The sequence below is a fragment of the Hypanus sabinus genome, chromosome 17 (genome assembly GCF_030144855.1).
Source record: "Hypanus sabinus isolate sHypSab1 chromosome 17, sHypSab1.hap1, whole genome shotgun sequence".
Taxonomy (NCBI): domain Eukaryota; kingdom Metazoa; phylum Chordata; class Chondrichthyes; order Myliobatiformes; family Dasyatidae; genus Hypanus; species Hypanus sabinus.
Genome location: NC_082722.1, coordinates 13,783,544 through 14,354,338, shown reverse-complemented (window position 1 = coordinate 14,354,338; position 570,795 = coordinate 13,783,544). Strand labels below are relative to the sequence as shown.

Here is a 570,795-nt window from a genome sequence, read left to right as displayed (position 1 = left end):
GGTTGAGCCCACAAGAGGATCAGCTATTCTGGACTGGGTGTTGTGCAAAGAACCGTAATTGATTAGTGAGCTTATGGTAAAAGAACCCCTAGGGTAAAGTAATCATAATATGACTGAATTCACCTTGAAATTTGAGAAGGAGAAGCTAAAGTCAGATGTACCAGTATTTATAGTGGACTAAAGGAAATGTGAAAGGAATGAGAGGAGTTGGCCGGAATTTTTTGGAAGAGAACACTGCAGAGCAGCAATTTGGAAGGTACAGGATATATACATCCCAAAGTGTATTCTAAAGGCAAGATAACACAACCATGATTAACAAGAGAAGACAATGCCAACATAAAAGTCAAAGAGAGGGCATATAATAGAGTAAAAATTAGTGGTAAGTTAGAGGATTGGGAAGCTTTTAAATACAAACAGAAGGCAACTAAAAACATAATTAAGATGTTAAAGATGGAATATGAATATAAGCTAGCCAGTAACATTAAACAGGATACCAGAAGTTTCTTCAGATACATAAAAGGGTGAGAGTGGATATCAGACTGCTTGAAAATGACACTGGTGAGGTAGTAATGGGGAACAATGAAATGGCAGACAAGCTGAATAAGTATTCTTCACTGTGGAAGACACTAGTAGTGTAAGTTCCAGGTGTCAGGGGTCATGAAGTGTGTGAAGTTACCATTACTAGTGAGAGGGTTCTTGGGAAACTGTAAGGTCTGAAGATAGATAAGTGACCTGGACTAGATGGTGTACAACCCAGGGTTCTGAAAGATGTGGCTGAAGAGATTGCGGAGGCATTAGTAATGATGTTTCAAGAATCACTAAATTCTGGAATACTTCTGAAAGACTGGATAATTGCAAATGCCACTCCACTCTTCAAGAAGGGAGAGAAGCAAAAAAAAAAGGAAATTATAGGCCATTAGTCTGACCTCAGTGGTTGGGAACATTTTGGAGTCGATTGTTGAGGATGTAGTTTCAGCATACTTGGAGACACATGATAAAATAGACTGTAGAGTCAACATGGTTTCATCAAGAAAAAATCTTGCCTCACAAATCTGTTGGTGTTGGAATTCTTTGAAGAAATAACAAGCAGGATAGACAAAGGAGAGTCAGTTGATGTTGGGTACTTGGATTTTCAGAAGTCCTTTGACAAGGTGCCACACATAAAGCTGCTTAACAAGCTATGAGTCCATGGTATAACAAGAAAGATTCTAGCATGGATAAAGCAGTAGCTGATGGGCAGGAGGCAAAGAGTGGGAATAAATAGGGCCTTTTGTGGCTGGCTGCTTTGACCAATTCTTTTTACGTTATATGTCAATGATATGGATGATGGTATTGATTACTTTGTTGCAAAGTTTGTAGATTATATGAAAATAGGTGGAGGGGCAGCCAGCTTTGAGGAAATAGAGAGGCTATAGAAGGACTTAGTCAGATTAGGAGAATGGCAAAGAAGTGGCAGATGGAATTCAGTGTCAGGAAATGTATGGTCATGCACTTTGGTAGAAGAACTGAAGTGGTTGACTATTTTCTATATGGAGAGAAAATACAAAAAACTGAAGTGGAGGAAATCTTTGTGCAGGATTCCCTAAAGGTTAATTTGCAGGTTGAGTCTGTGGTGAGGAAGGCAAATGAAATGTTAGCATTCATTTCAAGAGGTCTAGAATCTAAAAGTAAGGATGTAATATTAAGACTTTATAAAGCACAGGTGAGGCCTCATTTGGAGTACTGTGAACCGTTTTGGGCCCCTTATCTTAGAAAGGATGTGCTGAAACTGAAGAGGGTTCAAAGGAGGTTTACAAAAATGATTCCAGGATTATCATATGAAGATGTCTCTGGGCCTGTATTCGCTGGAATTCACAAGAATGAAGGGATGATCTCATTGAAACCTATTGAATGGTGGAAGGCCTTGACAGAGCAGATGTGGAGAAGATGTTTCCTATAGTGGGAATGTATAAGACCAGAGGACACAGCCTCAGAATGGAGGAGCATCCTTTTAGAACAGTGATGTGGAGGAATTTCTTTCGCCATAGAGTGGTGAATCTGTGGAATTAAATGCCACAGGTAGCTGTGGAAGCCAAGTCTTTCTGTATATTTAAGGCAGAGGTTGTTAGATTCTTTATTGTTCAGGACATGAAGAGAAGGGTGGGGGGAGGCAGGAGATTGGGGTCAAGAGGAAAAAATGGATCAGCCATGATGAAAGCCAAAGGGCTAAATGGCCTAAACTGCTCCTGTATCTTATGGTTTTAGATGCAAATTTCTCCTGCACAAACTTCTGTCACCTGCCCTTTCTCATTCCCTAACAGATCAAGCACACTCTCGTTGGGACTTCTATAAACTGATTAGGAAACCTTCCTGAACACATTTGCCAAACTCTATCCCTCTAGTCCTTTCACAGTATGGGAGTCCCAGTCAACATGTGGAAAGTTAAATCCCCCTCTGTAACAACCTTATGTGTCTTGCAGCATCAGCGATCTTTCTACAAATTTGTTCCTTTAAATCCCGCGGACTGCTGGTCCGTAACACATGCCCCATGTATATGGTCATACCTTTCTCAACCCTCAGTTTCACCCAAAACGCCTCACTAGACGAGTTCTCCAGTCGGTCTTGACTGAATAGTGTCGAGGCATCTTCACTAACTAGTAAAACAATCCCTCATCCTTTAATCCCCCCACCTCCCCGCGGAACTAAAAGAACGGAACCCTGGAACACACATTTGACAAAAGTTGTTAGGCAATGTTTTTCCGCCGATTTTTGTAATTTAATTGAGATATTTACATATCTAATAATTTAAAACCAGAAGCTAAATCTATGGTTGACATAAATTCTGCAAATGCTGACGATCTTGCGCAACACACCAAATGCAGGAGGCACTCTACGGGTCAGGCAGTATCTGTGGAAGGAAATGAACACCACACACACACACACACACAGAATGCTGGAAGAACTGATGAAGGGTCTCGGCCCGAAACGTCAGCTGTTCATTTCCCTCCATAGAAACCCCCTGTCCCGCTGTGTTCCGCCAGCAGCTTCGGAGTTACTAAATCGATCGTTCTGCGTCTGGCTCCGTCGCTCGCAGTATCGGCTCTCTCTTGCTTTCCCCTAGCGACAAGCGCGCGGTGTTTGAGTGGCGGCGGCGGGTCCTTTACCGGTGGCCCGAGCTGCGCCTGCGGATATCGGATGCCAATGCCGCGGTCCGAATCGTATATTGTGGTGCCTCCCGGAGGGCTGGAGGAAAACTTTCTCAGTCTAGACGACATCCTGATGACCCAGGAGAAGGTCCCATGCCGGACAGAGACGGTGTTGCCGCGTCTTGGCTTCCTAGATAAGGGCGGTGAGGCCGATCTCATCCCCGAGGTAAGAGGTCTGATGAAGGCTCTCGGCCCGAAACTTCGACTATACTCTTTTCCATAGATACTACTTGGCCTGCCGAGTTCCTCCAGCATTTTGTGTGTGTGTGTATTTGGATTTCCAGCATCTGCAGATTCTCTCGGAGAAGAGAGAGGGCCTGCCTACTGCTAGATGCTCGTACATCGGCCGGGTGTAATGTTTGGTGTACATACAAATATTGGTCTGGACTCCGTTTTATTGGATGGATCTTTTAATTAAATATAATGGCATTTCACTCTGACACTTGACACTCTGAAAGGAGGGTGCAATCTTATTTGTTTGGGTTAGATTTTATTTTCTGATTATTGTTATATTCGCTCGCCAGGGGCATCTTCTAATTTGTTTTACCCTTAGATGCTTATTCATAAACTAAAAACATAGGTTGTTGTAAAGTGTTATGCTAGCCACTACGCTACCACGCCTCCCTATGTGTCTTGGATTACAAGTCTATAAGCATGCAGAGGAAGGCAACACAAGTGGAAAAGGTTGTGAAGCAGGCATATGGCATGTTTTCCTTCATTTGGAGCATCAGTTTAAAAGTCAGGAAGACCTTTAAGTTGTTGGGTTCTATTTGGAATATCGTGTGCCGTTTTGATGCACTCTAAAGCATGGGTCTGTTAAAATGTCCTTCAAATATATCTGCTTCTACCAACTACCCTGCAGGGCATTCCAGGTACCTACTGTTCTATTTATATATTTAAAAAAACTTGTTCATTTCCTTTAAAGATCCCCCTTCCACTATGCCCTCTAGTATTTAACATTTCCATATCAAGAGAAGATGCTCTCTCTGCCCTATCTATGCCTCTCATAATTTTATACAGTTCAGCCTCTGACATTCCAGCAAAAAACTTCCCAAGTTTGTCCAAGCTGTTTTTGCACTCTAATCCAGCCAGCATCCTGGTAAACATCTATGGCACCTTCTCTGAAGTCTCTCTATCCTTGCTTTAGTGTGTGTCAGAACTGCACACAGTATTCCTAATGTAGCCTAACTAAAGTTCAGATGATGAAAGTGAGCATGCCATATGCTGGATTTACCATCCTTTTTAATTGTGCTGCCTTTCTCTGTATGGAATGGACTTGTACCCTACAATACCTCTCTATATCAATTCACCTAAAGGTCTTGCCATTTTTCTGTATACATTTTGACCTCCCAAAGTTCAACAATTTATTTAGATTAAACTGCATATTAAATTAATTTGCCCAAATTTCCAACTGATCTATATCATATTTTGTCATTTAACAATCCTCCTCAGCAGCCTACCTTGTGGAACAGCCACTCTACTTTCTAGAACAGCCTACTATGTGATATCTTTTGTGAATCATGCACTTGGACATCCATGTCCCTAAGCAAATCCATGTTCTTTTTTCTTTGATTAGATTTTGTTAAAAATTAACTGTCCAAATGGACACTTTAACATATTTAATTCCAGTTTCCAGATCTTTGCCCACTTGCATAATCTGTAGTCTCACAATTTACTATGCTACTTAACATGTTAAATCAACAGGTATAGACTTTGGTGCCTTCATCAAAGTCAATGTCCTCATCCAGCCAGTATCAACATCAATGCTCAGTTACGTTTCATAGGCATTCCACTTTGTCTGCATGCCTGACACTGAGTTCCCAAAGCAAGCCCTCAAGCAATTTTCAGAATGATATCGTCAAAACATCTTTTAGAAAAAATTTCATTCTTGTGAGAATTCCAAGCCAAAGATTGGTCAAACATCCAGAGGCATTGAAGAAGGCACCATGCTCTTGGATCCCATTGGAAGCACATAAAGGCCATGCACAGACAACATGGAATAAATAATCCAGTCAACTTCCCTGGTCATTCTATCAAGCTCCTCCTGCCCCATCTCCAGCAGAGTCTGCAGACACAGTTGAGAACTCTCATTCACTTCAGAACCTATGGTTCTGCAGTGGAAGCAAGCCACCTTGAATTCAGGGAGCTCCTGCAGAGGTGGTTGGAGTTGTCAGTGGAAATCACGTACTGACACTAAATGGAGCTTCAGGGTGGAGACAACTTTGTGTCAGAGGTAATTCTGGCTACTTGAGTCTATCAGAACAAGTAACAAAATGTGAAGAACTGTTATCCTAAATCTTCTTTAGTAAATGTCTTGGGCATAAAATTACCAGATCCATTTCTAGAATTTATGGCAACAGTATCTATAGGAACAGTTATAGTTATATTAAACCACATGTTTTGGAGGTGCTTTCCCTATTAATAAAAAAAGTGACTAAAGATCTCAGGCAGGAAAACTAAATTGTGGGTTATTTATTTATTTACTTATTATTTCTTCATTTCATGATACAGTGCAGAGTGGGTCCTTCCAGCCAGTCAGGCCTCATCACCTGAACCCTAACCTGATTACGGGACCATTTACAATGACCAGTTAACTTACCTGGTATGGACTGCGTGAGGAAACCAGAACACCCACACATTCCATAGGGAGGATGCACAGAGGCTCCTTACAGAATGGTCCTGGAATTGAACTCTGAACTTGGGAAACACCCTGACGCTGTCAGAGCATTGTGCTGACTGCTGCACTACCATGGCACCCAAAGTATTAAGCAATTTAATTTGCATATTTCTTTGAAAAGCTTTATTAATTTTTTTTAGCAGGATTTCTTCTTGGGATTAAACAAATTATATTTTATTCCTTAAAGGAAATTTTATTTAAATTCATGGAAAGCTTTCATTTGGTGATGACATTCTCATCTCTGGTGTTGGAAGGTTGAAGGTTCTATGCTTGCATTTCAGTGATGCGCTATCAAAGGAATCATTTTGCATGAAATTCTAAACTGAGGCTACGTCCACACTAGACCGGATAAATCCGTAACCGAAACTTTTTCTCTTCGTTTTGACCCTCTGTCCACACTGAAACGGCGTTTTCCTCCCCTGAAAACGGAAATGTTCAGAAACACTCTCCAGAGTGAATAAATCTGAAAACGCCTAATATCCGTCGTAGTGTGTATGGGGTAACCGGCTATTTTTAAAACTGCTGTCATGACGTGCCGGAACAAATGGTGGTGGCAGTGGGGCATTTCATTGTCTCCAACGCCACAACAATATCTGACGATAGATGTGTAACAGCCTAATGTAACATTGTATGGAAATACAAGATAACACTGATGAAGACATGTTTTATACATTTAACAAGGTGCTTTATTAATATAAACACAAAGTACACTGCAGATACTGTGGTCAAATCAACATGTACAAACAAACTGGATGAACTCAGCAGATGCTGCCCGACCTGCTGAGTTCATCCAGCTTTATTAATGTATTGCTTGTGCAAACTTTCAATAGATGCAGTTGTCGTTTTTGCCCAGTACAGGTAGTTCCCGAGTTACGAACGTCCGACTTACGGACAACTCATACTTACGAACCAAGGAAAGAGAACACCGTCTGCCATTTTAAGTTGGATCGTGACGCTGTCCGCCATTTTAAGTCATTGCCATTGACACTGTGTTGAGTGTTGAATTTCGTATTTGGCTTAAATTTTTCTTGATTTTTCCTGACCCCCCCCCCCCCCCCCACCACCATTCTGGTTGGCTGGTGGCGCAGTGAGATCAGCGCCGGGCTTGAAAACGGATTTTCCCGGAGTTCAATCCAGTGACAGACCACTTCTGTGCCGGGTTGATGTCGATCCAGTGACTCCTGTACCATCTGTGCTGGGTTGATGTCGAGCTTGCAACTCAACCTCATTAAGAAAAACACTGACACCTCCAATTTAAATTCCCACGCGGAATATTGTGGAGGATCAAATACCCAAACCCGGCACAGCCCCCACTTGTCCCATTTAACCTGTCTCAGTGCGGTGGTCCTTAGGACCCGGTGGAGCTCGGGACCCGCTGCCCGTAGTGTTTCTGTTTCATTGACTTGAAGCGATCGTGATTGAAAATAAAGTGGAAATAATAAAACGTTTGGAATGTGGTGAAACACCATCGGTCATTGGAAAAGCGTTAGGCTACAGTCGGTCAACAATCAGAACAATTTTAAAGGATAACGGATAAAATGATAATAATGGAGCATGTGAAAGGCCCTGCCCCGATGAAAGCTACAATTATCACTAAACAACGCAGTGGTTTAATTATTGGAATACATACGTTTCTTAAGTGTTTTATATGCATAGAAAGGTGAAATATATACTAAGACAAACATTTGACTAACTGACGCTAAATAATACCGGATGTATTAGTTCCGACTTGCAAACAAATCCAACTTAAAGACGGACCCAGGAACAGAACTCATACGTAACCTGGGGACTGCCTGTAACTCATTTTATTGCACATGTTAAATACAGCAAAATAATACACAAAGACATGGCAAAAGTAAAGGCAAACAAATGAGGTAACAGCAAATTTCACTTTTGCCCAGTAACAAGCCTTATTGTATTTAGTTGTAGCTGTCGTCCCTTTCATCAGTGAAGAGACTAAGGCTGTAGGAAATGCTTCTGGACAAACGCGCACCAAGTCTTTAGTTTGGCAATTTCCTTTTAAGTTTTTCTACTCTGTAACTGGACAAATACGCACCAAGTATACCGTTTCCTTTTCGCTTGTTTTCTGTGTGTCCTGTACAGGAGGAGGAGATTTGCCCAAGTATCCATTTTAATGTGGGCAGAGATATTTTTAAAAACACCTAGTGTGGACGCCTGTCGTTTTTATGTAAAACCGGTGTTTTCAAAATTACCCGTTCTAGTGTGGACATAGCCTAAATCTAGCTCATGCATTTAAATATTTATAGCCATAGATAAGTAAGAGCACATGAGTTCTGATATCCTATCTAACACTTGTCAACAATTCCAATATTACTGCTGTGGATTATCAGATCAATTATCTCCTCCCTACTTGTGAGACAACATTGGTGCCATGTTTACCTATGTTAGAACAGTGATTGTGTTTCTATTTATAAAGTTTCTCATTGTCAATGCAGTGTTTTGGAATACACTAAGGATGTAAAAAGTGATGCTTTTTTTGCTTATCGTGTCTAGTTTTCGCGAGTGATGAACATCCCAAATTTCCATTTTTTCCAAGAATTACCAACTGAACTTAGTTTTGGATTGAGTTGCTGCTACTAATTTTTAAATGAATTTATTTTTATTTTAAAAGGGTACGAAGATAGAACTGCCTCTTTGGCTGGCGAAAGGATTGTGTGATCCCAAACGCCGCATTGTGTCTGCCAGCATTCCAAAGGTGTATAGAGATGGTTGGCGGACTATTTTCAGTGCTGATGCAAAGGTAGTGGATTTGCACAAAATGGGGCCATATTATTATGGGTTTGGAACACAGCTGCTGCATTTTAACAATCCAGAGAATACAGAAATTGCTCAGACTATCCTACAGGTGAGTATTCCATTTTGCTGCATGTTAATATGTCAGTTATTGAATAATAAGAAAATTCTGTGATTAATGAAAATAAAATTGGAATATTCAGCATATTTAAGAGAGACAGTGTCAAATATTCAAGCTGATTTTCACCAATGGCAAGAAGTTCAATGTGTAACATATTTCAAGCAAAAATTGAAGGAGGGAAAGAAAGTGGAGTATCTGATAGTTTGGAGTATACTGATTAAATGAAAAAAAAATCTTCCGCAGTATCATAGGTACTCCCTCTTATTACTCTTTCTCTCTCTCGCTCTCTCATTTTTTTTTTGACTTGTTTCGCAAACATTTTAATGAGGCACGGTTGTTTTTCTAACTTTGTTGAGCTACAGATCAGGTCACTATTCATCTTTTCTTTGCTAGTTTATTATCATGTCCTGTGTTTCTGAGCCAAATGTGCTGTTCCCCAGCAATTTATGAGTGAGAAGGGGAAGATTTAGCATGAAAAGCAACAAAATAACCCATGATGCTATGGCATTAGCTGTGTGAAAGGAAGAATTTCTTTAACATAGAATTTATCATATCTCATACTGTCCCAACTGATTTAACAACAACCTATTATATTTACTCCTAGAACATCTTAGACATTTCTCAATGGCAAGTCCTGGCTTTTAGTGGCTCGGGACAACTTGCTAACCAGAGTATTGAGGAAAATATTCTTTGAATAGAGCCATGAGAACTTCTAAAATACATCTGAGTCATTAGAGCAGGCAGATCCCTTGAAACAACAACACACACAAAATGCTAGTGGAACACAGCAGGCCAGGCAACATCTATAGGGAGAAGCGCTGTTGACGTTTCGGCCCAAAACGTTGACAGCGCTTCTCCCTATAGATGCTGCCTGGCCTGTTGTGTTCCACCAGCATTTTGTGTGTGTTGTTGTTTGAATTTCCAGCATCTGCAGATTTCCTCGTGTTAGATCCCTTGAAAGGTATTTTATTGAAAAGAGAGCATCTTTGACTATGCAGCATTTCATCGGAGAATCGCTTTCAGCCAATGATTAGAGCTTAAGACCAGTGGTGGACATTAAACAACAATCTTCCAGCTTAATAATGAGAATAATATCAATTAAATGCATCTTAATTTTCCCTGATAATAGAACAAACTTGCTGTCTCTCCTGATTATCCCCTCTTATCAAAACCATAATTAATAATGACAAATGTAAAGAATAAAATGATAATGCATGTTTAATAGAGCTGACAGTATATTCTTGACAGGTTGACCATGGTAACCTGAAATTACTTATCAAGAATTGTATTTTGGGAGCACAGTGCTTGCCATGATAATAAAGCAATTAGCATTAGGAAGGGCTTTCTTTCCCTTCTCTTCACCCCCCCACAATAAAAGTTTGTTATATTATGTAGCCTGAGTGCAGTAAAACTTCGTTCTTGTCAATTGTTTTGAAAGAATTATAGTCTCCAGTTCTAGTATAGTAGTGAATGAGAAGTGATTTATTTGTATGAGTAGTTACTTTACTCATACAAATAATTGAAAATAATCATTAGTTTTCAATTGTCTATTGCAATACTCATATTAGTGAAACCACAGCAAAATTAAGAAGCATCACTGCTGTAAAGGGCCTTGTGCTTTTTTGTAAGTTAGTTGCAAGAAAAAGTTTGTGAACCCTTTGTAATTACCAGGTTTTCTGCATTAATTACTTATAAAATGTAGTCCGATTTTCATCTAAGTCACAATAGACAAACACTATTTGCCTAAACTAATAACACTTAAACAATTGTACAACTTCTCATCAATACTGAGTACACCATTTAAACAATCACAGTCTAGGTTCAAAAAAGAATGTGAACCTCTGGGGTAGTACCTTCTAAGAAAGCTATTTGGAGTCAGGACTTTCAGTCAATGAGATGAGATTGGGTTGTAGAGGTGTCCTGCCCTATTTTAAAAAAGGCATACAAAGTCAGGTTACTGACAGAGCCTGCTCTTCTTAAGAAAGATCTTTTTATGTCGGTGTCAGTGCTGTGCAATTGCTCAGCAAAAGGAGGTGTAAGGCGCTCCTTCCATCCGATAGCCTACAGGTCACCCTTGGGCAAGGTGTAATACTTGTTTAGCCTCCCATGTGAAGCCATGGTTTGCAGGTGGTGGATGGTTTTTACAAGCAGATTCTACAAATTGGAATTTATGTTTGTAAAACTAAAAACACTGGGCAGATGAATCTGCTGATCAATGGCCAGGGTTACCCGTCCAGTAAGGACACTGCAACTGAAGAAGGCAATGGGAAACCACTTCAGTATTCCTCCCTTGTATAATCATGAACTCAAGTCAACTACGGTCTCAGCTCAAAGATGTGAATGGAGTCTTCACCGAAGGAGCCTCATCCCGTAGAGGATCTCATGTGCCACAGGTGAACCTCGACCATTATCCAGCGACTGTCGGCAGATTAAAAGCAAAGAAGATCAGACTAGCAACCTGGAATGTAAGAACCCTTAAAAATTAAAATGGTTGTCTCTCGGGGTCTGAGGAAGACTACATTGTGCAAGGTGGCAGTGTTTTTTACGAGGCCAAATTGCGAGCTCAACATCAACCTGGCACGGAAGGGGAGCGTGCTCGGGGGCGGTCTGTCACTGGATTGAACTCGGGAACCTCCATTCTCGAGCCTGACGCTGATCTCACTGCGCCACCAGCCGACCTTTGTGCAATGTAGCCAGTGCATGAAAGATATTAAAGTGGAAAAGCCTTGCACAGAGACGATCCCACACGCTCGGCCTCAGGATCCAGTGGCATGAAGAATCGTTACGTCTGGCAACTTCCTTGGCTGCATTGGATGGCCCCACCCCGGGTTTCCTCCACCTGATCCACTGAAGCCATCTTCGCATGCTGGGATGAGCAAATTCCTATCTCACCAAGGGTTTCAGACCTGCTGGCTACCCTCACCTGGTTTAGATGGCCTGTCAAAGCCGTTGCCCGGGGTGTGGCCGCTGTCGCATGCAAAGAACTACGAGGAGCCACAGGTGAGAGCTGGGCATTGGTGGGGACCAATAGATGACAAGCAGCGACAAGCATGACAAGGAGTGCGACAAGCAGCCCCCCCCCCACCCCCCCATCTAGAGCTGCTACCCCTCCCATGCACCCTTTAACCAACCTGGTAAACTAGACAACATCAAACAGGAAATGGAAAAATTAAAAATCAACATCTTCGGAATGTGTGAGATGAGATGGAAAGGAGCTGGTAAAACAAGCTCAGAGGGATATACCATCATTTACTCAGGAGGAGAAATACATGAAAAAGGTATTGGAATTATGTTAGATGAAGAACATGCAAAATCAATAAAAGGCTATTGGACAATATCAGATTGAATGTTACTTGTGAAACTACATGCAAAACTTTTTGACATTAACGTCATTCAAGTTTATGCCATGACAGCAGTGAAGAAAACATCAAACAATTTTATGACGAACAAGAAACAGCATTAAGACAATGTAAAAGCTCAGAAAATACCATTATTCAAGGTGACTTCAACACGAAAGTAGGCAAGACTAAGGACGAGGACAATATTGTGCATAGGTGAGAGAAATGAAAGAGGTAAACGACTAGCTGCATGGGTCACCAAAGAAGATTATATAATTGGTAATACCGTCTTGATTACGTGCTTATAAGGAAAAGGTATAGAAATGCTCTGAAATCATGGAAAACATATCCAGGTGCAGACTGCAACAGTGATCATGTACCAATAATCAGCGTGATGTACCTGAGACTCAGAAAGCTTAAAAGACCAAGAATAGAGCCAAAGCTGAATTTGGGACTTATGAGAAAAAACAGTGACATCAAAAATGAATTCCAAATAACAGTGAAGAACAAATTCGATGCTCTACAAAACATCACTATAATGGAACAGCAATGGGAAAACCTCAGACAGCATAACACAAACAGGTCAAGAGGTGATTCCCAAACAACAGAGAAAAGCTAAAAAGAAATGGATGACAGAAGAAATTCTGAATCTTGTGGAACAAAGAAGAAAATGTAAGGAAACGAAGAAGCCTAAGTATCCGTGCATGCACATATAACAACCAAGTGCAAGGAAGCAAAAGAAAAATGGCTTAAAGACAAATGTGAGTTAATAGAACAATTGCAAAAGACCAACAACAGCAAACGTATGCACAATGAGATCAAAGGGGTCACAAATCGGAAGAAAAGCAGGGCAACAGCAGGATGTATAAAAGCTTAAGATGGATCTACAATTATGGAAAAAGGAAAAATAATGCAAAGATGGTCAGTATATATCAAAGACCTATATGACAACAAAGACCGAGAGGACAACTTTGATATTGGCAACCACAACGAGGGCCCAGCAATACTGAAAGAAGAAGTGGAACATGCAATGAAGAAAATGCGAAAGGGGAAATCATCAGGACCGGATAACATTCCGGTTGAACTGTATGAAGCACTTGAAGATTTTGGTGTAGAGAAATTAACAATCTTACTGAATAGAATATACAACAGTGGCAAAGCACCAGAAGATCTTTTAAAGGCAGTATTCATTGCTTTGCCAAAGAAACCAGGTGCAACAGAGTGTGGACAACACAGAACAATTAGTTTAATAAGCCACTCACAAAAATTCTACTTAGAATCATCATACTCAGAATAAGAAACAAAATTAAAGCAGAGGTCAGTGAAAAACAGTGCGGCTTTGTCGAAGGCAAGGGAACATCAAATGCAACTTATATTCTCAGGAATATTATTGAAAGGTCAATAGAAGTACAACAAGACCTATACTTCTGTTTCATTGACTACACAAAAGCTTTGACACAGTGAAACACCAAGTCATCATGAAAATGCTTAAAGATATTAATATCGACAGAAAAGATCTAAGAATACCCAGGTATCTCTATTGGCAACAAAGTGCAGCCATACGGATAGACAATGAGATTGGTGACTATCAGCCAATAAAGCGAGGAGTCAGACAGGGTTGTATTCTATCACCAGACCTGTTCTCCTTGTATAGTGAAAACATCATGAGAACAAAACAAGACCTACCTGGATTAAGTATAGGAGGATACAATATCAATAACCTCCGCTATGCGGATGATACAGTACTGATAGCAAACAGTGAAGTAAATTTACAGAAACTAGAATCTACCATCAACACAGAGAGCAAAAGACTTGGCCTAACCTTAAACAAAAAGAAAATTGAAGTAATAGTAATATCAAAGAAATCTGATATCCCAAACTGTAGGATTGTATTGGGAAATAAAATCCTGAAACAAGTTCACAACTTCAGATACCTTGGATCATGGGTAACATCTGATGGCAAATGCAAAACAGACATAAAAGCAAGAATAACAATGGCAAGAACAGCATTTACAGAAATGAGAAACATCCTAACGAACATGAAACTAACAATTGACATCTGGCTTAGAACTCTCAGCTGCTACATTCTTCCTATATTGATGTATGGCTGTGAGTCATGGACCATCACAAATAAAATGGAAAAAAGAATCAATGCAGCAGAGATGCGGTTCCTCAGAAGAATGCTATGCATATCATATGCGGACACGATAACCAACAAAGAAGTTCTGCAGAGAATGAAAACAAAAAGTACATTACTTGAAAAAAATCAGAAAACAGCAATCAAAATTCTTTGGACACATCATGCGAAGAGAGACATTAGAACATTTAGTTACAACTGGAAGGAAAAAGAAGCAGAGGCAGAGAGAGAATGAAAATGATAGATGGATTAACATCATGGTTAGAGACAGGGGAGGCACCAACTCCAATTTGGAGGGTCAGGGACTGTGATGGATGGAGAGACATGATCGCCTACGCCGAACGGCAAGGCACCTGAACTGCTATGTGCACTGTGGTTCAATCAAAACAACTTTCAGAGGACCTTAGAAGAAGAATGCACAAAGCTGGAAAAGACTACAAAAGCATTTCTAAAGACATGAATGTTCAACAGCCCACAGTAGGAGAAATTCTTGACAAATGAAGGAAACTCAGTACTGTTGCTATTCTCCCTAGAAGTGGACATCCTGCAAAGATCGCACCAAGAGAACAATGTGCAATGATGAAGGAGGTGAAAAAGAACCCAGGGTTAACAGCAAAAGACATGCAGAAATCTCTGTAACTTGCTAGAGTCTCTGTTCATGTGTCCACTACAAGAAAAACACTGAACAAGAATGGTTTTCATGGAAGGACATCACAGAGGAAACCACTGCTCTCCAAAAAATACATTGCTGCACATCTCAAATTCACAAAAGACCACCTGAATGTTCTACAACACTTCTGAGACAATGATCTGTGGATAGATGAGACAGAAGTTGAACGTGCTAGCAGAATTGCACAGCAGTATGTTTGGAGGGAAAAGGGCACTGCATATCAACACCAAAACCTCATCCCAACTGTGAAGCATGGTAGAAGGAGCATCATGGTTTAGGGCTGCTTTACTGCCTCAGGGCCTGGACAGCTTGCTATCATTGAAGCAATAATGAATTCAAAATCGTATCAAATCATTTTACAGGAGAATGTCAGGGTAGCAGTCCATCATCTGAAGCTTAACAGAAGTTGCATGATGCAGCAAGACGATGATTTCAAACAGAAGAGTAAATCAACAACAGAATGGTTTAAAAAGGGGTCATGAGAAGGCCTTGGCGAGCAGGATTAAGGAAAACCCCAAGGCATTCTATAAGTATGTGAAGAACAAGAGGATAAGACTTGAGAGAATAGGACCAATGAAGTGTGACAGTGGAAAAGTGTGTATGGAACTGGAGGAGATAGCAGAAGTACTTAATGAATGCTTTGCTTCAGTATTCACTTGGAAAATGACCATGGCGATTGCAGGAATAACTTATAGTGGATTGAAAAACTTGAGCATATACACATTAAGAAAGAGGATGTGCTGGTTCTTTTGGAAAGCATCAAGTTGGATCAGTCTCTGGGACAAGATGAGATGTATCCCACGCTACTGTGGGAGGTGAGGGAGGAGATTGCTGAGCCTCTGGCAATGATATTTGCATCATCAAAGGGGACAGGAGAGGTTCCGGAGGATTGGAGGGTTACAGATGTGGTTCCCTTATTCTAGAAAAGGAGTAGAGATGGTCCAGGAAATTAAAGGCCTGTGAGTTTTACTTCAGTGGTGGTAAGTTGATGGAGAAGATCCCGAGAGGCAGGATTTATGAACATTTGGAGAGGCATGATATGATTAGGAATAGTCAGCTTGGCTTTGTCAAAGGCAGGTCGTGCCTTATGAGCCTGATTGAATTTTTTGAGGATGTGACTAAACAGATTGATGAAGGTTGAGCAGTAGATGTAGTGTATATGGATTTCAGCAAGGCATTTGATAAGGCTCATTGAGAAAGTAAGGAGGCATGGGATCCAAGGGGACCTTGCTTTGTGGATCTAGAATTGGCTTGTCCACAGAAGGCAAAGAGTGGTTGTAGAGGGGTCATATTCTGCATGGAGGTCGGTGACCAGTGGTGTGCCTCAGGGATCTGTTCTGGGACCCTTTCTCCTTGATTTTGATAAATGACCTGGATGAGGAAGTGGAGAGATGGGTTAGTAAATTTGCTGATGACACAAAGGTTGGGGGTGTTGTGGATAGTCTGGAGGGCTGTCAGAGGTTACAGTGGGACATTGATAGGATGCAAAACTGGGCTGAGGTACAGCAGATGGAGTTCAACCCAGATAAGTGTGAGGTGGCTCATTTAGTAGGTCAAATATGATGGCAGAATATAGTATTAATAGTAAGACTCTTGGCAGTGTGGAGGAGCAGAGGGTTCTTGGGGTCAGTCCAAAGGACACTCAAAGTTGCTGTGCAGGTTGAATGTGTGGTTAAGAAGGCATTTATCAACTGTGGGATTGAGTTCAGGAGCCAAGAGGTAATGTTACAGTTGTATAGAACCCTGGTCAGACCCCACTTGGAATACTGCGCTCAGTTCTTGTCACCCCACTACAGGAAGGATGTAGAAACCATTGAAAGGGTGCAGAGGAGATTTACAAGGATGTTGCCTGGATTGGCGAGCGTACCTTACGAGAATAGATTGAGTGAACTTGGCCATTTCTCCTTGGAGCAATGATGAAAGGTGACCAGATAGAGGTGTATAAGATGATGAGAGGCATTGATCGTGTGGATAGTCAGAGACTTTTTCCCAGGGCTGAAATGGCTAACACGAGAGGGCACAGTTTTAAGGTACTTGGAAGCAGATACAGAGGAGATGTCAGGGGTGAGATTTTTATGCAGAGAGTGGTGAGTGCATGGAATGGGCTGCCGGTGACAGTGTGGTGGCTGATATGATAGGGTCTTTTAAGAGACTCCTGGATAGGTACATGGAGCTCAGAAATTTGGGGGGCTTTTGAAGTACATATTTGACACAGCATTGCGGGCTGAAGGGTCTGTATTGTGCTGTAGGTTTTCTATGTTTCTATGTAAAAGAAGAAAATACATATTTGAAATAGTTAAGTCAGAGTCTAGACCTTAACCCAATTGAGATGATGTTGCATGACCTGAAGAGGGCTATTCATGCAAGGTATCCCAGAAATATTGATGAACTGAAACCGTTTTGGATGGAGGAATGGTCTAAAATTCCTCCTTACCATTGTGCAAGTCTGATTAGCCAGTACAGGAAATGTTTGGTGGAGGTTATTGCTGCTAATGGAGGTTCTACCAGCTATTAAATACAAGGGTTCACATTCTTTTTCAAGCCTGGGTTGTGAATGATTGAACAATGCGTTCAATAAAGATACGAAAAGCATAACTGTTTGTGTGTTACTAGTTTAGACAGACTGTGTTTGTCTATAATTGTAACAGATGAAATTGCAAAAGATTCACAAACTTTTGGTATGAGTAGAGGTGCAACTGCCTAAATGTCATACGTGGTAGTTAACAGCCAGTAAAAAGTTCAAGTTAATGAGGGTTTTAAAGAATTTTAGCCAATAAAATTTGTAATCTAAGCTACTATTAAAAGATATTAGTATAGCAGGTTCATTTATTTTCTAACTACTGCATTCAGCACCATTTTATACTGCAAACTGTGCAAAATCAATGCATTCATTTACTATCTTCTGGAGTGATTAATTAGGGAATAACCTCAGTATTTTCATTCTGGATGGAATTTGTAGTGTCATCATATGCTGGTGTTTAAATGTACTGTTCTATAAACTCTGACTATAATTACTCTTGGCACAGACATTTGTCAATCGTTTCCGTCGGATCATGGATTCCTCACAGAATGCATACAATGAGGACATTTCAATGCTTGTGGCTCATCTGGATGAACTGGAGCGAGAACTGTTTCGAGCTGGTCAAAAGGGATTGAACGACTTCCAAAAGTGGGAGAAGGGGCAAGCTGTCCAAATCACCACTTCCAACCTAGTTCAGAGCTATGGTAAACGGAAATTTTCAGATTTGGAAGCCTAAGTTCCTTACACAGTTGGTCATTGACATGATAAGAAACAGTATGAGGATTCTTCTCAAATAAACGTGGATTTCCTTAATCTAAAAATAAATCCTCATAAGCTGTGACTGCGTTATTCACAGTGATCAAAACTAAATTAAATGGATATACTGTAATGAAATGGGACAAAATCCCGTTGATTGAGTGATTCCACTGTTCACCACACACCTACACCTACATGCACCTACCTTATGAAGCTAAATATTGATGCAGACTAATTGATTTCTGCGGCGTTTTGAATGTTAAAGGTCTGTCTCCCTTAATTTTGAACCGTGAACCATTATGGAAACCCTGAATCATTGCTGTGAAATCAAATGGAATTTAGTTTTGTACCATAGCAACAGGGAAGGATACAAGGTGAAAACTAAATTTCTAATACATCCAGTGCCACATTTTCCTCCTCCACTTTATTATAGGTTTGACTTGCCCCTTAAAGCCAGAGAAGGAAGATTTCAGTACACTTTGTGAGAAGCAAGTACAATGCACATGGCTTCTTGTTTAGATATTTAATGAAGGCTGTATAATGTTGAATCATTGGTTCTTTGCTCTCTGAAACAACCTTATAGGCAATTATTCTCCTATCAGCAGGCCAAAGAATCAAGTGTTGGGCTTTAACTATCAAAACTTCTAGTTCCAGTCTCTTTGAATTTGACCAGTGTTCATCTCTTGAGCATTGTATAGTATTGTTTTTTCATTTGAAGGATAGACAGGAATAGCATGTTTTGCCTTTGTTTTGATTGTTGATGTAATTTGATGTACTATTTGTTTCTTAACTCTCTGCTGTACCACAATTTGCTCCTGAATTTCAGAATAATTGTAAATAGAACCATATGCTTTTTATAAGACTTTGTAATACTTCTGCTACTAGAGAGGGAATGAAAGATGCAATTTGTAGTGCTGTTAAATGCATGAGAGTGAAATTTACATTCTAGATCACTAGTTTATTCCTCCGGACATTTTTATTTTCAAGTCTAATTCTATATGGTCTTTGGGTTTAAATTGCTAGGAATTGGAGTGTAGACTGCATTCTCTAATGCCCTTTATTAATATAACATGTCTCACAGTGGGTATGTATTGCACTGATATCATAGGCTTGTGATGACACTAAAACGAGGGTAAATGTTGGCTGCTGCCAAGGGATTGTGTTAAAACTGATAATGCATCCCTCTGTCATCTAAATATACCAAGCATATAATATATTTACTGACTGTTGTGTCTTAGAGCTGTGAATATACCATCTGCTAATCTTCTTGAAATTGTATTCTTTTCAATTCCTCTTTGGTTTTGTACTTTTAAGCTATTTTTGTGTTTTAACATTAGATGTGAGAAGTTCTATATAAATAGTCATACTGATTTCAATGCTGTCATTATTTTATGAACAGAATATGCGACAGAAAACAAGAAACTATTTAGCCAATCCTATCTGTGTAGCTCTTTGAAAGAGGGATGAAATAATCCCACTTACCTGCTTTCATCCATCTCCTGGCTCCACAGCATTGTGAGTTTTGTTCCTATTTAAATGTATACGAATTTCCCTTTTTGAAGTACAGTATGTAATTGAATCATTCCAATCACTTTCAGGAGGTAAATTCCAAAATACAGTAATTTAATGACTAAAAAGAAATCAACTAATCTTCACTCAATATTTTTCCATATTTACATACACACAATTTTGGCAGCCTCAGTCCATTGGGTTCTACCTGTTTCTAATTGAAATACAGTACTGTGCAAATGTCTCAGATAGATATATATCTATCTGTCTCCAAGGTGTCTGAGACTGTTGCACAGTAATGTAGTAATTTTATGTATTGCACTGTACTGCTGTCACAAAAAACAAATTTCATGACATACTGTATGTGAGTGGTGATCAACCCAAGTCTGACATGGGTCTCTTTTATGGACTGAGAGTGGGAAGTATGGTTGGGAAAAGAGGAAGGGAGAAGGGAGGGAGTGGGCAACACCAGAGAGACATTCTGTAATGATTAGTAAACCAATTGTGTCAATCAAATGAACTTGCTTGGTGTCATTGTGTCTTTGAGATAGACAGGCAGTCCCCAGGTCACGTAAGAGTTCTGTTCCTCAGTCCGTCTTTAAGTTGGATTTGTACGTAAGTCGGAACAAGTACATCCGGTATTATTTAGCGTCAGTTAGTCAAACATTTGTCTTAGTATATAGTATATATTTTACCTTTCTATGCATATAAAACACTTAAGAAATGTATGTATTCCAATAATTAAACCACCACGTTGCTTAGTAATAATTGTAGCTTTCATCGGGGCAGGGCCTTTCAGATGCTCTATTATTCTCACTTTATCCATTATCCTTTAAAATTGTCCCGATCATTGACCGACTGTAGCCCAACACTTTTCCAGTGACTGATGGCGTTTCACCTCTTTCCAAATGCTTTATTATTTTCACTTTATTTTCAATCGCAATCGCTTCCCATCAGTGGAACAGAAAAACTGCAGGCGGCGGGTCCCAACCTGCGCCGGCTCCCGAGGTCCTCTGGGTCCTAAGGACCACTGCACTAATTTCACTGGGTCCTAAACTGCACTGCACTGAGACAGGTTAAATGGGACAAGTGGGGCTGTGCTGGGTTTGGGTATTTGATCCTCCACAATATTCCGCATGGGAATTTAAACTGGAGGAGGCAGTGTTTTTTTTACGAGGTCGAGTTGCGAGCTCGACATCAACTCGGCTCGGATGGTATGAGAGTCATTGGATCAACATCAACCCGGCACAGGAGTGGTCTGTCACTAAATCGAACTCTGGAACCTCCGTTCTCCAGCTCCAGCTGACTGCGCCAACCGACCAGAATTGAGGGCGGGGGCGGGTGGCAACATCAGGGTGAATCTTACTAAGAAAAATTTAAGCCAAATACAAAGTTAAACACTCAAAACAGTGTCAACGCCAACAACTTAAAATAGCGGATGACTTCGCGATCTGACTTAAAATGGCGGATGGTGTTCTCCTTCCTCGGTTCATAAGTACGAGTTGTCCGTAACTCGGGTAGTGTGTGTGTACGTACACATTTATGAAGAGGTTTACTTGCCATTTTGTCAATGGCCAGATTTCAAGTCCAAGTCAAAGTAAATTTATCAAAATACATATCTGTCACCGTAAACTACCTTGTTTTCTTAAAGGTATTTACAGGAAAATAAAGAAATACATCAGAATGTATAAAAAACTGTACATAAACCAAGACTGACAAACAACCAATGTGTAAAAGCACACTGATTTCCAGCCTATACAGTATGTGAATAATGCTGGTGTAACTGGAGCTGAAATTCTATACCACAGTATTTAAGGGAAAATGCTTCATTCAATAACTTTTTAAAAACATTTTGACAAGTTAAAGTTTCCTTAAAATGTTGCTTCCCGATCACATTGAATCGTAAGATGAGCTAATTGTCTCACTGTCTCTTCATCAACTACCTTGGTCTGTGTTCTGCGAAAGAAAAGGCAGTACCTGAATTCAACCAAGCTAAGTGATCAGTACTAAATGGAGTAATCACATCTGTTGTACTGCGAGGTTTGCGTCATCACAAGCTGATTAAAAGGATTTATTTCTTTACTAACAATGTGATTATGCTTCAGCATAATATATGTTACATTTTATAAAATGAACTGCAAAGTACTTGATATTGCTGTGGTAGCAATCACATATTGCAACTTCTGGTTTGTTTCTACCTCTGGAGTACCCTTTCACCTTTGATAGCTGTACTTGTGGTTCCCCTTCTCCTTGTATCTACTCCCCTGCATGTTCCCAATTCTTCCCATTTATGAGTTGTCCTCTGTCTTATTGCAGCTGACCAAGCTATTAAATTTGCAGAGCAGATTCTGAACCATTTTTACTGAAAAAGTATCTGGATAAAAGTCAATTTCCATATCCATGAAGCAAATGAAGAGGCTCTAATCAATCCTGCTAGGATGCTTTTGCCATACTTTATCTGAATTTTTTATTCTCTTATCCTTTCTCAAAGTACAAAGTAAATTTATTATCAAAGTACTGTATACATATGTCACCATTTACTACCCTGAGATTCATAATGCAGACATTCATAGTAGAACAAAAGAATACAATAGAATCAGTGAAAAACTAGCAATCAATGTGCAGAAGACTAACCATGTAGATACAAATAAATAAATATATGTACACAATACTGACAACATGGGTTGTAGAGTCATTGAAAGTGAGTCTGCAGGTTCTGGAATCAGTTAAGTGTTGACTGAAGTTATCTACGCTGCCTGTTCTTCCAATTTTTGAACTTGGTGTTATTCCCTTTTCTGCATTCTCTATTTTACTTTGCCATCTATTTCTATTTCCTTCACCCTACCATGCTGCTTTCACCTTACCCCCACCTGAGTTATGTTCTTCTGTATCTTTCCAATCTGTGACATTGGTATTTTGAACAAATTTCTCTGTAGCTTGGGATCTGCACATTCTAGAAGGTGTCTGAAGTGCCCCAGTTAATTCATTTTGTTTGGATAGAATTTTGTTCTCTGTGAAATGTGGGAACATTTGCTTCCACCTCAAATTAATTAGCATTGACATCTTCCTTTGGTTTAATGTAAAAAATTGACTTTGATCACAATTGCTTTCCAAATATGGGTCACTTTGTTTCAAGGACAATGCAGATACTCAACATTCTTGATTTTCTGACTAACTTTCATTTTCTCAGTGATATTCCATCAATAAAACCATTTTTCAATTTGGGACATTTGTCGTTTGATAGTGTGTGCTCTCTGGTACTAACAAAAATATCTCCTGTTATACAAGAGATTATAGGCATTTGTTCTGTGATAGATGTTTAGGTGTGTCTTAATGAAGGTTAAAGAGGACAGGTAGGTATAGTAGAGTTTTTGCTGTGACATTACCTAGTATTACTGAGGAAGATTTGAAGAAATTTTGGGAGGATACTCAAATTGCAAAATGATAGAAATGAATCAAGACAGTGAGATAGCAAAACCAGTAAAATTGGAATAGCAGGAGGTAAAGTGAGGAAGATTGCAACAATGATAAAGTAGATACTAAATTATTCATCCATTCTTGTAACTAAATCTCAATTGAGTGTTGCCAATGTTGGCATAAGCTGCTATATTGAAATCTAGTGTAATTACATTTTTCATTTAATATTCCCTGTTAACAAGTAGTCGGGGATGGGAGAGAAGCAAAATGCAGGTGAGTCCGGCAGTATTTATAATGGATGCTATACTTTACAGAGTGGAAATAACATTACAAATTGCAGACAACAAAAATATGGATTGTGGAGTAAATTTTTAATGTGGTTATTCTGATGAAAACTGATGTGGAGTTGTTGTCATTATTCCATTATGTACTATGATATAGTCTTTTTTTCTGCAATCTCTTGAGTTGGGGATGGGGACTATGAGGGAGAGGGGAGAGAATAAGGGAATATAAGAGGTAATTGGAATTGCAAAAGAGTAAGTAGGTGGGAGTGAACAATGAGGGAAGTTTTAAAAATACGCCTATTTTAATAAGCATTTGCTAGCAGCTTCAGGTTGAGATGTTTGAGTGAACATTCAGCACTGATGGTGGACATCAACAGAAATGGATTGTGTTCCACCAGAATCTGTAATCTGGCCTGACCTGTCCCAGAATAACATTCCCAGTTCAATATGTCAGGGACGTCTTCAACTGCAGTTAAAAATGTTAATCCATTTGAAGCAACAATAGATGAAGTCAAATGATTCATAACCAATTAGCTGGATCAAAATTTTGCAATTCCGCTTCACTAAATTGTAACTAGTGGTGCATAGTTAATTAGCTACAAAAATCAGACTTTGTGAACTTCCCATCTATGTTGATGGTGGAACCACACACAAGTGGCAAAGATAAGACTGAAGCATTTGCAATCACCTTCAATATCTGTCATGGATATTTGCTCTGAAACCCACCGATTATGAACCCAGATTTCAGCTAATTTGATTCACTCCTTATGATTGAGGAAGGTATGACTATAATTCTGCCTAAAGACCTGTGCTTTGAAAATAACAATACATCCAGTCAAACTGTTACAATGCTGGTATGTGACCAATGAAATTAAAAATTTGTCCAGGTGTGCCTAGTCCAAAAAAAAGCAAGAGAAATCCAATTAAACAAATTTGTAGCTCACTGCTTCAGTCCACCTTTGGTAATCAGCAAAATGATGGAAGTATTGCCAAGATACCCCTTCCCAGTTGGAGTTCTATCATGATCAGAATCACTTTGGCCAAAAACATTTCCAGAGTAGGGGAGACTATTTTTGTGTGTGAGAATCAAGAAGCAAACACGAAGAAATCTGCAGATGCTGGAAATTCAAGCAACACACAAAATGCTGGTGGAACGCTGCAGGTCAGGCAGCATCTACAGGAAGAAGCACTATCAACGTTTCAGGCTGAGACTCTTCGTCAGGAATAACTGAAAGAAGATAGTAAGAGATTTGAAAGTAGGAGGAGGAGGGGGGAATGCAATTGTAGGCCATATCTTGGATAATGATGAGTCTGAGTACAAAGAGGAAATTAAGAACCTAGTGGCATGGAGCAAAGACAATAACCTATTCCTCAACATCAGAAAGATGAAGGAATTGGTTGTTGACTTCAGAAGGAGTAGCAGACTGTACGACCCCATCTACATCGGTGGTGCGCAGGTGGAACAGGTCAAAAGCTTTTAAGTTCCTCGGGGTGAATATCACAAATGACCTGACTTGGTCTAGCCAAGCAGAGTCCACTGCCAAGAAGGCCCATCAGCACCTTTACTTCCTGAGAAAGCAGAAGAAATTTGGCCTGTCCCCTAAAACACTCAGTAATTTTTATAGGTGCACCGTAGAAAGCATTCTTCTAGGGTGCATCACAACCTGGTATGGAAGTTGTCCTGTCCAAGACCGGAAGAAGCTGCAGAAAATCGTGAACATAGCCCAGCACATCACACAAACCAATCTTCCATCCTTGGACTCACTTTACACCGCATGCTGTCGGAGCAGTGCTGCCAGGATAATCAAGAACATGACCCAGCTAGCCAACACACTTTTTGTCCCTCTTCCCTTCAGGAGAAGGTTCAGGAGCCTGAAGATTCGTACAGCCAGATTTGAGAACAGCTTCTTTCCAACTGTGATAAAACTGCTGAACAGATCCTGATCTGAATCTGGGCCGTACCTTCCAAATATCCGGACCTGACTTGCACTACCTTACTTACCCTTTTCTATTTTCTAATTATGATTTATAATTTAAATTTTTATTATATTTACTTTGATTTGTACTTCAGGGAGCATGAAGCGCAGAATCAAATATTGCTGTGATGATTGTATGCACTAGTATCAATTGTTTGGTGACAATAAAGTAAAGTAAATGCGAAATGATAGGAGAAGACCAGAGGGAGTGGGGTGAAGCTTAGAGCTGGAAAGGTGATTGGCAAAATGGATACAGAGCTGGATCATGGGACAGGAGGCCCAGGGAGAAAGAAAGGGGGAGGAGAGTACCAGAGGGAGATGAAGAACAGGCAGAGAGAGAAAAAAAAGGAGGGGGGGAAATAAATAAATCAGGGAAGGGGTAAGAAGGCATTAACAGAAGTTAGAGAAGTCAATATTCACGCCATCAGTTTGGAGGCTACCCAGACGGTATATAAGGTGGTGTTCCTCCAACCTGAGTGCAGCTTCATCTTGACAGTAGAGCAGGCCATGGATGGACATGTTCCATTCCCATTCTGATATGTCCCCTCCCTCCATTCTCCCACCTCATTCCCCCCTCCCTCCCACTCATTCCCACTCTCCCACTCCCCCATTCCCCCTCCCCATTCATTCCCCCTCTCCCCCACACCCCTCCCCTCATGCCACCCCTCCCCAACATCATTCCCCTCATTCCATCTCCCCCTCACCCCTCCACTTGTTCCCCCCTCCCTCACTCCTCCTCTCCTGCACACCCCACACTCATTACCCCCCTCTCCCCCACACATTCCTCACTCCTTCTCTCCCCCTCCCCTCTCTGCCCTTCCCTCCATTTCCCCACTCCCACACTCCCATCACTCCCCTCTCCACCTCAGCCCTCCCCTCTTTCCCCATGTCCCCACTTCCTCCCTCCCCATTCCCTCTCCCCCATTCCCCTCCCCCTCTTTCCCCATGTCCCCCTCACCTCTCCCCATTCCCTCTCTCCCCATTGGCTTTCCCCTTCCCCATTCCCCTCCCCCCCTCATTCCCACTCTCCCCATCATTCCCCCCTCCCCTCCTCTCCCATTCCCCCTACCCTCTCTCCCCCTCACCCTCCTCCCCATTCCCCCTCCCCTGTCCCATTCCCCTCCCCCACCCCCACTACCCCATCTCCCTCTCACTCACCTTCCCATTAATTTCCCCCTCCACCCCTCCTCCAGTCACTTCCCCCCTCTCCCTCTACACCCTCCCCTCTCCCCTCCTCCTTCCTCCTGCTCCCCCTCCTCCCCTGCCCTTCCCCTTCCTATCGACACCCTCTTTCCTCCTCCCCTACCCCATTCCCTTTCCCCCTACCCTCTCTCCCCTATTCTCCTTCTCCCTCATCCCTCTCTACATCTTCCCCCATTCCCCTTCTCCCCTCCCCACTCATTTCCCCCTCCCCTCATTCCCCCTCTCATTACCCCTCCCCACATTTCCCTCTCTGCTCCCCCTCCCCTTTCCCACCTCTCCCTTCCCCCCACTCCTCATTCCCACTCTCCCCCTCCCACTCCCATCATTCCCCCATCCACCTCACCCCTCCCCTCTCCTTTCTTTCCGCCTATCCCCTCACCCCTTTCCTCATTCCCCTTCCTCACTCATTTCCCCTCCCCCTCTCTCCCTCACCTCCCATTATTCCCCCTATACCCCTCACTACTCCCCTTGTCCCCCTCCCCTCATTTACCCTCTCCCTTCCCTTATTCCCCACTCCCCACATTCCCCCACCCCTCCCTCTCCCATTCCCTCTCTCTCCCCCTCATTCCTCCTCGCCCCTCCTCTGATTACCCTTCCCCTCATTCCTCCTCTTCCCCACTCATTCCCATTCCCCCTCCCCTCCCCTTTCCCCCTCACCTTCCCCTCCCCTCCCCTCCTCTCCTCTCCCATCCTTCCTGCTCCCCTCCCCCTCCATATCCTTCCTCTTTTCCCCATCCCTCTCCTTCTCCCCTCACCCCCTCCCCTACCTCCCTAGCCCTCCCACCCCTTCTCCCCTCCTTTCCTCCCCACTTCCCTTTTCCCCTCCCCTCCACCTCCCCTGCACCTTCTCCCCTTCCCCATCCCCTACTCACTACCCCTCCCCGTAGCCCTCTCCCCCACCACTTCCTCCTCCCCCAGCCCTCCCACACCTTCTCCCCTCCTCCTCCCCCACCCCTTACCCTTACCTCCTCCTCTGCATCCTCCCCTTCTCCCCTCCTCTCCTCCCTTCCCCCTCCCCTCCCCTCCACTCGCCCTTCCCCCTCTTACCTGCTCCCCTGAGGGCTAACAAGCCTGACTATTATGGAAAGAGCAATGAAGAATCCTTCTACATCTGTGTGCAACAGTATGCACTGCACAGTAGAAGCAGAAATGAGGTCCCTGAACCACACCTGGAGCACATAGGGAAGACGGCCAAGGAGAGAGAGGGAGGGAGATGGATAGAGGATCTTCATTGCTGCCCTAATGCTAGCAGCATAGTGGGCAATAAGTTAGTTCAATGGTTGCGTTTAGTATCAAATACTCAAGTTATGACCTGAAGCTGGAAATAACAGGACTGATGTCCTCCATACAGTTAGGAGGTAACTTACAAGTACATTAGAGGTTTTCAGATAATGTTCAACAGTATTGAAAAGCTGATCTATTGCACAGATCAATAAAAACTTGGCTCCAGTCAGCTCTTCAATAATTAATTGATTATGCCTCTTTGGATTGGTTTGAATCAACATTGCACAATACTTAGCAATTATCTGATTCTGTCAGGTCCAGAAGAAGTTCAAGTTCAAATTCATTGTCATCTGCCTGTACACATATACAACCAAACGCAACAACATTCCTCCAGATCACAATGCATATATCACACACAGCACATGGAACAAAATATTGCCACAAAAAGTTAATAAAATATAATGCAAGTTGAATGTATTGCGCAGCCCACTATCCTAGAGACAAGATCTCGGTGGTGGCAAGATGTTCATTAGTCTCACAGCCTGAGGGAAGAAGCTGTTACCCAGTCTGGCAGTCCCACTAAGTAAAAGGGCCTGCACTTCATTAAAAACTCTATCTGCGACAAGCAGTGGGCCTTTACCACTGAGGTGTCCGCACACCAGTTTTTATTGGTGTATATACACAGATCTTCTCCATAGGGCTTGCTGGAGCTTGTAGCATTTCTGTCCGACAAAAAGGAGATTAGGCTTTCTAGCTGGATGGGTCCTGGACCCATGTTTTCGTCAGGAGTGAGTGTCAACAGTCTCTTTCTCCTGTTGCTTCAGACGCAATTGAAGGTAATTCAGCTTTTTTCCAGAGATCAGACATGACTGAGCAGAATCGTCAGGAGCACTGGCCTACAAAGATCCACTCAGGGATCCAGTCTCACTCGAATACCAGTGCACTTACCGTGCTTCTGTGTCTGACGTTTGCTTCCTGGGTAGCTGTAGTAGGCCAATGGATGAGTTGAAAGAATTGGGTCACTTAATCCTGTGGTTTTGGAGGCTATAAAACATCGTCAACTGTGAGCATATGGCAGACTTCATTTCTTTCATTTTCTACATTTTTAGCTCAAAACTAGTTCAGTAGTGATTTTTTAAAAAACATCTTGACTGAAAATGAGGATGATGAAATTGGTCTCATCTAACTTAAACCAAGAGTTCAGGAAATAACTTAAAGTTTCCTTTAATTATGTTAAATCTTTTATCAAGGTTTCTCTTGGATCCAGAAGATTAAGGCACATGGATGAATCAAGACTTGATAGATTGCGTTCAGAATTTGCTTGGCCATTGAAGCCAAAGTAGTGATGGGGGGAGGTTATTCCAACTGGAGGTCTGTGACCAGTAATGTTCCACAAGGGGCCTCTGTTTGCCAAATATATTTTTCAAAAAGCTAGATAAAAATGTGTCGTTGCTGATCATTAAGATACAAAGATTGGTGGAATTGTAGATAGTGAGAGGGAGGATAGCAGTGGATTGTGACCAATTGGAAATGTGGCCAGAAAAATGTCAGGTAGAGTTTAATCTGAACAAGTGTGAGGTGTTACACTTTGGGAGATCAAACAACAGATGAAAGAACACAGTAAGTGGCAGGGCCCTTGGGAGGTGCAAGCTATTAGCTGCCTCAAAAAGCTGACATGTGTATAAAAGGTGAAGGAAGTCTGAGAATCAGAACAGGAGTGCAGCAGGAGCCATTTTGATTTTTTTCTTCTTATCAGAGTTAAGAGAGGCGGGACTGCGCAGGCGTGTGGCGTCGGGCAGTGAAGCACAGAAGATTTAAAAGGAACACAGCCTTATACAGCGGGCAGTGGAGTGAGCTGGGAGCAAAGTGGGGGTTTAAGGGCTTTGGCTCAACGGGCTTAGGCGGAACTGGGCGTGGCAAGGTAGGATGGTAGTTTGCCTGGTGCCAGGGTCCGGGATGTTTCTGATCGTGTCCAAGATATCCTGAAGTGGGAGGGTGAGGAGCCAGAAGTTGTGGTACATATAGGTACCAACAACATATGTAGGAAAAGGGAAGAGGTCCTGAAAGGAGAATATAGGGAGTTAGGAAGGGAGTTGAGAAGGACCGCAAAGGTAGTAACCTCAGGATTACTGCCTGTGCTACGCAACAGTGAAAGTAGGAATGGAATGAGGTGGAGGATAAATGCATGGCTGAGGGATTGGAGCGGGGGCAGGGTTTCAAGTTTCTGGATCATTGCAACCTCTTTTGGGGCAGGTGTGACCTGTACAAAAAGTATAGGTTGCACTTGAATCCTAGGGGGACCAATATACTGGTGGGGAGATTTGCTAAGGCTACTGGGGAGACTTTAAACTAGAATGGTTGGGGGGTGGAAATCAAATTGAAGAGACTAGGAGAGAGGAGGTTAGTTCACAAATAGAGAAAGCTAGTAGACAGTGTGTGAGTGAGGATAGGCAGGTGATAGAGAAGGGGAGTGTTCAGATCAAAGATGTAGGGGAAGAGGAAGAATAAGATAATAAAGTTGTTTGCACTGTTAGGGATAAACAGGGAGCAAGAGGTGGAGAATTTCTTAACTGCATCTATTTTAATGCTAGGAGCATTGTAAGAAAGGTGGATAAGCTGGAAGCATGGATTGATACCTGGAAGTATGATGTTGTAGCTATTAGTGAAACATGGTTGCAGGAGGGGTGTGATTGGCAACTAAATATTCCTGGATTTCGTTGCTTCGGGTGTGATAGAATCGGAGGGGCAAGAGGGGGAGATGTTGCATTGCTTGTCAGAGAAAACATTACAGCGGTGCTTTGGCAGGATATATTAGAGGGCTCATCTAGGGAGACTATTTGGGTGGAATTGAGGAATGGGAAAGGTGTAGTAACACTTATAGGGGTGTATTATAGACCACACAATGGGGAACGAGAATTGGAGTAGCACATTTGTAAGGAGCTAGCAGATATTTGTAGTAAGCACAAGGTTGTGATTGTGGGAGATTTTAGTTTTCCGTTCATAGACTGGGAAGCCCAATCTGTAAAAGGGCTGGATGGTTTGAAGTTTGTAAAATGTGTGCAAGATGGTTTTTTTGCAGCAATACATAGGGGAACCAACTAGAGAAGGGGCAGTGTTGGATCTCCTGTTAGGGAATGAGATAGGTCAGGTGACGGAGGTATGTGTTGGGGAGCACTTCGGGTCCAGTGATCACAATACCGTTAGTTTCAATATAATTATGGAGAAGGATAGGACTGGACCCAGGGTTGAGATTTTTGATCCGAGAAAGGCTAACTTTGAGGAGATGTGAAAGGATTTAGAAGGAGTGGATTGGGACAAGTTGTTTAATAAGAAGGATGTAATGATGGTCATTTAAAGGTGAAATTTTGAGGGTACGGAATCTTTATTTTCCTGTTAGGTTGAAAGGAAAGGTTAAAAGTTTGAGAGAGCCATGGTTTTCAAAGGATATTGGAAACTTGGTTTTGATAAAGAGAGAGATCTACAATAAATATAAGCAGCATGGAGTAAATGAGGTGCTCGAGGAATATAAAGAATGTAAAAAGGATCTTAAGAAAGAAATTAGAAAAGCTAAAAGAAGATATGCGGTGGCTTTGGTGAGTAAGGTGAAAATAAATCCAAAGGGTTTCTACAGTTATATTAATAGTAAAAGGATAGTGAGGGATAAAATTGGTCCCGTAGAGAATCAGAGTGGATAGCTATGTGTGGTTCCACTGTTTAAAAAGGGTTCTAAGAGTAAACCTAGCAATTACCGGCCTGTAAGTTTGACGTCAGTGGTGGGTAAATTAATGGAAAGTATTCTAAGAGATGGTATATATAATTATCTGGATAGACAGGGTCTGATTAGGGACAGTCAACATGGATTTGTGCGTGGAAGATCATGTTTGACAAATCTTATTGAATTTTTTGAAGAGGTTACAAGGAAAGTTGACGAGGGTAAAGCAATGGATGTTGTCTATATGGACTTCAGTAAGGCCTTTGACAAGGTTCCGCACAGAAGGGTAGTTAGAAAGGTTCAATCGTTGGGTATTAATATTGAAGTAATAAAATGGATTCAACAGTGGCTGGATGGGAGATGCCAGAGAGTAGTGGTGGATAACTGTTTGTCAGACTGGAGGCCGGTGACTAGTGGTGTGCCTCAGGGATCTGTACTGGGTCCAATGTTGTTTGTTATATACATTAATGATCTGGATGATGGGGTGGTAAATTGGATTAGTAAGTACGTAGATGATACTAAGATAGGTGGCGTTGTGGATAATGAAGTAGGTTTTCAAAGCTTGCAGAGAGATTTAGGCCAGTTAGAAGAGTGGGCTGAAAGATGGCTGATGGAGTTTAATGCTGATAAGTGTGAGGTGCTACATGTTGGTAATCAAAATAGGACATACATGGTAAATGGAATGGCATTGAGGAATGCAGTAGAACAGAGTGATCTAGGAATAATGGCGCATAGTTCCCTGAAGGTGGAATCTCGTGAATAGGGTGGTGAAGGAAGCTTTTGGTATGCTGTCCTCTATAAGTCAGAGCATTGAGTATAGGAGTTGGGATGTAATGTTAAAATTGTATAAGACATTGGTGAGGCCAAATTTGGAGTATTGTGCACAGTTCTGGTCACCAAATTGTAGGAAAGAGGTCAACAAAATAGAGAGAGTACAAAGGAGATTTATTAGAACGTTACCTGGGTTTCAGCACCTAAGTTACAAAGAAAGGTTGAACAAGTTAGGTTTGTATTCTTTGGAGCGTAGAAGGTTGAAGGGGGATTTGATAGAGGTATTTAAAATTATGAGGGAGATATATAGAGTTGACGTGGATAGGCTTTTTTCCATTGAGAGTAGGGGAGATTCAAACAAGAGGACATAAGTTGAGAGTTAAGGGGCAAAAGATTAGGGGTAACATGAGGGGGAACTTCTTTACTCAGAGAGTGGTAGCTGTATGGAATGAGCTTCCAGTAGAAGTGGTAGAGGCAGGTTCAATACTGTCATTTAAAAAAAATGGATAGGTAGATGGACAGGAAAGGAATGGAGGGTTATGGGCTGAGTGCAGGTAAGGTGGGACTAGGTGAAAGTAAGCGTTCGGCATGTACTAGAAGGACCAAGATGGCCTGTTTCCGTGCTGTAATTGTTATATGGTTATATATGGTGAAAAGGTGGCAAAGAAGATGCATAGTATTCATGCCTTCATAGTCCTGGGAAAATCATTTAGCAGCTGTATAAACTCTAGTTAGCCATATTTTGCATACCTTGTTGGTTCTGGTCAACACATTACAGGAAGAATATTGAGGCTTCAGATGGAGTTAGAAGCTCACCAGGATGTGGCCTGGATAGGAGTGTATTAGGTATAAAGAGGGGTTGATCAAACATGGATTGTTTTCTCTGGAGTTCAGAGGCTGAGGGGCAACTTAATAAAAGCATATAAAATTATGATAAGCATAGAGGTTTTTCTCAGGGTAGAAATGTCAAATACAAGAATGCTTAGTTTTGTGGTGAGAAAAGGAAAGTTTAGTGGAGATTTACCTGACCCAACATACACAAAATGCTGGAGGAACTCAACAGGCCAGACAGCAACTATAGAAAAAAGTACAGTTGACGATTCGGGCCAAAACCCTTCAGCAGGACTGGAGAAAAGAAAGCTGAGGAATAGATTAAAAAGATAGGGGCAGGGAAGAGAGAAACACAAGGTGATAGGGGAAACCTGAAAGGGGAGGGGATGAAGTAAAGAGCTGGGAAATAGATCAGTGAGAGAGACAGAAGGCCATGGAAAAAACAAAAGCAGGGAGAAGCACCACAGGGAGGTGATGAGCGGGCAAGGAGATAAAGTGAGAGAGGAAAAAGGGGATGGGAAATGGTGAAGTGGAGGCATTACTAGAAGTTTGAGAAATCAATGTTCATTCCATCAGGTTGGAGGGTATCCAAACGGAATATAAGGTGTTGATCCACCAACCTAAGTGTGGCCTTATCCCAACAGTGGAGGAGCCATGGACTGACATATCAGAATGGGAATGGGAAGTGGAATTAAAATGGGTGGCCACTGGGAGATCCCATTTTTTCTGGCATAGGTGTTCAGCAAAGTGGTCTCTCAATCTATGTTGGATCTCATTGATATACAGGAGGCCACACCGGCAGCACAGGATACACTAGATGACCCCAACAGACTCACAGGTGAAATGTTGCCTCATCTGGAAGGACTGTTTAGGGTGCTGAATGGTAGTGAGGGAGGAGGTGTAGGGGCAGGTGAAGCATTTGTTCTGCTTGCAAGGTTAAGTGCCAGGAAGGAAATCAGTGGGAAGAGATGAACGGACAAGGGAATTGCATAGGGAATTGATCACTGTGGTAAGCAGAAAGTGGGGGTGGGGGGGAGGAAGTAAAGATGAGCTTGGTGGGGCAAAATATGCGTTTTTGGGATCCCATCGAAAATGGCATAAGTTTTGTAGAATTATGTGCTGGGGGTTCCGGTGACGTCATCATCGAGAATGGCAGCTTTAGTCATTAGCTCCTCCGGAAAAACACATATTTTGCCCCGTTATCAGATCAAATATAGTATTTTTCTAAAGTATTTGAACTGATAAGAGGGGCAAGAATGGGGAAAAAGAATGGAAATAAAAAAGTGACACTGCAGAGGCTGTGGACGAGAGGAGTGCAGCGAGCAGCTCTCCGACCCGACTGCATGCTAGCGAGGTGGATGCTGGGCCTCATTCAGGCGAAGTGGCGATTATGATCAAAATTTTGAAAGCGATAAGGAAGTTCCAGAAAGATATAAAACAGCAGCTACATGATATTAAGTCAGAGCTTACCAATGTCAATCAAAAAATAGCGGTGGCATAGACTTGAATTGAGAAGGTGGAAGATCGCATGCAAAACGTGGAACGAATACTACATAAGACGATAAAAATATTAAATCAACAAGTAGGTAAACTGCTTGACCTGGAGAGAAGATCACGGTGGAAAAATATCAGAATATACAACGTTCCCGAAGGAGTGCAAGGTTTGTCTATGACGGAATTTGTTGGAAAGTTGCTGCGGGAGGTGCTGGAGCTTCTCTCAACTATGGAGCTGGAAATTGAGGAATCGCGTAATCGTCCCGAGGCCTATCCGAGATAAACCACACTCAATAATAATTAAATTCCTTCGATACAGTACCAAGGCGGAGATTCTACAAAGGGCTTGGGGTAAGAAGAGGGTGTTTTTAGACAATAAATTAATATATTTTGACCAAGATTACACCTCCCCGCAGTCCTGCAGAAACGTAAAGAATACTCTGAAGTAAAGTGAATACCAAAGCAGGAAAGGATTAGATTCAGATGGGATCCAACTGTATCACAGTGGAAGAGGCAACTACAGACATGAAGGCCAGAGGGTTGCCCGTCAGCATGATTAAACCAAGGGAAAGCCTGGCTGAGGAATTATCCCGCTATGCTTGGGAAATTGTGTGAGAATCGAGAAGGCAGGAGATAGGAGGAGGCCAAGAGAAATATATCAGGAGGAGACTGGGAGTTTTCCAAAGACAGCCCTCACCCCCTCCAGAAGAGCCATAAGGTTTGGCTAACTTTAAAAATGTTGAGAAGCCGAACGGAAGCAAAAGTAGACTGTGGTATACCTATTTCCAGAAATACTTATTATAATGTGGATTTTATATTACTCAGTTATTCTTCTTTATTCGCTCACTTACTCCTTTTAATATATATATGTATGTGTATGTATATAATATATGTGTGTGTGTGTGTGTGTGTGTGTGTGTGTATGTACATGTATATATATGTGAGGAGTACACAGGGAAATCTTTTCTGTGTAATGGATTTGTTCACTGACTTTTATGAATACTGCAATGGGGGCCCTCAGCTCAAAAGTAGGAGGGGTTATCCCCCACAGCTAGACATTCCTCTAACTCAACCCATAGTCATCTACCAGAGACCTCAGCCTTGAATCACACCTTTGTTGCCCTTTTTGTTATTATTTGCATTTCATGGTCCTTATTTGTTCAGGGAGTAGATCGATTAAGTTTTATTGTGCTAATTTCAATGATACATTGACAGATAAATACAGATGGCTAAGGACAAAGTAAAATTCATTTCTTTTAATGGCAGTGGGCTATTAAATTCAATCAAACATAATAGAATCTTATCCAAAATGAAAAAGGAACAAGCCCATGTAGTATATTTATAGGAAAGTGATAATGAGCATAGAAAACTAAAGAGAATGGGCTTCACTAATTTGTTCCTCTCCTCATATAAATCAGGAAGCAGGAGAGGAGTTGCTATTCTTATCTCAAGTAAGCTAAATTTTGAAAAAGTATTCAAAATGGGAGATAAAGAGGGCAGATATATTTTGGTAAGTGGGAATATAGATGGAAATTCAGTTACTCTATTGAATATATACGCACCTCCGGGGAGTGATATTGGTTTCTTTCAGACTGATATTATGGTGGCGGAAACAGAAGGTCTCCTGATAGGTGGGGGAGACTTAAATTTACAATTACAACCAAACTTTGACTCTTCCAATAGAAAAACCTATGAAACAAAATCTTTACATAAGAAAGTTAATACACTTCTTGAGGATGTTGGTTTAACTGATATATGGAGGGACCTTTTCCCCCGACAGAAGGGATTACATTCATTATTCTGCTCCTCATTATGTATATACAAGAATACACTATTTCATAACATTTGGAAAAGACGAAGACAAAAATAAACACCTGTGGAATTGGGACAATAGAAGTAAGTGACCATGCACCTATATATTTATCTGCTGATTTTGACCTACAACCAAAGAATACTATTTGGAAACTAAATTCAAGTCCACTCAATGATCCGTACTTTAAGGAACAAATTAAAAAATAAATTGGTCTCTACTTAGAATTCAATGATAATGGAGAGGTTTCACCTCCCATTTTATGGGATACTCTGAAGACTATCTTAAGGTGGAAAATTATAGCGATATCATATAAGAAAAAAAGGAATAAAACATTAGAGGAATTACAAAATAGGCTGAAGGAACTAGAGAAAAAACACAAACTGAATTTGGTGCAAGATACATTAGGGGAAATTAAAAAAAATCAGGAATGAAATTAATAGTTTGGCTATGCAAGAAATCAAGAAAAATTTAATGTTTCTGAAACAGAGACATTATGAAAGTGGATGAAAGTCTATAAAAATACTGAAATACTGGCGTGGAATCTGAAAAAAAGGTAGCAGAAAATACAATTCATAGAATTAGGGATCCAAGAACAAAAATGATAAAAAAGAAGCTAAGTGAAATTCAAGAAGCTTCTGAAGTGTTTTACAAAACTCTATATTCCAAAGTTCCAAGGGGAAGCATAACCCAAATTGACACCTTCCTGAATTCTCTGGAGTTACCCACTTTAAGCGAAGAACAAAATAGAACGATGACTGCTGGCATAACTTAAGTTGAATTAAAAGCTGCAATTAGTAGGCCTAAATTAAGCAAGTCACCAGGATCAGATGGGTATACGGCAGAGTGGTACAAAGAATTTAAAAATGAGTTAATTCCTGTTTTACTCCCCACACTGAACTGGGCTCTAAAAAAGGCATAAATGCCACCCAGTTAGAAGGAAGCGATAATCTCAGCTGTACTGAAAGAAGGCAAGGATAAAATGGAATGCGGGCTATTTAGACCAATATCCATTCTTAATGTAGATTATAGATTATTTACCTCCATTATGGCCAAACGATTAGAGGAGTTTCTACCCATACGTAACGATCAGACAGGTTTTATACGACAATGCCAAACACAAGACGATATACGAAGGACACTTCACATTATGGATCATATACAAAAAAATTAAATCAAAGCAATAGTGATAAGCGTGGACGCTGAAAAGGCATTTGATTTGGTTAATTGGAATTTTCTTTACAGAGTTTTACATAGATTTGGTTTCCAAGACACAATTATTAAAACTATACAGACACTATATGACAACCCTACTGCTAGGATTAAAATCAATGGATATTTATCAAATAGTCTTACCCTAGAAAGGAGCACGAGACAGGGTTGTGCATGGTCACCGCTACTCTTCGCATTATATCTGGAACCATTAGCTCAATACATCAGAGAAAATGAAGATTTCAAGGGAATTACTATTAAGATTCAAGATTCAAAAACTTTATTGTCATTCTAGCTGTACATCAGCTCTGCAGGGCAGAATGAGACAGCATTTCCCAGGAGCAGTGCAATCATAACATAACAAATGCAACACTAAATAATAAACATAACAATAAATAGTAAAACATAACAGGCACATGTCAGTTAAAAGCAAGTTATAAGTGTCCAGTGCAAGTTAAAAGTGTCCAAAGCAGAGTCAGGTAGAGCAGCTATTTAGCAGTCTGACTGCCTGTGGGAGGAAGCTGTTTAGTAGCCTTGTGGTTTTAGTTTTGATGCTCCTGTAACGTTTACCTGATGGCAGAATAACAAACAGTTCATGGAGAGGGTGTGAGGGGTCTTTAATGATGTACCGTGTCTTCTGGAGGCATGGACTCTGAAAGAGGTCTTGGACAGAAGGTAGGGAGACCCCAATAACCTTCTTTGCTCCCCTAACCACCCTCTGCAAGGCATTTTTGTCAGCAGCACTGCAGCTGGAGTACCAGGTTGATGCAAAAGGTCAGCACACTCTCAACCACTCCTCTGTAAAATGTAATTAAGATGTTGGTGGGAGTGATGCTTGTTTAAGCTTCCTCAAAAAGTGCAATCTCTGCTGGGCTCGTTTCACAATTCCAGTGGTGTTCCTGGACCAGGTGAGATTGTCTGAGATCTGCACCCCAAAGAACTTGATGTTTTCCACTCTCTCCACTGTGGAGCTGCTGATGCTGAGGGGTGTGTGCTCAGGTTGAGACCGTCTGAAATCGACGACCATCTCCTTGGTTTTGGTGACATTAAGCATCAAGTTGTTGTCACTGCACCAGCTCTCTAGGTGTTTAACCTCCTGATGCACCATCAATAACTCTCGAGACAGGGGGCGAACAATAGGCTTTTATTAGCTGCAAGAAACCACAATTAGTAGCGAGAGACCACCACACAACATCCTGGAGACTGAGGGTGGAGCAGTGCCTCCAACTGCCTTTATACCGGGGTCTGTGGGAGGAGCCACAGGAGCAGTCAGTGGGGGGGGGGGGGGGCGTGTCCAGACAGTTATATGTAGTTCACCACATTCACCCCCCCTTTGTTTTAAAAGAGAGTCCCCATGGGGTGAACTTTCTGACAAGTATATTTACAGGTTAAGTCTAACAGGTGGTCGAATCTGTCGCTGCGATCTACGTAGCACTGGCTGTGATTGCACCAGTGCCGGTGGTGATTGCACTGGTGACAGTGGTTGTGCTGGCTCTGGCCTGACTTGGCCCATTAGGCGTCAGTAATCCCTCATGCGTGTGCGAGGCGCCCGGTATGGGAGTGTCGTGAGGAATCTGTGTAGGGCTTGGTGTGCACTGTGTCTCGTGGGTATATACGTCGGTGGTTATGGGGTTCATAGTCACCGTGGAGTGTTCCGGGTAGGGGTCTGGTGCTCCTGCGGGTGCCAGGTCGCAGACGGAGACTGTGTCCTCCCGCTCATCAGGTAAGACCACGTAGGCATACTGGGGGTTTGCATGAAGGAGGTGAACCCTCTCGACCATCAGGGAGTATTTATTGCTCCTCACATGTTTCCGGAGCAGCACTGGCCCTGGGGACATCAGCCAAACCGGTAGGGTGGTCCCAGTGGCACACTTCCTGGTGTTACGCCTGCAGCCCCCTCCTTTGTGAGAATCGCAAGATCACTATTGATTTGGGTCAGGAGACCCAGGAAATGAGAGAGAGACGTGCGGAATGTCTCGTTCCCCCGGCGATATAAAGCTACGGGACACAGCCATTGTCTCCTGAAGCCGAACTTGTGTATTGCCATACTGTGCTACGTGGAAGCCCTCAGGCAAAGTGGGCTGGTTGAGGGAGGGATTGCATCACCCCAACCTGATTGACATCTGTGACCCTGTGAGTCAGGATAAAAGAGGGTCTGTGGGAACAGCCTCTCAGACACACCAGAAGAAACGCTAGCGATCCCGTAATAGCAGAAGCCGGTGGGAGGCCACGTGTGTTCGGTTCCATTTTTGCCCTGGAAACCGGTGCCCTTACCTCAGAAAAATGGCTTTTAGCTAACAACGGGGAAACCAACTCCCAAAAGACTCGAAGGATTGGCTTCATCAAAGAACTGGGCAAGTTTAAGCCGTCTCTCTCTCAAACCCAAAAAGCTGCAGCTTGAACGAACTAACAGTGACTTTTATATTTCCATCGGACAATACATTATCCCCTAGACAACGATAGAGCTATTTCTTATTGATTATTATTATACCCGCGCTTTTGACAACGCATATTATCTGTATGTTTGCATTGATCTTATTTCTGTGCCCCTTTATCAATAAATACTGTTAAAAATAGTACCATCAGACTTCAACTCTATCTTTGCTGGTAAGTGACCCAGTTACGGGGTTTCGTAACACTGGGAAAAGAAAAGAGTCGCTCATGAGGGGTGGCATTGGTGGATGTGCATAACAGGGAGCAGATGGAGTGGAGCGCCTCGGGGAGGACCTCCTGCCAGCAAGAGACTGGCAATCCCTTTGACTTAAGTGCTAAGAGTGTGGCCTTCTACACCGTGGCATTCTCCCTCTCCACCTGTCCATTTCCGCGGGGATTATAGCTCGTGGTCCTACTAGTAGCAATACCCCTAGCCAGCAAGTACTGGCGCAGCTCGTCACTCATAAAGGAGGACCCTCTATCAGTGTGGATATCGCAGGGATATCCGAACAGAGTGAAGAGCTGGCGCAGGGCTTTTATGACGGACGTAGCAGTGGTATCGGGGCAGGGGATGGCAAAGGGGAACCGCGAGTACTCGTCAATTATGTTGAGAATGTAGACATTGCGGTCGGTGGAGGGAAGAGGGGCCTTAAAGTCGACACTCAGTCGCTCAAAGGGGCGGGTGGCCTTGATAAGTTGCGCCTTTTCAGGACGGTAGAAGTGCGGTTTGCACTCAGCGCAGACTTGGCAGTCCCTGGTCATCGTCCTGATGTCCTCAAGGGAGTAAGGCAGGTTCCGGGCTTTCAGGAAATGGTAAAATCGGGTGACCCCCAGGTGGCAAAGATCTGCATGGAGGGCGTATAGCCGGTCGAGTTGCGCGCTGGCACACGCTCCCCAGGATAGGGCATCAGGGTCTTCCAGAGCCTTCCTGGCCGGTACAGGATGTCATAGCTGTAGGTGGAGAGTTCCATTCTCCACCGCAAAATTTTATCAATCTTGATTTTGCCCCGCTGTTGGTTGCTGAACATGAACGCAACTGAGCACTGGTCGGTCAGCAAGGTGAACTTTTTGCCAGCGAGATAGTGCCTCCAGTGCCTAATAGCTTCCACTATGGCTTGGGCTTCTTTCTCCACCACACAGAGTGTCGAATTTCAGGGCCTTGAAGGGTATGAGAGAAGAATGCTACGGGCCTTCCTGCCTGATTGAGGGTAGCAGCCAGCGCGAAGTCAGAGGTGTCACTCTCTACTTGGAAGGGAATGGTCTCGTCCACCGCATGCATCGTTGCTTTGGCAATGTCCCCTTTAATGCGGCTGAAGGCCACACGGGCCTCAGCTGAGAGGGGAAATGCGGTGGACTTGACCAGGGGGTGGGCCTTGTCTGTGTAGCGAAGGACCCATTGGGCGTAATAGGAAAAGAAGCCCAGGCACCTTTTGAGGGCTCTGAGGGTGGTGGGAAGAGGGAGTTCCAACAGGGGGCACATACGGTCGGGGTCAGGGCCAATGACCTTGTTCTCCACGACATACCCAAGGATAGCAAGTCGGGTGGTTCCAAACACACACTTGTCCCTGTTATAGGTAAGGTTGAGTTTTGGCCGCTTGGAAAAATCGTTGGAGGTTAGTGTCGTGATCCTGCCAGTCGTGACCACAGATGGTGATGTTATCCAGATATGGGAACGTGGCCTTCAGTTGGCACTGGTCCACCATCTGGTCCATTTCCCTCTGGAAGACAGAGACACCATTCATGACACCGAAGGGGACGCGCAGGAAGTGATAGAGCCTGCTGCCCGCCTCGAAGGCGGTGTAGGGGTGGTCCTCCGGGCGGATGGGGAGCTGATGGTAAGCGGATTTCAGGTCTATGGTCAAGTACACCTTGTACTGAGCTATCTGACTGACCATATCCACGATGCAGGGTAAGAGGTACATGTCAAGCTGTGTGAACCTATTGATGGTCTGGCTATAGTCCACGACCATCCTATTTTTCTGCCCTATCTGAACAACGACCTCCTGGGCCCTCCAAGGACTTGTGCTTGGCTCAATGATCCCCTCCCTGAGCAGCCGCTGCACCTCTGACTTAATGAAGGCCCTGTCCCCCGCGCTGTACCTCGTGCTTTTAGTCACCACAGGTTTACAGTCGGGGGTCCGGTTGGCGAACAGCGGTGGGGGAGGGATCTTGAGGGTGGAGAGGCTGCAAGTGGTGTCAGTAGCGTAGCTGTTGGCATGGTGCTGGGTTGGATGTGCGGGTCGGTGTGTGTGTGTGTGTGTGGTCAGTAGCGGGGTATATGACGAAACCACACAAAACTGAGGATTTCTGACAGCGATTGGTGGGAGGGGCCCGTCATACTCCATTGTCACACTTTTCAGGTGGCTCTGGGAGTCAAGCCCCAATAGCACAGGGGCACACAGTTGAGGCATGACCAGTAACGCAAAGTCCCAATATTCTGTGCCCTGCATCACCAATGTCGTTACACAATCCCCCCCCGGATGTCTGTGGAATGCGATCCAGAAGCCATGGTGACCTCTGGCTTACCGGCTGTGTCACGAGTCCACAGCGTTGCACCGTGTCCGGGTGAATAAAACTCTCAGTGTTGCCCGTGTCAAACAGGTGCTAGTCCTGTGCCCCTCCACCAGGATGTCCATCATTGACCTTGCGAGCTGGTGTGAGGCGCTTTGGTCGAGGGTCACAGAGTTGAATCACCGTCTTGGTGCCCGGTAAGCAACCGTGGGTCAGAGGCGGGGTGAGGTGGCGCCGACAAAGATGCCTCGCACGAGGCGGGCAGGCAAGATGGCGGTGACCAAGCTGACCGCTCCCATGCCTTGCACGAGGCGGGCAGGCAAGATGGCGGCGACCGAGGTGGCGACCCCGCTCGTGGTTTAGACTTACACTTGGTGAAGTGGCCCTTCTTTCCGCAGCTGGAGCAGGTAGCTTCTCAGGCCGGGCAGCGTTTTCGGGGGTGCTTTTCGAGTCCGCAGAAGTAACACTGCACGGACTTGCGACTGGCAGCAGCTGTGGTCAATTGCGGGGACTTCACGGACTTGCGAGTGACAGCAGCTGTGGTCGATTCACCGGCAGGTTGCGGGGTTTGTAGCGTTCATGGGACCAGCGGGAGATCGCGCGGCTGGATAGTGTCAGCGTTGTGCAGAGCAGCCTCCAGCGTGTCGGCCAGTTCGATCGCCGAATGTAAGGTAAGATCGGCATTTTCCAGCAGCCCCTGGCGCAAGTACACTGACCTGATCCCTGTAATGAAGGCGTCTCGTACCAGGAGCTCCACATGCTGTTCCGCCGTCAGTCCCCTCCAGTCGCAGGCCTGCATGAGTGTCTGTAGGGCCCGGACAAACTCAGCGCTCGACTCTCCAGCCCGCTGCCACCACGTCGCTAAGCGATGTCTTGCGTAGATGGTGTTCACCGGCCGCAGGTACTGTTTTTTGAGGGCGTCCAGTGCCCCTTGGTAGGTCGTCAGGTCCCTGATAAGGGAGTATACCCGTGGACTGACTCTGGAGAGGAGAACTTTGTGCATGATAGCAGGCTCAGTCACGGGAATCTCTTCTAGGTAGGATTGGAAGCATGCAAGCCAGAGTTCAAAGGCAATGGCTGCTTTGGGAGCTTGAGGATCAATGTCCAATTTATCTGGTCGTAAAATGCTTTCCATGTTTTAAAATTGCAGCTAATAAAATTGATGCACCATCAATAACTCTTGGAGACAGGAGGCAAACTATAGGCTTTTATTAGCTGCACGAAACCACGATTAGTAGCAAGAGCCCACCACACAACATTCGGGAGACTGAGGGAGGAGCAGTGCCTCCAACTATACAGGGGTCTGTAGGAGAAGCCACAGGAGCAGTCAGCAGAGGGGCATGTCAAGATTGGTATATGTAGTTCACCACACCTCCTCGCTGTACATTGTTTCATCACTTTTGCTGATGAGCCCCACCACTGTGGTATCATCAGCAAATTTAATGATCAGGTTCTCCTTGAAGCTGGCTGCACAGTCATGTGTTAGCAATGTAAAGAGCAATGGGCTAATGGGCCTTGGCACAATGGGCAATGGGCCTTGTGGGGATCCAGTGCTCAGTGTGATGGAGTCAGAGATGTTCCTGCCAACACAGACTGACTGTGGTCTCTTTGTCAAGAAATCCAGTATCCAGCGACACATGGCAGTGTTAAGGCCAAGCAGTGACAGTTTCTCCACTGGTCTCTGCGGGATGATGGTATTGAACACTGAACTGAAATCAACGTACAGGATTCTGGTATAAGTGTCTTTGTTGTCCAAGTGAGAGAGAACTGTGTGCAGTGTGGTGGATATTGCGTCCTTCATAGAGCGATTTGGACGATAAGCAAACTGTAGAGGATCCAGCGATGAGGGGAGGCTGGCTGTGATATGAGGCTTGACAAGCCATTCAAAACATTTCCATCACTATGGGGGTCAGGGCAACGGGACAGTAATCATTCAGACAGGCTACAACTGATTTCTTTGCTACAGGGATGATTGTGGAGGTTTTTAAGCATCTGGGGACAATGGCTTGACTAAGGGAGATGTTGAAAATATCTGTCAGGACATCTGCTAATACATCAGCACATTCCTTGAGCACACATCCAGGGATGTTGTCGGGACCTCCCGCTTTTTGTGGGTTAACCCTGGCAAGGGTCCTCCGTGTTTGCTCTGAATCAATGATTGGAGCTGGCTGGTCAGATGGTAAGAAGGGACTGGCTCTCCCCCTTGCTGTAGTGTTTAATGCTTCGAAGCGTGCAAAGAATTTGTTAAGCCTGTTAGGAAGAGAGGTGTCGCTGTCATCAGTTTTCTGCCTGATCTTGTAGTCTGTCAGAGCTTTAATTACCTGCCACATCCATCTGGTGTCACCTGTGTTACAGAAGTGTCCATGTATTTTGCCCGCGTAGGCCCTTTTTGCTTCCCTGATCCCGAGTGAAAACACAGACCTGGCTGAGTGAAGCACATTCCTGTCCCCCGATCTGTAGGCTGTGTCACGGGCCTTCAGTAGTGAACGCACCTCTGTTGTCATCCATGGCTTTTTATAACCACGTGCAGTGAAGGTTTTCATCACAGTGACATCCTCCGTGCATTTGGCTATGTAGCTGATTACTGCCTCCGCATACTCCTCAATGTCTATATGGTCATCACAGGAGGCTGCTGTTTTGAATATGTGTGCAAAAAACTTTAAAGGGACAGAGCATAAATTGCCTTGTTATGTGGATGACATTTTGATCTATCTAGGGCAACCAACAAACTCTTTACCTAAATTGATGCAATCCTTTGAACAATATGGTCAATTTTCAGGATACAAGATCAACATAGATAAAACCCATTTACCTTCATATAACTATAGCCCACCAAGAGAAATTGAAAGTAGATATCTCTGGGCATTGCAAACAGCGTCTTTCAAATATTTGGGTATCATTATGCCAAAAAGATTTGGCAAAATTATCAGAATGTAATTATCAGTCTTTATATAAAAAAAAGGAAGATATGGTAAGCTGGAACCTGATTTCTTTTTTCAGTGTCAGTTCAAGGATTGAGTTTATTAAAATGAATATACTGCCCAGACTGTTACATCTCTTTCAGACCCTACCAATAGAGATGAATCAAAATCAATTCAATGAATGGAACAAGATGTTATCAAGGTATATTTGGCAGGGTAAAAGGCCTAGAGTTCATCTCAAAACTTTGCAATTAGCAAAGGAAAAAGGGGGATGGGGCCTACCTTCTCTTATGGATTATTATTTTGCAGCACAGTTGAAAGCTGTGATATGTTGGTGCAACCCATCATATGACGCTCAATGGAAAAACATTGAGGAGCACGTACTTCCCATTCCCATACAAGCAATTTTGGCTGATAACAACCTGCAAAGGTACATAAATACTATTGATAATTCATGGGTGAAATTGACTCTTAAAATATGGAAAATTACTATAAAAGAATATAATCTAGAAGGAGATACTGCAATTCTTAAACGGTGTGCATATGACTCGGATTTTACACCGAATAAACTGGATGCTAGATTTAAGGACTGGACAGCGAAAGGAATAACAATTCTTTGCAACAGAATGAAAGAAGGAACACTGTTCAGTTTTGAAATGCTTAAAGAGAAATAATTATGAAAACAAGATTTTTATCGGTATTTACAGATGCAACAATATGTTAATAAGATGCTTAAAAATGTAACCAAGGCAAGTACGTGCTTGATAGAGCTATTTAGAAAAGCATATAATTCAGATAATGGTAGTAGAATCATTTCAAGCATGTATAAGGGTTTGTCAAATCTTAAAACACATTCGACTTCATACATTAAAACAAAATGGGAGAAGGAAGGATGGATAATTATATCTGAGGAAGAATGGACAACAATAGACAATAGACAATAGGTGCAGAAGTAGACCATTCGGCCCTTCGAGCCTGCACTGCCATTCTGAGATCATGATTCCCCTATCCATAAGATAACTATCTAGCTCCTTCTTGAAAGCATCCAGAGAATTGGCCTCCACTACCTTCCAAGGCAGTGCATTCCAGACCCCCACAACTCTCTGGGAGAAGAAGTTTTTCCTTAACTCTGTACTAAATGACCTACCCCTTATTCTCAAACCATGCCCTCCGGTACTGGACTCTGCCAGCATCTGAAACATATTTCCTGCCTCTATCTTGTCCAATCCCTTAATAATCTTATAAATTGCAATCAGATCCCCTTTCAATCTCCTTAATTCCAGCATGTACAAGCCCAGTCTCTCTAACCTCTCTGCATAAGACAGTCCGGACATCCCAGGAATTAACCTCGTGAATCTATGCTGCACTTCCTCTATAGCCAGGATGTCCTTCCTTAACCCTGGAGACCAAAACTGTACACAATACTCCAGGTGTGGTCTCACCAGGGCCCTGTACAAATGCAAGAGGATTTCCCTGCTCTTGTACTCAATTCCCTTTGTAATAAAGGCCAACATTCCATTAGCCTTCTTCACTGCCTGCTGCACTTGCTCATTCACCTTCAGTGACTGATGAACAAGGACTCCTAGATCTCTTTGTATTTCTCCCTTACCTAACTCTATACCGTTCAGATAATAATCTGCCTTCCTGTTCTTACTCCCAAAGTGGATAACCTCACAGTTATTCACATTAAATGTCATCTGCCAAGTTTCTGCCCACTCACTCAGCCTATCCAAGTCACCCTGAATTCTCCTAACATCCTCATCACATGTCACACTGCCACCCAGCTTAGTATCATCAGCAAACTTGCTGATGTTATTCTCAATGCCTTCATTTAAGTTGTTGATGTAAATCATAAACAGCTATGGTCCCAATACCGAGCCCTGTGGCACCCCACTAGTCACCACCTGCCATTCCGAGAAACACCCATTCACCGCTACCCTTTTCTTTCTATCTGCCAGCCAGTTTTCTATCCATGCCAAAATGTTCCCCCAATGCCATGAGCACTGATTTTACCCACCAATCTCCCATGTGGGACCTTATCAAATGCCTTCTGAAAATCGAGGTACACCACATCCACTGGATCTCCCTCGTCTAACTTCCTGGTTACATCCTCGAAAAACTCCAATAGATTAGTCAAGCATGATTTGCCCTTGGTAAATCCATGCTGGCTCAGCCCCATCCTATCACTGTTATCTAGATATGCCACTATTTCATTTTTAATAATGGACTCCAGCATCTTCCCCACTATTGATGTTAGGCTGACAGGACAATAGTTCTCTGTTTTCTCCCTCCCTCCTTTCTTAAAAAGTGGGATAACATGAGCCATTCTCCAATCCTCAGGAACTGATCCTGAATCTAAGGAACATGGAAAATGATTACCAATGCATCCGCAATTTCCGGGGCCACCTCCTTTAGTACCCTAGGATGCAGACTATCTGGACCTGGGGATTTGTCAGCCTCCAGTCCCATCAGTCTACTCATCACCATTTCCTTCCTAATGTCAATCTGTTTCATTTCCTCTGTTACCCTATGTCCTTGGCCCATCCATACATCTGGGAGATTGCTTGTGTCTTCCCTAGTGAAGACAGATCTAAAGTATTTATTAAATTCTTCTGCCATTTCTCTGTTTCCCATAACAATTTCACCCAATTCATTCTTCAAGGGCCCAACATTGTTCTTAACTATCTTCTTTCTCTTCACATACCTATATGGAGATATGGAGATAACAATATGGAGATATCAATGGAAATATACCAGTTCACAGCAATGGAGGGAGTTCGGATGGAAAAGCTTGATAAGATATTTTATTACACCCTCTCAGAAATCCCATTATGATAGTAACCTCCCTGTTTGCTGGAGAAATTATGGAAATCAAAATGCAAATCATTATCATATTTTTTGGGACTGCCCTGTTATCAAAGGCTATTGGAGGGGAATATACAATGCCCTACAAGACACCTTTAAATGTGAAATGCCCTTAGAGAGTAAGACCATATATTTTGGGTATATACTTCAAGAATGGTTGAAAAGAGATAAATATTTAATGAATATACTTTTGGTGGCTGGTAAAAAGACTCTTACCAGGAAATGGTTATCACAGGAGAGCCCAACTTTAAGTTCTTGGATGGAAATTACAATAGACATTTACAAAATGGAGAAGATAACAGCATTTGTTAATCATAAGCTGGAACAATTTAATTCACACTGGGGAAAAATGGTTTAACTACATAATGCCTCATAGGCCAGATTTTATTCTCACAAATCAATGAATATGTTGTTAAAAAGAAAGATCACTCTCTACTTGTACATAGTTTTTTCCTTTTGCTTGTTTTTTCTTTCCTCTCTTTTCTATAAGTGTATACCTCCGATAAATACTTTGTGGAGATTTGTGACGTATATGATTATATGATATACGTGTACAATGTCTGAAATACATCTTATGGAAATGTTTGTTTGATGATGAACTTCAATATAAAAAATAAATTACAAAAACAAAAGAGAATTTTGTGCTGGGTGTGGAGGCTGGTGGGGTGGTAGGTAAGGACAAGAGGAACCCCAACCCTGATAGAGTGGCGGGAGGATGGGGTAAGAGCAGAAGTATGTGAAATGGAAGAGATGCGGTTAAGGGCAGTGTTGATGGCGAAGGAAGGGAAGCCCCTTTCTTTGAAAAAAGAGGACATCTCCATTGTTCTAAAATGAAAATAGAATGAAAAGCCTCATCCTAAGTGTAGATGTGGTGGAGACAGAGGAATTGAGAGAATGGGATTGCGTTTTCACAAGTAACAGGGTGGGAAGAGGTATAGTCCAGGTAGCTGTGAGGGTCCATGAGTTTATAATAGACATCAGTGGATAAGCTGTCTCCGGAGACAGAGACAGTGAGATCGAGAAAGGGGAGGGAGGTGTCGGAAATGGACCAGGTGAATTTGAGGGCCAGGTGGAAGTTGAGGGAAAATGGATGAAGTCAACTGTTCATCTTAGGTGCAGGAAGCAGCACCAGTGCAGCCATTGATGTAGCGTAGGGAAAGTGCGGGATGGTCACCATTGACTGTTCCACGTAGCCGACAAACAGGCTGGCATAGCTGGGACCCATATGAGTGCCCATGACTACTCCTTTTGTTTGAAGGACGTGGAGGAGCCAAAGGAAAAATCGTTTAGTGTGAGGACAAGTTCCACCAGGTAGAGCAAAGTGGTGGTGGTGGAGGGGAACTATTAGGCCTGTTTTTTTTAACATGGTGATAGGTAGGTACATGAAAAACCCTGCGAGGGGAGGTATTGGAAGGATATACCATAACAATTTTAAAGAGGCATTTTGACAGGCAAATGAATGGAGGGATATAGACCATGTGCAAATAGATGGGAATAGATAAAATCAAGCTACCCTTGTTGTCACCTACCACCCAATCAGCCACCACATCTTACACATTATTCTCTGCACAATCTGCCAATGGGGTCCCACCACAGGGCATATTTTCTCCTTCCCTCCATTTATCTCCCTTCTACTCCACTTTCCACAAGTATCCCTCTTTTCATGATACCCTTATCCCCTCATCTCCTCATCTTTTCCCACCTATCCCCCTCCAGGCAGTTAATCCTGCAAATGTGCTAAGTGTTACTCTGCCCCTACACCACCTCTTTCATCACCATTCCGGATATTAAACAGTCCTTACTGGTGAAGCAGGTTCCACATGTGAACCCATTGGTGTCATTTACTGCTCCCATTGCAGCCTCCTCTACATCAGTTGAGAACTAAAGCAGTTTGGGGGAGCCCTTCGTTCAGCACCCGCCTTAAAATCCTTATTACCAACCATTTTAATTTTATGTTCCATTCTCAAACTGATGTATCTGTCCACAGCCTCCTTTACAGCCAAGCAGAGGCTGGACACAGATTAGAGGAACAGCGCCTCCTATTCGACTTTCATAGCCTCCAGTCTAACACAATGATCTCTCTAACTTCCAGTAACCACTCCCCTCTGTCCTCTCTCTTCCCTCATCCCACTGCCCATTTCTTTCCCATCCCTTGCTGCCTCGATCTGCCCATCACCCACATCTTCTTCACTCTGATTCCTCCCCTCACCACTTTCCCTTTATTGTGTGGTCCACTATCTTCTCCTACCAGATTCCATCTTCTTCAGCCCTTCGTCACTTCCATTTCTTGTGTCCATTCTGGGGCTTTGGCTTCCACCAGACACTGAACTCTCACCTGTGGTTCTAAGTAGCTGTTTGCATGTGACACCAGCCACACCTGGCGCATCCCTTCAACATGTGGGATGAACCAGGGGAGGGTAGCCGGTGGACCTCATTCCCTTGTAAGATGGGGACATGCATGTGAAGTCAGCTCCAGTGGACTGGACAGATGAGATCGACAGTAAGATCCAGGAAGGCAGTTCTGCAACACATCTTAAAGAGCAAAGAGCATGACAAGGCACAGAAGAAGTCTTGGCCATCCTCTGCACCCAAGGAAGACACCAGTTGTTATGATTCTGGATGGTGAGTCCATGTCAGTAAAATCCAGATTTTGCGATGGAGTCACTGATATAATGTGGAAGTGCCCTGGTGAGGGAGGTGGGAGGAAAAAGCAGCTGTCATTACCAGCCAACATGAGGAAATCTGCAGATGCTGGAAATTCAAGCAACACACACAAAATGCTGGCGGAACGCAGCAGGTCAGGCAGCATCTATAGGAAGAAGCACTGTCGATGTTTCAGGCCAAGACCCTTCATCAGGACTAACTGAAAGGAAAGATAGTAAGAGATTTGAAAGTAGGAGGAGAAGGGGGAAATGCGAAATGATAGGAGAAGACAGGAGGAGGTGGGGTGAAGCAGAGAGCTGGAAAGGTGATTGGCAAAAGGGATACAGAGCTAGAGAAGGGCAAGGATCATGGGACGGGAGGCCCAGGGAGAAAGAAAGGGGGAGGGGAGATGAAGAACAGGCAGAGTGATGGGCAGAGAGAGAGAAAGAAAAAGATCCTGCTTTCTCTGGCGGACAAAGTGTAGGTGTTCAGCGAAACAGTCTCCCAGTCTGCATTGGGTCTCACCAATATGTAAAAGGCCAAACCAGGAGCACTGGTATACCAGCCAACTCACAGGTGAAGTGTCGCCTCACCTGGAAGGACTGTCTGGGGCCCTGAATGGTGGTGAGGGAGGAAGTGTAAGGGCAGGTGTAGCACTTGTTCCGCTTACAAGGATAAGTGCCAGGAGGGAGATCGGTGGGAAGGGATGGGGGGACGAGTGAACAAGGGAGTTGGGTAGGGAGCAGATGTGCTTGGTGGTGGGACCCGACGCAGACTGGGAGGCCGTTTTGCTGAACACCTACGCTCTGTCTGCTAGAGAAAGCAGGATCTCCCAGTGGCCACACATTTTAATTCCATGTCCTATTCCCATTCTGATACGTCTATCCGTGGCCTCCTCTATATTTAGCTTTTCCCCCCTCCTCTCTTTTTCTTTCTCTCTCTCTGCCCATCACTCTGCCAGTTCTTCATCTCCCTCTAGTGCTCCCCTCCCCCTTTTTTCTCCCTCAGCCTCCTGTCCCATGATCCTTTCCCTTCTCTAGCTCTGTATCCCTTTTGCCGATCACGTTTCCAGCTTTCAGCTTCACCCCACCCCCCCGTTTCTCCTATCATTTCGCATTTCCCCCTTCTCCTCCTACCTTCAAATCTCTTACTATCTTTCCTTTCAGTTAGGCCTGACGAAGGGTCTCAGCCCAAAACTTCGACAGTGCTTCTCCCTATAGATGCTGCCTGGCCTGCTGCGTTCCACCAGCATTTTGTGTGTGTTGCTATCATTACCAGCCGATAGTTGGGTTCAATCCTGAACTTGGGTGCTCTCTTCATGGAGTTTGCATATTCTCCTTGTAACTACATAGTTTTCCTCTGGTTTCCTTCCAGGCCGCTAAGAAATGCTGGTTGCTATAATTTGCCACTTGTGTTCATAAGCTGCAGGAGAACCAGTCGGGAGTTAGTACACATCTGAGGGAGAGTAAGTTGCAGGGGAACTCATTAGGCAGTGGGAATGTTCTGAGAGTTGTTAGAACTAATGGACTAAATGCTGGTGGAACTCAGAAGGTCGGGGAGCATCTATGGAAATGAATAAACAGTCAAAGTTCTGGTCTGAGACTCCTCATCAGGACTGATGGAGGATCTCAGCCCAAAACATCAACTGAATAGTCTAAATATTCGGCAGTCATTATTAAACAGTAAATTGGTCAACAATTTAAGGCATCCATACATGTGCAGTTAAATGCTAAACATAGAAACTCAAGTTACACTAATTCTCTGAAAACTGCGCTATGCCGGATCGCACATTGTGCACAAGTTCAAACAAAGGAAGGGCATAAAGTTGTGGCTGTTACCTGTGGGCTATCCACAAACACCAGAAATTGAGTCTGCTAGTTTAAGTGTTTATAACCCGTAATAAATCTTAATTACTGCCAGACAATTAAAAAGTTTAAAATCATTTTGCTTTGGTTAATTATTGGAAAGGAAAACAAAACAAAAATACCTTGTTTTTAAAAAAAAAATTATTTCACTTTATCGTATTTTCTTTTCCCTTTTGTTCCTAATAGTGCTGTGGTTTTGAATTAAATGTTCTAATTTACAGTTCCTGGTGTGTGCAGCTCAAAGGGGATTCTTTAATCTTCATGTTTAAAAAGACAGTTTTCAGATTCCCTGTCCTATTTTGGCTTTTAAATTACTGCATATCATGTGTATATGTGAAGAATGGTTAGCATCAATCTGTTATCATTGACTATAAAATCTGGAGTGTTGAGTCATGCTACTAATATTTCCAATCTAAACCTCAGCCTTTATCAGAATCAGAACCAGCCACGTTTATTATCACTGTCATGAAATTTGTTCCTTTACGGCAACAGTACAATGCAATACATAAAATTACTATAAATAAGAAACATATTTCAAAATTAAATTAGTGGAAAAAGACAGCAAAATGAGTAAGGTAGTGTTCCTGGGTTGTCCCTTCAGAAATCTGATGGTAAAGGGGAAAAAGCTATACCTAAAACATTGAGTGTGTGTCTTCAGGCTCCTGTTCCTCCTCTCCAATGGTAGTAATGAGAAGAGGGCATATCCTGGGTGATGTTGGTTCTTAAGGACAAATGCCACCTTTTAGAGGCATCGCCTTTTGAAGGTGTTCTCGGTGGTAGGAGGCTCATGCCCTTGATGGAGCATAGGAGGTCCATGCGTGGAATCTAGTGTTAGCATAAGTGTGCAAAATTGTTAAATATGTTGCTCTATTAAATTATTATTTTATGCATAATTGCATAATTTTATCGGCAGTTAATGTGGGTAATGTGGTTAAAGTAACATAAAACTGCAGGTGGTAGAAATCTGAAACAAAAGCAGGCAAAACAGTAAACATGCGTCAGGTAGTGTGAAAAGAGAAGCAAAGCTAAAGTTATCCGACCTGCTGAGTGTATCTAGCATTTTCTGTTTGCGTACTGCATGGTAGATAGGTGACCAGCTTCTATGCCGCATGCTTGATGCTTGCCAATTGTTGAGTAAACAATGGTAAAGTGATGCATTTTGCAGCAGGATGATATCAGTGAAGGAGGAAACAACTGATTTATGCACTGGAACAGAAATCCCCTTTCACTTCTAAATCCAATTTGCATCAAAGTTTGATGCAAGGCTCTTTCATTGAATAGCATTAATACCAAAAGGCATTGTTAACAATACAATCAGGTTCTGCTCTTTTAGTAATTATAAGTGGATAACATAAATGTGCCCACACTTTTTGCGTTACACCCTGAAGGTGGCTCAAGTGGAAATGGAACACTGGCAAGGTCAAGAAATGTTGCTGCAGTGTGCATTAATATTGCAGCAATAACAATAATTGTGTTATCATAAATAAGTAGTGAGGAAGACTTTCTTGATCCTGCACTTTATTAGGTCTCTTGTATGCAACATTTCTGGAAATTCACAAAATTCTACATTAGGAGAAATCATCTGATTTTTCCATTCCTTTAATGACTGTGCTTCTGTGTGAGTCTGTGCTTCCCTCAACTGAATTGTCTGTAGATTCTGTGGTCAAATGTTCCCATGCCACCAGAGACAGAAAAGTGTGCCCATGCATAATAAAACCCATGGCATTTCAGGATGATGTCCTATTATGCATTATGTTTCAATGGCCTTGTGTGTTGTGGGTACACTGGGAGTGTGCCGTGATACTCTGGGACTGTGGTGGTGATACCCTGGAGCTGTGATGTGATACTCTGGGACTGTGCTGTGATACACTGGGACTGTGATGTGATACACTGGGAATGTGTTGTGATACTCTGGGACTGTGATGTGATACTCTGGGACTGTGTTGTGATACTCTGGGACTGTGTTGTGATACTCTGGGACTGTGTTGTGGTACTCGGAGACTGTGCCGTGATACACTGGGACTGTGATGTGATACTCTCGGACTGTGATGTTATACTCTGGGACTGTGGTAGTGATATTCTGGGACTGTGCTGTGATACTCTGGGACAGAGCTGTGATACTCTGGGACTGTGATGTGATTCTCTGAGACTGTGATGTGATACTCTGGGACTGCTGTGATACTCTGAGAGGGTGGTGGTGATACTCTGAGACTGTGATGTGATACTCTGGGACTGCTGTGATACTCTGGGACTGTGTTGTGATACTCTGGGACTGTGATGTAATACTCTGGGACTGTGATGTGATACACTGGGACTGTGTTCTGATAACTCTGGGAGTGTGATGTGATACTCTGGGAGTGTGGTAGTGATACTCTGGGAGTGTGATGTGATACTCTGGGACTGTGATGTGATACTCTGGGAGTGTGGTAGTGATACTCTGGGAGTGTGATGTGATACTCTGGGACTGTGGTAGTGATACTCTGGGAGTGTGATGTGATACTCTGGGAGTGTGATGTGATACTCTGGGAGTGTGGTGGTGATACTCTGGGACTGTGATGTGATACTCTGGGACTGTGGTAGTGATACTCTGGGAGTGTGATGTGATACTCTGGGAGTGTGATGTGATACTCTGGGAGTGTGGTGGTGATACTCTGGGACTGTGATGTGATACTCTGGGACTGTGATGTGATACTCTGGGAGTGTGGTAGTGATACTCTGGGAGTGTGGTGGTGATACTCTGGGACTGTGGTAGTGATACTCTGGGACTGTGCTATAATACTCTGGGACTGTGCTGACATAATAGACAATAGACAAAAGGTGCAGAAATAGACCATTCGGCCCTTTGAGCCTACACCACCATTTTGAGATCATGGCTGATCATTTACTATCAATACCCGGTTCCTGCCTTGTCCCCATATCCCTTGATTCCCCTATCCACAAGATACCTATCTAGCTCCTTCTTGAAAGCATCCAGAGAATTGGCCTCCACTGCCTTCCGAGGCAGTGCATTCCACACCCCCACAACTCTCTGGGAGAATAAGTTTTTCCTTAACTCTGTCCTAAATGACCTACCCTTAATCTCAAACCATGCCCTCTGGTACTGGACTCTCCCAGCATCTGGAACATATTTCCTGCCTCTATCTTGTCCAATCCCTTAATAATCTTATATGTTGCAATCAGATCCCCTCTCAATCTCCTTAATTCCAGCATGTACAAGGCTAGTCTCTCTAACCTCTGTGCGTAAGACAGTCCGGACATCCCAGGAATTAACCTCGTGAATCTACGCTGCACTTCCTCTACAGCCAGGATGTCCTTCCTTAACACTGGAGACCAAAACTGTACACAATACTCCAGGTGTGGTCTCACCAGGGCCCTGTACAAATGCAAGAGGATTTCCCTGCTCTTGTACTCAATTCCCTTTGTAATAAAGGCCAACATTCCATTAGCCTTCTTCACTGCCTGCTGCACTTGCTCATTCACCTTCAGTGACTGATGAACAAGGACTCCTCGATCTCTTTGTATTTCTCCCTTACCTAACTCTACACCGTTCAGATAATAATCTGCCTTCCTGTTCTTACTCCCAAAGTGGATAACCTCACACTTATTCACATTAAACATCATCTGCCAAGTATCTGCCCACTCACCCAGCCTATCCAAGTCACCCTGAATTCTCCTAACATCCTCATCACATGTCACACTGCCACCCAGCTTAGTATCATCAGCAAACTTGCTGATGTTATTCTCAATGCCATCATCTAAATCATTGATGTAAATCGTAAACAGCTGTGCTCCCTATACCGAGCCCTGTGGCACCCCACTAGTCACCACCTGCCATTCCGAGAAACACCCATTCACCACTACCCTTTGCTTTCTATCTGCCAACCAGTTTTCTATCCATGTCAATGTCTTCCCCCCAATGCCATGAGCTTTGATTTTACCCACCAATCTCCTATGTGGGACCTTATCAAATACCTTCTGAAAATCGAGGTACACTACATCCACTGGATCTCCCTTGTCTAACTTCCTGGTTACATCCTCGAAAAACTCCAATAGATTAGTCAAGCATGATTTACCCTTGGTAAATCCATGCTGGCTCGGCCCAATCCTATCACTGCTATCTAGATATGCCAGTATTTCATCTTTAATAATGGACTCTAGCATCTTGCCCACCACTGATGTTAGGCTGACAGGTCGATAGTTCTCTGTTTTCTCCCTCCCTCCTTTCTTAAAAAGTGGGATAACATTAGCCATTCTCCAATCCTCAGGAACTGATCCTGAATCTAAGGAACATTGGAAAATGATTACCAATGTATCCGCAATTTCCAAGGCCACCTCCTTTAGTACCCTAGGATGCAGACTATCTGGACCTGGGGATTTGTCAGCCTTCAGTCCCATCAGTCTACTCATCACTGTTTCCTTCCTAATGTCAATCTGTTTAATTTCCTCTGTTACCCTATGTCCTTGGCCCATCCATACATCTGGGAGATTGCTTGTGTCTTCCTTAGTGAAGACAGATCTAAAGTACTTATTAAATTCTTCTGCCATTTCTCTGTTTCCCATAACAATTTCACCCAATTCATTCTTCAAGGGCCCAACATTGTTCTTTACTATCTTCTTTCTCTTCACATACCTAAAAAAGCTTTTGCTATCCTCCTTTATATTCCTGGCTAGCTTGCGTTCGTACCTCATTTTTTCTCCCTGTATTGCCTTTTTAGTTAAGTTCTGCTGTTCCTTAAAAATTTCCCAATCATCTGTCCTCCCACTCACCTTAGCTCTGACATACTTCCTTTTTTTTAATGCTATGCAATCTCTGACTTCCTTTGTCAACCACTGTGGCTCCTTTCCCCCCTTTGAAACCTTTCTTCTCTGGGGGATGAACTGATTTTGCACCTTGTGCATTATTCCCAAGAATTACCTGCCATTGCTGTTCCACTGTCTTTTCTGCTCGGATATCCGTCCAGTTAACTTTGGCCAGATCTTCCCTCATGGCTCCATAGTCTCCTTTGTAACACCGAGCTGCCCTTATCCTTCTCAAATTGCAGATAAAAACTTATCATATTATGATCACTACCTCCTAATGGCTCCTTTACTTCAAGATTGCTTATCAAATTCTGTTCATTACATAACACTAAATCCAGAATAGCCTGGTCCCTGGTCAGCTCTCATACAAGCTGTTCCAAGAATGCATCCCGTAGGCACTCTACAAACTCCCCATCCTGGGGTCCAGCACCAACCTGATTCTCCCGGTTCACCTGCATGTTGAAATCCCCCATAACTACTGCGACATTACCTTTGCCACATGCCAATGTTAACTCCCTATTCAACTTGAACCCAATATCCATGCTACTGTTTGGTGGCCTGTAGACAACACCCATTAGGGTCCTTTTGCCCTTACTGTTCCTCAGTTCTATTCACACAGACTCTACTTCTCCTTACCCTATGTCCCCCCTTGCAAAGGACTGAATCTCATTCCTCACCAACAGGGCCACCCCATCCCCTCTGCCTACATTTCTGTCCCTACGATAGCACATATACCCTTGTACATTAATTTCCCAGGTCTGACCTCCCTGCAGCCATGTCTCCGTTATCCCAACAACATCATAGTTACCCGTTCGCACCTGAGCTTCAAGCTCATCCGCCTTATTTCTGACACTTCGTGCATTCAGATATAGAATTTTTAGCCCATTTCTCCTCTCTCTGTTTGAATCGCTGCCTATTGTGCTTAACCCAGCTCCCTGAACTCCCAACGGGCTATAAGCCCCTAGAATTTTGTTGTCCTTCCTAAATTTACTTATTCTTTCTGCACATTTAACTCCATGTTCCGTCAGACCATCCCTCAGTACATGTGTCCTCCTTATCACTTGTTCCGCCTCACCTTTCTCTACTACACACTTAATATTCTGGAACCGTGTAGTCCCCACCTGTCCTTTATTCTTCATCTCGCTATCCTCTCTCACATTCTGGATCCCCGTCCCCTGCAAATTTAGTTTAAACCCCCCCCCCCCGCCCCAAGAAGCACTAGCAAATTTCCCTGCAATAATGTTAGTACCGCTCCAGTTCAGGTGTAAACCGTCCTTTCGGAACAGATCCCACCTTCCCTGGAACAAAGCCCAATTATCTAAAAACCTGAAGCCCTCCCTCCTGCACCATCCTCTCAGCCACGTATTAATCTGTATAATCTTTCTGTTCCTTGCCTCACTCACACGTGGCACAGGTAGCAATCCTGAGATTGTTACCCTGGAGGTCCTGCTCTTCAGCTTCGCACCTAACTCCTTGAACTCCCTACACAGGACCCCCTCACTCATCCTACCCATGTCGTTGGACCACAACATTTGGATTCTTGAGAATAACCTGCACCCGATCTGAGATGTCTCGGACCCCGGCACCAGGGAAGCAACATACCATCCGAGACTCCCGATCTTCCCCACAAAATCTCCTATCCGCCCCCCCGACTATAGAATCCCCTATCACTACCGCTCTCTTCTCTTCCCTCCTCCCCTTCCTAGTTGAGGGTCCAACCTCAGTGCCAGAGACAGGACCACTGCAGCTTGTTCCTGGTAGGTCATCCCCACCAACAGTATCCAGAACGGTATACGTATTGTTGATGGGAACGGCCACAGGGGTGCTCTGCTCTCTCTGTCTGCTCCACCTGCCTCTCTTGACTGTCACCCATTTGCCTAACTCCTGATTTTTCGGTGTGACTACCTCCTGATAACTCCTATCTATCTCCGCCTCTGCCTCCCGAATGATCAGTAGTTCATCCAGCTCCTGCTCCAATTCCCTAACTCGGTCTGATAGGAGCTGCAGCTGGACGCACCTTTTGCAGGTGTGGTCATCAGGGACAACTGTGTTGACCCTGACCTCCCACATACTGCATACGGAGCACTCTGCGACTGCTGTGATACTCTGAGAGTGTGGTGGTGATACTCTGGGACTGTGGTGGTGATACTCTGGGACTGTGATGTGATACTCTGAGAGGGTGGTGGTGATACTCTGGGACTGCTGTGATACTCTGAGAGGGTGGTGGTGATACTCTGGGACAGTTCTGTGATACTCTGGGACTGCTGAGATACTCTGAGAGGGTGGTGGTGATACTCTGGGACTGTGGTGGTGATACTCTGGGACTACATCTCAATTGTAAAGTCCTAATAACAACACGACCGTTTGTGTTAAGAGATGTATTTTCTTATCAAATATTTGCTTAAGTGTGGTTGAGTGTAAATTCCTACAACAGTCATAACTATACATATTGTTGCCCTTGAGAAGTTTGCCTTTTTCAATAAATTGTGAGGCCAGTTCTGACATGATTAGATAAACAAAAGGGGGCTGTTTACTGAGTGCAGCTAAATCAATTAGCAAAAGCACAGCTTTTACACTAATGAACAGTTTGATATTCATGGAATCAGTGCAGAAAATGGGACAGCCTGCCAAAACTGGACATTCCTTGCATGTTTCTGGTTCATTTTGGATCTTTCCAAACAGAACTGTATTCAATATGAGCATTTCTGAAGTGACTACATTTCAGTTAGATTGAATGACACTGCATAGAATGGAAACATGTCAGATTTGAAATAATTATAGAGACCCAATCTGCTGCTGGAATGCTGAGTAACAGAAGATACTATGGAGGAGTGACCTTTCAGGATGAGACTCTTCATCTGGTCTGATGTAAACCTAAAGTCCAGACAAAGGGTCTTAATCCCAGTCTTCAACTGTTCATTTTCCTGCGCTGATACTGCCTGACCCACTGAGCTGCCCCCTTGTGTTATTTATAGGCACATGCAGATTTAAGACTGCAGGGTGTTGTCTCTGTGAATAAATAAAAGTTTGTGCCTCATAACTAGTGATGCACCATCAATGACTCACTCTGAGACGTAAAGGCGAGATATCGGCTTTTATTGACTGGAAGAAAGAACAAGCAGTGGTTGACCACCATACTACATTCACCCCCCCCCCCTTTGTTTTTAAAAAAAAGAGTCCCCATGTGGCGAAGTTTCTTTCAAGTATATTTACAGGTTAAGTCTATCAGGTGGTCGAATCTGTTGCTGCGATCTACATAGCACCGGCTGTGATTGCGCAGGTGCCGGTGGTGCTTGCATCGGAGACGGAGGTTGTGTTGGTTCCGGCCTAACTGGAGGTGTCAGCCCACTAGGCATCAGTGCGAGACGCCTGGTATATGAGTCTCGTGAGGAGTCTGTGTTGGGCTTGGTGTGTGCGGTGTCACCTCGGGTACAGGGTTCATAGTAACCGGGGAGTGTTGAGGGTAGTGGTCTGCTGCTCCTGTGGGCGCCAGGTCGTGGACAGAGACCGTGTCCTCCCGCCCATCAGGTAAGACCACATAGGCATACTGGGGGTTCGCATGGAGAAGGTGAACCCTCTCGAACAGCCGGGAGTATTTAATACTCCTCACATGTTTCCAGAGCAGCACCGGCCCTGGGGATGTCAGCCAAGCCGGTAGGGTGGTCCCAGTGACAGACTTCCTGGGAAAAGAGAATAGGCGCTCGTGAGGGGTGGCATTGGTGGACGTACATAACAGGGAGCAGATAGAGTGGAGTGCCTCAGGGAGGACCTCCTGCCATCAAGAGACCGGCAACCCTTTTGACTTAAGGGCTAAAAGTGTGGCCTTCTACACTGTAGCATCCTCCCTCTCCACCTGTCCATTTCCCCGGAGATTATAACTCGTGGTCCGACTAGTAGCAATGCCCCCAGCTAGCAGGTACCGGCGCAGCTCGTCACTCATAAAGGAGGACCCTCTATCACGGTGGATATAGCAGGGCTATCCGAACAGAGTGAAGAGCTGGCGCAGGGCTTTTATGACGGACATGGTAGTGGTGTCTGGGCAGGGGATGGCAAAGGGGAACCGCGAGTACTCGTCGATAATATTGAGAAAATATACATTGCGGTCGGTGGAGGGAAGGGGGCCCTTAAAGTCAACACTCAGTCGCTCAAAAGGGTGGGTGGGCGCCGTTTCAGGATGGTAGAAGTGCGGTTTGCACTCAGCGCAGATTTGGCAGTCCCTGGTCATCGTCCTTATGTCCTCCAGGGAGTATGGCAGGTTTCGGGCTTTCACGAAATGGTAAAATCGGGTGACCCCCGGATGGCAAAGATGTGCATGAAGGGCGTATAGCTGGTTGAGATGTGCGCTAGTACACACTCCCCGGGATAGGGCATCAGGGGGCTCATTGAGTCTGCCAGGCCGGTACAGGATGTCAAAGTTGTAAGTGGAGAGTTCTATTCTCCACAGCAAAATTTTATCATTTTTGATTTTGCCCCACTGTTGGTTGCTGAACATGAATGCAACCGAGCGCTGGTCGGTCAGCAAGGTGAACCTTTTGCCGGCGAGATAGTGCCTCCAGTGCCTAATAGCTTCCACAATGGCCTGGGCTTCTTTCTCCACCACGGAGTGCCGAATTTCAGAGCCTTGAAGGGTACGAGAAAAGAATGCTACTGGCCTGCCTTCCTGATTGAGGGTAGCAGCGAGCGCGAAATCGGAGGCGTCACTCTCTACTTGGAAGGGAATGGTCTCGTCCACCGCATGCATCGTTGCTTTAGCAATGTCCCCTTTAATGCAGCTGAAGGCCGCGCAGGCCTCAGCAGAGAGGGGAAAAGTGGTAGACTTGACCGGGGGCGGGCCTTGTCTGCGTAATAGGTGACCCATTGGGCGTAATAGGAAAAAAAACCCAGGCACCGTCTGAGGGCTTTGAGAGTGGTGGGAAGAGGGAGTTCTAACAGGGGGCGCATATGGTCAGGATCAGGGCCAATGACCCCATTTTCCACGACATACCCAAGGATAGCAAGTTGGGTGGTTCCGAATACACACTTGTCCCTGTTATAAGTAAGGTTCAGGGCTTCGGCCACTTGGAAAAATCATTGGAGGTTGGTGTTGTGATCCAGCCAGTCGTGACCACAGATGGTGATGTTATCCAGATAGGGAAATGTGGCCTTCAGTTGGCACTGGTCCACCATCCGGTCCATTTCCCTCTGGAAGACTGAGACACCATTTGTGACACCAAATGGGATGCGCAGGAAGTGATAGAGCCTGCCACCCGCCTCGAAGGCGGTGTAGGGGCGGTCCTCTGGGCGGATGGGGAGCTGGTGATAAGCGGATTTCAGATCTATTGTCGAGTACACCTTGTACTGAGCTATCTGGTTGACCATATCCACGATGCGGGGTAGAGGGTAAGCGTCAAGCTGCGTGAACCTATTGATGGTTTGACTTTAGTCCACGACCAACCTATTTTTCTGCCCAGTCCGAACAACAGCCACCTGGGACCGCCAAGGGCTTGTGCTTGGCTCAATGATCCCCTCCCTGATCAGCCGCTGCACCTCTGACTGAATGAAGGCTCTGTCCCCCTCGCTGTACCTCCTGCTTTTAGTTGCCACAGGTTTACAGTCGGGGGTCAGGTTGGCGAACAGCGATGGGGGAGGGATCTTGAGGGTGGAGAGGCTGCAAGTGGTGTTGGTAGCACAGCTGTCGGCATGGTGCTGGGCGGGACGTGTGGTTCGGTGTGTGTGTGAGGTCAGTAGCGGGGTATATGGCGAAGTCCCACCAAACTGAGGATTCCTGACAGTGAGTGGTGGGAGGGGCCCGTCATATGCTATAGTCACACTTTCAAGATGGCTTTGGAAGTCCAGCCCCAATAGCACAGTTGAGGCATGACCAGTAGCGTAAAGTTCCGATATTCTATGCCCTGCACCACCAATGTCGCTACACAACCCACCTGGATGTCTGTGGAATGCAACCCGGAAGCCATGGTGACCCTCTGGCTTACCGGCTGTGTCACGAGTCCACAGCGTTGCACCGTGTCCGGGTCAATAAAACTCTCATTGCTGCCCATGTCAAACAGGCAGCTAGTCCTGTGCCCCTCCACCAGGATGTCCATCATCGACCTTGCAAGCTGGTGTGGGGCGCTTTGGTCGAGGATTATGGTGGCCAGAGTTGAACTGCTGTCTTGGTGCCCGGTAAACACTGGTGGGTTGGGGGCAGGGCATGTTGACACCGACAAAGATGGCCGCCCACATCCGGGCATGCAAGATGACAGCCCCCATGTCTCACACACAGCGCTGCTTGACCCCGCTCATGGTTTAGACTTACAGACCTTGGTGAAATGGCCCTTCTTCCCGCAGCTGGAGCAGGTCGCATCTCGGGCCAGGCAGCGTTTTTCGCGGTGCTTTTCGAGTCCACAGAAGTAACACAGCTCGGGCTTTTGCCTGGCCGCAGCCATGGTCGGATTCGGGGAGTTCGTGGAATCACAACTGGCAGCGGTGTTGGCGAATTCGCTCGCGGGAACTGGCGGCGGTGGGGTCTGAGGTGTCCACGGAACCGGCGTGGAATCACACGGCTGGACAGCGTCAGCGTTGTGCAGGGCAGCCTCCAGCGTGTCGGCTGTCTCGATCACTGAGCGTAAGGTAAGATTAGCATTTTCCAGCAGCTGCTGGTGCACATACACTGACCTAATTCCTGTAATAAAGGCGTCTCGTACTAGCAGCTCCACATGCTGTTCCGCCACAAGCGTTTTGCAGTCACAAGTCCTGACGAGTGTCTGTAGGGCTTGGAGAAACTGGGCACTCGACTCTGCAGGCTGCTGCCGTCGGGTAGCTAAGTGATGTCTTGCGTAGACGGTGTTCACCAGCCGCAGGTACTGTCTTTTGAGGGTGTCCAGTGCCCCTTCGTAGGTCGGAAGGTCCCTGATAAATGAATAAACTTTTGGGGTGACCCTCGAGAGAAGAATTCTGTGCATAACAGTGGGGTCAGTTGCATGAACCTCCTCCAAGTATGAGTGGAAGCATGCAAGCCAGAGTTCAAAGGCAAGAGCTGCTTCAGGGTCTTGGGGGTCCAAATCCAATCTTTCCAGATGTAAAACGGTTTCCATGTTTTAAAACTTCCAGTCAATAAAATTGATACACCATCAATGACTCACTCTGAGATGTAAAGGCGAGATATCGACTTTTATTGACTGGAAGAAGAAACAAGCAGTGGTTGACCACCATACTACATCCTGGAGACAGAGAGGCCGGGCTCAGACCTCAATCGCCTTTATACCGGGGTCTGTGGGAGGAGCCACAGGAGCAGTCAGCAGGGGGCGTGTCCAGACAGGTATATGTAGTTCACCACAACTAGTGAATTCCCCTTTTCTGGTAGCATTCCTGTTTCATGATCTTTCAGGCGCTCTGCTCTTCAATTCTCTTTAAGGAAAATTACTTCTCAGGTTTTCCCACTGTAATCTGCAGTACATAATAATCGACTTAATGATCTACAGATTTCACTATCTTATGAAGGGCTCAGTGGACTTCACTTTCAACTAAGCAGGAATGGCATCTTTAAGTGGATGGAGGTTTATCACATTGGCTGGAAGCGAGGCAGGAGAGAAGTGGGGACTCCAAGCCAGGCTGAAACACAGAGGAATGAGACCCTCTCTACCCAACAACTTGTTAGCAAGTGTGCAGCCGCTGGAGAACAAAACTGAGGACCTGACAGCAGGATTGCTGTATCAAAGAGAAATGAAATTTGCAAAAGGGTCTAGTGCTTTCTCAAATAAACCCCTCTTGGGCTTCCAGCCAGATACAGGTATTGATTTTAGCTAACAACAAGGAGGAACCCGTCTCTACCGCTTGTCTTCTCTCTATTTCCTTGGTTTCTGGAGGGATTGCCAGGATTCTGAAGAAATACTGGATAAATAGCATCTACAAACCCGGAAGGAAGCTCAAATGACAGTTTATGCGGGTCAAAGATGATCTGAGACTCAGTTCTCCATGATCCTGAACACATATTACATACCATCAGCATCAGACTATAAACAAGCACTTGAGATACTGCATGATGCCGTCTCCAAAGAAGAATCATTTCCTCCCGATGCATTTCAAATTATATTCGGGGACTTCAATCAGGCTTGATTGAAGAAATCCCTGTCCAATTACCATCAGTATATAGCCTGTACAACCAGGGGTCCCAACACACTAAACCATTTCATGTACAGATCGCTCTTTGGAAAATCAGATCTCTTGAATGTTCTAACTGCACACAGACAGAGGCTAAAGAGCAAGGCTCCAGAGATTAGGACAACAAATAGGTGGTCACAAGAGGCAGAGGAGTGGCTAGGGGATTGCTTTGAGTGCATGGACAGGACTGTGTTCAAGGAATCACCTGTGGATCTGAATGAATACCCCACAGTTGTCATGGATTTTATTAAAACATTTGTAGGCAAGTGTGTCCCCACAAAATCCTTTAGAGTCTTCCCCAACCAGATGAACCATCAGATCCACAGTTTGCTGAGGACCGGGTCAAATGCATCCAAGTATGGTGGTCAAGAAAGTTACAAGAGGTCCAGGTAAGATCTCTGCAAAGCCATCTCACAGTCAAAGTGGCAATTCTGGACCAAACTTGAATCAACGAAGGATGCTTAACAATTGAGGCAAGGCTTGAATACTATCACCTCTTACAGAGTGAAATCAAGCAACATAGGTGACAATAGGGCTTCACTTGCAGGCGAGCTCAATGCCTTCTATGCTCACTTTGACTGTCAAAACATGGAGGAACCATCACAAATTCCCACAGCCCTCAATAATCCTGTGATTTCAGTCTCTGATGCTGACATACGAGCAACCTGCAGGAAGGTGAACCACAAAGAGCATACGACCCAGAAGGATTATCTGGCCAAGTACTAAATACTTGTGCTGATCAACTGGCTAGAGGGTTCATTGAGATCTTTATCCTCTTGCTTCAGCAGCCTGAGGTATTCAGCTGCTTTAATAATGCTTTACTTACTCTGGTGCTTAAGAAGAAAGTAATAACCTGCCACAGTGACTATTGTCCACTAGCACAGTGGTGAAGTGTGTAATGCCCTGTAGGTACTTCATTTTAGCAGTTTTGTAAGAGCAGTTTGTTCTGCTTTCGGCCTGTTTGAGTTTGATCTGAGATATGGGGCTTTGTTCTTCAAATTAGGAATGTGGTGTCAGCCAATCAGGATAGAAGAATTGGGAGAAGGTTCCAGAGAAGGCTGTGGGGCCGAGGTCTTTGTTGGCGGGAGCTGGAAGAAGATAGGAAAGCAGATGGTGGAGGATGCCATCCCTGTTGCACAAGGTGCTTTGTGCAGATGATTGGCTTCGAGGAGGAAGGACTAATACTCGTGTGGGAGAGCCCGTTTGTTCGAGATGGATTTCGAGCAACGTTCGGAAGATGGTGTATACTTTCACACAGACCGAGGATCCAGCACATGTGTTACAGACAAGTTCAAGATTTGAGCTCCACCGTGCACTTTTTGCTTTTTTTCTTTCTTTCCTTTAATAACTGTTTGCTTAAGCTAACATTCTTAAAGATACTTCTTATTAATTGTATGCAGTGTACAATCTGTTATTTCGTGCCGATGAGTGATTGCTGGGGGCAGTAAATCACAGAGCGTTCACACAAACCGATGTTTGGGCGGGCGAGACATCCCAGCCTCATGGATTTGGCAGGACCAAAGTCATAAACACCCTGGACGTATGGAGCCTGAGGAAGGTGGGTTTCTCACTGCAAAATCCCATAGCTGTTAACGAAGGACTAATGTGTCACATTGCCAGTTGCACTCAGTAAAAGGGGGTTCCAAGTGTTTTCGGAGGCTGGTGATGAAACATATCAGCTCCTGCAAGAGAAGTGACTTGGATCTGCTCCAATTTGCCTACCAAAGCAATAGGCACAGCAGATGCCATCTCATTGGCTCTTTACTAAACACTGGTAGATGCATACATCAGATTGCTCTTCATCATCTACAGCTCCATCATCAATAGCATCATCCCCTCAAAACTAATCAATAAACTTCAAGACCTTGGCCTAATACCTCCTTGTGCATCTTTCACTTCTAATTGGCAACAACCTCTCCACAATCTCCATTAGCACAGGTGCACCATTTGGCTTAGTCCTCTGCTCTACTTGGTTTACACCTATGACTGTGTGGCTAAGCACAGCTCCAGTGCCATATTCAAGCTTTCTAACATCACCATTGTTGTAGGCTGAATCAGCATATAGGAGAGAGATTGAAAATCCGACTGGGTGGTGGCATAACAACAAACTCTCACTCAATGTCAACAAGACCAATGAGTTGATTATTGATTTCAGGTGAAGGAAACTGGAGGTCCACAAGACAGTCCTCATTGGAGGATCAGAGGTGGAGCGGGTCAGCGACTTTAATTCCTCAGTGTTATAATTTTGGAGGACCTGTCCTTGGCCCAGCGTGTAAGGGCAATTATGAAGAAAGCATGTCAGCACCTCTCTACTTCCTCAGGAGTTTGCGAGGATTCAGCATGACATCTAAAAGTTTGACCAACTGCTATAGATGAATGGTGGAGAGTATATGGACTGGCTGCATCACAGCTTGGTATGGAAACACCAATGCCCTTGAATGGAAAATCCTACAATAAGTAGTGGATACGGCCCAGTACATCACAGGTAAAACCTTCCCATCATTGAGCACATCTGCACGGTATTGTTGCAGGAAAGTAACATCCATCATCAAGGACACCACCATCCAGGTCATGCTCTCTTCTCGCTGCTGCCATCAGGAAGAAGGTACAAGAGCATTAGGACTCACACCACCAGGTTTAGAAACAGTTATTATCCCACAGCGATTTGAAACACAAGGAATAACTTCACTTGTCCATCGTTGAAATATTCCCACAACCTATGGACTCACTTTCAAGGACTCTTCATCTCGTGTCTCAATATTCAATATTTATTTATTATTATTATTTCTTTCATTTTGTATTTGCACAAATTGTGTCTTTTGCACACAGGTTGAATGCCCAAATCTTTCATTGATTCTATTATGGTTATTTTTCTATTATGGATTTATTGAGTATGTCTACAGGAAAATGAATCTCAAGGTTGTGTATTGTGACAAATATGTACCTTGATAATAAATTTACTTTAAACTTTGGTATTAGTTTTAGGTTTACAAGGTTGTTCTTAAGTTAAAGGACTATATATTATCACTTGCTTAGGACAGTATGCAGAGTGCCAGAATAATAATTTTCCCAGGAAGAATTCCCGCTTCAAGAAAATTCTGAATCCTTCTGCATATGTGCAAATATTTAAGGAAACAACATAATCCTGTTTCACAGTACCAAAGGTAGGCTGTCATGGCTGTATATGTGCTTAGCCATGGCTATTTTTCCTGATAAACATTTGCTCCCTATTGCCAGGTGGTAGCCTACCACAAAGTTAGATCAGGATGAGTCAAGAGGATTGGAAATGTAGTGTGGCTCAGAGGGGAGAGAAGCTGTGTAGGAGGGAGAAGAATAAGGGCTCAGAGTAGAAAATAATCAGAAATGGATGTGAGAAAGCAGGAGAGTAGAGTGGGGGTGGGGGAATAGGTGATTGGAACAAGGGGGAGGGAAAGAGATCCCGTGGGAGAATCACCAGGTTAATGGGGAAAGGGGACTGGAGAGTGGAGAGGACAGGCATTCAGGTGAACATATCGGAGCAGTGAGGAGACATAGGATCTTAATTAGATATGTAAAATTAGAGCGGAAAAGGGCAGTTCAGAATGTAGAAGAATGGGAAATGATCACAGCAGAGGAGGAAGAGCAGGGTAATGGAGTGAGAAAGAGGAAAGAGAGCTTTCAGGGAGGACTGAAGACAGAAGCAAAGTAACAGTCCATTCAATATCCATGTGCATAACAGTAGATGAGTTCTTTTGTGGCAGACAGAGTGAAGCAGGAATTTCCAGTGGCTATCCATTCAATGTGTCTTCCAACTCCCATTCTGACATGTCTATCCGTGGCCTCCTGTACTGCCTTGATGAGGCCAAACTCAGGTTTGAGGAGAAATACCTCATATTCCACCTGGGTAGCCTCCAACCAGGTGTCATGCACATTGGATTTCTAACTTCTGATAATTTCTACCCCCTCACTCTGTTTTACCATTCCTTATTCTAGTTACCCTCTCATGCCTTCTCTCCTCACCTGGCCATCACCAGGTCTGGTTCCCTTCTTCCATTTTTTCCATGGTCGTACCCCTCCCAGCCTCTTACTTTATCTGCTTTATCTGCCCCCCCCCCCACCCACACACCTTCCCCCTAACCTGGTCTCACCTATCACCTGCCAATTTGTACTCTTTCCCCTTTCTTTCACCTTCTTATTTTGGCTTCCACTCCCTTCTTTGCAATCCCATTGAATGGTCTCAACTTGAAACATTAATTTTTTATTCCCCTCCATAGATGCTGCCTGGCCTGCTGAGTTCCTCCAGCATCTTGTGTGCGTCGCTCAAGATTTCTAGCATCTGCAGAATCATCTCTTGTGTTTATGGTTCCTATTTTTGATGGCAGCTAATCATTTCTTGTAAGATTCCTTTGCCTCTTTCATGTTAGTTCTCACTTCCTTGTATGTTTTTTTTATATAACCAGCCAGGTGTTTACAACCTGACACATGCCACATGCAATGCTTCTTTCTTGCTTTATCTTCCTCTCTCTTTCTTAAGTCATCCAGCAAGTTCTGAGGTTGTTTGCTCTGCGTTCCACCCCACGTGGGGAGATTATCTCAAGTATCACTGGACCATTTCTTCCTTTAGGGCAGCCTGTTGTTTTGTAATGCTTTTCTCTGTCAACCTTTGGTTCCAATTTATCTGGGCCAGACACACTACACTGACCTTCCTTTAATCAACTACCTTGGATGGCTTTGCTTTCTCTATAGCCATTCATAAGCATAACGATTATTATGCCCTACGTTGTCCCTACTGAAATGTTACGCACTTGACTCATTTCCTTCCTAGAACCCGATCCAACTGGACTAGAAACATGTTCCATTAGCAAATTATCTTGAACTCATACAGTGTTAGAAATTATTCATCATTCTTAACATTAAACCTGCCAGTGCAGAAAAAGAAAGTCACCCATTAAACTACCGTTCACTTCCTAACACAGGAAGTTAAGAGTTAATCTTTCTTAACTCTGAAGCAAACAGATTCTGTCTTTGACCTCTCTGCAGCATCTTCTCTCTAGGGCTGTTATCTTCAGCTTCATCAATACTGTGTCCCTTCCTTTCTTCCCCTCCCTAATCCTTCCTGGTCACTTGGTATACAGGAATATTTAATTTTCAGCCATGTTCCTTTCTGAACTAAGTTTCTGATGCTGCCTCCACATCATATTATCATATTTCCATTGAGAGTAGGGGAGATTCAAACAAGAGGACATGAGTTGAGAGTTAGAGGGCAAAAGTTTAGGGGTAACAAGAGGGGGAATTTCTTTACTCAGAGAGTGGTAGCTGTGTGGAACAAGCTTCCAGTAAAAGTGGTAGATGCAGGTTCAATATTGTCATTTAAAGTAAAATTGGGATAGGTATATGGACAGGAAAGGAATGGAGGGTTATGGGCTGAGTGCAGGCTGGTGGGACTAGGTGAGAGTAAGCATTCAGCACAGACTAGAAGGGCCGAGATGGCCTGTTTCCATGCTGTAATTCTTATATGGTTATATTCTGACACAATTATCACCATTCTGATTTGCCGCACATCTCGTGTATTCACATGCATGTACAGTAAACGAAATGTCATTATTTCACTTCCATTTTCACTGACCTAATCTAGCAAGAACTGTCATAGAGTCTTAGAAAAATACAGCACAGTAACAGTCCTTCGGCCCATCTAGTCCATGCTGAATAATTTAAACTGCCCACTCCCATTGAACTGCTCTGGGACCATAGCCCTCCATACCCCTGCAATCCATATACCTATCTAAACCCCTCTTAAACATTGAAATCCAGCTTGCACACACCACTTCAGCTGGCAGCTCATTCCACACTCTCATGACCTTCTGAGTGAAGAAGTTTCCCCTCATATTCCCCTTACACTTTTCACCCTTCGCCCTTAACAGATGACCTCAGTGAAGAAGCCTGCTATATCTACATTTTTTTTTTACGAAGTATCTTTATTACAAATTCATTGCCACAATATATACAAACAAGTGACTAACACAATTACTACACTACTAATAGACAAACAACATTATACTAAAATGTCTCCACCTCCGTCAAGGATGGCACTCACCCTCTGCGGAGCCCAACAGTCCCGGAGTGCCTCTGTGGTTGCCATGGAAAGCGCGTGTTCCTTTGCAATACTGTATTTACCTGGGCATAAACATATACCCTAAACATTGCCAGGCAGTCTGCCCGGGCAGATTCTTCCACCACCTGTTTCCAGGACCCAAGGATAGCTGTTTTCACCAGTCCCAGGAGCAAGTTGACAAGGACATCTCCATCCCTCTATGCCCCCTCTCCTTACTGGATGACCGTATATAAATAGGGTGCGGCTAAAATGTAACCAGAAGGTGAGAAGCAGCCCACGTGGATACGCAAAAAGGGGCTGCAGCCTCACACACTCCATGTACATACAGTACATGGTCTCCTCCAGCCTGCAGAAATGACATACAGCTGGGAGATCCGTGTACAAACTAAAAAATTTATTATAAGGCACGGCTCTATGCAGCAGCCTCCACTCCAGATCCTCAAGGTACATGGGAAGAACTCCCTTGTAAAGGGACTTCCACTGGGAACTCCCCTCACCTCCAGGTGGAAAGACAGCCCGCCATGGCATTTCTGGATGGTGGACAAGGGCTAGGAAAGTGAAGGATGTGGAGCAGCAGTCCATACAGGTACCTCCTACTTGCATCCCTGAATGGGATTGTGGGTGTCAAGGAGAGATGGTTCAAGTTGTGTGGGTTCAGCTCTCGGATAAGTTTCTAGGGCTGGGCCGGACAAGCAGCTCCGGCGGTGCAGAGGTGAACCCAGCTTGAGGTTTCCACACCTGAGCCACACCGACATCCATTGAGGTAGGGCAAGGGTCGGCCAGGACTCTGCCCTCTGCCAGAGGAGAAGATTCCCAGCCTGAGGCAACCATGTTCCAGACTCTCAGTGGGTCCTGATAAAAGCCAGGCAGACTCCACAAGGCAGAACAACTGACGCTTGCTGGTGGTAGCCATATCTCTTCGTGAAGACAGCAGCTCTGGAGAAAGAATATCGCCAACACATGCCACCTGGGAGGGTGCTTGACATACAGAAATCTCTGAAGGGTCCTAAGGCGGAGAGCCAAAGGAGACTCAAGATCTTCACCAATGTCTGATACAACTTCAGTATAGCATCCCATATCCTGTACTCAGTTCTTTGATTTAAGAAGGCCAATGTGGCAAAAGTTTCTTTAGGTCCCTATGCACTGGTGCATAGGGAATTCACTTTCAATGAATTATAGACCTGTATTCCTTTCTTTTTTTAAAATCTTTTTATTAATTTTCAAATTCATAAACATAATAATAATAATAGTACAAAGGGATTGGGATTATATTACTGGTAATTTGCATATGCGACTATAAGCTACAGGTAACACAAGTATACTAAGCCTCCCAAACTCTTAATGTAATTAAACATGATAAAAAAATGAAAAAGTATAAAAAAACAAATATAAAGAAACAAAAAACTAAACTAAACAAAGCTGGGCTATTATATTACATTGGATACAATCATTAATGTCATTAACTCTGCTCCTCTATCCATATATTTAAGGTTAATAAAAAGGATTCATAAAAGGTCACGTTACATCATATGAAAGTGTTGAATAAATGGCCTCCAAATTTCTTCAAATTTAACTGAAGGGTCAAAAGTGACACGTCTGATTTTTTCTAAATTTAAACAAGATATAGTTTGGGAAAACCATTGGAATGTAGTAGATGGATTAATCTCTTTCCAATTCAATAAAATGGATCTTCTAGCCATTAATGTAACAAATGCAATCATTCGACAAGCTGAAGAGGATAAATACCTATGTTCCATGAACCAAAAATTGCTGTAATAGGATGTGGTTGTAAATCAATATGCAAAACTGTTGAAATAGTATCAAAAATTTCTTTCCAATATTTTTCTGAAAGAGGACAAGACCAGAACATATGAGTCAAAGAAGCTACCTCAGAATGACATCTATCACAGACAGGACTTCTATGGGAGTAAAAACGAGCTAGCTTGTCTTTACACATGTGGGCCCTATGCACTACCTTAAATTGTATCAACGCATGTTCAGCACATATAGAGGAAGAGTTAACTAATTGGAGAATTTTCTCCGATTTCTCTGTAGGTAAAGAAAGTTGAAGTTCCCTTTCCCATTCATTCTTAATTTTATCAGATATACCTGGCTGTATTTTCATAACCATATCATAAATAGTTGCTATTAAACCCTTCTGATAAGGGTTTAAACCTAAAAAATTTTCCGTGATATCAGTTGGATATGAAGTCGGAAAAGTAGGTAGCGTAGTATTCAAAAAATTTCCAAATTGTAAGTATCTGAAAAAAATGGGATCTGGGCAAATTATACTTATCAGAAAACTGTTCAAAAAACATGAAACAGTTATCCAAGAATAAGTCACAAAAACATATTACTGTATACCCTTCATTTTCCCATACCAAAAAGGCTTGATACATAACAGAGGGTTGGAAAAAAAATTAGATATAATAGGACTTGTTAGAATAAATTTCTTCAAAACAAAAAAATTTATGAAATTGAAATCGTATTCGTAATGTATATTTAATTATTGGATTAAACATTTGTTTATTCAATTTGGCTGTAATGAAACCCAGTTTACCTCGGCATCAATAAAGTATGTCTGTCTGTCTGTCTGTCTGTCTGTCTGTTTTAGAAAGAGCAAAGCAAAGTGAAGTCCCTAAAATAGAAACCAATAAAACCCTTGTACAGATTTACATTCAAGGACTTGGAATTATATCCATATCCTGTGTCCAAGATATTAAGTAACGGATATTAATTGCCCAGTAATAAAATCTTAAATTCGACAATGCCAAACCACCATCCTTTTTAGACTTCTGTAAGTATTTTTTACTTAACCTAAGATTTTTATTCTGTCATATATATGAAGAAATTTTAGAGTCAACAGGATCAAAAAAGGATTTAGAAATAAAAATTGGTACCGCTTGAAATGGATATAAAAATTAAGGTACATTAATCACCTTAATAGCATTGATTTGACCAATCAGTGATAAAGACAATGGGGACCATTCAGTAAGCAATTGTTTAACCTGATCAATTAAAGGTAAAAAATTGACCTTAAATAAATCCTTATGCTTCTTAGTAATTTTTACATCCAGATAAGTAAAATAGTCAGTAACCAGTCTGAATGGTGAATGTCTATAAATTGGAACCTGCATATTTAATGGGAAGAGTTCACTCTTATTAAGATTCAGTTTGTAGCCAGAAAAGCTACGAAACTGAGCAAGCCAGGGATATTACTGCAGGAAGGGATTTCTCAGGGTTAGAGATATATAGTAGCAGATCATCTACATATAGTGATAACTTGTATGTCCCATTTCCACAGGTAATGCCAAGTATATTGGGTGAGTCACAAATAGCAATAACGAAGGGTTCAAAGGCGATATCAAATAATAAAGGGCTAAGAGGACAGCCCTGCCTAGTGCCACAAAACAACTGGAAAAAAGGGAGATCTTTGATTATTTGTAAGTGCCAAAGCCGAAAGGGTATGGTATATCAACTTAATCCAAGATATAAACTTCGGACTAAAATTACATTTCTCAAGCGTACTAAATAAATATGCCCATTTGACTCTGTCAAATGCTTTCTCAGTGTCCAGTGAAATGACACATTCTGGAATTCTAGATGAAGAAGTATAAACAATACTCATTAATCTCCTAATAGTAAAAGAGAAATAACGATTTTTAATAACTCCAGTTTGGTCGACAGAAATAATTTGAGGCAAAATATTCTCCAATCTAGTTGCCAGTGTTTTAGAAAAAAATCTTGGAATCCACATTCAGCAAGGATATAGGCCTGTATAATGCACATTCAATAGGATCTTTACCATATTTAAGAATTAGGGAAACAGAGGTTCTGTAAAAAGATTGTGTTAGTTTACCTATAAATAATGCATTCTTAAAGATTCTACATAACCAAGGAGAAAGTATAGTAGAAAAGGATTATAAAAATTTTACTGTGTAGCCATCCGGACCAGGTGTTTTACCTGAATTCATCAAAGAAATAGCATTGCAAAAATTGAATATTCTGAAATTACCACCCAATGAACGTTTAACATTAGATGCACCTATTACAGAAGAAGAAATAATGGACCTGTATTCCCAGACCCCTTTGTTTCACCACATCCTCAGTGCTCTACTGTTCACTGTGTAAGACCTACCCTGGCTGGTCTAACGGAAGTGCAAAATCTCTCACTTGTCTGCATTAAATTCCATCTGCCATTTTTCAGTCAATCTTTCCAGCTGGTCCAGATCCCGCTGCAGCTCTGACAGTCTTTCTTGCTGCCCACTACAACCCCAATCTTGGTATCATTCACAAATCTGGTCCAGTCAACCATATTATCATCCAAATCATTGATACAGATGACAAACAACAACGGACCCAGCACCAATATATGCGGCATTCCACTAGTCACAGACCTCCAGTCAGAGAGGTAGCCATCTACTACCACTCTCTGGCTTCTCTCACAAAGCCAATGTCTAATCCAATTTACCACCCCATCTTGAATACCAAGTGACTGAACTTTCTTGACTGACCTCCCACATGGGACCTTGTCAAATACCTTACTAAAGTCTATGTTGACAACATTCACTGCTTTGCCTTCATCAATTTTCCTAGTAACATCATTGAAAAACTCTGTAAGATTGTTTAGACATGACCTACCACGCATGAAGCCATGTTGACTATCCTTAATCAGTCCTTGGCTATCTAAATACTCATTTATCTGGTTCTTCAAAATACCTTCAGCAGAACAGCACTGGCTATCCTCCAGTCCTCTGGTACCTCTCCTGTCACTAATAATGATTTAAATATCTCCACTCTGGCCCCGATTTTTTTCCCAATTTCTTTGTGTTTTTATTTTGTCTTTGAATTTTTCCTTACTCTGATTCTATTTGCTGGCACATTCTGCCCCTTCCCAATCCACTCTCATTTTTTCATAACCGAAGGGTGAGGACTCAACTGAAGGAAATGGAACAGGATCAGAAGAGAATTGTGTAGCAGAGAGGATGAGTGGGTGAGGGGTGAGAGGATGAGGGGAGTGGGTGGGCTAGAACAGGAAACTAGAGTGGTCAGAGGAAATAAGTCTTTGCAAGAAGACATAATCACCATTTCCAACTCAAGCTTAAACCATTAACCTATCATCCACTGTGGTTGTCCCACCCAGTTCAAAGCATTACTGGACCATGTTATTTTCTCTCTCCTTTGCAGTCACAGATTATCTTGAATATCACAAACACTTGAATATCTCTGATAATGTGATGTTGGATCTGTTGTCTTAATATATACTTGGAAACATTAAAATATAGGCTGTGACAAATTGTTGCCTTAGCAACTGTATAACTTATTTTTGCTATCCTGGTGACTTTGCCATTCTTTTACTCGGTAAATCACTGATTTCAGATTGAAAAACATGGTCAACCTTGCATAATTCTTCCTATTACACTGTGATGTAAAAGAAGGCTATTTGGCCTAAATAGTCTACACCTGCACTCAGAACAATACCACTTATTCCATTCTTTCACTTCCCTTAATGTAATTCACTCTTACACCACCCTGAGTCTCTTACCACCCATCTATACTGGGGTTAGTTAATTTAGGATGCACAGCAGAAGGAAATTTGAGTAGCCATGGAAAAGCCACTGCAGTTACTGGGAGGATACAAAATCTCAGCAAGGAGGTCAGGTTTGCTGGAAATCTGAAAGCAGCAGATACGCTACACTAGTTGATGCTAATAAATGCTATTAAGAGTCAGTCTGGACATGGTAGTAGAATTTCTACCCATTATATAATGTGAGCACACAATTGAGGATAACATTTCAATGGACAGCAGAACAAACTGTATGAGGCTTCAAACCTTACAGGAATTTAGAAATAATTCCCATGACACTGCTGAAAAGAGAAAATTCAAAAGGATGTTGTAAGATTTTTAAAAACTTCTTTGACTACTTTCATTTGATATTTCAAATATTGGAAATGGAAAAAAATATCTATTCAACACAATCAGGATTAGTTCAATTGTATTCTAAAAAGTCTAGACCTTCTCCAGCTGAAAGTACAGTTACCCCATGAGGATAGACCACTACCAGGTGTGTGAGAGAGGGCTGGTTCAGTGAAGCCCCCATCCAACCTAAGCTGATAATCCTGCACCTTTTAAAGATCCAGACACTTACGAGAACGTTACCTGGGTTTCAGCACCTAAGTTACAGAGAAAGGTTGAACAAGTTAGGTCTTTATTCTTTGGAGCATATAAGGTTGAGAGGGGACTTGATAGAGGTATTTAATATTATGAGGGGGATAGACAGAGTTGACGTGGATAGGCTTTTCCAATTGAGAATAGGGGAGATTCAAACAAGAGGACATGAGTTGAGAGTTAAGGGGCAAAAGTTTAGGGGTAACACAAAGGGGAACCTCTTTACTCAGAGAGTGATAGCTGCGTGGAACAAACCTCCAGTAGAAGTGGTAGAGGCAGGTTCGATTTTGTCATTAAAAAAAAAATTGGATAGGTATATGGGCAGGAAAGGAATGGAGGGTTATGGGCTAAGTGCAGGTAGGTGGGACTAGGTGAGAGTAAGCATCCGGCATGGACTAGAAGGGCTGAGATGGCCTGTTTCTGTGCTGTAATTGGTATATAGTTATAAAAGAAAAGTGCCATGTCCTTCTGACTACCATTTATCTTTCAATGAACAATGCCTAATCTGATAAAATGTTCAGATGTGTAATTCATTGTTTATTGAACTTGCAGTGTTCAATTTGGCAGTGATATTCACCAACTCACATCACACGCACTTCAAATGATAATTTGGCTGGAAAGCATAGTGAGACCTTGGGAAATGATCACACCAGTACTAAAGTGAAGCCTAGTGTTGCATGATAAGCTGTTTTATCAGTGATATTAAAACTTTCCCTTCAAAGTCGCTCCAACATCCCCTCTTTGGTGTTAGAGTAGAATATTTAAAACAAAGTTTAGATTTGTACTTTAGAGATGTTCGCTGATTAGAATTCATTACTTTGCACAAGGAACAAGCTTTGAAACAAATACAAATAATTACTAAAATAAATTACAGAATTTATAGAATAAGGGCATCTTAACATAAAGCAAAATGAAATAAAGGATAGTTTACAAACCATGAAGCTGAATATTTAGAGCAAATCATGGTTGCAAAGCAAGGTTTCCTATTACTGTATATAGAGTATTAAGTTGAGCACATTTATTACATTGTACACAATAGGGACACAGAAACTGGTGTGAGCTATTCTGATCTCAAGCCCATACAGGTCAATACCTTTGGATCAGGGTTGACTTCAGTTGCCCTAGATCACCAGCTCTTTTCCAGAAGATCTATTACCAGCTGTACTCTAAGGTTATTGTACAGACATACTACTAACTTCTTTGACTCCAAACCCTTTCTCTGAGAACTCATTTCACAAAAACTCAACCCGACTTCATCACTTAATTTGATCATGCTTTGATGCTCCTGGAATCATCGGGTGTTTTGGGTCTTTCAACATCATACACTCTTCTCCAGGTGACCTAGCCGGGGCTGATCAGACCCCAGCTTGTGTCCAGATGGCTAGCTACACATGACTCCATGGCTCCCCTCTCTTGAGCCACAGCCACCTTGAGGCCTCTCTTCCGCATTGGTGGTATTGCAGATGGCTCTCCTCTTCCTCTCTCCATCGATTCCCAAATTGCTGTAGGCTTTGGCTAAGGAACAGGCTGCGAATCCCCCAATTTCCACTGGGCAGCTGCATATATAAATGATTCGGAGAGATAACTATCCCATTTGTACTTTGTACTCTTCGATAATCTTTTCCTAACAAACATCTATAAGCATAATGCCTTTAAGGTTTAAATTGGACTACCATCTTGAAGGATTTTGATAAGGTCAGGATAAGTCTAAAAAGTTATTTAATACATGATTTTATGAATGCAGACTTGAAAAGTTTTTTTCCCAAACAAAATACAAGGTAGAGGAGAGAGTATTGTCCATATCTTTGCAATAATCAAAGGTATTGATAATGTGGATATACACTGGTTATTAAGTTGAGATAGAGTACAAAACAATTGAACTGTGGTTTAGGAGTTAAGTAGTCTGCTCTGATGATGAGCCTTGCTGCTCTGAAATGCTCAGTACCACATTATGTTGGGCATGCACCCACACAGTAATTCAGAATAAGAATCAGAATTCAGTTTAGTATCACAGGCATATGCCATGAAATCTGTTGAAGGTGGGCAATTACTAGAAGTTCGAGAAATCGATGTTCATGCCATCAGGTTGGAGGCTACCTAGATGAAATATAAGATGTTGCTCCTCTAATCTGAGTGTGGCCTCATTGCAGCAGTAGAGAAGGCCATGGATTGACATGTCGGAATGGGAAAGGGAAGTAGAATTGAAATGGGTGGCAACTGGGATTCCCTGCTTTTTCTGGCAGATGGAGGGTAGCTGCTCAGCAAAGAGGTCTCCCAATCAATGTTGGGTCTCATCAACATATAAGAAACCACACCAGGAGCACTGGATACAGTAGATGACCCAGACAGACTCACAGGTGAAATATCGCCTCACCTGGAAGGACTGTTTGAGGCCCTGAAAGGTAGTGAGGGAGGAGGTGTAGGGGCAGGTATAGCACTTGTTCTGCTTGCAAGGATAAGTACCAGAAGGGAGATCAGTGGAGAGGGATGAATGGACAAGGGAGTGGGATCCCATTGCAGATGGTGTAAGTTACAAAGATTTATGTGCTGGACACGGAGGCTGGTGGGGTGGTAAGTGAGGACAAGGGGAACCCTATCCCTGGTGGGGTGATGGGAGGATGGGATGAGGACAGACATGCACGAAACGGTAGAGATGTGAGTGCGGGCAGCATTGATGGTGGAGGCGGGGATGTCCCTTTCTTTGAAGAAGAAGGACATCTCATTAGCTCTGTAATGAAAAGCCTCAGCTTGAGAGCAGATGTGGCAAAAACAGAGGAACTGAGAGAAGGAGATGGCATTTTTACAAGCGACAGGATGGGAAGAGGTATAATCCAGGTAGCTGTGATAATCAATGGGTTTGTAAAAGATATCAGTAGATAAACTGTTTCCAGAGATAGAGACAGAGAGATCATTCAATCATTCATTACAGAACCGACTTGTGTTAGGATAGTATGGTGCTTAGTTACTGTAGCAATGTATATTAAAATGTATCACCACAATTAAGAGGTGGAGGAGGAGGAGGAGGAAGTGACAAGTACAGAGAGAAAAATGTAACATAGACAAATAGGAAAACATTTAGGAAACAATCTCTCTCAGAGGAGAAAGGAATTGTGAAAAAATTCTCAGTTGAACAGCCAGTGCTGATCTTTATCTTTTAACTAGGTCAGAGTGTTAAGTACTCATACATGAGTACTACCAACACTAACCAAAGTTGTTGTAGGTGAATATGCCTCATGGATACCATTATAATGTGATTGCTGTCAGAATACAAACAGACTCATAAAACATATTTCCAGTACAGTTGTGCTTAGTATGGACTGCGGTGTACCAGTTTGGCAAAATAAATTTCCTATTGATTGCAAGCTAAATATCAGATATATTCAATTGAATAGATTTGCATGGTTAACATTATTTATAAAAGCATGGTCCTCTACTCTTTCTGTCTTCATAATGGCATCGTACTCCACTCTTCCTGTCTTCATAATCCAGTCAAGAATGAGATTCACATTCAAACTCAAGCCACAGGCAGGCTCAGTCAGAGTTATCACCTATAGTATAGCTGTTGGGTCTGGATAGTCTTAGACTGGCTTATGAAAGGTTAGATTTCTTGTGGTATTATTTTTTCTGAGCACAGACAACTTTTTGACTTAATTTGCATTCTTCAACTCAATGCTGAATAACATCAAATATATTCCAAGGTCATGTATATGAGCACCTTTTCAAATTATTAGTGAAGTTTACAGTCAAAGTAAGCTTGTTGTTGTTTTTATTTGGCATTTGCACCCAGACTTGAGTTGTGAGCTGAATTTACTTACCAGCCAGTGCAAAGACTAAATGGATGGAAAACATTTCATAAAATATTAAAATGAATTTGATATTCCAATTCCTTAGATAACAGATTCATCAAAGGTGTCTTCTAACAATATTTGGAAATTGATCTCATGGCCTTATGATATGAAAAAACACTGTGTTGTTCCTCTTGTAATTCCCCCCCCCACGCACCGTGTTCCTCTTGTAATCCCCCCACACTGTGTTCCTCCTGTAATTTCCCCCAACTGTGTTCCTCTGGTAATGCTCCCCATTGTGTTCCTCTTGTAATCCCCCCACTGTGTTCCTCTTGTAATTCCCCTCACTGTGTTCCCCTTGCAATTCCCCTCAGTGTTCCTCTTGTAATTCCCCTCACTGTGTTTCTCTTGTAATCCCGTAATCCCCCCACTGTGTTCCTCTTGTAATCTCCCCATACTGTGTTCCTCTTGTAATCCCATAATCCCCCCACTGTGTTCCTCTTGTAATTCGCCTCACTGTGTTCCTCTTGTAATGTCCCCATACTGTGTTCCTCTTGTAATCCCCTCACTGTGTTCCTCTTGTAATTCCCCTCACTGTGTTCCTCTTGTAATTCCCCTCAGTGTTCCTCTTGTAATTCCCCTCACTGTGTTCCTCTTGTAATCCCCCCGTGTTCCTCTTGTAATCTCCCCATACTGTGTTCCTCTTGTAATCTCCCCATACTGTGTTCCTCTTGTAATCCCCCCAGTGTTCCTCTTGTAATTCGCCAACTGTGTTCCTCTTGTAATCTCCCCATACTGTGTTCCTCTTGTAATCCCGAAATCCACCCGTGTTCCTCTTGTAATCTCCCCATACTCTGTTCCTCTTGTAATCCCGTAATCCCCCCAATGTGTTCCTCTTGTAATTCCCTTCAATGTTTTCCTCTTGTAATCTCCCCATACTGTGTTCCTCTTGTAATCCCGTAATCCCCCCACTGTGTTCCTCTTCTAATTCCCCCAATGTGTTCCTCTTGTAATTCCCCTCACTGTGTTCCTCTTGTAATCCCGAAATCCACCCGTGTTCCTCTTGTAATCTCCCCATACTCTGTTCCTCTTGTAATCCCGTAATCCCCCCAATGTGTTCCTCTTGTAATTCCCTTCAATGTTTTCCTCTTGTAATCTCCCCATACTGTGTTCCTCTTGTAATCCCGTAATCCCCCCACTGTGTTCCTCTTCTAATTCCCCCCACTGTGTTCCTCTTCTAATTCCCCCCACTGTGTTCCTTTTGTAATTCCCCCCAGTGTTCCTCTTGTAATTCCCCCAACTGTGTTCTTCTTGTAATCCCCACACTGTGTTCCTCTTGTAATCCACCCACTGTGTTCCTCCTGTAATCCCGCCACTGTGTTCCTCCTGTAATTCCCAGAACTGTGTTCCTCTTGTAATTCCCCCACTGTGTTCCTCTTATAATTCCTCTCACTGTGTTCCTCTTGTAATTCCCCCAACTGTGTTCTTCTTATAATCCCCTCACTGTGTTCCTCTTGTAATCCCCTCACTGTGTTCCTCTTGTAATCCCCCACTGTGTTCCTCCTGTAATTCCCCCAACTGTGTTCTTCTTGTAATCCCCCACTATGTTCCTCCTGTAATTCCCCCAACTGTGTTCTTCTTGTAATCCCCCCACTGTGTTCCTCTTGTAATTCCCCCAACTGTATTCCTCTTGTAATCCCCCACTGTGTTCCTCTTGAAATCCCCCCACTGTGTTCCTCCTGTAATTCCCCGAACTGTGTTCTTTTTGTAATCGCCCCTCACTGTGTTCCTCTTGTAATCACCCCTCACTGTGTTCCTCTCGTAATACCCTCACTGTGTTCCTCTTGTAATCCCCCACTGTGTTCCTCCTGTAATTCCCCCCACTGTGTTCTTCTTGTAATCACCCACTGTGTTCCTCCTGTAATTCCCCCAACTGTGTTCTTCTTGTAATCCCCCACTGTGTTCCTCCTGTAATTCCCCCGTGTTCTTCTTGTAATCCCTCCACTGTGTACCTCTTGTAATTCCCCCCACTATGTTCCTCTTGTAATTCCCCTCACTGTGTACCTCTTCTAATCTCCCACTGTGTTCCTCTTGTAATCCCCCCACTGTGTTCTTCTTGTAATACCCTCATTGTGTTCCTCTTATAATTCCCCCAACTGTGTTCCTCCGGTAATTTCCCCAACTGTGTTCTTCTTGTAATCACCCCTCACTGCGTTCCTCCTGTAATCACCCCTCACTGTGTTCCTCTTGTAATCCCCTCACTGTGTTCCTCCTGTAATTCTCCCAACTGTGTTCTTTTTGTAATCCCCCCCACTGTGTCCCTCCTGTAATTCCCCTGTGTTCCTCTTGTAATCCCGATACTGTGTTCCTCTTGTAATCCCCCCAATGTGTTCCTCTTGTAATTCCCCCAACTGTGTTCCTCTTGTAATCCCCCCACTGTGTTCCTCCTGTAATTCCCCCAACTGTGTTCTTCTTGTAATCCCCCCACTGTGTTCCTCCTCTAATTCCCCCAACTGTATTCTTCTTGTAATACCCCCACTGTGCTCCTCTTGTAACTCCCCCAACTGTTTTCCTCTTGTAATCCCCCTACAGTGTTCCTCTTGTAATCCCCCTACTGTGTTCCTCTTGTAATCCCCCCACCGTGTTCCTCCTGTAATTCCAACTGTGTTCTTCTTGTAATCGCCCCTCACTGTGTTCCTCTTGTAATTCCACTCACTCTGTTCCTCCTATAATTCCCCTAACTGTGTTCTTCTTGTAATCCCCCCACTGTGTTCCTCCTCTAATTCTCCCAACTGTCTTCTTCTTGTAATCCCCCCACTGTGTTCCTCCTGTAATTCCCCCAACTGTGTTCTTCTTGTAATCCCCCCACTGTGTTCCTATTGTAGTTCCCCTCTGTGTTCCTCTTGTAATACCCCGTGTTCCTGTTGTAATCCCCTCACTGTGTTCCTCTTGTAATTCCCCTCACTGTGTTTCTCTTGTAATCACCGCTCACTGTGTTGCTCCTGTAATTCCCCCGTGTTCTTCTTATAATAGCCCACTGTGTCCCTCCTGTAATTCTCCCGTGTTCCTCTTGTAATTCCCCTCACTGTGTTCCTCTTGTAATCCCCCGTGTTCCTCTTGTAATTCCCCTCACTGTGTTCCTCCTGTAATTCTCCGAACTGTTCTTTTTGTCATCCCCCCCACTGTGTCCCTCCTGTAATTCCCCTGTGTTCTTCTTGTAATCCCCCCACTGTGTTGCTCCTGTAATTCCCCCGTGTTCTTCTTATAATAGCCCACTGTGTCCCTCCTGTAATTCCCAGAACTGTGTTGTTCTTGTAATCACCCCTCACTGTGTTACACCTGTAATTACCCCCACTGTGTTCCTCCTGTAATCACCCCTCACTGTGTTCTTCTTGTAATCCCCTCACTGTGTGCTTCCTGTAAACCCCTCACTGTGTTCCTCTTGTAATCACTCCTCACTGTGTTACACCTGTAATTACCCCCACTGTGTTCCTCCTGTAATCACCCCTCACTGTGTTCTTCTTGTAATCCCCTCACTGTGCGCTTCCTGTAAACCCCTCACTGTGTTCCTCTTGTAATCACCCCTCATTGTGTACTTCTTCTAACCCCACACTGTGTTCCTCTTGTAATCCCGATACTGTGTTCCTCTTGTAATCCCCCCACTGTGTTCCTCTTGTAATTCCCCCAACTGTGTTCCTCTTGTAATCCCCCACTGTGTTCCTCCTGTAATTCCCCCAACTGTGTTCTTCTTGTAATCCCCCCACTGTGTTCCTCCTCTAATTCACCCAACTGTATTCTTCTTGTAATACCCCCACTGTGCTCCTCTTGTAACGCCCCCAACTGTATTCCTCTTGTAATACCCCTACTGCGTTCCTCTTGTAATCCCCCTACTGTGTTCCTCTTGTAATTCCACTCACTCTGTTCCTCCTATAATTCCCCTAACTGTGTTCTTCTTGTAATCCCCCCACTGTGTTCCTCCTCTAATTCCCCCAACTGTGTTCTTCTTGTAATCCCCCCACTGTGTTCCTCCTGTAATTCCCCCAACTGTGTTCTTCTTGTAATCCCCCCACTGTGTTCCTCTTGTAATTCCCCCAACTGTGTTCTTCTTGTAATCCCCCCACTGTGTTCCTCTTGTAATTCCCCCAACTGTCTTCTTCTTGTAATCCCCCCACTGTGTTCCTCCTGTAATTCCCCGAACTGTGTTCTTCTTGTAATCGCCCCTCACTGTGTTCCTCTTGTAATCACCCCTCACTGTGTTCTTCTTGTAATACCCTCATTGTGTTCCTCTTATAATTCCCCCAACTGTGTTCCTCTTGTAATTCCGCTCACTCTGTTCCTCCTGTAATTTCCCCAACAGTGTTCTTCTTGTAATCCCCCCCACTGTGTTCCTCTTGTAATTCCCCCAACTGTGTTCCTCTTGTAATTCCCCCAACTGTGTTCTTCTTGTAATCCCGTAATCCCCACACTGTGTTCCTCTTGTAATTCCCCTCACTGTGTTCCTCTTGTAATTCCCCTCACTGTGTTCCTCTTGTCATTCCCCTCATTGTGTTCCTCTTGCAATTTCCCCACACTGTGTTCCTCTTGTAATTCCCCTCACTGTGTTCCTCTTGTAATTCCCCTCACTGTGTTCCTCCTGTAATTCCCCTCAGTGTGTTCCTCCTGTAATTCCCCTCACTGTGTTCCTCTTGTAATTTCCCTCACTGTGTTCCTCTTGTAATCCCCGCAACTGTGTTGCTCTTGTAATCCCCGCAACTGTGTTGCTCTTGTAATCCTCCCAATTGTGTTCCTCTTGTAATTCCCCTCAGTGTTCCTCTTCTAATTCCCCTCAGTGTTCCTCTTCTAATTCCCCTCACTGTTCCTCTTGTAATCCCGTAATCGCCCCACTCTGTTCATCTTGTAATCCACCCACTGTGTTCCTCTTGTAATTCCCCCAACTGTGTTCCTCTTGTAATCCCGTAATCCCCACACTGTGTTCCTCTTGTAATTCCCCTCACTGTGTTCCTCTTGTAATTCCCCTCAATGTGTTCCTCTTGTAATTCCCCTCACTGTGTTTCTCTTGTAATTCCCCTCACTGTGTTCCTCTTGTAATTTCCCCACACTGTGTTCCTCTTGTAATTCCCCTCACTGCGTTCCTCTTGTAATCCCCCCACTGTGTTCCTCTTGTAATCCCCCCACTGTGTTCCTCCTGTAATTCCCCCAACTGTGTTCTTCTTGTAATCCCACCACTGTGTTCCTCCTGTAATTCCCCCAACTGTGATCTTCTTGTAATCCCCCCACTGTGTTCCTCCTGTAATTCCCCCAACTGTGTTCTTCTTGTTATCCCCCCACTGCGTTCCTCTTGTAATTCCCCCAACTGTGTTCTTCTTGTAATCCCCCACTGTGTTCCTCCTGTAATTCCCCCAGCTGTGTTCTTCTTGTGATTCCCACAACTGTGTTCCTCCTGTAATTCCCCCAACTGTGTTCTTCTTGTAATCCCGTAATCCCCACACTGTGTTCCTCTTGTAATTCCCCTCACTGTGTTTCTCTTGTAATTCCCCTCACTGTGTTCCTCTTGTCTTTCCCCTCACTGTGTTCCTCTTGCAATTTCCCCACACTGTGTTCCTCTTGTAATTCCCCTCACTGTGTTCCTCTTGTAATTCCCCTCACTGTGTTCCTCCTGTAATTCCCCTCAGTGTGTTCCTCCTGGAATTCCCCTCACTGTGTTCCTCTTGTAATTTCCCTCACTGTGTTCCTCTTGTAATTCCCCTCAGTGTTCCTCTTGTAATCCCTGCAACTGTGTTGCTCTTGTAATCCCCCCAACTGTGTTCCTCTTGTAATCTCCCCACACAGTGTTCCTCTTGTAATTCCCCTCAGTGTTCCTCTTCTAATTCCCCTCAGTGTTCCTCTTCTAATTCCCCTCACTGTTCCTCTTGTAATCCCGTAATCGCCCCACTCTGTTCTTCTTGTAATCCACCCACTGTGTTCCTCTTGTAATCCCGTAATCCCCACACTGTGTTCCTCTTGTAATTCCCCTCACTGTGTTACTCTTGTAATTCCCCTCACTGCGTTCCTCTTGTAATCCCCCCACTGTGTTCCTCTTGTAATTCCCCTCACTGTGTTCCTCTTGTAATTCCCCTCAGTGTTCCTCTTGTTATCCCCACAACTGTGTTCCTCTTGTAATCCCCGAACTGTGTTCCTCTTGTCATGCCCTCACTGTGTTCCTCTTGTAATTCCCCTCAGTGTTCCTCTTGTTATCCCCCCAACTGTGTTCCTCTTGTAATCCCCGAACTGTGTTCCTCTTGTAATGCCCTCACTGTGTTCCTCTTGTAATCTCCCCATACAGTGTTCCTCTTCTAATTCCCCTGTGTTCCTCTTCTAATTCCCCTCAGTGTTCCTCTTGTAATCCCGTAATCGCCCCACTGTCTTCTTCTTGTAATCCACCCACTGTGTTCCTCTTGTAATTCCCCCAACTGTGTTCCTCTTGTAATTCCCCCAACTGTGTTCCTCTTGTAATCCACCCACTGTGTTCCTCTTGTAATCCCCCCACTGTGTTCCTCCTGTAATTCCCCGAACTGTGTACTTTTTGTAATCGCCCCTCACTGTGTTCCTCTTGTAATCACCCCTCACTGTGTTCCTCTTGTAATACCCTCACTGTGTTCCTCTTGTAATTCCCCTCACTGTGTTCCTCTTGTAATTCCCCTCACTGTGTTCCTCTTGTCATTCCCCTCACTGTGTTCCTCTTGCAATTTCCCCACACTGTGTTCCTCTTGTAATTCCCCTCACTGTGTTCCGCTTGTAATTCCCCTCACTGTGTTCCTCCTGTAATTCCCCTCAGTGTGTTCCTCCTGTAATTCCCCACACTGTGTTCCTCTTGTAATTCCCCTCACTGTGTTCCTCTTGTAATTCCCCTCACTGTGTTCCTCCTGTAATTCCCCTCAGTGTGTTCCTCCTGGAATTCCCCTCACTGTGTTCCTCTTGTAATTTCCCTCACTGTGTTCCTCTTGTAATTCCCCTCAGTGTCCCTCTTGTAATCCCTGCAACTGTGTTGCTCTTGTAATCCCCCCAACTGTGTTCCTCTTGTAATCTCCCCACACAGTGTTCCTCTTGTAATTCCCCTCAGTGTTCCTCTTCTAATTCCCCTCAGTGTTCCTCTTCTAATTCCCCTCACTGTTCCTCTTGTAATCCCGTAATCGCCCCACTCTGTTCATCTTGTAATCCACCCACTGTGTTCCTCTTGTAATTCCCCCAACTGTGTTCCTCTTGTAATCCCGTAATCCCCACACTGTGTTCCTCTTGTAATTCCCCTCACTGTGTTCCTCTTGTAATTCCCCTCAATGTGTTCCTCTTGTAATTCCCCTCACTGTGTTTCTCTTGTAATTCCCCTCACTGTGTTCCTCTTGTAATTTCCCCACACTGTGTTCCTCTTGTAATTCCCCTCACTGCGTTCCTCTTGTAATCCCCCCACTGTGTTCCTCTTGTAATCCCCCACTGTGTTCCTCCTGTAATTCCCCCAACTGTGTTCTTCTTGTAATCCCCCCACTGTGTTCCTCCTGTAATTCCCCCAACTGTGATCTTCTTGTAATCCCCCCACTGTGTTCCTCCTGTAATTCCCCCAACTGTGTTCTTCTTGTAATCCCCCCACTGCGTTCCTCTTGTAATTCCCCCAACTGTGTTCTTCTTGTAATCCCCCACTGTGTTCCTCCTGTAATTCCCCCAGCTGTGTTCTTCTTGTGATTCCCACAACTGTGTTCCTCCTGTAATTCCCCCAACTGTGTTCTTCTTGTAATCCCGTAATCCCCACACTGTGTTCCTCTTGTAATTCCCCTCACTGTGTTTCTCTTGTAATTCCCCTCACTGTGTTCCTCTTGTCTTTCCCCTCACTGTGTTCCTCTTGCAATTTCCCCACACTGTGTTCCTCTTGTAATTCCCCTCACTGTGTTCCTCTTGTAATTCCCCTCACTGTGTTCCTCCTGTAATTCCCCTCAGTGTGTTCCTCCTGGAATTCCCCTCACTGTGTTCCTCTTGTAATTTCCCTCACTGTGTTCCTCTTGTAATTCCCCTCAGTGTTCCTCTTGTAATCCCTGCAACTGTGTTGCTCTTGTAATCCCCCCAACTGTGTTCCTCTTGTAATCTCCCCACACAGTGTTCCTCTTGTAATTCCCCTCAGTGTTCCTCTTCTAATTCCCCTCAGTGTTCCTCTTCTAATTCCCCTCACTGTTCCTCTTGTAATCCCGTAATCGCCCCACTCTGTTCTTCTTGTAATCCACCCACTGTGTTCCTCTTGTAATCCCGTAATCCCCACACTGTGTTCCTCTTGTAATTCCCCTCACTGTGTTCCTCTTGTAATTCCCCTCACTGCGTTCCTCTTGTAATCCCCCCACTGTGTTCCTCTTGTAATTCCCCTCACTGTGTTCCTCTTGTAATTCCCCTCAGTGTTCCTCTTGTTATCCCCCCAACTGTGTTCCTCTTGTAATCCCCGAACTGTGTTCCTCTTGTCATGCCCTCACTGTGTTCCTCTTGTAATTCCCCTCAGTGTTCCTCTTGTTATCCCCCCAACTGTGTTCCTCTTGTAATCCCCGAACTGTGTTCCTCTTGTAATGCCCTCACTGTGTTCCTCTTGTAATCTCCCCATACAGTGTTCCTCTTCTAATTCCCCTGTGTTCCTCTTCTAATTCCCCTCAGTGTTCCTCTTGTAATCCCGTAATCGCCCCACTGTCTTCTTCTTGTCATCCACCCACTGTGTTCCTCTTGTAATTCCCCCAACTGTGTTCCTCTTGTAATCCACCCACTGTGTTCCTCTTGTAATCCCCCCACTGTGTTCCTCCTGTAATTCCCCGAACTGTGTTCTTTTTGTAATCGCCCCTCACTGTGTTCCTCTTGTAATCACCCCTCACTGTGTTCCTCTTGTAATACCCCGTGTTCCTCTTGTAATTACCCATCACTGTGTTCCTCTTGTAATTCCACTCACTGTGTTCCGCTAGTAATCCCCCACTGTGTTCCTCTTGTAATTCCCCTCACTGTGTACCTCTTCTAATCCCCCAATGTGTTCCTCTTGTAATCCCCCCACTGTGTTCTTCTTGTAATACCCTCATTGTGTTCCTCTTATAATTACCCCAACTGTGTTCCTCTTGTAATTCTGCTCACTCTGTTCCTCCTGTAATTTCCCCAACTGTGTTCTTCTTGTAATCCCCCCCACTGTGTTCCTCTTGTAATTCCCCTCACTGTGTACCTCTTCTAATCCCCCAATGTGTTCCTCTTGTAATCCCCCCACTGTGTTCTTCTTGTAATACCCTCATTGTGTTCCTCTTATAATTCCCCCAACTGTGTTCCTCTTGTAATTCTGCTCACTCTGTTCCTCCTGTAATTTCCCCAACTGTGTTCTTCTTGTAATCACCTCTCACTGTGTTCCTCCTGTAATCACCCCTCACTGTGTTCCTCTTGTAATCCCCTCACTGTGTTCCTCCTGTAATTCTCCCAACTGTGTTCTTTTTGTAATCCCCCCCACTGTGTCCCTCCTGTAATTCCCCTGTGTTCTTCTTGTAATCCCCCCACTGTGTTCCTCCTGTAATTCCCCCAACTGTGTTCTTCTTGTAATCCCCCCACTATGTTCCTCTTGTATTTCCCCCGTGTTCCTCTTGTAATTCCCCTCACTGTGTTCCTCCTGTAATTCTCCGAACTGTGTTCTTTTTGTCATCCCCCCCACTGTGTCCCTCCTGTAATTCCCGTGTTCTTTTTGTAATCCCCCCACTGTGTTCCTCCTGTAATTCCCCCCACTGTGTTCCTCCTGTAATCACCCCTCACTGTGTTCTTCTTGTAATCCCCTCACTGTGCGCTTCTTGTAAACCCCTCACTGTGTTCCTCTTGTAATCACCCCTCACTGTGTACTTCTTCTAACCCCACACTGTGTTCCTCTTGTAATCCCGATACTGTGTTCCTCTTGTAATCCCCCCACTGTGTTCCTCTTGTAATTCCCCAAACTGTGTTCCTCTTGTAATCCCCCCACTGTGTTCCTCCTGTAATCCCCCCACTGTGTTCCTCCTGTAATTCCCCCAACTGTGTTCTTCTTGTAATCCCCCCACTGTGTTCCTCTTGTAATCACCCCCACTGTGTTCCTCCTGTAATTCCCCCAACTGTGTTCTTCTTGTAATCACCCCTCACTGTGTACTTCTTCTAACCCCACACTGTGTTCCTCTTGTAATCCCGATACTGTGTTCCTCTTGTAATCCCCCCACTGTGTTCCTCTTGTAATTCCCCCAACTGTGTTCCTCTTGTAATCCCCCCACTGTGTTCCTCCTGTAATTCCCCCAACTGTGTTCTTCTTGTAATCCCCCCACTGTGTTCCTCCTCTAATTCCCCCAACTGTATTCTTCTTGTAATACCCCCACTGTGCTCCTCTTGTAACTCCCCCAACTGTTTTCCTCTTGTAATCCCCCTACAGTGTTCCTCTTGTAATCCCCCTACTGTGTTCCTCTTGTAATCCCCCCACCGTGTTCCTCCTGTAATTCCAACTGTGTTCTTCTTGTAATCGCCCCTCACTGTGTTCCTCTTGTAATTCCACTCACTCTGTTCCTCCTATAATTCCCCTAACTGTGTTCTTCTTGTAATCCCCCCACTGTGTTCCTCCTCTAATTCTCCCAACTGTCTTCTTCTTGTAATCCCCCCACTGTGTTCCTCCTGTAATTCCCCCAACTGTGTTCTTCTTGTAATCCCCCCACTGTGTTCCTATTGTAGTTCCCCTCTGTGTTCCTCTTGTAATACCCCATGTTCCTGTTGTAATCCCCTCACTGTGTTCCTCTTGTAATTCCCCTCACTGTGTTTCTCTTGTAATCACCGCTCACTGTGTTGCTCCTGTAATTCCCCCGTGTTCTTCTTATAATAGCCCACTGTGTCCCTCTTGTAATTCCCCTCACTGTGTTCCTCTTGTAATCCCCCGTGTTCCTCTTGTAATTCCCCTCACTGTGTTCCTCCTGTAATTCTCCGAACTGTTCTTTTTGTCATCCCCCCCACTGTGTCCCTCCTGTAATTCCCCTGTGTTCTTCTTGTAATCCCCCCACTGTGTTGCTCCTGTAATTCCCCCGTGTTCTTCTTATAATAGCCCACTGTGTCCCTCCTGTAATTCCCAGAACTGTGTTGTTCTTGTAATCACCCCTCACTGTGTTACACCTGTAATTACCCCCACTGTGTTCCTCCTGTAATCACCCCTCACTGTGTTCTTCTTGTAATCCCCTCACTGTGTGCTTCCTGTAAACCCCTCACTGTGTTCCTCTTGTAATCACTCCTCACTGTGTTACACCTGTAATTACCCCCACTGTGTTCCTCCTGTAATCACCCCTCACTGTGTTCTTCTTGTAATCCCCTCACTGTGCGCTTCCTGTAAACCCCTCACTGTGTTCCTCTTGTAATCACCCCTCATTGTGTACTTCTTCTAACCCCACACTGTGTTCCTCTTGTAATCCCGATACTGTGTTCCTCTTGTAATCCCCCCACTGTGTTCCTCTTGTAATTCCCCCAACTGTGTTCCTCTTGTAATCCCCCACTGTGTTCCTCCTGTAATTCCCCCAACTGTGTTCTTCTTGTAATCCCCCCACTGTGTTCCTCCTCTAATTCACCCAACTGTATTCTTCTTGTAATACCCCCACTGTGCTCCTCTTGTAACTCCCCCAACTGTATTCCTCTTGTAATACCCCTACTGCGTTCCTCTTGTAATCCCCCTACTGTGTTCCTCTTGTAATTCCACTCACTCTGTTCCTCCTATAATTCCCCTAACTGTGTTCTTCTTGTAATCCCCCCACTGTGTTCCTCCTCTAATTCCCCCAACTGTGTTCTTCTTGTAATCCCCCCACTGTGTTCCTCCTGTAATTCCCCCAACTGTGTTCTTCTTGTAATCCCCCCACTGTGTTCCTCTTGTAATTCCCCCAACTGTGTTCTTCTTGTAATCCCCCCACTGTGTTCCTCTTGTAATTCCCCCAACTGTCTTCTTCTTGTAATCCCCCCACTGTGTTCCTCCTGTAATTCCCCGAACTGTGTTCTTCTTGTAATCGCCCCTCACTGTGTTCCTCTTGTAATCACCCCTCACTGTGTTCTTCTTGTAATACCCTCATTGTGTTCCTCTTATAATTCCCCCAACTGTGTTCCTCTTGTAATTCCGCTCACTCTGTTCCTCCTGTAATTTCCCCAACAGTGTTCTTCTTGTAATCCCCCCCACTGTGTTCCTCTTGTAATTCCCCCAACTGTGTTCCTCTTGTAATTCCCCCAACTGTGTTCTTCTTGTAATCCCGTAATCCCCACACTGTGTTCCTCTTGTAATTCCCCTCACTGTGTTCCTCTTGTAATTCCCTTCACTGTGTTCCTCTTGTCATTCCCCTCATTGTGTTCCTCTTGCAATTTCCCCACACTGTGTTCCTCTTGTAATTCCCCTCACTGTGTTCCTCTTGTAATTCCCCTCACTGTGTTCCTCCTGTAATTCCCCTCAGTGTGTTCCTCCTGTAATTCCCCTCACTGTGTTCCTCTTGTAATTTCCCTCACTGTGTTCCTCTTGTAATCCCCGCAACTGTGTTGCTCTTGTAATCCCCGCAACTGTGTTGCTCTTGTAATCCTCCCAACTGTGTTCCTCTTGTAATTCCCCTCAGTGTTCCTCTTCTAATTCCCCTCAGTGTTCCTCTTCTAATTCCCCTCACTGTTCCTCTTGTAATCCCGTAATCGCCCCACTCTGTTCATCTTGTAATCCACCCACTGTGTTCCTCTTGTAATTCCCCCAACTGTGTTCCTCTTGTAATCCCGTAATCCCCACACTGTGTTCCTCTTGTAATTCCCCTCACTGTGTTCCTCTTGTAATTCCCCTCAATGTGTTCCTCTTGTAATTCCCCTCACTGTGTTTCTCTTGTAATTCCCCTCACTGTGTTCCTCTTGTAATTTCCCCACACTGTGTTCCTCTTGTAATTCCCCTCACTGCATTCCTCTTGTAATCCCCCCACTGTGTTCCTCTTGTAATCCCCCCACTGTGTTCCTCCTGTAATTCCCCCAACTGTGTTCTTCTTGTAATCCCACCACTGTGTTCCTCCTGTAATTCCCCCAACTGTGATCTTCTTGTAATCCCCCCACTGTGTTCCTCCTGTAATTCCCCCAACTGTGTTCTTCTTGTTATCCCCCCACTGCGTTCCTCTTGTAATTCCCCCAACTGTGTTCTTCTTGTAATCCCCCACTGTGTTCCTCCTGTAATTCCCCCAGCTGTGTTCTTCTTGTGATTCCCACAACTGTGTTCCTCCTGTAATTCCCCCAACTGTGTTCTTCTTGTAATCCCGTAATCCCCACACTGTGTTCCTCTTGTAATTCCCCTCACTGTGTTTCTCTTGTAATTCCCCTCACTGTGTTCCTCTTGTCTTTCCCCTCACTGTGTTCCTCTTGCAATTTCCCCACACTGTGTTCCTCTTGTAATTCCCCTCACTGTGTTCCTCTTGTAATTCCCCTCACTGTGTTCCTCCTGTAATTCCCCTCAGTGTGTTCCTCCTGGAATTCCCCTCACTGTGTTCCTCTTGTAATTTCCCTCACTGTGTTCCTCTTGTAATTCCCCTCAGTGTTCCTCTTGTAATCCCTGCAACTGTGTTGCTCTTGTAATCCCCCCAACTGTGTTCCTCTTGTAATCTCCCCACACAGTGTTCCTCTTGTAATTCCCCTCAGTGTTCCTCTTCTAATTCCCCTCACTGTTCCTCTTCTAATTCCCCTCACTGTTCCTCTTGTAATCCCGTAATCGCCCCACTCTGTTCTTCTTGTAATCCACCCACTGTGTTCCTCTTGTAATCCCGTAATCCCCACACTGTGTTCCTCTTGTAATTCCCCTCACTGTGTTCCTCTTGTAATTCCCCTCACTGCGTTCCTCTTGTAATCCCCCCACTGTGTTCCTCTTGTAATTCCCCTCACTGTGTTCCTCTTGTAATTCCCCTCAGTGTTCCTCTTGTTATCCCCCCAACTGTGTTCCTCTTGTAATTCCCCTCACTGTGTTCCTCTTGTAATTCCCCTCACTGTGTTCCTCCTGTAATTCCCCTCAGTGTGTTCCTCCTGGAATTCCCCCAACTGTGTTCCTCTTGTAATCCCCGAACTGTGTTCCTCTTGTAATGCCCTCACTGTGTTCCTCTTGTAATCTCCCCATACAGTGTTCCTCTTGTAATCCCGTAATCCCCACACTGTGTTCCTCTTGTAATTCCCCTCACTGTGTTCCTCTTGTAATTCCCCTCACTGTGTTCCTCTTGTAATTCCCCTCAGTGTTCCTCTTGTTATCCCCCCAACTGTGTTCCTCTTGTAATCCCCGAACTGTGTTCCTCTTGTCATGCCCTCACTGTGTTCCTCTTGTAATTCCCCTCAGTGTTCCTCTTGTTATCCCCCCAACTGTGTTCCTCTTGTAATCCCCGAACTGTGTTCCTCTTGTAATGCCCTCACTGTGTTCCTCTTGTAATCTCCCCATACAGTGTTCCTCTTCTAATTCCCCTGTGTTCCTCTTCTAATTCCCCTCAGTGTTCCTCTTGTAATCCCGTAATCGCCCCACTGTCTTCTTCTTGTAATCCACCCACTGTGTTCCTCTTGTAATTCCCCCAACTGTGTTCCTCTTGTAATTCCCCCAACTGTGTTCCTCTTGTAATCCACCCACTGTGTTCCTCTTGTAATCCCCCCACTGTGTTCCTCCTGTAATTCCCCGAACTGTGTTCTTTTTGTAATCGTCCCTCACTGTGTTCCTCTTGTAATCACCCCTCACTGTGTTTCTCTTGTAATACCCTCACTGTGTTCCTCTTGTAATTCCCCTCACTGTGTTCCTCTTGTAATTCCCCTCACTGTGTTCCTCTTGTCATTCCCCTCACTGTGTTCCTCTTGCAATTTCCCCACACTGTGTTCCTCTTGTAATTCCCCTCACTGTGTTCCGCTTGTAATTCCCCTCACTGTGTTCCTCCTGTAATTCCCCTCAGTGTGTTCCTCCTGTAATTCCCCTCACTGTGTTCCTCTTATAATTTCCCTCACTGTGTTCCTCTTGTAATTCCCCTCAGTGTCCCTCTTGTAATCCCTGCAACTGTGTTGCTCTTGTAATCCCCCCAACTGTGTTCCTCTTGTAATCTCCCCACACAGTGTTCCTCTTGTAATTCCCCTCAGTGTTCCTCTTCTAATTCCCCTCAGTGTTCCTCTTCTAATTCCCCTCACTGTTCCTCTTGTAATCCCGTAATCGCCCCACTCTGTTCATCTTGTAATCCACCCACTGTGTTCCTCTTGTAATTCCCCCAACTGTGTTCCTCTTGTAATCCCGTAATCCCCACACTGTGTTCCTCTTGTAATTCCCCTCACTGTGTTCCTCTTGTAATTCCCCTCAATGTGTTCCTCTTGTAATTCCCCTCACTGTGTTTCTCTTGTAATTCCCCTCACTGTGTTCCTCTTGTAATTTCCCCACACTGTGTTCCTCTTGTAATTCCCCTCACTGCGTTCCTCTTGTAATCCCCCCACTGTGTTCCTCTTGTAATCCCCCCACTGTGTTCCTCCTGTAATTCCCCGAACTGTGTTCTTTTTGTAATCGTCCCTCACTGTGTTCCTCTTGTAATCACCCCTCACTGTGTTTCTCTTGTAATACCCTCACTGTGTTCCTCTTGTAATTCCCCTCACTGTGTTCCTCTTGTAATTCCCCTCACTGTGTTCCTCTTGTCATTCCCCTCACTGTGTTCCTCTTGCAATTTCCCCACACTGTGTTCCTCTTGTAATTCCCCTCACTGTGTTCCGCTTGTAATTCCCCTCACTGTGTTCCTCCTGTAATTCCCCTCAGTGTGTTCCTCCTGTAATTCCCCTCACTGTGTTCCTCTTATAATTTCCCTCACTGTGTTCCTCTTGTAATTCCCCTCAGTGTCCCTCTTGTAATCCCTGCAACTGTGTTGCTCTTGTAATCCCCCCAACTGTGTTCCTCTTGTAATCTCCCCACACAGTGTTCCTCTTGTAATTCCCCTCAGTGTTCCTCTTCTAATTCCCCTCAGTGTTCCTCTTCTAATTCCCCTCACTGTTCCTCTTGTAATCCCGTAATCGCCCCACTCTGTTCATCTTGTAATCCACCCACTGTGTTCCTCTTGTAATTCCCCCAACTGTGTTCCTCTTGTAATCCCGTAATCCCCACACTGTGTTCCTCTTGTAATTCCCCTCACTGTGTTCCTCTTGTAATTCCCCTCAATGTGTTCCTCTTGTAATTCCCCTCACTGTGTTTCTCTTGTAATTCCCCTCACTGTGTTCCTCTTGTAATTTCCCCACACTGTGTTCCTCTTGTAATTCCCCTCACTGCGTTCCTCTTGTAATCCCCCCACTGTGTTCCTCTTGTAATCCCCCCACTGTGTTCCTCCTGTAATTCCCCCAACTGTGTTCTTCTTGTAATCCCCCCACTGTGTTCCTCCTGTAATTCCCCCAACTGTGATCTTCTTGTAATCCCCCCACTGTGTTCCTCCTGTAATTCCCCCAACTGTGTTCTTCTTGTAATCCCCCCACTGCGTTCCTCTTGTAATTCCCCCAACTGTGTTCTTCTTGTAATCCCCCACTGTGTTCCTCCTGTAATTCCCCCAGCTGTGTTCTTCTTGTGATTCCCACAACTGTGTTCTTTTTGTAATCGCCCCTCACTGTGTTCCTCTTGTAATCACCCCTCACTGTGTTCCTCTTGTAATACCCTCACTGTGTTCCTCTTGTAATTCCCCTCACTGTGTTCCTCTTGTAATTCCCCTCACTGTGTTCCTCTTGTCATTCCCCTCACTGTGTTCCTCTTGCAATTTCCCCACACTGTGTTCCTCTTGTAATTCCCCTCAGTGTGTTCCTCCTGTAATTCCCCTCACTGTGTTCCTCTTGTAATTTCCCTCACTGTGTTCCTCTTGTAATTCCCCTCAGTGTTCCTCTTGTAATTCCCCTCACTGCGTTCCTCTTGTAATCCCCCCACTGTGTTCCTCTTGTAATTCCCCTCACTGTGTTCCTCTTGTAATTCCCCTCAGTGTTCCTCTTGTTATCCCCCCAACTGTGTTCCTCTTGTAATCACCGAACTGTGTTCCTCTTGTCATGCCCTCACTGTGTTCCTCTTGTAATTCCCCTCAGTGTTCCTCTTGTTATCCCCCCAACTGTGTTCCTCTTGTAATCCCCGAACTGTGTTCCTCTTGTAATGCCCTCACTGTGTTCCTCTTGTAATCTCCCCATACAGTGTTCCTCTTCTAATTCCCGTGTTCCTCTTCTAATTCCCCTCAGTGTTCCTCTTGTAATCCCGTAATCGCCCCACTGTCTTCTTCTTGTAATCCACCCACTGTGTTCCTCTTGTAATTCCCCCAACTGTGTTCCTCTTGTAATTCCCCCAACTGTGTTCCTCTTGTAATCCACCCACTGTGTTCCTCTTGTAATCTCCCCACACTGTGTCCCTCTTGTAATCCTCCCCACACTGTGTCCCTCTTGTAATCCTGTAATCCACCCACTGTGTTCCACTTGTAATTCCCCTCACAGTGTTCCTCTTGTAATCCACCCACTGTGTTCCTCTTGTAATCTCCCCACACTGTGTCCCTCTTGTCATCGTCCCCACACTGTGTCCCTCTTGTAATTCCCCCAACTGTGTTCCTCTTGTAATCCACCCACTGTGTTCCTCTTGTAATCTCCCCACACTGTGTCCCTCTTGTAATCCTCCCCACACTGTGTTCCTCTTGTAATCCTGTAATCCACCCACTGTGTTCCACTTGTAATTCCCCTCACAGTGTTCCTCTTGTAATCCACCCACTGTGTTCCTCTTGTAATCTCCCCACACTGTGTCCCTCTTGTCATCGTCCCCACACTGTGTCCCTCTTGTAATTCCCCTGACGGTGTTCCGCTTGTAATCTCCCCATTGCGTCCCTCTTGTAATCCTCCCCATTCTGTTCCTCTTGTAATCGCATAATCCACCCACTGTGTTCCTCTTGTAATTCCCCCAACTGTGTTCCTCTTGTAATCTCCCCACACTGTGTCCCTCTTGTAATCTCCCCACACTGTGTCCCTCTTGTAATTCCTCTCACGGTGTTCCTGTTGTAATCGCCCCATTGCGTCCCTCTTGTAATCCTCCCCATTCTGTTCCTCTTGTAATCGCATAATCCACCCACTGTGTTCCTCTTGTAATCTCCCCACACTGTGCTTAATGTAAGCTTTGATAATGAAAATTATTTCGCTGGAATAAGCTGAATGTGAGACCATAAGATAATAATATAAGTGCATCGTTAGGGCATTTGGCCCATCAAATCTGCTCTGTCATTTCATCTTGGCTGATCCATTTCCCTCTCAGCCCAATCTCTTGTTTTCTCCCTGTAATCTTTCATGCTCTGTCTAATCAAGAGTCTGTCAACCTTTACCTGAAATATATGCAATGACTTGGCCTCTGCAGCCATCTGTGGCAACAAATTCCACAGATTCACCACTCTGGCTAAATAAATTTTTCTTCATCTCTGTTCTAAACGGACATCCCTCTATTCTGAGGGTGATATATCTGGTCTTAAGACTCCCCACCATAGGAAACATCCTCTGCACATCTACTCTATTGAGGCCTGTCAACATTCAATAGGTTTCAGTAGGATTCTGTCAGGAGCAAACATGGAATGGACCCAAATGCAGGACGCAGGCACTGAAGTACTAGGGGTAGGACAGGATGGGGATGCCATGGCATGCAAGGGGTAATGCAGGCGTGGCTGGATCCTGGAGGTCAGGCAGGCAAGGCAGAGCAGGATCCCAGAGTCCGTGGCTGGGCAAGAGGATCCCAGAGTCCGTGGCCGGGCAGGAGGATCCCAGAGTCCAGGCAGGCAGGAGAGCCTCCTGGGGTGGGCGCATAACTCCTGGGCAGGGCCGCCTCCCAGGCAGGAACACGGAGGCCCGGGCAAGATGTGGAACCCTGGGCAGGGGCAGGCACAACCCATAGGGAGCAATGGTTGGAAAGGGTCAGAGTCCGCGGGGGGGGGGGGGGGCCGCGTGGATCCCAGGCAGGGCCGCCTCCCAGGCAGAAGCATGGAGGCCTGGGCAAGGCGCGGACACCTGGGCAACTGCGGGGCACAACCCATGGGAACGAGGGGAGGAAAGGGTAGGAGTCCTCAGGGCGGGCTGCATCCTGGACAGGACCATCTACCAGGCGGAGAGGCCTGGGCAAGGCGTGGACACCTGGGCAGGTGCAGGGCACAACCCATCCGAGGTGAGGGTTAGGAAGGGGACAGAGTCCCCCCTGCCAGGCAATGGCAGACTTCCATGTCGGCTTCCCCGATGGAGGAAAGGGACAGAACCACCCGAGGGGTAATGGCGACGGCCTGGCTTACCCGACAGAGGCAAGGAACAGGAAGGGACAGAATCACCTGAGGCAAGGGAACTGAAGGGAGCTGGGTCCAGGGTGAGCAGCAGGATAACCGGGATATACCAGTAAATAGGGAGAAGCAAGCAGACAGCATGACAGCACAGGCAAGGCAAATAAGGCAGAACAGCAGGACCAGCACACACGAGAGAAGCGGGAACAAGACCAACCTGACAGAACAGATATGGAGCAGGCCGGCAACCAGGGCAGAGCAGGATTCAGAGCCGGCTGACCAGGTACAGAGCAGCTTCAGAGCACCCGCACCCCCAACCCCAACCCAGCTCACTCCCCGAGCCCCTTATAAACACCTGCCCCCTAATAGGCGACGGGTGTACCTCCTTAAGCCAAGATGATGCAATGGCTCCGGGTGACAGGAGGGCTGGCTGCAAGGCCCGGAGTCCGGAGTCTGCAGACCGGAGCAAGACCCGGAAGGCGGGCTCTGGACCGGACCCTAACAGATTCCCCCCTCCCCATTCTTCTGAATTCCAGTGAGTACATGCCCAGAGTCATCAAACGTTCCTCATATGATAAGTCTTTCAATCCTGGAATATTTTGTGAACTTCCTTTGAAACCTCTCTAATGTCAGCATGTATTTACTTAGGTAAGGGCCTCAAAGTTGCTCACAATACTCCATGTGAGACCTCACCAGTGCCTTATAAAGCCTCAACATTACACCATTGTTTTTATATTCTAGCCCTCTCAAAATGAACACAATATATCACTTTGCCTTCCTCATTACTGACTCAACCTGCAAATTAACTTTTAAGGAATCCTGCACAAGGACTCCTAAGTTCCTACACACTTTAGACTATTTTTGAATTTTCTTTGCACTTGGAAAATAGCATACACTTTTATTTCTTCTACCGAAGTGCAATACTATACACTTCCCAAATCTGTATTATATCAGCCACTTCTTTGCCCATTCTCCTTATTTGCTTAAATCCTTCTGTAGTCTCTCTGCTTCCTCAATACATTCATCTGCAAACTTAGCAACAAAGCTATCAACATCATCATTCAATCATTGACATATAATGTAAAATGAAGTGATCCCAACACAGACCCCTGTAGAACACCACTAGTTATTGACAGTCAACAAATAAAAGCTCCTTTTATTCCTAATCTTCATCTTCTGCCAAATAACCAATGCTCTGTCCATGCTAGTATCTTTCCTGTAATACCATGGGCTTTTAACTTGTTAAGTAGCCTCTAATTCTAACTCTAATTCTAATTCTAATACACAACATCCATCAATTCTCCTCTGTCTATCCTGCTTGTTATTTCTTCAAAGAATTCCAACAGATTTGTCAGGCAAGATTTTCTCTTAAGGAAAGCATACTGACTTTGGCTTATTTTACAATGTGCCTCCAAGTACCCTGAAACCCCATCCTTAACAATTGACTCAAACAGTTTCCCATCCTTAGAGATCAGACCAACTGGCCTATAATTTCCTTTCTTCTGCCTCTCTCTATCTTGAAGAGTGGAGTGACATTTGCAATTTTCTAGTCTTCTGGAATCATGCCAGAATCTATTGATTCTTGAAAGATCATTACTAATGCCTCCAAAATCTTTTCAGCCACCTCTTTCAGAACTCTGGGGTATCATAAGACAAAGGAGCAGAAGTCGGCCATTTGGCCCATTGAGTCTGCTCCGCCATTTCATCACGAGCTGATCCAATCTCCTCTTTAGTTCCATTCCCCCACCTTCTCACCATAACCTTTGATGCCCTGACTACTCAGATACCTATCAATCTCTGCCTTAAATACACCCAATGACTTGGCCTCCACTGCCGCCCGTGGCAACAAATTCCATAGATTCACCACCTTCTGGCTAAAAAAAATTCTTTCGCATCTCTGTTCTGAATGGGCGCTCTGCAATCCTCAAGTCATGTCCTCTCATACTAGACTTCCCCACCATGGGAAACAACTTTGCCACATCCACTCTGTCCATGCCTTTCAACATTCGAAATGCTTCTATGAGGTCCCCCCTCATTCTTCTAAACTCCAAGGAGTACAGTCCAAGATCGGTCAAATGTTCCTCATATGTTAACCCTCTCATTCCCAGAATCATTCTAGTGAATCTTATCTGAACCCTCTCCAATGTCAGCACATCCTTTCTCAAATAAGGAGCCCAAAACTGTACACAGTATTCCAAGTGAGATCTTACCAGTGCTTTATACAGCCTCAACATCACATCCTTGCTCCTATACTCTATTCCTCTAGAAATGAATGCCAACATTGCATTCGCCTCCTTCAGCACCAACTCAACCTGGAGGTTAACCTTAAGCATATCCTGCATGAGGACTCCCAAGTCCCGTTGCATCTCAGAACTTTGAATTCTCTTTCCATTTAAAGAATAGTCTGCCCGTTTATTTCTTCTACCAAAGTGCATGACTGTACACTTTCCGTCATTGTAATTCATTTGCCACTTCCCACAATCTATCCAAATCTTTCTGCAGACTCTCTGTTTCCTCAGCACCACTGGTCCCTCCAGCTATCTTTGTATCATCAGCAAACTTAGCCATAAAGCCATCTACTCCATAATCCAAATCGTTGATATACAACGTAAAAAGAAGTGGCCCCAACATGGACCCCTGTGGAACACCACTGATAATCAGCAGCCAACCAGAATGGGATCCCTTTATTCCTACTCTCTGTTTCTTGCCAATGTTCTATCTATGTATGCAACTTTCCCATAATTCCATGGGCTCTTATCTTGTTAAGCAGCCTCATGTGTGGCACCTTGTCAAAGGCTTTCTGAAAATACAAATACACATCATCTGCTCCAGGTGATTTATTAACCTTCAGACCTTTCAGTTTCCCAAGCTCCATCTCCCTATTAAAGGCAACCACTCACTTCTGTTCCGACACTCTTGAAAATCCAGCTTGCTGCTAGTGTCTTCCACAGTGAAGACTGATGCAAAATACTTATTCAGACCATTTTCTAGTGGTCTGATATCTATTATTACATCACTTTTTACTCCTTATATATCTGTAGAAACTTTTGGTATCCTCTTTAATATTATTGGCCAGCTTACCTTTCTATTCCATCTTTTTCTTCTTTATGATTTTTTAGTTGCCTTCTGTTATTTTTTAAAAGCTTCCCAATCCTCTAACTTCCCACTAATTTTTGCTCTGTTATATGCCCTCTCTTTAGCTTTGATTTCCCTTGTCAGCCACAGTTGCATTATCCTGCTTTTAGAATACTCCTTTTTCTTTGGGATGTATCTATCCTGTGCCTTCTGAATTGCTCCCAGAAGCTCCAGACATTGCTCCTCCACCATCATCCCTACTAGTGTCCCCTTCCAATCTATTTTTTGACTGCTCCTCTCTCATGTCTCTGTAATGCCCTTTACTCCACTGTAATACTGATATACCTGACTTTTCACTTCCCTTTCTCTAATTGCAGGGTGAATTCTATCATATTATGATCACTGTCTCCTAATGGTTCCTTAAGCTCTGTAATCAATTCCGGTTCATTGCACAACATCCAGTTCAGAATAGCTGACCCCTAGTTAGCACAACCATGAGCTGCTCCAAAAAGCCATCTTGTCGGCATTCTATAAATTACCCTTCTTAGGATCCAGTACCAAACTGAACTTGATTTTCCTAATCTACCTGCATATTGAAATCCCCCATGACTCTCGTAACATTGCCCTTTTGGCACATTAAAGAAAAAACAAAATGACTCCATAGACACGTCCACTATGTTGTAAAGAACTTCTGTTCTGAAGTGTCGATATTGTAGTAATGTGAAAGCAGCCAATTCATAAACTGCAATTCCCACACATCAATATAGTCCTGTCCTTTCAACCTTCTCAAAGATCAATCAACCTTTCCCTCCTACAATGTAGCAGAACAGGCATGAATTTACAGAGTGGCTAAAATTTCAGAAATATGGTGTATTGTTTGGTACCTAAAATACAATTAAAACTGGACCACAAAATCATTTTGGGAGAATAAAGATAATAATATAATTGTTCTGTTTTGAAAGTGGTGAAAGAATGTGAATGTGAGTGGGAAAAGGGATCAGGAGAAAGCCTTTTGCTGCTCTGCTATTCATCAAGGTCACGGCTGGCATTCTGTTTCAGTTCCATTCCCTAGAAATCCATTGATTTCTGTTTTGAATGAACTGAGCTTACACAGCCTTTCATGGTTAAGAATTCCAAAGATTTGCCATTCTCTGAGTGAAGAAGTTTACCCTTATCTCAGTCCTAAACTTCCCACTTCTTAGACTCAAGTTTTGTCTCTTGTCTTTGACTCTTCAGACAGAAGTAATGTCATCCCTGCATTCAGCTTGGTGAATCCCGTAAAAATTCTGAACGATCCAGTATGATCTCCTGCCATTCTTCTGAACAGCCATTTTCCACTCAATCTTTCATCATGTGATCAGCACACCATTCCCAGAACCAACTTTGTGAATCTTTACTCCACTCTCTAGGGCAAGGAGAACAAAACTGTATACCATATTCTAAGGTTAGTTACAACAAATCACTCTACAACTTCAATAGGACATTATTTACTCCTGTATTCAAAACTTCCCATACTAGAGTCTTGCAAACCACCTGTAGTATCTACATGATGACTTTCAGTAACACAACTGAGGAAATATTTTTGTAACTAGGAACACTGGGTGGAAAATAATGAATTCATGCAACTTCTTTAGATATCATTGGTTAGGTCTCACATGGAGAATTGCATACAGTTTTGGGCATATCAGCTTGGGAATGTTGTCATGACCTGGAGAGGGTTATAGAAAGTGCTTACTAAGATGATACAAGCAATTGGGGACTTAACTAACCGGATAGAATGTGGAAAGATTAAGACAAGATGCAATTTCAAATTATGAAGAATTTTTATAGAACAAATAGGATTGAACAGTTTCTTCTGACAAATAACCAAAGGTCAGAGATATAAAATTCCCACCATTTACCTCACTATTTTGCTCTCTTTTTGCACAACTTACTTTTTAATATACACTCAATGACCATTTTATTAAGTACATCTGGTGCAAATACCTCATCAGCTAATCATGTGGCAATAACTCAATGTATACAAGTTAATAGAATCAGTTGTTCAGACTAAACATCAGAAATGTGATCTAAGTGACTTTGACTATGAAATGATTGTTGGTGCCAGATAAGGTGGTTTGAGTATCTCAAAAACTCCTGGGATTTTCATACACACCCATCTCTAGAATGACAGAAATTGCTGTGAAAATTAAAAAAGCATCCAGCGAGCAGCTGTTCTGTGGGTGAAAATGTCTTGTTAATGAGGGAGGTTGGAGGAGAATGGCCACACAGGTTCAAGCTGACAGGGAGGCACCTAATAAAGTGGCTACTGAGTTTCTAATTGCAATTTATGGTATATTTTATGTATTGCACTGTACTGGTGTTACAAGACAACAAATTTCACGATGTATTGTAATATCACTGATAATAAACCTGATTCTGATTCTGAAATAATTGTGACTGAAAGAGGTTCAGTAGAATCAGGTTGTATAGGAACCTTTAAAGGGCAGTTGGACATGGACAGCAAAGCTGGGGTAGGAGACTAAATTGGGTTGCCATTCAATGGACCATTTTAGATGTGAGTGTGAGATGTTTGAACACCCGGCTTCGACCTATTTAGCACCAGTAGTATTATAGTGTTGTACAATATATTTAACTATATGTGTACATGCAGTTTATGGCAACGTACATCTACAGAATACTTTATAATCTGTTAATATTATCTTACGTGCTGTATTCAATAGATGTATTGTGTTTTGCACCTTTGTCCCAGAGGAATGTTGTTTTTTTGTAGCTGTATACGTGTGTACAGTTGAATGATGATAAATTTAAGTTTGAACTTGAATAACCACACTGTTCTACCAAACACCATAATTATTAATTTTCATATTCTCATGCAATGTAGAAGGGGGCCATTCTACCCCAAGATTTTTCACTGATGCTTGGAGTAATCCCACAAATCACGTTACCTGACTTAAGTTTCCTGTAATTTATTCTCTCTCATTTCCTGCTACCCAACTCATCTAGGTCATTGATAGCCATCAATGAATTAACCTTCCAAAGAGCAAGTGTTTGAAACCAGTTGCAGTTTCACCCTCTCCTCTCATATACTGTATACATAAACTCTTGGTCCTGATGCAGGGTCGAGACCCAAAACATTGATCATCTCTTTGCCTTCACAGATGCTACTCAAGCTGTTGACTCCTTCCAACAGTTAATTATTTTTTTGCTGTCTTAGTGATGTTGGTTGGGGATGGATATTAGAACATAGCACGTAGACATCCACAGCACATTACAGGCCCTTTGGCCCACAATGTTATGCTGACCGTGTAACCTCCTCTAGAAGCTGCCTAGAATTATTCTACCACATAGCCCTCTACTTTTCTAAGTTCTGTGTCGCTACCTAAGATGCTTTTAAAAGATCCTATTTTATCCCCCTCCACCACCATCACCGGCAGCCCATTCCACGCACCCATCACTAATCTGTGCCTATTTCCAAGCACCTTAAAACTACACCCCCTTGTGTTAGCCATTTCAGCCCTGGGAAAAAGCCTCTGGCTGTCCACTATGCCTCTCATTATATTAGGGAATAATCCTGTGCTCTCCTTAAAACAGTGTCATCAGATCTTTTACATTTACACCACAGAAAGAGTAGATGGCATCTTGATTCAGAAACTTATCTGGAATGCATAAGTTCCAACAATGCAGAACTCCTGAACTTCTGCAGTGAAGTATCAGCCTAGAATTATTTTTAACTTAATTCTCAATGGAAGCAGAGTAGCGGAAATTATTGGGGTGCCATGATAATGCAGAAACAGGTATTGTATGTACCAATGAGACAGAAATAGAATCAAAGTGGAAGAAATGCAAAATAATTAAAGAACAGGCATATTGATGGGGTTATTTTTGAAGATCATGCAATACTAGTAGACAAGTTGAGAAAGATATGCAACAAGTTAAAGAAATGAGTAGAAAACTTGCAAAAATCTCAACATGGTGAGGCATTTAAGCTATCCTTCAATTAATTAACCAGGAAAAGTGAGTAAAGGGAAATAAAGGCGTGAGATTCTGACAGTTCGTATAAACATTTCTTGTTAATCCTGCATGTAATAAATCTATCAAATAAAATATTTGATACAAGATTTGGTAATAAGGATAGGACTGAGCAAATAAAGTAAGTAAAAGTAGGGGAACATCTGGGCAATACTGGTCAAATCAGTTAATAATTGAGAAGGACATAAACACTGCAGTTTTCAGGGGCTGAAGATAACTGGGAAGCTAAATTATTGAAGAAATATGTTAGCCAGCTTTGGGAAAAGTTATACTTTACTTGAGAAAACAAAAACAGCATATCTCTAAAAGGCGAGAACAAACCAAACTCTAACGAGATATCACAGAGGAATAATTGGGGAAGGGCAAATTATGAGGCTATAAGGCTAACACTTGCGGGTGTGAATTGGGATGATGTTTTTGCAGGGAAATGTAGTATGGACTTGTGGTCGATGTTTAAGGATCTCTTGCAGGATGTTAGGGATAAATTTGTCCTGGTAAGGAAGATAAAGAATGGTAGGGTGAAGTAACCATGGGTGACAAGTGAAGTGGAAAATCTAGTCATGTGGAAGAAGACAGCATACATGAGGTTTAGGAAACAAGGATCAGATGGGTCTATTGAGGAATAGAGGGTAGCAAGAAAGGAGCTTAAGAAGGGGCTGAGAAGAGCAAGAAGGGAGCATGAGAAGGCCTTGGCGAGTAGGGTAAAGGGAAACCCCAAGGCATTCTTCAATTATGTGAAGAACAGAAGGATGACAGGAGTAAAGGTAGGACCGATAAGTCCCTGGGGCCTGACGGAATATTCCCCAGGCTGCTCCACAAGGCAAGGGAAGAGATTGTTGAACCTCTGGCTAGGAACTTTATGTCCTTGTTATCCATGGGAATGGTACCAGAGGATTGGAGGGAGGCGAGTATAGTCCCCTTGTTCAAAAAAGGTAGTAGGGATAGTCCAGGTAATTATAGACCAGTGAGCCTTACGTCTGTGGTGGGAAAGCTGTTGGAAAAGATTCTTGTAGATAGGATCTATGGGCATCTAGAGAATCATGGTCTGATCAGGGACAGTCAGCATGGCTTTGTGAAGGGCAGATTGTATCTAACAAACCTGATAGAGTTCTTTGAGGAGGTGACCAGGTACATAGATGAGGGTAGTGCAGTGGATGTGATCTACATGGATTTTAGTAAGGCATTTGATAAGGTTCCACACAGTAGGCTTATTCAGAAAGTCAGAAGGCATGGAATCCTGGGAAGTTTGGCCAGGTGGATTCAGAATTGGTTTGCCTACAGAAAGCAGAGGGTCGTGGCAGAGGGAGTATATTTGGATTGGAGGGTTTCAAGGATCAGTTCTGGGACCTCTACTTTCGTGATTTTTATTAGCGACCTGGATGTCGGGGTAGAAGGGTGGGTTGGCAAGTTTGCAGATGACATAAAGGTTGGTGGTGTTGTGGATTGTGTAGAGGATTGTCAAAGATTGCAGAGAGACATTGATAGAATGCAGAAGTGGGCTAAGAAGTGGCAGATGGAGTTCAACCCGGAGAAGTGTGAGGTGGTACACCTTGGAAGGACAAATTCCAAGGCAGAGTACAAAGTAAATGGCAGGATACTTGGTAGTGTGGAGGAGTAAAGGGATCTGGGGGTACATGTCCACAGATCCCTGAAAGTTGCTTCACAGGTAGATAAGGTAGTTAAGAAAGCTTATGGGGTGTTAGCTTTCATAAGTCAAGGGATAGAGTTTAAGAGTCACGAGGTAATGATGCAGCTCTATAAATCTCTGTTAGGCCACACTTGGAGTACTGTATCCAGTTCTGGTCACCTCAGTATAGGAAGGATGTGGAAGCATTGGAAAGGGTACAGAGGAGATTTACCAGGATGCTGCCAGGTTGAGAGAGTATGCATTATGATCAGAGATTAAGGGAGCTAGGGCTTTACTCTTTGGAGAGAAGGAGGATGAGAGGAGACATGATAGAGGTGTACAAGATATTAAGAGGTATAGACAGAGTGGACAGCCAGTGCCTCTTCCCCAGGGCACCACTGCTCAGTACAAGAGGACATGGCTTTAAGGTAAGGGGAGGGAAGTTCAAGGGGGATATTAGAGGAAGGTTTTTCATTCAGAGAGTGGTTGATGTGTGGAATGCACTGCCTGAGTCATTGGTGGAGGCAGATACACTAGTGAAGTTTAAGAGACTACTAGACAGGTATATGGAGGAATTTAAGGTGGGGGGTTATATGGGAGGTAGGGATCGAGGGTCGGCACAACATTGTGGGCTGAAGGGCCTGTACTGTGCTGTACTATTCTATGTCCTATGTTCTAAAGACACAAGGATCAGGAAAGAGACCATTTCTGACTCGTCAGTAATCGAGAGCCTAACAGAGAGAATACCATGACTAGAAGAGAAGCCAACAAAATAACCAGGACTTCCTAATTAATAAGGAAAACTAAATTATTCCACAGGCATATGAATAAAAAGAGGAGACTGGATGGGAAAATTCTTTAAGAAATGCATTGGATACAGTTGCTAACAGTTAATGTAAAAAGGCAGCTGTAAAAATTACAAAAATATTTTACATCATGCAGATTCTTTCATTATTGATAGTGGAGATGGCAGATTTGTACAAGCAGCTTTGGGATTTTAATATACAGTGCCTATAAAAAAGTATTCACCCCCTTGTAAGTTTTCTTGTTTTATTGTTTTACAACATTGAATCATAGTGGAGTTAATTTGTCTTTTTTGACACTGATCAACTGAAAAAGACTCTTTCACGTCAAAGAGAAAACAGATTTCTACAAAGTGATCTAAATTAATTACAAATATAAAACACAAAGTAAGAATTCACCACCTTTAATATAACACACCAAATCATCTCTGATTCAGCCAAATGGTTTGGAAAGTCACATAATTAGTTAAATAGAGATCACCTGTGCACCATTAAGGTGTTTCAGAAAGTACACTTGTATCTGGAAGGTCCAACTGCTGATGAGTCAGTATCCTGGCAAAAACTACACCATAAAGACAAAAAAATAGTCCAAACAACTCTGAGAAAAAGTTATTGAAAAACACAAGCCAGGAGATGGATGCAAGAAAAATTCCAAGTCACTGAATACCCTTTGGAGTACAGTTAAGTCAATCATCAAGAAATGGAAAGAATATGGCACAGCTGTAAATTTGCCTAGAGCAGGCCATCCTCAAAAGCTGAGTTACTGCAAGAAGGCGACTAGTGAGGGAGGCCACCAAGAGATCTATAACAGCTCTGGAGGAGTTACAAGCTTCAGTGGCTGAAAATATCTCACATGAAATCTCAGATGGAGTTTGCCAGAAGGCATGTGCAGACTCTGAAGTCAGCTGGAAGAAGGTTCTACGGTCTGATGAAACCAATAGTGACCTTTTTGGCCATCAGACTAAATGTTATGTTTGGCATAAGCCAAATACCACACATCATCAAAAACACACCGTCCCCACCGTGAAGCATGGTGGTGACTGCATCATGCTGTGGGGATACTTCACTGCAGCAGGCTCTGAAAGGCTTGTGAAGGTAGAGAGTAAAATGAATACAGCAAAATACTGGGAAATCCTGGAGGAATATCTGATGCAGTCTGTAAGAGAATTGCAACTTGGGAGAAGATTAGTTTTCCAGCAAGATAATGACCCCAAGCATAAAGGCAAAGCTACACAGAAACGGCTTAAGAACAACAAAGTTAATGTCCCGGAGTGGCCAAGTCAAAGTCCAGACCTCAATCCAATTGAGAATTTGTGGCTGGACGAAAAAAGATACTCATACAATCTGACAGAGCTTGCAGTTTTGTAAAGAAGAATGGGGATACATTGCAGTCTCCAGATGTGCAAAGCTGATAGAGACCTATCCACACAGACACAATTACAGCCGTAATTGCTGCCAAAGGTGCATCTATTAAATACTGACTTGAAGAAAGTGAATACTAAGTCAATCAATTATTTTGTGTTTAATAATTGTAATAAATTTAGACCAATTTGTAGACATTTTTCACTTTGACACTTAAGTCTTTTCTGTTGATCAGAGTCAAAAAAGCTAAATTAAATCCACTGTGTTTGATGTTGTAAGGCAATAAAGTATGAACATTTCCAAGGGTAGTGAATGCTTTTTATAGGCACTGTATAGGTGCTTCTTACTGGAGAGAAAAAAAAACCTTCCTTAGAAAGAACTTGCATTTCCAGGTCCTCTTTCATGGCATCAAGATATCCTGAAGTTTATAGACTAGCACTCAGTTACTCCATTGTACTGTTAGCACTGCAAACTCTGGAGTGAGACTTTAACCCACAACCTTTTGAATTGGGGTGCAATGGCTATTAACAGGGCTAACGTTTTTACATGTAACATGTTTCGTTTCAGTCACTTCTTGTTTGAAGGCATTGACTTATTAAAGAAAATTGTGCACATGTCATTACTGTAACTGGCAAATTTATTGATCATCTTTTTTGACATGAATCAGTTTTCCTCAGGCTCTTCAGTGATTTGGACACCGATTTTATTTTAGTGAAGGCTTCTTGATATTTGCTGAATTCCTTCTAAATAAGCAACAAGTTCTTTGAAAGTCATCATGATCCTTGCTTTGTTTTGCTTTACCAGATATCTACTATTAATATATCAAAAGTATGGTAGCAAAGTGGTTTAGGTGCAGGGGAATTAATAAATCAGAGAGATGTGTTTTTATCTCACTGGGAAAACATAGAAACATAGAAAACCTACAGGCCCTTCGACCCAAAAAGCTGTGCCGAACATGTCCCTACCTTAGAACTACCTAGTCTTTACCCATAGCCCTCTATTTTTCTAAGCTCCATGTAGCCATCCAAAAGACCTTATTGTTTCCACCTCCACCACTGCCACCAATAGCCCATTCCACCTCGGCTCTTAAACTCAATCCCACAATTGATGAAGGCCAAAGCACCGTATGCCTTCTTAACCACAGAGTCAACCTGCGTAGCTGCTTTGAGTGTCCTATGGACTCGGACCCCAAGGTACCTCTGATCCTCCACACTGCCAACAGTCTTACCATTAATACTATATTCTGCATCATATTTGACCTACCAAAATAAACCTGCTCACACATATCTGGGTTGAACTCCATCTGTCACTTCTCAGCCCAGTTTTGCATCCTATCAGTTTCCCATTGTAACCTCTGACAGACCTCCACACTATTCACAGCACCCCCAACCTTTGTGTCATCAGCAAATTTACTAACCCATCCCTCCACTTGCTCATCCAGATCATTTATAAAAATCACGAAGAGAAGGGGTCCCAGAACAGATCCCTGAGGCACAGCACTGGTCACTGGCCTCCATGCAGAATATGACCCGTCTACAACCACTCTTTGCCTTCTGTGGGCAAGCCAGTTCTAGATCCACATAGCAATGTCCCCTTAGATCCCATGCCTCCTTACTTTCTCAATAAGCCTTGCATGGGGTACCTTATCAAATGCCTTGCTAAAATCCATATACACTACATCTTCTGCTCTACCTTCATCAACGTGCTTAGTCACATCCTCAAAAAATTCAATCAGGCTCGTAAGGCATGACCTGCCTTTGACAAAGCCATGCTGACTATTCCTAATCATATTATGCCTCTCCAAATGTACATAAATCCTGCCTCTCAGGATCTTCTCCATCAATTTACCAACCACTGAAGTAAGACTCACTGGCCTATAATTTCCTGGGCTATCCTACTCCCTTTCTTGAATAAAGGAACAACATCTGCAACCCTCCAATCCTCCAGAACCCCTCCAGTCCTCAGTGATGATGCAAAGATCATTGCCAGAGGCTCAGCAATCTCCTCCCTCGCTTCCCACAGTAGCCTGGGGTACATCCCATCTGGTCCCAGTGACGTATCCAACTTGATGCTTTCCAAAAGCTCCAGCACATCCTCTTCCGTAATATCTACATGCTCAAGCTTTTCAGTCCACTGCAAGTCATCCCTACAATCACCAAGATCCTTTTCCATAGTGAATACTGAAGCAAAGTATTCATTAAGTACCTCTGCTATTTCCTCCGGTTCCATACACACTTTCCCACTGTCACACTTGATTGGTCCTATTCTTTCATGTCTTATCCTCTTGCTCTTCACATGCTTGTGGAATGCCTCGGGGTTTTCCTTAATCTTGTCCGCCAAGGCCTTCTCATGGCCCCTTCTGGCTCTCCTATTTCATTCCTAAGCTCCTTCCTGCTGGCCTTATCATCTTCTAGATCTCTATTACTACCTAGTTTTTTTGAACCTTTTGTAAGCTCTCCTTTTCTTCTTGACTAGATTTACAACAGCCTTTGTGCACTACGGATCTTGTACCCTGCCATCCTTTCCATGTCTGATTGGAATGTACCTATGCAAAACCCCATGCAAATATCCCCTGAACATTTGGCACATTCCTTCCATACGTTTCCCTAAGAACATCTGTTTCCAATTTATGCTTCCAAGTTCCTGCCTGATAGCCTCATACTCCAATTAAACATTTCCCTAACTTATCTGTCCCTATCTCTCTCCAATGCTATGGTAAAGGAGATAGAATTGTGATCACTATCTCCAAAAGGCTCTCCCACTGAGAGACCTGACACCTGACCAGGTTCATTTCCCAATACCAGATCAAGTACAGCCTATCCTTTTGTAGGTTTATCTACATATTCTGTCAAGAAACCTTCCTGAATACATCTACCAAACTCTACCCCATCTAAACCCTCACTCTAGGGAGATGCCAATCAATATTTGGGAAATTAAGATCTCCCACTACAACAACCCAGTTATTATAAAAAACCCAAAATGCTGGCAGAACTCAGCAGGCCAGACAGCATCTATGGGAGGAGGTAATAACGATGTTTCGGGTGGAAACCCTTCATCAGGAGTGAAGTAACATGGGATGGTCGAGGTGGGGGGATAAGAAGTGGGGGTAGGGATAGAGAGCTGGGAAGTGATAGGCTGGAGGGAAACGGGCTGGGGGAAGGTGGAGAATTATGGGAAATAAAAGAGAAAGAAAGGTAGGGCTGGGGGGAGAGATTATAGTGAGGGGGGAAAGAGAGAGAAAGAGAATCAGACTAAAATAATAGATAGGGATGGGGGCAGGGGTATCAATGGAGGTCAGTGAGTTGGATGCTCATGCCGGCAGGAAGGAGGTTACCTAGGCGGGAGATAAGGTATTGCTCCATCGACCTGCGTGTGGCCTCATCTTGACGGTAGAGGAGGCCATGGACAGACATGTCAGAGAAGGAGTGGTCTGTGGAATTGAAGTGTGTGGCCACAAGGAGATCCCGCCACTGCTGGAGGACCGACCGCTGGTGTTCGGCGAAACGGTCTCCCAGTCTGCGGCGTCCTCTGTTGATGTTGCATTTGGACTTTCAGAAGGTATTTGACAAGGTGCCACGCATGAGGCTGCTTACCAAGTTAAGAGCCCATGGTATTACAGGAAAGTTACTAACATGGTTAGAGCAAACATGAGGAAATCTGCAGATGCTGGAAATTCAAGCACACACACAAAATGCTGGTGGAACACAGCAGGCCAGGCAGCATCTATAGGGAGAAGCACTGTCGACGTTTCAGGCCGAGACCCTTTGTCAGGACTAACTGAAAGGAAAGATAGTAAGAGATTTGAAAGTAGGAGGGGAGGGGAAAATGCAAAATGATAGGAGAAGACTGGAGGGGGTGGGGTGGAGCTGAGAGCTGGAAAGGTGATTGGCAAAAAGGATACAGAGCTGGAGAAGGGAAAGGATCATGGGATGGGAGGCCTGGGGAGAAAGAAAGGGAGCACCAGAGGAAGATGGAGAACAGGCAGAGTGATGGGCAGAAAGAGAGAAAAAAAAGGGGAAAAACACTAAATATATCAGGGATGGGGTAAGGAGGGGAGGAGGGGCATTAATGGAAGTTAAAGAAGTCAATCTTCATGCCATCAGGTTGGAGGTTGGAGGTTGGTGTGGTATACTGCGTCCAGTGCTCCCGGTGTGGCCTTTTATATATTGGTGAGACCCGACGCAGACTGGGAGACTGTTTCGTTGAACATCTGCACTCTGTCCGCCAGAGAAAGCAGGATCTCCCAGTGGCCATACATTTTAATTCCACGTTCCATTCCCATTCTGATATATCTATCCATGGCCTCCTCTACTGTCAAGATGAAGCCACACTCAGGTTGGAGGAACAACACCTTATATTCTGTCTGGGTAGCTTCCAACCTGATGGCATGAACACTGACTTCTCTAACTTCTGTTAATGCCCCTCCTCCCTGATATATTTAGTTTTCTTCCTCCTTTTTTTTCTCTCTTTCTGTCCATCACTCTGCCTGTTCTCCATCTCCCGCTGGTGCTTCCCCCCTTTCTTTCTCCCTAGGCCTCCCGTCCCATGATCCTTTCCCTTCTCCAGCTCTATAGCCCTTTTGCCAATCACATTTCCAGCTCTCAGCTCCACCCCACCCCCTCTGGTCGTCTCCTATCATTTTGCATTTCCCCCTCCCCCTCCTACTTTAAAATCTCTTACTATCTTTCCTTTCAGTTAGTCCTGACCAAGGGTCTCGGCCCAAAACGTTGATAGTACTTCTCCCTAAAGATGCTGCCTGGCCTGCTGCGTTCCAACAGCATTTTGTGTGTGTAACATGGTTAGAGCATTGGTTGATTGGTAGGAGGCAACGAGCAGGAATAAAAGGGTCCTTTTCTAATTGGCTGCCAATGACTAGTGCTGATCTGTGGGGGTCAGTGTTGGTACCACTTCCTTTATGCTGTATATAAATGATTTAGATGGCTTTGTTGCCAAGTTTGCAGATAATATGAAGATTCATAGTGAGACAGGTAGTTTTGAGAAAACAGGTAGGATGCAGAAGGACTTGGTTGAGGAGAATGCGCAAGAAAGTGGCAAATGAAATATAATGTTGGAAAATGCATATTCATGCACTTTGGTAGTAGAAATAAATGTGTGGACTATTTTCTAAGCAGGAAGAAAATTGAAAAATCTGAGAAAATTGAAAAATCTGAAGGTTAACTTGCAGGTTGAGTCAGTGGTGAGGAAGGCAAATGCCATGTTAGCATTCATTTCAAGAGGTCTAGAATACAAGAGTAAGGATGTGATGCTGACGCTTTATAAGGCACTGGTGAGGCCTCACCTTGAGTTTTGTGAACGGTTTTGGACTCCTCAACTTATAAGAGTTGTGCTGGCATTGGAGAGAGTCCTGAGAAGGTTCACAAGGATGTTTCCAGGAATGAAAGGATTATCATACGAGGAACGTTTGATGGCTCCAGGTCTGTACTCGCTGGAATTAGAGGGATGAGGGGGGAGCTCACTGAAACTTTTCGAATGTTGAAAGGCCCACTCAGAGCAGATGTTTCCCATTGTGGGAGAGTCTTGGACAAGAGGGCACAGCCTCAGGATTGAGGGGGACCCTTTAAAAACAGAGATGCAGAGAAATTTCTTTAGCCAAAGTGTGGTGAATTTGTAGAATTTATTGCCACATGCAGCTGTGAAGGCCAGGTTTTTAGGTGTACTTAAGGCAGAAGTTGATAGGTTCTTGATTGTACATGACATCAAAGGTTACAGGGAGAAGGCCGGGAACTGGGGTTGAGGAGGAGAAAAAAAAGGATCAGCCATGATTGAATGGTGAAGCAGACTCAATGGGCCAAATAGCCTAATTCTGCTCCTATGTCTTTTAGTCTAACTATTTACGTGGCAAGTCTGTGGGCACTTCAGATCAGCACCATTAAAACATACTTGAATGCCTTCTTTGGGATGTCCACAAGAATCCTTTCTGAGACAAAGCAGAAATAGAAAGGAACAGCAGAATTTCAATGCTACCATCGACATCTGATTTACTTTTATATTGAAGTGGATGTTTACATTTATACTGGCATTAAAGATATCATGGTAGATTACATTGGATGCCAGAGAATAGGTGTAGAAAATTAGAATATTATAAATGTTATATAATATCCTAATTATTAAAGAATACTTACAACATCTGCAGAATCTCTTGTGTTAATAGAACACTTTGTTTTGTGTGGTCCTGTACTTGCTGCTTATTATAGATCAGGGTATAAATAATCTTTATATCAAAATAGTTCTAGAAAAGGCAGACCATTTTAATTTACTCATCTAAAACTATCCCTCCATTTCTTCTGGCATCCTTTTTCTCTAAATAATTCACTTGTTTTTGCCTCTATTGTTGCATCTGGAAGTTTTTGACCTGTTATATCAGTTTGATATTTCATTTAAATAGTTTAAAATCATAACCTCTAGTTCCACTTCTGAAGTACACCCTTCAACAACCTTGTGCCCTTTTATGATGCCACCTTACTGAAAAGCACAAGCTCTTTGTCCTTGTTTATGGCATTAAACACACTTCATGATAGATATCAATAACTTTCCCACAAATAATGTTAATATAAGCTATAATAATGTTTTCATATACTGATGAAGGATCTCAGCCTAAATGTTAATTGTTTATTCCCTCTATAGATGCTGCCTGACCTGCTGAGTTCCTTCAGTACTTTGGGATTTCCAGCATCTGCAGAATCTCTCATGTTTATTATTTTTCCCCTCATGTACTTATCAAAAAAAAATTATGAATTCAGGGAAATTTGAATATTTAAAAAATAGCTTATTAACCTCTTTCTTTTAATGTCCTGACCATTTCATTTGTCCATCTAAATTCCACTATTACCTGAGTATAATTTTAAATAACATTAAATCTGTGTATAATTACCATTAATATACCTCTGAACTTATCGTTTGTCAACACGGATACAATTTCGTATTCTTTCACCTGCGTCATTAATGTTTGCGGTGAAATGTTCGGGCTTTTCTACAGACCCCTGTGGAATACTCTGGGCTAAAGTGGAGAAGCAGTGGTTAAATTGCTAGTTAATCCAGAGGTCTGGCCTGAATTCAAATCTGAGCATGATGGCCGTGGCACGACAATTCAGTTATTAACCTGGATTATTTTAAACAAATTAGATAAAAATCATGATGGCGCTGAATTGTTACAAAACCATATCTAGTCCACTGGAGAAAATCTGCCACCTTTACCTGTCTATGACTGCGACTGCGAATCTCCCAAAGTGTTTGATTCTTAAATGTCGACTGTTCGAAGAGGGTGGACAGTAATTGCTGGCTTTGCCTGGATAATGAATATTTTTTAAAAAAGTTTACGCAGAACAGGATGAGCCCTTTACCTCAGTTATTGTTATATAAGACGTCCCTCGTGCTAACTCGAGATTATCAATGACAGTGCTTTTCATGGACTGTATGCGAGGCTGATGATGGGTCTGTTTTTGCCACACTTGTTCCTGAGCATAGCAGGCATACCATTAGCAAACTCATAAATACCTCTTTGTTGTCCCTTAACTCTGGTGGATACTGACGTCTCTGATAGTTCCTGAATCGTGTGTGTGTAGGGAGTTGAAGACTGGCAAGGCAGCATCAGCGGCTGCTTGCATCTCGGGTCACTGACGCAGGGCGATCACTCAGGCGGGTGGCCAACCACTACCTGGAAGCCTTCCGCTCGGCCCTAATTTCTCCGGTGTTCCTGGCAGGCGCTCCCAGCAGAGCAGAGTCGAGCCGCCACGAACGAGCTTCGCGTTTAAGGACAGTCTCCGCCTGTCGGCGCGCGCTCTCGAGCCGCGACCCCGAACGAGAACAAGTCGGACCGAAGTGAGCGGAAGTTCCCGCGGGGCTGAGGGAGTTGCAATCGAGAGAGTTGGGGTTGGTGATTATTGCTGCAGATTTATTACATTTGACCGGTGAGCTCATTGGCAGGTAAATCTCAACATTTCGATAGATGTGAATTAAAACCTTCAGTTTTTGTATGTAGGGTCTGAAAGCCCATTACTTTTGAATCAGTTTTTTTTAGAATTGATTGAATTCATCAAGTTGAAGGCGATGGATATATAATTGAGTGTGTGCGCGCGCTCATGTATGTGTCTGTGTGTTAACGGGACTTGCAAAGGTCTTGTCTTGCGTGTAAGGAGCGGTGTGACTACGGTCCAAGTACTACGTCCATTCGGAGCCTCGGTTGCCCTCAGGCCTGCCCCATCGAACAGGGCTATTGGCCAATGACCCAGGTAGATGAGCTGTTGGAGGAAAACAGGACTAGAGTCAACCGTGTGCTTTCTCCCTCATAAAGGATAACCTTTACTGAACACTTCTCACGTTGATAAAGAAAACGAGAGCTCGTGTAGTCAGAAAGAAAAGCAGAAAATGCTAGGAACACTCTGAATATCGGCAAGATATGGCTGTACTTGAGCTATAGGGTAAAGGGGGAAATGGAAGGGAAATCAATGGCATATTTGTGTGTTTTGATTTGGTGGGGTCATTCTGAATCAACATCGCGAGATCATTTTGTTGTGCAGATACTGCGGTTTTTACTGCCTTTATTGCATCGACCCTTTTGTTAACAAGCAATACCTTGTGGTGGATGTTGAGGAGCTGAAGGGAAAGCAACTGACGCTAATTTGTGGAAGGAAAGTTATATATGGGAGGGTTGATCTGATGTCGTCTAGATGGTCGGGAGAAAGTTGTCAGAGTGCCCACGTGATGGAATGATAAGTTCAATGGTTCCATTTAATCAGTGAATGTATACGATATACAACCCGAAATTCTTACTCTTCACAGGCATCCACAAAACAGAAGAAAAACTGCAACGAATGAATGACAGAAAAAGTTAGAACCCCAAAGCCTGTCTCCTGCTCCCACACACAAACAGCATCAAAGCATCACTCCTCCCCTCCCCCACTGTTCCAGCTGAAAGCATCAGCTTCCCCCCCCCCCCCACACACACACACACACACACACACACACACACTTCCCACCATGCAGGCAAAAGCAAAGCCCCCAAAGAGACCATGATCTAAAGTCCATCAAAAAACACTGTTCATCCCAACAGTTTGACATCTCACAGGCTCTTTCTCTCACTAATGAGGAAGAGAGAGGGATCACTCCTGTCACAGAGAGAGAGAGAGAGAGAGCCAACAGCTCACTAGCTCGAGTTCCCAGCTTGAGAACCGTGGAGAATAGCAAGCTTAGAAGCAAATTTTAATCGTTGATTGACACTTTGAAGTTAGAAACTGTGATATGTTGCCTGCTTTTTGTGGTATATCACAATGATTTTGGCCAGTATCAGGGTCGAAACAACAGCCTTGCATTCCACATCAGTAAGGTCAAGGGATTGTCTTCAGGGAAGGGGAGTCGAGGGAACACACACTAGTCCTTATCAATGGATCAACAGTGGGTGAGCAATTTCAAGTTCCTAGGTGTCAACATCTCTGAAGATCTATCCTGGGACCATCATATTGATGCAGTTACAAAGGAGGCATGACAGTGGCTATATTTCACCAGGTGTTTGAGGAGACTTGGTATGTCACCAAAGACTCTTGCAGGTTTCTACACACATATCAGGGAGTGCATTCTAACTGGTTGCATAACCACTGCAGAGGATCAGAAAAAAGCTGCACAAGCTTGCAAACTCAGCCAGCTCCATCATAGATTTTAGCTTCCCCAGTATTGAGTCCACCTTTCAAAAGGTGATGCCTCAAAAGGGCAGCATCCATCATTGAGGACCCTCACCCGACTGAGGACCTGCCTTCTCATTGCTACCATCAAGGAGGAGGGACAGGAGCCTGAAGACAAACACTCAATGCTACAGGAACTGCTTCTTCCCCACTGTTACCAGATTTCTGAATGGACAATGAAGACATGTACTATATCATGATTTTTTTTCCTTTTTTTGCCTTGCTTATTATATATATATATGCGTGTGTGTGTATATTATATATCTATAGTGATTTATAATTTTTTATTATGTACTGCTGCAAAACAACATATTTTCATGATATATGCCAGTGATATTAAACATGATTCTGATTCTTCCGCTTCTGAAAATTAAGATTGCTTTTTTTAAAAAAATGTGTTTTTCACACTCTTGTGATCTGGTGAGCAATCTGAAAATGTATGGTAATTTATCTGGAGATATCAGATAAGGCAAGAGCTTAAAAATATGGCTAGTTGGATACTGAAAGAGATTTGTCAATGCAGCAGGGTTGATGGAAACCACGCTTAAGAAAGCAGATGACATGTGAAGTGTTTTCCTTTATTGGACAAAGCACAGACTATAAGAGCATTATTGTACTGAAACTGTGTAAAGCATTTAGACCACAGGTGGAGTACTCAAGTTTAGTTTACCACCAGGTAGGAACAATGTGATAGCTCCTTCAAGGTTCAGCCAAGAGATATAAAAATGTTGTAAGTGCCAGTTTTGAGAAAGGATTGACTAGGTAGATCTTGTTTTCTGTTGAACAGAAATAAAATTTAATTACAGCATATAAAATAGTGACTAGGAAGTACCTATTTTACCTTAGCAAAAAACATAGATTAATGGTTAAGGGGATAACCATGTGGGGTTTTAGCCCATCATACATGTTCTAGTGATGGAGCCTCTACAAAACTTTCAGGGAGAGAATAACCTATGGGTGAAGAGATTTCTATTTGTTTGTGAATGTTGAATTCCTCTTTTCTTTGATGATTCCATTCCATTTCTTTTCCTGATTCCATGCACCCCAGGAAAAAAACTCTGCATCTGCCATGTCAGGCCCCATAAAGACTTTGTATATTTTAACACATTTAACAAGAGGTGTGTTAAGAAACTTCAGGAATTCTGGAGGTGGCTGCATGAATTGAGTGGATTGAGATTGGAAATCCCATTAATTTTTTAAAAAACTTACTTGTTTGTGGTGTGTTTTAGCTCAAGAGGCCACAGTTAAGACGTTGGAATGGGTTTAGTCGCAATGGTTCCATTTGGACAAAATGTGTTAAAGGCTTCCTCTATGCTGTAAATTTCTGTAATTTTGTATGGAGCATTGAAGCATAAATTGGAAGTGATGTTAACTATGGAAATTGATAGAAGTACAAGCACACTCTGCAGAAGTGTGATTGTTATTTTTAATCTCATGTACCCATAATGCGGTTAACAGGATGCACATAGGCTTGAAAAGTGGTTTCATATTAGGTCTGAAGCTGGAAGGACAGTAATGAATTAGGTGGTTAAATATGAGTCTTAAAATTCTTTATTCTAATTCTTTGAAGATGGAAAGAAAAGTTGTTCAGAAATGACTAGTCTTGGAGCTGAAATGCCAACTTTGGTAGGTGGGCATGCAGATGTGGACATGGGGAACAATAATCTGACTTTAGTTTTATTTTCCTCTGGCTTTGCTTAAAAAGTACAGTTCTTGTTGAAAACACAAGAGATGCTGGAAATCCAGAGCAGCATACACAAAATGCTGGAGGAACTCAGCAGGTCAGGCAGCATGTATGGAAAGGAATAAAAAGTTGACATTTTAGGCATTTTCATCATCAATCGTTGAAGTTTCTCTTCTAAATTGTGCTCTGAGGTGGGCGAATGTGTAAATTAGTCTCTTTCTGTTGATGTCAATAGGACGATTCATCTGTCTCTATTTTGGTTCAAATGTCACAAAAGTGAGGAGGGGAGAGTGTATAACTATCAGAATATTTGAGTAATGCTCATGCTTCAGAGAATGCATAGTGTCAAGTAGAGCCTGAACGGGCTGTGGTAGGAAGAATGACAGCTTGGAGAGAGGAAAGCAATGTTGACAGATCCAACACAGAGTGCATAAAATAAAATTCCTTTGGAGATGGACAGTGAATGCTGAAGGGCGAAACAATTCTGGTAGGGGCAGTGGTAGGTGGGGAGCTGGAAGGGTTGGCCATCAAAAGAAAATCATGCGTTAAGTATGTCGGTGAAACTGATAAAGTGGGGGGGGGGGTAGAAAAGCTTGAACATTGGACACAGGCAGGGAAAAGGAAATAGAAAGGGATTTGGTGACTTAAGTTTGCAGACTATTGAAATAAAGTTTTAAAATCTGTATTCTGTATTCTAATTTGGAGCATCTCAGCAGTTTATACAGAGTGATTATTGTTGTCATTATTATAGTGATTATTATTGTCACTATCAACAATGTGATGATGGCCAGATTGTTTTTTTAGAATGTAGTTTGAAGGTCTAAATATGGGCTAGCAAATCATATCTGTTCTTCAGAACTTCTGTGCCAAGCACAAAGAACTACACAGGAACTGTGAAGCACTGACATAAACTCAGTGGCCATTTTATTAGGTACACCAGCTAATTAATTCAAATATCTAACTAGCCAATCATGTAGCAACAACTCTGCATAAAAGCATGCAGACATGGTCAAAGAGGTCCAATTGTTCAGACCAAACATCAGAATAGGGAAGAAATGTGATCTAAGTGACTTTGACCATGGAATGATTGTTGGTGCTAGGTGGGGTGGTTTGAGTATCTCGGAAACTGCTGATATCCTGGGATTTTCACACATAACAGTTTCTAGAGTTAATGGAGAATTGTGCGAAAATCAAAATATCCAGTGAGCGACAATTCTTTGGGTGAAAATGTCTTGGTAATGAGAGAGAAGCGGAGGATGGCCAGACTGGTTTAAGCTGACAGGAAGTTGACAGTAACTGAGATAGCAACACATTACAACAATGGTGTCACTAAAAGCATCTTTGAATGCACAACACATTGAACCTTGAAGTGGATGGGCTGTAGCAGCAGAAGACTATGTACAGGAGATGCCTAATAAAGTGGCCACTAAGTGTAGTTGATAGACAAAAAGAAGAATTGAAAGACATGCATTAAAGAAATTGTACATTGAAATCGCAAAGTTCACTTGTAACATTAGAACCTGACCCAGAAACCAGAGCAACATTCCAAATGTGATTCGATAGGCGAGTAAAGAGAGGGAGGAAATATAAGTAGAATACGCTGAGTACATGTGTTTGGAGCTATTGGTAAGTCAGGAAGGTAAATGCCAGCAAAGAATAATTTGTGAAAGGAATTTTTCCATTTGTAATTTGCAAACGCATAGTTAAGGGATAGTATTTAATATATATATTTTTAAAACTCGTGAACCTCCTCCCCCCAGTTTTATTATACAAGCAAGGTTTGGAAGAAGAGGAATGATGGTTAGATTAATTAAAGAATTGCAGCTTGGCAACCTTGTTTTCCATGATCCTATATAAATCCAGCAGTTAAAGCTGCAATCCAATCAATAAATTGAAATTGTGAAGACATAACAGTGGATGTTGAGAGATTTGCAATGGGCTGGAAACTCACCAAGGGGCTTTAGTGATATGATGAACCATAATGCAAAGCTGCAGTAATTTTAATTTCCATTTAAATTCTGATATTAGATGATTACCTTAAAATCTTCTTAGTATCTGTTGTTTAAATGTGTATCTGGGCTTAGACGTGTTTGCAGTCTCTAAATAAGCTTGTGTACATGCCACTTTTTTGCTGGTGGTCTCAAAATGGTATAAATTATTAATTTGTTCTAATGGTAGGCAAACGTTACTATGCAGGATAAGGAGAAAGTTAGAACATCATCATCTGTTCAATATAGAATTTGAAACTAAATGTTTTAAAATAAATTTATCCCCATTCTGTGTCTTGTCCTGTTGCCATGTATAGATGAGAGGGTTTATCACCCATTCTCTGTCCTCCAATTTGAGCAGCTTGACTAAATTGACAGATGAATGTTATGTGAAGGGAAAACTTGTGCATAATTTTTCCTTCCTATTAGGGACAGCCATGCTGGGAACAGTGTGGCTAGAACTGAGAGATAAAGGGATCAACAAAGTTGCTGCTCCCTGCTGCCAATCCACTACTATTTATTGACTTGCATCTGTGAATAGGTTGCAAGTAGCAAAGAAAATTTGCTGAAAATGATAGTTAATGGGATTAAGCTGGTAACTGTGGGCACAGATCATGCAGGGGCATTGTGGTCTAATGTATTCTATCACTGCAGTAGAGGAATATAGAGCTGCATATCTGCGCTTTCCTGGCATGAAGCGCAACAATATCAGAGTGGTTTTTATCCTGTATCTAATCTTCCTACCTGTCCCTGAACATGATTACGAGACAATGATGGTAATTTAGACTGTTCTATGAATGTTTTTTTGGCTCTGATTTAGAAGTTCTGGATTCCAGTCTCATTTAAAAATTGAGAACAAAAATCAGGGCAATATTAGGGGTATGCTGTGGTGTTATCATCTTTTAGGCAAAAATTTACTAATGGGCCCCATTTTCTCTCTCAAATGGATTTAAATGATCTCATATCACGGGAAGGAAAACATGAACAATCCATAGCCAGTATTTATTCCTCAACCAATATCTAATCTATTCTAATCTACCTAAATCTATTCAATCTAAGATTGAGTGAGCTAGGGCTAGAAGTATGAGAGGCAACTGAGTGGACAGCCATCACCTTTTTCCCAGGGTGGCAGTAGACAACACCATGGGATGTTGTTTAGGGGAGATGTCAGGAGTAGGTTTTTACAGAGTGGTGGGTGGTATGGATGGTTATAGAGAACATTTTAGAGATGTGTAGATGGGGATAAAAGGGTTATGGACTATTTAAGGTGGACGGGTTAGATTGATGGTGGTTTATAAGGTCAGCACAGCATTGTGGGTTGGAGGACCTGTACTCTGCTTTGCAGTTCTATTTTCTATTCCTTTATCTTGATTTTTATCATTGTTGTATGTGGAATCCAGCTATGTGCAAATTGGCTGTTGCTTTTCCCAACATAGTGTGACCTAAGTTTCATAAAAATTCTACTTTGTAAAGAGCTTTGAACTTGTTTCATGGAACTTCCTATATTTAGCTCTTTGGGTCAAAGTCTGAACACACGATTCACAAAACATCAATGGCATAACCTTCACAAGCAAACACGAGGAAATCTTCAGATGCTGGAAATTCAGGCAACACACACAAATGCTGGTGGAACACAGCAGGCCAGGCAGCATCTATAAGGAGAAGCACTGTTGATGTTTCGGGCCGAGACCCTTCGTCAGGACTAACTGAAAGGAAAGACAGTAAGAGATTTGAAAGTAGGAGGTGGAGGGGAAAATGCGAAATGTTAGAAGACCGGAGGGGGTGGGGTGAAGCTGAGAGCCGGAAAGGGGATTGGCAAAAGGGATACAGAGCTGGAGAAGGGAAAGGATCATGGGATGGGAGGTGTAGGGAGAAAGAAAGGGGGTGGGGAGCACCAGAGGGAGATGGAGAACAGGTAGAGTGATGGGCAGAAAGAGAGGGGGAAAAGAAACTAAATATATCAGGGATGGGGTAAGAAGAGGAGGAGGGGCATTAATGGAAGTTAGAGAAGTCAATGTTCATGCCATCAGGTTGGAGGCTACCCAGCTGGTATATAAGGTGTTGTTCCTCCAACCTGAGTGTGGCTTCATCTTGACAGTAGAGGAGGCCATGGATAGACATATCAGAATGAGAATGGGATGCGGAATTAAAATGTGTGGCCACTGGGAGATCCTGCTTTCTCTGGCGGCCAGAGTGTAGGTGTTCAGCGAAACGGTCTCCCAGTCTGTGTCGGGTCTCACTGGCCACACCGGGAGCACGGGACACAGTATACCACACCAGCTGACTCACAGGTGGAGTTGCCAATCACCTTTCCGGCTCTCAGCTTCACCCCACCCCCTCCGGTCTTCTCCTATCATTTTGCATTTTCCCCTCCCCCTCCTACTTTCAAATCAATTACTACCTTTCCTTTCAGTTAGTCCTGACAAAGGGTCTTGGCCCGAAACACCGACAGTGTTTCTCCTTATAGATGCTGCCTTGCCTGCTGTGTTCCACCAGCATTTTGTGTGTGTTGCATGGCATAACCTGTGCTTTTCCCCTCTCAAACACTTGAGTTTAACTTCAGCTTTACTATTCATCCCCATTTCTTTCACTAGGGTTTCACCAAATCTACTTATGGTTGATCCAAACATGAACAAGTTAGTTAACTTCATGTAGTAAAGTGGAAGTGGACAAAGAGCATAAAGAAAATGTAGGACTAGTAGATTTGAAATGTTAGAATACAAGAAATAGAAGTAACAGTTGAACACGAACCCCTGATCCACCAATTAATAAGGTCATAGCTGATATTGTGTTTCAAGTTCAATCTCTTATTCCCAATAGTATTCCTGGTATATTGTACCCCGTCTCCAATATAATGCCTGATTGATCAGCTGTGGTACACTGAGCTGAAGAATAATCATGGTTTAGAATGAAGAAGTAGAATCACTATGGGTGGGAGTGTAATAACTATGGCCAAAAATGAGTAGATTCAATTCAGAAGTAAATTACTGGAGAGTGAGGGTAGTACAATAGTCATAAAGAGCTGTAATATTTGTATAAACCAGGCAGAGTTAGGAGGGTGCATTTGGGAAAGCTCCCCGGGAAAGCCGAAAAGCAAACTGTTTGATAGATAATGCAAAATAGTTAATTATTTCATCAAAATTAAGGGATCCTCCAGGAAAAATTGTATCAGTATTTTCAATGCTTTGTATTGACTTTGAAAAGGACATAATTTAGTTGCAAACACGAGTTTTGAAATTAAGTAGAACTATTTATATAGGTCTTGAAGGGTAAATGGCTAGGATGATTGGGAAATAGTTTTGTCTGTCCATAATGGTAAAGGATCTAATTCTAACAAATCTATCCTGTAATTTGGAATCTTGGGATAAAGTAATTTGGCAGGGGGATGGGAACTAGAGTGATAGGTCTGTTCGTTTACAAGCAGAGGCAATGTGTAGTAAGATGTTCAGGAAAGTCAGGCTGATGATAGGGCAGAATTGCAGTCAGTGGAGTCAGCTGCAGTGTAAAAGGGGGGACAGAATCCAATAGGGTGTGAGGTGAGGGCCTCCATTGATCAGAGTTGACTATGGGTATTGCATCCTAGCATATATGCAAACCTGGGCAGGATGATATGGAGACCAAGCTGTTGCCCATGTCACAAACTCCCCCTCTCCACACATCTGATGAACCCAAAGGGACGGCAGAGGCCGATACAGTTTGGTACCAGCAGCATCGCAGGAGTTGCCAGTCAACATTGAACTCAATATAGGACAGCCTTTGGGACTCCAGCTCTGGATTTTTCCCTTGGGGGTTTATTCCTGAAGCTTTCCCCATGAGTGGTTGTAGCTACAAGGCAGCGGAGGTTTGAGATCAGAGTTTTTCTTCTTCTGGATAAGCTGCAAACCACAGCTGATGAGCCCCATCTGCACCAGTAATTTGCAGTTATCTAGTAACTCCTGTCAGTAGAAATGGTTCCGCTGTAAAAATAGTAGCTAAGTCACATGTGGCAACCAGTATCTGGACTTGATTGTCAGAGGCGTATGCCATTGGGAGCATTTAATAGGTAGTGGGAATTTGTCCCCACTATCATCCCCAGCTATAACAACCCTAAGGAACCAGATATAGCACTGAAGGTGTTATAAGTGAATATGCACAGTATATGGAATAGATGATCTTATAGTACAGTCAGAAGTTGGCAGGGATGACATTATGGGCATCACTGAGTGGTGGCTGAAGCAAGTGTAACCCTCAGATTCTGTTGGCTGTGTAAGTTCAGGGAAGACGATCTCTGGCTCCACCAAAACACGTGAGACTGAGATGCACAACCTCCTGTTTGGGTGGATGCTGCATGATTTGTTACCCTGTTACAAATCAGTACCACGAAATAACAGTACACCAAATGCAATTAAATGATTTAGCTTTATAATTCCTAATTTGACTGAAGGGTTAGTAAAGAAAAACAAAAAGAAAAGGGCAAACACAAGGAAATCTGCAGATGCTGGAAATTCAAACAACACACACAAAATGCTGGTGGAACACAGCAGGCCCATTTTAAAAGAAAAGGGCCCATTTTAATGAAGCAGTCTAATATGCACAAGTTGGAGCTCTCAGTTTTCCTTTCAACGATCCTCCATCGATTTTCCCGGGCTTCATTAACTCCCAGCCCCACTCCGAGTCCACTCCTTTGTGATGTCTATGACCTCTCCTTTCTGGCATCTTCTGTCTCCATCTTCCGCTGAACAAAAGACCTAGATCACCTTGGGGTCAGGCACACAGTATGAAAACGCACCCGGGCACACAGCACACTCCCCTCATTAGACAGCTCACATTCCAAAGCACATGTTATATTGAACCATAACCCAAACACTGCTTCTACAGAAAGACCATTACGTTAGCAGTGAAACTTTTCCCCAGGTGTTACAGAAGATTATAGCTGAGAGTGTAACATCCAAAGATACACATATCAAAAGAGCAGGCAGATAAGTGTAGGGGGTGATGTACTCTGGTTTTAAAAAGAAAATGATATCAAATCCTTAGAAAGGGGTGACATAGGATTGGAGGCTGCAGAAACTGCTCGGGTAAAAAATAGGCTGATGGGAGGTTTATATACAGGCCTCCAAATGGTAGCCAGGATGTGTGCTACAGATTACAATAGAATATACAAAATGCATGTAAAAAGGGCAATATTACAACAGTCATGGGGTAGTTCAAAATGAAGGTAGATTTGGAAAATCAGGTTGATGCTGGATCCTAAGGGAAGGAATTTTTAGAATGCCTACAATATGGCCTTTTAGGGCAGCTTGTGGTTGAGTGCTGCTGAGGCTTTCTAAGGCATTGGTGAGGCCTCACTTGGAATATTGTAAATGGTTTTGGGCTCCTTATCCAGCAAAGGATATGCTGTTTTTGGAGAGTGTTCAGAGGAGGTTCATGAATCTGATTCCAGGAATGAAAGACTTATTGTGTGAGGAGAAATCGGTGACTCTGGGCCTTTATTTGCTGGAATTTGAAAGAATGAGGTGTTGGGGATCTCATTGAAACCTATTGAATGTTGAAAGGTCTAGACAGAGTGGATGTGGACAAGAGGTTTCCTATGGTGGGGGGTCTACGACCAGAGGGCACAGTCTCAGAACAGAGGGACCTCCATTTAGAATGGAGATGAGGAATTTCTTTAGCCAGAGGGCAGTGGATTTGTGGACACAAAATACTCTACAGATGCTGGGGTCAAAGCAACATGCACAACATGCTGGAAGAACTCAGCAGGTTGGGCAGCATCTGTGGAAATGAGCAGTCAATGTTCCTGACGAAGGGTCTCGGCCCGAAACGTTGAATGTTTGTTTCCACGGATGCTGCCCGACCTGCTGAGTTCCTCCAGCATGTTGTGCGTGGTGGATTTGTAGAATTCTTTCCCATAGGCAGATTTGGAGGCCTGGTCTGGGTATATTCAAAATAGAAGTTGATACCAGGAGAAGGAAAGAGATTGGGGTTGAGAGGGAAATGGGTCTGCCATGATGAAATGGCAGAGCAGACTCGATGGGCTGAATGGACTAATTCTCCTATGCCTTTTTTTTTAATGGTCTAACATGTGGAAAAGTGATCTACTTATGGCTCTCTATGAAGAAAAAGAAGAATTTTAGTTTAAAAAGGATATTTAAGAAGTAGAGCAGCAAGCCAGATGGTTGGGAAAACAAGACGATTCATCAACAGGTGACCAAAACGTTGATCACGGGACAAGTTAAAGTATGAAGGTGAATTAGCGTAAAATATATAAAAAAATAGTAAAAGCCTTTACAACCATGTAAAAGGCAACAGAGAAGCAAAATAAATATGAATTCCTTGTCCCTAGGAGAAATTAAAACAAGGATTTAAAAAAAAAGGTGAGTCATAGTAACTTCACTGAAGAAGTTACTATGAACAAGTTGGAAATGATAGGAAACCAAGAGGTGAATGATGCAGAGAGATGATGCAATCAGTATTAGTAAAGGGATAGTACTGAGGAATTTCATTATCATCGTTATGTGCTGTGTCATATGACGAAGGTGATCATGGTCTATGACCAAGATATGTTCTTGGCAAATATTTCCACCAAAGTGGTTTGCCATTGCCACCTTCTGGGCAGTGCCTTTACAAGATGGGTGACCCCAACCATTGTCAGTACTCTTCAGAGATTGTCTCCATGGTGTCAGTGGTTACATAACCAGGACGTGATATGCAGTAGCTGCTCATACAACCATCCACCACCTGCTCCCCTGGCTTCATATGACCCTCTTCGGAGAATTAAGCAGCTACTACAATTTGCCCATGGGTGACCTGCAGGCTAGTGGAGGGAACTCGTGCTTTGCACCTCCTTTGGTAGAGACATATCTCCACCCTACCACCCACACTAAAGAATTTAAGGACTCTTTAAAAAGCAGCCTGATTGTAAGCTACAGTGCCATAAATAGATTTGTGAGATTAGGAGTAACATGTCAGAATGGTTAGAGAATTGTTTGTAGAATAGAAAAGTGTAGGAATAAATGTGGTGTTCAAGTTAACATACAATCACTAGTAAGATCCTGTGTGGATCAGTACTAGGTACTCTGTTTTCATAATCTGGGCCAATGACTTGGATGAAAAGAGTAAAATATTGAAGTTTGCTGACTACTGAGCTGCATCTGAGGACACCATCTGTAAAGAGATAGAGGTAACAAATGTTAAATGAGTGGGCAAGAAAATAGTAAAGAGACCTTGATGTGAGATTACATACTCTAATTAAGTTCCAAATTTTAAATGGTAGAAAATGATCAAGCATTGTCATCCAAAGGGGTTCTTGGTGTTCTGACTCGTGGAACAGGAAGTATACATGCAGCAAGCAATGAGGATGGCAAATGGTTTGCTGAACTCAATTGTAAGCAACTGAATTTGATGTTGAAGTTGCTCAGATGCAAAATTAAAGTCTAATCCAACCCATGTTATTTTTTTTCCCGTAACTGATTTTCATGCATTTGCAGTGAAGCAAAAAAGACTTCCAATCCTGCATGTATGCCGGTATTGAGGAAAATGAGTGGATGCATGTGGTAATAATAGCTCAATAGACTTTGATAAGGCTTGACTTGTGTTAGATGCTTTATTTGAATGCATGCTCAAATTGAGTAAATATAGTTGGGACTTTAGACTCTGATCAAACTCCAGTTTTCAGTACAAAAGGATATTTTACCAATGTTTTGTAGGGCCTTAGTGAGACTATATTTGGAACATTGTGTGCACATATCCTTTATGACAGATATCTTTGCTAGTGTGGCATAGATTCAATGGAATGAGTTTGAGATGAGGGGTTTGTACTCCTATGAAAGAGTAAGTAATGATGGAGCATAGAAGAATGAGAAATACAATACTCTTGGGAGATGGATGTTGTGAGCCAATTCTCGCAGGCTGAAGAAACCAAGGCTAGAGGGGTAGAGACAAAGACTTACTTCTTACAAGGTGGTAAATGTTTGGAATCCTTCAATTGATCTCTCACAGTTCTTTGAATTTATTGATTACATTCAAGACTGAAATTAGTAGATGCTTAGAATGCAAGAGGATCTAGGGATATTGGAATTGGGTATGAAGTAGACTTGATATGAAGATCAGTCATAATTTGTTGATGGGCTCACATTGACCTGCACAGCTTCTAATTTGTTCTTTTGTGAGGGTAGAGGGCATCTCTTAAAAATACTAAAAGAATCCCAGATCTATCTTAAAGTAACTTTGTTGGTTGTCAGTTTTAGCATTCATTCCTTCCACCGGTATATACTATGTATACCTATCCACAGGTGAACAGCGGTAATGGTCTAGCTATTTACAGCAGACCTACCAGACCAGTAACCTCTGTGATCTAGACTTGTGTGGCATTTGTTATTGGAGAACTTGGTTATTTGCAACTCTATTTCAAAATCACATGCCTCTCTGACTTATCAATGATTCTTCACTGATCAAGGTCTCGCAGGTCCAACTCATTCTAGGTCTTCAATTCATGGACTGCAGTTGTTCAAGAAATTCTGTTATCACCCTCTTTAAGGGTAGTTTAATTTGGGTAATAAATAGTGGTGTTGCTGATCATTCATGAATGAGAAGACTATTGTAGTATGTTCCTTGTTCCCAATTTGGGTAAATATTTATTTTATTATTAGATATGATGGTGATTCTTTAATATTTTTGATCCCTGGTATTGGATTTCCCACCATGGATGATACCTTACTTTGAATCTACCAAACTCCCGAGTAATAATTAAACATATTTTTAAAAAATAGGTCACAATTAATTATCCGTTTTTAGTGTTGAGACAGCCCAAAGGCTTTTTCAAACTGGAAGAAATGTTATCTTATCCTCTGTCCCTATTGATAGAACCTCAAAGGGAGCTTTCTGTTGAAAGAGTTTGATATTATTGGATTATGAAATTATGCTACCTACTAGGCTGAAGAAATATCTAATTCTTTGCAGTTAGGGGATGGCTCCTGGACACTACCATATTCAAAAGAAATTAAATGGAATAATGTAGTAATGCAATTCTAGGAACTGCAGTATTGGAGAACAGGACACAACCACTCTAACTTACTGTTCCCATGTTAGTTCTAACAGGGCTATCCATTTGGTCTGTCTCTTCTTGGTTGATACTCTTGGTGGTGTTCAAATGGTTGGAGGTATTAATAAAGGGTGGTGATTGTCTAACTATATAGACTTTATTTGCAATGACTAGCATCGGTGGACTGCACTTGTATATTATCCACATTGTAGGAAAAATGTCTGCGCCAGAGGGAGTGCCGAGGAGATTCACAAGAACGTTGCCTGGAGGATTTGAGTTATTGGGAGTGTTATGAAGGTACCACAGCTCTGAGGGGCCGAAGGAGCGGGAGCAGCCCCCTCCTTCCGGAGAATCGTAAGAGCACCCGTTGAAAGGGGGGGGGGGGTTAGTAAACCCAGTCGGAGAGAGAGAGAGATACGTGTCAAGTTGCAGGTACCACCAGCGATACAGAGTAAAGACAACAGCGACTGTTGTCTCATTGAGACCACGTGTAAAGTCCTCGGGCAAGGTGGGCTGGTTGAGAGAGAGATTGCATCATCCCAACCTGATTGACACCTGCGACCCCGTGAGGAAGTATAAAGGAGAGTCTCAGGGGGACAGCCCCTCAGACGCACCAAGAAGACACGAGAGTGTCCCGCAGCAGCGGGAAGCCATTCGGAAGGAAGCCACGTGCGTTAGATTCCGGGATGGGAATTTGTGGCTGGGATCACAGGAAACCGCGTTTAACTGATATCGGGGAGAGGAAGCCAACGCTCCCCCGATTTTTCACGGAAGATTCATCGAGACTCGGCAAGTCCTTTCTCTTCTCCCCCCCCACAATCTCTCTCTCTCGGGCGCCCCATGAAAAACCCAGCGTTTTCCAACGGACTGAGGCCGGCAGGCTTTCAGAGTGACTTTTATATTTCCAACGGACAATCTATTAACCCCTAGACATCAACAGAGCTCATTTAAGAATGATGATTATTAATATACCCGCGCTTTAGATTGAGTATTGACAATGTGACTTATCTGAATGTATGTATTAACCCTACCTTTGTGTCCCTTTACAAATAAAACATTTGAAAAAAGTGACACCAGACTTCAACAGACCTCTCTATCTTTGCTGGTAAGTTATCCAGTTATGGGATACATAACAACTTGGGGTTCTCGTCTCGGGATTTGACACCAAATTGGGAGGCCAGTGAATCGGGCTTGTAGTCCAAAACTTGAATCTGGTTACGCGGGTAGCCAGACGGGAAACCAGCAAAGATGGACGTGGGTGAATTTATGGAAAACCCGACGGTGGAGGCTCTAGAGGCAGCCACCAAATCAGACTTGTTAAATTTAGCGAAGGGGTTGAACCTCACAGAAGTGAGGTCGACCATGAAAAAGCAGGAGGTACGAAGGGCCATAACCCAGTATTACATTGGGAAGAAGGTGTTTGGAGCTGAGGCATTGGGAGTTATCCCTGAAGGGATACCATCAAGTGGGACGGTTCAGTTAGAGGTGGAGAAAATGAAGTGGGAACGTGAAATTGAGCTACAAATTAAGCTAAAAGAGATGGAAGCGGCTGAGAGAGAGAGAGAAAGGCAAAGGCAGCATGAAATTAACCTAAAGAAGCTAGAAGCAGAAGAGAGAGAGAAAGAGAGAAGCAGAGGCAACATGACCGGGAAATTGAGAAGATGAAGAACGAACGAAGAGATCAAGGGTTAGACCAAGCAGAGCGGTTTAATGTTAGTAGGGAGTTGAGATTGGTGCCCCTGTTCGAGGAGACAGATGTCGATAACTATTTCTTGCTTTTTGAAAAGGTGGCAGTAAATCAGAAGTGGCCAAAAGAGCAGTGGGTGGCGTTGTTACAAAGTGTGTTAAAGGGGAAAGCCCAACGAGCATATATGGCCTTGTCCCTGGGGGAGGGAGAAGCGGAGAATTATGATGAGGTAAAAAAGGTCATTCTCCGGACTTACGAATTGGTACCTGAGGCCTATAGACAAAGGTTTAGAAATTTAAGGAAAGGGTGGAATCAAACGTTGCTCTTGGACCGTTGGTGCACCGCGGAAGGAGTGGGCGAAAATTATGGGCGTCTCAGCGAGTTGTTTTTGATTGAGGAATTTAAAAGTTGTGTTCCGGAGGAGATCTGGGTGTATTTGAATGAGAAGCCGGATAAGTCCATTTCAGAATTCGCCAGGTTGGCGGACGAATATGTCCTAACCCACAAGACAAAGACTCCCTCGAATAAAGGTCCTCAGAGAGACCGTGGGAACGATCGAGAAAGTCCGACGAGTGAGGCAGAGGTTCCACTGGGAGCTAGCATTAAGGTTGAGGGGAAAGGCAAGACGGCCAGAGGGCTCCGGGTTTGACCTCTTTTAATTGTGGAAAGGAGGGGCACATTGCATCTCGATGCTTTGCTCCGAGGAAGGAGATAGGAAGATGGAAAACCACCGTCCCTGTCAGGTGTGCCGTGGTAATCAGCAAATCGACCAGAGAGCCGAGAGTAGACAGAGTATGAGAGGGATCTGGGAGTTGTCTGTCATACGGAACCGTGTCTGTGACGGAGGGAGACACACCAGTTCCCGTACGAATCTGGAGGGATACGGGCTCTGAATTATCCCTGGTTAGCCGTAAGGTACTAGCATTTGGTCGGGAGACGGGCTTGGTAAAGGTGGAAGGAATAAATAAACGGATAGAAATGGTGCCCTTATATAAGGTCATTTTGGATTGTGAGCTGGTGTATGGATCAGTTGAAATGGGGGTGCCCTCAGAATTCCCGAGAGATGACGTGGACATTCTGCTGGGAAACGACTTAGCAGGGGGTAAGGTCTGGTCAGCCATGCTGCCGACCTGCCGACTGGAGAGTGTGGTAGCCCCGTCCCTAGCGCCCAAGGACCATCTCGCCGGAGCGGTCACTCGCAGCATGTCGAGAGAGAGAGCTGGGAACGAGAGCAGTTTAAATCTGGCCAGTTTTGATTTGGCCGAGACGTCTTTGCTGACCCTGTGCCATGAGGGTTCCGAGGGTGGTAAGACGAAGGGTAGTAAAGTGAAAGGGCGTAAGGGAAAGGAGATAGCTCTGCCCTTAGCGAAGAGAAAGGTCCTAAAGGTAGGAAATAAAGATGAGAAACAGATGAAGCTGTTAAAAGGTCCAGAGTTGGACATGGATGATCTGTCTGGTTTGGCAGAATTGTTTGAAGAACTTGAGAGTTCTAAAGGTGTTACCGATAACGGGAGGGGGGCAGTCCTAGATGGAAAGGATACCCTTGCCTCAACGGAGTCTGCTGAAAAGGCCGAGGAGGTTGTTTCAGCTCGCAGGGTTGCGCCTTCCCCGGGTGGGAGCCTCCCAGAGAGTAACTGGGAGGATCGGGGGAGGTTAGAATTTGAAAAAAATACGGGGGTTGAAAGCCTGGAAGAGGCAAATGTCCCGTTTGAGTGTGTCCGAGAGGAGGATGCACGAGGTGCTGAACCTAGTAACGGAGCTCAGAAGAAGTCTGGGGTATCTGATTCAGTGGAACGGGGCGGCCGTCCTTGTGGGTCAGATGAACTCGGTTCAGTGGGAAAAGGGTTAACCTTGGTAACCGGGGAAAGTGTGAGCTCCCCGGCGTCTGTACTCGAAGGAGTGTTCAAAGTTAATGCAGAATTTAAGAATAGGGGGGTGAGGAGTGTTGGCGAAGGAAACGAAAAGCCTGTAGTTTCCAGATCGAAGGAAGAAAATTTAAACCTGGCAGATCGCTCACAGAGCGAGTCGGGGAATAGCGGGGCCCCCCACTCTATTGTTATGCCAAGATGGGGTGATAAAAGGCTGCCTTCGACAGGCTACTTGAGCGAAGAGTTCGAATCAAACACCAATAGCCTGAAGGGGACTGATAAAAGGGCCAGCCACCTGGGTAAAATCGAAGAATTGGGTGAAAAGGGTCTAAGTCTGGGGCATGGTGTTACTACAATAACCCCGATGAGCGGGGCGGACGGGAGTTCACCACGAAAAACTACTCAAGTTCCCCACGGGGGGACTCGCCGAAAAAGAGGCGACGGTTAATGGGGATGCCATTGTTAGGCAGCCAGGCAGGTTGCACAGGTTTGCGCCAAAGCCTGTGAATAATAAAGACAGCCCTTTGGAGACCTGCCGGTTAAGTTAAACGACTGAAATGATTAGTATTCGCGTAAACTTTTGTAAATGCACCTAAGCTAAGGTCACACCTCCTTAGTTTTGTTGCGTAAAAAAAAATTAAATAGGTGGTTATTGAATTGAAGTCTGATGTACGGTTCGCAATGTTAAGGTCTGAAAGAAAGGGACACTGTAATCGTTAACTATTTAGATACTGACTTGAATGTATATTTTGTGAAAAGAAAAGCTTGTGTATTGTGATAGATCCAAAAACTCCTGTAAGACTGTGGACCGCTCCGTTTAACCGCTGGTAAACGGCTTTTAAGGGGGGAGGTGTTATGAAGGTACCACAGCTCTGAGGGGCCGAAGGAGCGGGAGCAGCCCCCTCCTTCCGGAGAATCGTAAGAGCACCCGTTGAAGGGGGGGGGGTCAGTAGACCCAGTCGGAGAGAGAGAGAGAGAGATACGTGTCAAATTGCAGGTACCACCAGCGATACAGAGTAAAGACAACAGCGACTGTTGTCTCATTGAGACCACATGTAAAGTCCTCGGGCAAGGTGGGCTGGTTGAGAGAGAGATTGCATCATCCCAACCTGATTGACACCTGCGACCCCGTGAGGAAGTATAAAGGAGAGTCTCAGGGGGACAGCCCCTCAGACGCACCAAGAAGACACGAGCGTGTCCCGCAGCAGCGGGAAGCCATTCGGAAGGAAGCCACGTGCGTTAGATTCCGGGATGGGAATTTGTGGCTGGGATCACAGGAAACCGCGTTTAACTGATATCGGGGAGAGGAAGCCAACGCTCCCCCGATTTTTCACGGAAGATTCATCGAGACTCGGCAAGTCCTTTCTCTTCTCCCCCCCCCACAATCTCTCTCTCTCGGGCGCCCCATGAAAAACCCAGCGTTTTCCAACGGACTGAGGCCGGCAGGCTTTCAGAGTGACTTTTATATTTCCAACGGACAATCTATTAACCCCTAGACATCAACAGAGCTCATTTAAGAATGATGATTATTAATATACCCGCGCTTTAGATTGAGTATTGACAATGTGACTTATCTGAATGTATGTATTAACCCTACCTTTGTGTCCCTTTACAAATAAAACATTTGAAAATAGTGACACCAGACTTCAACAGACCTCTCTATCTTTGCTGGTAAGTTATCCAGTTATGGGATACATAACAGGAGATTGTGATTGGATAACATCAACACAATGTGCATGAGGAACTCAACAGGCCAGGCAGCATTTATGGAAAAGAGTGAACGGTTGACATCTTCAGCTGAGACCCCTTCATCAGGACTGGAGAAAAAAAGATGAGAAATCAGAGTAAGAAAGTGAGGAGAGGGGAGGAAAAAGTACAAGGGAGTAGGTGATAGGTGAAACTGGGAGAGGGGGAGGGGTGAAATAAAGAGCTGGGAAGTCAATTGGTGAATGTGGTACAGGGCTGAAGAAGGGGAAATCTGATAGGAGAGGACAGAAGGCCATGGAAGAAAGGGAAGGGGAGGAGCACCAGAGAGAGGTGATGGGCAAATAAGGAGATAAGGTGATAGAGGGAAATCAGAATGGTGAAGGTGGTGGGGTGATTACCAGAAGTTTGAGAAATTAATATTTGTGCCATCAGGTTGGAGGCTAGCCAGACAAAATATAAGGTGTTGCTCCTCTCACCTGAGTGTGGCCTCATCGTGACAGTAGAGGAGGCTATGGACTTACGTCGGAATGGGAAGTAGAATTTCAATTGCCTGTTCTTTGCCTTTCTCATGTCCAACAGGGATCAGAATATCTCCAGTCTACAGAACTCAGAACCTGCAGTCTCCAATGCCGTCAGCCACAGATGTCCCCAGTTATTCCTGTTGCCGACCTCTGGTTCAAACAATCCCAAGCAGATTCAGAAACCAGATTCTATTGCCATCAATGCAGGTTCCAGTGACCTCGGACATCTCCAAAGTGCTGATTGCGCAACCTCCAACTCCAACTCCAGCCTTGACCTCCGGGTCTTCACACGCAGCTGCTGGAACTCCTGTCTCCCCTTCTCCCACCACCACTCCGCAATCCCATCTCCTTCTGGTCCCACTGCCAGCTCTTGGGCCCTCGGAGACTCCATCTTCCTTTCACCCCACCATCCTTGAACACTCCAAACCTCCTTTCGCCTCAGACACTACCAACCCCTTTCTTCCCTCTGATCCCAGCTCTCATCCATGCCGGGTCTTCACCATTCCCTCTGCTTTCTCTCTCAGAGGAAGAACATTCAGTCCTCAGTAAGGGCCTCACCTTTGTGCCCACTCCTCAGTGAGTTCCATGCCCACCACAACACCAAGCTCTTCTGCTGCCTCCGTCTCCTAGCCTGTTTCTTTGTCAAGGACTCTCCAGCCCACACTGATAACCCCTTCTCCGTCCTCAATCCCTCCTTTTCCTGGATATCCTGACCTGGTCTTCTGCCTGCCCTGGACCTTTTCATTGTCAACTGCTGACGGGGCATTAACTGTCTTGACTTTAACACTCCTCTCTCCTATTCCAATCTCACCCTTCCAAATGCTTTGCTCTCCATTCCCTCCAGATTAATCTTAACCTCATCCACAGATAAGGTTGGTGCTGTAGTAGTCCGGTGTACTGACCTCTACCTTTCTGAGGCCCAGCACCAACTCTCAGGCACCTCCTCTTACTTACCCCTAGAATAGGACCCCACTAAGGAACACCAGGCCATCGTCTTCCACACCACCACCAACGTTATTGACTCTGGGGATACCCCAGTCACCGCCACCGACCTCATTGTACGTCCCCTTTCTACCTCCTATCCAAGGTCCGCAAACCTGCCTCTCTAAGTAGACCAATATTTTCAGTTTGTTCCTGCCCTACTGAACTTGTATCTGCATACCTGTTTTATCCTCCTGGTTCAGTTGCTGCCTACCTACATCTGTGACACTTCAAACATGCTTTTTTCAATGATTTCAAGCTCCCTTATTTTCTTAATTTTGCTGTAGATATCCAAGCCCTATACCCAAGCCTCCATCCCCCATCAGGACAGCCTAAAGCCCTCTGCTTTTTTCTGAGATGATAACATTGATGAATTTAAAGTTGCTGACCTCTCCATCTCTGATCCCCAATGAGGTCTGTGTCATGAATGAAGGAGACTTCATTCTCCTGAAGTCAATAACACTGGGCAACAAGTTTTTTTCAGAAAAGTTGCTTCCTTAGAATTGTTAATTGTTTATGATAGACCACTTGAAGCTGAACACAAATATAATTTCAGACTACTTGTATTATGTAGGATTTGGAGAAATAAAGAAATAAACTTCTGTTGAATATAATGTGTTTAATTGAATAATGTTGCTGATGCTTTGCAATAATTGAATGATGTTGCTGATGCTTTGCAATAGTTCAACTAAGCTAAAAATGTTTTATTGATGATTTTCATTTGTGCTCAGTGACTGGGGCTTCTCCTTAAGTGTCCAACAATAGTCAGCTAGCATTGATGGATTCCAGTTGTCCTGATACCTTTTCTCTATGACTGTAATGTTCTGGTGAAAGCTTTCACTGTGCTCATCACTGACACCGCCAGAATTTGCAGGGAAGAAGTCTAAATGGGAATGCAGAAAATGAACCTTCAGTGACATGTTGCCCTTCATGGTTTTGTACGCTTGAAGCATGTTGTCCACCAGCTGCACGTAGTTTGGTGCTCTGTAGTTGCCAAGAAAAGTTTTACTGGAAATTCTTCAAATTGTCTGTCACTGATGACCTGTTTGATTTGTGGGCCAACAAAAATGTCGTCCTTAGTTTTGGCATCAGTTATTCTGACTTAAATTATGAATTGAAATAACAAATATAGGTGATTTTGAAGCAATAATACATGATAGGGGCATTTCATGGTGATTTTCACGGTCTTCTTCATGTGCCTTGCGTGTTACATGCTTCGATGATCATGGCTTTCCACATTGAACGATCCCACGCAGCATCAATGATATCTCGCACACCTAGATCTGTTAGTTCTTTCACATTGTCCATATATTATCTTCTTTGCCTTCCTCTGCTGTGTTTCCCAGGCATATAGCCTTGCAAGGAATTCTATTTCTCTCTTTCTGACGACATGGCCCAGGAATTTATGTTTCCTCTCATTTAATGTTCTTATTAAAGATCTTTCTGTATGGGCATGTTGGAGTACTGTCTCATTAGTTACCCTATCTTTTCACGGTCAGCAGCCCAAAATCCACAAGATATAACCAAAAGTATTCAGGAAGCAAAATCTTTGTTGTGCTATGCAATCAGCTTCTTGGTCTTGCTGACATTGAGTGAGAGGTTGTTGTTGTGGCACCACTCAGCAAAATTTTCAATCTCCCTCCTTTGTGCTGATTCGTCATAACCTTTGATTCAGCCAACAACAGTGGTGTTGTCTCAGCAAACTTAAGTATGGCATTGGAGCTGTACTTAGCTTAAATGTAGAGCAGAGGGCTAAGCACACAGCTTTGTGATGTACCTGTGCTGATAGAAATTGTGGAGGAGATGTTGCCAATCTGAATTGATCGGGCTCTGCAAGTGAGGAAATCAATGATCCAACTGCGCAAGAGGGTATTAAGGCTAGGGTCTTGGAGCTTATTGATTAGTTTTGAGAGGATAATGGTATTGAATGCTGAGTTGTAGTCGATAAAGAGCATTCTGATGTTTGCATCCAGGATTGAATGAAATGTCATTTGCTGTGGACCTATTGTGATGGTAGGTAAATTGGAGTGGATCCAATTCACTTCTTGGACAGGAGTTGATGTGTTTCATCACCAACCTTTCAAAACACTTCATCATAGTGGATGTAAGTGCTACTGGATGATAGCTGTTAAGACAGATTAGCATGTTCTTCTTAGACATAGGTGCAATTGAAGCCGACTTGAAGCAGGTGTGTACCTCAGACTGCTGAAGCAGTAGGTATGGTGAAAGTGGATAAAATCCTTTAAGACACATACAATCAGACACTTAACTAGACAAGGTATAGCAGGATATGAACCTAATGCAGGTGAGGAAGGATTATTGTCGGACATGGTAGTTTAGTGGTTAACGCAGCACTTTACAGTACTAACAACCCGGGTTTAATATCTGCTGTTGCCTGTAAGGAGTTTGTATGTTCTACCTGAGACCGCAGGAGTGGTGAGTGCTGCTGTTTCCTCCCACAGTCCAGTTGGTAGGTTAATTGGCTGTCCTGTGGGATTAAATCGGGTGATAGCTGGACAGTGCAGCTTGAAGGGCTAAGAGAACCTATTCCGTCCTGTAACTCATAAAAATGCCAGCATGGACATGGACAGCCAAAGGGCCCATTTTCGTGCTGTATGCCGCTATGGCACTTGTTGTGAAAGCTGTAAGATTTGAATTAGTATACAGAGGGATGATTAAGTGTCATAAAATTTGTGGGACTTGATAAATAACCAGGCCGATAAAAATTGTTCACCAACTTATCAATCAGAAATAGAATGTTAGACCATAAGACATTGTTCACTGACTTCTTGCCACTATTTTCCCAGCATCTTGACATTGAAATATAAACTGCATGATAAATTCATGTATTCACAAAGACTTTAACTCTTTGTGTTTTTACTGTTTTTTCAGTGAGGTGGGGCTTGCTTGCCGTTTTTCTCCAAATTTTTGTTATTTGAGCAAAGATTTGTGCGTAGCCATTAAAGGTTGTGCACTCTGGGATAAACTTTGAGTTTGACATTTCCACTGAGAAGTGTTTTATTTCCCTATTCAAACAAATGCATTGAGTTACTACTGAATCAAGAGATACAGAATATCACTGATATTTTGCGTTGGTATATATTGTTGAGCTTCAACTTCTTGACTTAACTGTTAGACTTAAGGATTGATGTGATGATGGTGTATTTGGGGATGAATGTGTTGGAAAGGCAAAAAATTCAAATAGAAATACCTTTAAAGATGGTGTGATTTGTTCAGCTTTAAAGGAGGCGTTCCTTAGTGTGTTGAACCTGATCTGGTTTGTTTATGCACAGAATACCATGAGGGAGGTTAAACTGCTCAGTTAGTCATTGCACCTTACTGATTACATTTTTTGCAAAGCAGAACCGTAATAATACTGGTCTCGAAGTCCAGAATGCTTTTTCCTGAACATTTACCTAAATAAGCAATGAAAGAACCTCTGGAGTAACTGGTGAGTGAGAGATCACTGTGGAGAACAACATAGTTCACTCATTCTCAAGCTGTACTGCAGCTAGTGTCCTGAAACTAGTCACTGGGAGATGAGAAAGAGTTCTCCAATGACACCCTTCTCTTTGACTTGAAACAAGTGGCTTAATTTTTGCGGCGCCTTCTGTTGGCTCCTGTCAGATCTCCGTTTCTAAGCTTCGTGCTTGCAATGTGTGGCTCTACGTTATTCCAACTGATATCTACCCCTCTTGTTGATATTGCATAATTCCCTGGGTGGATTGTTATGTCTGGAATGGTTATACCAACATCTAGCCTCTTGCAGTGGAAACTCTAAAGTGTTTATCTGGGTTGCTCTGGGGCTTGGATCTGAGCAATCAGTTTTGCTTCGGAATGTAGTTGCTGTTGTTCACATCAAATGTTTGCATGATTTTGAATTTTTTTTCTCTTTCTCTTGCACATCAAGTGTTGGTCTTTTATTTTTAGCCTTTTTTTCCTTTAATTGTGTTTTTCCGGGTTTCTTGCCTTGTGGCTACCTGTGAGCAAGCAAATCTCAAGGTTGTATAATTCATACATTCTTTGATCATAACTGAATCTTGAGTCAAGTAAGCAGGTCAGGCATGTAGCTACGGTTAAATCTTGACTTTCTTTTCAATCCTCCAAACTGAGGAAGCAAATTGACGAGAGCTCTTAAGAGGAGCATTCACAAAATGAGTGGGGAGAAAAACACAAACTCAATTTACAAGACCACTTTCAGGCCAGTGAAAGTTAGCTGTTGCTATGGTGATGGTTCACACATCATTCAGTTCGTCAGCAGCACATTGATGCATTTACTAAGGTGTAAAAATGCTCTTTAATTTGTTCCCATATAATTTTGGTGACACATAAAACTCCTCCACTGCTTTGCCACTTTGATGTGAATTACTTGTACACTTTCTATCCCATACTCACTAAATCTTCCAAGTCACTGGAAGTAAAACATTCTACTAATGGTAGATTTCATTGTACTTCAGGTATGATTAATTCCACAATGCACCAGTGTGTTAAACTGAAAATAGAACAGCTTGGTATTTGTTTACATCAAATTCATTTTCTGACAGTATTACTTCCTCCATATGAACTGTAAGATAAAAGTTCCTCCTTCAACTGTGTGTATAAAATTGATTTTACACTAATTTTCCATAACTTTTGCTATCTCCAATGGGATTCCATCACCAAACGCCTGCCCCCACTTCCCACTTTCCACTGGGATCACTCCACATGTGACTCTGATGAACATTCATCCTGCCCCACTGATCTCCTTCCTGGTACTTAACCTTGCAAGCAGAACAAATACCATACCCACCCCTACACTTCCTCCTTCGCGACCATTCAGGGCCCCAAGCTGTCCTTCCAGGTGAGGCAGCATTTCACCTGTGAGTCTGCTGGGGTCATCTACTGTATCCAGTGCTCCCGGTGTGGTCTCCTGTATATTGGTGAGACCTGACGTGATTGGGAGATCGTTTTGCTGAGCGCCAGAAAATATTGGATCTCCCAGTGGCCCACCCACTTCAACTCTACTTCCCATTCCCTTTCCAACACATCAGTCCAAGGCCTCCTCTACTGGGTTGGTTACTCACATTCAGGTTGGTGGAGCAACACCTTGTATTCCATCTGGGTAGCCTCCAACCTGTTGGCATGAACATTGATTTCTAAAACTTTTGGTAATTGCCCCTCAGCCCTTTCACCATTCCTATTCCCATTTCTCTCCTTCACCTTACCTGTCCATTACCTGGTGCTCCTCCTCCTTCCCTTTCTTCCATGGTCATCTTCCCACTCCTGTCAGATTCCGCCTCCAACCTCTCATTTCTTTCAACTATCAGTTTCTTTACTTCATCCCTCCCCCTTCTCCCAGTTTTACCAGTCACCTACAAGAGAAAATCTGCAGATGCTGGAAAACTCAGCAATACACACAAAATGCTGGAGGAACTCAGGCCAGGCAGCATCTATGGAAACAAAAGTACAGTTGACGTTTTGGGCTGAAACCCTTCAGCAGGACTGAGTCTTGGCCCAAAATGTTGACTGTGCTTTCTCTATAGGTGCTGCTAAGCCTGCTGAGTTCCTCCAGCATTTTGTGTGTGTGTTGCTTGGATTTTCTTTTATACTAAAGTCTTGTTTTCACTACCAGAAGGATGTAAATGCTTGTAAGTGTGGATGCCCTCTTAGTTGACTTGAAAACTCTAAAGATGGTGTCTATAGGCCCACAAATAGTTCAAGTTCAAATTAATTGTTACTCAATGGTATATATGTATTCTGCCAAATGAAACAACATTCTTCCCAGACCAGAGTGCACAACGCAGCACATATAACTCTGACAACAACATACAAGCTAATATTACCACAAATGCTTTAAAAGATAATAAACATATATTCCAGATGATCGACCATTAACATAAAGTGCATTTACTTCACAAGTATAAAAAGTAAGTGGTGCTTCATACGTGATGAGAACTGGGTCATGGCAGGGGGTTCAGTAGTCTTGTGACTTGGGGGAAGAAGCTGTTTCCCATTCAAACAGACCTTGTTCTAATGCTTGCTCACTCTCAGAATGCAGTTTTGGAATTGAGTTTTCTTTTGCAATAGTAGAATGGTGTATCATATTTTTCCTTTAAAATCAAATGGGCAGTATGAATTAACTTGCCATGTAAATCATTCTGACATGAAGTGTTGACCTCCCCTTTAAATGTTATTTGCCTTAATCTTGGGATGATTTTCCCCTTTAAGGCATGGACAGTGTATCAGTCTAGCTGCCCTGTCGCTGTAACACACTGCAGGTTCCACCTATTGGTTAACTGGGCAGGCACTCCAGAGTTGGAGTCGTGGAGAAACTGTTCCCTAGCTTCCTCTTTCTCCTTAAGAATTCTGCAATTCATTCACAAGTGAGAAGTATGGGAAAGCACCACATTTTAAAGGGTTAGTCTTGTAGGGATCCTGATTCTCTGTTGATTTTCAAAAAGGAAGGGGCCTTGCTAAATAATCAGCAAGTATCCTAGTTTGTGTCTGGTAATGTTGCTCTGTTGTTGCAGGATTTGACTGGCACCGATTGGAAATGGCTGGCCTGCAAGAGATCCGAATGACAGAGGAAAAGCCTCTGCTCCGGGAACAGATGTCAATGGTGAGTCATTGTAGGATATGATTTTAAAAACAAATATTTCAATAGCCGTAAGGTGGGCCGCTTTGCTGAGAGTCGTCGGTGCTTGCAAGTGTTGTCAATAACTGATTTATGATATTGAATCCTTTCCCTAGAGCTTTTTAGAGCTTGTCTGTTCCTTAATTATAATCCTTATCCATCCTAATTAATGCAAGTCCACATCTGTCTGACCGATTGTTTTAAGAATGCTTGCTTTATTCTTGCCCTAGTTTCCATCAATGCAGCTCCAGACTGCTGTACTGGTGAACTTGAGAATTTAAATTCGGGTTGTTAAAGGAAAGGCAAGGCATTTTCATCTGTTGTCAGTTTTTAAAAATGATGTTGTGAAAATCCAGTTGGCTTACTTGAGTCTTTCTGACCCACCCTGTCTATTTTGGTACACAGGTAACTTCATTTTTTTAATATTGTGCCTGAACCTTAATTGTTCTCTGGGGCAGCCTATCACTTTTGCTATTTTACAGGGCAATATTAGATTAATCCTGACCTTGCTCCTTCTGTTAACTGCCACTCGTCACTACATCTGCGTGACCTTTCGATCATGTTCTGTGTTGACACTGTCTGCTTTATTGTCAGACCTAGTTTTGAGTGCTGCTGATTTCTTTGGAATCCCACTGAATAGCAGGAAAAGACCATTTAGTAAAGCAGCTGAATAAATCGCTGGGACCGGATGAGATGTACCTCAGGCTACTGTGGGAGGCGAGGGAGGAGATTTCTGAGCCTCTGGCAATGATCTTTATATCATCAATGGGGACGGGAGAGGTTCCGGAGGTTGGAGGGTTGCGAATGTTGTTCCTTTATTGAAGAAAGGGAGCAGAGATAGCCCAGGAAATTATAGACCAGTGAGCCTCACCTCAGTGGTTGGTAAGTTGATGGAGAAGATCCTGAGCAGCAGGATTTATGAATATTTGGAGAGGTATAATATGTTTAGGAGTAGTCAGCATGGCTTTGTCAAGGGCAGGTCGTGCCTTATGAGCCTGATTGAATTTTTTGAGGATGTGACTAAACACATTGATGAAGGAAGAGCAGTAGATGTAGTGTATATGGATTTCAGCAAGGCATTTGATAAGGTACCCCATGCAAGGCTTATTGAGAAAATAAAGAGGCATGGGATCCAAGGGGACATTGCTTTGTGGATCTAGAACTGGCTTGCCCACAGAAGGCGAAGAGTGGTTGTGGAGGGGTCATATTCTGCATGGAGGTCAGTCACCAGTGGTGTGCCTCAGGGATCTGTTCTGGGACGCTTACTCTTCGTGATTTTTATAAATGTCCTGGTTGAGGAAGTGGAGGGATGGGTTAGTAAGTTTGCTGTTGACACAAAGTTTGGAAGTGTTGTGGATAGTGTGGAAGGCTGACAGAAGTTACAGTGGGACATAGATAGGATGCAAAACTGGGCTGAGAAGTGGCAGATGGAGTTCAACCCAGGTAAATGTGAAGTAGTTCATTTTGGTAGGTCAAATATGATGGCAGAATATAGTATTAATGGTAAGACTCTTGGCAGTGGGGAGGATCAGAGGAATCTTGGGGTCCGAGTCCATAGGACGCTCAAAGCAGCTGTGCAGGCTGACTCTGTGGTTAAGAAGGCATATGGTGTATTGGCCTTCATCAATCGTGGAATTGAATTTAGGAGCTGAGAGGTAATGCTGCAGCTATATAGGACCCTAGTCAGACTCCACTTAGAGTATTGTGCTCAGTTCTGGTCGCCTCACTACAGGAAGGATGTGGAAGCCATAGAAAGGATGCAGAGGAGATTTCCAAGGATGTTGCCTGGATTGGGGAGCATATCTTATGAGAATAGGTTGAATGAACTCGGACTTTTCTCCTTGGAGCGACGGAGGATGAGAGTTGACCTGATAGAGGTTTATGAGATGATGAGAGGCATTGATTGAGTGGTTAGTCAGAGGCTTTTTTCCCAGGGCTGAAATGGTTGCCACAAGAGGACACAGGTTTAAGGTGCTGGGGAGTAGGTACAGAGGAGATGTTAAGGGTAAGTTTTTTTTACTCAGAGAGTGATGAGTGCATGGAATGGGCTTCTGGCAATGGTGGTAGAGGTGGATACGATAGGGTCTTTTAAGAGGCTTTTAGATAGGTACATGGAGCTTAGTAAAATAGAGGGCCATAGGTTTGGCAAGTAATTTCTAAAGTAGGGACATGTTTGGCACAACTTTGTGGGCTGAAGGGCCTGTACTGTGCTGTAGATTTTCTATGTTTCTATGAATATTGTTGGATTGAAGACCCATAGAGAATTGCTGTCATAATGCTTAGAACTTTTACTTCTTTCCCACACTTTTCCTGCATCTTACCTGACTTTGGTTAGTGCATTGGTTTCCCAGTTCAACTTTGGTTTTCTGTTTTCGTCTCCATTCATTGTAATGCTGCCTTTGTGTCAAGGGCAACAATTCCTCCCTATCCTCCCTATGGCTGAATCAAGGCCCTGAGAAGAGAAATTAGTATGAATGTTTGCAATTGGGGAGAAGAGTTAGTGCCCCCACATAGGCACATAGGCAAGTAGGCTCTTTATGATTGCTGTAATTAGTTTTGGGTTAGAGCTTCTTCAGACCAACTGTGGTGTAGTGAGGGATTTCTTGGAGTCAGTGACCTCACTGGTGGAGAAAAGTAGATGATGGAACATGTGTCGGTGAGATGTGATGGAAATAGAAAATTTCAGGAAGCAGTGAATCATTTTAATGAGATTTTCCAAGTATTTAATTTTAGTTTTCTTTATCAGTAGAGTACATGAAATTACTCTTTAACTGCTATTAGTCTTTAACTGCAACATTAGTAATATTACTAAGGATATGTCATTGAATCCAAGAAAATAGAGGTGCAGATGATGCAGTGAGTATTTAACAGCCAAGCTCGTGCTGTTCTTTGTCCTTTGGTCCTGAGATCTTCATTATCCTCTCCCACACATTCCTTTCTAAAATATAAATACCATGTTCTTTTTAATCACAAAGATTTAAGCAATTCCTTTTCTGTTGTAAGTATTTTCTTAAGCAGCTGTAAATGCTGAAGTCAAATCCCAGGATGTTGCGTTTGGTCAGTATGTGTCTCACCAAGAGATAAAATTTGCAATATAATAATTGTAAAAATATTGGATCAGAGTTTCTTGTCTTCCTGTGCCAAAAATGCAGTACGAACTGATGTATTGAGTGCACAAATGGGTGAGAAAGCTGTTGTGCTTGCTTCTGGTTTCTTTCAGGATTGCTGTTTCTGAAGGGTGGGGGTGGTTGCAGGAAATGTCTGTATTTTCAACTCTTACTTCCCCTTCCCTCCCTGCACCATTATTTTATATGTATCTCTATATGGATCCTAACTGTTCAACAGTTGCAAGTTAATGCAAGATAATACTGCTATTTGCAATTAACAAATGGATTATTTTCTAACAGTGTCAGTTCATAAATTTGAAGGTCGAATCTGAAGTATTTGCTTTGAATTTGATTTTCTTCCTGTTCAAGAGCAGACGATTCTTGCAAAAGCAAATTGTTCTTGCACCTCTCATATCTGAAGGTTATTTTGGATGGATGGGGGAAGCAACAATTTGCAAATTTGCTTAAATCCATTGGAAAAAGCAAGAAGTTTGCCTTGTTGATCAAAATCCAATTAATTGGATGATAAAATATGGCGGTGCTGAGTATGAGACATCCCTGTATTATTGAGGTAAGATGAGACTTTCTTGTAATCCTCAACAAAAATGTGTAGACATTTTTGCCAATTCAGGCTTAGACACTTAATTAGGATGCAAAAGGAAGGGTAACAAAGCCAGAATAAGAAGGTTGGGTGAAAGGGAAAGAACTACAAGATAGAAGGTGATAGATGAGGGGGAAGGTAGGTGAGCGTGAGGTGAAGGGAATGAAGTGAGAAGCTACGAGGTAATAGGTGGAAAAGATGAAGGATTCTGAAAAGAGAGAAGAGTAGATCTTGGCAGAAGGGGAAGGAGGAGGGACACAGGGAGGTGACATGAGGATGAGGCAAGTGAGAAAAAGAGAAGAGCCGGAATGGGAAATAAAGAGAGGAGGGGAGGGGAGGGGGAAGAAATTATTTGAAGTTAGAGAAAATGTTTTGTGTGTTACTTTGGAGTTCAAACATCTGCAAAACCTCCTGTGTTAATAGTCACTTCCTTTTGAATTTAACATGCTCTGCATGGGTGCAATGTGATGATTGCAGTCCACTGACGATAAAGGAACCCTGGAGATACCAATACCTAGTAATTCATTCTTGGATTTTGTTTTATTAGACAAAGGAGAAATGAAGCATAAAATTATATCTGAAGTAACCTTGTAAAACAATGTAATCAGTTAAAGCCAAGGACTTTTGAAAATACAGTGAAGGTATATCGTATAAGATGAAACATGTCAGATCCACTATCTTCCATCAAAACTTTGGCCCCAAAAATCACTTCAGTTCTGAATCTTGACCATAAGACGAAGGAACAGAATTGGGGCATTCTGTCAATCAAATTTGCTCCGCCATTCCATCACGACTGATTTATATTTCCATTGATGTCCTGACTGATCAAAAACTCATCAACAACTTACAGTGACAATGAATTCCAGCAAATTCGTCCTCATCTCTGTTCTAAAGGGATATGCTTCTATTTTTAGGCTGTGCCCTCTGGTCCTAGACCTTGAAACATTCTCTTCACCTGCACTCTATTTAGGACCTACAATATTAAATAGGTTTCAATGAAATCCCCCCCCCCCCCCATTCTTCAAAACTCCAGTGAGAAGAGACGCAGAGCTATATAACTACTCATATATAAACTCTTTCATTCCCAGGATGATTCTCCTAAGCCTCCTCTTGACCCCCTCCAATGCCAGCACATCCTTTCTTGGATACAGGTACTAATCTGCTCAAGTACTCCAAATGTGGTCTGACCAATGCTTTATAAAGTCTCAGCATCACGTCCTTGCTCTTATATTCTTGTTCTCTTGAAATCAATGCTAAATGAATTTGCCTTCCTTACTGCTGTCTCAACCTGCAAATTACTAATTATGGAATCCTGCACTAGGACTCCCAGGTCACTTTGCATGACTGATTTTTTGATTTTTCTTCCTGTTTAGAAAATAGTCCGTGACTTTATTCATTCTACCAAATTACATGATGATACATTTCCATACACTGTATGTCATTAGCCAGTTCTTGTCCCATTTTCCCAATCTGTACATGGCCTTCAGATTACAGACATCCTCAAAACTACCTGCCCTTCCACCTAACTTTACCATCAGCCAACTTGCCTTGATGCCATTAATTCTGTCATCCAGATCTTTAACGCTTAGTATGAAAAGTAGCAGACCGAACACCAATCCACTCGGAACATGACTGGTCACCAGCAGCCAACCAAAAACACCCCCTTTTTTCCTTCTGTTTCCTTTCTGTCAGTCTGTCAATCTTCCGTCCATTCTAGCATTTTCCTGTAATACATGGGCTCCTCTTCAGCATCTTCATGTGTGACAACTTGTCAAGGGCTTTCTGAAAATCCAAGAAATCAACATCCACTGACTGTCTTGTGTCTATCCTACCTGTTATTTCTTTAAAGAATTCCAACAGATTTGTCAGGCAAGAGCTCTCCTTAAGGAAACTGTGCTGACTTCCACCTACTTTTTCCTGTGCCTCCAAATATCCTGAAACCTCATTCTAAATAATGAATTAAAATCTTGCTAATGACTGATGTCAGGCTAACTGGCCTATAATTTCCCTTCTTTTGAGAGTGGAATGACATTTGCAATTTTTACAGTCCTCTGGAACCGTACAGAATCTCATGAGTATTGAAAGATCACTACTAATGCCTCCATAATCTCTTCAACTGCCACTTTCAGACCCCTGGATTGTAGTCAATCTGGTTCAGGTGATTTAACTGCTTCCCAAGCACTTCTCCTTAGTAATAGCAACTACACTATCTTCTGCCCCTTGACATTCTCAAATTTCTGGCATGCTGCTGGTGACTTCCGCAGCGAAGGCTGACACAAAATACCCTAGACAGAATAGATGTGGAAAAGATATTTCCCATGGTGGGAGAGTCTGGGACTCGAGGATACAACCTCAGGATAGAGGGGTGTCCATTTAAAGAACAAGGAACAATACAGCACAGTACAGGCCATTTGGCCCACAGTGTTGTGCCAACCCTTAAACCCTGCCTCCTTTTTATCCCCCCACCTTAAATTCCTCCATATACTTGTCAAGTAGTCTCTTAAATTTCACTAGTGTATCTGCCTCCACCAGTGACTCAGGCAGTGCGTTCTGTGCACCAACCACTCTCTGAGTAAAAAACCTTCCTCTAATATGCCCTTTGAACTTTCCTCCCCTTACCTTAAAGCCATGTCCTCTTGTATTGAGCAGTGGTGCCCTGGGGAAGAGGTGCTGGCTGTCCACTCTATCTGTTCCTCTTAATATCTTGTATACCTCTATCATGTCTCCTCTCATCATTCTCCTCTCCAGAGAGTAAAGCCCTAGCTCCCTTAATCTCTGATCATAATGCACACTCTCTAAACCAGGCAGCATCCTGGTAAATCTCCTCTGTACCCTTTCCAGTGCTTCTACATCCTTTCTATAGTGAGGCGACCAGAACTGGACACAGTACTCCAAATGTGCCCTAACCAGAGTTTTATAGAGCTGCATCATTACATCACGTCTCTTAAACTCTATCCCTCAACTTATGAAAGCTAACACCCACCCCATAAGCTTTCTTAACTACCCTATCTACCAGTGAGGCAACTTTCAGGGATCAGTGGACATGTACCCCCAGATCCCTCTGCTCCTCCACACTCCCAAGTATCCTGCCATTTACTTTGTACTCTACCTTGGAGTTTGTCCTTCCAAAGTGTACCACCTCACATTACAACCTCACACTTCTTTGGGTTGAACTCCATTTGCCACTTCTTAGCCCATTTCTGCATCCTATCAATGTCTCTCTGCAATCTTCAACAACCCTCTTCACTATCCACAACACCACCAACCTTTGTGTCATCTGCAAACTTGCTAACCCACCCTTCTAACCCCATATCCAGGTCATTAATAGAAATCATGTAGAGGTCCCATAACCGATCCTTGTGGGACACCACTAGTCACAACGCTCCAATCCAAATGTGCTCCCTCCACTACGACCCTCTGCTTTCTGCAGGCAAGCCAATTCTGAATCCACCTGGCCGAACTTCACTGGATCCCATGCCTTCTGACTTTATGAATAAACCTACTGTGTGGTACTTTGTCAAATCACATCCACTGCACTGCCCTCATCTATATGCCTGGTCATCTCCTCAAAGAACTCTATCAGGCTTGTTAGACATGATCTGCCCTTCACAAAGCCAAGCTGACTGTCCCTGTTCAGACCATGATTCTCTAAATGCCCATAGATTCTATCTCTAAGGATCTTTTCCAACAGCTTTCCCACCACAGACTCAAGGCTCACTGGTCTATAATTATCTGGACTATCCCTACTACCTTTTTTGAACAAGGGGACAACATTCGCCTCAACATTAAAACAGAAATGTAAAAAATGTGGTTTATTACCACAGGCAGATGTGGAGGCTAGGTCGTTGGGTATATTCAAGGCAGAGCCTGATAGGTTCTTGTTTGGACACAGCATCAAAGATTGCAGGGAGAAGGACAGGGAGGGATCAAAAAGGATCAGCCATGATAGAATGGAGGAACAGACTCAATGGGCCAGATAGCGTAATTCTACTCTGATCTGGTGTGAGGTGACATCTGCGTGGAGGATATTCTGATTGCTAATTTGATGTGATATTGCCAATGTTGACCTCAATATCAGAGCTATTGCTTTTTCAACTGTGATGGTAAAACTTGGCATTTAACATCAGGAAGCCTGCTTCATAATTGAGTAATTAATTGATTGGAGGTTTGTTGGAAATACATTTTAAGCAGTGCTAGTTATGCAGAAGAAGGGCTTGTTTATAGACCCTATCATAGTTTACTAATTATAATGTACATTTTGTAAGGGACACTGCACAGGGTTGAGAAAACTGTCAGAAGTCACAACGTCAGCCAGCTCCATAATGGGCACTCACCTCCCCAGCATTGAGGACTTGTTCAAAAAGTGATTCCTCAGAAAGGTGGCATCCATTACCCAGGACATGCCCTCTTCTCGTTGCAATCAAGGAGGAGGTACAGGAGTGTGAAGACACACACTCAGTATATAAAGAACAGCTTCTACTCCTCCGCCATCAGATTTCTGAATGGACAATGAACCCATCATGTGCACTACCTCACTGTTTTGCACTGGCTGCCACAAAGCAACAAATCTCATGATGTCTGCCAGTGATATTAAATCTGATTCTTATTCTGAAATGAGGTGTGGCAAATGTAAGAATTGTAGCCAATATTTTTGTTTTCATGCAAATACTGTTGTTCCCAGACATGGAGACCTTTGACTGTTGGTCTTCAGTGTGATAGGGAGAAAGGAAGTGTAGGGCAGTCTATTGAAAGACTGAATAGAAGGAGGCAAAGATTTTCTAGCATTCTTCTCAATAAGGAGCAACGCTTAAAGTAGCTATGCTTTTCCAGAAGTGCTGACAGAAATACAGGTACTGCCTTTTTAACTGCAGTTACTGATCAAAACCTGTCTACTGTGTCCTCATTTCCATGTGAGAGGAAGATTTAGTTATATGATGTGAATTCTTTTTTAATACCTGTCTTCTGACTTCAGACTGAAGTCCACACACGAAAAAAGAATGCAGGCAATGTGGGAATTGTTCCATCATTATGTGGGCAGCCATCTTCAGCTGCCCTCTTAATGCCCTCCACTGCTTTGATGGTTTGCAGTTTCCTGGACCCAGCTCAGTTCAGTACGAATAGACAGTCTCTCTCCTCCTCCACCCTACATCAGGATGGCCCGAAATCTGCTTCAATGAACAGAGGACCAGTGGACCCCCCTACCATTGTCTTCTTCAGCTAGCTGAACTTGCTTTCACATCAGACAAGTGCTTTAATTTCACTCGCTTTCTGAAAATTAAAAATGTAGCTATGAAAACTTGCATTGGTCCAAATTGTCCCTATGGAACAATCCCTTCCTGTCCTTTTTTTGGGTACATACAGTGGTGCTACAAACTTAGTGAACCCTGCAGAATTTTCTCTTATTTCTGCATAAATATGACCTAAGCTGTGGTCAGATCTTCATGCAAGTCTTAAAACTAGATAAAGAGAACTGAATTAAATAAATAACACAAAAACATTATGCACGTTTATTTATTGAGGAAAAATGATCCAATATTACATGTATTTGTTAGAAAATGTATGTGAACCTTTGGTTTAAGTAACTGGTAATACCCCCTTGTACAGCAACAACGTCAACCAAACATTTCAGTAACCGTTAATCAATCCTGCATATTGGCTTGGAAGAATTTTAGGCCATTCCTCCTTACAAAACTGTTTCAACTCTGAGTGTTGGTGGGCTTCCTTACATGAACTGCTTGCTTCAGGTCCTTCCACAAAATTTCTATAGGATTAAGGTCAGGACTTTGACTTGGCCATTCCAGAACACAGATTTTCTTCTTGTTAAACCATTCTGTTGTTGATTTGCTCTTGTATCCTTTCAATGTCCTGCTGTAACCTCTGACAATCCTCCTCACTAACCAACCTTTGTGCCATCCCTCCACTTCCTCATCCAGGTCATTTATAAAAATTATGACGAGAAGGGGTCCCAGAACAGATCCCTGAGGCACACTACTGGTGACCGACCTCCAGGCAGAATATGACCCGTTTACAACCACTCTTTGCCTTCTGTGGGCAAGCCAGTTCTGGATCCACAAAGCAATGTCCCCTTGGATCCCATGCCTTCTTACTTTCCCAATAAGCCTTGCATGGGGTATCTTATCAAATGCCTTGCTGAAATCCATGTGCACTATATCCACAGCTCTATCTTCATCAATGTGTTCAGTCACGTCGTCAAAAAAATTCAATCAGGCTCTTAAGGCACGACCTGCATTTGACAAAGCCATGATGATCATATTATGCCTCTCCAAATGTTCATAAATCCTGCCTCTCTGGATCTTCTCTATCAATTTACCAACCACTGAAGTAAGACTCACTGGTCTATAATTTCCTGGGCTATATCTACTCCCTTTCCTGAATAAGGGAACAATAGGGAACAATATTTGGCCATGATGCAGTCAGTCAATATACTCTCTACTACACATCTATAGAAGTTCGTTAAAGTTTTAGATATCATGCCAAATTTCCACAGATGCCTAAGCAGAGGTGTTGGCATGCTTTCTATGCAATTACATTTACATGATGGGTCCAGGACAGGTCCTCTGAAATAGTAACACCCAGAAATTTAAAGTTACTGACCCTCTCCACCTCTGATCTTCTGATGAGAACTGGCTCGTGGACCTCTGGTTTCCTTCTCTTGAAGTCTACAATGAATTCCTTGTCTTGCTGATGCTGAGTGAGAGGTTGTTGTTACTGCACCACTCTGCCACATTTTCAATCTTCCTCCTGTATGCTGATATGGCCCATAAGGTTTCCTTTTTGGACTGTTTTCCTCTCTTACTGTACCATTTAAATGGCTGTGGTGTGCTCTTTGTGCCAGATATTGGAGAACTGAGAGACCCAGAGTCCACCAGGGAACTACATCTACGTGAACTGCATCCAGCTGCAGCTCCTTGAAGACTGCGTTAGGGATCTGGAGCAGCAACTGGATGACTTTCGGCTTGTACAGGAGAGTGAGGATATAATTGATGAACGTTACAGGGAAGTAGTCACCCCCCGAAGTTGCAGGAAGCGAGTAGCTGGGTGACCATCAGGAGAAAATGGAAGTAGGCAGTTAGAGCAGAGCACCCCTGTGGCCATTTCCTTCAAAAACAAGTATACCGCTTTTGATACTTTTGTGGAGATGACCTGCCAGGAGAATGCCATGGCAACCAGGTTACAGGCACTGAGTGTGAGTCCATGGTGCAAAAGAGAAAGAGAGTAAAGAAGGGAGTGGTAGTGATAGGGGACTTGATAGTGAGGGGAACAGACAGTCTGTGGACGAGAACGAAACACCCTGGATGCCTTCCAGGTGCCAGGATCAGGGATGTCTCAGATTGCGTCCACAACATTTTAGAGAGGGAGGGGGAGCAGCCAATTGTCTTTGTGCATACTGGTACCAATGACATAGGAAGGAAAGGCAATGAGGTTCTGAAAAGAGAATTTTCAGAAGTGGAAAGCTGAGAAGCAGGACCTCTCAGGTAGTAATTTCTGAATTGCTACCTGTGCCATGCGCCAGTGAGGGTAGAAACAGGATGATTTGGCAGATAAATGTGTGGCTTAGAAGCTGATGCAGGGGGTAGGACTTCTGGTATTTGGATCATTGGGATCTCTTCTGGGGGAGGTATGACCAGTTCAAAAGTGACGGGTTGCACCTGAACCTGAGGAGGACCAATATTCTCATGGGCAGGTTTGTTAGAGCTGTTGGGGAGGGTTTAAACTAACTTGGCAGGGGGGTGGGAACTGGAGTGAAGGGACTCAGGAAAGGACAGATGGTGAAAAAGTAAAGATAGTGTGCAGTCAGACTATCCGGAAGGGCAGGCAGGTGATGGGACTTAGTTGCGGCCAACAGGCTGAGTATCAAATCATTAGAGATGCAGAGTTAGAAAGGACAGCAAATATGGTACTCAAGGTGTTGTATCTAAATGCATGTAGTATGAGAAATAAGGTGGATGATCTTGTTGCAATATTACAGATTGCCAGGTGTGATGTTGTGGCCATCACTGAATTGTGGCTGAAGGATGGTTGTAGTTGGGAACTGAATGTCCAAGGTTACTTGCTTTATTGGAGGGATAGGAAGGCAGGCAGAGGGGGAGGTGCGGCTTTACTGGTAAAGAATGGCATCAAATCAGTAGGAAGATGTGACATAGGATCGGAAGAAGTTGAATCCTTGTGGGTTGAGTTAAGAAACTGCAAGTCTAAAAGGACATTGATGACAGTTATATGCAGGCCTCCCAACAGTTGCTGGGAGGTGGACCACACCTTACAACAGAAAATAGAAAAGGTGTGTCAAAAGAGCAATGTTATGGTAGTCATGGGAGATTTTAACATGGAGGTTGATTCGGAAAATCAGGTTGGTAATGGATCTCGAGAGAGTAAATTTGTTGAATGCCTACGAGATGACTTTTTAGAGCAGTTTGTTGTTGAACCTACTACGGGTTACAGCTATACTGGATTGGGTATTATGTAATGAACCGGAGGTGATTAGGGAGCTTAAGGTAAAAGAACCCTTAAGAACAAGTGATCACAGTAGGATTCTGTTCAATTTGAAATTTGATAGGGAGAAAGTAAAGTCTGATGTAGCAGTATTTCAGTGGAGTAAGGGAAGTTACAGTGGTATGAGAGAAGAGTTGGCCAAAGTAAATTGGAAGGAGCTGCTGGCAGGGTTGTCAGCAGAGCAACAATACATGTGTTTCTGGGAAAAATGAGGAAGGTCCAGGACATGTGTATTTCAAAAATGAAAAAAGGTAGAATAGTGCAATTGTGGCTGACAAGGGAAGTTAAAGCTATTGTAAAAGCAAAAGAGAGGGCATACAACAAAGCAAAAATTAGAGGGAAGATAGAGGATTGGGAAGTTTTTAAAAACCTACAGAGGGCAACTGAAAAATCATTAGAAGGAAAAAGGTGAAATATGAAAGGAAGCTAGCAAATAATATTAAAGTGGATAGTAAAAGCTTTTTCAAGTATGTAAAAATAAAAGCGAGACGAGAGTGAATATAGGAATGTTAGAAAATGAGGCATGTGAAATAATAACGGGGGACAAGGAGATGGCTGATGAACTAAATGAGTATTTTGCGTCAGTCTTCACTGTGGAAGACACACTGAAGATGCCTGATGTTGTAGTGTGTGACAGAAGGGAAGTGGGTGCAGTTACTGTTACAAGAGAGAAGGTGCTCAAAAAGCTGAAAGACTTTTAAGTAAGTCACCCAGACCAGAGGAAACGCATCCTAGGGTTCTGAAAGTGGTAGTGTCAGAGATTGTGGTGGCATTAGAAATGATCTTTCAAAAATCTTTGGATTCTGGCATGGTGCCAGAGGACTAGAAAATTGCAAATGTCACTCCACTCTTTAAGAAAGGAGGAATGCAGCAGAAAAGAAATTATAGACCAGTTAGCTGACTTCAGTAGCTGGGAAGATGTTAAGAGTCTATTGTTAAGGATGAGGTGATGGAGTACTTGGTGACACAGGACAAGATAATACAAATTCAGCATGGTTTCCTTCAGGGAAAATCCTGCCTGACAAACTAGTTGGAATTCTTTGAGGAGATTACAAGTAGGATAGATAAAGGGGATCTAGTGGATGTTTGGGATAGAGTTGACATGGATAGGCTTTTTCCATTGAGAGTAGGGGAGATTCAAATAAGAGGACATGAGTTGAGAGTTGGGGGCAAAAGTTTAGGGGTAACACAAAGAGGAACTTCTTTACTCAGAGAATGGTAGCTGTGTGGAATGAACTTCCAGTGGAAGTGGTAGAGGCAGGTTCAATTTTGTCATTTAAAAAAAATTGGATAGGCATATAGACAGAAAAGGAATGGAAGGTTATGGGCTGAGTGCAGGTAGGTGGGACTAGGTGAGAGTAAGTGTTCAGTACAGACTAGAAGGGCTGAGATGGCCTGTTTCCGTGCTGTAGTTGTTATATGCTGTATATTTGGACTTTCAGAAGACCTTCAGAAGACTTTCAGTAGATCTCATGTGCCACACATGAGGCTGCTTACCAAGTTAAGAACCCATGCTATTATAAGGAAGTTACTAACATGGTTAGAGCATTGGTTGATTGGTAAGAGGCAGCAAGAAGGAATAAAAGGATCCCTTTCTGGTTGGTTTCCAGTGACTAGGAGTGTTCAGCAGGGTCGGTGTTGGGACCAGTTCTTTTTATGCTGAATGTAAATTATTTAGATAATGGAATAGATCGCTTTGTTGACAAGTTTGCAGATGATACAAAGATAGGTAGAGGGGCAGGTAGTGTTGAGGAAACAGGTAGGATGCAGAAGGACTTAGACAAATTAGGAGAATGGGCAAGAAAGTGCCAAGTGAAATACAGTGTTGGAAAATGCATGGTCATGCACATTGGTAGAAGAAATAAATATGTGGACTGTTTTCTAAACGGTGAGAAAATCGAAAAATCTGAGATGCAAGAGACTTGGGAGTCCTTGTGCAGATCACCATGAAGGTTAATTTGCAGGGTGAGTCGGTGGTGAGGAAGGCAAATGCCATATTAGTTTTAATTTCAAGAGGTCTAGAATACAAGAGTAAGGATGTGATACTGAGGCTTTATAAGGCACTGGTGAGGTCTCACCTTGAGTATTGTGAACAGTTTTGGGCTCCTCATCTTAGAAAAGATGTGATGGCATTGGAGAGGGTCCAGAGAAGGTTCACAAGGATGATTCCAGGAATTAAAGAGTTATCAGATGAGGAATGTTTTATTACTCTGGGTCTGTACTCGCTGGAACTCAGAAGGATGAGGAGGGATCTCATTGAAACCTTTTGAATGATGAAAAGCTTAGACTGAGTAGATGTGGAAAGGATGTTTCCCAAGGTGGGAGAGTCTAGGACAAGTGGGCACAGCCTCAGGATAGAGGAGAGCTGTTTCAAAACAGATGCGGAGAAATTTCTTTAGCCAAAGGGTGAAGAATTTGTGGAATTTGTTGCCACTGGCAGCTCTGGAGACCAGGTCACTGGGTGTATTTAAGGCAGAGATTGATTGGACATGGCATCAAAGATTATGGGGAGAAGACGTACAAAGAAGCTGGATGAACTCAGCAGGTCGGGCAGCAGTTTCGGGTCAAGAAGTAGTCAACGTTTCGGGTCGAGACCCTTCATCAGGACTAAAGAAGGAAGGGGCAGGAGCCCTATAAAGAAGGTGGGGGGAAGTGTGGAAAACCAATCAAAGGAAAGATCAAGGGGTGGGGGAGGGGATAGGCAGGAGAGGTGAAGAAGGAATTTAAGGGGAAAGCACTATGGGTAGTAGAAGAAGGTAGAGTCATGAGAGGTGATCGGCAACAAGAAGAGGAGACAGAGTGAAGGTGGGATGGGGGAAGGGAGAGGGAGGGAATTACTAGAAGTTGGAGAATTCGATGTTCATACCAAGGGACTGGAGACTACCCAGACGGTATATGAGATGTTGTTCCTCCAACCGAAGTTTGACCTCATCATGGCAGTAGAGGAGGCCATGTATGGACATATCCAAATGGGAATGTGAAGGAGAGTTGAAGTGAGTGGCAACTGGGAGATCCTGTCTGTTGTGGCGGACGTTGTGTAGGTGCTCGATGAAGCAGTCCCCCAATCTGCGTCAGGTCTCACCAATGTAGAGGAGGCCGCACTGGGAGCACTGGATGCAATAGATGACCCCAACAGACTCTCAAGTGGAGTGTTGCCTAACCTGGAAGGACTGATTGGGGCCCTGAATGGTGGTAAGAGATGAGGTGTAGGGACAGGTGTAGCACTTACGCTTGCAAGGATAAGTGCCAGGTGGAAGATCTGTGGGGAGGGACATGTGGACCAGGCAGTCGTGGAGGGAAGGATCCCTGCGAAAAGCAGAGAGGGAAAGATGTCCTTAGTGGTGCAGTTCTGTTGAAGGTGGCGGAAGTTACAGAGGATAATATGTTGGATCCAGAGGCTGGTGGGGTGATAGGTGAGGACATGGGGGACATGGTCTGTATTGTGGTGATGGGAGGATGGGGTGAGGGCTGAAGTGCGAGAAATGGAGGAGATGCGGTTGAGTGCATCATTGATGATGGCAGAAGGGAAACCACGATTCTTAAAGAAAGAAGACATTTGGGATGTCCTGGAACGGAAAGCCTCATCCTTGGAGCAGATGCGGCGGAGATGGAGGAACTGGGAATAGGGAATAGAATTCTTGCATTTGGCAGGGTGGGAAGGGGTAGTTATGGGAGTCAGTGGGTTTATAGAAGATGTCAGTGGACAGCCTATCTCCAGATGGACCAAGTGAATTTAAGGGCTGGGTGAAAGTTAGAGGCAAAGTCAATGAAATTGACGAGCTCTGCATGGGTGCAGGAAGCAGCACCAATGTAGTTGTCAATGTATCGAAGGAAAAGTTGGGGAGCAGTACCTGTATAGATTTGGAGCATAGACTGTTCCACATAATCCACGAAGAGGCAGGCATAGTTAGGGCCCATGCGAGTGCCCATAGCTACACCCTTGGTCTGAAGAAAGTGGGAAGAGCCGAAAGAGAAGTTATTAAGTGTGAGTACCAGTTCCACCAAACTGAGGAGTGTGGTGGTGTTGGGGAACTGGCGAGGTCTATTGTCCAGAAAGTAGCAGAGGGCTTTGAGGCCTTCTTGATTGAAACATATAAGGATTGGACATCCATTGTGAAAATGAAGCGGTTGGGACCGGGGAACTGGAAGTTATTGAAGAGGTGGAAGGCATGGGATGTATCCCGGATGTAGGTAGGGAGGGACTGAACTATGGGTGACAAAATGGAGTTGAGGTAGGCATATGCAAGTTCGGTGGGACAGGAGCAGGCCGAAACTATGGGCCTACCAGGACAGTCAGGCTTATGGATCTTGGGGAGGAGGTAAAAGTGAGCAGTGCAGTGTGTGGGAATTATGAGATTTTTGGCTGAGGATGGAAGGTCTCCGGAGTTGATAAGGGCAGTGATGGTACTGGAGACAATGGTTTGATGTTTTTTAGTGGGGTCCTGTTCCAGGGGTAAGTAAGAGGAGGTGTCAGAGAGCTGCTGTTTGGCCTCACTGAGGTAGAGGTCTCCGAGAAGGCTGGGAACTGAGGTTGAGGAGGAGATTATAAAAAAAAGGATCATCCATGATTGAATGGCAGAGCTGTCTTGATGGCCCAGATGGCCTAATTCTGCAGTAGTGTCTTATATCTTAAGGTCTTGTAACAGTATTGTCATCAGCAAACTCGTATATGGTGTTAGAGCTGTAGTTATTAATACAGTCATAGGTGTAAAGCGGGTGGAGCAGGGGGCTAAGCACACAGTCCTGTGGTGCACCTTTGCTGATGGAAATGTTCTTGCCAATTTGAACTGACTGAGATCTGCAAGTGAAGAAATCCAGGATTCAATTTCACAAGGAGGTATTTAGGCACAGGTCTTGGAGTTTGCTGATTAGTTTTGTGGAAATTATGGTATTAAATGCTGAGCTGTAATCAATAAGGAGCATCCTTATGACATCTTTGCTGTTCAGATATTCCAGGATTGTGTGAAGGGCCAATGAAATGTCATCTACTGAGGACCTGTTGTGACGGTAGGTAAATTGACATAAATCCAGGTCGTCACTCGGACAGGAGCTGGTATGTTTCATAATCTCAAAGTGGATGTAAGTGTTGACTCTGGTTCTGTCTCAGATTCTGCAACCCTGCTGAATATTTCTGTTATTTTCCAGTTTTGTTTTTTTTGTTGCCTATTTGTTTTCTGTTCCATAGCCAGTGATCTATCCACTATCCTTTTTATTGTATAGCCCTGACTCACAACAGCAGCCTATAACTTCACTCATCTAGTCTGCTGTCCCCACATGCTTCAAATCAGACACAATCATCCCTGTGGCAAAAAACTGTACACCTTCAGAAGTAAATGACTACTGCCTGGTGGCACTAGTGCCAATCATTATGAACAGCTGGTAATAGCACCACTACTAACCACCTACTAACCCACCAAGTGTCTCCTGCCCCTATTTGGTGTTTCTTTCCACACCACTAACCTACTTCTCTCAGCAACTGGGTTGTATTCCATCTGTGCCAGATATAATATGAGCACAATTTCTAATCATGTTTTATCAATGTGGATTTCAACCACACCATCCATTGCTGAGATTCAGGCAACATCATCATTCGCTTGCTGCATGAGCAGATTTTCATTTTGGTCTGGAGCTCTGCTTGCAACCTTGAACCCATGCCTATAGAAGAAGTTTGGATTCTCATGTTTGCTGTTGGTCTTTTTTCATGCTCTCATTGCCCCCCCCCCCCCATTAGCCTTCTGAATTGTTATTATCATCCTGGTTGTGTTACTTGTATGTTCTCCTTCTGCTTTTAATTTTTCCTTTGTTTTTACATCCAATTGAGCAATAACATTAAATATCCATGGAAAATGTAGCTGGGTTATAGCTGAAAATAATTGAAGACTAAAGCCATTTCTTGCTGTTGTTTCTATCCTTTTCACTGATAGTGGTTGGGGAATGAAATGCACTGTTTACACCTTGGTATCACTTACAGCCAGAGTCAGAGTACCTGGGCCCAAAACATCCCTTTTATAAACACTTGCCTTTACCATACTTCTGCTCATTATTTGCCAAAGCCGCCTTTTCTGCTCTTGTTACCTTTTACACTTCACTATTCCAATGTTGTTCTTCCCCCTCCGCTGTCCCCTCTGGTATATTTCTGAATTCTCACTGAATCTCGCTTTCATCAAACTTCAGTGGTTCAATTTTTAAAATTTCCATCCTCCTCTCCAAACTCCTTCCTGGCTTTCCACTCTTCTGCCTCTCAACCAAGCAATCTTTCAAAGTGTCCTACCCTTCCCCAATTCTGGCTTGAGTATTCCACATTTGATCACTGTGCCATTGTTGGCCACACTTTCCGATACCACAGTCCTAAATCCTTGAATTTTCTTCTTTAAATCCCTCTGTTTCTAGACTTTAAAGTGCTGCTTATCATACTAAAGTAGCATGTTAAAACCTCTTTATTCAACTAATCTTTTGATTATGTCTTCGAAAGACATGTGGTTTGATCATTTAGAGTCAGCATATTGAGATCTTGTACGACATTATATGCACTGTATTAATAATGTTGTGATTGTTAACTGTAGTTTTTCAGGGAGAAGCATAATGTCCATCAGGAATGTCCTTAAGCTTGAGAATGGGAAATTTAGAGTGGCTTGTGTGAGTATTATTGCTGTGCTAGAGAGGAAGCTGGATAAATAAAAGTTGTATTACTAGGTTAAATAGGAACTTGCTGGTATGTTACATGAGCTCTAGAAGAGATGAGGTTCATTTCTATAGTATAAATTTCATGTAACATCTTGTTGTGGTCTTTGGCCGGTGGCTTTGGACCCTACACTCTGATCATATATTCTGTCACATGCCATGCATTGAGAATGATGTGGTTATGCTCTGGAATTCTGAACTAATTAGTTCCTTTAATTTTAAACTCAGTAACTTGCTGTCACTCTGCTAATTCTCAGGGTAAAACAAAACATGTATAGCTTTGCATTCATTAAAAATTAAAATCCTATTTATTGGTAGTTTATTTAGCTCAGACAAGTAATTACAGCACCAATTGTAGATAATACACATTGCAACCCAGTACACCAGTGATGGTGGAGTGGGGAAAGGATTTTCTTGGGTGATGGGTGGGGTGCCAATAACACGGTCTGTTTAGTCATGCAAGGTGTAGAGCTTCTGGTGTGATAGAGGTGTGGGCTCTTCAGCCTAACTCGGGGGTCGGCAACCTGCGGCTCCCAAGCCATTTGTGGCTCTTTCACCTCTGTGCTGCGGCTCCCTGTGGCTTTGGGAAATAATTGGTCAGTATTTAATTAAAATGTATTTTATGTTAGTTTGTTAGCTTTTGAAATGTAATTATGGTGATCTTGTACATTTCCTGCCACATCCGAAACGGCTCACAATTAGCCGGCATTCCGGCTAAGGGAGATAGCCTACGGGGGTTTGTGAGTACGCGTCTTTTGCAGCATCTGCGTCCATGGGGGCTGGGTTGAGGGAGGCTTAAAAGCAAGGCTGTTTAGTTCGAATAAAGCTATCTTTGACTGCAGTTTACTGACACCGCTACAACGTGTTTTTATCGCTGGCTGTCCAGACGGAAGGTGCTGAAACGCTTTGTCGCGTGTCTGGAAGAAGTGAAAACTTTCCTGGGCAGCAAAGGGCTCACCTTTCCTGAGCTGGAACAGCCAGAGTGGCTGGAAAAGCTACACTTCATGGTAGACATGACAGCGCACCTGAACACGCTGAACACAGCTCTTCAGGGGAAAGGACGTACAGCCCTGCACATGTTGGAGGATGTTTTGGCATTCGAGCGCAAGTTGACAGTGCTTGCCAGAGATTTACAGAAAGGCACTTTGTCTCACTTCCCCAATTTGAGAGAGTTCAAACAAGGTCACGACATGATAATTTCGGAGTATTTACATTCTGCAATCATCGCAATGCAAACATCGTTTGGGAAACGCTTCTGTGAGTTCAGAGAGGAAAAAAACACATTATCCTTCCCGGTCACTCCCTTAAGCATCGATCCTTCCCTACTGAATACGACTGCATTGGCAGGTGTGAGTCAACCTGATCTTGAGATGGAACTGGCCGACATAGCCGACAAAGACATATGGGTGTCCAAGTTTAGACGCTTGACAGCAGACCTTGAAGATGTTGCCCGTCAGAAGGCCGTTCTTGCTCAGAAACACAAATGGAGTGATATTGAAAACCTCACAGATGACAGCTTGCGATCCTGTGTAAAGATGAAGGTGACATCATACAGCCCTGATGTGCAGACGCTGTGCGCTGAGGTCCAGGAGCAGAAATCCCATTAACCAAGTATGATAAATATTTTAATTGCCTATTATTTTACTTATATTCATATTTTTTCATAGTTCAGTGAAATAGTCCTTTCATTTTTCAGGATGACAGCTGGCTGACGTTATTTTTGGTTTGCTGCTGGCGGAAAATTTAAGTTCGGCGTTTTTCATAAATACAAGAAGGACTCAAATAGACATTGAATATTTTACTTAAAAGTAACTTTCAACCCAACGTCTTTTTTTCGGAGTTCAAAATGTTTTTGTTGCATGCAGAAATGTAATTTCGTTTTCTCTGCAGGAGTTCATCAATTTCATAAATGCAACACATTATAGTTTGTTTATACATAGCATAAAGGCAAAAAAAAACGTTGTATGCAGTGTTATTTCATTTTAAATGTCAAACGGGTTTTGCGGCTCCCAGTGTTTTCTTTTCTGTGGGAAACGGGTCCAAGTGGCTCTTTCAGTGGTAAAGGTTGCTGACCCCTGGCCTAACTCATCCAACCAACCATGATCTCAGTCAAGTTTTCACCCTTTTGGCCCATAGTTTTCTACTACTCCTTTCCTAACCAGATACTCATCTCAGGGTGTTGGTGGAGCTGCAGTTTTCCAGATAAGTGAGAGTATGACCCATAGTTTATATAACGTTTATGTGTCGAGAGATACACTGATTACCACGGGACCCTCCGATTTCTTGTTGTAGCTACGGTATTTATCTAACTGATCACAAGATCACAAGACAAAGGAGCAGAAGTAGGCCATTTGGCCCATCAAGTCTGCTCTGCCACTCCACCATGAGCTAAACTATTCTCCCATCTAGTTCCAATTTCCGGCTTTTTCCCATATCCCTTGGTACCCTGACTAATTAGATACTTATCAATCTCCTCCTTGAACACCTTCAATGATCAGGTCTGCACAGCTGCATGTGGCAACGAATTCCATAAATCCATGACCCTCTGGTTAAAAATGTGGTTGATGTGGTTGAGTTTTTGATCAAAGGTATCCTGCCCCTTTATCTAGAATATTGATGGTGAGGGACAATAGTGGTGCCATTGAATATGAAGGATAAGTGGTTAGATTTTCCCTTGTTGGAGATGGTCGCTGACTTCCACATGTGGTGCAAATGTTACTTGTCACTAATCAGTCCATGTCTGACCATTATCTATAACTTCTTGTGTGCCGCATAGCTCTTTACTTATTTCCTCCATCCATCTGACCAACTGCTAATATGCATCCCAGCCTAGACCACTCCACAACCTCTTGGAGTCCTGATACTCTGTGGGCAAGTTGGTGAGTCTTAATATGAGATCTTGCAACCTGTGGAGATGATTCATCCTTTAGGATACTCCTTGACCATCTCTTCCTGGTCACAGTGTAGGTTCCATCCATCTAGTGGCACAGTCGGTATGGTTTTCAGTGTGTAACAACACCAGTAGAAATGCAGGGAATGTTATCAGCAATTGTACTTGGCTTTTTTTTTAATCTCACTACATGATTAAAGAGTGTGGCTGCCTGTAAAAACGTTTTCATCTTGCATCTGACCTGTGAGGCATGAAAGCCCAAGATCTTCCTCACTGAAAGACAAAGGACCCTATCTCCATGTGCACGAGCATCAAGAAAGCCTGTGTCATTGCCCCACCATTTTTCCCTCTGCAGTAGGATTGGGAAATACAGTGGTGCTTTGCCACTCCAGGAGTGGGGGAGGGTGGGGTGGTTGTCGCCTGCTGGTTTTGAGCTTATCTACTGAACAAATGTGAAACTGTTTAGCCAAGTCCACCTTGTTCAAACCCTCACTGCTGTGTGCAGTTGTTGGTGTTTGCATCTGCTTACGTTCTGAGTTGGAGATCCAAGTTTCTGTAGGTCTGGGCGGCTTTGAGCATGAATACTGAGAAACAATGCTTTCAACAGAATTGGCTTCAAACATGGACGTAACAACAGAAGAGTCAATGTGTGGAATAAAGTTGTAACAAACACAATTGATACTGTTCCATTTAACTTTAACAGAAAGGAGCTTGAAAAATGTGTAGCCAGGAATAAAATTGAGGTGCTGACATCAGTATAATCAATTTTCCCTTTGTAAAGATAAATAATCTCCTGAACATGGGACTAAATAGTTAACCATGCAATCATAATTTTATTTCATACCATTTTAGCCAATTATGTACATCAACAAATGTAAAAGTGTTGCCTGTATCCATCCCACCTTCCAAATCCCGAGTCATAGATGTTTATTTTACAGTACTTGAAATACTTATCCAAGAGAGAGTTTTTTAAATGCAACAAAGCTTTCTGCTGTAACACATACAAAAAATGCTGGAGGAACTCACCAGGTCAGGCAGCGTCTATAGAGAGTAATGAGCAGTTTGGACCGAGACCCTTCATCAGGACTTTTCTGCTGCCTTCTGATTTGGGCAGAGAATTCTGACCTCAAATTGCTCTCATCTCACACCCATCCACCAGTTATTTAAAATCTTTGCTGTGTCTTTGTTCATCTCACAGGTAAAGGATTCTAGTGCTTCCCAGTGTGATTCCTTGTAATCTTACACACCAGGTTTCCTTTCTGTCTCCTTTATGTCAGAGAGAACACCTCAGGCTAACCAGTTCTTTTCTCAAAGCTTATTGTTTTCTGGGGATAATTGAATGCAAGAGATTTGGAAACCATTTTTGAAAGTTAAAATAAATGGACAAGAATACATGATACATAGCTGGATCTTGGAGGTACTTTATGTAGCAGAGTTCCATGTCAAAGCATTGCCATTTGTTTGACACTATGAAAGACAAACTTATATGACAGCTTTCAGACACCAAATCCATTAACACGCTCTGCTGCTGGACTGCAAGCACTTGCAAGCTCATTCAATTTGGTGGAACAAGCTGGAGGAACTCAGCATCTGTCAAAATGAGCAGTCAACGTTTCGGGCCGAGACCCTTTGTCAGGACTGAAGATGGAGGGGGCAGGTGCCCTATAAAGAGGGTGGGAAAGAGAAGGCTGGTAGGTGCCAGGTGAAAAACCAGTAAGGGGAAAGATCAAGGGGTAGGGGAAGGGATAGGTAGGAAACGTTAAGAAGGAATGTAAGGGGAAAGCACTGTGTAGTAGAAGAAGGCAGGATATCATGAGAGAGGTGATAGACAGCTGGAGGAGGAGCCCAGCCCCTTGGCATGAACCCCATATACCGTCTGGGTAGTCTCCAGCCCCTTGGCATGAATATTGAATTCTCCAACTTCCTGTAATTCCCTCCCTCTCCCCCCTTCCCAGTTTCACTCTGCCTCCTCCTCCAGCTTGTTGTATGTGTTGCTTTGACCACAGCATGTGCAGTGCACTATGTTTTTTCAATTTGGTGGAATTTGGCCCCTGGATAAATACAAGAACGGGGAATGTTGTAGGTTTTACTGTATTATGCTTAAAAATTACAATTTTTTTCTTGAATTGTTTAAAAGTTGTTATATTCAAAAAAGAACATTTCCAAAGTTTGAAAACTCCAACAGATTGTAAAGCCCCGCACTTTGTTTTACTGAGACAGCTCTGTGTGGGCAGAGTTTTTTCTGGCCTGACCACTGTTGTGGTTAAACAGCATTAAGCCTCCTTCCATCCAGGCCCTTGCTGATTTCACGATGCATTCTTCCCGTATTTTTGAGCTTGTAGATGTGTACGAGATAATTATGAAACCATTGGCGATACGGGCAGTGATCATCACTTGGCAATGTCCAGGCCTACCTGGCCCAGTGAGTGCAGAGGCATGCAAACAATGTCCAATTAACAATGCCTAAATTTAGTATTCATGCATACTAGTTGCCTATTGTGAAACAATTTCTTATGCACATCAGCACTGAATATCAAAACATTTAAGTGGAAAAAAATTGATTAAGCAATTTCCAGATAAATAATAATTACCATCCTTGGAACGTGACCAGGAATCAGAGGTGAATGCTCATCTGAACATAGTTACCATATTGACCATGAATATGACCAGGAATCAGAGGCCGGATGCTCATATTGCAGCTCAACACAGATGGGACTTTTGACCCATCTAGTCATTGCTGAACTGTCATTCTACCTAGTCCCATCTACCCACTCCCATCCATATACTTATCCAAATTTCTCTTTAATTGAATCCACATTCACCATTTCAGCTGGTAGCCTGTTCTACACTCATACCACTCTGAATGAAGAAGTTCTCCTTAAATATTTCACCCTTTTCCCTTAACCTATGATCTCACCCAACCTCTGGAAAAAACCTGCTCCTATCTATACCCTAGTGATTTTGAATACCTCTATCAAATTTCCCCTCATTTGCCTACACTCCAAGGAGTAAATTCCTAATCTATTTAACCTACCCCTATACATGTAACTCAGGTCCTCAAGTCCCAACAACATCCTTGTAAATTTTCTCTACTCTTTCAATCCTATTGATGTCATTCTTGTACATAGGTGACTAATATTGCACACAATACTCCAAATTTGACCTCACCAACCTTTTATACAAATTCAACATAACATCTCACCTCCTGTACTCATTTTCCAATGAGAACCCACCACCAAGCACAGATTGGGACCTACATTCTATCTGCCAGAAAAAGCTGATTTCCCAGTGGCCACCCATTTTAATTCCACTTCCTATTCCCATTCCAGCATGTCAGTCCATGGCCACCTCTACTGCCGCAATGAGGCCACTCTCATTGGAGGAGCAAGACCTTGTATTCTGGCTGAGTAGCCTCCATCCTGATGGCATGAACATAGATTTCTTGAACTTGTAGTAATGGCTCCCTCTTCCCCCCCCCCCCCCCAACCATTTCCCATTCCCCATTCTTGCCTTATCTCCTGAACTGCAGATAATCTCCCTCTTGGTGCTTCTCCCCCTTCCTTTTTTTTCTTCCATGGCCTTCTGTCCTCTCCTATCAGATACCCCTTCTCCAGCCTTTTATCTTGTTCACCAATTGACTTCCCAGCTCTTTACTTCACCCCCTCCCCCCACCTCTGATTTCACCTATCATCTACTACCTTGTACTTCTTCCTCCCCTCCATCCACCTTCATACTCTAACTTCTCATCTTTTCTCTCCAGTCCTGGTGAAGGGTCTTGGCCCGTAATGTCATTTATTTACTCTTTTCCATAGATGCTACCTGGTCTGCTGAATGCCTCCAGCATTTTGTGTGTGTTTCCTGTAATCAGTACTTTGATTTATACAGGCCAATGTGCCAAAAGAGACCCTATCTTGAGACCCTATCTACCTGGGAAGTCACTTTCAAGAAATTGTGAATCTGTATTCGCAGATCCCTCAGTTCCACAGTACTCCTCAATGCTCCACTGTTCACTGTGCAAGCCCTACCCTGCTTGTCCTCCCACAGTGCAACACCTCACACTTGCCTGCATTAAATTCCATCTGCTATTTTCAGCCCACCTTTCTAACTGGTTCAGGTCTCATTACAAGCTTTGATAGTCTTCTTTGCTGTCCACTATGCCCCCAATGTTGTTGCTATCTGCAAATTTGTTGATCCAATTTACTGCATTATCATCCAAATCATAAATGTACTATAGATGACAAGCGACAGCACCGATACCTGCTGGCCACCACTAGTCAGAGAGACACAACCATCTACCACTCTCAGCTTTCTCCCTCTAAGGCGAAGCCAATGTTGAATTCAGTTGACTACTTCATCCTGAAAGCCAGGTGACTGGCCTTCTGGACCAGCCTCCCATGCGGGAGTTTGTTGAAGGCCTTGCTAAAGTCCACCTGGACCATGGCTACTGCCTTTCCTTCACCTGTTTGCAAATGCAATTCTGCCTGTCAGTTTAAAGAATAGTTTTGGCCTTGGAAAGGTACTGATTGTGGTGCAATTTGTGTGGTGTTCAGTTGGCCAGGTGAGGGGACACTTACCTTTTGATTGTGGGGGTAGGGGATTTGTTGTCTTTGCAGCAGCATTAAAATGCAATACATGATAATAGAAAAAAACATGAATTATAGTACAAACCCCATTTCCAGAAAAGTTGGGATATTTTCCAAAATGCAATAAAAACAAAAATCTGTGATATGTTAATTCACATGAACCTTTATTTAACTGACAAAAGTACAAAGAAAAGATTTTCTATAGTTTTACGGACCAACTTAATTGTATTTTGTAAGTATACACAAATTTAGAGTTTGATGGCTGCAACACGCTCAACAAAAGTTGGGACAGAGGCATGTTACATCACCTTTCCTTTTAATAACACTTTTTAATCGTTTTGGAACTGAGGATACTAATTGTAGTAGACTTGCAATTGAAAACTTTGTCCATTCTTGCTTGATATAAGACTTCAGCTGCTCAACAGTCCGTGGTCTCCGTTGTCTGATTCTCCTCTTCATGATGCGCAATACACTTTCAATAGGAGATAGATCTGGACTGGCAGCAGGCTGTTGTAGCCCGTACAGAATGTGGTCTGGCATTGTCCTACTGAAATAAGCATGGACGTCCCAGGAAGAGACGTCACCCTGATGGCAACATATGTCTCTCTATTTTCCTAATATACGCCTCAGAGTCAATGGTGCCTTCACATACATGCAACTCACCCATGCCATGGGCACTGATGCACCCCCATACCATCACAGATGCTGGCTTTTGCACCTTTCGCTGATAACAATCAGGATGGTCATTTTCATCTTTGGCACGGAGAACCTGATGCCCATTTTTTTCCGAAAACTAGCTGAAATGTGGACTCATCTGACCACAGCACACGGTTCCACAGTCTTTCGGTCCATCTGAGAAGAGCTTCGTCCCAGAGAACCTGCTGGCGTTTCTGCATAGAGTTGATATATGGCTTCCTCCTTGCATAATACAGTTTCAAGTTGCATTTCTGGATGTAGTGATGGACTGTGTTAAGTGACGATGGTTTTCCGAAGTACTCCCAAGTACAGGTGGCTATAATTGTCACAGTAGCATGACGGTTTCTTAGGCAGTGCCGCCTGAGGGCTCAAAGATCACGCGCATTCAACAGCGGTTTCCGAACTTGCCCTTTACACACTGAGATGTCTCTGAATTCTCTGAATCTTTTCACAATGTTATGTACTGTAGATGTTGAAAGACCTAGATTCTCTGCAATCTTGCGTTGGGAAATGTTCCTTTTGAACTGACTAACAATTCGCTCACAAATTTTGGCACAAAGGGGTGAGCCACGACCCATCCTTGCTTGCAAAGACAGCCTTTGATGGATGCTACTTTTATACCCAGTCATGATACCTCACTTGCTACCAATTAGCCTGCTTAATGTGGAGTCTTCCAAACCGGTGTTACTTGAATATGCTGCGCACTTTTCAATCTTATTTTAACTCTGTCTCAACTTTTGTTGAGTGTGTTGCAGCCATCAAATTCTAAATTTGTGTATATTTACAAAATACAATTAAGTTGGTCAGTAAAACTATTGAAAATCTTTTCTTTGTACTTTTGTCAGTTAAATAAGGGTTCACGTGAATTAACATATCACAGATTTTTGTTTTTTTTGCATTCTGGAAAATATCCCAACTTTTCTGGAAGTGGGGCTTGTAAGTATATGTGTATATAATATATATATCAAAAATAGAAATTAAAAAAGTAGTGAGATAGTGTTCATGGGTTCAATGTCCATTCAGAAATCAGTTGGCAGAGCGGAAGCTGTCGCTGAATTGTTGAGTGTGTGCCTTCAGGCTTCTGTACCTCCTCCCTGATGGTAGCATTGAGAACAGGACATGAACATAGATTCTCAGAACAGAGCATCTGTACTTGGAGGAAATTGCTATGAGGGAAGGAATTAAAGATGCATTCAAATGTTCCTTTGAAATGCAACGTGGAATCCATGGCCTTTGACTGTCATGGTAGTGGAAGAGAATGCAAAAGGTATTCAGAATCTTGAATCCATGTATCACAAGCATAGAAGACTGGCATAAATGATGAAATGAGCAAACTGCTTCCTGATCTACCTGTCCATATCGGCCTATCAATTACCTCATAACCCATAAAACTAGAGTGGAAGCAAAGTTCTTGATCAAAAGAAGATTTCTAAAAAAATTGGTGTTATCCAGTCACTTGGTGCCAGTGTAAGGGGTAGTTATCATTAAGACTAGTACAAACAGATTTTAATTGAAGGGGGAGAATGAGGAACAGTATTGTAAATTGTAAGATCCAGGAACAGAAGGTAATTTTAATGCCTCTTTCTGAGTATGTTCTGTACATGGCCTAGCACTTTGCTGTTGAAAATTCATTCAGGAGAATGAGCAAGTTAAAACCTGAGCAACAAAAAAAAACTGCCTATCTTGTTGATTACCATGTAAATCAGAACCATAAATTAAACATTAGTTTCAGAAGTATAACGAGATTTCAAAAGCGTAAAGGTGGATACAGTTGAGATGAAATAATTGATAAGATCAACCCAGGTTGAAAATGAAGAGCTTAGTTTATGAAGTGGCTGTTTAAAGATTGCATCAACATAAATTAATCATCAAAGATCCAAGTTTGATATTTATGAAAGAGCAACTAAAATGGGATAGATCAATGAGCCCCTCATCCCTTCTCTGCCATTCAATTAGATCGTAACAGTAATCAACTCCATTTATTGGTGTTACTGCATTCCCTTATCCAATGTAAATCTTTCTGATTCTCAATATACAAGCTTTTGGAATTTGACATTTCACATTTCTATCCTTTTTCTGTGTAAAACAGGGACTATGTCTCTGGAAATAGGTCTTCTGATAGGTAGATTAAGGATTAGGGGAACTAGCTTTAAGGTAGGTCATTTAGGAGCAAAATGGGGAAGTTCTTCATACTAGAATAGAAGACGTATCTATTTCTATCTCATGTTAACATTTGGCAGCTTTTTTTTTGTTATACACATCTTCCAATTTTACTTAATGCAAGCACCATTATTTTCACCAGGATCACAGAACAAAAAAATAAGTCAGAAAGGGAGCTATCTTCCCAATACATTGTTTGTTAGAGCTTGTTCTGAATACTGATGAGCATTGGAAGGATATTTTTTCTTGAATATTTGTGATGCCAAGATGCCACTGGATATCAGGAATCTTAAGTGTGGGGGATAGCAAACACTCATGGAAATGCCCTTGCTAGAAGGACACTTGTGATCTAAAATGATATTTCGAACTTACTACGACAGTAACTCTATTTAAAAATTGATAAACTTTGAAATAAAGAAGTGTGGTTTAGTTAGAACTATTTGATACACAGCAAAATTACTACCTGGAATCTGTAATGAGGAAGCTTTGAAGCAGATAGAATTGGGTGAAATTGAGATATCCGATATTCTAAAATGTGTCATTGGGTCAAAATTAAGGGTCCAACCCTTAAGCAGTTTTAATGATCTCTGAGAGGATTGGGCTTATTGCAGTGACATTGTTCAGGAGTGCTGCACGTTATCTGAAGGCACAGACATAGTTCATCATGGTAAAATGGCAACATTATTTACTGAGAAAAGGAAATCATTGTATGTAGAAATTATGCTGCTGGATGAACTCAGTAGATCAAGTCGCATCTGTGGAGGTAAAAGGGATATAATGATGTTTTGGTTGAGGCACTGCATCAAGATTTGAGATTGAGATAGGGAGGCAAGATCATCGATATGTGTGGGGGAGGATCCAACAACAAATGGGTAAAACCTGATGAGGACAAGAATGATGAACTCATTTGATGGTAGGTCAAATATGATGGTAGAATATAGCATTAATGGTAAGACTCTTGGCAGTGGGGAGGATCAGAGGGATCTCAGGGTCCGAGTCCATAGGGCACTCAAAGCTGCTATGCATGTTGGCTCTGTGGTTAAGGCAGCATATGGTATATTGGCCTTCATCAATGATGGGATTGAGTTTAGGAGCGGAGAGGTAATGTTGCAGCTATATAGGACCCTGGTGAGTACTGTGCTCAGTTCTGGTTACCTCACTACAGGAAGGATGTGGAAACCTTAGAAAGGGTGCAGAGGAGATTTACAAGGATGTTGCCTGCATTGGGAAGCATGCCTTATGAAAATAGGTTGGGTGAACTTGGCCTTTTCTCCTTGGAGCGACAAGATGAGAGGTGACTTGATAGAGGTGTATAAGATGATGAGAGGCATTAATCATGTGGATAATTGGAGGATTTTTCTCAGGGCTGAAATGGCTAGCATGAGAGGGCACATTTTTTAAGATGCTTGGAAGTAGGTACAGAAGAGATGTCAGGGGTAGCTTTTTTATGCAGAGAGTGGTGAGTGTGTGGAATAGGTTGCTGGAGATGATGGTGGAGGCAGATACCATAGGGTCTTTTAAGAGACTCCTGGATGGGTACATGGAGCTTAGAAAAATAGAGGGCTATGGGTAACCCTAGGTAATTTCTAATGTAAGGACATGTTTGGCACAGCTTTATGTGTCGAATGGCCTGTAATGTGCTGTAGGTTTTCTATATTTCTATGTTTCTAACAGGTGAGGGACGGAGGGTGGGAAAGATAGAAGAAAAATGAACAAGAAGAGGGAGAACGTGAATAGATTGGGTATGGGTTACTTGAAAATCGAAAATTCAATGTTCATTCCACTGTGCTGTATGCTAACCAAGTGGAATACGAAGCATTGTTATACTAATTTACCTTTAAGTTGAGCATTGCAATGGAGAAAGCCCAGAACAGAGAGGTTGGGCATTGAAAGGGGAATTGAAATGACATGCAAGCAGAAGCCCAAGATGACCATTGGTCTTGCCAATATAGAAGAGGCCATGTCCCAAGTATGTGCAATAGACCAGGTTCTCAGAGATGCACATGTATCTCTGCCTCACATAGAAGAGCTGGTTTGGTCTCTGGTCAGTGGTGAGGGAGGAAGTGAAAAGACCACCTGTCTTTGCAGGGGAAAATGCCAGGGGATGGGGAGGAATGGATGGGAAGGAATCAGGAAGTCACTGAGAGAATGGTCCATGTGGAAAGTAGAGAATATGCAAGGAGAAAAGTCATTGTGAATGGTGCTGGGATCCTAATGGAGCCAGAAGTCAAAACGATGACATGCTAGATGTAGAGGTTAGTGGTGTGAAAGATGAGGATCTAGAGAACTCTTTATTGTGACTGTGTGTGGTTGGGGCCAGTGGGGAGGAGGTGCGAGGAAGTATGTGGGAAATGGAAGAAATGCATATAAAGGTTTTATCAAATATGGTAGAGAGAAACTTTCTCCAGAAGTCCTGGAACAGAGAGCCTCATCTTGAGAACTGTTGCAGTGGAGAAAGGACTCTTTCTTTTAGGAGGAAGGGTGGGAATGTATGGGTTTGTGATTGATATTGGTGGCTAGTTTGTCTCCTGAAATGGAGACAGATCTAGAAAAGGAAGAGAAGGTGAATTTGAGGACTGTACTGCTGCTGCAAAACAGTAAATTTCATGATTCAGGTCAGTGATAATCAATCTACTTCTGATTCTGAACTGTAGAGTTGATATTCTATTACCTCTATAATGTGTGAAATAATACGGTGGTGAAATAATCAGAACTTGTAAAGCAGCTTTTTGTTATTTATTTCATGAATTTTAATTGCCTGTGGTGTCTCACTGATCGATGTCATAGGACATTTACTTTATTTACAGTGTAGTAATTCCTCTTTACTACCCCATTGCACTCTCCCTCTCTACTCTTCTCACCTCCCATGTCCATGTCTCCCCTCTCTGAGCTGGAAGTGCTGTAAGGTGAAGTAATCATGAGGCATAATCCAGCATTTGTCATTTGAATGTTGAAACCCACAGCTCTACTTCATACAGAGGGTTATCCACCAGATGCCATAGCCCTCTCCTTCACATTTAGTGTTCCCTCCATGACTGCCTGGTTCTGCCTCTCCCAAATCCTCCTCTTTTCATGTCAATTCCTTGTGCAGCCACAGCAGATGCAACATCTGACCTTTTTACATCTTTACCTTCTCACCATCTAGGGACCCAAACAGCTCTTCCAGGGGAAGCAGTGATTCACATGCACTTCCTCCAATTTAGTGCATTGTATTTGCAGTTCAACCGTGCTTTCCTCTACATTGGCGGGGAGCTTAGATTGGGTGGCCACTCCACAGAGATCTCTAATCACTTTGCAAAAGGTTCTACTCCTCTGTTATTTGAATTTCCATTTCACACGCACTCCAATCTCTCTGTCTTCAGGTTGTTAGGTTGCTTCAATAATGCCCTACATAGGTTCAAGAACCAACACCTTATCTCCTATCTGTGTGCATTGCAGTCATTGGCATTTAGTACTGAATTAACAATTTCTGGTAACGTTCCATTTTGTTTTTCTTTTCTGTTTCCGACAACCATGTTTTTTAAAGTACGGTAATTGTTATGTTGATCTGCAGCCTTTTACAGATGTTCTGTCTGTTCTCCACCGTCCTTTCATTACAACCAGCTTTCTTACTTTTTCAGTTCTGATGAAGTGTCCTTATGCTGAAGTGGCAACTGTGTCCCTTTCTTCGCTGAGTCTGTTTGACCTGCTGAATGCTTCCAGTCCCTTCTGTTTTTGCTGTAGATTTCCAGCATCTTCCTCTTTTAATTTTGCTCCAATGCATTCATGAGGCCTGGGGAGGTTACAGAGTTGTAATGTATGCAGTTGGAGTTAAGAAGCAGACTCGGAAAGTCAGGGAAAGGAAGAGGATAGCAGCACTGATAGGGGACTCTATAGTTAGAGGGTCAGACAGGCAATTCTGTGCACACAGGAAAGAAACGTGGATGGTAGTTTGCCTCCCAGGTATCAGGGTCTGGAATGTTTCTGACTGCGTCCACGATATCATGAAATCAGAACAGCCAGAGATCATGGTACGTGTTGGTACCAACGACATAGGTAGGAAAAGAGAAGAGATCCTGAAAACAGATTACAGGGAGTTCAGAAGGAAGTTGAGAAGCGGGACCACAAAGGTAGTAATCTTGGGATTACTGCCTGTACCATGTGACAGTGAGCATAGGAATAGAATCAGGTGGAGGATAGATGCGTGGCTGAGGGATTGGAGCAGGGTGCAGGGATTCAGATTTCTGGATCACTGGGACCTCTTTGGAGGTAGGTGTGACCTGTACAAAAAGGACGGGTTGAACTTGAATCCAAGGGGGACCAAATTCTGGCAGGGAGGTTAGCTAAGGATATTGGGGAGAGTTTAAACTAGAATTGCTGGAAGGTGGGAACCTAACCGAAGAGATGGAGGAAGAGGTGGTTAGCTTGGAGAGTGCGAGAGGGAGGATAAGCAGGTGATAGAGAAGGGACGCGCTACCGATGGTTTGAGATGTGTCTATTTTAATGCAAGGAGTATTATGAACAAAGTGGATGAGCTTAGAGCATGAATCAGTACTTGGATCAGTGGTGGCCATTACAAAGACTTGGATGGCTCAGGGGCAGGAATGGTTACTTCGTATGCCAGGCTTTAGATGTTTCAGAAAGGATAGGGAGGGAGGCAAAAGAGATAGGGGCCTGGCACTGTTGATCAAAGATAGTGTCACAGCTGCAGAAAAGGAGGAAGACATGGAGGGATTGTCTACAGAGTCTCTGTGGGTGGAAGTTAGGAACAGGAAGGGGTCAATAACTACTGTTTTTTTACAGACCACCCAATAGTAACATGGATGTTCAGGGGCAGATAGGGAGACACATTCTGGAAAGGTGTAATAGTAACAGGCTTGTTGTGGGAGATTTTAATTTCCCAAATATCAATTGGCATGTTCCTCGAGCGAGGGTTTAGATGGGGTGGAGTTTGTTAGGTGTGTTCAGGAAGGTTTCTTGACACAATATGTAGGTAAGCCTACAAGAGGAGAGGCTGTATTTGATTTGGTATTGGGAAGTGAACCTGGTCAGGTGTCAAATGACATGAAACTAGTCCCGACAAGGCACAGAGGAGCCAGTAAGGTAATCTGGAACTTGTACGTTCAGATCAGCCAGTCATTGTTCACTTGAGCTTTTATGACCAGTTCACTTCATTGGTGTTCGTGGTAGAGGGAAAAAGATTAATTTGCAGAAAATATCTGCTAAATAGAGACATTCACAATGCAGTAAAATCTAATTTGAAGAAGGAACAAAGAATTTGATGAATAATTAGATCTCTCATTGGGAGAGCATTTTGGAGATAGTGATCACAATTCTATCTGCTTTACCATAGCTTTGGAGAGGGATAGAAATAGACAAGTTAGGAAAGTGTTTAATTGGGGTAAAGAGAAATTTGAGGCTATCAGGCAGGATCTTGGAAGCATAAGTTGGAAACAGACGTTCTCAGGGAAACGTACAAAAGAAATGTGGCAAATGTTCAGGGGATATTTGCATGGAATTCTGCGTAGGTATGTTCCAATGAGACAGGGAAAGGATGGTAGGGTACAGGAACTGTGGTGTACAAAGGCTGTGGCAAATCTAGTCAAGAGAAAAGAAAAGCTTACAAATAGTTTTAAAAAAAGGTAATGATAGAGATTTAGAAGATTATAAAGCTAGCAGGAAAGAGCTTAAGAATGAAATTAGAGCCAGAAGGGGCCATGAGAAGGCCTTGGTGGACAGGATTAAGGAAAACCCCAAGGCATTCTACAAGTATGTGAAGAGCAAGAGGATAAGACATGGGAGAATAGGACCAATCAAGTGTGACAGTGGAAAAAGTGTGTATGGAACCAGAGGAGATAGCGAAGGTACTTAATGAATACTTTGCTTCTATATTCACTACAGAAAAGGATCTTAGCAATTGTAGGGATGACTTGCAGCGGATTGAAAAGCTTGAGCATACAGACTCTAAGAAAGAGGATGTGCTGGAGGCTTTGGAAAGCAACAAGATGAATAAGTCACTGGAACCGGTTGAGATGTACCCCAAGCTACTGTGGGAGGTGAGGGAGGAGATTGCTGATCCTCTGGCAATGATCTGTGCAATGGGGACAGGAGAGGTTCCAGAGGATTAGAGGGTTGTGGATGTTGTTTCATTATTCAAGAAAGGGAGTAGAGATAGCCCTGGAAATTATAGACCAGAGAGTCTTACTTCAGTGGTTGGTAAATTGATGGAAAAGATCCTGAGGTAGGATTTATGAACATTTGGAGGGGCGTAATATGTCAAAGAAAGGTAGGTCGTGCCTTATGAGCCTGATTGAATTTTTTGAGGATGTGGCTAAAAACATTGATGAAGGTAGAGCAGTAGATGTTGTGTATATGGATTTCAGCAAGGTATTTGATAAAGGTACCTCATGCAAGGCTTACTGAGAAAGTAAGGAGGCATGGGATCCAAGGGGACATTGCTTTGTGGATCCAGAACTGGCTTGCCCACAGAAGGCAAAGAGTAGTTGTAGACGGGTCATATTCTGCATAGAGATCGGTGACCAGGGGTGTGCCTCAGGGATCTGTGCTGGGATCTCTACTCTTCGTGGTTTTGATAAGTGACCTGGATAAGGAAGTGGAGGGATGGGCTTGTAAATTTGTTGATGACACAAAGGTTGGAAGTGTTGTGGATAGTGTGGAGAGCTGTCAGAGGTTACAGCGGGACATTGACAAAACTGGGCTGAGAAGTGACAGATGGAGTTCAACCCAGATAAGTGTGAGGTGATTCATTTTGGTAGGTCAAATATGATGGCAGAATATAGTATTAATGGTAAGACTCTTGGCAGTGTGGAGGATCAGAGGGATCTTGGGGGTTGAGTTCAAAGGACACTCAAAGCTACTGTGCAGGTTGACTCTGTGGTTGGGAAGGCATACTGTGATTTGGCCTTCATTAATTGTGGAATTGAATTTAGGAGCTGAGAGGTAATGTTGCAGCTATATAGGACCCAGGTCAGACCCCACTTGGAGTGCTGTGCTCAGTTCTGGTTGCCTCACTACAGGAAGGATGTGGAAACCATAGAAAGGATGCAAAGGAGATTTACAAGGTTGTTGCCTGGATTGGGAAGCATGCCTTATGACAATAAGTTGAATGAACTTGGCCTTTTCTCCTTGGAGCGATGGAAGATGAGAGGTGACCTGATAGAGGTGTATAAGGTGATGAGAGGCATTGATCGTGTGGATAGTCAGAGGCTTTTTCCCATGGCTGAAATTGCTAGCACCAGAGGGCACAGTTTTAAGATGCTTGGAAGTAGGTACAGAGGAGATGTCAGGGGTAAGTTTTTTACGCATAGAGTGTTGAATGTGCAGAATGGGCTGCTGGCAATGGTGGTGGAAGCAGATACGATAGGGTCTTTCAAGAGACTCCTGGAGCTTAGAAAAATAGAGGGCTACGGGTAACCCTCAGTAATTTCTAAGATAAGGACATGTTCAACATAGCTTTGTGGGCCGAATGGCCTGTATTGTGCTGTAGGTTTTCTATGTTTCTAATGTGGATCAAAAAATGAAATTATATTTTTAAAAAAACTTTATAAATGTCAAATAAGATCTTTAATGTTTTGACTGGCTACCTCGTCAATCAGGATGTGTGTATTTTTGGTAATTGAATAACTTGAATAAAGGGAAAGTGCTTTTGGTTGCATGACAGGCCAATCCCTGACTATGTGATAGTCTGTAGTGTGACATTTTTCTTTAAAATCATAATATCACATGAAATTATTTTTTTCTTCTATTTACAGGATAATTGTGACATATTCCTGCCTCCTGTGGACTCAAATTGGCAGGTACAGTAAACCAGGGATCACCAATGTTTTTTGCTCCGCAGACCGGTTTAATATTGACAATGTTCTTGCGGACCAGCCGATTGGGGTGGGGGGGGGTGGTGTTAATCACGACCGGAATATAGGTGATAAGTCAACTATAAGTAATTTATAAGTGGCTAATACACTCAATTTCGTTTCTAGAAGAGTTTATCTAACAAATTTAATATTGAACAGACAGCACATATTTTCCTCGCATGAATATAGTGATAAGTCAATTATAATTCACTTATAAGTCAATAGCATCATAATGTTTTAAGTAATGTTTGGATATTAAACACACACCACATATTTTCCTCGTATGAACATATAAAATCATTGCAACACACCACTATCCCAGTGAGAGCCCTTGGTTTGTTTCCCTGTAACAAGACGGTCCCATCGACAGGTGATGGGAGACAGTGATACTCGAAGGGGGTTCCTTGTGTACAGTCTATTCCACAATTTAGTTTGCATTGCATTCATTGCAGAAAACCCCGCTTCGCAGAGATATGACGGTGGAAATGGAAGCAACGTTTTCAGTGCTTTCGTGGCTATCTCAGGATATTCAGCCTTGACTTTGATCCACAATGCCAGCAGAGATGTAATGTCAAACATACTTTTCAGCCCACCGTCATTTGCAAGCTCGAGGAGTTGATCTTCTTCCCGTGCTGACGTGGATGATTCACCGGGGACATTCACAAATGGGTCACGGACCCATTCCTTTGCACGGCTTGGGTCATTTGCGGTTGGAAAGTAACACTCGAATTCTGTCGACAGCGAAAATAGGTGATCGAGCACCAGCTGTGAGAAGGACAGTGCAGCCTCGGTCTCTCCCAAAATCCCTGCTAATGTTGGGGACATGTCAACTATGCCTCTGTCCACTCACCGTCCCCATAGTTCCAGTTTGGCTTTGAAAGCAGACACTTTATCTGCCAACTTGAAGACAGTTGTCATTCTCCCTTGAAGTGACAAATTGAGTTCTTTGAGCAGGTTGAAGATGTCACACAGATAAGCGAGTCCCGCTATCCACTCTTCGTCACTGAAGTGTGCTCCCAGTAGTGACATTTCCTGAAAGAAATCTCTGTAGTGGCTCTCTTAACTCAAAGACACTGGCCAGGGCTCTCCCCCTCAATAGCCACCTGACTTCAGTGTGTAAGAGAAAGCGTTTGTGCTCTGCATCCATTTCCTCGTAAAGCTGCTCAAACAGACGTGAGTTAAGGGCTTTTGCTTTGATGTGATTGATAACTTCATCAACGCCACTCAATACACTGTTAAGATCAGGTGACATTTTTTGGCGAGCCAGCATTTCCCTGTGTATGACACAGTGTGTAGACTGGCATTCAGGAGCAACCTCTTTGACTCGGGTAGTGAAACCAGGCAGCCGTCCAGTCATAGCTGAAGTCCTGTCTGTGCATATTCCAACACAGAATGAATGACCAGTCCATTTTTTCTGACATGTAGTCATTCAAAGACTTGAATAGTTCTGCCCCAGTTGTGTTAGTTGGCAGCAGCAGTGCACACAAAATATTCTTGTGCACATCGTCTTGAAATATGTATCGCACATAAACCAGCAGTATTGCCTTGTTGTCGACATTGGTAGACTTGTCGACCTGGATGGCATACCATGGTGTCTCCTTAAGCGGTTCCAACAGCTGTGCTTCGATGTCCTCCACTATGTCATTGACTCTTCTTGACACTGTGGTAGCTGAAAGAGAAACCTGTGCCATCTTGTTAGCTGCAGCTTCTCCCACAGTTCATGGTAAATGTCCTTGGCAGCAGGCAGAATCAATTCTTCACCAACAGTGAAAGGCTTCTTCACCTTAGCAATATGGCTAGCCACTAGGTATGACGCTCTCAGAGTGGCAGCATTTGTGGAGGTGGTGGCTCTCAGCACTTGCTTCTGTCCCACTTGCTCAAGTTTTTTCTGTTCAAAAAAACTCAGTGGGTTTGTCTTTAAATGCAGGGTGCTTGGACTCAAGGTACCGAAGCAGTTTTGAGGGTTACTCAAGCAGTTTTGAGAATATATTAGACACCAGAATGTCATTGGATAAATTTTCATCTAGAAGAAGTTTGGACATATGACACATTCCTTTAAGCTGTAGAGATATACAGCACGAAAGCAGTCCCTTCAACCGAAATGTCCCATGCAAAGTGCCCAAATCGTGACTTTAATCAGCTTGCTACCATTTTTGAAGCTTACCTTGCACTTAACCACTCATGCAGTTAATTACTAGAAACGATTCCTTACGAATACTGTTTAAAGAGATCAGCAATATATGTTTATGTGGTTAGTTGATTTTTTGACAATAATTTTGAGTCTGATTAGGGCTGCTGCATTTTTGAGTTGTGTTAAGAAGTCTTCAGGGACAGTTGTCTGAATTCTCACGCCTTGTGCCCCACAGTAAACAGTAACTCTCAGATGGTACTGGTGGGCAAACAAGAGACTACAGATGCTGGAACCTAGAGCAAATAATTAATTGCTTCAGATAAAGCTGTAGTTAAAGTGAAATTATTGATTGTGCATGTAAATTGGATGAGCAGGAACTCAAATTAATGGGATGTGACTAGTGGTAGCTTATGTCGATGTGTGAATTTAATTCAAGTTTACTTTGTAGATGAGGACGTGATTAGTGAAGCCAATGCTTATTGGCCACATCATTATTGCCCATGAGAAGGTGGTGCTGAGTCATTTTGGCAAAGGTAATTCCAGAATGTTGTTGAGCGGGGAATGGATTTTGATCTGTTGGTGATGCAATAGATTTAAGTTAGAGTGGTATGTGACATGGAGGTGCCATATGCCAGTTGCCCTTTACTGTCTGGGCAGTAGAAGGTTAGAGTAACCTTCAGTAAATTGCTGCAGTATGTTTTGGGACTGTGATGGCACTGCATATTTTTCAATGTACATTACAACTATTTTGATGATACAGTGGAAAGCCATGCAATAAATGGTAGCATGGCAGTTAGGGCACACTTCATAGCAGCAGCTGCAAGATCAGGTTCGGCTACCACCACTATCTGTGAGGAGTTTGCACGTTCTCCCTATGGCCATGTGGGTTTCCTCCAAATGCTCTGGTTACCTACCACATTCTAATGATGTACGATTAGAGGTGGTGAGTTGTTAGCACGCTATATTGCTGCTCAAAATACAGTGACACTTGCCCAGCACAATCCTTGCTGAGTTGATTTGACACAAAATGACAAATAAAGTTAATCTCTAAAAAAATAGCATTATAAGCAGTGTAGAACGGAGCATTAAAGTACAAAGAGAAAATAATTTAAGTGCAGAGGTAAAATTGTTGCAAACAGAATTAAATGTAGCAATGCTGAGCTCATGATTGAAACAGGATAGTACATTTTAAATTAGAAAAAATCAGAAGCAGTGGAGATCCAGAGGTGCTTATAAGTCCATATACATAGATCAATAAAAAGTTATTAATGTATAGACAATGAAACAGCAAATGGAATTCTCAACTTGATATGTTCAAAACTGGAATATTGAAGGATTAACTTTTATGTGAAAAAAATTGATTAGGCAACACTTCTAATAGAGTAGTTTAGAACACCACAGCTTAAGGATATATTGTATTAGTCTTGGAGGATGAATAGATTTTTCAGTGACACTTGACTCTGGGGATAAGCTTGTGAGGGGAGACTGTATAGACCAAAAATTTGGAAATACTTGATGGTCATTACCCATGGGACCTGAACTTTTAAATGTTTCTCTTCCACAGATTTTGAATGACCTAAAAAGTAATGCCTGCTGTTATTTTAAATCTCCAGCATCAACCACATTTTGTTCTTGTATCCCATGGATTTTAAAAGAGCATGTCTTTAAATTGTACTCTTAAAGAGAAACTATTTCTGTTAATTGGGTCTGTGAAGTTTTTGAGAAATAAAGTTAGGACTCTTAGGACATTTGAAATTTGTAACTGGCAACCACTTACTTCTGTAATATTTTTTAACTTTAAATTTGATATTTGGTAATTTTTTGTTAGAAAGGGATCTAGTGCTTTCCTGGCATAAATGATGAATAAACTCTTCTCTGGCCAGTACCTGGCTGGAAGTCCAAGAACAGTTTGTCAAAACTGTCCCTTCCTTGGACAGTTACTCATGTTTATTACGTTTACAGTTTGTCAAATTTTTGTGAGTCAAAGATATTAAGAGAAATGTAAGTTAACCATGATTTCATTGAATGTCAGGATAGGGTCACTACTGTGAGCGGTTATTGTTCCTTTGCTTCCATGTTTCTAAATGTATGGAATGCCTCAGGAACTCTGTCAGATTCAGATTCATTTATCACTTATCATTGAAACATTCAGTGAAATGTGTCATTTGTGTTAACAACCAACACACCTGACGATATGCTGGGAGCAGCCCACAAGTGTCGCACATTATGTGGTTTTTCATAAGCCTAAATATACTTTATTATGTATGTTTCCATATTTTTTCAAGGTTGGTTTTGCTAGCATCTCACCAAATGGCAAAAGCCAATGAAAATATCACACCTGTGATAACTACAGTAATTGTCAGTGCACCCATACTTACAGATATTCTTGGAGGAGTTGACCAGACTGATTAATTAGTTTTTAAAGTTGATTTTAGAAGCTTTTGAGTCAAAAATATGTCTATGATATTCATCCCCGTCTTAGTTATCTGATTTGTCCTATTTTTACACTCCAAAAATAGCTGCTTCACCATGCTCAAATAAAAGCTGAGTTTTTAACAAACATAACTCAATCTGTACCATTACATGGCCATTAGCCATATGCATAGATCCAAAGACTCCTTGATAAGCAGGAGAATGTTTTTATTTCCAGCTTGACATTTAGCATTTGAAAATGGTCAGAGAAGTTCCTGAACATGTTCCTGGAAGAGATGTTTTTTTCCCCTTCCTGCATCTTTGTAGTGTTACTCGTTAATATCATTAAATAATATCATTAGACTGTGGGTGTGTATGTTTGTATGTTTGCTCATTTGGAAGCCTTGCTGTGCCAGCATTTTCTTGGGACATATTGGAATCTTTACATGGAGATGCTTGGCAGATCATTATCCATCAGGAGATCTCACTGTAGTACGTAATAAATTAATACTGATACATTGTCACCTCAAATTATGAGGCAAAACAATAAGCTGAACATTCAGTGCGACAATCTAAAAATAATTCTGATGCAAATGGCCATTGGTCTTAATTGGTAAGAACAGTGGCTTTCCTTATTGAAAACAAGCATTATTTTGAATTTCAACTCTATTTAATGCAGCCTCATAAGTTAATTTCTGCCTTCAGTGTTAATATAACTTGTCCCAGTTTACAGGTGCTAATAAGATCTTTTTATTTGGATGGCGCAATGGGTACAAACAAATAATAATAATAATAATAATAATAATAATAATAATAATAAAATAATTTAAAAAGTAACATGGCTTTTCTATATAAGGAAATTGCCTGTGTTTATTTGAAATCTTGCAAGTCTTCAGGAAAACATTTTGGAGTTAATGGACTCGTTTAAAAGTGTAGGCAACATGTATTCCAGTAAAAGCAGCAGCTGATTTAGATACACATAACTCCCACAAACAGTAAAATATTAATGAGCAGACAATTGATTTTGATAAAAAATTTAGAGATGCAACACTACAGTGAGTTACGAGGATTGTTTGGGCACAAAATGCCTTGCCACACACTGCAAAGGCTTTTAATCAGGAGGCAGACTGATTTAGGACAAAGGTATTTTTGCAAGAAATATCTTTTGCAAGAGACTTACAGGACAGATTTCAACAGTCCGATGCATCCCTACCAAATTTGATTGAGCTTCCAGGTTCACAAAAGCAGAGCTTCACGTGATGGATTGTGACTTCTTGTTTTGTCTTTTGGCATCACTGAATGTTTCCTTCGCTTTCCTGTTGTTGAAGTATTATATCCAATTCTGCACAACACAGTTGAAGAAGGATATGAAGTCTTTGGTGAGGTTGTGTAAGAGATTTACTGGAATAGTTCCATGAATTGGGGTTGGACTCGAGACGTGTTCTCCTTCCAGCACGAAAGAATAGAAGGAAATTTCATATCCCCTTAAAATCATGAAGAGTAAATAAAGGAAATCTGTTACTGGTGTCAATATCAAAAGGACTAAAAATCAGAATTACCTGTAAATGAACAAGAGCTGTTAGGAAGAAAAAGTTCTCTCACACTAGACATGTTAAGTAAGATTTATTATGCTCTTCCCTGCAGGCTGGCAGTAGTACGTTTTTACAGGCAACACGTTTAACGATTGGAGGAGAGGAGGGCCAGGAAGTTAAATGAACCAGATTTGTTCTTGAAAGGGCCAGTGTAGACAATGGACTGAATAGCCTTCTCACTTCTGTGCTGATTCAATGGTGCACACAAGGACATTTTAATAATCACTGATAGTCTTCCAGTAGTTTTCAGAAAAAAATATAATTTGGGAAGGCTGTTTAAACATTGGGTACTTTTACAATGCTCTCTTCAATTTTGCCCCATTTGACCACCCTTTAACCCCAGGATAGCATTTAGTGGCTTAGGCTAATTATTTCCTGACTTATTTGTGAGATGCTGTCACTACTGTTACAACATACTCTAATCTAGGCTGACCTGAGATCAGACATCACTCCTAGATTTAATTTTATTATTTCATTTACCTGTTACAAAATTAGATTTGTAGCACAAGGTTATAATAATGCACATTTAAGATTTGGGAGGAAAAAACATTTAAGAAAACCTTGGACAGGTACATGGATGAGAGGGGTATAGAGGGATATGGTCCAGATGCAGGTCAGTGGGACTATGTGGAGAAATGGTTCAGCACAGCCAAGAAGGGCTGAAGGCTGAATGTACTCATGTAAACAGTTAGAAGTTTTATCACTCCAGCAGCAAGGATTGGAGATTAAATTATTTCTGGAAGCTGGCATTTCTAGAGTTTAACAGAATTTTGCTTTTATTTTTGTTTTTGTGATGGTCCCTTGTGTACTGATAAAGAACTTTTGTCTATCCATCTTTCAGATATTCAAAAGCAGTTCACAGTCAGTTATTTAGTTTAATGTATGTAAAGAAAGCAACCAACTTTCGCCAGTGGTAGTTACAGTGCATTGAAAAAGTATTTAGCCCCCACAGCTATTTTCACATTTGCTGTCATATTTTCTGAATTTAAAATTTATTGAAGTAAGATTATTTGGACTAATCTACATTGTGCATTGTCAAATCAAAAGAAAAATTCCAAAACCTGTCAAAATTTACTCGAAGTTATAAACCACAATTGGAAGGCTGAAGAAGTATTCATTCTCTTTACAATTACTATGCTAACTTGCAATACTGTAATAACCTTAACAAGTCATCCAGCTTGTTAATGTGGAAAATTGGGGGTCACTTGCTTTCAGTGAATTCATATGAATCGAATACGCCCTCTCTCTGTGAGCTCTGACAGTATGGTAGATTTTCAACAGACCAAACCAAAATGAAGATAAAAGTGCATTTAAGACAAGTCAGGGAAATGGTAATAGAGAAGCACAAATCTGGGGAAGGGTACAAGAGCCTCTCAAAGACACTGAACATACCTTGGAGCTCAGTGCAGTCCATCATAAAAAATATGAATCCGCAGGCAAATTGTCAGAAGATGCTGTAAAGATGTGGAAGAAGGTTATGTGGTCAGATGAAACTAAAGTGAAACTTCTTGGCTTCAACATTAAGTGATATGTTTGGCACAAATCTGATACTGTGCATTAGCCAGGTAACACCATCCCTACTATGAAGAGAAACCATGGAGAGCTTCAAATAAAGAAAATTGATGTCCTTCAGTGGCCTAGTCAGAGTCCTGACCTTAACCCAATCAAACATCTCAAAATTGCTGTTCATGCCCCTCCCCAGTAACCTGGCACAGTTTCGGCAATTTATTAAGGAGGAATAGGCAATCATTGGTCCATAACGTTGTGCAAAACTTGTAGAAACTACTGACTGTAGTAGCTGCAAGTGGTGGTTCAACTAGGTACTGAGCAAAGGAGGATGAATACTTTTGAACTGGTGACATTTCAGTTTTTTGAATATTTGGTTCTTTATGTTTTACTTTTTTCCCTTTTATTTGGCTCTGCTGTGGGAAAAAAAGGAGCAATTAACAAGGGCACGTTCTCCTAGAGAGGATGCTGACATTATTCTTATAATGAATTTGGGGGATTTTGCAGAAACAGTATATAAAGCATTTTTCCAGTGCTTTAAAGTGCCTGCTGTTAATAGTGCACGTCTCAGTAGCGCAAGGGAGGAGAGAAATCATTGGTGCCCAATGGACCATGAGTCTGGTGTTTTAATTTTCATGATGCTCATTTTCTCATTGACCAAAGGATGCACTGGTGCATTGAAGGGGGTGTTCAATCTCATTGTCAATGTCTTGTCTTTGTTCAGAAACAGCTCCCACGATCAAGTGGCCTACATTTCCCACAAATCCTTATTTTTAGAGCAGTGGGGACAGATAGGTAGAGGACCTCAATTGCACAGATGTTGAGTGCAAGGTCTCTCCTTTTGTATGCTTTCGTGAATGAGATCATGATGTCTTCGATATCAGCTTCTGAGCCTGCAGATTAGAACCAAGGAGGTGTCGTGAAAACTGGAGGTTTGGGGGCTCTGGTAGTTCGATTAGGATCTGTAGCTTTGGGGGCATTAAATCCATGCAGTTTGCCGAGGGGTGGGCACCACTCCAAAGATGGAAAGCATTTTTCTAAGGTAGGTCCTTAAAAAAAATCAAAACATTGGAGCAGATACATAATTGACACTTCAAATGCACAAGTATGTTAGACATCAGGGTAGCCATGCACTGTAATTTCTGTATTGATGAAAACTAAACTATATGACCCAATTTCTAGGCAATGATGGTTCTAAAAGGGAAACATGGAGCCCTTTCTTAACTCAGATGGTGGTTAGTAAATGGAACTTGAAAGCACTGGAAGAGGTTGAATGAAATGATTTGGAAGCCTTCAAGAAAAAATTAGAGGATGCATGAAAGAAAAGGAAACTTCAAGACATGCTAAAAGGTTGAGATAAAGTCAACAGGATGGGAGAAGGCTCAGGTTTAAATATGTGTTTAGGCTAGGTCAGCCAAGTGACCAATTCTATGCTTTACATCCCATGTACTTATGTGGACAACGATTGACAAAAGAGAAATATTCACATAGAAACATCGAAAATAGGTTCAGGAGTAGGCCATTCAGCCCTTCGAGCCTGCACCGCCATTCAGTATGATCATGGCTGATCATCCAACCCAGAACCCTGTACCTGCTTTCTCTCCATACCCCCTGATCCCTTTAGCCACAAGGGCCATATCTAACTCCCTCTTAAGTATAGCCAATGAACTGGCCTCAACTGTTTCCTGTGGCAGAGAATTCCACAGATTCACCACTCTCTGTGTGAAGAAGTTTTTCCTCATCTCGGTCCTAAAAGGCTTCCCCTTTATCCTTAAACTGTGACCCCTTGTTCTGGACTTCCCCAACATTGGGAACAATCTTCCTGTCTGTCCAATCCCTTTAGAATTTTATACGTTTCAATAAGATCCCCCCCTCAATGTTCTAAATTCCAGCGAGTATAAGCCTAGTTGATCCGGTCTTTCTTCATATGAAAGTCCTACCATCCCAGGAATCAATCTGGTGAACCTTCTTTGTTCTCCCTCTATGGCAAGAATGTCTTTCCTCAGATTAGGGGACTAAAATTGCACACAATACACCAGGGGTGGTCTCACCAAGGCCTTGTACAACTGTAGTAGAACCTCCCTGCTCCTGTACTTGAATCCTCTTGCTATGAATGCCAACATAACATTTGCCTTTTTCACCGCCTGCTGTACCTGCATGCCCACTTTCAATGACTGGTGTACAATGACACCCAGATCTCATTGCACCTCCCCTTTTTCTAATCGGCCACCATTCAGATAATAATCTGTTTTCCTGTTCTTGCCAATAAAGTGGATAACCTCACATTTATCCACATTAAATTGCAAGTGCCATGAATTTGCCCACTCACCTAACCTATCCAAGTTACCCTGCATCCTCTTAGCATCCTCCCCACAGCTAAGACTGCCACCCAGCTTTGTGTCATCTGCAAACTTGGAGATGCTGCATTTAATTCCCTCATCTAAATCATTAATATGTATTGTAAACAACTGGGGTCCCAGCACTGAGCCTTGCGGTACCCCACTAGTGTTACGAACCCCGTAACTGTGTCACTTACCAGCAAAGATAGAGAGGTCCGTTGAAGTCTGATGGTACTATTTTTAACAGTATTTATTGATAAAGAGACACAAAAATAAGATCAATGCAATCATACAGATAATATACGTCATCAATACTAAATCTAAAAGCGCAGGTATAATAATAATCAATAAAAAATAGCTCTATCGTTGTCTAGGGGATAATGTATTGTCCGATGGAAATATAAAAGTCACTGTTAGTTTGTTCAAGCTGCAGCGTTTTGGGGTTGAGAGAGAGACGGGTTAAACTTGCCCAGTTCTTTTATGATGCCAATCCTTCGAGTCGTGGGGAGTTGGTTTCCCCGTTGTTAGCTAAAAGCCGTTTTTCCGTGGTAAAAGCCACCGGTTCCGGGCAAATGGAACCAAACGCACATGGCCTCCTCCCAATGGCTTCCGCTATTACGGGATCGCTAGCGTTTCTTCTGGTGCGTCTGAGGGGCTGTTCCCACAGACCCTCTTTTATCCTGACTCACAGGGTCTCAGATGTCAATCAAGTTGGGGGTGATGCAATCCCTCCCTCAACCAGCCCACTTTGCCTGAGGGCTTCCACGTAGCACAGTATTGTAATACACAAATTCGTCTTCAAGAGACAATGGCCATGTCCTGTAGCTTTATATCGCTGAGGGATCGAGACATTCCGCGCGTCTCGCTCTCATTTCCTGGGTCTCCTGACCCAAATCAATAGTGATCTTGCGATTCTCGCAAAGGAGGGGGCTACCCCGCACCCTTCGGCCCCTCAGAGCTGTGGTACATGCATAACACTAATCACTGCCTGCCATTTTGAAAAGGTCCCGTTTATTCCCACTCTTTGCTTCCTGTCTGCCAACCAATTCTCAATCCACATCAATACCATACCCCCAATACCATGTGCTTTAAGTTTCCACTCTAATCTCCTGTGTAGGACCTTGTCAAAAGCCTTTTGAAAAGCCAAATATACCACATCCACTGTTCTCCCCTACCCACTCTACTAGTTACATCCTCAAAAAATTCTATAAGATTCGTCAGACATGATCTTTCTTTCACAAATCCATGCTGACTTTGTCCGATGATTTCACCGCTTCCCAAATGTGCTGTTATCACATCTTTGATAACTGACTCTAGCATTTTCCCCACCACAGATGTCAGGCTAACCAGTCTATAAGTCCCTGGTTTCTCTCTCCCTCCTTTTTTTAAAAGTGGGGTTAAATTAGCCACCCTCCAACCCTCAGGAACTAATCCAGAATCTAAAGAGTTTTGAAAAATCTAAAGAGTCTGCACTCTGGGATGCAGACCATATGGCCCTGGGGATTTATCTGCCTTTAATCCCTTCAATTTACCTAACACCACTTCCCTACTAACATGTATTTCCCTCAGTTCCTCCATCTCACTAGACCCTAGGTCCCCTAGTATTTCCGGAAGATTATTTATGCCCTCCTTAGTGAAGACAGAACCAAAGTAGTTATTCAATTGGTCTGCCATGTCCTTGTTCCCCATGATCAATTCACCTGTTTCTGACTGTAAGGGACCTATTTGTCTTAACCAATCTTTTTTCTTTTCACATATCTATAAAAGCTTTTACAGTCAGTTTTTATGTTCCCTGCCAGCTTTCTCTCATAATCTTTTTTCCCTTTCCTAACTAAGCCCTTTGCCCTCCTCTACTTCACACACAAGATGCACTCCCATGCTGAAATGCAGACATGAAATGTGACAAACTGGGGAAACTTACAGCTGTCTGACAAGATGCTATAGTTTGGATGTCTGTTTTAAAACTCCAATGTTATTTTTCTGCAGATTGCAGTAGAGGTGAAAATAAAGCAGTTGCTATAGTGAGCAATGCCAGCTTAACAAATTTTAAATGTTCCTAACAACTCTGACAATTTTCATAGCTATGTGTATGTGAGCTTGGTAAATACAAATATAGACAAAATAACATTCAATTTTAAACAATACCAACAGACTTTTAACATAAATTTGGTTAGAAGAAGAGGCATAGATTTAGCATTACAATGATAGCAGGGCCTATGGAACAAACACAAGATTCTGCAGATGCTGGAAATGCAGAGCAACACACACAAAATGCTGGAGGAACTCTGCAGGTCAGGCAGCATCTATGGAGAGGAATAAGTAGTTGACGTTTCAAGCCAAAACCCTTCCATCAAGTCTGGAAAGGAAGGGGAAAGAAGCCAGAATTAGAAGGTGGAAGAATGGGAATGAATACAAGTTGGCAGGTGAGTAGGGAAGTGTGTGGGTGGAATAAGCTACCAAATCCATTGGGACTGCCTGCCCTGAACACACAATTGCCTCAGTTGATAGCTACTGTAATATCAACTAAGGGTTCAAATAATTGGGTCAGTTGCCTGGAAGCACTAACGTTGCTTTGAATGAAGTCTGAGAGAGATCATCGATATGGGCACTTGTTCAATTCAATTTGCATCAAATAAAACCATAAGACACGAGCAGAATTAGGCCATCTGGCACATTGAGTCTACTCCGTCAGTCAATCATGGCTGATCCTCTTTATTATTCTTCTCCTCCACCCCAGTTCCCGGCCTTCTCCTCGTAACCTTTGATGCCATGTCTAATCAAGCACCTTTCAATCTCTGCCTTAAATACACCCAGTGACCTGGCCTCCACAGCTGAATTTGGCAACAAATTCCACAAATTCACCAGCCTCTGCCAAAAGAAATGTCTCTGCATCTCTGTTTTGAAGGTACGCCCTCTATCCTGAGGATGTGTCCTCTTGTCCTAGACTCTTCCACCATGGGAAATATCCTTTACACATCTAATGTCTAGGTCTTTTAATATTCAAAAAGTTTCAATGAGATGCCCCTCATCCTTCTGAATTCCAGTGAGCACAGACCCAGACCCATCAAATGTTTCTTGTATAATAACCCTTTCATTACTGGAATCATCCTTGTGAACCTCCTCTGGACCTTCTCCAATGCCAGCACATCTTTTCTAAAATGAGGGGCCCAAAACTGTTCACAATACTCAAGGTGAGGCCTCACCAGTGCCTTATAAAGCCTCAGCATCACATCCTTGCTCTTGTATTCTAGACCTCTTGAAATTAATGCTAACATGGCATTTGCCTTCCTCACCTCCGACTCTACCTGCAAGTTAACCTTCAGGTGGTTCTGCACAAGGACTCCCAAGTCCCTCTGCATCTCAGATTACTGGATTTTCTCCCTGTTTAGAAAATAGTCCGCACATTTATTTCTACTACCAGAGTACATGACCATGCATTTTCCAACATTGTATTTCATTTGCCACTTTTTTGCCCATTCTTCTGCATCCTACCTATTTCCTCAGCACTACCTACCCTTCCACCAATTTCGTATCATCTGCAAACTTGACAACAAAGCCATCTATTCCATCATCTAAGTCATTTATATACAGCATAAAGGAAGTGGTCCCAACACCGACCCCTGCAGATCACCTCTAGTCACTGGCAGCCAACTAGAAAAGGATCCTTTTATTCCCACTCACTGCCTCCTACCTATTAGCCAATTCTCTAACCATGTTAGTAACTTTCCTGTAATATCATGGGCTCTTAGCTTGGTAAGCAGCCTCATGTGTGGCACCTTGTCAAAGGCCTTCTGAAAGTCCAAATATATAACATCCACTGCATCCCCTTTATCTATCCTACTTGTAATCTCCTCAAAGAATTCCAACAGGTTCATCAGGCAGGATTTTCCCTGACAGAAACTATGATGACTTTATACCAGCTTGTCCTGTGTCACCAAGTATTCCATCACCTCATCCGTAACTATTGACTCTAACATCTTTCTAACCACTGTCAGGCTAGATGGTCTATAATTTCCTTTCTACTGTCTTCCTGCTTTCTTGAAGAGTGGTGTGACATTTGCAATTTTCCAGTCCTCTGGCACCATGCCAGAGTCTAAATGTGAACAAGCTCTCAGCTCCTAGTTTGTGTGAGGCTGGAGGGGGGTATGGAGGGAGTAGACTGGAGGCATGATTTGTGTTGACTTTTTCAGTTAATTATTATGGTTATTCTGTCAAGAGTATAGCTAATTAAGCTGAGAGTTTCCAATTGGTTAGTTATCTAAAAGCACAGCTGCTAATCAGAGCAATGAAACAATAACATCTTCCAGAATCAGATGGATTCTGGCAGGTTGAGTCAGCACCAGACAAGCCCACTGCTGTCGTTTCTAGGGGGAGAGAAAATGTGATGAAGACCAGATATTCCTGTCTGGTCGTAATTGCTCCTTTTACTTAAAGCAATCAATATTTTAGAAGCATAGAAAACCTACAGCATAATACAGGCCCTTTGGCCCACAAAGTTGTGCCAAACATGTCCCTAACTTAGAAATTATTATGGTTATCTACAGCCCTCTATTTTACTAAGCTCCATGTACCTATCTAAAAGTCTTTTAAAAGACCCTATCGTATCTGTCTCCACCACCATTGCCGGCAGCCCATTCCATGCACTCATCACTCTCTGAGTAAAAAAAACTTACCCTTAACATCTCCTCTGTACCTACTCCCCAGCACCTTAAACCTGTGTCCTCTTGTGGCAACCATTTCAGCCCTGGGAAAAAGCCTCTGACTAACCACTCAATCAATGCCTCTCATCATCTCATAAACCTCTATCAGGTCAACTCTCATCCTCCGTCGCTCCAAGGAGAAAAGTCCGAGTTCATTCAACCTATTCTCATAAGATATGCTCCCCAATCCAGGCAACGTCCTTGTAAGTCTCCTCTGCATCCTTTCTATGGCTTCCACATCCTTCCTGTAGTGAGGCGACCAGAACTGAGCACAGTACTCCCAAGTGGGGTCCGACCAGGGTACTATATAGCTGCAACATTACCTCTCAGCTCCTAAATTCAATTCCACAATTGATGAAGGCCAATGCACCGTATGCCATTTTAACCACAGAGTCAACCTACGCAGCTGCTTTGAGCATGCTATGGACTCGGACCCCAAGATCCCTCTGATCCTCCACACTGCCAAGAGTCTTACAATTAATACTACAGTATATTCTCCATCATATTTGACCTACCAAAATGAACCACTTCACACTTATCTGGGTTGAACTCCGTCTGCCACTTTTCAACCCAGTTTTGCATCCTATCAATGTCCTGCTGTAACCTCTGACAGCCCCCGACACTATCCACAACATCTCCAATCTTTGTGTCATCAGCAAACTTACTAACCCATCCCTCCACTTCCTCATCCAGGTCATTTATAAAAATCACAAAGAATAAGCCTTGCATGGGGTACCTTATCAAATGCCTTGCTGGAATCCATATACACTACATCTACTGCCCTTCCTTCATCAATGTGTTTAGTTTCATCCTCAAAAAATTCAATCAGGCTCGTAAGGCTCGACCTGCCCTTGACAAAGCCATGCTGACTACTCCTAATCATATTATACCTCTCAAAATGTTCATACATCCTGCCTCTCAGGATCCATCAACATCCCAACCACTGAGGTAAGACTCACTGGTTTGTAATTTCCTAGGCCATCTCTACTCCCTTTCTTGAATAAAGGAACAACATTCGCAACTCGACCATCGCCAGAGGCTCAGCAATCTCCTCCCTCGCCTGGGGTACATCTCATCCTGTCCTGGCAACTTATCCAACTAGACGCTTTCCAAAAGCTCCAGCACATCTTCTTTCTTAATATCTACATGCTCAAGCTCTTCAGTCTGCTGAAAATTATCACTACAATCACCAAGATACTTTTCCATAGTGAATACTATAGTAAAATATTCAGAAAGTACCTCTGCTATTTCCTTCAGTTCCATACACGTTTTCCCACTGTCACACTTGATAGGTTCTATTCTTTCATGTCTTGTCCTCTTGCTCTGGACTTACTTGTAGAATGCCTTGGGGTTTTCCTTAATCCTGTCCGCCAAGGCCTTCTCATGGCCCCTTCTGGCTCTCCTAATTTCCTTCTTAAGCTCCTTCCTATTGTAATCTTCTAGATCTCCAATATTGCCTAGCTCTCTGAACCTTTTGTAATCTTTTCTTCTTGATTAGATTTATTACAGACTTTGTACACCACAGTTCCTGCACCCTACTGTAACTTACCTGCCTGATTGGAACATACAAATACTCCACACAAATATCCCCTGAATATTTGCCACATTTCTTCTGTACTTTTCCCTGAGAACATCTGTTTCCAATTTAAGCCTCCAGTTTCCTGCCTGATAGCCTCATAATTCCCCTTACTCCAATTTCTAACTTGTCTCTATCTCTCTCCAATGCAATGTGTGTGTTGCCACAGTCATCAAGTTGTAATGCTTTGACAGATTTTGAGGAGGCACCCTTGTCAGATTTGTGTCAATCCCGAGCAGTGATCATCTGCCACAAATGAGTAAAACAGAAACTTACTGTGTAGTAGAATAGCTGTTGAATGTGTCGAGAGGAATGAGTTAAGGATGGACTGCAGCAAGGAGAGAGCATTAAGCATGTCAGGTGGGGGTGGATTGATTTAGGGCGGTGGAATAAAATTGTTTGGTGGGAAGCAGGATTCCAGAGTTTAGTCAGGTTGATAGGGTGCCTAGTGGTGAAGTTGTCAGGGAGCCATTGAGGGTAGGGATCTGGGCAAATAATGGGTATTAACATGGAGTCAAAAGAGGTGTGATTGAAGATTTTGGCAGGGACAAATTTATCTTTGGGTAGTAGCCCAGAAAATGTCAGGTCTCTAAGTATTGAGGTAATAGACGAGTTGTGTTTCAGTGCCTGAAAATCTTGCTATTTTGGGACCTAGCACAGATAATATACTGAGGCAAAGGAGCATCTGATAGGGTAATATGGAATAATGAGGGGCACAGAGATAGTGACAGCTTTCCTCATTGGAGTAGTCAGAAACCAGAGAGCACAGGTTTAAAGTGAGGAGTAAAAAGTTGAGGAGATTTGGGGATTTGTTTCTTTTTACCCAGAAGTTTAATCTGGACATACTGCCTGGGAGGCAATAGAGACAGGTATATTGACAACGTTTAAAATGTTTTGGGATGGGCACTTGAATCAATAAGGTTTAGCTACACCATCTATTCTGTCTGGGTAGCCTCCAGTATGATGACATAAGTATCAATATCTCCTTCTGGAAAACACCCCCCACCCTTTTCCCCACACTGACCTTTTCCCTCTTTTCATCTGCCGATCAGCTCCCTCTGCATCCCCTTCTCTTTGTCCTATGATACATTCCCATTTCCGATCAGATTCCTCCTTCTTCAGCCTTTGACCTTTCCCACTCACTTGGCTTCACCTTTCACCTTCCAGCCAGCCTCCTCCCCTTCAATCCACTTTTTTATTCTGCCATCTTCCCTTCTCAGTCCTGTAGAAGGGTCTCAGCCCGAAACGTTGACTGTTTCCTTAGATGTTGGTTGACCTGCTGAGTTTCTCCAGCATTTTGTGTGTGGATTTCTAGCATCTACAGACTTTCTTGTGTTTATAATAAGTTTTTGAAGACTACAGCTAAGTTCTGGTAGATGGGATTAGTACAAATGTGTACTTAATGATCATCCATGGACATGGTGAGCCAAAGACTTGTGTCTTAGTCAATTTATACTTATGATGGATTGGAGGGTACGTGAACACATTTCTACAAATGGCAGAGCAAGATAATTATAGCCATTAAGAAAGCACAAGTGGATATGTAGCTTTATAAACAAGGACGTTGACATAAACATTTCAAAGTCCCTTACAAATACTGTATTCTACACAGTGCAGCAACTGATGAACATAACATTCAGCCCTTACAGTGTAGTCCTCTTCACTAATCACTGTAGACAATACAATACAGCCTTAATAAATAAAGATTTGCAGGCTCGAGTCTCTGTTAAATCTTTATGTGCACCTGGGTCATTACAACACACTGCATTTATAGCCATTCATAACTGCTAGCTTCTGTCCAGGTAAACTTTCCCAGCTGCATTCAGCACCTTGTGGTAAGCCCCACACAAACACGAGAAAATCTGTAATACTGGAAATCCAGAGCAACACGCACAAAATGCTGGAGGAACTCAGCAGATCAGGCAGCATCTATAGAAATGAGTAGATAGTCAGTGTTTCTGGCCGAGACTCTTCTTCAGGACTAGGAAGGAAGGGGAGAGGTCAGAGTAAGAAGGTGGAGGGAGGGGAGGAAGAAGTACAAGGTGGCAGGTGATAGGTGAAACTGGGAGAGGGGGAAAGGGTGAAGGAAAGAGCTGGGAAGTTGCTTGGTGAAAGAGATGAAGGGATGGAGGAGAGGGAATCAGATCGGAGAGGGTAGAAGACCATGGAAGAAAGGGAAGGAGGGGAGAGCAATAGAGGAAGCTTTTGGGCAGGTAAGGAGATGTGGTGAAAAGGAAACGGGAATGGGGAATGATGAAGGGATGGGTGGTCATAATTACTGGAATTTTGAGAAATCAACATTCATGCCATCAGGTTGGAGGCTACCCAGATGGAATATAAGGTGTTGCTTCTCCAGTCTGAGTGTGGCCTCAAAGTGGCAGTGGAGGAGGCTGTGGACTGAGATGTCAGAATGGGTATAAGAAGTGGAATTGAAGTGGGTGGCTACAGGGAGATCTCACTCTTTGTAGTGGATGGAGCATAGGTGCTTGATGAAGGAGCCTCCCAATCTGTGTTACTGATATGCAGATGGCCACAGCGTGAGTACCAGATGGAGTAGGTGATCCCAACAGATGAAGAGCCAAGTGAATAAGTGAAGTATTGCCTCATCTGGAATTATTCTGCTTGCAAGGATAAGGCTGGGAAGGAAGTTAGTGGGGAGGGACGAGTGGTCCATAGGGAGTGATCCCTGCTGAAAGTGGGGGGAAGAGAAAGATTTGTTTGGTGGTGGAATCCTGTTGAATTTGGTGGAAGTTACATTAATTGTGTGCTGGACGCAGAGCCTGGTGCAGTGGTGGGTGAGTAAGTTGCATTGTGTATCACCACATAACATCTAGATTTTATATGGATGCAATAATCACTCAGTTTTGCAAGGTCAAGCTTCTGTGACTTTTCTTATGATATAGACGGAGGCTCTTTAGCCGAGCATGTCTGTACTTGCTGTTTGAACACTCCCATTTATGTACTTATTTTCATGTAATTTGTTCTGTAAATTTAGTCGGCTCCATTTTGGGGTTCTAGCCTACAAAGTACCCAGGACGTCTTCAAGGAACGGTGTCTCAGAAAGGCAGCGTTCATTATTAACTACCCACCGCACCAGGACATGCCCTTTTCTCACTGTTGCCATTGGATAGGAGGTACAAAAGCCTGAAGACACACACTCAGCGATTCAGGAACAGCTTCTTCCCCTCTGCCAACAGATTCCTAAACTGACATTGAACCCATGAATACTACCTCACTTTTTAAATAGGTATTATTTCTATTTTGCATGATTTTTAACCTATTCAATATACACGTACAGTAGCTGATTTATTTATTTTACTTTTATTTTTTTCTTCTATATTAATATTGCATTGAACTGCTGCTACTAAGTTAACAAACTTCATGACACATGCCGGTGATAATAAACCTGATTCTGAATTCAAGTACTAGGTCTTGAGAAGTGCGACACTCAATAAATGTGACTTCAATGCACAGTACAACCCTGAAAATTGCAAGTTCTGCATGATATGGCTCCTAACATATGTTACATTTTGCACGGTGCAGGTCCTGATAAATACTTTGGTTCTGTATCATATAGTTCCTGATTTACATTGGGATCTCTGTGGTGCAAACTCTGGTAATCACAAAGAGAGACGTTATATAACCTCTGATTAGCTGCACATTGCACATGGTACAGCTTATAGTCATAATTTAGTTCTGTGTTTAGTACCACCCCAGAAAGACGTTAGCATCCATTCAGTAAGCATTACATACTGCATGACGTTAGCATGAGAAATAAAAAACAGGAACAGACCATTCTGTTTCTTGTGCATGTCTGCTATTTAATAATATTATAGTAATCTTTATCTTAACACCAATTTAATGCGTTGACCCATTTCACAGAACATAGAACATTGTAGGCCATCTGGCCCATGATGTTGTGCCAACCTTTTTATCTACTCTAAGATCAGTCTAACCCTTCCTGCCTACATAGGTAGCCCTTCATTTTTATACTAAAATCAGGTTTAATCTCACTGGCATATGTTGTGAAATTTGTTGTTTTGTGGCAGCTGTACACTGCAATGCACTATAATAAAAAAATATAAAATAAGTAGTGACTTAAAAAGAGTAAAAAAAAGAAAAAATTAGTGAGGTAATATACAGAAATCTGATGGTAGAAGGGAATAAGTTGTTTCTAAAATGTTGAAGCTCCTATAGCTCCTCATGGATGGTAGCACTGAGAAGAGGGCATGTCCTGTGATGGGGGTCCTTTATGACAGATGCTGCCTTTTGAAGATGTCCTCAGTGGTGGGGAGACTAATGCCCATAACAGAGGTGGATGAGTTTTGAACATTCGACAGGTTTTTCTGATCCTGTGCAGTGGCCCCTTCATACCAAATGGTGATCCAGCCAGTTAGAACGCTCTTCACGGTACATCTGTAGAAATTTGTGAGAGTCTTTGGTAAGACAGCAAGTCTCCTCAAACTCCAAATGAAATATAGTTTCTGTTGTGCCGCCTTTGTTACTGTATCAATATGTTGGACCCAGGATGGATCTTCAGCGATGTTGACACTCAGGAACCTGAAACTGCTCACCGTTTCTACTGCTAATCCCTCTGAGTACTGGTGTGTGTTCCCTTATTTTCCCCTTCCTGAAGCCCACAATCAATTCCTTGGCTTTACTGCCATTGAGTTGAAGGTTGTTGCAATACCACTCGACCAGCTGGTCTATCTCACTTCTGTACACCTTCTAATCTTCTTCAAATAAAGAAATTCTCTTTTCTTTCTCATTTACTTGTTTGATTCATGTGAGAGAACACTGGAGTCCTGCTGAACAAGAACAATAGCTTTCAAACTTTCACCCTTTAGAAATTAATAATTTTCTAATTCTTTCGGTGCATGAACCTCATATTATTCATTTAATAATACTTTAACATGTTTTACTCATTCAACTACCTAGTCTCTATCTCCCTGAAACCTCACTGATCCTTCTCACACCACACACTACCCACCTGCTTGGTACAATCATCAAAATTAGGTATATTATACATGATCATCCTCACTGTAATGAAAGGAAACTACCTTCTCTTTCGTACAGGCTTTGATGAGCATTATGGTCTGCATGGAATAGTGCCATGAACATCACATCCAGCCAGCATTTACTGAGTGTCAGAATAGATTACATGAAAATATGTACATAAATTGAATTGAATTGATGTTCTTTCTTACATCCTTCACATACATTAGGAGTAAAAATCTTTGTTATGTCTCTGTCTAAATGTGCAGTGCGATCATAATAATTTATAATAAATAGAACAGTCAATCTAACATAGAGTACACTCAAGTCAGCGTGAGTTCATCAGTCTGATGGCCTGGTGGAAGAAGCTGTCCCGGAGCCTGTTAGTCCTGGCTTTTAGGCTGTGGTACCGTTTCCCGGATGGTAACAGCTGGAATAGATTGTGGTTGTGGTGACTCAGGTCCCCAATGATCCTTTGGGCCCCTTTTTCACACCTGTCTTTGTAAATGTCCTGAATCATGGGAAGTTTACAACTACAAATACACTGGGCTGTCTGCACCATTCTCTGCAGAGTCCTGTGATTAAGGGAGGAACAGTTCCCCTACGAGGCAGTGATGCAGCCAGTCAGGGTGCTCTCAATTGTACCTCTGTAGAAATTTCTTAGGATTTGGGGGCTCATACCAAACATCCTCAACCTTCTGAGCTGAAAGAGGTGCTATTGTGCCTTTTTCACCACACTGCTGGTGTATACAGGCCACTTGTGGTCCTCAGTGATGTAGATGCTGAGGAACTTGTTTACCCTCTCAACCCCAGATCCACTGATGTCGATAGGGGTTAGCACATCTCCATTCCTCCTGTACTCCACAACCAGCTCCTTTGTTTCTGTGACATTGAGGGAGAGGTTGTTTTCTTGACACCATTGTGTCAGAGAGGTGACTTCTTCGCTATAGGCAAACTCATTATTATTTGAGATTAGGCCAATCAATGTAGTGCTTTCAGCAAATTTAATTAGCAGATCAGAGCTGTGGGATTGTTCAAACAGCAAACATAGACATGCTGCGCTAAATAGCCTCCTATATCATAAGAAAAGTTATAGAAGCTTGGCCTTGCAAAACTGAGTGATCATTGCATCCATATAGAATCTAGAGGTTATGTGGTGATGAATGGTGCAGTTTGTGTACATTAGTATGAGTCCCTGCAGCAATATTGGGTGATGCACCACAAGTACCAGATGACTGTCAATGGCAGTCTGTAAAATGGTATGTTGCTCTTCAAGAGCTATACCAAATATAACCAGGTGCTATCTACTGATATTTTTTATAAACCCACTTTTTCACAGCTACCTGGTCTATACCTCTTCCCACCCTGTCACTTGTAAAAATGCCGTCCCCTTCTCTCAGTTCCTCCATCTTCTCTGCATCTGCTCTCAGGATGAGGCTTTTCATTCCAGGACTAGGGAGATGTCGTCCTTCTTCAAAAGAAAGGGGCATTCCTTCCTCCACTATCAACGCTGCCCTTACCCGAATTTCTTTCATTTCATGCATGTCTGCCCTCAACCTATCCTCCCGCTGTCACACCAGGGACAGGGTTCCTCTTGTCCTCACCTACCAGCCCCTGATAACCAGTCTTGTGCTGTACTGTGTAATGGTTGCATTCTACTTGCTACATTTTCTTGACCCCTTCTCCATTACACAGGTTGCAGTTTCCTGACAGACACTACAGAAGTTTGATCCCATCACTACATATAGAGAATTTAAATTCAATTAATTAATCTATATGTAGTTTGGATAATAAGCTATTCTCAGTATTGATGACTGGCGATATATTAGATTGTCACAAAAAACCCAACTGCTTCATTAATTCCTTTGGAGGTGGAATCTGCTGGTATTGTGTAATCTGATCTTTATATGTCTCGGCTGCATAGGTTGATTCTTCTGTTCTTGGAATTGGCTAGCCAGTCAATTTTTTAATCAAATCCTTTTAAGATCTGAGATTAAATCTGTCTGTTTTGCTCCTCAGATGTGAAGCTGTTTCTTTCAATTAACTTGGTAGTTTCCCATTTAGATATTTTAGTCTGCTCGTCCATGAGGCACGGTGGGTATTGTTTCATCCATGAGGGACTTATAGTTTAATGAAGTACAAAGAACTTGACAATACTTAGATCATGGCTGAGTGTAACAGTGGCCATTGTTAAATGGCATCTGGTACCTACAAAAAGTATTCACCCCCCCCCGGGAATTTTCATGTTTTTTTGTTCTAGAACATTGAATCACACTGGATTTAAATTGGCTTTTTTGATGCTGATCAACAGAAGAAGGCTTTTTTGCGTCAAAGTGAAAACAGATTTCTACAAAGAGATGTAAATTTTGTACAAATAAAACACAAAATCATTGATTGCATAAGTATTCACCCCCTTCAAGTTAATAGATGCACATTTGGCAGCAATTACAGCCTTGAGTCTGTGTGGACAGTTCTCTAACAGCTTTGCACATCTGGACACTAAAATTTTTCCCCATTCTTCTTTACAAAACTGCTCAAGCTTTGTCGGATTGCATGGGGATCATGAGTGAACAGCCCTTTTCAACTCCAGCTCCAAATTCTCAATTGGATTGAGGTCTGGACTCTGACTTGGCCTCTCCAAGTGTAACTTTCTATGTAGCTTTGGCTTTATGCTTGGAGTCATTGTCTCACTGCAAAACAAATCTTCTCAGAGGTTGCAGTTCTCATACAGACTCCATCATGTTTTCCTCCAGGATTTCTCTGTATTTTGCTGTATTCATTTTACTCTCTACCTTCACAAGCCTTCCAGGGCCTGCTGCAGTGAAGTATCCCCACAGCATGATGCGGTCAACACCATGCTTCACGGTGGGGTTGGTGTGTTTTTGATGATGTAACAATTATTAATGTAACATGCAATAACAATTATTGTATGTGCAGTCTCTTCCATCTCAGCCACTGAAGCTTGTAACTCCTCTAGTGATGTCATGGTGGCCTCCCTCACTAGTCCCCTTCTTGCACAGTCACTCAGTTCTTGAGGACCGTCTGTTCTAGGTAGATTTACGCTGTGCCATACTTTTTCCATTTCTTGATGATTGATTTAACTGTACTCCGAGGGATATTAAGTAACTTGGAAGTTTTCTTGTATCCATCTGCTGACTTGTTCTTTTCAATAACCTTTTCGTGGAGTTGTTTGGAGTGTTGTTTTGTCTTCATGGTAGTTTTTGCCAGGATACTGACTCACCAGCTGATGGACCTTCTAGATGCAGGTGCATTTTACATGAAAATTTCCAAGGAGTGTAAATACTTTCTACAGGCACTATAAAGGTATCAGTCTTTATCCCACCTGCACCTTGTCAAGTTTATTCATTATTGACCATCCATATGTTATATGTCAATGGTTTAGATTATGGATGGCTTTGTGGCTGTGTTTGTGAATGATATGAAGATAGGTTAGTGGGGGCAGGAGGAATAGTTGAGAATGCAGGGAGTCGGCAGAGGAAAGTAGACAGATGAGGGGAATGAGCAGAAAAGTGGCAGATAGAATGCAGCGTAGGGAAGGGTGTGGGTCATGCTCTTTGGGAGAAGGAGCAAAGGCCTAGACTATTTTCTAACTGGGAAGCCAATTTAAAGATCAGAGGTACAAAGAGATTTGGGAGTCTTCATGCAGGATTCCCTAAAGGTTAATTTGCAGGTTGAATCAGTGGTGAGGAAAAGAAATGTGTTTATTGGTATTCATTACAAGAGGACTAGAATATAAAAGCAATGATGTAATGCAGAGGCTTTATAAACCATTGGTCAGAATGCACTCAGAGCAGTTTTGTGCCCTTTGTCTTAGAAAGGATGTGCTGGCATTGGAGACCGTCCAGAAGACGTTCATGAGATTTATCCCAGTAATGAAAAGGTTAAGGTCTGAGGAGCATATGAAGGCTCTGTACTCATTGGAGTTTAGAAGGATGGTGGGGGGGGGAGGTTGGGGATTTCATTGAAACCTATTGACAGTGAAAGGCCTAGATAGGGTAAATTGGGAGAGGATGTTTCCTATAGTGGAGTAATCTAGGACCAGATGGCTCAGAATAGAAGGACTTCCTTTAGAACAGAAGAATATGGTAGAATTTCTTCAGCCAGAGGGTAGCGGATCTGTGAAATTCATTGTCAGCTGTGGAGGTCAAGTCTTTGGATATATATAAAGTGAAAGTTGTTAGTTTCTTGATTAGTAAGAATGTCAAAGGTTTTAGGGATGAGGCAGGAGAATGGGGTTGAGAAGGATAATAAATCAGCTATGATGGAATGGTGAAGCACTCTTGATGAGCTGAATGGCCTAATTCTATTCCTATTGTCTTATGGTATTGCATGTTCAATTTCATAGCCTGCCAGTAGTGTATTGGCATCAGCACTAGACTTCGAGGCGAATAGTCCTGGGTTTGAATCCGGCTAGCTCCTTACACTCTTTCCTTCTGAGCTAGCAACTCAGCCTTGTTCTAAAATAAAATAGAAAAATGCTAAGGGAACAGCAAAAAATGCCACCTGATGCGTCACAGTGCATGAAAAAGAACAACAACACTGTTCAATTTCATAGGCATCAGCAGTTTTCCAGTGCCTTATGCAATTCTGAACCTGGATAGGGTAGATTACACAGCTAATATGCCATAGGGGTGTTTTGTAACACCGAAACATAAAACTAACCATAAGGAAAACACGAATAATGTCTCTACTCAGATTTGTTTTTACTTTTAGTGAAGCTCGCATAAATGACGTGGTGTAATAATGTATGACATTCATGTTCTTTTACATATAACCCACAACACATTATATAAACAAAGAATGCTGAATCAAACAACATATTGACATTATTACTCAATATTACTGAAATATTAAATACACATTTCTCCCTGCTTAGCTATAAATACCAACCCAAATAGAATGCATCTCAACATTATATAATCAAACAGAATCAAAGAAAATCCCAAGGCATTTTATACATGCAGTGAAAATAACAAAGTACTGTAACTCAGGAAAGGATTGGACCACTCGGACAAAAGAAAGTGCTTCGGTCTTCAGATGAAGTGGAGGCATTAAACAAGTACTTCATGTTGGTATTTACCATGGAGGAGACTACTAAGAATAACAAGATCAGGAAGGGATTATATGAATTATGTGAAGAACAAAAGGATGACAGGAGTGAAGGTAGGACCGATTAGAGATAGAGGTGGGAAGATGTGCCTGGAGGCTGTGGAAGTGAGCGAGGTCCTCAATGAATACTTCTCTTCGGTATTCACCACTGAGAGGGAACTTGATGACGGTGAGGACAATATGAGTGAGGTTGATGTTCTGGAGCATGTTTATATTAAGGGAGAGGAGGTGTTGGAGTTGTTAAAATACATCAGGACGGATAAGTCCCCGGGGCCTGACAGAATATTCCCCAGGCTGCTCCACGAGGCGAGGGAAGAGATTGCTGAACTTCTGGCTAGGGTCTTTATGTCCTCGTTGTCCATGGGAATGGTACCGGAGGATTGGAAAGAGGCAAATGTTGTCCCCTTGTTCAAAAAAGTTAGTAGGGATAGTCCAGGTAATTATAGACCAGTGAGCCCTACGTCTGTGGTGGGAAATCTTTTGGAAAAGATTCTTAGAGATAGGATTTATGGGCATTTAGAGATCAGGGACAGTCAGCATGGCTTTGTGAAGGGCAGATCGTGCCTAACAAGCCTGATAGAGTTCTTTGAGGAGGTGACCAGCCATATAGATGAGGGTAGTGCAGTGGATGTGATCTACATGGATTTTAGTAAGGCATTTGACAAGGTTCCATACGGTAGGCTTATTCAGAAAGTCAGAAGGCATGAGATCCAAGGAAGTTTGGCCAGGTGGATTCAGAATTGGCTTGCCTGCAGAAGGCAAAGGGTCATGGTGGAGGGAGTACATTCAGATTGGAAGGTTGTGACTAGTGGTGTCCCACAAGGATCTGTTCTGGGACCTCTACTTTTTGTGATTTTTATTAACGACCTGGATGTGGGGGTAGAAGGGTGGGTTGGCAAGTTTGCAGACGACACAAAGTTTGGTGGTGTTGTAGATAGTGTTGAGGATTGTCAAAGATTGCAGAGAGACATTGATAGGATGCAGAAGTGGGCTGAGAAGTGGCAGATGGAGTTCAACCCAGAGAAGTGTGAGGTGGTATTCTTTGGAAGGACAAACTCCAAGGCAGAGTACAAAGTAAATGGCAGGATACTTGGTAGCGTGGAGGAGTAGAGGGATCATGTCCACTGATCCTTGAAAGTTGCCTCACCGGTAGATAGGGTAGTTAAGAAAGCTTATGGGGTGTTAGCTTTCATAAGTCAAGGGATAGAGTTTAAGAGACACGATGTAATGATGCAGCTCTATAAAACTCTAGTTAGGCCACATTTGGAGTACTGTGTCCAGTTCTGGTCGCCTCAGTATAGGAAGGATGTGGAAGCATTGGAAAGGGTACAGAGGAGATTTACCAGAATGCTGCCTGGTTTAGAGAGTATGGATTATGATCAGAGTTTAAGAGAGCTAGGGCTTTACTCTTTGGAGAGAAGGAGGATGAGAGGAGACATGATAGAGGTGTACAAGATATTAAGAGGAATAGACAGAGTGGACAGCTGGCGCCTCTTCCCCAGGGCACCACTGCTCAGTACAAGAGGATGTGGCTTTAAGGTAAGGAGAGGGAAGTTCAAGGGGGATATTAGAGGAAGGTTTTTTGCTCAGAGAGTAGTTGATGCGTGGAATGCACTGCCTGAGTCAGTGGTGGAGGCAGATACACTAGTGAAGTTTAAGAGACTACTAGACAGGTATATGGAGGAATTTAAGGTGGGGGGTTATGTGGGAGGCAGGGTTTGAGGGTTGGCACAATATTGTGGGCCGAAGGGCCTGTAATGTTATATGTTCTAAGGGATATGCTGATGTTCCAGGATATGTTGATATTCTGTTATTGGGCTTTCTAAAGATTAAGATGGATTAGTTTGTAAGTTCTGATGGATCTTTTACGGATTATTGAGCAAGGCAAGAAAGATCTTTGTATTCTCTTTAGTCTCCATGACATCCCAGGGGACTAGGAAATAGTCGATGTTTACTCCTGTCTAAGAAAGACAATAAAAATCTAGTCAGGAAATTATAAACTGATGAGTTTTATATGACTAATATAAATATTGCTTTAGAAAATTTTGGAAGACGGGATAGGCTTGGATCTGGAAAAGACCAGATTTATTAAGGTAGTCTGCATGGCTTTGTGCAGAGAAAATTATGTTGATGGTAAGATGTTGTATGTTGATTACAATGACTTGAGGAAATCTTTTAAGAATTCCCTCAACCAGTTGGAAATACGGGCAGAGAAATGTCAGCACATCTGTGGAAGTGAATTTTCTTCTGTTCAGGACACTTAACAGCAGTATGTGCGTAAAAAGGGCTCGGACGATCATCAGGAACTCCAGCCACCCCAACTACAAACTGTTTCAGCTGCTACTGTCTGGCAAATGGTACCGCAGCATTAAGGTCAGGACCAACATGTTCTGGGACAGCTTCTTTCACCAGGCTGTCAGATTTATCAATACAGATTGATCTGATTGTGAACCTGACTGTACATTGTATCTGATTGCGTATCTGACTGTACATGGTATTTGTGTGTCTGACTGTACATACATATATACAAAACAATAATGTATACAATTTTAGAGTTTGGGCAATATCCTTGTGGATAAGCTTCTGTCAGCTTTGCACAACTGGACTCTGCAATGTTTCCCCATTTATCTTTATAAAACTGCTCAAGCTCTTTCAGATTGCATGGATATCGTGAATAAATGGTCCTTTTCAAGTCCAGTCACAAATTCTCAATTTGATTGAGGTCTAGACTCTGACTTAGCCACTCCAGGACATTAACTTTGTTGGTTTTAAGCCAATCCTGTGTAGCTTTGGCTTTATGCTTGGGGTCATCGTCTTGCTGGAAAACAAATCTTCTCCCAAGTCGCAGTTCTGTTGCAAGCTGCATCAGGTTTTCCTCCAGGATTTCACTGTATTGTGCTGCATTCATTTTACCCTCTGCTAGGGCCTGCTGCAGTGAAGTATCCCCACAACGTGATGCAGCCACCACCATGCTTTACAGAAGGGATGGTGTGTTTTTGATGATGTGTGGTGCTTGGCTTATACCAAAAATAGTGTTTAGTCTGATGGCCAAAAAGCTCAATTTTGGTTTCATCAGACCATAGAACCTTCTTCCAACTGACTTCAGAGTCTTCCGCTTGCCTTCTGGTAAACTCTAGCTGAGATTTCATGTGAGTTTTTTTTAACAGTGGCCTTCTCTTTGCCACTCTCCCATAAAGCTGTGACTGGTGAAACAACTTGGCCATAGTTGTTGTATGTGCATTCTCTCCCATCTCAGCCACTGAAGCTTGTAATTCCTCCAGAGATGTCATAGATCTCTTGGTGGCCTCCCTCACTAGTCCCCTTCTTGCATGGTTTCTCAAGTTTTGAGTATGGCCTGCTGAAGGCAGATTTACAGCTATATTCTTTCCATTTCTTGATTATTTACTTAACTGCATTCAGTGACTTGGAAATTTCCTTTTATCCATCTCTTGACTTGTATTCTTTAACAACAACATTTCTGGGGAGTTGCTTGGAGTGTTCTTTTGTCTTCATGGTGCAATTTGCCAGGATACTGACTCACCAGCGATTGGACCTTCCATATACAGGTGTATTTTTACTACAGTCAATTGAAGCACCTTGACTGCACACAGGCCTACAAAAACAGATCTCCATTTAACTAATTATGTGACTTCTAAAACCAAATTACTGCACCAGTGATGATTTGGTGCGTCATATAAAACGGTGGTGGGAGTGTGGGTGAATATTTATACAATCAATTATTTTGTGTTATATGTTTGTAATTAATTTAGATCACTTTGTAGATATCTGTTTTTACTTTGACATGAAAGATTCTTTTTCTATTGATAAGCGTCAAAAAGCGTCAAAAATCCACTGTGATTCAGTGCTATAAAACAATAAATCGTTTGATCTTCTGGGGGGGGTGGAGGGTGGTGGTGAATACTTTATGTAGGCACTGTTGTAGGGCCCTTAGGTGCATTGATATACCAAGGAATCTAGGGGTTGCAAGACCATTAGCTCCTTGAAAGTGGTAATGTGTTGCATTTTGACGAAGGTGTATGGCATTTTTACATTCAGACATCAGTCTTTTGAGTATAAAACATCAGGAGGTCATGTTACAGCTGTACAAAACTTTGAATAGGTCACATTTAGAGTATAATGTGCATTTCTGATTTGGAGTATGGATGTGCAGGCTTTGGAGGTGGTGCGGAAGAGGTTCACCAGAATTAGAGGATATTGGCTATCAGGAGAGGTAGGACAAACTAAAAATGTTTTCTCTGGAGAGCCAGAACCTTTGGAATAACTTGGTAGAAGTATATAAATTTAAGACATTAGATTGGATGGATGATCAGAGTCTTTCTTCTCAGGATGGAATTGTCAAATACCTGAGGACTTTCAGGTGAATGGGGGGAGGGAGCTTAAAGGAGAGTTATGAGTTAAGTTTTTTTTCACACAAGTGTGGTAAGTGCCTCGGACAAGCTCCTGGGGAACTGGTAGAAGCAGATACAATATCAATCATTAAAAGGCACATGAGCAGTGGAAGGAAACAGACCATGTTCAGGCAGATGGGATTAATTGGAATTGGCTGAATGGTTAGCACAGACACTGTGGGCCAAAGAACCTGTTTCTGTGCCACGGTCTTCTGTTAACCTTCACTAAGGGATCATTTATGAACCTATCCAAAAAGAGAAGTAAAGTGGCAGAAGGAATTCAACCCAGGCAAGTGTGAAGAGATTTGCATTGGACGGTCCAATTTCAAGGCAGAGTGCAGGGTTAATGGCAGGATTCTTAGCAGTGTGGAGGAACAGAGGAACCTTAGACTTTACCTCTGTGGATCCACTTAAGTTGTCATTCAAGTTGGTAGGGTGGGTAAGAAGGTGTATGGTGTGTTGGCTTTCATTAGTTGGGGGATTGAAGTCAAGAGGTAAGTTTGCTCTACAGCAAGCTGGCTAGACCACACTTGGAGTAGTGTGTTCAGATCTGGTCACCTCATTATGGGAAGGACAAGGAAGCTTTACTGAGGCTGCAGAGGAGATTTACCAGGATAATACCTAGAGTAGAGAGTGTGTCTTGTGAGGATAATGTTGACTGACCTAGGGCTTTTCTCTTTGGAGCGAAGGAGGATGCGAAGTGACTTGGCAGATGTGTACAAGACAGTAAGAGCATAGATCGAGTGGATTAGCCAGGGCAGTAATGGCTAATGTGAGGAGGAATAAATTCAAGATGATTAGAAGAAAGTATAGAGAGATGTCAAAGCTAATTTCATTTTGCACAGAGTGTTGGGTGCATGGAACACCCTGCCAGAGGCGGTGGTAGAGGCAGATACATTAGGAGCATTTAAGAAACTTTTAGATAGGCGCATAGATGACAGAAAAATGGAAGGTTATGGAGGAAGAAGTGTTAGATTGATCTTAGAGTAGGTTAAAAGGCTGGCACAGCATCATGGGCTGAAGGGCCTATACTGTATTGTCATTTTCTCTTCTGAAGGGAACATGCAGACTCTTCACGACAGCATTTGAGGTCAGGATTGAATCTGCTTTTTTGAATCTGTGAGGTAATCGAATTAACTACTGCACCATTATGTTGTTTACCCTCTTCACCATACTCAATACAATAATGGAGTTATTTACTACTGATTACTATCAATTTATATCGGTTTAGTCTTCCCATCACTGAGCTCTTCCTTGGGTGACATCAGAGTCTATTGTGAATCAAACTGGCCAGGTACTAGCTTGTTTAGACTCAAAGCATCTGCTGAATTACTTAATTTTGCAGCCCATGTTTCTGGAAGACTTTTGCTGAGAAACTGTGGGCTTCATGCCTCAGTGTAAGTGCAAAAATATAGCCTTCAAATTAGTAGCAGCCTGTGAAATCAGAAGAGTTAAGGTTGATAATTCATCCTAGAATCTCATTTGGGCTTCAATTCCACCAAACTGCAAGCTGCAGCATCTGACCTCGCTAAACGTGATGACCTACTTCTTTTTACTGAAGTGCTGTGTTTCCAGTGTGTGACGGGAATCTGAATTAATTGTTGTGGAGCAGACATTATGCAACTGTTACTTTGTCAAGACATTTGTGTTGTTTTTCCAGATCTTCTTAGACATCCAATTTTCCTGAACTTTTTTCCAGTGGATTAATTGTTAGATAGTTCCATTTCTAACTCCTCAGAAAACAAAGTAGCCCATGTATGCTTGCAGCAAGACAGAGATATTCAGGCATGGAAACTATCAAGTGGCAGTCAGCGGCTGCATTGTACATTTGCCTGCTAAAGACCATTTTTAACAAGAGATTCTGTCCACCTACTCTTGACAACTAAAAGTATTACCTTTACTGAGGTAATGACGATCAACATCCTGACAAGCTCCGTTAACACTGTGAATACAAGGATGGAACAGAGAATGGGCATATGTATTCTGCATCAAATGCCTTGCTCAGGCCTTTTCTTTAAGACAAGCTCAGAGTGTCAGGGATCACTTCCACTTGTCAGAGTAACCGCAGCTTCACAATACTCAGCAAGCTGAACACCAGATAAACACAAAGCAGTGTCAGTTTGACATCTTGCTCACCATTGCTTTGTCCTGGCTAGTGTGTGTTCTACCTACAAAGTGCACTGCACAGCTTGTTGTGGATTCAGAATCAGAATTGGGTTTATTAGCACTGACCTATGTTATGAAATTTGTTGTTTTGCGACAGCAATACTATACATAAAATATACTGTAAACTACAATAAGAAATAAGTAATGCAGAAAGAGAGCAAAATCATTGAGTTAGAGTTCATGGGTTCAGTGTCCATTCAGAAATCTGCTGGCAAAGAGGAAGAATTGATTTGAATTGACTTTATTACTTATATCCTTCATATACATGAGGAGTAAAAACCTTTATGTTATGTCTCCATCTAAATGTGCAATGTGCAATTCATACTAATTTGTAATAAATAGTATTTACAGCAGGACAGTCAACATAACATATTTGTATCAGCATGAGTCAAGCAGTCTGATGGCCTGGTGGAAGAAGCTGTCCCGAAGCCTGCTGGTCCTGTCAATGCTGTGGTACCGTTTCCCGGATGGTAGCAGCTGGAACAGTTTGTGGTTGGGGTGACTTGGGTTCCTAATGATCCAATTTTACACACTTGTCTTTGTAAATATCCTGAGTAGTGGGAAGTTGACATCTACAGATGCGCTGGACTGTCTGCACCACTTCTCTGCAGAGTCCTGCGATTGAGGGAAGCACAGTTCCCAGAGCAGGCTGTGATGTAGCCAGTCAGGATGCTCTCAATGTCCCTGTAGAAAATTCTTAAGATTTGTGGGCCCATACCAAACTTCTCCAGCTGTCTGAGGTGAAAGAGGCGCTGTTGTGCCTTTGTCACCACAGAGCTGGTATGTACAGACTACATGAGATCCTCGGTGATGTGTATGTTGAGGAACTTAAAGCTGTTCACCCTCTCATCCCCCAGATCCATTGATGTCAATAGGGGTTAGCCTGTCTCCATTCCTCCTGTAGTTCACAACCAGTTCCTTTGTTTTTGCAACATTGAGGGAGAGGTTTTTTTGACACTGGTGTATCAGGGTGATGACTTCTTCTCTGTAGGTTGCCTGGTTATTGTTTGAGATTAAGCCAATCAGTGTAGGGTTGTTGACAAATTTAATTAGTAGATTGGGTGATGATAGAGTCATGGGTATACAGGGAGTAAAGGAGAGGGCTTAGGACACAGCCCTTAGGGGCAGAGGTGAGAGAGCCCACTCTTACCACCTGCCAGTGATCTGACAGGAAGTCCAGGATCCAGCTGCACAAGGCAGGGTGAAGGCCAAGGTCGCTGAACTTCTTGTCAAGCCTGGATGGTGCTATGGTGTTGAATGCTGAACTGTAGTCCAAGAATAGTATTCTCTCATGTAAGCATCCTTCTTCTCCAGATATGTAAGAAGCTACTCCTAAAATTTTGAATGTGTTGCTTCAGGCTCCTCTACTGTGATGAAAGTAATGAACAGAAAGCATGTCCTGGGTGCTGGCAGCCCTGTTTTTTTGAGGCACTGCCTTTTGAAGGTGTCCTTGATGCTGGGGAGACTAGTGCCCATGATGGAGATGGCTGAGTTTACAACTCTCTGCAGCCTTTTCCAATCCTGTGCAATACCAGGCGGTCATGGGAAATTTTCTAGTGCCTTTGGTGACGTACCAAATCTCCTCTAATTCCTGCTGGAGTTTGACCACTGGTATTGCATCAATATGTTGGGCCCAGGATAGATCGTCAGAGATGTTGACACCCAGGAACTAGAAACTGCTTACTCATTTTACTGCTGGGACCCCTCAATGAGAAATGGTCTGTGCTCCCTTGATTTCCTCTTCAATTCCATAGTGTCAAAGACATTGATTGTAAGGTTATTGTTGTGACACTGCTCAGCCAGCTGACCCACTCCTATATACCTCCTCATATTTGTCAGCACTTTCTTAACCAGAGAGCTTTGCTACCTGGATGGGCACAGCTGAGAACACACAATCTGCTCATTCCCCTGTAAATTTGTTTCTAAATTATGGAAACAAAAGGCTGACCAGTGACCAAGAGCAGGGCCAAAGCCTGGAATTCTCTCTTTCCTGCTTTTTCACAGAGAGACTATGGTTTTTCAAGAAGGTGACACCAAACATCCTGACCCCATAAAATATCATAAAATAAAAGGTGATATAACTGTAAATTGGGAATTTTGGCATTCTAGTGCAGGATCCTCTCTCAGAATTGACAGGTCCTGTGTTTCAACAATGTCATTTTTGATTTATGAAGGAAAAGGCAACTGTTGCCAGTGCTGTCTTGGGTTTTGGGAGAATCTTACTGATGGGGAAACAATATAATCCCTTCTGCTTCAGCTGTATGTCCATGGACTAAATAGTAAATTCATTACACTGGTAAACTTTCTTCATATGTGGAAAAAAATCATGGCCTTAAGAACAAGCAACCGTTATTCCTTCTCCAGCAGTACTGGATGGGTGATTGTGTACACAGAAAATAATTGATTCTCTGGAACGAGTGAACTAATAAACCTCCAGGACCACGCAAAGAGCTCATTGCAAAAACTTCATTGCATACCTTCTGTGTCAGATCCTTGTTCTAGGCACTCTCTGCTGTACTGTATTCATTATCCCAGCATCTCCTTCACGATTTAGCCTTGTTCAAGTGTGTCAGGGTGAGGCTTTGCCCAATTCGGTGTTGTGAAGTTGTCAGCCACTGTAAAGCCATTTCCTGATCCTAATAAGGTGTTATTTTCCAAATTCCCAAGCAATAGTTTAATGTATACTATTTGTATTCTTCAGTTATAGCCCTCTTGTAGATTATTGAAATTAGTTCTCTTCCTATAGACACAGGGTTGTGAAACATAGTTTTATAATTCAAATTCAGAAGTAAATTATCCAACAAGGGAAGTTATAACAGACTTCTGCCTATTGATGATTCTTTGATGGAATATTTCAGCTGTCCTGGTACCTTTCTTCGGCAATGATATTACATTGATAAGGGATGATTAATCTCAAACTGCAGCCAAATACCCTCTCACATTCCTTTGATTTTGGGCATTGCTTTATCTCTGTTGCCCCAGACCTACTAGTTTCTCTGATACGTGCCATTCCTTTGCTGTTGAGCTGAGTACTGATAGAGCATCTTCCCATTCAGATGGTCCTGGAAATGTTAACTAAAAGTAAAGTGCTGAAAACACTCAGGTCAGGCAACATCTGTGCAAAGAGTTTCAGTTAACTTTGTAGACTATAGATCTAATGAGTTTCTAGTGAGTTTCTCCAACATTTTTGTTTTATTTTATGAATTACATAATTTTGGGGGTAAAGTGGAACAAGTAGCAAATTCTTCAAACCTGGTGGGTTTCCTGAAAGCAGTTGGGACTAAATTTTGCTGCATGGTAGTGTGGCTGCAAGTGTAAGCCACAGACCCAGGTTCAATTCCCGCTGCTGTTCGTAAGGAGCTTGCACGTTCTCCTCATGACCATGTGGATTTTCTCCAGTTTTCTCATGTTCCAAAAACATGTGGCTTAGTAGGGTAATTGGTCACTTGGGTGTATTCAGACAGTGTGGGCTCACTGGGCTAGAGGGGCCTGTTACCATGCTGTATCTCTACATAAAATAAAATAAAATAAATTGATGGTTAGATGTTCAAAGATGTCCATCCCACCACCACCTTACTGGGAGCATGGCATTACAGAATTAACCCCCAAGTGTGCAAGGATAAAAAAAGAGGTTCATTGGTCTTGAACAGGAATGTGAGTGAACTGGCTTTGAAACATTGTAGATGAGTAGCTTTTTTTTCATTTTTTCCAGGATCTGTGTAAGGCTGGCAAGACCAGCATTTATTGCCCAACCCTAACTACCCTTGAGAAATTAGTGGTGAGATGCCTCACATACAAGTGAGTGGCGTGCTTGGTCACTTAAGAGCCGAGCACCTGGGGTGGATGTTGAGAGATGCAGAAGCCAAGCCTGGTCAGGGTTACCGGATTTCCTTCCATGAAGGGCATGAGTGAACCAGATGGATGTTTACAACAACACGTTCTTCATAGCCTTCATAAGTCAAGGTCGTTATGTAATCACATTCGACTTTTTTTAAAAACTGAGTTCCGTAGATGCCATTTGGTATTTTACTCCAGTCTCTGGATTGCCAGTCCAGGGTTCTGGAAAACAAGTCCTGTAAGATACCAGAGGTCCACATCGTATTCCAGTTATCAGATGAGCTGAGATCTGTACATTCAAATCACAAACACAAGAGATTCTGCAGATGCTGGAAATCTTAAGCAACACACCTAAAAATGCTGGGGGACCTCAGCAGGTCAGGCAGCATTTATGGAGGGAAACGAACAATCGACACTTTGGACCGGGCCCTTCGTCAGTTGGGTTGACTGTGCTGTGTCTCTAAATGAAAATAAAATACAGACATAGGAGGCGCAATCTTCCAAATGAGACATGAAAATGAAGCCTTGTCTACATTCTTGGGAGATGTAAAAGATTTCATGGCACTGTTTTACACATCTAGAGAATTTTCCTGGCCAATCTTTATCCATTAGCCAGTGTCATAGAAACAGAAAATCTGGCCTGTAACATACTGCTGTTGGTAGTTTAGTCTGCGAATATTGCTTGGGTTTTCTACAATGCAACAGTGGTTATATTAGACTTAAAAGGATAAATTTCTTTCTTTATTTTCCTCCCTCCCCACCCTCTCTCCCTTCCTCTCTCACCCCACCCTTCCCTTCCCTCCCCTCCATCTTTCTTTTCCCCCTTTCTGTATGTGTCTCTCTTTCATCCCCCTCTCCCTTTTCTCTCTCTCCTTCCTCTCTCTTTCCAGCTCCCTCCATTTCCTCTTTCCCACTCGCCCCCTCCTTCTCTCCCTCTCCCTCTCTTTCCTTCCTCCCCCTCACTTTCTTTCCCTCTCCCTCTCCCTCTCCCCTCTCTCCCTCCCCACTCTCTCCCCCCCTCCCTCCCCCTTCTCTCCCTCCCCTTCTCTCCCTCCCCCTCCCCCTCTCTCTCCCCCCCTCACACATATACACACATGTTATATGTAATTGCTTGCTATGTTGCAGGGATGATGACAATTTACGATGGGGTGCTGAGCTGAATTGTGGATTATTTTGGTGGATTGTTGTGGTTGATGCTTTCTGTGTTGGGGAATTAACAAATTTTCAAGCAACGTGGGGTTCAGTGAAAACTGCTGCACAGAGAGAGATGATGAGCATTGCAGTAACATTGTGTGCCTCTCTGCAAGTAATAGAAATTCACATCAGCTGCAGGAGCTGCACAGATGAGAAGGACTGGATTTGCAGGGCAAATGTGAGAGGGGTAGTGCCACACACACACACACACACACACACACACACACACACACACACACACACACACACACACACACACACACACACACACACACACACACACGATGAGCGGTCTTAGAACCAATCAGAGCACTCAGCCTTGCCATAGCTACCAATGGCTGAGCTTTGCACACTGCCCATTGACTGCAGAATCCTGGGCTCCTATAAAAGGCATGGCTTCTGAGTGACAGGCTGCAAAACTGTGATAGAGACTGAGCTTTTCATTTACTGCATTCAGGATATTTCTGTGGCTGCTGAACTGGAACAGCGCCCTTCATTTGATCTCAAGATGCCTGAGTGCTGGGATGGGGTAAGTGGATCTTCACAAGGAGGGGATGTGGGGAGGAGGTGTGCCCAGACATGGACATGGAGTGTGTCCATCTATCCATCCTTCCCCCATTCTCTGTTAGTGATTTCTATCCACATTAAAAGACTGGCATTAGGGAACTGGTCAAGCTGTGCAGGCAAACAGCCTTTGTTACTAGCTTTGAATGCTTTGATTGTGGGAAAGGGGATGAGGTGCAAAGAGGTTCTTTATTTGCACTGAAAGTGTGAACCTGCTGTGATGTCAATTTTTATGAATTCGTAAGCAAAAATCTGGAACAGGCTGCAGATCTTTGTGTGTGGAATAGAGAGTGTGGCAGCTGTACTCTACCCCTCTTTATTGGTTAGGTGTGAGAAAAGCTAAACTGATTTAATTTTCAGCATTTATAGCTTGCTGCAGTGTTTGTACAGAAACAGTGCTTTGACCAGTTTGTGCAAAGTCAGTTTGCCATGAGGTTTGAATGCCCACACAGTATCAGCCACAGTACAAGGACATTCTGCAAATGGCTTTGCCTTTTATCTGCCGAGTGTGTGTTGCAGGGATTGTATGGTCCAATGAGATTGAACAGTTTGTCACATGAACATTGGCATTTTGGAATTTATGTACTTTGTGTACAGATTGATGTGTGTGGATTTCTACATGTAGCTGTTTGTCAGCGAGTGTTCACTTGAATGGGATGTTAATCTTTATAGGTGAATGCATTACTGTATATGTAATTGTGCTTGTATGTGGCTGTATGATTATGCATATCTGAGAAGGCAAGCATTTGTGCTGATATACATGGATTTGAAGGAGGTCTTCAAAATTTAACTCAATGTTTGAACCTGTCCTCATTTCCTTCATTGGCTCTGTCAAGTTTTATTTGATAGCATTCTGATTAAATACCTGGAATCTTACTGTCAAATTTTGTTTGATGGCATTCTGAAATCTGTTACTTTATTAAAGGTGCCATAAAATACAAATGCCTTTTTCATGCATGCACATGGCAGCTCTGTCAAAGGAAGAGATCATCATGCTGGTAGGAAAATATTCAAGGATGTGCTCAAAGCCTCCTCATGGAAATGCAACATTTCTACTGACTCCTAGGGACCTCTAGCCCACCACTGCTCAAAGTGGGAAGAAACATTTGGGAGCTTCAAGACCATGCATTTGAAGCACACAGAGGCCCTAGGTATGTGGCAGAAGGAATGAGCCTACTAATAAATTATCCATGTGTGCATCTTCTTGGTTGCCACTTGCCCCTTTCTTGGAAATGTCCGGGGATCCCAAATTGACCTCATTGGCCACTCAAAACCCACAGCAGCCAGTGGAAGTTAGTCGTCCTTAATCTATGCAGCTGCCTAAAAAAGCATGGCAATAACAATCAGCATGTAATAATGTGCATGCACGTGGTTATTGGCATATTCATGTTTACCTATGGACAGATATATATTGTGTATCTCTTGACATGTGTATATTGGAATGTGCCTTTTCTATGACTGCATGCTACATATCAACGTATTTATCCCTTGAAGTTTGTGGCTGTATGTACATACAAGAATTTGCGTGTGTAAAATGTGAGGAATGCATTTAATTGTGACAGTCTTGGGGGAACTCCCCTCTCCTGCAGAGTCACATCTGCCAGAAGTGCTTGTGGCTGGGCGAACTGGAAGACCGTGTGAGGAATCTGGAGCAGCAGCTGAATGACCTTCGACTCATAAGGGAGAATGAGTCATAGATGAGAGCTACAGGGAGGTAGTCACACCTAGGCTGCCGGAAGCAGGTTGTTGGGTGACAGTCCGAGGGGGGAAAGTGAAGGAGAGTAGACAGGTAGTGCAGAGCACCCCTGTACCCATTCCCCTGAATAATAAGTTTACCGTCCTGGATGCTGTTGGTGAGGATGACCGACCAGATGTGAGCCATGGTGGCAGAGCCTCTGGCACTGAGTCTGACCCTATGGTGCAGAAGGATGGGATGGAGAAGAGGAGAGCTGTCGTCATTGAAGACTCTATAGTCAGGGGAGTAGACAGAAGATTTTGTGGACGTGAGAAGGAAACCCGCATGGTTTGTTGCCTCCTGGGTGCCAGGGTTCGGGATGTCTCTGACCGGATGCATGACATCCTGGTACGAGAGGGAAAGCAACCAGAAGTCGTGATACATGTTGGGACCAACGGCATAGGCAGGAAGAGGGATGAGGTCCTGAAGTGTGAGTTTCAGGAAGTAGACAGAAGGCTGAAGAACAGGACCTCAAGGGTGGCGTTCTCAGGATTGCTGTCAGTACTACATGATAGTGATGGTAAGAACTGGAGGAGATGGCAGTTGAATGCGTGGCTGAGGAGTTGGTGAAGGGGGCAGGGTTTTAGATTTTTGGACCATTGGGATCTCTTCTGGGGAAAGATGGATCTGTACAGATTGGATGGGTTGCACCTGAACTCGAGGGGGAGCGATATCCTTGCTGGTAGGTTTGCTAGCATGGTTTGGGAGGGTTTAAGCTAATTTGCAAGGGGGATGGGACCCAGATCGATAGAGCAGTGAAAGTAGTGCATGGAGTAAAGCCAGATCTAACATATAGAGAAGCTTTGAGGAAAGAGCAGCAGAATAGAGGGTATAAAGGTAGTAAGGTAGAAGGGCTAAAGTGTGTACTTCAATGCAAGAAGCATCAGGAACAAAAGTGATGAACTGAGAGTTTGGATACATACATGGAATTATGATGTAGTGGCCATTACAGAGACTTGGCTGGCACCAGGGCAAGAATGGATTCTCAATATTCCTGGATTTCAGTGCTTTAAAAGAGATGGGGGGGGGTGGGAAGGAGAGGAGGGGTGGCATTACTGGTCAGGGATACTATTACAGCTGCAGAAAGGGTGGGTAATGTAGCAGGATCCTCTTTTGAGCCAGTATGGGTGGAAGTCAGGAACAGGAAGGGAGCAGTTACTCTACTGGGGGTAATCTATAGGCCCCCTGGTAGCAGCAGAGATACCGAGGAGCAGATTGGGATGCAGATTTTGGAAAGGTGCAAAAATAACAGGGTTGTTATCATGGGTGACTTTAACTTCCCTAATATTGATTAGCACTTGATTAGTTCCAAAGGTTTAGATGGGGCAGAGTTTATTAAGTGTGTCCAGGATGGATTCCTGTCACAGTATGTTGACAGGCTGACTAGGGGGATTGCCATAGTAGATCTTGTATTAGGTAACAAACCAGGTCAGGTCACAGATCTGTCAGTGGGTGAGCATCTGGGGGACAGTGATCACCGCTCCCTGACCTTTAGCATTATCATGGAAAAGGATAGAATCAGAGAGGACAGGAAAATTTTTAATTGGGGAAGGGCAAATTATGAAGCTATAGAGCTAGAAGTTGCGGGTGTGAATTGGGATGATGTTTTTGCAGGGAAATGTACTATGGACATGTGGTCGATGTTTAGGGATATCTTGCAGGATGTTAGGGATAAATTTGTCCCGGTAAGGAAGATAAAGAATGGTAGGGTGAAGGAACCATGAACAAGTGAAGTGGAAAATCTAGTCAGGTGGAAGAAAGCAGCATACATGAGGTTTAGGAAGGAAGGATCAGATGGGTCTATTGAGAAATATAGGGTAGCAAGAAAAGAGCTTAAGAAGGGGCTGAGAAGAGCAAGAAGGGGCATGAGAAGGCCTTGGCGAGTAGGGTAAAGGAAAACCCCAAGGCATTCTTCAATTATGTGAAAAACAAAAGGATGACAGGAATGAAGGTAGGACTGATTAGAGATAAAAGTGGGAAGATGTGCCTGGAGGCTGTGGAAGTGAGCGAGGTCCTCAATGAATACTTCTCTTCGGTATTCACCACTGAGAGGGAACTTGATGATGGTGAGGACAATATGAGTGAGGTTCATGTTCTGGAGCATGTTGATATTAAGAGAAAGGAGGTGTTGGAGTTGTTAAAATACATTAGGATGGATAAGTCCCCGGGGCCTGATGGAATATTCCCCAGGCTGCTCCACGAGGCAAGGGAAGAGATTGCTGAACCTATGGCTAGAATCTTTATGTCCTCGTTGTCCATGGGAATGGTACTGGAGGATTGGAGGGAGGCAAATCATGTCCCCTTGTTCAAAAAAGGTAGTAGGGATAGTCCAGGTAATTATAGATCAGTGAGCCTTACATCTGTGGTGGGAAAGCTGTTGGAAAAGATTCTTAGAAATAGGATCTATGGGCATTTAGAGAACCATGGTCTGATCAGGGACAGTCAGCATGGCTTTGTGAAGGGCAGATCGTGCTTAACAAGCCTGATAAAGTTCTTTGAGGAGGTGACCAGCCATATAGATGAGGGTAGTGCAATGGGTGTGATCTACGTGGATTTTAGTAAGGCATTTGTCAAGGTTCCACAAGGTAGGCTTATTCAGAAAGTCAGAAGGCATGGGATCCAGGGAAGTTTGGCCAGGTGGATTCAGAATTGGCTTGCCTGCAGAAGGCAGAGGGTTGTGGTGGAGGGAGTACATTCAGATTGGAGGGTTGTGACTAGTGGTGTCCCACGAGGATCTGTTCTGGGACCTCTACTTTTTGTGATTTTTATTAACGACCTGGATGTGGGGGTAGAAGGGGGGTTGGCAAGTTTGCAGACAACACAAAGGTTGGTGGTGTTGTAGATAGTGTTGAGGATTGTGGAAGATAGCAGAGAGACATTGATAGGATGCAGAAGTGGGCTGAGAAGTGGCAGATGGAGTTCAACCCGGAGAAGTGTGAGGTGATACACTTTGGAAGGACAAACTCCAAGGCAGAGTACAAAGTAAGTGGCAGGATACTTGGTAGTGTGGAGGAGCAGAGGGATCTAGGGGTACACGTCCACAGATTCCTGAAAGTTGCCTCACAGGTAGATAGGGTAGTTAAGAAAGCTTATGGGGTGTTAGCTTTCATAAGTCGAGGGATAGAGTTTAAGAGACGCGATGTAATGATGCAGCTCTATAAAACTCTAGTTAGGCCACACTTGGAGTACTGTGTCCAGTTCTGGTGGCCTCACTATAGGAAGGATGTGGAAGCATTGGAAAGGGTACAGAGGAGATTTACGAGGATGCTGCCTGGTTTAGAGAGTATGCATTATGATCAGAGTTTAAGGCAGCTAGGGCTTTACTCTCTGGAGAGAAGGAGGATGAGAGGAGACATGATAGAGGTATACAAGATATGAAGAGGAATAGATAGAGTGGACAGTCAGCGCCTCTTCCCCAGGGCACCACTGCTCAGTACAAGAGGACATGGCTTTAAGGTAAGGGGAGGGAAGTTCAAGGGGGATATTAGAGGAAGGTTTTTCACTCAGAGAGTGGTTGATGTGTGGAATGCAGTGCCTGAGTCAGTGGTGGAGGCAGATACACTAGTGAAGTTTAAGAGACTACTAGACAGGTATATGGAGGAATTTAAGGTGGGGGGTTATATGGGAGGCAGGGATCGAGGGTCGGCACAACATTGTGGGCCGAAGGGCCTGTAATGTGCTGTACTGTTCCATTATTCTATTATTATTGTAAGTGCAATAGTTGTGACCATGGGAGAATTTGTATTGAGTTACACACACAAAATGCTGGTGGAACGCCGCAGGCCAGATAGCATCTATAGGAGGAAGTACGTCGATATTTCGGGCCGAGACCCTTCGTCAGAACTAACTGAAAGAAGAGATAGTGAGAGATTTGAAAGGGGGAGAGGGCGATCCAAAATGATAGGAGAAGACAGGATGGGGAGGGGGGTGAAGCTAAGAGCTGGAAAGTTGATTGGCAGAAGGGATACACAGCTGGAGAAGGGAGAGGATCATGGGGCGGGAGGCCTAGTGAGAAAGAAAGGGGAAGGGGAGCACCAGAGGGAGATGGAGAACAGGTAAGGAGTGATTGTGAGAGAGACAGAGAGAAGAAGGAAAAAAAGGGGGGGGGTAAATAAATCAATAAGGAATGGGGTAAGAAGGGGAGGAGGGGCATTAACAGAAGTTTGAGAAATCAATGTTCATGCCATCAGGTTGGCGGCTACCCAGACGGAATATAAGGTGTTGTTCCTCCAACCTGAGTGTGGCTTCATCTTGACAGTAGAGGAGGCCATGGATAGACATATCAGAATGGGAATGGGGTGTGGAAGTAAAATGTGTGGCCACTGGGAAATCCTACTTTCTCTGGCAGACAGAGCATAGGTGTTCAGCGAAACAGTCTCCCAGTCTGTTTTGAGTTGTTTTTTCTTCAGTGTCCTCGTAACGCATACGTTTATGTAAGTAAGTGTACCTATGACCTGATGTCTTGACGTTAATTCCCCGATGGAATGTCAGACTCTTCAGAAATGATTGTTAACATGTGTTACCTTATTTTCTTGTAATGCAAGACAAATAAGTTAGTTAAGAGTATAAGTGTGGGAAACAATGACTATTCAGTCCTTTTTGTCTGTAAGTCTACCCTTGCCTAACAAAAATGAGTTCAGAAATTTTCAATTGACTGAAGAATGTTTCAATGAACGTTTGGTTTCTAGCTGCACTCAGTTTGCCTAGCATTGATTTTATGCCTGAATTCTACAACCTGACAACCCAAATACTTCCTATTAAGCCACAGTAGCTACAGCAGCAGGTCAGAAGTTGAACATCCTTCGATGAATGGCATGTCCCGTATCACACTAAAGCCTTTATACATCCTGTAACACACAACTTGAGTTCATGTTTATTGTCATGGGCAAATACCCAGGGTATAAATGCCATGGAAGTCATCATCTTACAGTAGCACAGTACACTCCAAACATGACAAACACAAAGCAGCATATAGTTAAAAATTAACATAAGTTATACATAACTTGCAACAAAATAAACGGAAATAAATACAATGACATTAGAGCAAGTTGAGGGAGGGGAAAAGGAGAAATATTGATGGATTAGGGCCTTTCACATCAACCCATGGGCCTGATGGCACGGGCAGAAGCTGTTGTTGAACCTTAAAATGAGGGTCCTCAGCATCCTCTACCTCCTGCCTGATAGCAACAACAGGAAGGTGGCAAGGCCCCTTTCTGAGAGATTACCTCTTGTAGATGTCCTCAGTGGTGAGGAGAGCTGTACACACGATGTAACTGGCTGAGTCCACTATCCTTTGTTGCCTCTTGCACTCCTATGCATTAAACTATCCATACCAGTCGGAATGCTTTCCACTGGGCATATATTGAAGCTTGTCCGAGTCTTTGGTGACATGCCAAACCTCCTAAACGTCTAAGAAAATAGAGACATTGTGGTGTCTTCTTTATGGCTGCATCTGTATACTAGGTCCAGGATAGATCCCCTGAGAAGCTGACACACTGGATAACTTGATGTCCCTGAAATAGAAGATCTACAGACAGGCAAGTTGTAAGTAGCTGGCCTGATCTGTTTACCTCTTCTACCAGATAAAAGATGTGAAGAATGCCACCATTCAATTTCATTGAGGTACATCACTGTAGCCTCTGTAGACAGCGAATCCTATGAAATAAGTGAAAGCCAGAGGGGAAAACATTCTGAGAAGAGCCTCCTGGCTTACTGAAAGGAGAATGCCTGGTTGTTACCCCCTCAACCTATGAAGTTGAGCGATATGCAATGAGCTGCACTGTAACTCCAGGAAAGGTCAATGAATTTATATGTAGTGACAAATACTAGCAAAGGATAACAACAAAAATGTTTATCTTTGACAATGTTTAACAAAAAATTTTAAAATTAAAACTCCTCAAGGAACTTCACAAATGTATTACCAAACAAAATTTTAAACTGAGTCTGAAAGAGTTTTCAGACCTGCCTAATAAATGCTTAACTAAAGGGTATGGTTTGAGGCAGAAAGAGGAAAGAGATTTAAGGAGAGAAATTCTGAAACTTAAGATGTAGGCAGCTGGAGCTATGGCCAACACTGATGGAACAATTAAAAGTAGGGATGCACAGGAATGGAGGTACACTGATGTGTCAGGGTTGTAATGCTAAGGTCTCAGGAGCAGGAGGTGGGAAAACCTTAGATTAAAATTAAGGAAAGAAGAATGGTTGAAGAAAGGATGAATAAATGAAAGGTGGTTTGAGACCAGCTTCAAAATATGTAAGAACCAATATAATGCTGAAATGATGTGGATTTTTCCTTACATTCCATGAGTTAAACATCGTTGATATCTCAAAACTATTAAAATAAGGGGGGAATGTTGTGTCTGATCCTTGCTCTGTGCTAGGTTGAGTTAAGTGTGAAGCCTGGTTCCTGATGGTTGCTATGCAGAGACCTGCAAGTTTAAGTGTTATGACACAGCACGCTGTTCATTTGCCTCAGACTAACATCTGAGACATTTTGTTTGTCGTTGTGCGAAAATCTTCATCACATTAGCTGTGGAAGTGTTTGACAGTGCATATTACTCACACCATGAATGGGTGTATCTAACACATTGTGTATGCTTGTCACATTCTGTGAGAAAGAGTCTTGTGTGGAGTTTTTAAACTGGCCTGATCTTATTGGCTTGAATGATGTATTTCTGTAAAGTAAATAATTTTTGTGCAACTGTGAATGGGTTTGTGTTTGTCTTGGTGTGATGTTTTTTATTTCTGTGTGTCTGCAGGATTATGGTATGCATTTATGCCAATGTGACTATTGAGGTTTTAGGGTAACGTGTCTGTTTAGTGTAAACACTACTGTTCAAGATAGTAAGTAAATTTAAAGTAAGTAAATTTGGAAAATCTCATCTCAGTGATGACCAGACAGTCAGGTAGCCACATAATAAAATAAATGGTAGTATCTAATTCATGGCCATGTGATTAAGTGGATCAGCCAGCTTGATGTTTTAATATCTAAGTGGCTAATAATTCTGAAGCCTGTGTAATTTCTTTGGTTTTATATTGCTGTAAAACAATGAGGCACGATGTAATGATGCAGCTCTATAAAACCCTAGTTAGGCCACACTTGGCGTACTGTGACCAGTTCTGGTGGCCTCACTATAGGAGGGATGTGGAAGCATTGGAAAGGGTACAGAGGAGACTTACCAGGATGCTGCCTGGTTTAGAGTGTATGGATTATGATCAGAGATTAAGGGAGCTAGGGCTTTACTCTTCGGAGAGAAGGACGATGAGAGGAGACATGATAGAGGTGGACAAGATATTAAGAGGAATAGACAGAGTGGACAGTCAGCGCCTCTTCCTCAGGGCACCACTGCTCAGTACAAGAGGACATGGCTTTAAGGTAAGAGGTGGGAAGTTCAAGGGTGATATTAGAGGAAGGTTTTTCACTCAGAGAGTGGTTGATGCGTGGAATGCACTGCCTGAGTCAGTGGTGGAGGCAGATACACTAGTGAAGTTTAAGAGACTACTAGACAGGTATATGGAGGAATTTAAGGTGGGGGGTTATATGGGAGGCAGGGTTTGAGGGTTGGCACAACATTGTGGGCCGAAGAACCTGTAATGTGCTGTACTATTCTATGTTCTAAAACAAGGATGAGGTCAGGGTGATAGTAAAAGAAGATCTTATTCTGCTCCTTAGATCTTATAAGATCTAAGGAGCAGAATGTTGAGTCCACCTGGGTAGAGATTAGGAATAGTAAAGGGAAAACAAAATCACTGGTGGGTGTTGTCTATAGGTCTCTGAATAATAGCATTATAGTGACGCGAAAAAATAATTGTCTGATATATGTAAGAATGGAATGGCCACTGTCATGGGGAGCTATAACTTGCACATAGATTGGGTAAATCAAGTTGGTTAAGGCATTCTTGAGGAGAACTTCATAGAATACATTCATGATAGTTTTCTTGAACTACTGGGGAACTGGTCCTGTGCAATGAGACATGTGAATTAATTAAAATTCAAAGTAAATTTATTATCAAAGTATGTATAAATTATACAACCTTGAGATTTGTCTGCTTATAGGCAGCCACAAAACAAGAAACCCAGAATAACCCATTTCTTAAAAATGGGCAGCAAGCACCCAATGCGGAAAGAGAAGAAAAGTACATATTGTACAAACAATAAAAACAAGCAACAGCATTCAGAACAAAACTGAGTCCATAGACACAAAGCCCAGAGCAGCCCATCGCCTCAGCTTCAGTTCATCACACAGCCGGGCAAATGGTTGCGCAGCAATGAGCAGAACCAGCCCGGCCCTCGTCTCTAGTCCCAACTTTTCAATCCATCCAGATTGGGGTTTAAATTGTGTAAATGCCATGTCATTCCTCGCACTAGGTCCTGGGCCCTGTTGCTTCAATGTGCTCATAATGATCTTGTCGTTAGGGATCCTTTTGGAAAGAGTGACCACAGTATGATTGAATTTCTCATGGAAATGGAGGGTGCAATAGTTAGATCAAAAACCAGTGTATTATGTCAAAACAAGGGAGGCTACAATGGGAAGAGAGAGGGGCTGAGTAGCGTAGACTGGGTACACAGACTGGGATGGAACAGTTAAGCAGTAGTGGAAGACTTTCAAAGAGATTTTTCACAGTACTCAACAGAAGTGTATTGCCAGGGCAGTGAGAGTCAGCCTTGGAATAACTAAGGAAATAAAATAAGGCATGAAACTAAAAGCATATGTCAGCAGTAGTGGGAAATTGGATGTTTGTGAACACTTTAAAAGGCAACAAACACCCTATTAAGCAAGCACTCAGGAAAGGGAAAATAGATTAAGAAAATAAACGAGCTCAAACATAAGAACATTTTATAATTATATAAAACAGAAAAGGGTAAATAAAGTGATGGTAGGTCCCTTGCAAGATGAGGAAGGGGAATGAATATTGGGTAATGTGGAAATGGTGTAGGCTTTGAACAATTGTTTATAGTGGTCTTGAAGGTGAAAGACATGTCTAACATGTCGAAAAGAGAGATGTTATGGATGTGGTGGGAGGTGAGGACCTTGATGCAAAATGCTGTCACTAAAGAGGTAGTGAAGAGCAAACCAGTGCCCTAAGGACAGACAAGTCCCCTGGTCTCAATGGGATGCAATTCTATGTACTGTAAAAACAAAATGGCAGAAGTTACAGTGGACATAATTGTGATGATTTACCACAATTCTCTGGTCTTTGGACAAATTCCAACAGACTGGAAAACAGTGAATGTCACCCCACTGTTTAAAAAAGGTGGGTCAATTAGCTTAACATCTGTAGTAAGGAAATCATGAAGGAAGAAATAGTGAGACGCCAGGAGAGAAGTAGTTCCATCAGGCTGACACAGAATGGATTCTTGAAGGGCAGGTTTAACTGGAGTTCTTTACAGGTATGATGAATGCAACAGATAGAGGGCAATAGGTGAATGTTGTGTGCTTGCATTTCTAGAAGGCATTCAATAAGGTCTGCATAAAAGACTTATCCATAAGATAACAATGTATGGATTTGGGGATAAGATGGATGGATATCAGTTAACCAACAGAAAGCAGAGAATTGGGATAAATGGTTAATTCTTTGTTTGGCAGTCAGTGGTGAATGGAGTGCCACGCGGATCAGTTCTGGGCCTACAGATGTTTACGATATAACAATTTGGAAGAGGGGACAAGGTGTAGTGTCTAAGTTTGCTGATGACACTATTATATAAATAATGAAAGATTGTTGTCTCGGGGAGTGCTTGTGCATGAATTGCAAAAGGTTGGTTTGCAGGTGCATCAGGTTATCAAGAAGGCAAATAGAATGCTGATCCTCATGGCTAGAAGGATTTAATTTAAGAGCAGGGAGCCTGTGTTGCAACTAGGTACTAGTGAGCCCATTCCTGGCATACTGCATGCAATTCTAGTATTCTTACTTTAGGAAAGATGTACTGTCTTTGGAAGCGGTGCAGAGGAAGTTCACCAGGTTTATTCCTGGAGATGATAGGAGTTAGTCTGTGAGAAGAAATAGAGTCACCGGGGTCTTTACTGGCTGGAATTCAGAAGAATGAGTGTGTATCTTATAGAAGAATATAACATTACAAAAGGAATAGTTAAGAGAAAGGCAGGAAAGTTGTTTTTACTTTCAGGGTGGCACACTAGCTCAGAGGTTAGAGTAATGATGTAGGTTCAATATGCACCACTATCTGTAAGACCATAAGATCAAAGATATAGGAGCAGAGGTAGGCCATTAAATCTGCTTCACGGGCTGATCCAATTCTTCCAGTCATCCCCACTCTCCTGCCTTCTCCCCATACCCTTTGATGCCCTGGCTAATCAAGAACCTGTCTATCATTGCCTTAAGTATACCCAATAACTTGGCTTCCACAGCCACTCGTGGCAACAAATTCCACAGATTTACCATCCTCTGACTGAAGTAATTTCTCTACATCTCTGTTCTAAAAGCTAAAAGAGAGTTGAGGGTACATAAAGGACCAATGGAAAATGATGTTTGAGATACTGTAATGAGAGATGCAGAGATGGCAAAGGAACTGAATGCATATTTTGCATCAGTCTTCACAGTGGAAGACATCTGCAGTATATCAGTCATTCAAGAGTGTCAGGGAAGTGAAGTATGTGCATTCCACTGACCTGCCTTTCCCCCCCATAACCCTTAATTCCCCTGCTGTGTAGAAATCCATTGAACCATGTCTTAAATATATTTAATAAGGCAGACAATTCCACAGATTCACTGCTTTCTCGTGCCCCCTTGTCCTGGACTCCCCTACCATGGGAAATAACTTTGCCATATCTAATCTGTTCAGACTTTTTAGCATTTGGAATGTTTCAATAAGATCCTCCCTAATTCTCCTGATTTCCAGGGAATACAGCCCAAGAGCTGACAGACGTTCCTCATACAGTAACCCTTTCATTCCTGGAATCATTCTCATGAATCTTCTCTGAACCCTCTACAATGTCAGTATATTCTTTCTAAAATAAGGAGCCCAAAACTGCACACAATAGTGGTCTCACAAGTGCCTTATAGAGCCTCAACATCACATCTCCGCTCTTATATTCTATACCTCTAGAAATGAATGCCAACATTGCATTCACCTTCTGTACCACCGACTCAACCTGGAGGTTAACCTTTAAGGTATCCTGCACAAGGACTCCCAAGTCCCTTTGCGTCTCTGCGTTTTGAATTCTCCCCATCTAAAAAGTCTGTTTACTTCTTCCACCAAAGTGCATGACCATATACTTTCCAAAATTGTATTTCATTTGCCACTTCTTTGCCCATTCCCCTAAACTATCTAAGTCTCTCTGCAGGCTCTCTGTTTCCTTAACACTACCTGCTCCTCCACCTATCTTGTATCATCAAATTTAGCCACAAATCCATGAATCCCATAGTCCAAACCTTTGACATACATTGTAAAAAGCAGCAGTCCCAACACTGACCCCTGTGGAACTCCATTGGTAACCGGCAGCCAGCCAGAACAGGATCCCTTTATTTCCACTCTCTGTTTTCTGCTGATCAGCCAATGTTCCACCCACACTAGTAACTTCCCTGTAATTCCATGGGCTGTTATCTTGCTAAGCAGCCTTGTCAAAGGCCTTCTGAAAATCCAAACACACCACGTCTACTGCATCTCCTTTGTCTACCCTGCTTGTAATTTCCTCAAAAAATTGCAGTGCATTAGTCAGGCAGGATTTTCCTCTCAGGAAGCCATGCTAGCTTTGGCCTATCTTGTCATGTGAATCCAGGTACTCCGTACTCTCATCCCTAACAATCAATTCCAACAACATTGATGTCAGACTAACAGGCCTATAGTTTCCTTTATGCTGCCTCCCAAATTTTTTAAATAACAGAGTAAAACTTGCAATTTTCCAGTTATCCGGTACAATGCCAGAATCTATTGATTCTTGAAAGATCATTGTCAATGCTTCTGCAATCTCTTCAGCTACTTACTTCAGAACCTGAGGTTTTGTTCCATCAGGTCCAGGAAATGTATCCACCCTTGGAGCATTAAGCTTCCTGAGCATCTTCTTAGTCATAATTTTCACTGCACATACTTCACTTCCCTGACACTCTTGAATGACTGATATACTGCAGATGTCTTCCACTGTGAAGACTGATGCAAAATATGCATTCAGTTCCTTTGCCATCTCTGCATCTCTCATTACAGTATCTCAAACATCATTTTCCATTGGTCCTTTATGTACCCTCAACTCTCTTTTAGCTTTTATATACTTAAAAAAAGCTTTTAGTATCTTCTTTGATAATAGTCACCAGCTTCCTTTCAACGTTCATCTTTTCCTTCCTAATGACCTTCTTAGTTTCCTTCTGCAAGTGTCTAAAAGCTGCCCAGTCCTCTATCTTTGCACTACTTTTGGCTTTCTTGAATGCCCTCTCTTTTGCTTTTACATTGGCTCTGACTTCACTTATCAGTCCCGGTAGTGTCCTTCTTCCATTCGAAAATTTCTTCTTATTTGGAATATATCTGTCTTGCATTTCCCTCATTTTTTGCAGAAACTCCAGCCATTGCTGATCTGCTGTCCTTCCTACTTGTGTCCCTTTGCAGTCAACCTTGGCCAGTTCCCCTCTCATGCCATTGTAATTTCCTTTATTCCACTGAAATACCGACACATTGGAATTTAGTTTCTCCTTCTCAAATTTTTAAGTGAACTTGATCATATTGTGATCACTGTTCCCTAAGGGTTCCTTAACCTTAAGCTCTCTTATCACCTCCAGATAATTGCACAACCCAATCCAGCACAGCTGATCCCCTAATGAGCTTGATAACAAGCTGTTCGAAGGAGCCATCCCTTGGACTTTCTACAAATTCTCTCTCTTTAGGTCCAGTACTGGCCTGGTTTTCCCAATCCACCTTCAGGTAAAAGTCCCCAACGATAATCATGACATTGCCCTTCTGACACACTTTTTCTATCTCCTGCTGTAATTTGTAATCCACATCGCAGCTGCTGTGCTGGTACATACTCCGCATGACCATGCGGATTTCCTCTGGGCGTTCTGGTTTCCTCCCGTATTCCAAAGACATATGGTTAGCAGGTTCATCGGTCACATGGGTGTAATTGGGCATTCTGGGCTCGTTGGGTTGGAAGAGTTTGTTGCTGTACTATAATGCTAAAATTAAAAAAATAGAAGTTAGTTAGACTGGAACTAAAGGACGTAGCCTCAAGATTTGGGGGGATAGATTTAGGACAGTGAAAAGGTGAAATTGCTTTTCCCAGAAAGCAGTGAATCTGTGGAATTGTCTGCCTTATTAAATATATTTAAGACATGGTTCAATGGATTTCTACACAGCAGGGGAATTAAGGGTTATGGGGGGGAAAGGCAGGTCAGTGGAATTGAGTCCATGGCCAGATCAGCCATGATCTTATTGAATATTGGAGTAGTCTGGAGGGGAAAATGGCCGACTCCTGCTCCTATACCTTATGTTCTTGTGTTTATGTTAGGGTAGTTCCCAATTGTCTATATGAATGTTGAATGAATATTTTAACAATAATCTTTGCCTTTGCTGATGGTAAAAGAACATAGAACACTACAGCACAGTAAAGACCCTTCAGTCCACAATATTCTGCTGACGTTTTAACCTACTCCAAGATCAATCTAATGCTTCCCTCCCACATAACATTCCATTTTTCTTTCATCCGTGTGCCTGTTTGAGAGTCTGACACTACCACCACGCTCAGCAGTGTTTTCACTCTCTATGTAAACAACAAAACATACCTCTGATCCCATACTTTCCTCCAAATACCTTAGATGCCCTTCCATATTAGCCATTTACACCCTGGAAAAAGGTGCAGGATGATCACTCTATCTATGTTTCTCACCTCTCATCCTCCCTCATTCCAAAGAGAAAAGCCGTAGCTTGATTAACCATTCCTCATAAGACATGTTCTCTAATCCCGGCAGCATCCTGGAAAATCTCCTCTTCACCAGCTCTAAATATTCCACACCCTTCCTATAATGACATGACTTAAACTGTGCACAACTGTGGTCTAACCTGAGTTTTATCAAGGAGCTCTTGAACTCAATCCTCTGACTAATGAAGACCAACACACCATATGCTATTGTAGTCACTCTAAATGCTTGCACAGAAACTTTGAGATATCTATGAGCATGGGCCCCAAGATCCCTTTGTTCCTCCATGCTGCTACGAATCCTGTGATTAATCTTGCACATTACCTTCAAGTATCACTACACACATTTCCAGATTGAAATTCACCTGCCAGTGCTCAGCCCAGCTTTGCATCTTATCAGTGTCCTGTTGTAAAAACAAAATACTCTGCAGATGGGGTCAAAGCAGGAACTCAGCAGATCAGACAGCATCTGTGGAAACGAACAGCCAACGTTTTGGGCTGAGACCCTTTGTCAGGACTGAAGACGGAGGAGGCAGGGGTGCTACAAAGAAGGTGGGGGGGGGGGGGTGAGAAGGAGAAGGCTGGTAGGTGCCAGGTGAAAAACCAGTAAGGGGAAAGATGAAGGGGTGGGTGAGGGGAAGCAGGGAGGGAATAGGCAGGAAAGGTGAAGAAGGAATGCAAGGGGAAAGCACTATGGAAGGAGGCGGAACCATGAAGGAGGTGGTAGGCAGCTGGAGGAGGAGACAGAGTGAAACTGGGATAGGGGAAGGGAGGCGGAGGTAATTACCAGAAGTTGGAGAATCATTGGTAAAGACGGTAAAATTTTAGAGAATAATTGTGCCAAAAAGCTTGCAAAGAATTCCGTAGGCTGATCACCTTCCGTTAACTCTTCAAGGCCCAGAGTTCATAGGTTATTTCTTCTGCTTCTATTTTCTAAATCGATAATCTTCTGTCTTAATTTTTCATTAGACTTTGATTGTTTTTCACAAAGCTTTTGCAGGCCATCAATTTTCACATCCAAAATTGTCAGAGATGCTTCATTCTCTTCTATTTGTTTATCACATTCAGTTAAGGTTTTTTGAATAGAATCCAATTGTGCATCTATTTGTTTAATTTCAGCGGAAGGTTCTTTTCTGTGTGTAACCCCCTGGGTCGCCTCAGGCTAGCTCAGCTCGTTCTCGTCTAGGGGGAGTAGCCTTCGGCCCCGCCAAACTGGGTAATCAGCTGGTGTGGATGCTGTGTGATGTCCCCGCCTCGCCCAAAAACAGACAGTACACCATAAGCGATTAAATGAGTACAATTTATAAAGGTTACTATAACTAAGTGATTAATAACAATACAGTATATATGAAGAGAAAAAATAAAGAACAGGCGCCAAGCTTATCAAAGTCCAAACCACTTCGTGCACAACCGTTGGAGCTCAATTACTGAAGTCTTCTGGCCACCATTCGATCCCCTCCGAACTCCTCGACTCGCAGCTCAGGACCCTCCGAGTGGTCAACCAAGCACATCTAGCTTCATCCCCCCTCCTCGGAGTACCTCCTGGCCTCGGACCCCCCTTGGGGTCCGTTCCTCGCCCAGTTTACAGCATTGTGTCCTCTCTCTCGACCCCCTCGCGCCGATCTGCCCAAAAGCCCGTCAACCAAAGCTTACAGACTCAGAAGAAAGAACATTAATCCCCATTTGGTTTACAAAGGAATACCATTCTCGTTATCAGTAAATTGTAACAAACAAGCTTCCAGCACTCTCTCGCAACAAAGAAACATTCCTGCTTTTAACAAACAAAGAAACCCTTTCCCAACAGTACCAAAGAAAAAAAGAAACCCCCTTTACATGTGTTTTCGAAGCAAATCCATAATAGATTCCAAAGATGCAGGAGGATCTTCTTTTTTAGTACCTTTGGCACCCCTTGTATTCATAGTAGAACAACATCAAGTTTAAAAGTAAGGTTTTAAAACAGGTTGGAAACAGTAAAGTACGTAAAATAGGAGCAACTACAGAAATCAATGACTAGAAGTCTCCTATTGTAATCTTCTACACTATCTACACCACTTACTAACTCACCCTTTCAGTTTCTCATCCAAAAATGTTTTTGAAAAATTACAAGAGCAAGAGTGCCAGAATAGATCAATGTGGAACACCACTAGTCACCAACCTCTGGGCAGAGTATACTCCATCCAATACTGCCCTCTGCCTTCAGTGGATCAGTGCCTTCTGGATCCACACGGCCAAGTTTTCCTTAATCCAACGCCTCCTGATTTTCTGAATGACCCTGCTTTATTAAAATCCTTATAGAAACATCTACTGCTGTACCTTCATCAAATTGTTTTGTTACTACCCTGAAGAATTCAATCAGGCTCATGAGGCATAACATGCCCCTCACAAAACCATGCTCGTTATCCCTAATCAGACAACGTTTCTCCAAATCCTGTCTCTAGGTATCCTGTCCAATAGTTTGCCCTCTTCTGGGAGACAAATCCCAAGATTATTCTTATTACCTTGAGCAAAAGAATAACATTTGCCAACCTCCAATCTTCTGGTACTTCACCTGTGGCCAGTGAGGATGCAAAATTTATTGCCATAGGTGCAGCAGTTATCTAGGGTATATTCCATACAGCCCCAGTACATTTCTATCCTAATATGTTTCAAATCTTCCAGCACATTCTCATTCTTAATGTTGACATGTTCCTACTTGTTAGCCTTTTCTACACCATTCTCACATTCATGAAGGACACCCTCACTAGTAAATACTGAAGCAAATTATTCAGTAAGGACCTTAATACTGGGAAATTATAGGCTGGTGAGCCTGATACCAGAAATGGGTATGTTATTGGAAAGTATTCTAAGGGACTGCATATACAAGTTTTTGGATATATATATATATATATGGATTGATTGGGGATAGTCAGCTTGGGTTTGTGCGTGATAGGTTGTGTCTTATAGAGTTTTTTGAGGAAGTTACCAGGAAAATTAATGAAGGTAAGACAGTGGATGCTGTTTACATGGACTTGACCAAGGGCTTTGACAAGGTCTCATGTGTGATGTTGGTCAAGAATGTTCATTCACTGGGCATTCAGAATGAGCTAGTAAATTGGATTAGACATAGGCTTTGTGGGAGAAGCCAGAGAGTGGTAGTAGATGGTTGCCTGTCTAACAGGAGGCCTGTGACTAGTGGTGTGCCACAGGGATCGGTGATGGGTCCTGTGTTGTTTGTCACTTATATCAACGATCTGGAAGATAATGTGGTAAATTGGATCTGCAAGTTTGCAGACGACACCAAGATTTGGGCTGTAGTGGTCAGCGAGGAAGCTTGCAGCAGGACCAGTTGGAAAAATAGGCTAAAAAATGGCAGACAGAATTTAATGCAGACAAGTGTGAGGTGTTGCACTTTGGGAGGACAAACCAGGGTAGGACTTGCACAGTGAACGGTGGAGCACTGAGGAGTGCAGTAGAAGAGATGGATATGGGCTTACAGATCCATATTTCCTTGAAAGTAGCATCACAGGTAGATAGGGTCACAAAGAGAGCTTTTGGCATGTTGGCCATAATTCAAAGTACTGAGTACAGGAGCTGTGATGTTATGTTGGAGTTGTACATGTATTGGTGACTCCCAATTTGGACTATTGTGTGAAGTTCTGGCTACCTACCTACAGAAAAAATATCTATAAGATTGAAAGAATGCAGAGAAAATTTACAAGACTGTTGCCAGGACTTGAGGAGCTGAGTTCTAGGGAAAGTTTGAAGAGGTTAGGACTTTATTCCCTGGAGCGTAGGAGAATGAGGGAAAATTTGATAAAGGTATGCAAAATTATGAGGCGTATAGATTGCAAGCAGACTTTTTCCAGTGACTAGAGGAAAAAATCTAGAGGTCATGGGTCAAGGGTGAAATGTGAAATGTTTAAGCGTAACACTGTGAGGAACTTATTCGTTCAGAGGGTGGAATGAGCTGCCAGCAGAAATGGTGGATGCGTGTTCAATTTTCAATATTTAAGAGAAATTTGTATAGGTACAGGGTTGGGAGACATATAGTGAGTTATGGTGCAGGTGCAGGTCAATGAGTCTAGACAGAGTAATAGTTCAGTGTGTACTAGATGGGCCAAAAGGCCTGTTTCTGTGCTGTAGTGTTCTTTGACTCTATGATCTCCCCTAATTCCACAGACTCCAGGCACACACTTCCTCTTTAATCCTGGATCTGTCCTACCTTCACTCTAGTCATCCTCCTATGTGTAGAATGCCTTGGTGTTTTCCTTAATCCTACTCACCAAGGCCTTTTCGTGGTCCCGTCTAGCTCTCCTAAGTTTCTTAAGCTCTTTCCTAGTTATCTTACATGCTCAAGAGCCTCTCTGATCCTTGCTTTCTTAACTTATGTATACCTTCTTCCTCTTGACTAGATGTCCCACTTTTATCAACCATGGTTTCTTCACCTTGTCAACCTTTCCCTACCTCAAAGGGACAAACCTATCCAGAATGCCATGCATGTGCTCCGTAAACAACCTCCATATTTCCACTGTACATTTCCCTGAGTAATATGTTCCCCATTTATGTTCCCAAGTTCCTGCCAAATAGTATCATAATTTGCCCTTCTCCAATTAAATATTTTGCCATACAGTCTGCTCCCAAGCCTATCCAAGGTTATGGTAATAGTCAAGGAATTGTGGTCACTGTCTCTAAAATGCTCACCCACAGAGAGATTGTTCTCTTGACCAGGCTCACTGCTTCATACTATATCCAGCATGACCTCTCCTCTAGATGGCCTGTCCACATATTGTGTTAGGAGTCCTTCCTGGACAATCCTTCTGGAAGATGCTTACAGTGCAATTACAGAATCACTGCTTTAGATAAGTGAAGAAGAGAAATGTTATGGTCACTGGTTTCACAATGACGTATTAATTACAAACTGGTGCAGTACTTTGTTACGACTAAAAGAAGGCAGGGATGTTGAGACTATGCAATTGCTGTATTTCCTAAGATATGGGGATAAAGTTATGCATTAATTACTGATTTAACAGGCGTCCAAATGGTGGGGCTCTGTAATCACTGATTCAACATGTATACTACGTGAGCAGCTTTTACAGTTGTGATATATTATACAAGGAATGTAATGCAGGTAACACAATCACTAAATTAATGAGAGAGATTGTAGGGAGTACAATATCAAATAGATTGAACAAGGGATTATTAATGAGGAATAATGTCTAAACTTGTGTGTATAATGGATAAGAATGTGACCATATATAATGCCTGAGTTTATCATATAGTGTGTGGATGTGTACAATCAGGAATTTTGGTAAATAAAAATAAGACTTCCAGTAACTGATTGTTGATGTTGTCAATCTCTCTAGGAGCATGACATTGAAACCCCCTATGGGATGTTGCATGTTGTTATCCGTGGTGCTCCTAAAGGAAACCGCCCAGCAATCCTGACCTACCATGATGTTGGGATGAACCGTAAGTACTGCGTTGCCTATCATGGAAGAAACACATGGCTCAGATTTGGAAATAAGATTTTTATACAATGGCAATGAAAAGGAAGGAAGTTAACATTGAATTATTATGCACATCAGGAGTTAGTGGACAACTGGTTAACTCCACATAATAAGAATGAAAAGGGAAGAGTTTTTCCTATCAAAACATAACAAATACGGGCAGTTGAATAAGAAAGAGTTTAGTATATCATGGCATGCAACTGGAAGGCATTGGATCTTTTGGAATTCTTTGTAAAGAGGTTGAGTGAGAAGGGGTTGGATCCCTTGGAGCTCTATGCAGTTTGACTTGGAAATGTCCTGGTCTTTTGGCATTCTGTATAATGGAATTGGATGTGAAAGGGTTTGGTCCATTGTGATACTGTATAAAGAGTTTAGTCTGTTGGAAATCCATACAAATGATTCATGGACATAATTATGGGTGAATAATATATTTGGATTATTAAACAGTTTAATTATGCTTGAAGGTATGCAGACCAGAGGATGTTGTGTTTGCTGGTCCACCCTGACTTACAGGTATTAGTCAGGTCAGGTGCATTGGTGTTGATATTGACCTTTACAGCCCTGAATAAGAGAGGGGAATATACAGTCAGGGTTAGTTACTCAGAGGTGCATGTTGATAACTTAAGAGTCAACTTTAGTTCTAATTCTTGCCTTTTAACATAGAGTAAAAAACTCTGCTGATCTTTGTTGTCCAAACTCATGGGAGCATTTGAACTTTGCTATATGATAAAGAAGACCAAGCAGCATTTAGTTTTCCTTCTGCTTTTGTGATGCAGTGGTAATGGATTTACTGGCCAGTTGGAGTCTCTGTCAAATTGACTACAACAGTCCAGGCTGAAAGTGAAAACAATTGAGGTTAAGAGATTTGGGCAGCTGTAGACCCAGTCTTTTTTCCCCTTCTCAGCCATGATACTTTTACAGTGTCAAATTACTCATGTTCTGTACTTTCCAAATTGCATTTTAAATAAGAAATCTGTTTTTAGGCAGCATCTAAGGAGGGGAATAAACAGTTGACGTTTTGCGCGATACACTTCATATTGACCCAAAAAGAGTTTTAGTCTGAAACATCAACTGTTTATTATCCTGTCCATAGATGCTCTCTGACATGCTGAGCTCCTCCAGCATTTTGTATGTGTTATTCAAGTTTTCCAATATTTGCAGAATCTCTTGTGTTTATGAATTGCTAATCACTAAGTCCATTTGCTGAAGCAGTCTATCCTAAAGGTTGATTATAGGCCTACTCAAATATCACGATGTGTATTAGTTTTAAATTTACCTTCCATTGTAAGTACAGCTTGTAATATGATTTGAATTTTTGGGACAAGGTTAAGCTGTTTGTGCTGTATCAAATCTGTTAATATAAACTTGAAAAGAAGATTACATCATCAATGTGGAACTATTACTTTAAACAATGGATTGAGCGGCAAATTAAAAGATCCGTACTTCGGAAAATAGCTGTCCATCCAGTTCCCAGGTAGACTACTGTCCTCTACACCATGTCATTGGCATCACAGACTAGATACTAGTTATGATGTCTGCTTGAAGGAACAGACTTTATTGAAAGCCATTAAAAGTGGAAATTATGGGATTGTTGTTAAAGAGTGTGTTCGTGCACCATGCACAACAACATTATACTTTTGTAGTTGGATGTTGTCTGGATGCCACAATGAGTTTTATTGGTGGGACCCCTCTTTCCTGCTAAAATTGACCTTTTTGAAAACTGCTTGTGATCTAAGATAAAGTTTTATCTGTGGGCATTACAAATTTATGGTTCAGAGTTTTGCTTTCCTTGTTTGTGACTCATAGTTGGATGCAAGGGAAATGGAGTTGCTCAAGACAGATGAAAAATTTCCAATAGAGACCCAAGCCCATCCAGATTAAGGGTCATAGCCCAAAACAGATGACAAATTTGTCATCTAAGAGGCCTAGATTAAGCCCATTCTGATTAAGGGTCATGGCCCAAGACGTCAACTGATCATTTCCTCCCATAAGTGCTGCCTGGCTTGCTGTCTCTTCCAGCATTTTGTGTGTGTGTTCGGCATGGATTTCCAGTGGTTTGGATATTAAGCCTAACTAAAGCTTGTTTTGCATAGATGAAAACTTATTGGAAAATGCTTTATTTTTGAAGCTGACTAAACCTAGTATACATGTAATAGTTTTTAATCACACTTTGAGAAGGAATTGTACAAGCACTAAATAATCAAGGAATTCATTTGAAGATCTATGCACAGTATCATTGTTATTTTAATATAGGAAAATGGACTGAAGTATCACTGTAAAGGTATCATATTGCAACTTCTCAGTTCATTTATTTTTTTTAAACTGTGGAAAATTTGCAAGTAGCACGAAAGCCATTTGGCTCATTGTGCTTGTGCCAGTCCAGTAGGGACTCTGTAGCCTTTTTGCCCTTCCATATTTGATCTATAACCCTGCAGGGGCTCTTCAAGAACACATCGAAGTATTGCCTAAATGCACTAAAAGTTTCTGATGCAAACACTTTCACATGGCATACCTCCCTCTGAATGAAATATTTTTCCTCATCTCCCCTCTAATTGGTCCAATTATTTTTGCTTCATGCCTTTGGCTTTTCAGCATTTTGCTAAGGTGAAAGGTATCTTCTCACTTATTGAACAAAATAAAAACTACAGTTGTTGGAAATCCAAAACTAAGACAAAAATTCTGGAGGTACTTAGCAGGTCAGGCAGCATCAGTGGGGAGAGGAAGAAAGTCAACTCTTCAGGTCAAGAATATCTTCATTCCAAGCTGGAAAAGTGAAAAACCTGATGTGTTTCAAGATGCAGAAATCAGTGAGGGTGGAGAGAGTGGGGCAATCTCCACAACAAAATGTCACTAAAGTTATCAAGGTAATAATTATTTTAAGAACTGACAGAAGTGGAAAAGAAATCAGGAGGAAATTGTTAACTTGAATGGTCTCTTAAATTAACTGTTACTGTCAGTCTCTGTGTGGACGTGGCTTTACTGCTTTATCTCTGCTGGTTTTAACCTTTGTAAATCTCCTTTCCACCCTTTTCTGAACATTCATTCTGTAAAAGCATTTTTAGAATTGCACTTAATTCTCAGGCTGTGACCAGCTAGGAAAGCAAATAGAATGGCAGGTGCTGGAATCTGAAACAAGAACAAAAAGGCTGGAAGATCTCAGCTAGTTGAGCAGCATCCGAGGAAAGAGAAACCAGTTATTATTTCAGCTTCTGGATCCTTCCTTGGGGTCCTTTCTTGTTCTCTGTGTTGACAAGTACTGTGATTAATTTGCCTAATTGAAGATAAAAGTACCTTGTACATGTTCAACAAGTACACAGGTTGGAACTCCTCAAATACCTCGATGCTATGGTCACATATTTCTGTCCCTCTGGTCTGATTATGTCTGTAGTATTTAAATAAAGGGGTGGGAATGCCTTCTGGAATGAAGTACCAGGCAGCCTATCTGCTCCATAATGCATACCAGTGTCATAATCACAGACTTCAGCTTATCAGTTCAGAGCCAAGCTTTCTTATAGGTACTTATTGAATATATGATTGCCTTAGATCCCAATGGTTTCCATCAATTTCCAGATACTGCTGCTGCAGCATATCATCATCTGCTGTGCTTGTCTGAAAGTAATTCCTTTATTTGATTTAATCAGTTCATTTAATTCTGCCACCACCAGCTTAACACCAACAGAGTACATACTCTGTGGATGCTGCACTCAAGAACACTGAACTAAATGCACACTCTTCTTGGAGTTCTCACCCAGCTCTTGAGGGCTTCCAACATGACTGTGAGTGATTGTAACAGCAGAGAACATACAAATTACCATGGCCTACAAGTACAAGGAAAGCATAAAATTCAGTCTATGTTGTTTAAGATTTTAAAATAAAAAAATCAAACTAATAGTGTTATTTGGGAGGTGAGAGCCAGGATACTGATGTTGGCATTAGTACTTTGAGCTTTTGGCTATATTGTTAGTTGGTCACCTGGTTAGCCAGAGACAATGAAAGGAGCATGAATCCATTGCAAAGTAAGAAAGTAGGAGAAGAAAATAATCTTTATAATTACAGTATGTTAATAACTGTGATCTACATTGCCACCATTTCTCCCCGTTGAACACCTGTGGCCATGTGTGTTTCTGTCCTTTAAAGCCAGGTTTACCAGCCAGGGAAGATTGTTTGTATCTGCTCCTGGATGAGCAGAAATTTCTTCCAACTGAGTATTAGGAAGAGTGAAGCCTTTATGTTCATTCTCAGCAACTGTTCAAGCTTTAACCAAGTTCTTTACAGCTAACTTACGTTATTTGACTAGAGTTGAGTTTCTAACTGGGTATTTTGTCTATCATTGAGGCTACTTCCTTCCAGAAAAATAGATTTTCAAACTCTTCCCCTGCCCCAGTTCACCTGGTTTTGATATCTTTGTATCCGTGATTTCTACAGAATCCCTGACTAATCTGCTTGCTTCCAGCCTCCATAAACCTTGAGTCTTCTGAAACGCAGCATTAAATATTCTCTTACATTAAACCCCATGCACTCATCAGCCTGGATTTGCTGATCTACATTGATCAATTGCAGCAAAGTTATAAATTCACACTTTGCTTACAAAGCCTGTCTTCATTCTGTCTTGTGTATGTATTTACTTGCATCCCTGCAACTCTTGGAGATAGCTTGCTGTTCTTAAGTGTGCCTCTTGCACACCCTTGATTCATTTTAGTTACACCATTATTAGTGGCTGTACCTTCAGCTGTTGAGCCATTAAGCTGTGTAATTCCCTCCCTTTGCCTCCCCTTCTGTCATTTTGTTTCCTGATTAAAACCTACTCCTTTGACCAAATTGTTCCAGCTTCTCATTATCTTGGAAAGTGTCAAATGTTGTTTAATAACATGCTTTTGGTGATCGCTGGAATATTTTGCACTGTGTGAGGTGGTATGTCATTGTGAAAAGGAGCAAGGGAGAGAAGAATAAGTGAATAAAGCACTTGTATCTTAATCAATTACTACAAATACCCTGTGGGCAGTGGACCAGAAAAGTAAACACTCTATGTCATTCCCACCTCCCTGTCAGTAAGTGCTTCAGCAGAGTTAAGTATGACTCTGCCAAGATGGACATTAAAGAATCTGCTCTGGGTTCAAGATGATCTGTGGACAATGGTGACAGGGTTCTGTTGCCAGCAGTATAAACTTTGGTGACATATGCCATATGTTTATGGGATGGCAACATGATTCATCTGAGCCGGGAGATAATTTGAGGGGCTGAAGATGGCAGCTGGATTTGAGAATGGATAAATGCAAGCAGAATCAGAATCAGGTTTAACATCACTGGCCTATGTTGGGAAAGTTCTTCTGTGACAGCAATACATTGCAAAACATCATAAAAAAAAACTATCAGTGACAATAAGAGACATACAGTTTATGAAATTAAATTAAATAATGCAAAAAGAGAGCAATAAAAATAGTGAGGTTGTGTTCATGGGTCAGTGGACCATTCTGAAATCTGATGACAGAGGGGAAGGAGCTGTCCCTGAACATTGTGTGTCTTTCAACTCTTGTACCTCTTCCTTGATGGTAGCACCGAGAGGACAGCATGTCCTGGGTGATGGGGCCTTGGTGTTGGGGAGGCTAGTGCCCATGATAGAGCTGGCTGAGTTTACAGCTTTTTCCAATCCAGTGCAATGGCCCTTCCATTCAGATGGCGATGCAACTCCACACTACATCTGTAGATATTTATGAGAGTCTTTGAAGTGTCCTCAAACTCCTGTGAAATATAGCTGCTATCTTCTTTACTGCTTTTTTAATCGCATCAAAATGTTGGGCCCAGGTTAGATCTTCAGAGATGTTGACACCCACAAACTTGAAACTGCTCACCCTTTCCACTGCTGATCCCTTGATGAGGACTGGTATGTGTTCCCTTGACTTTTCCTTCCTGAACACATCAATCCCTTGGTGTTACTGATGTTGAGTGCAACATTGTTGCTGTGACACTGCTCAACCAGCTGATCTACCTCGCTCCTGTATGCTGCTTCATCACCATCTGAAATTCTGCCAACAATAGTTGTGTCATTGGCAAATTTGTATATGGTGTTTGAGCTGTGACCAGCCACATAGTCATGGGCATGGAGAGAGTAGAGCAGTACGCTAAGCACACATCCTTGAGGTGTGGCCATATTGATTGCTAGTGAGGAGGAGATGTTATTTCCAATCTGCGCTGACTGTGGTCTCTCAGTGAGGAAGTTAAGGATCTATTTGCAGAGGGAGGTACAGAGGCCCAGATTTTGGGGCTTGTTGATTAGAACTGAGGGTATGAATGTGAATGGCAGACTGACGTAGATATTACTATTGTCCGGGTGATCTAAGGCCAAGTGGAGAGCTAGTAATATTGTATCTGGGAAAGAGATCACAGGGTCACTGGATGCTGCAGGGATTCGTGCAGGTATAGTTAAAAAAAAACCTCTTTATTGCTTTTACAGAATGAAAAGAAAACACACACAAAATGCTGGTGGAACACAGCAGGCCAGGCAGAATCTATAAGGAGAAGCACTGTCGATGTTTCCCCCCCTTCTTTCTCCCGAGGCCTCCCATCCCATGATCCTTTCCCTTCTCCAGCTCTGTATCACTTTCGCCAATCTCCTTTCCAGCTCTTAGCTTCACCCTAACCCCTCCGGTCTTCTCCTATCATTTTGCATTTCTCCCTCCCCCCACTACTTTCAAATCTCTTACGTCTTTCCTTTCAGTTAGTCCTGACGAGGGGTCTCGGCCCGAAACTTCAACAGTGCTTCTCCTTATAGATTCTGCCTGGCCTGCTGTGTTCCACCAGCATTTTGTGTGTGTTGTTTGAATTTCCAGCATCTGCAGATTTCCTCGTGTTTGCTCAGAAAACACATTAGATCAGGGGTGTCAAACTCAAATACACTGTGGGCCAAAATTAAAAAATCGGTACAAGTCGAGGGCTGGACTGGTTCAGCGTTTATTGCAAAACTTATTGAAATGAATTTATTACACATATTAACCTGGAACTAACAAAGCTTAGGTTATTGCCTACAAAAACAACATTGAACATTAAATAAATAAAAAATCTGTTGCATTTATTTCTTATGGCTTTATCTGCAGCTTTTCCGGAGTAATTTCTAATGAAGACATTTTTCCACAGGCCAACACTCTGTGATTCACACTAGTCTAAGCCAGATACTTGGCACCTCATCTTGGATGCAAGTTCATCAATGTTTGGAGTCAGGCTCTGAGCTGAGGAAACCCTCAGAATTGAGTGAAGGTGTTCATCAGAAAGACGACTCCTGTGTGATGTTTTGTTTATCTTCATCAAAGAGAACAGTTGTTCACACAGACATGTGCTGCCAAACATAGAGAGCATTTGAGCAGCTTGGGTACGCAGCTGGGGCATTGTGTCGGGAATGAAACGTAGAAACTGTGCAGCGCCCACCGAGTCATACTTTGCCTTGAGTGTGTCACTACATTGGAGTTCAATCAGCTCCATTTGTATGTTGGTTGGTGTGCTTTCCACGTCAGCTGCAAATGGATTACTGAGCAGTTCAAACCTGCTTTTTTGGGCTTCAAAGTCGGCAAATCGCCGTGTGAAGTCGGCACCAAGTATGCTAAGTTTTTCAGCAAACTTTGCACGTGGGAACACTGCGGTAGAAACCTGTTCTTTCATAGTTTGGCAACATGGAAAATGGCTCAAGTTTTCTTGCTGCATCTGCGTCTCCCACAGGCGCAGCTTGGTTTTAAAAGCCCTCACTGCAGCGTACAAATCTGTGATCACACGACCCCGCCTCTGAAGCTGCAGGTTGAGTGCATTGAGATGGCTCGTGATGTCACACAGAAACGCCATTTCACAAAGCAACTTTTTATCCTGGAGCTCTGTTGTGTCTTTCCCTTTGCTTTCCATGAACTGACAGATCTCCTCACGCAACTCGAAACATCTTTTCAGCACTTTTCCTTGGCTTAACCATCGCACCTCTGTGTGATAGGGCAAATCATTATATTCTGAACCCAACTCCTCCAGAAACGACTTGAACTCGCGGTGATTTAAACCTTTGGCTCTTATGAAGTTAACTACTCGTGTTATAGTGCTCATTATATGTTCCATTTTCAAGGCTTTGCCACACAACGATTCCTGGTGTATGATGCAGTGATAAGCTGTCAGCTCACCTGCGCCGTTTTCCTCCCGCATCTTCTCCCGGATCCTGCCCACCAACCCGCTCTTCTGACCGCACATCGCGGGCTTCTGTTTCTTGTCCAGATGCTTGTATTTGTCGTGGTGTTTCATTTCATAGTGTTGTCTTACGTTATATTCTTTAATTACAGCCACACCGTCTCCGCACACAAGACAATCAGGTTTGCCCTTTATATCTGCAAACATATACTCTGCCTCCCACCTGCCTTGAAAACCCCTGTTTTCAAAATCCACCTTTCGTTCAGCCATTTTTGGGGTGAGGGATAGCTGAAAGTTGACCACACGTGACTAGCGCCATAAGGATGCTGATGAGAGAGTAAGGCAAGCGCGAGCAATGCACTGGCAGTGCATTGTGGGATTTGTAGTATTAGTGGTGCATGCACTATACCGGCGGGCCAGCTTTAATAGAGAAAAAAAATTATTCATTAATGATAATCGGAAATAAACCAAGGAAACCGAATAAACACTAAAAACCCTGAAAACCTGGTATCTGAATAAACTCAGCATTAGCCATATCATATGCCATAGGCCGGGGGTCAGCAACCCGCGGCTCCGGGCCGCATGTGGCTCTTTCATCTCTGTGCTGCGGCTCCCTGTGGCTTTGGAAAATAAATGATGAGTATTTAATTAAAATGTATTTTATGTTAGTTTGTTAGTTTTTGAAATGTAATTCTAAATTTGAAGATTATGGTGATCTTGTACAATCTAAATAAAACGTTGTGGCGACCCATTTCCTAGCACATTCGAACCGGCTCACAATTAGCCAGCATTCAGGCTAAGGGAGATAGCCTACGGGGGTTTGTGAGTACGTGTCTTTTGGAGCATCCAACCCATGGGGGGCGGGTTGAGGGAGGCTTAAAAGCAAGGCTGTTTAGTTCGAATAAAGTTATCTTTGACTGCAGTTTACTGACTGCGTGTAGCACACCGCTACAACGTGTTTTTATCGCTGGCTGTCCAGAGGGGAGGTGCTGAAACACTTTGTCGCGTGTCCGGAAGAAGTGAAAACTTTCCTGGGCAGCAAAGGGCTCACCTTTCCTGAGCTGGAACAGCCAGAGTAGCTGGAAAAGCTACATGTCATGGTAGACATGACAGCGCACCTGAACACGCTGAACACAGCTCTTCAAGGGAAAGGACTTACAGCTCTACACATGTTGGAGGATGTTTTGGCATTCGAGCGCAAGTTGACAGTGCTTGCCAGAGATTTACAGAAAGGCACATTGTCTCACTTCCCCAATTTGAGAGCGTTCAAACAAGATCACGACATGATAAATTTGGAGTATTTACATTCTGCAATCATCGCAATGCAAACATCATTTGGGAAATGCTTCTGTGAGTTCAGAGAGGAAAAAAACACATTATCCTTCCCAGTCACTCCCCTAAGCATCGATCCATCCCTACTGAATACGACTGCATTGGCAGGTGTGAGTCAACCTGATCTTGAGATGGAACTGGCCGACATAGCCGACAAAGACGTATGGGTGTCCAAGTTTAGACGCTTGACAGCAGACCTTGAAGATGTTGCCCGTCAGAAGGCCGTTCTTGCTCAGAATCACAAATGGAGTGATATTGAAAACCTCCCCAGACTGGACAAACTTGTGTTTGAAACATGGAATGCTATCCCCGACATTTATGTAAACATTAAAAAGTATGCGCTTGGAGTCCTGTCAATCTTTGGATCCACATATGTATGTGAGCAGGTGTTCTCCAACATGAACTTTATTAAAAACAAACCGCGCACACCTCACAGATGATAGCTTGCGATCCTGTGTAAAGATGAAGGTGACGTCATACAACCCTAATGTGCAGATGCTGTGTGCTGAGGTCCAGGAGCAGAAATCCCATTAACCAAGTATGATAAATATTTTAATTGCCTATTATTTTACGTATATTCATATTTTTTCATTGTTCAGTGAAATAGTCCTTTTATTTTTCAGGTTGACAGCTGGCTGATGTTACTTTTGGTTTGCTGCTGGCGGAAAATTTAAGTTCGGCGTTTTTCATAAATACAAGAAGGACTCAAATAGACATTGAGTATTTTACCTTCAACCCAACGTCTTTTTTTCGGAGTTCAAAATGTTTTTGTTGCATGCAGAAATGTAATTTTGTTTTCTCTGCAGGAGTTCATCGATTTCATAAATGCAACACATTATAGTTTGTTTATACATAGCATAAAGGCAAAAAAAAATTGTATGCAGTGTTATTTCATTTTAAATGTCAAACGGGTTTTGTGGCTCCCAGTGTTTTCTTTTCTGTGGGAAACGGGTCCAAATGGCTCTTTCAGTGGTAAAGGTTGCTGACCCCTGCCATAGGCACTTCGATTACTGGGGCCAGCTTTAATAGTAATTAAATATTATCTCGCGGGCCAAAGATAATTCCATCGCGGGCTGGATTTGGCCTGCGGGCCTTGAGTTTGACATATATGCATTAGATCATACATGGGTTGAAAATGCAGCAAAGTTAAAGAAAAGGGAAAAAAATACATAAGAAATCAAACGGAAAAAAAGAAAACACCCTGCCATTAAAAAAGCAGTCAATTCAGATCGTTACTTCCATCATCCTGAATATTGTTGTGCAGGTGTCGTTTTATTCTCCCTTTCACATACAACTGGAATTGGAACAGAACACATTTGGATGCACAGCTACTAATAAACTTAGATAACCATTCTGTTATAGCACCCAGTCATTGTGGGACTATTTGTGGACAAATACGTTGCAGCCAAAGGGAGGAGTGCCTCATTCAGTCCACATTGCTTTAACTGCTGGGCTGGCCACAGCTGGCCTGGCGTCTCTGAGAAATTAACTAGTCTGGCCTACAATTAGAATATGTATGTCTCTGAACACCTATGGCCATGTGTGTTTCCACCCTTTTAAACCTGGTTTACCAGCCACAAAATATTGCTGGAAGCTGCTTTGGTGCAGAAGGTTATTAAGATGCAGAACACAGACAGCTGCTGCTGTTTCTGACTGGCTGCTGCCATGAGAAATTTAACGCAGAAAAATTATGAAAATGGGGCTGGGGGTCTGCAGGGTGTTGATGCCAGTCCTTTGAAGTTTTTTTATAATTAATCATTTCTGCAGATAATGGGTTTGTGTTTAGTTTTTAATGGTGCAGCCATGTTATTTGTGGTGCAGTGTAGGTCACCTTGAGAACTCTGCAGATGAATCTGGAAGATCATGAGTGCAATGCTCAGCCACAGTTATGAATATGAAACTCAAGGGCTGATGCAACTCACTAAAGTCCATCAGCTGGTCTTGTATCTAGTGCAATTTGCAAAATGGGGAGAGGGGCAAATTTAACATGTACAATCAGACATGCTTTTGTTGCAGGCAGCCTTGCTGTTTGCAATGGCTCCAAACTAAAAAGGCTTTAGGACATTCTGCACTAGCAAAGGCTCATGTGCAGACTGCAAACAAACACAAGCATGATTTAATAGAGTGGATACAAACACAGTGTGGTACTGAAATAGGTACAGATTTTATATTGTAGCAGAACAGGGTGCAGGTAGGGTACAGACAGGAAAAACTTGTACACTGGTTCAGGCCAACAGGACCACTTAATGTGGTGGGTAACTGATAAGCAGTTATATCTCACTGCAGTGCGCAAGGGCAGGCACAGACCTGACCGAAGCATTGTGGAAAGGTGACTGATGGCTCAGCAATTTTATTCAGCTTTGTCACAAGGGTAATCTGGAAAACATTCACAGCAATTTGTTGACCATTTAGCACCACACATGAGCTTTATTCTGCTGAAGACTCTTATGTTGTCCTTTGACCTTCAGTACTTGATCAGGCAGTTGAGTGAGTGTGAAAGGACTGTTACTGAGAGGAGCAGTAAGGCTCTACCCTCCTGTCATGGCATCTTCTGACTATATTTGCTATTAATGGGGATCTTGGGAGAGTAAAATCTCAGGGGATAGTCATTTGTTCCTGGATCTCACCTCTAAATGTGCTTGAGAATATTAGCTGTTGAATGTAGCCACCAACCAGCTCCATTGAATTCAGTGGAACTAAAGCAGTGACTAAGTGGTGGTAAAACAGTGAATTACTCCATTGGATGAATGGCCTAATTCTGCTCCCGTCTCTTATAGCCATGTGATATTGTTCCATGCCTTTGACACTGGTAACTATTTATCAAATTTCTATTCCAATACAGTCGGCCCTCCTTATCCGCGAATTCAACCAACTGCAAATCACAAAAACCCGGAAGTGCTGTTCCAACACTTGTTGTTCTAGCATGTACAGACTTTTTTTCTTGTGATTATTCCCTAAACAATGCAGTATAACAACTATTTTACATATCATTTACATTGTATTAGGTATTATAAGTAATCTAGAGATTATTTAAAGTATACAGGAGGATGTGCGTAGATTATCGTGGATCGGGATCGAAAAAAATCGGAAGTTCTCTTAACTAAGTAAGTCGTAACAGGTACATCCGGTATTATTTAGCATCAGTTAGTCGAACATTTGTCTTCGTATATAGTATATATTTTACCTTTCTATGCATATAAAACACTTAAGAACGTATGTTTCAGCACCGGGCTCGGGAACGCAAAATCGCGAGTTCGACCTAGTGACAGATCGCTCCGAGTGCACTCTCCAGCGTGCCAGGTTGATGTGGAGGATCAAAAACCCCAAACCCCAAAACCCAATAATTAATCCACTGCGTTGCTTAGTAATAATTGTAGCTTTCATCAGGGCACAGCCTTTCTCACTTTATCCTTTAAAATTGTTACGATTGTTGACTGATGTAGCCTAACACTTTTCCAATGGTGTTTCACCTCTTTCCGATCGCTTTATTATTTCCACTTTATTTTCAATCATTATCGTGAGTATTGTGAACAGAAACACCGCGGATTCAGATCTCTGCAGTTCATCCTAATGTGGACTGCACTGAGACAGGTTAAGTAAGGTCTTGGGTTCAGCTGGCTCCTAAGATCCACCATATTGAGACAGGTTGAATAAGGGACTTGAGCATCCACGAATTTTGGTATCCCTGGGGGGTCCCGGAACCAATCCCTTGCGGATAAGGAGGGCCGACTGTACTGAAAATGCTGCTTCATTAATGGATTGTTTTTAAGGAAAGAAAGGAAAAAGGAGATTAGGCTTTTGTTGGATAATTAGGCTGTTACTTCCAGTCACCCACATAAATCAAACCTCATTACCCAGTTCATAAAGGTATTGTGCCATATTGAACTTGTATCACTTTCACGGAGGCACTGTGCAATATTCCACTCCCTGCCCTTTTTTTATAACGATATAACAATTACAACATGGAAACAGGCCATCTCGGCCCTTCTAGTCCGTGCCGAACGCTTACTCTCAGCTAGTCCCACTGACCCACACTCAGCCCATAACTCTCCATTCCTTTCCTGTCCATATACCTATCCAATTTTACTTTAAATGACAATACCAAACCTGCCTCTACCACTTCTACTGGAAGCTCGTTCCACACAGCTACCACTCTCTGAGTAAAGAAATTCCCCCTCGTGTTACCCTTAAACTTTTGCTCCCTAACTCTCAACACATGTCCTCTTGTTTGAATCTCCCCTACTCTCAATGGAAAAAGCCTATCCATGTCCACTCTATCTAACCCCCTCATAATGTTAAATACCTCTATCAAGTCCCCCCTCAACCTTCTACGCTCCAAAGAATAAAGACCTAACTTGTTCAACCTTTCCCTGTAATTTAGTTGCAGGGAACATTCTAGAAAATCTTCTCTGTACTGTCTCTATTTTGTTGACATCTTTCCTATTATTTGGTTACCAGAACTGTATACAATACTCCAAATTCAGCCTTACCAATGCCTTGTACAATTTTAACATTACATCCCAACTCCAATACTAAATGCTCTGATTTATAAAGGCCAACATACCAAAAGCTTTCTTCACCACCCTATCCACATGAGATTCCACCTTCAGGGAACTATGCACCATTATTCCTAGATCACTCTGTTCTACTGCAATCCTCAATGCCCTACCATTTACCACGTATGTCCTATTTAGATTAGTCCTACCAAAATGTAGCACCTCTCACTTATCAGCATTAAACTCCATCTGCCATCGTTCAGCCCACTCTTCTAATTGGCCTTAATGTCTCCGCAAGCTTTGAAAACCTACTTCATTATCCACAATGACACCTACCTTAGTATCATCTGCATACTTACTAATCCAATTTACCACCCCATCATCCAGATCATTAATGTATATGACAAACAATATTGGACTCAGTACAGATCCCTGAGGCAGACCACTAGTCACCAGCCTCCAACCTGACAAACAGTTATCCACCACTACTCTCTGGCATCTCCTATCCAGCCACTGTTGAATCCATTTTACTACTTCGATATTAATACCTAATGATTGAACCTTCCTAACTAACCTTCTTGTCAGAGGCCTTACTGAAGTCTATATTGGCAACATTCAGTGCTTTACCCTCGTCAACTTTCCTCGTAATCTCTTCAAAAAATTCAATAAGATTTGTTAAACCTGACCTTCCACGCACACATCCATGTTGACTGTTCCTAATCAGACCCTGTCTATCATATATACAATCTCTAAGAATACTTTACATTAATTTACCCACCACAGACGTCAAATTGCTAGGTTAACTCTTAACCCTTTTTAAACAATGGAACCACATGAGCAATACAGCAATTCTCCGGCACCATCCCCGCTTCTAATGACATTTGAAGTATTTCTGTATGAGCCCCTGCTATTTCTACACTAACTTCCCTCAAGGTCCTAGGGAATATCCTGTCAGGACCCAGAGACTTATCCACTTTTATATTCTTTAAAAGTGCCAGTACTTCCTTTTCTTTAATCATCATAGTTTCCATAACTACCCTACTTGTTTCCCTTACCTTACACAATTCAATATCCTTCTCCTTAGTGAATACCGACGAAAAGAAATTGTTCAAAATCTCCCCCATCTCTTTTGGCTCTGCACTTAGCTGTCCACTCTGATTGTCTAAGGGACAAATTTTATCCCTCATTATCCTTTTGCTATTAATATAACCGTAGAAACTCTTTGGATTTATTTTCACCTTACTGGCTAAAGTAACCTCATATTTTCTTTTAACTTTTTAATTTCTTTAAGATTCTTTTTACATTTTTAATATTCACCAAGTGCCTCATTTACTCCACGCTGCCTATATTTATTGTAGATCTCTCTCTTTTTCCGAATCAAGTTTCCAAAATCCCTTGAAAACCATGGCTCTCTCAAACTTTTAACCTTTGCTTTCAACCTAACAGGAAAATAAAGATTCTGTACACTCAAAATTTCACCTTTAAATGACCTTCATTTCTCTATTACATCCTTCCCATAGAACAAATTGTCCCAATCCACTCCTTCTAAATCATTTCGCATCTCCTCAAAGTTAGCCTTTCTCCAATCAAAAGTCTTAACCCTGGGTCCAGTCCTATCCTTCTCCATAATTATATTGAAACTAATGGCATTGTGATCACTGGACCTGAAGTGCTCCCCAACACATACCTCCGTCACCTGACCTATCTCATTCCCTAACAGAAGATCCAACACTGCCCCTTCTCTAGTTAGTACCTCTATGTATTGCTGCAAAAAACTATGCTGCACACATTTTTTTGGAGTCTATGCATTCTGTTCTGATCCACGTACTATCAAAGAAACACCTCTCCCTTGTGATTTGGAGGAGGAATTCACTGATCTTGTTGATAGAGTCGATATGGAGTTGTAATTCCATCTTTTCTGAGATGGTGCTTGAGGATGGACTGCTCAATCAGTGGTGAGGAACTTATGGCACTGGACAAAACTTCCAAGACGAAAAGACTTTTCAGATAATAAAGTTTTCTGCATTCTGTCACTGAAAAAGCTAATAAGTAATTAGATTTTGGCTGATACGTTAGGTAAAAATCACAGACTACAGTTGTAAGGAGCTTCAACACATGGCCTCAATATTCAGTAGAGATCCACGGTCTGTGTTGTGCAGTAACAAGGGCAGGTGAGGGTGGTTCCAGGGTCTGTGTTGTGTAGTTACAAGTGCAGGTGAGGGTGGCTCCAGGGTCTGTGTTGTGTAGTAACAAGGGCAGGTGAGGGTGGATCCAGGGCCTGTGTTGTGTAGTTACAAGTGCAGGTGAGGGTGGCTCCAGGGTCGGTGTTGTGTAGCAGAAAGGGTAGTGAGGGTGGCTCCAGGGTCTGTGTTGTGTAGTTACAAGTGCAGGTGAGGATGGCTCCAGGTTCGGTGTTGTATAGTAACATGTGCAGGTGTGGGTGGCTCCAGGGTATGTGTTGTGTGGTAGAAAGGGTAGTGAGGGTGGCTCCAGTGTCTGTGTTCTGCAGTAGAAAGTGTAGTGAGTGTGTCTCCAGGGCCTGTGTTGTATAGTTACACGTGCAGGTGAGGGTGGCTCCATGGTCGGTGTTGTGTAGTAGAAAGGGCAGTGAGGGTGGCTGCAGAGTATGTGTTGTGTAATAGAAAGGGTAGTGAGGGTGGCTCCAGTGTCGGTGTTGCGTTGTAGAAAGGGTAGTCAGGGTTGCTGCAGGTTCTGTGTTGTGTAGTTACAAGTGCAGGTGAGGGTGACTCCAGAGTCTGTTTAGTGTCGTAGAAAGGATAGTCAGGGAGGTTCCAGGATCGGTGTTGTGTAGTAGCAAGGGTAGGGAGGATGGCTCCAGGGTCTGTGTTGTGTAGTAACATGTGCAGGTGAGAGTGCCTCCAGGGTCTGTGTTGTGTAGCAGCTAGTGCAGGTGAGGGTGGCTCCAGGGTCTGTGCTGTGCAGTTGAAAGGGTAGTGAGGGTGGCTCCAGTGTCTGTGTTGCGTAGTAGAAAGGGTAGTCAGGGTGGCTTCAGGGTCTGTGTTGTGTAGTAGAAAGGGTAGTGAGTGTTTCTCCAGGGTCTGTGTTGTTTAGTAGAAAGGGTGGTAAAGGTGGCTCCAAGGTCTGTGTTGTGTAGTAGAAAGGATGGTAAAGGTGGCTCCAGGGTCGGTGTTGTGCAGTAGAAAGGGTAGTGTGGGTGGCTCCAGGGTCTGTGTTATATAGTAACACATGCAGGTGAGGGTGGCTCCAGGTTTGGTGTTGTGTAGTAGAAAGGGTAGTGAGGATGGCTGCAGGGTCTGTATTGTGTAGTTGAAAGGGTAGTGAGTGTGTCTCCAGGGTCTGTGTTGTGTAGTTGAAAGGGTAGTGAGTGTGTCTCCAGGGTCTGTGTTGTGTAGTAGAAAGGGTAGTGAGGATGGCTCCAGGGTCTGTGTTATATAGTAACACATGCAGGTGAGGGTGGCTCCAGGTTTGGTGTTGTGCAGCAGCAAGTGCATGTGAGGGTGGCTGCAATGTCTGTGTTGTGTAGTAGAAAGGGTAGTGAGTGTGTCTCCAGGGTCGGTGTTGTGCAGTAGAAAGGGTAGTGTGGGTGGCTCCAGGGTCTGTGTTGTATAGTAACACATGCAGGTGAGGGTGGCTCCAGGGTCGGTGTTGTGTAATTACAAGAGCAGGTGAGGGTGACTCCAGTGTCTGTGCTGTGTAGTAGAAAGGGTAGTGAGGGTGGCTCCAATGTCTGTATTGTGTAGTTACACGTGCAGGTGAAGGTGCCTCAGGGTCTCTGTTGTGTAGTAGCAAGTGCACGTGAGGGTGGCTACAGGGTCGGTGTTGTGTAGTAGCAAGTGCAGGTCAGGGTGGCTCCAGGGTCTGTGTTGTGACGTAGCAAGGCTACTGAGGATGGCTCCAGGGTTGGTTTGGGTTGTAGCAAGTGCAGGTGAGGGTGGCTCCAGGGTCTGTGTTGTGTCGTAGAAAGGGCAGTGAGGGTTGCTGCAGCGTCTGTGTTGTGTAGTAGCAAGTGCAGGTGAGGGTGGCTCCAGGGTCTGTGTTGTGAGGTAGAAAGGGTAGTGAGGATGGCTGCAGGGTTGGTTTGGGTTGTAGCAAGTGCAGGTAAGGGTGACTCAAGGGTTTGTGTCCTATAGAAGAAAGGGTAGTGAGGGGGCTGCAGGGTCTGTGTTGTGTAGTAGCAAGGGTAGTGAGGGTGGCTCCAGGGTCTGTGTTGTGTAGTAACAAGGGTAGTGCGGGTGGTTCCAGGGTCTGTGTTGTGCAGTAACACGTGCAGATGAGGGTGGCTCCGGGATCTGTGTTGTGTTGTAGAATGGGTGGTGAGGGTGGCTCCAGGGTCGGTGTTGTGTTGTAGAAAGGGTCGTCAGGGTGGCTCCAATATCTGTGTTGTGTAGTTACACGTGCAGGTTAGGGTGGCTGCAGGGTCTTTATTGTGTACTAGAAATGGTCTTGAGGATAGCTCCAGGGCCTATGTGGTGTAGTAGAAAGGGTAGTGAGGGTGTCTCCAGGGTCAGTGTTGTGTTGTAGAAAGGGTAGTGAGGATGGCTCCAGGGCCTGTGTTGTGTAGTAGAAAGGGTAGTGAGGGTGTCTCCAGGGTCAGTGTTGTGTTGTAGAAAGGGTAGTGAGTGTGTCTCCGGGGTCTGTGTTGTGTAATAGAAAGGGTAGTGAGGATGGCTCCAGGGCCTGTGTTGTGTAGTACAAAGGGTAGTGAGGGAGGCTGCAGTGTCTGTATTATGTAGTAGAATGGGTGGTGAGGGTGGCTCTAAAGTCTGTGCTGTGTCGTAGCAAGTTCAGGTGAGGGTGGCTCCAGGGTCGGTGTTGTGTTGTAGAAAGGGTCGTCAGGGTGGCTCCAATATCTGTGTTGTGTAGTTACACGTGCAGGTTAGGGTGGCTGCAGGGTCTTTATTGTGTACTAGAAATGGTCTTGAGGATGGCTCCAGGGCCTATGTGGTGTAGTAGAAAGGGTAGTGAGGGTGTCTCCAGGGTCAGTGTTGTGTTGTAGAAAGGGTAGTGAGGATGGCTCCAGGGCCTGTGTTGTGTAGTAGAAAGGGTAGTGAGGGTGTCTCCAGGGTCAGTGTTGTGTTGTAGAAAGGGTAGTGAGTGTGTCTCCGGGGTCTGTGTTGTGTAATAGAAAGGGTAGTGAGGATGGCTCCAGGGCCTGTGTTGTGTAGTACAAAGGGTAGTGAGGGAGGCTGCAGTGTCTGTATTATGTAGTAGAATGGGTGGTGAGGGTGGCTCTAAAGTCTGTGCTGTGTCGTAGCAAGTTCAGGTGAGGGTGGCTCCAGGGGCGTTGTTGTGCAGTAGAAACGGCAGTGAGGGTGGCTCCAGGGTTGGTGTTGTGTAGTAGAAAGGGTAGTGAGGGTGGCTCCTATATCTGTGTTGTGTAGTTACACGTGCAGGTGAAGGTGCCTCAGGGTCTCTGTTGTGTAGTAGCAAGTGTACGTGAGGGTGGCTGCAGGGTCGGTGTTGTGTAGTTACAAGAGCAGGTGAGGGTGGCTCCAGTGTCTCTGTAATTACAAGAGCAGGTGAGGGTGACTCCAGTGTCTGTGCTGTGTAGTAGAAAGGGTAGTGAGGGTGGCTCCAATGTCTGTGTTGTGTAGTTACACGTGCAGGTGAAGGTGCCTCAGGGTCTCTGTTGTGTAGTAACATGTGCACGTGAGGGTGGCTACAGGGTCGGTGTTGTGTAGTAGCAAGTGCAGGTCAGGGTGGCTCCAGGGTCGGTGTTGTGTCGTAGCAAGGCTACTGAGGATGGCTCCAGGGTTGGTTTGGGTTGTAGCAAGTGCAGGTGAGGGTGGCTCCAGGGTCTGTGTTGTGAGGTAGAAAGGGTAGTGAGGGTTGCTGCAGCGTCTGTGTTGTGTAGTAGCAAGTGCAGGTGAGGGTGGCTCCAGGGTCTGTGTTGTGAGGTAGAAAGGGTAGTGAGGATGGCTGCAAGGTTGGTTTGGGTTGTAGCAAGTGCAGGTAAGGGTGACTCAAGGGTCGGTGCCCTCTAGTAGAAAGGGTAGTGAGGGTGGCTCCAGGGTCTGTGTTGTGCTGTGACAAGGGTAGTGAGGGTGGCTCTAGGGTTGGTGTTGTGTAGTAACAAGGGTAGTGCGGGTGGCTCCAGGGTCTGTGTTGTGTAGTAGAAAGGGTAGTGAGTGTGTCTCCAGGGCCTGTGTTGTGTTGTAGAAAGTGTAGTGAGTGTGTCTCCAGGGCCTGTGTTGTGTAGTAGAAAGGGTAGTGTGGATGGCTCCAGGGTCGGTGTTGTGTAATAACAAGGGTAGTGTGGATGGCTCCAGGGTCTGTGTTGTGTAGTAACATGTGCAGGTGAGCGTCGCTCCAATTTCTGTGTTGTGTTTTAGAGAGGGTATTGAGGGTGACTCTAGTGTCTGTGTTGTGTAGTAGAAAGGTTAGTGAGGGAGGCTCCAGTGTCTGTATTGTGTTGTGACAAGGGTAGTGAGTGTTTCTCCAGGGTCTGCGTTGTTTAGTAGAAAGAGTGGTAAAGGTGGCTTCAAGGTCTGTGTTGTGTATTAACAAGTTGTGTCATAGCAAGGGTACTGAGGATGACTCCAGGTTTGGTTTGTTTAGTAGCAAGTGCAGGTGAGGGTTGCTCCAGGTTCTGTGTTGTGTACTAGAAAGGATGGTAAAGGTGGCTCCAGGGTCGGTGTTGTGCAGTAGAAAGGGTAATGAGTGTGTCTCCTGGGTCTGTGTTGTATAGTAACACGTGCAGGTGAGGGTGGCTCCAGCCTCTGTGTTGTGTAGTAGAAAGGGTAGTGAGTGTCTCTCCAGGGCCTGTGTTGTGTAGTTGAAAGGGTAGTGTGGATGGCTGCAGGGTCTGTGTTGTGCTGTGGCAAGGGTAGTGAGGGTGGCTCCAGGGTCGGTGTTGTGTAGTAACAAGGGTAGTGCGGGTGGTTCCAGGGTCTGTGTTGTGTAGTAACATGTGCAGGTGAGGGTCACTCCAATTTCAGTGTTGTGTTGTAGAGCGGGTAGTGAGGGTGGCTCTAGTGTCTGTATTATGTAGTAGAAAGGGTAGTGAGGGTGGCTCCAATGTCTGTGTTGTGTAGTTACACGTACAGGTGAAGGTGCCTCAGGGTCTCTGTTGTGTATTGCACTTGAGGGTGGCTGCAGGGTCGGTGTTGTATTGTAGAAAAGGTAGTGAGGGGGCTGCAGGGTCTGTGTTGTGTCGTAGCAAGGCTACTGAGGATGGCTCCAGGGTAGGTTTGGGTTGTAGCAAGTGCAGGTGAGGGTGGCTCCAGGGTCTGTGTTGTGAGGTAGAAAGGGTAGTGAGGGTTGCTGCAGCGTCTGTGTTGTTGTAGTAGCAAGTGCAGGTGAGGGTGGCTCCAGGGTCTGTGTTGTGAGGTAGAAAGGGTAGTGAGGATGGCTGCAAGGTTGGTTTGGGTTGTAGCAAGTGCAGGTAAGGGTGACTCAAGGGTCGGTGCCCTCTAGTAGAAAGGGTAGTGAGGGTGGCTCCAAGGTCTGTGTTGTGTAGTAGAAAGGGTAGTGAGGGTGGCTCCAGGGTCTGTGTTGTGTAGTAGAAAGGGTAGTGAGTGTGTCTCCAGGGTCTGTGTTGTGTTGTAGAAAGGGTAGTGTGGATGGCTCCAGGGTCTGTGTTGTGTAGTAGAAAGGGTAGTGAGTGTGTCTCCAGGGTCTGTGTTGTGTTGTGACAAGGGTAGTGAGGGTGGCTCCAGGGTCGGTGTTGTGTAGTAACACGGGTAGTGCGGGTGGTTCCAGGGTCTGTGTTGTTTAGTAACATGTGCAGGTGAGGGTCACTCCAATTTCTGTGTTGTGTTGTAGAGAGGGTAGTGAGGGTGGCTCCTATATCTGTGTTGTGTAGTTACACGTACAGGTGAAGGTGCCTCAGGGTCTCTGTTGTGTATTGCACTTGAGGGTGGCTGCAGGGTCGGTGTTGTGTTGTAGAAAAGGTAGTGAGGGGGCTGCAGGGTCTGTGTTGTGTCGTAGCAAGGCTACTGAGGATGGCTCCAGGGTAGGTTTGGGTTGTAGCAAGTGCAGGTGAGGGTGGTTCCACGGTCTGTGTTGTGTAGTAACATGTGCAGGTGAGGGTCACTTCAATTTCAGTGTTGTGTTGTAGAGAGGGTAGTGAGGGTGGCTCTAGTGTCTGTATTATGTAGTAGAAAGGGTAGTGAGGGTGGCTCCAATGTCTGTGTTGTGTAGTTACATGTACAGGTGAAGGTGCCTCAGGGTCTCTGTTGTGTATTGCACTTGAGGGTGGCTGCAGGGTCGGTGTTGTGTTGTAGAAAAGGTAGTGAGGGGGCTGCAGGGTCTGTGTTGTGTCGTAGCAAGGCTACTGAGGATGGCTCCAGGGTAGGTTTGGGTTGTAGCAAGTGCAGGTGAGGGTGGCTCCAGTGTCTGTGTTGTGAGGTAGAAAGGGTAGTGAGGGTTGCTGCAGCGTCTGTGTTGTGTAGTAGCAAGTGCAGGTGAGGGTGGCTCCAGGGTCTGTGTTGTGAGGTAGAAAGGGTAGTGAGGATGGCTGCAAGGTTGGTTTGGGTTGTAGCAAGTGCAGGTAAGGGTGATTCAAGGGTCGGTGCCCTCTAGTAGAAAGGGTAGTGAGGGTGGCTCCAAGGTCTGTGTTGTGTAGTAGAAAGGGTAGTGAGGGTGGCTCCAGGGTCTGTGTTGTGTAGTAGAAAGGGTAGTGAGTGTGCCTCCAGGGTCTGTGTTGTGTTGTAGAAAGGGTAGTGTGGATGGCTCCAGGGTCTGTGTTGTGTAGTAGAAAGGGTAGTGAGTGTGTCTCCAGGGTCTGTGTTGTGTTGTGACAAGGGTAGTGAGGGTGGCTCCAGGGTCGGTGTTGTGTACTAGAAAGGATGGTAAAGGTGGCTCCAGGGTCGGTGTTGTGCAGTAGAAAGGGTAATGAGTGTGTCTCCTGGGTCTGTGTTGTATAGTAACACGTGCAGGTGAGGGTGGCTCCAGCCTCTGTGTTGTGTAGTAGAAAGGGTAGTGAGTGTCTCTCCAGGGCCTGTGTTGTGTAGTTGAAAGGGTAGTGTGGATGGCTGCAGGGTCTGTGTTGTGCTGTGACAAGGGTAGTGAGGGTGGCTCCAGGGTCGGTGTTGTGTAGTAACAAGGGTAGTGCGGGTGGTTCCAGGGTCTGTGTTGTGTAGTAACATGTGCTGGTGAGGGTCACTCCAATTTCAGTGTTGTGTTGTAGAGAGGGTAGTGAGGGTGGCTCTAGTGTCTGTATTATGTAGTAGAAAGGGTAGTGAGGGTGGCTCCAATGTCTGTGTTGTGTAGTTACACGTACAGGTGAAGGTGCCTCAGGGTCTCTGTTGTGTATTGCACTTGAGGGTGGCTGCAGGGTCGGTGTTGTGTTGTAGAAAAGGTAGTGAGGGGGCTGCAGGGTCTGTGTTGTGTCGTAGCAAGGCTACAGAGGATGGCTCCAGGGTAGGTTTGGGTTGTAGCAAGTGCAGGTGAGGGTGGCTCCAGGGTCTGTGTTGTGAGGTAGAAAGGGTAGTGAGGATGGCTGCAAGGTTGGTTTGGGTTGTAGCAAGTGCAGGTAAGGGTGACTCAAGGGTCGGTGCCCTCTAGTAGAAAGGGTAGTGAGGGTGGCTCCAAGGTCTGTGTTGTGTAGTAGAAAGGGTAGTGAGGGTGGCTCCAGGGTCTGTGTTGTGTAGTAGAAAGGGTAGTGAGTGTGTCTCCAGGGTCTGTGTTGTGTTGTAGAAAGGGTAGTGTGGATGGCTCCAGGGTCTCTGTTGTGTAGTAGAAAGGGTAGTGAGTGTGTCTCCAGGGTCGGTGTTGTGTAGTAACACGGGTAGTGCGGGTGGTTCCAGGGTCTGTGTTGTTTAGTAACATGTGCAGGTGAGGGTCACTCCAATTTCTGTGTTGTGTTGTAGAGAGGGTAGTGAGGGTGTCTCTAGTGTCTGTGTTGTGTAGTACAAAGGGTAGTGAGGGAGGTTCCAGTGTCTGTATTATGTAGTAGATTGGGTAGTGAGGGTGGCTCTAAAGTCTGTGTTGTGTCGTAGCAACTTCAGGTGAGGTTGGCTCCAGCGGCGGCGTTGTGTATTAGAAAGGGTAGTGAGGGTGGCTCCAGGGGCGGCGTTGTGTAGTAGAAAGGGTAGTGAGGGTGGCTCCTATATCTGTGTTGTGTAGTTACAAGAGCAGGTGAGGGTGGCTCCAGGGTCGGTGTTGTATAGTAGAAAGGGTAGTGAGGGTGGCTCCAATGTCTGTGTTGTGTAGTTACACGTACAGGTGAAGGTGCCTCAGGGTCTCTGTTGTGTATTGCACTTGAGGGTGGCTGCAGGGTCGGTGTTGTGTTGTAGAAAAGGTAGTGAGGGGGCTGCAGGGTCTGTGTTGTGTCGTAGCAAGGCTACTGAGGATGGCTCCAGGGTAGGTTTGGGTTGTAGCAAGTGCAGGTGAGGGTGGCTCCAGGGTCTGTGTTGTGAGGTAGAAAGGGTAGTGAGGGTTGCTGCAGCGTCTGTGTTGTGTAGTAGCAAGTGCAGGTGAGGGTGGCTCCAGGGTCTGTGTTGTGAGGTAGAAAGGGTAGTGAGGATGGCTGCAAGGTTGGTTTGGGTTGTAGCAAGTGCAGGTAAGGGTGACTCAAGTGTCGGTGCCCTCTAGTAGAAAGGGTAGTGAGGGTGGCTCCAGGGTCTGTGTTGTGCTGTGACAAGGGTAGTGAGGGTGGCTCCAGGGTTGGTGTTGTGTAGTAACAAGGGTAGTGCGGGTGGCTCCAGGGTCTGTGTTGTGTAGTAGAAAGGGTAGTGAGTGTGTCTCCAGGGCCTGTGTTGTGTAGTAGAAAGTGTAGTGAGTGTGTCTCCAGGGCCTGTGTTGTGTAGTAGAAAGGGTAGTGTGGATGGCTCCAGGGTCTGTGTTGTGTAGTAACATGTGCAGGTGAGCGTCACTCCAATTTCTGTGTTGTGTTTTAGAGAGGGTATTGAGGGTGACTCTAGTGTCTGTGTTGTGTAGTAGAAAGGTTAGTGAGGGAGGCTCCAGTGTCTGTATTGTGTTGTGACAAGGGTAGTGAGTGTTTCTCCAGGGTCTGCGTTGTTTAGTAGAAAGAGTGGTAAAGGTGGCTCCAAGGTCTGTGTTGTGTATTAACAAGTTGTGTCATAGCAAGGGTACTGAGGATGACTCCAGGTTTGGTTTGTTTAGTAGCAAGTGCAGGTGAGGGTTGCTCCAGGTTCTGTGTTGTGTACTAGAAAGGATGGTAAAGGTGGCTCCAGGGTCGGTGTTGTGCAGTAGAAAGGGTATTGAGTGTGTCTGCTGGGTCTGTGTTGTATAGTAACACGTGCAGGTGAGGGTGGCTCCAGGTTCGGTGTTGTGTAGTAGAAAGGGTAGTGAGTGTCTCTCCAGGGCCTGTGTTGTGTAGTTGAAAGGGTAGTGTGGATGGCTGCAGGGTCTGTGTTGTGCTGTGACAAGGGTAGTGAGGGTGGCTCCAGGGTCGGTGTTGTGTAGTAACAAGGGTAGTGCGGGTGGTTCCAGGGTCTGTGTTGTGTAGTAACATGTGCAGGTGAGGGTCGCTCCAATTTCAGTGTTGTGTTGTAGAGAGGGTAGTGAGGGTGGCTCTAGTGTCTGTATTATGTAGTAGAAAGGGTAGTGAGGGTGGCTCCAATGTCTGTGTTGTGTAGTTACACGTACAGGTGAAGGTGCCTCAGGGTCTCTGTTGTGTATTGCACTTGAGGGTGGCTGCAGGGTCGGTGTTGTGTTGTAGAAAAGGTAGTGGGGGGCTGCAGGGTCTGTGTTGTGTCGTAGCAAGGCTACTGAGGATGGCTCCAGGGTAGGTTTGGGTTGTAGCAAGTGCAGGTGAGGGTGGCTCCAGGGTCTGTGTTGTGAGGTAGAAAGGGTAGTGAGGGTTGCTGCAGCGTCTGTGTTGTGTAGTAGCAAGTGCAGGTGAGGGTGGCTCCAGGGTCTGTGTTGTGAGGTAGAAAGGGTAGTGAGGATGGCTGCAAGGTTGGTTTGGGTTGTAGCAAGTGCAGGTAAGGGTGACTCAAGGGTCGGTGCTCTCTGGTAGAAAGGGTAGTGAGGGTGGCTCCAAGGTCTGTGTTGTGTAGTAGAAAGGGTAGTGAGGGTGGCTCCAGGGTCTGTGTTGTGTAGTAGAAAGGGTAGTGAGTGTGTCTCCAGGGTCTGTGTTGTGTTGTAGAAAGGGTAGTGTGGATGGCTCCAGGGTCTGTGTTGTGTAGTAGAAAGGGTAGTGAGTGTGTCTCCAGGGTCTGTGTTGTGTTGTGACAAGGGTAGTGAGGGTGGCTCCAGGGTCGGTGTTGTGTACTAGAAAGGATGGTAAAGGTGGCTCCAGGGTCGGTGTTGTGCAGTAGAAAGGGTAATGAGTGTGTCTCCTGGGTCTGTGTTGTATAGTAACACGTGCAGGTGAGGGTGGCTCCAGCCTCTGTGTTGTGTAGTAGAAAGGGTAGTGAGTGTCTCTCCAGGGCCTGTGTTGTGTAGTTGAAAGGGTAGTGTGGATGGCTGCAGGGTCTGTGTTGTGCTGTGACAAGGGTAGTGAGGGTGGCTCCAGGGTCGGTGTTGTGTAGTAACAAGGGTAGTGCGGGTGGTTCCAGGGTCTGTGTTGTGTAGTAACATGTGCAGGTGAGGGTCACTCCAATTTCAGTGTTGTGTTGTAGAGAGGGTAGTGAGGGTGGCTCTAGTGTCTGTATTATGTAGTAGAAAGGGTAGTGAGGGTGGCTCCAATGTCTGTGTTGTGTAGTTACACGTACAGGTGAAGGTGCCTCAGGGTCACTGTTGTGTATTGCACTTGAGGGTGGCTGCAGGGTCGGTGTTGTGTTGTAGAAAAGGTAGTGAGGGGGCTGCAGGGTCTGTGTTGTGTCGTAGCAAGGCTACTGAGGATGGCTCCAGGGTAGGTTTGGGTTGTAGCAAGTGCAGGTGAGGGTGGCTCCAGGGTCTGTGTTGTGAGGTAGAAAGGGTAGTGAGGGTTGCTGCAGCGTCTGTGTTGTGTAGTAGCAAGTGCAGGTGAGGGTGGCTCCAGGGTCTGTGTTGTGAGGTAGAAAGGGTAGTGAGGATGGCTGCAAGGTTGGTTTGGGTTGTAGCAAGTGCAGGTAAGGGTGACTCAAGGGTCGGTGCCCTCTAGTAGAAAGGGTAGTGAGGGTGGCTCCAAGGTCTGTGTTGTGTAGTAGAAAGGGTAGTGAGGGTGGCTCCAGGGTCTGTGATGTGTAGTAGAAAGGGCAGTGAGTGTGTCTCCAGGGTCTGTGTTGTGTTGTAGAAAGGGTAGTGTGGATGGCTCCAGGGTCTGTGTTGTGTAGTAGAAAGGGTAGTGAGTGTGTCTCCAGGGTCTGTGTTGTGTTGTGACAAGGGTAGTGAGGGTGGCTCCAGGGTCGGTGTTGTGTAGTAACACGGGTAGTGCGGGTGGTTCCAGGGTCTGTGTTGTTTAGTAACATGTGCAGGTGAGGGTCACTCCAATTTCTGTGTTGTGTTGTAGAGAGGGTAGTGAGGGTGGCTCTAGTGTCTGTGTTGTGTAGTACAAAGGGTAGTGAGGGAGGTTCCAGTGTCTGTATTATGTAGTAGATTGGGTAGTGAGGGTGGCTCTAAAGTCTGTGTTGTGTCGTAGCAACTTCAGGTGAGGTTGGCTCCAGGGGCGGCGTTGTGTATTAGAAAGGGTAGTGAGGGTGGCTCCAGGGGCGGCGTTGTGTAGTAGAAAGGGTAGTGAGGGTGGCTCCTATATCTGTGTTGTGTAGTTACAAGAGCAGGTGAGGGTGGCTCCAGGGTCGGTGTTGTATAGTAGAAAGGGTAGTGAGGGTGGCTCCAATGTCTGTGTTGTGTAGTTACACGTACAGGTGAAGGTGCCTCAGGGTCTATGTTGTGTATTGCACTTGAGGGTGGCTGCAGGGTCGGTGTTGTGTTGTAGAAAAGGTAGTGAGGGGGCTGCAGGGTCTGTGTTGTGTTGTAGAAAGGGTAGTGTGGATGGCTCCAGGGTCTGTGTTGTGTAGTAGAAAGGGTAGTGAGTGTGTCTCCAGGGTCTGTGTTGTGTTGTGACAAGGGTAGTGAGGGTGGCTCCAGGGTCGGTGTTGTGTAGTAACACGGGTAGTGCGGGTGGTTCCAGGGTCTGTGTTGTTTAGTAACATGTGCAGGTGAGGGTCACTCCAATTTCTGTGTTGTGTTGTAGAGAGGGTAGTGAGGGTGGCTCTAGTGTCTGTGTTGTGTAGTACAAAGGGTAGTGAGGGAGGTTCCAGTGTCTGTATTATGTAGTAGATTGGGTAGTGAGGGTGGCTCTAAAGTCTGTGTTGTGTCGTAGCAACTTCAGGTGAGGTTGGCTCCAGGGGCGGCGTTGTGTATTAGAAAGGGTAGTGAGGGTGGCTCCAGGGGCGGCGTTGTGTAGTAGAAAGGGTAGTGAGGGTGGCTCCTATATCTGTGTTGTGTAGTTACAAGAGCAGGTGAGGGTGGCTCCAGGGTCGGTGTTGTATAGTAGAAAGGGTAGTGAGGGTGGCTCCAATGTCTGTGTTGTGTAGTTACACGTACAGGTGAAGGTGCCTCAGGGTCTCTGTTGTGTATTGCACTTGAGGGTGGCTGCAGGGTCGGTGTTGTGTTGTAGAAAAGGTAGTGAGGGGGCTGCAGGGTCTGTGTTGTGTCGTAGCAAGGCTACTGAGGATGGCTCCAGGGTAGGTTTGGGTTGTAGCAAGTGCAGGTGAGGGTGGCTCCAGGGTCTGTGTTGTGAGGTAGAAAGGGTAGTGAGGGTTGCTGCAGCGTCTGTGTTGTGTAGTAGCAAGTGCAGGTGAGGGTGGCTCCAGGGTCTGTGTTGTGAGGTAGAAAGGGTAGTGAGGATGGCTGCAGGGTTGGTTTGGGTTGTAGCAAGTGCAGGTAAGGGTGACTCAAGTGTCGGTGCCCTCTAGTAGAAAGGGTAGTGAGGGTGGCTCCAGGGTCTGTGTTGTGCTGTGACAAGGGCAGTGAGGGTGGCTCCAGGGTTGGTGTTGTGTAGTAACAAGGGTAGTGCAGGTGGCTCCAGGGTCTGTGTTGTGTAGTAGAAAGGGTAGTGAGTGTGTCTCCAGGGCCTGTGTTGTGTAGTAGAAAGTGTAGTGAGTGTGTCTCCAGGGCCTGTGTTGTGTAGTAGAAAGGGTAGTGTGGATGGCTCCAGGGTCTGTGTTGTGTAGTAACATGTGCAGGTGAGCGTCACTCCAATTTCTGTGTTGTGTTTTAGAGAGGGTATTGAGGGTGACTCTAGTGTCTGTGTTGTGTAGTAGAAAGGTTAGTGAGGGAGGCTCCAGTGTCTGTATTGTGTTGTGACAAGGGTAGTGAGTGTTTCTCCAGGGTCTGCGTTGTTTAGTAGAAAGAGTGGTAAAGGTGGCTCCAAGGTCTGTGTTGTGTATTAACAAGTTGTGTCATAGCAAGGGTACTGAGGATGACTCCAGGTTTGGTTTGTTTAGTAGCAAGTGCAGGTGAGGGTTGCTCCAGGTTCTGTGTTGTGTACTAGAAAGGATGGTAAAGGTGGCTCCAGGGTCGGTGTTGTGCAGTAGAAAGGGTAATGAGTGTGTCTCCTGGGTCTGTGTTGTATAGTAACACGTGCAGGTGAGGGTGGCTCCAGCCTCTGTGTTGTGTAGTAGAAAGGGTAGTGAGTGTCTCTCCAGGGCCTGTGTTGTGTAGTTGAAAGGGTAGTGAGGGTGGCTCCAGGGTCGGTGTTGTGTAGTAACAAGGGTAGTGCGGGTGGTTCCAGGGTCTGTGTTGTGTAGTAACATGTGCAGGTGAGGGTCGCTCCAATTTCAGTGTTGTGTTGTAGAGAGGGTAGTGAGGGTGGCTCTAGTGTCTGTATTATGTAGTAGAAAGGGTAGTGAGGGTGGCTCCAATGTCTGTGTTGTGTAGTTACACGTACAGGTGAAGGTGCCTCAGGGTCTCTGTTGTGTATTGCACTTGAGGGTGGCTGCAGGGTCGGTGTTGTGTTGTAGAAAAGGTAGTGAGGGGGCTGCAGGGTCTGTGTTGTGTCGTAGCAAGGCTACTGAGGATGGCTCCAGGGTAGGTTTGGGTTGTAGCAAGTGCAGGTGAGGGTGGCTCCAGGGTCTGTGTTGTGTTGTAGAAAGGGTAGTGAGGGTTGCTGCAGCGTCTGTGTTGTGTAGTAGCAAGTGCAGGTGAGGGTGGCTCCAGGGTCTGTGTTGTGAGGTAGAAAGGGTAGTGAGGATGGCTGCAAGGTTGGTTTGGGTTGTAGCAAGTGCAGGTAAGGGTGACTCAAGTGTCGGTGCCCTCTAGTAGAAAGGGTAGTGAGGGTGGCTCCAGGGTCTGTGTTGTGCTGTGACAAGGGTAGTGAGGGTGGCTCCAGGGTTGGTGTTGTGTAGTAACAAGGGTAGTGCGGGTGGCTCCAGGGTCTGTGTTGTGTAGTAGAAAGGGTAGTGAGTGTGTCTCCAGGGCCTGTGTTGTGTAGTAGAAAGTGTAGTGAGTGTGTCTCCAGGGCCTGTGTTGTGTAGTAGAAAGGGTAGTGTGGATGGCTCCAGGGTCTGTGTTGTGTAGTAACATGTGCAGGTGAGCGTCACTCCAATTTCTGTGTTGTGTTTTAGAGAGGGTATTGAGGGTGACTCTAGTGTCTGTGTTGTGTAGTAGAAAGGTTAGTGAGGGAGGCTCCAGTGTCTGTATTGTGTTGTGACAAGGGTAGTGAGTGTTTCTCCAGGGTCTGCGTTGTTTAGTAGAAAGAGTGGTAAAGGTGGCTCCAAGGTCTGTGTTGTGTATTAACAAGTTGTGTCATAGCAAGGGTACTGAGGATGACTCCAGGTTTGGTTTGTTTAGTAGCAAGTGCAGGTGAGGGTTGCTCCAGGTTCTGTGTTGTGTACTAGAAAGGATGGTAAAGGTGGCTCCAGGGTCGGTGTTGTGCAGTAGAAAGGGTATTGAGTGTGTCTGCTGGGTCTGTGTTGTATAGTAACACGTGCAGGTGAGGGTGGCTCCAGGTTCGGTGTTGTGTAGTAGAAAGGGTAGTGAGTGTCTCTCCAGGGCCTGTGTTGTGTAGTTGAAAGGGTAGTGTGGATGGCTGCAGGGTCTGTGTTGTGCTGTGACAAGGGTAGTGAGGGTGGCTCCAGGGTCGGTGTTGTGTAGTAACAAGGGTAGTGCGGGTGGTTCCAGGGTCTGTGTTGTGTAGTAACATGTGCAGGTGAGGGTCGCTCCAATTTCAGTGTTGTGTTGTAGAGAGGGTAGTGAGGGTGGCTCTAGTGTCTGTATTATGTAGTAGAAAGGGTAGTGAGGGTGGCTCCAATGTCTGTGTTGTGTAGTTACACGTACAGGTGAAGGTGCCTCAGGGTCTCTGTTGTGTATTGCACTTGAGGGTGGCTGCAGGGTCGGTGTTGTGTTGTAGAAAAGGTAGTGGGGGGCTGCAGGGTCTGTGTTGTGTCGTAGCAAGGCTACTGAGGATGGCTCCAGGGTAGGTTTGGGTTGTAGCAAGTGCAGGTGAGGGTGGCTCCAGGGTCTGTGTTGTGAGGTAGAAAGGGTAGTGAGGGTTGCTGCAGCGTCTGTGTTGTGTAGTAGCAAGTGCAGGTGAGGGTGGCTCCAGGGTCTGTGTTGTGAGGTAGAAAGGGTAGTGAGGATGGCTGCAAGGTTGGTTTGGGTTGTAGCAAGTGCAGGTAAGGGTGACTCAAGGGTCGGTGCTCTCTGGTAGAAAGGGTAGTGAGGGTGGCTCCAAGGTCTGTGTTGTGTAGTAGAAAGGGTAGTGAGGGTGGCTCCAGGGTCTGTGTTGTGTAGTAGAAAGGGTAGTGAGTGTGTCTCCAGGGTCTGTGTTGTGTTGTAGAAAGGGTAGTGTGGATGGCTCCAGGGTCTGTGTTGTGTAGTAGAAAGGGTAGTGAGTGTGTCTCCAGGGTCTGTGTTGTGTTGTGACAAGGGTAGTGAGGGTGGCTCCAGGGTCTGTGTTGTTTAGTAACATGTGCAGGTGAGGGTCACTCCAATTTCTGTGTTGTGTTGTAGAGAGGGTAGTGAGGGTGGCTCTAGTGTCTGTGTTGTGTAGTACAAAGGGTAGTGAGGGAGGTTCCAGTGTCTGTATTATGTAGTAGATTGGGTAGTGAGGGTGGCTCTAAAGTCTGTGTTGTGTCGTAGCAAGTTCAGGTGAGGTTTGCTCCAGGGTCGGTGTTGTGTAGTAGAAAGGGTAGTGAGGGTGGCTCCTATATCTGTGTTGTGTAGTTACAAGAGCAGGTGAGGGTGGCTCCAGGGTCGGTGTTGTATAGTAGAAAGGGTAGTGAGGGTGGCTCCAATGTCTGTGTTGTGTAGTTACACGTACAGGTGAAGGTGCCTCAGGGTCTCTGTTGTGTATTGCACTTGAGGGTGGCTGCAGGGTCGGTGTTGTGTTGTAGAAAAGGTAGTGAGGGGGCTGCAGGGTCTGTGTTGAGTCGTAGCAAGGCTACTGAGGATGGCTCCAGGGTAGGTTTGGGTTGTAGCAAGTGCAGGTGAGGGTGGCTCCAGGGTCTGTGTTGTGAGGTAGAAAGGGTAGTGAGGGTTGCTGCAGCATCTGTGTTGTGTAGTAGCAAGTGCAGGTGAGGGTGTCTCCAGGGTCTGTGTTGTGAGGTAGAAAGGGTAGTGAGGATGGCTGCAAGGTTGGTTTGGGTTGTAGCAAGTGCAGGTAAGGGTGACTCAAGTGTCGGTGCCCTCTAGTAGAAAGGGTAGTGAGGGTGGCTGCAGGGTCGGTGTTGTGTAGTAGAAAGGGTAGTGAGTGGGCTGCAGGGTCTGTGTTGCGTAGTAGCAAGTCCAGGTGAGGGTGGCTCCAGGGTCCGTGTTCTATAGTTGAAAGGGTAGTGAGTGTGGCTCCAGGGTCTGTGTTGTGTAGTAGAAAGGGTAGTGAGTGTGTCTCCAGGGCCTGTGTTGTGTAGTAGAACGTGTAGTGAGTGTGTCTCCAGGGCCTGTGTTGTGTAATAGAAAGGGTAGTGTGGATGGCTCCAGGGTCTGTGTTGTGTAGTAACATGTGCAGGTGAGCGTCGCTCCAATTTCTGTGTTGTGTTTTAGAGAGGGTATTGAGGGTGACTCTAGTGTCTGTGTTGTGTAGTAGAAAGGTTAGTGAGGGAGGCTCCAGTGTCTGTATTGTGTTGTGACAAGGGTAGTGAGTGTTTCTCCAGGGTCTGCGTTGTTTAGTAGAAAGAGTGGTAAAGGTGGCTCCAAGGTCTGTGTTGTGTATTAACAAGTTGTGTCATAGCAAGGGTACTGAGGATGACTCCAGGTTTGGTTTGTTTAGTAGCAAGTGCAGGTGAGGGTTGCTCCAGGTTCTGTGTTGTGTACTAGAAAGGATGGTAAAGGTGGCTCCAGGGTCGGTGTTGTGCAGTAGAAAGGGTATTGAGTGTGTCTCCTGGGTCTGTGTTGTATAGTAACACGTGCAGGTGAGGGTGGCTCCAGCCTCTGTGTTGTGTAGTAGAAAGGGTAGTGAGTGTCTCTCCAGGGCCTGTGTTGTGTAGTTGAAAGGGTAGTGTGGATGGCTGCAGGGTCTGTGTTGTGCTGTGACAAGGGTAGTGAGGGTGGCTCCAGGGTCGGTGTTGTGTAGTAACAAGGGTAGTGCGGGTGGTTCCAGGGTCTGTGTTGTGTAGTAACATGTGCAGGTGAGGGTCGCTCCAATTTCAGTGTTGTGTTGTAGAGAGGGTAGTGAGGGTGGCTCTAGTGTCTGTATTATGTAGTAGATTGGGTAGTGAGGGTGGCTCTAAAGTCTGTGTTGTGTCGTAGCAAGTTCAGGTGAGGTTGGCTCCAGGGGCGTTGTTGTGTAGTAGAAAGGGTAGTGAGGGTGGCTCCTATATCTGTGTTGTGTAGTTATACGTTCAGGTGAGGGAGGCTGCAGGGTCGGTGTTGTGTAGTAGAAAGGGTAGTGAGGGTGGCTCCTATATCTGTGTTGTGTAGTTATACGTTCAGGTGAGGGTGGCTCCAGGGTCCGTGTTCTATAGTTGAAAGGGTAGTGAGTGTGGCTCCAGGGTCTGTGTTGTGTAGTAGAAAGGGTAGTGAGTGCGTCTCCAGGGTCTGTGTTGTGTTGTGACAAGGGTAGTGAGGGTGGCTCCAGGGTCGGTGTTGTGTAGTAACACGGGTAGTGCGGGTGGTTCCAGGGTCTGTGTTGTTTAGTAACATGTGCAGGTGAGGGTCACTCCAATTTCTGTGTTGTGTTGTAGAGAGGGTAGTGAGGGTGGCTCTAGTGTCTGTGTTGTGTAGTACAAAGGGTAGTGAGGGAGGTTCCAGTGTCTGTATTATGTAGTAGATTGGGTAGTGAGGGAAGCTCTAACGTCTGTGTTGTGTCGTAGCAAGTTCAGGTGAGGTTGGCTCCAGGGGCGGCGTTGTGTAGTACAAAGGGTAGTGAGGGTGGCTCCAATGTCTGTGTTGTGTAGTTACACGTACAGGTGAAGGTGCCTCAGGGTCTCTGTTGTGTATTGCACTTGAGGGTGGCTGCAGGGTCGGTGTTGTGTTGTAGAAAAGGTAGTGAGGGGGCTGCAGGGTCTGTGTTGTGTCGTAGCAAGGCTACTGAGGATGGCTCCAGGGTAGGTTTGGGTTGTAGCAAGTGCAGGTAAGGGTGACTCCAGTGTCTGTGTTGTGAGGTAGAAAGGGTAGTGAGGGTGGCTCCTATATCTGTGTTGTATAGTTATACGTTCAGGTGAGGGAGGCTGCAGGGTCGGTGTTGTGTAGTTATAAGAGCAGGTGAGGGTGACTCCAGTGTCTGTACTGTGTAGTAGAAAGAGTAGTGAAGGTGGCTCCAATGTCTGTGTTATGTAGATGAAGGTGCTTCAGGGTCTCTGTTGTGTAGTAGCAAGTGCACGTGAGGGTGCCTGCAGGGTCGGTGTTGTGTAGTAGCAAAGGCAGGTGAGGGTGACGCCAGGGTCGGTGTTGTGTAGTAGAAAGGGTAGTGAGTGGGCTGCAGGGTCTGTGTTGTGTAGTAGCAAGTCCAGGTGAGGGTGGCTCCAGGGTCCGTGTTCTATAGTAGAAAGGGTAGTGAGTGTGGCTCCAGGGTCTGTGTTGTGTCGTAGAAGGGGTAGTGAGGATAGCTCCAGGGTCTGTGTTGTGTAGTAGAAAGGGTAATGAGTGTGTCTCCAGGGTCTGTGTTGTGTAGTAGAAAGGGTAGTGTGTGTGTCTCCAGGGCCTTTGTTGTGTAGTAGAAAGGGTAGTGTGTGTGTCTCCAGGGCCTTTGTTGTGTAGTAGAAAGGGTAGTGAGGATGTTTCCAGGGTCTATGTTGTGTTGTGAGAAGGGTAGTGACTGTGTCTCCATGGTCTGTGTTGTTTAGTAGAAAGGGTGGTAAAGGTGGCTCCAAGGTCTGTGTTGTGTAGTAACAAGTTGTGTCATAGCAAGGGTACTGAGGATGGCTCCAGGGTTGGTTTGTTTAGTAGCAAGTGCAGGTGAGGGTGGCTCCAATATCTGTGTTGTGTAGTAGCAAGTGCAGGTGAGGTTGGCTCCAGTGGCGTTGTTGTGTAGTAGTAAGTGTAGTGAGTGTGTCTCCAGAGTCTGTGTTGTGTTGTAGAAAGGGTAGTGTGGATGGCTCCAGGGTCGGTGTTGTGTAGTAACAAGGGTAGTGCGGGTGGTTCCAGGGTCTGTGTTGTGTAGTAACATGTGCAGGTGAGGGTCGCTCCAATTTCAGTGTTGTGTTGTAGAGAGGGTAGTGAGGGTGGCTCTAGTGTCTGTGTTGTGTAGTACAAAGGGTAGTGAGGGAGGTTCCAGTGTCTGTATTATGTAGTAGATTGGGTAGTGAGGGTGGCTCTAAAGTCTGTGTTGTGTCGTAGCAACTTCAGGTGAGGTTGGCTCCAGGGGCGGCGTTGTGTAGTAGAAAGGCAGTGAGGGTGGCTCCAGGGGCGGCGTTGTGTATTAGAAAGGGTAGTGAGGGTGGCTCCTATATCTGTGTTGTGTAGTTACAAGAGCAGGTGAGGGTGGCTCCAGGGTCGGTGTTGTATAGTAGAAAGGGTAGTGAGGGTGGCTCCAATGTCTGTGTTGTGTAGTTACACGTACAGGTGAAGGTGCCTCAGGGTCTCTGTTGTGTATTGCACTTGAGGGTGGCTGCAGGGTCGGTGTTGTGTTGTAGAAAAGGTAGTGAGGGGGCTGCAGGGTCTGTGTTGAGTCGTAGCAAGGCTACTGAGGATGGCTCCAGGGTAGGTTTGGGTTGTAGCAAGTGCAGGTGAGGGTGGCTCCAGGGTCTGTGTTGTGAGGTAGAAAGGGTAGTGAGGTTTGCTGCAGCGTCTGTGTTGTGTAGTAGCAAGTGCAGGTGAGGGTGGCTCCAGGGTCTGTGTTGTGAGGTAGAAAGGGTAGTGAGGATGGCTGCAAGGTTGGTTTGGGTTGTAGCAAGTGCAGGTAAGGGTGACTCAAGTGTCGGTGCCCTCTAGTAGAAAGGGTAGTGAGGGTGGCTCCAGGGTCTGTGTTGTGCTGTGACAAGGGTAGTGAGGGTGGCTCCAGGGTTGGTGTTGTGTAGTAACAAGGGTAGTGCGGGTGGCTCCAGGGTCTGTGTTGTGTAGTAGAAAGGGTAGTGAGTGTGTCTCCAGGGCCTGTGTTGTGTAGTAGAAAGTGTAGTGAGTGTGTTTCCAGGGCCTGTGTTGTGTAGTAGAAAGGGTAGTGTGGATAGCTCCAGGGTCTGTGTTGTGTAGTAACATGTGCAGGTGAGCGTCGCTCCAATTTCTGTGTTGTGTTTTAGAGAGGGTATTGAGGGTGACTCTAGTGTCTGTGTTGTGTAGTAGAAAGGGTAGTGAGGTTGGCTCCAGGGTCTGTGTTCTGTTGCGACAAGGGTAGTGAGTGTTTCTCCAGGGTCTGCGTTGTTTAGTAGAAAGAGTGGTAAAGGTGGCTCCAAGGTCTGTGTTGTGTATTAACAAGTTGTGTCATAGCAAGGGTACTGAGGATGACTCCAGGTTTGGTTTGTTTAGTAGGAAGTGCAGGTGAGGGTTGCTCCAGGTTCTGTGTTGTGTACTAGAAAGGATGGTAAAGGTGGCTCCAGGGTCGGTGTTGTGCAGTAGAAAGGGTAATGAGTGTGTCTCCTGGGTCTGTGTTGTATAGTAACACGTGCAGGTGAGGGTGGCTCCAGCCTCTGTGTTGTGTAGTAGAAAGGGTAGTGAGTGTCTCTCCAGGGCCTGTGTTGTGTAGTTGAAAGGGTAGTGTGGATGGCTGCAGGGTCTGTGTTGTGCTGTGACAAGGGTAGTGAGGGTGGCTCCAGGGTCGGTGTTGTGTAGTAACAAGGGTAGTGCGGGTGGTTCCAGGGTCTGTGTTGTGTAGTAACATGTGCAGGTGAGGGTCGCTCCAATTTCAGTGTTGTGTTGTAGAGAGGGTAGTGAGGGTGGCTCTAGTGTCTGTATTATGTAGTAGAATGGGTAGTGAGGGAAGCTCTAAAGTCTGTGTTGTGTCGTAGCAAGTTCAGGTGAGGTTGGCTCCAGGGGCGTTGTTGTGTAGTAGAAAGGGCAGTGAGGGTGGCTCCAGGGTCGGTGTTGTGTAGTAGAAAGGGTAGTGAGGGTGGCTCCTATATCTGTGTTGTGTAGTTATACGTTCAGGTGAGGGAGGCTGCAGGGTCGGTGTTGTGTAGTTATAAGAGCAGGTGAGGGTGACTCCAGTGTCTGTACTGTGTAGTAGAAAGGGTAGTGAGGGTGGCTCCAATGTCTGTGTTATGTAGATGAAGGTGCTTCAGAGTCTCTGTTGTGTAGTAGCAAGTGCACGTGAGGGTGACGCCAGGGTCCGTGTTCTATAGTAGAAAGGGTAGTGAGTGTGGCTCCAGGGTCTGTGTTGTGTCGTAGAAAGGGTAGTGAGGGTGGCTGCAGGGTCGGTGTTGTGTAGTAGAAAGGGTAGTGAGTGGGCTGCAGGGTCTGTGTTGCGTAGTAGCAAGTCCAGGTGAGGGTGGCTCCAGGTCCGTGTTCTATAGTTGAAAGGGTAGTGAGTGTGGCTCCAGGGTCTGTGTTGTGTAGTAGAAAGGGTAGTGAGTGCGTCTCCAGGGTCTGTGTTGTGTAGTAACACGGGTAGTGCGGGTGGTTCCAGGGTCTGTGTTGTTTAGTAACATGTGCAGGTGAGGGTCACTCCAATTTCTGTGTTGTGTTGTAGAGAGGGTAGTGAGGGTGGCTCTAGTGTCTGTGTTGTGTAGTACAAAGGGTAGTGAGGGAGGTTCCAGTGTCTGTATTATGTAGTAGAATGGGTAGTGAGGGTGGCTCTAAAGTCTGTGTTGTGTCGTAGCAAGTTCAGGTGAGGTTGGCTCCAGGGGCGGCGTTGTGTATTAGAAAGGGCAGTGAGGGTGACTCCAGTGTCTGTGCTGTGTAGTAGAAAGGGTAGTGAGGGTGGCTCCAATGTCTGTGTTGTGTAGTTACACGTACAGGTGAAGGTGCCTCAGGGTCTCTGTTGTGTATTGCACTTGAGGGTGGCTGCAGGGTCGGTGTTGTGTTGTAGAAAAGGTAGTGAGGGGGCTGCAGGGTCTGTGTTGTGTCGTAGCAAGGCTACTGAGGATGGCTCCAGGGTAGGTTTGGGTTGTAGCAAGTGCAGGTAAGGGTGACTCCAGTGTCTGTGTTGTGAGGTAGAAAGGGTAGTGAGGGTGGCTCCTATATCTGTGTTGTATAGTTATACGTTCAGGTGAGGGAGGCTGCAGGGTCGGTGTTGTGTAGTTATAAGAGCAGGTGAGGGTGACTCCAGTGTCTGTACTGTGTAGTAGAAAGAGTAGTGAAGGTGGCTCCAATGTCTGTGTTATGTAGATGAAGGTGCTTCAGGGTCTCTGTTGTGTAGTAGCAAGTGCACGTGAGGGTGCCTGCAGGGTCGGTGTTGTGTAGTAGCAAAGGCAGGTGAGGGTGACGCCAGGGTCGGTGTTGTGTAGTAGAAAGGGTAGTGAGTGGGCTGCAGGGTCTGTGTTGTGTAGTAGCAAGTCCAGGTGAGGGTGGCTCCAGGGTCCGTGTTCTATAGTAGAAAGGGTAGTGAGTGTGGCTCCAGGGTCTGTGTTGTGTCGTAGAAGGGGTAGTGAGGATAGCTCCAGGGTCTGTGTTGTGTAGTAGAAAGGGTAATGAGTGTGTCTCCAGGGTCTGTGTTGTGTAGTAGAAAGGGTAGTGTGTGTGTCTCCAGGGCCTTTGTTGTGTAGTAGAAAGGGTAGTGTGTGTGTCTCCAGGGCCTTTGTTGTGTAGTAGAAAGGGTAGTGTGTGTGTCTCCAGGGCCTTTGTTGTGTAGTAGAAAGGGTAGTGAGGATGGTTCCAGGGTCTATGTTGTGTTGTGAGAAGGGTAGTGACTGTGTCTCCATGGTCTGTGTTGTTTAGTAGAAAGGGTGGTAAAGGTGGCTCCAAGGTCTGTGTTGTGTAGTAACAAGTTGTGTCATAGCAAGGGTACTGAGGATGGCTCCAGGGTTGGTTTGTTTAGTAGCAAGTGCAGGTGAGGGTGTCTCCAGGTTCTGTGTTGTGTAGTAGAAAGGATGGTAAAGGTGGCTCCAGGGTCGGTGTTGTGCAGTAGAAAGGGTAGTGAGTGTGGCTCCAGGGTCTGTGTTGTATAGTAACATGTGCAGGATAGGGTGACTCCGGGATCTGTGTTGTGTTATAGAAAGGGTCATGAGGGTGGCTCCAATATCTGTGTTGTGTAGTAGCAAGTGCAGGTGAGGTTGGCTCCAGTGGCGTTGTTGTGTAGTAGTAAGTGTAGTGAGTGTGTCTCCAGAGTCTGTGTTGTGTAATAGAACGGGTAGTGAGGATGGCTCCAGGGTCTGTGTTGTGTAGTAGAAAGGGTAGTGAGTGTGTCTCCAGGGTCTGTGTTGTGTTGTAGAAAGGGTAGTGTGGATGGCTCCAGGGTCTGTGTTGTGTAGTAGAAAGGGTAGTGAGTGTGTCTCCAGGGTCTGTGTTGTGTAGTAGAAAGGGTAGTGAGGGTGGCTCCAATGTCTGTGTTGTGTAGTTACAAGAGCAGGTGAGGGTGGCTCCAGGGTCGGTGTTGTATAGTAGAAAGGGTAGTGAGGGTGGCTCCAATGTCTGTGTTGTGTAGTTACACGTACAGGTGAAGGTGCCTCAGGGTCTCTGTTGTGTAGTGCACTTGAGGGTGGCTGCAGGGTCGGTGTTGTGTAGTAGAAAGGGTAGTGAGGGGGCTGCAGGGTCTGTGTTGTGTAGTAGCAAGTGCCGGTGAGGGTGCCTCCATTGTCTGTGTAGTGTCGTAGCAAGGCTACTGAGGATGGCTCCAGGTTGGGTTTGGGTTGTAGCGAGTGCAGGTAAGGGTGACTCCAGGGCCTGTGTTGTGTAGTAGAAAGGTTAGTGTGGATGGCTGCTGCGTTTATGTTGTGTTGTGACAAGGGTAGTGCGGGTGGTTCCAGGGTCTGTGTTGTTTAGTAACATGTGCAGGTGAGGGTCGCTCCAATTTCAGTGTTGTGTAGTACAAAGGGTAGTGAGGGAGGCTGCAGTGTCTGTATTATGTAGTAGAATGGGTAGTGAGGGTGGCTCCAAAGTCTGTGTTGTGTCGTAGCAAGTTCAGGTGAGGTTGGCTCCAGGGGCGGCGTTGTGTAGTTTCAAGAGCAGGTGAGGGTGGCTCCAGGGTCGGTGTTGTATAGTAAAAAGGGCAGTGAGGGTGGCTCCAGGGTCGGTGTTGTGTAGTTTCAAGAGCAGGTGAGGGTGGCTCCAATTTCAGTGTTGTGTTGTAGAGAGGGTAGTGAGGGTGGCTCTAGTGTCTGTGTTGTGTAGTACAAAGGGTAGTGAGGGAGGCTGCAGTGTCTGTATTATGTAGTAGAATGGGTGGTGAGGGTGGCTCTAAAGTCTGTGTTGTGTCGTAGCAAGTTCAGGTGAGGGTGGCTCCAGGGTCGGTGTTGTGTAGTTTCAAGAGCAGGTGAGGGTGGCTCCAGGGTCTGTGTTGTGTAGTAGCAAGTGCAGGTGAGGGTGGCTCCAGGGGCGGCGTTGTGTATTAGAAAGGGCAGTGAGGGTGGCTCCAGGGTCGGTGTTGTGTAGTTTCAAGTGCAGGTGAGGGTGGCTCCAGGGTCTGTGTTGTGTAGTAGCAAGTGTAGTGAGTGTGGCTCCAGGGTCGGTGTTGTGTAGTTACACGTAGAGGTGAAGGTGCGTCAGGGTCTCTGTTGTGTAGTGCACTTGAGGGTGGCTGCAGGGTCGGTGTTGTGTAGTAGAAAGTGTAGTGAGGGTGGCTCCAATGTCTGTGTTGTGTAGTTACACGTAGAGGTGAAGGTGCGTCAGGGTCTCTGTTGTGTAGTGCACGTGAGGGTGACTGCAGGGTCGGTGTTGTGTAGTAGAAAGTGTAGTGAGGGGGCTGCAGGGTCTGTGTTGTGTCGTAGCAAGGCTGCTGAGGATGGCTCAAGGGTAGGTTTGGGTTGTAGCAAGTACAGGTAAGGTTGACTCCAGGGTCTGTGTTGTGAGGTAGAAAGGGTAGTGAGTGTGTCTCCAGGGTCTGTGTTGTGTAGTTACACGTGCAGGTAAGGGTGGCTCCAGGGTCTGTGTTGTGTAATTACAAGAGCAGGTGAGGGTGGCTCCAGGGTCTGTGTTGTGTAGTTACCCGTGCAGGTAAGGGTGGCTCCGGGGTCTGTGTTGTGCAGTAGAAAGGGTAGTGAGAGTGGCTCCAGGGTCTGTGTTGTGTAGTTACCCGTGCAGGTAAGGGTGGCTCCGGGGTCTGTGTTGTGCAGTAGAAAGGGTAGTGAGAGTGGCTCCAGGGTCTGTGTTGTATAGTAACACATGCAGGTGAGGGTGGCTCCAGGGTCGGTGTTGTGTAGTAGAAAGGGTAATGAGGGTGGCTGCAGCGTCTGTTTTTTGTAGTTACAAGAGCAGGTGAGGGAGGCTCCAATGTCTGTGTTGTGTAGTTACACGTGCAGGTGAAGGTGCCTCAGGGTCTGTGTTGTGTAGTTGCAAGTGCAGGTGAGGGTGGCTCCATGGTCTGTGTTGTGTCGTAGCAAATGCGGGTGTGGGTGGCTACAGGGTCGGTGTTGTGTAGCAGAAAGGGTAGTGAGGGTGGCTCCAGGGTCTGTGTTGTGTAGTAGCAAGTGCAGGTGAGGGTTGCTCCATGGTCTGTGTTGTGTCGTAGCAAGGCTACTGAGGATGGCTCCAGGGTAGGTTTGGGTTATAGCAAGTGCAGGTAAGGGTGACTCCAGGGTCTGTGTTGTGTAGTAGCAAGTGCATGTGAGGGTGGCTCCAGGGTCTGTGTTGTGAGGTAGAAAGGGTAGTGAGTGTGTCTCCAGGGCCTGTGTTGTGTAGTAGAAAGGGTAGTGAGGTTGGCTCCAGGGTCTGTGTTCTGTTGCGACAAGGGTAGTGAGTGTTTCTCCAGGGACTGTGTTGTTTAGTAGAAAGAGTGGTTAAGGTGGCTCCAAGGTCTGTGTTGTGTTTTAACAAGTTCTGTCATAGCAAGGGTACTGAGGATGGCTCCAGGGTTGGTTTGTTTAGTAGCAAGTGCAGGTGAGGGTTGCTCCAGGTTCTGTGTTGTGTAGTAGAAAGGATGGTAAAGGTGGCTCCAGGGTCGGTGTTGTGCAGTAGAAAGGGTATTGAGTGTGTCTGCTGGGTCTGTGTTGTATAGTAACACGTGCAGGTGAGGGTGGCTCCAGGTTCGGTGTTGTGTAGTAGAAAGGGTAGTGAGGATGGCTGCAGGGTCTGTATTGTGTAGTAGAAAGGGTAGTGAGTGTGTCTCCAGGGTCTGTGTTGTGTAGTAGAAAGGGTAGTGTGGATGGCTCCAGGGTCTGTGTTGTGTTGTGACAAGGGTAGTGAGGGTGGCTCCAGGGTCTGTGTTGTGTAGTAACATGTGCAGGTGAGGGTCGCTCCAATTTCTGTGTTGTGTTGTAGAGAGGGTAGTGAGGGTGACTCTAGTGTCTGTGTTGTGTAATAGAAAGGGTAGTGAGGATGGCTGCAGGGTCTGTATTGTGTACTAGAAATGGTCTTGAGGATGGCTCCAGGGTCTGTGTTGTGTAGTTGAAAGGGTAGTGAGTGTGTCTCCAGGGTCTGTGTTTTGTAATAGAAAGGGTAGTGAGGATGGCTCCAGGGTCTGTGTTGTGTGGTAGAAAGGATAGTGAGTGTGTCTCCAGGGTCTGTGTTTTGTAATAGAAAGGGTAGTGAGGATGGCTCCAGGGTCTGTGTTGTGTAGTAACATGTGCAGGTGAGGGTCGCTCCAATTTCTGTGTTGTGTAGTAGAAAGTGTAGTGACGATGGCTGCAGGGTCTGTATTGTGTACTAGAAATGGTCTTGAGGATGGCTCCAGGGTCTGTGTTGTGTAGTAGAAAGGGTAGTGAGTGTGTCTCCAGGGTCTGTGTTGTGTAGTAGAAAGGGTAGTGTGGATGGCTCCAGGGTCTGTGTTGTGTTGTGACAAGGGTAGTGAGGGTGGCTCCAGGGTCGGTGTTGTGTAGTAACAAGGGTAGTGCGGGTGGCTCCAGGGTCGGTGTTGTGTAGTAACAAGGGTAGTGCGGGTGGTTCCAGGGTCTGTGTTGTGTAGTAACATGTGCAGGTGGGTCGCTCCAATTTCTGTGTTGTGTTGTAGAGAGGGTAGTGAGGGTGACTCTAGTGTCTGTGTTGTGTAGTAGAAAGGGTAGTCAGAGTGGCTGCAGGGTCTGTGTTGTGTTGTTACACGTGCAGCTGAGGGTGGCTCCAGGGTCTGTGTTGTGTAGTAGGAAGTGAAGGTGAGTGTGGCTGCAGGGTCGGTGTTGTGTAGTAGAAAGGGTAGTGAGGGTTGCTCCAGGGTCTGTGTTGTGTATTAACAAGGGTAGTGAGGGTGGCTCCAAGGTCTGTGTTGTGTAGTAGAAAGGGTAGTGAGGGTGACTCCAGGGTTTGTGTTGTGTGGTACAAAGGGTACTGAGCGTGGCTCCAAGGTCTGTGTTGTGTAGTAGAAAGGGTAGTGCGGGTGGCTCCAGGGTCTGTGTTGTGTAGTGGAAAGTGTAGTGAGGGTGGCTCCATGGTCTGTGTTGTGTAGTAGAAAGCGTAGTGAGGGTGGCTCCTGGTTCTGTGTTGTGTAGTGGAAAGGGTAGTGAGGGTGGCTCCTGGGTCTGTGTTGTGTAGTAGAAAGCGTAGTGAGGGTGGCTCCTGGGTCTGTGTTGTGTAGTAGAAAGGGTAGTGAGGTTGGCTCCAAGGTCTGTGTTGTGTAGTAGAAAGGGTAGTGAGTGTGGCTCCAGGATCTGTGTTGTGTAGTAGAAAGTGTAGTGAGTGTGTCTCCAGGGTGTGTGTTGTGTAGTAGAAAGGGTAGTGAGGGTGGCTCCAGGGTCGGTGTTGTGTAGTAGAAAGGGTAGTGAGTGTGTCTCCAGGGTGTGTGTTGTGTAGTAGAAAGGGTAGTGAGGGTGGCTCCAGGGTCTGTGTTGTGTAGTAGAAAGGGTAGTGAGTGTGGCTCCAGGATCTGTGTTGTGTAGTAGAAAGTGTAGTGAGTGTGTCTCCAGGGTGTGTGTTGTGTAGTAGAAAGGGTAGTGAGGGTGGCTCCAGGGTCGGTGTTGTGTAGTAGAAAGGGTAGTGAGTGTGTCTCCAGGGTGTGTGTTGTGTAGTAGAAAGTGTCGTGAGTGTGGCTCCAGGGCACTGACTCTGGCTCTGTGGATTCTGATGGCTTAGCACATATTGGTACCAGTGACAAACGTAGGAAAAGGGAGGAGGTCCTGAGGAGCGAATTTAGGGAGCTATAAGAAAGCCGAAAAGCAGGACTTCCTAGGTCGTAATCCCTGGATTGCTGCCTGTGCCTTGTGCCAGTGAGGGTATGAATAGGCTATTTTGACAGATGAATGTGTGGCTGAGAAGTTAGTGGAGGGTGCAGGGTTTCAGATTTCTGTTTCACTGGAGAAGGTATAACCTGTACAATAGGGACAGATTACACCTGAACCCGAGGGGTGCAATATCCTTGTGTGCTGGCTTGCTAGAACTTGGGGAGGGTTTGAACTGAATTGGGAAAGGATGGGAAGCTGAGTGATAGGGCTGAGGATGGGACAGTTGGTATACAAGCAGTGTGTAGTGAGACTGCGTGGAAGGACAGGCAGTTGGTAGGACAAAGTTGCGGTCAGTGTAATCAGTTGCATTGCAACAGGGGGTTCAAATTGGAAAGGAGGGCAAATTACAGACTAAAGGTGTATTACTTGAATGCCTGCCATATATGAAATAGGGTAGGTGATCTTGTGGCTCAGCAGAAGATGGCAACAGTGTCGCTGTGACCATCTTTGAGTCTTGCCTGAAAGAAGATTATAGTTGGGAGCTTAACATCCAAGGATACACATTGTATTGAAAGGACAGGCAAGAAGGCAGAGGGGGTGGAGTGTCCCTGCTGATTTAAAAAAAACAAAATCAAATCTTTATATAGATGTGTCATGGGAAAATGTAGAATTGTTATTGGTGGAGTTATCGAACTGCAAGGGTAAAAGGACCCTAATGGGGCCCCTGAATAGTAGCCAGGATGTGGGCTACAAATTACAATGGGAGATAGAAAATGCATCTCTACAGGGCAATGTTATGATAGTTAGGGAAGATTTCAATGTGCAGATAGATTTGGAAGATCAGGTTGGTGCTTATTTTGGATCCCGAGAGACAGAATTTGTAGAATGCCTACAAGATGGCTTTTTAGAGCAGCTTCTGGTTGAGCCTATTAGGGGATCAAGTATCCTGGATGGGTGTTGTGTAATGAACTGTATTTAATTAGGAAGTTTAAGGAAAAATAACCCTTAGGAGGCAGTGACCATAATATGATAGAATTCACCCTGAAATTTGTGAGAGACAAGTTATAGTTAGATGTATCAGTATTACAGTGGAGTAAAGGGAATTACAGAGACGTGAGTGAGGAGCTGGTCAAAGATGATTGGAAAGGGACACTAGCAGGGATGTTGACAGAGCAGCAATGGCTGGAGTTTCTGGGAGCATTTCAGAAGGCACAGGATAGATACCTTCCAAAGACAAAGAAATATTTTGAAGCCAGAATGACACAGCCATGGCTGACAATGGAGGTTAAAGCCAACATAAAAGCAAAAGTGTGGGAAGTTAGAGGATTGGGAAGCCATTGGGATTTGCTGTATTATATAATAGAGCAAAAATTAGTGGAAGTTAGAGGATTGGGAAGCCATTAAAAACCAACAGAAGGCAACTAAAAAATCGGTAAGGAATGAAGAGATGAAATGTGAAGGTAAGCTCGCCAATAATATCAAGGAGGAGACTAAAAGTTTTTCAGATATATAAAGAGTAAAAGAGAGGTGAGAGTAGATATCAGACCACTGAAATTAATGCTGGAGAGGTAGTAATGGAGGACAAGGAAACAGTGTATGAACTGAATAAGTACTTTGCATCAGTTTTCACTGTGGAACACATGAGAGGCATGCCAGACATGTGAGATTGTTGAACCAGAAGTGAGGGCAGTTGCTATTATTGGGGAGAATGTGATTGTGAAGCTGAAAGGTCTGAAGGTAGATAAGTCACCTGGACCAGCTGCACAACCCCCGAGGGGTAGCTGAAGAGGTTGTGGAGGCATTGGGGTTCTGGAAGACACAAAAATTACAAATGCAACTCCACTCTTCATGAAGGGAGGAGACAGAAGAAAAGAAATTATAAGCCAATTAACCTGACGGTGGTTGGGATAATGTCTGAGTCAATTGTTAAGAATGAGGTTTTGCGGTACTTGGAGACACGTTTTAAAATAGGCCTTAATGGAAATCTTGCCTGACAAATCTGTTGGAATTCTATGAGGAAATAACGAACAGGATAGACAAACAAGTATCGGTGATATTGTGCACTTGGATTTTCAAGAGTCCTTTTGAAAGCCACAAACAAGACTGTATAGCAAGATAGGAGCCAAAAAAGATACCAGTGTGAACAGAGATTTGGCTGCTTGTCAGGAGGCAAAAAGTGAGAATAAATATAGTCTTTTCTGATTGGCTGCGGGTGACTAGTGGTGTTCCATAGGGGTCAATATTGGAACCTCTTCTTTTTACATTGTATGTCAATGATTTGGATGACAGAATTGATGGCTTTGTGCCCAAGTTTGTAAATGATATGAAAATAAGTGGAAGAGCAGAGAGTTTTGAGGAACTAGAGAAGCTACCGAAGGACTTTGACAAATTGGGAGAATGGGCAAAGAAGTGGCAGATAGATCAGTGTCAGGGAGTGTATGGCGGTGCACTTTGGTAGAAGGAAGAAAAGCGTAGACTGCTTTCTAAACGAGGAGAAAGTTTAAAAATCTGAGGTGCAAGGAGACCTGGATCAGTGGTGAGGAAGGCAAATGCAATGTTAGTATTCAGTTTGAAAGGACTAGAATACAAAAACAAGGACGTAATACTGAGGCTTTATAAGGCACTGGTAAGGAGTCACCTGGAGTATTGAGATCAGTTTTGACCCCCTTATCTAAGAAAGGATGTGCTGACATTGGAGAGAGTTCAAAGGAGATTCACAAAAATTTTTCAGGGATTGTAAGGCTTATCGTATGAAGCGCCTTTCATGGCTCTGGGGCTGTCTTGCTGGAATTTAGAAGAATGAGGAGATATTTCACTGAAGCCTTTTGAATGTTGAAAGTCCTTGATAGAGTGGTTGTGGAGAAGATGTTTCCATAGTAGGGAAGTCCAGGACCAGAGGGCACCACCTCAAAATACAGGGACATCAATTTTGAATGGAGTTGAGGAATTTCTTTAGCAAGGTGCTAGTGAATCTGTGTAATTCCTTCCTACAGGTGTCTGTGGAAGCCAGGTCATTAAGTGTATTTAAGTCCAAGGTTGATAGATTCTTGATGAGTCACGGCATGAAGGGTTAATAGAAGGCTGGAGAATGGGGTTGAGAGGAAAATGGATCAGTTATGATCAAACGGTGGAGCAGATTTGATTCCCGAATGGCCTAATTCTGCTCCAATGTCTTACGGTCTTATGGGTTGCTAGCCCCATGCCCATCCCTCCACCATCACCTGGGTTTGGGACCGCCCATGACAGAGTTGCATCCCGTGAAAGACAGAATTAAAAGAGAGTAACATGGGGTATTTAAGGGATTGCAAAAGATATTTAAGTAGTACTGAGTATTGCCATATGTCATTAAGTCAGGTGATGTTTCAAAAGGGTGATATGGAAAAGTAGAGACTGATGATAGATGATTGAAAGAAGACAGCAGATGTGCTCATGGGCAGGTAGATCTTCCAGTCACCCTCACATTAGAGCCAAAAGAAAGAGGATGTTGTAACCTGTTTTGTTGAAGGCTTCATGGAATCTTAAAAGGGTAAATGCCCCAATACTTCACCTGGTGCACTTTGACTTTGAATTTGATGTTGGTTGCTTCTGATTCATCAAGCCACAGAACCGATGTATGTGCTGAAGGGTTTATTTGGCCAATAATAAATGCTACCAGACCAGTTCTGTTAGTCCCTTTAACCTACTCTTTCCCCAAAGCCCTGCAAGTTCATTTGCCTAAGTCTCCTTTCGAGGGAATGATTGATACTGCCCCCACTAACCATACAGGCAGCAAATTCCAATTCAAAAGGGCCAAATAACAAAAATTTCCCTCACATTACCTTTGTAACTTTTGTTCAAAATGTTAAATCCTTGCTTCTGTCCTGATGTCCGTCTACAAATGCAGACAACTTCTCTCCTTCAACCCAGTCTAATCAATCCTTCATACTTTCTCCGGCTTTATCTAATTTGACCTTTATTCCAAGGGTCTTTTATTTTCAGTTTAACTGTAATTTCTCACCCATGGAATCATTTTGGGGAAACTGCTTTTGTGCAATGTCATGAACAATACCAGTTCTGAAGTCAAGCTAAACATGTGATAGGGAGGCAAAAATAAGTTTGTGAGATTTGGAGAGGAAATGAAGATAATTGGTACTTAGTATGTACAGAGAGTGATTTTAAAAGGGAGTAATGATGAGTATAGTAATTTCAAAGGAAGAATCTCAAGTGAGAGCTGTATAAAGGTAAGGTTGAATCTTAACAGATTAATGTCATGGGTGCAGGAGACCAGTCTCATGTCTGCACCTTTGGATCACTTTTCCAGTGGAGGCGTTGAAATACATTTATCATAGTACCCCTTTGTTTGAAAGCATCGGCAATCACTTCACAACTGTGCCTGCTGCTGCACCTCTATCTGCTGAATGGCTAGTACAAAGAGGGGGACATGAAGGAAGGACAGTGACAGTGGGGCTAGGAAGGGGTAGGTCTGAGCCCACAGGGGTGAACCTCTTGGGAAGCACGATTTACAGGGCAAGGACCTGGAGTGCTGGAGTAAGACACACACCTGCCAACTGATCAAAAGGGATTAAGTGTAAAAGGGAAGGATGAATTTATGTTCCTCCACCCTGATAGTGTGATACTATGAGCGCTGCTGTTGTACAGCAAGGAGAACAAGTTTCTGGTTGCACTGTTTTCTGGAAACTCGTGGTTCAGTGTTATCTTGGTACGCTGAACCACCAACAGGCCTGTTGCTGCTCCCACACTTCAGAGTGGAGCTGCCAATGGTAAAGCTCCTGCTGGGTCTAATGGAGCACCCATCTTCCTTTCTTTTCCTAGATAAGCTGTGCTTCAACACGTTCTTCAACTTTGAGGACATGCAGGAAATCACCAAACACTTTGTTGTGTGCCACGTGGATGCCCCTGGCCAGCAGACAAGTGCCTCACAATTCCCTGCAGGGTGAGTCCCACGGACATTTGCCATCAACTGAAAGGTCCTAGTATTTTCTCCATATCATTCAAACTTTTGGATTAATTCTAACCAGTGGCTTCCATTATAAATGAATGTGTATGGAAATCGTTTGTGCCCATTGATTGATATCGGTCATTTGATTGATATCAGTAACCCACTCCCCAGCATCCTGCTTTATGCGTTAATTAATTGGTGTGTTTCCCATGCTTTATTGTCCCTGAACAAGAGGTTGTTGCTGCTTCTCTGGTTGTTTGCAGCTTATAGATTCCCACAGTGATGTCAGATGTAGTTCAAGATTTTTTACTCCATTGCAAAGAAGGATGACAATATTTGTTCACGCCAGTTAAGGCATTATTTATTTACTACTTTGTTTTTAAAGATACAGCACAGTAACTGGCCCTTCCAGCCCAAGGAGCCTACACTGCACAATTACACTTATGTGAACAATTAATCTACTAACCCGTACGTCTTTGGAATTTGGGAAGAAACCGGAGCACCTGGAGAAAACCCACATGATCACAGGGAGAGTGTATAAACTCCTTACAGACAGCAGTGGAATTGAACCTGCACTGGCACTGTAATATCATTATGCTAACTGCTACTGTGTCACTGCATTGTTTTATGCTGGTTTCCCTTTCCTATCTGAAAATGTTTGGAATTCTGTTCCTTATACAAACATATTTTGACACACAAAAGGTCAATTTACTGGAGTTTTTATCATTCTTTATTCATTAGGAAAAATATTGCTGCCAAATGCATGGGGAAAGAGGTTGTACTCATGGCAGTTCATAACTTTGGCCTGCAGCCTGGTGATTGTTTAAACTATTTTTCCAATCTTCAAGATTCAAGATTAAAATTAACATAGTCAGCTGGACTAGGTGAGAGTAAGCATTTGGCACGGACTAAAAGGGCCGAGATGGCCTGTTTCCGTGCTGTAATTGTTATATGGTTATATTTAAGTTCAAGATTTAAATTCATGTACAGTGAATTCACATTACAGTACAATGTATTGTTTACGTTAACAACCAACACATATGAGGGTATGCGGGAGCAGCCTGCAAGTGTCTTTGCATATTCCAGCACTAAAAACCATGCCCACGATGCTTGGCAGAACAATACAGAACAGAGCAAAGCAAAGCAGAAAACAACAACAGCCAAAGCAAGCCCCCCTCCTCCCTCCCACCCGCACACATGCACTCTGCCTCCAAGACAAGCTGTCTCCTTCAGCCTTCAGCTTCCGAAAGACTCTGATTCGAACTCGGCATGCAGATATTGGGCCTTTAATTACCCCAAAAGATTTGCACAGATTTGGAGACCCAATGCTCTGGTCAATGGAGCTCAACTTCCAGACTTCTGACTCAGCCTTGGGCCGTGAATCTTATTCTTATCAAAGTGCCATCAAAAACTGGAATTACCAAAGGATGTACCACCATTGATGAACGTCTTCCCTGCCCCATTCAAGAACTCTCAAACACGTCCTTGCACATTAAGTCACAACCATCGTAGACGCAACAATGGTTAATTCATCTGTTTGAGTGGTGTTGAAGGATGAATATTGACCAGAATAATAGACATAGTTCACCTTCTGCTCTTCAAAATAGGATGATGAGTCGTTTCATATACTTTGGAAGTCAGATAAGTTATCAGTTTGGCATTTCATCCATAAGCTGCTCCTCTACTAGTCTCACAGTACTACACTGAAGGTCAGCCAGGAATTTTGTGCTCACTGGCGTTGAATTTCAGCTAAATTTCTACTCCTTCAAACTCAATTTCATCATGTTTTTGTGACCCAGTATTTGTAATTTTTGTGATATGTCAGTGTTTGTATTATTGTTTCCAGAGATAGCTTCTTTGCTGTCTGACATAAAGAGGGGCTGAGCTCACCAACTGTTTTCAGTGCTCTGTTGTTCCTTCAGGTACCAATTTCCAACCATGGACCAGCTTGCTGCCATGTTGCCAAGTGTAGTTCAGCATTTTGGGTGAGTCGCCATGCATGTTGTTAAGCACCTAATATTTCTATAAACATCCCATAACTCTAATATATGAGTTATAAGGAGAGACTGGATGGGCTGGGACTGGAGCAAGGGAGGCCAAGAGTTCGTCTTCAAGAACAGGGGTTCCCAACTTTTTAATGGACCCCTATCATTAACCAGGGGGTCATGGACCCCAGGTTGGGAACCCCTGTTCTAGAGAGTTATAAAATTATGGATGGTATACATAAGGCAGATGTTCAGATTTTTTTTTCCCCCAGGGTAAAGTTGAAAGCTGGAATTCATAAACTTAAGGTGAGAGGAGAATGGTTTAAAGGAAGCCTGAGGGGCCAGTCTTTCACGCAGAGGGTGGAGGGGGTATATAAAACAACATGCCAGGTTAGGTGATGCAATTTCAGTATTTAAAAGACATTTGGACAGTTAGCTGGGTTGGAAAGCATTCGAGGGATATGGACCAAATGCAGGCAATTGGGATGAGCTCAGATGGTTATCGTGGTCAGCATAGACAAATTGGGCTGAAGGGAGTACGTATTTCTATGCTCTACACTCAGTGGCCACTTTATTAGCTACCTCTTTCATTAACAAGGCATTTGAGCCCACAGAACTGCCACTCACTGATTTTTATGTTTCACATCACTCTCTGTAAACCCTAGAGACTGAGTTGTGCATGAACATCCCAGGAGATCAGCAGTTTCTGAGATTCAAGCCACCCATCTTGCACCAACAATCAATACGGTCAAAGTCACTGAGATCACATTTCTTCCCCATTCTGATGTTTGGTCTGAACAATAACTGAACCTCTTGTCTGAATGCTTTTAAGCATTGAGTTGCTGCCATATGATTGGTTGATTAGATACTTGCATTGTGGAGCAGGTATACATGTGCACCTAATAAAGTGTTCACTGAATATGTAGCTCTATGACTGACTGTAAGTGAGTGATGTAGAATAGGCATATCTGGTTTGAGCACTAATGGCACAATAATTTGGTATATCTGCTTCGAACATTATTTCTGAACTTCAGTTTCATTAGTATTAATCAGAGCGAATTATTGGAAGTGCATTTAGTGCCTACATGCATGAGTTGTTAAACTCCAAGGATCTCTGAAGAATATTGTAATATGAAAGTTCCAACATGTAGCAGGACATCTTTTTGTCCAATGTGGGTGAAGCCCCTTGCTCTTGTGCACAAATTGCACCAGATAAGTAAACCACACTTTGCACAGCATACAAACATTTAGGTCACCATGTTGTCTGTTATGCACAAAGTACCTGCTTAAATGACATCAATATTGATGCAGCACTTGTCTTGGACCCATCCCATTCGGCTTTTGTACATGTGATTGATAAATGATGTGGGGCATTTGCAGAGAACTGGTGATGCCCCATTCAGAACGGCTGCAATTTTTAAATGGCTGCACTGTCACTGTTCAGTTAGCCACGGTCTTTGTGACACCAAGTACCACAGGAATAGAGTCCAAGCTGAATTGGCTGCTTTTGGTACCTTTGCCATGTGTGCTTCAGTGATGGTTCGGCAGAGTATACTACAGGAATTGGGGTTACAGGAGAGGGAATATAGGATGGACGAGATCTGTTGGAAAATCCTAGGGGTGAACTGAAATAGGAACTTGTAGGAACTCCATCTCCCATGATTAACCATGTTCCTACCTATAGTTGTCTGAGCAGCTATATTTCTGGATGCTGAGGAAGGGTTTTTATAAACCACATTCTGAACTTCCCTCAAAGTCCAACTCAAGCAAACTGGCTCTCTCCCAGGAGAAATGGCCCTACCTCCTTGGAGCCATTCATCTGCACAAAGCACTTTGTGCAACAGGGATTCTCCTTCCAATGGCGTTCTGCAGCATCTTCCCTTCTGTCCTGCTCTGCAGCTCCCACCAAAAGCCCCTGAATCAGACTACTGTCCTTCAGAGAACTCTTCCCCACAATGTTGATTGGCTAACTCACATTCCTAAGTTGAACAGCAAGACTTCTTAGCTGAAACCAAAACATTCTACCGGCAGAATGCACTGCTTTTCATGACAACTGCTGAAATTAAATACCTACAGAATAGCAGTAGAAATCTTAACTAGTGGATTACAAGCAATAACAAAAAAATGAGATGAGGAGTCCATAGGTTGTGGGAACAGTTCAGTGATGGGGCAAGTGAAGTCGAGTGACGTTAATCTCTCTGGTTCAGGAGCCTGATGGTTGAGGGTTAATAATTGTTCCTGAATTTGGTGGTATGAGTCCTGGGGCTCTTGTATCTTCTTCCAGATGGCAGCGGTGAGAAGAAAGCATGACCTGAGTGGTGCCAGTGGGGGTGGGTCCTTGACGATGGATACTACTTTCCTGTGACACTGCTCAAAGTAGATGCGCTCAGTGGTGGGGAGGCCTTTATATGTGGTGGATCGAGCTTTCTGTAGGATTTTCCTTTCAAGGGCATTAATGTTTCCATACCAGGCTGTGATGCAGCCAGTCAATATAGTCTCCACCACACATCTACAGAAGTTAGTCAAAGTTACGGGTGTCATGCTAAATCTTTGCAAGCTCCTAAGGAAGTAGAGGCGCTGCCGTGCTTTCTTTGTAATTGCACTTATGTGCTAAACCCAGGCCAGATTCTCTGAAATGATAACACCAAGGAATTTAAAGTTGTTGACCCTCTCCTCCTCTGATCTCCCAATAAGGACTGGCTCATAGACTTCCAGTTTCCTCCTTTGATTTGGGCTACGATAGTGAAATCATCAGCAAACTTAAAAATAGTGTTGGAGCAGTACTTAGTCACGCAGTCATAAGTGTAAAGCAAGTAGAGCAGGGGCTAAGCACACAGTCTTGTGATGCTCCTATGCTGATGTAGAATGTAGAGTTGATATTGTTGCCTATCCAACTGGAGTCTGTGAGTAAGGAAATTGAGGATGCAATTGCACAAGGAAGTATTGAGACCTATGTCAAGTAAAGTTTATTGTCATTTAACTACTTAGTGACATATGTCTTGAAGCTTATGAATTAGTTTTGAGAGTATGATTGTATTAAATGCCAGGCTGCAGTTCATTAAGAGCATCCTAATGTGTGCATCATTGCTGCCCAGATGTTCCAGGCTTGAGTGAAGAACTAATGAAATGACTTCGGCTCTAGACCTATTCTGATAGTAGGCAAATCTGAGCAAATCCAAGTTGTTTCTTAGACAGGAGTTGATACGTTTCAACACCAACCTCTCAAAGCGTTTCATTACTGTGGATATAAGTGCTACTGGATGATAGTCACTGAGGCAGATTACAAAACTCTTCTTAGGCTTCAGTGTAATTGAAGCACTGTCGCTGCTCCCCATCTCTTTTATTTATTTTCTTTCCATTAGTCCTGATGAAGGGACTCGGCCCGAAACGTTGACACTGCTTCTTCCTATTGATGCTGCCTGGCCTGCTGCGTTCCACCAGCATTTTGTGTATGGTTATATTTGGCGTCTTTGCCACATCACTTGAAAGAGGTACCACGGCTTATCAGCAGATTTCCTCGTGTTCCTGTTGTCACCTGTTGCTTGATTACACTTTGTATGAGGTGATAGTATTCAAGCCCTGCCGCAGCTGCTGCATCCTTCATTGATTCAAGTTTGGTCTGGAATTGTCACTTCATCCAGGAGGTGGCTTTCTGGAGATCATACCTGGACTTCTTGTAACTTTCCAGGTTGCCAGACTTGAATGCCCTCAGCAGACTGCGGATCTCATAGTTCATCCATAGCTTCTGGTTGGGGAGGACTCTGAATGATTTTGTGGGGACACACTTATCTATGACTGTTTTTATAAAGTCAGTGACAACTGTGGTGTATTCATTGAGGTCCACAGATGAGTCCTTGAACACAGCCCACTTCACCGACTTGAATCAATCCTGTAGCCGCTCCTCTCCTCCTGTAACCACCTCCTTGTTGTCCTAATCTCTGGATCCTCACTCTTTAGCCTCTGCCTGAATGCAGGTAGGAGAAGGAAAGCCGTGATCAGATTTCCCAAATGCTTGAAATGGTAGGCATTCCTTGTCTTAATAGAACAGTGGTCAGGTGTGTTGGGACCTCTGGTGCTACAGGTTATATGCAGGTGTGAATTGGACAGGGATTTCTTCAAACAAGCCTGAATGAAATCCTTGACTATGATTTGAAATGTGTTGGGATGGATTGTTCCTTGCTTGGTGACAGCATTATGCAGAATCTCAAGCGCTAGATTAGAGTCGACTGATGATGGTAGGTAAACTGCAGCCAGGATCATGGAGGAGAACTCTCTTGGCAAGTAGAACAGTAACTATTTGATCATTAGGTGTTCAAGTCTGGGGAAACAAGAGGACAACAGAACCACCACATCGGAGCATCACAGAGGGTTTAATGAAACACACACTTCCACGTTTACCTTTCTCAAAAGAGCAATTTGGTCCATCCTGTGTATCAAGAAGTCTTCAGGTCTGATTGCCATATTTGGTGTACTCTGAGTAAGCCACATCTCAGTAAAACAGAACACAAGAATTTCTCAGTTCCCTTTGATACAGCAATCTTGCCCTCAGGTCCTCAATTTTGTCATCCAGTACATGTACTAACAAGATGCTGGGTAGAGAGAGCCTCATTCCCTCATTGTTTCAGCCTGGCTTGGAGACCCCCCACCCCACCCTCGTGCCTCGCCTTCCAGACATGGCAATGAACCTTTGTCTGCTTGAAGGTGCTGTATCTGCTTGCTCGAGATTAAGTCTGTCGAATCCTTCAGAAGAATGTGGTTCATTAAGCTGATTTAAAAGCATGCTGCTTAACGGGAAATTACATGCCACAGACTGCTGTGAGAGTAATACAAATGAGATACAAGTGAGAAGTATTGTACATAGCCTGCAATATGTCACTGTGAATCACTAGTAGCATCTTGTTCCGTACATACTGAACAAGTCCAATAACATCAGGGTGGAGGCCACGTAGCATCTAGAACAGGACCTCCAGACTCAAAAACTGGTACTTCCCCCAAGCAGTAAGGCTGATCAACATCTCTAGCCACCAACCCTCTCTTCCACATCCCCAACCACCATTACTTTATTATTTCCTGTCAGTGACTTTATGTCCAGACATTCCTGTGCTTAGTATCACTTTATGGACATACAGTCAATGCATAAAAGCTATCTTATGTATTTATATTTATTAGTGTTTATTATTAATTGTTCTTTTCCTTATTGTGAGTTTTGTGCTGCTCAAATCTGGAGTAACAATTATTTCATTCTCCTTTACACTTGCACACTGGAAATGACGTTAAGCTATCTTGAATCTGGTAAGGAGAGATGGAGGAATCAGAAAGGCCAGATGAGAGACTTGTCTATCCATCATATCCTCTGTTCATACCGGGGCAACAGGCTCTTCCACATTCAAGTCTTCAGGTCAGGGCATCTGTTCCTCCATCCAGAGGATGGCCTTTGATACCAGTCATTCTTATCCTGAAAGACAAAGGAGACCATCGATGTAGCATAAACACTGAGTAAGAAAAAACATTCTGCAATGCTGACTAAGCAGGGTGGGTAGCGTCCATGAAGAGGAAAGGTGATGATTGGGCTGAGACCCTTTATCAGGACATGTAAGGATGGGGGAGGAGTACAATCTGGCAGGTGAAGCCAGGTGACGAGGATGGTGGATGGGTAGGGGAGAAGTTATGAAGTGATAGATGAAAAAGGTAGAGGGCTGAAGAAGGAATCTGATAGGAGAGGAGAGTGAGCCATGGGAGAAAAGGGGCACCGGAGGGAGGTTATGGGCAGGTGAGGAGAAGAGAAGGGGTAAGAGTGGAGCCAGAATGGAGAATTGAAAGAGAAGGGGAAGAGAGCAGAAATTAATGGAAGTTAGAGAAATCGATGTTTATGCCATTAGTTTGGAGGCTACCCAGATGGAAGTGAGGTGTTGCTTCTGCAACCTGAGAGTGGCCTTACTGTGGCAGTAAAGAAGACCATGGAGCAACTTGTCAGAATAAAAATGGGAAATAGAATTAAAATTAGTGGACAGGGAGAAAATCCACCTCCGCTTGTGTGTATGTGTGTGCATGTGTGCGTATCTATTAGAAGACCCCACTATACAGAGGGTTTGTCAGCCAGGCAAAGTACTGATAAGGTTATGCTATAGAAGGAGATAATTCTGTAAATATTCAGCAGGTCAGGTGGAATCGTGTTCAGTGTTAACCCACCTGTAAAACTGTTCCAACAATTCAAAATATGATCTTGTTCACAAAGATGCGTTAATTTACCAACGTTCACAGTCTTGCATAGACCATGCCTTTCCAGAGAATTCTTCCTGCTGTACAGTGCCTATAAAAAGTATTCACCCCCCCCCCCCCCCGGAAGTTTTCATGAATCACAGTGGATTTAATTTGGCTTTTTTGGCTTTTCAACAGAAAAAGACTGAATACAGGCCCAGAGCCATCAAACGCACTTCATATGACAAACCATTCAATCTTGGAGTAATTTTCATGAACCTCCTTTGAACCCTCTCCAGTTTCAGCACATCCTTTCTAAGATAAGGGGCCCAAACTGCTCACAATACTCCTTGTGCGGCCTCACCAGTGCTTTATAAAGTTTTAACATTACAGCCTTGCTTTTATATTCTATATTTTCATTTTCCTTCAGCTTCAGACTCAAGCTGAAAATGAACCTTTAGGGAATCCTGAACATAAAATCAGAAAACCTACAGCACAATACAGGCCCTTCGGCCCACAAAGCTGTGCCAAACATGTCCTTATCTTTAGAAATTACCTAGGGATACCCTTAGTCCTCTATTTTTCTAAGCTCCATGTACCTATCCAGGAATCTCTTAAAAGGCCCTATTGTATCTGCCTCCACCACCGTCGCCGGCAGCCCATTCCACACACTCACTACTCACTGCATAAAAAACTTACCCCGGACATCTCTCTGTACCTACTTCTAAGCACTTTAAAACTGTGTCCCCTCGTGTTAGCCTTTTCAGCCCTGGGAAAAAGCCTCTGACTATCCACACGATGAACACCTCTCATCATCTGGTACACCTCTATCAGGTCACCTCTCATCCTCCATCACTCCAAGGAGAAAAAGCCGAGTTCACTCAACCTATTCTAATAAGGCATGTCCCCCAATCTAGGCAACATCCTTGTAAATCTCCTCTGCACCCTTTCTATGATTTGCACATCCTTCCTGTCGTGAGGCAGCCAGAACTGAGCACAGTACTCCAAGTGGGGTTGGACCAGGGCCCTGTATAGCTGCAACATTAGCTTTCGACTCCTAAACTCAGTTAATGAAGACCAATGCACTGTATGTCTTCTTAACCAAAGAGTCAACCTGCATAGCAGCTTTGATATCCTATGGACTCAGATCCCAAGATCCCTCTGACCCTCCACACTGCCAAGAGTCTTAATATTAATGCTGTATTCTGCCATCATATTTGACCTACCAAAATGAACTACCACACACTTATCTGGATTGACAAAGAGAAGGGGTCCCAGAACAGATCCCTGAGGCACACCGCTGGTGACCAACCTCCATGCAGAATATGACCCACCTACAACCACTCTTTGCCTTCTGTGGGCAAGCCAATTCTGGATCCACGAAGCAATGTCCCCTTGGATCCCATGCCTCCTTACTTTCTCAATAAGCCTTGCATGGGGTACCTTGTCAAAGGACTTCTCTTTGCACCTCTGTGTTTTGTATTTCTCTCCATTTAGAAAATAGTCAATTGTTTCAGTTCTTTTACCAAAGTGCATGACCATATACTTCCTGACACTGTATTCCATCTGCTACTTTTTTGCCCATTCTCCTAATCTGTCCTTCTGTAGCCGATCTATTTCCTCATATCTACATGCCCCTCCACCTATCTTCATATCATCTGCAAACTTTCCAACAAAACCATCATTTTTATCTTCCAAGTCATTACCATATAACATAAAAAGAATCGGTCCCAACACAGATCCCTGTGGAACACCACTCATCACTGGCAGCTAACCAGAAAAAGTTCCCATTATTCCCTTTTCCTCCTGCTAATCAGCCACTGCTTTATCCATGCTAGAATCTTTCCTGTAATACCATGTAGCTTGTTAAGCAACCTTATGTGTGACACCTTGTCAAAAGTCCTTCTGAAAATCCAAATACACAATATCAACAAATTCTCCTTTGTCTATCCTTCTTGTTATTTCTTCAAAGAATACCAACAGATTTGTCAGGCAAGATTTTCCCTTGAGGAAACCATATTGACTACTGTCTATTTTATCATGTGCCTTCAAGTACCCTGAGTCCTCATCCTTAATAATTGACCAACATCTTCCCAACCACCACTAGGGTCTGACTGACTGGCCTACAGCTTCCTTTCTTTTGTTTTCTTTCTCTCCCGCTTGTGATGAAGGATCTTTGATTTGAAACATTCATTGATTTCTTTTCCACAGATGCTACCTAGCTGCTGAGATTTTCTGATGTTTTCTGTTTTTATTACAGATTTTCAGTATCTGTCAATTATCTTTGTTGTTTCCACCTATAGGAATAAGATGAATTGTTCTTGGTCATTGAAATTGATAGCTTTTCTGAAATTGACAAACTTTGCAATTTTTCTAGCTTGTCAAATGTGATGATAATTAACTACCAATGAGGAGAATCCAAAGTCATTGGTGAAAATAAATCTACTATCAAAGTACATATATGTTACTGTAAACAACCCTGAGATTCATTTTCTTGTGGGCATACTCAATAAATCTAATAACCATACTTGAATCAATGTAATTACCAACAAGTCACACATTATTAATGGGAATTAAGTAGATGTTACAGAACTCTGCAGCTTGAGGTCATAGAGTTTTGTCAACCCCAGTTGGAAAGGCAGTGAATTATTTATGCTTCAATGGAGAAAGAACTTGTGGATATTTATACAGTTTAGAAAGGAACAATACAATTTGTTTCTCCTTGTCTTTGCAGACTATTGTGCTAATATATATATATGTAGCCCACTCCTCTGGAGTTCTTAGACTGGAACTCTGCAGAGGGTATGTAGTGGACAGATTGAGTTGGATAATCCAGCAAGATAGATTTGTTAGTAAGATGCAAACCTTTGTGATCTACACCTTACATTAATATTTGTGTATTCTACGGCAGTCAGGCCATTCCTTTTGTGGACAGGGTAGACCATGCTGACCAACTATTTTATCTGGTTGACTCAAATCTTAACACGAAGTCTTATTTTCTTCCAGATTTAAAAGTATTGTTGGAATCGGAGTGGGGGCTGGGGCCTACATCCTGGCCAAGTTTGCTGTGAGTGTTTAAGCAATGCTTTATATTTGCAAAGTGTACTTAATTTTAAATTATTTATGTAATATCTGGTGATCACAATTCTATCTTCTTTACCATAGCATTGGAGAGGGATAGGAACAAACAAGTTAGGAAAACGTTTAATTGGAGTAAGAAGAAATATGAAGCAATCAGACAGGAACTTGGAAGCATAAATTGGGAACAGATGTTCTCAGGGAAATGTAGGGCAGAAATGTGGCAAATGTTCAGGGGATATTTATGTGGGGTTCTTCAAAGGTACGTTCCAATGAGACAGGGAAAGGATGGTAGGGTACAAGAACCGTGGTGTACAAAGGCTGTTGAAAATCTAGTCAAGAAGTAGAGCAAAGCTTAAAGGTAAAAAAAAACTAGCTAATGATAAAGATCTAGTAAATTATAAGGCTAGAAGGAGCTTAAAAATGAAATTCGGAGAGCCAGAAGGGGCCATGAGAAGGCCTTCATGAGCAGGATTAAGGGAAACCCCAAGGCATTCTTAAAGTATGTGAAGAGCACGAGGATAAGACGTGAGAGAATAGGACCAATCAAGTGTGACAGTGGAAAAGTGTGTATGGAACTGGAAGAGATAGCAGAGATGCATAATTAATACTCTGCTTCAGTATTCATAACGGAAAAGGATCTTGGCAATTGTAGGGATGACTTATAGTGGACTGAAGAGCTTGAACATACAGACATTAAGACTTTTGGAAAACATCAGGTTGGATAAGTCTCCGGGACCAAATGAGATGTATCCCAAGTTACTGTGGGAGGTGAGGGAGGAGATTGCTGAACTTCTGGCGATGATCTTTGCATCATCAATGGGGATGGGAGAGGTTCCGGAGGACTGGAGGGTTGCAGATATTGTGCAAGTAATTATAGACCTTACTTCAGTGGTTGGTAAGTTAATGGAAAAGATGCTGAGAGGCGGCATTTATAAACATTTGGAGAAGCATAATATGATTAGGAATAGTCAGCATGGCTTTATCAAAGGCAGGTCATGCCTTATGAGCCCGATTGAATTTTTTGAGGATGTGACTAAACGCATTCATGAAGATAGAGCAGTAGATGTAGTGTATATGGATTTCAGCAAGACATTTGATAAAGGTACCCCATGCAAGGCTTACTGAGAAAGTAAGGAGGCATGAGATCCAAAGGGATCTTGCTTTGTGGATCCAGAATTGGCTTGCTCACAGAAGATAAAGAGTGGCTGTAGACAGGACATATTCAACATATTCTGCATGGAAGCTGGTGACCAGTGGTGTGCCTGAGGAATCTGTTTTTGGACCCCTTCCCTTTGTTATTTTTATGAATGACCTGGATGAGGAAGTGGAGGGATGGGTTAGTAAATTTGCTGATGACACAAAGGTTGGGGGTGTTGTGGATAGTGTGGAGGGCTGTCAGAGGTTACGGTGGGACATTGATAGGATGCAATACTGGACTGAGAAGTGGCAGATGGAGTTTAACCCAGATATGTTAATTAATGATCTGGAGTGAATTGGATTAGTAAGTGTGCAGATGATACTAAGGTAGGTGGCGTTGTGGATAATGAAGTAGGTTTTCAAAGCTTGCAGAGAGAATTAGGCAAGTTAGAAGAGTGGGCTGAACGATGGCAGATGGAGTTTAATGGTGCTACATTTTGGTAGGAATAATCCAAATAGGACATAAGTGGTAAATGGTAGGACATTGAAGAATGCAGAAGAACAGAGTGATCTAGGAATAATGGTGCATAGTTCCCTGAAGGTGGAATCTCATGTGGATAGGGTGGTGAAGAAAGCTTTTGGTATGTTGGCCTTTATAAATCAGAGCATTCAGTATAGGAGTTGGGATGTAATGTTAAAATTGTACAAGGCATTGGTAAGGCTGAATTTGGAGTATTGTGTATAGTTCTGGTCACCAAATTATAGGAAAGATGTTAACAAAATAGAGAGAGTACAGAGAAGATTTACTGGAATGTTACCTGGGTTTCAGCACCTAAATTACAGGGAAAGGTTGAACAAAGGTCTTTATTCTTTGGAGCATAGAGGCTTGAGGGGGGACTTGATAGAGATATTTAAAATTATGAGGGGAATAGATAGAGTGGACTTGGATAGGCTTTTTCCATTGAGAGTGGGGAGAATCAATCAAGAGGACATGAGTTGAGAGTTAGGGGGCAAAAGTTTATGGGTAACAAGAGGGGGAATTTCTTTACTCGGAGAGTGGTAGCTGTGTGGAACGAACTTCCAGTAGAAGTGGTAGAGGCAGATTCGGTATTGTCATTTAAAGTAAAATTGGATAGGTGTATGGACAGGAAAGGAATGGAGGTTTATGGGCTGAGTGCAGGTCAGTGGGACTCGCTGAGAGTAAGCATTCGGCACAGACTAGAAGGGCCGAGATGGCCTGTTTCCATGCTGTAATTGTTATATGGTTATATGTGTGAGGTGGTTCTTTTTGGATTTGATAATATGATAGTAGACTATAGTATTAATGGTAAGACTCTTGGCAGTGTGGAGAATCAGAGGGATCTTAGGCTCTGAGTCCATAGGACCCTCAAAGCTGCTAAGCAGGTTGACTCTGTGGTTAAGAAGGCATACAATACAATGCATCAACCATGGGACTGAGTTTAAGAGCGGAGAGGTAATGTTATAGCTGTATCGGACCCTGTTCAGACCCCACTTGAAGTACTGTGCTCAGTTCTGGTCACCTCACTGCAGGAGGGATGTGGAAACTATAGAAAGGTTGCAGAGGAGATGTACAAAGATGCTGTCTGGATTGGGGAGCATGCCTTATGAGAATAGGTTGAGTGAACTTTGCCTTTTCTACTTGGAATGGCAGAAGGTGACCTGATAGAGGTGTATAAGATGATGAGAGAGAGGCATTGATTGTGTGGATAGTCAGAGGCTTTTTCCCAGGGCTGAAATGGCTAACACGAGAGGGCACAGTGTTAACATGAGGAAATCTGCAGATGCTGGAAATTCAAACAACACACACAAAATGCTGGTGGAACACAGCAGGCCAGGCAGCATCTATAGGGAGAAGCACTGTCAACGTTTCGGGCCAAGACCCTCCATCAGGACTCACTGAAAGGAAAGATACTAAGAGATTTGAAAGTAGTTGGGGCAGGGGGAAATGTGAAATGATAGAAGACTGAAGGGGGTGGGATGAAGCTAAGCGCGGGAAAGGTGATTGGCAAAAGTGATACAGAGCTGGAGAAGGGAAAGGATCATGGGACGGGAAGCCTCGGGAGAAAGAAAGGTTGGCGGGGGGGAAGCACCAGAGGGAGATGGAGAACAAGCAAACAACTAAATATGTCAGGGATGGGGTAAGAAGGGGAGGAGAGGCATTAACGGAAGTTAGAGAAGTCAATGTTCATGCTGTCAGGTTGGAGGCTACCCAGCTGGTATATAAGGTGTTGTTCCTCCAACCTGAGTTTGGATTCATTTTGACAGTAGAGTAGGCACATATCAGAATGGGAATGAGACGTGGAATTAAAATGTGTGGCCACTGTGAGATCCTGCCTTCTTTGGCGGACCGAGCGTAGGTGTTCAGCAAAACAGTCTCCCAGTCTGCGTCGGGTCTCACTGGCCACACCGGGAGCACCGGACACAGTACGCCACACCAGCCGACTCACAGGTGAAGTGTCGCCTCACCTGGAAGGACTGTCTGGGGCCCTGAATGGTGGTGATGGAGGAAGTGTAAGGGCAGGTGTAGCACTTGTTCCATTTACAAGGATAAGTGCCAGGAGGGAGATCAGTGGGAAGGGATGGGGGGACGAATGGACAAGGGAGTTGAGTAGGGAGCAATCCCTGCGGAAAGCAGAAAGGTGTGCTTGGTAGTGGGATCCCGTTGGAGGTGGCGGAAGTTACGGAGAATTATACTTTGCTCCCCATCTATAATTCTTTTGGCCCTTCAACTTTTCGATCATATTTTGACCCAGACCTGCTATTACAGCTGTATATTCTTACTTGGAACGTGTCTCCGCTGCCAACTGACTCCGGTTGGTTTCAGGATCTGTTTTCGAGCTTCTCAATTTGGACCTTCTGAGGATCCCAGGTACTCACATTTAATTGACTCTGCCTCCCGTTGTTTCTCCCGTCGAGTTCTGAGGGTGACACTCTCCGCCATGAGAAGGTACCTGGCGTCCCCATCACAATCCCTTCCACGCCTCCGGGGCATCTTTTTCTCAGTTTGCAATGGACCTGTCCGTTATTTCATCCTCCGTCGGATCCATGCGTGCAATCGGCGATTTTTTGACTTTATCACGTCCTGCAAGGATTTGCAGACCCCAAAGCCTGTTGGCTTCACCAGCAGCAGGCATGGACTTTGTCTCGTGGCCCCGGGCCCAGCCATTGATCTCAGCTGCCCCAGCAACCCAGGGCATATTCAAAACCCGGACTCCAGCACCATCAACGCGGGTTCCAACAACCATGGACAGCTTCAGAGCGATTGCGCAACTACCGACTGTGACTCCAGCCTTGAACTCCAGGCAGGGTCTTCACGTGCTGCGATTGTGTCTCCCGTCTCCCCTTCCCCCACCACCACTCTGCAATCCCCTCTCCCTCAGATCCCATCGTCAGCTCCTGGGCCCTCAGAGGCTCCATCTTCCCTCCCTGTCCACTGACGCTACCAGCCTCCCTTCCCCCCTCTGATCCCATCTCTCATCGTGCCGGGTCTTTACCATTCCCTCCGACCTTCAACTCTCTGAGGCAGAGTGCTCTGTCCTCAGTAAGGGCCTCAGCTTTGTCCCCCTTCGCCCACACCTCAGCGAGTTCCGCGTACGCCGTGACGCTGAACTCTTCTTCCACCACCTCCATCTCCGAGCTTACTACTTTGACAAGGACTCTCCTACCCCCACCGATGACCCCTTCTCGCATCTTCAACCCTCCTCCTCTTCATAGACACCCCGCTCTGGTCTTCAGCCTGCTCTGGATCTCTTTATTGCTAATTGCCGACGGGACATCAACCATCTCAACTTCACCACACCCTGTTCCAATTCCAACCTACAAAGGGGCTTCCCTTCTTCCACCATCAACTCTGCTCTGCTCTCAGGATGAGGCTTTTCATTCCAGGACAAAGGAGATGTCTTCCTTTTTTAAACAAAGGGGCTTCCCTTCTTCCACCATCAACTCTGCTCTCAAATGCATCTCTCCCATTTCCCGCACACCTGCCCTCACCCCATCCGCCCGCCACCCCACTCAGGATAGGTTTCCCCTTGTCCTCACCTACCACCCCACCAGCCTCCAGGTCCAACGTATAATTCTCCGTAACTTCCGCCACCTCCAACAGGATCCCACTACCAAACACATCTTTCCCTCCTCCCCCCTCTTTCTGCTTTCAGCTGGGATCGCTCCCTACGCAGCTTCCTTGTCCACTCGTCCCCCCCCCCCATCCCTTCCCAACGATCTCCCTCCTGACTCTTATCCTTGTAAGCGGAACAAGTGCTACACCTGCCCTTACACTTCCTCCCTCACCACCATTCAGGGCCCCAGACAGTCCTTCCAGGTGAGGTGACACTTCACCTGTGAGTCGGCTGGTGTGGTATACTGCGTCTGGTGCTCCCGGCGTGGCCTTTTATATATTGGTGAGACCCGACGCAGACTGGGAGACCATTTCGCTGAACACCTACACTTGGTCCGCCAGAGAAAGCAGGATTTCCCAGTGGCCACACATTTTAATTCCACGTCCCATTCCCATTTTGATATGTCTATTCATGGCCTCCTCTACTGTCAAAATGAATCCAAACTCAGGTTGGAGGAACAACACCTTATATACCGGCTGGGTGGCCTCCAACCTGATGGCATGAACACTGACTTCTCTAACTTCTGTTAATGCCTCTCCTCCCCTTCTTACCCCATCCCTGACATATTTAGTTGTTTAACTGTTCTCCATCTCCCTCTGGTGCTTCCCCCCCGCCAACCTTTCTTTCTCCCGAGGCTTCCCGTCCCATGATCCTTTCCCTTCTCCAGCTCTGTACCACTTTTGCCAATCACCTTTCCCGCGCTTAGCTTCATCCCACCCCCTTCAGTCTTCTATCATTTCACATTTCACCCTGCCCCAACTACTTTCAAATCTCTTAGTATCTTTCCTTTCAGTGAGTCCTGATGGAGGGTCTTGGCCCGAAACATCGACATTGCTTCTCCTTATAGATGCTGCCTGGCCTGCTGTGTTCCACCAGCATTTTGTGTGTGTTGTTTGGGAACAGTTTTAAGGTGCTTGGAAGTAGGTATAGAGGAGATGTCAGGGGTATGTTTATTACATAGAGAGTGGTGAGTGTGTGGAATGAGCTGCCCGCAACGGTGATGGTGGCGGATACGATAGGGTCTTTTAAGAGACTCCTGGAGAGATACATGGAGCTTAGAAAAATAGAGGACTGTGTAACCCTAGGTAATTTCTAAAGTAAGTACACGTTTGGCACAGCATTGTGGGCCGAAGAGCCTATGCTGTGCTGTAGGTTTTCTGTGTATCTATGCTTCGATGTTTCTATTTAGTATACACTCTGAATCTCCAAACTTACCCTCTCTTCCCCAACTGCCCTCAATGCTTTCCATAAACTTGTGGCTCTTTATTAAAGGTAGCATTATTGGGCTTGCTGTGAGACTTGATTGTTCAGTCAACTGGGGAGTGGGTGCAGAGGATTACAGAGTTAGTATATAGGCATTGAGTAGGCCCTATACTTTATTTCACTCACAGTAAAATGTGCAAAAAGTTACTAAAATTTGTAGTGTCTGTCTTGTGCAGGACTCTTTCAATCTGTTATTCCTGTCACTAGTTATGCCGGACTGACAGCTGTGTGTTCTTTCAGTTAATTTTCCCAGATCTGGTGGAGGGATTGGTCCTTGTCAACATTGATCCCTGTGGAAAGGGTTGGATTGATTGGGCAGCAACTAAGGTCAGTGCACACAGCTATCCAATTGCAATATATAGCAGGATGCCGCACCACCTTGTTCTTTGACTATTTTAAGCTGGATGACAGAAATGACCCATTGCTAATGTTTTCAAAGCAAATTAAATGCTTGTAATAAAATCAAGAGTCAAAATCAGGAATTTAAAAGAGTAACTGAATTGGGTTATATTTAGATAGGATACTTAAATCTGACCTATTTCAACTTTCAACTTGGGCCATGGAAGGGGAGTGCAACTAAAGAGGAAGCCTTAGTAATCAATGTCCTAGATTGAAAGAGCTCTACTCTGCTTCTGTTTCTGTTCTGTCCTAAACATGGCCCTTTCAAATCCCAAGTATTTTGGACCCCTAAAGTGTAGAATAATTACTAGCAGGGAATGGCTTGTGAGCTAGAACCTATTCATGAATTTAAATTATGACCTATATCATTTGACTTGTCAGTTTTAATGAATAAAGCTCCAATGATTAGGCATGCAGTATCTACATTTTTATTCACTTGATTTAGAAATGTTATTGTTCTGGTAGGTTAACTGGCTACTGACAGTTCCCCTTAGAGTAGAGAGGTAGAATCAGAAGGGAAATGATGGATGGATTATAGAAGTAAACACAGGACAATGGAGCAGCGATAGACTCAATGAGCTGATTGCCACATCCCACCCTACGTCGCAAGGAAATTCTTATGTCATCTCCTGTTCAGTTCCTGCTGTTGGATAAGCAGGTCAGTAGTGTGTCTGTTCTGGAAAAGGCCAGTACATAAAAACTGAGTTGAAAAATACAGAGTTCACAATTGGAAGAATGTAAAGATTTAGTCAAAGAAATTATGAATGAGTTGGTAATTATTCTGTTTAGTTGCACTTGATAAATACTCTTGAGTGTTCTTTGAAGTACTGAAATAGAATTCTGCTAATTAGAATTGAAAATGAAAAACTAATATTCAAAAGTGGACTAACATAAAACTGAAAAATTAAAGTCCTAATTAGTCAGTAGTACCATAACAACTTAACTACATTGTCTTTTATTTCAGAGTTGAAAGTGGAATTGTATGAATCCATATTCATGGTTCCTCTGAGGTTTAGTTTAGATAGTGGATTGGTGTAGAGAAATATTGTCCTCTGGAGACTGGAGAATGCGGAGAGTGAATCTCATTGCTCTTCTGTTTGTTGACAGCTCTCAGGTCTGACCAGCTCACTCCCTGACACTGTCCTGTCACACCTCTGCAGCCAGGTAAGCTGATACTACATGGGCAGCAAAGGCTTGGCTTCCTGCTTTAGATTAGATTAGCCTTATTTGACATATGTGCATTAGTAAAATGCATCATGTCAAATCAAGTTAGCGAGGATTGTGCTGGGCAGCCAGCAAGTGCTTCCAGCTTCAATGTTGCATGCCCACAACTTACTAACTCTAACCATGTGTCTTTGGAATGTGAGAGGAATCCAGAGCACTCAGAGAAAGCGTGCGGTCACAGAGAGAATATACAAACTTATTACTGACCGCAGTGGGAATTGAACCCCCATCTTCCAGCTGACTGCTGTAAAGCATTGTACTGATTGTGAAGCTAGCGTGCCATCTATTAGGAACACTTTGCCAGCTAGTCCCAGAGTGGTCAACCCTTGCTCACTCAAGTGAGATTTGCTGATCTTAGTTTTAAAAAATAATAACTCTTGAGTGTTTTACTTTGATTTTAAATTGGGAAGGTCAGTGGAAAATGCACTCTCAGTCCCAGCTGACATTTAATTCCAGACCTCTTCTACCATTTTGAGACCAGCTACCTGTCCTGAACTGTGGCCAGCGGAGCAGAGGTTGGGGGGGGGGGGGGGGGTGGGGTAGGTGTGGTTGGTTAGGCTGCTGCCAAATAAAAGTTCCCACCAATGTTATGCTGAAAAGGGGCTTTAGAAAGGCTCTCGCTGGAGGGGGACCTGTGACTGAAACCCAAATACAAATAACCCTGGTCATGTACAGTGAAGTTTAATGGCTTGTGCAAAATGCCAGCAATTTTCTCTTGTGCATATTTATCATTCATGCATGTAGAAGCAGGTTTACAAGTTCACAGTTGACCACCCCCTCTCTCAATGATTTCCAGTGTAATAGGTGATCTCCTGTGGTGGAACGTGGTAGATCTGCAGCTTGATGAAAGAGACTTTACTTTTTTGATTGCATTGGCCTCTTTGTCCTTCCCAAAGGTCAAAGTCCTAGTTGTCACCCTCTAAAATGCATTAGAATGTGGATGAGTCCAGTAATTCCCATAACTGCGTGGGGTAGCGCAGAATTTGCTGGTTAAGAAGCCAGTTGGGCACTTGGCTTTTAGATACAATACCATATTCAGGTTAGTGTGAATATTAGACACGGCATAATGACTTCAGTTAAACAATTTTGATACATTTGATAGTTAGCACACAGTATGCTATCACCATTTCATAGTGTCAGGTTGTAATCTGTTAGGATACGGTGTGGTGGGTAGAATACTGTGTGGCAGTTAAAATGTACATGTTAATAAACAGTGCAATTAATTATCTTACACTGCAGAAGTTAGGTTTGGAAGTGACTGAAGCAGTAATTATTTTTTTCTAAGCTAGTTGAAATGAAAACTGAATTTTCCTTCAACGTGATGTCTGATGGGTGGAAAGCTAGCCTATTTGTACAGTGCACACCCTGGAGAATCAACTGTGCTCAGTTCGAAATATCAGTCCTCAACATAGCAGAGTGCAAGATGTAAACATACTCAGAGGATTTTAACAAAGCAAAATCAGCATGCTTCCCCTCAGTGAATAAAGATCAGGATGCAATAGACCATTTCAATAAAAATTGCTATTTGCTATTACCTTCATTTCTGCCATGTATGTCATCCTATTCCAAACTTTTGAGTGTCCAATTCATTGGAAATTGAGAGTGGACTTGTACAAAGATAGGATTGATAACAGTAGACCATATTCACTTAGCTAATTCATAGGATGAAAGAACTTTCTTTTCATAAGCAGCTAAAAATGTTAAGTCTTCAATCTTTAGTGTTTAGAAGAATAAGTAATCTTATTGAGAGATTATAGATCCTATGTGACAAGCTAGGGAGATACTGAGATGCTGTTTTTGTAGAAGAGTCTCAAACAAGGGGATATAGTTACAAGATAAGGAGATGGACTGAGGTGCATAGAAATTTTGTCTCTTATAGGTTGGCGAATCTCTGGAGTTCACTATAGAGGATTGTGAAGGCTAGGTCGCTGAAGGTATTTAAAGAGGAGGTAGATAAATTTTTGGAAGACTGCGGAATTGAGAGCTTTGAGGAACTGGCACAGAAGAGGAGTTGAGCCCTGGGGTAAATCATTCGTGGTCATATTGAATGGTGGGCTAGGCTTGTGGGGTTGTGGTGGGGACTACTGCTACTCCTATTGTGTCTGTGGGTGGGTGCCAATTGCCAAACTGATACAGTACATGTCATTATCACATATTGCTGCCAAATGTCTGTGGTAACAGGCAGATATGAAGCATTCTGAGATGTGCACGATAGTGTGGATGGGCTTTCTTTGTTGAATTGGCTGATGACAGTTAGAAAAATTGATTTAAGGACAACAGCTGGCTGTCAAAATTCTGCCCCCTCCCCTCATGCCGTTCCAAGAACAATCGGTTTGTAATAAAAAGCTAACAATGAAGCTCCTAAGTGCATTTCCATGGGTGAGCTACCACGGTAGAACGAACCCAGCTAGTAATGCCCAGCACTGACTCGCTGCCTTCTGAGAAATGTTTTTCTGGTCAAAGCCTAATGCAGTCAGTGCAGTGTGTGTAATTGCTTTTCCATCCCTCATCACAGGAGGAATTAATGAACAATACGGAGCTGGTGCAGAGCCTGCGACAACAGATAGGAGCTAACATTAACCAAACCAATCTGCAGCTGTTCTGGAACATGTACAACAGGTAACCATCACTAGCAGTACTCAGTACAACCATTAATTTAGAAACACTTCTCATAATCAGGTTTATTATCACTGATGTGTATCGTGAAATATACTATAAATTAAATATGAAACATATTTGAAAAAGATAAGTAATTCAAAAAGAGAGCAAAATTAGTGAGGTAGTGTTCATGGGTGTATCATGCATTTGGAAATCTGATGACAGAAGGGAAGACGCTGTTCCTAAAACATTGAGTGTGTGTCTTCACCTCCTGTCTCATGGTAGTAATGAGAAGAGGCCATGTCCTGGGTGGTCCTTAATAATGGATGTTGCTTTTTTGAGGCATTGCCTATTCGAAGATATCCTTGATGCTGGGGAGGCTAGTGCCCTTGATGGAGCTGGCTGAGTTTGACACCCTCTGCAACCATTTCTGATCCTGTGCAGTGGCCCTCCCATACCAAGCAGTGATGCAGCCATTTAGAATGCTCTCCACAGTGGGGTGTAATGTGTAATGTGCTGTCATACAAGTTCATCTGGGCAGTGTCTCAGGTACCCCCAACAATAATTAACTTCTTCACTTAAATTCCACCTCCAGTGATAAGATCGTAAGTGTAAATGTTCATTGATGCTATTGAATACAGTTCACACCCACTCAGATAGCAGGTGAGATGCTGTTTGGTGTGCATGCAGGAAATCAAGTAATGTGAAGTCAGGGACTGATAAGTGGTAGGAGGATGTTCAGCTAACCATTCAATTGTATTTGTGTTGGTAATACACCCCCCCACCACTTCCACAGCATAGAAGTCACTGTAGACCATAAATTAAACAAAGCCAGCAATGTAAGTACACTGGTGAAACGAGCAGATCAAAGGCCAGCTGTTCCATAATTAGTAACTCATTCCCAGCCTTCCCAAGGTATTCATGTTCTATAGTGTAGAACTCAAGTCTGTAAAGTAATACTCCCCCAGTTGGATGAGTGGCTTCCTAACAGTGTTGGGGAAATTTGACACAATCTGGACAAAGGACTGTCATCCACCCACATGCAGTGCACCCTGGCTGCCAATGTATAGTGCTTATAAAATCCTCTGCAGCAATTTGCCAAGGTTTCTTTGCCAATTTCAAATTGCAGCCACTTGGGTGAAGTGTGCAGAGGGGGTCATGGAGAGGAATCATTACCAGCATTTTTCCTTCCAAAAGACATGATAATCTGAAAATATCTCAGATTTCTGAAAGGACTATGAAGCCCTGTTCACTACCATACACACATTCATTCATTCATTCATTCTCTCTCTCTCTCTCTCTCTCTCTCTCTCTCTCTCTCTCTCTCCTCCCCCTCCTCTCTCTCTCTCCTCCCCCTCCCCCTCTCTCTCTTCCCCTCCCCTCTCTCTCCTCCCCCTCCTCTCTCTCTCCTCCCCCTCCCTCTCTTCTCCCCCTCCCCTCTCTCTCTTCTCCCCCTCCCCTCTCTCTCTTCTCCCCCCTCCCCCTCTCTCTCTTCTCCCCCTCCCCTCTCTCTCTTCTCCCCCTCCCCTCTCTCTCTTCTCCCCCTCCCCCTCTCTTCTCCCCCTCCCTCTCTCTCTCTTCTCTCTCTCTCTTCTCCCCCCTCCCCTCTCTCCCTCTTCTTCCCTCTTCCCCCTCTCCCTCTCTCTTATATCACACCCCCCCCCCATAGTCCATTTGGTCCAGGTGATTTATCTACCTTCACCTTTCAGTTTCCCAAGCACCATCTGCCTTGTAATAGCAACTGCACTCATTTCTGTCCCTTGACGTGCTCAAACTTCCAACATAATGCTGGTATCTTCCACAGTGAAGACTGATGCAAACTACTTATTCAGTTTTTCCACCATTTCTTTGTCTCCATTTTCCAGCAGTCCAATATCTACTCTCACTTCTCTTTTACTCTTTCTATATATGAAAAAAAAACTTCTGGTAACACTCTTGATATTATTGGCTATCTTGCCTTCATATTTCATCTTACCCCTTCCTCCAAGATTTTTTCATTTGCCTTCTGTTAATTTTCCCAAAAAATCCCAATCCTCTAAATTCCCACTAATCTTTGCTCTATTATATGCCCTCTCATTTGCTTTAAAGTTTGCTTTGACTTCCCTTGTCAGCTTGCCTTTAGAATACTACTTCTTCGGGATGTATCTATCCTGCACCTTCCAAATTGCTTCCAAAAACTCTAGCTGTTGCTACTCAGTCGTCATCCCTGCTAGTGTCCCCTTCCAATCAACTTTAGGCAGTTCCTCGCTCATGTCGCTGTAATTCCCTTTATTCCGTTTCGAATTACAGGGTGAATTCTATCATACTATGATTACTTACCTAAGGTTTCCAGTTCCTTAAGCTTCCTAATCATATCTGGTTCATTATACAACACCCAGTCCAGAATTGTTGATCCAGCAGTGGGCTCAACCACGAGCTGCTCCAAAATGCCATCTTGGAGGTATTCCACAAATTCTCTCTCTTCGCATCCAGCATCAACCTGACTTTCCCAATCTATCTGTATATTGAAATCCCCCAACACTAGCATCACATTGCCTTTTTGACATGCTCTTTCTATCTCCTGCTGTAATTTGTAGACCACATCCTGGCTACTGTTCCAAGGCCTGTAAATAACCCCCATCAAGATCTTTGGATCAAACTGAGAAACCTCTATGTGGTCATCACTGTTGCAAGTGCCCTCTGTGCAGGGTATAACATTGCAACTTTACCTCTGTCTTAGATATACCCACACAGATAAAACTACCACCAATATATACCAATAAAGACAACATTATGCCAGACATATCTCTAAGCAAGCAAAGCAATACAATAATACATGGAAATTAAAGTGTGGAATTTTCCATACTGAATAAAACTTGATCAACAAACTGTAGTTGTTCAAGAGAGCAGCTAGCCATTACCTAAGATAATTTAGGAGGAAGGTAAATATTGGCCTTCCCAGTGAAGCTTGTGAACTTTTAAATTAAACTTTAAAAATACTGCTATCAATACACCTCAATAGAGATAGCACTGCATGGATGGATATGGGCAGGGAATATGCTCCTACTATTGCAGATTGATTCCGGTAGCTGTAAAGATGGGGCTGTAGTGGATCCTATGTTTAATTGGACCAAAATAAGGTTATTTAAAAATAATTTTCTGTGCAAATTTTTCTCTACAGTCGCAGAGATTTGGAAATGAACAGACCTGGAAGTGTAGCCAATGCCAAGACTCTGCAGTAAGTCTTCATTCTTCCATACATTATTGGATTAGCAACGTCCTCAACCCCACAGCCTGACCACAGTCACTTATTCCCGCATTTCACTATTTTGTCATGAAATCCTAAAAAGCTTAATTGTTCATTGTTATATTCTTCTTCACAGTTTGAATATGCCCCTCACTGCACATAATCTAAGGGAGAATATATACTGCCCGGCAGTAGTGGCTGATCCTCTTCAAAGCTGACAGTGCAAGGAATATGTCAGATTTACATGCCCATCATTGGTCCCATTGCAAGGGGGTTATATCCCTACTACTGTGAACAGTTTGAGGTATCGATAGGTTTTCAAACACCCCAGCTACTCTGTTCCTTCTGCTACATTTCTCCCAGTTGACAAAGCTCCTTGCTTAGATACAGCCTGTACACATGAATGAGCATTTGGGAGACCAGCAGGATGGATTTCCCAGGTGCTTTTCCATGTGGGAACTCAGTTTATGGCCATGTTTCTGACTTTTAAACTGACCAAGTTGCAAACTGTTCATAGAAGTGAAGCCCTGCTGTAACCTCGGGAGCGGGTGTAATTTATTTCTTATTGACTGCCATTTCGATGGCCTCCTGTAGTTCGTTACCCCACCCTTTGTTTGATTCTCATCCATATGGTTGGGTAACTGGCAGAATTTTAAGGCCTGTCTCAAACTACATCTCTGCCTAATGCAGAGTTGTGTACTCCTGCCTCACATCTGTCCAAGGATGAATCATTGCCAAACAAATAGGATTGACTACCTCCTTAGTTCAAATGTTCAAATAGCTCTGAGCTGAAGTTCCTCAAATTGCAGACACTGCAGACGGGGGTAATCTGGGTTAAAGTTTAATTTCAATGACTCCCGTGCAGTACACACCACCAGTACTGCCATTATTACCTATCCCAGATTTACAAATTGAAGCAAGTAAATCAGTTAATTTGTAATCTTCGTGTGGGATGCACACCTGTGCTTTCAATCCCACATCCTTTGCAACACCTCTGAGTGTCATCAGTGGCCGAGACACTCACAAACTAATATCAAGGGTCAGAAATCCAGCATCTCCCTTGCTGCAATATGTTTATAGACAACTTGTTCTGGATCAGTGAGGGTACCAATTGAAATGTAGGAAACACAGAAATGCGATCAGTTAAGGTAATGCCTTCTTAGTACTGTGCAGTCAGTCACAGTGGGGCACATAAGCAAGTACTTTGTGATTGAATTATTGGTGGAGTTCCTATAAGATGACAACTTAGAGAGAGCAACTCTCCATTTTAATGCTATTAACCTCAAGCCACTGTACTATCATTGACTGCAGGAATGATTTGATTCCTAATCCTTTGATATCCTACATGAGGGTATCCTAACATTACCTGAATAAGTCCCTCTGGTTTATCCCTCGTTGTTGTGAGAACTTGATCCCCGTGGCCCCCAAGGGTTAAGTTTGAGTAGGAGCCCTCATACATTACTTGAAGCTCTTGGCTTGTGTTTAACAATATGAGAAATTGCAGGGGATGGTCGATGCCCTGCTCTTTCAAAGGTGCTTGCGAATGTGAGAAAGTGAACTGATAGTCTGGTGTATTTCAGGTGTCCAGTGATGCTGGTGGTGGGGGACAATTCTCCAGCAGAGGAAGGAGTGGTGAGTATGAACTACAGTGCTGTATCCCACTCAGTCTTTGGGAGTCAACACGAGCCCATTTCTCTGCATTGGAGTCCCATAAGAAGGAAAGTAATTGCTAATTGTGCTAGCTAATCATGAAGAACTAGCAGAGCTGGGAGCACTGAATTCATAAATTAACTCTGAAGAGTTGATATAAACATGGCACAATACAGGAACTCAATGTTATGCCAATCTTTAAACCTACTCTAAGGTCAATCTAATCTTTTCCTCATACATATATCTCCATTTTTCTTTCATCCATCTTTCATCTTTCATCATTTAAGAGCTCCTTAAATGTCCTTAATGTATGTGCCTGTTCCACCACTCCTGGCAGTTCATTCAATGTACCCACAACTCTGAGGGGAAAAAATACCTCTTCCATCCCTCCTATACTTTCCCCAAAGTTGCATCCCCTTATATTAGCCATTTCCGTAGTCTGAAAAATTTTCCCACTCTATTTATACATCTTGTACACCCTTAACAAATCACCTCTTATCCTCTTCTCCAAAGCAAAAAGCCTTAGCTAACTAAACCTATACTCATAAGATCTGCTCTCCAGTCCATAAGACATAGGAGCAGAATTAGGCCATCTGGCCCATTGAGTCTGCTCCACCATTCAATCACGGCTGATTCTTTTTGTCTATCTATTTCTCAACCCCAGTTCCCAGCCTTCTCCCCATAACCTTTGATGCCATGTCCAATCAAGAACCTATCAATTTCTGCCTTAAATGCATCCAACTGCATTTATAGCTGCATATGGCAACAAATTCCACAAATTCACCACCCTTTGAAAGAAATTTCTCTGCATCTCTGTTTTGATAGGATGCCCCTCTAACCTGAGACTGTGCTGTCTTGTCCTAGACTCTCCCACCATGGGAAACATCCTTTACTCATCTACTCTGTCTAGGCCTTTCAATATTCAAAAGGTTTCAATGAGATCCCCACCTCATCCATCTGAATTCCAGTAACTACAAACCCAAAACCATCAAATTTTCTTCGTAAGATAACCCTTTCGTTCCTGGAATCATCCTTATGAACCTCCTCTGGACCCTCCATAATGCCAACTCATCTTTTCTAAGATGAGGGACCCAAAACTATTCACAGTACTGAAGGTGAGGCCTCACTAGTACCTTATAAAGCCTCAGCATCACATCTTTGCTCTGGTATTCTAGACCTCTTGAAATGAATGCTAACATGGCATTTGCCTTCCTCACCACTGACTCAACCTGCAAATTAACCTTCGGGGTGTTCTGCACAAGAACTCCCAAGTCCCTCGGCATCTCAGACTCTTAGATTTTCTCCCCATTTAGAAAATGGTCTGCACATTTATTTCTACTACCAAAGTGCATGACCATGCATTTTCCAACATTGTATTTTAACATTTTTGAAATGTTAAAGTTTTAACATTTAAGAAAAACTTGGACAGGTACATGGGTGAGAGGTGTATGGAGAGATATGGGCCGGGTGCAGGTCAGTGGGACTGGGCAGAGGAATGGTTTGGCACAGCCAAGAAGGGCCAAAAGGCCTGTTTCTGTGCTGTAATGTTCTATGGTTCTATTTCATTTGCCACTTTCTTGCCTATTCTGCTAATCTGTCCAAGTCATTCTGCATCCTACATGTTTCCTCAATACTACCTGCCCCTCCACCAGTCTTCATATCATCTGCAAACTTGGCAACAAAGTCACCTATTCCATTATCTAAATCATTTATATACAGTATAAAAAGAAGTGGTCCCAACACTAAACCCTGTGGAACACCAGGCAGCATCCTGGTAAATCTTTTCTGCACCCTCTCTAAAGCTTCCACATGCATCCCTGATCAGTCCTGCGCTCATTCCAGTTATTATACATGGGGGATGGTCACTCTCATATTTTCCTTTTGCCTAAACTAAAGGCTAATTTATACTTCTGCGTCAAATCTACGCTGTAGGGTAACGTGCACCTCCCCAAAAAAGTAAAACATGTCGCGGCGACACAGACCGCAGCAAATGTGATTGGTCCGCTTGGTAGCATCGCATTTCCAGTTGCTTGTTCTCCACCATGTCTGTACAGCGATGTGAAACAGATGAACCAAATTGTCAAATCTACCTGCTGACATGCAAAAATATTTGAAATATATTTCATGTTCCATGTCTCTCATGAAGAAACTCAACACAGTGGCATAGGAATCTCACTGCCAACCAGCATTTTGGCGCACATCAACGCATGCTCATTATGGCGTAGAGCCTAAGCAGAAGTATAAATCAGGCCTACAGCATAGCCCATACACAGAAGTATAAGCCTTAATTTGGCAGGGGTATGGGAACCAGAGTGAAAGAGCTGAGGATAAGGAGTTTGGTTTACAAGCAGAGTTAGTGTGTAGTTAGACTGTCAGGAAAGACAGACAGATGAGAGGGTAAAATTGCAGCAAGTGGGATGAGTTGCTGAGTAAAAGGGGAAAACATCGAAAACAGTGACAGATACAGGACAGAAAGTGTTAAATTTCATTGCACGCAGTATACAGAATAAGGTAAGTATTCTTGTAGCAGTTGGCAGGTATGATGTGGGCATCACTGAGTCATGGCTGAAAGATTATAATTGGGAGCATAATGTCTAAGGGTACACATTGTATTGAAAGGACAGGCAGGTCAGAGAGGGAATGTGTACAAAGAGCTAGCTTTCAGTCAGGTCTGCAAACAAGATTTAGGATGATTTGGCAGGTGGTTGCATGGCTGAGGAACTGATGCAGGGCACAAGGATTTATGGATCATTGGGAGCTCTCTGGGGAAGGCACAACCTGTACAAAAGGGACGGGTTGCCCAAGTTTTCTGTATTTTGGATATGGACTTGGACTAGAGACTTTTTATCAGTGTCACATACCCCGTGATGGTCAAAGAACCAGCAGAAATAGAAAACACCGTGGAGTCTGGTATTGCTATAAACTAATGCTATTTATTAGTAACTACGCAATACAGTAATATAAATGCAGATATATAAAACAGGTTAACAATGATTATATATATGAAGTGTGGAAATAGGAAAACCAAGCTTCTTCAAGCCTAGGGGTAAATGGATACAGTCTTACGATAATGAATGAAGTTCAGTTCAGTTCGTGGTATTGAGTCGAGTAGCGATGGAGAGAGAGGGAGAGTTTTTGAATCTTCAGGTAGGCTGACGCCATCGATCGTACCATTGTCCTCCGAAATCCTTTGGAAGTCACCGACTGTGACCACACGCAAAGGGGACCATTCTTCTGTGGTGGAATTATTAACCCAGGCGAGGGTTGGACACATGAATAACTCCCCACCGGACACACCCTTTTCACACTGCGAGAGCCACTGATCGATTCTCCTGATCGAACCTCCAAAACCCACCTTTTCTGTGGGCACAACAAAGCTCGTTCAGTGTCCTAAACCATGTGTCTGTGGGTCTATCAGCTGACCCACTATTTATCTCAGCATGCTGAACACCAGCTGCCCGTCAAATAACACCGCCCTCGGTCACCATGGCGACCCATGAGCTGTTCATTGTTTTTTCTCTGCAAAACCTCACAAGCAGGCAGTGTCCTTGTATATTCAAAACAAGCTTGCAGAGAAACCATAACACCATCTCCAGGCAGTCTTTGCCTCTCTCTCTCTCCCTTAATAACAAGATGTCCAGTGTTGAACAACAACTCCCTCTCTCTTTCAAAAGAACAGTTCATAGGGATAATTCAGGACCCCATCACAATCAGTCTTACAGTTTTTCTATATTACTGTGTTTCTTGCCCGATCTTTCTTGATTTTTTTATGTACAGGTGTGGGGGGTTTGGGAGGGGGGTGGATGATTGTGCTGCCGTTTTTTTCCTGGTTTCGTGGCTATCTGGAGAAGAAGAATTTCAGAGTTGTATACTTTGATACAAAGGAACCTCTGAACCTGAGGGGGGTCCAATATCCTTGTGGGCTGGTGCGCGGTTCGGGAAGGTTTAAACTAAATTGATAGGGGGCTGGGAACTACAGTGATAATGCTAAGGATGATGTATTTGGTTTATAAACAGAGGCAATGTGCAGTGAGACTCCTTGCAAGGAGAGGCTGATGATAGGGCAAAATTGCAGTCAACAGGTCAACAATGTAAAAGGTGGACAAAATCGAAAAGGTGAATATGGGACAAAGTATTATATTTGAATACATGCAGAGTACGGAATAAGGTAGAGGAACTTGTAGCACAGTTACAGATTGGCATGTGTGATGCTGGAGGCATCATGGCTGAAAGAAGATTGCAGCTGGGAGCTTAACATCCAAGGATACACATAGTATTGAAAGGACAGGCGGGTAGGCATAGGGTGTGTCGTGGCTGTGTTGGTAAAAAATGAAATCAAGTTATAGAAAGAGGTGACAAGGGGTCAGAAAGTGTTGAATCGTTATGGGTGGAATTAAGCAACTGCAAGGGTAAAAAGACCTTGATGGGAGTTGTATGCAGACCCTCCCAAAACAGTAGTAAGGATGTGGTCTACAAATTACAATGGACGATAAAAAAAAACAAAAGGGCAATGTTACAATAGTCATGGGGAATTTCAATATGCAGGTAGATTGGGAAAATCAGGTTGCTGCTAGATTCCAGGAGGGGATTTCTAGAGTTCCTACAAGATGACTTTTTAGGGCAGCTTGTGGTTGAGCCCACTAGGGGATCGGCTGTTCTGGAGTGGGAGTTCTGTAATGAACCAGAATTAATTAGAGAGCTTAAGCTAAAAGAACCCTTGGGGAAAGTGATCATAATATGATTGAAATTTGAGAAGGAGGAGCTGAAGTCAGATATATCAGTATTACAGTGGAGTAAAGGGAATTACAGAGGCATGAGAGGGGAGTTGGCCAATATTGATTGGAAAAGAACACTGGCATGGTTAACAGCAAAGCAACACTGGTTGGAATTTCTGGGACCAATTTGGAAGCTGTAGGTTAAGTACATCCTAAAGAGGAAGTAGTATTCTAAAGGCAGGATGAGGCAACTGTGGCTGACAAGGGAAGTCAAAGCCAACTTAAAAATGAAAGAGAGATCATATAAAAGAACAAAAATTAGGATGAAGTTAGAAGATTTGGGAATCTTTGAAAAACCAACAGAAGGCAATCAAAAAAGCCATAAAGCAGAAAAGGTAAGATATGAAGATAAGTTAGCAAATAATATCACGAGGATACCTAAAGGGTTTTTTTTTCAGATACGTAAAGAGTAAAAGAGAGGCTAGTGCAAATATGGGACCACTGGAAAATGATGCGGAGAGGTAGTAATGGATAAGGAAATGACAGACAAAATTAATAAGTATTTTGCATCAGTCTTCACTGTGAAAGACACTAGCAGTATGCCAGAGGTTCAAGGGTGTCAAGGGGCAGAAGTAACTGCAGTTGCTATAAGTAGGGAAAAGGTGCTTGGGGAACCTGAAAGGTCTGAAGGTAGATAGGTCAACTGGACCAGATGGACTACACACCAAAGTTCTGAAAGTGGGAGCTGGAGAGATTGTGAAGGCAATAGTAATGATTTTTCAAGAATCATTAGGTTCTGACATAGTTCTGGAGGACTGGAAAATTGCAAATGTCGCTCCACTTCTCAAAGAGGGAGGGAAGCACAAGAAAATAAATTATAGGCCAGTTAGCCTGGCATCAGTGGTTGGGAAGATGTTGGAGTTGATGATTAAGCATGTGGTTTCAGGGTAGTTTGAGGCACATGATAAAAGATGGTTTTCTCAAGGGGAAATCTTGACTGACAAATCTTCTGGAATTCTTTGAGCAACCAGGATAGACAAAGGAGAGTTGGTGGATGTGGTGTACTTGGATTTCCAGAAGGCCTTTGACAAGGTGCTGCACAGGTAGCTGATAACAAGATAAGAGTCCAGAATATTACAGGAAATGATTTAGCAGTGGATGATTGGCAGAGGCAAAGAGTGGGAATAAAGGCAATCTTTTCTGATTAGCTACCAGTGTCTAGTGGTGTTCCATAGGGTTGGTGTTGGAATTGTTCCTTTTTAAGTTGTATGTCAGTGATTTGGATGATCAAATTGATATCATTGTGGTCAAGTTTGCTGATGATACAAAGGTAGGCGGAGAGGCAGGTAGTGATGAGGTAGCAGGAGATACAGGTTAGGAGAATGGGCAATGAAGAGGCAGATGGAATAGGGGAAGTGGATGGTAATGCACTTTGACAGAAGGAATAAAGGTATAGAATATATTCTAAACAGAAAATTCAATCATCAGAGGTGCAAAGAGACTTGGGAGTCCTCGTGCAGGATTCCTTAAGGGTTAATTTGCAGGTTGAATTGGTGATGAGGAAGTTAAATCCAATGTTAGCATTAATTTTGTGAGGACTAGAGTATAAAAGTAAGGATTTATAAGGCACTGGAATATTGTGAGCAGTTTTGGGCCCCTCATCTAAGGAAGGATGTGTTGACATTAGAGAGGATTCAAAGGAGGTTCACAAAAATAATTACAGGATTGAAAGGGTTGTCATATTGAGGAGAGCTTGATGGCTCTGAGCCTGTACTTACTGGAATTGAGAAGAATGAGGGGGAATCTCATTGAAATGTATCGAATGTTAAAAGGCCTTGATAAAGTGGATGTGGAGAGGATGTTCCTATGGTGAAGGAAGTCTAGGACCAGAGGGAACAGCTTCACATTAGAGGAACATGCATTTAGAATGGAGATAAGGAGGAATTTCTTTAGCCAGAGGGTGGTGAATCTGTGGAATTCATTGCATTTAAGGCGGAGGTTGGTTGGTTCTTGATTAGTCAGGGTGTGAAAGATTACAGGGAGAAGGCAGAATGGGTTTGAGGGGAAATGGATCAGCCATGATCCATGTATCCATGTACAAAGGTCGGAGCAGACTTGATAGACAAAATGGCATTATTCTGCTCCTATGTCTTGTGGTCCTACGAATTAAACATCTCAGTATTGCTATGGAAGTCGCTTTCACTCATCTTGTTTGAGCTCTACATTGCATATAACTGAGCTACTTGTTATGAATTGAAATAAATCTCCCATTAAAATACTTCTGGGAGACCACCTGCCAGCAATGCCATGTTGCTTAGAAGTTCCAAAATAACATTCAAGTTAATCTCAGTCCACTTAGATAAATATGTGGAATGTTTCAATCAGGAAACTCAGTTAACTGCTATCCTGGTTATATAAATGTACATGTATCAACATCTATATATATCCTCCATGGCATTACTTGGAGATGGAGGCAGTTTTCTGTAACAATAGACATGTTATCAACAAAGCAAGATGAGAAAGTGCCATAAGATGTAAGTTTGACATTTGACAGAAACACATGATTTTATGCATGGCTGCTAATTGATAATAAGCAGAGACCAGTGAAAGCCAACTGAAGCAAGGACCATGCTGCTTGATACATAGTGATGCACAGTACCTGTATGTGAAGATCTCATCCAGCTGACATTTGTAGGAATTTTGGAAATGTTGTTGGGAGGGAATGTTTATGATTATATGGATGATGTGCTACATTTACTGATGAGTAAGTTTTCTCTAATTTTAGGAAATGTAATTAATATTCTCTATGTAAATATCAACTCATTTCATTGTTCACTGTTCTTTCTTTTAACTAACACAGGCTTCTCATTCTAGGTGGAATGCAATTCCAAACTGGACCCAACTCAGACAACTTTCCTAAAGGTAGTAAGTGACCTTGACTGGTTGAAGTATTACAAGGATCATTTACAGTTGAAGCAATCCCTTCACAGTTGATTTAAATTAAGATAATTGCAGCAAAATTAGGGAGTGAATGGGACTACTTTCCAGAGTAAAGAACCAAGATAATGGGGTGCAGCAGCTAAAGACACTGGAATTCTCGTGTTCACTGATGACTTTCTTGTTTCAGGCGTCTGGCAAGTAATTTATTGTTGGTTCTTCAAGATGCCATGGGGGTTAAGAGTCAAATCATGTATGTATGTTCAGCCTAGTGAAGAGATTCCCTCCTGAAATGAATGTTAGATTCAGGTTTTGTCCATTGACAACTTACTTGCCTACATTTACACAGGAAAAGGAGGAGGAGCCGTGAGACAAACGGTCCTCATGCCCTGGATAGGAACGTCCTGAGCTGTTCTTGATCTTGGCACTACATTACTACCTTTTCCACAGCATTACCCCAGAGACCAAAAATTTATCTGATTTGGACTCTGATATATTCAGTGATTCAACCACCATTGCTCTCAGCTCTTTGGATTCCAAAGATTTACAGACTTTTGAGAATTACCTCCTCATCTGTTCTAGCTGAGCAACACCTTATTCTGAAACTATGTGGCCCAATTCCAGATTCCCTCTCAGCTTCTACCCTGTCAAGTACCCGCAGAGCCTTTTGTTTTTAAGTAAGTTAACTTCTAAGCTCAATCTGCTTAACATTGTGAGGTACCTTGAGATTGTTATAGCTGGGGGTGGTAGTGGGGATAAGCTCCCAATGCTGTGCATTTCAGATAGCCTCTGATAACCAAGTCCAACTCCTGACCTTTATGTGTGACTTAGCATTAAGCTTGGTGGAACTGTTTCAACTGACAGCAGAAGGGGCAAAGGCGGGTTACGGCACTTTAAAAACCAGTCGCTTTGGGCAGATGGGGCTCATCAGACGTAGTTAGCAGCTCACCTAGGAGAAGGAAAACTGATCTCAAACCTCCGCTGCCTTGCAACTATACCCACTCAAGGCTTCAGAAGTAAACCCTGAGAAGAAAGGCAGTCCAGTGTTGAGTTCAACGCTGACTGGCAACTCCTGCAACACTGCTGGTGCCAGACTGTATCGGTCTGTGCCATTCCTTTGGGTTCATCAGCTGCATGGAGAGGGGGAGCCTGCTACATGGGCAACAGCTTGTTCTCCATATCGTACTGCCCAGGCTTGTGTACTGGTTCACGTGTCATGTAGACAGCTAGGATACAACTACATGGATACATGATCAACTCTGATCAGCGAAGGGCCTCAATAACGATGAATCTTCACTGAACTGTTTCCAGTGTAAATATATCTGTCCTCAATAAGGAGGCCAAAACTGTAAAAAGTACACCAGTTGTGACCTCACAAGAAATCTACATTTGCCTTCCCTACTCCATCTCCTGTACAACCAAATCCAAACTGGCTGTCATCTGCTTACACTCTAGCCCTGATGCCGGTTGTTGACCCTCCGCAGATATTACCTGACCAGCTACTTGTTATCATGCTCCTTCCGTTTCTACCATAATTATTTTTTCTACCTTCTTACTAAGTTTCAGTATTTCTTGCACGTGGACTCCCAGATCCCTCTGCCCAGCTGTGTTTTGTGTCACGCTCCTCTTCAAACAATTTTGAAAACAGGGACATTTTTTCAAATATCTGATGAGAAGTATATAATAGAAAGTTCTTCGTGCAAGAGGGGGGAATCTCTAGAGAGTTGTGGAGATAGATAAATTTCTGAAGGATCTGGGGTATTGAAGGCTATGGGGATTTGGCATAAAGGAGGGGGTGAGGCCTGGGGTAGATCAGCCATGATTCATTGGCGGGTAAGACTTGAGCGGCCAGGAGGCTTCCTCCTCCTATTTTCTTTTGTTGTACATTTGATGGATTTTAATGAGGATATTGATGATGGATTGGGTATGAGAATAAAAAGCTGAGGGTGCAAGAGAACGTGGCAAATTGGATCCAAAGTTTGGTTTAGTGATGGCAAAGGGCAATAGTTGATGGGTGTTTTGTGGTTATTCCCACTGGTATTCTATCACGTTCAATGTTCAACCCCTTGCATAAAGATGGGGCATGGCTCAGCTGTTTTCAGATGATACAAACATCGACTGAGTGAATGACATTTAATTTGCAGTGGGATATGATCCTGAGTTGAGAGGTGGCAAATGGAATTTCGTCCAGAGAACTGCAGCTAAGGAAGAGAAAATGTTGAAGGATATTGAGTGGTGTGGAGAAACAAAGATAGCAGGACTGGTCAATGATGTCACTAAAATGTACATGGGCTGCTTTTCCATATTAGTGAAGGCAAATATAAGAGCAGGGAGGATCTCCTACAAAGAGATACAGACCTAGTGTTGGAAATCATTAAGTAGTTTTCTCAGCTGACATGAGTGTGATGGGCTACACTGAATTTACTAGGTTTTCTGTAATTATCTGATTCTTTGTTAATAATTAGTTTTACTGTCTTGGTTTAGGAATAGCAGAAGAATATACTCATAAAAGAGCCTACTTTGAGAAGCTTGTACCTGCACTGAATAATTTCTCAATATTAATATTCACTGCATTTTCATTTTCATATTTTGTTGATTGTTGAAGTATTTATTTCAGCATATTCATCACATTGGCCCTGCCGTGGTTAAACCAATTGGCTCCTTTTGCTCTATGATGAGAAACCTCTTCCCTTCTAACAAAGTAAATGGACCACCCATCCTGCTTCTTCAGCACCTTACATTGAACTGAGAATACCTGTTCTTTATCAGGCTGTGTTTAATGTGGCTGACTTAAACTAAGGGAGAAATTCATGCTTCTGAGAGAAAGCAAATAATTTCAGCCCAGTCCACTGAACTGTTGAATCATAATCCTCATCGTACATAGGAGGACAATCAACAGCCTCATTAATTTGACAAAATTAAACATTTATGAATGTTATTCATCCAGTAGATCCAGGAAATGATCTGCCTTGTTCATTCATTCGCCAGGAGCAGACAATCGCAATTCAGTCCGGACAGCACAGCGATGGGCATAATTTGTCCAGCAGAGCTACGGACCTTATTCATCAAACAGCTTAACAATCATCAACACATTCACACAGGACCGCCAACTGACAATGTGGGGCCTTTGTGGGCACTAAGAAAACAAATTTCTATTGGACAAATATCCAGTAGATCTGAATTGCAATCTGAGAGTGAGCGTATTATTTCTTGTGCATTCAGCCAAGCCAAGGCTGCTATGGGGCACTGAGTCAACTCTGTAATGAATGGGACGTTGACCCGCTGGAGCTAGGCTACAATGGGACGCATCTTAACTATGGAATTTCTGTCCAATTTAGACTTGCCCTGCAGAATGTAGATTGGAGAAATAAATGGACATTCACTTTATTTGACTGAATCTGCTAAATCCTGGCTCCAGCTCTAACAAACTAAACAAATTAGTTTAATCAAATATGGATAGGAATTACTAGAATATGAAATGTTAGAGTTTCTCCAATCCCAGTAAATAAGAATTAGATATGATTATCCTTGTTACTTGCAGGTGATATAACATAGCTGCTAAATAAGTACGGGAAATGTCTGTTACTTTCTCATCCACAGAGGTAATGGCAACCTGTGCTTTATGTTTTTAGATGGCTGACTGTGGTGGCTTGCCCCAGATCACTCAGGTGGGTAGCTCTGGCTCTGCATCTAGCTTCCTCAACTTCTTCCAAGCTTGTGTCTTTTACTTTGGACAGAAGACCAAGATTTCGAGCTCCTAGCAAAGAGAAAGTAATTGAAAATGGGGAACAGTTTAAGTTAGGGTGGCAAGGCAGGAGGTGCTCTGAGGTAATTCCTGTGGGGCATCAATGCATCATGTTTGGGATGTTGCTTCTAGCTCTAATAATAAAGGTGGGTGTTTAAAAATGGCTACGTTTGACTGCTGCAGATTTCTCCCAGTATCCTCATTCCACCAGTCAAAGTGGGAATTAGCAGACACCATCAGGTGCTCATTTCTGTTTGTTCTCTTATCATGCTGTATATCCTCAGGCTAATATCATTTTTTAGTTTGTACATTTTCTTCTAACAGCCTGGAAAGCTGACAGAAGCCTTCAAATACTTTCTGCAGGGCATGGGCTACAGTAAGTATCAGAAGAGTTGTATCTCTAAGTGTGAATGTGTTTTGTTTTCACTTCAGTTTTATTCACAGAGAGTACCTAAATCTGGACATTGCCCATTCCACGCATACTGGCTTGAGGATTTTTGCTGACTGGTGTCACTGACACAGTTAGCCATTGGGAGGTCTCTTGGTGAGGTTGTTATTCTTTCTGTGGAACCGTTTGCTGTAGGGTGTTCTTGCAAGGAGACTCTATGACCTGGGTTGCTCTCATGGTGAAACTACCCAGTGTAGGATTCTGTAGATGCTGGGTTGTTTCTGCACAGACTGCAGGCAGTGTGTTGTTCTCACAGTGAGACTGTTGACTGTGGTCTGTTCCTTTTGTGAAACAGTTCTCAGTATTGTTTGGCAGAGGTTGTACTTCTGAGCTGTTCCCAAGGGAAGTCCATTTATTGTAAGTTGTTTTCAGGGCAACGGGCTTGGTGTGAGGCAATATAGCAATGAAGCTGTTCACTGTGGGGTTTGATACAGTGAGGCTGTACTGCAGTGGCACATTGCCATGGTGAAGCTAATCTATAGGGGCATGTTGCCATGGCGATGCTGTCCTACAGTGGCACATTGCCATGGCGATGCTGTCCTACAGTGGCATGTTGCCATGGTGAGGCTGTTCTGCTGTGGAATGTTGCCATTGGCAAGGCTGTTCTGTGGGGGAATGTTGCCATGGTGAGGCTGTTCTACTGTGGAATGTTGCCATGGCAAGGCTGTTCTGCAATGGCATGTTGCCATGGTGAGGCTTTTCAACTGTGGAGCATTGCCTTGTAGTCAATCATGTTGTACATTATAAACACAAGAGATTCTGCAGATGCTGGAAATCCAGAGCAACACACACAAAATGCTGGAGGAACTCAGCAAGTCAGGCAGCATCTATGGAAAGGAATAAGCAGTCATTCTTTCAGGCCAAAGCACTTCATCAGGACTGAAAAGAATTAAAAGGTGTGGGGGGAGGAGAAGGAGGACTAGCAAGAAGGTCATAGGTGAATCCAGGTGGGTGGGAAAGGTAAACAACTGGGGAAGAAGAAATCTGATAGGAGGGGAGGGTGGACTGTGGGAGAAAGAGGAGGAGGAGGGGCACGGTGGGATGTGATAGACAGGTGAGCAGAAGAGGCAAGAGGCCAGAGTGGGGAATAGAAGAAGAGGGAAGAGAGAAGGGAAAAGAATTACTAGGAGAAATTGATGTTCAAGGTGAGGCAATTCTTCATCTGCGAATCAGTTGGGGTAGTCTTTTGTACCTGGTGCTCCCAATGTGCCCTCTCTGCATTGCTGAGACCCGGCGTAAACTAAGTAACCACTTTTTTAAGCACCTCTGCTCCATCTGCCAAAAGTGGAATTTCCCAGTGGCCAACCATTTTAATTTCTGTCCCATTTTGATTCATGGACTTCTCTTTTGCCACAATGAGGCCACTCTTGGTGGAGGATCAGCACCTCATCTGGATAGCCTCCAACCTGATGATATGAACTAATTTCTCCTTCCAGTATCTCTTCCTGACCTTCACTCTTCTTCTATTCCCCACTCTGGCCTCTAATCTCTTCTCACCTGCCTATCACCTCCCCCAGTGACCCTCCTCCTCCCCTTTCCCATGGTCTATTCTCTTATCAGATTCCTTTTTCTCCAGCTGTTTAACTTTCCCACCCACCTGGCTTCACTTATCACCTTGTAGATAATCATTCTTCCCCTCTTCCTTCTGTTTTATTCTGGCATCTTCACCCCTTCCATTCCTAAAGCAGGGTCTTGACTTGAAACTTCGACTGTTTATTCATTTCCATAGATGCTGCCTAATCTGCTAAGTTCCTCCAGCATTTTGTGTGTGTTGTTCTACATTTACTGCCAGTAAAACCACATTAGATGATCAGATTACTCTGGGTGGAAGCATGATTCCTTGTGTGGACCACTTGTGGTGAAACGGAATGCTGTTCATACGTGTACAGTAAGAGGCTGAGATGGGGTTTTATACTGAACCAAGCGAGAGCATGGAAGTAATGAAGAAAAAGTGTAGACTGCTAATTGGGAATAGCTGTGACATTAATGCATAGTTCTGTCTTGCGGGGTCTTTAATATATACAAATGATTTCATTATCAATGGTCCAAAGCATACAACTACATTCTTTCTTCCTTTGTGTGCATAGTCTCCCTCCATATAAACTGTGTTTTTCAGTCTGTTTCTGTATCTGTTTCACTGTACCGAGGTGAACTCGCTACTTTTTGGTAATATTTCATATTTCTGTATCTAGAGTGTGTTTTGATACACCCAAAAGATCGGTCAATATTAGTGAAAAGCATTTTTGCTTGCTAATAGTGTGTTGGGCTTTGAAAGTGTGAAGATTATGGTGTGGTTTATAAACTAACTAGAAAATTAACTGTCCAAGTCTAAAGATTAAAAACTGGACTTCACAAATCAACAATATAGCATGTGGCCCTTTTATACTTGATAAATGGTTAGAACTTACAAGGATAAGTATTTGGTCCAAAGTGTTTTAAAGGCCAATATAGTTGCAGTTTTTCTTAGTGCTTGCACTTTTTGTAGTTTAAAACAACTACAGGGAATAGTTGAGGAGTCTTTGCTGTTAGAGATTACTCATTATTGAACCAGCAGGACCCAGGGTCCCATTGTTGATACATCTGGTAAAATTGCTACTTAGTTGACAGAATTATGGGTCTCCAAACTGGGTCATGCAGCATTTCTGTTTCTTCCTGTCCGTTACTCAAGAATTTGTCTTTGATCATAGTTCATTAAGATTTAAATATTTTTTTAAATGGTTTGGCATAAATTTATCCAAGTAATTGGCCTTTCTGCACATCTTTCCTGTTTTTCATGTGTTAGTAGCAATTGTAATTCCAAATGAGCACTGGTCATAAGGTTTAAGGTTGATTAATTCCAAATACTCTGCATGTCCTGCCCTGGTTTGTTTTCATATTTGTAGAAGTAGTAATTATATAAACAAGAAGCCAAGATGCATTCTAATTTGGGTATTAAATTTATGTTATCATGTTCCCCTAACTTGCTGAGATAACACCAAATAGATAACTGTGCTGTAGCTGGATGTAAAATGATTCTCCCATTACTAATGTTATTATGGTGACTTGTTCAACTGGCATGAATTACTCAGTTCGATATCAGAATCAGGTTTAATATCACTGACATATGTTTTGAAATTTCTGAACATATTTGTAGAGACTGCAATATGACACTGCATGGTGTGTTATTGGAGGTGTTTCTTCTGATCCTTGCATTGTTGTTTAAAGGACCAATACTGTGTGCTTTGGCTTATGCTTACTGTGATATTGTTTATAATGGTCTTGACATGGGCTTTGAACATGGGAGAATATCTGGTGCAAATTGACATTTCACTGGCTTGACTGTTTCTAGTAGCCATTTTCTAGGTTTTGACATTAACTCTAGCGGATGTACCCTGTAACTACAAGATTGGCCAGTTCTTTTATTGCAGCTTGCCCTTGGAGCATACTCATTTCTGCAGCGTTCCAGGGGAGGCAGCTCCGTTTGGAGTAGTCTAGCAACATAAATGTTAAGTCTTGCCCAACAGTGACTTTGACTGAAGCTGAGACTCCATTCTGGGTCCACCAATAATCAAAAGTGAAATTACCTTTAATAACAATTCAGAAAGACCTACATTTCATCCAAAATAAATGTGGTATTTTAAAGACTAAAAATATTACAAAAACAATCAACTGTGTTTAATCAAATTACAAATTCTGGACTCTTTCTTCCAATGGATTTCAATACGCTCAATGGATTTGTACCAAGTTAAGCAGGCACTGGTTCAGTGGCTGGGTCTCTCAGAAAAAGTGGGAAGAAAAGGCAATAGAACAAATAATAGACATTAATCTCCTTTTTATTTAACTTAATTCATTAACATAAATGTATTTTTATTGTTTGTATGCGAAGTGTTAGTGTTAAAATAAATTTCTGTTTAGCAATGATGCTCACAAGGCAAGGCATTTAAGCTTTGAGAGTCAGTAAGCCTGAGATCAGGAGATAAATGGTTGTCACTGTGGGGATGACAACAGACAGACTACTATGCTGGACTTGTTTCATCAGCTAAGGGCCACCTTTCTAGTGGACAACTGCACCTGCAAGCACACTGTAAGAAAAAGCATACTGCAAGAGCAGGAGACCAGTAGGCTCAAAATTTCCCCTTACCTCCAAGTAATCCATTAAAGCAATGTACTGGAGACTCAGGACAGACTTGTAGTTGCCATATGAAGTGGTAAGTAGTGGTTGACCGTTTTTAAACAGAAGGGTGGAAGTGATAACTTATACTCTACCGCAAATGCAAAATATCCAGGGTATTTTAAAAGAATGGAGTACATTTTGCTGGGAGAACTGTAAGTTTGATATACTCTTTAAAAACAGACACTAAACCAAAGATGGGTGGAACAACAGCCAGCAAAGTTTAAGGAATAAGTGGGGCCAAGGGAGCTGAAACAAGAGCTGAGAATGCTCAGGAAATGAGAGATGGAAATCTGAGAAACATGGAATATGCATGCTGGGCCAGTTGATCACAATAACTCCAAGTACATTTTTGTACTGTTTTGTAACAGAAGGTAAATGGTCCAAATTGTGAATTCAGTTTAGCAAATTAATTCAGTAAGTGTTTCTTTATCAGCAGTAATATTTTCACTTGGAATTGTTAGAAGTTTATCAAGTATTGTAGATTGGAACTAGTAATTGCAAACTGACACCAAAGGTCTCTTGGGTTAGGTGCCTGAAATGTACTTGAATGTTGGGAAAGTAAATGCTCTCTGGCAGAACTTCAAGAAAGAGCTATTTGACTAGGCATATCCTGCTGCTCGGATAACACTGTCTGAAGTTCCATGTTGTGTGATTGTAATGATAATATTGACAAATTAATTGATAACTCCAATAAAATGGGGTTTTGATCACTGCGGCCCTGATTCAGGACACCAACTTAAAGACCATACACGTCTTAGAGATGCCTTAGTTGGTTGAGAGCATATGTACTCGTGTGTGTTCCTGTATGAGTTGGATGTGAGTCTGTTTTCCTCTTGATGTAGACTGTAATGCTGCGTTTCCTACCTCCTTATTTCACGCTCAGTTGCATATTTAGTGGATAGACGACTGAGTGGTGGAGCAGGTACCCATTTCCTGTTTCTTCGTAAACTATTCTATTGCTTGTGCTATAGTCTGTCTTTAATGTTATAGCTCCATTCCTTTGCCACTGCATGCTCTCATTCATCTGTGCTCTCTACTCCATCTACAGTTGTTCTCTTTCTCACTATGGCTTCCCATGGCCAATGCACATTCTTTTGCAATATTTGGATGTAACTATATATTGACCTGCAAATGAAATTTACTCACAATTGAGTTATGGAAGGCATAAATACTCATGTGTTTTCTTGCATTCTAATAAGTTTTTAACGTGTGTCTGGCATTACCCAGAACGCAGGATCCAACACCATGTATTCCATGACCATGACTAATAGATCTGTTGGAAATGAAGTAAAGAACCAATTGATTATACAGTGCGTCTCATATAGTGAAGTCAGATGGGAGGGTGGGCATTGTAAACACATTTAATGAGTATCCTATTCAGTTATCTTTACATTGTAGTTGAAACAGGAAATTGCAAATTATCCATTATAGTGAAAAGATTTCCTGTGGGCCACCACAGTAGTGTGGCATTTAGCATGATATTATACAGCTTGGGCACTGGAGTTCAATTCTAATGTCCTCTGTATGTCCTTTCCATGAGTGTATGGGTTTCCTCTAGGTGCTCTGGTTTCCTCCCACCATCCAAAGAGATTGGAAGGTTAATTGGTCTTTGTAAATTGTCCTGTGAGTTAAATAGGTGCGTTGCTGGATGTTGCGGATCGTTGGACTGGTGCTCCGTAACTCTAAATAAATAAATAAGTAAATTTAATCATGTTTGGCATCTCCTTCATATTGCACCAACACCTTACAGTGGGTGTGTTTTGAGATTTTTTTTAAATGGCAACCAAAGAAGAGATTCACATTTTACAAATGCAGTTGAACATTTCCTTACCTCAGAATCTTCAAGTGAGCAGGTTTCAAAATCTGCAAGTTAAGCCCTGACTTCTGTGCCTTGCCCAAAATGTCAGTTTCTAATTGACAAAAGGGAGTGCCCAGGTATCAAAGTATTAATCAGTATTCTGTGCACCTTTTTAATATGGGAGTCAGATGTATAAGGATACACTATGTCAAAAAAAAGCACAGCAACTTAGAAGAAGAGGAGAGTCTAATTTTTCAGGAACTAGTTTAAAGTAATTTCTGATGATTTCTATGCAGAGCAGGTTTCTGTGTTCTTGCTCAGATACTGATTATTGGGTGATGTAATGTGGGAGCTGGGCAGATTTTACAACCTTTGCAGGCTTTGACCTCAATCACTGCTGCAGCAGCAGAATCTGATTTGCTTCTCAAAGAGCAGTGTTTACTTGCTCTATCTGCGTTTGCTTCAGGAACCTATAATTAAAACCACACAATACTGGTTATTTGACAATAAAGATAAGGATACTAACCTGATGGATTGTCCTCTGTGACAAATTTGTACACAAATTCTGTGTGCAAAATTTACAGTGAAATTTAAACTATGTATCTAACTGATTTACACCACAGAAGATGAGCATCTCACCGTAGGTCGATGCTGAGCTGTGATGGTCCTCAGCTTCTTTGTCACTTAGGAGCATTTTACTGACAGTATATGACAATTTGAATTGAATAAGAACATACACACCAGATAACTTTTACTTCTAAAATTGTTCATTTATTAGAAATTCAATCGTCAATGTTAACACCTTTTTGCCTTTTTTGGCCTTATTTTGCCTTTGTTTTTGCGTGAATTTTCTCCTTGGGGAATTTGATTGACGAAGGTTTAGCTGTGAGAAGGGATCGTGTTACACTTTTGAAATGTTATAGAAAACGGGTCTAGACAAGACAGAGCTAATGAACTATTAATGGGTATATGAGGGGATCAACGTATTCACTTAAAGTAACTTGGTCCACAAGATGATAAATTAAAACTAATTATAAAAAACACCATGTGATTTGTGGAATCAAAAATGGGTTCAAGCCACCTGGACTTTGGCTTGTAAATCAAATGTCAGAAAGAAATAATTGCCTTTCAAATTTCACCTTTTCTTATAGTCAGCTTGAAGCCATGGAAAAGATCCTGATTGAATTTCTTATTGTCTGACATGCTTGGGAGAAGTAATTCTTATTAAATTGTACAGTACTGTACTTCAAATATCTTGGCACAATAGTGACATATTGTGCTAATAATACTGAAGTCAAGGATTATATTACCAAGAATCATAAGTTCTACTTATCCAGAGCCAAAAAGCAGGTGGAAAGTACGAGATGTGAAGTGTTCAGGACAGCTCTGCTGGGCAAGATAACAGCCCCGTCCTTTGTTTTGCTTTGATCACAAGAAAGATGGAAGCCTGAAACAATTTCAGCTGCTCATAGGATCATCTAGTCAAAGTTGCCAAGCAAGTTGGTTACAAACAGGGAACCGAGGCGGTGAATAGAAAACTTCTCTTTCTGCCATAGAGGGAAATAGGAAAGGGTTGGAAAGTTGCAACAGCTATTCCAGTTGTTACATAGATACTAGAGACAAAGGTAGGTATCACTGCTTGCTTGCTGGCTAATCACGTGCATATAGCCACCCTGGCCTCTCCCTGCTCTCAGCCAAGGAATGTAGATGCTGCTTTGGACTTGGATATGAGTCTAGATCTGAAATTGCATGTGAAAGCTGTGAAAGAGTATTATCTTCCGCATGATGGATCATGAGAAGTCAAATGCATGACTATTTAATACCATTTCAAATGGCATGTCATAATTGTGCTTTCCTATAAGCAGATTATGTAAAGTATGATATCAGTGCTCACAGGGAATACACAATATTTCCTACCAACCACTGAACAAACCCCTGTGACTGTCCTTGGTATCAGAGCATCAGTAAAAATTGTTTCAGATTGCTACTTCAGAAACGTTTTGCAATTAAAATGGCTTTGCTGATTTTGGTTGAACTCGTGGTTAAGTAAGGTAATGAATTATACTGTCTCTCTTTTTCTCTCTCACACAGTGGCCTCTGCAAGTATGACACGACTGGCTCGTTCACGCACAGCCTCGCTGACCAGTGCCAGCTCAGTAGATGGGCAACGTCCACGTATCTGCACCCAAACCAACAGCAGTGACAGCATGGGCCAGGTCACTCAGAATATGTCACACACCATGGAGGTGTCATGCTAAAAGGTGATGGGAGGTTGGAAAAAGCAGCATGGCTGACCCCTACCCACTCTGCAGAATGATTATTCCATCTTAGTTTTGGTATGGGGCAGTGTAAACAAAGCCTAGAGATTGCTCTATTACTTTGCTGTAGCAGTCTGTAGTTCCCTAGCCTAACAAATAAAGGCTCCCCACTGCTTTTTTTTCTTGCATGAGTTGCAATTATCGTGAAAATTTATTTTGGTAAATGTAGCTATCCGAGCATTTCCAATCTGTTAGCAGGCTTTTACGCGATTGGTTTTATTTTTTACCAGTCAGTCAGTGCCATGGTCCATATTAGGGACTGTGCCAATGCAATAGTAATCTTGTATTCAATTACTTTAACGTGTGCTAAGGGAAAGCATCAATTTTTATGTTGTTTTAAATGTGAAGGCATTTCCAAACATTGGTGTGTTAAATAATTGTCCTAGATAGCCTGTTCTTTATGCTTTCTGTAACACAGGATACAAAAGAGCTGCTCTGATTACTCTAGATGTAGTGAATCTGGTTCCACTACTTAATGGTTTGTAGATAATTTTGTTCCCCTGTCCCTAACTTCAGCTGCAGCTTAGGCAATGATAAAATGAAGAGTTGAAAAATTGCTGGGAGGCTTGTTCAGATTTTGTGACAAATGTACTGTTACTGAAACTTTTTTTTGTATAACTGATTCTTCGATGTTGCTGTTATTGATCTGATACCTGGCCACAGCTGTGGCTACCCAATTAATAATTAATTCACTTAATGTAACTAATAAATGTTTATTGAAAATAAAGTCAGTGTTAAAACCAGCCTTGTTTTGGTAGATGATTTCACATATTCTGCTATGATTTAATCTTGTTGGCATTATTACATTATGTTGGACTGATAATAGCACACTCTGTTAGCATAAATTGGAAACAGATGTTCTCAGGGAAAAGTACAGAAGAAATGTGGCAAATGTTCAGGGGATATTTGTGTTGACTTCTGCATAGGTACCTTCCAAAGAGACAGGGAAGTTATGGTAGGGTACAGGAACCGTGGTGTACAAAGGCTGTCATAAATCTAGTCAAGAAGAAAAGCTTACAAAAGGTTCAGAGAGCTAGGTAATGTTAGAGATCTGGAAGATAAGGCTAATAGGAAGGAGCTTAAGAAGGAAATTAGGAGAGCGAGAAGAGGCCATGAGAGGGCCTTGGTGGGCAGGATTAAGGAAAACCCCAAAAGGCATTCTACAAGTATGTAAAGAGCAAGAGGATAGGACGTGAAAGAATAGGACCTATCAAGTGTGACAGTAGGGATGTATGTATGGAACCGGAGGAAATAGCAGAGGTACTTAATGAATACTTTACTTCAGTATTCACTATGGACCTTGGTGATTGCAGTGCTGACTTGCAGCAGACTGAAAAGCTTAAGAAAGAGGATGTGCTGGAGCTTTTAGAAAGCATCAAGTCGCCGGGTCCAGATGAGATGTAACCCAGGCTACTGTGGGAGGTGAGGGAGGAGATTGCTGAGCCTCTGGCAATGATCTTTGCATCATCAATGGGAACTGGAGGATTGGAGGGTTGTGGATGTTGTTCCTTTATTCAAGAAAGGAAATAGATAGCCCAGAAAATTATAGACCAGTGAGTCTTACATCAGTGGTTGGTAATTTGATACAGAAGATCCTGAGAGGCAGGATATAAGAAAATTTGGAGAGGTATAATATGATTAGGAATAGTCAGCATGGCTTTGTCAAGGGCAGGTCATGCCTTACGAGCCTGATTGAATTTTTTGATTAAACACATTGATGAAGGAAAAGTAGTAGATGCAGTGTACATGGATTTTAGCAAGGCATTTGATAAATGCAAGACTTATTGAGAAAGTAAGGAGGTATGGGATCCAAGGGCACATTGCTTTGTGGATCCAGAACTGGCTTGTCCACAGAAGGCAAAGAGTGGTTGTAGATGGGTCATATTCTGCATGGAGGTTGGTCACCAGTGCAGTGCCTCAGGGATCTGTTCTGGGACCCTTACCCTTTGTGATTTTTATAAATGACCTGGATGAGGAAGTGGAGGGATGGGTTAGTAAGTTTGCTGATGACACAAAGGTTGGCGGTGTTGTGGATAGTGTGGAGGGCTGTCAGAGGTTACAGCAGGACATTGATAGAATGCAAAACTGGACTGAGAAGTGGCAGATGGAGTCAACCCAGATAAGTGTGAGGTGGTTCATTTTTGTAGGTCAAATATGATTACAGAATATAGTATTAATGGTAAGACTCTTTGGCAGTGTGGAGAATCAGAGGGATCTTGGGGTCCGAGTCCATAGGATGCTCAAAGCAGTTACGCAGGTTGACTGTCGTAAAGAAGGCGCACGATGCATTGGTCTTCATCAATCATGGGATTGAGTTTAAGAGCCGAGAGGTAATGTTATAGCGGTATCGGACCCTGGTCAGACCCCACTTGGAGTACTGTGCTCAGTTCTAGTCACCTCACTACAGGAAGGATGTGGAAGCCATAGAAAGGGTGCAGAGGAGATTTACAAGAATGTTGCCTGAATTGGGGAGCATGCCTTATGAGAATAGTTTGAGGGAACTCGGCCTTTTCTCCTTGGACCGATGGAGGATGAGAAGTGACCTGATAGAGGTTTATGAGATGATGAGAGGCATTGATCGTGTGGATAGTCAGCTTTTTCCCAGGGTGAAATGGTTGCCACAAGAGGACACAGGTTTAAGGTGCTGGGGAGTAGGTACAGAGGAGATGTCAGGGTTAAGCTTTTTACTCAGAGTGGTGAGTGCGTGGAATGGGCTGCTGGCAACAGTGGTGGTGGAGGTGGACACGATAGGGTCTTTTAAGAGACTTTTGAATAGGTACATGGAGCTCAGAAAAATAGAGGGCTATAGGTACACCTAGTAATTTCTAAGTAGGGACATATTCGGCACAATTTTGTGGCAGGAAAATGGGGTTGAGTCATGATCAATGGCAGTGCAGATACAGTGGGCTAAATAGCCTAGTTCTGCTCCTATGGTCTTACAGACAAGAAAATCTTTGACTTTAGCTCCTAGCAGCAAATTTATAAATTGTCTTCCGTGTATGGCCTTCTTATAATGTTCTAAAGCACTTTCCTGGCAAACTGGTGCCTTTGAGTATGAACAGTTCTCTCCTTTATAATTTAAAGCAATAGCAATTGGTAATCTTGTGTAAATCTGTTGAGGGATAAACATTGGGAAATAAGAATACCCTTGCTCTTCGTTTAAATTGTGCCAGGGAATTGTGACTGGATCTTCAGTCCATCTGTCAGGGTAGGCATGGTCTTGAATTAACCCAGAGGTTTAAACAGCTCCTCAGAACTTCACTAAAATATCAGCATAGGTTATTGAAGAACTTGAGCTTATGAATTGAGAACAGGAGACCTAAATATGGCAATAAACTCTACAGTAGAAGCTATACGTAACATTATTGACCATTGCTTGACTAAGAGTTGAATTACAAATACATTTAGCCATGATTACCTTTACCTTTTATATCATTCTTTATCTAGGACTTTTTTTGCTTGGTGCAGCCTAGACTCTTAATCATTTACAATACTATTTTCTTTATTTGCCCCACACCTTTATACTGGCTGTCAATTCTTGATTAATTGATTAAACCCTCACGCAGGTTTATAGCTCTTACGCAGTCCACTTCTAAAGATTAACTTTATTTATCACACATATCAAAACATACAGTGAAATGTGTTGTTTGCATCAAATCAGTAAGAACTGTGCTGGGCAACTTGCAGGTGTCTCCATGCCTTTGGAGCTAACATAGTATGCCCACAATTCAGTAACCATAACATAGGTCTTTGGAATGTGGGAGGAAATTGGAACATACAGTGGAAACCCATGCAGTCACAGGCAGAATGTATAATCTTCTTACAGGCAGCTGCAGAAATTGACCCCAGATCATTGATTGCTAGATGGTGCTGTGAATCAAGTGCTAACATTGATGGTACCATGCCACCTTGTCTATCTTCTGAGCTTTTGATCAACCAAATCTGCAGTCCCCCCTCAATTCTAAAACAGATGGCAACAAGTTCTCCTCTGGCCCTTGACCTTGATGCTAGCTATTTCTAAAGTAACTTTCAAGCTTATGGTGTTTTAGTTTCTCCATGATGAATGTGATGTGCCGATCTTAAATGTAAAGTCTGTCACCCTAATTACTTACATGTGGCACCATCATAGCAGGCAAAGACTTGAGACTTTTACCTCACGTTCACTATTAGATGAGCTGTAAATACAGTGAGGGAAATATGCATTGTAGTTTAAGATTGAGCAGGTAACAATTTACCTGCATTATAAGTATATTATTAACTAGTGGGGGAAGAGGGGGAAATTCATCAGTCATCCCTTCTTGAACCTCGGTGCTAAATATTTAGAGAACAAATTAATAGAAGACAGAAAATTAAGTCACATGAATTTGAAGTCCCCCTATAATGCAACTCATTCCTTGAAGTTGTTAATTCTACTTTAGTGCAAGATAATATTTACAAAACTGCAAAATGACGTATATTCAGCTGCCCTCTTAAGATCTAAGAATGCTTGTTAGCCATTTGGCCCCTGCTTCTCCATGCCATAAGATCATCAGTGATCCTTGACATCAATTTGAATTTCCTTTCATTTTTCATAATTATTGATATCATTCAAATGGCCAAATATTCACAACTTTTCACATGCAGGAATTTTTCCTCATCTCAGTTTTAAATAAGAAATCCAAAATTGTGTGTTTATTAGCCTGACAGCTAGATTCTCAAGACAGATATTTACCTTCTCACTATCTATTGTCAAACCTTAAAATACAGAGGTTAAAAAAATGAAAAATACAAATAAAGGTCCATCCTACATAAGGTCCACCACACAAATAAGTTCTTTCATTCTTGGGAATCATCTCCATTTTTTGACAGGGATCAAAACTAAAGAGGGTAGTTAAAATTAGGTAGGAATATAGTGAGGAAGCTTGGTCGATCCAGGAATTTGTTATAAATGAACAAGTTCAGATAAATATGGGCTGTTAAAGTGTAATATAATGCAATAGGTTAACGGCCTGGGAGAAATAAAAAAGCATCATGAAAGGAGTATTTTAGTTGATGGGCAAGACCATTGAAATTACAGGTGAATGTTGGACATACTGAAATCAACACTAATTGATTCGAATTACGAGAATTTATGTAAAGGAGGTTTAAGGTGTATGGTATTTGGGGATTCTGCAGGTCAATACAAAATACTTGTAGTATTTACTTCAATTTAAAATACTACAAACAGTTTGTACAAAGAATATGATTAATTGAGAAACAAAATGACTAACTTCAGCAATTCTGGAAAGATCTGATGTTTTGTAACTCTAACAATGTAATTTCTTCCTGAAAAGCAATATACTTCATCTTCACAAGAGCTGTAATGATGCAGTGTTGCCATCTACTGTTTCAGAAGCATATAATTTAAGGATCATACTTAAAGCTGGTCTACTGACACTGATTACAGGAGTCCTCCACTCTTGATTTACTCACAGTTAGCTCATTAGTAGTAAAAGTGGACAGAAGGTAGACTGATGTACAAAGTAAATCTACATTCAGTGATACATTTTATATCTTAGTACTCTTTTGAGACAGTTCACTTACATACTTTGCTCACTGATCCAGTGATATCTAAAACTATGGACAATCCTGGACACCCAGCTGGATCTGCCCACGGTGGCTCAGAAATGATACATGCTCAATTCAGTACATCTGTGTGGCCTCTGTGTTGTTCCTCTTCGTGAACTAACTCTTGCTCTTCTGACTGCTTGGTCATTGGCTTCTGACCTTTTCAGGATAAGGTGCTACCAGCACGAATGATTTTGAAAAGTGCACTGACATTATTATTTTTTATGGCATCTCTGCATGCAGAGACCACCTGGGTCTTGGGCTTCCCAACTAAAAGAAAAGATAGAAAAAGAGTCAGAAAATTCAATGTCATCAATCTACAAAGGACATCTAATCAGCTCCATCTTGGGCACTAGCTTACACAGTACCCAGGACATCTTTAGGGAGCGGTGTCTCAGAAAGGCGGCATCCACCCAGGGCATGCCTTTTTCTCACTGTTACCATCAGGTAGAAGTACAGAAGCCTAAAGGCACACACTCATCAATTCAGGAACAGCTTCTTCCCCTCTGCCATTTGATTCCTGAATAGACTTTGAAGCTTTGGACACTATCTCACTTTTTTAAAAACATACAGTATTTGTGTTTGCACATTTTTAAATAATCTATTCAATATACATAATCAATTTACTTGTTTATTATTATTGTTTCATTTTATTTATTTATTTTCTGTCTACTAGATTATGTATTGCATCGAATTGCTGCTGCTAAGTTAACAAATTTCACACCACATGCCGGTGATAATAAACCTGATTCTGATTAATTATGAGGATTTTTTAAAAAATTATTATACAGGGATAATATGGTGGCACACATGCTGTTGAACTATTCTGGTTAAGGCACTTCCTCAGTGTTCCAGAATTTGAAGCCAACAATAATGGAGGAACACCCATCTATTTCTAAGTTAGGATTGTATGATAGGAAACCTGGTGATGTTTCTAAGCCCTAGGTGGTATTGATAATGAATTTCAAGGGTACTATTGAAGCAGTTTTAAATTTTTTCATCTGAAAAGCAAAAATAACAGCCACCTTCTTTAACTCTCTCAATATCTTCTCCATCTTCATGTCAAACACAAGCATGGACTTCTCAATCACTGATAATCGCATAAACTGCTCTGCTGCATCATATGTCCAAAGGTACTTAAAGAGGTCTGTGATTATACATACAAACTCCTAACATGTATGGTAGACTCATCACTATCAACATGTAGACAATGCACAGAAGTGATTAGAAAGGAATGTTGGGCTATAAAATCCATTCAGTGGAGTTTAAGTCTAGGGATGTTCTCCTTAAGCTATATAATGCACTTGTACACACCTTGAGTACTATGTACAATTTTGGTCTCCATATTTTGTGAGGGATGTGAAGGCACTGGAGAGAGTTCAGAGAAGGGTGACAAAAGTCATTCCATGTCTGTAGGGTATGAGCTTTAAAGAAAGATGGAAAGAATTAAATCTTTCTCGCTTAAGTAGATGTAGAATAAGAGGAGACATGATAGAAGTGCTCAAAATTATTAAAGGTACAAGTGGATGTCAGCTGCAACTTTAAAATTAATCCATCAACGAAGACAAGGGGCCTTAGAGTCAGACTGGTTTACGGAAGATTTCAGACTAACATCAGGAAGCATTTCTTTACACAGCGAACTGTGGACACATGGAACAAACTACCTAGTTCTGTAGTTGAGAGTAGTACCTTAGAGACTTCCAAATCTAAACTTGATAGTTATTTCAACACACTATGTGAATAGGAATTTGATAAGCTTCGTTGGGCTAAATGGCCGGTTCTTGTCAAAATAAGAACTATCTAATGTTCTAATTTGTTTCCATCCTTTTCCCACCAAGGTTCAAACTCCCGCTACCTGGCCTAGTGAAAATCAGTCTTTCCACAACTTCCCTCCTATTGCAGAATCAGAATCAGGTTTATTACCACAGTCGTGTTGTGAAATCTGTTAACTTAGCAGCAACAGTACAATGCAATACATGATAATATAGAAAAAAATGACAGTAGAATATCTATGTATATTGAATGGATTAAAAATAGTGCAAAAACAAAAGTATATATTAAGAAGGGGAAAAAAGTTCATGGGTTGAATATCCATTTAGGATTCGTTTGGCAGAGGGGAAGAAGCTGTTCCTGAATTGCTGAGTGTGTACTTTCAGGCTTCTGTACCTCATTGCTAATGGTAGCAATGAGAAGAGTGCATGCCCTGGCTGATGGGAGTCCTTAATAATGGGCATCTTCTTTCTGAGGCACCATTCCTTGAAGATGTCTTGGATACTACAAATGCTAGATGGAGCTGACTGATTTTACAACTTTCTGTAACTTCTTTCAGTCCTGTACAGTAGCCCCCCCAACCACCAACCCCCACCCCAATACCAGACAGTGACGCAGCCTGTCAGGATGCTCTCCACTGTACATCTATAGAAGTTTGAGTGTATTTGTTGACAACCAAATCTCTTCAAATTTCTGATGAAATATAGCCGCATCGATATGTTAGGACTAGGTTAGATCCTCAGAGATCTTGACACCCAGGAGCTTGAAATTGCTCACTCTCTCCACTTCTGATCCCTCTAGGAATATTGGTTCATGTCCCCTTGTCTAGCCCTTCCTGACGTCCACAATCAACTTTTTCATCTTACTGACATTGAGAGCAAGGTTGTTGCTGTGACACCACTCAACTAGCTGGTCTATCTCATTCGTTCCTGTACACTCTCTCTTCCCCATCTGAGATTTTACCAACAATAGTTGTATCATCAGCAAATTTATAGGTGGCATTTCAGCTATACCTAACTACACAGCCATGGGGATAGAGACAGAAGTGCAGTGGGCTAAGCACACACCCCTGCCAGTGTTGATTGTCAGTAAGGAGGAGTCGAGGATCCGGTTGCAGAGGGAGGTACAGAGGCCCAGGTTCTGTAGCTTATTTATCAGGACTGATTGTGTTAAGTGCTGACTTTTAGTCAACGATCAGCATGGGTGACATGGTGACATGGGTGTTGGTATTGTCCGGGTGATCCAAGGCCATATGACAATAGACAACAGGTGCAGAAGTAGACCATTCGGCCCTTTGAGCCTGCACCGCCATTTTGAGATCATGGCTGATCAACTACTATCAATAACAGGTTCCTGCCTTGTCCCCATATCCCTTGATTCCCCTATCCATAAGATAGCTATCTAGCTCCTTCTTGAAAGCATCCAGAGAATTGGCCTCCACTACCTTCCGAGGCAGTGCATTCCAGACCCCCACAACTCTCTGGGAGAAGAAGTTTTTCCTTAACTCTGTCTTAAATGACCTACCCCTTATTCTCAAACCATGCCCTCTGGTACTGGACTCACCCAGCATCTGGAACATATTTCCTGCCTCTATCTTGTCCAATCCCTTAATAATCTTATATGTTTCAATCAGATCCCCTCTCAATCTCCTGAATTCCAGCATGTACAAGCCCAGTCTCTCTAACCTCTCTGCGTAAGACAGTCCAGCCATCCCAGGAATTAACCTCGTGAATCTACGCTGCACTTCCTCTACAGCCGGGATGTCCTTCCTTAACCCTGGAGACCAAAACTATACACAATACTCCAGGTGTGGTCTCACCAGGGCTCTGTACAAATGCAAGAGGATTTCCTTACTCTTGTACTCAATTCCCTTTGTAATAAAGGCCAACATTCCATTAGCCTTCTTCACTGCCTGCTGCACTTGCTCATTCACCTTCAGTGACTGAGGAACAAGGACTCCTAGATCTCTTTGTATTTCTCCCTTACCTAACTCTACACTGTTCAGGTAATAATCTGCCTTCCTGTTCTTACTCCCAAAGTGGATAACCTCACACTTATTCACATTAAACGTCATCTGCCAAGTATCTGCCCACTCACCCAGCCTATCCAAGTCACCCTGAATTCTCCTAACATCCTCATCACATGTCACACTGCCACCCAGCTTAGTACCATCAGCAAATTTGCTGATGTTATTCTCAATGCCTTCACCTAAATTGTTGATGTAAATTGTAAACAGCTGTGGTCCCAATACCGAGCCCTGTGGCACCCCACTAGTCACCACCTACCATTCCGAGAAACACCCATTGACCGCTACCCTTTGCTTTCTATCTGCCAGCCAGTTTTCTATCCATGTCAATGTCTTCCCCCAATGCCATGAGCTTTGATTTTACCCACCAATCTCCTATGTGGGACCTTATCAAATGCCTTCTGAAAATCGAGATACACTACGTCCACTGGATCTCCCCCGTCTAACTTCCTGGTTACATCCTCGAAAAACTCCAACAGATTAGTCAAGCATGATTTACCCTTGGTAAAACCATGCTGGCTCGGCCCAATCCTATCACTGCTATCTAGCTTTGCCACTATTTCATCCTTAATAATGGACTCTGGCATCTTCCCCACCACCGATGTCAGGCTGACAGGTCGATAGTTCTCTGTTTTCTCCCTCCCTCCTTTCTTAAAAAGTGGGATAACATTAGCCATTCTCCAATCCTCAGGAACTGATCCTGAATCTAAGGAACATTGGAAAATGATTACCAATGCACCCGCAATTTCCAGGGCCTCCTCCTTTAGTACCCTAGGATGCAGACCATCTGGACCTGGGGATCTGTCCCATCAGTCTTCTCATCACCGTTTCCTTCCGTATGTCAATCTGTTTCATTTCCTCTGTTACCCTATGTCCTTGGCCCATCCATACATCTGAAGAATGCTTGTGTCTTCCTTAGTGAAAACAGATCTAAAGTACTCATTAAATTCTTCTGCCATTTCTCTGTTTCCCATAACAATTTCACCCAATTCATTCTTCAAGGGCCCAAAATTGTTCTTAACTATCTTCTTTCTCTTCACATACCTAAAAAAGCTTTTGCTATCTTCCTTTATATTCCTGGGTAGCTTGCGTTCATACCTCATTTTTTCTCCCCGTATTTTTAGTTAAGTTCTGTTGTTCCTTAAAAACTTCCCAATCATCTGTCCTCCCACTCACCTTAGCTCTATCATATTTCCTTTTTTTTAATGCTATGCAATCTCTGACTTCCTTTGCCAACCACTGTGGCCCTTTTCCCCCCTTTGAATCCTTCCTTCTCTGGGGGATGAACTGATTTTGCACCTTGTGCATTATTCCCAAGAATTACCTGCCATTGCTGTTCCACTGTCTTTTCTGCTAGGCTATCCATCCAGTCAACTTTGGCCAGCTCCTCCCTCATGGCTCCATAGTTTCCCCTGTTCATCTGCAACACTGACACTTCCGAGCTGCCCTTATCCTTCTCAAATTGCAGATAAAAACTTAATCATATTGTGATCACTACCTCCTAATGGCTCCTTTACTGCAAGATCACTTGTCAAATCCTGTTCATTACATAACACTAAATCCAGAATAGTCTTGTCCCTGGTCAGCTCTCGTATAAGCTGCTACAAGAATGCATCCCATAGGCACTCTACAAACTCCCAATCCTGTGGTCCAGCACCAACCTGATTCTCCCAGTTCACCTGCATGTTGAAATCCCCCATAACTACTGTGACATTATCTTTGCCACATGCCAATGTTAACTCCCTATTCAACTTGCACCCAATATCCATGCTACTGTTTGGTGGCCTGTAGACAACACCCATTTGGGTCCTTTTGCCCTTACTGTTCGTCAGTTCTATCCACACAGACTCTACTTCTCCTGACCCTATGTCCCCCCCTTGCAAAGGACTGAATCTCATTCCTCACCAACAGGGCCACCCCACCCCCTCTGCCCACATTTCTGTCCCTACGATAGCACGTATACCCTTGTACATTCATTTCCCGGGTCTGATCTCCCTGCAGCCATGTCTCCGTTATCCCAACAACATCATAGTTACCCATTCGCACCTGGGCTTCAAGCTCATCCGCCTTATTTCTGACACTTTGTGCCATTGAGATTGCATATGCCATAGACCTATTGGCAAATTGCAGGGGGTCGAGGTCCTTGCTGAGGAAGGAGTTAATTCTAGCCATGACCAACTTCTATCTTCTTTCATGCTCTCTCAAAACTCTATTAGTGTATAAACTGAACTTCTGCTTGTAGTCCTACTAAACTGCTCATTCTAACACCAGAGACAGGAACACAAGTGAGGAGATTATAATTGCTTTGTTTTCTTCATTACTATACTCTAAATCTACCATCATCAGGACTTATCTCAAATATGCAATCATTGATGCCTTCCTGCATGCAAACGATTGTCTTTTTTTCCAACACCTTCCATACCAAAGCTATTAAATATGCAATCTTTCCAATTTAGCAAATCTAAACCTCACCAATATGGTTTCTGCAGCTTTTACTAGCTCAAAATACTCTCAAAGTCATTAATAACCAATTCCTAATCACCACTTTCAGCCTGTCTCAGCCTTCCAGAGATTCAATCAATGCTGGGAGCAGACCACTTCGATGAAGTTACTTGCAGGTCAGCGAAGTTTGTATAAAAGAACTTCATGGGCAGTCAGAAATTCCAGAGGTCTAATCAGCATCGGGACTAGAGCACTGTGAATTAAATAAAGGTACAGAAGGGGCAAGTGAGGCGGCAATTGTTGGGAATAGGTCAGTGGTGAGAGTAGGAGCGTCAGGCTTTGACTCAAGAGGCTTCAACAAGAAGAAATTGAGCTTGAAACAAGTTAGAAGATTTGGTCTTGCTTGCTCATTATACAGTGCAGGCAGTATGGCAGATATAGCAGTGGAATGCTCCTCCTGTACGATGTGGGAATTCATGGAAGCTGTTAGTCTGCTTGATGAATACACCTGTGGGAAATGCCGCCAACTCCAGCTCATGAAAGATCACATTAAGGAGCTGGAATTAAAGTTAGATGAATTTAGGATCATCCGGGAGGCAGAGCAATCGATAGGTATGACTTGTGAACAGGTGGTTACACCCAGAGTGCAGATGGGTGAACACCGAGAGAGGTAACAGGAGAAGGAAGTCAGTGCATTTGTGACCATTTCTCTCAGCAACCGGTATATCCCTTTGGATACTGCTGAGGGGGAAGGCATGACCTGTACAAGCGAGACAGGTTGCACCTGAAGTGGAGGAGAACCAATATCCTGGGAGGGAGGTTTGCTAATGCTATTGGGGAGGGTTTAAACTAGATTTGCAGGAGATGGGAACTGAAGTGAAGAGGCAAAGGATAGGGTGGTTGACACACAAGTAGTGACAGCTTGCAGTGAGTTTCTAAGGAAGGATAGGCAGATGTTAGAGCAAAGATGCACTCAGCCAGATGGTTTGAGATGTGTCTTTTTTAATGCAAGGAGTATCATAAACAAAGTGCATGAACTTAACAGCAAGGATCAATACGTGAAACTATGACGTTATGGCCATTACAGAGACTTGGATGTCTCAAGGACAGGCTTTAGATGTTTCAAAAAGGACAGGGAGGGAGGCAAAAGAGTTGGGGGAGCGGCCCTGCTAATCAGGGATAATATTAAGGCTGCAGAAAAGGAGAAAGTCATGGAGGGACTATCTACTGAGTCATTGTGGGTGGAAGTCAGAAACAGGAAGGGGTCAATAACTCCACTGGGTGTTTTCATAGACCTACCCCCCCCCCCCAAAGAGTAAAAGAGACATCAAGGAGGCAGATTCTGGAATGGTGCAATGATAATAATAGGGTTGTTGTGATGGATGATTTTAACTTTCCAGCATCTTCTTGGAGCAAGGGGTTTAGATGGGGTGGAGTTTGTTAGGTGTGTACAGGAAGGTTTCCTGATGCAATAAGTAGATAAGCCAACTACAGGAGAGGCTGTACTTGATCTGGTATTGGGAAATGAACCTAACTGGTGTCAGATCTCTTGGTGAGAGCGCATTTTGGAGGTAATGATCACAACTTTATCTCCTTTACCATGGCACTAGAGAGGGATAGGAGCAGACAATTTGGGGAAACATTTAATTGGGGTATGAGCAATATGATGCTATTAGGCAGGAACTTGGGAACATAAATTAGGAGCAGATGTTCTCAAGGAAACTCACGGCAGAAATGTAGCAAATGTTCAGGGAACATTTGCATTGCGTTTTGCATAGGTATTGAGGCAGGGAAAATATGGTAGGGTTAAAGAATCATGGTGTACAAAGGATGTAGAAAATCTATTTAAGAAGAAACGTTTATGAAAGGTTCAAAAAACTAGGTGCTGTAGGAGCTCTAGAAAATTACAAGGGTGCCAGGTACCGTTTTAGTCACCTCACTACAGGAAGGATGGGGACACCACATATAGAGAGAGTGCAGAGGAGATTTACGAGGATGTTGCCTGGATTGGAGAGCGTATCTTATGAGAAAAGGTTGAGTAAACTTGGTCTTTTCTCCTTGGAGCGACAGAGAATGAAAGGTGACCTGATCGAGGTGTATATGATGACGAGAGGCATAATTTAAGGTGCTTGGAAGCAAGTACAAGGGGGATGCCAGAGGTAAGTTTTTCCACACAGAAGGTGGTGGGTGCATTGAATGCACTGCCACTGACGGTGGTAGAGGGAGATACATTAGGGTATTTTAAGAGACTCTTAAATGGGTACATGGAGCTTAGAAAAATAGAGGGCTATGCAGTAGGGAAATTCTAGGCAGTTTCTAGATTATTGATTAGCACTTCAATAATGCAAACTATTTAGATGGGGTGGAATTGATTAGATGTGCCCAGTAAGGATTCTTGACTCAGTATGTGGACAGGCCAACTAGAGTACCACTGGATGTGGTACTTGACAATCAACTCGGTCAGGTGACACATCTTTCAATGGGTGAGACAGTGACTACAACTCCCTGATCTTTATGATAGCCTTGGACAGAGAAAAAGTAGGCAGTATGGTAAAGCATTTAATTGGAGGAGGGTGAAGTACCATGTTATTGGACAGGAACTTGGGAGCATAAATTGGGAATGGATCTATTCAGGGAGATGCACAATGGAAATTTGGAGATTGTTTAGGGAGCACTTGCATGGAATTCCAGGCAGATTTGCCTCATTAAGGCAGGGAAAGGATGATCGAGTGATGGAACCATAGTTGACAAGAGATGTGGCACATCTAGGCAAAAAGAAAAAAAGAAGCATACTTAAGATTTAGGAATCAGGGATCAAACAGGCTATTGACGGTTACTAGGTAACCAGGAAGGACCTTAGGAGTAGACTTAGGTGAACAAGAAGGGGACATGAGAAGGCCTTGGCGAGTAGGATTAAGGAAAACCCCAAAGCATTCAACACATAAGCAAAGAACAAGTGGATGACTAAAGTCAGGGTAGGACCAATCAGGGATAAAAGAGGAAACAAGCCTGGAGTTGGAGGAGGCAAGGAAGGTCCTTAATGAATACTTTGCTTCATTAGTCACCAGTGAGAGGGATCTTGACAAACTTGAGGTCAGTATAGAACAGGTTGATATGCAGGACCATATTGATGTTAAGAAAGACAATGTGCTAGAACTTTGTAAAACTTAGGATAGATAAGTCTCTGGGGCTAGACATGCTATACCCCAAATTACTACTGGAAGCAAGGGAAAAGATTTCTGCACCTTTAACGACGATCTTTGCATCCTCACTAGCTACAGTAGTGGCATAGGATTGGAGCTTAACAAATGTTATTCCTTTGTTCAAGAAAGGTAACAAAAATAATTCTGGGAATCATAGACGAGTCTTATGTCTGTTGTGGGCACACTATTGAAGAGGATTCTTAGGGACAAGAATTATAAGCATTTGGAGAAGCATATTCTTCTTAGATATAGAAGAAGGCTTTGTGAGGGGCAGGTCGTGCCTCATGATTCTGATTGAATTCTTTGAGGAAGTGACAAAACATATGAATGACGACAAAGCAGTGAATGTGTTGTATGTGGATTTTATTAAGGCATTACTTGAAATATTCTGAAGATGGAATCTGGTCTCCATCAAAAATCTCCATTTCCTGACCATCAAGACATCATTCTCTCTGGTAAGAGTACAAAACTCAAGAGGCATTTTAGAACTTGGTGTTGATCCTGAGTTTAGATTACGCTGGCACTGCTAAAACTCTCCTTACCCGATGATGAAACTTAATCCATGGACTTGTTATCAATACGCCTGACCATTTCAATGCAATCTTTCAAGAGTATAGAGTCAAAGAGCAATGCAAATCTGTCGGCCCCAGTAAGTTCATGCCGACCATGGTGCCCACCCAGCTAGCCCCAATTTCCTGTGTTCAGCTTCTATCCCTTTAAGCCTGGCTTCTCAACATATCTATCCAAGTGCTTCTTAAACGATATTACTGTTATCTCCCAGAACAGTTCTTCTGGTTGCTCATTCCATACACTTACCAATCTGTGTGTGGAAAAAGTTGCCCCTCAGATCCCTTTTAAGTCTTTCCTCTCTCACCTTAAAACAATGCACCCTTGTTTAGGCTTGTCTTCTTTGGTTGGAGAGAAAAGACTGTTTACCTATCTTAACTATGTCTCTCATCATTTTAAACTCTCCCATAAGGACACCCCTCATTCTCTTATGTTCCAAGGAATAAAGACCTAGCCTGACCAACATCTCTATATAAATCAGGCCATCTTGTCCTAGCAACATCCTTGTAAATGTTCCTTGCACTCTGTCTAGTTTAACCATGTCTATTCTGTTAGGGTGACCACCAAAACTGCACACAGTACTCCAAGCCTTAGCAATTCTTATACAATATAATGTCCCAACTCCTATTCACTCAACACAGTTATTAAATTCTTTATTGAAATGTTTAAAAATGGCAAAAATTCATTCTAAACAACACTTAAAACTTCTCAAGAGCAGCCACCATTACAGTAAATGCTCAGTTAGTCAATAAGAGCACTTTACATATGCCCTGAGCCACTCACTGTCAATCATGTATTAGTTCATGCTCTGCCATCCCCAGGTGGGTAAGCATTTTTGCTCCCTCACCAATTTATTCCATTTCTTTCATAATATCTGAAATACAACCTGCAACTTCCAGTGAGGGTAGTACATCTAGGAAAAACATTAGTGTGGCTGTGAAACTGCAAGTGATATGACATTTGAAAGCTGGTCAGCATCAGGTTGATGTTAAAGAGTTCCTGCATTCTCATGGTGAGAGCCTGAATGATGAAGAGCTATGAAAATTGGCAGAGTAATACATCCTGGGTGAAGCTGCGGACATGGATGAAGAGGAAACACCAGCAAGAAACCTCACCACAAAATTCCTCAGCACTAGTATCATCACGATCACACAATTCATGGACCAGTCATCGATAATGACCCTGACTGGGAGCAAAGCAATAAGGCAAAGAGAGGAGTTCTCGACATGATTTCCTGCTTCCGAGAACTGCTTCATGAGAGGAAACTTAAGAAAAGGCAGTCAGATCACGACACCTATTTGAAGAAGAAGCCAAAGTTAGAGGAGGGCCCACACCCCAGTGCTTCCTCTAAGATGTAACCACCACCAGCTTCCCTCTGCTGCTGCTGGGATTGTTGCTGCCCCACTGATGCACAGGTTAGGCCTATTTGCATGTTTGTTACTCAATTAATTATTGTTTATACATAAAATATCATATATCTCAGGTTTGATTATTTTAAAAAATCAGGCACACATTTCCATTTATGTAATGTTATAATGACCCTGCATAGCACTGATTTATATAGCACTCCACCTCCGAGGAACACATCCTGAGTGTTAATCAGGGTCTGAGTGCACTCAGTACCCTGACTGATGAAGAGTTGCATGCTCAGTGCCTTGTTTATCCAGTTATTTTTATGATCATGTCAAAGATAAAGTCAAATTTATTATCAAAGTAAGTATATGTCACTATACACCACCTTGAGATTTATTCACTGTAAATCTCATCAGACCATGCTCTAACCCACCTCGTAGGTGTCCAGCCCTCTGGATTGCCTGATTTACTGCTCGTAGACAGCTTAGAAGCTCTGTATGATTGTTACAGCGAATCTTGTAACCATTTATCAAATCTCGATTTAAGTCATTCAGTTCCATGTATCCCTTCTTCATGTTTGTCCTAAATGGAGAAAAGAGAAAAAGATTATGAAAAGAACATGTTTTAGAATTGAAAAAGCATTTGAAAGGCATTCTCTTTTGGTTATTTCTAAGAAAGCATCACTCTTTCCCTTTTACTTTCTATCCTCAATAAATTTTCCTTTCTCTTTATAATCTGGTTCCATGTCCTCATTTTTTTAAATGAATACTGTACACTGAATTCAATTTCCCTCTGAGATCCTTAGGATCGTATGATCTGCTTATTGAAGAAATAAAGGGTCTGATAGGATAAATAATTCTGAATCATGGGGAAATTACTAGGTGGGATGCCCCATATCAAAGCATTGTTTCTTTTCATCCCTATAGAACACAGAACATAGAATAGTACAGCACATTACAGGCCCTTCGGCCCACAATGTTGTGCCGACCTTCAAACCCTGCCTCCCATATAAATCCCCACCTTAAATTCCTCCATATACCTGTCTAGTAGTCTCTTAAACTTCACTAGTGTATCTGCCTCCACCACTGACTCAGGCAGTGCATTTCACGCACCAACCACTCTCTCAGTGAAAAGCCTTCCTCTAATATCCCCCTTGAACTTCTCTACCCTTACCTTAAAGCCATGTCCTCTTATATTGAGCAGCGGTGCCCTGGGGAAGAGGCACTGGCTGTCCACTCTGTCTATTCCTCTTAATATCTTGTCCACCTCTATCATGTCTCCTCTCATCGTCCTTCTCTCCAAAGAGTAAAGCCCTAGCTCCCTTAATCTCTGATCATAATCCATACTCTCTAAACCAGGCAGCAGCCTGGTAAATCTCCTCTGTACCCTTTCCAATGCTTCCACATCCTTCCTATAGTGAGGCGACCAGAACTGGACACAGTACTCTAAGTGTGTCCTAACTAGAGTTTTACACAGCTGCATCATTACATCAAGACTCTTAAACTCTATCCCTCGACTTATGAAAGCTAACACCCCATAAGCTTTTTTAACTACCCTATCTACCTGTGAGGCAACTTTCAGGGATCTGGGGACATGTACCCCCAGATCCCTCTGCTCCTCCACACTACCAAGTATCCTGCCATTTACTTTGTACTCTGCCTTGGAGTTTGTCCTTCCAAAGTGTACCACCACACACTTCTCTGGGTTGAACTCCATCTGCCACTTCTCAGCCCACTTCTGCATCCTGTCAATGTCTCTCTGCAATCTTCGACACTATCTACAACACCACCAACCTTTGTGTCGTCTGCAAACTTGCCAACCCACCCTTCTACCCCCACATCCAGTTCGTTAATAAAAATCACAAAAAGTCGAGGTCCCAGAACAGATCCTTGTGTGACACCACTAATCACAACCCTCCAATCTGAATGTACTCCCTCCACCATGACCCTCTGCCTTCTGCAGGCAAGCCAATTCTGAATCCACCTGGCCAAACTTCCCTGGATCCCATGCCTTCTGACTTTCTGAATAAGCCTACCTTGTGGAACCTTGTCAAATGCATTACTAAAATCCATGCAGATCACATCCACTGCACTACCCTCATCTATATGCCTGGTCACCTCCTCAAAGAACTCTATCAGGCTTGTTAGGCACAATCTGCCCTTCACAAAGCCATGCCGACTGTCCCTGATCAGACCATGATTCTCTAAATGCCCATAGATCCTATCTCTAAGAATCTTTTCCAACAGCTTTCCCACCACAGACTCAAGGCTCACTGGCCTATAATTACCTGGACTATCCCTACTACCTTTTTTGAACAAGGGAACAACATTCGCCTCCCTCCAATCTTCCAGTACCATTCCTGTGGACAACGAGGACATAAAGATCCTAGCCAGAGGTTCAGCAATCTCTTCCCTTGCCTCGTGGAGCAGCCTGGGGAATATTCCGTCAGGCTCCGGGGACTTATCCGTCCTAATGTATTTTAACAACTCCAACACCTCCTCTCCCTTAATATCAACATGCTCCAGAACATCAACATCACTCATATTGTCCTCACCGTCATCAAGTTCCCTCTCAGTGCTGAATACCAAAGAGAAGTATTCATTGAGGACCTCGCTCACTTCCACAGCCTCCAGGCACATCTTCCCACTTTTATCTCTAATCAGTCCTACCTTCACTCCTTTTGTTCTTCACATAATTGAAGAATGCCTTGGGGTTTTCCTTTACCCTACTCGCCAAGGCCTTCTCATGCCCCCTTCTTGCTACCCTATATTACTCAATAGACCCATCTGATCCTTGCTTCCTAAACCTCATGAATGCTGCCTTCTTCCACCTGACTAGATTTTCCACCTCACTTGTCACCCATGGTTCCTTCACCCTACCATTCTTTATCTTCCTCACCGGGACAAATTTAACCCAAACATCCTGCAAGATATCCCTAAACATCGACCACATGTCCATAGTACATTTCCTTGCAAAAGCATCATCCCAATTCACACCCGCAAGTTCTAGCCTTATAGCCTCATAATTTGCCCTTCCCCAATTAAAAATTTTCCTGTCTTTTCTGATTCTCTCCTTTTCCATGATAATGCTAAAGGTCAGGGAGCGGTGATCACTGTCCCCCAGATGCTCACCCACTGACAGATCTGTGACTTGACCCGGTTCATTACCTAATACTAGATCTAGTATGGCATTCCCCCTAGTCGGCCTGTCAACATACTGTGACAGGAATCCATCCTGGACACACTTAACAAACTCTGCCCCATCCAAACCCTTGGAACTAATCAAGTGCTAATCAATATTAGGGAAGTTAAAGTCACCCATGATAACAACCTTGTCATTTTTGCACCTTTCCAAAATCTGCATCCCAATCTGCTCCTCGGTATCTCTGCTGCTACCAGGGGGCCTATAGAATACCCCCAGTAGAGTAACTGCTCCCTTCCTGTTCCTGACTTCCACCCATACTGATTCAAAAGAGGATCCTGCTACATTACCCACCCTTTCTGCAGCTGTAATAGTATCCCTGACCAGTAATGCCACCCCTCTTCCCCTTTTCCCCCCTCTCTATCCCTTTTAAAGCACTGAAATCCAGGAATATTGAAAATCCATTCCTGCCCTGGTGCCAGCCAAGTCTCTGTAATGGCCACTACATCATAATTCTATGTATGTATCCAAGCTCTCAGTTCATCACCTTTGTTCCTGATGCTTCTTGCATTGAAGTAAACGCAGTTTAGCCCTTCTACCTTACTACCTTTACACCCTTTATTCTGCTTCTCTTTCCTCAAAGTCTCTCTATTTATTGGATCTGGCTTTACCCCATGTACTTCTTTCACTGCTCTATCACTCCAGGTCCCATCCCCCTTGCAAATTAGTTTAAATGTAAAAAAACCAAATTTCAAACAACATGAATGCAGGGAAATGCGTGCAGTGGAAAACAATTATTTGTTTTAGGAATTTAATTAGGTAGTCTGTTTAAAGAAAAAACAATTGCAAATGTTGCAAACAATTGCAAAATCCTCACAAATGTTACATACACCTGTTAGGGTGCATTCTCCAGATACCTTATGAGGTAACCATAGCCTTCAGCCAGGAGCAGATGTCATCAGATGGTTCCCAACCTTCACAGAGTGTCTCAACCCTTAACCACAACACTCTCCAGTTGGTGGGCCAGCAGTCGTGGCCAAATCACTGCTTATCAGCTCCTGGCTTCCAGCTTCCCTCCTCTCGCCTACTCCAAATCCAACAAGAGGCTCGTTCTGCCTCTTCCCCCATCCTACAAGCTACTTGATTTTTGCTCCTTTTGTCCAGGCCCAGAGCTGACAACAACCGCCAAGCTGATTTGGCTGGGAAACCTCTGCAGCCAAACTCCACAGGGAACAACCATGCCTACCATCCCTTGTCTTTGCACTCCTGCACTAAGGGCTGGTACTTCAAGGCCCTTCTCTCTTAGGCCTCTTCCCAACCATCCTCCCACGGCACTGTCAGCTCAACCAGAATTATTTTCCGATCTTCAGTTAACCACAATATCATGTCCAGGCGGAGGGTTGTGTGCACCACCTCTGGGAACTGCAGCCTCCTTTCCACATCGACCCTCATCTCCGAGGACCTGGCTGTTAGCAGCAGATTTGGTTTTGGTTGTTTGGTTACGGAAGGCCTGGCTCCCTCTTTAATGAAGGGTATGGCCTTCCTCAAATCTGTGCCAGCTGACCTCTTCTTGCATCTCTCGCTCTAGTGTGTCAGCAAGAGCCAGCAGCACCTTATCATGGTGCCACCTATACCGTCCTTGAATTAGAGTTGTTTTACACCTGGATAGTATATAAGCCAGTGTCCCCTTTTGACCACAGAGCTTACAGTTCAGGTCCTCTCTCATCTCCCATGTGTACAGATGTAATGGCGAAGGAAGGGTGTCATAAATGGATCGCAAGAGGAAGGAAATACGGAAGGGCTCCAGTCTCCATAATTCTGCCCATGAGATCTTGCACATAGGCAGATTCCACTTTGTCCAGGCACCCTGGGACACTTGTTCCACTGCCTTTGACATCCACTTCTCTTCCTCACGGATCTGTACTTCTGCCTGTACCATGTCACGCCTGTTCCTTATGCTTGCGTTTCCCCACTGTTGGAAGTGAACTGAGCCGAGGCCTTACTGCCCGACGCAGGGGTTGCCGATGATATCTTGCAGCTTCAGAGAACAGCTCTACTGCTGCGTTGGCTACCCACTTGCGCCCAGATCTGGTTGTAATGCCTGCTTGCTTTACCAGGTCGTCATTGGAATCTCTCAAGCTATTAAGCATTTAGTTCTGCATTTAGCCACCTTGAATTCCTCCAAAACAGAAGATAGGGGAAGCTGCAGCTGTCCGGATCGAATAGAGAGGCCCACTGAAGAGAAGCTTGGGGGAACTCCTAACCATCTCCGCAGGGGCTTGTTGGTTTTCCTCTCGATGCCCTCTACGGCAGTCATGGGGAACTCGTAAAGTGTGAAGAGCCAGAGAAGCTGGGCAGAAGGCTGTATTGATTACAACCAAGTCTGGAATTTACCAGTAAGTCCAGATTTGTCAATCTTCTTCAGCCATTTGTCTGTCTCTTTCACAGTGTTGGTGACATGGGCCCCATCTGTCAGTGATGCATTAAACCACTTCCCCAAGCATTTTATCGGGTTATCTTCGATGGAAGGGATGACCTCACCCTGAACTTGGAGGCTAAACTTGCTAGTTACTTTGCCCTTTCTGATCACGATACACCTGGACTTCTTCGCCTTGAAGGACAACCTCGCCCAAGTGGCTACATTGTCCAGGGTTTCCAACACCCATCTTGCCTGGACATGTGACACAGTTGTTATTGTGATGTTGTCCATGAACCCTCGTAGAGCCAGCTGGCCAATGCCCGACTCCAGCTTTGGGCTGCGGGTTACATCTTCTGCTGATATTAGGAAGTTCACTCCCATAATAATTAGGGTGGGGGAGATGGTGCACCCTGTTGGAATCCCCTTCTGGAGGTCCTGCCAAATAGTTGTGAAACAGGCTGATGTAAATCTGAGTTTGAATCCTCCAAGGTAGCTGGTGAATATGTCTCGAATAGCCACTGGGATGTAGTAGCGGTCAAGTCCTTCTAGGATGAGGTCATGTGGAACAGACCCGTAGGCGTTCTGCGTCATGTAAGAAATTAGCCTTCTTGCAAGCACAGAAAAGAAAATCTTACATTCCACATCCAGGAGAAAAATTGTCCTAAACTGGGCAATTGTGGAAGAATCCTCTTCCTTTGGAATAAAGCATCCCTCTACCAATTTCCAACTTGATGGAATAGTACCTTTGGCCCAGATCTTTCTCATGACCTTTCACAGCCTCCAAAGAAGTTTTGGGTATTTCCTATACACCTTACAAGGTATGCTTCTTGGGCCTGGAGCAGCTGATGCTTTAGCTTTCCGGATGATGGCCTGGATTTCCTGCCAGGTAGGCTCCATCACATTCAGCTCAATTGATGGCTTTTCCGGTCAACGCACAGCCCGATTGGTTCCTCGTCCCTGACCCCTCTGCAGGTTGCTGTGTGCCTCCTGCAGCAACTCCTCTACCTCTGGCTTCGAGCTGGATAGTATACCAGATTTTTCTTGGCCGAGAAAACCCCTGGTGAAGCTGAATGGATCTCTCACAAACTGCGCTCACCTTTTCTCTTTCTTCCTTATTTGCTGTCGAAGATGTTCCGCCCTCTGGAGTTTACACAGCTGTTCCCGCAGCATGCTTGTTAAGTCCCTGATACTTTCATTTTTGGCCGATGAGCTGGTTCTAACCCTCTTGTTGAGCATCTTTAATTCGCCTCTCAAGCGACGAACCTCCCTTTGGTTGCCACGGTAACTCGGGCCGACTTCTCCGCTCCATTGGGCCAAATCATTCCTTAGCTAGATTGTACGCTATGGCTGTGAGTTAGTTGATCTTTCCGTGTACTGGACCTGCTAAGGCAACTTTCAAGATACCATCTAGATCATCATTGACTTGCATCCAGGCGACATTGTCTGACGATCTAAGCCATTTGATCCTGTCCTTCCTTGATGAATGGATTGAGGTAGCCGAGGGGGAACTCACCTGGTCTGTTATTTGCTCCCTCAAGTGCAGGCAGATCTTCAGCTCTGTGGGGTGCTTCCTGGCTGACATTCTCCTTCTTCTCACCGAATACTAAGCCTATGTGCTGCACTTGGGTCACCATTGATCCACATCTAGACCTGCTCTGGTGTATCCTGAGCCCTCTGATGCTTTTGCAGACTTTCTCGCAATGACACCTTACCGTGAATTCCTCTCCAGTCAGTGTTGTTTGCTTTAATTTCCTTGTAGTTGTGTTTCCTGTCCTGGCCGTTGCCGGTATGTCCGTCCCGTTGAGTCTCTCATCCTCCCCCCCACCATAAAGAAATATTTAGTGTGCATAAAGTACTGACAGAATCATGTAATGAAGCATGTCACAGAAGGGTCCTGAGCAGCAATAGATTTGCCACTTTACTGTTAGTAAAGTGAAGGTTTGAACAATGAATTAAGGATGATGATACAAACCCAGAACATTGACAAACCAGTTTACCAAGGTTGAAACTTAAAAATATATTAATAGAGCATATATAGAGACTATTTTTCTCTCATATTATTTCAAGAAATTAAAGGAGAATTAAATGAATACAAATGATTCATAGTGTAAAAGGTAAAAGATTAAGAAATCCAAATGCTGAAATTTAGATTGAAAAACCGAAGTGGAGTCAGTGGAGTCATGTTGTTATATAAAATACAGCAGGTTTAGTTCATATGTGCATAATAATACTGCTTGAGCTGGGTGAACTGAGCTGGTAGAAAAATTACACTGGAATAAAAGCATTACTTTCCATTTATAGAGTGCCTTTAACAGAGGATTGTTCCACTATCCAATGGCTCAAATGCTTTTTGACTTTTATACTTGATCAAAAACAACTCTCATTTTAAATGTTTCCTGTTTCTGCAGGAATAGCTAGGAGGTCACCAGGAGACGCTCATGGAGTGAGCACTATTTTAGATTTGCTCCATAACCTTTACTTTTTTAACCTATGATCACCCTTATTTAACTTATTTTTACCTACACCAGAAAATTCTTGTTACTTTCTTGGACTTCTCTTTAAGAGTGTACTGTGAATTTTTAAGAAATGAGTACAGAAATGGCTTTAAGATCTAAAGGGCGAGACCCTGGTAAAGATTCTAACAGCAATGGAAAGAAAAAAAAGACTGATCCTAAACGTACTGAATTGACTTATGAAACGTTATTGGAGCCCTTAAATGAAAAATTTGAAGAACAACGACAAACTTTCAAAGAAGATTTAAAGGCTTTCCAGGATTCTCTGGATAAGATTGGTCATGAAGTTAAACAGCATCAAACTTTAATCGCTACTCTGCAAGAGGACGCTCGGAAGCAAGACTTGAAAATCAAGAATTTGGAGCAGAAATTATCTTTGGCGATTAACAGTTGGAAATACTTAAAGCCAAGAGTGTTGATTTTGAAAATCGATATAGAAGACAGAACTTACACATACTTGGTCTCCAAGAAGGTATCGAACAAGGAGACCTCTCGAAGTATTTCGTTCAACTTTTAAAGGATGCGTTCCATTCTGTATTCCCAGATAGATCTCCGTTACTTGATCGTGCCCATAGAATTATGTGCCGATCACCAAGTTCTTCATCTAAACCACCTGTTGTAATTGTTCGATTTCATTATGTGCATGTTAAAGAGCACCTTATTCGTTTGGCTCATTGCTTAGGGATGGTTAAATTGCGAGAATTCCAATTCCGGCTTGTGGAGGATTTTAGCCCAGAAGTGATGAAGGCACGGCTTGCTTTTAAACCTTTGATGTCTGTACGTTACGAGAAAAACCGAAAACCAGCGCTTTTATACCCTGCGAAACTTAGAATCTCGCCTTCGAAAGCACCACAATGTGTTTTTCTCTCCACATCTGATGCTCGAAGCTTTCTGGATGAGAATTATCCTACTGCTTCGGATTCTCATCTCTAATAAATGTATGGTTTTGATCGTTATAAAATAACTTTTGTTTCCAAAACCAGATTTTCTTTCTGGTTATTGGTGTAGGTTTATTTTACATTTTATATTCCTATTAAAGCTTTTCTTTATCGACGTACTAATCTTTTTAATTTACTTACTTTAACCATTGTATTTTATTTTTTGGTGTCTATTAATAATTCTCTGAAGGTGAATTTTTTTAACGTTTTGATATATATCTTTTCATTTTTTGTGTAATTAAGATGACGGTTTCTTTTCTAAAATACTTCTTGCTTTTTTTTCTCTTCTTCTTCCTATAATGCCTTTCTTATCATATCCTAACTTCTATTTGTTCAGGTTTTAACCCGATTTATAAGTTACCAGTGTTCATATTCTTTTTGTTTTCTTTTTACTAGCAATTATATTAAGAAGTCTGTTTTAGCGTAGTGTTAATTACTTTTTAGGATTTTGGATGGATTTTTTTTTCTCCTTTATGTATTTGGAGTCGCCTTCTGGAGACATGGGGGTAGATTTAGTATCACGCATTTTTTTTCCTGGCCTCCTTTAGGCTCTGAAGGGTCTTTTTTTCGTGGTTGGTGGGTGGAGGGGTTTCTTTCTAATTCTATTGGTCTTTTTATTAGTTTTTCTAATTTTTTCATTTGGGCTGATTTCAAGCTACTAAAATGTCCGATGTGTCGTCATTTCCGGTTCCTCCACTTATTTTTGTTCCTCTTCCGGGTGCATGAGTTCATACTTTGGTTAACTCTTTATATACCAAAGGGTTGATTTTAGAAATACGGCTCAGACCATTAATTTTGTCTCTTGGAATACTAATGGCTTAAACCATCTGATTAAATGGAAAAAGATTTTTAAGATATTCCAAAGACTGAAAGCGCATATTATTTTTGCACAAGAAACTCATGTGAGGAAAGAGGACAATCGACGTTTTTTTTTAGGTTTTGGAGGGGTCAACAGTACCATTCGAATTCGAATGCCAAAGTAAAAGGAGTTTCAATTTTTATTGACTCCTCTATTACATTTGTTCAACATTATTTCAGATGCGAATGGCAGAGCTTTGTTAATTATTGGAATACTTTTTAATAAGAAGGTTGCTATGGTTAATGTTTACGCTCCAAATGTGGATTATCCTGATTTCTTTAAGTCTTTATTTACTTCTCTACCTAATCTAAATGAATATATGTTAATAATGGGTGGTGACTTCAATTGTTGTTTAAATCCTTTGCTGGATAGATCTATATCCATTCAGACTTTACCAAATAAGTTGGCCACTTATATCAATTCTTTTTTAACTGATACTGGAATTTTTGATATTTGGAGATTTCTACATCCTAAGGACAAAGAGTTTTCATTTTTCTCACGTCTATCACTCTTACTCGAGAATTGACTACTTTTTCATTGACTCTCGTTTTATTCCATCTGTAATTGGTTGTAATTATGACATTATAGCCATCTCTGATCATGCTCCAATGAAACTTTCTATTAAATTAATGGGGACAGCTTCTAGTATTAAGCAATGGCGATTTGATTCTACCTTACTACAAGATCCGGATTTCATTAAATTTATGAAGGAACAGATTGATTTCTTCTTTTCAACTGATTCCACGGATGAAATCTCCTGCGGAACACTGGGACACTTTTAAAGCATATATATGTGGACAGGTTAGTTCCTATTCTGTTGGTTTGAGAAAACGTATTAAGAAGGAAACTCTTTTATTGGTTGATAAGACTAAAGAAATTGACAAGAAATATTCCATTGCTCCTAGTAAGGAGCTTTACAAAGGATTGAGCTTCAAATGGAACACAGTTTATTACTTACATCTTCAACTGATAATCAATTAATGAAAACCAGAAGTGATTTTTATATACATAGTGATAAATCCGGTAAACTGTTAGCTAACCAATTGAAGAATGCTTCAGTTAAACGTCAAATTATTAAGATTCGCCAACAGATCTTTTCAAGATTTTTATTCCTCCCTGTATCATTCTGAATTTCCCCATGATCATAATACCATGTATGATTTTTTAGGGAAATTGAATTTTCCAAAATTATCATCTGAAGAACTTTTAATATTAGAAACTCCTATTATGGATGCAGAAATTAAAGGTGTTATTTCCTCTATGAATTCCAGGAAAGCACCAGGTCCAGATGGGTATACAGTGGAATTTTTAAAGTTTTTTTCCTCTACTCTTTCTCCTTGGCTATGCAGGGTTTTTGAAGAAGCAATTAGACTAGGTAAATTACCACAATCTTTTTATAGAGCTTCCATTTCTTTAATATTGAAAAAAGATAAAGACCCTACTGACTGTGCATCCTATAGACCAATATCTCAATTGAATGTAGATTCCAAGATTTTTTCCAAGTTATTGGCGACCAGGCTGGAGAAGGTATTACCTCAAATTATCTCGGAGGATCAAACTGGTTTTATTAAAAATCGCTATTCTTTTTTCAATATTAGATTATTTACTATTGTTTATACTCCTTCACGTAGCACCACAGAATGTGTCATTTCATTAGATGCGGAGAAAGCATTTGATAGAGTTGAATGGCCAAATTTATTTACTGTGCTTGAGAAGTTTAATTTTAGTCCGACATTTATATCCTGGATTAAATTGATATATCATACTCCAGTAGCCTCGGTTTTTACTAATAATCAAAGAACTCCCTTTTTTCATTCATTTCCGGGTACCATGGAAGGCTGTCCGTTATTATTTGATATTGCTCTGGAACCTTTGGCAATCGCTATTAGAGAATCACCTAACATTTTTGGCATTACTGGCGGGATAGATATACATAAGTTATCATTATACACAGATGATTTGTTATTATACATTTCTGATCCTGAGAAATCCATTCCTGCAGTTATAACATTATTGGCTCAGTTTAGTAATTTTTCTGGGTATAAATTGAATCTTATTAAGAGTGAATTGTTTCCCTTAAATAGACAGGTTCCAATTTATGGAAATTTACCTTTTAAATTAGTTAATGACTTTTTTATATACTTAGGGATTAAAATTACAGAACATCATAAGGAGTTATTCAAAGTTAATTTCTTACCCTTAATTGATCAGATAAATGTTTGTATACTAAATGGTCACCATTGTCTTTATCTCTGATAGGTCAGATTAATGCTATTAAGATGATTATTTTACCCAAGTTTTTATATATATTTTAAGCGGTACCAATTTTTATTCCAAAATCCTTTTTTGACAATGTTGATTCAAAAATTTCCGCATATATATGGCAGAATAAAAATCCTAGATTGGGTAAAAGATATTTACAGAAGTCAAAGAAGGAAGGTAGATTGGCATTGCCTAATTTTAGATTTTATTATTGGGCAATTAATATTCGATATTTGAAATGTTGGTTAAGGGATTTGGATTTATCTCCTAGCCCTCATTGGGTAAATCTGGAAACTAAATCTGTACAAGGATTTTCATTGTGTTCTATTTTAGGGACTTCTCTTCCCTTTGTTCTTTCTAAATTGCATAAATGAATTGACAATCCGATAGTTAAACACACTTTACGTATATGGTTTCAATATCGGAAATAAGTTTGTTTTAGCAATTTCTATTGTATCCAATTTCTTTTTTCATCCCTCTATTATGGACCAAGCTTATTCAGCTTGGAAGACTAAAGGTATACTACGATTTTCTGAATTAGTTTTGGATAATTGTTTTACATCTTTTGAACAATTATCTAATAAATATAATTTGCCTAGATCTCATTTTTTTTTAGATATTTACAGATTAGGAATTTTTTTAAACACTGTACTTCCTACCTTTCCAAATCTTGTTTCTTCGGGTATTTTGGAGAAATTGTTAGAACTAAATCCTTTTCAGAAAGGAGTAATATCAAATGTTTACAATATAATTATGACAATACATTCAGAGGCCTTTTATAAGATTAGGAATGAGAACTTAACCTTACTATCCCTATTGAGAATTGGGATAAATTTCTTCAATTAGTTAATTTATCCTCTATATGTGCTAAACAGTTTAAAGTAGTGCACAGGGCTCATATGTTCAAGGATAAATTGGCTCGTTTTTATTCCCATATAAATCCTATATGTGACAGATGTCATTCTGAGATAGCTTCTTTAACTCATATGTTTTGGTCTTGCCTGCTTTTGAAAAAATATTGGAAAGACATTTTCGATATTATTTCCACGGTATTGAACATTGATTTACAACCTCAGCCTATTACTACAATCTTTGGTTTACCAATGATAGAGTCAATTCATTTATCTTCTTCTGCTTGTCAGATGATTGCATTTCTTACATTAATGGCTAGAAGATCTATTTTGTTGAATTGGAAAGAAATTAAACCCCCTACCATATTTCATTGGTTTTCTCAAACTATGTTATGTCTAAATTTGGTAAATATTAGAAGTGTCATATATGACCCTTCTATTAAATTTGAAAAGACTTGGAAGCTATTTATTCAATATTTTCACATGATGTAATTCGACCCTGTTCCAATCTTATTTGTTTTTCCGGTTTTGATTATATGTATGTTGAGATATGAGTTGGGAACACTGATGATTCTTTGTCTTTTTATAGATTCTATAAACAACCCATTTTTTTTCTTTTTCCTTCCCTTTTTTCCTTTTTCTCTTTATTAGTTAGCAGTTAGTTTGTTAGAATAGTTTTTCTTAGGGCAATAATTTTTTTTTTCTCTTTTTCTCTTTTCTGTTTTTTTCAACATGATATACCTAGTTTGTTTTTGTTGTTTCATTTATATGATAGTTGTATCATTCATGATTTGGGAAGACTTAACTATATTGTACTTATTGCTTGTGTACCCTTTTATGTTCATTTTAATTTTGTAATTTTGTAATCCCAATAACTATGTATTAATCTTATCATGTTGATATTAATAAAAAGATTGAAAAAGAAAGAAAGGAATGGCTAGGATAAAGGGAATATCTCTTACTCAGTGAGGCAGGGTTGTGCAGATGATCTCAAAGTTTACAGTACATGTCCTTTGGCCTATGATTTTGTACCAACTCTAAGATCTAAAAAGCAGTTCCTGAATCGCTGAGTGTGTGCCTTCTGTACCTCCTACCTGATGGTAACAGTGAGAAAAGGGCATGCCCTGGGTGCTGGAGGTCCCTAAAAATGGATGTTGCTCTGAGAAACCACTCCCTGAAGATGTCCTGGGTATTTTGTAGGCTAGTACCCAAGATAGAGCTGACTAGATTTATATTTATATCTCTCTGCAGCTTTTTTCAGTCCTGTGCAGTAGCCACCCTGCCTCCCTCATACCAGTGATGCAGCCTATCAGAATGCAAGTTTTTGAGTGTATTTGTTGACATGCCAAATCTCTTCAAGTTCCTAAAGAAGTATAGCCGCTGTCTTGCCTTTTTTATAATTGCATCAATATGTTGGGACTGGGTTAGATCCTCAAAGATCTTGAGACCCAGGAACTTGAAGCTGAAGTTCTCCACTTCTGATCCCTCTAAGAGGATTGGTATGTGTTCCTTCGTCTTACCCATCCTGAAGTCCACAATCAGCTCTTTCGTCTTATTGACATTGAGTGCCAAGTTGTTGCTGCGGCACCACTCCAGTACACCCTCTCATCACCACCTGAGATCCTACCAACAATGGTTGCATCGTCAGCAAATTTATAGATGGTATTTGAGCTATGCCTAGCCACACAGACATGTGTATATAGAGAGTACAGCGCTGGGCTAAGCACACATCCAAGGTGCACCAGTGTTGATTGCCAGCAAAGAGAATACGTTATCACCAATCTGCACAGTTTGTAGTCTTCCAGTTAGGAAGTCGAGGATCCACTTGCAGAAGGAGGTACAGAGGCCCAAGTTCTGCAATTTCTCAATCAGGATTGTGGGAATTGTGGTATTAAATGTTGAGCTATAGTCGGATGAACAGCATCCTGACATAGGTGTTTGTGCTGTCCAGGTGGTCTAAAGCCATGTGGAGAGCCAGTGAGATTGCGTCTGCCATTGACCTATTGTGGCGATAGGTAAATTGCAATAGGTCCAGGTCCTTGCTGAGGCAGGAGTTCAGTCTAGTCATGACCAACCTCTCAAAGCATTTTATCACTGTAGTTGTGAGTGCTAGCGGGTGATAAGTCATTAAGGCATTATTCTTCTTCTTAGGTACTGGTATAATTGTTGCCTTTTTGAAGCAAGTGGGAACTTCTGCCCATAGCAGTGAGAGGTTGAAAATGTCCTTGAATACTAACGCTAGTTGGTTGGCACAAGTTTTCAGAGCCTTACCAGGTACTCCATCGGGACCCTCTGCCTTGCGAGGGTTCACTCTCTTTAAAGACAGCCTAACATTGACCTCTGAGACAGAGATCACAGGGCCATCAGGTGCAGGAGGGATCTTCACAGCTGTAGATATATTCTCCCTTTCGAAGTGGGCATAAGAGGGATTGAGTTCAACTGGTAGTGAAGCATCTCTGCCATTCATGCTATTGGGTTTTGCTTTGTAGGAAGTAATGTCTTGCAAACCCTGCCAGAGCTGCTGTGCATCCAAAGCTGCCTCCAACCTCATTCAAAATTGTCTCTTCGCCTTTGAAATAGCCCTCTGCAAATCATACCCAGTTTTCTGGTACAGGCCTGGATCGCCAAACTTGAATGTCACAGAACTAGCCTTCAGCAGATTATGTACCTCCTGGTATGACCACGGCTTTTGGTCTTGAAATGTACAGTAAGTCTTTGTAGGCACACACTCATCCAGACAGGTTTTAATTAAGTCAGTAACAACTGCAGCATACTCATCCAGGTTTGAAGATGAATCCCAGAATACAGTCCAGTCCACTGATTCAAAGGAGTCCTGTAGGAGCACAGGAGTCCTGTGCTTCCCTTGTCCATACCTTCTTGGTCCTCACTACTGATGCTGCGGTCTTCAGCCTCTGCCTATATTCAGAGAGTAGAAGTACAGCCAGGTGATCAGACTTCCTGGTGTGGAATAGTACGGTAAGCATTCTTGATGGTGGGGTAGCAATGGTCCAGTGTGTTGTTTCCTCTGGTATTGCAAGTGATCTGTTGATGGTAATTGCTTAGTGATTTTTTTTTTCAGACTGGCCTGGTTGTAATCTCCCAAAATGACGGTGAAGGCGTTAAGATGTGCTGTTTCATGCATATTAGTCCCATTGCTCAGATCATCTAAAGCCTGATTGACATTAGCCTGAGGTGGAATGTATACTGCTACCAGATTTCCAGCATCTGCAGATTTGCTCATCTTTGTGTTACATTCACTGATCATTTTCACTCATTTCTGTCTTGATTTTGGATTTTCAGCATCTGAAATGTTCAGATTTCAAAATCAGCTGCTTTTTCATAGGGATGTTAATGATTGAATAATGCTCAGTTCCATTTACCTCCCCAAAATAAAAGTAACTTACAGCTGCATGTAGGGTAGCATTAGCAGAGAAGTAAACTCCAGGGATTCAGAATGCAGACACAAAATGCTAGAGGAATTCTACAGGTCTGGCAGCATTCATTAAAGTTTATATACATTTTGGACCAAGACTCTTCATCAGGACACAGAAGAATTTAGCAGAGGAGTGGCAACTTGTTTTCATTACATAAAATGGCAAGATCTTGTATTTCTCACAGTGACAATCTGGATCACCACCACTGAGCAGAAACTTGATTGGATCAGCTTTAGAAATCCTGTGGACAGAGAGCAAATCCAGTGCTGAATGTCATTCCTACTCCCCCAAGAAACTGTGCCATTCAGAAAGTCCTAACCAGGAGTGTTGTGGAATATTCTGTTCAACCGGAGGCAGCAGGTGATAACTGAAGGATTGCTTAACTGACATTCATTTACCACCTGAAACATTTGCTCCATCATAGTGTATCATTCACAGGATGCTCTGAACAACTTGCCAAGGCTTCTTCCATGTTGGGTACATGGGACCAGCACCTTCAAGTTGCCCTCCAACTCACACAGCATACTGTTTCAGAAATTGTCTCTCTAACCACAGGGACTGTAACAGCTTAGGATAACAGCTGAGGTTTCCAGCTATTTACCAAGGACAGGTGGCCAAGGTATAAGGAGGTGAGTGTGGTAAGCTACCAGTGATCATCTCGAGTGGAAAAGTTTGGGAATGCCTGCACCAGCAGTGCAGCCTTTGATTGGCTGTGAAGAAGCATATTTTTAGTTCAACATGCCCAGCCAGAGGTGAGCCCTATCCTCCAAAAATTCTGATGACACTGACCACCAACAGTAGGTATGTAAAGGTTCAACAGTGATATTACCAACACCATAGAAAATTCTCCAAAAGGGACAAAAAGGGACAAGTGATCTAGCATTAGCTTCCCACTTGAGCCAAGCTCCCTAACAATGATGCCCTGATTACTACCTACTGGCTACATTGCTCACAAGCCTGATACCAAACTCTCTGTTCTATGCTGTCACAGAAAGGTATTACACAACAGACAGAAATAAAATATTCAAAGCTGTGGCTTAAAGCCTCCTTAAAAATGTAATATTCAAGCAGACTTCTGAAAAAAAAACCAAAAGAAACTATTTCTAATAGTGTGTCATTAGAAATATACGATCATAACATATAGGAGAATTAGGCCATTTGGCCCATCAAGTCTGCTTCACTATTTCATCATAGCTGATCCAATTTTCCTCTCAGTCCCAATCTCCTGATTTCTCTCCGTATCCCTTCATGCCCTGACCATTCATGAAACTATCAACCTCTACCTTAAATATATATACAGACTTGACTTCACAGCTGCCTGTAACAAAGAATTCCACATATTCACCACTCTCTTGTTAAAGAAATTCCTCCACATCTCCATTCTTAAAGGACACCCCTCTATTCTGAGGCTGTGTCCTCTGGTCTTAGACTCTCCCACGAAAGGAAACATCCTCTCCATATCCACACTATTATGGCCTTTTACCATTCAATTGGTTTCAACGAGGTCACCTCTGATTCTTCTGAATTCTAGTGAATACAGGCCCAGAGCCATCAAACGCTCTTCATACAAGAGCCATTCAATCCTAGAATCATTGGAATCCAAATAATATGAAAAGCTATAAGTTCAGATACTGGAAATCTGAAATTAAAATGGAAAATGGAAAATTCAACAAGTCAGGCAAATTGTATAGAGGTGGGGGTGAAAGACAGTTAACATTTTTGGTTGATAACCTTTCAACTGATGAACTTTTATGCAGGACTGCAGCATCAAATACTTACATGTCACCCATCAGACGTGCATCTTCTGCCCGAATCAACAAGCTACGGACCAGGTTAGAGTGATCGGCCATCTCGGCAGTGAGTTTTTGATGCACAGAATGATAACCATCCACCTGTTCGAAATGAAGCAGTTCAAATCAGCATATCTGTGCAAACAAACATTCAATAGGATTTACTACTGCAATGAGATACAATTTGATTAGAAATGATGCATCTCTACTACAAGAAAAACATTGAATTAAAATTAAAACTATCAAACACTGATTCCCCCTTTCTCAATTGGCATTTAATGTCTGTCTGGTTGATCAGTATTATGTGCACACATAATGAATTTTACTGTTGTGTATGATATTGCAGAAAAAAATAATCTTCATAATCTGTCTAAAGTGAAAATAAAATCAAAAAATGCAAGTGCGAATTAATGTAAAACATGACAGTCAGCACGGGAGAAGCAGAGTCATCAGCAAGCAAAGTGAAAACAGTGTTCCTACAGTGCATGATCACAGCTCTGGGATGGAGTCAGTGTGTTCGGGATTGAGGGAGGAAGAGGTGTTAGAAAATGAAAACAGTGGATAAATGTAATAGGAAAACATTAAAACAAAGCAAATGTTAATAAATTTCAGATACACCAAAAAATGAAACAAAATCCTGGTAATGCTCAGCAGGTTAGGCAGTAGCTGTGGAGCAAGAAATAGTTATCATTTCCGGTTGGAATGATCCAAGGTAATCTTTAATTTCTCACTTGCCATTTGGGACCACTTGTACTCTTGAGCTTTAAGAGTATATATATTTGTCAAGAACTATGCATTTCTTCATTAAAATATCTCCATAATGTAATTAGATTGTACCTTTTTATTTTGGTTCGTGCCATTTCTGTATGAATACAACCATTCAGCTGAACAGCCTTCAATTTTATCTGTTCATCTTTTTTTTCTTACCCTGGTTCGAACCAGAGGCATATTACCATTTTTATAAATTCTCTCCCTTGTTGATCTTCTTCTGATTATTCTTATTTATTTTACTATCCTACAGCTTATCCTTTCTCATTAACTTTCTTAAATTCCCTTAAGCTGAACACACCCCTTCAGATGCATAGATAATGGCTTAATTTACAGACAAAGTCATTTGATTTGCAAGAAACAGCTTGTTTAAGGAAAGCCATCCCAATGGAGCAGATCCCTTTTCCTACAGTATTGGTGCCTGCCTGTGCCATGTGAGTTGATATTGTTCTATCCCACGGCAATCTCTAACTCCTAGTCTATTTAGCACAGGGGTCACTGTGGACTGGTTTAATATTGACAATATTCTTGTGGACCAGCTGACCGGGGGGGGGGGGGGGGGGGGGGGGGGGGGGGGGTGTTAATCACGACCGGAATACAGTGATACTTGAAGTGGGCTCCTTATGTCCAGTCTATTCTGCAATTTAGTTTTTGTGGCTATCAGCACTTGCTTCTGTTCCACATGCTCACGTTTTTTTCCGCTGAAAAAATTCAACAGGTTTGTCTTTCAGTGCAGGGTGCTTGGACTCAGTACCAAAGCAGTTTTGAGGGTTTCATTGCCTCACTAGACAGCCTCCGGGCCCAAATTATAGCCTCCCACCCGCCCACTGCCTTGGCCAGGTGCAGCTGGTCGTGGGTGGGGTGAGAGGACAAGGTAAGGGCCAGAGGTCCCTGTGTTGGGGCCATGGCAGTCACAGTCCGAAGAGAGCAACCAACCGAGCGAGGAGTGCAACAGGGTGTGCACCCGCACCCCCCCCCCCCCCCCGCCCCGTAGGTAGGTAGGATCCATCGGCCAACAAAAGTTTGGCTAGAGGGATGACTTTCAGTAGATCGCAGCGAGGTAGCTGCTCTGCCAATTGCAAAACCCAGAGCCCGAATTATGTCATCTGCGAATATTTTAGCATCGGGTTCCCCGCGAACATTGTGTGCTAAACAGGCTTGGAGGCGGCGCCCATCTGTCCGCGCTCCAAGCCAGTAGCAACAGCATTTCTCACCGGCCGGTTACCCAAGGCCAACCAGTGATCCCTGGCAACTGATGCAACTGATGACCTCGCGTGTGTTCAAGTTCAACAGTGGGCATGACAGGGAATGAGGAAAGGTGCAGCTGACTCATATTGTTTCATATCGCCAAATCATATGGTTTCCTCGCGGCCCGGTAGCACATGCTTTGCAGCCCAGTGGTTGGGGACCACTGATCTAGCATATATATTGCTTTCCATTGATGCTGCCTGACTTGCTGAGCTTCTCAGGCGTTTTGAGTGCATTTCAATCTCTCTTCCTGTTGGGTACAGTCTTTCACTGATTCTATTGTGTTACGCCTGCAAGAAAATGAATTTGATGGTTATATATGGTGACAGAAACAATATGTACTGTGCTAATAAATTTACTTTGAACTGTGAACAAAAGACAACAGAATAATGAATGCTGGAGAGTGAAAAAGAAAGATCTTCTGATGCTGTTAGTCTGAAAAACAGTAGGTCAGGCAGCATCTATGAAAAGAATATGAGTCAGCATTTCAAATCAACGTTTCATTAACAGAAGTGAAAAAACAAGTACAGGTAGTCCCCGAGATACGAATGTCCAACTTACGGACAACTCGTACTTACGAACCGAGGAAGGAGAACGTCGTCTGCCATTTTAAGTCGGATCGCGACGCCGTCTGCCATTTTAAGTCATTGCCGTTGACACTGTGCTGGGTGTTTAACTTTGTATTTGGCTTAAATTTTTCTTAGTAAGATTCACCCTGACCCTGCCCCCACTTCCGGTCAGCTGGTGGCGCCATGAGATCAGCGCCAGGCTCAAGAGGTTCCTGAGTTTGATTTAGTGACAGACTGCTCCCGTGCCGGTTTGATGTCGATCCAGTGACTCCGGTACCATCCATGCCAGGATGAGGTCGAGCTCACAACTCAACCTCATAAAAAAAAACACTGCCACCTCCAGTTTAAATTCCCATGCGGAATATTGTGGAGGATCAAATTCCCAAACACAGCACAGCCCCCACTTGTCCAATTTAGCCTGTCTCAGTGCGGTGGAGTTTCCGACCCGGGAAATTTAGTGCGGTGGTCCTTAGGACCCAGCGGACCTTGGGAGCTGGCGCTGCTAGGGACCCGCTGCCCGCAGCGTTTCTGTTCCATTGACGGGAAGCAATCGCGATTGAAAAGAAGGTGAAAATAATAAAGCATTTGGAAAGAGGTGAAATGCCATCGGTCATTGGAAAAGTGACCACTTTTTAAGAAAGGAGGGAGGGAGAAAACAGAGAACTATCGACCTGTCAGCCTGACATCGGTGGTGGGGAAGACGCTAGAGTCCATTATTAAGGATGAAATAGTGGCATATCTAGATAGCAGTGATAGGATTGAGCCGAGCCAGCATGGATTTACCAAGGGTAAGTCATGCTTGACTAATCTGTTGGAGTTTTTCGAGGATGTAACCAGGAAGTTAGACGGGGGAGATCCAGTGGATGTAGTGTACTCGATTTTCAGAAGGCATTTTATAAGGTCCCACATTGGAGATTGGTGGGTAAAATCAGAGCTCGTGGCATTGGGGGAAGACATTGACATGGATAGAAAACTGGTTGGCAGATAGAAAGCAAAGGGTAGCGGTCAATGGGTGTTTCTCGGAATGGTAGGTGGTGACTAGTGGGGTGCCACAGGGCTCGGTATTGGGACCACAGCTGTTTACAATTTACATCAACAATTTAGATGAAGGCATTGAGAATAACATCAGCAAATTTGCTGATGGTACTAAGCTGGGTGGCAGTGTGACATGTGATGAGGATGTTAGGAGAATTCAGGGTGACTTGGATAGGCTGGGTGAGTGGGCAGATACTTGGCAGATGACGTTTAATGTGAATAAGTGTGAGGTTATCCACTTTGGGAGTAAGAACAGGAAGGCAGATTATTACCTGAACAGTGTAGAGTTAGGTAAGGGAGAAATACAAAGAGATCTAGGAGTCCTTGTTCCTCAGTCACTGAATGTGAATGAGCAAGTGCAGCAGGCAGTGAAGAAGGCTAATGGAATGTTGGCCTTTATTACAAAGGGAATTGAGTACAAGAGCAAGGAAATCCTCTTGCATTTGTACAGAGCCCTGGTGAGACCACACCTGGAATACTGTATACAGTTTTGGTCTCCAGGGTTAAGGAAGGACATCCCGGCTGTAGAGGAAGTGCAGCGTAGATTCACGAGGTTAATTCCTGGGATGTCTGGACTGTCTTACGCAGAGAGGTTAGAGAAACTGGGCTTGTACACGCTGGAATTAAGGAGATTGAGAGGGGATCTGATTGAAACATATAAGATTATTAAGGGATTGGACAAGATAGAGGCAGGAAATATGTTCCAGATGCTGGGAGAGTCCAGTACCAGAGGGCATGGTTTGAGAATAAGGGGTAGGTCATTTAGGACAGAGTTAAGGAAAAACTACTTCTCCCAGAGAGTTGTGGGGGTCTGGAATGCACTGCCTCGGAAGGTAGTGGAGGCCAATTCTCTGGATGCTTTCAAGAAGGAGCTAGATAGGTATCTTACGGATAGGGGAATCAAGGGATATGGGGACAAGGCAGGAACCGGGTATTGATAGTAGATGATCAGCCAAGATCTCAAAATGGCGGTGCAGGCTCAAAGGGCCGAATGGTCTACTTCTGCACCTATTGTCTAAAAGTGTTAGGCTACAGTCGATCAACGATTTGAATAATTTTAAAGGATAACCGATAAAGTGAGAATAATAGAACATGTGAAAGGCCCTGCCCCGATGAAAGCTACAATTATTGCTAAGCAACGCAGTGGTTTAATTATTGGAATACATATGTTTCTTAAGTGTTTTATATGCATGGAAAGGTAAAATATATACCATATGCTAAGACAAATGTTTGACTAACTGACGCTAAATAATACCGGATGTACTTGCTCCGACTTATGTAGAAATCCGACTTAAAGACAGAGTCAGGAATGGAACTCATATGTAACCCGGGGACTGCCTATACAGTAAGTGTTTAAATTGCAGAGGAGGAGGAGAGGTGGAGAGTACTGTAGGAGCATCTGAAACAAGTTGAGGATCGAGAGAGAATAACAAACATGGCAGTAGTGTCACTGGGAATGAATGGTGAAGGCTTATTAATCTCATTGGTCTGTATAGTGACATTTCACTCATTGGCTACTTTGTTAGATACACCTGTATACCTGCTCATTTATGTAAATATCCATAGCCAATCATGTGGCCGCAACTCAATGCATAAAAGCATACAGATATGGACAAAAGATTCAGTTGTTGTTCAGACCAAGCATCAGAATGGGGGAGAAATGTTATGGAGGTGACTTTGAAGTGGAATAATTGTTAGTGCAGACAGGGTAGTATGAGTATCTCAGAAACTGCTGACCTCCAGGGTTTTTGCACACAGCAGTCGCTAGAGTTTACAGAGTGGGGGAAAATACATCTGGTGAGCAAAAATGCCTCAATGAGAGAGGTCAGAGAAGAATGGTTCAAGGTGACAGAAAAGTGACAGTAACTGAAGTAACCAACCCTTTTACAACAGCGGTGTGCAGAAGAGACTCTCTGAACACACAACACATTGAACCTCAATGGGCTACAGCAGCAGAAGAGCACGTGGGGTTGAAAGGTGTACTAATATAGTGTAGAAACTGATGACAATAGCATTGCACTGACTTTGTTTTTGTTTACAAATTTTCTTGCTGCAGTGCAGCACCTCACTTCCAAAAAACATCCAAGGGAGTGTAGTCAATCTTTAGAAATCACAGGAATCTACTGAACCTTTGATGATACCTTTCAAAGCCATAATGATTCCAAACCAAGGTCACCCTAATCTCTGTGGTTGAGCTGCAATATACATTTGCACACACTAGCAGGCTGAGCTCCAACTCATTCATTGATGCACAAGAAAATGGGTCTTACAGTCAGTATTATTCAACAATTCTCCATTCCCAACCTGTCACTATTATAAAATATTAGCAATCCCAAACAATAGTGATTTTCAGCATGGAGGAGAGCTTGAGCAGGTACCTCGAAAAATGAGATACAACCTGATCAAAATAAAGTAAGTATGACTGTAGGATGGAGTGAGAGGGGAGTTGCTGAAGACTGATTGCCTGGTAACCTGACCTGAAGAATATTTCTAGAATTTTCTGCTTTTATCTGTAAGATAGAAAATACCTTTGTAAAGCCATAGAGATGATACCCAATATATGTATTTCTTCTGCAGAAAAACAAACACACTATGGCTGTGATTTCTACAGACCTCCAGCTCAGATTACTATTACTAACAGCAGGAGAAAGAAACACCTGTTTTATTAATTCTAACATATTTTGGTTCCCTCCAGGAGTCTCATACTTTGAATAGAAATGAAATAAACTTTCATGGCCATGTTAATGAACTGACTCATGGTTCAAATACTGATAACTGGTGTACATAATTGTGAGACTTGCTAGATGAGCAATACACATACCTGGACTAGCACCTGGTGGAGTTCTTCAAAGTAGGCAGGGAAGTCTGCTTCTACTTGAAGGTCTTCAATAGCTAGAAATGACGTCAAAGACTGGATTATTTCACCAGCAAGGTCAATATCTTCTGTTCTAATGGCAACCTGTAGGAAAAATTAACTACAGAAGTGATCAAAAACATAACAGCAGGGAAATCCTTTTACAACAGGCTTTATTTATGAGACTAAGGAAATAATCATATAACCATATAAAAATTACAGCACGGAAACAGGTCATCTCGGCACTTCTAGTCCATGCCGAACGCTTGCTCTCACCTAGTCCCACCTACCTGCACTCAGCCTATAACCCTCCATTCCTTTCCTGTTCATATACATATCCAACTTTACTTTAAATGACAGAATCGAACCTGCCTCTACCACTTCTACTGGAAGCTCGTTCTGCACAGCTACCACTCTCTGAGTAAAGAAGTGCCCCCTCGTGTTACACCTAAACTTTTGCCTCTTAACTCTCAACTCATGTCCTCTTGTTTGAATCTCCCCTACTCTCAATGGGAAAAGCCTATCCACGTCAACTCTATCTATCCCCCTCATAATTTTAAATACCTCTACCAAGTCCCCCCTCAACCTTCTACGCTCCAAAGAATAAAGAACAAACTTGTTCAACCTTTCTCTGTAACTTAGGTGCTGAAACCCAGGTAACATTCTAGTAAATCTCCTCTGTACTCTCTCTATTTTGTTGACATCTTTCCTATAATTCGGTGACCAGAACTGTACACAATACTCCAAATTTGGCATCACCAATGCCTTGTACAATTTTAACATTACATCCCAACTCTTATACTCAATGTTCTGATTTATAAAGGCCAGCATACTAAAAGCTTTCTTCACCACCCTATCCACATGAGATTTCACTTTAAGAGAATTTTGATTATTCCTACCAAAATGTAGTACCTCACACATTACCAGCATTAAACTCCATCTGCTATCTTTCAGCCCACTCTTCTAACTGGCCTTAATCTCTCTGCAAGCTTTGTAAATCTATTTCATTATCCGCAACACCACCTATCTTAGTATCATCTGCATACTTACTAATCCAATTTACCACCCCATCATCCAGATCATTAATGTATATGACAAACAACACTGGACCCAGTACAGATCCCTGAGGCACACCACTAGTCAGCGGCCTCCAACCTGACAAACAGTTATCCACCACTATTCTCTGGCATCTCCTATCCAGCTACTGTTGAATCCATTTACTACTTCAATATTAATACCTAACGATTGAACCTTCCTAACTAACCTTCTGTGTGGAACCTTGTCAAAGGCCTTGTCCATGTAGACAACATCCACTGCTTTACCCTCAACTTTCCTAGTAACCTCTTCAAAAAATTCAATAAGATTTGTCAAACATGACCTTCCACTCACAAATCCATGTTGACTGTTCTTAATCAGACCCTGTCTATCATATATACCATCTCTAAGAATATTTTCCATTAATTTACCCACCACAGACGTCAAATTGCTAGATTTACTCTTGAAACCCTTTTTAAACAGTGGAACCACATAAGCAATACACCAATCCTCCGGCACCATCCACGCTTCTAATGACATGTGAAATACTTCTGAAAGAGCCCCTGCTATTTCTACACTAACTTCCCTCAAGGTCCTAGGGAATATCCTGTCAGGACCTGGAGACTTATCCACTTTTATATTCTTTAAAAGCGCCAGTATTTCCTCTTCTTTAATCATCATAGTTTCCATAACTACCTTACTTGTTTCCCTTACCTTACACAATTCAATATCCTTCTCCTTAGTGAATACCGATGAAAAGAAATTATTCAAAATCTCCCCCATCTCTTTTGGCTCTGCACATAGCTGTCCACTCTGAGTGTCTGATTGTCAATTTTATCCCTCATTACCCTTTTGCTATTAACATAACCGTAGAAACTCTTTGGATTTATTTTCACCTTACTTGCCAAAGCAACCTCACATCTTCTTTTATCTTTTTAATTACTTTAAGATTCTTTTTACATTCTTTATATTCCTCAAGTGCCTCATTTACTCCACACTGCCTATATTTATTATAGATCTCTCTCTTTTTCTGAACCAAGTTTCCAATATCCCTTGAAAACCATGGCTCTCTCAAACTTTTAACCTTTCCTTTCAACCTAACAGGAACATAAAGATTCTGTACCCTCAAAATTTCACCTTTAAACAACCTCTATTTCTCTATTACATCCTTCATATAAGACAAATTGGCCCAATCCACTCCTTCTAAATTTTTTCACGATCTCCTCAAAGCTAGCCTTTCTCCAATCAAAAATCTCAACCCTGGGTCCAGTGTTATCCTTCTCCATAATTATATTGAAACTAATGGCATTGTGATCACTGGACCTGAAGTGCTCCCCAACACATACCTCCATCACCTGACCTATCTCATTCCCTAACAGGAGATCCAACACTGCCCCTTCTCTAGTTGGTACCTCTATGTATTGCTGCAAAAAACTATCCTGCACACATTTTACAAGCTCCAAACCATCCAGCCCTTTTACAGAATGGGCCTCCCAGTCTATGTGTGGAAAATTAAAATCTCCCACAATCACAACCTTGTGCTTACTACAAATATCTGCTATCTCCTTACAAATTTGCTCCTCCAATTCTCGCTCTCCATTAGGAGGTTTATAATACATCCCTATAAGTGTTACTACACCTTTCCCATTCCTCAATTCCACCTAGATGAGCCCTCTAATCTATCCTGCCAAAGCACAGCTGTAATATTTTCTCTGACAAGCAATGCAACACCTCCCCCTCTTGCCTCTCCAATTCTATCACACCTGAAGCAACAAAATCCAGGAATATTTAGTTGCCAATCACACTCCTCCTGCAACCATGTTTCACTAATAGCTACAACATCATACTTCCAGGTATCAATCCATGCTCAAAGCTCATCCACCTTTCTTACAGTGCTCCTAGCATTAAAATAGATGCATTTAAGAAACTCTCCACCTCTTACTCTCTGTTTATCCCTAACAATGCAAACAACTTTATTATCTTTTTCTTCCTTCTCCCCTACATCTTTGGTCTGAGCGCTCACCTTCTCTGTCACTGCCTCACACTCTGTCTACTAGCTTTCTCTATTTGTGAATTAACCTCCTCTCTCCTAGTCTCTTCAATTTGATTCCCACCCCCCAACCATTCTAGTTTAAAGTTTCCCTGGTAGCCTTCTCAAATCTCCCCACCAGGATATTGGTCCCCCTAGGATTCAAGTGCAACCTGTCCTTTTTGTACAGGTTTCACCTGCCCCAAAAGAGGTCCCAATGATCCAGAAACTTGAATCCCTACCCCCTGCTCGAATCCCTTAGCCACGCATTTATCCTCCACCTCATTCCATTTCTACTCTCACTGTCGCGTGGCACAGGCGGTAATCACGAGATTACTACCTTTGCGGTCCTTCTTAACTCCCATCCTAACTCCCTATATCCTCCTTTCAGGACCTCTTCCTTTTTCCTCCCTATGTCATTGGTACCTGTATGTACCATGACCTCTGGCTCCTCACCCTCAAACTTCAGGATATCTTGGACGCGATCAGAAACATCCCAGACCCTGGCACCAGGGAGGTAAACTACCATCCGGGTCTCCTGACTGCATGCACAGAATCGCCTATCTGACCCCCTTACTATAGAGTCCCCTATTAGTATTGCCTTCCTCTTCCTTTCACTACCCTTCTGAGCTACAAGGCCAGACTGTGCCGGAGGCACGGCCACTGTTGCTTCCCCCAGGTAGATTGTCCCCCACAACAGTACTCAAACAGGAGTACTTATTGTCAAGGGGTACAGCCACTGGGGTACTCTCTAGTACCTGACACTTCCCCTTCCCTCTCCTAACCGTGACCCACTTGTCTGCTTCCCGTGGCCCCGGAGTGACCACCTGCCTGTAACTCCTATCAACTTCTCACTCTCCCTGACCAGACGAAGGTTATCAAGCTGCAGCTCCAGTTCCCTAACACGGTCCCTTAGGAGCTGCAGCTCCAGTTCCCTAACACGGTCCCTTAGGAGCTGCAGCTCGGTGCACCTGGCACAGATATGGACGTCCAGGAGGCTAGGAGACTCCAGGACCTCCCACATCCGACACTGAGGACAACAATCTGCTCTCACACTCATACTTCCCCCTTTCCTCAAATAACAGGAAAAACTGAAACCTAAACTTGCCTTGCCAGTTTCCGCCTAAGCCCGTTCAGCCCAAGCCCTTAAACCTTCACTCTGCTCCCGGCTTACTCTGCTGCCTGCAAACAATGCTAGCTGGATTCATAGAATTCTAGTGAAATAATTCCTTGCTGAGTACATTTGAGATTAATTCAATTGTGTTCTGCTTGGAGGTGTTGCCCGAGGAAGTGTCAGTTGAGTGGTGTTTAGAATAATGAAATGTAATCTCATCACAATACATCTGACTCTGAGGTGAATTGACTGGGTAGATGCTGAAAGACTGCTTGCCTCCAGGTTCTAGATTCTGGAGGCAGAAGCACCTCTCAAGATAAAAAAGACTATCATGAAGTGAAATTTATTCACAGATCCTATATTAAGACGATTGATTTATGGAATAAGGTATGAGATAAAGAAATCTTTATTAGCAACAAGAACTTTAATCCAAAATAGGCTTATTCCTTTTACAATGGACAATAAACTTTTACATAATTGGTTCCAAAAGGGGATTAAATATATAGGTGATTGTTTCGAAGGAGGTATATTGATGTCGTTTGATCAATTAAAAAATAAATATAAAATATCAAATAACACTCTTTTCTGTTATTTTCAAATAAGAGCCTATTTATGAGAAAAGCTGGGACAAACAATGTTGATGCCAAAACCTAGTGAAATAGAAATATTGATTCAGAAAGGAAGAATTAAAAAATTTACATCTTGTATGTATAATTTGATTCAAAAGCAAATAATTAAATTAGGAATTCATAAATCAAGACAAAAATGGGAATTTGATTTGAATGTTAAAATTGATGGGAAAAACTGGTCAAGATTATGTTTTGATAGTATGAGAAATACAATAAATGTTCGACTTAGATTAATACAATATAATTTTTTACATCAATTATATATAACACCACAGAAAATAAATAGATTAAATTCAAATATGTCTGACCAATATTTTCGATGTAATCAAGAAATTGGTACCTTTTTACATTCTACTTGGTCTTGTTTTAAAATTCAACCATTTTGGATAAATTTAAGACTTTTATTGGAACAAATTACTGGAGTACAACTTCCACATAGTCCACTATTATTTTTATTAGGAGACACTGAAGGGACAATACCGAAACTTAAATTGAACAAGTATCAGAAAAAATTTATAAAAATTGCATTGGCAGTAGCCAAAAAAGTTATCGCAGTTAGTTGGAAATCTGATTCATATTTAACTATGGATCGTTGGAATAATGAAATACATAGTTGTATTCCATTTGAAAAAATTATGTATAATTTAAGAAATGAATATGATATATTTTTGAAAATTTGGCTCCCATACTTACAAAAGATAGGATTAAATACATAGGTCCTTTGAAGATAAAATTATAGTAATTGGGGAAAGTAAAAAATAAATATCAAAATTATTTTGAACTCCATGGAGCATGTGGGGATCCTCCGATATCCAGGCAATCTTTCTCTTCTTTCTTTTTTTTTCCTTTAGATAAGGGTTAAGGGGGGGGAGGGTTAAGGGGAGGGGGGAGGGTTAATATTATCTTTCTTACTATTTTACTATTACATTTATTCTTTGTAATTTCTAAAATTTAATAAATAAATATTTATTTTTAAAAAATTATTCACAGGGATGTGAATCCCTCAAGGTCTTTGGGTACCTATTTACATGTTTCATGTACTCAAGCTTGATTCTTTCTCGCTAAAGAAATCAAGAGATATGGGGATTAGAAACAAAGTGGAAGTACTGGATTATTATTAAATGATAGCAGGATTAAGAATTCAGATAACAAAGCTCACACCTATTTCTGATGCTATTGTGAAAAGTTATTTGACAAAATCCTATAGTCAATGTAAACACCACCCTGCCCTCTATCAGAAGACTTTCATTTTCTGGTACAGCATCAGATGTGAAGTCAGGTTCCATGAATAGAAAAGAAAGCAAGAACTATTTTAGAAACATAGTAAACCTACAACACAATACAGGCCCTTCTGCTCACAATGCTGTGCCGAACATGTCCTTACCTTAGAAATTAACTAGGGTTACCCACAGCCCTCTATTTTTCTGAGTTCTATGTACCTTGTCCAGGAACCATTTCTGCCTCCACCACCAGCAGCCCATTTCATGCACTCACCCCACTTTGCGTAAAAAACTTTCCCCTGACATCTCCTCTGTACCTACTTCCAAGTATCTTAAAACTCTGCCCTCTTGTGCTAGCTATTTCAGCCCTGGGAAAAAGCCTCTGACTACCCACACAATCAATGCCTCTCATCATCTTATACACCTCTATCTGGTCACCTTTCATCCTCTGTCGCTCCAAGGAAAAAAGGCCGAGTTCGCTCAACCAATTTTCATAAGGCATGCTCCCCAATCCAGGCAACATCCTTGTAATCTCCTCTGTACCCTTTTTACAGTTTTCACATCCTTCCTATAGTGAGGCGACTAGCACTGAGCACAGTAATCCAAGTGGGGTCTGACCAGGGTCCTATAGAGCTGCAACATTACCTATTGGCTCCTAAACTCAATCCCACTATTGATGAAGGCCAATGTACCGTATGCTGTCTGAACCACACAGTCAACCTGCACAGCAGCTTTGAGCGTCCTATGGACTCGGACCCCAAATCCCTCTGATCCTCCACAATGCCAAGAGTTTTATCATTAATACTATATTCTGTCATCATATCTGACCTACCAAAATGAACCACCTCACACTTATCTGTGTTGAACACCATCTGCATCCTATCAATGTCCCACTACACTTCACACTATCCACACCTCCAACTTCTGTGTCATCAGCAGATTTACTAACCCATCTCTCCACTTCTTCATCCAGGTCATTTGTAAAAATCACGAAGAGTAAGGGTCCCAGAACAGATCTCTGAGGCGCACCTCCATGCAGAATATGACCCGTTTACAACCACTCTTTGCTTTCTGTGGGCAAGTCAGTTCTGGATCCACAAAGCAATGTCACCCTAGATCCCATGCTTCCTTACATTTTCAAAAAGCCTTGCATGGGGTACCTTGTCAAATGCCCAGCTGAAATCCATATATACTACATCTACTGCTCTATCTTCATCAATGTGGTTAGCTACATCCTCAAAAAATTCAATCAGGCTCGTAAGGCACGACCTGCCTTTAACAAAGCCATGCTGACTACTCCTAATCGTATTATGCCTCCACAAATGTTCATAATTCCTGCCTTTCAGGATCTTCTCCATCAACTTACCAACCACTGAAGTAAGAATTGAAATGAAACTGATTGTTATATAATCAGCAAGGAATTTATAATCCTTAAGGAATTTATAATTCCTATAAGGAATTTCAGAGCAAAGGGGGTTAACTAGTGTAGCACCCCAGCTATTGTGGCCTTATTTATTTCATCATCATTGTTATGTGCCGTGTCAAATGACATGGGCAATCATGGTCTTTCTGTGACCATGATTGTTCTTATTGAATTTTCCTACAGAAGCGGTTTGGCATTGCCTTCTTCTGGGCAGTGCCTTTACACCCCAGCCATCTTCAACACACTTCAGAGATTGTCTGCTTAGCATCAATGGTCTCTTAATCAGGACTTGTGAAATGCAACAGCTGCTCATACTATCTGCTCCCATGGTTTCACATGACCCTAATCAGGAAGTGGGGGCTAAGCAGGAGCTACAGCTTGCTCAAGGGTGACCTGTGGAGGGGAGGAGTGCCTCGCCTCTCCTTTTGGAGAGACATATCTCCACCCCATTACCCAAATCTATTTAATATCTACATTAATGACCTAGAGGAGGGAATAAATTACAAAGGTTCCCAATTTGCTGGTGAAAGGAAAATAGGTAGAAAGGGCCTATTGTGAATAGACACTAATTCTGCAATGGAATGCAGGCAGACTGAGAGACTGGATGAAAGCTTTGACTGAGAGATGAATATGGTGAAGTACAAGTCATCACTTCAGAAAGACAAATTAAAAGATAGATTATTATCTAAATGGACAGTCTGAAAATGAGTGAAGTACAGAGGGATCTATATGCTCTAGTGCATGAATCACAAAGAAAGGTCAAATAGTAAAAAAGGCAAAAAAAAAACATATTTATTATAAAGGGGTTGAAATTTAAAAATAGGGAGGCTCTGTTACAGCTTTATAACTGTACTGGGAGTTAGTGGGCCATAGCTGGAATACTGTGCACAGTTTTGGGCACTTCACCTGAAAACAAGTAGCACTCTAGGCATTCCAAAGGAGATTCACCAGGCTAATTTTTGGGATGAGAGGTGTGTTCTATCAAGAGTAACTGGGCAGTTCAGGGTCGGCATTCCTTGGAATTTAGAATAATGAGAATTTACCTTATTCAGACATAACATGGCTTGAAGGATGGATGCCAAGATTTTTCACCAGTGGGAGAGCCATGAACAAGGGGGCATAGCTGCAAAATAAGTGGCTGGTTATGTAAACTGCAGTGACGAGAAGGGAAGGGGTGAAGAACTGAAAGAGAAATAGATTTGGAGAGGGGAGGCTTGGAGTATTCCCTTTGTTCAGGGGACAGGTCAGGGAGGAGAAGGTTGTTGGTCTTGAAGGAATTTCTTTGAACTTTTGACTTCAGTTAACTTTTTGAAATTCTTTTTGAGTTGCTCTATTACCTTGCAAGTTTAAGATGCAGAGAAGACCAATTCAGTTTAAAAACCTAACAATGACATAAGGAACATTTGACGTGGAGGAAAACTAAGTTAGAGGGAAAAGTGTAAGATTTATTTGAATAACACTAGCATGGTGGTAGTACAGATATATGGCATCTGTGTAAAATTGTTAGTTTGTATTTGTAAAATCATTTTTAAAGTCAGTTTTGTTTTCAGTTTAGTAAAACAACATTACCTCTCCATTAATATTCATTTTAATAATCAGCTGCCCACTGTCTCTCAGGGATATGAAGCAGACTTCCAATGGTGCAGATGGGCACTCAATATCTTCAGGTAAGAGGAAGTTCTGATTTATCCACATCACAACCTATAAAGGGAACAGCAAATAATATAAAGTGAAGTCAACACGGCAACCAAATTCACACAACTCCAAAAACATCACATCTGATTCAACCACAGTCAGGTAGTGGTCCAAATAGCACCTGTGAGTGGTTGCCTTAGTAATTGTAATTGGACAAAAACATATCAGAGTCCACTTATCACAACCGGACAGTTCTCTATCCATTATGTAATATGTAAGTCAGGGGTTTCCAACCTTTCTAATGTCATTAGCCCAGGGATCCATGGACCTCAGGTTGGGTGCCCCTGATGTAAGTTATTACTGACACTGTATAAGTACCAGTGCAGTAACAGAAAATGTATTTCTTATCAGAAGTCATCTCTCCATTCAAATGGAAAGCTAAAGGATCTTTAATGCCCTTTTTTTCTTCTAGATACTACAATTATCAACGTGGTAATATTGAACTATAAAATAACTTATGAAAAAAGCAGTAATTTAAGTGTCTTTAAGGAAAGGAAATTGGCTGGGACCAGCTGGAATGACTAAGAAAGTGACTGTGAACTAGTTTTATGACAGTACTTCATAATGCTGTAGAAATTTTACTGATATCTATGGTAATAACATTAGTTATTACCATAGATATCAGTAAAATTTAAAAAAATGTCAATGACAGCACTGTTATAAACAGGACACTGCAGTGTGGATTGAATTACTGGAGTAGAATTGGTGCAAAATTCCATACACAAAAATAAGAGGATGTGACCATCTTAACAAGAGGGGCTAATCACTTCTTCTTATAACTCAATAGCACATCTATTACCCAACTCCCATCAATACCTTAAGTGTCACTGCTGATCAGAAACTTAATTAAATTAGCTTCATAAATATTGTCACAAGCTGTGTGAAATATAGCGAGTGAATAATTTCTCAATTTGTTAAAGCCTTTCCACCATCTGCAAGAAACAAGTCAGGTATGTAATGAAATACATCCTATTTGTCTGTATAAGTTAAGCTTGACTGTATCCAGGCCAGACTTCTTGATTGGCTGCTTATCCCTCCAAGATCTGCACACCAAATATGAAAATAGTTAGCAATGTGTTCCGTGGATGCATCTGGATTGTCCAGAGGAAGGGTCCCAACCTGAAACATCTACTGTCCATGTCCACTTCTCTCCATAAATGCTGCCTGACCCACTGAATATATCCTGCATCCAGTGCTTTGCTCCATGTTTCTGCAGTGTCTTGTGTCCAAGACTTCTTTAGCATTACCTTTCAAACCTGCTCATAGGACATTGCAGCAGGTGAATGGGGATACCACCACTCCCTCAGATCCTTCTCCAAATTGGATATCATCATGACTTGTAAGTACATCACCAATCTTTCATCATGGTTTAAAAAAAAACCCTAGAACTCCTCGCCTAACTGTGCTACAGAGATGTGTGGCTTTATAAGGCAGCTTAGACACTTTCTCAAGGGCCATTTGGATGTGCCTTACATACTGGCCTTGCCATTGACAGCTGCATTTCTTCAATGAATTTTTAAATATTTTAAGAGAATGTAAGTTAGACAGGATATCTGTAACATGAATTATTCTTGACCTTTTCACTAGTGAGAACAGTTTCTCTCTGAGAACTGTTTATACACCTGATGATTTTAAATCTCTCTCAAAACTCCTCTGTTCCAAGGGGTACAGGGTCAGCTTCTCCAATTCACATAATTCAAACCCTTTCTCCCATTTCACATTGTTGAAAATCTCTTCTATGCCCTTTCTAATGTCTTCATAAAATGGCACACAAAAGCCCCAAATTCCACATACATTTTAGCTACTTTCTCAATCTGTCCCAAATCTTTCAATGAACAGTTCAGATAAACTACAATATTTTGTTGCTTCAGTACTGTTATAAATGTGTCTTCCAGGCTTTGTCGTTATTCCTAACCAAATCTAACAATTTTGCATTTCTCTACATTGCATTCCACCTGCCTCCTAACTTGCCATTTCACCCTCCTGCCCATATCTCCTTGAAGTCTATTGTAATCCCATTCATAGTTCACTAGGTTTTCAAGTTTCATGTCAATAAATTGCAAGTCACCACTGCATTGTTCAATTGTTTTCTTCAACATTATCTCTTACTTCATTACTTTAATTCTAATATCTTTAACTCACTCTTCTCAAAGACCTGGAAACTTTCTGACACTTTACCCAATTCAATTTACCCTCTCCCTCCATCATTCAGGATCACATTTTGATGACACTATCTTGACTAACTTCATTATCAGAGAACCTTATTGATGCCCACTAAAGTCAGAACATGATATAGGTCAATGCTTCAACTTACCCTCTGCATACGATCACTGATTGTGAAGGTGACATAACTCCGAGGTTCAGCACCAGTTCCTGGAGTGCATTGTGCATACATTGAAAATCGTGGCAGCTGTCTTGTCAGTTCAAACACATGAAACTGCATGCTGAGCACAAATATCACAACATCATTCCCAATTTTTATTGAACAAAACTGTCTACAGTAATGTTACCTCACATCAAATGACTTCTATAATTCAAGACTTTATGAAGGTACTAAACACCTGGTGTGGTTTCACAGTAATTCAGCTTATTTGTCTGGGGTCTCTCGCAATTCTCTTTTCATATTTTTACTCAGATCTTTCAAAGTGTTCCTCTGAATGCACTTGTTGGGGCTTTTCAGTGTTGTAACTAGTTTATGCTTTATACCTTTGAATACAGGCAATTTTGCAGTTTGCCATCATAACATTGTCAACTGTCAGAAATTGGATAAGATAATGAATTACTTAATAACACACACCTGTGTTAGATGCATCCTACTTCAAATAGGAAAAAAAATAAGCATCTTATATTCAGCTTCAACATACACTGTTGTTACATACCCCGTGGGTATCTTGTGACTGTCTTACGACCATGATGTAATTGAGTATCTGGTGAGCATAATGTCTTGTGATGGTGGGGTGATGTAGTTTCCCGCCAGTGTGAGGTCACGTGATGACATGTTCCAACAGGTAAAAAATGGGAAAGCCTGCTGTGACACAGGAGTTTGGTGTTGAGTCGTCGTTTAATTCATCAGTTACTCCATTATGCTGCGTATTTGGTCTCATGACGCAATTTTGTTTTAAAGTGGAGTTTTACTTTCTACTGTAAGGTACAGAATTGGTGTGCTGGCAGTTTTTCTAATCGCTGCCAGTCACGTTTGATGTATCTTTGATTTAATTTTAAAGTCTAGTTATTGGAGAGTGAAGATTTTTATTTCCTTCGTCGCGAAATCCTTCAGACAACGCATATTTCGACTGGGATCAGCAGTAATGTCATGTCGTCGAGGAATTCATTACTTCAGGAAAGTCTCTCCTAATTAACTGTATAAATCACCTGGACATTCGTATTTACCACTTTGTTCGCATTTAACACTTTAAGAATTGTTACGAAGTTGCCATAAAGCAGTTAACTTACGGTTAAGTTAGTCATTTGTTTACTTTTCATTTTTATTGAGCAGAGTTTAATAAATATTTATTCGTTTTTAAAAAACCTGTCTCAATTCTATATTCATTGTTGCTGGAGATGTACCGTAACACTGTTCATGTGCAATTAACCACACACACTGAAAGGCACTGACTGTAATACAAACAAGCACTACAATAAATTTTGCACACAAGAGCTCATTAGAATTACAATTAATAAGAACATAGGAACACAAAAAGCTATTCAACCCCTTGACCTTACCATTTTGTTAATTAGAACATCTCCATTCTTTAAATCCCAATTCATTGCCCTTTCCAGCAGTTCCTTAGATTCAAATGTCAACCTCTTTTTAATTGGAATTTATATTTGATATAGTTAATAAACTGAGAAACATTAATAAGGCTATCTCCAGTCTTCTCTTTAAATACATCATGCCTTCTGAACATGTTTCTAATATGAGGTAAGTTTGACATTTTATTCAAAAGATAGAATCTTCCTCAAAGCTGAATTTTCCACAAATGCACTTAAGAATATTGTATATTCCATAATTACGTTTATGTCCTCCAGCTGAACCTCAAACAACGAGGCTCAGCTGGAGGACTTAAGCATAGTAGTTCAGTGTAAGCAAGTCAATTTGACATTCAAAACCAAGGCTTCATGCTCAAAGCCCTGTGTTGACTTACAGTACCTTGTTACAGTATATATTTCACATCCTGAGCATAACTATATAACCCAGATACTGTAAATAAGACAAATGCTTGGACAATTTTCAAATTAAACAGGGAATGGCAGAAAATCTACACAGGTTAGGTACAGGCATCTGTGCAAACAGAAACAGAGTTTACAAGTACAGGTTGAAGCCTTTCATCATAACATGACACTACAATATGGTTCAAGTTGTTTGCAGTCAAAATAAAAGTTACATTTCATTCAATCTACACAGGGCTCATCCAGTTTCCTCTCCCACTGCTCACCTGTTTCTGTAGCCCACAAAAGCCTTGATGTGTAGATCCACTTGGACATCTTTTGGTGGAACAATGGGAACCTGGATATGTCCAGAGAGATTGTGTGCACTGGGATGAACGACATGAGACTCTCCATTAAATATACCTTCGGCGAAGATAAGTACAGCCCGAATGATTGTGTCTATATGAAAACAGACTTACAGTAAAATGAGGGAAATGCAAATAAATAATGTATAATTGATAAAACAAGTTTGCTAACTATACAAAGTAGTTTGTATAAATGATTGATTACATCTACCAAAAGATGAACATGTTGCTTTGACCTGGCTTTTTATGATGGTAAGATACTGCAATCACAAACACATGCTTTGCTGAATATGGGTACTAGATGCAGCTTCATGAGTATGCCCCTCAGATAGTGAAGCACAAAATAAACTTGATTATATCAACTATGGAATTTCAAGTACAGTGCCTTCAAAAAGTTTTCAGCCCCCACAACTGCAGATAAGATTGATGTACTACTTGACAATTACTGTTGAGGCTAGTAGAATCAGTAACTGTAAAAATTACTATCAGATCTAATATCACTAGTGCTCTTTGCCCACTGAGAAAATATTAAATATCATTAATAGTCTCCAGTCAGATTTTTTTTTAAATAGTTGCCATGTAAAAAGGTAAATATGTAGCTGGAAATGAAGTTATAATTCTGTGGCTTTCACAAGGAACTTCAGAAAAAGGGAAAGATTTGGAATTATGTACTTACTCCACTTTCTTGGCACGTCCCCAAGTGCTCTACAGCCTCAGAAATACTCATGAGAAACAAGAAAACTGACAGCCAAATTGTTCACAACAAAGTCATTCAATCAAGCCAGTGTTGTGAAAATAGCCAAATAATCAACTTAAGCAAGTTGATTATTAAGGGCTATATTTTGGCCAGGATTTCTGAAAGAACTCCAGTTCCCTTTCTCCAAAATAACGGTACAATCAATTGTCCCATTCATTTGTGTTGCTTGGATTTCCATCATCTACAGATTTTCTCTCATTTATGTAGGTTTTGTTCCCAACATTAGGTTTCCTGTACATGAATTAATAGTGAATCCATGTTCAAAACTAACTAATGAGCCAAGTTTAACCAGTACATTAAAAAACCATGATTCAAATAACAAACCTTGGAAATAATTTTTAAAAAAACAATTTTAATAATGGCAATAACTACAAAAAGGTGTAATTCTTTATACATCTCCTGGAATGTATAACTCAACATATCTTAAGGTAAATTTACCATTGAATGTAGAAATGTTCAACTCCACATGTGGACTCTGGTTGTCAGTGCCCATGTTAACAGACAGGCTTGTCTGCAGTTGTGTATTGGCTGGAATGATGCCCATTTGTCCATCCCCTTCCCCTCCAAGAGCATTCAGGGCAATCTGACACAAGTGAAACATGTACATAATTAACAGTTACTCATGCATCTACGACCTACAGTTTATCTGGATTCTGAAAATCCCAGCCAAACATGAACACTAATTTCGCACTCAGAAAAGCTCCATGCAACTCTCAAACTTTTAGACCATGATTTTAATATTACCTTACGCTTCATTGGCAGGGTGTGGTAAACTATGTGTATACCTGCCTGGACATGCCCCTCTGCTGACTGCTCCCGTGGCTTCTCCCACAGACCCCTATATAAAGGCGATTGGAGGCACTGCTCGTCCCTCAGTCTCCAAGATGTCGTGGTCACATTTGCAGCTAATAAAAGCCTATCTTTTGCCTCCCATCTCCGAGAGTTATTGATGGTGCATCACAGGGATAAATGTTTTATATATTACAAATTGGAAATAAGCAAAATGAAAATCAGAAACAAACTTATTTTTCTACCATGACTTGAGTGAAGTTAGCAGACCAGTAGCACTGATGTGGGCAGCACAGTGTTCTGCTGACACCGAGCTCTCAGTGACCCTGGTTCATTCCTGACTTCACTAGCTGTCAGTGTGGAGTTTGTGTGTTTGTCCCGTGACACATAGATTTGCCCTGGATGCTGCTGTTTCCTCCAACACCTAAAAACATACAGGTTAATTAGTTCCTGTAAATTATGCCTGGTGCAAATGGATGGCAGTTACATCAATGAAGGGTGTGTGTGTGGGGGGGAGGGGATTGTAGTGGAGAGTTGATGTGCAAGTTATAGGGATATAAATGCGGAAAAGGAACAGATCAGAATGCACGAGAGTCAATTTAGACTCAGCAAAATGATTTACCTTGTATGACATGAGAAAATATTAAACATAATCAGTCCACTGATTCTAACAATTTACAACAGTTATTAGATATCTGAGGAATTGGCACCATCAACTATTATAAACACTTTTGCTGACAAACCAACCTTTGAATTTTCCTCATAGTTACGCAGCTCAAGCAATAGATTCTGTTTGCGTTGGCTCAGTTCACGAATCAAATCTTGTTCTGCATTGCTGTCCATCAGATTTCCTTTCATCTCCCAGCTGGCAGGCAGGTAGCCTCGAACTACAGAACAGGGGACAAATAACTTACACAGCAATTCTAGTGCTCTAGAAATGCAGATCTTACCCACGGGTATTCTTCATATGTAACTGTGGGTAATGTTTGCCAATACATTATTTATGTTCGACTTGGAGGAGGAATTAGCTCAGCATCATCTGATATTCATACTGTCTTTCTGAATGGAACAGTGCTGCAGAACGTAAGTAAAGGATTATGCAAGGAAAGGACTCTTACACCAGATACCGAGTACTCATTACTGCAGGAAGCCCACATGAATAGAGAATATAAAATTCTATATTCATACCATAATACTGCCAGGAGTCAATGGATGGAGGTACTGCAACAAGCTTTCTCTAGTATTGATCAATCTAAATGAGGCTAGTTGAGTTGTTTAGTACCTAAGTCAAAAGTAAATAAATCATTGGCCTGGTTAAAAGGAACAAACTGAATAATCACAGCCCATTGTGTTTAACATTGGAATTGGGCACCTTAGTAGAGAAAAATACATGTTGAGAATATTATAACATTTTAAAAGGGGCAAGTTAATTAAAGGAACAAGATTTCTCACAGATTTATTAAAGGAACATTATGTCAGATTAATTAGAATTTTTGAAGCAATTGCAGGGAAGATCAATTAAGTTACTGCATTAGGTTAAGTTTCTATGGTTTTAGGAAGCCTTTGATAGGGTACCACAAGGCAGACTGAAGAGCAATGTGAATCTCTGAGAATACAAAGACAAGTAGCATATTCAATTGGTACATGAGCAGTAAACAAAAAGGGTATTATTAACACTGTTATCCAATTTTTTAATGCAATTGGAACCTGCAGGACTCTGTATAGCACTCCTCATCTTTTCCTTATTATTACACTAATTTAGGCTTATATATAGGGGTTATGATAACAATCCTAATGGAAGTGTTTTGACCAAAAATGTCGACTCTTTATTCCTTTGCATAGATGCTGCCCGACCTTCTGAGTTCCTCCAGCATTCTGTGTATGTTATGACAACAATGTCTGTAAATGATACAAGAATAGGTCACAGTAATTGATAGCAAGAAAAGAAGACGCTGTAGCGATGTGCTACACACAGCGCTGAAATAACGACACGCAGTCGGTAAGCCATTTCGTGACTAGTTTATTCAAACTTCGCGGCGCTGGCATTTAATCCCTAGCACCCACCCTCTCTGGGTGGAAATGACATCAGAGGTGCATTACGAAAGTCTCTCCCCGCGCGTTGGCTATTTGTGAGCTGGTTCACCTGCGCAGAAAGCGGGTCGCCACATAACCTCCCCCCAGAACCGGCGATACACCCCCCAGTGTCCACAGTCTGGATCAGCCTCTGTTTGGGAGGTCTGCCTCTGCGCCGCAGTGCCTGAACTTTGACCAGCTGCGCCAAGTCCACATGGGCTGGTTTGAGTCGGTCCACCGTGAAAACCTCCTCTTTCCCCCCAATGTCCAGAACGTACATGGACCCGTTGTTGTTGATCACCTTGAACGGCCCCTCGTATGGCCGCTGTACGGTGCCCGGTGTCCGCCACTTCGTACAAACTCAAACTTACAGTTCTGCAGGTCTTTGGGTACATGGGTCGGGGTCCGTCCGTGCTGTGAAGTTGGTACGGGGGCCAGGTTGCCGAGCCTTTCGCGAGCCTGTCCAAGACTGCTGTGGGTTCTTCCTCTTGCCCCCTTGGGGCTGGTATGAACTCTCCTGGGATGGCCAGGGACGCGCCGTAGACCAACTCAGCCGAAGAGGCGTGCAGATCCTCTTTGGGCACCGTGCGGATTCCGAGCAGGACCCAGGGAAGTTCATCCACCCAGTTAAGCCTTTTCAGGTGGGCCATGAGAGCCGACTTCAAGTGACGGTGGAAGCGTTCCACTAGTCCGTTCGTCTGTGGGCAGTAGGCAGTTGTGTGGTGTAGCTGTGTTTCCAACAGGCTGGCCACAGCCGACCACAGGCTGGAGGTGAACTGGGTGCCTCTGTCGGAGGTAATGTGGGCCAGTACCCCGAAGCGTGCTACCCAGGTTGCAGTCAGTGCTTGGGTGCAGGAATCAGCAGATGTGTTGGTGAGCAGGACCGCCTCTGGCCACCTTGTGAACCGGTCTACCATAGTTAGGAGGTACCGCGCTCCTCGGGACACTGGTAGCGGGACCATGATATCCACATGAATGTGGTCGAACCTCCAGTGGGTGGGTACGAACTGCTGCGGCGGGGCTTTAGTGTGCCGATGCACCTTGGCTGTTTGGCACTGCGCGCATGTTCTGGCCCATTCACTGACCTGCTTGCGAAGTCCGTGCCATGCGAACTTGCTGGAGACCAGCCGGATGGTTGTCCTGATAGATGGGTGCGCCAAACCGTGTATGGAGTCGAAAACTCACCACCTCCAGATGGGGCGAGGTTGACCGGTAGCCACATCGCACAAGAGGGCCCTCTCACCTGGGCCTACGAGAAAGTCTTGCAGCTGCAAACCTGAGACTACGGTCCTGTAGCTGGGCATCCCGTCGTCTGCCTGATGCGCCTCTGCTAGTGTTGAATAGTCTACCCCCAGGGGCAGGGCCTGGGTAGCTGGTCTGAAGAGTGCGTCCACCACGACGTTGTCCTTTCCCGAGACATGCTGGATGTCCGTCGAGTAATGAGGTGTAGGACAGATGTCGCTGCTGGCGAGCTGACCAGTGATCGGATACCTTCGTGAACGCGAAGGTCAACAGTTTGTGGTCCGTGAACACGGTGAATGGCCTGCCTTCCAAGAAGTACCTGAAATGCCGGATTGCCAGATACAATGCCAACAGCTCCCGGTCGAAAGCACTGTACTTGAGTTCAGGTGGTCATGGGTGCTTGGTGAAGGACGCCAAGGGTTGCCAGTGCCCCTCGATGTGCTGCTCCAGCACCCCACTGACTGCTGTGTCGGATGCGTCCACCGTGAGGGCGGTCGGAACGTCTGTTCTGGGGTGCACCAGCATCGCGGCATCTGCCAAGGCTTCCTTGGCTTTAACGAAAGCGGCTGCGGCCTCTTCGTCCCAAGTAATGTCCTTGCCTTTACCCGACATCAGGGTGTACAAAGGGCGTATGATACGGGCTACTGAGGGGAGGAAATGGTGGTAGAAGTTCACCATACCAACGAACTCCTGCAGGCCTTTGACCATGTTGGGCCGGGCAAAGTGGCGGATCACGTCTACCTTGGTGGGCTGAGGTGTTGCCCCGTCTTTGGTAATCCTGTGGCCCAGGAAGTCGATGGTATTGAGACCGAACTGGCATTTGGCCGGGTTGATCGTGAGGCCGAAATCACTCAGGCGGGAGTAGAGCTGGCAGAGGTGGGACAGATGCTCCTGGCGACTACTGTTGGCTATAAGGATGTCGTCCAAATAGATGAACGCAAAGTCCAGGTCGCATCCCACCACATCCATTAGCCGCTGGAATGTCTGTGCGGCATTCTTCAAGCCAAACGGCATTCGGAGGAACTCGAACGGGGTGATGAGTGCTGGTTTGGGGATGTCTTCAGGTGCACTGGGATTTGATGGCATCCCCAGACAAGGTCTACTTTGGAAAAGATTCTTGCCCCATGCAGGTTTGCTGCAAAGTCCTGTATGTGCGGCACGGGGTAGCGGTCTGGAGTTGTAGCCTCGTTCAGTCTGCGGTAGTCGCCGGATGGTCTCCAACCCCCCGCTGCTTTGGGTACCATGTGCAGGGGGGAGGCCCATGGGCTGTCGGACCTCCGTACGATCCCCAATTCCTTCATCCTCTTGAACTCCTCCTTCGCCAGGCGGAGCTTTTCCAGGGGGAGTCTTTGTGCGCGGGCGTGGAGGGGTGGTCCCTGGGTTGGGATGTGATGCTGTACCGCGAGTCTGGGCATGGCTGCCGTGAACTGCGGTGCCAGAATCAATGGAAAGTCCGCCAGGATTCTGGTGAATTCGTTGTCCAACAGCGTGATGGAGTCCAGGTGTGGGGCTGGCAACTTGGCTTCACCCAGGGGAACGTCGGGAAGTCTCGGCATGTACCAGTCTTTTCCTTTGTAAGTCAACCAGCAAGCTGTGAGCTCGCAAGAAGTCCGCCCCCAGGAGTGGTTGAGCCACGGCGGCCAGTGTGAAGTCCCACGTGAACCAGCTGGCGCCGAAATGCAGCTGCACTGTGCGGGTGCCGTAGGTCCGTATCGTGCTGCCGTTTCCTGCCCTCAGGGTGGGTCCTGGCTTCCTATTGCGGGTGTCATACCCCATCGGGGGCAAGACGCTGATCTCCGCTCCAGTGTCGACCAAGAAGCGGCGTCCCGACTGTTTGTCCCAGACGTACAAGAGGCTTTCCTGGTGGCCAGCCACCATAGTCATTAGTGGCAACTGGCCCTGGCCCTGGCCATTGCCCCACTGCTGGTGGTAGAAACACAACTGTTCACTGTCCTTCTCACTCCTGCCTCTGTGTTGTATGCTCCCCTCTGCTGGGCCTGGTCTGGTCCGCTATTGGGTGTGTGGCCTGGTAATCTGACTGATGGATGCCACTCTCTCCCTCTCGGCTTTCCACAGCACGTCTGCCCGGGCCACCACCTTCCGGGGGTTGCTGAAATCTGCGTCGGCCAGCAGCAGAGGTATGTCCTCCGGCAGTTGCTCTAGGAACGCTTGCTTGAACATGAGGCAGGGCTTGTGTCCATCAGACAGAGCCAGCATCTCGTTCATCAATACTGACGGCAGTCTGACTCCCAAACCGTCCAGGTGAAGCAGGCGGGCAGCCCGCTCACACCGTGAGAGGCCAAAGGTCTCAATAAGCAGCGCTTATTAATTGCTTCACATTTGCTTCAAATGCTTCATATTTGCCTTCTCCCGGGGGCGACTGTATGAAATCTGCAACCTGGACGGCCATCTCCTGGTCAAGGGCGCTCACCAGGTGATAGTAACGTGTGGAATCACAAAATATCTGCCGAATCTGGAAATGGGCTTCTGCTTGGCTAAACCACACGCATGGTCGCAGCATCCAGAAAGTCGGCAGTTTTAGCGAAACTGCGTGAACAGATGAAGAGTTGGTCATCTTTGGTCCAAATCCAAATATAAACGGGATTTGGACCTTCGGGGTCACCAATGTAGCAATGTGCTACACACAGCGCTGAAATAACGACACACAGTCAGTAAGCCGTTTCGAGACTAGTTTATTCAAACTTCGCGGCACTGACATTTAATCCCTAGAGCCCGCCCTCTCCGGGCGGAAATGACGCAGAGGTGCATTACCAAAGTCTCTCCCCGCGCGCTGGCTAATTGCGAGCCCGTTCGCCTGCACCAAAAGTGGGTCGCCACAATGCAACTTGCAGGAAATGATTAATGAAATGTGTGAATAAAGATGACAAACAGGATTCATTCTGAAAATATAAACACAAGACATTATACAGATGCTGGAAATTTAGAGCAACACACACACACCCACACACGCACACAAAATGCTGGAGAAACTCAGCAAATCAGGCAACATCAAGGGAAAACCATAAACAATTGATGTTTCAGGCTGAAACTTTTCTGCAGGACTCATTCTGAAAAAGTGTGAGGTAATGCATTTGGGGAGTGGCAAGTGTACCAATAAACTGTACACTGAAGTGTAAAACTGAAGAAGGACCTTGGAGTGTATGTCTTCTTCTTCTTGCAAGCATGATAGGTAATGTTAAGAAAGTATGCTCCATTACCTGAGAACATGGAGGTCTTACTTGAACTATATAAAACACAAGTGAGGCCACAGCTAGAGTACTGTTTACTGTATTTAGTCATCACAGTACACAAAAGGTATGGGGCAAACAGGAAAGCCTCTTTCCCTCAGACAAGATCAAAAACTAGAGCAAACACGAGGAAATCTGCAGATGCTGGAAATTCAAACAACAACACACACAAAATGCTGGTGGAACACAGCAGGCCAGGCAGCATCTATAGTGAGAAGCGCTGTTGACGTTTCGGGCTGAGACCCTTCGTCAAGACTAACGTTAGTCTTTAAACTGGACTAACGTTAGTCCTGACGAAGGGTGTCGGCCCGAAATGTCGACAGAGCTTCTCACTATAGATGCTGCCTGGCCTGCTGTGTTCCACCAGCGTTTTGTGTGTGTTGTTGTTCAAAAACTAGAGCATCAGTTTAAAGTAGAAGGACACAGAGTGATTCTATGGAAGTTGAAGAAAATAATTTTTACACAGGAATGGCAAGAATATGAAAGTTTCCACATGAAAGGATGGTAGACTTTCAAGTTAACTATAAACAGAAAGGGCACTGAATTCAGAGATGGAAAATGGATTTATTCCAAGCAACTCTTTTTAAGACTACAACAATTAAAAGGGAAAGTAACTCTTTCTGTACCATACAGTTCCCTCATTCACTGCTGTCCTGGAACCAGCAGTAGTTCGGAATGAACAAACTCAGGACAGTTTGGGAATTCAAAAGCACTCTTCTGATTTACCAGGGAGACCCAACCTTTTGCTCTTAAACAATTACTTTTCTCTTTCAGTTACTCCCTTTCAAAAACTTACATTATTATGATTAATGCCAAATCACTGGTCCAAAGACACGCTACAGGAAAAAAAAGTGAACTATATTTACCTTCTCCTTCTGTTGAGCAGCAGATTAGCTGTGTCTGTCCATCCATCCTGTAATCTTCCTCCACAATTCCAGCAATAGAGGAGCTAAAGTTATCTTTAAAGATGACTTCACCAGTGCGGTCACTGCGTGCGTCAATCTAGCAAATACACATTTGGTTAATTATCATGAATGGCAATGACACATTTGCAGCTCTTTTAACACATTTACTCTTAGCACAATTAACTCCTTTTCTCCTGAAATAAAACAATCAAATATATACAACACAAGACCAAGGCTACATTCACACTACGCCAGATAAATCCGTAACCAAAGCTTTTTACCCTCCGTCCACACTAAAATGGTGTTTTCGTCCCCCGAAACTGGAGCTTTTCAGAAACGCTTTCCAGGGTGGGTATTTTTGAAAACGCTGCTTGGGCAGATCAGTGTGGACGGGTTAACCGGAGACTTCTGAAAACGCTCATACGGCAGCGTGCCATTTCATTGTTTCCTTGAATGCAACCTAACAATTTCAGAACAGACGGCAACAAGACTGAAGCCAGAAGTGTTAGAAATGTAGTCACCAAATACTTTGACCAATAACTTACTGAATAAGTAAGTATACTATACTCATTTTGCCCTGTTTTCTGTCCTTGCTCGTATGAAGGTGGTTTACCTATTTATGCAAGTACTTCTCTGACAATAGATGTGTAACAGCCTAATGTAACATTGTATAGAAATACAAGATAATACTGATGCAGACATGTTTTGCACATTTAACAAGGTGCTTTATTAATGGAACAGAGTTAGTCAGTTTTTCAATGTTTGTCATCAGCCAGGTCATACTGTCCATGAACTCCCTGTCGGATGCCTCCATACGCTTCAGTATTTGTTTTTTTACTTTTAAATCTTCCTGCGCGAGAGCCAACAGATACCTGTCATTTAAGTTTTTCTAGTCTGTAACTGAACAAACACGCACCGTCTTTCACAGCGAGATTCAACACCAAACATGTCGCTTGATTTCGGTAGATGTGTCCATGCGCAGGAGGAGATTCGCTAAAATCTCCGTTTCAACGTGGATAGAGATATTTTTAAAAATGCATAGTGTGGACGCCTATTGTTTTTATGCGAAACCGGTGTTTTCAAAATTATCTGGTCTAGTGTGCATGTAGCCCAAGGAGGTATAAAAATCAGTTAAATCAATACTTGTATCACATAGAGTAGTGTGAAGCACAGTTGCAAAAAACATTATATGTAGTTAATGAATGAGAGCAACAAAGGTAATTGCCAAGGCGGTGGAAGAAACAAAACTTCGATCAATCACTTCAAAGATACTTTCAGGGGTTCTCTGGGGTTAGAACTCAGAACATTAGAGCATAGTACATGCCCTTTGGCCCATGCTGATGTTCTGACCTTAAAATTATGTCCCCTTGTATAAGTGATTTCTGCCCTGGGAAGAAGTCTCTGGCTATCCACTTGATGAATGCCTCTTTATCATCTTGTACACTTTTACCAAGTAACTACTTGCTCATGCCACCCATCTTCATAATATGACTGAGTTATAGGACTGGAAGAACCCAATGTTATACAAGTTACTAGCCATTCTACTCATGGACAATACAGGAAGAAAAAAATGTGGAATTGTGTAATAGATCCGACTGCTGGGCTACCTTATTTCCAATCAAAGCAACAACTACCTCTTAAATCTACAATCCTAATCAACACCAAGCAACAGCTACCTTCATTCTATCATTGCTATCCACGTAGTTCTCAGATACGTTCTTGAACTTTTGTAACAAATCTTTTGAGATTGCAAAACCAGTAACAATCCTTATCCAGACACTCTTCTTCTCACACTTTGGAACAGCTTTGGTCTGAGACCATAATACCATAAGATATAGGAGCAGAAGTAGGCCATTCGGCCTATTGAGTCTGCTCCACAATTCAATCACGGGCTGATCCAATTCTTCAACTCATCTCCACTCCCCTGCCTTCTCCCCATACCCTATAAATCCCTGGATAATCAAGAACCTATCTATCTCTGCCTTAAATACACCCAATGATGGCCTCCACAGCCACTCCTAACAACAAATTCCACAGATTTACCACCCTCTGACTAAAGTAATTTCTCCGCATCTCTGTTCTAAATGGATATCCTTCAATCCTGAAGTCATGCCCTCTTATCCTAGAATCCCCTACCATGGGAAATAACTTTGCCATATCTAATCTGCTCAGGCCTTTTAACATTCGGAATGTTTCTGTTAGACCCCCTTCATCCTCCTGAACTCCAGGGTATTCAGCCTAAGAGCTGCCAGACAGTCCTCATACAATAATCTTTTCTTTTTTTTTTGTAATTTTTTTTATTGAAGTTCATCAAACAGTTGTAAAAGATGTATTTCAGACATTGTACATATATAACATATAATCATATATATCACAAATCTCCACAAAGTATTTATCTGGGGTATACGCTTATAGAAAAGACTGGAAAGAAAAAACAAGTAAAAGGAAAGAACTATGTACAAGTAGGGAGTGATTTTTTTACAACAGATTCATTGATTTGTGAGAATAAAATCAGGCCTATAAGGCATTATGTAGTTAAACCATTTTTTCCAGTATGAATCCAATTGTTCCAGCTTATGATTAACAGATGCTGTTATCTTCTCCATTTTGTATATGTCTATTGTAATTTCCATACATGTATTTAAAGTTGGGCTGTCCTGTGAAAACCATTGCCTAGTAAGAGTCCTTTTACCAGCCACCAACAGTATATTCAATAGACAATAGGTGCAGAAGTAGACCATTCGGCCCTTCGAGCCTGCACCGCTATTCTGTGATCATGGCTGATCATCTACTATCAATACCCTGTTCCTGCCTTGTCCCCATATCCCTCGATTCCCCTATTCATAAGATACCTATCTAGCTCCTTCTTGAAAGCATCCAGAGAATTGGCCTCTACTGCCTTTTGAGGCAGTGCATTCCAGACCCCCACAACTCTCTGGGAGAAGTAGTTTTTCCTTAACTCTGTCCTAAATTACCTACCCCTTATTCTCAAACCATGCCCTCTGGTACTGGACTCTCCCAGCATCTGGAACATATTTCTTGCCTCTATCTTGTCCAATCCCTTAATAATCTTATATGCTGCAATCAGATCCCCTCTCAAGCTCGTTAATTCCAGTGTGTAAAGCCCAGTCTCTCTAACCTCTCTGCGCAAGACAGTCCGGACATCCCAGGAATTAACCTCGTGAATCTACGCTGCACTTCCTCTACAGCCAGGATGTCCTTCCTTAACCCTGGAGACCAAAACTGTACACAATACTCCAGGTGTGGTCTCACCAGGGCTCTGTACAAATGCAAGAGGATTTCCTTGCTCTTGTACTCAATTCCCTTTGTAATAAAGGCCAACATTCCATTAGCCTTCTTCACTGCCTGCTGCACTTGCTCATTCACCTTCAGTGACTGAGGAACAAGGACTCCTAGATCTCTTTGAATTTCTCCCTTACCTAACTCTACACCATTCAGATAATAATCTGCCTTCCTGTTCTTACTCCCAAAGTGGATAACCTCACACTTATCCACATTAAACGTCATCTGTCAAGTATCTGCCCACTCACTCAGCCTATCCAAGTCACCCTGAATTCTCCTAACATCCTCACCACATGTCACACTGCCACCCAGCTTAGTATCATCAGCAAACTTGCTGATGTTATTCTCAATGCCTTCATCTAAATCGTTGATGTAAATTGTAAACAGCTGTGGTCCCAATATTCATTAAATATTTATCTCTTTTCAACCATTCTTGAGGTATATATCCAAAATATATGGTCTTACTCTCCAAGTGTATTTCACATTTAAAGATGTCTTGTAGGACATTGTGTATCCCCCTCCAATAGTTTTTGATAACAGGGCAGTCCCAAAAAATATGATAATGATTTGCATTTTGATTTCCACAATTTCTCCAGCAAACAGGGAGGTTACTATCATAATGGGATTTCTGAGAGGGTGTAATAAAATATCTTAGTTTTTCCATCCAAACTCCCTCTATTTCTGTGAACTGGTACATTTCCATTGATATCTCCATATTGTTGTCCATTCTTCCTCAGATATAATTATCCTTCCTTCCTTCTCCCATTTTGTTTTAATGTATGAAGTCGAATGTGTTTTAAGATTTGACAACCCCTTATACATGCTTGAAATGATTCTACCACCATTATCTGAATTATATGCTTTTCTAAAGATCTCTATCAAGCATGTATTTGCCTTGGATACATTTTTAAGCGTCTTATTAACATATTGTCGCATCTGTAAATACCGATTAAATCTTGTTTTTCTAATAAGTGTTTCTCTTTAAGCATTTCAAAAGTGAACAGTGTTCCTTCTTTCATTATGTTGCAAAGAACAGTTATTCCTTTAGCTGTCCAGTCCTTAAATCTAGCATCCAGTTTATTTGGTGTAAAATCCGAGTCATTATGCACACCATTTAAGAATTGCAATATCTCCCTCTAGATTATATTCTTTTGTAGTAGTTTTCTATATTTTAAGAGTCAATTTTACCCATGGGTTATCAGTAGTATTTATGTACCTTTGCAGGTTATCATCAGCCAAAATTGCTGATGGGACATATGGGGATAGGAAGTACCCGATGTTTTTCCATTGAGCGTCATATGATGGATTGCACCAACATATCACAGTTCTCAACTGTGCTGCAAAATAATAATCTCTAAGAGAAGGTAAGCCCCATCCCCCCTTTTCCTTTGCTAATTGCAAAGTTTTGAGACAAACTCTAGGCCTTTTACCCTGCCAAATATACCTTGAGAGCATCTTGTTGGATTCATTGAATTGATTTTGATTAATCTCTACTGGTAGGGTCTGAAAGAGATATAACAGTCTGGGCAGTATATTCATTTTAATAGACTCAATCCTTGAACTGAGACTGAAAAAAGGAATCGGGTTCCATCTTGCCGCATCTTCCTTAATTTTTTAATATAAAGGCTGATAATTACATTCTGATAATGTTGCCAAATCTTTTGGCATAATGATGCCCAAATATTTGCCATGCCCAGGGGTATCGACTTTCAATTTCTCTTGGTGGGCTATAGTAATATGAAAGTAATTGGGTTTTATCCATGTTGATCTTGTATCCCGATAACTGACCATATTGTTCAAAGGATTGCATCAATTTAGGTAAAGAGTATGTTGGTTGCCCTAGATCAGGGGTCAGCAACCTTTACCACTGAAAGAGCCACTTGGACCCGTTTCCCACAGAAAAGAAAACACTGGGAGCCGCAAAACCCGTTTGACATTTAAAATGAAATAACACTGCATACAACGTTTTTTTTGCCTTTATGCTATGTATAAACAAACTATAATGTGTTGCATTTATGAAATTGATGAACTCCTGCAGAGAAAACGAAATTACATTTCTGCATGCAACAAAAACATTTTGAACTCCGAAAAAAAGACGTTGGGTTGAAAGTTACTTTTAAGTAAAATATTCAATGTCTATTTGAGTCCTTCTTGTATTTATGAAAAACGCCGAACTTAAATTTTCCGCCAGCAGCAAACCAAAAATAACGTCAGCCAGCTGTCATCCTGAAAAATGAAAGGACTATTTCACTGAACAATGAAAAAATATGAATATGAGTAAAATAATAGGCAATTAAAATATTTATCATACTTGGTTAATGGGATTTCTGCTCCTGGACCTCAGCGCACAGCGTCTGCACATCAGGGCTGTATGATGTCACCTTCATCTTTACACAGGATCGCAAGCTGTCATCTGTGAGGTTTTCAATATCACTCCATTTGTGTTTCTGAGCAAGAACGGCCTTCTGACGGGCAACATCTTCAAGGTCTGCTGTCAAGCGTCTAAACTTGGACACCCATATGTCTTTGTCGGCTATGTCGGCCAGTTCCATCTCAAGATCAGGTTGACTCACACCTGCCAATGCAGTCGTATTCAGTAGGGAAGGATCGATGCTTAAGGGAGTGACCGGGAAGGATAATGTGTTTTTTTCCTCTCTGAACTCACAGAAGCGTTTCCCAAACGATGTTTGCATTGCGATGATTGCAGAATGTAAATACTCCGAAATTATCATGTCGTGACCTTGTTTGAACTCTCTCAAATTGGGGAAGTGAGACAAAGTGCCTTTCTGTAAATCTCTGGCAAGCACTGTCAACTTGCGCTCGAATGCCAAAACATCCTCCAACATGTGCAGGGCTGTACGTCCTTTCCCCTGAAGAGCTGTGTTCAGCGTGTTCAGGTGCGCTGTCATGTCTACCATGAAGTGTAGCTTTTCCAGCCACTCTGGCTGTTCCAGCTCAGGAAAGGTGAGCCCTTTGCTGCCCAGGAAAGTTTTCACTTCTTCCAGACACGCGACAAAGCGTTTCAGCACCTTCCGTCTGGACAGCCAGCGATAAAAACACGTTGTAGCGGTGTCAGTAAACTGCAGTCAAAGATAGCTTTATTCGAACTAAACAGCCTTGCTTTTCAGCTTCCCTCAACCCAGCCCCCATGGACGCAGATGCTGCAAAAGACGCGTACTCACAAACCCCCGTAGGCTATCTCCCTTAGCCGGAATGCTGGCTAATTGTGAGCCGTTTTATGATGTGGCAGGAAATGTGTCGCTACACTTAGGTTGTACAAGATCACCATAATTACATTTCAAAAGCTAACAAACTAACATAAAATACATTTTAATTAAATACTGACCAATTATTTCCCAAAGCCACAGGGAGCCGCAGCACAGAGGTGAAAGAGCCACAAATGGCTCGGGAGCCGCAGGTTGCCGACCCCCGCCCTAGATAGATCAAAATGTCAACCGCATAACAAGCCAATTTAACTTCTCCCAATTAATAAAGAAGCACAAGAACTAACATTTCATGATCTCCCTTTTAAAGTAGTCCATAATCAATTTACTTATCTTGGAATTACAGTCACAAGCAAGTTCAAAGATCTCTTTCGTGAAAACCTTGCCAATCTTTCATATGCTATAAAACAGAGTCTGGTACAATGGTCACCTCTATCTATGTCTTTGGTAAGTCATATTAATGTTGTTAAAATGTATGTTCTCCCCAAATTTTTTATACCTATTTCAATCTATCCCAATTTTTATTCCTAAATCTTTTTTTGATTCCTTAGACTCTATTATTTTGTCATATCTGTGGCAGAATAAGCGCGCTAGAGTTAATAAAATCCATCTCCAAAAATCTAAAAAAGAGGGTGGCATGGCTTTACCTAACTTTCGTTTATATTATTGGGCAGCTAATATACGTTGTGCTACCTTCTGGTCTTTCTTCCATGGCTAACCCAAGTGCCCTAACTGGGTGGCGATGGAGCTGAGCTCCACTAAAGAATTATCTACCTCTGCACTTCTTGGCTCTGCACTCCCTAGTAGTCTGCCCAGATGAATAGCTAATCCTCTTGTTAGACACACTTTGCGTATATGGGCTCAGATCAGGAAATGCTATGGTTTCCAGGGGTTTTCCGTTTCCAGCCATATTGCTCATAATCACCTTTTTTTACCTACTACGTACGATTCAGCATTCCAGGTTTGGTATAGGAAGGGCATTAGACATTTTGAAGATCTTTTCATTGATAATCGCTTTGCTCCTTTTCAGCAGCTCCCTGTTAAGTTCAATCTGCCCAATGCTCATTTCTTCAGATATCTCCAAATCCGACACTTTATTGCTCCTTTAATTCCTAACTTTCCTGAAATACCTGTGAAAAATGCTATGGACCTATTTCTTTCCATGAATCCACTAGGTAAAGGCTTAATATCAATCATCCGAGATAAACTAGCAGCCTTACGACGGGCCCCCATGGATAAAATCAAAATGGCCTGGGAGCAGGATTTAAATATCTCCTTATCTGAGGAGAGCTGGGATTCAGTTCTCAAATCGGTTAACTCAACCTCTCTTTGTGCTCGCCACTGCCTTTTACAGTTTAAGATTGTTCATAGAGCCCATTTGTCTAAATCTAAACTATCTCGATTCTACCCTAGCGTTAGTCCGCTCTGCGATAAATGCAAGAGGGGCGTGGCCTCTCTCATCCATATGTACTGGTTCTGTCCTAGCTTGGAGAAATTCTGGAAAGATGTCTTCACTACATTATCGTGTATTCTGAATCAGCACCTAGAACCAAACCCCTTAATTGCTCTGTTTGGTTTTTGGGGCGAGACAGATTTATGTCTGGGTCCGACCAAATGCCGAATATTATCCTTTGCCTCTCTCCTGGCTAGACACTTGATCCTTCTCAGATGGAGAGACGTTGCCCCGCCCACTCATGCTCAATGGCTTAACGACATCGTGGCCTGCTTGGACCTCGAAAAAATTCATTATTCAGTTCTCAATTCGGATCTAAAGTTCCATAAGGTCTGGGGACCTTTTATCGCGTACTTTCATAACCTTCCTCTTGACTAGGGTTTTTTTTCTTTTCGGTCCCTTGCTTTCAGCTCCTTTTTTTTCTGGTAGAAGGCATTATTACCCTCTGTTGCTGAGTGTATTCACAGTCTGGGAGTTTGGCTGTCCTGACTTATACTCTCTATATTTTGTGGTTGGTCTGGAGTTGCTGTTGTTTTTTCTTGTGTTGTGGGGTTTGGGGAGGACACTAAGCTTACTTGTCTTTAATTCAGGTGCTTTTTTTTTGCTAAATTCTCTTCCTTTGTAGCATATTGTCATTGTATGCTTAATTTTGCACTGTTTTAATGTTCCTCATTGGGATTTGGGGTTTTTAATTTGTAAAATGTTTTGAAAAACTAATAAAAAAATTTAAAAAAAACAAGCCAATTTATGCTCTGCCCCTTTAATAGTAATTACCCTGATATCTTCATTTTGTCTGCTGTACTGAGGTAATGGTTCCAGATATAATGTGAAGAGTAATGGTGACCATGCACAACCCTGTCTCGTGCCCCTTTCTAGGGTAAGACTATTTGATAAGTATCCATTGATTTTAATCCTAGCAGTAGGATTGTCATATAGTGTCTGTATAGTTTTAATAATTGTCTTGGAAACCAAATCTCTGTAAAACTCTGTAAAGAAAATTCCAATTAACTAAATCAAATGCTTTTTCAGCATCCACGCTTATCACTATTGCTTCGATATTATTCTTTTGTATATGATCCATAATGTGAACTGTCCTTCGTATATTGACTTGTGTCTGGCGTTGTCGTATAAAACCTGCCTGATTGTTATGTATCAGTATGGGTAGAAACTCCTCTAATCGTGACGGAGGTAAATAACCTATAATCTACATTAAGAACGGATATTGGTCTAAATGACCCGCATTCCATTTTATTCTTGCCTTCTTTCGGTATAGCTGAGATTATCGCTTCCTTCCAACTGGGTGGCATTTGTGCCTTTTTTAAGAGCCCAGTTCAGTGTGGAGAGTAAAACAGGAATTAACTCATTTTTAAATTCTTTGTACCACTCTGCTGTATACCCAACTGATCCTGGTGACTTGCTTAATTTAAGCCTACTAATTGCAGCTTTTAATTCAACTTCAGTTATGTCAGCAGTCATCGTCCTATTTTGTTCTTTGCTTAAAGTGGGTAACTCTAGAGAATTCAAGAAAGTGTCATTTTGGGTTATGCTTCCCCCTGGAACTTTGGAATATAGAGTTTTGTAAAACACTTCAAAAGCTTCTTGAAATTCACTTAGCTTATTTTTTTTATCATTTTCGTTCTTGGGTCCCTAATTCTATGAATTGTATTTTCTGCTATTTTGTTTCAGTTTCCACGCCTATATTTTCATAGATTTTGATCCACTTTCATAATGTCTCCAATTCAGAAACATTAAATTTTTCCTGATTTCTTGCATAGCCAAATTATTTAATTCTTAATTCTTTTAATTTCCCCTAATGTATCCTGTGTCAAATTCAATTTGTGTTTTTTCTCTAGTTCCTTCAGCCTATTTTGTAATTCCTCTAATGTTTTATTCCTTTTTTTCTTATATGAAGATATCGCTATAATTTTCCCTCTTAAGACCACCTTCAGAGTATCCCATAAAATGGGAGGTGAATTCATTAAATTCTAAGTAGAGACCAATTTCTTTTTTAATTTGTTCATTAAAGTACGGACCATTGAATAGACTTGAATTTAGTTTCCAAATAGTATTCTTTGGTTGTAGGTCAAAATCAACAGATAAATATATAGGTGCATGGTCACTTACATCTATTGTCTCAATTCCACAGGTGTTTATTTTGTCTTTGTCTTTTCCAACTGTTATGAAATAGTCTATTCTTGTATATACAGAATGGGGAGCAGAATAATGAGTGTAATCCCTTCTGTCAGGGAAAAGATCACCCCATATATCAATTAAACCAACATCCTCAAAAAGTGTATTAAATTTCTTATGTAAGGATTTTGTTTCATAAGTTTTTCTATTGGAAGAGTCTAACTTTGGTTGTAATTGTAAATTTAAGTCTCCCCCACATATCAGGAGACCTTCTGTTTCCGTTACCATAATATCAGCAATTTTCTGAAAGAAACCAATATCACTTCCTGGGGGTGCGTATATATTCAATAGAGTAACTGAATTGCCATCTATATTCCCCCTTACCAGAATATATCTGCCCTCTTTATCTCCCATTTTGAATACTTTTTCAAAATTTAGCTTACTTGAGATAAGAATAGCAACTCCTCTCCTATGTCCTGATTTATATGAGGAGAAAAACAGATTAGTGAAGCCCATTCTCTTTAGTTTTTTAGGCTCATTATCACTTAAATGAGTTTCCTGTAAATATACTACATGGGCTTGTTCTTTTTTCATTTTGGATAAAATTCACTAATGTTTTAATAGCCCATTGACATTAAAAGAAATGAATTTTACCTTGTCCTTAGCCATCTGTATTTATCTGTCAATGTGTCATTAAAATTAGAATAAAATTTAATCGATCTACTCCCTGAACAAACAAGAACCAAGAAACGCTGATAATAACAAAAATGGCAATGAACGTGTGATTCCAAGGCTGAGGCCTCTAGTAGATGACCCCACATTGAGCTAGAGGAAATGTCTAGCTGTAGGGGATAACCCCTCCTACTTGTGAGTTGAGGCCCCCCCCCAATGCAGTACACAATCCATTACAGTACAAATACAGTACAACAAATCCAATACACAGAAATATATACATACACACACACACACACACACAAACGCCATTTCCAGAAAAGTTGGGATATTTTCCAAAATGCAATAAAAACAAAAATCTGTGATATGTTAATTCACGTGAACCTTTATTTAACTGACAAAAGTACAAAGAAAAGATTTTCAATAGTTTTACTGACCAACTTAATTGTATTTTGTAAATATACACAAATTTAGAAATTGATGGCTGCAACACACTCAACAAAAGTTGGGACAGAGGCATGTGTACCATTGTGTTACATCACCTTTCCTTTCAATAACACTTTTTAATTGTTTTAGAACTGAGGATACTAATTGTAGTAGATAAGCAATTGGAAATTTTGTCCATTCTTGCTTGATATAAGACTTCAGCTGCTCAACAGTCCGTGGTCTCTGTTGTCTGATTCTCCTCTTCATGATGCGCCATACATTTTCAATAGGAGATCGATCTGGACTGGCAGCAGGCCAGTCAAGCACACACACTCTGTGTCTACAAAGCCACGCTGTTGTAGCCCGTGCAAAATGTGGTCTGGCATTGAGACGTTGCCTTGATGGCAACATATGTCTCTCTAAAATCCTAATATAAGCCTCAGAGTCAATGGTACCTTCACATACATGCAACTCACCCATGCTGTGGGCACTGATGCACCCCCATACCATCATAGATGCTGGTTTTTGCACCTTTCGCTGATAACAAACAGGATGGTCGTTTTCATCTTTGGCATGGAGAACTCAACACCCATTTTTTCCGAAAACTAGCTGAAATGTGGACTCATCTGACCACAGCACATGGTTCCACAGTCTTTCAGTCCATCTGAGATGAGCTCTGGCCCAGGGAACTCGCTGGCGTTTCTGCATAGAGTTGATGTATGGCTTCCTCCTTGCATAATACAGTTTCAAGTTGCATTTCTGGATGCATCGACGGACTGTGTTAAGTGACAATGGTTTTACGAAGTACTCCCGAGCCCAGGTGGCTATAATTGTCACAGTAGCATGACGGTTTCTTAGGCAGTGCCACCTGAGGGCTCGAAGATCACAGGCATTCAACAGTGGTTTCTGACCTTGCCCTTTATGCACTGAGATGTCTCTGAATTCTCTGAATCGTTTCACAATATTATGTACTGTAGATGTTGAAAGACCTAGATTCTCTGAAATCTTGCGCTGGGAAATGTTCCTTTTGAACTGACTAACAATTCTCTCACAAATTTTGGCACAAAGAGGTGAGCCACGACCCATCCTTGCTTGCAAAGACTGAGCCTTTGATGGACGCTACTTTTATACCCAGTCATGATACCTCACTTGCTACCAATTAGCCTGCTTAATGTGGAGTCTTCCAAACCGGTGTTACTTGAATATTCTGTGCACTTTTCAATCTTATTTTAACTCTGTCCCAACTTTTGTCGAGTGTGTTGCAGCCATCAAATTCTAAGTCTGTGTATATTTACAAAATACAATTAAGTTGGTCAGTAGAACTATTGAAAACCTTTTCTTTGTACTTTTGTCAGTTAAATAAAGGTTCACATGAATTAACATATCACAGATTTTTGTTTTTATTGCATTTTGGAAAATATCTTGTTATGAATGTACCACAGCTCTGAGGGGCCGAAGGGGCGGGAGCAGCCCCCTCCTTCTGGAGAATCGCAAGATCACTATTAACTCGGGTCTCGGACCCAGGAAATGAGAGACAATGCAACGGTTTGGCCATTGTTCTTAGAGACACCTGGGTAAAGTGCATGTCCCTGCTACGTGACAGCTACCATGGATATGGACACCCTCAGGCAATGTGGGGGTGGGGATTGCATCACCCTACTTTGATGGACATCTACAACTCTGCAAGTCAAGATAAAAGGGGTCTGCAAGAGGCGGTACCACAGCGACGCACAAGAAGGACACCATCGCTCAGCGCTCCCATGCTAGCGGGAAGCCATACAAAGCCACGTGTGTTCCGCCTCTCCTTTGCCTGGGGAGCGGGTGGCTGATAACACCGAAAAGGACTTCGAACTAACAATGGGGAACCAACGCTCCCCTGATTCAACGGAGTTGCTTCATAAAGACCCAGGCAAGTTTTTTCCTTTCCTCACCAATCTCTCTAAAACACGTGAAGCCCAGCGATTCCCCAAAAGGCTGGAGCCTGCAGACTTCTGAGGGACTTTTATATCTCCAACGGACAATATATTATCCCCTAGACAACAGCCGAGATTATTTCTTAAGGATGCTTATTACTATACCCGCGCTTTAGATTGAGTATTGACGACGTGCATTATCTGAATGTTTGTATTAACCTTACTTTTGTGCCCCTTTATAAATAAAAACGTTTGAAAATAGTTTGAAAATAGACTTCTCTATCTTTGCTGGTAAGTTATCCAGTTACAGGATACGTAACAATCTCAACTTTTCTGGAAATGGGGTTTGTGTGTGTGTGTGTATAGATATATATACACACATACACACATTGCATACATACACATATATGCACCCATATATATATTCTCATTTTGGTGGGGAAAAAGGAATCAGTGAGCGAATAAATAACAACTAAGTAATATAAAATCCACATTATAATAAGTATTTCTCGAGATAGGTGTATCACCGTGTGCTTTTGCTTCTCAACATTTTTAAAGTTAGCCAAACCTTATGGCTCTTCTGAAGGGGGTGAGGACTGTATTTGGGAAGCTTCTGGTCTCTTCCTGATATATTTCTCTCGGCCTCCTCCCGTCTCCTGCCTTCTCGTTTCTCACACTATTTCCCAAGCGGAGTGGAATAATTCCTCAGCCAGGCTTTCCTTCGTTTTGGTTATGCTGACAGGCAACCCTCTGGCCTTCACGTCTGTAGTTGCCTCTTCCACCGTCTGGTATAACCGCATCCCATTGTCAAAAAACACTCAAAGTTTAACAGGGTACGGAGTTTGAAATCTAATCTTATTTAGCTTTAGTACTCGCTTTACTTCGGAGTATTCTTTGCGTTTCTGGAGGACCGCGGGGAGGAGGGTAATCTTGGTCGAAATATTTATCGTCGAAAAACATCTCTTCTTACCCCAGGCCCTTGGTAGAATCTCCGCCTTGGTGCTGTACCAAAGGAATTTAATTATTATTGAGCGCGGCTTTCTATCCTGGGTAGGTTTCAGGACTAACGCGTGGTGGGCTCTTTCGACTTCCAGCTCCATAGCTGGGGGACGATCCAATGTGTCCCGTAGTAACTTTCCAACAAACTCTGTCATGGACGAGCCCTCCACTCCTTCGGGAACGTTGTAGATTCTGATATTTTACCGTCGTGATCCAGGTCAAGCAGTTTACCTTCTTGGTAATTTAATATTTTTATTGTCTTATTCAGTATCCATTCCACATTTTGAACGTGATCTTCCACCTTCTCAATTCGAGTCTCTGCCACCGCTATTTTTTGATTGACACTGGCGAGCTTTGACTTAATATCACTGAGCTGCTGCTTTATATCTTTCTGGACCTCCATTATTTCTTTCAGGATTTTGAAGATATTCGCTGCTTTGCCTGAGCGAGGCCCAACGTCCATCTCGCTAGCACGCGGTCGGGTAGAAGAGCCGTTCGCTGCACTCCTCTCAGCCGCAGGCTCCGCAGTGTCGCTTTTCTTATTTTCATTCTTTTTCCCCCATTCTTGCCCCTCTTTTCAATTCAAATATTTTTCCAAAAATATATTTGATGGGTTAACAGGGCTTAATACACGTTTTTCCAGAGGAGCTAGTGACTTAAGCTGCCATTCTTGACGATGATGTCACCGGAAACCCCATACGATAACCTTTTCATTTCTAGAATCATTCTGGTGAATCTTCTCTGAACCCTCTCTAGTGTCAGTACATCTTTTCTAAAATGAGGAGTCCAAACCTGTGCACAATACTCCCAGTGTGGTCTCACGAGTGTCTTATAGAGCCTCAACATCAAATCCCTGGTCTTATATTTATTACCTCTAGAAAAGAATGCCAACAATGCATTCGCCTTCTTCACAACCAATTCAACCTGGAGATTAACCTTCAGGGTATCTTGCAGAAGGACTCCCAAGTTCCTTTATCTCTGCTGTGATGTGTGATGAACAAGCCAGGCTGAGATGAGGTCCAGAGTTGACCCCCCCCCCCGTGAACGATGCTGCTAACGGGGGGGGGGGAAGAGGGGAGAGGGGAGAGAGAGAGAGGGGAGAGAGAGAGAGGGGAGAGAGAGGGGGGAGAGAGAGGGGGGAGAGAGAGGGGGGAGAGAGAGGGGGGAGAGAGAGGGGGGAGAGAGAGGGGGGAGGGGGAGGGGAGGGGAGGGGGAGGGGGAGGGGGGAGAGAGAGGGGAGGGGGAGGGGGAGAGGAGGAGAGGGGGAGAGGGGGAGAGGGGGAGAGGGGGAGAGAGAGAGAGGGGGGAGGGGAGAGGGGGAGAGGGGGAGAGGGGGGAGGGGGGAGGGGGGGAGGGGGAGAGAGGGAGAGAGGGAGAGAGGGAGAGGGGGAGAGGGGGAGAGGGGGAGAGGGGGAGAGGGGGAGAGGGGGAGAGGGGGAGAGGGGGAGAGGGGGAGAGGGGGAGAGAGGGAGAGAGGGAGAGGGAAAGAGAGAGAAAGAGAGAGGGAGGGGAGGGGGAGGGGGTAGAGGGGGAGAGGGGGAGAGGGGGAGAGGGGGAGAGGGAGAGAGAGGAGGGGGGAGGGGAGGGGGGGAGAGGGGGAGAGGGGGAGAGGGGGGAGGGGGGAGGGGGGAGGGGGGAGGGGGGAGGGGGAGGGGGAGGGGGGGAGGGGGGAGGGGGAGGGGGGGAGGGGGGAGGGGGAGAGAGGGAGAGAGGGAGAGGGGGAGAGGGGGAGAGGGGGAGAGGGGGAGAGGGGGAGAGGGGGAGAGGGGGAGAGGGGGAGAGGGGGAGAGGGGGAGAGGGGGAGAGGGGGAGAGGGGGAGAGGGGGAGAGGGGGAGAGGGGGAGAGGGGGAGAGGGGGAGAGGGGGAGAGAGGGAGAGAGGGAGAGGGAAAGAGAGAGAGAAAGAGAGAGGGAGGGGAGGGGGAGGGGGAGAGGGGGAGAGGGGGAGAGGGGGAGAGGGGGAGAGGGGGAGAGGGGGAGAGGGGGAGAGGGGGAGAATTTAGTATTATGGCTTCTTCGATAATTGTTTACTTTACTCCAAGGACACTTTGCCTGCTTGTGTGGATTCCTGCTGAGACAGCAAGGTGGTACACCAGGTGATGGACATGGACAGTTGATGGATGGCTGGTACCCTGGCAGGGGAGATAAAAAAGCAAGTCTGCTGAGACACAAGACACACCAAAGGACACTGAAAGAGCATTGTGCACCCACATGAAGGTGGGGGTTTGGAAGATCGATTCGGGGGAATCGATCAGAGGCTCACAGTGTGTGAAGGCAGACTGGTGGGGACGTGTGTGTGTCCACCCTCGCCTGGGTGACAGTCTCACCACTGAAGAATGGTCTGGCCTGGTACAGAGGGGTCATAGTCAGTGATCACAACAGGACAAGAAGACAACGGAAGGTTTGCTTGCAATTGCATCACCTCTTGCTCTCTCTCTCTCCCCCCCCCCCAACGGTACAACAGCAACTACCTCGACTTAAGCTAAACTGAACTGAACTCTGCACCATCATAAGACTATTCATTTACCCCTAGACTTCGATAGAGCTTGGTTTTGATTCCTATTTCTACACTTCTGTATATATCATTGCTAACCTGTTTTATATATTTGTTTTTATAGTACTGTTTTACTCAGTTTACTAATAAACACTTTTAGTTACAGTAATACCAGACTCCAATGTATTATTCCATTTCTGCTGGTTTGGTAACCCGGTCATGGGGTACGTGGCAAATTGGGGCTCGTCCAGGATTTAAATATCAAATTGGGGGGCTGTTGAATTGGTTGGGGTAAATTCCCCTATCTGATTCGGGTGTGTGAAGAATAATAGATAAAAAGCAGAAATAGAGATTGAAGAATTTCTGAAGGAGCTATTGCGAGACGGTTGAAACTTTCGAAGGTGAAACAGTCAATGAGGAGGTTGGAGATGCAGAGAGCTATAGTCGACTATTATGTATTTAAGTGGGTATTTCCCAAAGGGGAGCTGGAGATGTTTCCTGAGAGTAAACCTAGCGAGGTCGAGACGCAGGTTCAGATGGAAAAGTTGAGGCTCGAGGCTGAGGAGAAGAAAAGGGAACATGAGTTCTGAATGAACAGCTGGAAGCCAAAAGACAGAGAGGGAAAGTAAAGAGACAGAGAGAAGAAAGGGGAAAAGAGAGGCAGTTTGAGATGGCAAAGATAAAGGCATTGCAGGAGGGGGAACAGGTGATGGATCCAGTCAGAGGGTTTAAGGTTAGTCAGGAAATTAAGTTGGTACCCCCATTTGAGGAGATGGATGTCGATAGGTATTTTCTGCATTTTGAGAAAGTAGCTATGAATCAGAACTGGCCGAAGGATAAGTGGGCTGTTCTGTTACAGAGTGTTCTTAAGGGGAAGGCTCAGCAAGCCTATTTCGCGTTGTCTGCAGATGAGGCAAAGAATTATGATGAAGTAAAGGGGGCTATACTGAAGATTTACGAGTTGGTTCCAGAGGCATACCAGCAAAGGTTCCGGAATTTGAGAAAACCGTGGGACCGCACACATTTAGAGTTTGCCCGTGAAATGCACATGTACTTTGAGTGTTGGTGTGCCTCAAAAGAGGCCAGTGAGGATTTGGACAAATTAAAACAGTTAATGCTGATTGAGCAGTTTAAAAGCTGCGTCCCTGAGGGTATGCAGACGTACTTGGACGAGAAGGAGGCAAAAACTCTGTCTGCGACTGCTAAGTTAGCAGACAAGTATGCCTTAACCCACAAGGTAAAATTTCCTCCAAGTAAGAGCTACCAGAGGGGTAGTAGGGATGGTAGAGAAACCCCACCGGCTAAGTCAGAGAGTAAGCCGGGGACTAGGGGAAAGGGTAAGGAGGGGGAAAAGCAGACTGGATGGAAGTTTCCTAGTTTTATGCGTAATAATTCTGGGAAAGCTGGCCACATAGCATGTAAGTGTCTGGATCCAAAGAAAGAGACAGGAAAGGGAAAGGCGCCAACCCCAACTGCCTGCATTAAGCCGGCTGAAATGTCGCTAAAGGAGAAGAAGCCAAACAGTGTTCAGGAGGGATGGGAGAAATTTCTTCTGACCGGGTTGGTATCTGTGAAGGAGGGGTCAATCCCAGTGCCAGTGAGAATCTGGAGAGACACTAGGGCTTTTCAGTCCTTAATCCTAAGCAGTGTGTTGGACTTTAGTGCTGAGACCGAGACTGGTGACGTGGTGATACAAGGGGTTGGTAAAGGGACCGAGGCAGTACCGTTGCATAAAATAGTTTTGAAGTGTGAGTTGGTATCCAGGCCAGTCACGATCGGTGTGCAGTCTGCACTCCTGATACGTGATGTGGATGTCTTACTCGGGAATGACCTGGCAGGGTGGGATGTGTTCCCAATAGTTCAGCTCACGAGTAAGCCTGTAAGTAGTGAGGACCCGCCCACAGATTCTGAAGTTTATCCCGCTTGCGCAGCTGTTGAGACAAACTCTGATGTAGCTGAGGCAGATGTTGATTTAGCTGAGACGTTTTTACCGACCCTGTATCAGAAGGGGTTGAGGACAGTGAAGCTGAGGAGATAAAGGGGGACGAGACGGATTTACCATTATCCAGGAAGGAATTTGTGAAGGCACAGAGCAAAGATGAGAAATAGATGTGGCAGCTGGAAGGTCCAGTGTTGGACACTGATGATTTACATAACTTGAAAGAGCTGTTTGCAGTTGAAGAATTTAAGTGTGTTCCCAATGATGTAAGGGCATTCTGAGATAAAAAGGATGCCGCTACCTTGAGGGAGTCTGCTGGGTTAGCAGACGAGGTTGTTTTAATCCACAAGGTTGAGTTTACTCCAGATGGGAGTTGCCCAGAGAGTAGCTGGGAGGATCAGGGGAACTTGGAATTTGAAACTGGGACTGGTATTGAAAACCCAGTAGAGGCAGATGTCCCGTTTGCCTGTGTTCAGGTTGTTGGAAGTACCTGTGGATTCACAGGGTACTGAACCTTGTGTTGTGACTCAGGAAAGGTCTGAGGTATCTGGTTTGGTATCTGACCTCATTAATGTTCAGTCTTTCGGATTCCTTTAAGTTGGGTAGGTTGCCACAATCTTTTTATGAAGCTTCTATTTCGCTTATCCTTAAAAAGAAACTTTAAAAAACTGAATGCTCTTCATGCTCTCCTTACTTAATATTGATACTAAAATCCTCTCCGAAGTTCTGGCTCATAGGATTAAAAATATTTTACCATCTATCATTTCTGATGATCAGACCGGATTTATTAAAAATCAATATTCCCACTTTAATATTTGTCAATTGTTAAATGTTATCTATTCTCCTTCTAAGGAGATATCGGTTGTGTAATATCCTTAAGACGCTGAGAAGGCTTTCGATCGGGTTGAATGGAATTATTTAAAACCTGAGAAAAAAATAATTTTGGGCCCAATTTCATTCAATGGATTATATTACTTTATTTATCTCCCTCTGCTCAGGTTCTTACTAATTTTCAGAATTCCAAACCATTTAAACTTCAGCGTGCAACCAGACAAGGCTGTCCAATCAGCCCTCTGCTCTTTGATCTGGCCTTAAAACCCTTAGCCATTGCTTTTCGAGAACCTAGTGCTATCACTGGTATTTTAGGGAGAGGTACTACCCACTAAGTTTTGCTCTATGCTGATGACCTATTGCTTTTTATTTCTAATGTCAAGACTTCATTATCTCCTGTGCTTCCTTTACTCTCCTGTTTCAGCCAGTTTTCAGGATATAAACTAAATTTATATAAGAGTGAACTTTTTCCTTTGAATAATTTGGTTGCAGTTAATACTAACCTTCCTTTTAAAATTGTAAGAAATCAATTTAGCTATTTGGGTGTAACAATTACTAAGAATTACAAAAACCTACTTAAAGAAAATTTTCTTACCCTACTGAATTATGTAAAAAGGGCACTATCAAACTGATCACCTCTCTCGTTATCATTGATTGGCCGGAATAATTCTATTCAAATGAATATCTTACCTAAATTCATATACTTTTTTCAGGCCTTACCTGTTTTTATTCCTAAATCCTTTTTTGATTCTCTTGATTCTATTCTATCTTCTTATATATGGAAAAACAAACATTCTCGACAAAATAAAGTTCATCTTCAAAAAGCTAAAAATAATGGAAGTTTAGCTTTACCGAATTTTAGGTTTTATTACTGGGCAGTCAATGTATGAAATCTTACGTTTTGGTTATATTATATTAACCCTGAGGACTGTCCGGTATGGATTTCTTTAGAAGTTAACTCTGTTAATAATTTTTCTATCATTTCTCTTCTTGGATCCTCACTTCTTTTTTTAAGTAAACTGACAATTTGGTAGTTAAACATACTTTGAGGATTTGGGTACAATTTAGAAAATACTTCGGTTTATTGAGATTTTCTCTTTCAAGTCCCATTTTTTCTAATTTTTTTTTAAACCTTCCATGATCAATCTAGTTTTTAAAGAATGAGATAGATTGGGTATTAAATGCTTCCAGGATCTGTTTCTTGGAGGAAGTCTCCTTTCGTTTGAGCAATTGTCAGCTAAATATAGCTAACCAAAAACCCATTTTTTTCTATATCTACAAATTAGAGACTTCCTGCAATCTCAATTATATATATCAAGTCAAGTCAAGTCACTTTCTATTGTCATTTCAACCATAACTGCTGGTATGGTACACAGTAAAAACAAGACTAAGTTTTTCAGGACCATGGTGCTACGTGAAACAATACAAAAACTACACTGAACTACGTAAAAACAACACAGAAAAAACTACACTAGACTACAGACCTACCCAGGACTGCATAAAGTGCAGGCATTACAATAAATAATAAACAAGACAATAGGGCAGTGAGTTGGTGTCAGTCCAGACACTGGGTATCGAGGTATCTGATGGTTTGGGGAAGAAACTGTTGCATAGTCTGGTCATGAGAGCCCGAATGCTTCCGTGTCTTTTCCCAGATGGCAGGAAGGAGAATAGTTTTAATGAGGGATCCTTTATAATGCTGTTTGCTTTGCGGATGCAGCGTGTAGTGTAGATGTCTGTAATGGCAGGAAGAGAGACCCTGATGATCTTCTCAGCTGACCTCACTATTCGCTGCAAGGTTTTTTGATTTGAGATGGTGCAATTTCCGAATTAGGCAGTGATGCAGCTGCTCTCAATACAACCTCTGTAGAATGTGATGAGGATGGGGGGTGGGAGATGGACCTTCCTCAGCCTTTGCAGAAAGTAGAGACGCTGCTGGGCTTTCTTTGCTATGGAGCTGATGTTGAAGGACCAGTTGAGATTCTCCGCCAGGTGAACACCAAGAAATTTGGTGCTCTTAACGATCTCTACCAAGAAGCCATCGATGTTCAGTGGAGAGTGGTCGCTCCATGCCCTCCTGAAGTCAACAACCGTCTCTTTTGTTTTGTTCAAATTAAGAGACAGGTTGTTGGCTCTGCACCAGTCCGTTGGAGATGCTGCTTCTGATCCAGACTGATTGAGGTCTCCCAGTCAGGAAGTCTGGTATCCAGTTGCAGATGGAGGTGTTCAGGCCCAATAGTCTCAGCTTTCCAATCAATTTCTGAGGGATGATTGCGATGAATGCTGAACTGAAGTCTGTGAAGAGCATTCGGATGTTTTTTGTCCAGGTGGAGGGTGATGAAAATGGCGTTGTCTGTTGAACGATTGGGACGGTACGCAAACTGCAGGGGGTTCAGTGACGGGGGCAGCAGGGTCTTGATGTACCTCATGACGAGCCTCTCGAAACACTTCCTGATGATGAATGTGAGTGGAACGGGATGGTAGTCATTGAGGCAGGACACTGAAGACTTCTTCAGCACAGGGACAATGGTGGCAGCCTTGAAGCACGTTAGAATGACAGAGCTGTTCAGGGAGGTATTGAAGATGTCAGTGAGAACATCTGCCCAGGGAGATATTGAAGATGTCAGTGAGAAAATCTGGAAAGCGGCCAGTGAGTGAGTGGGCCAATGAAGGAGTGGAGATTTGAGGCTTTGACTCCAAAGGCTTCGATGAGAAGAGGCGGAGGACGAGCTTCACCAAGTGAGGTAAGGCCGGGTAAGTTCCTTTCAAAGGAGAAAGTTTCAAAAGTTGAGGCAAGTATTGGGTAGGTCATGGCAGCTGAGATCAGCCCTGTGGTTTGTTCATCCTGCAGCATGTGGGAAATCAGGGATACTTCCAGTGACCCTGACGACTATGTGTGCAGGAAGTGTGTCCAACTGCAGCTTCTGGCAGACCGCATTGAGCGTCTGGAGCTCCGACTGGATTCATACTGGAGCATCTGTGATGCTGAGAAAGTCGTGAATAGCACGTTCAGTGAGTTGGCCACACCGCAGGTAAAGGCTACACAGGCAGAAAGGGAAGGGATGGCCACTAGACAGCATAGCAGTAGGCAGGTAGTGCAGGTAGTGCAGGAGTCCCCTGAGGTCATCTCCCTCCTAAACAGATATACTGTTTTGGATACTGTTGGGGGAGATATCTCATCAAGGGAAGGCAGCAGCAGCTGAGTTCATTGCACCATGGGTGGCTCTGCAGCACAGAAGGGAAGGAAAAGGAGTGGGAGAGCTATAGTGATAGGAGATTCAATTGTAAGGGGAATAGATAAGTGTTTCTGCGGCAGCAAACAAAACTCCAGGATGGTATGCTGCCTCCCTGGTGCAAGGGTCAAGGATGTTTCTGAGCGGCTGCAGGACATTCTGGAATGGGAGGGTGAACAGCCAGTGGTCGTGGTGCACATAGGTACCAATGATATAGGTAAAAAATGGGATGAGGTCCTACAAGGTGAGTTTAGGGAGTTAGGAGATAACTAAAAAGTGGACCACAAAGGTAATAATCTCTGGATTACTACCAGTGCCAAGTGCTAGTCAGAGTAGAAATAGGAGGATATTTCAGTTGAATACGTGGCTTGAGAAATGGTGCAAGAGGGAGGGATTCAAATTTCTGGGGCATTAGAACCAGCTCTGGGGGAGGTGGGATCGGTATAAACAGTACGGTCTGCACCTGGGCTGGACTGAAACCAATGTCCTAGGGAGAGCGTTTGCTACTGCTGTTCAGGAGGCTTTAAACTAATGTGGCAGGGGGATGGGAACAAGTGCAGAGAGACAGAGGGGTGTAAAATGAGGGTAGAAGCAAAAAGTAGTAAAGTGAAGAGTAAAAGTGGCAGGCAGGCAAATCCAGGGCAAAAAGCAAAAAAAGCCACTTTTCAACATAATTGTATAAGGGCTAAGAGTGTTGTAAAAACAAGCCTGAAGGCTTTGTGTGTCAATGCCTTGAGCATTCGTAACAAGGTGGATGAATTGAATGTGCATATAGTTATTAATGAATATGATATAGTTGGGATCACAGACATGGCTCCAGGGTGACCAAGGATGGGAGCTCAACATCCAGGGATATTCAATATTCAGGAGGGATAGACAGGAAAGAAAAGGAGGTGGGGTAGCATTGCTGGTTTGAGAGGAGATTAATGCAATAAAGGAAGGACATTGGCCTGGAGGATGTGGAATCGATATGGGTAGAGCTGCATAACACTAAGTGGCAGAAAACGCTGGTGGGAGTTGTGTACAGGCCACCTAACAGTAGTAGTGAGGTTGAGGATGGCATTAAACAGGAAATTAGAAATGCATGCAATAAAGGAACAGTAGTTATAATGGGTGACTTCAATCTACATATAGATTGGGTGAACCAAATTGGTAAGAGTGCTGAGGAAGAGGATTTCTCATTGTATGCCGGATGGTTTTCTGAACCAACATGTCGAGGAACCAACTAGAGAGCAGGCCATTCTGGATGGGGTATTGAGCAATGAGGAAGGGTTAGTTAGCAATCTCGTCTCTCTTGGGTAAGAGTGACCATAATATGGTGGAATTCTTCATTAAGATGGAGAGTGACATAGTTAATTCAGAAACAAAGGTTCTGAACTTAAAGAAGGGTAACTTTGGAGGTATGAGAGGTGAATTAGCTAAGATAGACCGGCAAATGATACTTAAAGGGTTGACGGTGGATATGCAATGGCAAGCATTTAAAGATCGCATGGATGAACTACAATTGTTCATCCCAGTTTGGCAAAAGAATAAACCAGGGAAGCTAATTTCCATGGCTGGCAAGGGAAATTAGGGTTAGTATCAAGTCCAAAGAAGAAACATATAAATTAGCAAAAAGCGGCACACCTGAGGACTGGGAGAAATTCAGAGATCAGCAGAGGAGGACAAAGGGCATAATTAGGAAAGTGAAAAAAGATTATGAGAGAAAGCTGGCAGGGAACATAAAAACTGACTTTAAAAGCTTTTATGGATACGTGAAAAGAAAAAGATAGGTCAAGACAAATGTAGGTCCTTTACAGTCAGAAACAGGTGAATTGATCATAGGGAACAAAGACATGGCAGACCAATTGAATAACTACTTTGGTTCTGTCTTCACTAAGGAGGACACAAATAATCTTCCGGAAATAGTAAGGGACCGAGGGTCTAGTGAGATGGAGGAACTGAGGGAAATACATGTTAGTAGGGAAGTGGTGTCAGATAAATTGAAGGGATTAAAGGCAGATAAATCCCCAGGGCCAGATGGTCTGCATCCCAGAATGCTTAAGGAAGTAGCCCAAAAAATAGTGGATGCATTAGTGATAATTTTTCAAAACTCCTTAGATTCTGGATTAGTTCCTGAGGATTGGAGGGTGGTTAATGTAACCTCACTTTTTAAAAAAGGAGGGAGAGAGAAACTAGGGAATTATAGACCAGTTAGTCTGACATCGGTGGTGGGGAAAATGCTAGATTCGGTTATCAAAGATGTGATAACAGCACATTTGGAAAGAGGTGAAATCATCAGACAAAGTCAGCATGGATTTGTGAAAGGAAAATCATGTCTGACGAATCTTATAGAATTTTTTGATTGATGTAACTAGTGGAGTGGATAGGGGAGAGCCAGTGGATGTAGTATATTTAGATTTTCAAAAGGCTTTTGACAAGGTCCCACACAGGAGATTAGTGTGCAAACTTAAGGCACACAGTATTGGGGGTATGGTATTGATGTGGATAGAGAATTGGTTGGCAGACAGGAAGCAAAGAGTGGGAGTAAACGGGACCTTTTCAGAATGGCAGGCAGTGACTAGTGGGGTACTGCAAGGCTCAGTGCTGGGACCCCAGTTGTTTACAATATATATTAATGATTTAGATGAGGGAATTAAATGCAGCATCTCCAAGTTTGCGGATGACACAAAGCTGGGCGGCGGTGTTAGGTGTGAGGAGGATGCTAGGAGGATGCTAAGAGGATGCAGGGTGACTTGGATAGGTTAGTGAGTGGGCAAATTCATGGCAGATGCAATTTAATGTGGATAAATGTGAGGTTATCCACTTTGGTTGCAAAAACAGGAAAACAGATTATTATCTGAACGGTGGCCAATTAGGAAAAGGGGAGATGCAATGAGACCTGGGTGTCACTGTACACCAGTCATTGAAGGTGGGCATGCAGGTACAGCAGGCAGTGAAAAAGGCAAATGGTATGTTGGCATTCATAGCAAAAGGATTTGAGTACAGGAGCAGGGAGGTTCTACTGCAGTTGTACAAGGCCTTGGTGAGACCACACCTAGAATATTGTGTGCAGTTTTGGTCCCCTAATCTGAGGAAAGACATTCTTGCCATAGAGGGAGTACAGAGAAGGTTCACCAGATTGATTCCTGGGATGGTAGGACTTTCATATGAAGAAAGACTGGATCAACTAGGCTTATACTCACTGGAATTTAGAAGATTGAGGGGGGATCTTATTGAAACGTATAAAATTCTAAAGGGATTGGACAGGCTAGATGCAGGAAGATTGTTTCCAATGTTGGGGAAGTCCAGAATGAGCAGTCACAGTTTAAGGATAAAGGGGAAGCCTTTTAGGACCGAGATGAGGAAAAACTTCTTCACACAGAGAGTGGTGAATCTGTGGAATTCTCTGCCAGAGGAAACAGTTGAGGCCAGTTCATTGGCTATATTTAAGAGGGAGTTAGATATGGCCCTTGTGGCTAAAGGGATCAGGGGGTATGGAGAGAAAGCAGGTACAGGGGTTCTGAGTTGGATGATCAGCCATGATCATACTGAATGGTGGTGCAGGCTCGAAGAGCTGAATGGCCTACTCCTGCACCTATTTTCTATGTTTCTATGTTTAGCTGGTCTGCACATCCTCTAAGCACTCTGCCACGAATATTGTCTGGTCAGGCAGCCTTCCATGGGTTGACCCTGCACAGAGTTCTCCTCACTTGGGCTACGGTGAGACACAGCACCTGGTCATTTGGAGGAGGGGTTAACTTTCTGCCTCGAAACAAGCATCGAAGTTGTTCAAAGCATCTGGGAGAGAGGCATCACCAGCACAGGCAGGTGATGTTGTCCTGTAGTTGATGTCCTGAGTGCCCTTCCACATGCACTGTGTCACCACTGTCCTGGAAGTGGCTGTGGATTTGCTGGGTGTGTGCACACTTTGCCTCTCTGATGGCCCAGGACAGTTTGGCCCTCACTGTTGTTAGGGCTGTCTTGTCGTCTGCTCTGAAGGCGGAGTCATGGGTCCTCAGCAGTGCACGCACCTCCGCTGTCATCCATGGCTTCTGGTTAGCTCATGTAGTGATGGTCTTGGACACAGTGATGTCATTGATACACTTGCTGATGTAGCTGGTCACTGATGCCGTGTACTCCTCTAAGTTGGTAGAGTTGCAGCCTCCCTGAACATGTGCCAGTCAGTGTGCTCAAAGCAGTCTTGAAGAGCAGAGATGGCTCCTGCTGGCCAGGTTTTCACCTGTTTCTTAACTGGTCTAGAGCACCTGACGAGCGGTCTGTATGCTGGGAATAGCATAACAGAGATGTAGTCTGAGTAACCGAAGTGGGGGCAGGGCTCTGCTCGGTACAAGTTGGGGATGTTTGTGTAAACAAGGTCCAATGCATTCTCCACCCCGTTGCAAAGTCCACATACTGATGGAATTTGGAGAGCACTGACTTGAGGTTCGCGTGGTTAAAATCTCCGGCGACAATAAACAGTCCATCGGGGTTGTGCGTTCTGCAGTTTGCTAATAGCCCCATACAGTTCACAGAGTGCCTCCTTAGCATTAGGGCTGGGGGGAATGTAGACACCGATCATAAGGACAGTGGTGAATTCCTGTGGTAAATAAAATAGTCTACATCTAACAGTCACAAACTCCACTAGCGATGAGCACAGAGATCTGGAAACCAGCACAGAGTTCTTGCACCATTCTGTATTGATGTAAACACACAAGCCACCACCGAGTCTTACCAGAAAGAGCTGCATTTCTGTCCACTCGAAACAAGGTCCAGCTGAATGGCACCATCTGGGATTCCGTCGGTGAGCCATGTTTCCGTGAAAACAAATGCGCAGCAGACTCTATACTTCTGCCAAGTGTTTCATTGGAGTCAGATGTAGTCCAATTTACTGTCCAGGGAGTGGACATTGGACAGCAGAATGGACAGGAGAGCCAGCCAGCTAGGGTTTGCTTTTTGCCTGGCATGGACCCCTGCTCTTTGCCTCACTTCCGCTTCCTTGCACACCGCTTATGACATCCTCAACTGCGGCCACCAGCATCAGGAGACTCCAAGGACTGTAGGCCCAACTCCCTCAGCAAGCCGAGGTCGCGTAATTTAACCAGCAGATCTTCATGAAGGTTTGTTCTTGGACGAGCTCTGTATTGTAGGTAGTCACTCAGTTATCCATGTGCCCTAATCAAAAATTCTGCCTTGAAATTAAATCAAAAAATTAAAGTAAAACCAGGACTGAAAGGCCGCTGCTGCTGTGCCTAAATTTTATATTTCCTAAAAGTTCCGATAAGAACTTATTAGGTGTAATTTCTAATTTGAAACCTTTTCATAATGACTGAATATCCAATATTTATGGCATGTTGCTGGGAATGAGAAATGCTCCTTTAACAAAATCTTTGGGAACGAGATTTACAGACTTCAATTGTTCTGATGAAATTTGGAATGAAATTTTTAAATTGGTTAACACTTCATCATTATATGCCTGCCACTCCCTCCTACAATTTAAAGTGGTCCATGACCAAGGATAAGCTATCTCACTTTTATTCGGATATATCTCCCCATTGTGATAGATGTAACGATGGAGAAGCTTCACTAATTCATATGTTTTGGACATGCCCAAGTCTTGAAAAATACTGGAAGGAAGTATTCCAAACTTTCTCTGTATTTTTCAAAGTAAATTTTAAGCCTAACCCTTTGACTGCCTTATTCGGTATTGCTGGAAGAAAAGATATTATTTTGGAGACATCTGTCTTGCACATTTAGGCTTTTATTTCTCTTATAACTAGAAGGGCGCTCTTGCTTAAACGGAAGGATGTTGTTCTGCCTACTCACGCTCAATGGTTACTTTAGGCTTTTATTTCTCTTTTAACTAGAAGGGCGCACTTGCTTAAATGGAAGGAAGTTGTTCTGCCTACTCACACTCAATGGTTACATGATGTTACGTCATGCTTCAATTTAGAGAAGATCCATTGTTCAATTTCTGAATCTAGTCAAGACTTTCAAACATTGTGGGGATCATTTTTGAACTATACAAAACCTTTGATTTGCTCTTAAAGTACAGATGTTGGCTAATAATATTTTTCGGTATATGATAAGGATTTTTTTCTTTCTTTCTTTCTTTCCCAAACAACTTCGATCTTGGTAGTGGGCTTAGATTCTTTTTTTTGTATATAATAAAATTATCACATTTCAATATTACAATTTAATTAAATTTACATGAATATACGGTAATGAGATTGCAAGTATGATTCAAATATAATGCATTTGGTATTACTTTTTTTTGACTTATAATATCTTCTTGTACTCTGCATTCTTCTATGTAGAAATTAATAAAAATATTGAAAGAGAGAACCCAAGGGTGCATTCCATCAGATTTATCCACCCTCAGACCATTAAGCTTCATGAGCACCTTTTCAGTCGTAATTTTTACTGCACACACTTCACTTCCCTGACACTCTTGAATGTCCAGTATACTGCAGATGTCTTCAACTGTGAAGACTGATGCAAAATACGCATTCAGCTCTTCTGCCATCTCTGCATCTCCCATTACAATATCTTCAGTGTCATTTTCTATTAGTACTTTATCTACCCTCAACACTTTTACTCTATATACTTAAAGAAGCTTTAGTACTTTCTTGATATTAGTTGCCAGCTTCCTTTCATAATTCATCTTTTCCTTCCTAAAGGCCTTCTGAGTTTCCTTCTGGAAGTTTTTAAAATCTTCCCAATCCTCTATCTTCCCAATAGCTTTGGCTTCATTGTTAGCCCTCTCTTTTGCTTTAACTTTGGCTCTGGTTTCACTTGTTAGTCACGGCACTATCCTTCTTCCATTCGAATATTTCTTCTTAATTAGAATACAATACTTGCACTTCCCTAATTTTCCACAGAAACTCCAGCCACTGTTGCTCTGCTATCCTTCCTGCTAGTATTGGCCAGTTCATACCTCATGCTATTGTAATCTCTTTTATTCCACTGAAATACCGACACATTGGAATTTAGCTTCTCCTTCTCAAATTTCAAAGTGAACTTGATAATATTGTGATCACTGTTCCCTAAGGGTTCCTTAACCTTAAACTCTCTTATAACCTCAGGGTCACTGAACAACGCCCAACCCAGAACAGCCGATCCCCTCGTGCAGAGGTCACCAACCTTTTTTTGCACCACGGACTATTGACAATATTCTTGCGGACCGGCCGGGGGGGGGGGTGGGGGGGGTGTTAATATCGACCAGAATATAGGTGACAAGTCAACTATAAGTCACTTATAAATGGCTAATACACTTAATTTCGTTTCTAAAAGGGGTTATCTAACGGATTTAATATTAAACACACAGCGCATATTTTCCTCACATGAACATAGTGATAAGTCAATTATAACTCACTTATAAGTCAATAGCGTCATAACATTTTAAGTAATGTTTGGATATTAAACACACCGCATATTTTCCTCATATGAACATATAAAATAATTGCAACACACCAATGAGAGGGCAAGGTAAGGAGGTCGCTGTGGCCACAGTCCACAGAGAGCACGGAGTGCGGCAGGGCATACGCCCACCCCCTCCTTGTAGATAGGTAGGATCTATCAGCCAACAAAAGTTTGGCTCAAGGGCTGACTTTCAGTAGATCGCAGCGAGGTAGCTGCTCTGCTACTTACGAAACCCTGAGCACGAATTAGGTCATCTGCGAATATTTTACCACCGGGTTCCCCACAAACATTCGGTATGCTAAACAGGTTTAGAGGCGGTGCCCATCTGTCTGCACTCCAGGCCGCTAGCAATGGCATTTCTCACCGGCCGGTTACCCGAGGCCAACCAGTGATCCCTGGCACGAGGGTATCACTGCGTTTAGGTGACTGATGACCTCACATGGGTAATGTCTTCGCATGCGTAATGACCTCGCGTGGGTAATAACTTTGCGTGTGTTCAAGTTCAACAGTGGGCGTGACAGGGAATGAGGAAAGTTGCAGCTGACTCATATCGTTTCATATCAACAAATCATATTGTTTCCTCAGTAGCACGTGCTTTGCGGCCCGGTTGCGGTCCGGTGATTGGGGACCGCTGCCCTCGTGGGCTCAACAACAAGCTGTTCTAAAAAGTCATCCCTTAGATATTCTACAAATTCTCTCTCAAGGTCCAGTACTGGCCTGGTTTTCCCAATCCACTTTCATGTTAAAATCACCAAAGACTATCATGACATTGCCCTTCTGACACACCTTCTCTATCTCCTGTTGTAATTTGTAATCCACCATCCCAGCTGCTGTTTGGAGGCCTGTATACAACTGCCATTAGGGTCCTTTTACCCTTGCCATTTCTTAACTCAATCTATAGAGACTCTATACTTTCCGATTCCATGTCATCCCTTTCTAATGACTTAACATTACATCTATCCTCGTTATATGCGTCTTCAGACTACACGGATTCGCAGTTATGTGAGTAACATTTCTACTAATGTCTCCTTATATGCATCCAAAACTCAGAGTTACACGAGGAACACTGCTTTCCCGCCAGTACAAGTCAAGTGCGCGTGCCTCACAGTCTCACTGTTGGGATGAGAAGCGCTGCTTTCCTGCTGATACAAGTCAGGTGCACGCGTGTCACAGTCTCACTCCCGCCAGTCTCGCATTGGTTTTGGCAAGCTGTGGATGCGCAATCTTGCACTCTTAGACTTTAGTTGGTTTTACCTACAGAGCAGTGATTTTGTGCCTGAAATATTTAACTATGCTTCCTAAGCGTCTGATTTCATGTTCTGGGCCATCAGCCGAGCAGCAGAGAACCGCTTTAACACTTGAAAAAAAGTTGGAAATTATAAAAAGCGCGGCATCAGGTGAAGGTAACACAGCTCTGGGACGCTACTACCAGGAACAGAATCTTGCCTTTAAAGTTCTTCTGTTGCTTGACAATGCGCCAGCCCATCCTAAACATTTGGGCAGCATTCATCGTAATATAACAGTGCACTTCCTGCCGCCTAACACAACATCGCTGATTCAGCCACCCGACCAAGGTGTGATCCGCATTCAAATTATTTTTTTTTTAACGGCGAACTATCTCTCAGATGCTGCAAGCAACAGATGATTTTGAAAATCCCAGGAGTTTACCAACGGTGAAGGACTGCTGGAAGTCAGAACACTTGGCACAAATGGCGATTGACATGGACCCAAGTTTAGAACAGAGTCAGTATTTCAGTTGTTCCCTGCCGTCAACCCTTCTTCCCTACAAGCAAATTTATGCTGAGAAACAAAATGGTGCCAAGCAAACAACCCTCAGCACTTTCTTCAAACCAGTGTCATCTCCTGCTGCCATTCTGTGAGTCTTCCATAGAAAAAAACCATAGAACATTACAGCACAGAAACAGGCCTTTTGGCCCTTCTTGGTTGTGCCGAACTATTTTTCTGCCTAGTCCCACTGACCTGCACCTGGCCCATATCCCTCCATACACCTCTCATCCATGTACCTGTCCAAGTTTTTCTTAAATGTTAAAAGTGAGCCCGCATTTACCACTTCATCTGGCAGCTCATTCCACACTCCCACCACTCTCTACGTGAAGAAACCCCCTAATGTTCCCTTTGAACTTTCCCCCTCTTCACCCTTAACCCATGTCCTGTGGTATTTTTATCCCCTAGCCTCAGCAGAAAAAGCCTGCTTGCATTCACTCTTTCTATACCCATCATAATTTTATATACCTCTAACAAATCTTTCCTCATTCTTCTACACTCCAGGGAATAAATTCCTAACCTAGCCAACCTTTCTCTATAACTCAGTTTCTCAAGTCCCGGCAACATTCTTGTAAACATTCTCTGCACTCTTTCAACCTTATTAATATCCTTCCTGTAATTCGGTGACCAAAACTGCACACAATACTCCAAATTCGGCCTCACCAATGCCTTATACAACCTCACCATAACATTCCAAATCTTATACTCAATACTTTGATTTATAAAGGCCAACGTACCAAAAGCTTTCCACCGTCTGCCATGGTCCACTACTCCACTTCATTCTTGTCGGATTCACCCCTCCAAGAAGGATTACAAGCTTGCTCGCTTGCATCCCACAAGGACAACTGCCTTCAACCCTTGCTGTGCTCGATGTTCACCTTATCGACAGAAAGCTGCCCGACACCACAACAACCACTCATCTCCCGGAGCGAACACACCTGCCACTGTTAGTGAAAACTGTACACCCTAGTATGTTAACTTTCTATGATTTATTACATTGACTATTACCTTAAATTGATGAAATATAATCTAAATGTTGCCTTGTGGTACTGCTTTAGTGTCGTATTGGTACGAAAATGTGAATAAATTACAGATAAAACATATTTAGGAAGCCCTCGAGAACGTATCCCAATTTTCTCCGTTTAAATAATTATTCACATTATGCGATTTCACATTATGTGTCGACTGCAAGGAACATATCCCCCGCATATAACGAGGATAGGGTGTATTTCTTATACACAGGACCACACCACCCCCACTGCCTATTAACCTATTTTTGCAATACACCGCATATCCTTGGGTATTCAGTCCCCAATGGCAGCTATCCTTCAGCCAAGTTTCAGAGATGGCCACAACGTCACTCTTGTCAATCTGTAGCTGAATTTCAAGATCGTCCATTTTATTTCTTATGCTGCGTGCATTCAAAATATGACACTTTCAATCCAGTATTTGTTGCTTTCTGTTTTATCTGCACCATGCCTCTGTTGCCCTATAAATCACCCCACTGGCTGTGATCATGCCTCATCTCCTGCCTGTCCTTTCTATCATCTCTGTTGCACCCTATCTTTGAATTATTTCCTGTTTTCCCCTTCCTCAGCCCTATCACTGCGGTTCCCATCCTCCTGCCATATTAGTTTAAACATCCCTTGACAGCTCTATTATTATGATTCACCATGTTGCAGCATATGGAGTAAGTCCAATTCTTAGCGGCTCTTTCTCTTAATATATTTTATATCCCACTGACAGATCCCTTTTAGCTTTGATGATTTATTCTGCTGAAGGATTTACGACTTAATTACAATGGCTGAAAAAAGTCATTCTGGTATTGAACTGAGAAGTGGCAAGACTTTTCCTGAAATGGAGCAAACGGAACAAACCAAGAAAACGGAGGAGCCTGTTACTTTAGCAGGAATATTTTCTTCAATACAAGCCATGAAGTTGGAATTCGGGTCGTTTAATATTAAAATTGATAAGCTGACTGGTTCAAACGGGAAGTTTGAATAAGCTTCCCGGTTCAAGACTCTCTGAAAAATTTGGACTCTCAGCTTCAATCAATTCAGCAGACTACAACCCGAATTGGGAATGGGCATGATCTATTCAAGCAAACTACTAAAGATCAAGGAATGAAGATAATCTTCGATGGAAAAGAAAATCAATGAAATTACCTTGGAACTATCTAAAATGAAGAAAAAAATGGTTGATTTAGATAGTAGAGGGCGTCGGAGGAATTTGCATATTCTGGGACTGCCTGAAAACACTGATGCTGGTGATCTGTTAAAATTCTTCTCAGATATGTAGTACTCACGTTTTACTGAGACCCTGGAAGCTAGCCCCTTAATTGACAGAGCCCACAGAATTCCATTTTCTCGGCGTTCATCCAAATTACGTCCTCGACCAATTGTACTTTCTTTGCATTATTACACGACTAAAGAAGCTATTCTTCGAGAAGCCAGAAAGAAGCGGAAGTTAATCTTTAATTCAGTACAAATTCGTATAATCGAAGACTATCCCCCTGAAATCTTTGCCGAAAGAAGGAAATACCGAGAAGTTATGAGTGTAATATATAAATTAGATTTAAATCCCTCCCTTCGCTTTCCAGCAAAGCTGATAATTTTTCCTGAAATATCTCAGTCACTGAGAATCTACTCCCCCCAGGAGGGATGGGAGTACATTAAAAATCTTAAAGTTACACCTACTGAATAAAATATTAAAGTTAACCCGATTACTCAATAGGTAATTCTGAAGTATTTGTTGTACGAGTTGTTTATGGATCTTCTGAGTTAAGTTTATCCTGTACTTTTTCAGTCTTTGGTATGGGACGTGGCTGATTAAAATTTTTTTTAACCTATTGATAATTAGTACATATCTGTTTTGTAGGGAACCTCTATAGTATTGTACTCTAATGGTCTGCTAGGACCTGTCGTGTATTAATCTTTTTATTTCTTTTATTTGTTTCAATACTAATATAGTTTTTTTTATATATATATATATAGACACACACACTCATTTACTTTTCTTTTTCGAGAGAAAGAATATTGTTTGTAATATTATTTGCTCGGGTTTATTCTCTTTTTTTTGAATATGTGTTTGAGGTATTTTAGCTGATTCTAAGATGGCCGTTGTTGATTATGCTTTTATTACAGTTAGACATAACATTATATTAATTGAATTCTGCTTGTGCCTTTTATTATGTCTACTTTCCATGGGATCTTTGCTTTATTTTAATATACAGAGCTGCAAGATGGAGAATAGGGTCAAGGGTTACTAGTTTAACATGTGGCCACCCTATTGGTCGCTGAATTCTTATCTTTTGGGAGGCGGGAGGGAGGAGGGGAGAGGGGACAATTAGTGTAGGTTTTTTTCCTGATTGGGCAGTTCTTTTGATGGATTTTTTTCTCACAAATGTGTCACTCCTTCTGGTTGTACCCGCGCCTTTTGGTTTAATCTGTACTTGCGTAACATTTCTTTTATGTAATATTAAATTCAATTCTAAACATGGATGTTAATAAAATTAATATATTGGAACAGTGTCAATCACCCCATTAAGCATAAAATGATTTTTAAGAAATTAAAAACACTTAACACAGATATTATTTTTGTGCAAGAAAATCAAATATGGAAGAAGGATGAGGACAGATTTTTCCACTTTTGGAAAGGACCTCTGTACCATTTGTTATCGGATGGTACAATAAGAGGTGTTTCTATATTTCTTAGCCCCAAAATCCCTTTAGTACACTTTAATACTACTACTGATACAATTGGAAGATATTTAATTGTTACTGGTTTATTATGCGAGCAAAAGGTAGCTGTGGTGTGTGTATATGCACCTAATGTAGATAATTCTGATTTTTTTAAGAAACTTTTTTCTGAGTTACCAAATCTGAATGAATATAAGTTGATCATGGGTGGTGACTTTAATCGTTGTTTAAATCTGGTGATTGACAGGTCATCAACCAATTCATTGCTTCCTAATAAAGTGGCGGCTTGTATTAATTCTTTTTTACTAGAATATGGCCTGGTCGATATCTGGAGATATAAACACCCCAATGATAAAGATTTCTCTTTTTTCTCACACGTTCATCATTAAGTATTCTTGAATTGATTACTTTTTTTAGATACACGTCTGTTAAACTCCGTTGCTGAATGTGTGTATGACATCATTACGCTTTCAGATTACACGCCTTTAAAGTTAACCCTTAAGCTTTTGGATAGATTTTTGAAAATCTCACGGTGGAGATTGAATCCCGTATTGTTACAGGATCCAACTTTTGCTAATTTTATTAAGGAGCAAATTTCTATATTTTTTGTATTTAATACAACTGAAGGAATGTCAAATTTGGTTATATGGGACACGTTGAAATCTTTTCTTAGGGGACAGATAATCTCATATTCAGCAGCTTTGAGAAAGAAAACTAAAGTGGAATTGTCAGTGCTTATTAATAAAATTAAACAGATAGATAAAGCGTACTCAGTTAAACCTACTGAAGACCTATATAAAGAAAGGGTCGAACTTCAATCACAGTATGATCTGCCTCTGACCTTTCCCATTGAACAGCAAATTTTTAAATCTAAAAGTTTATTTTATATACATGGGGAAATATCTGCTAAGCTTTTGGCGGGTCAGTTAAAGGCTGGGATGGTCAGAAGACAGATTTTTAAAATTCGTAGACCAGATAGAACAGAAACTTTTAGATCCTTATGAAATTAATAAGATATTTATGGACTTCTATTCTAATCTTTATAAATCTGAATTCTCTGATAGCATGAATAGATTTTTGCAAAGGTTAAACATACCCTAAATTTCAATTCAAGATGTTGATATGTTAGATGCACCTATTAAGCAAGAGGAGATAGCCAAGGTTATATCCTCCATGCAATTAGGTAAAGCTCTGGGACCTGATGGTTATATGGTAGAATTTTACAAGACTTTTTATGAAATGCTTATACCACATCTTCATCAAACATTTACCGATTCTACATCCTCTGGGAACCTTCCTAAAACTTTTTATGGGGCATTAATTTCATTGATTCCAAAAAAAGGAAAAGACCTACTGGAATGTGTATCCTATAGACCTATTTCTTTATTGAATGTAGATTTTAAAATTCTCTCTAAGATTCTAGCAAATAGGCTTGAGAATATCTTGCCTAATGTTATCTCAAGTGATCAAACAGGATTTATCAAAAATAGGTACTCAACATTTTAATATTCGAAGATTGTTAAATATCATTTATTCCCCCTCAGCCAAAAAATCTGAATGTATTGTATCTTTGGATGTAGAGAAAGCCTTTGACAGGGTGGAATGGCCTTATCTACTTCAGGTTTTGAAGAGGTTTAATTTTGGTTTGGGATTTATTTCCTGGATTAAATTGATTTATCAGGCCCCGGTAGCTGCGGTTATAACAAAAGTCTCCTTATTTTAGATTATATAGAGGAACCTGTCGGGGTTGTCCCCTTAGTCCTTTATCATTTAATTTGGCTTTAGAACCACTTGCTATTGCTCTTAGGGATTCTAATTCTGTGCAGGGTATTAAGAGAGGGGATAAGTTACAAAAGGTTTCATTATATGCAGATGATTTATTAGTTTACATTTCAAATCCTAGGAAATCTATGCCCTTTAAGTTATCTATATTTGTGGAATTTGGTATTTTCTCTGGATATAAACTTAATTTACATAAAAGTGAATTATTTCCTATTATTATTCTGTTTATTATGATCAAATACCTTTTTAATATTGCTAAAAACCGTTTCACTTACCTTGGTATCAAAATTCCTAAAAATTTTAAAGACCTATATAGATATAATTTCTCCCCTTTAGTTAATATACTCAACAGGCGCTTTCTAAATAGTCGCCTATGTCGATGCCATTGATAGGTTGAATAAATGCTATAAAAATGGGTTATTTTTCTGAAACTTTTATATATATTTCAAGCATTTATACATTTGATAAAATAGATTCTCTGATTTTGTCTTATGTTTGGAATAATAAAATAATGAATAAACTTTTATTGCAAAAACCAAAAAAAGGATGGAGGACTGGTCTTACCAAACTTTAGATTTTATTATTGGGCAATTAATATTTGTTATATTACTTTTTGGATTTATGATATAGATGACCAGGATCACCCTTCATGGTTACAGTTGGAGGAGAATTCAGTAATGAGGTTTTCTTTAGCTTCTTTATTAGGAGCTCCCCTTCTGTTTTCGCTCTCCAGAATAGGTAGACAAGCTCTCAACCCTATTGTTAAACATACTTTAAAAATCTGGTTTCAGTTTCATAGATTTTTTGAATGAAATGATTTTGTACTTTCTAGTAATATTTATTCTAATTTCTTTTTAAAACCATCATCTCTGGATAAGGCTTTAACATGGAAAATTAAGGGAATAAAAACTTTTTTAGATTTGTTTTTACAGGACTGTTTAATGTCCTTTTCACAGTTGACATATATGACATCCCTAATGCACATTTTTTCAGATACTTACAGGTTAGGAACTTTTAACATGATTTTTTACCAAATTACCCCTTAGCCTGCTCTTTAAATTTGGCTTATGCTATTTTTCAGCTTAAACCATTTCAAAAACGATTAACAGCTTTCATTTATAAACAGTTAATGAATGCTCGCATGTCGCCTAATGATAGGGTTCAAAGCACTTGGGAAACAGAGCTTCAACATTCACTTTCAATGGAGTAAAATTTATTATCTAGTCAATAATTCATTTATCTGTGCATGCCATACCTTAATTCAGTTTAAGATAGTACACAGGGCCCATATGTCCAAAGATAAATTGGCGCATATTTTTCCTAATTTGTGACAGATGTAACGCAGAAGTGGCTACTCTAACTCATATGTTTTGGTCATGTGTAAGCTTAAATAATTTTTGGAGGGATGTGTTTGGAATACTGTCTAAAGTTATAGATGAGGATGTTCAACCCAATTCACTTACAGCAATTTTTGGGATCATTCCAGAGGAAGCAAGCAGAGTTACTGGCTAGGAGAGCTATCTTGCTTTACTGGAAAGACTCTAATCCACCTACTGTTTTTTATTGGCTCTCCTCCATTATGTCACGTCTAAGCTTGGAGAAAATTAGAAGTCGGACATTTGATACATCTTTTAATTTTGAACAAGTCTGGCGACCCTTTATTCAATACTTTCACATGATTTAATTAATTAATTAATTTATTTATTTAATTGATTAATTCTCTTTAGGGAAAATCCTTATCTGTGAAGGTTCGGAGATGACTGGAAGGATGTTTCTTTTTCTCTTTCTCTTTTTTCTAATTTTATCCTCAAATGGACTGCCCAATCTTTTTCTTTTTCTTCTTTGTTTCAGTTTAGTTAGTGGTTTTTTCCTTTATTAAATAAAATTTCCAATCTTTTTCTTTACGATTGTTAAGAGGAGTTGTAGTTTTTTTGATTACATTGTATATATAACAGCATAACATTTTACCTATCTGATTTTGACAATATATACTTTCTTATTTACTGCTGTTTATATGTCTTTTGTATTATGTTTGCTAAACTTCTCCTCTGATTTGTATATACTTTACTGGAAAATCAATAAAAAGATTGAAAAAATGAAATGACAGCTCTATTAAACCTGCCTGCTAGGATATTGGACTCCTTTGGGCTGTGGTGCAACCCGCCCTTTTTTGTACAGGTCATATCTCCACCAGAAGAGGCCCCAGTGATCTGGGAACCCAAAGCCCTGCCCCCTACTCCAGTCTCTCAGCCACACATTAATATGCCTGATCATGCTATTCTTGCGCTCGTTGGAACGTCGCACAGGCGGCAATCCTGAGATTACTATCCAGGGGGTCCTGATTTTCAGCTTCCTACCCAACTCCCTGAATTCTCTCTTCAGGACTTCCTCCCATTTTTTTTCTATCTATGTCATCGGTACAAATGTGTACTAAGACTTCTGTCTTCTGGAGACACCTGAGAAAGCTAAACAGGTTTTTAACACTTGATAAAGTGATAATTGCTTCACAAGATGGCAATATATTCAATTAAGATAAAAGGCAGACAAAAAAACATGCTAAACGAGCAACTAGTTATCTTACAAGAGTGTGAGTCTGTGAGTGTGTGGGGGGGGGGGCGGAATGGAGTGGTTCGGTAATTATGTAATTCATCATTTAAAGGTTATAAAAAGCAACTACCAGGGATCCCTGTGTTTGATATGACCTGACTTTATAGACATCCAATTGTTGCAAATGTTCCTGTACACTTTTCAAGCAAGAACTAATAATAAAGTATTTTGTGGTATTGATTAATGACTTAATGGAGGATATATTCCATTAGTTTTATTGTGGTAGTGTTAGGATGAGTATCAATGCAATGAAATTAATTTTTGTGAATGTCGGTAAAACAATGTGATACGAGTTACTTTGTAAAACACACCTTTTTCAGTTATTGAAAAACCCAGGAACTGCTTATAAACCAGAGTCAAACTAGGTCAATGTTCTCAGCCATCAAAAACCTGTGCAAGATTGGCTCAAATAGTACTGTACCAATCCAAACTTACATCAGATCCTAGGTATTAGCTATATCCCTTCATAAATGCCTTAAATTATGTCAGAGTCCCAATATATCATATTTCTCAGTTTGATAATCTCAAATTGTATAATTTAGATAGCAATACATCAGTTTTGTAACAAGTCCTCTGTCAGATTCTAATTAAATCCACAGACAGTAAACCACTGGTCGTAACTTTCATATAGCCCTTGAATTAATGTATTGTTTTATCACAAAATCAACAGCTGCTCCCTGTTTTATAAGGCACTAAATCATTGTGATGTTCTTTCAAAAGACTCTGAACAACAGCTCTGCTTACCATATATAGCAGTCTGATTCACGTGCCAATAGACAATAAAGCTAGACAAAAATGCTACATCATAATAACTGACAGATATTAAAGGAATCCAATCCTGGGCTGAGCAAATCTTTTAGCTCTGTGATTTCCCTTGTGGTTTCTGATATGATGCAAAACAATATAAACCTTAAAAGAGATTTGCCATCTTCAAACAAGCAACTTTACCTTTTGCATTTCCACTTTTAACTGTGACACACATACAACTATGACTCACCTTCCCATTTGACCAGCCTGTGATCAACTCACAAACACCATCCGAGTTCAAGTCAAAAGCATGAATACTCATGGCATGATTTTTAGACTGCAGAAAATGAAAAGCATAGGTAAGTCAAGTTAGTTAAATCAGAAAACATTCTGATTAAAAACATGTCTTTTTCTGATTAATGTCTTTTCTGATTGATGTCTTAGTCTGATTAAAAAACATGGAACTGGATTTCTGCCCTTGTGACTTGGCTTTATTGCTTCCATTTGAAGAACAATCTTAATACCAAACCTAATCAAGATTATTACTAAATAACATTCTTTCTTTTCCAATTTGGTACAGAGCAATTTATCATAGGTACCCCAGACTGCAGGGTAGCATTTAAAATTCTAAATTTGAGATTGTATTCCTCCCACAATTACTTTGATTTGCTTTTCTGCTCCCTTGTCCACAGCAACAAACTCACATTAACATTTGCAGTTAATCTCTGATACTCCATTAGTCAAGTGGTGAACCAGTTCCTGCCACTAGATGCTACCTTAGCATGTGGAGCTTTGCTATCACACACAGCAGTTGAGATGAATAGTTCAGCTGCCTTTAAAGTAGTCAGGTAGCTACAAGATAAATAAATGCATAGCAGGAATATTGTTAGATAAACTGAAGCATAAAACAACTTCTTTCTTGTGTAGTATCACAAATAATTACTATGGGCCACACCAGATAGCCACACCTGGCATTTTGAAGTGCTCTTCAATCTCTTGAAACTAAATTCAAATGAAAATCCATAAGAAAGCTGATCTTGAAGAAGGTGTTTCAGCTGTTGGTATTTTTGGCAGTTCTAATATGATTCAGCAATACACTTGTTACACTTTCATTACCCTCCCAGCAAATGGTGACACAAGAAACTACCGATGATGGAATAAGGAATAACAAGCGCCAGATTATTAAACAAACTTTTTTTTTGTAAGAGAGGCTCCAAGAATAAGCCTGAAATTATAAACCAGTGAGCCTAACATTAGCAGTGGGCAAGTTATTGGAAGGCATTCTGAGGGACCGGATATATAAGTATTTGGATAGATAGGCACTGATTAGGAATCGTCAACATGGCTTTGTGCATGGTAGGTCATGTCTAACTAATCTTACAAAGATTTGAGGAGGTCACAGGAAAGTTGATGAAGGCAGATGCTGCTTACATGAACTTTAACAAGGTCCCGGTCAAGAAGGTTCAGTCACTAGGAAGATAAGGAAGTAAATTGGATTAAACACTGAAGAGGCCAGGAATATTGGTGACTAGTGGTGTGCTGCTGAGATCGGTGCTGGGTCCTTTGTTGTTTGTCATTTTTTTCAATTATCTGGATGATAATGTGGTGAACTAAGTAGATGTGCAAGTTTGCAGATGACACCAAGATGTGGGGTGTAGTGGACAGCAAGGAAGACTGTCAAAGCTTGGAGCAGGATCTAGACCAACTAGAAAAATGGCAGATGGAATTTAATGCAGACAAGAGTGAGGTGTTGTACCTTCAAAGGACAAACCAAGGTAGGACTTACATGGTGAGTGGTAAGGCATTGAAGAGTGCAGTGGAAGAGGGATATGGGGATACAGATCCAGAATTCCTTGAAAGTAGCATCACAGGTAGATAAGATTGTAAGAGGTAAGGAGAGCTTTTGGCACATTGGCCTTCATAGATCAAAGTACTGAGTACAGGAATTGGGACATTGAGGCCTAATTTGGAGTACTGTGTGCAGTTCTGGTTACTGACCTACATGAAAGGTATCAATATGTTGCTGGGACTTGAGGACAGAGTTACAGAGGTTGAATAAGTTAGGACTTTATTCCCTAGAACATGGGAAAATGAGGAGAGATTTGATATAAGTATACTGAATTATGTGGGCTATAGTTAGGGTAAATGTAAGCAGGCATTTTCCATGGAGGTTGGGTGAAACTAGGACTAGAAGTCATGGGTTAAGAGTGAAAGGTAAAATGTTTAAGAGGAACATGAGAATGATTCTCTTCAATCAGAGGGTGGTGTGAGTGTGGAATGAGCTGCCAGTGGACATGGTGAATGGAGGTCTGATTTCAACACTTAAAGAGAAATTTGGATAGATACATGGATGGGAGGGATATGGAGAGTTATGGGCAGATTAACAGTTTGGCACGAACTAGAACTACCAAAAGGCCAGTTTTTGTGCTGTAGTGTTCATGACATGTTTCACTCTATGACTAAAACAAAATGTTGGGGGAGCTTATCAGGTCAGGCAGAAGCTTTTCGTGGGGGGAGGGGTGTGGAATGGACTGTCAGTATTTCAGGTTGTGGCTCTTCATATGGACTGCTGTGGTAATGGGAGCATGTGTTGTCATATTCAAGTGTGCCATGGGGAAAGAATTAAACATGAATAATATTTCTGCATAGGAAAGGAATAGCTCAGATAACAGATTATTAAATGAAACTGCTTAAGGAAAAATTTAGGTCAATTAATGCTGAAATATTAATTGTTAAGCAGTCCACATGTAGTAGAGGCAAAATAAAACTCGCCCTAATATGTCCCAACAAAGCCCCTAGGTTTAACTTTGTACATGTCACTCTCATACTAGCTATTCTGTAATTCTTGAATAATATGTTTAATAAAACAAAATTAGTTGTAAGCTGGGAGTCATGAAGTGGATCAGAACTTATTAGGGCTTATAACAGTAAGGATATGGGAAAGCACTGTTCCCAAAGAAAAGATCTTCTCCATCTAACCCTCTAAATCAGTGAGACTCCAAGACACGTTTTGAGAAACATTACGTTGCCCATGCTGCTCATTGAATAATTCTCATGATTAGTTTGATACCCCCAATACATTTATTCACTTTTAACATTTGGAGAGTAAAAAACTCAGCCATTACAAGGTAACATTACATCATGCACCTTAATTCTCCAGTAGCGTGTAACTCGGTCATATACTCCTACAGTGCCATTTGCCAGGGCATATCCAAATCGACTTCCACGCATGTGACACAGCGCTGTGATAACCTGTAAAGGGAAAATATAAACATGAAATACCTTGCTGAAAATAAACACTATTTATGAATACTGGCATATCAGAAAAGCCCAACATTATGGAAAAGAGTAAAAATTTATTTAGTTTAGTTAATTAAGACAAGGCTTCCTTTGTAAACCTTCTGGTTTAAGATGGCGTTACTGAAGGCGTATGACAGCTTACTGCCAGTTCAAAAGGCAAGAGATTCCATTATGAACATCAGTTATAACATCTTTTCTGAAGTAAATTGTGGTGCACTATTGTAAGAAGGCAGGTAGAGGTGAGGCTGGTTCGGGAGATGAGCCGTGTTGGGACAATGCCAGATGCAACGTGTTCGAACCGGGCTCACAGATGGAATTTGTATTACTGCAGGAGATGGAGCAAGCGACTTGGAGAGGAGCTGATGCGGAAGAGTTTCAATACCCAACCACCTCTCCTGGGTGCGAGGATGGATCACTTCAAGCTCCGAACCAACTTGGTTGGAATGGCTTTGGGCTGGGTGGCCCAAGCATATCGTGGTGCTGGCGTTCGGGTCCAAGAGTGAGGTACTACCCTGTGCTTGGACAATTTAAACACCGGCACAGATAGTCTGGAAGCCCGAATGTCAGGAACAGGGGTGAAGGAACAGGGCTGCTTTGTTTGTTCTCCCATGAATGTTAATTTCTTTCTCTGTGAACTGAGACAGCCGCTGTGTATTTTTGCCCCGTTGGTGTGATGAATGGGCTTGGGCCTGATTTGACTGCTCCAGGAGTGGATCTGGGAACTCAGTCTGGTTCAGAATGCTGATGGCTTGCTTCTTTTGTTTGTGTGATTTTTTTTCTCTCTCTCTTTCTCTGCACAGTGGTTTTAGTCTTTTTGTTTTAAACTGGGTTATTCAGGTTTCTTGCTTTGTTGCTATCTGTAAGCAAACAAATCTCAAGGTGTACAAATTATTTATTATCAAAAAATATATGATTTGAATCTTCAAATCTAGATGAAATCCAAAATGATAACACTGTAATAGTCATCTTCTGACACTAGAGGATTCTATTATCCACTGGATCTCATTACTGTCCCTTCTAAGTACTGCCTTAGTGTGGAACTCCACATATTAATAAACAGAAACATATTACCAGGTGTAAATAGAAACTATTTCTATTTATACCAATAACCAAACTGTTAACATTGATCAATGTTATCCAGTGTCATCTGAGATGTATTGCTCCTATTAATAATGTGACAAAAATACTTTCAACAAGGTTCACCGAATTTGTCAAACTATCAGCAGCTGCACAAATAGCTTGCGACAGGAAATTGCATTTTCCTATATGTCCTTGGAAAGGTAATGCTAAGCCACCTTCTTGAATTGCTGTAGTCCTTTAACAAATGTACTCCTACTATGTAGTTCGAAGAATTTCAAGTTTAGGACCAGTGATATACTTTCAAGTGAGGATTCTGGAGGGAAACCTGCAGCTGATGGTCTTTCAAAGCACATTTTGCCTTTGCCATTCTTGATGAAGGTAGGGTACAGATTTGGGAGATGTTTTTTGGATAAGTACAGCAGAGGATTTATAGATGGCAGCCAATGAGCCCTTGTTGGACTCATTTAGTCCTTACTCGTGAATGGGAAGCTAAAAAGTGGACTGCTGTCCTAGATGGTGTCAAGCTTCTTGCGAAAAGTTGGAGCTGCTCTTATTTGAGCACATGGAGGGTCTTGCATCATGCTCCTAACTTCAGCCTTGTGGATTATGAAAGAATTCCTGCAATTATGGGATGACTGATCTTTAATAACCACAATCAATTTCTTTTAACTTCAATTACTGGATTAGTTTCCCCTTGGCTGCCATTAACTTCAGTTGACTGGGACATGCTGTAGCAGACTTGGTCAATATATGGAAAGATGAGAAAATAACTCTGATCTCTACCTTGCCGAGGCACAGTGACAACTTGCTGATACCTCCTCTTATTTACCCCACTAAGGAGCACCAGGCCACACTGTCTCCCACACCATCACCAACCTTATCAGCTCTGGGGATCTCCCATCCACTGCCACCAACCTCATAGTCCCAACACCCAACACTTCCCGTTTCTACCTCCTCCCCAAGATCCACAAACCTGCCTGTCTAGGTAGACCCATTGTCTCAGCTTGCTCCTGCCCCACAGAACTCATTTCTTCATACCTCAACTGTTTTATCCCCCCCCGATCAATCCCTTCCCACCTATGTTGGTGACACTTCTCACGCTTTGCATTTTTTCAATGATTTTAAGTTCCCCAGTCCCCACTGCCTTATTTTCACCATGGACGTCCAGTCCCTAGATACCTCCATCCTGCACCAGGAAGGCCTCAAAGCTGTCCGCTTCTTTTTGGATTCCAGACCTAACCAGTTCCCCTCTACCACCACTCTCCTCCGTCTAGCGGAATTAGTCCTTACTCTCAATAATTTCTCCTTTGGCTCCTTCCACTTCCTCCAAACCAAAGCTGTAGCCATGGGCACCTGTATGGGTCCCAGCTATGCCTGCCTTTTTATTGGCTTTGTGGAACAGTCCATGTTCCAAGCCTATATGGGTATCCGTCCCCCCTTTTCCTTCGCTACATCAACGACTGCATTGGCGCTGCCTCCTGCACACATGCTGAGCTCAATGACTTCATTAACTTTGCCTCAAACTTTCACCCTGCCCTCAAATTTACCTGGTCCATTTCCAATACCTCGCTCCCTTTTCTTGATCTTTCTGTCTCCATCCCTGGAGACAGCTTATCTACTGATATCTACTATAAGCCTACTGACTCTCACAGCTACCTGGACTATTCCTCTTCCCACCCTGTCTCTTGCAAAAATGCCATCCCCTTCTCTCAATTCCTCTGTCTCCGCCGCATCTGCTCTCAGGATGAGGCTTTTCATTCCAGGATGAAGGAGATGTCTTCCTTTTTTAAAGAAAGGGGCTTCCCTTCCTCCACCATCAAGTCTGCTCTCAAACGCATCTCTCCCATTTCACGCACATCTGCTCTCACCCCATCCTCCCGCCAACCGACTCGGGATAGGGTTCCCCTTGTCCTCACCTAACACTCCACCAGCCTCCAGGTCCAACATATAATTCTCCATAACTTCTGCCATCTCCAACGGGATCCGACTACCAAGCACATCTTTCCCTCCACAACTCTTTCTGCAGGGATCCTTTGTGACTATGCGACTCCCTTGTCCATTCATCCCCCCCCCCATCCCTTCCCACCGATTCCCTCCTGGCACTTATCCTTATAAGTGGAACAAGTGCTACAGCTGCCCTTACACTTCCTCCCTCACCACCATTCAGGGCCCCAGACAGTCCTTCCAGGTGAGGCGACACTTCACCTGTGAGTTGGCTGATGTGATATACTGCATCCAGTGCTCCCGGTATGGCCTTCTATATATTGGTGAGACCTGACGCAGACTGGGAGACTGTTTCGCTGAACACCTACGCTCTGTCCGCCAGAGAAAGCAGGACCTCCCAGTGGCCACACATTTTAATTACACATCCCATTCTGATATGTCTATCCATGGCCTCCTCTACTGTCAAGATAAAGCCACACTCAGGTTGGAGGAACACCACCTGATATTCTGTCTGGGTAGCCTCCAACCTAATGGCATTAACATTGATTTCTCTAACTTCCGTTAATGCCGCTCCTCTCCTTCTTACCACATCCCTTATTTATTTATTTATTTATTTATTAATTATTCCCTTCCTCCCCTTTTGTCTCTCTCTCTCTCTCTGCCCCTCCCACAATCACTCCTTGCCTGTTCTCCATCTCCCTCTGGTGCTCACCTCCCCCTTTCTCCCCAGGCCTCCCGTCCCATGATCTTTTCCCTTCTCCAGCTCTGTATCTCTTTTGCCAATCAACTTTCAGCCTCTTAGCTTTATCCCTCCCCCTCCTGCCTTCTCCTATCATTTTGGATTTCCCTCTCCCCCTCCCACTTTAATACCTCTTACTATCTTTTCTTTCAGTTAGTCCTGACGAAGGGTCTCAGCCCGAAATGTCGACTGTACTTCTTCCTATAGATGCTGCCTGGCCTACTGCGGTCCATCAGCATTTTGTGTGTTGCTAAAATAACTTTGTGATACCCATGTGTATCCAGTTGAAGAAAAGCTCAACATTGCTGCAGAATTCACTGAACTATTTGAAGTTTTCAATACTAATTATTGATTCAGATCTATTGTTAAGAGCACTGAAGACAGATTGCTTCTTACTTCTGTCTCTGACATTTCTGCCATAATTTCATCATCTTTGAAAACTCTGATGTCAAAGTCCTCTGAACCAGCCAGAAGCTGTTAAAAAAACAAAAACAACATTAAATACACTGTTAGGAAGTACAATCTATTTCTTAGCATGCTGGAAACAAACCAGTTGTTCTAATTTGAGCTTGCATGGTCTTATTGTTTATTTGGGCACCATGATAACATAGTGGTTAACGCAATGCTATTACAGCTCTGGACGTTTCAGACTTCAATTCCGGAGCCGTTTTGTAAGGAGTCTCTGTACGTCCTCCCTAAAGAATATGTGGGTATTTGCTGGGTGCTCCGGTTTCCTACTGTCGTCCAAAGGTGTACCAGGTAGATTAATTGGGCATTGTAAATTATCCTGTGATTAGGTTGGGTTTAACCAGGGCTGTGGGGTTTTTGGGGTGGCCATGGCTCTAAGGGCTGGAAGGGTCAATTTGGTGCTTTATCAATAAATAATCAAGGGCACTGTTGAGGTTTGGGACAATCAGGAATAATTGAAAGTTAACATAAGCATTCATGCATAAACACTTCCAAAGCGAATACACACATCTTCAGTCTTTAAGTCAATAAATGATGATTAAGATTAGGAATATTCTAGAAATCTCTATTTTTCCCCCTCAGTTGAGAATTATATTTTTGAAAGATGATACAGGCTCACCTCCTTCTTCCCATCACCATCAAAATCACAGAGAGCCAGCGATCGTACATTATCCCCAGTGACCTGTGTAAAATACAAGCATTTCAATCTGTACTGTTTCAAGTATTTGTGTTAACTTTGTTTAATTAATACTTGAGACTTGCAGTCTGCAATTTTGGCAAGTATTATATGGACATGGTTTACATGCATTTCACACTCTGAGGCATAGAACATTGGCAATCTACAGGGACCATTACTTCCAATTTTAACAGCAATGCAGTGAAGACTTAGAAAATTTCAACAGTAAAAATATTACACCTCAGACTAATTGTATGTGCTCTGTGGGTGGACTCATTTTCATTTAACATGCGATGTGGTGACTACGCATGTATAAATTCCAATAAGTCTCTTTGAATTCATACTAGGGGAGGTTATTCCCCTGCTGTGTGTAGAAAATTATTCACTCAATGAAAATTATTCATGTTAGCACATCAATGGATTTACAAGAGATCACTCCTATGTTTGTTGGTGAGAAGAGCTTCAAAAATCTCCACAAGCTGACAACACTCAGGGTCTTTGGGAAAGGACTGGTTATTACATCAAATGAAGAGACTCATAATTCATAGAAACATAGAATTCTTATGGTGATGAAGGAGCTCAAATACCAAATCCAATTGGAATAATACAGTCAGTCCCATTCCCCAGTTTAAATTTCTTTTTGAAGGATGTCAGGGTCGGCAGTGAGGGACAGGTCAGTGTTCAGGTCACTGCTCAGTGAGGTTTAATTTCTACGTTGAACTGAGGCTGTGCCCTGCAACCAACAGGCTCCTGAATTGGCCATGACTGCCTTCATTAAAGGCTGTGAACTCACTTTTGTGAACTTCAGTTCTGAATATGATTTGCTTATTCTTATTATTTGCATGATTTATTTTTTTCTGCACACTGCTCTATAATGGTCATTTTTTAATGTGTTCTATTGGGATTATTTGATTTGTGGCAGCCTGTAAAGAGATGAATCTCAAAATTGTACATAGTAAACATACTTTGGTAATAAATGTACTTTGAACTTTAAGCACTGAATTCAAGATCCAAAAATAACCTGCAGCTTTTATCGAAAACTTTAAAATGTGTCTCTTTCTTCTTCTCTAAATTATTAACAAATGGAAACAACTTCTACCTACCTTTTCCAAAACCAGACACAATCTTGAACAATTCTATCAAATCTCTCAATGGATTTTCTTCAAGGAAAGTAACAACAGCTTCACATATTTAATTTTTCAGGGAATTCTACACCCTTAAATCACCACAGTTACTCTTTTTATAGTACCTCAGGACTTGTACAATGATTCTACAGTTGGATGATCACAACTGGATGCAATACTCCAACTACGGCTAATTTTAATATTTTACAAAGGTCCAATATAACTTCAGTAGAATATGGAAGAAATGCTCAAAAGCACAACAGATTCTACAGATGCTGGAAATCCTGAGCAACACACACAAAATGCTGCAGCAATTCAGCAAGTCAGGCAGCATCTATGGAGGGGAATAAACAGTTAATTTATGGAGCTGAAACTCTTCATCAAGATTAAAGATTCAATGTTATTTTCAGTACACAAGTGTAAAGGAGAATGAAATAGTTTTTACTCCAGATCTGATACAGCACAAAAACAATATGGTAAGAACACAATAATATAAAATGTACAGTAAGTGTAGACACATAAGATAGCTTATATACATAGACTGATTGTATGTCCTTAAAGTGACACTAGGCACAGGAGCGTCTGTACCCAAGATGACTCTGACTGGAAATGATAAAGCAGTGGTGGCTGGGAGTGTGGAGGGGTGGGTCAGTGAGTGGAGGTGTTGATCAGCCTTACTGCTTGGGAAAGTAACTGTTTACGAGTCTGGTGGTTCTGCTATGGTTGCTACATAGCCTCCTTCCTGATGGGAGTAGGACAATCAGTCCATGCAAAAGGTGGGTGGGATCCTTCGTGATGCTACTGGCCGTTTTTTGACACCTCTCTGTATATACACATGCTTTGATGGTGGGTAGGCTAGTGCTGGTGATGCACTGGGTCATTTTGATTACCCATTGTAAAGCTTTCTCATCTCCCACAGTGCAGTTTCTGTACTATGCAGGGATGCAGCATGTTAGGATGCTCTCTACTGCCCATCTGTGGAAGGATGTGAATAGGGTAGACATGTAGAGGCATTGGTGAGTTTTCCAGATTGTGTAGGATGTGTTACGGGACCATGAGGGGTTGGGCAAGATGAGCACTCACATGGATTTGAAATCAATGTTCATGCCATCAGGTCAGAGGTTATCCAGACAGAATATGAGGAGTTACCCTTCCGATCAGAGTATGGCCTCATCGTGGCAGCAGCCCTCTACATATTAGTATGGGAATGGGAGGTTGAATTGAAATGAGCAGCCATTGGGACACAGACAAAATGAAGGTGCTTGATGAAGCACCTTCTATGTCTGGTCACACGGATGTAGGAAACCATGGCTGGAGCACCGGATACAACAGATAACCCTGAAACACTCACAGGTGAAGTGCCACCTTACCTGAAAGGACTGTTTAGGGCCCTGAATGATGGTACAGGAGGTGCTGTAGGGAGGTGTAACAGTTGTCCCGTTTGCAGGCCAAGGAGGAAGATTAGTGCAGAGTTGATGAGTGGTTAAGGGTATCTTATAGAGAGCAATCCTCATGGGAAGTGGGCAGGGGGGTGGGGGAAGAGAAAGATGTGCTTAGTGGTAGGATCTCATTGTAAGTGGTGGAAGTTATAGAGAATGATATGCCGGTAGAAATTCTCAGCAGGTCAAGCAGCTACCTGACCCAATGAGTATTTACAGCATGATCTTTTTTTTGTTTCAGACTTCCAGTATCTGCAATTTTTATTTTCACTTGACATAACTTCTCTCATTTGTACACTCATGTCTAAAATCATCAACATGCATAAAGTGTCCAAGCGCCATCTACTAGGAAATCTTCCAATCTGAAAAATTACTGTTTCCTACCACTCTGTGTTTAAGCCAATTTCCTATTCATGCTGTTTACTGTCTTATAATTTGATAGGCATCAATTTTGCTAACCACAATAATGTGGGACTTTATTAGTCCACGTGTGCAACATCTACATTTCTATCAATCTTCTCTGTTCACAAATTTTTAAAAAATCAGGTGAGATAACACTGATCTGCTTTTAATAATTCCATGCGAACTTCATCAACTCAAACTTTTCTAAGTGCCTCTTATTGTCTTCCCCAATTATTGTTTCTAAAAATTACCAAAGACTGAGATTCAATTAACAGTTCTGTAGTTTCCTGGGATCTCTCTATACATGCCTTTTTAAACATCGTTATACTTTTGCCATTTTTGAGTTCTGGGTACCCGGGGGGGGATTAGAAACCATCAGCAATTCATTCTGCAACCTCCAACCACCAAGGATGCAACTATCCAAACCAATGACTTTAAATATTGCCATCCTTTGCAGAACCACCTCTGTATCAGTAAACTTTATACCTCCATTCTTTTGAGAATACAACAGCATGTCTTCCCTTGGAAAAATACAATAGAAAATAGCATACCGAAATGCAGAAATTCTTTTCTTCATTCCTGATCAGCCACACCTGTCCTATTCTCCTTACTTACTATTCTCCTACTATACGTCTACCCAGCGAAGACTTTTTGATTCTCTATATTAACCATCATTAGCTACAGTCATCTTCTTTTCCCACTTACTTTTCTGTTTGCCATATTCAGCTCTAGAATCACTCACCTAATATATCAAACACCTTTACTGTTTTCTTTTATCATCTTCCATATACCGTGTCTTCAATTCTGTGGCACAGTGCAGTAATTTAGATATTCTTAATTCAGGGTGTATATTTAATGACTCACAGGAGCTGATGGAACAACAGCAGAGCAGCTATCTTTATTTTTGCACAGGAAGGAATAGGCCTAATCATTATAAACAAAATCAAATCTAATCAAAAACAAATCTAATCAGTGAACAGTTGAAGGGATTGTCCCAAGAGGAGCCAGGTCAGTCCAGAAGCATGTACATATTGTCAGAGTCATGGTGGAAAGGTCATAGGAGAATGAGTTGGGGGAAAAAGGTTATTGGTCAAGACGTTCTTCAAAAAAAAGGGTAATTTTGTTATAAGGCAACAATTGCTTGATTTTGTCAGCCCAAACTTGATTGGCAGCTAAATAAATTTTGAAGCAAATTTAGTATATTTCAATGGAAACATTTAACTGTAGGATCCACTTTATGAAAACATTTCCATGCCAAGCAAAATTCTTTGGTGTAATATCCTTTATAACTGCAGTTATAATCAAAAAATCTCATCATTACATCCAGAGTATACATTATGCTGCTACTTAGATTTCAATGTTTTCACTGTCTCTGTGCCTTTTAAAAAGTTAAAACACAATGTGTTCAGGCAATAAATAACAGTTAATTACAGAAATAAACAAAATTCCTCCCAAAACTGTGGTGATGCAAAAACCCGCTTAACCTTCAGCAAGAAAAAAAAACTCAAATCATCAGTGGTTATGAAGGAACAGTAATGCTTTTGGCACAGACAACTAAAAAAAATACTCAAAATAATTACATATATTTCATCTGGCTATCAAGCTTGACCATATCAATGCTTTTATTTGAAAAATACACCTGCATGTATGTCAGTTAATTTATAGAATCTGTTGAAGAATCAAGTTTGATTTTCCATGAGGGTTTAAATCATTTCCTGAAGTGGAATACAACCAGACATGTTTTTCAATCCATTTACTTTACACCTAGAATTATAGAACATTACAGCACAGAAACATGCCTTTTGGCCCTTCTTGGCTGTGCCGAACCATTTTTCTGCCTAGTCCCACTGACCTGCACCTGGACCATATCCCTCTCCATACACCTCTCATCCATGTATCTGCCCAAGTTTTTCTTAAATGTTAAAAGTGAGCCCGCTTTTACCACGTCATCTGACAGTTCATTCCACACTCCCACTACTCTGTGTGAAGAAGCCCCCCCCCCCCCCCAATGTTCCCTTTAAATTTTTCCCTCTTCACCCTTAACCCATGTCCTCTGGATTTTTTCTCCCATAACCTCAGTGGAAAAAGCCTGCTTGCAGGCTCTATCTACACCCATCATAATTTTATATACCTCTATCAAATCTCCCCTCATTCTTCTATGCTCCAGGGAATAAAGTCCTAACCTTAAGTCCAACCTTTCTCTGTAACTCAGTTTCTCAAGTCCCAGCAACATCCTTGTAAACTTTCTCTGCACTCTTTCAACCTTATTAATATCCTTCCTGTAATTTGGTGACCAAATTTGCACACAATACTCCACCAATGCCTTGTACAACCTCAGCATAACATTCCAACTCTTATACTCAATACTTTGATTTATAAAGGCCAATGTACCAAAAGCTCTCCTTACTACCCTATCTACCTGTGATGCCACTTTCAGGGAATTTGTATCTGTATTCCCAGATCCCTCTGTTCTACTGCACTCCTCAGTGCCCTACTATTTACCTTGTATGTTCTACCTTGGTTTTTCCTTCCAAAGTGCAATATCTCACACTTGTCTGTATTAAACTCCATCTGCCATTTTTCAGCCCATTTTTCCAGTTGGTCCAGATCCCTCTGCAAGCTTTGAAAACATTCCTCACTGTCCACTACACCTCCAATCTTTGTATCATCAGCAAATTTGCTGATCTAATTTACCACATTATCATCCAGATCATTGATCTCTGTGGCACACCACTAGTCACAGGCCTCCACTCAGAGAAGCAATCTTCCACTACCACTCTCTGACTTCTCCCATTAAGCCAATGTCTAATCCAATTTAATACCTCGCCATGTATATCTAGTGACTGAATCTTCCTAACTAACCTCCCATGCGGGACCTCATCAAATGCCTTACTGAGGTACATGTAGACAGTATCCACTGCCTTCTCTTCATCTACTTTCCTTGTAACCTCCTCGAAAAACTCTAGATTTGTTAAACATGACCTACCACGCACAAAGCCGTGTTGACTCCCTAATAAGTCCCTGTCTATCTAAATACTTGTAGATCCTATCTCTTAGTACTCCTTCCAATAATTTATCTGCTACTGACGTCAAACTTACCGGCCTATAATTTCCCGGTTTAATTTTTGAGCCTTTTTTAAACAACTGAACAACATCAGCTATCCTCCAATCCTCTGGCACCTCACATGTAGATACCGACATTTTAAATATATCTGCCAGGGCCCCTGCAATTTCAACACTAGTCTCCTTCAAGGTCCGAGCGAATACCGTCAGGTCTTGGGGATTTATCTACTCTGATTTGCCTCAAGATAGCAAGCACCTCCTTCTCTTCAATCTATATGGGTTCCATGACCTCACTACTTATTTGCCTTATTTCCATTGACTCCATGCCAGTTTCCTGAGTAAATACAGACGCAAAAAAACTATTTAAGATCTCCCCCATTTCTTTTGGTTCCATATATAGCCAACCACTCTAGCCAACAATAAGAGGACCAATTACTATCCTTTTGCTCTTAATATACCTGTAGAAGCTCTTTGGATTAACCTTCACCCTGACTGCCAAAGCTACCTCATGTCTTCTCTTAGCCCTCCTGATTTCTTTAAGTATTTTTTTGCACATTTTATACTCCTCAAGTATCTTATTTGCTCCCTGTTTTATATACATGTCATACATCTTTCTCTCCTTCTTTATCAGTTTCAATATCCCTAGAGAACCGGTTTCTTATTCTTATACACTTTGCCTTTAATCCTGATAGGAACATACAAACTTTGCACTCTCAAGATTTCTCCTTTGAAGGCCTCCCACTTACCAACGACATCCTTGCCAGAGAACAACCTGTCCCAAAAAAACACCAGTCACTAACAGTGCCTTGTACGTCCTTGTAGAAATCATTGATGTAGTTGACAAACAGCGATGGTCCCGGTACTGAATCCCAGAGAACGTCACAAGAGACAGGCTTCCAGTCTGAGAAATGAACTCCCACCCTCACCCTCTGCCTCTATCACGTCTGAAACATTGGAACCCTGGAACATTAAGCTGCCAGTCCTGCCCCTCCTGTAGCCAAGTTTCACTAATGGCTACATTGTCATAATTCCACGTGTCAATCCATGCTCTCAGCTCGTCAGCCTTCCCACAATACTCCTCGCATTGAAATAGACACACCTCAGAGGATTATTACCACCACACACAACCTTTCTACTTGTGACTTTGCATGAACTTTTAACATCATTTATTTTCAGCCCTGCTCCACTATCTACTCTAGCACACTGGTTCCCATCTCCCTGCAAATCTAGTTAAAACCCCACCCCCCCAATAACACTAACAAACCTCCCTGCAAGGATATTGGACCCCTGTAGTTCAGGTGTAACCTGTCTCTCTTGTACAGGTCCCACCTGCCCCAGAAGAGGTCCCAATGATCCTGAAATCTGAAATCCTGCCCCATACACCAGTTCCTCAGCCACGTGTTCATCCTCCAGAGCATCCTATTCTTACCTTCACAGGCATGTGGCACAGGTAGCAATCCTGAGATTACCACCCTTGAGGTCCTGCTTTTTAACTTCCTACCAAGCTCTCTACACTCACTCTCCAGGACTTCCTCATTCTTTCTTCCTACGTCATTGGTACCAATGTGTACCACGAAATCTGGCTGCTCACCCTCCCATTGCAGAATGCTGGCACCCAGGAGGCAACAAACAATCCGGGAGTCTCTTGTCATGACCGCAGAACCTCCTGTCCATACCTCTAACTATCGAGTCCCCTATCACTACCGCTCTCCTCTTCTTCCCCCCCCCCCCCCTTCTGCACTGCAGAACCAGACTCAGTGCCAGAGATCCGGCTGCCGCAGCTTGTCCCAGGTAAGTTATCCCTCTCCACGGTATCTAAATTGGTATACTTGTTGTTGAGGGGAATGGCCACAGGGGAGCCCTGTTCTGCCTGCCCTTTCCCCTTCCCTCGCCTGACGGTAACCTGTGTGCTGCTCCTTCGGTGTAACTACCTCCCTGAAACTACTAACTATTAACTCCTCATTCGCCCAAATGATCCAGAGGTCATCCAGCTCTTGATCCAGTTCCCTAACGCGGTTTGTTAGGAGCTGCAGCTGGATGCACTTCTTGAAGGTGTCATTGTCAGGGACACCAAAGGTTCCCTTACTTCCCACATCCTGCAAGAGGAGCATAACAACATCCTACTGTCGCCTCTGCCTATTCATGACAAAGCCTGTTGAGCCAACGCTGTCCCACTCTGACTCAGTCCACTCCGATGATGGCCGCTGTATGTGGCGGTCTTTTTTTAAAGCTTTGGCGCGCTACATCACGCGCCTGCGCAGTCTAGCCTCTTTTCCCCGATCAGTAAAAAAAAAGGCTTCTCTCCGAGATGTCTTTAGTTCTTCACTCTCAGCCTCTTGCTTCGATTTTAAAAAAAACTACCTAGAAAGATTTATCAACTGTTTTAATCTCTGCAACTCCTGCTTCATGAAGGATAATGAAAAATAAATACATCTAAAACAGCACACAAAATGCTGGAAGAACTCAGTGAGTCAGGCATCAGTTGAGGGAAATGGATAGTTGACATTTTAGGTCAAGACCCTTCACCAGGACTGTTTTTTTTTAAAGAAAGGGAAGAAGCCAAAAATAAAAAGATGGGTGGAAAAGGTAGAACAAGATCTGGCAGGTGAAAGGTGGAATTGATAAAGGGCTGAAGAAGGTGAAATCTGACAGGAGAGAATAATGGACCAAGGAAAGGATATGAGGAGGGGAAGCAGAGGGAGGAATGTGCAGGTGATGTCCTGATAGGGCAAGGGAGGGGAAAGAGTGATAGGGTCGGTGGGATGAGGGAATAACAGGGGAGTGGTTACCAGAAGTTAGAGAAAATTATATTCATGCCTTCAGGTTGGAATATGAGGTGTTGGTTCCCTAATCTGTGTGTAGCATCAACTTGGCAGTAGAAAAGGCCATGGACAGACATGTTGCTGTGGAAATGGGAAGTGAAATTAAAATGGCTGGCTACCGGGAGATCTTGGCTGTTATGGCAGATGGAGCAATCTTTCAATCTACATTGGGTGTCTCTGATATATGAGGCTACAACAGGAGAACTGAATGCATTAAGTTCACATATGAAGGGTTTCACATGTGAAGAATGGCCTCACCTGGAAGGACTGTTTAGGTGAGCATGGTGCAGCTCTATTGTGTGTTCATAGGTGACTGCTAAATCCAAGTTGTGAGAGACAGAGAAGTCCACAACAGGACATGAAAACTATGTTGGATCTGGAAGTGGAGCCACTGCTGTTGCTTTCCTTCTTTGTCAAAAAGTGATTAGTATTGCCCGGTGTCTCTCTAGGTTGTTAAGAGCGGCCCTAACCAAGGCTTGCCTGTCACTTCGGTCTTACGCACTGTGTTCCAGCCATTTTGGTACAAGCTCAGCATGTGTAATGTTAGTTTTCACATAGTCTTTGGACCTCTCATGAGGCCTGTCTCAATTCCTTTTACCCAGCAAAAACTCACCATTTAATAGCTATTCAGGGATTCAGGAATCTTTCAGACACATGACATACTCTGGCTACTGAAGCAGTGCTTTTACAATCATGGTCTCAACACTTGAGGCCCCTGCCCTGTTGAGGACCTCTAGATTTGTGACTCGGTCCTGCCAACAAATGCCAATGATTGAATACAGACTACACATATGGAATCCTTCTAGATTGAGGTGTCTTCTGTATATGGTCCAGGTTTCACACCAATACAGGAGACTGCTGAGGACAACAGCTTTGTCCATCTTTAGTTTTGTGGACAGACAGATGTTGTTCTGGTTTAATCGCAGTCAACCAAGGCTCTGGCTGGCCTTGCAAATCCTGGTGCCGAATTCGGTCTAGTCAGCCATCACTACAAATAACACTGCTGAGAAACTTGAATTCCTCCTCATTTCTCAGTCTTGTTCCCTCGATAGAGATACAGGGGGTAGTAGCGGCTGATCGAAGACAAGCTTGAAATAGGACTTCAGTTTTGCTTAGCCTTAAAGTAAGACCAAACAGCTGCAAGGCTTCAGCAAATTTGTTGAGAATAAGCTGAAGATCAAACTCAGTGTGAGCCATCAGAGCACAGACATCAGCACAGGGGGCTTCTAGGATGAGTTTTTTGACTACCTTTGTTTTGGCACACTGACAACACAGGTCGAAGAATGATCCATTAAGTCTGTACTTCCAGTAGACACTACATTTGAGGTTTTTGATTGAATGGTTCAGCACATATGTGGTGTCTAGGTGGGTGGGGTTTTGTGTGTGTCCATGTCAGTCAGTCATGGAGAGAGTGAGTTCCACTGCAGAAAGCAGAGAGGGAGGGAAGCAGAAAATGTGCCTGGTGATAGGATCCCTTTGCAGATGGCAGAAAAGGCAGAGGATGATATGTTGGATCCATAAGCTAGTGGAGTAGTAGGTGAGAATAGGAGAATTCTATCACTGTTACAATCTGGGAAGTATGAGGCAAGGGCAGATGTGGGATATAGAAGGGATGTGGATAACCCCATTTCCATAGATGTTCTAGAGTGTAAAGCCAAATCACAAGAACAGATGTGGTGGAGACAAATGAAATGCTGGAAGAATTACATCATTTTAAATGACAGGGTGAGAAACGGTGTAATCGAAGTAACCATGGGAATCAGTGTTTTAGAAGATGTCAGTGAATAATCTGTCTCCTGAGATGGAGATGGTGATCAAGTGTGGGGACACAGGTGTCAGAGTTGAACCAAATGAATTTGAGTGCAGAGTGGCTCCAAGGATAGTCATAGCCGAAGGGTGGTAGTGGGGACGAGCTCCCACTTCTAAACAAATGCTCTTCGTGGCATGTGTCTCAAACAGCCTCTGACAACCAAGTCCACCTCCTGGCCTTCACGTGTGGCATAGTTCTTATGCCTGGCGGAGCTGTTCTCACTGACAGGAGAAGGGGCAAAGGCATACCACTGACGCCTTAAAACCAGTTGTTCTGGGCAGATGGGGCTCATTAGCCATGGATGGTAGCTCATCTAGGAAAGGGAGAACTCTGATTTCAAACATCTGCTGCCTTGCAGCTATATCCGCTCAGGGGAAAGGCTTTGGGAGTAAACCCAGAGGCAAAAATCCGGAGGCGGTCCCAAAGGCAGCTGACCGCTGTACCCAGCACCAGCACTTCAACTCCTGTGATGCTACTGGCATCAAACTGTATTGACTTTCGTCGTTCCTTTGGACCTGTCACCAGCATGGAGAGGGGGTTCCACTGCATGCGCAACATACGGATCTCCATATCAACTCTGCCCTGGCTTGCACCCTAGAGAAGCCACTCCCAGTGACTACCAGAGGCGCAGTACCCATGGTTGACCACGACTGACAAAGGCCACACATGCAGAGTGGAAGTTCACAGTGAATTTGATGAATTTGACAAGCTACACATAGGTACAGGAAGCAGCATCAATGTAGTCGCTAGTGTAGTGGAGAAAGAGTTGGAGAGCATTGCCAGTTTAAGATTGGAACATGGGTTGCTCCATGTAGTCAACTAAATGACAGTCATAACCAGGTACCACCCGAGTGCCCATGGCTACATTATTGGTCCAGAGAAAATTGGAGAAGCCAAAAGAGAAGTTGTTGGGTAACAGTGGAGAGGAATTTGTTGGGTGTTATCAAAATCGCAACAGATAGTCCCAAGGTCTTCCTGATGGGGACAGAGGTGTATACAGATAGGACATCCATCGATATATCTTAAATCTCTTAAAGAAAATTCAATTGATTGTAAGGTCATCAATTTATTTCCTGGGTGCAATCTCCAAACATTCTTCTTTCCATTGCCCTACCTCAGAACTTTTATCCAGAATCAAGAGTCTAAATGATCTTCATTTTTTTGCCAATCTCCCATTTTAGTTGGGCTCTGTGATCAATGACAGTTCTTAAGGTGTTTTGCATACTTCCCGTACTGAATACAGGAAGTTGAGAACCATGGTGAACCTATCAAAGTTGTTGCTGAGGCCACACATGGAACATTGTACTCAGTTTTGGTCACTCACTTATAGGAAGGATATTTTTAAACTGGCAAGGGTACAAAAAAGATAGCAAGGATGTTACTGGGATCGGAGGGCTTGAGGTATAAGAGTGGCTGGATACTGGAGTCTTTATCCTGGCAGTGTAGGAGGCAAAAGAGTGACTTTAGAGGGGGTGTATAAATCATCAGAGGCCTGGATAGGGAACTCAACAACTAGAATACACAGATTTAAGGTGAAGGGAGGAATATTAAAAAGGAAGGTGAAAGGAGCTAGATGTTTTTGCAGACCCACGCGACTTCTTCCAGTTCATCCGTGAAACAGCTTATTCTTCTTTTCTTGTGTCTTTCCTTTCTTTTCAAGGTGGCTGTGGTTCTATCAGAGTCCATGATCTACAGCTACAGCTCAAACTACGGTTCTCCATGAGCAGTGGGTTCTCATACTGGCCATGCGGTCTGGCGTTTCAATATCTCCAGGAGTAGCCTGGATGATGCGCACCTTCAGGGTGCAGACCTGTAGACAACCCGGTTCCTCAATGATGTCACCAAGCACCTACACTACATTCGCCAGAAAAAGCTGGATCTCCCAGTGGCCACTCATTTTAATTCTACTTCTCATTCCCATATGTCAGCCCATGGCTCCTCTATTGCCGTAATGAGGCCACACTCAGGGTACAGGATTAATCTAACTTCTGGTAATTGCACCCCCCCAACTCCTTCACCATTCCCCAATCCATTTTCCTCTCTTACTTTATCTCCTTACCTGCCCCTCACCACCACCTCCTGGTGCTCCTCCCAATTCCCCTTCTTCCATGGCCGAATTTCAGGTAGTACACTATATACATTCTCTGATGTTAAAGTGAACCATTTGATTTGAACCTGAGGGCCAACTCTCCCCCACTCCACACACAGAGAATAGTGGGTATATGGAACAATCTGCTAAAGGAAAAGATAAAGGTAGACACATTTATGATGTTTAAAAGACATGGACAGGTACATAGATAATAAAAAAGTAGTTTAGAGAGATAGGAGGCAAATGCAGACAAATGAGACTGGCCCAGATGGATATCTTGGTCAAACTGAACAAGGTGGACCAAAGCAGTCCCTAGAATTAGAAAGAGTACCTATATTATTAAACCACAGAATCATAAATTTAATAACACACTGAGGTACATTTCTTTATGGAGGAACCACAAGAATAGACTGTCATACTGCTACTATGCCTCTTCCATAACTAATGCCTAATGTAACCAGATAATTTACTGTTTAACTTTACCATTTTTCCTACATGCCTCTCAGAATAAAATGCCAAAAATTGGCAAAATACTGAGAAAAATATCCAAAATACTTATTTTATGTTGTTGCTCTACAAACTAATGATGAGGAAGCATTGGTGCAACACACACATAATGGAACTCAGCAGGTCAGGCAGGATTTATGGAAATAAATAAACAGTCGACATTTCAGGCCAAGCCTCTTCATCAGAACTGCAAAACAAAAGGGGAAGAAGCCAGAATAAGGAGGATGAAGGGGAAGAATACAAGCTAGAAGGCAATAGTGAAAACAGGTGATTGGGGGAGGTGAAGATGAAGCAAGCCTAGGAGGTAATAGATGGAAAAGTTAAAGGGCTGGAGAAAGAAGAATCTGATAGGAGTGGAGAATGGACCATGAGAGAAAGAGTAGGAGGAGGGGCACCAGAAGTAGGCGATAGGCAGGAGAGGATAAGAGAAGAGGTTGGAGGGGGGCCAGAGTGGGGCATTGAAGAGTGAAGGTGGGAGAAGGAAAAATTACTGTAAGTTAGAAAATTTGATGTTCATCAGGTTGAGGCTATTCAGATGGAATAGGAGGTGCTGCTTCCTTACCCTGCAGGTGGCCTCATCATGGCAGTAGAGGCAGTCATGGGTGACATGTCGGATTGGGAATGGAGACTGGAATTAAAATAGTTGGCCACCAGGAAATCCTGATTTTTGGGGTGTTCAACAAAGGTGCCACCCAATCTACATTGGTTCCCACCAATGTAGAGGAGACCATATTGAGAGCACCAGATACAGTAAACAATCCCAACAGTTTCACAGGTAAAACATTACTTCATCTGGAAAGACTGTTGGGACGATGGAGTTGAGGGAGGTGGTGAATGAGCAGGTCTAGTTTTTTCGCTTGCAGTGGTAAATGCCAGGAGCGAGATTAGTGGGGAGGGACAAATGGACAAGGGAATCTCAAAGGGATAAGCCATGATGGAATGACAGAGCAGACTCGAAGGCCTAATCCTGCTCCTATATCTTATGGTCTTATGGAGAGATCTGTTTGGAAAGCAGAGAGTAAGAGATGCAAGGATGTGTTTGGTGGTAGGGTCCCTTTCCAGATGGCAGACACTGCAGAGAATGATATGATGGATGTAAAGGTTCATAGGGTGGTAGGTGAGGACAAGAGAAAAATTATCCCTGTTAAGGTGGCAGCAAGATGGGGTGAGGGCAGATATCTTGGAAATGGAGGACAGCATCAATGGTGGAGGAAGGGAAAACTCGTTCTTTGAAGGAGGAGGACATGTCTGATATCTTGCAAAGGAAAGCCTCATCCTAGGAACAGAGGCAAGAGTGATGAAGAAACGGCAAAAAAGGAATGACAGTTTTATAGGAGATGGGATGAGAAAGAGTATAGTCAAGATAGTTGTGGGAGTTGGTGGGTTATAAGAGATATCGGTAGATAGTTTTGCCAGAAAAGGAGACAGCCAGGTATCAAGGAAGGGGAGAGAGGTGTCTGAAACGGACCAAGTGAAGTTAAGGGGAGGGTGGAAGCTGGAGGGAAAGGATATTGGTTCTTTGTTCAAAGCAGCATTGCTTCCACATTTTACAGTACTTGGTACCATCCTAACTCTTACCCTACAAAAACTGGTACTGTACTCAGTCCTGGCATAATTCTGTATTTCCATACCGTCCAGAAAAGATCATTTCCTTCCTGATCGAAACCTTGGAGTGTACAATTCCCTCCAATAATAGCCAGTGGGCAGGGTATGTCCCCCAGCTGCCCCAGCACTACTGCATTAGCTCCATCTGCCACCTACAAAAATAAAAACCACAAATTAGGATCTCTTCACAGGCCTTTAACTCTAGCAATTCTTGAAACTTATTTTGCCATGTCAGGGGTCACACAAGGAGAAAATGTTTCTTGTATAAAATATCTCATCACACATAAGCAGTTTCTGAATGAAACAATGTAAAGGGCATTTATACCAGGATACTGATACCAAATTTCCAAGCATTGAGAAATTACAGGAATAGTCAGTACAATCAAATTATTTTGTTATTCAACAAGTTCTAATAAATTGGAATAACCTAAAGTTTTAACATAAAAGTACTTCAAACTCTAAATTGGCCTTTATAGAATTTCTTTATTTGGAGCAATTTGTGTAAAATTGAGGTCATTTTGCATGAATCAAGTACTTTAAACAACAACGGGCCAAGACTCCTATCGTGGTCAAAGGTTTCATTGACATACACTGAATTCCAATCTAATACAGTGTTTACTTGGAGCAAGATACCTCTAAAATGAGTTGCAAAGAGCCACAACCCAATTGGCTTAGGCCCTAAATGATAAAGAGTAAAAGGTAAATGACACACAAATCACATTACAATCAGCTTGAGTTGTTTTTATTAAAAGATTAGGTTGTAGGAGGTAGAAAGACCTTAATTTCAAAGTAAGACAGAAATCCTGATCTCAACTTTGAAAAATATGGACTTGAAAATATTTGAGGCTTAAAAGGAAAAAGGAATAAACAGAAGTTCACCAAAATAATATCAATAAAAGTAAACACAAGATTCACAATGGTAAAAGTGAGAAGGTTTAAGTGACAAAATCCAAAAAACAAAGTTTTGTTAACTGTTGAAATGACTGGATGGAATTTTTCCAAAAAAAGAAACATAGTTTTGTCTTTGATGGACTTGCATTTTACAAATATTCCTTTGCCACCTTGGGCTCCAAAGCTACCAACATAAAATGATCAAGGATCAAAGACGAGAAGATCCATTTGAGGTCAGGAGAGAGCGAACGAGAAAATGTTAAATGTCCGTCTCTTTACCCATTTATAGTACACTCGGTGGCCACTTTATTTGGTACATCTACTTGTTCATGCAAATATATAATCAGCAAACATGTGGCAGCAACTCAATGCATAAAAGTATGCAGACATGGTCAAGAGGTCCAGTTGTTGTTCCGATCAAACATCAGAATAAGGAAGAAATACGTTCTTAGTGGCTTTTTCAGTAGAATGATTGTTGGTGCCAGATGGAATGGTTCAGGTAGCCCAGAAACTGCTGATCTCCTGGGATTTTCATGTAAAAAGTTTCTGGAGTCTATAGAAAATGGTGTGAAAAATACAAAGAAAAAATTCACTGAGGAGATAGTTCTGTGGGTGAAAACACCTTGTTAATGAGGGAGGTCAGAGGAGAAGTGCCAGGCTGGTTCAGGAAAGTGACAGCCACTCAATAACCATGCATTACAATATTGATGTGAAGGAATGAATCTCTGAATGCACATGTTAAACCTTGAAGTGGATGGGTTACAACAGCAGAAGTCCACAGACTTCCAGTGAGTGTATGTGACCACTGCTGACAGAAATAGACAGTATTTACTCCCTATTCTTAAGTATCCTTGGGCAAGAATTTGGCACAGGATACATTAGGGGAAATTAAAAATATTAGGAATGAAATTAATAGTTTGGCTATGCAAGAAATCAGGTAAAATTTAATGTTTCTGAAACAGACATTATGAAAGTGGATCTAAGTCTATAAAAATACTGAAATACTGGCATGGAATCTGAAAAAAGGATAGCAGAAAATACAATTCATAGAATTAGGGATCCAAGAACAAAAATGATAAAAAATAAGCTAAGTGAATTTCAAGAAGCTTTTGAAGTGTTTTACAAAACTCTATATTCCAAAATTCCAGGGGGAAGCATAACCCAAATTGACACCTTCTTGAATTTTCTAGAGTTACCCACTTTAAGCGAAGAACAAAATAGAATGGTGACTGCTGACATAACTGAAGTTGCAATTAGTAGGCTTAAATTAAGCAAGTCACCAGGATCAGATGGGTATACAGCAGAGTTTAAAAACGAGTTAATTCCTGTTCTACTCCAAACACTGAACTGGGCTCTAAAAAAGGCATAAATGCCACCCAGTTAGAAGGAAGCGATAATCTCAGCTATACCGAAAGAAGGCGAGGATAAAATGGAATGCAGGTCATTTAGACCAATATCCGTTCTTAATGTAGATTATAGATTATTTACCTCCATCATGGCCAAACGATTAGAGGAGTTTCTACCCATACTACCCATACCCATTCTACCCATACGTAACAATCAGACAGATTTTATACGACAATGCCAAACACAAGACAATATACGAAGGACACCACGTTATGGATCATATACAAAAAAATAAAATCGAAGCAATAGTGATAAGCGTGGACGCTGAAAAGGCATTTGATTTGGTTAATTGGAATTTTCTTTACAGAGTTTTACATAGATTTGGTTTCCAAGACACAATTATTAAAACTATACAGACACTATATGACAACCTTACTGCTAGGATTAAAATCAATGGATATTTATCAAATAGTCATACCCTAGAAAGGGGCACAAGACAGGGTTGTGCATGGTCACCACTACTCATCACATTATATCTGGAACCATTAGCTCAATACATCAGATAAAATGAAGATATCAGGGGAATTACTATTAAGGTTCGAGATTCAAAAACTTTATTGTCATTCTAACCGTACATCAGCTCTGCAGGGCAGAATGAGACAGCTTTTCCCAGGAGCAGTGCAATCATAACATAACAAATGCAACACTAAATAATAAACATAACAATCAGTAGTAAAATACAACAGCCACATGTCAGTTAAAAACAAGTTATAAGTGTCCAGTGCAAGTTAAAAGTGTCCAAAGCAGAGTCAGGTAGAGCAGCTATTTAGCAGTCTGACTGCCTGTGGGAGGAAGCTGTTTAGTAGCCTTGTGGTTTTAGTTTTGATGCTCCTGTAACATTTACCTGATGGCAGAAGAACAAACAGTTCATGGAGAGGGTGTGAGGGGTCTTTAATGATGTACTGTGTCTTCTGGAGGCATCGACTCTGAAAGAGGTCTTGGACAGAAGGTAGGGAGACCCCAATAACCTTCTCTGCTCCCCTCACCACCCTCTGCAAGGCTTTTTTGTCAGCAGCACTGCAGCTGGAGTACCAAGTTGTGATGCAAAAGGTCAGCACACTCTCAACCACTCCTCTGTAAAATGTAGTTAAGATGTTAGTGGGGAGTGATGCTTGTTTAAGCTTCCTCAAAAAGTGCAATCTCTGCTGGGCTTGTTTCACAAACCCAGTGGCGTTCCTGGACCAGGTGAGATTGTCTGAGATTTGCACCCCAAGGAACTTGATGTTTTCCACTCTCTCCACTATGGAGCCGCTGATGCTGAGGGGTGTGTGCTCAGGCTGAGATCGTCTGAAATCAACGATCATCTCCTCGGTTTTGGTGACATTAAGCATCAAGTTGTTGTCACTGCACCAGCTCTCTAGGTATTTAACCTCCTCCCTGTATTGTTTCATCATTTTTGCTGATGAGCCCCACCACTGTGGTATCATCAGCAAATTTAATGATCAGGTTCTCCTTGAATCTGGCTGCACAGTCGTGTGTTAGCAGTGTTAACAGCAATGGGCTAAGCACACAGCCTTGTGGGGATCCAGTGCTCAGTGTGATGGAGTCAGAGATGTTCCTGCCAACACGGACTGACTGTGGTCTCTCTGTCAAGAAATCCAGTATCCAGCGACACATGGCAGTGTTAAGGCCAAGCAGCGACAGTTTCTCCACTAGTCTCTGCGGGATGATGGTATTGAACGCTGAACTGAAATCAATGTACAGGATTCTGGCATAAGTGTCTTTGTTGTCCAAGTCAGAGAGAACTGTGTCCAGTGTGGTGGATATTGCGTCCTCCGTAGAGCGATTTGGACGATAAGCAAACTGTAGAGGATCCAGCGCTGAGTGGAGGCTGGCTGTGGTATGAGGCTTGACAATCCGTTCAAAACATTTCCATCACTATGGGGGTCAGGGCAACGGGACAGTAATCATTCAGACAGGCTACAACTGATTTCTTTGCTACAGGGATGATTGTGGAGGTTTTTAAGCATCTGGGGACAATGGCTTGACTAAGGGAGATGTTGAAAATATCTGTCAGGACATCTGCTAATACATCAGCACATTCCTTGAGCACACATCCAGGGATGTTGTCGGGACCTCCCGCTTTTCGTGGGTTAACCCTGGCAAGGGTCCTCCGTGTTTGCTCTGAATCAATGATTGGAGCTGGCTGGTCAGATGGTAAGAAGGGACTGGCTTTCCCCCTTGCTGTAGTGTTTAATGCTTCAAAGCGCGCAAAGAATTTGTTAGGCCTGTTAGGAAGAGAGGTGTCGCTGTCATCAGTTTTCTGCCTGATCTTGTAGTCTGTCAGAGCTTTAATTCCCTGCCACATCCATCTGGTGTCACCTGTGTTACAGAAGTGTCCATGTATTTTGCCCACGTAGGCCCTTTTCGCTTCCCTGATCCCTACTGAAAACACAGACCTGGCTGAGTGAAGTGCACTCCTGTCCCCCGATCTGTAGGCTGAGTCATGGGCCTTCAGTAGTGAATGCAACTCTGTTGTTATCCATGGCTTTTTATAATCACGTGCGGTTCAGGTTTTCATCACAGTGACATCCTCCGTGCATTTGGCTATGTAGCTGATTACTGCCTCCGCATACTCCTCAATGTCTATATGGTCATCACAGGAGGCTGCTGTTTTGAATATGTGTGCAAAAAACTTTAAATGGACAGAGCATAAATTGCCTTGTTATATGGATGACATTTTGATCTATCTAGGGCAACCAACAAACTCTTTACCTAAATTGATGCAATCCTTTGAACAATATGGTCAATTTTCAGGATACAAGATCAACATAGATAAAATCCAATTACCTTCATATAACTATAGCCCACCAAGAGAAATTGAAAGTAGATATCTCTGGGCATTGCAAACAGAGTCTTTCAAATATTATGCCAAAAAGATTTGGCAAAATTATCAGAATGTAATTATCAACCTTTATATAAAAAAATTAAGGAAGATTTGGAGAGATGGAAGCTGATTCCTTTTTCCAGTCTCAGTTCAAGGATTGAGTCTATTAAAATGAATATACTGCCCAGATTGTTATATCTCTTTCAGACCCTACCAATAGAGATTAATCAAAATCAATTCAATGAATGGAACAAGATGTTATCAAGGTGTATTTGGCAGGGTAAAAGGCCTAGAGTTGGTCTCAAAAGTTTGCAATTAGCAAAGGAAAAGGGGGGGTGGGGCCTACCTTCTCTTAGAGATTATTATTTTGCAGCACAGTTGAGAGCTGTGATATGTTGGTGCAACCCATCATATGACGCTCAATGGAAAAACATTGAGGAGCGGATACTTCCCATCCCCATACAAGCAATTTTGGCTGATAACAACCTGCAAAGGTACATAAATACTATTGATAACCCGTGGGTGAAATTGACTCTTAAAATATGGAAAACTACTATAAAACAATATAATCTAGAGGGAGATATTGCAATTCTTAAATGGTGTGCATATGACTCGGATTTTACACCGAATAAACTGGATGCTAGACGTAAGGACTGAACAGCGAAAGGAATAACAATTCTTTGCAACAGAATGAAAGAAGGAACACTGTTCAGTTTTGAAATGCTTAAAGAGAAATACTTATTATAAAAACAAGATTTTTATCGGTATTTACAGATGCGACAATATGTTAATAAGACGCTTAAAAATGTAACCAAGGCAAGTACATGCTTGATAGAGCTATTTAGAAAAGCATATAATTCAGATAACGGTAGTAGATTCATTTCAAGCATGTATAAAGATCTGTCAAATCTTAAAACACATTCGACTTCATACATTAAAACAAAATGGGAGAAGGAAGGGGGGATAATTATGTCTGAGGAAGAATGGACAATAATATGGAGGTATCAATGGAAGTGTACCAGTTCACAGAAATGAAGGGAGTTTGGATGGAAAAACTTGATAAGATATTTTCCTACACCCTCTCAGAAATCCCATTATGATAGTAACCTCCCTGTTTCCTGGAGAAATTGTGGAAATCAAAATGCAAATTATTATCTTATTTTTTGGGACTGCCCTGTTATCAAAGACTATTGGAGGGGGATACACAATGCCCTACAAGACACCTTTAAATGTGAAATACCCTTAGAGAGTAAGACCATATATTTTGGGTATATACTTCAAGAATGGTTGAAAAGAGATAAATATTTAATGAATATACTTTTGGTGGCTGGTAAAAAGACTCTTACCAGGAAATGGTTATCACAGGAGAGCCCAACTTTAAGTTCTTGGATGGAAATTACAATAGACATTTACAAAATGGAGAAGATAACAGCATCTGTTAATCATAAGCTGGAACAATTTAATTCACACTGGGGAAAAATGGTTTAACTACATAATGTCTCATAGGCCAGATTTTATTCTCACAAATCAATGAATATGTTGTTAAAAAGAAAGATCACTCTCTACTTGTACATAGTTTTTTCCTTTTGCTTGTTTTTTCTTTCCTCTCTTTTCTATAAGTGTATACCTCCGATAAATACTTTGTGGAGATTTGTGACGTATATGATTATATGATATACGTGTACAATGTCTGAAATACATCTTATGGAAATGTTTGTTTGATGATGAACTTCAATATAAAAAATAAATTACAAAAACAAAAGAGAATTTTGTGCTGGGTGTGGAGGCTGGTGGGGTGGTAGGTAAGGACAAGAGGAACCCCAACCCTGATAGAGTGGCGGGAGGATGGGGTAAGAGCAGAAGTATGTGAAATGGAAGAGATGCGGTTAAGGGCAGTGTTGATGGCGAAGGAAGGGAAGCCCCTTTCTTTGAAAAAAGAGGACATCTCCATTGCTCTAAAATGAAAATAGAATGAAAAGCCTCATCCTAAGTGTAGATGTGGTGGAGACAGAGGAATTGAGAGAATGGGAATGCGTTTTCACAAGTAACAGGGTGGGAAGAGGTATAGTCCAGGTAGCTGTGAGGGTCCATGAGTTTATAATAGACATCAGTGGATAAGCTGTCTCCGGAGACAGAGACAGTGAGATCGAGAAAGGGGAGGGAGGTGTCGGAAACGGACCAGGTGAATTTGAGGGCCAGGTGGAAGTTGAGGGAAAATGGATGAAGTCAACTGTTCATCTTAGGTGCAGGAAGCAGCATCAATGCAGCCATTGATGTAGCGTAGGGAAAGTGCGGGATGGTCACCATTGACTGTTCCACGTAGCCGACAAACAGGCTGGCATAGCTGGGACCCATATGAGTGCCCATGACTACTCCTTTTGTTTGAAGGACGTGGAGGAGCCAAAGGAAAAATCGTTTAGTGTGAGGACAAGTTCCACCAGGTAGAGCAAAGTGGTGGTGGTGGAGGGGAACTATTAGGCCTGTTTTTTTTAACATGGTGATAGGTAGGTACATGAAAAACCCTGCGAGGGGAGGTATTGGAAGGATATACCATAACAATTTTAAAGAGGCATTTTGACAGGCAAATGAATGGAGGGATATAGACCATGTGCAAATAGATGGGAATAGATAAAATCAAGCTACCCTTGTTGTCACCTACCACCCAATCAGCCACCACATCTTACACATTATTCTCTGCACAATCTGCCAATGGGGTCCCACCACAGGGCATATTTTCTCCTTCCCTCCATTTATCTCCCTTCTACTCCACTTTCCACAGGTATCCCTCTTTTCATGATACCCTTATCCCCTCATCTCCTCATCTTTTCCCACCTATCCCCCTCCAGGCAGTTAATCCTGCAAATGCGCTAAGTGTTACTCTGCCCCTACACCACCTCTTTCATCACCATTCCGGATATTAAACTGTCCTTACTGGTGAAGCAGGTTCCACATGTGAACCCATTGGTGTCATTTACTGCTCCCATTGCAGCCTCCTCTACATCAGTTGAGAACTAAAGCAGTTTGGGGGAGCCCTTCGTTCAGCACCCGCCTTAAAATCCTTATTACCAACCATTTTAATTTTATGTTCCATTCTCAAACTGATGTATCTGTCCACAGCCTCCTTTACAGCCAAGCAGAGGCTGGACACAGATTAGAGGAACAGCGCCTCCTATTCGACTTTCATAGCCTCCAGTCTAACACAATGATCTCTCCAACTTCCAGTAACCACTCCCCTCCGTCCTCTCTCTTCCCTCATCCCACTGCCCATTTCTTTCCCATCCCTTGCTGCCTCGATCTGCCCATCACCCACATCTTCTTCACTCTGATTCCTCCCCTCACCACTTTCCCTTTATTGTGTGGTCCACTATCTTCTCCTACCAGATTCCATCTTCTTCAGCCCTTCGTCACTTCCATTTCTTGTGTCCATTCTGGGGCTTTGGCTTCCACCAGACACTGAACTCTCACCTGTGGTTCTAAGTAGCTGTTTGCATGTGACACCAGCCACACCTGGCGCATCCCTTCAACATGTGGGATGAACCAGGGGAGGGTAGCCGGTGGACCTCATTCCCTTGTAAGATGGGGACATGCATGTGAAGTCAGCTCCAGTGGACTGGACAGATGAGATCGACAGTAAGATCCAGGAAGGCAGTTCTGCAACACATCTTAAAGAGCAAAGAGCATGACAAGGCACAGAAGAAGTCTTGGCCATCCTCTGCACCCAAGGAAGACACCAGTTGTTATGATTCTGGATGGTGAGTCCATGTCAGTAAAATCCAGATTTTGCGATGGAGTCACTGATATAATGTGGAAGTGCCCTGGTGAGGGAGGTGGGAGGAAAAAGCAGCTGTCATTACCAGCCAACATGAGGAAATCTGCAGATGCTGGAAATTCAAGCAACACACACAAAATGCTGGCGGAACGCAGCAGGTCAGGCAGCATCTATAGGAAGAAGCACTGTCGACGTTTCAGGCCAAGACCCTTCATCAGGACTAACTGAAAGGAAAGATAGTAAGAGATTTGAAAGTAGGAGGAGAAGGGGGAAATGCGAAATGATAGGAGAAGACAGGAGGAGGTGGGGTGAAGCTGAGAGCTGGAAAGGTGATTGGCAAAAGGGATACAGAGCTAGAGAAGGGCAAGGATCATGGGACGGGAGGCCCAGGGAGAAAGAAAGGGGGAGGGGAGATGAAGAACAGGCAGAGTGATGGGCAGAGAGAGAGAAAGAAAAAGATCCTGCTTTCTCTGGCGGACAAAGTGTAGGTGTTCAGCGAAACAGTCTCCCAGTCTGCATTGGGTCTCACCAATATGTAAAAGGCCAAACCAGGAGCACTGGTATACCAGCCAACTCACAGGTGAAGTGTCGCCTCACCTGGAAGGACTGTCTGGGGCCCTGAATGGTGGTGAGGGAGGAAGTGTAAGGGCAGGTGTAGCACTTGTTCCGCTTACAAGGATAAGTGCCAGGAGGGAGATCGGTGGGAAGGGATGGGGGGACGAGTGAACAAGGGAGTTGGGTAGGGAGCAGATGTGCTTGGTGGTGGGACCCGACGCAGACTGGGAGGCCGTTTTGCTGAACACCTACGCTCTGTCTGCCAGAGAAAGCAGGATCTCCCAGTGGCCACACATTTTAATTCCATGTCCTATTCCCATTCTGATACGTCTATCCGTGGCCTCCTCTATATTTAGCTTTTCCCCCCTCCTCTCTTTTTCTTTCTCTCTCTCTGCCCATCACTCTGCCAGTTCTTCATCTCCCTCTAGTGCTTCCCTCCCCCTTTTTTTCTCCCTCAGCCTCCTGTCCCATGATCCTTTCCCTTCTCTAGCTCTGTATCCCTTTTGCCGATCACGTTTCCAGCTTTCAGCTTCACCCCACCCCCCCCGTTTCTCCTATCATTTCGCATTTCCCCCTTCTCCTCCTACCTTCAAATCTCTTACTATCTTTCCTTTCAGTTAGGCCTGACGAAGGGTCTCAGCCCAAAACTTCGACAGTGCTTCTCCCTATAGATGCTGCCTGGCCTGCTGCGTTCCACCAGCATTTTGTGTGTGTTGCTATCATTACCAGCCGATAGTTGGGTTCAATCCTGAACTTGGGTGCTCTCTTCATGGAGTTTGCATATTCTCCTTGTAACTACATAGTTTTCCTCTGGTTTCCTTCCAGGCCGCTAAGAAATGCTGGTTGCTATAATTTGCCACTTGTGTTCATAAGCTGCAGGAGAACCAGTCGGGAGTTAGTACACATCTGAGGGAGAGTAAGTTGCAGGGGAACTCATTAGGCAGTGGGAATGTTCTGAGAGTTGTTAGAACTAATGGACTAAATGCTGGTGGAACTCAGAAGGTCGGGGAGCATCTATGGAAATGAATAAACAGTCAAAGTTCTGGTCTGAGACTCCTCATCAGGACTGATGGAGGATCTCAGCCCAAAACATCAACTGAATAGTCTAAATATTCGGCAGTCATTATTAAACAGTAAATTGGTCAACAATTTAAGGCATCCATACATGTGCAGTTAAATGCTAAACATAGAAACTCAAGTTACACTAATTCTCTGAAAACTGCGCTATGCCGGATCGCACATTGTGCACAAGTTCAAACAAAGGAAGGGCATAAAGTTGTGGCTGTTACCTGTGGGCTATCCACAAACACCAGAAATTGAGTCTGCTAGTTTAAGTGTTTATAACCCGTAATAAATCTTAATTACTGCCAGACAATTAAAAAGTTTAAAATCATATTGCTTTGGTTAATTATTGGAAAGGAAAACAAAACAAAAATACCTTGTTTTTAAAAAAAAATTATTTCACTTTATCGTATTTTCTTTTCCCTTTTGTTCCTAATAGTGCTGTGGTTTTGAATTAAATGTTCTAATTTACAGTTCCTGGTGTGTGCAGCTCAAAGGGGATTCTTTAATCTTCATGTTTAAAAAGACAGTTTTCAGATTCCCTGTCCTATTTTGGCTTTTAAATTACTGCATATCATGTGTATATGTGAAGAATGGTTAGCATCAATCTGTTATCATTGACTATAAAATCTGGAGTGTTGAGTCATGCTACTAATATTTCCAATCTAAACCTCAGCCTTTATCAGAATCAGAACCAGCCACGTTTATTATCACTGTCATGAAATTTGTTCCTTTACGGCAACAGTACAATGCAATACATAAAATTACTATAAATAAGAAACATATTTCAAAATTAAATTAGTGGAAAAAGACAGCAAAATGAGTAAGGTAGTGTTCCTGGGTTGTCCCTTCAGAAATCTGATGGTAAAGGGGAAAAAGCTATACCTAAAACATTGAGTGTGTGTCTTCAGGCTCCTGTTCCTCCTCTCCAATGGTAGTAATGAGAAGAGGGCATATCCTGGGTGATGTTGGTTCTTAAGGACAAATGCCACCTTTTAGAGGCATCGCCTTTTGAAGGTGTTCTCGGTGGTAGGAGGCTCATGCCCTTGATGGAGCATAGGAGGTCCATGCGTGGAATCTAGTGTTAGCATAAGTGTGCAAAATTGTTAAATATGTTGCTCTATTAAATTATTATTTTATGCATAATTGCATAATTTTATCGGCAGTTAATGTGGGTAATGTGGTTAAAGTAACATAAAACTGCAGGTGGTAGAAATCTGAAACAAAAGCAGGCAAAACAGTAAACATGCGTCAGGTAGTGTGAAAAGAGAAGCAAAGCTAAAGTTATCCGACCTGCTGAGTGTATCTAGCATTTTCTGTTTGCGTACTGCATGGTAGATAGGTGACCAGCTTCTATGCCGCATGCTTGATGCTTGCCAATTGTTGAGTAAACAATGGTAAGTTGATGCATTTTGCAGCAGGATGATATCAGTGAAGGAGGAAACAACTGATTTATGCACTGGAACAGAAATGCCCTTTCACTTCTAAATCCAATTTGCATCAAAGTTTGATGCAAGGCTCTTTCATTGAATAGCATTAATACCAAAAGGCATTGTTAACAATACAATCAGGTTCTGCTCTTTTAGTAATTATAAGTGGATAACATAAATGTGCCCACACTTTTTGCGTTACACCCTGAAGGTGGCTCAAGTGGAAATGGAACACTGGCAAGGTCAAGAAATGTTGCTGCAGTGTGCATTAATATTGCAGCAATAACAATAATTGTGTTATCATAAATAAGTAGTGAGGAAGACTTTCTTGATCCTGCACTTTATTAGGTCTCTTGTATGCAACATTTCTGGAAATTCACAAAATTCTACATTAGGAGAAATCATCTGATTTTTCCATTCCTTTAATGACTGTGCTTCTGTGTGAGTCTGTGCTTCCCTCAATTGAATTGTCTGTAGATTCTGTGGTCAAATGTTCCCATGCCACCAGAGACAGAAAAGTGTGCCCATGCATAATAAAACCCATGGCATTTCAGGATGATGTCCTATTATGCATTATGTTTCAATGGCCTTGTGTGTTGTGGGTACACTGGGAGTGTGCCGTGATACTCTGGGACTGTGGTAGTGATACCCTAGGAGTGTGGTGGTGATACCCTGGGAATGTGGTAGTAATGTGTGTGGTGCGTGGCCAAGTAGTTAAGGCATTTGTCTAGTGATCTGAAGGTCGCTAGTTCGAGCCTTGGCTGAGGCTGTGTGTGTGTTCTTGAGCAAGGCTCTGCGACAACACCGGTGCCAAGCTGTATGGTACAATATCCCTTGGACAACATCGGTGACGTGGAGAGGAGAAACCTGCAGCATGGGCAACTGCTGGTCTTCCATAAAAAAACCTTGCCCAGGCTTGCGCCTGGAGGGCTACCTACTCTGGGACTCTGGGAGTGTGGTAGTGATACTCTGGGATTGTGATGTGATATTCTGGGACTGTGTTGTGATACTCTGGGAGTGAGGTAGTGATACTCTGGGAGTGAGGTAGTGATACTCTGGGAGTGAGGTAGTGATACTCTGGGAGTGAGGTAGTGATACTCTGGGAGTGAAGTAGTGATACTCTGGGAGTGAGGTAGTGATACTCTGGGAGTGTGGTGGTTATACTCTGGGACTACATCTCAATTGTAAAGTCCTAATAACAACACAACCGTATGTACTAAGAGATGTATTTTCTTAGCAAATATTTGCATAAGTGTGGTTGAGTGTAAATTCCTACAACAATCATAACTATACATATTGTTGCCCTTGAGAAGTTTGCCTTTTTCAATAAATTGTGAGGCCAGTTCTGACATGATTAGATAAACAAAAGGGGGCTGTTTACTGAGTACAGCTGAATCAATTAGTAAAAGCACAGCTTTTACACTAATGAACAGTTTGACATTCATGGAATCAGTGCAGAAAATGGGACAGCCTGCCAAAACTGGACATTCCTTGCATGTTTCTGGTTCATTTTGGATCTTTCCAAACAGAACTGTATTCAATATGAGCATTTCTGCAGTGACTACATTTCAGTTAGATTGAATGACACTGCATAGAATGGAAACATGTCAGATTTGAAATAATTATAGAGACCCAATCTGCTGCTGGAATGCTGAGTAACAGAAGATACTATGGAGGAGTGACCTTTCAGGATGAGACTCTTCATCTGGTCTGATGTAAACCTAAAGTCCAGACAAAGGGTCTTGATCCCAATCTTCGACTGTTCATTTTCCTGCGCTGATACTGCCTGACCCACTGAGCTGCCCCCTTGTGTTATTTATAGGCACATGCAGATTTAAGACTGCAGGGTGTTGTCTCTGTGAATAAATAAAAGTTTGTGCCTCATAACTAGTGAATTCCCCTTTTCTGGTAGCATTCCTGTTTCATGATCTTTCAGGCGCTCTGCTCTTCAATTCTCTTTAAGGAAAATTACTTCTCAGGTTTTCCCACTGTAATCTGCAGTACATAATAATCGACTTAATGATCTACAGATTTCACTATCTTATGAAGGGCTCAGGGGACTTCACTTTCAACTAAGCAGGAATGGCATCTTTAAGAGGATGGAGGTTTATCACATTGGCTGGAAGCGAGGCAGGAGAGAAGTGGGGCCTCCAAGCCAGGCTGAAACACAGAGGAATGAGACCCTCTCTACCCAACAACTTGTTAGCAAGTGTGCAGCCACTGGAGAACAAAACTGAGGACCTGACAGCAGGATTGCTGTATCAAAGAGAAATGAAATTTGCAAAAGGGTCTAGTGCTTTCTCAAATAAACCCCTCTTGGGCTTCCAGCCAGATACAGGTATTGATTTTAGCTAACAACAAGGAGGAACCCGTCTCTACCGCTTGTCTTCTCTCTATTTCCTCGGTTTCTGGAGGGATTGCCAGGATTCTGAAGAAATACTGGATAAATAGCATCCACAAACCCGGAAGGAAGCTCAAATGACAGTTTATGCGGGTCAAAGATGATCTGAGACTCAGTTCTCCATGATCCTGAACACATGCTGAACACCATCAGCATCAGACTATAAACAAGCACTTGAGATACTGCATGATGCCGTCTCCAAAGAAGAATCATTTCCTCCCAATGCATTTCAAATTATATTCGGGGACTTCAATCAGGCTTGATTGAAGAAATCCCTGTCCAATTACCATCAGCATATAGCCTGTACAACCAGGGGTCCCAACACACTAAACCATTTCATGTACAGATCGCTCTTTGGAAAATCAGATCTCTTGAATGTTCTAACTGCACACAGACAGAGGCTAAAGAGCAAGGCTCCAGAGATTAGGACAACAAATAGGTGGTCACAAGAGGCAGAGGAGTGGCTAGGGGTTTGCTTTGAGTGCATGGACAGGACTGTGTTCAAGGAATCACCTGTGGATCTGAATGAATACCCCACAGTTGTCATGGATTTTATTAAAACATTTGTAGGCAAGTGTGTCCCCACAAAATCCTTTAGAGTCTTCCCCAACCAGATGAACCATCAGATCCACAGTTTGCTGAGGGCCGGGTCAAATGCATCCAAGTATGGTGGTCAAGAAAGTTACAAGAGGTCCAGGTAAGATCTCTGCAAAGCCATCTCACAGTCAAAGTGGCAATTCTGGACCAAACTTGAATCAACGAAGGATGCTTAACAATTGAGGCAAGGCTTGAATACTATCACCTCTTACAGAGTGAAATCAAGCAACATAGGTGACAATAGGGCTTCACTTGCAGGCGAGCTCAATGCCTTCTATGCTCACTTTGACTGTCAAAACATGGAGGAACCATCACAAATTCCCGCAGCCCTCAATAATCCTGTGATTTCAGTCTCTGATGCTGACATACGAGCAACCTGCAGGAAGGTGAACCACAAAGAGCATACGACCCAGAAGGATTATCTGGCCAAGTACTAAATACTTGTGCTGATCAACTGGCTAGAGGGTTCATTGAGATCTTTACCCTCTTGCTTCAGCAGCCTGAGGTATCCAGCTGCTTTAATAATGCTTTACTTACTCTGGTGCTTAAGAAGAAAGTAATAACCTGCCACAGTGACTATTGTCCACTAGCACAGTGGTGAAGTGTGTAATGCCCTGTAGGTACTTCATTTTAGCAGTTTTGGAAGAGCAGTTTGTTCTGCTTTCGGCCTGTTTGAGTTTGATCTGAGATATGGGGCTTTGTTCTTCAAATTAGGAATGTGGTGTCAGCCAATCAGGATAGAAGAATTGGGAGAAGGTTCCAGAGAAGGCTGTGGGGCCGAGGTCTTTGTTGGCGGGAGCTGGAAGAAGGTAGGAAAGTAGATGGTGGAGGATGCCATCCCTGTTGCACAAGGTGCTTTGTGCAGATGATTCAAGGAGGAAGGACTAATACTCGTGTGGGAGAGCCCGTTTGTTCGAGATGGATTTCGAGCAATGTTCGGAAGATGGTGTATACTTTCACACAGACCGAGGGTCCAGCACATGTGTTACAGACAAGTTCAAGATTTGAGCTCCACCGTGCACTTTTTGCTTTTTTTCTTTCTTTCCTTTAATAACTGTTTGCTTAAGTTAACATTCTTAAAGATACTTCTTATTAATTGTATGCAGTGTACAATCTGTTATTTCGTGCCGATGAGTGATTGCTGGGGGCAGTAAATCACAGAGCGTTCACACAAACCGATGTTTGGGCGGGCGAGACATCCCAGCCTCATGGATTTGGCAGGACCAAAGTCATAAACACCCTGGACGTATGGAGCCTGAGGAAGGTGGGTTTCTCACTGCAAAATCCCATAGCTGTTAACGAAGGACTAATGTGTCACATTGCCAGTGGCACTCAGTAAAAGGGGGTTCCAAGTGTTTTCGGAGGCTGGTGATGAAACATATCAGCTCCTGCAAGAGAAGTGACTTGGATCTGCTCCAATTTGCCTACCAAAGCAATAGGCACAGCAGATGCCATCTCATTGGCTCTTTACTAAACACTGGTAGATGCATGCATCAGATTGCTCTTCATCATCTACAGCTCCATCATCAATAGCATCATCCTCTCAAAACTAATCAATAAACTTCAAGACCTTGGCCTAATACCTCCTTGTGCATCATTCACTTCTAATTGGCAACAACCTCTCCACAATCTCCATTAGCACAGGTGCACCATTTGGCTTAGTCCTCTGCTCTACTTGGTTTACACCTATGACTGTGTGGCTAAGCACAGCTCCAGTGCCATATTCAAGCTTTCTAACATCACCATTGTTGTAGGCTGAATCAGCATATAGGAGAGAGATTGAAAATCCGACTGGGTGGTGGCATAACAACAAACTCTCACTCAATGTCAACAAGACCAATGAGTTGATTATTGATTTCAGGTGAAGGAAACTGGAGGTCCACAAGACAGTCCTCATTGGAGGATCAGAGGTGGAGCGGGTCAGCGACTTTAATTCCTCAGTGTTATAATTTTGGAGGACCTGTCCTTGGCCCAGCGTGTAAGGGCAATTATGAAGAAAGCATGTCAGCACCTCTCTACTTCCTCAGGAGTTTGCGAGGATTCAGCATGACATCTAAAAGTTTGACCAACTGCTATAGATGAATGGTGGAGAGTATATGGACTGGCTGCATCACAGCTTGGTATGGAAACACCAATGCCCTTGAATGGAAAATCCTACAATAAGTAGTGGATACGGCCCAGTACATCACAGGTAAAACCTTCCCATCATTGAGCACATCTGCACGGTATTGTTGCAGGAAAGTAACATCCATCATCAAGGACACCACCATCCAGGTCATGCTCTCTTCTCGCTGCTGCCATCAGGAAGAAGGTACAAGAGCATTAGGACTCACACCACCAGGTTTAGAAACAGTTATTATCCCACAGCGATTTGAAACACAAGGAATAACTTCACTTGTCCATCGTTGAAATATTCCCACAACCTATGGACTCACTTTCAAGGACTCTTCATCTCGTGTCTCAATATTCAATATTTATTTATTATTATTATTTCTTTCATTTTGTATTTGCACAAATTGTGTCTTTTGCACACAGGTTGAATGCCCAAATCTTTCATTGATTCTATTATGGTTATTTTTCTATTATGGATTTATTGAGTATGTCTACAGGAAAATGAATCTCAAGGTTGTGTATTGTGACAAATATGTACCTTGATAATAAATTTACTTTAAACTTTGGTATTAGTTTTAGGTTTACAAGGTTGTTCTTAAGTTAAAGGACTATATATTATCACTTGCTTAGGACAGTATGCAGAGTGCCAGAATAATAATTTTCCCAGGAAGAATTCCCGCTTCAAGAAAATTCTGAATCCTTCTGCATATGTGCAAATATTTAAGGAAACAACATAATCCTGTTTCACAGTACCAAAGGTAGGCTGTCATGGCTGTATATGTGCTTAGCCATGGCTATTTTTCCTGATAAACATTTGCTCCCTATTGCCAGGTGGTAGCCTACCACAAAGTTAGATCAGGATGAGTCAAGAGGATTGGAAATGTAGTGTGGCTCAGAGGGGAGAGAAGCTGTGTAGGATGGAGAAGAATAAGGGCTCAGAGTAGAAAATAATCAGAAATGGATGTGAGAAAGCAGGAGAGTAGAGTGGGGGTGGGGGAATAGGTGATTGGAACAAGGGGGAGGGAAAGAGATCCCGTGGGAGAATCACCAGGTTAATGGGGAAAGGGGACTGGAGAGTGGAGAGGACAGGCATTCAGGTGAACATATCGGAGCAGTGAGGAGACATAGGATCTTAATTAGATATGTAAAATTAGAGCGGAAAAGGGCAGTTCAGAATGTAGAAGAATGGGAAATGATCACAGCAGAGGAGGAAGAGCAGGGTAATGGAGTGAGAAAGAGGAAAGAGAGCTTTCAGGGAGGACTGAAGACAGAAGCAAAGTAACAGTCCATTCAATATCCATGTGCATAACAGTAGATGAGTTCTTTTGTGGCAGACAGAGTGAAGCAGGAATTTCCAGTGGCTATCCATTCAATGTGTCTTCCAACTCCCATTCTGACATGTCTATCCGTGGCCTCCTGTACTGCCTTGATGAGGCCAAACTCAGGTTTGAGGAGAAATACCTCATATTCCACCTGGGTAGCCTCCAACCAGGTGTCATGCACATTGGATTTCTAACTTCTGATAATTTCTACCCCCTCACTCTGTTTTACCATTCCTTATTCTAGTTACCCTCTCATGCCTTCTCTCCTCACCTGGCCATCACCAGGTCTGGTTCCCTTCTTCCATTTTTTCCATGGTCGTACCCCTCCCAGCCTCTTACTTTATCTGCTTTATCTGCCCCCCCCCCACCCACACACCTTCCCCCTAACCTGGTTTCACCTATCACCAGCCAACTTGTACTCTTTCCCCTTTCCTTCACCTTATTTTGGCTTCCGCTCCCTTCTTTCCAATCCCATTGAATGGTCTCAACTTGAAACATCAATTTTTTATTCCCCTCCATAGATGCTGCCTGGCCTGCTGAGTTCCTCCAGCATCTTGTGTGTGTTGCTCAAGATTTCTAGCATCTGCAGGATCATCTCTTGTGTTTATGGTTCCTATTTTTGTTGGCAGCTAATCATTTCTTGTAAGATTCCTTTGCCTCTTTCATGTTAGTTCTCACTTCCTTGTATGTTTTTTTTATATAACCAGCCAGGCTCTTACTGGTGTTTACAACCTGACACATGCCACATGCAATGCTTCTTTCTTGCTTTATCTTCCTCTCTCTTTCTTAAGTAATCCAGCAAGTTCTGAGGTTGTTTGCTCTGCGATCCACCCCACGTGGGGAGATTATCTCAAGTATCACTGGACCATTTCTTCCTTTAGGGCAGCCTGTTGTTTTGTAATGCTTTTCTCTGTCAACCTTTGGTTCCAATTTATCTGGGCCAGACACACTACACTGACCTTCCTTTAATCAACTACCTTGGATGGCTTTGCTTTCTCTATAGCCATTCATAAGCATAACGATTATTATGCCCTACGTTGTCCCTACTGAAATGTTACGCACTTGACTCATTTCCTTCCTAGAACCCGATCCAACAATGCCTCCTTCCTAACTGGACTAGAAACATGTTCCATTAGCAAATTATCTTGAACTCATACAGTGTTAGAAACTATTCATCATTCTTAACATTAAACCTGCCAGTGCAGAAAAAGAAAGTCACCCATTAAACTACCGTTCACTTCCTTACACAGGAAGTTAAGAGTTAATCTTTCTTAATTCTGAAGCAAACAGATTCTGTCTTTGACCTCTCTGCAGCATCTTCTCTCTAGGGCTGTCATCTTCAGCTTCATCAATACTGTGTCCCTTCCTTTCTTCCCCTCACTAATCCTTCCTGGTCACTTGGTATACAGGAATATTTAATTTTCAGCCATGTTCCTTTCTGAACTAAGTTTCTGATGCTGCCTCCACATCATATTATCATATTTCCATTGAGAGTAGGGGAGATTCAAACAAGAGGACATGAGTTGAGAGTTAGGGGGCAAAAGTTTCGGGGTAACAAGAGGGGGAATTTCTTTACTCAGAGAGTGGTAGCTGTGTGGAACAAGCTTCCAGTAAAAGTGGTAGATGCAAGTTCGATATTGTCATTTAAAGTAAAATTGGGATAGGTATATGGACAGGAAAGGAATGGAGGGTTATGGGCTGAGTGCAGGCTGGTGGGACTAGGTGAGAGTAAGCATTCAGCACAGACTAGAAGGGCCGAGATGGCCTGTTTCCGTGCTGTAATTCTTATATGGTTATATTCTGACACAATTATCACCATTCTGAATTGCCGCACATCTCGTGTATTCACATGCATGTACAGTAAACGAAATGTCATTATTTCACTTCCATTTTCACTGACCTAATCTAGCAAGAACTGTCATAGAGTCTTAGAAAAATACAGCACAGTAACAGTCCTTCGGCCCATCTAGTCCATGCTGAATAATTTAAACTGCCCACTCCCATTGAACTGCTCTGGGACCATAGCCCTCCATACCCCTGCAATCCATATACCTATCTAAACCCCTCTTAAACATTGAAATCCAGCTTGCACACACCACTTCAGCTGGCAGTTCATTCCACACTCTCATGACCTTCTGAGTGAAGAAGTTTCCCCTCATATTCCCCTTACACTTTTCACCCTTCGCCCTTAACAGATGACCTCAGTGAAGAAGCCTGCTATACCTACATTTTTTTTTTTTTTTACGAAGTATCTTTATTACAAATTCATTGCCACAATATATACAAACAAGTGACTAACACAATTACTACACTACTAATAGACAAACAACATTATACTAAAATGTCTCCACCTCCGTCAAGGATGGCACTCACCCTCTGCGGAGCCCAACAGTCCCGGAGTGTCTCTGTGGTTGCCATGGGCAGCGCGTGTTCCTTTGCAATACTGTATTTACCTGGGCATAAACATATACCCTAAACATTGCCAGGCAGTCTGCCCGGGCAGATTCTTCCACCACCTGTTTCCAGGACCCAAGGATAGCTGTTTTCACCAGTCCCAGGAGCAAGTTGACAAGGACATCTCCATCCCTCTATGCCCCCTCTCCTTACTGGATGACCGTATATAAATAGGGTGCGGCTAAAATGTAACCAGAAGGTGAGAAGCAGCCCACGTGGATACGCAAAAAGGGGCTGCAGCCTCACACACTCCATATACATACAGTACATGGTCTCCTCCAGCCTGCAGAAATGACATACAGCTGGGAGATCCGTGTACAAACTAAAAAATTTATTATAAAGCACGGCTCTATGCAGCAGCCTCCACTCCAGATCCTCAAGGTACATGGGAAGAACTCCCTTGTAAAGGGACTTCCACTGGGGACTCCCCTCACCTCCAGGTGGAAAGACAGCCCGCCATGGCATTTCGGGATGGTGGACAAGGGCTAGGAAAGTGAAGGGTGTGGAGCAGCAGTCCATACAGGTACCTCCTACTTGCATCCCTGAATGGGATTGTGGGTGTCAAGGAGAGATGGTTCAAGTTGTGTGGGTTCAGCTCTCGGATAAGTTTCTAGGGCTGGGCCAGACAAGCAGCTCCGGCGGTGCAGAGGTGAACCCAGCTTGAGGTTTCCACACCTGAGCCACACCGACATCCATTGAGGTAGGGCAAGGGTCGGCCAGGACTCTGCCCTCTGTCAGAGGAGAAGATTCCCAGCCTGAGGCAACTATGTTCCAGACTCTCAGTGGGTCCTGATAAAAGCCAGGCAGACTCCACAAGGCAGAACAACTGACGCTTGCTGGTGGTAGCCATATCTCTTCGTGAAGACAGCAGCTCTGGAGAAAGAATATCGCCAACACATGCCACCTGGGAGGGTGCTTGACATACAGGAATCTCTGAAGGGTCCTAAGGCGGAGAGCCAAAGGAGACTCAAGATCTTCACCAATGTCTGATACAACTTCAGTATAACATCCCATATCCTGTACTCAGTTCTTTGATTTAAGAAGGCCAATGTGGCAAAAGTTTCTTTAGGTCCCTATGCACCAGTGATACCACTTTCAAAGAATTATAGACCTGTATTCCTTTCTTTTTTTAAGATCTTTTTATTAATTTTCAAATTCATAAACATAATAATAATAATAGTACAAAGGGATTGGGATTATATTATTGGTAATTTGCATATGCGACTATAAGCTACAGGTAACACAAGTGTACTAAGCCTCCCAAACTCTTAATGTAATTAAACATGATAAAAAAATGAAAAAGTGTAAAAAAAACAAATATAAAGAAACAAAAAACTAAACTAAACAAAGCTGGGCTATTATATTACATTGGATACAATCATTAATGTCATTAACTCTGCTCCTCTATCCATATATTTAAGGTTAATAAAAAGGATTCATAAAAGGTCACGTTACATCATATGAAAGTGTTGAATAAATGGCCTCCAAATTTCTTCAAATTTAACTGAAGGGTCAAAAGTGACACGTCTGATTTTTTCTAAATTTAAACAAGATATAGTTTGGGAAAACCATTGGAATGTAGTAGATGGATTAATCTCTTTCCAATTCAATAAAATGGATCTTCTAGCCATTAATGTAACAAATGAAATCATTCGATGAGCTGAAGAGGATAAATAACTATGTTCCATAAACCAAAAATTGCTGTAATAGGATGTGGTTGTAAATCAATATGCAAAACTGTTGAAATAGTATCAAAAATTTCTTTCCAATATTTTTCTGAAAGAGGACAAGACCAGAACACGAGTCAAAGAAGCTACCTCAGAATGACATCTATCACAGACAGGACTTATATGGGAGTAAAAACGAGCTAGCTTGTCTTTAGACATGTGGGCCCTATGCATTACCTTAAATTGTATCAACGCATGTTTAGCACATATAGAGGAAGAGTTAACTAATTGGAGAATTTTCTCCGATTTCTCTGTAGGTAAAGAAAGTTGAAGTTCCCTTTCTCATTCATTCTTAATTTTATCAGATATACCTGGCTGTATTTTCATAATCATATCATAAATAGTTGCTATTAAACCCTTCTGATAAGGGTTTAAACCTAAAAAAATTTCCATGATATCAGTTGGATATGAAGTCGGAAAAGTAGGTAGCGTAGTATTCAAAAAATTTCTAAATTGTAAGTATCTAAAAAAATGGGATCTGGGCAAATTATACTTATCAGAAAACTGTTCAAAAGATATGAAACAGTTATCCAAGAATAAGTCACAAAAACATATTACTGTATACCCTTCAATTTCCCATACCAAAAAGGCTTGATACATAACAGAGGGTTGGAAGAAAAATTAGATATAATAGGACTTGTTAGAATAAATTTCTTCAAAACAAAAAGTTTATGAAATTGAAACCGTATTCGTAATGTATATTTAATTATTGGATTAACCATTTGTTTATTCAATTTGGCTGTAATGAAACCCAGTTTCCCTCGGCATCAATAAAGTATGTCTGTCTGTCTGTCTGTTTCAGAAAGAGCAAAGCGAAGTGAAGTCCCTAAAATAGAAATCAATAAAACCCTTGTACAGATTTACATTCAAGGACTTGGAATTATATCCATATCCTGTGTCCAAGATATTAAGTAACAGATATTAATTGCCCAGTAATAAAATCTTAAATTCGACAATGCCAAACCACCATCCTTTTTAGACTTCTGTAAGTATTTTTTACTTAACCTAAGATTTTTATTCTGCCATATATATGAAGAAATTTTAGAGTCAACAGTATCAAAAAAGGATTTAGAAATAAAAATTGGTACCGCTTGAAATGGATATAAAAATTAAGGTACATTAATCACCTTAATAGTATTGATTTGACCAATCAGTGATAAAGACAATGGGGACCATTAGTAAGCAATTGTTTAACCTGATCAATTAAAGGTAAAAAATTGACCTTAAATAAATCCTTATGCTTCTTAGTAATTTTTTACATCCAGATAAGTAAAATAGTCAGTAACCAATCTGAATGGTGAATGTCTATCAATTGGAACCTGCATATTTACTGGGAAGAGTTCACTCTTATTAAGATTCAGAAAAGCTACGAAACTGAGCAAGCCAGGGATATTACTGCAGGAAGGGATTTCTCAGGGATAGAGATATATAGTAGCAGATCATCTACATATAGTGATAACTTGTGTGTCCCATTTCCACAGGTAATGCCAAGTATATTGGGTGAGTCACAAATAGCAATAGCTAAGGGTTCCAAGGCAATATTGAATAATAAAGGGCTAAGAGGACAGCCCTGCCTAGTGCCACAAAACAACTGAAAATACTACTACTCTAGAGGGAGATATTACAATTCTTAAATGGTGTGCATATGGCTCGAATTTTACACCAAATAAATTGGATGCTAGATTTAAGGACTGGACAGCTAAAGGAATAACAGTTCTTTGCAACATAAGGAATAACAGAAGGAACACTGTTAAGTTTTGAAATGCTTAAAGAGAAACACTTATTAGAAAAACAAGATATTTAATCAGTATTTACAGATGTGACAATATGTTAATAAGACGCTTAAAAAATGTAACCAAAGCAAGTACATGCTTGATAGAGCTATTTAGAAAAGTGTGGTGACCCACTTTCCAGCGCACTCGAACCAGCTCACAAAATGGAGCGTGCCAGCAGAGAGGCCAGCCCCAAAAAGGGCACCAGGCCTTCTTCACCAGCAAGGGGAAAAGCCCACGCGCTTGAAGTGACCGGGGAGGGCGGAAACGAGAAGGCTTAAAAGCAAGGCCGCAAAGTTTGAATAAATCTTTTACACAACTGCAACTCACCGTCTGCGTGTCGTTATTCCAGCGCTGTGTGTAGCACACCACTACAATTGGTGACCCCGACGGCCCAAACGATATTTGGACCGGAGATGAATGACGCTGCACCTGTTCATGCAGTTTCGTTAAAACTGCCAAGCTTCTGGACGCTGCGACCTCACCTATGGTTCCAACAAGCTGAAGCCCAATTCCACATTCAGCAGATAACCTCGGATTCCACACATTACTACTACATGGTGAGCTCTCTCGACCAGGAGACAGCCGCCCAGGTTGAGGAGTTCATACAGTCGCCCCCGGAGGATGGCAAATATACAGCATTCAAAGCCCTGCTCATAAGGACTTCTGGACTCTCACGGCGCGAGCGAGCTGCCCGCTTACTGCACCTGGATGGTTTGGGAGACAGGCCGCCATCGGCATTAATGATTGAGATGCTGGCCCTGGCTGAAGGACACAACCCCTGCCTCATGTTTGAGTAGGCATTCCTAGAGCAGCTGCCCAAGAACATACGCCTGCTGCTGTCTGATGCGGATTTCAGCGACCCCCAGAAGGTGGCAGCCCAGGCAGATGTGCTGTGGAAAGCCAAGGAGGACAGTGGGGCGTCCGTTGCACAGATCACCAAGTCACGCGTCCAACAGCAGACCAGACCAGGCCTGGCAGCAGAGCCCACAAAACCCAGAGGCAGGAGTGCAGAGGCCAATGAACAATGGTGCTTCTACCAGCAGTGGTGGGGCGCAGAAGCCCGCTGCTGTAGCCCACACTGCAACTTCCTGGGAAATGCCAGGACCAGCCGCCGCTGATGGCTACGGCAGCTGGCCATCAGGATAGCCTCCTGTACGTCTGGGACAAACAGTCGGGACGCCGTTTTTTGGTCAACACGGGAACCGAGATCAGCGTCTTACCTCCAACGAGTTACGACACCCACAAAAGAGAACGGGGACCCACCCTGATGGCAGCAAATGGCAGCACAATACGGACCTGTGGCACCCGTATGATGCGGCTACAGTTCGGCTCCAGCCGGTTCACATGGGACTTCACACTGGCCACCGTGGACCAACCACCCCGGGGGCAGATTTTTTGCAAGCTCACAGCCTGCTGGTCGACCTGCAAGGGAAGAGACTAGTCCACACCAAGACTTTTCAAACATTCTCCCTGGTGAAGCCAAGTTGCCAGCCCCACACCTGGACTCCGTCACGCTGTCCGACAACGAATTCACCAGAGTCCTGGCGGACTTCCCATCAGTTCTGGCACTGCAGTTCACGGCAGTCATGCCCAGACACGGAGTACAGCACCACATCCCGACCCAGGGACCACCCCTCCACGCCCATGCTCAAAGGCTTCCCCCGGACAAACTCCGACTGGTGAAGGAGGAGTTCAAGAGGATGGAGGAATTGGGCATCGTACGGCAGTTCGACAGCCCATGGGCCTCCCCCCTGCACATGGTGCCCAAAGTAACAGGGGGCTGGAGACCATGCGGCGACTACCACAGGCCGAACAAGGCTATAACACCGGACCGCTACCCTGTGCTGCACATTCAGGACTTCGCACCCCTACGACGCAAGGATCTTTTCCAAGGTAGACCTCATCCGGGGATACCATCAAATCCCAATGCATCCTGACGACATCCCCAAAACAGCACTCATCACCCCGTTCGGCCTTTTCGAATTCCTCTGAATGCCATTCAGTCTAAAGAATGCTACACAGACGTTCCAGCGGCTCATGGATGCGGTGGGATGCAACCTGGACTTTGCATTATCTATTTGGACGACATCCTCATAGCCAGCAGTAGTTGTCAGGAGCATCTGTCCCACCTCCGTCAACTCTACGCCTGATTGAGTGAATACAGTCTAACAATCAACCCAGCCAAACGCCAGTTCGGACTCGACACCATTGACTTCATGGGCCACAGGATTACTAAAGACGGGACAACCCCTTTGCCCACCAAGGTAGACGCGGTCCGCCACTTCCCCCGACCCAACACACTCAAAGGCCTGCAGGAATTCTGGGGTATGGTGAATTTCTACTACCGCTTCCTCCCCTCAGCAGCCCAAATCAGCCTGTTCACCCTGATGTTGGGTCAGGGCAAGGACATTACCTGGGACGAAGAGGCCGCAGCCACTTTCATTAAAACCAAAGAAGCCTTGGCAAATGCCGCGATGCTAGTGCTCCCCAGAACAGACGTCCCTACTGCCCTCACAGTGGATGCATCCGACACAGCAGTCAGTGGAGTGCTGGAACAACTCATCGAGGGTCACTGGCAACCCCTGGTGTTCTTCAGCAAACACCTACGACCACCCGAATTCAAATACAGTGCTTTCGACCAGGAGCTGTTGGCACTATACCTGGCAATCCAGCATTTCAGGTACTTCTTAGAAGGTAAGCCCTTCTAAGGTAGGCCCTTGTGGTTCACGGACCACAAATCGCTTACCTTTGCGTTCACGAAGGCATCCGATCCCTGGTCATCCTGCCAGCAATGACATCTGTCCTACATCTCCGAATACATGACGGACATCCAGCATATCTCAGGAAAGGACAACGTCATGGCGGACGCACTATCCAGACTTACCATCCAGGCCCTGTCCCAGGGGGTGAACTATGCAGCGCTGGCGGAGAAGCGGCAGGCAGACGATGAGATCCCTAGTTACAGAACTGCAGTCTCTGGTTTGCAGCTCCAAGACTTCCCTGTAGGCCCAGGTGAGGGGACCCTGCTGTGTGACGTAGCTACCTGCCAACCTCACCCCATCATTCCAGCAGCCTGGCGGCAGCGAGTTTCTAACTCCATTCACAACTTAGCACACCCCTCCATCAGGACAACCGTCTGGATGGTCTCCAACAGGTTCATTTGGCATGGACTCCGCAAGCAGGTCAGTGAATGAGCCAAAACGTGCATGCAGTGCCAAACAGCCATGGTGCAGTGGCACACTAAAGCCCTGCCACAGCAGTTCCACCCCACCCGCCAGCGTTTTGACCACATTCATGTGGATATCGTGGGGCCCCTGCCAGTGTCGCGACCTCCTAACTATTGTAGACTGGTTCACAAGATGGCCAGAGGCAGTCCCGCTCACCGACACCACCTCTGAATCCTGCGCCCGAGCACTGATTGCAACCAGGGTATCTCGCTTTGGTGTACCGGCCCACATTACCTCCGACAGAGGCACCCAGTTCACCTCCAGCCTGTGGTCAGCTATGGCCAGCCTTCTGGAAACACAGCTACAACACACAACTGCCTACCACCCACAATCGAATGGACTAGTGGAGTGTTTCCACCATCACCTGAAAGGGCCTAACTGGGCGGACGAACTTCCCTGGGTCCGCACGGCGCCCAAAGAAGATCTGCACACCTCGTCGGCCAAGTTGGCGTACTGTGCACCCCTGGTCATCCCAGGAAAGATCATACCAGCCCCAAGGGGGCAAGAGGAAGTACCCGCAGCAGTCCTGGACAGACTACACGAGAGGCTCAGTAACCTGGCCCCCATACCCACTTCACAGCATGGACAGAGCCCGACCTGCGTACCCAAAGACCTACAGCACTGCAAGTTTGTTTTTTTACGACCGCGCTGTGTGTAGGGCACCGCTACAGAGGCCCTACAAGGGGCCGTTTAAGGTGATCAGGAACAATGGGTCCACATTCGTGCTGCACATTGGGGGGAAAGAGGAGGTTTGGACCGACTCAAACTGGCCCACGTGGACTTGGCGCAGCCAGTTGGAGATCAGGCACCACGGCACAGAGGCAGACCTCCCAAACAGAGGCCGACTCAGTCTGTGGACATTGGGGGGGGGGGGGGGGGGGTGGGGGGTGGGTGTATCGCCAGTTCTTGGGGGGGGGGGGGGGGGTTATGTGGTGACCCACTTTCCAGCACACTCGAACCGGCTCACAAAATGGCTCAGCGCAGAGAGGCCGGCCCCAAAAAGGGCGCCAGGTAAAAATGGGAAGGCTTAAAAGTGAGGCTGCCAAGTTTGAATAAATCTTTTACACAACTGCACCTCACCGTCTGCATGTCATTATTCCAGCGCTGTGTGTAGCACACTGCTACAAAAGCGTATAATTCAGATAATGGTAGTAGAATAATTTCAAGCATGTATAAGGGTCTGTCAAATCTTAAAACACATTCGACTTCATACATTAAAACAAAATGGGAGAAGGAAGGAGGGATAATTATATCTGAAGAAGAATGGACAATAATATGGAGGTATCAATGGAAGTGTACCAGTTCACAGAAATGGGGAAGTTTGGATGGAAAAACTTTATAAGATATTTTATTACACCCTCTCAGAAATCCCATTATGATAGTAACCCTGTTTGCTGGAGAAATTGTGGAAATCAAAACACAAATTATTATCATATTTTTTGGGACTGCCCTGTTATCAAAAACTATTGGAGGGGGATACACAATTCCCCTCAAGACATCGTTAAATGTGAAATACACTTGGAGAGTAAGACCATGTATTTTGGATATATACCTCAAGAATGGTTGAAAAGAGATAAATATTTAATGAATATACTATTGGTAGCTGGTAAAAAGACTCTTACTAGGAAATAGTTATCAGAGGAGAGCCCAACTTTAAATGCTTGAATGGAAATTACAATGGACATTTACAAAATGGAGAAAATGACAGCATCTGTTAATCATAAGCTGGAACAATTTGATTCATACTGGGAAAAATGGTTTAACTACATAATGCCTCACAGGACTGATTTTATTCTCACAAATCAATGAATATGTTGTAAAAAAAAAGATCACTCCCTACTTGTACATTCCTTTTGCTTGTTTTTTCTTTCCGCTCCTTTCTATAAGTGTATACCTCAGATAAATACTTTGAGGAGATTTGTGATATATATGTACAATGTCTGAAATACATCTTACGGAAATGTTTGTTTCATGATGAACTTCAATACAAAATAAATTACAAAAAAAAATTATAAATACCTATTTAAAGAAAATTTTCTCACTTTATTAAATTATATAAAAAGAACATTATCAAATTGGTTGGCTCTTTTGTTATCATTGTTTGGCCGAATTAATTCTATTAAAATGAATATCTTAGCTAAATTTATATACCTCTTCCAGGCCTTACCCGTCTTCATTCCTAAATCCTTTTTTGATTCTCTTGACTCTATTTTATCCTCTCATATATGGAAAAATAAAAGTCCTCGCCTGAATGAAGTTCATTTCCAGAAAGTTAAAAAGAATGGAGGTTTAGCTTTACCACATTTTAGGTTTTATTATAGGGCAGTTAGTATATAGAATCTTACGTTTTGGTTATATTATATTAATCATGAGGACTGTCCGGGGTGGGTTTCTTTAAAAGTTAACTCTAATAAATTTTCTATCATCTCTCTTTTGGGATATTCACTTCCTTTATCTTTAGGTAAAATAACTGAAACTGTGGTAGTTAAACATACCTTGAGGATCTGGATACAATTTAGAAAACACTTTGGTTATTGAGATTTTCCCATTCTAGTCCCATTTTTCTTAATTTTTTTTTAAGACTGATGTAGTTTTTAAACAATGGGATAGATTGGGTATTATATGTTTCCAGGATCCATTTGTTGGGAGGAAATTTTCTTCCTTCGAACAACTGTCAACTAAATGTAGTTTACCAAATACCTACTTTTTTTGATATTTACAAATTAGACTTTCTGCGATCTCAATTCAAACATTTCCTAAAAGTCTGATGAGAACTTAATAGATGAAATTCTTAATTTGAGTTTTCTTTTCCTTTTTTACCTTTTTTTCTTTACCAAACAGCTTTGGATTTGGTAGTGGGTTTAGATCTTTCTTATATATATAATTAAATTATTCATATCTCAACATACGAATTAATCTAATCTACATGAATATAGGGTAAGGAGTTCATTAACATGATTCAAATATAATGTATAGGTATTATTATAGTCTTTTGTTTTATAATATATATTTTCTTGAACTCTGTATTCTTCTATGTAGAAATTAATAAAAATATTGAAAGGACAAGGATGTTGCCTGGATTGGGGAGCATGTCTTATGAGAATAGGTTGAGTGGACTTGACCTTTTCTCCTTGGAACAAGAGGATGAGAGGTGACCTGATAGAGGTGTATAAGATGATGAGAGGCATTGATCATGTGGACAGTCAGAGGCTTTTTCCCAGGGCTGAAATGGCTGCCACAAGATGGCACAGGTTTAAGGTGCTTGGGAGTAGGTACAGAGATATCAGGGGTAAGTTGTTTTTTTAAAAAAAAGCAGAGAGCAGTGAGTGCGTGGAATGGGCTGCCGGTGGTGCAGGTGGATACGATAGCGTCTTTTAAGAGACTTTTGGATAGGTACATGGAGCTTAGAAAAATATAGGGCTATGGCGGCTAACTCTAGTAATTTCTAAGGTAGGGACATGTTTGGCACAACTTCGTGGGCTGAAGGGCCTGTATTGTGCTGTAGGTTTCCTATGTAACTTGCTCTGTGTCCACACTATTTTTGTGATTCTTCAACAATGGTCCTCCCAGATGGCTTGGGGGATTTGGTGCTGTTAATATGGTTACATACCCTACTCAAGTGAGAGGATTTCCTCCAGCTAGAGATGGATATTGGCTGGTATATACTGAACATTTCCATTGATTATCAGGGAATTACCTAAATGCTGCTTCAGTTTTGCTGCCTGCAGCCATAGCTGTTTCATTTTTTTTGGGGAACCACAAATAAAAATAAACACTGAGGAACAAATCAGTGAATGTTACTAGCTGAAATTGTTTAGATTTAAGACAATGACTGAGAAATTTCTGCAGTAACAGATCGGACCTGAGATGACTGACCTATAATTGAACCACCCCATGTGCATTATGATTGAAATGACCAACAGAAAAAGTTTCTGTTCACTGTGGGGTTATAACTTCTCCAAGCTGAAGTAAAATAAAGAACAAAATTATAAAATTAATTGAAGACTATCGAGAGGTATGAAAAGTTTGTCTTTCGTGAATGTAATCCACATTATCCAATTGAAAATTAGATGACTGGGAAATTTTACTGGAGATTGTGAACACCAAAGATAGGTTGTCTGCCCAAGAATGGGATTTATATCGGAAGCCCCCAAGTGATGGATAATTTAAGTTAGAAAAATAAGTTACTAATTAAAGATGAAGGAAAATGTTTAGGTTTAAGAGTGGAAGATACTTTCTTTAGGGGTATAAAAAAAACTGGTGAATATACAATATAAATAATGGTAAATTCTGAATAAAGTATATTTTGGATAGTTAGGGCAATGACAGATAATGAAGCAGTTACCTTAATAAAATGAGAGATACCATCAAGGACAAAAGCTCTTATTGGAATCTAGTAATAGGACATCAGAACATTTGTTTTGATTATTCTGGAACAAGAACAAAGCAATGAAGAGAAATTAACAAAGTAACTTTAAAAGACATGCAGTAGTGCAGGCTTAATATGAAAAGCAACTTGGTGGCTTTTTTGAGTTTTGGATGCCATTGTAAGTATCCCAAGATACGCCTGCTAATTTTCTGCCAATGCAACAGAAAAGTGCATGGCCTATAAATGGCCAAGAAAGATGGACAAAACTCAAAGCAGTGAGGGGGAGAACAAAAGATCATAGAGAAGAAGGAGCCAGAACAGGAGTTCTTAAGTGAAAAATATACTTCTCATTTATACCAAAGTACCATTATATTTTATTTTGGATAAAGGAGAAATAAAGTAAAACTAACATCAAGACCATTTCTGAAAGCTAATCAGATAATAATCTCAATTTGCAACATTGACAAGGAGAAGCACCAAATTCATCAAGTGGAGACATGAATTTTCAATAAGCACACAATGCATTAGAATCAGATAAAATTATGATGCAAAACTTTCATTCATCCAATCAAAATTTCTAAAAAAGTTATATTATCACATCATTAGCAGCTTGGTTCATTACAGCTTGCTGTGCACAAAATGACCATAACATCTAAAGTGCACCATTAACAACATTTTTTAAAAAATGACTGGAAACATCCTTTAAAACTGTCCCCTCATTGTTCATTATTGAATTAAAATCTTACCTCCTTATAGAAAACATCACTGTTGTTATGTACATCATAGGCCAATAGATTAGTCTGTGTTCCTACGAGCAATGTGTCATAGCCAAGTGTGGGATTAAGTACTCCTGCAGTTAGACAGCTGACATTCTGGTTTATATTTAAGAGGTAGGTGTCGGAATCCAGGCCACCTTGTAATAAATTGTTAGCTACAACACGCTGGCTACGAATATGTGGGTTGTGTATAAAGACCTAAGGAGAACATATCAACAATGTTTACTAATTACAGTAAATCAAATACTTAAAGCAAAGGAAATAAATTATCTTAAGAAATTTCACTAAAGTCACAGTAGAAAACGAAGTGTGATATCAGACTTCTGAATTAATAAACTCTTTCACTTCACCATTCTCAAACTGCTAATTCTACTTCTTCCATTATTGTCACTTTAGCATATCATTATGTACTGATTTCTTTCCATGGTAATAATGAAACGGTGCACATTTACTCCAAAAAACTACTGCATAATGGCGCACTTAAATTGCTTCAGCAGCTTAACTCGTACAATTTTCATTACCAAATGGAACTAAAAGCATAACTCCAGCTAAGACTTAGTGTTAAATATGCAAATAAGGATTAAGTAATTTTCTGCAAGCTTCTTTGTCCTTTCATTAAGTGAAAGAGTATTTTCTTATTGGTTAATTCTAGGGAGAAGTTTCCTGGAAAGGTGAATTAATGGTACTTATTTCAATATATGTATGTGGATAGGTAAGGCCAACAAGGCAGATTTTGCCATTTTCATTCTGGTCTCCAGGTCAGTTGTGTTTTTTGTTTCCTTGTGGGTTTGAAAAGTTTAGAACAACTGAATGGCTTGTTATGCCATTTCTTAGTACAGTTAAGAGTCAGTCATGTCGCTGCGGGTCTAAAATCATGAGTCAGACCAGACAGAACCACAGATTTCCTGCCTTAGGGATATTAGATAATCAGATAAGATTTGTTAACAATTGTTTGTGGTTTTCATGGTCATCATTAGACTTTTCAATTCCATGGTGGGATTCAAACTCATGACCTCAGGTCTTTGCCCTGGGATCTAGACTACAAATCCACTACAGTATCACCTGCCCTTTTCAACAGGATCCTCAAACAGCCACTATTCAGTCTGTTAACAGTTATAAACTCTCACTCAGTACCCGCACTAATTATTGTACCTGGTCATTTAGCAACAATATTTTAAGAAGCAGTACCTTTCCAGCCTGCGTTGCTGCAGTCAAACAGGGGTGTATGCCATCATATTTTCCAACAGACACCATTCGAGGGTTAATTCTGTGGTTCAACTTGAGGCTGAACACTGGAACAAGCATGGTTATCACCTAGAGCTACAAATGGAAACAAAAAATGATAAATCACTATGGAAATGATCAAAATGCATGCAGGGAAAAAGCTGCGGGAGGGAGGGAAGGTACAGCATCAGAAAATGCAAATCACAAAACTACCAATTCAGCTTAAAATATACAGAATAAAAGGAACTACTTATGATAAACACTGAGGATTAAGAAAAAATATAAAATTATAACAAAAATTATCAAGAGAATGCTGGAAATAGTTGCTCCAGCAGCAAGTGTTAACTGAGAAACAAAGTTAGTATTTCCAGTTTTTTTTTTCAGGACAAAGCTTGTGTTAGCCTACCTACCTAATCTGATTTGACTGCAAAAGCTCTGGCACTGATTGATTTAGCCCGGGATACTTAACAGTTTCAAGTCTACGGTTAACAGAATCCAGGTAGGGAATCTGATCAGTAATTAAAAGTGAAATCTTTAGTCAAGAAAATCCAGAACGAAACCATACAAATTGAACGAAACACCGTCTACTACAATCTAATTTTTTAAATACAATTATCAGGTTTAGGAGCTGAAGATTACGGTGCCAATGAAAAATAAACGACCTGAAATGTTTATTCTCCTTCGGGCATCAGCGGGTTTTTTTTTGAATTTCCTATTTTTAAAAAGACACCTTGGTACTAAGTAAAAATCTGTCGAAGACTGTCGTCATATTGTAAACACGGGCACCAGGGAAATTGACGTCCACTAAGCTGCTTGGGAGAATTAAACTCGTCAAGCCCAGCTCCCTCGTATTGACTATAGTACTGACATCCCACTTCAAATCCTACATTTATTTATACATTCCCACTCCCCTGTACAATACTGCCAGCCAACGCCATCCATACCCGTGCTGAACTGCTTGCAGCCCGCTTAGTAAATCGGGGCCCGAGTTGCTCAGGCCTAACCTCACGCGAACAGAACCGCTCGTTCGCCTCGGCCTCCGTTCGTGCCCGGCCTTCCAGCTCGTTTGCGGCTTCGGGCAGACCCTTGGGCTGCCGACTTCGCTCCGGCCTCGGGTGGGCGCTCCGGCTTCAGACCGCCCGCTCGCCGCGTCTCTCCGTTGCTACCCGATGACATCAAGCAAGCATCACGCATGTTGATTGAGGGCGGGACTTAAATCTTGTTCCATGACGGCAGGTGAACCCAAACTCACACCAGTAGGGTAGTTCGACCGTGACCTGAAATACTTCGATTCAGAATGCTTGCTCCAAAAGTTAATTTCTTCTCCTCTTCCCACTGCCGGGCTAAACTGACCGTTGTACTTGAGATATTGGGAGGTACCACGGTCCCTGGCAGAGTCGGATTGGCCACCTGGTAGGTGTGGTGGGTTTACTCAGCTAAAAATATAAAATACCCCGTAAGCCTTTCACATAGTCCAGTGCAATGTGACGATATTATTAGTAAATAACGAAGCGAGTGTACTTAAAAAACTTTTACTTACAGCACACCGAATGAGTTAAACAGTCGACCTTTCGGGCAAGGTCGACCCTTCAACAAGTAAAAGCTTTTTACTTGTTTCTTTTTGTAATGAGATGATTAATTATTTTACATGGTTTATAACCATGAATAAAGTAGTATGAATAGATATTTTGCCAGAAGAAAAACCTAAAATAGATGAATAATAACATTGTTGAACTACTTATTTTTCTTCAAGTGTTTTTATCTCCAACATGCTCAAGGAGCTTGAATTTGGGCTCTGCGGTTTTAAATGACTGTATTGGTCTTCTACTGACCTCTAACTTAATTTTCCCTTTTTTAATTAGGCCTAATTATTTTAAGTAAATTGTTGTAAATGTTCAGCACGCAGATACAAACCTCAAGCTCTAGAAGTCAAGTTTTGAAATTTAATTATAAAGAAAACTAGCAGTAGACTACAGTAGAGCACTTCAATCCTGTTTCAACAAAAATTTATGGCGACTCATGTTGACTTCTGTTTATATCTGCAGCCTGTTAGGTAGGAATACAACGTGAAAGTGCAGCTGTCTTATTACCATAGCTTACTTTAATTGAACTTTGTTCTCTGGTGATAACCCATGACACATCTCAGTAGTTACTTTGTCAAAGAGCTTGTAAGTTGCCCTTTTAAAGTCCCTTTTAAATCTTTACCCTCTCACAGTAAAACTTTTATATCCCCTAGATGTGGACTCCCCTAACATGGGGAAAAGTCTTAACATCCACCTTATCCATGCCTCTCTTTCCAATTTAACTATATTTTTCCAATAAACAGGCTGACCAAAATTGTACACAGAACTCAAGTGCAGACTCACTAATGACCTATACAATTGCACCATAATGTCCCAACTTCTGAACCCCTTGAACCCTACCATAGTACAAGTGCTCTATTGGTTTGATTTTCCAAAATACATCATTTCTCAGCCCACTTCCCTAACTGATCAAGATCTCGTCATCTACATAACCTCATTATCTCCTAGTTTTGTCAGCAAACTTACTAATCATGACTTGTGCATTCACATCCAAATTGTTTATTATAAATAATGGCTAACAAGGGTCTTGACACCAACCCCTGCAGCACACGACTAGTCAAACCTTCATTCTGAGAAACAACCTTCAACCACCTCCCTCTGCTTTCTACCTTTTTTGAATCCACTTAACTCTCCCTGGAGACCATAGGACCTAACCTTCCAGACCAATCTACTGTGCAAGATCTTGAAGGTCTTGCTAAAGTACATAACATTGCCCTCATCTACATTTTTGGTTACTTTTTCAAAATAAAACTCTGAAAGGTTCATTAAGCACAAGTTGCAACTCACAAAGCCATGTTGATTACACCTAATCATGCTCTGATTATCTAAATGCTGGTAGATCCAGTCACTTAGAAATCCCTCCAGTATCTTCCCCACTAGTAATGGCAGGCTAACTGACCTTTATCTCTTTGGTTTCTCCTTGTCTACCCTTTATTTTTAAAGTGCCACAGAACTTAAATGTGCTACTTAAATGTTAAGACTTCTCCTTTCACAAATTGTGCACATTGAGCATTGCCTGCATTCTCCAATGACATATAAACACATTTTAACAGTAGTGATCATCAGAAAATTATTTAAGATTTGGGACAGTGTGATCGCAGGACTGTCACAGCAGGAGGAGGAGCAAGGTGCTCGGGAGAGCACTGAATGCTGGGAAGCAGCTGAGGTGAGTGTGATTTAAAAGGAGCATGGAGGGCAATCAAAGGGTTAAACAGTGTTGATTAGAGAGAGGAGTACTTGAGATAATTGGCAGAGACAAAGGAGGGGTAACTGAAGAGGAGCAGCCAGGGTGTGAGTGGCTCAGGGTAGGAGTGGAGCTTTGAGGCTTCGGCGAGCAGAGGCTAAGGATGAGCTTGCTCCCAGTGAAGTAAGGCCAGATAAGTTCCTTTAATTTAGTTAATTTAGGAGTAGGTAATGGAGGCAGTCAAGTGCTCCGTATGCAGTATGTGGGAAATCAGGGACAGCACTATTGTTCCTGATGACTACACCTGTAAAAGGTGTATCCAATTCCAGCTCCTAACAAACCGAGTTAGGGAACTGGAGCTGGAGCTGGATGAACTTTGGATCATTCATGAGACAGAGGCAGAAATAGACAGCAGTTTCAGGGAGACAGTCACCCCTAAAAGTCAGGAGGTAGGTAGCTGGGTGACTGTCAGGTGTGTGTAGGCCTCCGTTAGTCTCGATAGACCATGGATTTGCACCTTGGAAAGTTTCCAGGGCGCAAGCCTGAGCAAAGCTTTTTTTATGAAAGACCGGCAGTTGCCCAAGCTGCAAGTCTCCACTTTCCACACCACCAATAATGTATAAGGGAAGGGCATTAGGACTGTCAAGAGAGGGAAGGGGAATAGACAGAAAGAACAGAGCACCCCTGTGGCCATTCCCATCAACAATAAGTATACCATTTTGGATATTGTTGGTGGGGATGACCTACTCGGGACAAGTTGTAACGGTCACGTCTCTAGCACCGAAACTGGACCCTCAGCTCAGAAAGGAGGGAAAAGAGGACAGCAGTAGTGATAAGGGATTCGATAGTTAGGGGGACAGATAAGAGGTCCTGTGGGAGAGATCGAGAATCCTCGATGGTCTGTTGCCTCCCTGGTGCCAGGGTCTGCAATATCTTGGATCAAGTTCTCGGAGGGTGAGCAGCCAGATGTCATGGTCCATGTCGGGACTAATGATGTGGATAAGAAGGAGTCCTGCAAAGAGTGTTTCGGGAGTTAGGTGCAAATTTTAAGAACAGGACCTCCAGGGTTGCAATCTCAAGATTGCTACCCATGCCACATGCTAGTGAGGCGAAAAATAGGAAGATAATGCAGCTAAACACGTGGCTAAGGAGATGGTGCAGGAGGGAGGGCTTCATGTTTCTGGACTTTGTTAAAGGGAAGGTGAGACCTGTTTCCACGGGACGGTTTGCACCTGAACTGAACATCGTTGCAGGTAGATTTCCTAATGCTGCTCTGGGGGGATTTAGAACCATAGAACATTACAGCACAGAAACAGACCTTTTTGGCCCTTCTTGGCTGTGCCAAACTATTTTTCTGCCTAGTCCCACTGACCTGCACCTGGCCCATATCCCTCCATATACTTCTCATTAACCTACCTGTCCAAGTTATTTTTAAATGTTAAAAGTGAGCCCGCATTTACCACTTTATCTGCCAGCTCATTCCATACCCCCACCACTCTCTGTGTGAAGAAGCCCCCCCCCCCACAATGTTCCCTTTAAACTTTTCCCCCTTCACCCATGTCCTCTGGTTTTTTTCTCCCCTGACCTCAGTGGAAAAAGCCTGCTTGCATTCACTTTATCTATACCCATCATAATTTTATATACCTCTATCAAGTCTCCCCTCATTCTTCTATGCTCAGGGAATAAAGTCCTAACCTATTCAACCTGTCTCTGTAACTCAGTTTCTCAAGTCTCGGCAACATCCTTGTAAACCTTCTCTGCACTCTTTCAACCTTATCAATATCCTTCCCGTAATTCGGTGACCAAAACTGCACACAATACTCTAAATTTGGCCTCACTGATGCCTTATACAACCTCACCATAACATTCCAACTCTTATACTCAATACGTTGATTTATAAAGGCCAATGTACTAAAAACTGTCTTTACTACCCTGTGATGCCATTTTTAGGGAATTTTGTATCTGTATTCCTAGATCCCTCTGTTCTACTGCACTCCTCAGTGCCCTACCATTTACCTTGTATGTTCTACCTTGGTTTTTCCTTCCAAAGTGCAATACCTCACACTTGTCTGTATTAACCTCCATCTGCCATTTTTCAGCCCACTTTTCCAGCTGGTCCAGATCCCTCTGCAAGCTTTGAAAACCTTTCTCACTGTCCACTACACCTCCAATCTTCGTATCATCAGCAAATTTGCTGATTCAATTTACCACATTATCATCCAGATCATTGATATAGATGACAAATAACAATGGACCCAGCACCAATCCCTGTGACACACCACTAGTCACAGGCCTCCATTCAAAGAAGCAGTCCTCCACTACCACTCTCTGACTTCTCCCACTGAGCCAATGTCTAATCCAATTTACTACCTCACCATGTATACCTAGCGACTGAATCTTCTTAACTAACCTCCCATGCGGGATCTTGTCAAAGGCCTGACTTAATCCATGTAGACAGTATCCACTACCTTCTCTTCATCTACTTTCCTTGTAACCTCCTCGAAAAACTCTAATAGATTTATTAAACATGACCTACCATGCACAAAGCCGTGTTGACTCTCCCTAATAAGTCCCGTCTATCTAAATACTTGTAGATCCTATCTCTTAGTACTATCTCTTACTTCCAATAATTTACCTACTACCGACATCAAATTTACCGGCCTATAATTTCCTGGACTACTTTTAGAGCCTTTTTTAAACAACGGAACAACATGAGCTATCCTCCAATCCTCTGGCACCTCACCCATAGATACTGACATTTTAAATATATCTGCCAGGGCCCCTGCAATTTCAACACTAGTCTCCTTCAAGGTCCGAGGGAATACCCTGTCAGGTCCTGGGGATTTATTTACTCTGATTTGCGTCACTATAGCAAGCACCTCCTCCTCTTCAATCTGTATAGGTTCCATTACCTCACTACTTGTTTGCCTTATTTCCATTGACTCCATGCCAGTTTCCTTAGTAAATACAGATGCAAAAAACCCATTTAAGATCTCCCCCATTTCTTTTGGTTCCATACATAGCTGACCACTCTGATCTTCAAGAGGACCAATTTTATCCCTTACTATCATTTTGCTCTTAACATACCTGTAGAAGCTATTTGGATTAACCTTCACCTTGACTGCCAAAGCTACCTCGTGTCTTCTCTTAGCCCTCCTGATTTCTTTAAGCATTTTTTTGCACATTTTATACTCTTCAAGTATCTTATTTGCTCCGTTTCATATACATGTCATACATCTTTCTTTTCTTCTTTATCAGTTTCAATATCCCTGGAGAACCAAGGTTTCTTATTCTTATTCACTTTACCTTTAATCCTGACAGGAACATACAAACTCTGCACTCTCAAAATTTCTCCTTTGAAGGCCTCCCAACTTACCAACAACATCCTTGCCAGAGAACAACCTGTCCCAATCCACGCTTTTTAGATCTTTTCTCATTTCTTCAAAATTGACCTTTTTCCAGTTTAGAACCTCAACCCAAGGACCAGATCTATCCTTATCCACGATCAAGTTTAAACTAATGGTCTTATGATCACTGGAACCAAAGTGCTCCCCTACACACACTTCCATCACCTGTCCTAACTCATTTCTTAATAGGAGATCTAATACTGCACCCTCTCTAGTTGGTGCCTCTATATATTGACTTAGAAAACTTCCCTGAACACATTTTACAAACTCTAACTTGTCTAGATTTGCAGGGGGAGGGGAACCAGAGTGTTAGAGCAGATAGTGAGGTGGAGGAGGAGGATAAAGGTCAGGTAAGGACTGCACGTATAGGCAGAAATCAAAGATTTGTACATGATAGAAATGTTCTCAGGTGCATCTATTTCAATGCAAGGAGTATTATAGGTAAGGTAGATGAGCTTAGTGCGTGGATTGGCACGTGACATTATGCTATTAGTGAGACTTGGTTGCAGGAGCGGCAGGACTGGCAGCTTAATGTTCCGGGTTTCTGTTGTTTCAGACGTGATGGGGAGAGGTTGTAAGGGGGAGGAGTGGCATTACTAGTCATGGAAAATATCACAGCTGTGTGTAGACAGGACAGCTCAGAAGGCTTGTCTACAGAGGCCATATGGGTGGAGCTGAGGAACAGGAATGGTGTAACCACACTAGGGTTGTATTATAGACCACCCAATAGTCAGAGAGAATTGGAGGAGTAAAACTGTAGAGCGGTAGCAGACCAATGTAAGAAACAGCATGTTGTAATAGTAGGGGATTTTAACTTTCCACCTATTGACTGGGACTCCCACACTGTGAAAGGGCTAGATGGCTTGGAGTTTGTCAAATGTGTTCAGGAAAGTTTTCTAAATCCATATATAGAAGTACCTACAAGAGAGGATGCAATACTTTATCTCTTATTAGGGAACCAGACAGTTCAGGATATAGAAGTACATGTAGATGAACATTTTGGGTCCAGTGACCATAATGTCATTAGTTTCAAGTTAATTATGGGTAAGGATAGGTCTGGTCCTCGAGCTGCAGTTCTAAATTGGAGAAGTGCCAATTTTGCGGAAATGAAAAAGGAACTAGGAAGAGTGGATTGGGGTAAATTGTTTACTGGCAAAGATGTGTTCAGTAAGTGGAAAGCCTTCAAAGGTAAAATTTTTCAGAGTTTGCATGTTCCTGCCAGGATTAAAGGCAAAGTTAACAGGCATAGGGAACCTTGTTTTTCAAGGGATATTGGTGAACTGGTTAAGAAAAAGAGAGAGGTGTACAGCAGGTATAGGCAACAAGGAACAAATGAAGAGGATAGAAAATGTAAGAAAATACTGAAGAAGGAAATCAGGAAGGCAAAAAGACATGAGGTTGCTTTGGCAGATAATGTGAAGGTAAACCCAAAGGGTTTCTACAAGTATCTTAAGAATAAAGGGATAGTAAGAACAAAATTGGTTCCCTGGAAGATCAGAGTGGTCATCTATGTGTGGAGCCTCACAAGATGGAGGAGATCTTAAACAGTTTTTTTGCATCAGTATTTACTCAGGAAACTGGCATAGCATATATGGAAGGAAGGGAAATAAGCAGTAGTGTCATGGAACATATAGAGATTAAAGAAGAGGAGGTGCTTGCTGCCTTACAGCAAATAAAGGTAGATAAATCCCCCGGGCCTGACGTGTTATTTCCTCGGAACTTGAGAGAGACTAGTGTAGAAATTGCAGGGGCCCAGGCAGAAATGTTTAAAATGTCTTTAGCCATGGGTGCAGTGCTGGAGGATTGTTGTACTATTGTTTAAAAAAGGCTCCAAAAGTAAACCAGGTAATTACAGGCCAGTGAGCATGACACCAGTAGTAGTTAAATTATTGGAAGATGTTCTCTTCTTCGTGGATTGTCACTTTGTCGTGGTGGAGAAGCTTGTGTGGTCCTGAGATCCCGAGAGTGATGCCGTCTGGAGCTATGCTCCTGGTGGGTAAGGTCGAGGGTGAGGTCCCTGACAAAGAACAATCCAATCAAGACCTCAATGGTGGAATAGGCAATGAAGTTACTTCAAACTCAATGGCTGTGAATGCAGATGAAGGCTGCAACAAATCCATCAGCTCCAATTGTTGTGGTTTCCATGCCATTGGAATCAGTTGGTTGATTTGTGAAGTATTGCGTGCTTCTTGGAGTGCAACATCAAGTACATGTTAAACAAATACATGATCAGGTGTCTTAGCTCTGTGATAGATCAACAGCATAAAGACCATCATCCTCAACAACGACGGAAGGTGTTCTGAGAGATTGGATATATAAGTATTTGGACAGCCAAGGTCTGATTGTGGATAGTCAGCATGGCTTTGTGCTTGGTAGATCATGTTTAGCGAATCTTATATTGTTTTTTGAGGAGGTTACCAAGAAAGTAGATGAAGGAAAGGCTGTGGATGTTGTTTGCATGGACTTTAGTAAGGCCTTTGACAAAGACCAACATGGGAGGTTAGTTCAGACACTAAGTATCCATGGAGAGGTTGTAAACTGGATTCAAAATTGGCTGTGTGGGAGAAGACAGAGTGGTAGTGGATGATTAATTCTCAGACTGGAGGCCTGTGACTAGTGGTGTGCCTCAGGGATCGGTGCTGGGTCCATTGTTATTTGTCATCTATATCAATGATCTGGATGATAATGTGGTAAATTGGATCAGCAAATTTGCTGATGATACAAAGATTGGAGGTGTAGTGGACAGTGAGGAAAGTTTTCAAAGCTTGCAGAGAGATTTGGACCAGCCGGAAAAATGAGCCAGAAAATGGCAGGTGGAATTTAATGCAGACAAGTGTGAGGTGTTGCATTTTGGAAGTACAAATCAAGGTAGGACATACAGAGTAAATGGTAGGGCATTGAGGAGTGTGGAGGAACAAAGGGATCTGGGAGTTCAGATACATAATCCCCTGAAAGTGGCGTCACAGGTAGACAGGGTTGTAAAGGCAGCTTTTGACATCCTGGCATTCATAAATCAAAGTATTGAGTATAGGAGCACATTGGTGAGGCCAAATTTGGAGGATTGCGTGCAGTTCCGGTCCATCAACTAAAGGAAGGATATCAGTAAGATTGAAAGAGTGCAGAGATTTACTAGGATGTTGCCAGGTCTTCAGGAGTTGAGTCAAAGGGAAAGATTGAACAGGTTAGGACTTTATTCCTTGGAGCGTAGAAGAATGAGGGGGGATTTGATAAAGGTTTTACAAAATTATGAGGGGTATAGACAGAGCGAATGCGAGCAGACTCTTTCCACTTAGATTAGGAGAGATAAATACGAGAGGACATGGCTTTAGGGTGAAAGGGGAAAGGTGAGAGACTGGTGGGAGTGCGGAACGAGCTGCCATCTGAGGTGGTAAATGCAGGCTCACTCTTAAGTTTTAAGAATAAATTGGATAGATACATGGATGGGAGAGGTTTGGAGGATTATGGACTGGTGCAGGTCAGTGGGACGTGAAATTAAGATTTGGTACAGACTAGAAGGGCTAAATGGCCTGTTTTCTGTGCTGTAGTGTTCTATGGTTCTATGGCATCACATTCAAGTTCAATTTAACACTCAATTTTACCAATACATTTCCAAGTAGATACATGACTGATATATCTTACTAGCACCATAAATATCCAATGGTAGCATCTCTTGTTCAATGGCACACAATTCAGCATTGTCCGGGAATCAAATTGGCCAGGATGGTACATTTTGGTTTAGACATTCCTGATATAATTAATATCTTCCACTTGAGGATTAAGTATCATGGTAAATCATTGCAGAGTTCTGAGTACATTTCAATCATTGGGTGAGAATGTGAATATCCCTATCAAAATTTTTGAAATAGGTACTGAATTGCATTACAGAAGAGTTTATATGTGGCTTTAAGTAATTCTCCAAGGGCAGGTTAAAGGTAATTGCACAAGATCAATACATTTCTGCTGGAAGTTTACATGCAAAAGCCTGAGAAGTATACCAAAGGCAAAAAGGATTCTGACAATATTCATTTTGAGCAAACCAAAAATGCATTTTATTTAAATATTTGTAAAAAATGAAAAAGTGGTAATAGTGCTTAATATGCAAAACAAACTATAGTCAAATCCTCCCAGAGTAAAGAATCACAAGGCATTTTACGAATTCCTACACATTCACTCATTCTTCAGTTTGGTACATTTAGGTTTCAACAGATTCTTCTTTAAAAGGAGTTCCTACTTCAATTTACAGCAGTTGAGTTCTGAAAGTAAGAAAGTAACAATGTGCACTGATATTTGAAGATCTTCCCTCCCAAAATGTATCCACACAAGCTCAACAGTAAGCAGTTGCATTCCTGCCTAACCATTGTTCTGTGCAGAATCTGGAAGTAAAACTACTGTTCCTTTTAGTATGATGGAGAAAAATTACAATTAATTGCAAATTTTATGTATTATTGGTTGTTAAACTAATTCACTAGAATGCTATTTCAATTATAAAGAAAAGAAACATAAACTAGGATTTATTTTTTTATTTTCTCTTCCCAGAAAAGGTTTTGGAAAAAAGATATTGTCACTGCAGCAGTGATTGTGGTAAAACATTCAAACAATAGTCAAAACAGGAACTAACAAGTATTGTTTCATGTTGTTTTTCAGTATACAGTCACCTATTATGTACCCAACTGTCAACACTGAAATGCTCAGTCCAACTTAGCTCAGTATTAGTTACTTGAAATAATGCATAAAATTGTAAAAATCAGCACATTCAGAAGTTAGGGAACAGAATATTAAATAAATCTGTAACTTGTATGTGGCCATTTCTAGACATTATGCTAAACAAATCATGCATAAAACACCATAGAGCTGGATAAAACATGTCTAACCACCTCAAAAAGTTTAAGAATTATGAATGGAGATTCTGACAGCCAAACTTTCTGGACACCAGATACATCCTGAAAGGACAGAATACAGGCTCTCAAGGCCTTTCACATGTTACTTGTATATTAGACACAGTTCTTAAACTTTCATGTCAAACTGATGAGAAAAAATGTTATAGAAGGTGGTGCATTGCATGTGCTTACAGTAACAAGTTCTGAGAAGTGGGACTGAAATTGTTCAAACTTATTAAAACATATTTTGTCTTAAAATCTTAAATATGGAATGTCACTTTGTAACTTTCCATCACATCATTTCAAATCTCCACACTACTTTTCCAGAAGTAGCAGCAACCCACCAGGCAGCAAAATATCAATCCACTCTAATGCCAATTATAAAAGCTGAAACCACCATATCATAACTGACAAGAACTATTTGGAGATAATGAATGATGAGAGTACAATTCAGTTTACCTACAGCAATTTGAAATGAGACAATTAAGGATTCAAATAAAACTTAACAGAATTAAGTTAAGAATTACAGACAAGGAAGCCATTGAAGTAGCAAAGGCAATATAATATAAACTGGAAAAAAGGTAGAATGAGGGACTGGTGAGAAATGTGTAAAATTGTTTGGTTTCTTGTACAATGGAAAAAAAGTATGACCAACATTACCATCAAGCAGCACTACATGGCAGCTTAGTTGACTAATCCTGAAAGAACCATCTTGCACTGCCCAATGAGTTCAAGAGAACGAGGTGGCTTTTCATAGTCCAACACAACAAACCTGTATACTGTGTATATTTCCTTTGAGTTTAGAAGTAGCTCCTGGACACTTGTAGCTATTTAAGTTTCTCTTTTGCAGGTATAAAGCCATTTATTGTTTCCACTAAGCTGTATATATATAAAAAAAAATCACCCATGCCACTTCCCACCCCAAATACTGTTAACGCTGGCTCCTTTCGTGCAGCTACAGTATATATGTGACAGTACAACACCCATCTCAATGGCTTGACTTTGCAGAGTGGTTTGGGATGACGCTTGTCCTGCTCTTACTGCTGCAAGCAAAGCAGAGGCAAACAAGCAATTCAGGAAGTGTCAAAATTCCAGGTTCTCAGTCTTGCATCATCAAAACCAGAGTTCTGCTGTTGTTGCAGGTGTCGTCGTTCGGCTTTGCGCCGTAAAGAAATACTGTTCGATGATGATCCAGAGGATGCGTCATCATTTGATAAACTGTCTGCTTCATTCTGGCTTCTACTTGCATATCGTCTGAGAGAGAATAAAATGTTCACAAAATGAAATGTTTATAAACATGTTCTTTTTTCATCTTTCCCTCCCTGTGAGTCCTTCCATACTGATAAACCACCTACTTAAGTACATATGGTTGTATCGGGGGTGTGTGCATGTGGGGGGGGGGGGTTGATGTGGTCAGGGTTGGGTGAGAATGTAGCTTGATTGCATTGCTTGAACTGAATAGCATGCATGCATTTATGGAGAAGCTGCTTAGGTATAAAGGGGATGGAGTGTTACATCAATAGATTTAACAAAGAAAGTCCAAACTCCAATACCCTGCTCCCACTGATTAACCAAAAGCAGTCAAAGCTTTCAAGTATATTTTTAATTGTAGACCCCACTTCCTGAAAAGAATTTTATTCAACAAAAGTAAATAAGGAAATTTAAAGCCCTGAGTGGGACAAACCTAGGTCTTGAGAATGTGACATTAATATTTACTGTCAGTATTTTCTTCTTTCCTCATAAATTTTGGCAACTTTCTGATTTGGTATTTCCTCAAGATATCAGGCATGCAAATTCATGCCTCTAAAGGCCTGACAAATTATTCAAAATGCATGCCATTTTCTCATTCATTTTCTGTTGTGCTTAATGGGCCCTTCTCCCATGAGATGATACTAATGTTGATTTTGAAATCCTGTTTATTACTTTATGTAGCTAACAGTTTCATTAATTTTTACTGAAATATATGCAATAACTTTGTCAAATAATTATAGTTTAGCATTTCTCAATCTTTTGTCAACCATATTCAAGGCTCTAAGCAATCTTTAGAGTTAAGAAATAAAATGCTACAAATCTGAAATACAACAAAAAACATCCACAAATAATCATCATCATAGGCAGTATTTGTGTAGTGTGAAACAAAATTAATGTTTAACAATGGTCTTTCATCAAAAATAGAAAGCCCAATCTATTCATGCCCTATTGATTAGTAGACCCTAAATGAAAGCTCTTTACCAATCCTCAACATACCTCCGTGCTTGAAGAATTAATTCCTCTTTGCGCTGCACTAACATTTGTTGTCTCTCATCTGTTGACTTTGAAAAGCGACTTCCCCGTGCTTCAAAGTCCTCAGCTGGAACATCGACTAGTGCAGTTCTGGTTCCAGATGTCTCTTCCAAACTGTGGGTAAGTTCAAGGGCTGGAGGCTCAGGCTGAAGATACAAAGGCATATTGTTTAGGCCTTTATACAGACTCGATAGGTACACTTTCTTAGAAGCTCATACCTTTTAACTCAACACCTAATGTTGTAGCAATTAATTTAAGTTTTAATTTACTCATTCCAGTATAAAGGAATATTAACAAGTTGGTTTTAAGAATTGTAATCTTTCTTGCATTACGAGATAAATAATCAGATTTGCAGTTACTTGTTAATCAAGATGCAAGGACTAGAGCATCTCCATCAAGGAATGAAAGAAATAAAAAGCGATCTGTAAGAGTTAATGTAATCCTTCTGAAGGGTATCAATCTAATTTTACCAGTGATTTTCAGCCTTAAAGTGAATTACACTTTCTCATTTCATGGAACATGGTAATTTCTAAACTTTAGAACCCAAATTAATGAACTGCATTTGGGTGATTTAATGAAAATAATCACAAACTTGACAGAAAACAATCAAAAACCTGCCACTTTATAATGCACCCAAGTAATTTATTACACCACCTAAAATTTGGGAACTGCAAAAGGAAAAATATTTTCATTGCCTTTTCCATAGAAAGTTAACATTTGCTGGTACTAAGTGGTGCCAAGCTATGTGGCAACAGTTGCAGACTGCTCCCAGCACAGCCCCGGGTGTGTTATTGTTAAAGCAAATGATGCATTCATTTCATAGTATGTTTCGCTGTACATGATAAATAAACTTGAATTTTGACTCGTAAATGAAACAGACTGTAAACTTTATATTTATTTTTTTTAAATTACATGAAACAAGCAGTTTAAAATATGAAAATAATATTCATGAAGTCATTGGGTCATAAAAAATATAAAGCAACAGTAAGAAATAGAACTATGATGAAAGCTGTAACTAGTGGCAATATTTTTGCATCTAGCTTATCAAACACTCCAGAAGATTCAAAGTCTTCTGTATTCTTTAAAAAAAACTTCAGCCTATTTAAGTCTTCCTAATAGCATTAACCTCAATTCATGTAGAGTAACCTTCACAGAATACAAAACTTGGTCTAGCTAGGACGTTAACGTTTCTTCTTCATTTTTACCCATTGAGAAATGCAGCCAGGTGTCAGATTTTATTTCTCCCCTTTACAAACACCATAAACATTTAATAATTTGTGTGGCTGTGTTCCTAATTGCCACACCCACCAACACTTCTAATTGTATACCACCGAAACATAGCAACTTGCAAGACTATAATATGTATTTTGTCTTCCTCAGGATTTGTCAAACCTACAGATTCTTTCCAATTTACTGTAATCTGCAGATTTCAAAATAAGCCAAGGACTAGTTTAAATTCCCAGCAGCAAATGTAGGACACCACATCCTTGCATTTGCCACTAAGTTACCAACACCTGCACTATTTTGAAACCAGTATATTGTTTATTCTGTCAATTTCCGTTTAAATTCCTTATATTCCAATATACATAAGAGCACCATCCAGTACTCTGGAAGTCTTCTTGGTAACCCAAGCATATTGTTTTTGGATTTTGGTAGCAGTCATGCGCCACCTGTCACAGACATGCATAAATCCCAAATTTACTGGCTGAGCTTTGCCAGCAATGTTACAACTGTGCTCCATCGCTGGAGTGAACATGGTACACAAAGAAACTCTTGCATTTAAAACCTCCGATCCTGCAAGACTAAGGAACTTCACAGTTGTGATGACAAAGCCGAATATAAAGCAAATTTTTATTGGAAATATTAAAACACATGACAATTTCCCTTCCCTCATCTCAGTTTCACTCTGCCTCCTCCTCCATCTGCCTATCACCTCTCTCATGATTCTGCCTTCTTCTACTACATATAGTGCTTTCCCCTTACATTCCTTCTTCAACTTTCGTGCCTATCCCCTCCCCCACCCCTTGATCTTTCCTCTTATTGGTTTTTCACCTGGCACCTACCAGCCTTCTCCTTCCCACCCTCCCCCCACCTTCTTTATAGAAGAAGGGTCCCTCTTCAGTCCTGACGAAGGGTCTCAGCCCAAAACATTGACTGTTCGTTTCCACGGATGCTGCCTGACCTGCTGAGTTTCTCCAGCTTGTTGTACATATTGCTTTGACCCCAGCGTCTGCAGTGCACTTTGTGTTGACAATTTGAAAGTATGTTTTAATTGTTTTCTTTTTAAATTTTATTAAAAGACAAATTTGAATAATTTTTACTTTAAGTATTTCTGGACATCAGAAAGCGAAGCAGGACAGGTTTTTGCTGATAATATTTTCACAATTACTTGTTCTGGCCCACATCACCAAATTACTAAATTTGAGGCTCTGGTATTGCTTCAGCTCCCAAGAGAATTCAGATAAATAAGCCATTTTGATCTGGAAACAGAAAGTTCAGGAGAATAGGAAACACCAGCAGTGAATGAAGGCAGCAGGCCACTCAGCAAAGTCTGGGCCATTGTACCTATTCTACTCTCCTCAACTACATTCTTACTCAAAGAATTTGTAGAGATTGATGAAAAGTTATGAATCCTTTCTGAGCATTCAGAAAGGCAACAAAAATAATGAGTGCACATTAACCCATAATTCAGTGAGCAAGATTCACTCCATCATTTAGTCTACATTCTCTGCATCCAGAAAAATAATCTTGCTGCCCAGCACTTTTGGATATTCAGAAACACAAACTTTGATAGTTTTGTCAGATAAATAGCTGGTGTTTCTGAAATGTCCAACATTCAAAACTATTTTCAATTAAAAGCAATGAAGTTTAACTTTGCCAATGTAAAAATCTCCAAAATAATTGGCATCACAGACCTACTCCAGGTAAAACTTTCTGTGGGTTCCCATGTAGGGAGAAATCCAAGTAAACTGGTACATTATCATGAAGAATTTACTGGCAACAACAGCTGAGAAAATGAATTGGATCTTCCATGGTATTTGGCATCCAAATTCAGAAGTCACAAAGTCGTGCAAAGGCAGTGACAGAGACAGATTTCACAGAAATGGAAACAGGTAGGCTGCCATATCAACGATTAGTGGTTTGAAGTTCATCTTGGTCACACACAATAAGGGTATAAGCAGCCTGACTTAATTACTAGAGGAATATAGGGACTGAGAAGTTTACTGTGGGGCCCAAAGAAGTATTTTTTTCCAAATATTTAGTTTGGGAAAATTTTGCACATACAGTATTAAATGTCACAATTCCTAAATGATGATTTAAAAATCTTAGAATGGAGACTCAAATATAAAAAAACATTGTGCCTTTATGTTTGGTCACCAATGTGAGAAATGCTACAACCATTTTGTGTATTGCAATTACCACACAAAAAACAGGATAATGACCAGATTTTCTGTCTTTCCCTTAAAAACTAATGGCTCACCTGACTTAACACAAAAGTGAACCCTCCTTTAACAGTCAAGGCTGTCTGATTGGAATTGTTTGGTTACAAAATTTAGGGTGAAAGTTAACTTTCTGGATATTTGGAACACCAAGATGAATGACTAAACCCCACAATGAGATCACTACCCATGGTGAAAAGTTCATTCAAACAGAACTGAGTGACAGAGTTTTTTTTGCACAAGGAGGATGTTTTTTTTAAATATAAAAAAAACTTAAGGTAAGAGCTTTTTAAATACCTAAACAAGATGCAATTGGTGTAGATTCCACCTGCAGTACAGCAATATTCCACAACGTGGATAATCAAATAATATTGTGGAAAATGAATTACCTGCTGTTCACTACTTGAATCAGCCGGATTACCATTGTCCTCATCCAAAACTGTACCATTTAATGCTGGTCTACTATCTTGTCGCTGTTGAAGACAGCAGAAATAGGAATAATAAACATTAGGAGATTAAATTAATCTTAGACACAAGAATGGTTATGGCACATCTCTTCCATGCCCGCCCTTTACCATAACAACTCTGGTTCCACCATCATCTCTTCTAATGCCACAAACCTTTTTTATTTATATAGTATGTTAATTCAAATGACATATTTCACTATGTTTTGATGTACATGTGATAAATAAATCACAAGCTAAATACAATGCTTTCTTGAAGACCATATGAAACCTACTTGACCACAACTGCAGACAATACTTTACAGATTCCAACCAGGCTTCAATTATACTGGGGCCCAAGAAGAGAGTGGTGACCTGCCTCAATGATTATCACCCAGAAGCACTTACATCCACAGTGATGAAGTGCTTTGAGATGCTGGTGATGAAACACGTCAATTCCTGCCTGAAATGCGACTTAAATCCACTCCAATTTCCCTTCTGGAGCAACAGGTCCACAGTACACAGTAGATGCCATCTCATTAGCTCTTCATTCAATCCTGAAATATCTGGACAGCAAAGGTGCATACATCAGGATGCTCTTTATCAACTACAGCTCAGTATTCAATGCCATCATCCCTTCAATAAGCACCAAGACCTTGGCCTCAATACCTCCTTGTGCAATTGGATTCTCAATTCCCTCCCTTGCAGATCCCAGTCAGTTTGGATTGGTAACCACATCTCCTGCATGATCTTCATCACCACAAGGCTATGTGCTTTGTCCCCTGCTCTACTGGCTTTACACTTATGACTGTGTGGCTAAGCACAACAGCCTATCACCTCTCTCATGATTCTGCCTTCTTCTACTACCCATAGTGCTTTCCCCTTACATTCCTTCTTCACCTCCCCCACCCCTTGATCCTTCCTCGGATTGTTTTTTCACTTGGCACCTTCCACCCTCCCCCCACCTTCTTTATAGGGCCCCTGCACTCTCCTTCAGTCCTGACGAAGGGTCTTGGCCCGAAATGTTGACTGCTCATTTCAACGGATGTTGTCCGACCTGCTGAGTTCATCCAGCTTGTTTGTATGTGTTGATTTGACCACAGCATCTGCAGTGTACTTTGTGTTTACTATAAAACTTCAGTAACTTGTCCTTCTGTTTCGTTAAATCAGTGGTCCCCAACCGCCAGTCTGCAGTCCGCAGGTTGGGGATCACTTGCTTTAAATCATATACAGTGGTAATTCTGACACCATATTCTTCAGTAAGACACTGTACAGACATAGCACGATCAAGCTTCTGCAATAACTCCACTTTGTGTTATTGGTAATGATAGATGCTTCCTTCTCTTTTTCTCATTGTTACCCATAGGGGTATCTGCAGCTCTTTTTGACATTTTCACAGTGAAATTAAACACAAAGTCAACAGTGAACACAAAATATCAGCAAACAGCAAATGCAAGTATAACCAGTATGAGCACTGAGCCACAACTGACGTCTGGCAGCCTCTGCTAGTGCTGCCACGTAACACCTGAGTGACGTCAGCTGTTGGTGAAAAAAACTTCAGTTTTTGGAGCTTTTTGGATTTCAGAATTTCAGATAAGGGATTGTGGACCCGTACATAGAATTTGAAGGCATCAACAATCATCTTGAATGTTATAATGAAAATTAAGATGTGGAAAATACAATTGTCCATAGCATTGAACGAAGGCAGTGAATATATTACTTTACTGGTAAAGAAAAGAACGCGGTAGTGTACACTGGAGTAATTTGTCTGTTGATAACTAATAGTTTTATAGTACAGTAGTAATATTGACAGTGTTCTAATTTGTTCTGTATTTCATTTAAGTACAGAATTTGCTACTCCATTAAACAGAAGTTAGTCTTTTTTATACCTTTTCAACCATTTCTATGAAGCTTCAGTTAACTGGGGCAGCCACTTAATTGAGCCAAAATAAACTGTTCCCAATGTGTCCCAATTAACTGGAATCCACTGTACCTAAAAACTTACCTCAGCTTAAACCTATGCCCTCATTTTTAATACCCCTACCATGGATAAAGACTTCGACTATATACCCTATCCTTACCTATCATTTTCTCAGAAAGGCAGTGTCCAGCACACTTAAGGACATCCAGCACCCAGGGCATGCCCTTTTCTCACTGTTACCATCAGGTAGGAAGTACAGAAGCCTGAAGGCACACACTCAGTGATTCAGGAACAGCTTCTTCCCCTCTGCCATTTGATTTCTGAATGGACTTTGAAGCTTTGGACACTACCTCACTTTTTAGAAAAAAAATAGTATTTCTGTTTTTGCACATTTTAAAATAATCTATTCAATATACATAATCAATTTACTTGTTTATTTATTATTATGTTTTATTTTATTTATTTTTTCGTCTCTGCTATATTATGTATTGCATTGAACTGCTGCTGCTAAGTTAACAAATTTCACGTCACATATCGATGATAATAAACCCGATTCTGATTATAACCTCTAGGGTCAGCCCTTGGTCTCCTCTATTCTGGGGAAACAACCCAGTCTTCCGAATCTCTCCCTATAATTAAAGTCCTCCAATCCAGGCAGCCACGGGGTAAATGTACTCTGCAGTCTCTCCTGTGCAGCCATATTCTTTATGTCATGTTTCAAAAAGAACTGTACCCACTACTCCCCGTGAAGTCTAATCAGTGTTTTGTAAAGTTGCAACATAACTTTCCAATTTTTATATTCTATACCTTGATGTATCAAGACAAGCATGCCATATTATCTCTTCATTACCCCAGAGTTACCACTTAGAAAATTAAGGGCTTGAACCCCAAGGTCCCTCTGCTCAATGTTCCTTAGCACTCTATTTACTGCACACATCCTATCCCTATTTGATTTCACAAAATGCATCACCTCACACTTGACGTTAAATTCCTTCTGCTTATGTTCCACCCATCTTTCCATCTGATCTATATAATGCTATACCCTTATACAATGCTCCGTAACACTACTAACCCATGTCATACTCAAACCTAACAACAGTTAGGTTGTACAATTATAGGCAAATCATTAACTTTTATTGAATTGCCTTTCAACCTTCTTGAATGAAAGCAATCCTAACTTCTCAAATCTCTGTGTAATATTAGTTCCTCATCCCAGGAACCATTCTTGTAAAAAGAAGCCTTCCAAAGGCTTTGCATCCTTCCTATAATTTGTCAACTGGAATTGACCACAAAATTTGAGCTAAGGTCAAACCAGTGTTCAACACAATTTTCCCTATATTGAAGCAAAAAGGAACATTGACCTGCTGGGGAAAGGGAACTTGAAGTCTCCCTTCAAGTATGTTATCAGTGGTGATTTCCATCGAACGTGTTAGCTGCAGATCCTGGAGAACGAGATGATATGGAACTTGGGGAAACATTTCTTGGATCTGATGAGCCTGTAAGGCACAAGAAAGCAAGATTACACTAAATGCTGGAAATGTTTGCCTTATTCAACATGAACCTATCATAGCAGGAACAAAACTGTTCCAAATAAATACAACCATGAGTAAAATTTGAACACTACAAAATTGTACTTTGTATTTTTAATAGTGCCAATAGGAAAAATGCAAAGCCAGTTTTTAAAGCCAAAATTAATAGACTTCGTCTGACTTTTCTAATGTAAATAGGATAACCCATATCGATTCACCCCCTATTGATCACGACAAATTAGTACAAAATGGCAAATGTGAATATATAAACTTCACCATTTAGTTGACTAACAATATAATTACAGCAAACATATTTGAGAAATAAACTAAATATTTAAGGATGCTTCAACAGGATCTACAAATTTTACATTTATGTTTGCTTCAAGCAGTTGGAGCTAAACTTCAAACGGAACAAATGGCTGACAGGAAGACACCCTTCTATGTATAAACATTTGCACATTTATATTCAAAATAGACCAATTCGGTAGATAATGCTTTTCTTTCAATACCATATAACAATTCAAAACTCAAAAGTTTACATTATATGATGGAGAAAGAGGAGGCAGCAAATGGAAAGACACTTTTTCAACTAAAATGGAGAGCGGAGAAAGGGAGGCCATCTGCTACTTGTTTAGGTCTAATTTTCAAGTTGTTTTCCCTAAAATAGAGAGTGGCTAAAGAAAACAACCTGGGGTGCACTCAGGAACACAAATACATTTACAGAAAACCTGCACCTTATGGCTCTGCATTTAAATGATGTTCTTAAATAAAACTTCTTTTTGTTACAAGCCATATTGGCAACTCAGGTCATGTTATTACTGGTCTGCTTAACAGAAAAAGACACAGACAAATTAATAGAATGCACCATGGATTCCCCTGCTAAACTCACCATAGCATTAAGTTGAGAATTGTTAGCTTGTGTGATGCCAAGGATATTTGTTGTATGCATCACCTCCACTGAGAAACTAGGCAGCCAGCTAGCAATACGAGATCCTGTAATGATTAAAAATTGTAACATTAAGCTTAACGTCATATTTTGAAACAAAGATCAGCAGAAATTGATCAAAAAATATACAGCTGGAAAACACGCTTTGGGGAGGGATTGAAAATGCTTTTGTTACAACTCGCAGTTTATTTTGTGTAAACTATATTTGTGAAGTGCTGAAACCAATCCACATTCAATGAGTTTCTAAATCCAATGCTACTGGCAATTACCAACATCCGGTCTGGTCACAGGTTACATTAACCGAACGCATGCATAATTCTGACATGGGTCTCATTTTAAATAAAGATAAGGTGTTCTATGACTTGTTGCTTCAGTCAAAAAATACATACATCAAATTAAAATCAGAATACTCAAATCACATTGTCTTAATCTTTCTGAAAGGACAGAGCTGATGCATCTTAGATCATTCTCTCAGAGATCATTCAAGTTGGGAAGGATCGAGTAGTGTTATCTGTTCCCAGGGCTCTGTAATGATTTATGTTGGTTAACAATTTAGAAAGAGGCACAGCCTATAATATCAAGTTATTTATAATCTGAAAAGGCTTTTCCTCTGCATCATTTGTATTTTCTACTAATCTTACAATATTTCCAGATCATTAAGGATCCCCACCACCACCCAGGACGTGCCCTCTTCACGCTGTTACTGTTGGGAAGGAGGTACAGAAACCTGAAGACACACACTCAGTGATTCAGATACAGCTTCTTCCCCTCTGCCATCCGATTTCTAAATGGACATTGAACCCATGAACACTATCTCACTACTTCTTTATTTCTGTTATTTTTGCACTACTTATTTTAACTTAACTATTTTATAGACATATACATACTTAATGTAACTCAGCTTTTTCTCCACATTTATTTATCATGTATTTCATTGTACTGCTGCTGTGAAGTTATTAAATTTCACGACATATGCTGGTGATATTAAACCTGATTCTCTGATTCTGATTGAATCAGTCTTGCCTCTAGCGAAGCAGGTGCTCCCATCAATTACCAATTTCTACAAAAAAGACATACATGACTCCCCTTAAGATTCACTTTTCTTTACAGTTGGCCAATGAAATACTACTTTTATGGGACGTAGCAATTCAGGAGATAAAAACTAATAAACTTGTGCAGACATTTTAAAATCTAAATACAAGAGCATAATAAATAATTACAAAATACAAGTAGGTTACCATCAAAATGGAAGAAATGGTTGTGATGATTAAGATGTGCCCTGCCATCTACAACTGGCACAGGCCCTATGTTCTCATCCAAGTTGTCTTGTTGGTGAGGTTCGCCAACACGGTCATCTTCAGTGATGTTGAGTGACATTCTGCAGGTCGGACAAGAGGTGTCCTGCTCAAGCCAGGAACGAAGGCATGAACTAGTGATAGAGACAGATGCCAAAATCAGTTGTTGCATCCTATAAAAATATATCCTTTATAAAATTAATCAATGTATTGATCAGCAACTCCAAAATAATTAACAACCTTCTGATAATTAATAAACATTAATCACTCTATTTCAACCAGTAAAATCCAAGCCATTTTCAAATGAGAGAATTTTCAGAGTAACCCAAGGTAGCCACAAGGTCACTGAACAATGAAGGAGAAGGGTCCTTGGCTTCATTCCACCCAATAACATGAATCCCAGTTTCAGTCAGTTCATTGCTATTCTAATTCCGTAAACACAACATCCATTTTAATAGGTTTTAACCTGCAGCAATTAATACAATGAAGAGATGGGATACTTGACAGCTGAACAGACAGACACATTTCAAAATATGATGCTAGCTAAATGCCATAAAGAAAGGAAGTAAAGCTTCTCCTCATAAGTAAACACATATCATTTTTTAAGCCATATTATGTTATGGTTTCTGTAGCTGCAATGTACAAGCAAATCAAACTAACAACTTTGTAATTTTTGTGAAATATGAGGGCTCAAGAAAAAAAATACTGAGTATATGAAAATGAAGTGCTTCTCAGAAATCTTTCTGTATTTCTGCTGTGATTAAAACATTGTCCAGTATAATCTATCATAAATATTGTTTCACATACTTGTGGAAGAGATGTCCACAGGGGAGCTTGCGGGCAGACTGCATAGAGTCCCAGCAAATGGCACAATCATCATCATTGGAAGTCAGTTCCTCAGGAGTGGCAGCTGCAAATCTGTTAATTAAAGATTCATGCACTTAATATTATAAATAGCATTTAAATATTGTTACTACTGCATGTCACTCACTATATTTGTTAAATTTGGAAAAGCTCAGATTTGCTAAATTACTCTTAAAAAAAAAACAAACAAGTCAGAGCAACATTAAAGACACTCAGTGCTACTCTGGCCTTAGAACAATTCATCAAAACAAAATATTGCTCAAGAAGTTGATCCAATGGTCTGTTATTCAGGTCCCCCAGAGTTTACTCAGACCAACTGAAAATAATTTTCTGGATTGCCTTGGAAATATATGAAGAGTGCTTTCCAGTCTTTGAGAAGATATGTAATGTAACACCCAAAATGCTGGAGGAACTCAGCAGGTCAGGCAGAGGGTGAGGGCGGAGAGAGAATGGTCCAAGTGAGTTTAAAGGCAGTGTGGAAGTTGGAGATAAAGTTGGTGAAATTGATGAGCTCAGCAATTGGTGCATGAAACATTAAATATGAACCTACTAAATATCATTGTGCTCTTCATTGCCATTAATTATGTGGCAAGTTCTAATTAAAATCTTAAATATTCACCTTGCTTCCATGTTGCCCACCACACGCAAGTAGTTCTTATGACGCTTCAGCCGACGCTGGACTTCATGGAATAGATAGCGGAGCTGCATGAATATGACCAGGCTCGCCATTGACAGCCAAATATTTCCAAACAACTACAGACAAGAAAATTAAGTTAATTTACAAATAAGATACAACAGTGCAAACCCTTCAAAACAAAAAATCTTTACAAGGAAAAGATGGGAAAGGACTGCCTGCAATAGCATTACAGGCTAGCTACCCATAACAGCAGGCTCCATCACCTTGTCAGGGCACAAGAGCCACCCTCATTCGGCTATGGAAAGTTTAAAGAGAAGTATACCCCCAGAGTCTGCGAGAGCTGGGGTGCAAGAAGGTGGGAATACTCTTGACCCCCAAATCCCGTGGTCTCCAGGAAATCCAACGACTTATTAAAGAAAGAAATTGTGGAGAAAAGCAACAGCAGAAGAAAGGGAGGGCATCAACCTCCTTCAAGAGGACCTTAAACAGAGGCTCTCGAAGTTGCGCAGAGCAGAGAATTTAAGGAAACGATGCAAAAATGAAAAAGCTAGAACAGACTTCTACAAAGACCCCTTTAAATATGTGAAAGGCATTTTCACAAAAGAGAAAAGCAGATCCCTGAAAGCATCAAAACAGGAGGTTGAAAGATATCTCAGAACCACCCACACTGATGAGCTAAAAGATGAACCAATACTTGTCCCAGCTGACATCCCACCAATCTCACCCCCACGACATCTATTTAACATCAGCCCTCCCAAGCTGAGTGAGGTTAAAAAAAGGCAGTGAAGAAGGCAAGATCGGCATCAGCGCCAGGCCCTAACGGTGTTCCATATTGTGTTTACAAGAACACCCCGGATATTCTGAGATTTCTCTAGAAAAACATGAGGGTTGCGTGGGAAAAGCAAGTTATCCCCAAAGCCTGGAAAAGAGCGGGGGGGGGGGGGGGGGGAGTTCTGATCCCAAAAGAAAAGAATTCATCCACCATCGAACAGGTTTGCCAAATAAACCTTCTGAACATAGAAGGCAAGATCTTTTTCAGCGTGTTGGTGCAAAGACTTACAAAATATCTGAAACAAAACCATTTCATTGACACATCAATCCAAAAGGCTGGCTTAGCAGGCTTCTCGGGATGCCTTAAACATACTAGCGTCATATGGCATCAAATCCATACAGCTAAGAAAGAAGGAAAGGATTTGCATGTCTTGTTCCTCGACCTGTCCAATACCTATGAATTAGTTCCTCATTCCCTGCTGTGGACTGCTTTTGAATTCTTTCAGATGCCTGCAACAATAACAAATCTCGTAAATCACTACTTTCAGGATCTGAAAGTTTGTCTCACAACATCAGACTTCACCACAGCTTGGCAACCACTGGAAGTAGGCATCATGGCGGGGTGCACCATCTCCCCATTGGCCTTCACTATGGCAATGGAGCTCATTATCAGAGCCTCAAAATGGGTTGCGGGAGGAAAACGGCTACAATTTGGTCAAAGGTTACCACCAATATGAGCCTATATGGACGATATAACAATACTGATGACCTCCATTGTCAAAGGTCAACTGACGGATCAAAGATTTCATATTGATGGAACACCTGTCCCGACTGTTTTAGAAATACCAGTGAAGAGCTTGGGTCGATTTTATGATGCTAAGCTCAAGAACACTGAGCAGCTTAAACAACTCAAAAAGGGTACCATCAAGTACATAGCACACATCAACAAGACCTTGCTGCCAGGAAAACTCAAGCTATGGTGCTGCTAGTTCAGCATACTCCCAAGACTCATGTGGCCTTTTTAACAGGGTATGAAATCCCCATCAACAAGGTGGAAAAGCTCGAAAGAGTGATCAGCACACATGTGAAACAGTGGCTTGGACTTCCACGATGCTTAAGTCTTGCTGGACTGTACTGGAACGGCAAATTGGAATTACCAATTACAAGTCTTGTGGAAGAATACAAATGTACCAAAGCAAGGTTGGTCATTATCCTCACTGAATCTGTAGATACTGTTATTAGAACAGCGCCCCCCCCCCCCCCACCCCGTGTGGCAAAGGGGAGGATCTGCTCTTCTGAAGCCGTTCAGTGTTAGGTCTGCTCTTCACTTCAGGGATGTGGTCAGCCAAGTCCAACATGGGAGAGCTTGTCTCGGGCTTGTCCCAAAGGCTCCTCAATGGCACAAGGCAACAGTAGTGCGGAAGAGATGGCTCGTGGTGGAGGAGGTGAGGAGGCAAAGGGACACGCCACATCCGTTTCAATGGCCAAGCAGGGCCAATGGACTAATTGGGAGAGCCTGGAAAAGAGGAAACTCAGTTGGCGTGACATCTGGGAGACGGAGGGATCTCGGCTGTTTTGTCATCAGAGCCACTTATGACCTCCTACCAACACCTCAAAACCCGAACCAGTGGAGGGGAGAAGACACCACATGCTCTCTTTGTCAAGCACCTGGATCACTAAGGCACATTTTAACAGGATGCACCATGAGCCTCAACCAGGGGCGGTATACTTGGCAGCATAACCAAGTTCTCAGACAGCTGGCATCAATCCTGGAACAGAGGCAAACCACCGTAAACGCTCTCCCACAATCATCGGCAGGAAATGTCCACATTACACGATTTGTACCAGCAGGCCAACCTCCAGAGCACCAAGTAACATCAAAGAACATAAGCATTCTGCATGTTGCTCAGGATTGGAAAATGGACATGGACTTGGAGAAAAAGTCTATGTTTCCCCCAGACATTGCGGCTACAACACTCCGGCCAGACACAGTCCTGTAGTCCACAACAGCCAAGCTGGCATATGTTGCGGAATTGACAGTACCATGGGAAGATGGCATTGAAGCTTATGAGAGGAAAAAGACTGAACTGAACTGAACTGGCAACTGAAGCTGCTCAAAACGGCTGGAAGACCAAGATTTTCCCTGTAGAAGTGGGATGCAGGGGATTCACTGCTACATCTACGACCAGTCTATTGAAGGTGGTGGGGGTGAGGGGTGTCTCCCTCCAACAAGCAATCAAGTCCTTGTCAAATGCAGCAGAGAAAAACAGCAACTGGATTTGAATTAAAAGGAAAGACAACAACTGGGCTGCAAGATGAAGACAGGAACTGAGGAGGGTTATCTGGGACGCCAGGTAGCACCGTTAAGCCCTCTCGAGACGTCGTGGGCTTATCAATGAAACGGCAAAGAAGGAGGGTACCCACCTGATAACCCCGATGACATAGCTACCCTCCTCGTCATCACTCCAAGCCACTGCCAACATCGAGAGTGCCAACTTTATCATTGGGATTGAAACATAAAGTCCTAGTAGCTCTACTACCATTATAGATCTATCCCAAGACCAAAAAGGTTTATTTTAAAACACTCAAGTTATATCAAATGCATTCAAAACCACGGATTTATTTGAATACAGAGACTGCAAGCTTTTCATTCTCTGGAGCTTGCTGTGTAATCAGTGAATGAATGAATTACTACCTAAAAAGTCTAAGAAATTGTATAACAATGAAACCTTTTCTCCTTGGAGCAACGGATGTTGAGAGGTGACCTGATAGAGGTGTATAAGATGATGAGAGGTATCAATTGTGTGGATAGTCAGAGGCTTTTTCCCAGGGCCGAAATGGCTAGCACGAGAGGGCACAGTTTTAAGGAAGTACACCTGTAGGTACAGAGGAGATGTCAGGCAAGTTTTTTTAAATACACAGGGAGTGGTGAATGTGTGGAATGGGCTGTCAGTGATGGTGGTGGAGGTGGATACGATAGGGTCTTTTAGAAGACTCCTGGATAGGTGCATGAGCTTAGAAAAATAGAGGACTATGGGTAAACCTAGGTAATTTCTAATGTAAGGACATGTTCGGCACAGCTTTGTGGGCCGAAGGGCCTGTATTGTGCTGTAGGTTACTATGTTTCTAAACCGATGTTAGTAGTAAACTGAAGTGTGATAATGTTGAAGTTAAGCACCTTGGTTATCCATGCTATCTTGCTATCTTTAGTTAATAGAACTTTAATCAATTGTGCTCAGTTTTAAAGCTATTACTTAGAAATACACAAGTACAGCACAGGACCAGGGCCTTCCAGAAACAGACCCTTCAGACCCATCTGACCCTAAACTAATCCCATCTAACTTCACATGGCCTATATCCTTCTTTCTCTGCTTGTTCATGTGCCTGTCTTTATGCTTCTTAATTGTACTATTAAGTATTATATTTTGTGAGAATTTCACACGAGTGTTTACAAACTTCACATCTGAAATAACTAGCTTGGATATTAAAATCCAACTAGCAGATTCAGTTCGAAGAAATGCAAGTGGCTTTACATAGCCATCAATGTGTTGTCCCTTTATCCAAAACCTCTTCCAACAGGCAAAAGTGTCAATGTACCATTTCAAAATCCCAACCAACCTGAGATCAATAATCTACAATGAATCAGACCGATATCTACACAAATTATTGAGAGTTAATTTCCAAATGTGGAAAAACCCTGTGTTGGGATTAAAAGTGAAAAGGCAGACTCCAAATGGCAAAGCAACCTACCCCAAAGAGAAAGCACTTTGAAGAACGCATTCACAATGTTAAATGCTTCCAGGGTTCAAATCCTGCCACAGTATGTAAGGAGTTTTTATGTTCTCCTTGTGACTGTATGCATTTCTTTCAGATGCTCCAGTTTCCTCCCACATTTCAAAGACACACAGGTTAGGGTTAGAACATAGAAATTTACAGCACATAATAGGCCCTTCAGCCCACAATGTTGTGCCTACAATTTCCCTAGCGCATAGCCCTCTATTTTACTAAGCTCCAAGTACCTAGCTAAGAGGCTCTTAAAAGACCCTACTGTATCCACTTCCACCACCGCCACTGGCAATGCATTCCACGTGCCCACCACTGTGTGAAAAACTTATCCCTGACATCCCCTCGATACCTATTTCCAAGCACCTTAAAACTATGCCCCCTCGTGTTAGCCATTTCAGCTCTGGGAAAAAGTCTCTGGCTATCCACACCATCAATGCCCCTCACCATCTTATATACCTCGATCAGGTTACCTTTCATCCTCCGTCACTCTAAGGAGAAAAGGCCAAGTATACTCAACCTCTTCTCATAAGGTACACCCTCCAAACCAGACAACATCCTTGTAAAATCCCCTCTACACTCTCACTATAGTATCCACATTCTTCCTGTAGTAAAGTAACCAGAACTGAACACAGTACTTGAAGTGGGGTCTGACCAAGGTCTTATATAGCTGTAACATTACCTCACGGCTCTTGAACTCAATTTCACAGTTGATGAATGCCAACACACCATACGCTTTCTTAACAACACTGTCAATCTGCACAGCAGCTTTGAGTGTACATGGACCCCAAGATCTCTCAGATCCTCCACACTGCCAAGAGTCTTACCATTTACATTTCATTGTCTTCAAATTGGACCTCCCAAAATGAACCACTTCACACTTATCTAGGTTGAAGTCCATCTGCCACTTCTCAGCTCAGTTCTGCATCCTATCAATGTCCCGTTGTAACCTCTGACAACCCTCCAGACTATCCACACCACCCCCAACCTCATGTCATCAGCAAACTTACTAATCTACCTTTCGACTTCTTCATCCAGGTCATTTATAAAAATCACAAAGAGGAGGGGTCCCAGAATAGATCCCTGTGAAACACCACTGATCACCGACCTCCATGCAGAATATGAATCATAATTATAAAGTTTGTGCAAACTATTTTGATGCTGGAAGATTGGAACATTGTTTGACTGAAGTAAAGATACTTACTGTGGATGATATGGGTGATCTGCCATTGCTTGTGTGGCTGGAGGATTTCCCTTTTAATATGCATTATACAGTATATTGATAAAACAATACTTCCTATGATGATTTCATTGTGATCAGATGTTCTACTTTTCTGATATTTTTTCAATCATGGTGAAAAAATAAGAATACTACTGCAGGCCATTACTCAGGTTACAAATGTCACCATACGGACGCTCCACACGTACGAACAATTGTTAAGACTAACGGGATAGATTTGCTATGCTGCGGGCACCTTCTCACATTGAGAACTTGATTCGTTCCATCTTGCAAAGAAATCAGAATGGTTGAGTTAAAAACCCTACTTAACTAGTTCCCTAGTTTTAACTAAACACTACCATTGATTGACATATATTTCTATTTTAGCATAGTCATACAGTATATCCCCAATGTGACAATTGCTTGGGCTATGTTCAGTTCTCAGGAATAGAGCAAGACCTGCATATTATCTCATTTGCTGTATTGGCTGTAAAAACTCTTCTCTGGAACTCAGGGTATCTTCTGGGACTCTTATCAAGAGCTTAAGAGTCATGACCTTCATTCTTCAATTCCAAAAACTCCTTATCTTCAAAATAAAATGTGACCTGTTACTTTAATTACTGAATATCCCACTGAGAGCTTCCTGTTTATGTTTGGTAATAGATGGTTAAAGTCCAGGCAGAGTTCCACAGTTTTGAATGGGCATGGAATCAAGTCTAAAACATTAAGGTTCAATTCAAATTCTAGAATTATGAATGGAACTATCTTGAGCACTACTAATGCTTAGCACATCCATTGGAAAGAGAACACCACCATTTTCTTAGTAGCAGGATCTTGGAAGATTGTTGGCAACCCAATGTCGTTGAACTACAAACCAATTTGGCTAACCAATCTACCCCAAGTCTGGAGAGTCACGTGCAGTTAAATACAACTTACCAGCATGTGAATGTGATGCATTAGATCCACTGAGAGAAGGTTCAACTCCATGACAAAATCAGTGTAATAAACATAGGTGCCTTTACTCTCCCAAGTGCCCTCATGATTCAGGTCCCAGAGATGAATAAAGTACCTATAAACAGGATCAGCCAGAGCTCAGAAGGAAAATTGTGAAGGCAGTCTTAAAATGTTTAACAAATTTCAGTAATTTCATTATTAAACCATCTCCTTGGAATGCTAGTGCGCTACGAGAATGAACGTAGCTCTACAGCTTGGTTATAAGCAACCTCACTCAACAAGTGACAGTATAAAGGGGGAAAAATAAAAACACACCATATAACCATATAACAATTACTGCACGGAAACAGGCCATCTCGGCCCTTCTAGTCCGTGCCGAACACCTTGGAATTGAAAGAACAGTATTCTAACTTGTATGGCCAGGTGATCAATAAACATTTAACATTATGGATTGCTAACTGAACACTGTCACCATGCCATTCGCAATACTTCAAACACCTTGAAAGTCATACACTGTAGTTACCTCAGAATAACGTGCGCTGTCCTTACAGTCACCACCAAACACTGGAACAGAAGAAATTAAGAAATCTCATAATATAGTTCCTTGCAAGTAATTGTGTACAAAAATGGAAATTACTGAAATGAATTTTCTGTTTGCACAACACTGACCAAAAAATGCATCTATATATTAACAATCTAGCATGGGAGATATATTTAAAAAAAGAGAAATCTATAAAATATCTTTTATTGCAAAGTATCCATTTCTATACAAAGTGATCACATAATCAGATACTGCCATACATTTTAGTTATCTTACCTCAGCTGCCATGAAAGAGAGAGTATGCATTCCATATGAAAATCCAACCAGCACACAAACCACAGCCAGACTACAACAGGACAGTAACATGGAAACCAGCAGTGCCAAGACTCTGATATGGCTACTCATTGGAGTAGTTGGTGAGAAAGATAACTGGAAGCGAAGAAAGAACAACGTAATAAGTACAGCAAAAAGAGACAAAAATTAAAAGAAAGTAAAATGCACCAGGAATAAGATTACATCAGGAGCTACTAATTAATTCCATTCAAAGGACAAAAAACATTAGTTAGATTCAAAACATCTGTTTGCCCAGCTTAGTTTTTTTTTGTAAAGACCATCACACAACTTGCAAATCTCAATCTAACCTGTTAAACTCTGTTTCTGTCACAAGAAAATATGGAATAGTTAGCTTGTTAAAATGGCAGATACAGTTTTGGATGAGAGCATCATAAGATTATAAAACCATAAGACACAGGAGCAAAATTAGGCTATTCAGCTGATTGACTCTGACCCACCATTCCATCGCATCTAATTTATTATCCCTCTCAATCCCATTCTACTGCCTACTCCCAGTAACCTTTGACACTCTTACTAATCAAGAACCTATCAACCTCCGCTTTAAACATACCCAATGACTTAGCCATCACATCCGTCTGTGGCAACAAAGTCCAGATTCACCATTCTCTGGCTAAAGAAATGCCTCCACATCTCTTTTCTAAAGGGAAGTCCTTCTATTCTGAGACCGTGCCTTTGGGTCCTAGACTCCACCACTATAAAAACATCTCTCCACATCCACTAGGTCTTTCAATATTCAGTAGTTTTTAGAATCAGAATCACATTTATTATAGAACATAGAATAGTACAGCACAGTACAGGGCTTTCGGCCCACAATGTTGTGCCGACCCTTAAACCCTGCCTCCCATATAACCCCCCCCACCTTAAATTCCTCCATATACCGACATGTGACGTGAAATTTGTTAACTTAGCAGCAGCAGTTCAAAGCAATACATAATATAAAAAAACAAAATAAAATAATAATAAATAAATTCCAGTATACGTATATTGAATAGATTAAAAATTGTGCAAAAAGACAGAAATAATATATTAAAAAAGTGAGGTAGCGTCCAAGGGTTCAATGTCCATTTAGGAATCGGATAGCAGAGGGGAAGAGGCTGTTTCTGAATCACTAAGTGTGTGCCTTCAGGCTTCTGCACCTCCTACCTGATGGTAACAGTGAGAAAATTTGTGAAGTGGGTTGCCGTGCGCAATCATAATCGTTTGAAAACGGACGTGGGAGCACAGAGGAATATTGGGAAATCTCCAGGAAGACCTTCTTCGTTGCTGCTGCTGCAAGGTCCAGGGCTCTGCTGGTTAGAACAGGCCCCCAGTCTTCGGGGTCGTGTTGCCAATGCCGTTGGCAGGGCCGTCTTAATACGCTCGGCAGAGGATGGTGCTCAGAGAAACTGTGCCGGAGGGGATGGTCATCGGCTCAGAGGTTCGATGGGCTCAGAGTCCGCTTTCAGGTCACTTTCGGTGTGTGCTGCGTCTGCGGGGCTGGGTTCGACTGAGCTTTCATTGTGTGCTGCATCTGCGAGTCTGAGTCGGGCGGTGCCGTGGAAGTCCAGAGCGGGGGTATTCCCTTCTGCCGCTGGTGTGGGATGGCAAGTCTGTCGGGACCCTGGGGACTTATGGAAACTGTGTGATGATTTCTTTTGAACTTATAGTCTTTTAACATCTTTGGACTATTTTTACTGTGCCCATGGTCTGTTTTTTTATTAATTATGCTATTGTTTGCACTGTTGTAACTATGTGGTTTTGTGCAGGTCTTGTAGCTTTAATTTTTGGTCTTGTTTTGTCTGGTGGTTTTGGAGCTCCTTTCTAGGGAACGCACTAAGACGGTAGCGCGCTATTAATACGCAGCAGCCTCTCTGGACTCTGGATTAGAGATTGCCAAACATTATGGGGATTTTCTGGTGTAGTCTGTTTTGTCATATGCTTTTGTGATATCATTCTGGAGGATCGTTGTCTCATTTTTTAACTGCATTGCATTTGTGGTTTCTAAATGGCAAATAAACTGAATCTGAATCTGAAAAAGACATGCCCTGGGTGCTGGGGGTCCTTAATAATGGACGCTGCCTTTCTGAGGCTAGTACCCAAGATGAAACCGACAACGAGATCCCTCCTCAATCTTCTAAATTTCAGTGAGTACAGACCAATTTCCTCCAAGTTTTGTATTTTTAAGTTCTTTATATGTCACCATTCAATTCATCCCAACTCAAAAGAGCTGATATGGCAATGTAAAATAACAAATTTGTGAACATTTGATACCACACCTATACCTGCAACTCACATCACAGGGCAGAGCTTTCATAATATCTTCAATAATTAAACCACAATGTTTTAAACTATCAGGGAGCTAATACAAATCTGATTGGTAATATTGGTTCAATATCATCAAAGCTTTGAGAAATTATGTCAGGAGGATCATCTGAGGTTCTGTGGACTGATCTGGAGGGAGGAGGAAAATACAATCAGATTGTTGGAAAAGTATATCCAAAGTACAAATTTGCAGGCAAACTTCTGTGACATATAAAGGTAATGAATTTTAGGCAGAATTTAATTACTCAGATATTAGTTGGGATCCAGTTTAAAAGGGTAGAGGAGCAGGTTACTAAAATTCATAAAACAAATCCAGCCAGATAAAACAGGAGTGAAACAATACATAGCCAATTTTACTTGGCTGAGAAGGGAAGAATAAAAATCTGGACAGTAACTGGTTACTTCATGTTATAGTTGTTTCAAAGCATTTGGAGGTATTTAAAAAGATTCAAATGATACAGAAAAGGACTGCCAAATGTGGAACCCCCGGACTGGGCATAGTTTGTACGGGGTAGAAGGCAAAAAAGGGCAAGCTTGTGAAACACCTTGGCTGCGTAAATCTAGGGAAGACAACCTCTGGCCCCACCAAACTCGTAAGATTGAGGCGTGCTTGATCCCACCCCAAACCCGGGTTTGTGTGGATGCTGTGTCATTTGCTACCCTGTTACAAATTAATGGCACGAAATGACAGTACACCGCATAAAGTTAAAGGAATTATATTTATGAGTCTTAACTAAAGGGTTAGTAAAGAATAACTTAAAAAAGGGCCCATTATAATTAAACAGTCAAATGTGCCCAAGTTGGAGCTTATCTTGAACTTCTCTGTCACACGCTGGGCCCTCGGTCAATGTGAAAGCACACACCACCTTCCGAACGTCGTTCACAATCCATCTCAAACAAATGGGTCTCACCATATGCTACAACCAGTTCTCCCCAGCATCTTCTCTCTTCCTCTCCTCCCAAACAAAAACTCCAAGCCCAACCTTAGTGTTCCTCCCCAGAGTAACCATCCCTTAATTGGATGGCACACATTTCTCCTCTCACTTATCTTCAACAGTAACCCAAACGCAAGCTGAAAACTAGCAGCTCACACAGAACAGCACAATTTGAAATACATACAGCATATAGGTAAAAAAAATGAACCAGGGCATTACATGTGTATCAAATAGAAATAACACTATAAAAAGTCAAGAATGGGGGCAAAAGGTGAAAATTAATAAGGAACAGAAGAAAGCAAAGAGGTGTCACAAAGATAGACAAGTGGAACGTTTTCGGATTTTCTTCATTTTAAGTAGACAATAAAGACAAATAAAAGGGAACAAAAGAGGTGAAGGATATGGTTTGAGACTATTCTATCAGTGCTGAAAATGGCATGGTGTATGTGTGTAAAAAGAGGAATATTGGAAAACAGCACAACGAGCTGTTGAGGAAGCTGATGAAATATAGACAAGACAGAAGAGTATATGGATTTGGAAGGGGATAAAACTAGCAGGACCAAATGAAACATATCCCAGGGAGTTAAAAGCAGCAAAGGAATGAATTGCAGCTACTCTTCATTTTTCCTCATCATTGCAAAAATCCTAATGGAGGATGGAAATACTGTCATATTAATGCCATAGTTTACCTCCTTTTCAATCCTAATTAAAAAGATCAAATTCTTTAATTTCAGAGGTAGGCAAATTACTTATATCAATTTAAACATTCTTTCAAAAGTCAAGTTCAGTAGTGAGTCAAGAAAAACCATTTTATGGGTGATCACAGTTTGATCACAGGACAGTGGGATGATGTGATGGTCTTGTGAGTGGGATGATTTTGTCATGTGATGGCACGTCCCAAACAGTATTTAAATCGGTCCGCGACTGTGATGCAGTTCTCGTTTTTGTTCTTGATGCAACGTTGTTGTTCCGGGTCAGAGGTGTAGACACTCCACCAGTTTTGTTTGTTGCATGTTTATTTTTCCCTTACAGTCCAGTATCAGAGAGTGAAGGCATTACCAGAGTTAACCGAGTTCAAAGGATTGAATAAAGTTAATGTCGTTCAGCGTTTTGGGGAAATGAGAGACCTTTGTGACTTTGTTCAGGAATTGTTGCATGCATATTTGAGTTAAACCCCTGCAAAGTCAAGAAGGTTTGTACAGTGACCACCCTCCAGACAAAAGGTCAGTTCCTTTTATTTCTTCATGACTTCTGTGAACAAGGCATCTCCCAGCTATGGGATCAGCAGATCATCGTTACTTCGAAGGAATCGTTTGTTTCGGGGAAGTCTCTCCTTACTGACTGTATAAATCACATGGATTTTTGAATTTATCACTTTAAGTCTGTGCTTGGATGAGAACTTGTTAAGAACAGTTTCTAAGTTTGACTGTTTGTTTACTTTTCTAAGTTTTGAGCAGAGGTTAATAAATCTTGGGATTTGTTTTAAACCCTGTCAGTTTCATATTCATTGTTGCTGCATTCATAACATGGGAAAGTTGTTTTTGATTAATTTGAAGGAAACATAACGGATCCACTAATGCAGTGCATTCGTGGAAGTCTATGCAGATTTCAGCAAGATTTTTAAACAAATTTGTCTATGGTAAACTAGTTAAAATATGAAGCTGCACAGGATCCAAGAGGGTTGCAATTTGGTTCAAACCCGTGGCAAAAAGCAGATAATAATATTTAACTAGCATTTTTGTGATATACACAGAAATAACATTTTAGAATTAAATGTAGATATTTGCAGATTATACACAAATTGACCAGACTTTCAACTTCATAGTTGTATGACCAATCAGGCTGAAAAGTAACAAATGGAATTTAATCCAAAAACACAAGATAATGTAAGCAATAAATTGTGCAATTTTGAATAACAAATTGACCTTGCATGTTTGTCCACAGATTCTTCAAAACACAAATGTCTGTTAGAAAGAGAAATTGTAGGAGCAAGACTGAGCATAAGGGCTTTTTACCCATTGAGGGCAAAGAGGAGGGGGCACAAAATAAAAGAAACCTAAAAACATTAAATAATGCTAGAAACACTTAAATCATATAGCTTCCGTAGAAAGAGGAACTTCTATGAGGATATGGTTTGAGACTATTTTTCTATCAGTGCTGAAAATAGCATGGTGTATGTGTGTAAAAAGAGGAATATTTTTCTGATGAAATATTGTGTTAACCTGAAACACTTTCTCCCTCCATAAATGTTGCTTAATCTACAAATTATTTACATCAATATTTATTTTCATTTTCTGACATCTGCAGGTTTCATTTCAATAGATTTAATTTCATTGATAGCAGAGAGACATACAGGATGAGTGCGGAATAAAAGTCACTCAGAGTAACTGAGATCTTTAATTCAACATCTGGAAAGGTAATCACAGAGCCATCAGCAATTTATGAAGTGAATGTGAATTCAAGACTCTACACTATAGGGCTACAGATCAAATGCTGTAAAATTAAGTTAATTATATGTCACTTTGTTGACCAGTGGGCACAAAGGGACAAGAAGCTTCACTCTGTCATCAACTTCCTAATTCTATAAAGCCAGTTGAGATTATACAATGCATCTTTATTGCAGAGTTCTTTATTTATGAGTGTTTTGAAGCTCAAATTAAATCCTGATGTATTTGCTCATGTTAAGTCTACCAGGATCAAAAGGCAATCTTGTGGAACTGTGCAATGGATTACTTAGCTGTAAAGGTGACAAGACAATAGTTCATTACTTCATTACAATAATAGTAAAACAATTCATTTGTTCAGTACACAAGATGAGATCTGCATAAACACCACTATAACCAGGATAACACCAAATATTGTCAGAAATTGCAACATTGCTAAATTGTAGCTGTAATTTTAAGTTTCTAACTGAAGCTGTTTCCTTTTAAACTATGCTAAAATTAAACTACAATTGTTTTGTCTAAATGTGTTGATCCAGATCATGTTTATAAAACAGTAAATGGAAGAAAATAAACAAGTTCATAAAAATATTTTAAATTTGAGCTGGATAATCTTTCCTTTTTAATTTGCTGTAGGTTTGTAAGTGAAGTTAAATAATCTGCAATACAAACCTGTTTAGGTACAATATACAAGTTAAATTTACCAATTTAAGTCCATGACTTACGTATTCAAAGCGGTCCTTACATAGCTGGACAATGAGGTGAAGGAAGACAAGAACAGCAAACCAAAGGCACCACATCACCACCTCCTCGACAGTTTGAACATTCAGCACACCAAATATGAAGATAAACTTGTAGAAAACGAAATTCCAAAATTTATCCTTCAGGTGCTATAGAGAGGAAACAAGAGTCAGGAAGTTCATCATAAAAGGTTCTGCTTGGGTCAGATTAACACATCATAATAAGCAGTATAAAATTCCACAAGTTCCTGTTTGCATTACATTTTGCTTTGTGTCCAACACTCAAGCACTATCCTTACCTCTTCAGTGGCTAAAAAACAGATCCTATTTGTATAGAAAAACTAGCTTTTCAAATTGCACCTGCCCAAATATTACCCTTGCACAACAATTTCACCAGATCAATTTTTATCCACTCTGTGGAATTGCTCTATTTTCATTCAAGAGGCTTGGTACAAATGTTTACTATCTATGAACTAAAAAGATTCAGGTATAAAAATTGCTTTTCTTCCCCATCACTAAAAGCAAACTTCTTAATACAAACCCACATAGAAACTTGTAACTCATCTAGATTAGCCATTATTTTAACGTCTCTGCAAATTAAAATCATAGTATTACATCATCCTACATCTGTAGTATGTCACTATTTAAGAAAGACTTCTGCAATTATTGGCAATTGGCTTTGGACATTGTATGCTGCAAAGAATAGCTGAATGATCCACAGTCTGAACTTGAGAACTATAAAAGGCTCCCTTCAATCCTTCAATTATTTCTTTCACAACATCTGAAGTCATTTGACTAGTGTGCCAATGTAAGGAGGAACAGTTTACAAAGTGATGGCTATGAGAAGAAGAGGAGTTGTATAGTCATCAGTTAAAGGAATAGAGTTAAAGGAAAGTTGTATAGTCATCAGTTAAAGGAATAGATGAAGGTTGGATGCTAAAATAACAGGAATTTAAATAATACAAGTTACTAAGCAAGGGCAGAAGCATGGGTTCTAAACCTCCATAAACATTCTTACAGGGCTTTTTTTGGCAAAAAATGACAAAACCACCTGTTTAAAAGCTTTTTCCCCTTAGAATTTGTACCTTGTTTTAGTTACACTAAAATATCTTGAGTTCAGTTTGAAAAACTATGTTCAGATTTCCAACACACACAAAATGCTGGTGGAACGCAACAGGTCAGGCAGCATCTATGGGAAGAAGTACAGTCGACGTTTCGGGCTGAGATCCTTCGTCAGGACTAACTGAAAGAAAAGATAGTAAGAGATTTGAAAGTGGGAGAGGGTCTGGGAGATCCCAAATGATGGGACAAGACAGGAGGGGGAGGGATGAAGCTAAGATCTGTAAAGTTGATTGGCAAAAGGGATACAGAGCTGGAGAAGGGAGAAAGAAAGTGCAAGGGGAGCACCAGAGGAAGATGGAGAGCAGGCACGGAGTGATTGTGAGAAGGACAGAGAATGAAAAAAGAGAGAGAAAAAAAGGGAAACTAATAGATAATAAATAAGTGATGGGGTAAGAAGAGGAGGAGTAGCATTAATGGAAGTTAGAGAAATCAACGTTCATGCCATCAGGTTGGAGGCTACCCAGATGGAATACAACGTGTTCCTCCAACCTGAATGTGGTGTCATCTTGACAGTAGAGGAGGCCAAGGATTGACATCAGAGTGAGAAAGCCATCCATGGACACACATTTTAATTCCACGTACCATTCCCATTCTGATATTATTATTTCCAATCGCAATCGGTTCCCGTCAATGGAACAGAAACACTGTGGGCGGCAGGTCCTGAGCTGCGCCGGCTCCTGAGGTCTGCTGGGTCCTAAGGACCACCGCACTGCATTCCTCGGGTTCGGGTCCTAAACTCTACCGCACTGAGACAGGTTAAATGGGACAAGTGGGGGCTGTGCTGGGTTTGGGTACTGTATTTGATCCTCCACAATATTCCAAGTGGGGATTTAAACTGGAGGTGGCAGTGTTTTTTTCTACGAGGTTGAGTTGCTCGTTCAACATTAACCCAGCACGGATGGTACAGGAGTCACTGAATCGACCTCAACCCGGCACGGGAGCGGTCTGTCACTAAATCAAACTCGGGAAACTCCGTTCTCCAGCCCAGCACTGATCTCACTGCGCCACCAGCCGACAGGAACATGGCCAGGGTCATGGTCAATCTTGCTAAGAAAAATTTAAGCCAAATACAAAGTTATACACTCAACACAGTGTTAACAGCAACAACTTAAAGTGGCGGACGGTGTTCTCCTTCCTCGGTTCGCAAGTACAAGTTGTCTGTAAGTCGGATGTTCGTAACTCCGGGACTACCTGTATGTATGTATGTATGTATGTATGTATGTATGTATTTATTTATTTATTTAATTTCCCCTTCCCCCTCTCTCCCTTTTTTCTCTCTCTGTCCCTCTCACAATCACTCCTTGCCTGCTCTCCATCTTCATCTGGTGCTCCCTTCCCCCTTTCTTTCTCCCTAGGCTTCCCGACCCATGATCCTCTCCCTTCTCCAGCTCTGTATCCCTTTTGCCAATCAACTTTCCAGCTTTTAGCTTCCTCCCTCCCCCTCCTGTCTTCTCCTATCATTTCAGCTCTCCCCCTCCCACTTTCAAATTTCTTACTATCTCTTCTTTCAGTTAGTCCTGACGAAGGGTCTCAGCCCAAAACATCGACTGTACTTCTTCCTATAGATGCTACCTGGCCTGCGGCATTCCACCAGCATTTTGTGTGTGTTGCTTGGATTCCCAGCATCTGCAGATTTCCAAGAAATTCTAGTGCACAATTTAAGATTAATAGAAAAAGTATAAATATAATGCTTGAGCCTTACTTCCTGACCTCAACTCAAGAAGAACTAACTGTAGGACTTTATCACTAATCTCAGTAACTATGCATGTGAGGTAACTTAGGAACAGTACAGCTGATATTTTTGATTGCAATCGAGTACTAGAAGAATGCAAGGGAACTTCCCTAAAAAATATGCTAATTTTTAAAATCTTTCTTTCAAATTGACACAAATAAACACAAGCACTAAGCTTCAGAAGATTAATCTTCTAAAGACACTGCAAATAGGAGATAAAATATAACTGCAATATTTTAAAGAGTTTTACTCCTTCCAGTCTTAAAAATTGACCCTTACCTGTCTTTCACTGACCCGCAGAGTTCCAAAAACCATGTACTGGATCAGTTTTCCAATTAACATAAGAAGACAACAGGCTGTGTTCACCAGCACCTGGAAAATGAATTAACAACAGGGCTTCAGCAACTGGATCATTGCCATCAACACAGTTACAAATACTTCATTTTTCAATGGATGTCCAAAACTGAAATTAGCTTCTCCCCCTCCCCACCACTACCACCAATAAATTGACAAATAGAGCTAAGACACTGTTAACTCTAAAAGTAGATTACATTTGGGTTGATGAGCAGAGAGAGGTGTGTTCTTCCAAATCACGTACACAAGACAGTGAACTGCAGGAAGAGTAACGCAAACTTAGAATAATACTTTAAAGAGCAAGTGGTACAACGCCCACAAAAATAGTCATTTCAGTCATGAGCGTAATACAGCACCTTGGAGTATTTTGCTTACAGGAACAATGTTAAAGTGTGGCACCTGGCCAAGTGGTTAAGGCGTTGGACTAGCGATCAGAAGTTCGAGCCCCAGCCAAGGCACTTAACCACACATTGCTCCAGTCCACCCAGCTGAAAATGGGTACCGGCAAAAATGCTGGGGGCTAACCTCGCAATGGTCTGGCATCCTATCTGGGGTGAGGTGGGGGGGGGGGGTGTCTCATACTCTCAGTCACTTCACACCATGGAAACTGGCATAAGCACTGGCCTGATGAGCCCATAAGGCTCAAGACAGACTTTAACTTAACTAACAATGTTAAACAAAAGTTTGAAAACTGAGCCATGAGAGCAGTTGACCAAACACTCAGTCAAAGAGGTAACATCTAGGAAAAAAAAGAGGGAACTGATGGAAAGGGAAACAAACTGCAGGGCTTAAAGTCTTGGGAGTTGAAGTCTGGGGTGCCAATGTTGTAGCCATTAAATTATGGTTAGGAGAATGGAGAAAATTACAGAAATAGGAGTGATTTCAAAAATGAGAATTCAAGTTAAAGGATGACAGATAAACTGGATAGTGTAAGTTAGGTGACACGTCACCCAAAACTATTCTGCCTTCATCTTACAGACAGACATACTTTATTGATCCCGAGGGAAATTGGGTTTCGTTACAGCCACACCAACCAAGAATAGTGAAGAAATATAGCAATATAAAACCATAAATAATAATGTTAATCATGCCCAGTGGAAATAAGTCCAGGACCAGACTATTGGCTCAGGGTGTCTGACACTCCTAGGGAGGAGTTGTAATTTTGATGGCCACAGGTAGGAATGACTTCCTATGACGCTCTGTTACATCTCGGTGGAATGAGTCTCTGGCTAAATGTACTCCTGTGCCTAACCAGTACATTATGGAGTGGATGTCCAAGCAAATTGGACAGCATCCTCTTTTCAGACACCACCGTCAGAGAGTCCAGTCCCACCCCCACCAAGTCAAACCATAAATAATTAATTAGTAAATAATAATTAATTAATTCCACCAAGTCAAAACAAGACCAGCATTATATACATAAAACTGATCCTCATCAACACTGCTTTGGACAATTGTGGTTGGCAGTTGGAATTGGCTTCCAAGTAGGATAGCAGGAAAATGCTATGGCTATTAAATTCTGACTAGTTCAATTTGCACAGATATCTGACATGATGAAACAAATTACTGTAATAAGCTCAGAGTTCAACAAAGTTATACTTGATCAGAAACCAGTTACCAAACAGAACAAGATTGAAGATCTATTTCCCTGCAGGAACTACATTACCCTTCTTCCCAAATACAGGACCAATACAAGTCAAACATCTGTATGATTTAAGAAAATACACACATACACAGCCATTTTGCAATCAGATTCTGTAATCTGCTGAACTGCAAACAAGCTGCCCAACGGGTTGTATTCTGCTATATTATGAATGAACATTTATTGCTATGGTCAGGGAAAAGGGTCCATCACAAACAAAAAGCAAACTGAACACCACACATTTTAAAGGAATCCATGCTAAAATAAAAGTATGACAACATTTATTCTACCTTTGTGTTTGAAAAATCCATATCCATTTTCAGAAATATTTAACTTTATTTTAAAATGAAGATTGAAGAACTTCCGGTGAAGCATGAGACAACCCTCCTTTTTCATGTTCTTTAGGGCTCATAGATGGCCTTAATACAAGGTTGAGTTGGAGAAAGATCTAACTAAAAACATAACCTCAAAAAGATCCAAATTCAACCAAGAAACAAGATTCCAGCAGATGACACCAAGCTAGCGATTGATCTGAGGAAATAGCTATGTTAATTAAGCAAGCAATGGCAACGGAGATGGAATTGCTGCAAACAACACTAACCCACATGCTAAAGGAGTCGATGGAAAAGGCGCTCAACCCCATACAGAAGCATATGGCAGAGAATGGCAACATTCTCCGGTTATTAAAGGAGCAAGCGGCTGGACATGCATGCTAAAAAATTTAGCACGGTCTTCAACAAAATAGACAACATTCAGGTTAGCTTACGGCGCAAGAATGAGTAAGTTACTAATCCCTGTCTCACAGAGGTGACTAAGATATAATGGAAGAAGCTAAGTGACTTGGAGGATAGATCCAGAAGAAACAATGTGCAGCTGGTCAACTTACCGACAGGCACTGAGGGCAATGATCCGAGAAGCTACCTCCAGGAGATGCTGCCTAATTGGATTCCAGCGCTCAAGAATTCCCACAGCACTCCATTGGAAATCGATAGAGCACATAGGATCTTTTCCAACAAAAACTCAAGACCGCTGACCATGGTCTTTAGGCTTCTATGGTACACCGACCGGCAGGCTATCCTGGAGGGCACGAGGAAAGCCAAACCTACTCTTCCTGATGGCACCCAGCTGCAGTTCTTCACCGACTACAGCCCCGGTATGATGCAGGAACGGCAGGGATACAAGGAGATCCATGCTAAGCTTCCACAGAAGGGGATCAACTCGTTCCTCATATACCCGGCGATTTTGAAAGTGAGTATCAAGGGCATGAAGATGTTGTTTAACTTGGCAGAGGAAGATGAAGAAGCCCTGAAATCATGATGCTGGGAGATGACCCTGGGCAAAATCCACACGCTTCTCAGGAGGAGATGGAATTACCTTGAGAGCTCAGACCAGCCTGTATGCAAAATCTAACAGGCACGGGCAAGTTAACATCCTAGGTGTGAAGTTTTCTGGTTATTCTTTTATTTGAAAGTCATTCGAAGCACTTCTGTATTTAGTTAACTAAATGGCCAGTTTGTTTCTGAGTATTGCAGGTCAGAGTTTTAAGGTAATGGCTCAGTTAACTTGTTAGTACAAGGATAACATGGTAAGGTGATACAAGTCCACCGAGAATATACCTTTTATCTTTTACTTTCTAAGGTGATACAGGTTTCCCCTGCTATCCAAAGGTACAGCGTTCCTATGAAACGGTTCGTAAGCCGGAATATCATAAAGTGAAGAAGCAATTACCATTTATTTATATGGGAAAAATTTGTGACTGATCACACACCCAACAGAAACCTACCAAATCATGCCAGATAACACATAAAACCTAAAATAACAGTAACATATAGTAAAAGCAGGAATGATATGATAAATACACAGCCTATATAAAGCAGAAATACTTTTCTGCAATCATTGCAGCACTGTCTAGTGTAGCAAAAATCTCACCCAAGTGCTCTCGGCTGCACTCTTGGCAGAAGCACTCTCTCCAGTAACCTTTAAGCTATGAAGCTGCCAAATCAAACCAAATAGCAAATCATACCAAATACACAAAAATTCACAGCCCATATAAAGTGGAAATAATGTATGTACAGTGTAGCTTCACTTAGCAGAATTGGGAAAACACCGAGCACACTGATGATGGTGTGTTAGCTGAATTGTCGGAGGTTGGGGTGGTGGGAGGTAGAAGAGACTGGGGTGTCATCTCACTGTCATCTGTTTCCATCAGGGCAGGCAAGTCACCTTCTTCTATATCTGCCTGACTCGATATCGAAGATCAAAGTCTGCTGCGGCTGATGTGGAAGGCTTGAAAAACGACAGTATGCTTGATTGCTTAGCCTCGCACATTTTTCTATCATACAGTTCTTTGTAAGCACTTGAACCATCCTGCAAATATGTCCTAAAGCTACATACCCTTTCAAAATTAAAGTAATATTTTTCTGCAATTATTGCAGCATTGTCAATCGCAGAAAATCTCACGCAATTGCTTCACGTTCAGTTCCTTTCAGGCCACTCGCTACTGCATTCAGTTTTGATTGTTATCCTTTCCTCTTGCAACTGCATCAGCTCTTCATCTGTCAGTTCTTGGTCACAGGATGCCAAAACCTCTTCAACATCATCTTTGTCAACTTCCACAAGCCCAGCCCCCTTAGCCAAACTCACTATTGCCGTATTTATTGTTGATGGTTCGAAGCCTTTAAAATCATTCACTGCTTCGGGAATAGGTTCCTCCGAATGCCATTTCTCATCCAGACTGCTAGCCTATCGAGAGCATCTCCAATGTTGGCGATTGCCAATTTTATATTGTACTCTTTCCAGATCTCTTGCAAAGATGCTTCAAAGTCGATGGTACTTACAATAAAACGCATCACATTTTGCATATAGTAAGCCATAATAGTGGCTATTAGGCCTTGGTCACACGGCTGCAGCAACGATGTTGTATTCAGCGGTAAGAACGCAACACGAATGTTACTGCCTATACTCGGTAATGCCAGGTGGATGAGCAGTACAATTATCGACAATCACAAGACACCTATTATCGAGTTATTTTCTTTGTAATATTTTTCAAATAAAGGACTAACATATCCACTCGTGCACTCAGAAAAAAGCAATTGGGTATTCCAACCACTTGGATGTGAATGGAACACAACAGGAAGTGTTTTCCTATCAATGCCTTTAAGTGCCCTTGGATTTTCTGAATGGTACACTAGTAGAGGCTTAAGGACAGCATCACCAGTGGCGTTAATAATAGGCATTAGGGTAAACCTGACCTTCGATGCCTTCTGTCCCTTAGCTTGCTTTTCTTCTATCAAAATAAATGTCTTGCTCAGCAATTTTTTCCAATATATTGCAGTTTCGTTACAGTTACAGTTAAACACTTGCTTATACAAATAACCACCTTCTGCAATTACTTTCTTCAGTTCTGCTAGGAACTTTTCAGCAGCATCAGTATCAGCCAAAGCACTCTCTCCAGTAAACGTTAAACTATGAAGCTGCCCTCACCTCAGAAACCAATCAAACCATGACTACCTTTAAATTCCACTTGCCCAACACTTTCATCACTATCGTCCAGTGCTTTCTGTTTCAGCTTATTAAAAAAACTGACTGATTTCTCCCTAAGTATAAGATAACTTAATGGAACACCATGCTTTGTACACCCATCAATCCACTCAAGCAATAGACTTTCCATTTTATCCATTATTGGATGCAGACTAAGAGAGACCACTTTGCTACGAGCAGAACCAACAGTAACATAGGCAGCTTTCAAGATTCTTTCTCTCTGCATATAAACAGTGCTAATGGTGGACGCAGGTAAGTTTAACGTGCAGACAATGTCCTTACTTCATTCACCATGATCAAAACACTTAATTATGTCTAGTTTTACACTAAGTGTAACACTCTTACAAGTTCTTTTAGGCTTTTCCGTTACCTTAGAACTCATCTCGCTAACGGATGTACAAAATAAATCGACATAAAGCACAGATGCTCACAGGCACGTGTTTAAGTAATGGCGGCTAGAATGCAGTTCCGGGGGAGGAGCTTGGCTGCTCGGGGGCGCGCGCTGCCTTTTTTCATAACAGTGAAAACACCTTCTGTTAGTGAAAACAGGTAACTAATGTAGGTCTTTCGTAACGGCGGAATGTCATAAAGCAAACGTTCGAAAAACTGGGATCACCTGTATTCAATACACCCAAATGTCATACTTCATCAAGAATGAAGCTGAAAACAGCAGAGTGTTCTGAGTAACTTTAGATGTACATGTTCATTTTGGGTTATGTCTCCATTAGGCTTGTTTACGTTCATGGGCGCAAGATAAGACGTCACTGGCGTCATCGCTAAGCAACGGTCTACTAAAGCAGCAATCTCTTGCAAGAGAGCTGTTGGGGTCTTGGGGTTAATGGGTTTGACCAGGTTTCTTTTCTTGTCTCTTTGATATGATTGTCTATGAGAACCGCTTTGCCTTTCTAATGCTGGAGGGGGGGGGCTGTTAATGTTCAGTGTCAGACATTGCTAAGTGACACTCACAGATGTTACAAAGTAAAGGGTTGTATGTGAGGGGTGGTGGGAAGGGGGTAACTCAGGGCTCCACCACCAACTTACAACAACAGATCCAGGGGAAGATGAGTAATACAGATAAATTAGAAAATCTTACTATTGTATCATGTAATGTTAGAAGATTAAACTCTCCCTACAAGCGCTCAAAGGTTTTAGATTTCTTACGCAGAAAGAAAATAGATATCGCGCTGTTACAGGAAACACATCTTAAACCTAATAACATTCGCAGAATTCAAAACCACTTTTATAAACCCGTTGTGGCATCAGCTGATGGTACTTGTACGAAAGGAGTTATGATATTAATGAGACATAGTATTAATGTATCAATTGAAGGGACTGGCGCCGACAACTAGCTTTTTGCTGTACATCCATTCAGGGTATAAAAGTTGCATTCATTAGCCTATATGTCCCAACTATATTAGCCTATATAACCTATATGCCTATATATTTTTTTCCCTTAATTACCTCACAATTATTGAAGTTAAGTGACTACGAACTATATGTTGGTTCAGACATGAATGCTTTGGTAAACAATAACCTCAATAAATCTTCCTCAACTATATCAAGCTCTCAAGAATCTGCTTCCAAAGCACTTAACCTTTTTCTAATGGATTTAAATTTAACTGTTATGTGGAGGGTGTATAATCCATCTGCTAAAGACTATACCTTCTTCTCCAGAAGACATAAAATTTTCTCTTGGATAGATTACTTTCTTATATCCTCCCGTTTGCTGCCTTTGGTACACTCGATAGAATTTTTGCCCAGACATCTATCTGATCACAACCCAGTCATATCTACTTTTAATTATGGCAAAATTAAAAATAAGGCTACTAGGTGGAGGTTTAACTCCACCCTTCTAAAAAAACAATGAATTTCTAACACAACTGAGAACAAAACTGACAGAATTTATAAATTTAAATAAAAAGTGTCTCGGATGTGACAGTGGTTTGGGTTTTGTCAAGGGTTTCTTGATCAAGGGTTTCATACGAAATAACGCCATATGGTTCAGTTCCCACCTATGTAAAAGCCAGCTTCAAAAGATCTCCACCCTAGAAGAACAAATGTAAGGTTTTGGAGAATGATCTCAAAAGGAGACACACCATAACAAAAGAAAATGAGCTCAAAACAAGTAGAATTAAATGATTTATTAAGAAGCAGGCCAGAATATAAGATCCATATAACCAAACATAAGTATTATGCAGAAGGCAGCAGACTGAGACATCTTTTGGCACCAAAGCTCAAAGAACAGGAAGCTAAAAGGTCTGTACCAGCTAAATGTGGAGTAGTATTTTCAGAGGAAATAAAGGAGATATTCAAGAATTATTTTAAAGAACTGTATACAAGTGGTTCAGTTCAGTTCCTTCTGAGAATGACTTCAAAGATTTTTTTAGTGGATTAGACCTCCCTACGTTGTCATTAGAGGACACCAAAACTCTAGACTCTATTACACTGGATGAGCTACTTAAAGCAGCCAAAGCTACAAATAAGGGCCGTACACCAGGTATAGACGGCATACCTGTGGAACTTTACCTAGCACTTTGGGATATTCTTGGACCAGTATGGTTAGAAACATTAAATTATGCTATTGGAAATTGTGCTTTCCATAGAGATCACAGTCCTGATTACAGTTATACAGTTATACACAAGCCCGGTAAGGATCTCTCGGATGTCAATTACTATCCAATCTCCTTGATAAATGCCGACCTCAAGATATTTTCCGAAGTCTTAGCCAGTAGATTTGAGACAGTAGTTGGGAAAATAATTAGCCCAGATCAAACAGGCTTTATCAGGGGATGTCTCGCATCTGATAATATTCACCAGCTCTTGCACATACTGAATGCAGCACATAAAATCCTGTCTGCCTTTGGCCTGCTATTTCCAGATGCTGAAAAAGTGTTCAATAGCCTTGAATGGCCACATCTTTGGAGAGTTCTAAAAGAATTTAAGTTCGGCAATAAATATATTAATATGATTCAAACACCGTATACTAATCCTTCAGCCAGAGTATGTGTGGGAGGAAGTTTCTCAGAGTTATTTGACATAGGATGGAGCACACGACAAGGGGACCCTCTGCTGCCCTTAATTTTCACTGCATCTATTGAACCGCTTGCACATTTAATTAGAAACTCTCCTCAGATCTCCCCTATTGCAATAGGTACAACATCACATTCAATATCACTTTACATGGATGACGCACTAGTTTATATGGCAAATGTTCAATAAACTCTCCCCTATGTTTTAAAAACACTAGAGCAATTTGGATTTCTTTCAGGATACAAAGTTAGTTTGTTAAAATCAGCACTGATGCTGATTAATACAGATAAAAGTAAGGTGTCTCTCTCTCCCCAGATTGTTACAAGAGAGGTCCTCTACTTAGGTATTAAATACTTCTCTTGTCTGTGGCTAAAACAAATTACTCTTTAATTTTGAAAAAAATAGAAGATATTAATAAATGGGGACACCCGCCAGTATCAGTCCCAGCCAGTCTATTGGTCATTAAAATGAACATCTTACCCCGCATTAATTTTATCAGCTCAATGATCCCATTTGTGCCTCCAGCAGAATATTGGCAAAAACTGGACTCCTTACTACAATACTATGTTTGGAATGGTAAATGACCCAATATAAAGTGGTCAGCTTTACAATTCAGAAAGTCAGATGGAGGATTGGCATGTCCAAATTTTAAATTGTATCACTGGGCATTTGTATTAAAAAGTCTTAGCTATTGGATGGAGGATGATAAAGTTTTGTCATGCAAAAATATAGAACAAGAGCTAACAGCACCAATAAGGTTGAAGGATTCTCTCCTTATAGGATGTCTACCAAAAAATGTGATTTGTATTATGGTCTAATTTTAACCCATATGTTACAAGTGTTTAGAGCAGCAGAAAATGTCCTAAAATTTAAAAGCGTATGGTGCAAATCATCTCCATTATGGAACAATAATCATTTTCTATCTGGGGGGAAACCATTCACTAACAGAACTTGGGAGGATAAAGGTATTATTACTCTTCAAGATATTAATGGGGCAAGTAATATCCTTAGCTTTCAAGAACTGGCATCTCAATATAATATTAATAGACACTTTTTTTCTACTTTAGAGTAAGATCAGCTTGTAAAGCCTACGGTGTTCCCTGGTGGGGGGGTGGGGGTCAGATTTAAAGGACCATCCCATTTTAAGTTGGATACAGAGTGCTCCAGGACAGAAAGTATCATATATCTATGATAAATTAAACTCCCAGAAATATATGCCCACATCAGGAATGAAAGCCTAGGATAGGGACATATCTGAATTGGGACAAGACTTAGACTGGGATGTGATTCAGGATAATGCTGCTGGTGCTTCGATAAACCCAAATCATCGGTATATACAATTGAAATTTTGTCATAGAGCATATCTAACACTGAGAATTAGACATCAAATGGAACTGGTTCCTGACCCATTTTGCCCCCACAGAACCATTGGCTCTTTTATACATGTTGTTTGGGATGGTCCAGGGGCTTTTGGTTTGTGGGGAAAGGTTATCAGCACACTTACAGAACTAACAGGGGTACAATTACCAATGGACACCGCTGTACATCTTCTAAATGATGACTCCCACCTTTTCATAATGGAAAAAATACACAAAGTCTGGCTGGCAGGCCTGTCTGCAGCTGAGAAGATTGTAATTCAGCGTTGGAAACCTCCCCATGATATTTCAAGTACTCACTGGCTTCGGAGCTTTTTGGACATTTCTTACCTGGAACTATAATCAGCAAGAATAAATGACGCATGACAAAACACAATCTTAATGTGGACAAATTTGATATTTAACTTAAAAGATCTTCTGTTAAAACAGGAATGCTCTGTCTGTGCATGCACTACTATTCAGTTGGTTGGTGGAGGGGAGACGGGTGGGGGAGGAGAGAGAGGAGTGGAAAGGGGGGTGGGGATGGGGATAAGAATGAGGGGTGGAGGGGAGATGGCGATGAGGGTTGGGGGTGGCTGGGTTAAACAGTCAAAATGTTATCAGCAGCTGGTTGTATTGAATGTAATTTGTTGGTGTTGAGATAAAAAATATTAATGATAAAAAAAATGAAGATTTAAAATTTAAAATAAAATTCTTAAAGTACACGATTTTAGCTATGGTTCCACTGACAAAATCATACAGTTTCTTTGCTTCATTGATGATTAACTGTTCTATTTCTACAAAACTTCTTGATTTAGCTACAGTATTCGGAATTCCTAAAGAAGTACAAAGTAAACTTTCCACCTGAAGTCAATTCCCTCACATGAGCTTCCAAAATGGAAAATCAAAATTGAACTCACAACACAGGAACATTACTTCCCAGAGCCCAGCAATTTTGACTTTTTTTTGAAAAACTAGTTACATTGCAGGCAGATAAATAAAATCACATCTAGGAACTTAGTGCCTTAGTTTCTATTATTCCATCGCATTAAAACAGGACTGAGAGTCACAGTGAAGTTATTTACTGGAGTTACATGAAAAACAACAACTTTAATTGCAAGGCCAAGTAACAGAATTTTTGGCTTAGCTGCATCATGCAATAGCATTCCTAAACAATGTCTTGTGAGTTCTCAGAATACAGAGCATGTGGCCCAACACAGACAATCTTTGCAGCCAGCTCTAAAGGGTATATATGGTACCCCCCAACCCACCCCCAGCCTCCAATAATATAAGTAGCACTCATCTAACCTTAGAGATGGGCACTTAATGAAAGTATGCCCCAATGTGGGAATGTCTCTCAAAGAAACAGAGGGCCCTGGAAAACTTGAAGGTTACCTATACAAGTTATGATGGTAAAAAGGCTCATCAGGGCCATGGGCAGGCAGACCTGACTGGAGATCATCAGCTAGTCTCCAAACAGATTGCATTACATTGAAGATTTCAATGCAAACAATTGGCCAAGCTAGCTGCTACTGAGACCAGCAGCAGCCACAACTGGCTAGTATGGCATTAAAGCTCCTAAGTGTGACTATGATCCCACCACTACGGGCAATGGAATGAATCTGTATTGAATGTGATCAGAAATTTCAATCAGAAAAAGAATGCAATTTGAGTGTTGACCCATCAAATACCATTGTTTGTGTGTAAATTGAATTGTTAAAACCAAAGTCTTCTGCAAGTGACCCTGTCTGCATAATAAAAGTCAGGTATCACACTGAATACAAATATTTTCCATGTTATCAGGAGGAAGTTTTGCTTCAGACAGAGGTAGTGCCAGAGCCAATCAAAATGCCACTTAAACAGAAATTCACGGGACCCAAGACAGTCAGTTTGAACAAAAGCTTTCTAATCTAGTTTTCATGCATTGTCAATAGCGGTTTTAGTTTTATGAAATTATGAAAAAAACTCAAGTTTATTACCATGAAAGTACATAACCAGGGTATGCCATGAAAATCAGCTTTTTGAAATAGCAGCATAACAAATTACAAACACAAATTAACAAACTGACATCAATATAAATTATACATAACATAAACAAGAATATTTTTAAAACTTAACACTTAAGAGTTCATTACATTTGCACTAGGCCAACAATTATGAAATATTGGTCAAGAAAATTACAGCTCATCTGGCTGGTCTCAACTCATAAAAACCTTAGAGCTATTACGAGGAAATCTGCAGATGCTGGAAATTCAAACTACCCACACAAAATGCTGGTGGAACACAGCAGGCCAGGCAGCATCCATAAGGAGAAGCACTGTCAACCTTTCAGGCCGAGACCCCTCGCCAGGAACTCGAAACATCGACAGTGCTTCTCTTTATGGATGCTACCTGGCCTGCTGTGTTCCACCAGCGTTTTGTGTGTGTTCTTAGAGCTATTATCTTTTTTTCTGTAATTTATTTTTTATTGAAGTTCATCATCAAACATTTCCATAAGATGTACTTCAGATATTGTCTTACAGCTATTTTCGTATTCCTTTTTACCCAAATAATAATATTCCCACTTTTTCTGCAAACATTAACACCTCCTCAACTACAATGTTGCAGCAATAACTACATTTTCTCACTTTATTGGTCATGCTGCTGTTCCAAATCATGATCTAAAAATACATCCTCAGTACTCAATTCTTTCCACCACTGCCCAGCATCAAACTTCAGTGGAATTCAATCTGCAGCCTCCTTTTGTACCACCCCTTTACATCACAGATAGGAGGCATTCAACACTCCTTCAGGCTGAAGCTCTTTCTCACCAATTTGCTCTTAACCACTTTCTCATCTTTGCATTGGTGGAATACCCACCTAACCAAGTGTTGGCCCATGCCATCTGCCAATTCAGCAGCTATCACTGATATCTGCTTCTTGCACTCAAAAACATGCTCACAGGGGGACGTCACATGATGACGTAGGATCGAGACACTGGAACCCAGCCCTCCCGTAAAAAAATCAATAAATTAACGTTTAAGTGAAGAAATGTTAGTCAATACTTTCTTAAGGTTACTTATAAACTACGCCAGATTGTTTTAAGCTATGCCTCATAAACAGAGGATGAAGAAAACTACTACCGTGAAGACAGCTCGAGTTGGAACAGAATCAAGGCCTACTTAACCGAAGAACCGCGGACTCAGGTACAATACATCACCGGCGAAACAGAACAGGAAACTGCGGCAGCATCGGCTATTTCTAAAGGAAAAGGTCAACGAGAATTATGCAAACGTAAAGGAACGAGCATGCGCAAACGAGAGCAACCAGAACTACAAATCTCAGCTGCGACTGAAACTGAAAGTGAATCTGAGAGAGAGTCAGATTCTCTGGAAAAATCAGACGAAGATGGAGATGAAAGTTCCTCTGAAAATATAAAAAAGACTTTGAGGCAAATAATGCATAAATTAGAAAAATTAAATGCATTAAAAGTAATTAAAAGTAACCAAAAAGTAATTAAAGAAAAAATGATAAATATGGAGACTATGTTTGATAAAATGACAAAGAAACAGGAAAAAATGGAAAAGAAAATTACAGATTTGGAAATTAAAATGGAAGATATGGGTGGAAGAATGAAGAAAATGGAAGATGATAATAATGCCTGGACATCAGAAAGAAAACAACTCGTGGAAAAAATTGATAAGCTTGAAAATTTTAGTAGACGCAATAATATTAAAATTGTTGGACTTAAAGAAGACACCGAAGGAAAAGACCCAATAAATTTTTTTCAAAAATGGATCCCTGAAAAATTGGAAATGGGAAAAAAAACTTCAATTGAGATTGAAAGGGTGCACAGAGCCTTAAGGCCAAGATTTCAAGATGATCAAAATCCACGATCAATTTTGATAAGATGTTTAAGATACCAGGATAAAGAAAAGATTCTGAGGGCGGCTGCCCAAGGTGCCAAAAGAAGAAAGGGTCCATTGATGATAGCAGAGAAACCAGTTCTTTTTTATCCTGATATAAGTTATAACCTTTTGAAGAGAAAGAAAGAATTTAATTCAGCTAAAAAGGTTATAAATTTTTAATGCGTCACCCAGCAACACTGATAATTTTTTTGGAGGAGGGAAAAAGATTTTTTTCCGATTATCGAGATGCGGAGGTGTTCGCACAAAAACTTCCATCTATTCGCTAATTAAACGTAGAGACTTCTAAAAGTAATGGTAAAAGACGAAGACAGAGATAGCGAATGGAACTGATGGACATTTAAGGATGATACAAGGGAGAAAAGTAAAATTTTAGAAATATTAATTGAGAATAATTTTTTTTTTCTTATATATATACTTTTTTTTGTTGCGGGGGGGCTGGGGAGCTTTGCATTGGTTACTACGGGATTCACGCGTGTAATCATGGCGATTGCCATGACCCGTACAATAGAGGGGGGTAATGTGTTTTTTTTCTTTCACAACATTAGTAGGGGGGTATTTTGTTTTTTTTCTTTATACTCTATTTTTCTTCTATTCTTTTGCCGGGATGATTGGTGGGGACACACATAGCAACATGGAGACTTCTAAAAAGATTTCCCAGGATACCACGAAAGTTGAAAGATTAGGCATTATTATAGATTGGAGTAACATAATTAAAAACAATGACTAATTTATTGAATTTTTCAAGTTTTAATGGTAATGGGCTTAATGGACCGGTAAAAAGAAAAAGAATTTTAACATATATTAAAAAAATGAAAATAGATATAGCTTTCTTACAAGAAACTCATTTAATGGACATAGAACATCAGAAAGGGATAAAACCGAAACTCAAACTAAATAAATATCAGAAAGAATTCATAAAAATTGCACTGGCAGTAGCCAAAAAGCTATTGCAGTTACTTGGAAATCGGATACATATTTAAGTATAGATTGTTGGAAGAAAGAAATTTATGGCTAATTCCATTAGAAAAAATTATTTATAATTTAAGAGATAAATATGAAGCATTTCTGAAAATTTGGTGCCCTTATTTACAAAAGACAGGACTAAATATATAGGTGTTCTGAAGATGAAACAATTGGTTACTTGGGGAAAGAAATAAATATATATACTAAAGTTATTACGAACTCCATGGAGCATGTGGAGATCTTCCAACAACCAGGCACTCTTACTTTTTTTCTTTCTTTCTTTCTTTCTTTCTCTTTTTTTATATATAGGGAAGTTAGGGGGGAGGGGTTAAGGGGAGAGGGGAAGGGTTATATACATTTTTTTCATACTTTACTCTGTAATCACTTAAAAACACAATAAAAAAAGTTTTCAAAAAAAAACATGCTCACTGGTAAACAAGGTACTTTCCATCAATATTATTATAGATGATCATGACACAATCTTGAAAAAAATCAACCAACTGCTTATGCTATTTACTCTGAAATAAGGCTATATATAAATTGGAACAAACACTGCAATAAATGCAGCCAACATTAGTTATTTAGCACAAATACATTGTCCTCTTCCTACTCAAGGCATTCACAAAGTGGCAATTCCAGACCAAACTTGAATTACTGAAGGATGCTTGACAGCTGTGCCAGAGCTTGAATGCTATCACTCCTTACAAAGTGAAATCAAGCAGCACAGGTGAGAACAAGGCTTCGCTCCCAGATGAGCTCAATGTCTTCCATGCTCGCTTTGAACTTCATGAACTCCCACAGCCCCCGATGACTCTATGACTTCAGTCTCCGAAGCTGACACAAGAGTAGCCTTCAGGACGGTGAACTCATTGAAAGCCTCCGGGCCAGATGGGGTACCTGGCTGAGTACTAAAGACCTATGCTGATCAAATGGCTGGAGTGCTCACCAATAACTTCAACCACTTGCTTGAGCAATCTGAGGTACCCACCTGGTTCAAGCAGGCTTCACTTATAGTGGTGCCCAAGAAAAACGTGATAACCTGTCACAATGACCATCGTCCAGTAGCATTTACATCCACTATGATGAATTACTTTGAGAAGTTGACGATGAAATATCAAATCCTGCCTGAGAAGATACTTGGACCTTCTGATCCAAGGTACTTAGATCTGCTCTAATTCACCTACTGTCACAACGGATCCACGGTTGCTGTCATTTCATTGGCTTTTCACTCAACCCTGGGATATCTAGACAGTAAAGATGCATAAATCAGGATGTTCTTTATCAACTGCACCCCAGCATTCACTACTATCACCTCCTCAAAACTAATCAATAAGTTTCAATACCTAGGCCTTAATACCTCCTTGTTCAATTGGATTTTCCTCACTTGCAGACCCCAGTCAGTTCAGATTGGTAACAACATCTCTTCCCAAATCTCCATCAACATCAGTGCACCACAAAACTGCGTGCTTAGCCGCCTGCTCTACTCACTTTATGCTTATGACTGAGGCTAAGCACAGCTCCAAAGCCATACTTAAGTTTGCTGACAACACCACTCTTGTTGGTTGAATCAAGGATGGTGACAAACCAGCTTAAAGGAGGGAGACTGAAAATCTGGCTGAGAGATGCAATAACAACAACCTCTTATTCAAGATCAGGTAGAACATACAAGGTAAATGGTAGGGCACTGAGGAGTGCAGTGGAACAGAGGGATCTAGGAATACAGATACAAAATTCCCTAAAAATGGCGTCACAGGGTAGTAAAGACAGTTTTTAGTACATTGGCCTTTATAAATCAACGTATTGAGTATAAGAGTTGGAATGTTATGGTGAGGTTGTATAAGGCATCGGTGAGGCCAAATTTAGAGTATTGTGTGCAGTTTTGGTCACCGAATTACAGGAAGCATATTAATAAGGTTGAAAGAGTACAGAGAAGGTTTACAAGAATGTTGCCAGGACTTGAGAAACTGAGCTACAGAGAAAGGTTGAATAGGTTAGGACTTTATTCCCTGCAACATAGAAGAATGAGGGGAGACTTGATAGAGGTATATAAAATTATGATGGGTATAGATAGGGTGAATGCAAGCAGGCTTTTTCCACTGAGGCTAGGGGAGAAAAAAACCAGAGGACATGGGTTAAGAGTGAAGGGGGAAAAGTTTAAAGGGAACATTAAGAGGCACTTCTTCACACAGAGAATGGTGGGAGTGTGGAATGAGCTGCCTGATGTTGTGGTAAATGCAAGCTTATTTTTAACATTTAAGAAAAGCTTGGACAGGTACATGGATGAGAGGTGTATGGAGGGATATGGGCCAGCTGCAGGTCAATGGGACTAGGCAGAAAAATGGTTCGACGCAGCCAAGAAGGGCCAAAAGGCCTGTTTCTGTGCTGTAATGTTCTATGGTTCTATGGTCAGTACGACCAAGAAACTGAATATTGAGGTCAGGAGAAGGAATCGTATGCCAGTCCTCATCAGAGGATCAGTGAAGCAGTAAGTCAGCATCTTTAAATTCATCATTTCAGAGGACCTATCCTGGGCCTAGCACGTAAATGAAATTCAAAAAAGCACAGCAGTGCGACTATTTCCTTAGAACTTTGTGAAGATTGGCATGACATCTTAAACTTGGCATGATAAACTTCTCTTGACATGTGGTGGAGAGTATATTGACTGGTTGCATCATGGCTGGGTATGGAAATACCAATGCTCTTGACAAAATCCTACAAATAGTAGTGAATACAACTTAGTCCATCATGGGTAAAGCCCTCCTCACCATTGAGGGCATCTACACTGAGCGCTTTTTCAGGAAAACAGCATCTATTAAAGAACCTCACCACCTAGGCCATGCTCTCTTCTCACTACACGTTGTTTTTATTGTCTTTTGCACGAAGATTGTTTGTCTGTCCTGTTGGGTGCTGTCTTTCATTGATTCTGTTACTGAGTATGCCTGCAAGAAAATTAATCTCAGGTTTGTATTTGGTGACGTATATAGTTTGATAATAAATTTGCATTCAACTTTGAACCCTACAGTAATGCAACATTTTCACTGCTTTTACAATGAATGACATTTTTAATAAAGTTGTGAAACCAATCCATATTAATTCATTATGCCTTCCATAAAAGTAAACTGTTACTTAGTCAGAAATCTTCATTTCTACCTAGCAATCGTGGTGTTAGCAGACAATCCAAACTTAGTTACATATTTAACCCAGAGAGAAGCTTTCAATCACAAACAAAAACTAATACTTGCACCTCTGACTTTTTTTTGCTACCTCAACTCTTGCAACCAAGAACCCAGACACTTAATTATTTTTAGATGTGACCTTTCCAATGCACACATAACCACCCTATGCCCCACCCCAAGCAAACTTCAGATCATTCTAAACACTGTCACCTGTGTCCCAACATGAATAACGTTCAATTAACCAATCACTCCTGGGATTGCCAAGCAGATGAGTAAGCATTGGCACAATGTCCAATTATTCATCCTGGTCATCAGATCTCACTCCTCCCTATTACTGACCTCCAATGTTATCTTGTCCAAACTTGAAAGATGCTAAAATGCCTGCATGTTTTCAATTCACGTTTTAAACATCTAGCTTTCACTTATCCCATTGATAATCATGCGAAGGCCATGCCATACCTCCAGAGCCCCAGTAAATTTTATTTCAATATTATCTTTAATGCCAGCATTTGATCAAGTATTTTGTCAACTGGCTTTGCCATTCATTGTCGTTCTGTCAATTTTGTTTTAAAGCATTCCAGTGAAATACCTTGAGGCTATATTCTTTGACATACCTGTAGCTATTGTTTGCTTCCACAGGTTACCTTGCAATTATACTTCAGCCAACACAATTGCAAGTCACAAAACAGTAAATCACAAAAAGATAAAACATGCATTTTATTACTTCACTATGATGACAACAACTTTGACCGCTGCTTCAAAAGGAAATAATAAATCAAATCCACATAATTATTCACCACATAATGTCAAAGACATTCTCCTCACCCAAGCTGTCTGCAGCAAATCCAACGGTTTTATAACCCTTATTCTCTGGAGAAATAGTGACAGAAAATAGAGGAAACAATAAAACTGGAAATTCTCAAGAAATCTCTGATGATTTTCTTTGTTCCATCCTTGCCAGAATTTACAGCTTAACAAGAAATATGTATCCTAGCCCCCAGTATTTTCTGGCAATATCATTATGGTAAGTGGGATTGGATTGAAACAGATCTGGCAGCAGCTAAACATCATATCCTTGACTCAACTATCCTCAACTATTCAGAAGAGAAAGCCAACCCTTGTACAATGTTGATTTATGTGTCAGGAGTAGTAATGCATGGTAGCACAGCAGTAGTGTAACTCTTTACAGCACCAGCTCTTACCAAACTGGGTTCAATTCCCACCACCATTTGAAAGGAATTTGTACACTCTCCCCATGACCATGTGGGTTCGCCCACCCCCACCCCAGAGTGTTACCGGTTTCCTCCCATATTACAAAGACATACAGCTAGGGTTAGCTACGTTGGTGCCAAGAAGCATGGTGACACAAGCAAGCTGGCCCCAGCACAATCTTCGGACTTATTGGTTGTTGACGCAGACAATGCATTTCACTGTATGTTTTGATGTTTTCAATATCCGTATGACAAATTACTAAAGCATTACATGAAAAACAGTTGTCAATAAGAATCTACATTATGCAATCAAACAAGTACTGCTAAACATCGAACGCAGTATTAGTTAAACAGGGGTGTGATCTTACAACACAGCCAACCAATTCATACGATCCTATTCAGTCACAAACTGTGGTACAGGTTTCCCCCACTATCCAAAGATAGAGTGTTCCTATGAAACCATTTGTAAACTGAAATATCATAAAGCAAAGAAGCAATTACCATTAATTTACATGGGAAAAATTTCTGAGTGTTCCCAGACCCAAAGAATAACCTACCAAATCATACCAAATAACACATCAAACCTAAAATAACATGAACATATAGTAAAAGCAGGAATTATATGATAAATACACAGCCTATATGAAGTAGAAATATTGTAGGTACAGTGTAGTTTCACTTACCAGAATCGGGAAGACAGCAAGCCAAAACAGATCTGTGGCTGTGGGGTTGGGGGGGGGGGGGGGAGAAGAGAAAAAAAAAAATCGGCATGCACACACAAGCACACGTACACGCATGTGCACACACCTGCCCGCACAAGACTTCACCGGTCATGGTAGTATTTCTCGCGGTAAACACACATTTAAAGCAGATGTCTTTTTTCATATCAGCGAAAATCCTCTTTCAGTCAGCAAAGACAGGTACTAATGTAGGGCTTTTGAAACAGCGAGGTATCATAAAGCAAACATTGGAAAAACAGGGGCCACCTATAATTATATAATGTGGTAGCTGATAGCAGCCATGTAAATAGGGAGATCATTACTAAAAGTTTAAGTGTTTTACATCAATTTTAGTCAGATGTGTGAAACAGGTGTTCCACTCTCATCCCAATATCCATATTATTACGCAGATCAATTTTTATTCAATATACAATCTAAGGAACAATTAACCATGTTGGAATTAGTAAAGGTTATGAATCCCAAAATGATTCCAATTGTGACGCTGTAGTGGAAGTCTTCAGAATGACTTGCCAATTTCGTTAAACTTCCAGTATGCAACACTGAAATTTAACCAAGAGAAAGAGAAGAATAATTCAGGTACAACCCACCCAGAAAATGCAATCTAGATCCTGACCACTATCAAAACTTCACTTTGCCATACATCAGCACCATTGCTGATCTCACCTTTGCCTCTTCACCTTGACTCTCTTAAAGCAAAAAAAAATGTACATCATTGATTCCCCCAATGAATCTATTCAAGTTGCTTAGTGACCATAACATTTTACAAAAGAATTCCTGATATTTATGGCTCTCACAAAAAAAATCTATTTTAAATGCAAGATTCAAGATTCCATTGCTCAAAACTGTCCCTATAGGCCTCTCCAAGTACATATTTCACTCAAGAAGAGGATATATCCTCTTAGGATTTACACTGGTGAGCCTACACAATATTTCATGCATCACCACAATTTTTCCTCATCTCAATTCCTTCATGTCATGAATCATCCTAGAGAACCTTTTCTGTACTGTGCCTCCAAAGCATACATTCATCCGTAAATAAGGAGACCAAATTCTAAGGCTGATCTCAATACTCCACACAGTAATGGGGAAATCTACTATTGATACAAAGCCCAATCCCTCTGCAACACTCTAGTCAGTTAGCAAATTAAAATGACCAGCAAAAAAAAAAAAGGCTTTGTTTGGCCCCTATGGCCTGTATACATACATATACTCCAAGATAGCAGTAATCCAGTTTATATTTAACTCTCTCCAACGTAGATGAGCAATTTTATTATGACTGAATGTAGCACACTTACACTTCTTCCACTTATAAATTGCTGATTAATAGAGATGGTAAAACAGATCAGGGTAGGTTGCAGCCTTCCAAAATTAATATTGAGCTCTAACTTCAAGTCAGTGGCTTTATGACCATTTCTGCTGCAGGTTGTCCATCTACAATTTGGCTTAAGAGTTTTCTCTCTTTTATCACAGTCTGTACTCATCCTACATTTTCAAGACTTTACTCTATGTCTACATTATCACTCTCCAACTAAGGTCATCGACCATAATATACCTGCATGGCAACCATGCTGCTACAGATATTTCATGTGCCCTGTCTCCAAGTTTCTTTTAAACTTAACGTGAACTTACTTTGTCTGTTGGACAAAGTATCTTTGACCTGAAATTGTTAGCCATTTTGCTTTCCAGAATGCTTTCTGACCTGAAAAGTTTCTCCAGTATCTTGTTAAAGTTGGAACATTCTCTGCTTATATCCACCTTTCCCAAAATATACTGAGCCGACAGTATCCAGCAAAACATATGAATTGTAAATACATGTTGTTTTACATAACCTTCATAAACATCAGAAAAAATCCTCATTATTCATATAAATTAATAAAGTCAGCAAGCTTGAAATGCTATGCTTTTGAACACCCACCCAGCATTTTTTTCTTATTCCAAACTGAATAAACTATCACAACTAAAGAACAGCTCCAAACTATTTCTGGAATCCAGACTACTTACAAGGACAAAAACATAACAGCATACATACAAAGTTCTTTACCAAAGCACAAGACAAAAGATTTTGGGTGCAAGTCATAAATTTGATGCCAAACTTTATCAATTCACGAAGCAGAAAGCAGCTTCAGTTTAAAATGGTCAACAGTCCAAAGTTTAATTTTTACCCTTCAACTTCCTCACTGTGCTACTGGCATTACAGTACTCAATTTAGAACAGCTACACCCAGGCCATAACAAACCTTGCAACTGAACTGCAATGTATTTTCCTAGAGTAATTTAACAACTTAAGATAGCAATAAGTAAGGAGTCACACGCGCACACACACACACACACACACACACACACACACACACACAATTAGTTCTATCCTACTTAAAATCATTACGAGGAAATATGTTATCCAGCACAAAGCCATTGGACCAAACAGACTCATCTAGGTTGTACCTTGAACCTCTTTTTTTATTTATAGATACACCACTGAGATTGAGGTATCTATATGCTTCTGCTCAGAATCTCCCCCCCCCCCCCCCCACCACTTGTCATTTTGCATCTCTCAGTATACTCTCTTCCAAAATGTAACAGCTATTTCTCTGCCTTGAAGTTTTACCTGGACAATTTAGCAATTTGTCCCAAAGCTGCTTAGCCTTCTTTTCACACTATTTCAGAAAAAAAGGTATTCTTCATCCAACCCTCATCCATGGAAATAAAAGATCTTATCATAATATATATATTTAGGCCTTCATGTTCTAGCCTCTAGCACAGTTTTTTTGTTTGGTTATCACTTCCTGTATACAAGTTGTATTTATATAATTTCCTGGGTTAATTTGGATTTTGTTTTCAAGCACACAGTGGAAAGACATCTATCTCCATCCCCTCTTTATTTGCCCTTGAAGCAGCAATATCTTTTCACAAGTAAGATTTCATAAAAAACCCTGAAGAAGCTTCTGCCCCGGGTGATTTTTGAGGAAGTGTTTAACTCACTGCATAGTTTTGTATATACGCACTACAAGCGTAGTGCGTACTACCCATCCAAAACCATTAGCCATGATGTTTCCTTTTAAGCAACTTCCTCCACATGCAAAACACAAAACTAGGAGAACAAAATAGGAACAAGAGAAACAAAAATGCCCTCAAACCGCTCCATTATTCCAGCTGATCCCAAAAACCAAACTACTTCTTCACTTCCTTTCATCTATTCCTCAAATCCCTGTGTGCTAAGTGCACTTATCTGGGCCTTCAAAATTCCTGAGACATCCACAGGTTGATTTTCTCCATCACTCAGTTATCTATTATTAATTTTGTGCAGGTCTCCATTTCTCCCACAATTTTCCTGAAAGCCATTACAGTTACTACTTTTCAATCCACTGGATGCAGGAAGTGTTGGAAAATCATGAACAATACATCTGAGGTCATGATCCTTATCTTTAAACTCTGATCACAATCAGATTGCAGGGACCAATCATTTACAATGTTGTTAATTTATCCAGTTTTTGCTCCTACTGCAAACTTTAATCCTCATTGTTTTCTGTCACGATATGGAGAGTAAAAATGAAAATACTTGATATTTAGGGTATTCCTCTGTTCTGCATTCTCATTCCTTCTAAATAGAAAAGGACGCAAGTTTACAATTCCTACTATAACAAATGATACTTTCTTTTCTTGCTACTTACATTCATCCTGTTATTCTACCTAATTTTTGATAACCCTTTGATGTATACTGAAACTCCTACAAGTCCCAGGCATCTGGCAATGCTACAAGCCTCTTAAATCCAAATCTATGCTTAATCTCCAGGATAAATTATTTTTCTCAAGGAAATATAATCATCTGTAAGTATACTTTATACTAAAGATACATCTGTCTTTGCACATCTTTCCTAATTATGAACCAATTTCCAAATTTACCCAAACCAACAATTGTATAAACATGTAATTAACATTTCATTGGAACAGCTGTATGCTTTTTAGAACTACTTCTGGTCAATTACTGATTTACACATTTGCTGACTTTAGCAAAGGAAGAATTAGAATTTGCATACAAAAGGATGGATGGATTAAATGCAAGGACGACTTGCAATTGCTGTCTTGTGATTCTCTACTGAACTGTGTGAGCAAAGGTAACAGTTAAACTCAATTGTGATACTCCAAGTTCTCTGAACTGCTTTCAACATCTAGGTCAAGATATCCAACAACAGATATCAAAATATTTTCATAACAGCCTTTAAGTAGGAAGGGGAAAAGCAACAACGGTGGCGTAGTATGGTTACTGTGCCGACTTCAAATTCCATCATCATCTGATACAATGGACACACGTCTTTGGCACTTACTGCCTATAAAACATAATGCAGTCAGGCTTAAAAAGTTTCAAGAGAAAATAACTCTTCAAATGTTTGCTGAAAGTATCTTCAACAGGTCAAGAGTTTGCAAGCTATATTTGACAGATTCCATCCATACTGAAGTAACCTGAAGGGCATTTCTAGTTGCTAACTCACTGCAATACAGGGTACATCTATTGTCTATTTATAAAAATCCGATCTTTTACATTGTTTTTCTGAGCTGACTATATATCCACTCATTGACAAAATTCTTTAAAGAATTTTTTTAAAACTTTGGACACGTTTCAACTTAACACAACGGAACTTCCTAAACCCGTACACTATAGAATTCAAAGGCAGTGAAAAAGTGATCAGTTTCCAGAGCTGAAGTTTGAAACACGTAACATTTAGAATGTTGTAATCCAAAGTGCATGATCCATTTCAGCAAATGGTTTGAGGATTCACATATGAATTCTTAAAAAGAAAACAACGCGGTGTTGAAATGGCATGTAAAGTAAAAGTTTTATTTTCAGAATATTAGATTCCTCGCGACAGCGAAAGGTAGCTCGTTAGGCGAGTATTATATGATTATTGCCAATTTTACTTCTAATTCAACATTGTACTATTGAAAAGTTCACTATTAACTCCGATAGTAAACATAAAATCATTTATTTGTTTCAAATTTCACAGATCTGGAAGATTCGGAGAAAAGAGCAACTCCTTGCAATGTTTTGCTCCGTGAAATCGTGAAGGTTGGACAGAAACCTTCAGGTTCAGGTTTCCGGAGGCGGGCTGATGGGAGGAAACACAAACACTCACCCAAATGCACCAGCCGTCTGATACCAGGTACCAGGCCATCTCCAGGACAAAACCGTGGCCTTCAGCCCACTCCGGTCTGCCCAATGATCCCAGATCGGCTTCACCTAGATCGGCGGGGGTGCCGTGCTGCGCAGCTTGCCCTCCGGTATCACCCTCTTCCGCCACAGGCTGGTCGACACTCATGGCATCAGTAGGGGCGGCAGGACCGAGGTTGGGGGGCTGGTGACGGGGGACAGAGATCGGGACGGGCACCGGCGGCAGACTGAGGTGGGAGTAGGCGCTGAACAGGCTAGCGGACAGCAGCACGGCGCTAAGAGCAGTGTACGTCCTCAGACTGGGCCAAGGGAAGCGCTCGAGGAAAAGCAACGGCATGTTCGGGCCGAAACTGGTGTCCGGCAACGGAGAACAGTCCACGCCGCCGTTACGATGGCGTACTGCCCCACTGTCTCTTCCGCTCCCGGTTTCTAGCCGCGGCGGTGATTCAGCGACGTCGCCATCAGCCAGAGGACCAGGCGGCGGATGTGTTGGAAACGCCCGGAAGTGAAACGTCGGAGCTGTCTTTATAATTCAGAGACCGTGCCGAAGGGGCGAGGTCACGTTGTCATGGACAACGGTCTCCGTTGTCAGTCTATCAGGCTGCAAGTTAGTCTTGTACTTAGAAGTATTAGTGATTAGTATTAGTACTTAGTGATTACATACGATAACCTAGTGTAAGCAAGAGGAACTCAGCGGTCAGGAAGCATCCATGGAGGGAAATAAACAATGGACTCTTCGGGCCGAGACCCTTCATCAGCACTGAACTTTTTTTAAAAAAAGTTATCGTTGCATCGTCTTGCAGAGCACTCCTGTGAATGAGTATCCTGTGTGCAATTTATTTGTGTGGGCAAGCAGTGTTGCTTGGGTTTCTAGCAACTGCAGATTTTCTCTGGTTCCCGACGAACAAGGAAGCTTTGTGATGGACCTGACTTATAACGCAGGATATTCATATAGGACCTAAGACATGGGAAATAAACATTTGATCCAAGAGTTTGAACCAATAATATTTCCCCTGTCGTTGCTGCCTGACATGCTGAGTCCTTTGCACCGGATCCCTGCAATGGAAATCTCTGCTGTCTCCACTGCGTTGTCACTTTCACCCCTCCCTTTCCTCCCTCACCTAAAGCAACAATTTAATCATCTCTTCTCTCCCTCTTTGATAAATATCTAGCCTCCCTTTAAATCAATCTATACAATTAATTTCAACCACTGCCTTCAATCTGACCATTAGAAAGTTCTTGACAAGAATTTTGGACCCAATAAAGCTTGCAAAATTCCTATTCAC

At 42.5% G+C, this 570,795-nt stretch overlaps 5 protein-coding genes across 14 annotated transcripts; 3 read left to right on the top strand and 2 right to left on the bottom strand.

Annotated features, from left to right (window-relative positions):
- Window positions 1–2,937: 2,937 nt before the first annotated feature.
- gins3 (GINS complex subunit 3) lies at window positions 2,938–20,406 on the top strand. 2 transcript variants are annotated; one of them, XM_059992555.1, is made up of 4 exons: window positions 2,938–3,351; window positions 8,495–8,728; window positions 17,909–18,107; window positions 19,559–20,406. In XM_059992555.1, the coding sequence occupies exons 1-4, from the start codon at window positions 3,175–3,177 to the stop codon at window positions 19,624–19,626; spliced, it is 678 nt and encodes a 225-aa protein (XP_059848538.1). In that variant the 5' UTR covers window positions 2,938–3,174; the 3' UTR covers window positions 19,627–20,406. The 2 variants fall into 2 exon arrangements, with proteins under 2 accessions (XP_059848538.1, XP_059848539.1); XM_059992556.1 differs by lacking the exon at window positions 19,559–20,406 and having other exon boundaries at window positions 2,941–3,351; window positions 17,909–19,529.
- A 99,150-nt stretch (window positions 20,407–119,556) lies between these two features.
- ndrg4 (NDRG family member 4) lies at window positions 119,557–343,877 on the top strand. 6 transcript variants are annotated; one of them, XM_059992564.1, is made up of 16 exons: window positions 119,557–119,916; window positions 147,648–147,736; window positions 184,732–184,776; window positions 244,315–244,420; window positions 293,558–293,678; window positions 295,607–295,669; window positions 304,874–304,934; window positions 311,725–311,811; window positions 312,991–313,047; window positions 315,623–315,726; window positions 318,866–318,922; window positions 320,512–320,563; window positions 328,171–328,221; window positions 331,866–331,901; window positions 332,303–332,354; window positions 340,469–343,877. In XM_059992564.1, the coding sequence occupies exons 2-16, from the start codon at window positions 147,671–147,673 to the stop codon at window positions 340,633–340,635; spliced, it is 1,125 nt and encodes a 374-aa protein (XP_059848547.1). In that variant the 5' UTR covers window positions 119,557–119,916; window positions 147,648–147,670; the 3' UTR covers window positions 340,636–343,877. The 6 variants fall into 6 exon arrangements, with proteins under 6 accessions (XP_059848547.1, XP_059848546.1, XP_059848543.1 ...); XM_059992563.1 differs by having other exon boundaries at window positions 119,557–119,932; XM_059992560.1 differs by lacking the exon at window positions 119,557–119,916 and adding an exon at window positions 139,262–139,283.
- Window positions 335,970–504,053, bottom strand: bbs2 (Bardet-Biedl syndrome 2). 3 transcript variants are annotated; one of them, XM_059992557.1, is made up of 18 exons: window positions 503,570–504,052; window positions 502,590–502,721; window positions 501,372–501,599; window positions 468,727–468,852; window positions 453,783–453,845; window positions 453,092–453,169; window positions 448,780–448,884; window positions 445,883–445,969; window positions 404,958–405,093; window positions 398,276–398,415; window positions 397,178–397,322; window positions 395,905–396,076; window positions 393,783–393,912; window positions 391,343–391,474; window positions 382,291–382,428; window positions 375,839–375,951; window positions 358,076–358,224; window positions 335,970–338,261 (listed from the first exon to the last, which is right to left on the bottom strand). In XM_059992557.1, exons 2-18 carry the CDS (start codon window positions 502,704–502,706, stop codon window positions 338,134–338,136), a joined length of 2,187 nt encoding a protein of 728 aa, XP_059848540.1. In that variant the 5' UTR covers window positions 502,707–502,721; window positions 503,570–504,052; the 3' UTR covers window positions 335,970–338,133. The 3 variants fall into 3 exon arrangements, with proteins under 3 accessions (XP_059848540.1, XP_059848541.1, XP_059848542.1); XM_059992558.1 differs by lacking the exon at window positions 335,970–338,261 and adding an exon at window positions 344,283–346,551 and having other exon boundaries at window positions 503,570–504,051; XM_059992559.1 differs by lacking the exons at window positions 335,970–338,261; window positions 358,076–358,224 and adding an exon at window positions 374,135–374,300 and having other exon boundaries at window positions 503,570–504,053.
- Window positions 421,104–430,192, top strand: LOC132406696 (uncharacterized). Its single transcript, XM_059992554.1, has 2 exons — window positions 421,104–426,268; window positions 426,307–430,192. Exon 1 carries the CDS (start codon window positions 422,280–422,282, stop codon window positions 423,645–423,647), a length of 1,368 nt encoding a protein of 455 aa, XP_059848537.1. The 5' UTR covers window positions 421,104–422,279; the 3' UTR covers window positions 423,648–426,268; window positions 426,307–430,192.
- A 9,271-nt stretch (window positions 504,054–513,324) lies between the features above and the next one.
- Window positions 513,325–570,294, bottom strand: amfra (autocrine motility factor receptor a). Of its 2 annotated transcripts, XM_059992552.1 has the most exons (14): window positions 569,475–570,251; window positions 544,707–544,799; window positions 541,559–541,723; window positions 535,079–535,231; window positions 534,785–534,825; window positions 534,244–534,376; window positions 527,517–527,650; window positions 526,841–526,951; window positions 525,977–526,167; window positions 524,682–524,785; window positions 523,625–523,759; window positions 520,289–520,372; window positions 516,424–516,605; window positions 513,325–515,430 (listed from the first exon to the last, which is right to left on the bottom strand). In XM_059992552.1, the coding sequence occupies exons 1-14, from the start codon at window positions 569,844–569,846 to the stop codon at window positions 515,250–515,252; spliced, it is 2,079 nt and encodes a 692-aa protein (XP_059848535.1). In that variant the 5' UTR covers window positions 569,847–570,251; the 3' UTR covers window positions 513,325–515,249. The 2 variants fall into 2 exon arrangements, with proteins under 2 accessions (XP_059848535.1, XP_059848536.1); XM_059992553.1 differs by lacking the exon at window positions 520,289–520,372 and having other exon boundaries at window positions 569,475–570,294.
- Window positions 570,295–570,795: the final 501 nt, after the last annotated feature.

Excerpts from the sequence above, each read along its gene's own strand:
- ndrg4 (XM_059992561.1), top strand. The coding sequence starts at position 147,510 with ATGGGAAAGCACCACATTTTAAAGG. Across the intron at positions 304,935-311,724 it reads ACATCCTGGCCAAGTTTGCT|TTAATTTTCCCAGATCTGGT; the intron begins GTGAGTGTTTAA and ends GTGTTCTTTCAG. Across the intron at positions 315,727-318,865 it reads TTCTGGAACATGTACAACAG|TCGCAGAGATTTGGAAATGA; the intron begins GTAACCATCACT and ends TTTTCTCTACAG.
- bbs2 (XM_059992557.1), bottom strand. The coding sequence starts at position 502,706 with ATGCTTGTTCCAGTGTTCAGCCTCAAGTTGAACCACAGAATTAACCCT. Across the intron at positions 453,170-453,782 it reads ATGGTGATGGGAAGAAGGAG|CTTCTGGCTGGTTCAGAGGA; the intron begins GTGAGCCTGTAT and ends TTTTTTTAACAG. Across the intron at positions 396,077-397,177 it reads GAACATTTCTACATTCAATG|ACACAATCATTCGGGCTGTA; the intron begins GTAAATTTACCT and ends GTTTTCATATAG.
- gins3 (XM_059992555.1), top strand. The coding sequence starts at position 3,175 with ATGCCAATGCCGCGGTCCGAATCGTATATTGTGGTGCCTCCCGGAGGG. Across the intron at positions 3,352-8,494 it reads AGGCCGATCTCATCCCCGAG|GGTACGAAGATAGAACTGCC; the intron begins GTAAGAGGTCTG and ends TTATTTTAAAAG. Across the intron at positions 8,729-17,908 it reads TTGCTCAGACTATCCTACAG|ACATTTGTCAATCGTTTCCG; the intron begins GTGAGTATTCCA and ends CTCTTGGCACAG.
- LOC132406696 (XM_059992554.1), top strand. The coding sequence starts at position 422,280 with ATGGCAAAGATAAAGGCATTGCAGGAGGGGGAACAGGTGATGGATCCA.
- amfra (XM_059992552.1), bottom strand. The coding sequence starts at position 569,846 with ATGCCGTTGCTTTTCCTCGAGCGCTTCCCTTGGCCCAGTCTGAGGACG. Across the intron at positions 544,800-569,474 it reads CAGACGGCTGGTGCATTTGG|GTGCTGGTGAACACAGCCTG; the intron begins GTGAGTGTTTGT and ends TTCATTTTCCAG. Across the intron at positions 527,651-534,243 it reads TGCATCACATTCACATGCTG|TTGTTTGGAAATATTTGGCT; the intron begins GTAAGTTGTATT and ends TCTTGTCTGTAG.